The sequence below is a fragment of the Tenrec ecaudatus genome, chromosome 18 (assembly GCF_050624435.1).
Source record: "Tenrec ecaudatus isolate mTenEca1 chromosome 18, mTenEca1.hap1, whole genome shotgun sequence".
Classification (NCBI taxonomy): domain Eukaryota; kingdom Metazoa; phylum Chordata; class Mammalia; order Afrosoricida; family Tenrecidae; genus Tenrec; species Tenrec ecaudatus.
The window spans coordinates 47,713,855-48,276,641 of NC_134547.1; the positions used below are offsets into that span (position 1 = coordinate 47,713,855).

The following is a 562,787-nucleotide window of genomic DNA, read 5'->3' on the forward strand; positions in this document are numbered from 1 at the left end:
CCGAAGCCCTCTCTAGCTCTGTGCATGGAAGTCCAGGACACAGAGGGACATGTCCACAGGACATGCCCAGCCCCCATGGCAGCCACCTGACACTCCTGGTCACCCAGCTGCACCCTTGGCTTCTTCTCCCCCCCAGAATGAACCTCCTCCCTCAGTTCCTGCCCAGACTGACTGTGGCTTTGAACTTATAGCACAATGCGGCCCCTCTCTTGCTCCAGTGCCCTGGGGGGGATGTGGTGGGTCCGGCAGCAGAGTCCAGATGGGATGTGGAGAGAGAGGAGGGCGTGTCGCAGGCTGACAGTACCAGCTCACTGACCGCTCAGGAGAAGAACACGTGGCTGGGAGGGCCGGCCGAAGTTTCACTTACATCTGTGCACAGGTGTCTGAATCCATGCTGCCCCTTCAGAGGCGTTTGCTGAAACAGGCCCGAGTGAGCCCAGAATCGGTCAGTCCCCACCTGAAAGGAGGCTCCATCCCAGGGCGGAAAGCACAGTAACAGCACTGCTTCCTGAGAGGCAGTCAGAGCAATCCAGGCTCTGAAAATATCACATGCATAATTCTCCCACCTCACACATGAGATGCTCATCTAAAGACTGAGATGGGATTCAACAAAGGGGCCGGCACAAGGGGGCCGGAGGAGTTGTCCGTGGAGAGAAACCAGTTTCTACCAGGCCTGGGAAGAGAGGAAGGGTCACTCAGACAGAAGTAGGGCTGGGGCATTCCAGGCACAGGGCCTGCTTGAGCAAGGACAGCCGGAGGTGTGTCAGGGACAGGAAGGAAACTAGTTTGAGCCTGTGAGGTGTGTATGTGGGGAAGTGAGACTGGGCGTTGGGAGGGGAAACCCCGAGCGTGGACTGAGGACTCAGTGCATTCCTGAACCCACCTGGCAGGGCTTCCGAGAAAAGGCCCAGCGATCTGCCCGGATACAGATCTGAGCCACACACGACAGCAGCAGCCAGGCAGGGGATGGCCGCTCTCAGGAGGTGGCCGTGATTCAGAATTGCTTCGAGGACAATGGAGCTTGCCTTTATTTCAGGGGGAGTGGGCAACATGGAAGGTAAGGTTAGGAAGTTTGGTTGGACAGGAAACTGGAGGAGGCTGGAGAGACAGAGGGGAGGGGGGAGCCTGCAGAGGGGTGCTGTGCGGACCCCAAAGGCCAGTGACCAAGGCTCAGGCCTCAGATCAGCAGAGGACGTGGAAATGAGGAACGAGGCTGACTCTTCCTTCTCTGTGTCCCCATTGCTTGAGCTGGCTCTTGTCTGCTTTAGTTTCCCCACCCAGAGCCACCACATTCAAAGTGGCGGGCTGCCGCCCTCCCCCATAAGGAATACCTGCCGGAAGTTCCGAGCTGTACACCCCACTCGTCAGCGTGTGCGGTTGTGATTGGACAAGAAAAGTCACCCCACCCACTCGTGCTTGGTTGCTTTCTACACCGGGGTTTGCCTGGCGCTTGGACCCAGAGAGCCTGGGTGGTGAAGCTCGCTAACTCCCGGTTGCCGGCTTTTAATAAAGCTTCTGATTCCACCAGTTCAGTGAGGTCCTGATGGAGTTGGAAACCGGGGACAACCGGAATTGAGGGGGGCAGTGTCTGGAGAATGGAACCTACCAGAACTGGGAATGACCTGCATGCACAGATGGGAGGGCGAGGGACTCAGCAGTTGAGCCTGGCCAGCTTACGCCTCATGGAGAGACGATGGGAAGTCTTGTGGCGGGAGGAAAGGACACTTTAAAGAAGGAGGTCTGGGAGCCTGGGAGGGAGTGTCCGCTGTTAGCTGCAGCTCTCTGAAAGCAGTGACTATAAATAGCTCAGGAGTCACACTGATGGTTGGGGGACCAGAGCCAGAGCTTGGGGTGAGCGCCCAAGAGCGGGGAGCCTGACAAGCCCCCCTGATGAGGAGGCTTGGAGGAAACCAGGAAGCCAGGGAACCGTGATGCCCTGCATCCAGTCCTTTCCAACTCTGCCTGGCCCTCTCCAGGGGTTCTGAGCTCCAAGCCTGTGGGTGGCAGACAGCCTCATCTTCCCCACCCTCCCCTTGGGTGGCCAGAAGGATTGATCTGCCAACCTTGTGACTCTCCGTGCCAGCCAACCTGGCAGGGTTCCTCACCGAAGACATGGAGCAGGGAACAAAGAAGGATGGAGTGGCCCCCCTTGTGTCACATGGTTCTTTGGGTTTTGACAAACACAAAAATCCCGGGGCTGCCTCAGTGTCGTGCAGAATAGCTTCACGGCCTCCAAAACATCCCGGTGTTGCTGACTCATTCCTGCCTTCCCTGAACCCGTGGCAACCCGTGGCTTTATGAAAATAAACAAGCTGTCTCTCCACTTTGGGCTTTTCCAGAATGCCACATCATTGGAGCCACTGGCACTTCAAATAACCAGCAGGGTCACCCTGGGGACCACGCTCAGTGGGGGTGGGGAGGCAGGGAGGGCGTTGATAAAGAGAACATGGTGACCGGTAGGCAGGCATGTCGTTTGGAATTGTGGGGGAGGGAAGCCATGTCGGACACTAGCAGAGTCCAAAAGAAACCCTAGTGGCTTAGGGAGTTTTGCCTTGGGCTGTTAACTAGTCAGCAGTTCAAACCCACCAGCTGCTCCAAGGGAGAAAGATGAGGCTTTCTGCTCCCATAAAGCATTAAAGCCTGAGGTGGAGGGATGGTGGGGGGCAGGAGGGGAGAAAGGGGGAACCCATCACAAGGTTGGATATATAGCACCCCCAGGGGGATGAATAACAGAAATGTGGGTGAAGGGATACCACAGACAGTGTAAGATATGGAACAACCACAATAATAATATATAATTGATCAATTGTATTATGCTATCTAATAATATATAATTGTTCAGGAGGATGGGAGAGGGGAAACAGGAGCTGAGATGAAGGGCTCAAGTAGGGGGAAATGGAAATGTTGATGGCAACATATGTATAAGTGTGCTCAGTACAATTGTAGGATGGATTGTTTTAAGGTTTGGAAGATCGCCCCCCCCTAAATCAAATTATATATATATATGGGTTGAAGCCTCTGAAGCCCATGGGGTCAGTTCTGCCCCATCCTGTAGGCTTGCTTTGAGCTGGCATCCACTCGAGGGCAGTGAGTGTGGTGTTGGCGTGGGGGTCACTGAAAGGGCTATGTGCCTTTGTACCCCGGTACCCAGCCCTGGACTTGGCACAGAGCAGGCTCTTGGTCACTGTGTGAGTCCTGGATGATGATGGAGGGATGGGTAGCGCTGCAGGGTAATGGGAGGCGCTGGGGATGAGCTCTGTGGGCTGAGCCCGGGAGGAGTGGCCATGGACAAGGGCCCGCAAGCCTGGGAGGAGCCCACCTGTGGCCAGGGTTCATGAGGGAGTGGGGAGCAGGGAGGGAGGGGAATAAATGAGGAGCTGAGGCTAGGGGCTTGGGTGGAGAGCAGATGTTTTGAGAAGGATAAGGGCAATGAATGTACAATTGTGCTTTACACAATTGATGTGTGTATGGATTGTGATAGGAGTTGTATGAGCTCCTAATAAAATGATTAAAAAAGAAAGGCCCTCTGGGGTGTAGACGGTTAAGGGCGGGGCTGCTGGCTGCAAGGCTGTCAGTTCAGATCCACCAGCCGCTGCTCCTCAGGCGAAAGATGAGGTGCCTGTTCCCGCAATAACGGCCAGCCTTGGAAACTGTGGAACATTCAGCCCTGTCGTGGAGGGTCGCTGCGTGTTGGAAGTACAGGCAGAATGACAGCTCTGTAGGATCAAGAAGGGAAAAGATTCAGCTCATGTACTTTGGGCGTGTTGTCAGGAGACACCAGCCCTGGAGATGTGTGGGGAAACTGACACTGAAGGAGCTAAGACGGGGGCTATATTCCCTAACTCACCACAGAGGGAATCTGGAAAGCTGGTATTCCACGGTAGGAAAGCCTCCAGTGTAGGAAGTTAGAGAGAGGTGAAGTCCAAGTCCACGATCCTGCTTTAAATGGCATTCCCACAGATTCTCCCCTAACAGCTATGCTGCCTGAAGGTGAGCACACAGTTGATGCCATCTCCCTGTAGAAGCAGACATTAGCCTTTTGCTTTCTTCCCTCCATGTCCCCCAGCCCCCCTCATACCTTCCCCCAGTGCAGAGCTCACCTGTGAGCTCAGCAACCGTAATACAGATACCACTCACCTTGTGAGGCATGTAACTGCTGAATCTGCATGTCTTGTGCCTACCCATAAATGCTCCTAGATAGTACAGGTTCGCTCTCTCTTCTCCCAATACCACGTGGTCCATCAAGAGGAGCTGAGGTGGGCATGCTACCATAAAATGTGTCTGGCTCCTTTATTTTACTCTCTCTCCTGTCTTTCCTATCCTCTACGACTTTACTATCATCTTTATATGTTATCGCCTTACAACTGCGTCTCCTGGTTGTTGGAGGCTGGTCTCCCTGACAGAGGACTAGGCGTGGTTGAGAGGCAGCAAGAAAGAAGCCCCTTGGCAAGATGGATTGGCCCAGTGGCTGCAGCAATGGGCTCAAACTTACCAACAACCGAGGGGGGTGCAGGCCCAGGCAGGATGTCACCGTGTGGTCCATTGGGCTGCTAGGCACTGCACGAACAACAGTGTGAGTTGGACCAGATGTGCCGTGTGGGTCCCCTCTCAGAAAGCAGCCTCCTTAAGTAGAAGATGGTACAATAAAGGTTTAAGTAGGTCAATAGCAAGCTGTCGTTTATTTTAAAGTCAGATGATGGCTTGCAACCAAAGTGGGCAATACCACCCCTGGGGTGAGGGTGGGGGGCCTGGAACGATCTGCAGAAGCAGACACCCACACTTCACCCTGGATCATGGGCTACAGCACGATAGTATTTCATTGCTTGGGGAACGCTGAGTCAGTTATTTGTCTATTTCCTGAAAAGGGGGAGGTAGGCCCACTACGTTTTCTAATAGAAGAATGCTCATATTTCGCTGTTTATAAACCATCCCTCAAGGAAGAAGATAATGTTCTGAAAGTGATTGTGGTAATGATTACACCACTCTCCTTGATATCACTGAACTGTAGAATTGTATGATACACGAAGTGTCAACAAACCTGTTAAAAAATAAGCCATCCTTCAGTATAATAACAAAAATAATAATGTCAGAAAGCGTTTGGTTTCCTGCCTTGGTGATTATTAACTCTATGACCTTGGACAAGTGACTTACACTCTGTGGGCCTCAGTTTCCCCCGCTGTATAATGAAAATGAGAACAGCATTCGGCACTGAATGGATGAAGACACACAGAGTTCTAGAGACGGCGTCAGGCACGTGGTAGGCACTCCTTAAGATTAGCCATGATTTCTGTTCACCAACAGTGGTCTTCCCCTGATTTCTCTCTGCCACCCCTCTGGGTGGCCCTCACACTTCCACTTTGGGTTCCCCTTTGGAGTGAAATCACTGGGTCTCCAAAACCCAAGTTCTTCTCTTCAAACCCAGCTGGAATCACGAACCCTTGAGACAATTCTGATCTTGTCCTGCCCACTGCTCAGACGCTGCTGCTTGCACACAAAATAAGGCCTAAACTCCCAAGGGTGACACACAAGTCTTCCAGAACTGGTCCCCAAAATTCTTTCCAATTGCACATTTTTTTATCATTTAAAAATCAACCCAGTCCTTATGGTCTCCCTCGGCCAAAGATTTACAGGTCTTGCCTTGAGCCAGAACCCACTTGAACGCATCACGCCCGCTGGTGGTGGGTTGAAACGGAACCCAGATAGCTGTGCCTTTTACATGATTTTCTATTTTAGAAATTGAAGTAACATTGGGGACCGTAAAGGCACAAGTATGGCTGTGTAATTCACACACCTCTCAACACGAGAACACATTTCATCAGCCCAGAGAGTTCCCTCCTGCCCAGTGGTGTGCTGGGAAAAGCTCACCAGCTGGCTCCCCTGGGCGTGGGGAGTTCAGGTTTATAGCATCTGCCAATCTCTCTGGTGTAAATATTCTCACGTGGCCAATTTCAAGCTGTTAATTTGAGGATACAAAGCAGATATGGAAAGAGGCTGGTAATGCACTCATATGAATGGATACAAAGTGGCTGCCCCACACCACTTTCAGGTCTCCTCCCGGCATGGTAACTCAGTCATGGTGCAAGTACCCTTTTGTGCCCGGTTCTTGTGTTCAGAGTGGTTCTGAGATTCATTCGTGTCTCATGCCCTTTCGGTGCTGAGCAGCATTCTGTTGTATGGCTGTCCATCCCAGTAAACAGTATCCACCGCTGTTGAGTCTAATGCATGGCGACCCATTACCACAGAACGGAGCACGGCATGCCCTTGAGCCAGCTTCATGATGCTTGGCATATGTGAGTCCATTGTGGTGGCCACTGTGTCGATCCCTGTCATCAAGGTCCTATGTGACCTTGTCGATCTTTCTGCCGTTCCACTTGACCAAATGTGTTGTCTCTTTCCTGCGATCTATGCCTCCCAACGATGCACGTCAAAGTCTCCCTCCAACTTCTGTAAGCTGTAGGTAGGTTGTGAGGCCTTTCTTTCTAGTCTGTCTTAGTCTGGAAGATCTTCTGAAATGTATCCATCATGGGTGACCCTGCTGATTATTTGAAGTACCAGTGGCATGGGAGCTAGGGGCTCAGGACCATGGGCTCTGGAAATGCCAAGGTCAACTGGCCTAACCTCGTCCACAAAGACTCTGTTCTATAGCCTCCTTTGGTGAGCAGCCACTGGAAGGTTAAAGGCTGGTGAGCGACCATCTAAGGTGCAGGTAGTGGTCCCTCCTGGTCTGAAGGAAAGAAGAGTAGAGGAAATCCAAATTGCATAGAGATAATTAGTCCAATGGATCAGGAGAACACCCATCTCCAAAGACCGGAGAACTAGATTGCTACCCAGCTACCATTACCAACTGCTCTGAAAGGAATCACATCAGAAAGTTCTGGAGAGAGTGGGAGAAAGATGTGGAACAAAGCTGAAGTTAATAAAAAAAAGATCAAGCTTACTGGTCAGATAGGCAGGTGGGTGGAGCCCCCAAGACTCTGTTTGGCCTTCAGTCACCCTTCAGGTCTGGAAATGAACTCACCCCGAGGGTTCCCTACGGGTCCACAGAGGGAACAGTCACAGTAAGGAGGTGCTTAGGGCAGCATTTCCCCCAGGACAAAGCTCACAGGGTACAGGACTAAAGAAGAATGGAAACAGGGAAGAAGTGGGATACAGTGATGCTACATTGTAAAGATTGCGATCTATGACTCAAAACAAAATGTATCTGAATTGCTGGATGGAAGAGAGGTCTGCTCTTTAAACTTTCACCCAGTTCACAATAAATTAAGTTAAAGAAGTACCAGTGGCGTAACTTCACAGCCGCACCCAAGGCACTACAGGATGACAAACTAACAGATGGGTGGGTGCTGGTTAAAGCACACACACGCACACGCACACGTGCACGCACACACATGCACGCACACACACACATGCACACACACGCGCACACACACGCACACATGCACGCACACACATTGCCATCCAGGCAATAGAGGCTGCCAGTTGTTACTCTTTTTCTAATCCCACCCAGCTCAGATTTCACCTCTTCTATCAAGTTTTGTTTTTTGAGTCTCAGACATTTAAGAGCATTAAGTTCCTTCATAAAGCAAGGTGAGGTAGTTAGCTTATTGTGCCAACCTGATCGATAAACACATGTGGGGTTAATTGAAGGGCAGGGGGATAAATGGCTCGGGGAGCCTCACCTTTCTAGTTCTCAGGTCTCTTGCGGATGGTCGGACTAGGGTGCAGCTGTCTTCGCCAGTTCCCTGCTTTAGCTGGCAAGGCCCGTTTCCTGCAAGACATCCCTGGGGAGAAGCCACATGGACCTACCCCGATGCAGCCCTGGATGCTGGAGCACCCATGTGGAGACACCTGCCAGCGCAGAGATGCTTACACATTTACTGACTCGGCTTCCCTCCTGCAGTCGGCATCATAGTGTGTGTTTTGTGAGATGGAGGAGGACTTTGTGGATTGGTGTTGGGCATACGGATTAATGGGTTACTGTTGAACTTATGGGCTTGGGCGAGCACTGGGTTGGGATGTTTTCTTGATGTGCACTTACCTTTGATATAAAACTCTCTTTTATACATATGAGTTTTCTGTCGATTTGTTTCTCTTAAGTGCCCAGACTAACACACAAGGTTGAAGTGAGTCACCAAAATGATCCTGAAAGCCTTCAGAAAAAGAAACGCCCTGATCTGCTCGGTGGGTGGGCTGTTGGGCTGCAGACTGGTGGAGGGCGGTCTCAGCAGGCTGGGGAACACCAGCAGGCCAGTCGGTTGGTGGGCACCTCTGGGTTAAGCAGAGGGTTCTGGTGGTCAAGGACTTCACAAGTTGCCTGCCAGGAAGGTCAGCAGATAGTGGCTGACATGCCTCTCAGTGATGACAGGAGGGCAGCCAAGAGCCCACCGGGATTTGGGCAGGACCTTGTTGTCTGGACCAGGGCCAGTCCTGAGCCACACTAAGGAGGACCAGAAAGCCCAGGGGTCCTGTCACTCAGCTTCCACTCTCCGTGTGTGAGTCTAGATCTGTACCATCTGAGCTTTGTAGGGGGTACCGGCTAGGCGGACAGCCGTGCAGGGGCTGGGCATGGATGTACAGGGCGCGGTAGAATTCCTGGCAGTCCCACTCACTGCTCCGTTGCAGGTGGCTCAGGAGGTGCACAGTCGTACCCATAGAGCTGCCTTGGGGTTCCAAAACTTTTCAGCTTTGTGAGCGAGAGAATCTGTGGGTTGCAGTGGTTCAGCTGCAGGATGGTCTTGTCCACCTGCTGCTCACATAGACGCCCATGACCCATCAAGAAAGGTGTGTCCTGGGCCAGGTGGTCACAGTAGGTCTGATCTGGCATGGCAGCAATCGCTTTGCCTAGCTCTGAGTTCTGAGTTCTGGGACTGTCTGCCCAGTCACCTGCGGCTGTGATTATCCTGCCCTGTGGGCAGAGGTTCCTTACAAAAGACCTGCCCCCACCCCAACCTGCATTTATTACTGAGCTGCCTGGCACCCACGCCCGGCCATTCCAATTATAGGAGTGTCGATTCCCTTCTGTCCAGTTTTTGAGGAATCCCTTCCCGCTCCTCTGTGCCTCATTCATCCCAGAGCGTATGAGACCTTGAGGTTGTTTGGTATTTGTTTTTGTCCTGTCTTTTTCACAACAAAAAGCCCCTCTAGACCTTATCCTGGTCAGGTCTCTGAGCACAAGGTCAGGCTTTGTTTATCATTCTATTCCTGGCGCATTTGTGGACTTGAATGTAATGGTTTTCTAACCAAGCAAGACATGGACTCACTCGTGTCCTTTAAGAGCTACCTCCTCGGGGGCTAACAGGAGGGAATCACAGAAATTAGGGAGCCTTTCCCCCCAGCTGCTGTGTGAAAACCCTTGAGCTGTCTTCGGGGGTCCTGGTGTTGGTCACTGTAGGCACGAGGAGGCCAGGCTGGGTGGTCTACTTCATACCCCTAGGAAGCTGTTATCTCTTGCTGGTTGTCACCTTAAGAGGCCTCTGCTGATCTTATCTGGCTCTGCCCCATTGGTTAGCTTTCAATGCGAGGCATGACCAGCTCTTAACTGGTCTGTCTCGTCCATCTGGTTGTATGAAAAGGACTGGATATTGAATTGGTGAGACCACAAGCAAGATGAAAATGCAGGGTTTCTAAGTTTATTAAGAAGTTTAAGACCATGGCAGCCCAGTGCTAAACCAGGGTGGAATCCTATACAGCCGCACAAGGCCCGCCCACTAAAAAAGGGCAGGGCCCTGCTCAGCTTAGAAAAACCAACCAAGAGAGCTGAGCTCAGGGCAATTTCTCCTCCAAGTCCTCTTCCCTCTCTTCTTAGTACAAAGACAGCTGAGAGAGAAATCACCCCACGTTCTATTTTTATTCAAGCCTCCAGGTTCCGCCTGCTGCCTCCCCACCTTCCTAAGCCAAGGCTTGACTCCCGAGAAAACACACCTGAAAAAACAGACTTCCCAACAGGGTAGGATCAAGGATGAGGGCAGTGCAGTGTTCTTTTCCAAGACTTCCCCCCACCCCCTGTGAAGGGGCGGGAGGGCGTGCCTATGAGAGAGAGGTTGTTGTGCTCACATTTGAGGAGAATGAGGACCCAGCCTTCCCGTCTCCGCCCTACAAGGAACGGTGAGTGATTATCCTTCCAATCTCCGGCTTGCCATTCCTACCTAAGAAGGATGCTGCCTCCACCGCCCAATCGGACAGAAGGTGTCATATTTAAAAACAAACAAACACACACGCTGCCATCGAGTCAGTGCTGATTTATGATGACCCCGTGTGGGTTTCACTGTTTATGGGAGTAGAAAGCAGTCTTTCTCCCCAGAGAGGCTACTGGTTTCGAACTGCCGACCATGCGGATCGCAGCCCAACACGGAACCCCACCAGCAGGGCTCCTTTTAGACCCAGAGGTTATACATAAATCGACACCAGCGCTTTGGAAGACTTCACCTCGCTCAGGTGCCCAGAGAGGCTACCTAGTGTCTTCCCGGACCTTTGAGCAACCAAGTCCCTTCAGGGAAGGCTCACCGGTTGGATGGATCCCGAGGGGAGGCCGCAAAGCTAAAGGCCTCCGGCTGCGGGACCCCTGGGAGAAATGAAAAGGGACGTCGGCCTTGGTCCTGGGTCAAAAAGGGTGGGTGGGGGCTGCTTTGTGAGGAAACAATTTGCAGAGACTGAGGCTGGGGGGCCAAACGGGCTGGCTCTCCTTAAGCATCTCAGGCAACCTGAGCCAGGAAGCCCGCCAGTCTGCCCCGCGCCCCGCGCCCCGCGCCCCGCGCCCCGCGCCCCGCGCCCCGCGCCCCGCGCCCCGCGCCCCGCGCCCCGCGCCCCGCGCCCCGCGCCCCGCGCCCCGCGCCCCGCGCCCCGCGCCCCGCGCCCCGCGCCCCGCGCCCCGCGGGCAACGCATCCAAACATGGCCGCCGAAGCCCAGCTCCCGGGCTGCAGCCACGACTCCCGGTGACGCAACGGCGGCGGGTTGCATCAGCCCACGCCCACGTCCCCAGTCCCGCCCCGATCCTGGCGCCGATTGGTCCACGTTAGGGCCGTGGCCTCCGCGTCGGCCAATAGGCGCCGGCCACAGAGGGTTCCGTCCGCAGAGCCCGGCCAGCGGGCAGGTATAAAAGGCCCCGCGGCCGGGGGCGCCACCCCCGAGAAGTGTCCCGTCGTTGCGGTGCCCACGGCGCAGGCGACATGGAGCCCGACGCCCAGCCTGAGCGGGAGCCCGTCACGCTCCTGGTGAAGAGCCCCAACCAGCGCCACCGCGACTTGGAGCTGAGCTGTGACCGCAGCTGGAGCGTGGGCCACCTCAAAGCCCACCTGAGCCGCGTCTACCCCGAGCGCCCGGTGAGAGGGGCCCCTGGCTGCCACCCCCTTGCGCACCGCCCGGGGCGCCCCGTCCTCCGCTGCGCTCCGGGTGTCTCCGCGTCCTCCGTCCGACGGCGGCTGTCCCCCCCCCTCGGCCGCCTCCCCAGGCGGTGCCCCCGCACCCCTTGCCCGACGGTACGGCAGGCGTCCCCAGCGGGCTTTACCCAGCGGCTGTCGCCTCCGCGCTGGCCGCCATCACCCCGCCTTCCTGTCGCCTCGCCTCCCCACTTCCCCAAACCCAGAACGGCTGCCCCAGTTCCCTTCCTCGTCACCGCAGGTCAGGTCCCACCCAGAGTCCAGCCCCTGAGACTCCACCGTGACCTTGGGTGCGTCGTCCCCCCACCCCCCCGCGGGCCTCAGTTTCCCCAGACCTCAGGGCGACCGGGTGTCCCGCTAGGATTGCACCCCGCCGGTGGACACGGCGCCGCGCACGCCGCGCCAGGCGCTCCGGACGGGAGGGTGCAGGTGCCACCCCGCGCCCTGGGGCCCCGGTAGCGCCCTGCGGGCCCCCCGCGGAGACGTGGCGCTCCGCCGTCCGCTTCCTCCGAGGGCGGAGCCCGCGCGCTTTCCGGCGGGGACGCCAGCCCTGGATCGGGGACACTCGCTGGCCTTGTTTTGGACGCGCTTGTCAACACCGCCCGGCGCCGCCCTCCCCGCCACGTGATGGGGACGGTGCTCCGGGCGCGGTCCCTGGCCGCTCGGACGGACGTTATGTAAGCGGCTGCGGCGCCCACGCCGCCCTCCGGCCGCGAACCGGAAAAGCCCCGGACGGGGTCGGCCGGCGTCCGAAGGGCTGCGCAGGGGCGAGGCGTGGTGCGGCGCTCCGCAGGGTCGGCGGTTCGAAACCACCAGCTGCTCCGCGGGCGAGGGACCGGGCTAGCCCCCGGAGGACAGCGGCCCTGCCCGCTCGGTCGCTGCGAGTGGGCACCGACTCGGGGGCAGTGGGCTTGGTCGGGTCTTGTGCTGTTTTTATCCGAAGGGCGGTGGATTGTTGGCCACACACCGTGCAGAGTGTGGAGGCGGCGTGACCTTCGGGGTGGTTGTGAAAAGTTTGCCCATTTGCTTAGGGAGTGAGCCGTCGTTTAGAATTCACCGAGGCGCTGCCTCCAGGTGTACCAGAGCCAGCCTTCCTTCCAAAGGAGGAAGGCTGTTGTTCGAGTGGGAGGGGCTGTTAGGTAGGCAAATCGGGGACGCAGGTGTGCTTCTGGTTGCATCAGAAACGGGTCACAGCAGGCAGGGAGGTGGTGGGGGAGCCTTTGGCTTGCAAACGACTGGGGGGTAGGAGCATGACTCCCCAAATGGCATCCGGAGCACGCCGCTCTTCATTTGCTTTTTGCAGCGCGTTTGTGTGCATCCGGTCTTCAGGGGGAAGGGCAGTGGGAGGCAGGGCTTTCTTTACACGGGACAGCGGCGCAGACGCTCAGGTGTTGTGGTTTCCAAACCAGTTCTGGTGGCAGCAGTCTTAATTCAGCCGTAACGCGGGGCCTCGGGTAGGATTGGAGTTGACCAACTCCGTAGGTGTTACGTCCAGCCAGTGAGCACAGGGTGTTTACACATTTTCATCGCACAGTGTTAAAAACCCCAAACCCTGATTTATACAGATGGTGTACCATTTTGATATTTTCTTTTGCTGGTTCAATTTTTTCAGTTTCTTATAATTATCTTATAATTATCATACAATTAAAAAGTTCAGTCATATTAAGAGAGTTGTACAATCATCACCACAATCAATTTTAGAACATTTTATTCTTGTACTCATTGGTATTAACTCCCCACTTCCCCCAGCCTCTCCCCTGGTATGCCTCCCAGACACTATTAAACCAAGTACTGGTGCTATAGATTTTCCTATCCTGGATTTCATACAGAAAAATACACCAAAATACACAAGAAAAAAAAAAGAACAACGATTTTGGTTGGCTTTATGCCCTCAGACTAGTTACCACTTTCCTCCATTCACCATAAAAGGCTCACTGCCACGGAGTTGATAACAACTCCTAGTGACACTGGGAGCAGAGAACATCCTGTGTGAATCTCTGAGACGGCATGCTATGGGCTGAGAAAGCCTCTGCCGTGAGCAGCCAGTGGTCAAACTGGCGACCCTGTGGTTACCAGCCCCACGGAACCACGATGTCGCCAGGCTCACACAGCACCAGCTGGACTGCCCGTTTTGCATAATCCGTTATTTTCACAAGAGTGGTTGGCAGATTGGTGAATTCCGGTGTATTCTGGGTAGAGACCATTGGAATTGTTATTTTAGAAATACACTCTCACAAATGAAAAATTCACTAAAATGATTTTGAAAGTGAAACAGCTTGGTTAAAATTTTTTTATTTAAAAATCATTTTATTGGGGGTTCTTAACAACCCATACATCAACTGTATTAAGCATTTTTGTACATTTGTTGCCATCATTCTTTTCTAGACATTAACTTTCTATTGAGCCCTTGGTATCAGCTCCCCGCCACCCATGCCCCCTTGATAAGTTATAAATTATTATTATTTTCACATCTTACACCGACCGCTGTCTCCCTTCCCCCATGGTTTCTGTTGTTCACCCCCTTGGAGGGTGGGATGGGGTGGTTATGTGTTGACCATTCCCTCTTCCTCCCCTCCTTTCCCCATCTTTTCCCTACCCTTCTGGTCTCGCTATTCCCATTCCTGTTTCTGGAGACAGCTTGACGTTAAGATCCCTGTGCTTGGAATGGTGACTTCTGTAACAGGTGCCCTTGGACATGTCAGTTTCTCGGGTGTCCCCAGTGCAGTTGCTCCCATTCCACAGTTGTGGGACATGGAGCCCTCGGCATCTCCGCTCTCACTGAGCTCTGCGTGGAGAAAGGCCTCCAGAGATTTACATTGAGAAGCGCTTCGTGTTCTTTTGAGGCCGTCTGGGTGGTTTTGTGAAGACTGGGGGGATTCCTGCGACGTTCGGGGGCGCGGAGGTTGCCCTAGGTGTGGACTGAGAGCGTTTGCTGTCCTGGATGCATTCCTTCCTATGCCACTACTCAGTTCAAAGTTAAGCTCTTTGTAAAAAAGTTTTGAACCCGTGTTAACCTGACGGGGATGGGGGCGACATATCCAAATTATTTGTATAAAGCAACCCTTTTCTGTGTTTGGGAGTTTTTCGGGGCTGCTTGCTGACCTGGCTGCTTTTTTCTTGTCCCCCCTGCTCAGCGTCCTGAGGACCAGAGGCTGATTTATTCTGGGAAGCTGTTGTCGGACCACCTGAGCCTCAGGGAGTTACTCCCAAAGGTACATCCCTTCCACATGAACTTCTGGATATTTGGGGCACTTCAGCCAGACTGAATCCAGGCCCTAAAGTCCTTGGTAAATACTTTTTTTCAGCAGGAAAAACGGCATGTTTTACACCTAGTGTGCAACGTGAAGACACCTTCAAAGACGCCAGAGACCAGTGCCAAGGTAGGGCTGTCGCTGGCGACAAAGCCACCTTGTCCCACAGACACTGTGGAAAACGCTGAAAGGGTGCTTTCCCCTTAGCCGGGGGGTAGCAGGAACTCAACAGTGTGTTCCAGTAATCACAAACCCTTCCGTTCCTGTGGAAGTGGGAGAGGGGATGACCACCGAACTGTCTTCTGGGGTATGATTTAACTGAGTCTACTCACTAAACCAGCCAGGCACGGAACAGTCCAGATCCCTGATGTGCTCCTCCCAGCGATGACCTCATACTCTAGAGCAGTGGTTCTCAACCTGTGGGTCATGACCCCTTCAGGGGTCAAACCACCACCTACTGAGCAAAATGACAGTGATGAAGTAGCAACGAAAATAATTTTATGGTTGGGGGTCCCCACCACATGAGGACCTGTACGAAAGGGCCACGGCCTGAGGAAGGTGGAGAAGCACTGCTCTACAATACTGCTATTCGAGCCTGCTGAGAAACTCGGAGCGTGCATCCGAGTTATCTGTTCTCACACATCTGGATCTAGCACACCCTCTCCTGCAGGTTACCAGATGCGTTGGATTAGTAAATTTAGTGTCTGCAATACGGATGGAGCATGAGAAGATGTTTTCTCCCAATGATCACTAGCAGGGTTACTGTAGAGAAAGATTGGGGCTCTCCCTCTCTCTAATAAGTATCTATAGATTGAAAATTGGGTTGAACGAATTGTAGGATTTTTTCCCCATCGCTTTGGGGCAGGGGGATGTGTATCGTTCACCCACATCCTTTGAGCTTGCTTTCGCGGTTGCCTCGGAGCCTTGTCCTGACCTTGGTGTTGTCTCTGCCCTTCCCTAGGTCGCCGCGCCCCCGGAGCAGCCCTCTGGGCTTAATCAGGGGCAGTATTCCGGGGCCACCTCGAGTGACGGCGTAAGGCAAAGGGAAGTTCAGCGGAACCTGCCCCCCTCGGGCTGGGAGAACATCTCCACGTGAGTGTTCTTACAGAGAGCCGGCGTAGGCCTGTGTCCCTCCTGCGGGAGTGTTTGCATTGGGCTGCCTGTGGGTCCTTGGGTGCCCTTGGGGTGGAAATGGGCATCGCTGCAGGAAAGCCAGCCAGTGTCAGCATCCCCCTGCGCCACCCCTACCCTCCCCCCTTTGCTGAGTGTCCGGGTGCTCTGTGTTGCACCAGTGGGAGACAGAAGGTGGAGAGACAGTTCCAGAGCGCTGCGCTGGTAGCACTGGGAAGCAGGCCCTTATCTGGAGCAAAATCCAGAAGTGACTCAATGCCCTGAGCTGGCGTGCTGCTGGTGCAGTGACCCGGAATGGGGCTGTGGTCTGCGTGCTCAGCACTTCATACCGGGAGAAAGACTGGGCTCTCTGCTCCCGTAAACAGCCTCTGAAACCCACAGGGCGTCGCTCTGAGTCAGCACTGACTCCGTGGTGTGCGGTGGGTTTGCTAGTCCTTGGAACACGGTTCTGAGAGCTCCTAGGGAGGAAGCCATGTGTTCACTGAGCTGAAATTCTGAAACACTCTCATTCCCCCTGCCCCTAGTGGTTTTCTGTTAGTATAAAAAATTAGTAGATAAAGTCAGATGTTTGAGGAATGAGTAGTTTTCTTCTTCTTCTTAATAGAAATTTGTAATCTGCACAGAAGTAAAGGGCACCATATAGCATCGTCGTACCCAGGCCTACTAGATGGGCAAGACTTTGCCCCTGCTTCACCTATTGCCCCTTCTCTTTAAAAAAAGGAACTTGAAGTAATTCCAGCCGTCATGCTCTTTCACTCAAGTGCAATCTCTAACCGTGCAGACGCTTCCTGTATTTTGCACCAACTGTCACCACCAGATCTAACAAAGCAGTCCTGCTTCCATGCTCGCTAACTTCTGAAAAACTGACAGAAAATACCAAGAGCTACCCTACCAAGATGCAAAACAGCTCCTCTGGGCAGAGCTTTCGTGGCCCGCATTCTCCTGCTAGGCGAGCACCGAGCAGCTCGCTCTGAGTTAGTGCACTCAGTGGCGTTGCCCAGAAAGGTTCTCTCTGGTCACAGTGAATTTTTCATAAAAGTTTTTTTGCTTGAACCTTTTTGTGTGTGTGATGGCTGATTTAAGAGAAAAGCACGTGGCTGTGAAATTTTGTTTTCTGCTCAGGAAAAATACCACAGAAACTGTTGTGATGTTGAACACAGCTGACAAGGACAGTGCTATGGGAAGAACTCAAGTGTATGAGGGGTTTTCTTGTTTTTAAAAAAGGTGAAATGTCGATTGGTGACAAACCGCGTTCTGGACGACCGTCAACTTCCCGAACGGAAAAAAAATGTTGACAAAATTCGTGCACGTGTGCTTGAAGAACAACGACGGGGAAGATATCCAGACTATCTTGGAGCTTGGTTCAGCGAAATGTAACAGAAGATTTGGGAATGAGAAGGCTCACTGGGAAATTTGTGCCTCGGGCTCTGACTGACCAGGCAAGCGAGCGCTGAGTGAAAACATGCCTGCTTTGGAAGAACAGCTCTGAAGCGACCCAGGCTTTTTCCCAAGGTCATTACTGGTGAGACATGTGCTGTTCTTTCTTATGACCCTGAAAGCACACGTCAATCGAGCCAGGGGAAGACACCACCATCACCTTTGCCCCCCAAAGGCTTTAGTGAAATCAAAGATCAAGACGATGCTGGTTTGTTTTGTGTTTTAATGTGAGGGAGATAGTGCACTTGGAGTTCATTCCACCAGGTCAGACTGTTAATCTAGCTTTCTATTTAGAAGCTCTGAAAAGAGTGTGTAGCAGTGTGCCACAAAAAAGGCCTGCTTTGTGGCAGACGGGGCACTGGTTTTGCCGCCACGACAGTGCACCTGCTCTTGCCCCATGCACCTTACTCACCTAACCTCGTTCCGTGTGACTTTTTGTTTCCACAAATGCGGAGGGACATGAAAGGGCAGCGATTTGATGACGTAGAAGAGGTGAAGAAAAAATTGAGGGAGGTGCTGTCAGCCATCCAAATATGAGTTTGAAAAATGATTCCAAGAATGTAATCTCAGCTTTGACAAATGCATTAAGTATAACAGAGAGTACTTTGAAGGCGATAAAGTTGCTTTGTAAACAAAAAAAAATAATACATAGCTTTGGGTGAAAAAAATTCCGTGTTTTTGTGGGGTACCCCCTCCTAGTAGACCAAGAGGCATTGATATTAGATTATTTTAGAAATACTCTGGGTTCCAGATTTGATTAAAAAACTGTCAGCAGAAAAACTGGATAATTTGGTACATTATTGGATACAATACAAAATGCAGCCCCGCTTCCATGATTCATCCTGCACATCTGACTGTGTGAAATCCACCAGGTTCAAACCAGGTGACTTTAGTGAGCAAATATTTACTGAACAGTCAGTATAAGTGACTTTCCCTGGAGACCTGCACAGGTGGCCGCATGTCCAACCCCCTGGTCTCAACGTTGTGCAGTGCAGCCTGCAGAGCACAAAGCCAATAGGAGGGCCCCTCCACCCCCGCCCTGCCCTGCCCACGCAACATGAGGTGGTGCTGCCACACAGACTTGTGAGCTTGCACCAAACAAGCCAGGTCTGGGTGACCTTGCTCTCATCTCTTCACTAAGTGCCCCCCCCCCCAAGTGTAATGGGGCACGATCCTTTTCCCCACAGTTATTTGGAGACATTGAGATAGATTTCAAAGTCCCTGGCCAAGCAGCCTGTAAAGGCAGGGCACATGTGGTCATGGCTCACATGCAGGTGCTGCTGCATGATCCAGACCCAGGGCCCCGGGAATGGAGGAGTCCCTTAGGGAAAGACTGTGCGGGAAGGGCGACTCAGTGGCTCTGCACCTGCAGTGATACTGGGCAAAGAAAACACTGCGGCCGAGACCCACTTAACCCGCAGAAGGCCAGCTAATTTCATGTGGGTACAAAACCAGCAGTGTCCCCGCAGCCGATGGCCCAGTGGAAGCCCAAGGCTGGCCTGGGGGCTCTTGTTTACATGGGGGCTCGGCCCACAGTGGACGGGCCCCAGTAGCCAGCGTGGTGGCTGCCTGCCACAGGGAAGCTCTCTCAGAACCCACGATTCCCATGAGAGCCCAGGGAAAATGTCTCCTCTGACCAGAATCCCTGCTTGTGACTTAAACTTGATTTTCCTGTATTCATCCCACACCCCGTCTCAAGGGAGGCCTTGTTTTATTCCTTGACAGGCCTGATGCTGCCCAGCAGACGCTCCAAGGCCTGGGGCCTGGTTTCTCGGGCTACGCCACGTACGGGTGGCTGCAGCTCTCCTGGTTCCAGCAGATCTATGCCCGGCAGTACTACATGCAATAGTGAGTCCTCTGGGGGCCCCCCGCAGGTCCCCCATAGAGTGGAGATTGGGGGAGGCGGGGGTGTCGTCAGATTGAGTGAGGCCCTGGTCAGCCGGCTGTGGGGTCCAGGAGCGTGTAAAGGGTACCTGCCCCCATTAGTGAGTAGGCTTGTGCCTGACAGTCTGGTGACTTGTTGACAACAGGCTGCTCCTTTTTCCGTTTGTAAGGTTTTCTGGGGTGGGGGGCAGGGGGGATGCGATTTTAATTTGCTCCCACACCGTACTTTCACAGTGACTGCCCAGAGGACACTTGTCCAGTGGCCTCTCGTGGCAGTCGTGGTTGGGAGGGATGATGGAAAGAGGAACAACTGCCGGAGGCAGGCTCCCACTGCCGACCGTTTCTAACTGGCGTTTTCATCTCAGCTTGGCGGCCACTGCCGCCTCTGGGGCGTTTGTGCCAGCACCAAGTGCCCAAGAGATACCTGTGGTCTCTGCCCCGGCTCCGGCCCCGGCCCCGATTCACAACCAGTTTCCAGCCGAAAACCAGCCTGCCAATCAGAATGCTGCTCCTCAAGTGGTGGTCAATCCGGGAGCCAATCAGAACCTGCGCATGAATGCCCAAGGCGGCCCGATTGTGGAAGAAGACGACGAGATCAACCGAGACTGGCTGGACTGGACCTACTCGGCGGCCACCTTCTCGGTGTTCCTCAGCATCCTCTACTTCTACTCCTCGCCCAGCCGATTCCTCATGGTCCTGGGGGCCACTTTCGTCATGTACTTGTAAGCAGCTGCTTCCGCTTGCCCGCCTGGCCCTTCGCTGAGAGTCGGTCACTGTGGCACTTCCTGCAGAGTGAGGGCGCATGGCTTGACTGTGTGTGTGTGTGTGTGCAAGAGCAGCACTCCCTGAGCCTCCGGGTCGGGTCCGTGCAGGCTCACGGGTGTAACGCAGCCACAAGGAAACACACGGAGAGGGGATTGCACTGGTTTTGAATAAGAACAGGGTTGTCTTTGTCAGGCCCGGCCCACCAGCAGCCCTCACAACCAGGGAGCCCCTAGACCGGGTGCTTGGCTTATCTGGGACCCAGCACTGTGGCTCCCCCAGACACTTGACACTTTGTGAAGACGAGGGTGCTTGTCATTACGGGAGGGGTGCTGCAGGCGCCTCATGGGTAGAGGCTGGAAAGGCCGCTAGCCCTCCTGCAGTGCCAGGACAGCCTCCACGACTGCCCGGCCCCGATGCCAACCCAGCGTGCTGGGTGCTTGCTGATCGTTGAAGCTGAAAGAAGAGATTTTTCTTTTCCCTTTATAGTAACCAGGGGTTTTTATTTTAGTTTTTTAAAACCTTAAAAAGACACATTTGGAAATGATCCGCTCTGCCCTGTAGGTGGCCACGAGTCGGCATTGACTCGATGGCCGTGAGTCCCAGCTTTGTCAGCACACACCGTGAGAATGGAAGAGTCCGTGTCTTGTCATAGTTCAAGAGTTGATTGCGTTTCCCAAGTGAAAGCCTTGCTCTGTTGAGTTCATATAGTTAGGTGACAAACTTTGGGGAGCTTCAAAAGTTTGTGGGGGGAAAAATCCCTTTAACTTTCAATTCCATTTCTCCACAAAATTTTTGAAGCCCCGCTGTGTGTTAAAATACAGCCACAGCTGTGTGTGTGCGCATGTGTGTGCGTGTACGCACAAGGTTCTGGTGGGATAGGTATATCTTGAGCGTCTGCTCTGTGCTCGGTACCTCAGGCTGCTGGGCACACACAACCCAGGCCCTGCCTTCCAGGTGCTTGTGGAGAAGACTGGGAGGCATTGCGAGCATGTCAGCAGCCTGCTGGTTTGGCTACAGGAAGGGCGGGTGGGGGTTACTGAACTTAAATCCCTGTGTGAATCTCCCTGTGATGGTGGCTGAAGCAGACTCTCTCTCTGTGTTTCCTTCGAAGGCATCACGTGGGGTGGTTTCCATTTAGACCCAGGCCCTTTCAGAACTTCCAGAATGATGGTCCTCCCTACGATGCTGTGAACCAGGACCCCAACAACAATCTGCAGGTACAGAGCCGCCCACGCACCCCTGAAATGCTGGGCTCCCACGCCCAAAGCCGACAGATTGCCAGCCTTGCGGAGTACTGAGCGATCAGACTGAATTGCTGATGCTTCCGTCTGACTTACCTCGGTATTTTCGTGAACATGACTGGGCAGCGCAACTGTTAGCGTAATACTAGTTGAAGATCTAGTTACTTGGCTGGCTTTATTCCTTGCCACTAGCAATATTCAAAAGCGAGGAGATGTTCCCAGCACAGTGCACTGGGGAGGGAGGCCAGGGAAAGCTCACCGGCCCAGGGCCCCACCTGCCTGTGGCACATTACTTGTGCCCCCAGGACCCTAACAATCTTCTCATTACCTGTAGGAAGAGGGCTCTGACCCTGAAGCTGAGGAGCCCAGCCCCCTCCCTGCAGACAGAGACGGCCTGCGTGAAGAGCAGACCGGGCCCTCCTTTATGAGCACGGCGTGGCTCGTGTTCAAGACCTTCTTTGCCTCCCTTCTGCCCGAAGGGCCCCCGGCCCTCGCGAACTGAATGCCGTTGCTCCGCCGGCTGCTGGCGGCTCCGACCGGAGGGGCTGGATCTTCTGACTCCAGCTGGATCTCCACCTGGACACGGCCATGGTGACCTTGTCAAAAGACCCAAAGAGGAGGAGGACAGGCTTTTGTGATGGAGCAAAAGCAGTAAGACGTGAAGCCATGATACAAATTGATGAACAAAATATGCAGAAGGCTACTCATGTCTTTCTTCTGAGGAGCTTTAATATGTCCTGTAGGTAGTCCCATAGGCACTGTGCGTAGAAGCATTCGCATTGCATGTTGATGCCCAGCACCTTTTCCAGAGATGTGTGTCTGCATGTGTGTTTGTACATAGATGTCATAGATGCAGACATGGTTCTGCAGGTACGATTTGATTCCTGTTGGAATGTTTAAATTACACTAAGTGTACTACTTTATATAATCAAATGAAATTGCTAGACATGTTTTAGCAGGACTTTTCTAGGAGAGACTTATGTATAATTGCTTTTTAAAACGCCGCGCTTTACTTTCAACCGAGGGGCGCTTGGCGGGGGTGGAAGCCTCTGCCTAGTTTCTGTTCAATAAAGTTTTACTATGAACGACCCTGGTCAGCTCACAGTTGATGCCGTGTCCTTTGTCCCTGGCTGCGGATGTTCAAGGGCCCTGTTTTGTGTCTCGTTAATGAAAGGACGTGCGTCGTGGACCAATGATAAGGGAAGTCTGGCGAGGGGAGAGAAGGAACGTAGCAGGAGCAAAAACGCCCCCCCCCCAACCCCCAGTGCAGTGCAGTGCAGTGCAGGAACGGGCCCTTCCAGCCATAGTCCGGAACGCCCACCAAAGGACAGGGGGACCAGGCACATGGGAGCTGTTTGTGACTCACCACAGAGACTGGACAGCCTGCTCATACCCCTGGTGGGGGGTGGACCCAGGCAGACAAGTACCGTAGGTATATAAGCCAAGCTTTACAGCACATTTTTTAATGCGTTTTTGTGGTAAAACTAGGTGCCTTGGTTGATAGTCCGGTTGGCTTATACTCAAGTATATACGGTATATGGAACACTAAGGGGGACTGGTCAGTTCTGACATCCTGCTACCAGGGGTGAGGAGTGTCCAGCGTAGGGGCCGGTTAAGGCCTCCAAATCCATACCAGCGAACCTCACCTGCCATCACATTTACTAAACAGCTCATTGCCATGAAGTCAATGATGGTTCACGGCCACCCTGTAAGACCAGGGATTGCTGCCTGTTTCAAGGCCGACTATAGGAGTAAAAAGCCTCAACTTTCTCCCTCAGAGCAGCGGATGGTTTTGAACTGCTGACCCTGCACTTAGCCGTTCAAAATTCAGGGTGAATGTTTGACCAAGATGGACCTCAAATGATGCTTTTGGCAGAAAGCTTCCCACCACTGCACTAGACTAAAAACAAGCCATCCTAGAGGTGGACAAGGGCATTTCCGAATCACCGAGAGAACTGGGGGCAGAGCTTGTCCTTAGAACCCAGGATCCCTGTGCTGGGGAGCTCTGCTGTGTGGGCGACGGCTGCCACATCAGAGGTGCTGAGAAGTAGGAGCAATAGCACAAGACAACAGTGGGCTTTCTGCCCATGGAGGGAGACATCTGGGTGTCTTGGGGCAGCAGACTTGCCACCAGAGAGGGATGCCCCTGGGCTTGATGAGCCAGAGCTCTAAGCTGTGTAACACTTGCACAGCAAGCCAGAGGCCAGGCCAGAGAGAGTCATGCCGGGGGCATGGCTCAAAGATGCTGTCCTATGTGCAAAAGAACTGTATCCTCACTTGTTTCTGGTCCTGAATTGTACCCTTTCACTTCTCCAACAAACTCTCTGGTTGCAAACGACGTCCCAGTTCTGTGTGGCCACAGCAATGGATAATCAGGCCCAGCAGAGAAATCGAGTGCAGCGGGAGGTCAGTGTCAGACATGGTGAGAAGATGGCAGGTGGAGGCACGCCTGACCTTGCTCCCCTAGGAATGGATGCCTGATGCTCATGAGGCTCTCTCCCGCTGGAGTGCGAGGAGGTCGGGCACCACCCCTTGCTGTCTGTGGAGAGCTTTGTCCCCAAGGCTGGGTTGTGTGTGTGGTCATAGCAGTTGCATTAGGATGGTTTTTGGAAGTGATGACCAGGAAGATGGAGTAGAAACGCCTGCCCCTTGTCAGGGTGGGCGGCCACTGTTTGGGGGAGGGACTGAAGTCCTGTGCTGCCAGGCTGCCGTGACTAAGCTCTGTTCCACCAGCCAGCACCTGGCAACAGGGTCAGATGGCCTCGAACCCCATGGCAAGTGGGAACCCTGGCATGAACATGGGCACACGAGGCAGAAATCACACTGCCCCTACACGAGTTACTAAGTGTGGTGCAATAATATGCTCAGACTCACCACCGTTGGGCTGAGCTGATGGCAGGGCTCCCCCAGGTGTCTTCCTTGGTACCCTTCTTGCTCAGGAGCTCTGTGAGCCCTTCTCGTGGACGATCACGCCTGAATGTGGAGCCAGGGTTCTTCAGGGATGAAATCTCATCACCAAACACACGCACGCCACCGAGTCCATTCTGACTCAAAGCAACCCTATAGGGTCCTTGTCCTGGAGCCATGAGCCCAAATAATAACCATTCCAAGAAAGAGAAAGGCTAATTCAGAGGCTAGCCCGAGAAGCAAGCTGCAGCAAGCAGGCTGTCAGTCGCTGGGCTGTTTGGTGGGTGCTTGAGTTACCCCAATTTCCAAGTGATGCTTATACGAGGTTTATTTTTTCTGACACCATGAATTGTGTATTACATGCAGGTGGGCATCAGAAGACACTTGAGAGGCCCCATGTGGCAGTTACATAATCTGATGGCAATTTGAGGATTGAGAGTGTAGGGGTGGAGTCTAGCCTGTCAATCCAGAGATAGCCAATGAGAACGCTGCATGGGCCTGGCCTTCTGAGAATTCTGGGAACTGTGAGATTTACACCTGGGCAGCAGCAGTGGGAAACACTTTCTCTCTGCTGACTCCCTGCAAGACATCTCAGAAGCCACATGGAGAGCCCTGCCAGCGATGATATGCTTACGACGCCACTGGATCCAGAGTTCCACCCACTGGCCTGTGATCTTCCTGCATTCGGCATCATTGCATGTGTTTCGTGAGTCTGAAGAGGACTTTATAGATCGGTATCGGACATATAGGCTAATATCAGACTTGTGGGCTTGGACTGGACTGGGTTGGGATGCTTTCTTAATGTACAATTACCCTTTACATACAACTCTCTCTTATGCACATAAGAATATTTCTATGGATTTGTTTCTCTAGTTTACCCAGACTAACACACCCGCACAAAGCCACACAACACGGTAAATATCAAACATACTGAATCCATAGAAGAAGTCTACAATTCATTCTCTTGGCATCTACTCTTCCACGGACCCCTCCTTAACAATCAATCTTCGACAACAACCAAGAAATCTAGACTCCAAGCAATTTTCAAAGTCATTAACATCTCAAACTCTTGTTTGAATCCTGGGAAACCATCAATACCTACCGGGATCAAAGTAAAGCAAACCTGATTCTACTTAAACATGACTGGTTCAAATACAAATGGCTCCTGTCCTGCCCACAGCCCTGCTCACAACTCACCGCCCGGCGGTGCTGCGGGAGGCCCTGTGGTGTGGTGCCATCCGAAGCCTAGAAATCTCAGGTTTGATCGTCACACGGTGGTTTTCAAAGGACTTGCTCTTTGGTGAGCCACGTGGCTAGCTCGTTTTATGCTTCTGGGGCTTGGAGAGAAAAGCTGACAGGGTCATGAGCCCGTAAGTGGGAGGTTTCTCAGGTGGGCAATACTTGGCTTCACACAACAAAGATTGCATGCCGAAGCCCGGGTTGTGATCCAAGTGGGTTTTTATAAAGGACGGGAGAAGTTTCAGGTTTTACAGTCTCAAAAGGGTACGCGCTATTTCAGGGAGGCGTGCCAAAGTGCGCAGACGCTGCTGGGGCTCCCCGCTGAACGTGGGCAACCTTGTGGGGCTGTGCCCACATGTGGTGGCCTGAGCCCAGAGAGACCACAGCGCGGTGCCGGAGCAGGGCTCAGGGGAGAAGGCAGAGGGGCCGAAGGCCGGCAGTCCCGCAGCCAAGGCATTTAAACCTCTGGCTGGAGAGGCCTGGTCGGAAGTATTGGTTGCCTCCATTGGTTGAATTAAGCCTACCTGGGCCCAGTTTGGCGAAAGGCTTGGGACGCAGAGACATGGTGTGGGAGGCGCTGAAAGCAGTGCGCCTAGCAGTCAAAGGAGGGTAAGAATCCTTAGACGATGGTGGAGAAAGAGGGTGGTGGTGGTGGTGGTTGGTTTGTTCGTGTGTGTGTGTGTGTGTGTGTGTGTGTGTATGTGTGTGTGTACAAGACCATGCCTGGAGACGGAGCTTGAATTTAAGGAACAGATCAAGGTCACCTGTCAGGCCCAGTGGTAGGTCTTTCAGAGACAAGAGAGCGAGACCTTGAATGAATAGATCTGTTGCGGGAGATGGAGTTTGTAGGGAACAGGAAGGCAAAGGAAATGAAGTGAAAGGATACATTTAGAATCCCCAGATACAGAAAGGTTAGAGCTAGCCTTACCCAAAAAAAACTAGCTAACATGAAAGGTATAAGGGCCACGAGAATCACTATTACAGAATGGAAGAGAAAATTAGGTTTACTACAGACCCACTCCCAACCTACAGCAGAATTTGGGAAGGAAAGAGTTAAGCAGCTCTGGTGCAGGAACCTGAGTTCTGAGCTGGAGGGAGGGAGAGCCGGTGTTCCAGGTGGTGAGCAGGGTGACAGGCAGACAGCAAAGAGGACAAAGGTTAATTTGGGATAGTCAAGTCTTTGGGAAGTCCATATCTCTTGTAGACAGGCGGTTCCTATGCTTATTTTTGGTTGGTGCGGATCACTCCAATGGGCTGGACACCAGCGTGGGCGAGCTGACTTCACTTAATGGGGCGGGGCGATGGGTGGAGCAAGCGTTGTAAACAGAAAAAATGTCTGCTGCTGTCCTTAAGTCATGCTGCCACAGAACCCTAGACCCGACGGAGAAGACAGCCCAGCCAGGGCTTGATGTGCTCCGTAATGGAGCCAAGGCAAGCAGGCAGGGTTGATGGACATGTGGCTGACCTTCAGTCTCCAGCCCCTCCCGAGGCTAAGATAATGGACACAACGTCATCCAAGGCTCCCCCCATAAATCATATTGTTTACAAAAACTGTCTGGGGGCCCCAAGGCCCCTGGAGAAACATCTCTAGCAGGACACTCCAAGGACTGAAGGTTATCTCCCCGGAGCGGGGCAAGGGCCAAACCCGTCCCTGGGACGGGCCAGCGTGGAGAACCCAGACCTGCTAGTTTTCTTCCCATCCAACAGTGCCAGGTCCCCAGCCTCTCGGAAAAGCCCCCACTGCAAGGCCACGCCCATCCTGTTTGTTACTGGACGTCAAGTGCGTGGTGATGGAGGTCCTTGATGAGGCAGGGGGAGTGAACAGGCCCGCTGGGAAGGAAAGGAGGGTTTGCTGGTGGCAGGGCCCAGTGAGCATTGGACTGCTAACTGCAAGGTTGGTGGTTCAAGCCCACCAATCTCTCTGAGGGGCCGGGTGAAGGAAGCTCTTTCTCTCTTGTTTAAAAAATCATTTTATTAGGGGCTCATATAGCTCTTATCACAATCTACACATACATCAATTGTATAAAGTACATCTGTACATTCGTTGCCCTCATCCATTCTCAAAACATTTGCTCCCCACATAAGGCCCTGGCATCAGGTCCTCATTTTGCCTCTTCTATCCCCGGTCCCTCCTCCCCCATGAACCCTTGATAATTTATAAATTATTATTTTGTCATATCTTACACTGTCCAATGTCTCCCTTCACCCACTTTTCTGTTGTCCATCCCCCAGGGAGGAGGTTATATGTAGATCCTTGTAATCTGTTCCCCCTTTCCTCCCCACCCTCCCACCATCCTCCTAGTAACACCACTCACACCACTGGTCTTGAAGGGATCATCTGTCCTGGATTCCCTGTGTTTCCAGTTCCTATATGTACCAGTGTACATCCTCTGGTCTAGCCAGATTTGTAAGGTAGAATTAGGATCATGATAGTGGGGGTGAGGTGAGGAGAGAAGCATTTAGGAACTAGAGGAAAGTTGTATGTTTCATCGTTGCTACCCTGCACCCTGACTGGCTCGTCTCCTCCCCGAGACCCTTCTGTAAGAGGATGTCCAATTGCCTACAGATGGGCTTTGGGTCCCCACTCCACACTCCCCCTCATTCACAATGATATGATTTTCTGTTCTGATGATGCCTGATACCTGATCTCTTTGGCACCTCGTGATCACACAGGCTGGTGTGCTTCTTCCATGTGGGCTTTGTTGCTTCTGAGCTAGATGGCCGTCTGTTTACCTGAGCCTGTCTTTCTTCTGTAAAGATTTGCAATGCCTGGAAAGCCCCATGCAGCGCTGCTCTGAGTTGGTACGGCCCCAGTGGCCATGGGTTTGGCTTGGATTAGTGTGGAGATAAGAAGTCTCAATGGCACAGTGGTTGGAGCACTGACTGCTAACCCTAAGAGCGGTAGTTCTAACCCACCTGCCACTCTCAGAGGGTCTGGGATATAAGGATTTACAGCCCCCTACAGTGTCACTCAGGGTGGGGGAGGGGGAGGTGATGGGTAATGTAGAGATGGCAAGCCTGGGGGGGAGGGGGCTGGAGGGGCAGAAGGAGAGTGTGGTGTGGAGGCAAGTTGGGGATCCACGTTGCGTCTTCCTAGTTGTGGACTTGACTGTCCTATGTGTTAGAGGGAGCAGTTGGGTTTTGGTGAACACTCCCCAAATTATGTTTGGTGGGGTCATCAGGAGGTTCCTGGGGAGTTTAAGGAAGGTCAAGTTCATTTGAGAAATGCAGGCTATGTAACCCTCCTCCCCAAGTTGTGTGGTGAAGAACATGTCCAAGTGACGTTTAAACCCAAACTCACTGCTCACAGTGGCCCTGTGAGACAGAGCAGGACTGCCCTTGTGGGTTTCTGAGACTGTCGCTCCTTATGGGAGTAGAAATCCTCATCTTTCTCCTGAAAGCCGGCTGGTGTTTTCAAACTCCTGACCTTGTGGTTTGCAGCCTCGTGAGTAACCCACTACACCATCAAGGCCCCTTAAGTTGTTTAAGGAGCCACTAAATGAGGCAATTTGTCCCTGAAACTTTCTTCCTTACATCATTTGGGAGGTGCTGCCTGGGCGCTTTCGGATCCCCTCAACCTCGTCCATTGATTGCTGATTCAGTACTCGACTCCTGCTTCTTCACCTTGAGGCAGACCCCTCCTCTCCACACGCAGGGCTCAGAGGGCTCAAAGAAAGATGCAGGGACCTCCAGGAGGGGCCGCAGCCTGGTTCTAGAGGAACACTTGATGTATGCTAATAACGTGCTGTTGGATTAACAAATATCTTTTCCCCGTTTGAAGTGAGGTTATAAAGTCCTTCTATAGCACGCATGGCAATGGACCAGCCAATCAGTTTTGCGAGTTCGTGGTGGTCAAAGCACAGGAGACGGGACGGAAGTCACAGCAGAGGCCCCTGCATGACTGAGGATCAGGGGACGCAGGAGACCACATGTGTGAAAAATGACACAAACACCAACACGCTTCTCTGTCTACCTGTGGCCGTGTATGGGAGGGTGTGCTTGGTAGGCAGATGGAGCTGGTGTGTGGAGATGCTCAGGTGGGGAGGGATGGGCCTGTGTGTACATAAGTACACACGTGTGCGGTTTGTGCATAGCTGTGTATATGTGCCTTAGGGTCATCTGTCCTGGCATGTGGCTGTACATTGTGGGCATAGGTCTTAGCCGTGTGGGTATGCAGGTGTCAGGTATAAGGACAGGTGTACCAGATGTATGCTCATCTCTGAGTCGCAGCTGTTAACTCTACCCTCCATGGTTGTGAGGCCCTCTGGCAACCGTGTCACAAGAATCTAGGTGCTGTCACTTCCCCCTCGGGGCCCTCAGCCTGATTCCCTGGGGCTGGGAGGGAGGGGAAGCCTGGGGCTGTCTGGTTACCGGCCACCAGAGGGCAGAGGAGAGCTGGACAAGACTGCTTCCTCCTTACTCTCAGTTACACAGTCTCAGGTTAACTTGAGGGTATCCAGAGTGAAGGGGTGGAGGCTAGCCTGTCAATGAGGCCTCCTTGTGGGCGTGGCCTTCTCATGAGGATTCTGGGACCGTCCTCTCTCTCTGCTTCACCTTCCTGTGGAAGAGCCACACTCAGAGAGCTGGAGGAAACACATGGAGACTCTTGCCTGCGCTGAGATGCTTCCACCGCCAAAGGATCCACAAGACTTTGCACCCACTGGCCTGTGGTCTTCCTGTATTTTGGAACATTGCATGTGCTGTGTGAGTCTGAGGAGAGATTTATGGACTAGTATTGGAAAGCTTGACTGGACTGGGATGTTTTCTTAATATGCAATTACTCTTTGATATACAGCTCTTTCTTATACATATATGAGTGTCTCTGGATTTATTTCTTTCGTCAACCGGTCTAACACAGCCCAGATGGCAGCTTTCTGGAAGGTCGGGACTCAGAAAGTTGTAGGGTTACACTGGAGCCCAGGGACAGTGGGGGCAGTCTCATGGAATCTTGGGAGAGGGGCACACTGGGTACCTCCTGGCCGGGGTCTGTGAGGAGCTTGCACCTGGGCTTCTAGATCCTCCACATTGTTCAACTGCGTGGATCATAGTAAACGATGGGTCACAGTAAGAAGAACAAGAATTCCAGCACGCTCAATGTGCTCAGTGCAGAACCTGTCCACGGACCGAGAGACAGTCGTTCAAGCAGAACAAGCGGATACGGGTTTAAAATCAGAAGGGCTGTGTGGCAGAACTGTGTCCTCTCACCATTCTCATTCAAACCACATGTTGAGCAAGTAACCCAGGAAGCTGGACTACATGAAGAAGAACAGGCATCAGGCTTATCAACAGACGTGGGTAAGTGGAGAACATAACTTTGCTTCCTGAAAGGAGGCCTCGAAGCGCTTGCTGATGAAGGTCAAAGATGGCAGTCTTTGGTACGAGCAGAACACAAAAACTCCTCCCAACTGGACCCTTGGGCAATCCCTGAATAGAGGGAGAAAACGTTGAAGTTGTCAAGGATCCCACGTTGCCTGGCTCCACAATCGGTGCTCATGAGAGCGACGGCCAAGAGCTCAACACACACATGGCCTTGGGGAAACGGCTGCAAAAACCCCCGTGAACATGCTCAAGAGCGAGGACGTTATTTTGAGGGCCAAGGAGCCCCTGACCCAAACTGTGGTTCTTTCAATGGCCTCATGTGCATGTGGAAGTCAGACACAGAACGAGGAAGACTGCAGAAGCAGGAATGCACCTGAACATGGCGTTGGGGCCCAATATTGGAAGTACCATGGCTTCCCTCCCCCCACTCCCCAAATCTATCTTGAATGAAGTACAGCCAGAATGCTCCTTAGAGGCAAGGATGGTGAGACTGTATCCCACATACTTTGGACATGTCAGGAGACACCTTAGAAACGGGCACGGCACTTGGTAAAGTAGAAGGACAGCAAACGAGAGGAAGGAATTCTGAGCTGGTAGACCCCGTGGCTGCCACAAGGGCCTCAAACACAACCATTGCACAGGGGTGGTAGGAATGGGAGCTGACTCAATGGCAGCTAACCACAAACAACCACAACTGCAGCCTGGGCTTTGTCACCCAGCTTTGCCTGGGTCTCTTTCACAGGTGCACGATGATGATGATGACGACGATGATGATGTATCTCTGAACACAGACCACCAACTGAGCGTCGGTGAAAGAGACTGACTGGTGAACGTTGAGTAAACTGGTTTTCCTAGGTGGGAACAAGAGGCTTCACGGTAAGTATTTGCCAATTTCTCTTTTGTAATTTTCCCCATCTGGGTTCATTTCAGGCTACCAACATGGTGTCACTGAACACAAAGTTGGGGTGAGGCTGTCTTGGATATCTAGTGCCGCCGTAGGAGAAATACCACCCGTGGCTGGCGTTGACGAACAGAATGTGTTCTCTCAGCGTTTAAGGGATTCGCCATCTGAATTCAGAGAGCCAGCTACGGGAGAAGACTTTCTCTCTGTGTTGGCCCTGGAGGAAGGTCCTTAACCCCTCGTCACCTGCGGGCCTACAGCTTGTTGGAGATCTCTGCGTGTCTTGACATCAGGGTTCTACCCGGGTCTGGGGTCTGGGGGGGTCTCAGCACAGGAGCCCTGGGTCCAGCAGACATGCTCTGCTCTTTCTCCTCCAACATGAAAGAACCTAAAGTCCAAAAGATGCTCCGTACTCTTGGCTCCTCTTCCTTGATGGTGGCCAGATTCCCTGTTCCTGCTTCGGAGATGGCTCATTTTAAACCCAGTGGGTAGCGAAACTGACCTGATCCTCACATCACTTGGTCCTCCGTGTGCCTTATTCACATGGTCCTCCCCAATCACTTGGTGGGAGTTCTACAGACTACGGCTAGAGGAGCCATATCACATCATTCGCAAGACCACAAAGGGAATCTAAGTTTTGACTGTCATGTTGTTGGCTGCCGTTCAGTCTGGATTGAATGGACTGTTGTTGGCTGACTGTCGTGCTGTTGGCGGCCATTGAGCTGGCTCCGACTCACAGGGAATGAAACACCCCCCGGGTCTGCACGATCCTCGCCATTGTTCCTGTGTCAGAGCACGTGGTTGAGCCACGGTGTCAATCCATCTCATTGCAGCCCTTTCTCTTTCTCGCTGCCCCTCCACTTTACCACTCGTGATGCCCTTCTCCAGGGACTGGGCTCCTCTGGCAACGTGTCCAAAGTATCTGAGACCAAGTCTCCCCATCCTTGCCTCTAAGGAGCATTCTGGTCGTACTTTTTTCCAAGACAGACTTGTTTGTTCTTTCGGCCATCTAGGGTACTGTCAGCATTCTTCACCAGCGTGCAATTCAAATGCATCGACCCTTCATCGGTTTGCTTTCCTCAATGCCACCTTTCACAATGCGCATAAAACCACTGAAAACACCAGGACGTGGGTCAGGTGCACCTCAGTCCTCAAAGTGACACCCTAGCTCTTTAACACTTTAAAGAAGGCTTGTTCAGAAGATTTACCTGATGAAACATGTCTTTCGATCTCTTGTCTGCTGCTTCCGTGGGCACCGATTGTGGATCCAGGCAAGACAAAATCCTTAACAACTTCCGCTTTCCCCCACTTATCACAAAGCTCCCTGCTGGTCCAGTTGGGAGGATTTGAGTTTTCTCTACATGGGATTTTAATCCATACCGAAGGCTACAGTCTTTGATCTTCATCAAAAAGTGCTTCAGCGTCTGTCCTCCACTCTGTCCGTGTGGCATCTGCAGACACCAGGTTGCTGATAAGCCTTCCTCCAATCCTGATGCCCGTCTTCTCCATAGACTCCAGCTTCTCTGATTGGGCGCTCAGCAGACAGATTGAGTACGTGTGGTAAGAGGATACAACCCTGACACACACCTTTCCTGATTTTCGACCACACAGTGCTCCCTTGTTCTGCTTGTACAACTGCTTCTGATCCATGTGTAAGTTGTGCATAGCACACTGAAGTATTCTGGGACTCCCATTCTTCTCAAGGATAGCCATTGTTTGTTATGGTCCGCAAGGCAAATGCCTTAGGATTGCCGGTAAAGACACAAACAGATATCTTTCTGGTATCTTCTTTCAGCCAAGATCCATTTGACATCAGCAATGAAATCCCTTGTTCCACATCCTCTTGTGAATCTGGCCTGGACCTCTAGCAGGTCTCTGTCAATGTACCGCTACAACCGTTATTGCATGATATTCGGCAACATTTTACCTCGAATGTGATATCAATGATATTGTTCTATGATATGAGAATTCCATTAGCCCACCTTTTTTTGGGTACAAATATGGGTCTCTTCCAGTCAGTTTGCCAAGCAGCTGTCTTCTAAATTTCCTGGCATAGGTGAGGGAGCGCTCGTAGTACTTACTTTCTCAGCTTGTTGAGGCATTTCAAGAGGTATTCCATCAATTCCTGGAGCCATGCTTTTGGCTAATGCTTTCCGTGAAACTTTAACTTCTTCCTTTAGGACCCTTGGTTCTTGCTCATGTGCTACCTCCTAAAGTGGGTGACAGTCGACTAGGGACTCTGTGCATTCTTGCCATCTTCCTTGGATGATTCCATTCAATATATTGTCCATAGACCCTTTCCATAGTGCCACTTGAGGCTTGGACTTTTTCAGTGACTCTTTCAGTTTAAGATACGCTGAGCATGTTTTTCCTTTCTGGTTTCTAACTCTGGGTCTTGGCGCCTTTCATGATCATGTTTGACTTTGTCTTCTTGAGCTGCCCTTTGTCATTTTCTCTCCAGCTCCTTGACGTCACCTCTTGCTCCATTTGCCTTAGCAACTTTACGATTAAGGCCAAGTTTCAGAGTCTGACATCCACGTTGAACTTTTCTTTCTTTGCTGTCTTTTTTCATGGTCTTCTACTTTCGTCATGGATGATGGTCTTGATGTACTCCCACTGTCCATCAGGCCTTCTGTCAATAGTGCTCAACATGTGACATCTATTCTGGAAAGCTCTTGAAGTTCGAAGGGGGATACACTCAAGGTTGTGTTTTGGCTCTTCTGAACTTGCTTTGATTTCCTTCGGCTTCAACCTGAACTTACATATGAGCAATGGGTGGTCTGCCCTTGGCCTTGTTTTGGCTGCTGACATTGAGCTTCCCATTGTCTCTTGTCACCAAAAAAACCCCAAACTCACTGCCATTGAGTCAATGCCGACTTACATAGTGGCCCTACAGGACAGAGTAGAACTGCCTCTCTGGGTTTCCAAGACGCACATGAGAGTAGAAAGCATATTTTTGTCCCATCGAGTGGTTGGTGGCTTTGAACTGCTCACTGCAAGGTTAGCAGTCCGGTGCATAGCCCACCACTTCACTAGGGCCCCACCTCTTCCCCCAGATGTAGTCCGTGTCATTCCTGTGTATTCCATGTGGAGAAGTCTCTGTGTAGAGTTGCCTTTCATGTTGGAAAAGGTTTTAGCGATGAAAAAGTAATTCATCTTGCAAAAGTCTATCATGCGATCTCCGGCTTCATTTCTATCACCAAGTCCATATTTTCCGACTACTTTTCCTTCCTCTTTGTTTTCAACTTTGGCATTCCAATATCCATGATTATCAATGCTTGTTTCATCAGTTTCCAACTAAAGACATTGGTAGAATTCTTCAATTTCTTCATCTCTAGCTTTGGTAGTTGGAATATAAATTTGAGTAATAGGGTGGATTGGATTTTCGTTGTCTTTTCTTTTTTTTTATTGGATTTTCTTGAAATTGGATAGATACAATGGATACAAGGCTCTGCACACGATCACAGCTCACTCCTAGGTGAGGTCTCGGGGCTAGTGTGCCTCCAACTCCAGGATCAACTGTGTCGCTTTAGGGAGTCCTGAGGGTGCAATGGATACAATCGGATAGATACACAGATGGCACTGAACTTCAAGCTAGACCTTGAAATGTCCACTCCATTCCTCTTGATTGCGCCATTCCCAGCTGCATGTTTTTTTAAATTCAAAACTCCTAAGACCAGTCCATGTCAGCTCACAAATGCATAGAATGTTGATTCATGTGCCCCATTACTTTTTTTACAACTTTCAGTTTTCCTAGATTCACACTGTCAGGGGAGCCAGCCCCTAACAATTCATCACAGACCGGCAAACGCAATTATACAGCGATAATATGTAAAGATGATAGTAAAATCCTAGAGAATAAAAACTAGAAGAGAGAGTGAAATAAAGGAGTCAGACACATCTCATGGCAGCATGCCCACCTCAACCCCGCTTGGTGGTCCACCTGAGGATGCAGAAGGTGGGAATTGCAGGAGTGAGAGTGATTTATTACTAATCAAGGCTTATATATCTTTTGGGGGCTGATAACCCTTTGGGAGAATAACCTTTGACCTACTTTCATTGACCTCCAGGTGTATAGTCATTTACATGTGTAGTAAGCGGCTAGGTTTGGCATGTTTTAGGGGGACAACTTGGGAGAAATCTTTCTGTATCCCACACACACTTCATATATTTCCAGTTGTGATTGTTACTTGATATCTGTAGCTGGTCCTGCTCATTTTGAGCCTGCCCATCAGCAGACGAAGGTCCTGAGGCTTTTCTCCGTCCACGTCATGACGGTCGGCTCCACTTCGAGAAGGCAGCTCTTCCTCAGTCGTGTTTTGAGAACCTCCCCACAGGGAGAGGTTCATCTTATGGCATTCCATCCCCTAACCCCCGCAGCGACTAGATTTCAGCAGAGCTTCCAGACTAAGAACAGGCTATTGAGAAGGAACAAACCACAGGAAACCTTGCAGAGAGAACAGAAACATTGTCAGGTACTGAAAACCTCATGAAAAGAAGCAGGCTCTCACCATCAGGTGCTGTACACTCCTCCACCTCTGCCCCCTTACACAATTCCAGAACTGCTGCCCCATTTTTCACCATCAGTTAGAGCAGCACCCTATTCTTCCAGATCCAAATGACGTCTTTATGTAACTGCCAAACCACTGGGAATCATGGCCTAACCTAGTTGGCACGTATTCTTGGATGTCATGAAGTGCAAGTTCTGTGGTGGTCCCTCCTCTTTCGATCCATGGCAGATGCATAGTCACATCGTTTTATAGTCATTTCTACCCTGCAGGCACAATCGATGCCAGCTATCTCGTGAGCATCAGTAGTCACTAATGGCACTTAACAACAACAAAAACCCAGGAAAAGTTGAGCTTTTGAGTATTTCTTAAGGTTGTTTGACAAAAATCTATTTAATTGTTAAGTGTATATAATCTACTGTAAACTCATAGTTTTGCTTCACAAGTGACTTGCAGACTTTCTGGCAATTGAAAGATTGGCTCTTGGAGAAGGCCAAGCACCCTCAGGACTCCCTGAAGCAACACAGTTGGTCCTGGAGTTGGAGGCACACTAGCCCCGAGACCTCACCTGGGAGTGAGCTGTGACCCGTGTGCAGAGCCTTGTTCTCATTTCTTCGGGTCAATGACTCACAGCAAAAATTTGCCACCCCTGCCTCAGGCTTTGCTTGCAAACAGGAGGCCACGGGCTCCCCACATCCTTCTTGCGGTGAAAGGCTCCTCCAGGCAGCATGCCATGAAACTTTCGGAGCCAGTTGGCTGACCCCTTGTCTGCCTCACTCAGAACCCTAGAGGCCTCCAGTGCTGCTCTCTCTCTCTCTCTCTCTCTCTCTCTCTCTCTCTCTCTCGCTCGCTCGCTCTCGCTCTCTTTTGATGGGTCAATATAATCTCCCAGACTCTGCCCCAAATCATGAGGGGCAGACCCAGGACAGGAACCCAACTCCAGGCCCAACTGCTTCCAATCCAAGCTTCCTCCAGGTCCACTATCCCAACTGTGGGTGCGTAATCCCCCCACTGGAGCAAATGCCCCACCCCTCCCCTAAGTTTATTTTTCCTCCTGGATGGCACTCTATCTTCTCTAATACCCCCTCCTCTCCACAAGCGACAATTACTTCAGAAACGAAATTGTGGTAGTTATATAATCTGTTGTCAATTTGAGAGGATTGCAAGTGAAGGGGCGGAGTTTACCTGTCAATCATTGTATAGCCAATCAGGCCTCTGTGTGGGCATGGCCTTCCCCTGAGGATTCTGGGAATTGGTGCATTTCTTCCTTGGAGGCAGGAGACACACTCTCTCTTGGCTCACTCCTTGAGAGACGCTCTACTGACTAGACACATGACACTGTGCTGATAGGCTCTGTGCCCTGGGAACTGGAGGAGCCACGTGGAGACCCCTGCCAGCACTGAGCTGCTTCTCCATCCACTGGATCCAAAAGCCTTTCTACCCACTGTCCTGTGATCTTCCTGCATTCGGCATCATTGCATGTGTTTTGTGAGTCTGAAGAGGACTTTATAGATTGGTATTGGACATTTGGGCTAATATCAGACTTATGGACTTGATCTGGACTGGGCTGGGATGTTTTCTCAGTGTTCAGTTGCTCTTTCATATAAACCTCTTCCTTATACGCATATGCATATTTATGAATTTGTTTCTCTAGTCTACCCAGACTTACACATAAGTTGACTCACGACTTCTTGCTATTATGACCTTGACTAATATGGCAAGGTCTTATATCATGGACTACCCCTCTGGCTGGAGTGAGAACTCAGGACCAGGGTTGTGGGTCCAGAGCTGCCACCAGTTCCTCTTTCTGACCATATCCTCCAAAGGTGTCATTTTGGGCATCACCAAATGAGAAGAGAGGGTTCTCAGAGTGAGTGGACTGTCACCATGCTCCACCACAGCCTAGGATCAGCAACGGGCCGTGGCAAGCCTGAAGCCAAAGGCAGAATCAGTAGGAGTACCGTATATACTCGTGTAGAAGCCGAGTTTTTCAGCATATTTTTAATGCAGTTTTTGTGGTAAAATTAGGTGCCTCAGCTGATATTCAGGTTGGCTTATACTCGAGCATATACGGTAAATCTTTTTGTTTAAGGCCTTGGTATTCCATGTCATCTTAGAATCGAAGATGGTGTGCCTTCCACTTTGGACATGTGACTAGAAGAGACCGGGCCCTGGGGAAAGACTTCGTGCTTGGGAAAGTGGAGGAGCAGCAAAACAGATGGCCTGACACAACAACGGGCTCAAACATAACAGCCAACGGGAAAAGGCGGATGCAGGACGGGGCAGTCAGGTTGGGGTCGCTGTGGGCCAGGACTGACACGAAGCACCTGACAACAACAGCGCGCACACTCGACCACTAGTCAGGCGCAGAAAGGATGGAGTGTTGGTACATGCTGCCGCGTGGGTGGACCAAGAGGGGGCTATAAATTGGGCTGCTAACCGTAAGGTCAGCAGTTCAAAGCCACCAGCTGCTCCACGGAAGAACGCTGAGGCTCTCTACTCCTGTAAAGACAAACTGTCTCAGAACCCCCCAGGGGCTTTTCTCATCTGTCCTATAAGGTAGTTACGGGGCAGGATTTGGGGGACAGCCACACACTGTTGGGGCCCGTTCACAGGGAACTCCAGGGGAAGAAAGCTGCACAGAGAAAGCATATATGTGGTTGTGGTTGTGGTGGGGTGTGGTGGGGTGGGGGACTGTTTTGCTGGGGAAAACATGGGGAGTGCCTGATTCTGGATACAGGGCTTTCTTTGCTGTAATGAGAATGTTCTGGAACTTGATAGTGGTGATGATTGTGTAACCCAGCCGATGCACTAGATGTCACTCCGCGGTACATTTCATAATGGTGGGAAGGGTCGATTCTACCCTATGTGTTTACTACAATAACCCCCAAAAAAGGAAAGAGTGGTTTTTAAGAGTAAGCGAAACAATGCTCAACAAGTTTCGTTTTCAGCCCAAGACGCAGGGGTCTACATTCAGAGGGTCAGACTCCTTCATTTATTTTTTTTTTTTTGATCGGGGTTCATTGACTTCATTTTTGTTTTAATCTGCGGACCTCTGGGATCACTGGAGGGCGGAGAGGGCTCTCCCTCCTCTGCAGGCACGGCTGGTGACCGCCAGTACCCTGGAGGGGCCACTCTCGGTCATTGCCCTGCGTGGCCCTAGGGCAGAGCATAAACAGTGGCTGGGAACAATGACACAGGAAGTGCTCTGCTCCCAGAGAAGCCTGACCAGTGAGACGCCTGGCTGGCCCAAGTCTAAGTGGGGGTCCAGGAGGGTTGCACCCCAGTCCTTGCCCTGGCAAAGCCAGTGGACAGGTAGCCACTGAGGGGAGCCCACGTGGGGGCTGAGGGCTGCGTGTCCTGGAGACAGAGGCTTGCCTCTCTGGCTTGGCCCTGCCCTGACCATGTTTCTGGGCCACCTAGGGCTGGGAGGGACCCACACAGAGAGGGAGCTGCCCAGCAGTCCAAGGAATGCCCCTGGGTCTGGCGTCCTGCGTCGGACGCAGGTCTCGGACCTGGGTCACGCTTGTCACCCGCGAGGTGGGGCCCCAGCTGTGCGTAACATGCAGTGTGTTGTAATATTTCCCTTCACACACTCCCATGACTCCGTATTCAAAGGCACGCAGGTCCCCACCCCGAGCTCCCCAACACTCAGTTCCTCATGGCTCAGCCAGCATCTTCTGTGACCTCTGCTTCCTGCAGGGTCAGGGCCGAGGACCCCTTCGAGGGCCCTCCCTGGACCTCCTTGGACACAAAGGACAGAGGTCGATGCCTCCCACTTTACAGATGAGGAAACTGAGGCTCGAAGAGACTAATCTGTATGAAGGAGACTGTGGCCCCTGGCATCCCGTGGACCCCCTGCCAGGTGACTGCAGCTCAGCCCCTCACTGGGTGAGGGAGTGCGGAGGGCTGGGTGAAGGCTGCCCTCACTGTCCCCCCAGTGGCTCGAGGCTGCCCTTTGGGAAAGGAGGTGCGAGTGGGGGCCGGGGGGAGTTGTCTGTAACACTTTCAGGATCGTTACACATGGGAGAAACCAGCCCCTCACACTATCATGGGTTCGGGAAGCGCAGTTTTATGGTTACAATCGATAAAGATTATAGTAAAGTCCTAGAGAATAAGAGAATAAAATGAAGGATTCAGACACATTTCATGGTAGCATGCTCACCTCCTGGATGGCCATGATCTCACCAGCCAGGCTTGAGTACAGCACGGGTGGAAGAGGGGGTGGGGGGAAGAAAGAGAGAGTGATTTATTTCTAACCAAAGCTTATATATCTTTTGGGGGCATACCAGCCTCCTAATTACAGGTAAAGACTACGTCACAGGAAGGGGTTGTACTATAGGTAATACAGTAATGGGAGGGGGGTGACCTAGGGTGTACACACTATAGGAAGAGGGATTAAGGCTATGCATGTGACAAGATGGGCGAATCCTAGATTCATGATGGCAGTCTAACCTTGATTGCCCTTGAGTTGGAGACTTGGGTTACTCTAAGCTTTCAGGGAACGCAATCCACTGTCCCTAAGAGCAGGAGTGAGCCCCACCTGTGGCGGGACAGACAGTAGGGTCGGCTTGCTCTGGATGGCTGAATGCCTTCAGGGAGAGAACTTTGACAATCATTTACCATGAGTGGCAAGCAGTGCCCTAGGTCTGTCGTATTTTGGGGGGAGAGAAGCTGGGGGAAAGTCTTGTATCCCACAGTTACAGAGCTTTAAGTCCTGACCCGGATGCCCATTGGCCCTTCGAACTAGAAGTTCTTGGGCTCCTGTGAGTGGAGGTCCATCTGTAATTGCCACCGTGACCTACGGTGTCTCCCGAGGGCCCACTAAGGTACGGCCTGTTAGTAGCTCAGCTCAGTGCCTGGCAGGTCCTCATTCAACAAACGTTTATTGTGCGCCTACCATGTGCTAAGCACGCACTCCTTTGGGGATACAGAACCCAAACTGAGCCAACTGCCCTCAAGCTGATGCTGGACGTATGACCACCCTCCAGGGAGGCAGCCTCGCCAGTCTGCCGCAGAGCACAGGGTGGGTTGGAACTGCTGACCTTGCGGTGAGCCGCCCGACACTTTCCTGACAGCGTCACCAAGGTTTCGTGTGAGGCCCGCAAAAACCCAAATCAAGCCCACTGTCATTCAGTGGATCCGGACTATGTCAGGCCGCGTCGACCTCAGAAATCAGTCCAGAGACGCTCACCTGCGTATAAGAGAAAGTTTTACATCAAGAACTCATCAGCACCAAGAAAACATCCCAGCCCAGTCCAACTTGAGTGCACAAGTCTGATTCCGGTCCACAAGTCCCTCTGCAGACCCCTGCAGGCACCTGCAGTGAATGCAGAATGCAGGAAGATCACAGGCCCGGCCGGTGGGTGCAGTAGTCGTGTGGATCCAATGGAAGCATCGCAGGGGCGCCAGCAGCTCTCAGGGGGGCCAGCAAGCCAGAAGGTCAAGGCAGAGAGAGGAGAGGGGCTGGCTTCCTACGAGCTCTCTCTCCCCAAGGTGGCAGGAGGGGGGCATCGGGCTGCAATGTGATTGACAGGCTGAACTTCTCTCACATCTACAGGTGCCATGTTGGCACCAGGAAACCTAACTTTCACACCGACTTCAAGTGAACCCATGGGTTTCGGAGCTGGTAACTCTTCAGGGGCTCCCCACCTTCCTCATGCCGCAACCCTTTCATACAGGTCCTTAGGTGGTGGTGACCCCCAACCATAAAATTATTTTCATTGCTACTTCGTAACTGTAATTTTGCTACTGTTGTGAATCGTAATATAAATATCTGATGTGCAGGATGTATTTTCATGGTTACAAATTGAACATAATTAAAGCATAGTGATTCGTCACAAAACAATATGTAAATCTATATTGTGAAATAGTTATTTCTATTGGCAAATCAATGAAATTTTGTCTTGAAGCATGGTGTAGCATGGGTAACAGTCTTCATGCTGGGTACTCGTAGGTGGGCGTGTCTGCATGTGGGTGGACCCGCCTGGAGATGGACAGAGGAGTGGTGTCTGAGTTCCTAAGGCCATCAGAAATATGTGTTTTCTGATGGTTTTAGGCGACCCCTGTGAAAGGGTCGTTCGACCTCCAAAGGGGTCTTGACCCACAGGTGGAGAACTGCTGCTTTACAGGAATAGAAAGCCTCTTCTTTCTCCCCCAGAGCAGCTGGTGGTTTTGAACTGCCGACCTTGTGGCTAGCAGCACAATTCAAAACCACTTTGTGGCCAAAGCAGCGGTAATTCAGTCCTCAGAGAGTGCACCGGCTGCAGGCCCAGAACCAGAGCCCCAGGTCAGTGGATATGATAATTCAGCAGATAGACCAGTTGCCTCCTGCTTCTGGGAGGTGGAGAGAGACGGCCACACTTGGGCCCCTGCCCAGAGGAGGGTTCCACCGAGTAGATTGCCAGACCTTTCTTCCAAAGGGGCCCCTCGATGAATTTGAAGCCCCGATTCTCAGTGAGCAGCCAAGCACAAAGTGTTGGAGCCAACTACAGACTCCATGCTCAATGCACCCAAACTCACAATGAACGGCCCTGGAGGCAATTTGGACTCATCAGGATGCTACGGGACAGGGGAGAACCACCCCTGTGGGTTTCCAGGACAGGGGAGTCGAAGTCCTCATCTTCCTCCCGTGGAGCAGCTGGTGAACTCTGACACATAACCCGCCCCCGCCCCCCAGGACTCCTCCTCAATGCACTAAGGGAGGCTCACTTCAAGGACTTCTCAAGGGGGGCTCCCAAAGGTCGTGACACAGACGTTCCGGGACAGGGTGCCCGGCACGGCATTGGGGCCGGTCCATCTGAGGCAAGCAAACATGCTCAGGGCCAGGGAGTGTCACAACCCTCTTGCTGTTTGATTGGGGTCTCATTTGCATGTCCCGGCAGGCTGCAGACTCGAGGCCATCTAAAAACAGCAGATATAGCTTGTTTTCAGATACATTTCACTTTTAGAGAAACAAGACGAGATTCCAGGAAAGGCACCAAGGAAGCAATTTCCCAGATAAGCCAGGAGGTGGCAAGATGGGTGGGGGCTGGGCAGGGTATCCGAGAACCAGGAAGCCTGCTGGGGCAGCCACCCTGAACCCGGAGGAGACCGGAGGGGCCTGGAAGGAAGGGGTGCATCGCTGGGCCAGGAAGCTGCCACCGTCACAGAAGATCCTGCTGCCCCAGAAGGGCCTCCTGTCCTGTGGGGGCTGGGTGGACACACGCATAAGAACCCCAGCCTGGCCACTGTGGTCACTTGCCTGCTGCCACCTGAGACCATGCTGGCGGCCACTCTTCTGGCCCTGACCCTGCTGGGCAGTGCCCAGGGCTATCCCAATGGCAGCTCCTATGCAGCGGGCTTTGTGTGCCGGATCACCAAGCCTGCCATGCTGGTGTGTAAGTACCTCTGTTGCCCCACCACCGGCCCAGCTGTCTGTCCATCCAGGACTCCTTGTGTTGAGCTAGGAGCCAGGCCGGGCAGCTGGGGCCCATGGAGGGACATTCCCTGCAGCCACCGCACCTGTCTTGACCTCACCTGCAGGGTCCAGCTCTCTGATGAGGAGGTCCTGGCTGGCCTGTGAGCAGCTGGCTGTAGGGTTTCCCATTAGTCTGGGCCCCAGGGCCAATCTGAGGTTTCAGCTAAGGTTCAGAGCAGAGGAGGGGGTCAGATCTGGTGAGGTCAGGGGTCTGTGTGGACTCAGTGTTAGGGGTTATATTGTGAGTGGCAGGGAGGTCACCTCACTGACTGCTGGGTGACATTAAGCACCGTCCCTCTCTGGGTCCTGGCATCCTGTGTAGGCTAGGAGCAAGGCTAACACAAGGCTCCTTGAGACACAGGATTGTAGACTTCGTCCAAGTGTGCGTGGGGGGCTGAGTGAGCCTGGCATCAGAGTGTGGCTGGGGCCAGGAGAGCCAGGTGGCCTGGACCCTTAGGCTCCTGGAGCTCTGCCCTGGCTCTCTCTCTAACCCCAGGGAAGAGTCCTTTGACTTCTCAGGCAGATCCGGCCAGGGCCAGGCCCGCCCCTGAGCTGGGAGAGTGGGTGGGAGTCTGACACCTGCCCTTCCTCACAGTGAACCAGGAGACCACCAAGGTGATCCAGACCGTGTTCCAGCGAGCCAGCTACCCAGACATCGAGGGAGAGAAGAGTGTGCTTTTGCTGGGCCAAGTGAAGTACAGCCTGCACAAGTGAGTCGGGCCTTGGCAGGAGCTGGTGGGGCCAGGGGGGCTCACCTTGGCTTGTCACCAGCTCACAGCCGGGAGGGCACCCATGGACTCCAGCCAGGCCACAGGACTTGGCACTGGGGCTGCAAGCCCAGAGGCTCCCCACCAGTCAGGATGCTTCCTCCGCCCCCATCCCCGCCCGGCTGGATCGCCGTGTATCAGCTGCTCCCTGGTGGTGCTCTTGGGTCAACCTGGGACTGCTAACCCCTAGGTTGGCAGTTCAGACCCTCCCACCTCTCTGCTCCAGGCATGAAAGCTGAGACTGTCTGCTCCTGTCAGTCTTGACAACCTCAAAAATGCTGAGTCAGAATCGACTCGAGGGCTGTGAGTTTTAAAATGTGATTTTGTGTGTGGGGGGGGGGTGGTGGTGGGGGGGGGAGAGGGGGTTGTATCAATTGCTCCAACAGGACCTGTAAAATCCATCTCACTGTCTAAAGGGTCTTTTTCCTCTGCCCGAGGCAGATAGGGTGACGGGACAGCAGGATAGAGTCCACTCTTGGAAAAACATGTCTCGTGACTTGACTGTGGGTGATGGAAACAGCTGAGGGCGTGGTGGTTGGGGGGGGGGGTCCTTCACAGTCAGCCCCCATCCGCCTCGTCTGTCCCACGATGCAATCAGTCAGCACACATGGTGATCTCATACGTGTCAGGGCAGATCTGCGTGCCACGCGGCGGTTTCCACAGCTGATTTTTCCCAAGCCTTTCTTGTAGTTGTCGCGGATGGGTTTGGACCTCTGACCCTCTGACTAGCACATAAGTGGTTTGTACCATGCAGAAACCTCCTCATGAGCACACCCCACTCTCCCTTAGGCCTGCTCAGCCGAGGAGAACACAGGGCCCAGAGGGGCTCAGCAGCTGCAGGGAGAGTTTGTGAGGTACAGGATGGAGTGCAGAAAGTTTGCTTCCGGCCACACCACTTTCCTGTCCCCCCTCTACACACACCCGCCCCTCGCTGCTCTGGACCCCGGATCTGTGTCTGTGTGTCTGGCGCCCGCATGACATCCCACAGGGAAAGGCTTTAAATATGTTCTAAAGCCAATATGACTTTCTCCAACTCCACCCCTCACCCCCCATAAACAATACAGAAGATGGCTTAGCATCCCAGGCTGGCTCCCTTTACCCAGATGACTTGGGAGTGGAATGCTTGCAGATATTTGCAGCAGCCACCAGGGGGCACAGGTGATGCCGAAAAGCCATTTGCCTTCCCTGAGATGCCGCCTGGTTTAGCCCAGGCAAGAGGGAAGGAGCTTCCGTTTCCTCTTCTGTAAAGGCAGGAAAGTGCCGTCACCTGCGTCACAGGTGGCAGCAGGGCGTGGAAAAGTTGAGAGAGAAGTTCTTCACAAATCAGCAGTGATCACAACAAACAAACAAGAACTGGATTCCCATACAATCGGGCCATGAACAAAGGAATGTCATAACTTTGACCAAAAACCAGTATGAGTGGCTAGAGCTAAAATAGGATTGGCCACAAGGAATATTCCCTGAAGCTGGATAATGAGTAAGATGAGGATTCTAAAAGAGTATTCTCTCCTTTGAAAAAGAAGAAGAAATAGACAGATAGATTTGGGCATTCCTTGTCCCAGTAAGTGAAAGGATGAATCTAAGACATTAAACCAAAACCCCTAACACATTGGTGTTGACTCAAGTCTGACTCTGAGCGATCCTACAGGACAGGGTAGAACTAACTGCCCTGAGTGTCCAGGCTATGGTCTTTTCAGGGGTCGGAAGCCTCATCTTTCTGCCGAGGTTTGTGCTTGTGGTTTCGAACTGCAGACCTTGTGGTTAACAGCCCAATATGTATCACCATGCTACCAGGGGTCCTTCCAGGGAGCATGGGAAGTCATGAAAAAGGAAACTGACTACATGGGGATTAACATCTAAGCTGAAATGGACTGGTGTTGGTGATCATATGGTCTACACACTAGAGTGGAATGGCCCCCCACGCATCATCAAAAACACACAGGACTCAAATGGGCTCTGGTGGAAGAGCCCACAGAGACGCTCAATCTCATCAGGCAGAGCTGAGTCAGGGCCCAACTGAGGGACCCATCTGCAAGTTCAAGTGGAAGGTGAAACACGTTAAAAGAAGTCAGTGAAATTCTAAGTACCGCCTTAAGAACAACCTGCCTGAATCGAGAGATCATCTCAGGACAGCTTTGCTCATTGGGCACCTTTGAGAGAAGATCGGATGGGGTGCAGGACAGCGTCAGGGACCTCGTACACGCAGAAAGCACAAGGTGGCCGAAAAGACAGGAAGGAATGGGAAGACCAAAATGGGCGTCAGAAGGGTCTTTGACATCGGCTCTTTAATGCAGAATGGGAACTAACGCGAATACAAAAAATGACGGAAACCCGAGCAACTCCAGAAGTCAGAGTGAAGAATCAGACCGGCCTGTGCAACGAGCTGGAGTCGGAACCCAAAGCGGAAGAATGTCCCTGGCACCCTCTCAAGCTGAAAGCTAAAGACTAAGCTTCAAGCCTTGAGTTGTCCTGTTGAAGAACACGAAGGACAAAATATGATGGGTCCAGGGAGTGTCAGGGTAGCCAGCCCCTAACAAATCCTCACAGGCCCAGCAATAATAAGTAAAGATGATAGTAAAGTCATAGAAAATAAGAGAGAGAGAAGAGAGATTGAAATAATGAAGTCAGACACATTTCCTAGTAGCATGCTCACCTCAGTCCTGCTTGGTGGTCCACGTGAGTCTGTGGAAGGTGGGAATTGCAGGAACGGTGGAGAGCAGGGAAGGAGGACAAGGGGAGAGGGAACAGGAGAGAGGAGGGAAATGGGGGAGAGAGGACCGCTATAGAGAATCTTTATTACTAACCAAGGCTTACATATCTTTGGGGGGGCGTGCAAGCCCACTAATTACAGGTAAAGACCTACATCACAGGAAAGGGTTGTACTATGGGCAATACAGCAATGGGAGGGGGACGATCTAGGGGTGTCCACACAATAGGAAGGGGAGAGGTTGGGGGCACACACGTGACAAGATGGGTGGATCCTAGATTCAGGGAGGCAGCCTAACTCTGGATGTCACTGAGCTGGTTTGACCTGTTCTCTGTCTCTCCATGGAACCAATTAGTATCCTTATCAGTAGGGTGTGTGTTCTCCATGGAACCAATTACTATCCTTATCAGTAGGGTGTGAGCCCCACCTACAGTGGATCAGACTGATGGCTGAATGCCTTCAGGGAGAATCTCTCTAAGCATCTGACTTCCCAAGATGAGCTCACTGGCAAACAGCCTCTGATGTTTGGCACATCCTTGTGGGACACAAAACTGGGGGAAAGTCTTTTTATATCCCACAAGGGAGCGCTAAGGAAAGATGAACGGAACACACAGCGTCCCTGGGCCCAAACCAATTGATCAACGTTCAGCATCTAGTCCATGGAAGAAGAGAGCTCAAGGGGCACTGAAGGAATCAGCAAAAACCAGGCTCCGGCAATTACAAAATTGGATGGAGGTGCTTCCACAGCGGAGTGCGTTGCTGACAGTCCTCGCACACCTATGCAAAGGAATTTGGAAGACTGCTACCTGGCCAACTGCCCCGAAGTGATCCATTGTTCTATTCCAAAAAGAAGAAGGAGGAGGAAAGAAGAGGTGGGGGGGGGGGAGCATTCTGGTTGTCTTCTTCCAGGACAGATCGTTGGTTCTTCTGGCCGTCCCTGGCACTCTCAATCGTCTTCTCCAGCCCCATGCGTAAGAGGCACCCATTCCTCTGTGCTCCAAGGTCATTGTCCAGCGTTCTGATGCATGTGAAACAATTGGCAATCACCAAGGATTGAAAAGTATCAGGCGACCATAGTCCTTAAAGGGACATCCTTGCTTTTTTGATACTTTGAAGAGCTCTTTTTGTAATTCCCGGGGCTGCATTTTTCACCTGTCTTCAGTGCTCCCGCCAGATGGATGCAACCTATTAAACCAGCCGTTCTCAACCTGTGGGTCGTGACCCCTTTGGGGGTCGACCGACCATTTCACAGAGGTCGCCTAAGACCATCGGAAAAGACACATATTTCACAATATATAATTACATATTGTTTCGTGATTAATCACTAGGCTTTAATTATGTTTAGTTATCTTCAATTAGTCACAATGAAAATACATCCTGCATGTCAGATGTTTACATTAAGATTCATAACAGTAGCAAAATGACAGTTATGAAGTAGCAATGAAAATAATTTTATGGTTGGGGAGTCACCACAACATGAGGACCTGTATGAAAGGGTCCCGGCATTAGGAAGGTTGAGAGCCGCTGTGTTAAATGAACAGAAAGCAGAGCTCATTGAACAGTGTCATTGATATCACATGCAAGTAAAGGTTCGCTGAAGATAGTTTTTAAATAGCTGCAGAAATACCTGGACGGGAAAGCGGGCACTGCCAGAAAGTCCAGCCAGCTCCAGATGAGGGAATGGAACAAGTAATATCATTGCAGCTGCCAGACGGACCTTCACAGGCATCGGAAAATACCAGCTGAAAGCAGAGACTACCAGAAAGCTGCTTGCCCGTGCGCTAGTGACCCTACCGGATATCATAGCATACGATCATAACACGGATCCGAGCAAATTATGGATAATCTTGCAAAGAATGGAGGTTCCAGAACACAAAACGGTGCTCACGAGCAACCGCTGGGACTGGCAAAGGGGTGCTGTGTGGTCTGAGACAGGGAAAGGTGTGTGTCAGGGTTGTAACCTTCCCCACATCACTCAGGCTTTGGGTCGAAGGAATAATCTGAGAAACAGGACTATGTGAAGAAGACCTCGGCTTCGGGCTTGGAGGAAGATCCACTAAGAACCGGCTGTTTGCAGACGACATGACCTTGCTGCTGAGATCAAGAGCATTTCAGGTACTTACTGATGAAGATCCCAACGACAGCCTTCAGGCCGGGTTCCCCTCTCCAGAAATCCTCACCATTGGACCAAGAAGCAACCATCAATGAAGACGTTGTCCAGGATTCTCTTTGACCCGGAACCACAATGAACTCTCGTGGGAGCATCCCTTACGAAATCAAATGATTCATTACACCGAGCAAATCTGCTACCAAGAGACCTCTTAAAAGCATCACAAAAACAAAGACATCACTTTGAGGACTACGGTCACCGGATCCAAGCCCTGGCATCTCCAGTGGCTTCCCATGCACGTGAGGGCTGGGCCGGAAGTCAGAAGACCGATGCTTTTGAGTGAGGCCTTGGAGGGGAAGACTGACCCCACCATGGACTGCCAGAACAACGGACAACTTTGTTTCGGAAGCCAAGATGCTCCTGCATAACTGATGTCATCAGGAGGGACCAGCCCCCGGAGGAGGACATCATGCTTCGTGGAGCTGAGGGTCAGTGGAAAAGAGGAAGGCGCTCAGCAAGATGGACGGCCACAGTGGCGGCCACAGCAGGTTCACACAGGGCAGGGGCTGTGAGGACGGGGCAGGACTGGGCAGTGTTTGGTTTTACTGTGCCTATCAATGGACTCAGCAGCACCTAACCACCCCCGCAGCGTTACCGTGGATCACTTGTGTGTGTTACCCAGGCTAGACGCCCCTCTAATACAATTGGGCTTCAGGACGTTTGTGGGGGAAATGGGATGCAATGATCATGGGATTTTCCCATGAATGTTTTGAAGCTCCAGGACATACTAGGGGTCCCGGGGGCACAGTGGTTAAGTGTTTGGCTGTGAACCAAAAGCTCAATTGTTCGAACCCACCAGCCAGTCCATGGGGGAAAGAGAGGGCGGGCAGTCTGGGAAACTCTCTGTAGCAGTTCTCCTGGGTCCTCAGTGTCACTGTGCGTCATAGTCACCTTGACAGCAGCGGGTGTGTGACACACTGAATGGCCCAGACCTGGAATCCAACTCTATCTCCCGAGGCCATCTGAAGTCACCCAAGTGACCCAAGCCATGGTATTTTCAGTCACCTAGGCGTGTGAAAGTTGGACATTGAACAAGGAAGACGGACGAAGAATGGACGCGTTGGCATCGTGGTGCTGGCGAAAGATATGGAAAGTGCCACGGACGGCCAGACGCACACACGGATCTGTCTTGGAAGGAGTACACCTTCTTAGAGGCACGGAGGCGAAACTTGGTCTCCCGTGCAGTCCCTGGAGAAGGACAGCGTGCTCGGGGAAGTAGAGGGGCAGTGAAGCGGAGGAAGGCCTTCCACAGGACGGGCAGATACAGTGGCTGGGACAATGGGCTCAGAGAGGAGAGCCGTGTGTGGGTGGTGCTCGGCCAGGAGGTGTTTGCTCTGTTGAGCACGGGGTCACCATGAGCCAGAACCGACTGACATCACCTAGCCGTAACAACCACAACCAGCGCAAGTCTGGGTTCCGTGAGTTGTTCTGGAAACCAGTAGCCTGTAACCATCCGTTGCTCCTAAGGAGAAAGACGAGGCTTTCTACTCCCATGGGGCGTTTAGGCTCAGAAACCCACAGGGCCGTTCTACCCCGTCCTATAGGGTCGCTGTAAGTGGGAATCGACTCGCTGGCAGGAGGTTGACAGCACTAGCAATCTCTCCTGGGACTCCGAGGCTGGGCAGGCAGCACCTGGCAGCTTTGGCACAGTGGTTGGCAGCTCGTGAGCTCTCAGTGCCAGGAACTGCTTCTATGATGCTGCACTGCACCGGCTGAAGCCAGACCCGGCAGGGGCTACGCCGGGGGTGTGAGGGTCCCACTGCATCCCATTGACCACTTGCCCTGTGGAGCTTGCTTCCCTGGGGTGGGTTCTCATGGAAACCCCTCTGCAAAGGAGACACAGGTGCACCCTTATGCCCACCCCTGGGCATCCAGGGCCCTCCCGGCACTGGCTGAAACCAGCCTTCCCCTCCACACTGCCACCTCACCCTGCTCTTGCATGCACCCCTTTGACTCCTGAGTCACCCCCTCCAGGACGCCTGCTGGGTCCGTTCTCTGTGGTGGCCCTAACAGATGGCACAAATGACATACAGTGACCGTCCTGCAGTCCCGAGGGCCGGCAAATGTCTCGCTGGGCTCAGCTCCCGATCTCAGCAAGGCCTCGTGTCTCCCAGAACCCCCGGGAGCGTCCTTCCCTTTCCTTGTCCCGCAGCAACCCTGGGCAGGCTCTATTTGTACGTGTATTTTAAAGCTATAGAGGGGCCTCTAGAAGCAAGTCACTTGGCAAGAAGGACAAATAGCTGCCGGGGGCGCTGGGCCAGGCTGGACTTCCCACCCCCTGTCCTGTGGGCCCCGAGCTCATGCTCCTGAGTGTTCTGCTTTCTGGATGCCCAGCGAGGGCCGGAGCCCTGGGGTGTAGGGGTGTCTTGTTGGGCTGCTTACCGAGAAGTCAGCGGTTCGGGGCCACCAGCCACTCCACAGGAGCAAGGAGAGTCTGGCAACAATGGGCGCCCGGCAGGGCCAGGCAGGGCCTCCTTCTGTGGTGCCTGTGAGCCAGGAGCACTCGATGCCACCACCAACACTTGCACAGAGGGTTACGGGCTTGCAGACCCACAGGCACGGTCCCGCCTATGGGCAGAACGATGGGCAGACCTATAGGAGAGGCACTAGAGGTCCTTAGGAGTTGAAATTCACCAAGGAAACTGAGTGAGTCCTGCCAGGAACTTGGAGTAGCTCCATTGCCCAGGGGAGACCACTGAGGCTCAGAGAAGCAAAGGGACACTTACAGGCCACACAGTCACTGGTAGCTGTCCTCGGGGGTACCTGGAGGGGGGACAGGGAGAACTCTCGGTCATAGGTGGACCTGGGACACCAGGCAGCAGGTGTGTGTGGCACGGGGACAGGCCCTCCTGAGGAACTCTGGGAGGAGCATCACAGCTCTGTGAGCCCTCAGGTAGCCCTGCCCCCCTGCAGCTCCTCAGTGAGCTCCACTGTGGGGTGGATGCCACCAGGCTGCAGGGGCGGGGCGGTCAGAGCCCTAAGCAGCAGGTGAGCCCTGTGTGTTTGTCCCCGCAGGCCTGGCTGGCTCCAGCAGCTGTTCACAAACTTCATCTCCTTCACCCTGAAGATGATCTTGAAGGGACAGGTGAGGGAGGCCTGGTGGCCCCGCCAAGGGCCCCCGCCATCTCCTTCCAGCCCGAGGGAAGCACCACCCTTGACCCGACTGTGGCCTCTCCCCAGGTCTGCAAAGAAGTGGACATCATCAGCAACATCATGGCCGACTTTGTCCAGAAGAGGGCTGGTGAGCGCACCATGAGGGCAGTGTGGGGACCAGAAGTGCCCCTGTGGTCACTGTGTGATATTGAGACCTGAGTCACCCCTGTTGGTCTCTGACCTCTGTCTGACTCTGACTCAAGGCGACCTGTCACACTCAGACTAGGACAGGTCATTCCCCTAACTCTTAGTCCACCAAAGCCCAGGTCGCAGTGAAAACCAGTCCTGGAGGCAGAGGGCCCGTTGTGACCCTGGGATGGTTGGCTGCTTGGGCCCCGGAGGCCTGGCTTCCCTATCTGAAGCCCTTCTCCATGGTCTTCCTCACAGCGCACTTCCTCTCGAACAGAGACATCAAGGTGGACATCTCCCTGACCAGATCACCTGTCATCAAATCCACCTACCTGGAGTCTCATCATAAGGTGGGGATTGGGGGGCAGGGGCTCAGCCTGGCTGCTCCTCAGCCTGCGTCCCTGCTTGTATGCTGATGGTCAGAGCCACGGCCAAGGACCCTCGCAGTGCCCTTCCTGTTCCCTCAGTGAAGGCAGGTCATTTCCTTGCTCTGAGCACTCCTGGAAGCCCCAGGGGCCCAGGAGAACCCCAGTCCTTGCCTGGTGGCTTCATCAACTTTGGTAGCAGGTTCATTTGGAGGGTCGCACCCCACCGGGAGGGGCTGACAAAAGCTTTGGGTCTTCTATGGGCAGTCACAGAGGTTCTGTGGCTGGAGCAGAAAGACCCCAAACAATAGCAGGATAGATGTTTCCTTCCCCATCTAACATGACGGACCTAGTGCCCACAGTCCAGAGTGGACCTGGTGGCTCCATGGCCTCCAGTCTCGGGTGTAATACTGGGCCACCCCTTCCTGGGCTGTGGTTCTGCTCCCACGGCCAAGATGGATCACTGGGCCACCAACGTATCTACTTCTGGCCCAAGGAGATGGAGAGGCAGGGCTGGGGGGCCTCCGCTAAGGGCATGACCCAACAGCCGGTCCCAGCCCTCCTGCTCACTTCCCATTGGGCAGAACCTGGTCACACAGTCCCAGTCTGCTATAAGGGTAGCTGAGGACTTTATTGTGGAGAGCCAGCAGGCGAGCTACCGAGTGGGTATGATGGAACTCTGAGAGAGATGGGAGAATGGGCTTTGGGGGACACTTGCTCATCTCTGCGGGAGGAAAGTACACTTGGTTTGTAGCCACTTGGGAAGCCCTTTCATTGACTGCTGGGCTGAATGATGGTATTAGAGGGACCAGAGAGTGGGCAGTGGCATCCCTGATTTAACCTGCAAGGGACTGGTGGTCAGTTGGCTGACTACCTGCTCCCTGAAGGCACGGGGGGAGTGGTCAACCAGGGAGGAAGGAGTGGAAAGCCATAGTCCCCAGACTCCTGGCTGAACATCTGTGAGGTGGGGCCACGCTCTGTCTGGCTCATTGGCAGTGCTTGGGCATAACAGGCACTCAGGAATATTTGTGAAACAAGACAAAGGCCAGGTGGTTAAGTACAGCTCTGCCCGCGTCTCCCCACCTGCACCGTGGGCTGAATACGTCCCAGGGCGTCTCTCGGCCTCACCAGAGCTGAGCATGAAGGGAAGCGGAGGGTCCAGCCAGCACCCTGTCTTTCTCCAGGGTTATGTCATCTACAGGAATGTCTCCCAGGCCCTCCCTCTCCCCATCTTCTCGCCCAGCCTTCTGGGGGACTCCCGCATGCTGTATTTCTGGTTCTCTGACCAAGTCCTTGACTCGCTGGCCCAGGCTGCCTTCCTGGACGGCCGCTTCCTGCTCAGCCTGGCGGGATGAGTTCAAGGTGAGTGGGGCAGGCCAGGCGAATGGGCAGAGGCATGCATGCAGGCGGCAGGTATGCTTGCATGCACGTGTGAGTGTGTGTGTGTGGAGGAACCTCTCGAAAGGGGGAAAAACCATTGAAGCCCAATTTGGACTGTGGCCTGCTGTGTACAGATGAGACCCTGGGGGCACAGGCCGTGTGCAGTTTGCGACAGTGTCCCCACTAGAAACGATGGACTCCACAGCTGGGGTGGCAGTGACTCAGAGCCGACCGGCTTTAATATATGCGTGGAGCTCGATGCGTGTGTGCGTGGTCAGTGTGCGGTCAGGGGGAGGTAGCGGGGAGTCCTGCCTTTGCTCCCTTACCTGTGCTGGCCCCACTGTGGGGAGTGAGCGGTGCTGTGACCCCATTGCGTACAGAGAATATAACGACATCCGGTGGGGACAGAGAGGAGGTGACTTGCTCAAGGCCATCCAGCTTGTAAGAGGTGGCTGCGAGGACACTTGGGTGGTCTTCAGTGGATGCCTGTCCTTGAACCAGTGGGGGAAAGAGACTTGCCCAAGGGCACTCAGACTGAGTGGCAAAGGAAACCAGAAGCCATGCCTTCTGATGCTGGTGAGGGGCTCCCTCTCAGAGCTTGTCTGCTCTGGGTGGGGTGAGGTGGGTGTTGCACTTGGTGAGGGGGTCCGGTCGCTGACCCACCCGCCTCAGTGCCTCCCTCATGGGTCTCACTGAGCACCGTAGTGAGTGATGAACTTCCTCCTGAGGCCTGACCCTCACCCCTCTCCATCTCCTTTCCAGGCGATGCTGGAGACCCAGGGTTTTAACACCAACCACGACATCTTCCAGGAGGTGGGTTTGACCTCATGCACACCCCAGTCCTGCTCCTGCCTCAGAAGCCCCCCCCCCACCTTGCCCTCCGGGCCACAACGACCATCGTAATGGCGAGCACCAGGCTCCTTCAGGCGCAACCTCCCTTACATCATTTCCTCGAGGACTCTGAGCGGCCCTGGCCGGGAGGACATGATCGTGGTTTGTCTCCCAGGGAAACGGAGCTACAGAATCACCCACAGAGCGAGAGACAGCACCTTCCAGTTAGCTAAGGGCAGAGCTGAGGACGAACCCAGCTGGGTGGCCCTCACAGTCGCTTGGTGGGCATTAGCTATGCCGCCGGTAGGACCATGGCAGGCAGCTCCAGGCACGGGGGGAGCCAGCAAGAGGATGCTCCCACTTCCAAACCTTGGCAAGCCCTTGGGTTTGCCACTGCCTGCGCTGTCCCATGAAGGGTGTCCAGAGCTCGCTCCTTTAAGGAAAGGTTCCACTAGGAACCCACGATCCCAACTTCAAAGGAGTCCTCGTCTTTTCTGGGTACCCTTTCTCAGCTTTCTGCTCCACCATCAGCAGTGACTTCTTCTCCTCCAGCCCTTTCCCGGGTCCTCAAATCCCCAGCTGCCCCTCTGTGTCCCCCCACATTCCACTCTGCCAACAGCCTCGCTTCCTACTTCCCAGGGCTAGGCAGTGCCATCAACGGAACTTCGCCCTTAGCTTCCTGCCACTCCCCATCCTACGGACTCACTGGCCCCTCAGCTCCTCCCACCGTTATCCTCCAGTTCCTCTGCCCTTGGAACCTCAGATCTGCCCTTCCTCTGCGCGCGCCTTCCAGGTCTGTCACTCAGAATCTCAGGCATGTCCTAGGCCCATTCTTCTCTCCCCCTTCCACACAACACAGTCCTGTCCACTTTGTGTCCTATAGTTTGACCTTGCGCCCACTCCTCTCTGCCGCTCCTCTCCCTGAGGCCAAGCTGTCATGATCTCTTTGGGGGGGATTGGGTGGTGGCGACAGGCATCTAGCTCCAGCAGTCTGTCCCCCAAACAGCAAAGCTGATTTCTCACCCTCCTGCTCAGAGCTTGTCCTCTGGCGTGGCCTCCCGCCTGGACATTTTCTAGCCCCTTCTCCTCCCTGCCCCTCTCAGACGGGCAGAGACGGCCTCCAGAGCGTCCTTGAATCGGATGCATCTTTCCCTCGAACCCTCACCCCTGTCTGAGCATACGCTTCCTGGAGGTAGAGGCTGCGCGTGCATGGCTCCCTGCCGCAGCCCCCCTCGCAGCCGGGACTGGAGCCATGGCTGTGCCTGATAAAAATGACAGGCGCATCCTTGGAAGAGTGCCACACCACAGGTCCTGCTCTGCTTGCTCCCCATGGTAGCCGGTTGGTTTTCACAGCAGCATCATGTGAACAGAGGAACGAAAGCGAGGCCAGGAGGCTGTGAAGGCGACCTTGAAATGGGATCTTTGAGGGCAAGGAGCCGCTTCTCGGCGCCTGGGGGCCCTCCTGCCGTGGAAGCAGTGGCAGTGGCTGTTCTGAGGGCCCCTGACCTGAGCATGTGGCCCTCGCCTTCCGTAGCTCTTTGGTGACTCCCCCACCAGCCAGGCCCATGTGACCGTCCGCTGCCCCAAGACACCCAAGATCACCTGTCAAAACCAGGGCATCGTGGTCAGTTCGTCTGTGATGGTCACCTTTCTTGTCTCACGCCCGGACCAGCCACCCTCTGTGGTGTACACCTAAGAAGAGGTGAGGCGGGTGCCGAGGCAGGCAGGGACGGGGGGTTCTGGCCCACAGAGTGACCAAGGGACTTGGGAACCCCCATTTTCTTCTCACCCGTCTCTGCTGGGATGGGTGGTTTCTTCAACAGGGCTTCCTTCAGGTCGCATGTCATGCAAGCTTTGAGGGGTACAGATGGTGGGGTGTCAGCAATTAGGGCATAGACTCATAGGTGGGCGCACCCCCGCCCACATGCATTGGAGCCACCCGCGTGTACAGATTCAGAAGTTTGCGGCTTTGGGGAAGGTGTGCACGACATGTTCCAGAACATTTCCAGTGGGGTCGGGCTGGTGCTCCACAGCAAACCCTGTCTATTTCTGGATGCTCCTGTGGAATTGAGATAGGCCATAAAGCCTCCCACCCAAATGGCCAGATGTTACTGACTGCGTGCCAGGGGAAATTCTCTCTGTTTCTAGGGATTGTTTGCTTTGGGAATTGATTAGGGATTGAGGGCCAGTATAGCCCTTATTATGGGAGTAAAATGAGGCTCTACTCCCTCCCGTAAAGAGTTACAGTCTTGGGAACCCACAGGACCAGTTCGACTCCCACTTACAGGGTCACTATGAGTCAATATTGACTCAGTGGCAGCGAATGATCCCGAATAAGCCCTAGTCGCGCTGGGAGCCAGACATCAGACCACTAACCGCAAGGTCGGAGGTTCAAATCCACCAGCAGCTTTGAGTTGGCCTTAATCAATGGCAGTTGGTTATTAGCTAGGCACTCTGGAGCTATCCTGGTCTAAGGAATAGGCTGCTGACCCACAGTGGGCTGTGTCATCATCTCAAACACTCCCCCCGCCCAATCATGCTGAGGCAGAGAGATGAGCCTTCCTGTGCTCATAAGAATTAAAGCTTTGGAAGCTCAAGGGGAGTGTTCTACCCTGTCCTACGGGTCTCTGTGAGTCAGCATCGACTCAGTGGTCATGGAATTTGGTTTGGGGTATATCATCCAGAGTTCTTAAAACCTTAAAAACTAAAGATAAATGCAAGACATGAACCTTCGGGAAAACACAGAGACATATAAAGAAATCAAGCCACCGTTACCCACAGAGCCTTTGCTCAGACGAACCCTCACCTCTCCCCATGTGAACGCGGGGGGAGGGGGGGTTCCGCTGGCTCCTGGTTTCACGGGCTTAAAGGTATTTTTTACTTTTGGAATCGTTTAGACTTGACGACAAGTTGCAAAGACAATGCTGAGCTCTCACCCACCCTTCTCCCACTCCTCCCGGGGCAGCGCCTCCCACAGCCACTCCGCTGCTCAGGCCTCAGAGGACGCAGTGCATGGCCAGTAGCCACACGCCAGGCCTGACGGGAACTCGGCCTCTCCTTTCTCTGCCTCAGGCACCCGTCCAACACCCCCACGCCCCCGTCAGCCTGTTTCCATTGCTCAGAAGTTTTGTGATTTTATTTGTTTGTTGGTTGGTATCTCAGAGTCCGCTGACAAATGCCTACAAGCCCAGGGCGTTCTGTTTGGACCTAAGGGACCTCAGGGCCCTCCCTGCATACTTGCTTCTCTGCAGGTCCCTTCTGGCAGAAGTCCCTCTTGCTCTGTGTTTGGGGCGGGTGGAACCGGTTTTGGCAATCGATGTTCATGAATCTTTCTGCCTGTGGAACAGAAGGGAATGCTTCTGGGAGGGGTAGTTCACTGGGCCCCCAAGAAACTAAAACCAAACTTATTGACCCGGAGTCAAGGCTGATCCCGTAGGACAGGGTGGCTTCGAACTTACGGCCTTGCAGTGAACAGCTCAACGCATAACCCCCACGCCACCAGGGACAGAGAGAGGTTCATGGGAAGGGTGTCCCACAGAGGGAGAAGCGCAAATAAATGGGCATACCAGGATGAGCAGTGAACCACCCCTTCCGGAAGCTGGGCGAGAGCTGCAGGGCAGGCCAGGGTTTGACTCGACCTCGGAGCCTGGGGGAGGCAGCTGAAGCCACAGCGGCTTTGGAGTGGAGGTAGGGGAGATGGTATGGTGGGGCTGGGGCACAGTCTGAACCGCAGCCCTCTGGGGTTGGCTGTAGCACCCCGTCTCTATACAGAGGGAGCCCGACTGTCCGAGAGCTGGCAGAAGGCTTGCTCAAAGTTGTTTCTTAGATTCGTGGCCTTTTAGTTGTTTGTATTCAACACTCAGCTGCTCAGCCTGGCCCACCTGGTTGCTAACCTCACAACGCTTAGCTCAGTGGTTTTCAACCTTCCTCACTCCGCGACCCTTTCATACAGTTCCTCATGGTGTGGTGACCTCCCAACCATAACATTATTTTTGTTGCCACTTCATCACTGTCATTTTATTACGATGATGAATCGGGTGAGCCTTGTAAAAGTGTCATTTGACCCCCAAAGGGGTTGCGATCCACAGGTTGAGAACCACTGGCTTGCTGGTCAGAGAGAGACCAGAACTACCGATCCAATGACTCATTGTGCCTGGCGCTATGAAGTAAATACAAAAACAAAAGACTAGTTACATACCATATATACTCGAGTATAAACCAACCCGAATATCAGCCGAGGCACCCAATTTTTCCACAAAAACTGCATTAAAAATGTGCTGAAAAACCAGGCGTATACATGCGTATATACAGTATATCTATTATATATGTTAACTATTTTTTAATTAAAAGATCATGATATTGGGGGCTCTTACAACTCTTACTATGATCCATATGTCAATGGTATCAAGCTTATTGTACATATGTTGCCATCATTCTTCTCTAGACCTTTACTTTCGATTAAGCCCTTGGTACAATTTATAACCCATGTCAAGAGGCTGCTTGAAAGCTTCCAGGTTCAGTGGCTGCACATGTTGGCCTGTAGCGGAGCCATGGGGACAGTTGGCTAAAACACAGGTCCTTAGGCGGCTTCCCTGAGTTGCTGACATTGTGGTCTTGAGTCTCAGGGGAGCCTGCGAAGTTATGTTTTTTACTAGTGTCAGGTGCCACCGATGCTGCTGGGCCCCCACTCCGCTTGGAATAAGCCAGCCCAGGGCTCAGTTCCTCACGGAGCGGGAAAGGGGAGGCCGCCAGGCTGACCACGTGCTGCATTGGACATGGAGGAAGTGAACTGTGTGGGTGTCCTGGCAGTCTGGTCCATATTCTTTCCAACCCAGCAAGGGAAGATGTGGTTGGGATGTGAGTGAGTCCAAAACCAGAAGAGAAAGTGCCCACATGACTTATCAGGTCCTGACCAAGCCATGTCAGGTGTTGGGAATTCCCTCCAATTTAGGAAGGTTAACAGCTAGGCTGGGCCCCCAGGATCCACTGTCCCCCAAGCCGCTCTTATGGTCGGTCTGGAGTCTGAGGCACTGGCCAGGCGGTGGCTGTCTGCTGTGGCCAGGCTGGCTGAGCTCCTGGTCTCTCTTCCCAGGACATCACCACCACCGTGCAGGCCTCCTACTCCAAGAAGAAGCTCTTCCTGAAGCTCCTGGATTTCCAGTAGGTGCTGCAGCCAGGGCTGTGAGTGGTCACCTGACAAGCCTCTCCCTGCCCCTCTAGTGCCTGGCAGGGGACTGGGCATTGCTGGGAAAACAGGCCTCCTTCCTGCCACAGCTAACTGCCAGGGGGATATAAACACACACACATACACAACACACTGACTGCTATCGAGTTGATGCCGATTCACAGCGACCCTCTAGGACAGGGTAGAACTATCCCTGGGAGGTTCCGAGACTTTAGCTCTTTTTAGGAGTAGAATGGCCCGTCTCTCTCCCCTGGAGCGGCTGGTGATTTTCATTTGCTGATCTTGCAGCTGGCAGCCCAACGCGTATCACCACTCTATCACCCAGAGCCATAAAAACGCCACCATCCCCACACCAACCAAAAGTACCCCAAAGCTGTCCTTGGGGAGCCGGTTCACAGTCACCCTATAGAACAGATTAGAGCTGCCCCGGAGGGTGTCCAAGTCTGTGTCCATTAAGAAAGCTAACCGCTGCATCTTCCGCCTGTGTGGCACCTGATGGATTCGAACTGCCCACCTTTCTGCTAGAAACAGACAGGCGAGCCATTGCATTATAAGGGAACTTACAGGCCCTATAGTCAGGAGCCCTGGTGGCTTAGTGGTTACACGTTTGTAGGTGAACCCAAAAGATAGCAGTTCGAAACCCACAGCTGCTCTATGGAAGAAAGATGAGGCTTTTCCCTCCTGTAAAGAGTTAGTGTCAGAAGCCCACAGGGGCAGTTCTATCCTGCCCTATAGGGTCATGGCAGTGGGTTAGGTTTGGAAGACCCCGACGAATCTTAATTGGGGGGCAGACGCACTAGACAGATGGAGGGGGCTTGGGAGCAGCAGGGACCCCTGGAACAAAGGGGTGGGGCAGGGCATGTCCAAAGAGCACCCTCTGGAGGGCTCCTTCTTTTGTAAAAATGGTTTGGTGTGGTTTGGGACATGGACCGCAATCCCCACAATGCAACTGCATTCCTCCCACCTCCTCCCCTTGTCTTTCTCCTCTATCCATCCTCTTCCCCGCCCCTTCCTGCCTTCTGAGCTGCGCCCTGGGCAAACGCGGGCCTCTGGTCTTGTGCGGTTGCGTGTTCGAAGGACGCATACCTCACTGGAGTTGTTCACCTATGGGCGTGTCTAGCGTGTAGCTGAAAGTTGACCCATGCGGGTGAGTTCGGTTTCAGGCTTGACGGGTTTTTTAGGGCCTTAGTCTAGTTCCACCAGTCTCTTATCAGACCAGTCACTCTGATCTTTTTCCTATAGGGCTCTTTCAAGGAAGGTCTTACATGCTGGACCAAAGGCTTTAGAAGTGATACTAGAGTTTCTTTCAGGGGGGCTGGGGGGCTGTTACAGGAGGGGAGGTTGTCAAGAAAGCACCAAACTCTCATCTCTTCTTTGTTTCAGAATTACACCAAAGACGTTTTCCAACTTGACTGAGGTAGGTGGTCCTGGGTGGCTGGGACTAAGTAATAAATAAGCCTAGGACTTCATGCCTTTAAGACAGCAGACAGAGGGTCCCAAAGGAAAGCAGGCAACAGACCCAAGGGGATGAGAGCAGATGGCCCTCTCCTCTCTCCTGTGACCTTCTCCCTGTGAGACTGTAGGGGAGCCAGTGGGGGGGGGGAGGAAATCCATGTAGGGAGCTGGGCCTCTCCTGGGCCTCAGTTTGCCCTCTGTGGGATGGGATAGCAGCCCTCACCTCCTCAGGGTCAGGAGAGGCCATGCAGGAGGGCTGGGCTGGGCAGGAAGTGCTCAGACTCTGTGAGTCATAGCTTAGTGAGGGGCGGAGTGCTCCCCTCATGCCGTGCCTCTGGTTGACAGAGCTCCGAGGCCATCCAGAGCTCGTTGAGGTCGGTGGTCACCATGCTGGGCATCCCTGATGTCATGTCTCGTCTCGTAAGTATGGGCTGGAGGAGGACACTGGGGAGGCGCTTGACTGACCTTCTAGACCTTCCCCGAGCTCCAGGTGCCTCTGACCCTCCCACCATGCTACAGCACTCTTCAGCTGGCTGGCGGCCCTTCCCCCCAGCTGGGGACAGCGCACACCTAAGGTTCAGTCAGGGGCACAGTCCCCTGTGGTTCTGTTCCTCGGTGTTGAGTCATAGGTACCCACCTGACATGGTGCAGATGCCCCCCCCCCCCTGCACCATGGAGTTACCCAGGCCGTCGTCCTGACAGAGCACCAAGAGGGGTCAGTCCTATGGCTCAATGGGTAAGTGCTAGGCTGCTACAGGACAGACTGGCAGTTTGACCCCACCCATTGGCTCTAGGTGCCTCAATCCTCTTTCAGGACCCACATGCCCCACTAGCCGTTCTGTGGCAGAGACCATCCTGGCCTAGGAGGTTGGAGACCTAGGTTCTAGGCCAACCCTAACTAACCTCAGTTTCCCCTCTGTGTTAGTCTGGGTAGACAAGAGAAACAAATTTATGGACACACATATGTGTATAAGAAAGAGATTTATATACAAGAGCAATTGAATATTGAGAAAGCATCCCAGCCCAGTCCAGATCAAGTCCATAAGTCTGATATTAGCCCATAGGTCCAATACCAATCTATAAAGTCCTCTTCAGACTCACAAAACACATGCAATGATGCTGAATGTAGAAGATCACAGGCCAGTGGGTAGAAAGTCTTTGGATCCATTGGCATTGGAAACATCTCAGCGCTGGCAGGGGTCTCTGCATGGCTTCCCAGGCTGCATCAGGGTAGGTCCATGTGGCAACTCCTCGGGGATGCCTTGCAGGAAGTCAGCCTTGTCAGTAGAGAGTCTCCAAGGGAGTGAACCGAGAGAGATGTGTCTTCTGCCTCTAAGGAGAAAGTACCAGATTTCCCAGCATTCTCAGGAGAAGGCCACGCCCACACAAAAGTCTCATTGGCTATCTCCAGATTGACAGCCTAGACTCCACCCTTACACTCTTAATCCTTAAACTGACACCAGATTAGGGGACTACCACACCCTCCTAGGAAATGAGAATGTGAACTGCACGATTGCTTTTTGACCCGATGTGGTAGGCTCTCCATCTGTCCATTGTGGTGGACTCTCCGGCCCCAGAGCAGGGTGGGAAGGAGTATTTGGGGGAAGGTGCAGAGAGAGCTTTTAGGACCTGCGGCATTCCACTCTGGTATCTGCTTGTTGGTCTGCAATGTGGTTTTGGTAGATAGGGGACGGGTTAGGGGGAACCGGGAAGGGGGAACCACACAGCAAGAATTAGCCTGGCTGGTTATCACAGCCTCTCCGAGCCTCCGTTTTCCCAGCCATGTAGGAGGGGGTCCTAGGGCACAGTGGCTAACTGAAATGTTGGCAGTGGGAAGCTCCCAGCTGCTCTGCGGGACAAGGCCAGGGTCGAGGTTCCATCAGGATTTACAGCCCAGGAGACCCCGCCGGACAGGGCTTCTGTGTGTTGGAATCCACTCCACAGAAGTGGGTTGGTGTGGGGTCCTCAGGAAATGGATGGACCTGTGGAACTACCTCTCCTCGCGGGAGGCCTCTCTGGATTTGGTTGTAAAGCTCCCTGGTTGGACGCTTCCTGGGGTGAGGAGTGGCCTGTGGGGCATGCCTGAGCAGTGACCACTGCCACCAGGAGTGGCCATGGAGTGGGATCTACCTCATGGTGGCAGCATGTGTGTCAGAGCACACATGCTGGGGCGCATCTCCAAACAGACAGACAGACAAACTCACCGCCATCGAGGCGATGCTGACTCACAGAAACCGGGTAGGACAGGGTAGAACTGCACCCCTGGGAGTTCTGAGACTCACTCTTTCTCCTGGGGAGTGCTGGTGGTTTTGAACTGCGGACCTTGCCCAGTGTGTAACCCCTGTGTCACCAGGGGTCTTGCGACACATCTAGGTGGGCTCAAATCTCTGACCTTGGGTGCGTTAACCTTTTGCATCACCCAGCACCCCAAACAGGGTAGATCTGTGAGCTGGGGGCCGTGTGGCCCAGGAAGGGGCAGAGGGGTGGAGTCTAGCTCAGGCCAGAGTGGGACTGCATGGAATGGCAGACCTGTCACAGCAGACGGCCCTGCCTTGTCTCCCACGTGAATCCGGGAGAAACCAAGGTCTATTCAGTGTTGGTCTCAGTGGCCCGCTCTCTGCAGGTGCCACGGCTATTAGGGGCCTGGGCCTGACTAGACTCTTTCCCCTGCCCCAGGCCTGGAGGTGGAACTTACAGCTATGGTGAACAGCAAAGGCCTGGACCTCTTCGAAATCACCAACCCTGAGATAGTCACTCGGGATGTGAGTATAAAGACCACCCCTCACTGTGCCCCTCACCCCCACTTCCTGGGGAGGGAAGTCCCCGATAGGACAGCATTCTCAGATGTTGGGTAGCTGTGGGGAGACCAGCAGAGGGGTCTCCTCCCTCTTGCTCCCTGGTGGGACATGGACCCATCCTGACTCTCTCCTCCCACCTCTCCTTCCAGGGCTACCTGCTGCTGCAGATGGACTTCGGCTTCCCTGAGCACCTGCTGGTGGACTTCCTCCAGCATTTGACCTAGAAGGTGCCCAAGAGGTTGGGATGGAGTTCAAAGCAGAAGGTGCTCCAGCATGAGCTGGGTCCTCAGGCCCCGATGCACAGCCAGATGGCAATGTCCAGGGAGGTGGGGCGGGGGGGACAGGGAGAGGAGGGCACTCGGATCCCAACCCCTCCCTGGCTCCCTGTTGGGAAGTCTTGCTGGCAGTAAAGCATTGTGTCAGGAGCTGGGAGACGGTCACTGTGTCAGGAGCTGGGGCCGGCCCCAATTCCAACTACTATGTGGACACCTGCCCCTCCCCCCAGAATAATTTATTTCAAAGGACAGCATTGAATCTGCAGCTCTGGGAGAGGGACATATCTGATAGGAGCACACGGGAGCAGATGAAGGGGGAGGAGGAGAGAGCGGAGCACATACTGGCCCACCAGGCTTTGAGGATGATGATCCCAATTAGAGCAGCCAGTCCACAGAGAGGATCACATGGCTGGCCCCACTATGAGACATGATGCTCCTTGCTGACCCATGGCCCTACAGGGGACAACATCGGAGACTCAGTGTGGGAATTGAGCCCAATCTGATCCTGCCAAACGGAGGCAAAACACTAAGGGGTGCAACAGAACAGCAAGGGAACGGAGAGGTGAGGTCCCCAGGGAATGCTGAAGGTGGACTTTGGAGCCTGGGTGTGGTGCCCCAACAGACTGGACTGGAAAACACTCCTAAAGGCCAACAAACAATCCTTGAACTAACTAAAAGCTTTTCTCTCTTGTGTTTTGCTTTGTCATTGGTTTGTTGTATACTGTTGCTTGGTTTTGCTCTGTCTTGTTTTTCTGCATGTCATTATCTCTGCAGGTCTGTTTAAATAAGATAGGCTGGATGAACAGTCTGGAGGAGAAAACAACGGTACTGACAGTTCCGGGGGGACATGAGAGAGGGGAAGTGGGGGGAAACGTAGTGGTGTTAACAAACCCAGGGACAAGGGAACAACAAGTGATCCAAATCAGTGGTGAGAAGAGTGTTGGAGGTCTGGTAGGGCATGATCAAGGGTAATATGACCAAGTGGAATTGCTGAAACCCAGGTGGGGACTGAGTATGATAGTGGGGCAGGAGGAAAGTCAAAGGAAATAGAGGGAGACAAAGGGCATTTATAGAGGTCTAGATAAAGGCATGTACATATGCAAATATATTTACATATGAGGATGGGGAAATAGACATATGTGCATATATTTATAGGTTTAGTATTAAGGTAGCGGAAGGCCATTGGGCCTCCACTCAAGTACTCCCTCAATGCAAGAATACTTTCTTCTATTAAATTGGCATTCTATGATGCTCACCTTCCTGACACAACCACTGAAAACAAAGCCGGTGAATCCGCAAATGTGAAGAAAGCTGATGGTGCCCGGCTATCAAAAGATATAACATCTGGGGTCTTAAAGGCTTGAAGGCAAACAAGTGGCCATCTAGCTCAAAAGCAACCAAAAAAAAAAAAAACATGGAAGAAGCACACCAGCCTGTGTGATCATGAGGTGCTGAAGAGATCAGTTATCAGGCATCAAAGAACAAAAAATTATATCATTGTGTTCTCACCTCCATGATATGATCGCTGAAGACAAACGTGTGCATAAACAAATGTGGCAAAGAAAGCTGATAGTGCCCGGCTATCACAAGATATAGCATCTGGGGTCTTAAAGGCTTGAAGGTAAACAAGTGGCCATCTAGCTCAGAAACAAGAAAGCCCACATGGAAGAAGGACATCCGCCTGAGCAATCACGAGGTGTCAAAGAGATCAGGTATCAGGCATCATCAGAACTAAATATCTTACCATAGTGAATGAAGGGGGAGTGCCGAGTGGAGATCCAAAGCCCATTTGTAGGCCACTGGACATCCCCTTAAAGAAGGGTCTCACGGAGGAGACGAACCAGTCAGGGTGTGATGTAGCAATGATGAAACATACAACTTTCCTCTAGTTCCTAAATGCTTCCTCCTTACCCCCACCCCCCAATAGCATGATCCCAATTCTCCCTTGCAAGTCTGGCTAAACCAGAGGATGTACACTGGTACATATAGGAACTGGAAACACAGGGAATCCAGGGCAGATGACCCCTTCAGGACCAGTGGTTTGACTGGCGATACTGGGAAGGTAGAAGGAGGATGGGTTGGAAAGGGGGAACTGATTGCAAGGATCTACATGTGACCTCCTCTTTGGGGGATGGACAACAGAAAAGTGGGTGAAGGGAGACGTCGGACAGGGCAAGATATGACAAAATAATAATTTATAAATTACGGAGGGGGAGCGGGGAGGGAGGGGAAAAATGAGGAGCTGATGCCAGGGGCTTAGCTGGAGAGCAAATGTTTTGAGAATGATGAGGGCAATGAATGTACAAATGTGCTTTACACAATTGATGTATGTCTGGATTGTGATAAGAGTTGTATGAGCCCCTAATAAAATGATTTAAACGAAAGAAAGAAAGCCTTTTCCCGCCAAGTGACTGGTGGTTTAGAACTGGTAACTTTGAGGTTAGCAGCCCAACATGTAAATAACCCTATGCCATCAGGCCTGTGCAGTCTGGAGAAGGCCTGGAAATCCCCTGCCCCATGCCAAGATGACTGAGCAGGATAACTTGGCAGCCCTTCACGATCACCAGGGCAGGCAGAGCAGACAGGGCAGTCCCTCATCAGGCCTCAGGCCTGGGTTCTGCTCTAGAAAGAAAGTTCCGGAGGCACCACCCCTCCTTCCCAACTTCCCCTCCAACCTCAGTGAGCAGCCCCGCAGCTCTCAGCTGGGAGGACATTCATGATGGAAACCCAAGTCCCAGAGGGGAAGAGGGGGCCGGAATAGCGCTGACCTGCTGGACTCCACTCCCAAATCCCTCAGTTCTGACCTGGGCCTGGTCAGACCAGGCAGTCCTCTCAGCCTGGACACTGTGTCCAGCTGTCCGAGGGAGGAGCCAGTGACCACTGCTTCCAGCAGGAATGAAACCAAGCCTGCCTAAGACCAGGGACACTTGGCAGCACGTCCTTCTGCCTGGCTGATGGCCCTGGGGGGAGTGGTGGGCTGTTTGAGACCAGCCTCAGGCAAGTGGGGGTACAGGGAAGACCTGGGTCCAAATGCCAGACCTACCAAGGGCTCCTTCTGCCATCCCAGGCCCTCAGTTTCCTCATCTGTTAAATGGGATCATTTCTCCTGTGTAGGGTTCTCCTATGGGGTTCTGATGGTGCAGTGATTACGTGCTGGGCTGCTGACTGCAAGGTCTGCAGTTTGAAACCACCAGCTGCGCCACAGAAAGATGAGGCTTTCTACTCTCATAAAGAGTGACTGTGTCAGAAACTCACAGGGGCAGCTCCACCCTGCCCTATAGGGTCACTGTGAGTCAGCATCGACTCAAGGCCAGTGAGTTTAGTTGTTTGCCCTTTTTAAAAGACGGTTCTCATGGGGCCTGAGTTAGTCTCAACCAAGCATGGCACAGTGATCAATAGTAGGGCCCCTGGCAACTGTCCTGCTCGTCCAGATAGCAGCTCTTCCACCCGGCTGTGTAATTCAGCCTCTGCCTCAGTTGGGAGCACTGTGAGCACCCCAGGCACGCTGCATACTGACTACACCTCATGGAGAGGACGGTCTGGCACTCGACGCCCAGGAAATATGGGTTCCAGGTTTGCCCCTGACTCTTCCCGCCCCCACCCCAGCTGCTTCCCATGCTCCCAATCCCTCCTCTCACACCTGTTTCCAAACTCTCACAATCCCCTCTGACCTCCACCCATAAAATCAGATTCACTTCTTCACACTCAAGTGTAAATGACTGATAACTACTTCCACTAGACTAGAGGAATCATGTGTGAATGGTGGAATATTAGGCCACAGGCCAGGCTGAAGGGCATGTCTCAGAGTTTGAGAAGGTAGCCCCACCCAGCATACTTCCAGGAAGACCTTCCTAGCTGGCCTCAGACCACCAGGTGGAAACAACACTGGGCTCAAGGCCCAGCTCTGTCTCCTGGATACTGTGTGACTTTCAGCAAATTGCTTTACCTCTCTGGACCGCAATTAATTGTACCAAGTGGGACAATTGTCTTTTTCCTTCTTAGTTTCTGGCGTTGTTCAGGAGTCACTCTGTCTGACAGTGGTCAGCACCTGTATCCCCAGGTTGGCTTGTCTACACATCTGTGTCCCTTCGAAGGGGCAGGACGCAGCCCAAAGACTTTCCCAAGACCTTGTGCAGAACTGAGCACACACCAAGTACACAGTGAACGTGAGCTGGACGGAAGTACACATCCAGATCTTGGACCATAAGCAGCCCCCCACCTGTGCCCGGCTGATCACCCACGTCTCATCTACAGAGGCTAGACAGCCCACTAGACAGACAGGTAATCGGAGGCTCTGGGAAGCCAGGGCCCTGCCCTGAGGTCCTGCCAGGAATCACACACAGGCAATTGGACAGCAAAGCCCCTGGCCTCTCCACCTCCTGCCTCCCTGCCTTTTGGATCTCTAAGTTGGTCCTGCGAGGGGCAGCTTGAGTGTCAGGAATGTGGGGTCTGGGGATGAGGACAAACATGTGAGGCCCGCTCATGGGTGTCAGGCATGGACTACAGCACCCCAATGGCCCCTCTATGTGGAGGTATTATTATCAATACCCCCACCTGCCAGGTGGCCAAACGGAGGCTGGCAGCAGCAAAGGTCCCTGCCCTTGTGATACAACACAGTGAGCACAGTTGCTTAATGGAGGAGCTGGAACCTGAGTCCAGTGCATTTGGAGCAGGTACCTACACTCCTGACCACTGCCCTGCCGTGCCCATCACACACACCCACAGCTGGGACAGGTCTCCCAGAGATGAACTTGGACTCCACAACAGGAAGGCCTTCCTAGCAGGGGGAGCGGTCCTTGGCAGAAGGAAGGGGACATCCCGTCCCAGGAGGTGTGCAAGAAGCCAGGGATGTTGTGACCCAGCTTTGAAATGTCCCAGTTTCCTGGAAACGGGTCCTTTGATCTCTATCTGAGAGAGCTGCTTCCCCCTCTCTGCCTCCTTCCCTGTTCTGACTTCCTCCTGCCTGCCCCCCTCTGAGCTTCTTCAGCTTGCTTACCTGGAACATGAGGTAATGTCTGCCCCTGCTTCTTTAGAGATACTGTGGGGATTAGAGAAGTAAACCCCTAGCCGAGTGTACAGTGGGGATCGGGCTGGGCAGGGGCTCAGTTAATAAGCCTCATCATTAGCGTGCCACTCCCCTTTCTTCTGGAGACCATCCAGGCGGAGGCAGGACCTGGGACTTACCCTGCCTCTCCTTATACGGCCAGTGAGCACCGCCTTTCGGTCCTTCCAGGGGCCAGTGAAGCAAGTCCACTTCTCTGCCTCACTTTTGTGTCCATCTAAGGGATGAGGCACCCGCCCCCTCTGGGGAGGTGGTGGGTGGAGTGGCTGGCCCTGGGTGCCAGGGGATGCCCAGAGCAAAAGGATGCCCAGGAAGGGGGTGTGTCAAGCTCCTGCCCATCTTCGAGCTCACGCCCGCGCCCGCCCGCCTGCCAAGACTTCCAACTAGAATCCACGTGATTTCCCGGCAGCGGCCGCTGGGTCCTCGCTCGGGCTGGCTGGCTCGCTCGCTAGCGGCTTGCGCCGCTTTCAGTTTCAGGCTGAACGCGAGATGCTGGGAGCGCGGCCGGTGAGTGCGCGCCGCGCCGGGGAATGCAGCCCGGGTGCAGGCCAGCGGGGCGCAGGGCGGTCCAGAGGTCAAATCCTGCCCGCAGAGGGCAGGAGCTTATGCCGGTGGGGTGGGGGTGGGGGTGGGGGTGGGGGTGGGGGGCATGGAGCAAGCGCTACCGGTGGCCAGGTGGATGGGTGGACCGACCGACAGTGGCGGAGTCGGCGTGCAACCCGTAACTAACTTTGGAGAGTTTGAGAGCTGAGTGGTAGGTTGCAGGGGAAGACAGGTGGGGGTCTCCTGGGCACGGAGGATGCATCTGTGGTTCCCGCCTCCTGTCACCACCTTGCCATCGCGCTTTTTTGATTTTCTTCCTTCTCAACTTTGAGTGGCTTTTAAAAGAAGCATGCAAGTTCTTTGTGCACGATTCTGATGGATTTGACCTAAGAAAGTGTCTGCTTACGGAAAAACCTTCCCGGCACAAACAATATTAAGAGGAACAGAATCCGTGGAGCTCAATGAACCGGCAGATTTTGACAGTTGCCTCCAGGCTAGCCCCCATGGCCACCTCTAGCCCCCACGGCCACCTCAGTTCCGACAGCAGCCTATCTCGGCAGCACGCTTCAGAATGTGCTGAAAGATACAGCTCTTTTAAAAACAAAAGCGTCCAACAGTAACTATGGGGGGTGGGGTGAGATAATTTCTTAATGTCTAATCTCCAGAGACAGTTTCTAATGGCCATGTCCACTTCGTAGGTAGTAAGAGTGGGGCACACCAGTGTGGTGGGAGACACCCTGGGCCCCTGGGGGGAGTGTAGAACCCACTTTTCAGAAACACGTTGAGGCAGCGGGCTTTCAGAAGGATTACTGCCTGGGAAACCCGATGGGGCAGTTCTCTGCCCAGAGGGTCCTTGTGAGGCAGACTGGAGGGGACACAGCGCCTTGGGTTTGCGTTTAAGTCACGGGCGAGAACATGGCTTTCATTTATGTCCCCGCAGCCCTTTGCTCTTCCGCATGGTTGTCAGCCACCACTCCCACCGTGGCAGTCAGGACCCGCGTGGGTCAGGGTGACTGTTTTGGAAGGTGCTAGGAAGGCCCCTTTTATAAGTTGGGGTACTGGCATCTCCTTATTCAAAAGCAGCTTGAAAACCAAGCGGCTCTTAGCTCCCGGAGACCTGGAGGGGGGCAAGAGGTAAAGCGGACCCGGAACTGTACCCCAAAACCTCGTCCCTTCAAATGCCTGCCTTCCCTCTGGACAAACAGGGGCTCGGAGGGCTTGTGCTCACCTAACCTGACTCACGGCAACCCAATAGAACAGTGGCCCAGGGCTCTGGGACCTGAACTCTTTCCGGAAGCAGGCTCTCTCATCCTACTGTGGAGTGGCTAGGGGGTCGATCTGACAACCCGTCAGCCAGCAGCCAGTACCTCCACACTGCAGCCCTCCCCTCCCCAGCTCCTTCTCCTGTAGGGTCATCTCTGCTGTGGCTATGAGTTTGATTTTTTGGTTACTGACACGCCCTGGTGATAGAGCGGGTACCCACTGGGTTACGTTTGCAAGGTCAGCAGTTCCAATCCACTGCTTTGTTCCATGGGGTGGGGAGGGGGAGCGGGAAATGAGGCATTCTGTTCCCATAAAGCCTTAAACCCCCACAGGGCAGTTCTGCTGTGTCCCATAGGCCCTCTAAGGGTGGGGAATCCATTGGATGGAAGTGAGTTAAGGAGCACTGGAGTTTAGACACTGGGCTTGGAACCCACCCAGCAGGGCCGTGGAGGAAGGACCTGGGTGTCCTATTTCCCTAAAAGTGTCAGCCAGGGAGCCCTAGGGAGCAGGTCCAGTCTGCAGTGCACGGGGACAATGAATTTGGTTTGATCTCACTTTTCTAAAGGAGAAATAAGTCTTGAAGCGTGTTAGACCTGGTCACCCTGCTGGAGGACAGAGGGGACGGTGGGCAGAGCGATGCTGCGCAGGTGCACAGGTGCACTTCCTTCATACCTTGTTGGACTCGCCCCAGCTCACCACTGAGTTCACACGCCTGCCGGAGAGCTCCAGGTTGGCTGGCACCTGGCCTGGCAGTAGGGAGGGGGCTGAGACGCATGGCATTGGCGCGACCCCCCTGGGCTGGTTTGCCATTTTCCGTCCCAGAACCCGGGATTTTGCCTTCCTTCAAAGGCTGCTTCATGGATTAGATGAGAGGCAGTCTGCCAGGTGGTGGTTTTCCCTCCTGAGCCTTGCTGTAATGAGCAGAACTGTATTGTCTCACGGTGTCGAAGGCGGGCAGGCAGTTCCTGGTGCCGGCTCTCAGGAAGGCTGTCTGCGCTGGTGGGAAAAGCCCCTTCCCAGTGTCTAGCAGCCTGCTTCCGTAGCAGCCTGGGACCTATAGGGTCACTAGGTGTCAGGAAACACTCCCTGGTAATGGTTCTGATACCGGTGGCTCCAACCCAGTTGAAAACGGTTTCTTTGTTATGCTAATGAGCAGCCTCCCCCCACCCCTCTGACTTGAGATCTAAACGACTCAAAGAAGCAGGGTAGTCAGAGGCAGAGGGTGCATGCCCCGTGGATAGAGCCCAAACCAAACCAACAACCAGCAAACTGATTCCGACTCACAGTGACCCTACAGGACAGGGAAGAACTGCCCTCTGGGTTCCCAAGACTTTAAATCTTAACAGGAGTAGAGGGCCTCATGTGTTCCCCATGGAGAGGCTGATGGATTTGACCTGTTGACCTTGTAGTTAGAAAGAACTGCTGACCTTGTAATCAGCAGCCTGCTACTCCACCAGGGCTCCATTGAGTAATAGGCCCTTCTCTGGTGGGCAGGCTATGGGACACCCAGCAGTCTTGCCCCTCTCTGCTGCCCCCCACCATTCTACACCTGTGGTCGCACATTCAGCCAACACCCTCAGCAACATTAGAGTGACAAGGACTACCAGAGGTGGGCTCCTATAGGCTTTAACAGGGTGTTTGCCCAACATAGAAATCACATCCTGGACTGTGACAGTTGAGTGCCCCAGACCTCTATGTCGGAGCGAGACCCCCATTCTGCTCCTGTGGATCTGGAAGGTGAGTGTGGGTGGGGTCTAGTTTTCCTGGTGCCCTCTCTGGCTAGACTCTTCTGCTCTGTGGCTGTCCGGTCCTTCTTGTTAATAGTGAAACTAACAGGTCTTCTTGGAGGGAAGCAGGATTTACTCATTCATCCTGCCTGCCTCAAGGCTGCCTCTCAAATCACACCAGGCTTCTGAGAAATTCCCAGACACCAGAACATCTCTAGACAAGCCTGTAGCAGCCCTTCTGGGGAGGGTGCTCCGGCCAAATTCATAAAAACAAAGATGGACTCAAACTTTTAAAACTAAATATATATTCACAGAATGATAGATTAATAGAATGATAGATTAAAGGGGACTTCAATATCTCCCATCACATCACTTCTCAGTTATTTAATTTCCCAATAGCTAACATGGGCATGGGGCGGGCAGTGTCCTGTGCCAGGCTTACAACTGTTGCTATTAACTGTTGTTATACTTGAGCCCACTGACTCAGCAGTTTTTCGATCTGTTGTGCGTGGGGTCACTACGAGTCAACACCAACTTGATGGCACCAAACAACAACAACAACAATGCATGCGTATGGTACAAATGACAAACCATGCAAAAGAATCTATAGTGGAAAGTAAGTCTCTCCCTTGTCTCCTAGCCACCTAATTATTTACCCTGGAGGCAGCCAAAATTTTCAAGGTCATACATCTCCTTCCAAAAATAGTCTAGGTGGAGCTTTACAAACATAACGCTCTGGGAAAAAAAAAATCACACATGCCCACTGGTTGGTTTTTGTTTGTTTGTTTGTTTGTTTTAATACTTAACAACATAGTTTGGAAATCTTTTCACAAACAGGGCTTTAGCTCAAACTCACCTGTGGCGGATTTAAGAAACTGACAAGCTCCCTTGATGGAAGGGCTGTACCGCCCTGGTGTGAGAAGCAGGTGACTGCTATCTCAAGCTTATGGAATCGAGAGCAGTGGACTTTGGTTCTTTGCTTTGAGGGTGCTCAGTGAATGGGGACCCAGAACTACCATATACTTATGATGATTTTAACGCTCGCTTTGCTTTCTTATGACATGTTTTAGTCTGGTAGGAATGGTTCTGTTTTTTTCAATGAATTCGCTGTCATTGTTTGTGTAAATAATGTCCAGTTTAATCTATATAAGTCAGCAATTTGTGTATTATGGTGTGAAAGCGAGCCTATACTTGCACGATTTCCTTTTCTCGACAATCTTGTAAATTCTATACCATTAGCTAAATTAATGACACTGTCGATAGAATTCCCTTCTACCCCAGACGGATGGTTGATAATGTTCTCTATCATAAAATGATGATGTCTCTACAGTGAACCCGAGTCCTAGCTAAACCACGGGTAGATGAATGGATTTGGGGCTCACACTTAATTTTAACCCCAACCAGTTCCCATGACATGGTCCTGCTCGATACCTCCCCTTATGAAGAGGTCACTGAAGACATGGGCGCTCCAGCAAAGCGTGATGGAAAAAACAGACGGTGCCCGGCTATCAGAAAGAATAGCGTCTGCGGTCTTAAAGACCTGTCTTCAAACAAGCAGCCATTTAAGTGAGGCATCAACTAAGTCCACATGGAAGAAGCACAGCAGCCTGTGTGAGCCACGTATTTGAAATAATAAAATCCAAATCTGAAGGAGGGAATGGTATCAGGACTTAAATGCTGAATACCTAGTTTTCAGGTGGCTATGGATGACAGTGGAGACCCCAAATTCACTTGGAGGGATTAAGCCACCGGTGCAACCCAGGGATGGGCATAGCCTTGCTGTGAGACAGGCCATTATAAAGTCAAGGGTGAAAAAGATGCAGTTAAGTTAAATGTAATTCCTTAATATTTTATCTTCCTTTTGGCTCATTTTAAAGCATAGGGTCTTTTCGTTTGTTTGTTTTGTTTTATAGTAATGCCTTCTATTCTATTTATTTAATTTTTTTCTAAATTATTTTATTAGGTGCTAATCCAGACATCATACTATTCCATAGTTCAATCATATGCAACAGTCTTGTACAATTGCTACCAAAATCAGTTTCAAAACATTTTCTTCCTTCTTAATTGTCTTGATATCAACTCTCCTTCACCCACCATGTCCCCCACCATCTCCCCGCCCCAGGAACCCTTATTCAAGTTGTTGTCCCTGTGGATTCATGTATCCTGGTCTTCATATACCGAATAACATAGAAAAACACGTAACAAAGAGTCAAGAAGGCTGTCAACAGTGACAAAATACAACAGAGATAAACCCCAATATGGAAAAAAACAAAAAACACAGAAAAGATTACAAGTCAAGTCAAGCCCAAAGCGTATCAGAAGGGAGATCAAGGGGACAACGTTAAGGTTTCGGTTTTTAACATTTTCTGCTTTCTTTTCGATTAAGGTTTTCCTGTCTTATGTACAACCATGGCTGTGGGGGTTGGGCTTTCTCTTTGCTTCCTGTTTGTGTTTTCGGTGTAATTTTCTGTATGTGAGATCCAAGACAGGTGAATCTACAGGGCCCATCACTGGATTAATTATGACCCCGGGGCCTGGCAGGGGAGGGTGGAGAGAATGGGGAGCAACAACAGTGAGTACAAAAAGAAAGTGCCCTGAGATGGATGTGGTGGTGGCACGGTGCTTTTAAATATGACTGAATCATAAGGTTGTATCACACGTGAAGTCTATGCCAATAAAACTATTAAAAATATAATAAAAATAAGGTCAGCTTTTCTTTTTAAAAAAGCTGTCTCTTTTTCTTTTTAATAGCTATCTGGCAGTTCATTGTATGGGTGCTCTATGGTACTTTTTAATTAACTTATTAGTGGACATTGAGATTGGCTCCTGGGTCTTCTGTACCAAATCATCGTCATACTGGGTATCGTTGCACAAGCATCATGCTTAAGGGTGAAGGAGTCAACCTTGAGGACTTAATCTAGAAGTGGGCTGGCAAAGCCAAGGGAAATGTCCACTTTGAACAAACACAAGCAAATCCCCCTCTTTCATTATTGTGTGGATTTTCGCTCCCCTCTGCTGGGTGTGAGGGTGCCTGCTTCCCACAACTTCCTAGCACCCCGGGTTGCCAAACGTCTCACCCTGCAAACCCGGGCGGCGAATGGTGGTCCCTTTCTCTACTCCTCTGATTACGAATGAGCTTGGACGTCGTTTCCAATATTTGTGAGCCAGCTGTACTCTCGTTTCTATAAACCATTTCCCCTTGGCTCATTTGCCCCCACTGGGATGTTGGACTTTTTCCTACTGATCTGTAAAACCATCTTACATATAAAGGAAAGTATCTCTTTGGATATGATGATGACATCATTTACTCTTTTATTTTTACAATACTATTGTTTTAGAGAAGGTTTAGGCTTTTAGAAAAATTATGCAGAGTGTAGAGAGAGCTATCATGTGCCTTTCTCCCCCTGCCGCTCCCCACGGTTCCCTCTGTGCTTAGCATCTGGTATCTGTGTGGTTGCTATGACTCGGAATCCATTCTAAGGCAGGGAGCATGTGTATTGTATTAGTATTAGGATGGTGTCGTTGTTATCCTTGAGGAACCAGTATCAATAGATTATAATGAACTAAAGTCCATCTCTTCCCTTAAGCATCATCTGCATTGTACACTCCCATGGCTTTATACGAATTCATGTCGTGTGTCCGCCATTACAGTCTCATGAAGAACCCTTTGACTGCGCTTAAAATATTTTGCACATACGCATCTCAGTTACCTCACTGTGTATACCAAGCACTGTCTGTGTGTGACGCCTCTGGCTTGGTGTGTGATGAGAGATGACTACGTGCAACCTACCGTCTCCTCACCCCCACCCCCACACCATGCCCTAGTCCCCTTGGCTCCTGCAAACCTGCCCCCGCTCTAGGGTTACAGCAGTGTTGCTGCCCGTGAAGCCACTGGGCTTAGGGAAGCCCAGCAACGAGCAAGAAAGCAATGGCGTACAATGTGGCATGCAATGGGAGTGGATGGAGGGCAGCTGGTGGGGGGGCAGGGGCAAGGGCAGGGCTGGGGCTTTTAGGACAAAGGGAGCCTTTGGAACTTTTGAGGGTGAACCACGAGGCTGTCTGGAGGAAGTCGGAGCTAAACAGAAGAAACAGCAAAAGGAGGAGCAAGCAAGGGAGGAGGAGGAGGCGAAGTTGTTTAAAATCCGCTGTGGTCACTCACTGTTGCTTCCTGTGAGTACGTGGAGCTTCATGCAGGCTGAGACTGAAGCAAGAGCCCACGGCTGGTGCAACCTCGCAGCCCTTCCTGAAGCAAGTCCCAGGTCATGGTATTGGGAACCGATACAGTGTTGGAGGCATTCTATCTGCATCCGGAAAGGCAGCCTCCCCCTTGAGCATCTTTGCAGCATCGCTTGACTCACACCCTGTCTTCTTGCATTAGGCTAAAGTCTAACAGGAGACGTCTAAAGAAACATAGCGTTGCTCGGTGCCACCAGGTTGGTTCCGACTCACGGGGACCCTGTGCACAAAAGAACAAAAACTCTGTCCCTTCTTGCGTCATCCCCGCAATGGTCACAATTGAGCCATTGCTGCTGCCACCGTGCCGGTCCATCTCGTGCAGTGTCTTCCTCTTTCTCCACTTTCTGTCCTTTCAGTCCATCCGGCATACTGTCCTCATCCGGGGACTGTCTCTCTTGATACGTGAGACAAACGTATGTGAGATGGAGTCTCGCCATCCTTGCTTCCAAGGAGCATTCTGGCTGTACAAATCTTCCGAGACGGATTTGTTTGTTCTTTTTTGAAAACAGTTGTATTTTGTCACTCTGTCCGCGTGTCGTAGAATTCCACGATCCAGTCATATCAAGAAGTGTTGTACTATCATCACCACGGTCGATTTTAGAGCGTTTTCTGCTTCCTCGTCCTCATTGCTATTTGTGTTGGTATTTTTTTAATTGCGGCAAAAAATATACACAGAAAAACATTCTCCAGTTCAACAACCTCAACGTGTCTCATGCTGCATCATTTATTCTAATCTGCGTGTTGTGCAGTCTCTATGGATACCCTTTCCAGATGCTTCCACCATCATTAATATAAGCTCAGTGCCCCCAAAACAAAACTCTTTCTCCTTCACCCATGGTAACCATTGGTCAAGGTTGTTTGTTTGTTTTTTAGTAGTTTTCTTGCTAAAATATTCACATATATCACTTTGGGAAAGAGTGGTACACACACCATCACAGTCCCTTCTGATGCTCCCTCCCCCCTCTTGCATTCATGGGTTGCTCCCCCCAAACCCCTCCCCCTGCCTCCACCCACATCCCCAGGAAACTCTTGCATCAGTTATTGTCTCTGCGCATCCACCCCTTCTGTGCTTCACAGACTGGGAGACCCAACAGAAACAATAAAGACCAAAGGAAACAGATTTGTCTATTCTTCTGGCAGACCACGGTACTTTCTATGTTCTCCTCCAGCACCAGAGTTCAGTATATCCATTCTTCCTCATTCAGTGTCCACCTCTCGCATGTAGGTGAGGTGATAGGAAATTCCAGGGGTCAGGTGCACCTTCGTCCTCAACGTGGCAGCCTTGCTCCTGAACACCCTAAAGAAGTCTTGTGCGGTAGATTTGGCTTATTGTCGCTGCTTCCATGAGCTTTGATTATGGATTCAAGCAAGAAGGAATTCTTGACAACTTCAGTCATTTCTCCCTTTATCATGATTGTACCTGTTGGTCCTATGATGTTACCTATTAAGGATGTAGGTCTTCTTCACATTGAGTTGTAATACATACAGAGGGCTACAGCCCTCAACCTTCGTCAGCAAGGGCTCCAAGCCCTCCTCACTTTAAGCAAGCAAGGCGTGTCATCTGATTGTCATAGGTTGTTAATAAGCCTGCCTTGGTTTTCTTTTCTTTTTAATTAATCATTTTATTGGGAGCTTGTACAACTCTTATCACAGTCCATACATACATCCATTGTGTCAAGCACATTTGTACATTTGTTGCCATCATCATTCCCAAAACATTTGCTTTCTACTTGAGCCCTTGGGATTAGCTCCTCATTTTCCCCTCCCTCCCCGCTACCCTCTCCCTCATGAACCCTTCATAATTTATAAATTATTATTATTTTGTCATATCTTACACTGTTTGACGTCTCCCTTCACCCACTTTTCTGTTGTCCTTCCCCCAGGGAGGAGGTTATATGTAGATTCTTGTAATCGGTTCGCCCTTTCCACCATCCTCTCCTTCCACCCCACATCCCACGGTATCACTACTCTCTCCTCTGGTCCTGAAGGGATCATCTGTCCTGGATTCCCTGTATTTCCAGTTCCTATCTGTACCAGTGGACATCCTCTGGTCTAGCCAGTTTTGTAAGGTAGAATTAGGATCATGATAGTGGGCGGGAGCAAGGAAGCATTTAGGAACTAGAGGAAAGTTGTATGTTTCATCATTGCTACACTGCATCCTGACTGGCTCATCTCCATCCTGAGATGCTTCTGTCAGGGGTAGTCCAGTTGGTCCAGTTTCCTATAGATGGGTCTGGGTCTTGGGTCCTCAATCTGTACTCCCCCTCATTCACAATGATAAGATTTTTTGTTCTTTGTTGCCTGATCCCTGATCCCTTCAACACCTCGTAATCACACAAGCTGGTGTGCTTCTTCCATGTGGGCTTTGTTGCTTCTGAGCTAGATGGCTGCTTGTTTACCTTCAAGCCTTTAAGACCCCAGACACTTTATCTTTTGGTAGCCGGGCACCATCAGCTTTCTTCACCACATTTGTTTATGCACCCATCTGTCTTCAGTGATCGGTCAGGGAGGTGAGCATCATGGAGTGCCTGTTTAATAGAACAAAGCATTCTTGCACTGAGGGAGGACTTGAGCATCTTCCTCGGTTTTCTTCATGTTGCCCAGCTACTCAGATTGAATAAATAGGGCGAAATTATCCAATCCTGATGTACACCTTTCCTGATTTTAAACCACTCAGTATTCTTCTTGATCCATGTGTAGGTAGGTTCCCCATGAACACAGTGAAGTGTTCTGGAATTTCCATTCTTCTCAAGACTATCCATAGTTCGTCACGAACCACGTGGTTGAATGTCTTTTCATAAAGTAAATCTCTCTCTGCTGTCAGCCAAGATCCGTCTGATATCAACGATGCTATCCCTCATGCTACGCCCTCTTCTGAACCCAGCTTGGACCGATGGACATCATGACTTTCACTTTTAAAGTATTTGAAACAATGTCGTTGATTTCACTTTGAAAGGCGTGTGTTGAAATGTAGAGGCAGGAAGTTGCCCTGCCCTCAAGCACCCACAGACCCAACATTCTGCCGGAAGCCTGGTGTTCCCCTGGGTGGAGGGGCGGGGGACGATGTATGGTGACTGAAGTTCAGTATACATGGACCAGCAGCTCCTGATCCATTCCTAGTGCTCTTCCTGGTGAATTGGAGGGAAATCCAGACCTTGGGGAGCTGGTCCTGGGAGACCATCCAGCGATTATCTTGGTGCCTTGTTGAAAAGAGAAGTAGCCTGATGTTTTCTTGGTTTTGTTTGTTTTTAACAGGTTTTGGGGCACATATCATACAATTCAATAGTCCAATCACATCCGGAAGAGTTACACAGTCATGACCACAACCAATTTTAAAACATTTTCTTCTTCCTTTGTACTTCATGTTATTAGTATAATAATTTTTTCTGGGTATCTTTTTTATTTTATTTGTTTAAATCATTTTATTGGGGGCTCGTACAACTCTTATCATAATCCATATATCCAGCCATTGTTTCAAGCACATTTGTACGTTTGTTGCCATCATCATTTCCAAAACATTTTCTTTCTACTTGAGCCCTTGGGATCAGCTTCTCATTTTCCCCCTCCCTCCATCACAAACCCTTCATAATTGAGAAATTATTATTTTCATGTCTTACACTGACCAATGTTTCCTTTCACCTACTTTTCTGTTGTCCATCCCCCAGGGATGGGGTTATATATAGATGATTGTGATGGGTTCCCCCTTTCTCTCACCACCTTACCCTTACCCTCACCCTCCTGGTATCACTACTCTCAGGGGTATCACTACTCTGAGGAGTTTATCTGTCCTGGAGTCCCTGTGTTTCAGCTCTATCTGTACCAGTGTACATGCTCTGATCTACCTGGATTTGTAAGGTAGAATTGGGATCATGATAGTGGGGGGAGGAAGCATTAAAGAACTAGAGGATGTAAAAAAAGAGGAGAAAAAAATGATTAGGGCAAAGAATGTACAGCTGTGCTTTATACAATTGATGTATGTATATGTATGGACTGTGATAAGAGTTGTATGAGCCCCTAATAAATTGTTTAAAAAAAAAACCAAAACAAAAACTAGAGGAAAGTTGTATGTTTCATCAGTGCTATACTGTACCCTGACTGGCTCATCTCTTCCCCAAGACCCTTCTGTAAGGGGATGTCCAATTGCCTATAGATGGGCTTTGGGTCTCCAATCAACACTCCCCTCATTCACAATGATAAGATTTTTTGTTCTGGGTCTTAGATGCCTGATACCTGATCCTATTGACACCTCGTGATCACACAGGCTGGTGTGCTTCTTCCATGTGGGCTTTGTTGCTTCTCAGCTAGATGGTTGCTTGTTTATCTTCAAGTCTTTAAGACCCCAGATGCTATATCTTTTGATAGCTGAGCACCATCAGCTTTCTTCACCACATTTGCTTATGCACCCGCTTTGTCTTCATCGATCATGTTGGGAAGGTGAGCATCATGAAATGCAAGTTTAATAAAACAAGGCATTCTTGTATTAAGTGAGTACTTGAGTAGAGGCCCAATGTTCACCCGTTATCATAATTCTAAACCTATAAATATATGCACATAGATCTATTTCCCCATTCTCATATATAAATATATTTACATAGGTACGTGCCTTCATTTAGACCTCTATAAATACCCTTTGCCTCCTAGTTCATTCATCTATTTTTCTTTAATTTCCTCTTGTCCCACTATCATGTTCAGCCTTCATTTGGGTTTCAGTAAGTCCTCTCGGTTACATTGCTCTTGATCATGCCCTCCTTGCCATCAATTTTTGGATCACATGTTGTTCCCTTGTCCCTGTTTTTATTAACACTCACTTCCTTTCCCCTACCTCCCCTTCTCCCATGTCCCCCCACCCTGAACCGTCGGTCCCTTTTTTTTTCTCCTCCGGATTACTTATCCCATCTATCTTGTCTAGATAGACATGCAGAGACAATAATAAGCACAAAAAAACAAGACAGAGCAAAACAAAGCAACAAAAGAAAACAAAACAACAACAACCAACGACAAAAAAAAGAAAGAAAGAAAAATCCAGTAAATAGTTTAAGGTTTGTTTGTTGACCTTTAGGAATGTTTTCAGGTCAAGTCTGATGGGGTGCCACACCCTGGTCCCACATTCTATTCTGGGTTTTCCCCTGGGACTTCATGGCTCTGCTCCCTTTGCTGTTCTGTTGCACACTCTTAGAGTTTCGCCTCAGTGTGGTGGGGTGCAGCTTGATGATTTATATGTCTCTTAGTGCTCTGAGTTCTTGCCGGCACCGTGTGGCCCCAGCACCCCACATTTTGATATGGACCGATCATTGTTTCCCCGGGAGCAGCCAGCAAGATGACTTTAGGATGTGCCTGGGTTGTTATTGAGCTGCCGTCGTCCATTTGCCCCTCAACTGGGGGCGACCTCGCACACAGTGGGGTAAAATCTATTGGGGCCTCTGTGCCAGCCTCACCACTAGTTGCAGCCCAGAGAGTATGACTATTTGATCATTCCCCCGCCCCCACCCCTACCTCAAGCTGATTTTTGGAAGTAGATCCCTAGTCCCTTAGTCTGGAAGCTCTCCTGAGACCTGTTCAGCATCGTATCAACACACAGACTTCCACTGACAGGTCATCATCCCACCCGAGTCTCCGGCGTGGAAGCAAGAATTCCACCACGGATGTTCCACCAGTCCTCATAACTGGAGGGCAGGGCATTGCATTGTTGTGTCAGAGAGCAAGAAAGTCGTTCCATTTCCGTTCTCTTTAATCGTTGCTGCCCCATCAAGGAGCGGGTCTCAGTCTGATTCTAACATGGGGGGAGGCATTTCTCAGATGACTCCAGTTTTGTGTGTGCGTGGATCTTACTGTTGGCCATCATGCCCACATTTTCAATGAACTCTGCACTGGTTTAGTTAAGTCTTGGGGTTCTACATAAAGAACCCTGTCATCTGCAGAGAGAGAGAATTCTACTTTGTCTTTGCCGATTTGGATACCCTGGCCGTTTCTGTGACGTCTTTGCTCGAGCCACGATCTGCAGGATGTTATTCACTAAGGGTGGTGATAACGGGCATCCTTATTTGCTTCCCGTTTACAGGGGGCCCGCCTTCCATTTCTCTCCATTGAATGAAATGCTTGCTGCTGGTTTTGCATAGACTTTGATTCCGTGGAGGAATTTCCCTTCGACAGCTAGTGTATCTAGGGCTCTAGGAAAAATGAGTGATGGATGCCTTTCCGGCATCAATTGATAGATATGGTTATTCCCTCTTGCTCTGTTTGTATGGTCGACCACGTTGGCTGTTGTTCTCCTATGGAACCATCCTGGTTATGACCTGTGATAACTCCCTCTTGATGATGATGAAGGTTTTTAATGTTTTGTTGAGTCTTGTTGATTAAGTCTTTGCATCTCTATACTTTCCGAGTCTGGTCATGTCTTTGCCTGGTGTTGGGATCAGGGTTATAACTCACTTCATAAAATGAGTTTGGGAGTTCATCATTCCTTTCCATGTTCAGGAATAGTTTGGATGGGATTGGTGTCTGCTCTTCTCTGAATGTTTGCTAGAATTCCCCGGGGAAGCCATCTGGCCCAGACTTTTGTTGTTGCTGGAAGGTTTTTTTTTTTAATGACCCAATCTATTTCTTACAGGTCATAATATTTCCTATATCAGTCTGCTGTTGTGTGTTTCTAGAAATGTGTCCATTTCAAGTGTGTTGGAGTTTAGTCTTACTTTTTTATCATTATCTATAATTAAACAGTTGTATTTTTTTAATTTCCGTTGTGATGTCCCTTGTTCCATTGCTTTAAAGAAATAAAAGGAAAATAACGAGGTATAAATTACCAAGGGCATATGAGGGAGGGGGGAAAGGGGAGGGAGGGGGGGGGGAAAAAGAGGACCTGATGCAAGGGGCTTAAGTGGAGAGCAAATGCCTTGAGAATGATTGGGGCAGGGAATGTATGGATGTGCTTTATACAATTGATGTATGTATATGTATGGATTGTGGTAAGAGTTGTTGGAGTCCCTAATAAAATGTAAAAGAAGAAAAGAGAAAAAAAATGATTAGGGCAAAGACTGTACAGATGTGCTTTATACAATTGATGTATGTATATGTATGAACTGTGAAAAGAATTGTATCAGCCCCAATAAATTGTTAAATAAAAAAAAATAATTAAAAAAAAAAAAAGAAATAAAAGGTTGGGGAAGGGACTTTCCATGATGCGTTTGTGGGTCATCCTTGCACAGGGCCATGCCAATCTTCTCTGTATCGTCCAACTTTTGTACCTGTGCTATGGAAGCCAGCGCTCTTTCCATTTCTGCTCCTTGAAGTTTGCATCGTCGCCTTTTCCTCTGGAATAATTGCCAGAGGTCTGTCAGTTTTGCTGCTCCTTTTAAAGAGCCAACATTCGTTTGTTATTTTTCCTTCTCTTGAGTTTTCTGATTAATTTATTAATGCTCTAATATTTATTATTTCACTTCTTCTGGTGGGTGAGACTTCCTTTTGCTGTTCTTCATCTAACTATTGAAGGCATGAGGCTAAGATTTTGGTGGGGTTCCTCTTTTTTGATGTGCGCAGTTGTTGCTATAAATTGCCTTGTCTACGGCCGTACCACCCCGAACGCGCCCAATCTCGTCTAAATTGCCCTCTCAGTACTGCCTTTGCTACGTCTCAAGGCTTTTGAGATGTTTTTTTTTTTTCTGTTCTCATTTGTTTGAGGAATTTCTAGATTTGAATTATGTACTTCTTCCATTACCCCGTCATTTTTAAGTAAGATTTTGTTCGATTTCCATGCATTTGGAATTGGTTTTGCCTTTTAAATGATTGATGTCTAGTTCTACCGTGTTGCGATCTGCAGCATCCCAGTGTTTTAAAATTGGTTGATGTTTTATAGATCCAGGTAGAAGAAATGATTCATTCCGTGAGGAAATCTCACATTGTATACATCTGCAATGTTGAGAATTTCCCAAACAATTGAGCATGGCACTTGTAGGAAGAAAAAAGAACAGAGGTCTATTAACGTGATAATTCGGTCTTGCAAGATGACCACTTCTTAAAGGCAATGTTGTGTGCTAGCTGGAAACAAGGTTAGGCTTCAAATCAAGGTTAGGCTTCGGTTTTGAATTACTCAGAAGCTGCTTCTTCATCTGTAAAACAGCGGAAGCATCTACTCTGAAGGTTGGCTGAGCATGTAATGAGGAAAGGCAGGTGGGATGCTGTAACGGGGCTAAGAACTGGTGTCCCCACTCCGTGTGCTGTGCATGTTGCGTGTGTCAATGCCTTCATTCCTTTTATTGGTCCTGCAAGACAGACACACAATTGTCACCCATTTACAGACGAGGGAACCGTAGCAAGAGAGATCACAAAACATTCCCAACTTTGCACGGTACGAAGGGTTGGATCAGAATGTGAACCCAGACCTTCTGACCTCAGGCGCTCTCTCATCAGCTCCCTAGATGGCCGTGACACTGGAACTGTCTGCAGGACTAGGAAGCCTTAGCTTTCTCCCACAGAGAGGCTGGTGGTTTCCAGTTGCTGAGCTTGAGGTGAACATTCAATTGATACCACGTTGCCTTAAATCAGAACCAATACTTAACTGAACCCTCCCTGAAAAAAACGTAAGAACCTCATGCATGAGACTGAAATCTCCTTCACTCACTGTAGCCTGCCCCATTTCAGTCCCCACCGACGAGGGAACCACTGTTTGGTGTGTTACCTTCCAGAACTGTATCAAAGTCTCTGTCACATACAAATTATACGTACGCACATTTTTTCCCTTATCAACACGGTGAGCTTCCAAAGACCAAATTGTCCCCTGAAAACCAGCATGGCGATGCTGGCAGATGACACATCAGCTCACACAATGGAGACTGATTACATCAGTGCACACCACCCAGCTTCCTCGATGGATGCCTCCGTCATGTTCACACATGATTCTCGCCAGCCAGTCAGCCAGGTTAACACATGACGCTCACCAGCCACAGTTGCTCTGGCTGCATGCTTTGGCGTTCATGATGCCAGATATACATCGTTAATGTGCAAGCTAGTCACACTTTTTTACTAGTGTCCTCAATGCAAAATGTTACTTAGTAACGATTTTGTTGCCACCAGCTTGCACTTACAACAAGAGTAGCAATTTTACCTAACAAATGACAGCAGAAATGGATACATCCAGCCTGTGTTGTTGCCCTGAAAGCTGGTGACATGAAAACAAGGGAAGAAGTCCAGAAGGGCCGCTGGCAACAACCAGGGCTCCTGCAAACGGACCATGGTCAGGGTGGAGCAGGACCAGGCCAGGTTCGGTCCCATTACCTATAGGTTACCATGGGTCAGAACCAAGTCAGCAGCAACCACCACCAACATGTATCGCTCACCAAGTGCCAGAAACTATTTCACGTGTTATATTCTATAAACTTACTTAAACCCCACAATAGCCCTGTGAGGCAGAACCTGATGGCATTCTCATTTTACAGATTAGAACACTGAGGTGCAGAGAAGTTACATAACCCACCCAGTGTCACACATCCTGCACACGATCAGTCCTAAACTTAGACAGCTTGGCTCTCAACCTCTAAGTTTTAAATATGCTGCTGGTGGTGGTGGTGGTTAGGTGATGTTGAGTTGACTGGAACTCATAGCAACCCACGTACAACAGAGCAAAACACTCTCTGGGGCCCCACCGTCCTCACAATCATGCCTAGACCTGAGCCCATTGTTGCAGCCACTGGTTCAAATCCAACTGGTTGAGGGTCTCCTTTTTTTTTTTATTGCTGGCCTGTTAGGGGGTGGTAGAATATAGTCTTGCTGTTGTTTTTATGAATATTTTAAAATCAGGGTGCATTATATTGTGCATATTATTATACAATGGTTTCTGTACTAATACATCGTGCAGATCCTGCTGTATCAATATATAATCAGTAGCTTCGATTGCCATAATCCCATCGTGTGGCCACACTGGACTTTATTGATGGGCATCTGGATCGTCGCCACTTCAGTGAAAGTGCTCCTTATCCACGGCTCTGTGTGTTCTTGCTTGTGTGGCGTATGGAGCAAGTTGCCTAATTGTTGAGTCAAAGGGTTGGACACACTTCAAGCTTAAAGGCTCCTGCCAATTTTCCCGTCCAAGTGGGAAACCTAGCTCCTAGGCTGCAAGCCTGGACCTCGGGACCGACCATCTCCTTTCCAGCTCAGCCTCTCTCCTTATCCTTCTGCCCCAACCCAGCACAAGATTGCTCGGCAGCCTTGACCTTGACCTGGCACCTGCCATCCTCAGTGGGCAGGAGTTGATGGGCTTTGGTGTGTTGGGGAAGCAGGGCACCGGTTTTCAAGGGGACTCTCCCCTTTAGGAATGGAGAGCTGGGTACCCCTTCCTGGGGACCTGGAGAAGAAGTTCCTGGCTTCACACAAGAGGTGCTGTGGACCCCCCCCCCCCAAGCACCGTGTGTTCACCCCCAAGACTATGCTTTCTTGGACTGATGTGTTGCCTGCCAACCATTTTCGAAGATGCTCAGATGATTCTAAGGTTCAGACAGCTTTGGGGACCACTGACTTGTAGGCTGGAGGTAAAAGCCCCCCTGAAGGCCTAGGGCCAGTGTTCCAGAACCTTCTCATCTAAGTCTTTCCAACCACCAGCTATTTTCTGTGAGCCAGAGGTGTGCACCACTGACCCAGACACCTGGCAGCTGATCAGGCTGGGGCAGGCAGCAAACCAAAAGGGAAGATTAATCATCTCAGTCCCCCAGGAGGGTGTGTCTGAAAGTCCTAGTGGTTCTTAACGGGGGAAGGCACCTGGTTTGAAGATGGTGATTAAGAAGATGTGTGAGTTGGGCTGGACCCCAGGTGTCCAGGTCCCTGTGGGACTTGAGGCAGGGATGCCCCGCTTTGACTGCGTTGGTCTCTCTCCAGCCTCCCTGAGAGGCTGCGCTGGTTCACTGCCCGACTCTGCAGCTCTCTCACTCTGGCCTAAACAGGTCCACTCACAGCTGAAAACCACGGTTTGCTCATTTGTCACACAAGTGTGGGTGAACACATGGCTTTGAGCAGGGTCCTAAGAGCACAGCTAAAGGGAATTGTAGAACTCCTGTCCTCCACAAGAGTGTCAATCATCTGTTAGGACCCACCCAGTCAGATGTCTCTGCACAGTCCACGAAACACAGGCGGACACCTTTCTAGTGGCCCCTGCTCAGCCGAGAGCCATGTGACATCAGCAGTCATAGCCTTTGCCGCATAGCCTTCCCTGAGCGGGGCTTGGATTTCTGGTGATTCACTGCTACTGCTGCAACTGTTTTTGTTTGTTTTTCATGATCTTTCTTGAAAGTTAATGTGATCTTAATGATACTGTTTGCTACTTTTCATGTCCTGTTGCATCATCTTTCTTTGGATGGGCCCACGAAGGGGTCTTTTGCAGGCGGCTGCCCAGGGAGCTGGCTTTCTGTGTCCTTGGCACAGCCGTAGAGGAACAAGTGTGGCTGGCGTCGCATCCGTTTGTTGGAACACCTCAGCTGATATTCTATCAAGTCCTGGAGTTGTGTTTTTCCCTAGTGCTTTCGATGCAACTTGGGCTTCTTCCCTCCATGCCCTCAATTCTTGACCACGTGCCGGTTCCTGAAATGATGGAACGTTGACTAGTTCTCCTTGGTACAGTGACAATGTAAAGGACGCTTCCAAAAGTTCGAGGGAAAATCTAATTAAAAGGGAATGAATTTTCCCCATGGGCTCCTTGTCCCCTGACATCCCTTCTGCCCTCTTTTTTATGCTTCCTGTTCATTCAATATCTTGCCAAATCGGATCTTTGAATATTACAACTCAAGGCGTGAATCATTTCTTCAGTTCGTTCAGCTTGAAAGAATGCTCTTCCCTGTTGGTTTCCTGGTGCTCCAGTCTGTCCTCTTGAGCTGCTCTTGGAAACCTGGGCAGACAGAGCACCAGGAGAGGGACGCTGCAGAAACCAGTGCAGAGGGACCACGGCGAGGAACACCCTACCTACCCTTCCAGAGTGCAAGACCCTCAGCCTAATGATAAGGAGGTGTTGATCGATTAAATTGATTAAAGCAAAAGAGTAGCAACATCTGCCTACAGAATCCCCTTTGTCATTGGCAGCGGAGTCCAGATCCCCAAATCTCCCCACCAACTTTTTCTGTTCCAGGAGCCAGCTAGGGTGGCTGACCAGCTGAACTGCAGGGGCGTCGCTCTATGTGACCGGCCTGAGGCTGGTATAAACACAAATAGGCTTGGCTCTCAGCCCAAGCAGGGGAGCTCCAGTCACCTAGCCTCACAGGCCTGCCTCCCCAGTAGCAAGGATAGCACAGCCTACTGAGCCACGTGGGGATAACTGTACAGGGCAGCCTGGAGGAGGCGAACATAGTGAATAGACTAACTCTCCACTCAAGAGAGGGAGCCCAGCTCTACTGGGCATTACCAATCCCCCTGTCCCGAAGGGGCAGCTCTGCACAGCACCACGTCTGAAGGCACAGCCATTCACAGGCCTTTTCTTTTCTTTTATGAAACTTCTTATAACACACATCTGGCCTATTATCAATGTGTTCGTCTAACAATACAAATAGAAACTGCAACAGTGGTTTTAGAAAGCGCACCGAGGGAGTTTGGGTGCGAGACAAAGACTAAACCCCTCAGGACCCACATGCCGACCCCAGCTGACATCCTGGACAGACCTAGCCATTCACCAGCTGTCCCGTGACACCAGCCCCTGGTCAGCGTGCCACTCTGCTCAGATAAGCAACCTGACTTCTGAGTTGGTTATTGCTTCAATCATCCCACCTGAACTCCATTCCCTGACCCCTACTTGGTCTCCTACATCATCCCAAAAGAGCAAATCCCATTTCCTCTGACCTGGCTCACCAGAGGCTTATTCCTTTGAGATCAGCAGTTCTCAACCTGTGGGTCACGACCCCTTTTGGGGTTGAATGACGGTTTCACAGGGGACGCCCAATTCATAACAGTAGCAAAATGACAGTGATCAAGTAGCAACAAAAATAATTTTATGGTTTGGGGGTCACCACAACATGAGGAACTGTATTAGAAAGGTTGAGAACCACTGCTTTAAGAGAATTAACTTACATCACAAGAATACAGGACTCTCAGCCCTACCAAACACCAAAATCATTCCCCCCTAGTCTTAATCACAACTGTAGCCTGACATCTTAAGAGATCACAAGGTAGTAAATCAGCATGCTACCAGACACTCCTCAACTGCTCAACAGACCTCTGCTTTACACCACCCAGATGTCCCCCCAGGACACGATCTAGACCTCAACTGTAATTCTTTTTCATTTTTCTGGATTGTAGTTGCTCTGTGCTCTATCATTCCTATACCCTCCCTCTCTTTAAAACAAAGTTTTTATGAATAGTCTTATGATTCATCCTTCATTGGGCCTTCATCACCTGTTGGTATACGTAAGGACAAAAATATACATTGCTTTACTTTTATACTTTCTAATCCTGGGACATATCATCAATCCACAAGTTAGGACTCACATCAGAGACAAGCTCCTGGGCAAAACCTAGAGCCCAAACAAACATATATACTAATAGCAATCTGCTTCTTACTCTAGGATTATCTTTCTCTATTTCATTTATTTATTCCTCATTTTTGTGAATCTTGATTTTATTTCATTTTCCCCCAACAGTTTTATTGGCATATAATTTATATATCATCTAAGTCAATAGTTCAGGCATTCAATCATAACAAAGAGAATTGTACAATCACCACCACATCTATCTTAGAGCATCCTCCCGTATTGATTAAATCACCTTTAAAGTGAGTTGTGCCATCACAACCAGTTCTAGTGCACCCTCGCCCCTCCCACCTTCATTATTTGCTCCCCAAGTCCCCTTTCCCTCCCTGTGGTCTGCCCCCACCCCCTGCATTCCCTCCAACCCCTTGTGTCAGTGATTTTCCTCCTGGGATTCACAGCTCAGAAACCCAACAGAAAACAATAAAAAAGAAAATCACACTACAGTGGCAAGGATAAAATCTATAGTAGAAAGACAAAAACACAAATAATGTGTAAGGAAAATACCTCCATCAACATTCAAACAGCCGGGAAGGAAATTTCTGTCATGGAACAAGTAAGAGATACTTACACCCAATATAACTCAGACCGTGTCTATAGGGAGGTCAACTGGCCAAGTATCAGATTCAATCCAGCATAATCAAGATTACAGGGGCCTCTGCCTGATAGCAAGGCTGTTTGAGACTCTTGCCTTTGGCTGGAAAGGATCTGCCAGCGGCTCAGTCCGACCAGATACTCTGCAGATGGGTTTGGGGCACTCACTGTCCTCCATAGCCTTCTACAAATTGGGTGTTCATCATGTGTGTTAGTCTTGGTACTTCAGAGAAACAAATCCACAGAAATTCATTTATAAGAGAGAGTTTTATATAAAGATTAAGTGTGAATCAAGAAAACATCCCAACCCAGTGCTGCCCAAGCCCACAAGTTCAACATTAACCTATTAACCCATATGTCCAACACCAATCCACAAAGTCCTCCTCCATCTCACAAAACACACTATGATGCCAACTGCAGGAGGAAAGCCAAATCATTGAGTGTGTAAACATCTCAGCACTGTCAGGGGTCTCCACACAGCTGCTCCAGCACCCAGGGCTGCACTGGGGTAGGTCCATGCGGCTTCTCCTTGGGGATGTCTTGCAGGAAGTGAGCCTTGCAAGCTGAAGCAAGGAACTGGCTAAGGCAGCTGCACCCTGGTGGGACCATCACAAAGCAAGAGACCCAAGAACTTGAAAGGCGAGGTTCACCGAGCCATTTATTCCTCCGCCCTTCAATTAACCCCACCTGTGTTTATTGGCCAGGCTGGCACAATACACTACCTCATAATGTTAGCTCTGATCTTTTTTTTCCCACTGTATTCAAATTTTTTCATTGTCATCTGTCATCTTTGAATCACACAAGCTGGTCTTCTTCCATGTGGACTTGGTTGACTCCTCGTTCAGATGCTGCTTATTTGAATGCCAGCCTTTAAGACCCCAGATGCTATGCTGATTGCTAGCTGGGCACCATCTACCTTCTTCACCACACTTTGCTGTAGCACCCTTATATTCAATGCTTATTTCAAGAAGGTGAGTCTCAAGCAGGGCTATGATGTAAGAACTAATTGTTCTTAAGTTGGAGCTAGGATTTGGTGTGAGCCCCAAACCCATTCCTGGATCTATACTTTTTTTTTCTTAATGTAACTTGGGATTTAATATATATGTCATATCATTGCATAGTTCAATCCTGTCCAACATGATTGGACAATTGCTTCCATAATCAGTCTCCAAACATGCTTTTCCTTCTTGGACATCTTGATGTCATCTCCTTTTCTCTCCCACCCCTCTCCCCCAAACCCTTGTTACTTCCTTTCCCTACAGGATCCACGTCCCTGGGTTTCATTTACCAAAAAAACCCCAAAAAACAGAGAAACAAGTAACACAGCTTCAAGAAGGTGACCCCCAGTGGTGGTGCACCTCTGAGATGCACCCTGATATACACAAGCATGAGCAGGAGATAACAGAAAGGCCGTCACGGGCTTCCCAGAACAACCCCTGTCTTCATACAGCGCACAGGGCGGTGATGTAGCAAGACCTCGTTTGTCTGCCCATCAGCAGTGCCCTCCTCTTTCTGCTTCCTCTTTCTGGCTCACGTCCTCTGGTTACAAGTGTGCCTGAGGCATCTGCTTTTCTTTTGAACACTTTTGATCTCTTGCCCTTTCCTTCTTCAATTTTAATAGCTAAACGTTTATTTCACAGCTCTTTATACCTGGGTTTTTTTAAATCTTTCTTCTCATTAATCCTTCTTTTTCCCTCTCATCCCCATCCTCATCCTCACCCAGCAGCTGATACCACTCTTACAAATCTCTTCTGTCCTATATCATTACCCAGTCCCCCGTCTTTGCACAACAGGGACATTTTGGGATCTAATTTCCTTTAGTTTAACCCACCATCTAAGGCAGTGGGTCTCCACCTTCCTTATGCCGCGACCTTTTCAGACAGTTCCTCGTGTTGTGGTGAGCCCCCAACCATAAATTATTTTCGTTGCTACTTCATCACTGTCATTTTGCTACTGTTATGAATCAGGTGACTCCTGTGAAAGGGTCGTTCAACCCCCAAAGGGGTCGCGACCCCCAGGTTGAGAATGGCTGAAATTCGAACATGACCGGACCCCTCCCTGTCTTGCTTCCTTTCTCCCGCCTCTGACACATTCTCTTCCACATTTTTATCTCCTCCCTAGCACTTACTCGAACACTCTCCCCCAGATCCTAAACATAAGGTATCCACCACCCCTCGACTGCACCCCCTAACAGAGTCTACTTCTCCCACAAACCCCCACCTCCTAATAACACCCCTAATCACCACAGCAAGATGCCTAGGGAACAGAGGATATCCGTCCACACACAGAAAACAAGAGAATCAGGCACAGATTATCAGACACTAACCGGACCTAAAGAAATGCCTGAGACGGAACACAGGACAGCACTATCCCCCCGAGGAAAGGAATGTAAATGAAGGACGAGTGCTCTCATAGACAGATAAAGGAAGAGTCTGAGAGCAAAGGGGCAAAACTTTAAGAAGCTAGAAAGCTCACTACATGCCGTACAAGAAAAACTCCAAACAGAAACACAAAAGCCAAACCCTACAATAGCAGAATTACGCAATCCTATAAACAGAGACCTGAGACACGGAAAAACAAATGAGTGAGTCTGAAGACAAATGTAGACTCCAATCTAAAGGAAGAAAAAAGGATTTAAAAAATGCAGAGACCGAGAAAAGCGTGAGAACTATGTGGGACCCAACCGAGAGGAGCCACGTGTGTCATGGCGGTTCCAGAGGAAGAAACAAACAGAACCCACACAGAGAACTGGAGAGTGTTTTGTGGTGCATATCTTTTCCACAATTGAACAACAAAATTACACAGTTAGCAACGAGTACAAAGAAGATCTTCTAAAATTGGTTGTGGTAATGTTTGTGCAGCTCTTCTAGATGTGTCTGAACTATCGAATCGCACGGTTGGTGGATGAAGTGACATTCGTTTCTTATATCTCACCATTTCTTCCATTCGGTTTAACGACTCAACCTTCAAGAGCAAGGCTCGGAGTCTGGTGGTGTCCGTTTGCCCTTTTCTCTCTTCCCTGTCTTTTTCCTCACCTCCTGCTTTCTTCCTGGGTGCGAGCTGGGAAGGCATCCTACAACCCCTCTGTCCCAGTCATGGCTGTTTGGTGTGCACAACCTAGTCTTGAGTTGACCCCTAAACTCAGGTGGGATAGAGTCAAGGTCAGACTCTGGCGCTTGTGGACTTGATATCATTATCGTCAGCTTAAACCTGAAATGACACATGAACAGTCAGCCATCTGTTCGGCGACCAGCCCCTGGCCTTCTTCAGACTGAGAATACTGGGTTTTCTCTCCCCGCCCCAACCCCGCCCCCTCCGTCTTCATATTCTCCACAGATGGATTGTATTTGACTCTTGTGCATCTGGAAAGATCCACGTGTACAGTCGCCATTTGTATTGTTGCAGAAAGGTATTTGCCATGAGTAAACCACGGGTCTTGCCAAATTCCTATCATAGGCTCTCTGGTGTAATTTCCATCCCCAGGGGCGAGGGTGACCAGGGGTTGACTCCGAACGGCTGGGCTGTACCAAGTCCAGGGACAGAAAGCGCTGCGGTGGGGAAGAATGGGATCCGAGGGGGAGGGAAAGGTCCGGTTCTGGGCTGCCTGTCCCCAGACGCGTTCTGCAAGCCGGGGCAAGGCCTGGGGCCTTCTTGGCCGCATTTATCGTGGAGTTTGGAAGTCAGGTGTTTTTCCTGTCTCGTTTTTCCTTAGGGGTGCACACAATGGAAATAACCTGCAAGTCCCGCTCAGGGCACAGTACTCAGCCCAGGTACTCCGAGTCCCTCTCACTGGGCACCCTCGTTTCCTGCTGCTGCCACATCACTCCCAGTAGGTGCCATTGATTTGGTGCCAATGTGTAGCGACCCGACATACAACAGAACAAGCTTCGTACAGCGTACACCTGACCTTGCGCCATCCACAGAACTGCTGTCGTGTTTGGGCCAGTTGTTGCAGCCACTATGTCCATCTATCTTGTGGAGGGAGGGTCTTGCTTTTTTCACAGCCTCTTGTGTGAGTCTTGGTAGACTAGAGAAACAAATTCACAGACGCTCACATGTGTATAAGAAAGAGTTTTACATACAAGAGCAGTTGAATATTGAGAAAATATCCCAGTCCGGTCCAGATCAAGTCCATAAGTCTGAGATTAGCCCATATGTCCGATACCAATCTATAAAGTCCTCTTCAGACTCACGAAACACATGCAATGAGGCCGAATGCAGGAAGATCACAGGCCAGTGGGTGGGAAGTCTTGTGGATCCAGTGGCAGTGGAAGCATCTCAGCGCTGACAGGGGTCTCCACGTGTGTCTTGTCGGTAGAGTGTCTCTCAGGGAGTCAGCGTCGAGAGTGTTTCCCGCCTCCAAGGAGGAAATACAGGAGCTCCCAGAATCCTCAGGAGAAGGTCATGCCCACGCAGAAGCCTCGTTGATTATATCCTGATTGACAGGTTCCACCCCTTCACTCTTAATTGACACCTCAAATTAACACCAGATTATGTAACTACCACACCTCTCTACTTCACCAAGTGTGATATCCTTTTACAGGCACTGCCTCTGCTGATGACATGTCCAAAGTACCTGAGACAAAGTCTCACCATGTTTGCTTCTAAGGCAAATGTACTGGCCTCGGGGGCAATGACTCTTGGTTCTAATCCTGGCTCTTCCATGATCTGGCTGTATGACCTTGGACACATCCCTTATCCTCCCTGGGACTTGATTTCTTCAGCTGTTCCATGGGGGTGTTGAGCCTTGCCTACCCCAGAAGATCATAGGGGTAAGCATGTCTGTGTTAGTCCGGGTAAGCTAGAGAAACAAATCCATAGAAACTCACATGTGTATAAGAGAGAGGTTTATATAAAGAGTAAGTGTACATTACCAAAGTATCCCAACCCAGTCCATCCCAAGCCCAAAAGTCTAATATTAGCCCATATGTCTGACACCAATGTATAAAGTCCTCTTCAGATTCACAAAACACATGCAACAAGGCCCAATGCAGGAGGCCACAGGCCGGTGGGTAGAAAGTCTTTGGATCCAGTGGCGTTGTAAGCATCTTAGCGCTGGCAGGCTTTCCATGTGGCTTCTCCAGGTCCAGGGCTCTGGCTGTATCAGGGTAGGTCCATGTGTCTTCTCAGGGATTTCTCGCAGCGAGTCAGCCTTGTCAGTAGAAAATCTCCAAGGAGCAGTGAGAGAGAGTCTCTCCTGACTCCAAGGAAGAAATCCAGGAATTCCCAGAATCCTTAAGGGAAGGCTATGCCCACATAGAGGCTTCATTAGCTGCATCCTGATTGACAGCCTAGACTCCACCCCTACACTCTTAATCTTCAATTTGACATCAGATATGTAACTACCACAATGTCTTATGGATTCTAAAGTTCTCTATCTGACCTGTTGCTTTTAGTCCAGCTGAGGAGGGGTGACCATAAGAGCTAGGGACATGTGTCCAGAAGGGTCCTACTAGGAACCAAAGGAGAAGCAGAGTTCTGAGCCCCCAAGACCCACTGTCTCATGCCCAACCTCGAGGCAGTGACCAGACTGGCTCCTGGGTGGTCCCCTACCCTTCTCAGGGTTTGCAGTCGAGTTGCCTGGGTTGTGAAGATTAGATGAGCACCTAGGGTACGGGGTGCTCTGGGGAGCACTCAGCTACTCTCCAGAGAGTGATTTCATTCAAGTGGTGGCTCATGCAGTTGTAGACTCTGGAAAGTCCCAAGTCTGACTCAGACTTGAGGCTTCAGTTGACTCATAAGGTTGCAGCAACTGGTGACTTCAAAACTGACCAGATGACAGGCTGCTGACTCGTGGGACTGTGAAAGCTATCAAATACCAAACCACACCGAGCAGGTGGCAGGTTGCAGGCTTACATGCCAAGGACTAGTAGTCAGATGTGAATTGGATGCAAGAATGAGTCTTTACTAGAATATGCATTTGTGTCCTGGAGGCCGGACACGTCCCCATCTTCAACCCAGGGAAACAACGCTTTCCACTGATTGCCTGCTCATCTCCAAACTCATAATGGAGGAGATGACACTGTATTAGATTATGTTATGGAACAGCCATCAGACCCACGTTGGCCAAACAAACCACTGAGAATCTTAGCCCTGCCAAGTTGGCACAGCATTAAGCATGGCACAGCATGAATAACTGTATGCAAGAGTACCTGACACAAAGCAAGTTCTAAGTATTTTTACTATTGTTAAGGAAATACAGCTGCATGGGGAAAGATGTATAAAATACTGCACTGTATGGATGGACCATCATTTAACCAATCCAGAGTCTTGGACACTTCGGTGACCCCATCTTTAAATATTATACATATTCTGGCAGTGAACATCATTGCGATTCGAATTTTTATGTAAATTCCTCATTGCTTGCCACGAGTAGAATGCTAGAGATAGAAATGCTGGCTCAAGGACCTGCCCACTTTAGCCATTGGTTATGCAAATATGTATGTAAGAGAATGCCGTCTGTCTGTACCCGCCCCCCCCCCATCAGCAAGTTGTTGGGAATTCCAGCTCTAAAAAGGGGAGGCGTGCCTGAGCAAGGACAGGGAGCTAGCTGGTTTGGATTAGCTAGGGTTACACTTCCCCGTGGGTCACGGAAAGTCCTAAGCAATGGTTGTACCAAGACGGAAGTGTGGCCCCCTTTCACGTATGAGAAAGGCAGGGTCAGGGGGACAACTGGACCTGATGGCGATTACACAACTCATTTTAAAATCGATTTAACCATGGGGGTGGGGGCGGGGGAGAAAGTATTCTAAAACTGGTTGTGGTAATGATTGCGCAACCCTTCTTGATATGAGTGAGCTATTGAATTGTGCGTTGTGTGGATTAAGTGCCAATAAAATGATTTTTAAAAAGGAAGATGGAAACAATGGATAGATAAGCACGGCCCAAGTGCATCATCCCAGACGACACGGTGTTTAACAATAATGGGGAGTTGATGCAACGCCTCCCGACACGGATGACATAAGGGGTCACTGTGCTGAGCAAAATGAGAGCATCACAAAGGACCAGCATGTATGAGACCACCGTGAGAAAGGAAGTAAAAATGCAGAAAAGGCTAAATTAAGGGAAAAGAAATCAATGCAGGGCCACTGTTCTCCCCACCTGCCTCGACACTGGTTTCCATCCCACAGGCCACCACGTGGCTGTGGCTGTGGTTGCGGTTGTGGGGGGCTGGCGACTCGGCTCCCACCCACAGGGGCCCGTGCACAACAGAAGGAAGCACAGCTGGTCCTGCCCCCTCCTCACGATGGTGTCAGGTGTGAGCCCCTCGTACCAGCCACCGCGTCAAGCTCTCTTCCTGTTTTGCTCTGCCCTCTCCTTTACCGAGTCCGAGCCCTGCTCCAGAGAGGAGGCTCTGCTGACGGCATGTCCAAATTACATGAGATGACCTCTCCCCAGCGTGACTTCTAAGGAGCCTTCTGGAGGGACTTCTTCCAAGACAGACTTGTTTGTTCTTTTGGCAGTCCGTGGGACTTCCGGCATTCTTCCCCCGTGCCACCATCCAGATGGACCACCGCAGCTGCCCAGAGCGTACCATTGCGCCGACTTCCAGCCAACAAGACGCGGGGGATGGGAAACATTTCCACAGCCGTGCCCTTGGCCAAAGCCTATCACCCCGCCACCTCTAACTGAAAAGGAGGCTCAGAGAGAGCATCTTGAGTCCAGGTAACTGGGGGTCCATACTCAGGGGCTCTTTTGCTAAGGAAGAAGGTTGAGAACAGATGTGGGGGACTGCTCGTTTCTGTCCCGAGGCTAGCTCAGGCTAGAAAGAGCACAGGAGAGTGTCTGGGAACCAGAACGATCGAAACATGCTCAGGGGACCCTCAAGGGGGTGGCCTGGGCCAGAGTCAGAGAGCAGGTGCACAGATACGGAACGGGAAGGTGGAAGCAGCACACCCGCCCAGGGCTGGGTCCCCTAACTCACCTGACTCCTGGCTCAGCTTCCTCCAAGTGCATCTGCCTCCCACCCCCCACCCCCACCCCCAGCACACTCACCCCAACCCACCCCCCTGTTCCCACAGAGCCAGCTCCTCATGGACCTCCTCAACCTGCAGCTGGGCACCAGCAATCTGTTCAGCTCGGTGGTGACGCTGCTCGGCAAACATGCAGAATGGTTGAATGCAAAGGTCAAGTTCTTCGTCCCCCATGTGGACCTGGGCCCCAGGAACGAGAGCCCAGACCCTGCCCAGCACGTCGTCCGGCAGCTCAGCAGGCTCTCCGCCCAAGGCCTGGACACATGGCAGGCGTTCGTCCACTGTGTGTGCATGGAACTGGACGTGCCGCTGGAGCTGGAGGTGCCGCTGCTGAGCACCTGGGGACACGAAGACAACCAGGGAGGTACGAGAGGCCCTGAGCCCCAGCCCAGGCCCTGGGTCATCATCGGAAGCCAAGGCAGGCCCATGGCGGGGTGGGGGCAAGGACCCTCTAGAGTCCCACCAAGAGGAACAGAAGGGGCAAAGAGCTGAGGATGGACCCGGGGGGCTTGGCCCCAGCTTGCCCTGCCTCAGTTGCCCCAGGAGAGGAAGGACTACATGCCTCCTCCCAGCCAGCACATTCCAACTAGCCCATCATGCCCAAGATGTTCTTTTAACAATGTGAACAGAAGCAGTCCACGGGCGAGGCCTTTGACTCCATCCATTGGGGGCAGGGGCCTGTTACTTCCATTCCGCCCGGTGGGCATTGACTGCCGTCTGCTGTTGGCATAGCATTGAGGGCGTACACATACACACACACACCCCTGCCCTGAAGCCTCGTCTCCACAGTGCTAACCTGGCCCGCTGTCTCCCAGCATGCCTCACAACTCACTGTGGCACATGGTGCCCCCTCTCTCTCAGGGATCCCCCACCATCATGGATCTCTCGAGGAAAGCTGCCCTGAATCTCAGTGCCGCCATGGTGAGATCTGGGGGACAGGGAGGAACAAGAGGGGGTGAGCACTGTAACAGCGCCCCCTCAGACCTGGAAGAGGCCTGGAAGGGGGGGCTCAGCCACTGTCCACCCAGCCAGTTACCCCTGCCCCTCTCCCCTCACCACATAGCCTCTATCTCTTCCTATTCTCTGTCCTGACACCTGTCCCCAGCAGCGAAACCTTCTGTTTCCCAGTCTGCTTTCACTGGGGGTGGTTTCTCACTTCTCTGTCCCCACAGCCTGGGGGCCTCATGCTCCCAGCCCAGCTGGATTCCTCTCGGGGCACCCCCTCTGTGGATCTGGGGGCGGTGTGTTCTGACGGTGCATGGCAGGGTCAGGAGTCAGCGGTGACCAACCCCCTGGCTCCTGGGCCACAGTGTGCCCCCAGAGCCTGAATTCCTGGAGAAGGAGTGACTTCACCAGCTTTTATGGAAGACCCCGCTCGGTGATCACAAATCAAGGCTCCTGCCCCGGCGGTCCTACTGCCTCTGGCCCTGAGCCCTGAGCACTAACCAGGCCTGACTCATCCTCAGCCCGTGAGCCCCAGAACCCTGAAACAATCTCAGACTGGGGCCAGCACCCCTTTGGAGCCTCCAAGCCTGCCCACCATCCAGGGGCAAAACAGGGACCACATAGCTGTGCGGGGCTGTCAGTCAGTGGTGCCCAGCGAGACGAGAGGCCTGTGCCCTGCTTAAAATTCTGCTACCAGCCTCTTTCGGTCCTGCCCACCGTCCTTCCTCTTGCCCCTTCTGTCTTTCTTACTTGCCCAACCTCAGCCAGGACGCCCTTCAGAGGCTCTCAGAGCCCCTTCTGCATAAGCTACCCCCGGTGCATGCTGGGTGTTACGGTGTGCAGGTGCCCTGGCAGGGGAGGACGGGGGCATTTGGCCACGGCCTTTCAGAGTGTCCCTTCCACAGCCCACGGAGGCCCCCGCCAAGTGTGGTGCTTCTCCGGTGGAAAAGAGCCTGGGTACTAGGAAGCTGTTGGCTGGGGGCCTTGCTGCTTAAACCCTCGCCTGGGAAACCCGCAGGTCCAGACCCCTCGGCCCTGCTGGCCTGGGACCTGCCAGTCAACAGAGGCGGATTTACGTGTAGCCTTTGCCCACCGCCCACCTTCTCCCAGTTCTGGATGTAGATCCACGGGTTGGGCTGGCTCCTTTTGAGGCACAGAGCTGCTCCCAGGTGCTGGTGTGGCTCATCTCCAGCCCCCAGCCCCCAGCCCCCTGTTCTCTCTGCAGGCCTCAAGAGGCCACATCAGAGCTGTGAGTCCTCGCCCCGCAGGAAGAAGCAGTACAAGGAACAGCAGCTGGGTGAGCACCAAGGTGGGGACGAGCCGCCCCTTGAGACTGGGTGACCTCAGGGCCAGAGCATGGCTCCTGGGGGCTGTCCAAAGGGCTGGTGACCTTTGTCTTCTGAGCATACAGGAGACAGGGATTGGGGAGCCTGAGTGGGCAGAGGAGAGGGCTGGGCTGGCAGGAAGCCCACTCAACCCACAAGGCCTGTGGAATGGGGCTTCTCCAGAAGTGACTCAGCAGAAGTTGCTAAAAGGAACTCATTCCCCAGGCTGCTCCAGGGAGGCACGCTATTATCAGGGTCGAGGGAGTCCCAGGAGAGTGACCAATATGGTCTCAGGCCTGGGCCAGGCGAGGGTAGAGAGTGATGAGGGACGTAGGGTCTGCTGGGGACTGGCCAGGCCAGTGGGCACAGAGAAGATAGACGTTGTCCCCATCCCATCTGGTCCTCCCTCTAAGTGTTCACGCGTGGACAGAGGAGTCACAGCTATAGGAAACAGGCCATTGTCCCAGTGTCCCCCAGCACTGTCCCCTTGGCCACCACCCAATGCCCCTGCCATTAAGAGATCCACACTCAGAATGGCAGGGGTGCTTGAGCCATGCTCCAGCTCTGAGGACCTGATGGGCCAGTGCTTGAGTCACCGGGTTGTGGCTGCCTTGTATGTCACCACAGGGCACCAGGGAGGGATGGCGGGGTTCAGGTATCACCTAAGAGCTTCTTCCAATGAGCTGCTTGCATAGGAGGTGCCCGAATTTCTCCCCCACACCTCATCTTCTGGGAAACTTTAAACATGTGCCATTTTTGCAAGGCAAATTGAGCCACGAATCACATGTCCACCTTCCATCTTCAGGTTCAAATGGCCAGTGGAGCTGGTGGCTTGGTCCCCTGCTGGGATTCTGCAGAGAAGTCCCCCCCCCTGTGCTGTGCTTCTGCACCACCCTCCCCACCCCTTATGCCTGACCCTTGATGGGTGTGTTAGGCAGGTGCTCTAGAGAAATAAAACCAGGACACTTATGATTAGATAGATAGATAGATAACCAGCCTCAAGCTCAAGTACACACCAGCAGCATGGCGAAGCAGGTCTTGAAGGAACCTCAAGCTCTAGTGATACGATCCACCGGTTGGCTGTCCCACAGGTAGTGTAGCTCACAAGCGGGAGAGAGGTGGGCCTTGCCGAGCCATTTATCTCTTTGTCTTCCAATCAAACTGTGACCTGATTAATCCCACAAGTTCCTATTGGCCAGGTTGACACAATAAGCCTACCTATGACAATGGAGTTTGGGGTGGGGGGGTAAGGAGATGTCCTCATGCCACCTCCCTCCCCACAGAGTTTGCCAGGCCATACCTGCAGCTCCTGCGGACCTCCACCCAGCAGCACTATGACAACGAGCACCCCAGGCCTGGACAGCCCCTCTCCTTCCACGTGGCCCCAATCCTACAGCAGAGCCGGGTCCCAGCACCTTTAGATACCCAGGAGCAGGCCATCATGGGGGACCTCGTGGCAGAAGATGGCATCCGGGACCTCTTCCACACCAGCTCGGGGAAGGGCCGAAGGGTCACAGTGGTCCTGGGGAAGGCAGGCATGGGCAAGACCACACTGGCGCACTGGCTTTGCCGGAAGTGGGCTGGTGGGCAGCTGGAGCGCTTTGAGGCCCTGTTCCTCTTCGAATTCCGCCAGCTCAACCAGATCTCAGGTCCCTTGACACTGCCGCAGCTCCTCTTTGACCAAGGCCCGAGGCCCGAGTCGCGGGCCGACATCGTCTTCCAGTACCTGCAGGAGCATGCATCCCGGGTCTTGCTCATCTTCGACGGGCTGGACGAGGCCCTCTGGACCTGCCCCCCCAGGAAGATGGAAGACCCCGACGCTCCCCTCCCTGCCTTCACCCTCTTCTCCGGCCTCTGCAATGGGACCCTTCTCCCCGGCTGCTGGGTGATGGCCACCTCCCGCCCCGGAAAGCTGCCTGAGTGCCTGCCCGTGGAGGCGGCCAGGGTGCATATGTGGGGCTTTGACAGGCCCAGGGTGGAGGAGTACGTGGGCCGCTTCTTCCGGGGCCAGCCGCTGCTGCAGGCAGCAGCCATGGAGGAGGTGCGGGCAGATGGGCGCCTCTGGAGCATGTGTGCAGTCCCTGCCCTGTGCCAGGTGGCCTGCAAATGCCTCCACCATCTGCTGCCGGATGTGCCCCCAGGCCAGGCCGCCACCCTCCTCCCCACCATCACCCAGCTGTTTGTACAGAGAGTGCGCCCCCTCAGCCCCCACAAGTTCCTCCTGGGCCTCAGTGAGGTGGCCTTGCAGGGCCTGCAGGCTGGGAAGGTTGTCTTCTTGGCAGGAGACATTTCTCCTTCCATGTTGGCCTTTGGGGCAACCCACAGCCTGCTGACTTCCTTCAGTGTCCGCACAGGCCCCAGGGGCCACCAGACAGGCTATGCCTTCGCTCACCTCAGCCTGCAGGAGTTCCTCGCAGCCCTGCAGCTGATGGTCAGCCCCCAGGTGGACAAAGACTCACTCTCTGGCTACATCACCCTCCATTCCCACTGGACTCTTCGGACCAATGCCAGCTTGGGTCTCCTGGACCACCTGCCCACGTTCCTGGCAGGGTTAGCATCCTCTGCATGCCGGCCCTTCCTCGGCAGCCTGGCACAGCAGGGCGGCGAGGCAGTGGCGGCCAAGCAGACCGCTGTTGTGCAGACGCTGATGAAGCTGACCACCCGCAGGCTCAGGGCCCCAAAGTTTATGCAGCTATGCCACTGTGTGGGCGAGACCCAGGAGCCAGAGCTGGCCCGACTCGCTGCCCAAAACCTCCCCTGCCCACTGGCCTTCCACAATCTCCCACTGACCTATACTGACCTGGCCGCCTTGGCCAATATCTTGAGCTACAGGGATGCCCCCATCCACCTGGACTTTGAGGGCTGCCCCCTGGAGCCCCACTGCCCAGAGGCCCTCGTGGGCTGTGAGCAGGTGGAGCATCTCAGGTGAGAGGAAGGTCTACTCCATGTGGTCTGCTGGGGGATGGGGCACCTGGAAAGGTGGGGATGTGGGGGCAGCGGCCCGAGCAGACCCTGCAGAGGGAGGCTGGGTAGGAAGATTGACTATCAGAACCGAAGAGGCACAAGCTTAGGGCATGAATAGGGAGCCCCATCCCCTCACAGGTTTTGAGGTCCAGCTGGAGTCTCTTGCCCCCGCTGGTGCTGACCCGGGCTGTACTGCTCGAGGCTGTTGAGCTTGGTGCAGGGTCGGCACCTCTCCTCTCCCATTGCAGAGAGGACTCCGTCTTACTCCCCGGGTGTTGTGAGAAAGGGTCGAGAGACAAGCTCTTCTTAGCCCAGGGCCTGGCATGGGATGAAGTTTCAATGCACGTCTTAACTTGGCAAAGACTGTGTCAGTACACAGGGGATACCACCTCCCCCCCACACCCCACACCCCCCGTCTCCACATAGAGTGCCTTTAACCACCGAGAAGTTCTTTCCTCTCTTTGGCACCAGACTCCCAAGCAGGGTAGGGTGGTGCTGCCATGTGGTCAGGCAGGGACCCATCTCCTGGCCATCATCTCCTGCAGCCTCCTGACCTGCATGGTGAGCCCAGGACAGGGCTTACCTGTGCTCTGGCATGGGGGCGGGGAACGAGGGAACATGGCAGAGACGTGACCAGTGGATGAAAGCTCAGATCACAGCCACTGATCCCATTGGTGGGGACGAGCTCCCGTGGCCACGGGGGGCTACGCAGAGGGCTGGGAAACGTCATGTTTGGGCGAGGAACTGGGTTCCCCCTTCTAGTGCTTTCTCTGAGGATGGGGGGCTTTGGATGCACCCACTGGGCAGGCAGGTCCCCAGGTGGCACGGATGGTTCACACTCAACTATGAAGCTCAAGGCTGGCAGTTTCACCCACCCAGTGGGGCGGCGGAAGAAAGCTCTGGCCGCCTGTCCCTGTCCCTGACACACACTGTCGAGATGCCCTGGGCAGCGGCTCTGCCTGGTCGCACATGGCGTCACCGGCTGAGTGGCAGCGCACTGGGTTTTGTGGTCTGGCCATCTAGGTGTCTATGACTGTTATAACGAAAGTATGGAGAGGAGGGTGTGGGGACAACATCAGAGGGCCCCGTCTGTCCTGGGTGCCCTGCCCAGCACTGACCGACTGCCCCTCGCCTCTCCCCGTGGCAGCTTTCAGAGCAGGAAGTGTGGGGACTCTTTTGCTGAAGCTCTTTCCAGGAGCCTGCCAAAGATGAAGGGCCTGCGGAAGCTGGGGTGAGCCTGGGCTTGTGACCAAGGGGGTCTTCAGCCGGGAAGCTTGGCCTTCCCCTCCCTCCTCTCTACCCTGCCCTGACCCCTCTCCCAACCCTTGCCACCATTGTTGTTCCCTGCGCAGGTTTACTGGAAGTAGGATCACTCCCAAAGGCCTCGGCCACCTGCTGGAGGCTCTGGCCCTCTGTCCACAGCTGGAGGAGCTCAGGTGCGTGATTGCCAGGAGTCCCCGGCTGCGGAGGGGACACACCCCAGGTCACCCTTTGGGCCTGCGCTGCGCTGTGCGCATCCCCCATTGGGGACTGGCAAGTAGGTGTTCTGAGAGAGGAGGAGAGGGAGTCTCTGCCTTGGACCTGGTGGGAATGACTCCAACCCCCACCCCAGGGAGCTCCCCGAGCAGCAGTTTTTATATGTAGTGATTTGGGGTGGGGGGACCTTGGAGAAGCATAGGTCTTGAGCCTCCCGCCCTCTTTCTGTGACCCTGGGAGAAAGGAGACTACGTAGGCGAGGGTCAGATGCCTCGGGTACATTTGAACACCTGAAAGGCATGCCTTCACTTTGCTGTCGGCGTGTGCCCGCCAAAGAGCACACACCTACTCAGGTGTGCATCCCCCCACAGGCACAGGCACAGGTGTGTGCTGGCCTAGCGCTCGCATGTACACACACACACACACACACACACACCTAGATCAACACCTGGATGGGCTGCAGACACTCACCAGCTCAAGCACATACCCTCTGGTCCTCTGTCTCAGACTGACCACGGATCCTCCCCAGCAAGTCACAGGCAGGGCCACGACCAGCTAAAATGACACTCTTGCAGGACTTACAAAAAGTGCCCCTTCGCCCAGGCAGAGGCAGCTTGGCATGAGGGAGTGTGAGCTGGACCACAGCTCCTACCATCCCCTCTCCTGGGTGTCATTGGGCAGCACTGATGCTGGCCAGGACACAGTAGGTAGGGCAGAGAGAGCTTGTTGGCACTGGCTTTTCTTTCTTGATTGCTGAGAGCCCTTGAATCTCCCCCCCCCCCATCACCCGGCCATGGGTCTCTGTCCTCTACAGAGCCAGCAGCCACCTGCTCTCTTCCCCCGCCAGACAGGACCCAGTCAGGGCGAGAGAGTGGACCCCAGTGGACAGGTGGGGCAGGTAGGCTCAGCAAGACATGTGCTGGGCCTGCAGAGTCAGGGCTGGTGCTGAGGCTGGAAGCTACCCAGTCTCCAGACTGTCTCATCCTCTGGGGACCAAAGAGCATCCCCCAGACATACATCCTGGGAGCAGGGTGCTCAGATACACTCAGATACAGGGTGCTCAGATACAGTGGATCTCTTGGGCCACCAAGCAGAAGCTTGCCCGCCCTACCCCCAAACACACACAGGGGCTGACTCGGGACAGGAGTGAGGTCCACAGAGGGCCTCTCCAGGGACCAGGCCTGTCTTGTGTTTGCTGCATGAGGTTTGCAGGGCTGAGAGCAAGCCTTGGTCTCCCTGCAGTTTGCAGAACAATCACCTGAAGGACCGGGAGGTGCTGGATGTCGTGCGGCTGCTCCCTGGACTGCCCAGGCTCCAGAGGCTTGAGTAAGAGGCCTCCCCACTCCCACCCCCCACTCCCTGTCCTCAAGGCTGGCCCTGTTCCCTGCCACACTGGGACCCACGGGGTGGGACTTCTCTCCTGCTAACCTTGCCACTATCCTGCAGCCTGAGCCGCAATATCATCTCCGAGTCCAGCCTCCTCAGCTTGATCAAGGTGGTGGTCATGTGTCCAGCCATCAGGATGCTGCAGGCCGGGTGAGCAGACGGCTCCTGACCATTAGGGTCTGTGAAAGGCAGGGAAGGAGTGGAGGGGAAGATGCGCGTTGTCTGCAGATTCCCCAGAGCAGGACTGACTCTTCTGGACTCCCAGCTGGTGACAGAATGGGTTACACATCAGGTTGCTACCTCAAGGTCGGCAGTTTGAAACCACCAGCTGCTCAGCAGGAGAAAAAATGAGGCTTCCTACTCCCACAGAAAGTGACAGCCTCAGAAATCCACATGGGTGGTTCCCCTCCATCCTCTAGGGACCCTCTGAGTCAGAATGGACTCCAGGGCCATGAGTTTTGTTGTTTTGTTTTGTTTTAACTTCATCGCCTAACTGAGGCAGAGAACCTAGTGAATCAATAGTGGATGGATGGATGGATGGATGGATGGATGGATGGATGGATGGATGGATGGATGGATGATCTTTCAGACATCCTCAAAGTACAGCCTGCGGGCAACATGTGACGCACCAAGGACATTTATCCAGTCCTCCAGGTGGTTTTGCCCCGTTTGGTTTTTTTACTTCAAAATAAGATATGTGCAATGTGCATAGAAATTTGTTAATAGTTTTATTTTAAACTATAGTCCGGCCCTCCCACGGGTCTGAGGGACAGTGAGCTGGCCCCCTGTTTTAAAAGTTTGAGGACCCCTGATCTACATACACAGGTGTAGTCAAAGGAATTCCGAGCCACGCGTTGCTCTCCGTGGTGCTGAGCCAGATTTGTCTATTTCAGTGGTTCTTAACCTTCCTCATGCCAAATGACCCTTTCATAGAGTTCCTCATGTTGTGGTGACCCCCAACCATAACATTATTTTCATTGCTACTGCATAACTGTCATTTTGCTACTGTTGTGAATCGTAATGTAAATATCTGATATGCAGGATGTATTTTCATTGTTACAAATTGAACATAATTAAACATAATTAAAGCATAGTGATTACCTATATACTCGTGTATAAGCCGAGTTTTTCTTCTTTTTAAAAATAATTTTATTGGAGGCTCATGCAATTCTTATCACAATCCATACATACATCCATTGTGTCAAGCACGTTTTTATATTTGTTGCCATCATCATTCTCAAAACATTTACTTTCTACTTGAGCCCTTAATATCAGCTCCTCCTTTTTCCTCTTCTCTCCCTTCTCCCCCCTCCCTCATGAATCCTTTATAATTCATAAATTATTATTTTGTCATATCTTACACTGTCTGACATCTCCCTTCACCCACTTTTCTGTTGTCCATCCCCCAGGGAGGAGGTTATATGTAGATACTTGTAATCTGTTCCCCCTTTCTACCCCACCTTCCCTCCACCCTCCAGGTATCACCACTCTCACCACTGGTCCTGAAGGGATCATCTGTCCTGGATTCCCTGTGTTTCCAGTTCCTATCTGTACCAGTGCACATCCTCTGGTCTAGCCATATTTGTAAGGTAGAATTAGTATCATGATAGTGGGGTTGGGGAGGAAGCATTTAAGAACTAGAGGAAAGTTACATGTTTCATCCTTCCTACCCTGCACCCTGACTAAGCTGAGTTTTTCAGTACATTTTAAATGCATTTTTTGTGGTAAAATTAGGTGCCTTGGCTGATATTCGGGTCAGCTTATACTCGAGTATATATGGTAATCACAAAACAATATGTAATTATATATTGTGAAATACTTATGTGTTTTCTGATGGTCTTCACAGGCAACCCCTGTGAAAGGGTTGTTCGACAACCCACCCCCCCAAGGGGTCGCGACCCACAGGTTGAGAACCACTGGTCTATTTGCGCCCTGGAGTCTCGCTCCCATGAAAACTCATATTGTGCTTAATTTGTCTTGATCTTTCTTGTGAAACACTGTCCTGCATTTTAGAATGCTCATTTGGAATTCATCATAGTCCTGGTTTTACCTATCTCACTTGGAGCCCGTCCGTTTGGGTGTTTCTGTAGACATTTGGGGCGGGGAGGGGAGGGTGCTGTGTGCAGGTGGGGTGAGGCCTTGGCCCGCAGTCCAAGGGTGTCATGCTTTGGTGTCTGCCCTGCAGGCCAGAGGCGCTCATCCTCCTTTTCTCCCCATTCCTGGAGACACCCGCAGAGCTGCACGGGTAAGACGCCAGGGACGGGGAGGCTCTGGGACCATCCTGAGATGCCATCGGAGCTCAGGCAGCTTGGAGGGGCTGGGGAAGAGACCTAGGCATAGAGCTGCAGGGTGGGAATGGACCTAAGCAAAGAGCTACTACTCAGAGTTGACGAAGGACTTCAGCTTTCCTGCTGGGTCTGGAAATAAGAGGAAGCCTCTGCTAGACTGGACCCGTTCTGTGGGGGAGACCTCTGCCGGCAGAGAGCAAGGCCAATTGTGCCTACACCCCGCGCTAGCTCTGCGAATTAAAAGCATGGCTGCGTTCAGTGTGCCTGAGCCAAAGCTGCCACGCAGGTGGCGTGGCACAGCTGTTCCAGCTGTCTGAGGGGGTTTGGTGGGGAATCACCTGGCTGTTATCAAAGGTTGCCAATCAACCCCTCTAGCATCTCCATGGGACCAAAAATAAATAAACAAGAGCCAGTAATATGCTCCCATAAAGATTGCCATCCGGGAGACCTTCTGAGGCAGTTCTACTCTGCCCCATGGGGGTGAGTTAGACTCAACTCCACAACAGTAGCATTCACCCTGGTGTCCAGGCTCTTTCTTGACCTGTTCCTGCTCCTCCATCTCCCTACCTAGACCTGGTAGCACCAATGTCTCTTCCGTCTCTCTGAAACCGCAGTATCCAAGAGAGCTGCTAGCCGCATGTGGCTATTCCAGCTCGTGGACATTGTCTGTTCATCGGCTACATCTGCCACATTCCAAGGGCTCAGTGGATCCCGTAGGGGAAGGCCCGGCTAGACAGTATCTCCATCATTACTGAAGGGGAGCCTTTGAGAGCAACACTGAGACACTAGATCCCAGAAGCCTGCCTTCCCTGAGTCCCCAGTCCTCTCTTGGCTTGACCAGAAGGAATCGGGAGGCACTGTGATTTTTTTCAAAGGCTGGTTTATGGTCCCTGTCAACCGGGGTCCCAGATGGCATCTCTCCAATGGAGACCATCACGTCATAGACAACAGCAACTTCCTTTCGCTCACTGTCTACTTTGTGCCTATGCTGGGCAACTGACCACACATCATCTCATCCCGTCTCCAGCCACCCTGTGCATTAGACAGCGCCATCCCAGTTTAGGAAAGATGAAGTGGAAGCTTGCTGTGTGGGGTGGGGGGGGGGCGGGGGGATCTTATCCAAGTCCACACAGCCGTGCATGGCAGAGCTGGCATTTCAACGGAAGCTCTGTCGGGCCTCAGAGCTTTTGCTCCTGCTGCTTTGCTGACTAGCCCCACGGGCACCTGCAAACAGCTTTGGGTGCCACTCGCTCCCTGAGGGTGGGGTGGTAGGGCTTCATGCCCTGAGAAGCCAGGAGGAGAGGCCCGATCCACTAGACCCTGGACCCCTGAACCCAGGGCAATGCTTTGCTTGTTCTTGGCAGAGCCCCCGACCCACGAGGAAATGCCAGCCGGAAGGAAGAGGCACCGAGCGGAAGCTGGACCCTCAGGTAGCTCCGTGGCATCCATTGCCCTGGGAGAGGACAGTGATGGTAGAGGGCACGGTGCCCCTCCAGGGAAGGGGAGGGTACGGGAAGACAGACACAGAAAGAGAAAAGACTTGGACAGCCTCTCGAGGCTGGGATAGAAGCCTTGTGATCACCACAGCAATACGATGATAAACTCAACAATCACAACTCCTGGCCATCGAATCGAGGCTGACTCATAGCAACCCTTGTAGGGCAGGGTAGGGTAGGGCTGCCTCTGTCGGTTCCTGAGATGGTAACTCATTATGGAAGTAGAAAACCTCATCTTTCCCCCAAGAACAGTCACAGGCACTCTTTATTGAAGCCTGGTTATAGGCTGGTGTAATTGGGTTGCATGTTAGGCTGCTAACAGCAAGTTCAAATCCACTCGCTGCTGCACAGGAGAAAGACGAGGCTGTGCTTCTGTGAAGACGTCCCTTCTCAGAAGCCCTAGAAGACAGTTCTCCGATAGGGTAGCTGTGGGTCGACATGGACTCGGGGCAGCGGGTTTGGGTTGCAGGGGGATTGCTAGATGCTGGAAGGAGCCCTAGTGGCATAGTGGTTATGCTTTGGGCTGCTCACGTCCAGGTCAGCAGTTCAAGACCACCAGCCATTCCTCAGGAGACAGAGGGACTTTCTACTCTAGTAATGAGTTACAGTCTTGCCAACACCTGTGGCAGAGAGTGTGGCTCTTTGATTGAGGTCTGTGGTGGGCACGGAGCTACACGTTTCCTACCCATGACCTCATTGCCCTCCTTTGGAACGTGTTGGCAGTCCACATCATTCTTCCCATTCGATAGACGAGAAAGTCGGGGATCAGACTGGTTAAGTGCTTTGTCCAAGGTACTTACCTACTAAGAAATGGAGCTTAGTTTCTCATCCAGGTCCGTCTCTCCCAACTCCCCCAGCTCTCATGCCTGGCTTGGCCTGGCCTGGCACTCAGAGCTGGAGGGGCCATGGTGCCAATGTATGCCCTGAGCCCGCTGACTGCCACCCCACCCCCATTTCCGCCTGTCCCCAGACTCCCCCAGTGTCAGCTCCAGGTCCACCATGTGGAGACACTCTCCACCCTGCTGCGGGGTGGCCCCTGCCTGGAGGAAGTGGAGTGAGTATCTGTCTGCCCCCGCCCCAGGGCAGGCGATGGGGGGCTAGGGCAGGGTGTGCAGCAGTGGGGTGGGAGAGGCACCTCCTGCTTCCTTGGGATTTGGGGGCCCAGTCAGGTCATCACAGTAACTCCCACTTATTGAACACTTGCTCCACGTCTGGCGCTGCCAACTCCTTGACCCACCCACCCCCACCCCACCCCCCTGGGAGGTGGGTGCTACCCTGTGCATGCTGGGCATGGGAAGCAGCCAGGCAGGAGGAGGCCAGACCCCACTCAAGGCCAGGCAGTTTGGTTCCCGGCCTCCTCCGCAGGAACCACCGAGATCAGCGTAGGAGAAAGCCCCCAGCCCACCCTGCCTGGGCCTGCTTTCCAGCCCCCACCTCCTAGGACTCTCTCTCTCTTTCTTTGTCTTTCTCCCAGAGCAGGGCGGACCCAGGGAAGTTCCCATGATGCTCAACTGTTGGGCAGGCCCGGGGGGTGGGAGGTGAAGAAGGGCCCTCCGTACTCCTAACTCCTGTTCTTCTGTCCTCCCTGCTTTCACCCTCTGTCCTGGTCCAAGCCGCCCCCACCCCTCACCCGATGGCCCCATCAGCTTCCCCATGGGCCTCCTGTTTCTAGCCCGGCCCCTCCATCCAGTAGAGCAGTGGTTCTCCACCTTCCCAATGCCGCGACCCTGTCATACAGTTCCTTGTGTGGTGGAGACCCCCAACTATCACATTATTTTTGTTGCTACTTCATCACTGTGATTTTGCTACGGTGATGGATCGTCATGTCACGATCTGATTTGCAGGATGTATTTGCATTGTTACAAATTGAACATGATTAAACATAAAGCATAGTGATTCATCACAAACCAATCTGTAATTATATATTGTGAGATAGTTATGTGTTTTCCCATGGTCTTAGGTGGCCCTGTGAAAGGGTCACCAAAGGGGTCATGACCCACAGGTTGAGAATCACTGCAGAGGGACCTGTTAAAAATGCCCATCTGGTCAGGAGCCTCCACTGCCGACCCCCTTCTCTTAGAACCTTTCCAGTGGATAAAGTCCAACCCCAAAGACCCAGTGTGGTCCTAATGCCGTCTGCACCTCGGGCTCATCAGACCCACCCTCCTGCTTGGCCTTGGGTCCAGCTCCGCAGCCGGGGAAGCCACATGCGCGGTCCCTACTGCCAGGAGTGCCCTTGCTCTGCCTTTCCCCGCCCTCTTCCCTGTTGAACTTGCATTTTTCTAGCGAGTGGCCCTAACATCGTGGAAGCCTTCCCTCACCCCCAGACCAGGCCAGATGCCCCTCGAGTGCATGGCCACAGCCCCCCGGAGTTTCTCTGCTGACCACGTGTCACAACGGGAAAGGAAGGGTTGAGGGTGGGGCCTGGAAGTCAGGCTGCCTGGGTTCCAATCCCAGGTCCCCTCCTGAGCGAGTACCGTCATCATGCTGCGCCTCGCTGTCCACATTGGGGTTGCTGTGGGGACATAGGTGGAGGGGCCCCAGGGCTGTGCTGGGAAAGTAGGAAGCTCGTTTCAGTGTTTGCTGGGAGGGAGACTCATTCGTGGGTGGGATGGCTGGGGAGGAGTTGCTGAGGGGCAGCCGAGTGCAGAGGGGACCCTCTGAGAACTCGGACACCCCCCCCCCCCCCCGCCACCATCTCAGCCTCTCAGGGAACCAGTTGGAAGACGAAGGCTGCCGACTGATGGCCGAGGCTGCGTCTCAGCTGCACATCATCAGGAAACTGGAGTAAGTCAGTCGCCCAGCCCGCCGAGGGGTGGCGGGGCAGGTCTGTGAGCGCCTCGGCCCGTCCCTGCCACCCTTGGTTCCACACCCACTGGAAATAGTGTTGCAGAGGTTGCTAAAACAGAAACCTTGCTGGGAACAGTGCCCGCCCCACCTGTTCTCTCCTGATTTCCAGCGAAGGTGGAGCGGCTGGGGCAGGCCTCGTCCTTGCCTCCGCAGGCACCCCTGCCTCCCGCCCAGGGCCGAGACCCATCCCGCATGCAGAGCTGTCAGTGGGGTTCATTGTCGGCCAGTACCTGCATTCCAGTTGGGTGGTCCTGGCCGCTGCCCTGGGGTGGGGTGCTGCACTGGGACAGCATTGGGGTTTCAGGGTGGATACTAGGTGGGGTTTGGGCTGGGAAGTGGCGTGCTGGAAGGTGGGGTTGGTATTGGAATCGGAGGAAAGTTAGGGGTTGGGATGGCCTGGAGGGGTGTTTGGCTATTGGATGTGCCGGGGTGAGGTGAGATTTGTTGGGGTGGGCAGGGCATGCTGAGGTCTTACGAGCAGTGACAGCAGGAACGCACTGGGCTTCCACGGCAATTGTCTTCACCGTAGTCACCTGAGAGAAGCTCTCCGGCTGCCTTGACACCTTTGAGCGCCTGATGCCCATCCTACCTGGCATGGGTGACTGGGATTTGGCTCTGCTCCCTGTGGCTGTTCCCAGCGCCTGCCTCTTTGGGCAGTGTGTTGTGGAATTCCCTCTAAGTGTTTATTGATTCCCAAATACGCATGAGAGTCAAGTTGTCAACGACACACACACACACACACACAACCCTCCATGGGGTCCACTTGTCTCTGTGTGGGATGGAATGCCCTGACCTTGGAGCAATGTGGCCTTCGTTCTAGGTGCCAAAGCTGGGCCACGGCTGAGGGTAACAAGTTGGGACTGGGTAGCCCCAAGGTTGGGAAATGTTTGAGACAGGAGAGCCCATCCTGCCCCTCATGACAGTTTAAAAATGACTCAAGAACCATCGGTATATTTTTACAAACAAATGAAATCACCATTACCTGAATCAAATCCTTCAAAATTGTTCGCTGTTACTTCGGGGCCACATGGACGTACTAAAAGAGCTGCCTAGGGATCGAGAGCCACAGAGTGCAGACCATAAGCCAGTGCCAGAGGGACTCCTGGGGCCTGGCCCTCGGGAGGAATGAGGGGGAAGCAGTTGTGAGGTGCGGGGTGTGTATGGAGGTTGGTAACAATAGTATGGCGCCCCGGCTTTGGATTTCAGTCCTGGCACGGTCACTCCATACCTTTGTGACTGTAGGAACCGTTGTGGAACATCTCTGTGCTTCAGTTTGCCTGTGTTTTGTAAAATGAGCTCAAATGAAGCCATGGGTGTATGAAGCCCTTAGCACAGGCCTTGGCACAATCAGCAATCAGTCAGCATGGTCGTTTTACAGATGAGGAAACTGAGGCCTGAGAGGGGAAAACAGTGAGTGGGTGTCAGCACTCAGGCCAGCGGGCAGCGTGGCATGGTCACGTGGACTAGAATTCTTTGGGAAGCCAGCTAAGGGACCTGACAGCAGAGCCCCGGGAGAGGGCTGGAGTTGCCCGGGACTGCCGGGCTAGGCACGTCCTATTTATCAACAGTTGTTTTCCATGTCCCCTCCCCAGCCTCAGCGACAACGGTCTGTCCTTGCACGGGGTGCACAGTGTGCTGGGGGTGCTGCACACCTGCTGGACCCTGTCAGATCTGCACATCAGGTGGGTGCACCCAGCGGGCTCGGCCAGGAGAGGGTTTCCTTGATGGTCGACCCAGAGGCCATCAAGGTGGCTCTGACTCTCAGTGGCCCAAGAGTGACTGTGTAGAACCTGGCTGGGTTGAGGGGAGCAGATTGCCAGGCCTGTCTTCTGCGGTGCCTCTAGCTCACACTCCTAGAGGGTGTGAACTGCATCCCTCAGGGGTTCCATATGAATTCCAAGCAGGGGGCACCCCATGCATTTCAACAGCCACCATAGATGTTTTTAAGCAAGGGCCGCAGTTCAAAACCACCAGCCCCACCTCCGGCGAGCAACCAAGCTTTCTCTTCCCTTGAAGAGTGCCAGTCTTAAAACCCACCCTCCCAGCCACCCTGTCGGCCAGAGCAGCACTTCCCCAGAGGTTTTCTTTATCAGATCAGATGGCAAGGGTTCTTCTCCGACGGGCGGGTTTGAACTGCCCACCTTACTGGTACCTGACCAGTGCATCTCTAGGCTCCGTGACAGAGGCGACCATAAGCAAAGCACAAACAGAAGCCCCTTGCCGTCCGGTCAATTATGACTCATAGACATCCCCCAGGATAGGACAGAACTGCCCCAGAATAGAGCCCACACACCCACCCCGCCCAGCCCAGGGCTCCGAGGCGGCCATCTTTATGGAAGGGCCCCTGGTGGGGCAGTGGGTGATGCGTTGTGTCTGCCGCTCACTGCAAGGTCGGCAGCTCTAAACCGCCGGCAGTTCTGTGGGAGAAAGACGAGGCTTCCTGCTTCCTTCAGACAGCAGTGAGTTTGCTTCAGGAATCTTGATGGACACAGGCGCCACATCTCTCCCGAGAATAGGCTGGGATGGGTTTGAACTGCAAACCTTTTGCTTAGCAATTGAGGACTTAAGCACTTGGGGCCCTGGGATGCTTCAAAGAAACCTGAACAGATGCCCCAGGCTCCCCACCCCCAGAATCTTGAAGGACCCACCCAAAATGCTAACTGGGATAACCAATATTATGAATGAGTTTTCTTTATTGGACTGTATTTTCTAAGTTTTCCACAAAGATGAAGAGTGACTTTTATAAAGGGGAAAATATACGTTTCCCTTAGGAAAAAACAAAAACGAGATGAAGGGGGCCGGAGTTAGAAACGACAGCCCATTGAGACCTGAGGAGCCGTCCCCAGCAGTGGCTGCGACCTCCTCCCTGGGCAGGGTGGCTGGGCAGGTGGGGTACTGAAGAGAGTCCTGAGAAGAGGGACCCAGCAGGCCGGCAGAGGGGGAAGCTTTCAGGCTGAGGTTCAAGCCAGGAAACAGCTTTCAGGAAGTGCTTGCCAGGACATGAGGGCAGTGTGTGCAGTGGCCCATGGGTGAAATCTCTGTGGTGGAAAGGCTTCTGGCTGCTGGAGGCTCAGAGGAGGGGAGTCAAAGGGTGCCCCCCGCCCCCACCCTGCAGCCGGTGGCTTAAAATGGCACAGAGACGAAGGAGGCTCTGGCCCCTGCACCCCCCCTCTCCTCTCTCAGCCTGCTGCACAAAAGGACTGTGCTGACATTTGCTCGAGATCCAGAGGAGAAGGAGGAAGAGGAGGCGGGCAGCCAGCAGAGGTAGGACCACAACATCCTGCCAGGACCAGCTCCCTGACCTCTGCAAGTTTGGAGCGCCATCAGCGGGGAGGCGACCTTGCAAGCAGGACTTGCCAGGGGGTGGGGGGAGGGGTGTTGAAGCCCTAGAGGGAGCTGGTTAGAGGACAGCCCGCCCCACCTCTGCAGTGTCCAGGACTCCTGCCACTTCCCGCACAGGGGTGAGATAGCAGCGCTGATGTTAGGAAGCTAAGGCCTTTCCACCTCAACCCGTTTCTGAGATCGGCGGGCACTCCGCGATCCCTTTGGCATGAAGAAGACCCTTTGGAATGCTTGCCTCTTCCGGGGCACCAGCCTGGCGGCCCCAGCCCACTTCCTGGGCTCTTCGCTCCTTGGGGTCCACCTACAGTCTGAACCCTTGGCAGCCTGCTTGTAATCCCTGAAGGCACTGGGTCGGCGATGGTGACCAACAGCGGCTGTCTCCATGTGTGTCAGAGGAGAACTGTGAGCCACAGGGGCTTCGATGGCTGATCTTTCTGAAGTGGGTGGCCAGGAGGTTCTTCCCAGGGGCCCCCGAGTGGCTCACTTCAGCTGCCTTTCAGTGATAGCCGAGCAAATGAACTTTGCCCTGCCCACACACTAGACTCCAGTGCTAGTGAGAGCCAACTCAGCTGGCCGCTTACTCTGCATCCAGCTCCAAGCGAAGGCGGTGCACACACACGAACCCAGCGAGAGGTCCCATGATCTGTCCAGGGTCCAACAGCCAGGAGCCAGACAAGCCAAGTTAGAGCCAAGGTCAGCCTGGCCCCGGCCATGAGAGAGGACTGACTGGTAGGAGGTGAGGCTGAAGGCTTTGGGTGATCCTGGTCTCGGCCTGTATCCCTGCAGGGCGGCGTTTCTGGACACCTTTATTCCCCACATTCCCTCCGAGCTGCCCCAGAGCTCCAGAAGGATCAGGTACAAAGACCACCTCCTGGCTCTGTGTGTGACTGGCTTTCCCCCTTCCTCCACTCAGACCCATCCCAGGCGCCAAGTCCCCATCCGTTTGAGAGCAAACCGGGACCTGCCATGTGCAGGAGTTGAAGCCTGACTCCCCTGTCCCTCCTCCTTGCCTGGACCACCCCCGACAGGCTCAGGGGGCCAGCCCCCTCAGTCACCACTCCTTCCCCAACCTAGAGGCCCAGAGCCCTTAGCTCCCCTGCACCCCTGCAGGTACAGGTGGTGAAAAATTGGAGAAAGGAGAGTCCTGCCCTTCTTGCTTGATGGTGTGGCCTAGGCCTTAAAGGACTCCCATCAACACGCCTCAGGCTTATTCCGTGTGAATGTCCTCCCGTCTTAGCCTGTCTTCAGTTCTTTTTCTGCCTCTGCCCTCCCCTGCCCTGCTCGGTCTCATGTGTCTGCCCCCCCCACCCCCAAACCCCCTCCCCCCCGGCTCTCTGGCTCTGCCCTGCGAGGGTGTGACATTTTATGTGTTTGGTGCGTGTTGGTCCCTCTTTGTTGGTGCATCTCGGCCCTTTTCCTCCCGCACCCCTTATTCTTTCTGGGTGTCTGGGGTGCTCTCGCCACCTGCTCCCCTGCACGTCAGCAATGTGGATCTGCCCCTCTGCAGGCTGACGCACTGTGGCTTCCAAGCCAAACACCTCGTTCAGCTCTGCAAGGCGCTGGCAGGAAGCTGTCACCTCAGCTGCCTCTACCACCTCGAGTGAGTGGCTGCCCACTGGGAGGTGGGTGAGCGGGCCAGAGCAGAGTGAGCTGTGGTTAGAGGTTTGGATTTTGTGTGTTTATTTGTGAAGACTCAGATCAGTTAAGACTTCGATTCTTTTCCTGCTGGAGTAAGAAGCCCCTTAGGGAACCTGGGGGAAACTATGACCCTTCGCTTCCCAGTCAGTCCCTCCCGGGGCCCACAAACCTCGGGATAAGACCCCTGGAGGGACCCCCAGCGGCCCTGATGATTCAAGACTATGCTCTCCAGTTTGGGGAGTTGAGGGAGGAACACCCTGCTCCCTGTGACCACCCCCAACCTAACTTCTTCTCCCCCTTCTCCCTCCAGCTTGTCAGACAATGCTCTCGGGGACGAAGGGGCTGGCATACTGGCTCAACTGCTTCCATGTCTGGGCACCTTGCAGTCCTTGAAGTGAGTTGCTTTGTCCCATTGGCAAGAAGGATGTGTGAGTTGGGGAGGTGCCTGGGCGGCTGCACACACTGAGTCCAACAGTGACAGTCACTTGCCTGGGTCCCTGCAGGGCTACGTGGACAATAAACAGTCACTAATATTCATAGAGAGGCCAGCTTCTGGGACTCGGAGATCAACTTCTGAGGGAGGGCCTACAGCCTGAGGCTGGCTCCGTCGATCAGCACTGGGCAGGGTGGCCATGGGTGGGAAGTATTGCAGGATTAACAGCTGGTAGTTATCTGGGCCTTGGGGTGCACAGAGATGGTCAGATGGGGCATGGGTCAGGGGGCAGAGCAGGGGACATTTAGCCATGTGCACAGGGTGGCCAGAGGTCTCATAAGTCCCTGGCAGAGAGGAGAGGTGTCCAACAGGCCCAGGGGGAAGGCCCAATTTTCAGAACATCACTAAGCAAAATCTAAAAGTAAAAGCCAAAGAGGTTTAGTGAAGGTGTGTTAGGCAGGGTTCCCTAGAGAAACAAAACCAGGACACTGATGATAGATAGATAGATAGATAGATAGATAGATAGATAGATAGATAGATATACAGCATGAAGGACTATAACAGCTAATTAGTCCACACAGCAACACAGAGAACTCAGTTCAACTCACTTCCATGGAACAGTTAATATACTGGAAGTCCTTCAACTCATGTGGGCTGCCGGGTCCAAGGTCAAGGAAGCAGACACCTGAGTCTTCCCTAAGGCAATGCAGGCAGAGTCCGCCCACAGGCAGCAAACAGCAGGGCAGGTCACCAATAGTCAGTAGCCCAGGAGCTTAGCAAAGCAGGTCTGGATGGGATTTCGCACTCAAGCAATGCAAGGCGACAGGATCCACCAGCCTCAAGCTCAAGCGATGTATACACCAACAGCGTGGTGAAGCAGGTCTCAAAGGAATCTCAAGCTCTAGTGTCACGATCCATAGGTTGGCTGTCCCACAGGTAGTGTAGCTCAGAAGGTGAGGCAGTGAACTAGCTAAAGCAGCCGCACCCTGGTCCAATCACCAGAGAGCAAGCGGGAGAGGGGCGGGTCTTGCCGAGCCATTTATCTCTTTGCCCTCCAATCAAACGGTGACCTGATTAATCCCACGTGTTCCTATTGGCCAGGTTGGCACAATAAACCTACGTATCCCAGTAGCTTGAGCAATTCAAGAATGGGATAGCACAGAGTAGCCCGGCGGTTACAAAGGGCTACCCATCACAGCCTATACAAGGCTTGAGTATTCAAAGATGGGGAACTAACAGTGCAAACTCTTTTCATTGGCCAGCTACAGTAAGGGTTTCTAACTGACTGAGACCAGTCATTGAGGGCGTGTCTGGGCAAGTTCATCCTCCAGAACTCACTTGCCTCTGAGTGGATTCCAACTCACAGTGACTCTAGAACTGCTCCTGTGGGTTTGTGAGACTGTCACTCGTCATCGGAATAAAAAGCCTCATCTTTCTCCTGTGGGGAGGCTGGTAGTTTCAGACAGCTGACCTCGTGGTTAACAGCCCAACGTGGAACCCACTGTGCTGCCATGGCACCTTAAGTCCATAACAGTCTCCTTTCAACCACCATCTTCCTGGGGGCCAGCACTGTCCCACTGTGTTAGACCGGGTAGACTAGAGAAACAAATTCACTGACACTCATATATGAGTAAGAAAGAACTTTATATCAAGGAGTAATTGGATATCAAGAGAACATCCCAGCCCAGTCCTAATCAAGTCTGTAAGTCTGATACACACAGCCACAAGCAATGATGCAAATGCAGGAAGAACACAGGCTGGTGGGTGAAAGTCTTGTGGATCCAATGGCAGTGGACCCATCTCAAGGGCTTGCCCAGGTCTCAGTGTGGTTGGCCGGGCTGCCCAGGAAGGTGAAGGCAGGCAGAGAGGGGGAGGTTCCCAGGACCCTCCCTATGAGGAAGTCACGCCCACAAGGAGACACCATCAGGCTGTGACCTGATTGACAGGCTAGACTCCTCCCCTACACCTCAAGTTGACATGAAATTATGTAACTACCACACCCACCGACATCGCAGGTTACCTGCTGGGGGGAAAGCAGGGTCTCGGACCAGATGGACTTGGAGTCAGGTATAAGCCATCCTGGTCAAACTAGGCCTCCAGATTGTGGAGTGTCCTTACACCCTGTGAACCCCCCAAATCTGCCGGCAGCAAAGCAGACAAAGGCTGCTGTTATTCTTAGCCCCCACATGTCCCTGGCCCCTCACCCACCAAGCTTTTCTGAGTGGAAGACAGAGTCCCAGGCTGGGCTCTGCCACCTAGTCAGTAGGTCCAGGCAGTCTCCTCTGAGCTGCTGGCTCCCAGTAAGTAAACAGAGGGAATTGGGGGCAGGTTTCAGTGGGGGCAGGTATCAGTCTTGGGCCAAGGGTTCTTCTGGCTCACTGGGCCCTTGGGGACGATGAAGGTGGCCTCTATTCCTGGCCAGGGCCCACACCCCAAGAGAGGAAGGCCTCACAGTGGCAGGTAAATTTTATGCAGATTGAAGCCCTGCAGGCAAACCCCTGTGGGCCAAGCAGACAGGAATGGAAAGTTTGAATGCCACTGGGGGAGGGGCCCTGGGGACAAGGCAGCAGACACCAGGGGTCAGATACACATACAACTGCTCAGAATTAGTGTTCACGCTGCCTTAGGTCACTTTTCAGGATGAAATGAGGCACCAGACTTTTCTGTGCAACATCTCTCACCAGCTGAACTTTAGCAACCAATTCTAAGGTGTTATTCAGCACCACGCAGACCCAGCTATCAGAGCGGGCTTTAAGCAGTCGCAGAAAAAACGAGAATGAAAGATCCTGGTGTTTCCCCCTGACGTTTTTGAAGCCTCTGTGCTCCTGGAGGGAGGGAGGGTGGGTCTGCACATGTATCCTGCAGGCTTGGTTCTTTGAAGCTCCATCCCTCCTGGGACAGGTGGGCAGCTTTGCATCTGGGAAGCACTCTCTGTGTCATGGATCGTACGTGTTAGGGGGCATTGACTAAAGAAACAAATTCATAGACACGTGTGTAAGAAAGAGCTATATATAAAAGCAATTGGATATTTAGAAAATATCCAGTCCAGTCCAGATCAAGTCCGTGAATCCGATATTAGCCCGTATGTCTGATACCAGTCCGTAAATTGCTCTTCAGACTCACACAACACACGCAATGATGCCGAAGGCAGTAAGATCGCAGGCCGGTGGGTGGAAATTCTTACGGATCCAGTGGCAGTAGAAGCATCTTAGCACTGGCCTGGGTCTCCACGTGGCTCCTCCAGCTCCAAGGCTCTGGCTCCATCAACATAGCTCCATGTGGCTTGTCAACAGGAATGTCTCCCAGGGAGATGAAGCAGACAGAGAGTATGCCCCACCTCCAGTGAGCTATTTATCTCCATAGTGCCTCCCAAACAGATCATCAAGCTGTGACCTGATAGGCTAAACTCCACCCCTTCACCATTAATAATCTCAAGTTGGCTGCAGGTTATGTAATTGCACAGGCATAGGTCAGTCACACCTCGGAGTCAGGACTGAGCTCTCATCCAGGAATGCTTTGCAATCTTCACATTCTGAGTGATGCTATCTTCGGCCTTGAGTTTGGGGAGTAAGAGATGATGGGACAATGGAACAGGCATGTGCCAAGGGCTTGGGGTTTCGGCCCTTGTGAGCCTCTCCTCCACGGTCCTCCAGCACAAGATCTGCACCACCACCACCACCACCACCCACCCCCGCCTGCCTCACAGACCACAGCTGCCGTGGGGCTCTGGGAGCATGTGGATCCGGGCCAGAGGCATGTGCCCTGAGCACAGAGTCCTGGGACTGCACTACCCTGCGAGTAACCCCAGGCCTGCGGGATGGGGCACTACAGAGTACATAAAAACACCAGAGAACCTGCCATGTAAACATGACCCAGTTTACAATTTAAAATATATATATATATATATATATATATATATATATTCTTTAAAAAAAACAAAAAACGAAACGCCACAGAGAACAGGAAAAGCAGTCCTCCTGCTTTCTGATGGACAGGTGGATCCCCCATTGTCAGCGAGCCTTGCCCCTGCTCTAACAGAAACAGGCAAAATCTCTCCCCAGATTGACCTCAGACCCAGGGCCCTGTGGGTTCTAATTCCAGCCTTGGACAAGACCCTGCCGCTCTCTGGGTCTCAGTGTCCCCGGCTGTACAGTGAGTTGGAAGAGGCACTCTGACCACCTGGAGCGGGGAGGGGTGCGGGACAGGGTGCTCCTCCATGTGGAGTCGGGACAGCCCCTGGCCCTGGGCTCTCCCACAAAGACGACGCCTTTGAGTGCCCAGAGGTGGCCCTCAGCATCACTGCTTATGATTCTCCAGCCTCAGCAGGAACGGTTTGTCCCTGGATGCTGTGTTCACTTTGGCCCGGGCCTTCTCTACTCTGGAGTGGGTCTTCCACGTGGACATCAGGTGAGTGTGCGGTGCCCACCCTACCGATGCATCGTCGCCCATACGTTGCCTTGTTAGCTCCCAGATGTGTCATTTTCACCATGCATTACCCCGGGCCCCACACGGTACTGGGTCCAGTGAGAATGCAGGGGGGTCTGGTAAATGAGTGGGTGGAGTATGGGTAGATGGATGGATAGGTGGGTTGGTGGTTAGGTAGGTGGGTGGGTGGGTGGTTAGGTAGATGTGTGGGTGGATGGATGGAGGGAGGGATCTGGGGGTGGATGGGTAGATAAATGGATGGATGGGTGGGTGGTTAGATAGGTGGGTGGTGGGTGTAGATGGGTGGATGGATAGATGGAGGAATAGATCTGTGGGTGGCTAGATAAATGGATGGATAGATCGGTGGGTGGGTAGGTAGGTGAGTGGGTGGAGGGAGGGATCTAGGGGTGGATGAATTAATATGGCCAGTGTATACTCCTTTCTCCAGATTCTCATGGGGCATGATTCATCGCCTCTCCCTTGTTCTCTGGAGAAATTGGGATGTCCCTGTTGGCCATTGGATGCTCAGGAACCCGCTTCATTGTGGGTCCCGGGGAGTGATGAGACTAGAGAAAGAAGCCATCACCCATCAGGCAGCCCCAGTCCACCCAGTGGATATCAGCCACGGTTTCAGGGGAGGGCTGCCCATTGCTCCCCTGCCCCCCGAGAGTGGGAGGGGCCTAGCAGACTGGCCAGCCTTGGGCAGGGCACCGGCCCTCTCTGTGCCTCAATGTCTTCATCTGTCAAATGGAGTTAAGAATATTTCAGTGTAAAATCGAATGAGATCACGGTGGAGGCGTGCTTTGTGCGTGCCTTGGTCATGGTAGCTGTTGAACATATCAATGATCATCCTTGCTGGGAGAGTGGGCCAACCTCCAGGTGGGCTCCTGTCCCCATCTGGCCAGTGAACCCTGAGCCCTTTCTCAGACACTGCCTTGTGCTCTCTGCTCTCTGCTTGCAGCGTAAAGAGCCAGCGTTTCCTCCTGAGAGGGGACAGAAGGCCCAGGTGAGGAGGGAGCACCCAGGGGGTGGGCTCTTCTCCCCTTCCCGCCCATATGTCCCTGCGGACCACTGTCAGCCCAGGCCTGACCCAGTAAACTGAGCCACCCTTCTTTCTGGAAGAAGGCAGTGAAGCGGGGAGGGAGGTGGGAGAGGCTGGGGGGGCGATGGCAGCAGGGCGGGCGGCAGGGAGCCGGGCAGCCAGCTTCAGCACTCAATGGAGTCACTGTCTTTTGTCACTGGGCACACTCTTCAGGCACCCTCCTGTCCCCTAGTGGGCTGGGCACTTAAAGCCAATGGCAGTTCCAAACGGCTGACCTTGCAGCTAGCAGCCCAGTGTGTAACCACTATGCCACCAGGCCCCCTGGTGTCCTCATTCCCAGCCTGCAGTGCAGGCTGACCAGTGTGTCAGGGATGAGCGGTGGGACGTCTGAGCCACGGGTGGGCCCAAGGCTGGCGTGGTCTGGTTTCCTGGGCTGGGGCTCTGTGTCTGAGGCCCCTCTGGGTTCTGGAAGCCAGAGGAATCCAGGCCCAGGGAGGCGGAGGTCACCGAATATCCAGTGGAGTTGGCGGTCAGAGAGGAGGAGAGAGCTGTCACAGATTCCTCCCGCTCTGTGGCTACCCTTCTCTGAGCCTGCACATCCTATCTGTCCCATGAGGGGCTGGCCTAAGGCCCCTTGACCCGATGTCTCCAACCCCTTCCAGTCCTGACCAGGCTGGAGTGTGGGAGTCCCGTGTGGATGGTTTGAATGCTCCTGTCAGAGTTCTCTCTCTCGTGCCAGGGATGCTTTGCCTGGGGAACCAGGACCAGAGTGCCCAGCCAGAGCGCAGTTCTTAGGGCTCCGCCAGCCCTGCAGCCCCAGGACCTTTCGGTACAGTCCCCGCCACTCTTTTGTGGGTGAGGGTCAGGGGTCAAGGGGTAGGAATCAGTGCCTTCCCTCTAGATCTGTGCCTTGTTGGGGGAGGGGGCCTGGAGATCAGGGCCAGGGGCTGGAGGAACTAGTGAGTTAGAGTGAAGGGAGCCACGAAGAAGGAGAGAGGTGTGTGTGTGTCAGGGGTAGGCCGGGGGGGGGGGGGGGGCGGGCATTCAGAGACAGACGCCAGCATTAGAGAGACGTTTCCCTCGTTTCCTGAAGACCTCAGGGCAGCCCGCTACTCCATGGGCGTGCCTCCTGCCTTCGAAAACACCTGCAGCTTCCCACCCCACATCATGCAGAGAGGAGGCAAGCTGCCTGGAGACCTGCTGTGGGGGCTCAGAGTCCCCTCCTCTGGACCCCGTGGGGCTCTGCCCTCCCTGGGCCTCAATCCCCTCACCTCCGAAGGGACGCCCAAGCGGAGGCCAGTGCGGGTGACCCCAAAGGGGAAGGGCCAAGTGCGACAGGCCTGGGCAGTGGAACCGGCACAGGGTGGCTGGAGGGGCAGCGTGAGACCCTGCAAAGACAAGTGGCTCTCAGCCTCGGGATCCTGGGGAGCCACAGAGGGTGTGAAGCAGGAGTGTGGCCAGGGCAGTGCTGTGTGGTTAGAAGCCGAGACAGTGCAGAGAAGATGGATTGGGGGTGGGGCAGGGATTGTGTGTGAAGTGGTTCCAGTGGGCAGTGCTATTCTGGGAGGACTTGGTAAGTGATGGACAAGAACAGCTGGACAACTGGGAGCCTCTGTGGTCACTGCCCCACTGGTGGGCGTGAGGCTGCTGGGGTGAGACAAGCAGGGACAGAGGGGGTGAGAGGGGAGGCTGGCAGGATAGAGTTGCTGGAGGCTGGGCAGAAGGCTCAGCCCCTCTCTGATCCCCTGCCCTGCCTGCTGCCCCTTTCAGCCTCAGAGAGTGTCAGCTGGAACCTTCTAGCCTCACCTGCCTCTTCAGCATCTTGGAGAAATGCTCCGGGCCTCTGGAAGTTGAGTAAGTGACAGACACAGCCCCAGAGGGCACCACAGGAACATTTGCACTGTGTCCCCAGAGAGGACTCCTTGGCAAGAGACCCAGTGAGCCATCCCCAGCCCTGCCCTTCAGACCCCACCCCTCCCAGGCATCCCAGCCCCAGGGACCTGGCCCTTTCCTGGGCCCTCACCTGCCTCATCTGAGACCCTCCGCTCAAGGACCAGGGAGCCCAGACTGCCCCCCTCCCAAGAGCCCCAGCCGGGCACCCACCTGGTCTGTCTCTGTATCTGGAACTTTCCATTTCTGAGAGCTCTTCCCAGCACACCCCTCCTCCTCTCAAGTCACCTGGTTCCTGGGCAGGTACTCACTCCCGGACCCCCAGGCACCTCGGTCAGGCCAAGTGTGTTCGTCTGGGTTGACTAGAGAAACACGTTCATAGACACTCCTATGTATGTAACAGAGAACTTTATATCAAAGAGCAATTATGCATTAAGAAAATATCCCAGCCCAGTGCAGTTCAAGCCCATAAGTCTGATTTTAGCCCATATGTCCGAAACTAATCTTTAAATTCCTCTTCAGACTCACACATAACACATGCAATGATGCTGAATGCAGGAAGATCACAGGCCAGTGGGTGGGAAGTCTTGTGGATCCCGTGGCTGTGGAGGCATCTCAGTGCTGGCAGGGGTCTCCACGTGGCTCCTTCAGCTCCAGGGCTCTAGCATGGCTCTCTGTGTTTTGTCAGCAGGAATCTCTCACAGGGAGTGAGTGTGTGTCCCGCCTCCAATTAGAATATATATATATATACTATTTACCGTATATACTCAAGTATAAGCTGACCCAAATATCATCTGAGGCACCTAATTTTACCACAAAAACTGCATTAAAATGTGCTGAAAGACTCGGCTTATACACGAGTATGTGCGGTATCTCTTTAGTGTCTCCAGATGAAGTCATCAAGCTGTGACCTGACTGACAGGCTAAACTCCACCCCTTCGCTCTTCAGTCTCTAGTTGACAACAGATGACATAACTCCCACTCCAAGTGGCCTTCCCCGGGTGGCGTTTAACTCCCTGGACCTCAGCATCCCTGCCTACAAGAGGGGCAGTCAGCTGTCCTATGGTCCTTAAAATAAAAAACGCCAAGACAAAATTCTGTCACCCAAAGGCCTCTTGCCATCGAATCCATAGTACATCCGTCCACAAGGCCTTCTGGTCCTGGTCTCCTGGCCTGTCTCCTGCTTACCTGCATTCAGTCGTGGACGAGTAGAGTCCAGTCCCCCTGATACTGCTGCCAGCTTCTCCTTCCAGCCAGGGTGTGCTGGTTGGGGACAGGTTGAAGGCCTGGTGCGGAGGCTACCTGTCCACTCCTCCGGCTACACCGAGGGAAGGAGAGTCTACACCGGCCCCAGGCGGATTCCTGTGCAGCACGAGTCAGACATGCCACACGCACACATGTGCACACACACTCCCTCCTTTACCTTATTCTGACAGCAGCCGGGCCTCTCCCGGTGCTCTGCTTTGCTGCCGGGTCCCATGCCCCATGACAGTGGGAATCTGCCACAGGAAGGCCCCTGCGTGTCTTCCTGCTTAGAGGCTGTGAGATTCCCTGCTCCCACTTCTGAGATGACTCACTGGAGACCCGCGTAGTAGGCTCCTGCACCCCGTGTGCACCCAGTGGGACCAAGAGTCATTCCAAGTCACTTTGTGTCACCTCTCTCTCTCCCTCGTCCCTCTGTCAGGGACAGGGCTGGATGTCATTTCTCTCTGCAGCCAGCTTTTACATCAGAACAGTCCAGCATGGCTTTCCCATCATCGTTAAGAAAATTGTACTAATTATAATTATGATTAGTAATTGTCGCTATCAAGGCTTCATAGCAAGCCTCCCAAAACTGAGAGTCGCCTCCAGCACATACTGACCCTGCGGACAGGGCAGAACTGCCCTGTGGGCTTCCGAGACTGACTTCCCAAGGGAATAGAAAGCCCCCGTCTTTTTCCGTTCGGGTGGCTGGTGGTTTCAAACTGCTAACCTTGCTGTTAGCAGCCCAGCATGAAACCACAGCACTACCAGCGCTCCTCGTGACGAAGCCCGTGGGCAGAGTTCGTCTCCTTGGCTGTGGTGAGCCGACATGGGATCAATCTGACCATCTTTGATCGGGTAGCCTGAGGGTTGTGTAACCGCCATGCTTATCTCCCCAACGGTGGTTTCATGAACAATTTCAGGCTCGTTTTCGACTTGATTAAAAAAAACACAACATGAAGTTTCAGAGATCAAGAGCGTTTCCGGACAGGGCAGGCTCTTGTTGCAAGGCCCTATGGGTAAGCAAACGACCGGGCCTTGCTTAAGACCATAGGCAGTCTGTGAACCCCGCCTTCGCCCAGCAGGAACCCACAGAGTAGGTGTTGGGGTAGAAAGACCGAGGGGGCCCGCGCGTGCCTACGCGCCCCAGTGTGCTGAGTCAGAAACACCCGAGCAGGTGGCTTGTTGGGCATGTGGTGCCTGGTGGTTGAACTTGGGGTTCCGGCTGTGGGGAAGGTGCTTGTCTCTCCTGGCCTTCTTCAGGGCCTCTCTCAGTCCCCAGCTCTGCTGGCGAGATCTCTTATCTCTCTCAAAAGAGACCCACTTAAGACACAGCCACCACGACCCCTGTCTCATGATCATCCAAAAGGCAGCCCATTCCTCAATGGGATTGGAACCCCAAACATCCCAGGTTAGGGTTGACAACACATATTTTGGGGTTCGGACACAATGCAGCCCCTAACAATAGGGGCTCATTAACAATAGCCCCTCAATGAAGACCCCTGCTGAGCCTGTGCCTTAGGTACCCGGCCCCCCCTGCCACACGTACACTCTGTCGCAGCCCCGGGAGTACAAGGGGGAGACCTTCTGGACAGAGGCTCCTCCCTGAGGCTCTCAGCTCCCAGCACAAGCTGCCTTCTCCCCCTGCTCCTCCTACCTCCCCGGAGCTGGGAAGCCGGGGCCTGGAGGCCACTGTGCCAGAGGAAGGCAGCCAGGAGGGTGAGAGGGCATCGAAGGACAACGTGGGAAAGCAGACGCAGTCCAAAGCCCCTTTGACCCCAGGGAGGGACTGTGTGGAGACACAGGGGCTCTGGTCCTGGGTGGGGGTGTCCTGCAGTGTCTCCTGGCCACCCTGGGGTCTGAGCTTGCTTGGTCTGGCTTCCCTGGGGAACCACAAGTCTCACCTGCTGCACCGCAGCGTCGTAAAAGACCCGAGAGGTCCCACAGCAAGGAAAACGGAGGTGTTCGGTTGGGCTCCGCAGTTTCCAAACTCACACGGCCGCTGCCTTCTCCCACCCTGCCAGGAGTCCCTCGGACCCGGTGTCTGAAGGCCAAGTGTGGGGCAGCACTGACTCGGGCCCTCTCCAGCCTCCTCTAGTGTGAAGCATCCTCATTCAGCTGTCTTCTTCACAGATTGTCCAGCGAGCTCCTGAGTGACCCGAGCCTAGAGACCCTCCTGGACTGCTCCATCCGGCTGCCCCAGCTGAGCCTGCTGCAGTAAGACTTCTGCCCCTGTGCCCCCTGCCCCTTGCCCCCTGCAGTTGTCTTGTTTTACCTGACCTCACAGAGGTACAAGTTGGCTCCCAGATTCAATCCAATGGTTCATCAACCTTGGAAGGGAGTTCTTTGACCCCCTCTGAGCCTCAGTCTCCTCATCTGACCAATGGGGTTAATATTTCCCAGCCCCCACCCCTGCCACCACTCCTAAGGCTGGGACTCTAGAGGCAGCACCTTGAAGGCCCTGAAGCCTCCTCCCCACCCTCGGCAGGGACTCGATCCACCCTGTGCAGGTCGCCCTCTAACTCCCTGAAGGGAGATGCAAGCCGCGAATCCCAAAGTATTCAAAACTCTCTTTTCTAATTTCGGCTCAGACTGGTTAGAATTCTTAAAGAATTTATTTAAATATTCCTCGGGAGGAGGGGAGGTTGCGGGGGACGCAGCTGCAGCTGAGATGAAAAATAGAACCAGAAATAAAATCAGAGTGTCAATGATGGCAACATCCGTACCGAGGCCCAAGGCACCTCCCCCACACTGTGGCCTATGGGGCAGGGAAGGGATGGTGATGTGCCTGCAGTGAGCACCCCCAGCGGGGCCCATGCCGACCCAAGGCGCCCCAGGGTTCCCCCCTGAAGGAGGGCCAGGGTCCACCAGGGCTCCTCTGAACACAAAAGGTGATGGAGGATTGAGATGAACAGGTAGGGAACCTCAAACCAGAAAGGTAGGTCCCACAGTGTCAGCCTCAAGTCCACATCTAACCTGAAAACCAGGTAGCCAGGCTGACCTTGTGCTCGGGCTAGAAATTTGGTTTACTCAGCCCACGTTTCTTCACCAGATGCTGGAGACATGTGGGCCCCAAACCAAACTCACTGCCATTGAGTGAGCCGGACTCAAAGCAGCCCCCGTAGAGGAGCCCGTGGACTGTCTAGGTCCTTGTCCTCCTGGGCAAACTCAAAGCAAAACCGAGCCCGCGCTGTAGCGTTGATGGTGACTCACAGTGAGCTTGTAGGACAGACTAGACCTGCCCCATGTTTCTCCACACCCCTCTCCCCAGAGCAGTGGAGTGTGGGGGTCTTAACCACCACCCCTCCCTGCCTGAGACACAGACCATTCCCCTAGGGCCCCTTGCTGAACAATAAGCAAGGTCAGATATCATGAGGTGAACTTGGAGGGTGACGAGGTGATTCCCCAAGCTGCGTGCTGGACAGTGAGTGTCTGGGTGGGCGACTCAGACACTAGCTGAGGAGAGGCATTGAGGAGAGGCACGGGCTGTGACCCCCCAGGAGGAGCAGGGCACCACGTCCCAAGCTTGAGGCCCCGAGGCTGGCACGATGACTGGCTGCCGAGAGAGGAGGTGACATGGTGGAGCAGGACTGGGTCTCCCAGGGCCTGGTGACCACAAAGGAGTTTGGGTTTTCACCCAGTGGAACCTGGAAGTTAGGGACAGGGGTGTGTTTTCCAAAGCTCAGCCTGGCTGCCACCTGGTGAAGGGAGGGAGCGGGGAGGCTGTTTGTAGACAGTGCAGGAAAGGAGGGCAGCTGGGAAGCCTGCGTGTGGGGTGTGTGTGTACAAGGATAGACGTGTGGTGTGGTGTGTGCACATGTGTGTGGTGTTGTATATGTGCTTGTGCATGCCATGTGGTGTGTGCACATACAAGCATGAATGTATTATGTGTGCAATGTGAGTACACAGTGCGTGGTGTGTGTGTATGTGTGATGCAATGTGTGTATGTGTAATGTGTGCATGTGTGCACAGTGTGTGGTGTGTCTTTGTATGTTGCCTGTGTGCATATGTGTGCAGTGTGTGGTATGTGTATGTTTGCACGTGTGCCTGTGTGTGCATGTGCATTATATGTGGTGTGCACGTGACATGCCCATGTGTTTGTGTGTGGTCGTGTGTGCACGTTCATGTGTAAACATGTGTGTGCGCTGTGTGTCTGTGTGTGGTACATGTGTATGCGTGTGTATATGTATGTGTGTATGCGGTGTGTGTGGCAGGTGAATTGGGAGAAATTTTGGCCGTGGAACTGAAGAGACCAGATGCTGGGGATTTTGGGGGGTGAGAAAAATGGAGAATCTGAGGATGAGACAGTCTGCTCACTTTCTCTAGGGCAGTGGTTCCCAACTAGGGGCACGCCCTAACCCCCGAGGACATTTGCCCATGTTGAGGCATTTTGGGGTGCTATGACTTGGCAGAGGTGGGGAGTAGAAGCCAGGGGTTCCGGTATCCTGCAGCACACAGGCAGTCCACAATCAGCAGCAGCTCTGCGATGGGACAGGAGCTTCCAGCTCCCTCTCAGCAAGGAGGGCCTGTGGAGCCTGTGTCTGCGGGTAAACCCAGAGTAAAGGCAGGCCGTTCCCATGAGTCCTCACAGCACCCCCGAGAGGAAGTATTCTGTGATGACACCCATCTTCCAGGAAGGAAACTGAGGCTCAGGTTAGGTGGCATCCAGGTCACACCAGTAAGTAGAAGGAAGACTGGAACGCAGGTCTGCTCCAACATGCCCCCATGTGGCCCTGCCTTCTTCCCAATGTTTGAAGGCCCCTGCCCCCAAATCCTGCTTTCCTGTCCCCTCCAGCCTCCCCAGGGCCCCTGTCCACGGCCTGGCTTGGCTGTAACTTGCTGAGGGTGCCACCCTTTGCCTACTCAGACTGAGCCACACGGAACTGGCCCCAAGGAGCCCCCTGCTGCTGGCCAACGTCTTCCGCTTGTGCCCCCGGGTGCAGAAGGTGGAGCTCAGGTGGGCAGGATGTGTCCCGGGGGCCTGGTGGGTAGGAAGGGGAGGGACAAAGTGGGCCGACCTCAATCCAGAGACTGTGCCTCACCCAGGGTGAGGGTGGTGGCCTTCTGAGAAACCCCTTGAGGCTGTGGTCTGAGGGAGCTAACCCCTGAGTCATCCCCTCCAGGTCCCTGCGCCACATGTCCCTGCACTTCAAGTTCCTGGAGGAAGAAGGAGGCGTGAACTGTGGGTAAGTGGCCTGAGTCAGCCCCTAGCAGCCAGGGAGCATTGGGGATGAGGAGACAGGGCCTCCAGGGTGCCCGGAGCAGAATGAGGGCTGTCTGACCCCGCACACTCCCTGCCAGGGGCCCTGCTGCCAACTACTTTCATCCAACTTGTTTTCGACACCAAGAAACAGAGGCCCAGAGAGGGTGGGCCTTTGCCCAAGGCCACTCAGCAAGTGTGCATTTGTTCGCATGGCCCAGGACTCAGGAAGCCTGGGAACGGGAAAGGCTTTGTAACATTCCCATCTGGGGCAGGTCCCTCTGCTTGGCTACACAGCTGTCGAAAGGAACCGCTGTAGGGCAAGGAGATTGTGCCACGCGAAACTCAGGTGCGCCTAGAGAGGAACAGCCTCACTCCCTCTGACACCTGGCCCCGTGCTCTGCATCAGCCGGCTTTCCTGGGTCAGGTGAGAGAGGAGGAAGCCGGGCTGGAATGCATGGGCCATGCTTCCAGGAGCCAGGACTAGCCCTCCTATGGGAACCTCAGGCTTCTCGGCATGGAGGGCAAGATCCAGACTAGCTGGCCCTGGCTAAGCACGGATGGCCTACCCGGAACCTGGCTCATTGCTCGCAGCTGTGGTTCCACCGCAGGAAGTAGCGGGGTTGAGAGTTTCCTAACCCAGCCTCATAGTTTCCTAGCCCAGCCCAAGGGGGGCAGCTTTGTCTGTAAAGGGCTAGCCAGAAAACAAAAACAACCACAGCCACTGACCCGCAGTGACCCCTGGTGCATGTGTCACAGTAGAACTCAGCTCCGGGGCTCTTCAGAGGCAGACCGCCAGGCCTTTCTTCCTAGGAACTTCCAGGTGGGCGCCAAACTCCAGTCTTCTGGTTAGTGGCCAAATGTGTCACCGTGCGCCCCACACGGGGCAGCTGCTATCTGGGGCTTTGCTGGCCGGCGTCCCGGTCACTGCCCTGTTCCGTCCTTCTGTCCTGGCTTCGAAGTGGCTGTTGGCATCTCGTAATAGAGAGTGTCGGCATCGAAACTCACTTTATGAACAGAGGCCTTTGAATTTCACAGCCTGTGATCTTTCAGTGTCCCCGTTGTTATTGTGTTCCATTCATTGTAGCTGTTCAGTAGTAGGATTTTGTTATCAAGCCTTGGGCACATGAACAACAAAAACAAAAAATCCTTCTTAGTTTGCAGGCCCGGCAGAAGGCAAGAGTGTGTAGGGGGGGCGGCGGGAGGGTAGCGTGACCCCTGCCCTTGCCCACTACCACCCTGAGTTACAGAATTCCTAAGTCAGGAATTTCGACAAATGTCGGACACCAATGGCGGTGAGACGAGTGTTAGCAGGTGGGACAAATAGGGCCCGTTCAGCCTCATCGGCACCCTTGATGATAAAATGAGCCCCCTTTTCATTCTCTCCCTGATTTAAGAAAAGGGGGAAGTTTCCTGGGTGGGAGACCTCCCAATACTTGTTACACCCGCTTCTTCAGAAACAGAGCCCTGAGCCGCCTGTCAAAGGTAACCTAATGGCTGCGGCTTTCATTTTATGATCCGTGGGCACCCTTCCAGTGATCGGCACGTGGTTTTTCTTTTAAAGCAAAAGTATTTCCTTTTTAAAAATCAGCTGATTTAAAGACACTATCCAGTAAACAGTAGTGAAATGTAGCATGTACGGCTATGGGAAAATGGTGACAAAGACAAGGTGATCAATACTTGGCATTGATGGTAGAGGCTTTCGATTGTAAGTTTGTTTCCCATTGTTGCCCCTTAACCCCTGCATTGGCCTTTAAGGCATGGTCCCTTCTAGACTTTTCAAAGGTCGATTGATTGTTGTTTTGGGGCCGGCATCAATAGCCCCAGCCTCTCTTCCCCGCCTCCACGTCTGCAGAGGCGGAAGATGGCCAGGCATGGACATGACCCCAGAGCTGTAGTTCTCCCCTTGAACTTGAACCACCGGAAGGGTCCTCAAAGCCCAGCACGCTGAGTCCTGCTCCAGGGTCTCTGGTTTAGTATGTCTGGCCTGGGGCCTCGGAACTTACATTTCAACAAGTGTCTGAGCAATGTTCATGCAGAAGCCCACTAAGGCCAGGCTGCAGAGAAGGTGGGGCTCCCAGTTGGGGGTGAGAATGGGAGGACCCAGGCCTGAGGCAGGCTCAGCACTGTCTGTGGGACCAAGCCAGCCCCCTGCAGCTCGCTCTTCCTCCACCCACAGGTTCCTGAGCTGCGGACTCCTCCCGGAGCACGTGGAGCCCCTGTGCTCCCTGCTGAGCAAGTGTGAAGACGTCAGTCAGCTGATGTAAGATGGGGCAGAGCGCGGGTGTGTGCACCTGGTGGCGGTGGGGAGGGGAGGGTGTTGTCTGTGCGTGCAGTGGGTACGCCCACATCTTTCAACCAAGAGCCCCCAGGGAACAGTGGATGGAACACAGAAGGTGTCCTGGCACACAGTGTATCCCCACCCCCACCCTCTCCCCGGTCCCATCAAGGTAGACCTAGCTTCACAGTGTGGTCCTTGGCTGAATTTGAAGAACCCTTCACAAAGTCCCCCGGCCTCATGCTCTGCTGGCTGATGGGGTCTCAACTATACGCTCCATTGGTTTGCTTTGAAGGAGCTCCAAGAACCAAGGGTTCAGCAGGAGGAGGGGCTGGGAGCCAGGCAGCGTGGGGACTTGGGGGGCTCCGGTGTTGTGAAGGAGTGGGTGGTTTATGTCTCGGTCTTAGGTACTCACATGCAGCATACCTCCCCATTCTACGCCCCCCCAGGAGTGGAAAATAATAATAGCAATAACTGAAACTACTGAGTTCTTCCTGTCAAGTTGATTCTGACCCAGAGCGGCCCCATGGCCCCAAGGCTGTCTTACTGTCCTCAGAAGCAGGGTGCCAGGTCTCTGTCCTGCAGAGTCTTCCCTGGGCATGCTCAAATGGGCAGCCTTTCAATTAGAAGCCGCATGCTTCACCCTAGTGTCGCAAAGGCCCCCAGCAACCCCAGGTGCTGTTACTGTCCCCCACTTCAAAGATGGGGGGCTGGGGTGTTAAGATGTGCCCAGGATCCTGGAGCTCTTATGGTGGACTGATTCAAAAGAACCAATAACTTTGGGTCATTTCTTTTTCTTTCACCCGTGGATCTATTTGTTTAATGAAGGCTTCTGATTTCGCAGTGATGTGTTACTTCCTCACACGTATTTTACAAAATGGATGCAACAAGCCAGAGGCAGTTTATGCTCAACAACCAACTTCAGTCACCCCGCTGTCAGGAAAGGCATGGGGACCTCATTTTTTGTTGCGTTTGGTGAATCGGTCGTTAAAATGACACTTATAACCAGGATTCTCTCTAAGGCAGGCGACAGGGCAGCCGCCCACGGTGGAAATCACAAATTTACACGACTTGCTCGTTTTCCTTCACGTTCATCTGGGCCACCGCGTGTGCTAAGTGCCTGCAGTGACGGTCATGCTTGTCCAGAGGGATAAAAAATTAGATGGAGCTGTGCTTTTGATATTTATTCTTCCCATAAAGCTCGTCACGCTCGTGATGAAATGTGCATCTTTATTCCCTGGCATGGGTTACTTCAGTGAACAGAGATTTCCGTCTGAGTCACTTCAGTAAGTTTACTTCAGCGAACAAACATAAGGAAAGAGAAAAGGTGCCGAACCGCCAGAAGGTGGTGCGCTGTCGTTCTTTTCGGCGTGTGTGCCGTCCCCCAAATTCCCAGGAGATATTACGAGGGAACTGTGCCTTTCACCCGTGTGAACTATGGTCAGACCCATTTCTGTACGTCCAGCAGAAGCAGGAAGGGGCTTTTCAGCGATGGACCTGGTACGTTCAGAGAAGAGACGCTACCTGATTCCGAGCCATCAGACAATGCCTGTGTCTAACTGGCCTTCCTCTGAAGGCATGGGATCCTCCTCCTGTAGTGCCAAGATGCCTTGGGACAGACCCCACAGCCGAGGATGCTCGGAGTCGAGCAAAGAATGTGGCAAAAGCGGGCGCCGGTCCAGCAGCAGTACGGATCGCCCCCAGATAGCAGTTTCACTGGGTTGTTGTGGTTGTCCGGTGTCAGTTCCTGTTTTTTTGTGAGTGTTTGAAAACTGTCTTAGAACAGAATCTAGTTTTGTATACGTCTTTCATTGCTCTTATGTCGATACTAACTGTAGGAAATAACAGACTAAATGGTTGTGAGGGCAGTGAACCATTGATGAGTGACTGAGTCCCCCCCACTTCCTATAGCTGGGAAGAAGTCTCGGGAGGGAGGGAGGGCAGGCGTGGAACAGAGAGAACTGCCTGGGACGCAGGACAGAGTGCATCGTGCGGCGTCCGTGGTAGGTGCTGTGAACAGGATCCTGTGGTGTGACTTGGGCATCATCTCCGACAAGCGTCGTGTGCCAGCAGTCATCTAATCATCTGCACGCTCGGAGGGATTTGGTACGCAAGCCACACGTCGTGTGCCAGCAGTCATCTAATCATCTGCACGCTCGGAGGGATTTGGTACGCAAGCCACACGTCGTGTGCCAGCAGTCATCTAATCATCTGCACGCTCGGAGGGATTTGGTACGCAAGCCACACGTCGTTAGCGATTTCCCCGAGTCTGACACGGGGCCCTTCTCATGAGTCTTGTAGCCTTCCGTCGAGCCCCCCAGCTTCGAGGATGCTTTCTTGGCTTGTGAAGGGAGGGTCATGGCAACGGCCCCGTGTGACACGCCTACATCCCGTAGGAAGGATGCCGTTCCTGACCGTCCACCTTCGAGTTGTTTCGAACCTCTTGTCTCCCTGCCCAGTCCATACGTGTCCCCTGCCTCTTGCTGCCGCGGTCTCTGGTGTTGGTTTTGCCACGTTTGAGAGCCGTGGACTCTTCACGGTCATGGTTTCCAAAGAAAATTAAGTAGAGTGAGAACCCCCCCCACACACACACACACACACGCACCACCCGAGAGATGTGCAGTACGTAAGGTGAGACACTGCTGCCGCCACGTCAGGGCAAACAGGCTCACATTAAACTCTTTCGACAGACAGCCCAGCACATTGTTGCTGCCAGGGGCCGTCGGGTGGGCTGTGACCCATGACACCCTACGCCCCACAGAAGGGAGCGCTGCCCAGTCTTGCACCGTTCTCGGAATCATTGTCCAGCCCCTGGGTCGACGCATCCTGCTGAAGGTCTTCCCTTCTCCACGACCCCTCCACTTGACCAACTCGGATGTCCTTCCCAGGGCCTGGTGTCTCCTGAGAACGTGGCCAAAGTACGTGAGACCACGTCTCCCTGTCCTCCTTTCAAAGGAACATTCCAACGGCCCTTCCCCCAAAACAGGCTTGCTTGGTCTTTCAGCAGACCGTGGTACTTACAATCTCCTCTGCCAGCGCCGCAATTCAATCTTCTTATTCGGTGTCTAACGGCTGCGTGCTCAGGAGGAAACTGAAAACACCATGGCTTGAGGAAGGCGCGCCTTAGTCCTTAGAAAAGAAGCCCTGGTGGGGTAGGGGTTACAAATGGCCTGCGATCCGCATGGTTGGCAGTTCAAAACCACCAGCAGCTCCACGGGAGAAAGGCTGGGCTCTCTCCTCCCATAAACAGTGACAGCCTGGGAAGCCCACAGAGAGTTGCTGTGGGCCAGCACTGACTCGATGGCAGGGAGCTGGGTCTGGGTTTGGTTCCTCAAAGGGACCTTCTCTCGTGCCAACACGTTAAAGAGCTCTTGGGTGGCACGTTTGCCCAATACAAGACAAGCCATCGTTGGAATTCTGGACGGCAGCATCCTTGAACATTCATTGTGGATCCAAGCAAGATGGAATCCCTGACATCAATCTTTCCTCCGTTTATTAGGATGTTGCCTATTGGTGCTGTGTTGAGGAGTTTGCTTTTATGATCAATTATAGCCCATACCGAAGACGGCAGTCCTTGATCTTCTTCGTCAAGTGCTCAAGTTCTCCTTGTTTTCAGATGCAAGGTTATGCCGCCTGCACAGTGCGGATTATGAACAAGCCCTCCTCCCATCCCAATGCTGCTTCCTTCTTTGTGCAGCGCAGCTTCTCCCTCATCTGCTCAGGATGCAGATGGAATAAGTATGGTGAAAGGATACAACCCTGATGCACGCCTTTCCTGATGTCAAAACACTCCATAGACCCGTGTTCTGTTCGAATGACCGCCTCTTGATCCATGCACCGGTTCCACACGAGCCCAAGGAAGTGTTCTGGGATTCTCATTTTTCTCTGTTGTCTCTTGTTTGTGATGACCCTCGCACTTGAATGCCTTGGCATGGTAGCACAAGTAAACTCTTTCTGGTCTGGGAGGAGATACGTATTATCTGTGAGTTCCGTGTGGTCATGATAATGAATAACCACATAGACATTTCTTGTGACTATTATTTATGGGTGAGGACATGGTGTGGGGGCCAGGCCTGAGCTCCTCCGGCTTCTGCAGAGAGAAGGAGAAGCCAACTCCATACCAGCCCAAGGCCGAATGCCACAGATGGAGGTCAGCCTGGCCTCTATTCTTCTTGACTCTGCTGACGTCCACCACCCCTCCTATGGCACCCCACTTCACTGCTGGGCTTGATCATTCAATGTAAGAGCCACATGGGACTCACAGACAATCCTCAAGATTATGGGGGTGCTTAGGGAAGGTTACAAAAGGGTAAGTTCTGTTCTCCTCTGTGCTGCTGCTCAGGCATTCTGGCGGAGTGTCTCTTTGGTCCTCGGCCTCAGCCATATTCCAGGAAAACATGGGGAACCCGATGCTCTGCCTCATGGTCTCGGTGCTGCGGCCTCCACCACTTCAGGCTGAGATCTCTCGTGTGCTCCGCTGGTATCTCTCCTTTCTTCATGAGCATGGGTTCTCTTGTTTCCTGTTTCTGAGAGACTCGCTTTTATACCCAGTGAAATGGCAAAACAGACCCATCCCTGTATTAGTGTTTCACACACACTGTTTGTGTGAGCCCGCCCAAGTGTTGAGTAGAATTTTCAAAAACATAGACAGAAGATCCATGCCAAGTAATTTCACTCCATCACAATAGATTATATGTGCACTGTGCCATTCTCAGGAGCCCTGGTGCGGCAGCAGATTGCTCATTGGACTGCTGCCCACAGGTCAGCAGTTCGGACATACCAGCCACTCCGTATAAGAAAGATGGGGCTGTGTCCTCCAGTGACTGCTTCACAGCCTGGGAAACCCCAGGGAGCAGTGCACCCCTATCCTGTAGGGTCACTGTAAGTCAGAAGTGATTTGGTGGGGATTCGTTGGCTGATACTCTACCATGATACACCTGGCAGCACAATCACCTTGTGTATAAGAGATGTAAGACACCTGTGGGATTCGTGCCCAGCTGTTGTGTTTGCTACCTCTTGTTCTCCACTTGGGATGCCTGAACTCTATTAGAGTCTTATGGGATGAACCATGGACATACATAGGAGGGGGTACCAAAAACACACAAACCAGAATCCCCCGCCAATGGTATGCATTTAATTTTTTTTACCAGACAACCTTATCACAGTACTCTCCATTGCACTTAACACATTTGTCAAACATGTGATTCCATTCTTGGAAAAATTTTTTGAGCTCATCTGATTGGGTGGCTGACAGCACCTCCCTCATTTTTTTCTTCACCTCTTCTACATCATCAAATCACTGTCCTTTCATGTCCTTCTTCATTTATGGAAACAAAAATGAAGTTGCACAGAGCAAGGTCAGGTAAATAAGGTGCATAGGGCAAGAGAGGCATGCTGATTTTTGCCAAAAACTTGCTCACTGAGATGGCTGTGTGAGCAGGTCCATTGTCATGGTGGCAAAACCAGTCCCCCATCTGCCACAATTCAGGCCTTTTTTGTTGCACACTATTATGCAATCTTTTCAGAACCTCTAAATAGAAACTTGATTAACAGTCTGACCTGGAGGAACAAACTCCAAATGCAGTACAAGTCGACATTTTCATCCGTTCAGGAAGTTGATTGACATCCAGAATGAGGTTTGTCATCAATCAACATTTTACCTTTTTTGAAACAAGGAAACCACTCATACACTTGAGTTTTTCCTAAAGTGCTGTCCTTGTAAGCTGTGTTCAACATCCCAACAGTTTCTGCAGCATTTTTCCAGAGCAGGAAAAAATATTTCACAGCCGCACAATGTTATCTGAAATCAGCCATCATCCCCTCCCCCCCAAAAATACCCTCACGGTTCAAGCAAAACTGCTTTTATGAAAAAACTCACGGAGACCAGAGAGAACCTTCCCAGGCAATGCCACGGGATGCACTAACTCAGGGCAAGTTGGTTGATGCTCGCCTAGCAGGAAAAATTCCTACTATGAAAGGTCTGCTCCACCCAGCACCATTCCGCTTCTCTGGGACAGGGATGGGGGATGGGGAGGGTATACCCCTTTATATATGCAGACATCGCTGGAGCAGGTGTTATGCAGTGCGTGATGATGTGATGTGTGATCATACGCATTTCCGTGGGCAGCACAGACACTGTATGCTTAGTTACTGACTTAGCCTGTGTGGCACCATGACAGCAGGTCCTGGTGTCTCCTTCACTAAGGCCATGGCCATTGAAGCCCTGATGGAGTACTGTCCGGCTCTGGCACACCCAGAGTCGCCCTCGGTTGGCAATGATGCAAACCCACTGCTGGAGAGGAAATTCTGACGCCAAGCAGCCCAAAAGGCCGAAGAGAACTGTGCTGTAGGGTTTCCGAGACTGTAGATGTTTATGGGAGCCGGCAACCTCATCCTTCCCCTTTGCCGTGGCTGGTGGGTTTGAACTGCCCACCTTAAGGTGAGCAGGCCAATGCCTTTGGGTGGCCAAAAGGGTTGATACTTAGCTACTAATCAAAGGTTGGCAGTCTGAGCCCACTCAGGTGCACCTATAAAATAAACAAGGGGCGTGACACAAGCCTCAAAAGGTCAACGTGATAGGACAAACATGAGCTATTCCAAGCTGCCCTGACGACTTGTTTCTGAAATTGTATTCAACACCGTAAAACCTTCCGGGGCAGGCAAGCGCGGTGTTCTGTTGCCTTCCCACATTAAAAAAGAAAAAACAATCTGTTCACGAAATGAATCCTGAATTGACTCTTTCTCCAAAACATTGTGGTTCCCAGCTGATGCAGCCTCAGGACCCAGTAAAACGCTCACGGGGTTTCTTGAACTCCTGAAAGCTCGCTAGACTGGTGGGAGCCCTGGGGTGGTCACCTGGCCGAGAGTGAAGGGGAAGATGAGAGCTGCCCCGTGGCCCTGGGGGGACCGACTGAAGGTGGGGTGATTCTAGAGGCGACAAGGGTGATCACTGTGGCGGCGATGGGCATGGTGATGTCGGCAGGTGGTGCTCAGGACAGTGATGTTCCCGATGGGCATTAGGCATGGTGATGGCGATGTGGTGATGGAGATCAGACTGGTGGTGTTGATGGTGATGAGGCTGAGCTTCCTGTGATGCTGGGGGCCGTGATGAGGGTGGTAACAGTCGTGTTGTGTGCGTGGAATGACAGCGGCAGTGGACGCAGTGGTGCTGGTACCAGCGAGGAGGAGGAGACAGAGAATAAGGTGCTGTATCTGATGGCCCACTGGCCTTTCTCTTACCTCTTACAGCCTCTCAGGAAACCTGCTGGGTGATGAGGGATTCAAGAGGCTCCTGGAATGTCTGCCTCGGGTGCCCATCTCCGGTGTGCTTGAGTAAGTGGGGTGCAGCCTTGGAAACAGCAAGGGGGTAACATTCCCCTGGCCCACGAGCATTCACGGACACCAGGTAACATCTCCGTGGGACTCTGTAGGATGCGGATGCAGAGCTCAGGCGGGGAGGGGTCTCTGACTTTGATCCTGGGTCTTTCCCTCCTTCCTCCCTGGGCAAAGCCCTGACCAGACAGCCAGGAAGACCTGCCCCAGGAGATAAGCCCCTTCCAGTCAAGCTCAGTCCTGGGGCAGGAATGGACAATTCATGGTCCCTGGGCTTTCACCAAGGAGCCTGGTGGTATCATGGATTAAGAGTCAGGCCGCCAACCTTAAAATCAGCGGTTCAAATCTGCCAGCTGCTACCTGGGAGAAGACTGAGACTGTTCGTCCTAGAAAGACTGACGGCTGTGGAAACCCACAGGGACAGTTCTGCTTTGTTCTATTAGTCGGACTTAGCTTGATGGCAGTGAGTTTAGGTTTTAGTTTTGTTTAGTTTCATCTGGGATGTCAGCTGCCCCATCCATCCCCGAAGCTCCCCTGAACTGACCCAACTGACAGGACACAGGTTTGGAGATGTGTCCCCACAGCAGACAGTGTCCCTAGGAAGTCATCCACAGTCTCAGCAGAAGGATGGGGCCCTGGTTGCTAGGTAACTAACGGAGCATTGTACTCCTGGGTTTCTTTGTATGTGTGAGGATGGAGCTGCCAACCTGGCCCCTCAACGCCCGGCCCCCGCCCCCGCCCCAGATCAGGGCCCCTCTCTGACCTTCGGGGTCTCTGGTGACCAGTTGGCCACTGAGGCCTCTCGGAGCAGATCTGACAGCTGGAGGCGAGGGGAGCTGCCCAGGTCCTGCCTGCACCCCTCACCTGAGCCCCTTCCCCCTACAGTCTGAGCCACAACAACCTCTCTCTGGAAAGCGCCCTGCTCTTGGTGGAGACCCTCCCCTCCTGCCTGCATGCCAGGGAGGCCTTGGTGAAGTAAGGAGAGGCTAGTACCCCTTGTGGGTGGTGGGGACGCCAGGCCCACACCCTGGGCAGCCTGCCTGTGCAACTTGGGGGGTCCCCCACTTCTCTCATAACCTCAGGGTTCACTGAACATGGGTGTCATTATTTCCATGATTCTTTGATGCCCGGGGACCAGGAGGGACAGGGAGGACACGGGTCGGGCAGACCGGCTTCAGAGTCCCCAGGGAAGGAGTTTGGGGTCTCCACTGTCAGCAAAGGTCTTCCCACCCTGGTGCTCCTGTGGACCCCACTCCTCTTCCCCTTCCGTGCCCCGGGGCCCCCAGGCCCCTAGGACGTGGCCGGTCTGGGCCCAGAGCTTCCCACAGCCTTCTCTCCACAGTCTGGGCTCCGAGCACAGCTTCCGGATCTACTTCTCCAGGCAGGAGGGGGCCGGGAAGGTGCTGAGGTAAATCCAGGACAGCAGGAGTGGGTGGGGAGAGGCGGTCTCCCTGTGGTGGTCTCCCTGCTGGCTCCTTTATTGAGCCCCCACCTCCCCTGTCCTTCAGAAACTCCACATCTGCTGGCTCCTCAGTCCTCCAGGGCCCCACTAGCCCTTGAATAGGACTTTGATGGGGCCCGTGTGCCCGGGAGCCGCGTCCTGGCTGTAAAGCTGGGTCAGTGATGGCGTTGCCAACAGCAGCAGACTCAGGAGCCACTGGGGATGGAGGGGTTGGTGGCGGGGGGGGGGGCATCCCAGCTCTACCACATGCCAGCTGGGTGGCTTCGGACAAGTTACTGTATATCTCTGTGCCTCATTTCCCTACTTGTGAAATGGGGCTAGGGGGCTGCTGATAGACAGCCCCCTTGGGGATTAAACAAGTGTTGGATGGGTTGCTACTTCCACCACCGGCACCCCTGGGCTCTGGCCTTTCCTCAGCCTCACGTCTTGCAGTCAGTTCCTCGCCGGGTCTTAGCTCAGCTGGGGCCCAGGCCTCCTAAGGGGTCTGCCCCTGGCCAGGCAGCCTCCAGCCCCCTGGGCCGCAGAAGCCAGAGAGGTCATCCCCATGCCCATGAATAGACCTCTCCTCCGCTCTCAGCCTTTCACTGGCTCCATCGGGGACATTCACTGCATGTTCATTCAGCACTAAGTCCAGCATCCTCCTCCTCCTCCTCCTCCTCCTCCTCCTCCTCCTCCTCCTCCTCCTCCTCCTCCAGGAAGAGATTCTACCCATCCTTTATGGCCCGGCTCAAAGACCAGCCCCTCCTGAGAGCCTCCAGTGTGCACGTGCACACACACACACCACCACCACCACCACCATGGGGTTCTGCAGGGCTCTCTTCTCAGTGGTGGGAGACCGTGGTCTGGGGAGAGCCCCCAGGCCCTCGAGCCTCTCATAGAGGGGGTTGGCCATCGGTGGCCAGCGTGTGAGCTTGGGTCAGGCAGTGTCCCCGTCTGTAAGGGATGCTCACTGCGAGACATGGACGAGATCCTGCCTGTGCCCCCAGGGCCACCCCAAGCCTGGCCCACTGCCCAGCTCCCAGGTGGCTGAGCCCGCCCTCAGGGGCCCCACCGCAGCATGCCCTTGCCCTCTGCTCTCAGGCTCACTGGATGCAGCCTCCAGCCCGAGCATGTGCCCAGACTGGCCGGTGGCCTCAGCCAGGCCCCCCAGCTGGCAGAGCTCACGTGAGTAACCTGGCCCAACCTGGGGGGACAGCCGGGGGAGGGGGCACAGGCAGCTCTGCCAGAGCCACCTGCATAATTGACTTCTGTCCTCAGACTGACCAGATGTGGCTTGGACCCAAAGCAACTGACCGTCCTACTGAGCCTGGTGCGGCGGCCAGCAGGGCTGCTCTGCCTCCAGTACGGGGATCCTCTTCTGCTTCCTCCCTCCCCGGGGGAGGGGTGGCATGCATGTTGGTGGGGGCAGGGGGGTGGGGCTTGAGGGGGTGGCAGAGGGCAGGGCTAGGCCCTGGAGTAAGGTCCTGCTCCTGAATCCCAGAGCCTCCCTGAGACCCAGAGAAGCCATCCCGTCCCTCTCCTGGACAGGGCCTGGCCTGGGGGGCTTACAAAGGTAGCAGGGTGTGCTTGTTCGAGATCAGCTTGAAACATTCAGAAGAACCCCTCCCCGAGAGACGCTGCGACCCCAGAGCAATCTGCTTTCAAACTCAGATTCCCTCCCCTTCGCTCCAACCACCGCTAGTACTGTGCCGTGTTTGTGCGTGGACGTTCTAGACCCCGTGCTCGCTGGCTCCCAAGTAGGTCAGTCAGCGTGACTCTCTAAGGCCAAAGGACGTCCCCTCCGTCACTGCGATTAGAACTCGCGGCGATTTCCTAATGGCCTGGGTGCCTCGATCCACTCGGAAACTTCACCACTGCCCCTCAACTGGGACAGCTGACTTCTCCGGCCCAGGAGCCTGGCAGGGGCCCTGGCCTGGCAGTGTCCCGCCACCATGCTGCTGCCCCGCCTCCCACTGGCTGCAGATGCTCCTTTCGTGGGGTCTTAATGCTTATCCCTCTAAGCCGCTCCCTTCCCCAGAAACGGGAACTTAGCCGCGGGGTCCCACTGGCAGGACTTCTTGCTGCAGGCCATGACCAGGCCCCGGGTGGGCTGCTGCCCCAACCAAACACCACTGGCTGGAGGAGATCCGGGCGCAGCCCCAGATCCTCTGAGGAGCCGTACGGAGCGGTGCTCTCCTCTCGGAAGAGCAGGACTGTTTTCACTGGCTCTCTTTACCCTGCGTCCGCATGAATGCACTCGCTCCTTGGCGAACGTTTAGGAAATAGGAAAGGGTTGCTTTTTTTTAAGAAAAGAAAAATCACCCAGGAGAATCCCCGCCACTGAGACAGCCACCATGGAATCGCTTGCCCCGGCCCCGTGTCTCCTCTCGCTCCCTAACTCTTGCCTCCTATCCTTTCTGTTCTGAACAAAGCAGAGCTGTGGGGTGGCAGGGGTTGGGGGGGGGGGGTGTCTTGCGTCCTTATCTGTGTGACTTCGTGTCCCACAGACCTTGTTAAGTCCAGCAATATCACTCTGAAACATTCATACTTACCTCCCTGGATTGCAGCCATAATTATGGTCCTAAAGATGATATCAACGTTCCTTTGTGGATGCTTTTAAAATAAGGGGTTGGGGGGACATCAAAAGCCTCTAGTTGCCCCGGCCCTCCTCCTTGCTCTCCTGCCCCACTGTGGCTGGCTGGGTTATACCCCCCACCACCACCACCCCCAGGAGACCTCAACTGAGTCTGCTTCTATGGCAGGGTGGAGGAGCCATGGATTCGCAGAGCCGGGCTGTCCACGCTGCTGAGAGCCAGTGCCCAGGCCTCAGATAACGTCACCAAAGTTAGGTGAGTCCGGGAGGTGGCCCCCAGGGCTTCGTCATCTAGGCATGATCCTTGGGACCTTCCCTCCTCTCGACATTGCTCCCTCGTCCTGTGGCGTAGCAGCTGTGTCCCCAAGGTGGCATGCATCATCGGGCCTCTGTCACAGTCCGGCCACCATGACACCAGGAGGAGCAGCCTGGGATTGTCACTAAGGCCTCAGACCTCCCAAGAGCACGCTGCCATTCCAGCCTGTCTGCCCTGGCAGTGGCCACCCCAGCCCACAGCTTTGTGCCCCGAAGTGACAGTGGCACTGAGTGGCTGTCAAATGACATTGCTGTCTCATGGGCCGACCTCCAGGTACCCACTAAGCCCCCCTCGCTGGCCCAAGCCCATGTCTTTTCTGACCTTCCCTCCTGATCTAGAGAAAGGGCGAGCTCGCCCCCACTGGGTGGGGCTGAGGGAGATGGTGGTACACAAGCCCACCCTTCTCCACTCGCTCTCTGCCCGGAGGGCCCCAGGGAGGCCCTGGGAGGGAGGCCATTAATCACCACCCCAACATTGCCCTCTGCCCTTTCCCCAATGAAGGCCCTGAGCACACCCTGTGAATACAGGCCCCCACCCCACCCCCGGCACCCCCGGCTGCACTGTGGTCCTGAGCCGCTCCCTCAGTGCCTTCCTGAGCTTCCCTGGGAGACCTCTCGAGGCTCTCTATCTGAAAGGTTCTCATTCTGGTTTCCTCTTAAAGTGCTTGGAAAGGCAAGTCTTTGGGTGTCTGCCATCAGGGACCAAGGACTTGCTCCCCTGGAAGCGAGGCCCTCGCTGGGGAGAAGGGGGGCCCAGGTTTGGCCACCCACCCAGGCCTCACACGGTTCCCTCCTTCCTCCCCAGCATCTCCGAGACCCAGCAGCAGCTCTGTGTCCAGCTGGAATTCCCCTGTCGAGCGGACACGCCGGACGCCGTGGCCCTCAGGTGGGAGCCAGTAGTCAGAAACCCTGTGGTGGGGCACCGCTGCTTCTGACCAGGATTTCTGGCGCCCCATCGGTGTGACCTATGAGGGCTGATGATGTCACCAAGAGCCTCAAGCTGCCCCTTGGGCCCTTTGGCCTCAGGGCTGTTTCCTCTGTTCAGAATACTCTCTCCCCCCACCCCCTTTCTCAGCCTTCACCCGGCCAACTTCCCCTCAGCCTTCTGGTCGCAGGTCTAATGCCACCGCCTCAGGGTGCTTCCCTGAGCCCCAGAACACCAAGACTGAGCCCAGTCCCGGTCACTCCCAATTCACTAGAGTAGATGCTGGCTCTTCGCGACCCCACAGGACAGGGTAGAGCTGCCTCTGTGGACTCCCAAGACTGTAACTCTGCTGGAGTAGAAAGCCCCGCCTTTCTTCCGAGGAGCGGCTGGTGGTTTCAAACCGCTGACCTCATAGTTAGCAGCCCACTAGTCCTCCTGGTTGACCGCTTGGAGTCAGTGTCTCTGGTCCATGGTATGCAGGTTTGAAAATGAGAATAACTCACCCCCTTGCGGTGGCTGCAGCCCCGCAGGACACATTTGGGGAACTAGAGCATGGCTGGATGCCAGCCCTGACCCCTCTTCTTAACTGGGTGCCCTGGTGCCGTCGACAACCCGCACAACCGTGACGCTCGCCCAGCCTTGGCTCCTCCTCCACAACAGGTCTGGCAACAGAAACCAAGATGAGAGGCCTCTGTTTCGGTTAACATCTCATTGCCCTGTTACTGTAAGCTCCTTTGGGACAGAGGCTGGGTCCCTGCCCTTCAGAGCTGCCCTTCCCTGTCTGCTCCCAGGCTGGCCCCATGTGACTTTGGGAACCCTAGCAGCCCTCTCGTCAGGGTGCCGATGGAGACATACGCCAGATTGCAGCAGCTCAGGTCAGTCCCCAGGCCTGGAGCCCTGAGTGCTCTGGCTGGTCAGGTCGGCTGGGCGTAGGCAGAGCCGCTTAGGGGAGAAGGAACCAGTACTAAGCTCTGGTATTCCCACTTCTCTGTGCAAGGCAGAATCATACCTGGGCAGCTGAGGAGGCCCCTAGCACAGCATGGGGAGCCCTGACTGGCCTATGGGGAGCTCCCGGGTGGCCACCTATCTGTATGTGGCCCCTTAGGGCGCCTCCCACCCCGTCAGTCTTCTGGAATATGCTGGGGGCTTTTCAGTTTGTCCCAGGTGAACCTCTCCGATGTCAACTCCCTGCTCCTGCAAAACTTCCTGCTGTCCCTCTCGGAGCTGAAGACATTCCGGTAAGCAGACAGCACGCAGGCCTGGCCTGCTACTCCACCTGCAATGCCCCTGCCGGGGGCTCTGGGGAACTCTGGGGCCCTGCAGACATGAGGTCGTGGGAAGGACGCTATTCCCTTTGCAGTACTCGTTCTTGTCTGCTTTCCCCTTTATTTTTATGTTTTTACCTTTTATTTGGGGATCACTGCTCTGTAACGGGACAGGTGTGCGGGTGTGAGAACGTCCTTTTGCCAGACACCGAGCGCACCCACGCCAGGTCCTTTCCCACGGCTGCTTCACGCATCTCTCCAGTCCTCCCTCCCTGCTCCTTCCCGGTCCCCACTCTCCCTTACCTGCCTTCCTCTCTCCTCTCACTCGTTCTGAACCACTTGCAAGTGAATTGCTTCTTCCAGGGAAGGCCCTTACTCCTCCCCAGTAAAGTCTGTTTCCGCACCATCTGGTAGAATGAGCACATTCGGGAATGTTAAGGTGGTTACGCTGCTGTTAGTGAACCTGCAGCTCTTACTCCGCAGCGTCCCAATGCTAGCATGGGCTGCATCCTGACGTCCAGCCCTGGCTCGTCCCAGGCCCCGTCCTGCACTGGGGAGCTGTCGCTCTTCTCTCCACCACCAGGGCGTCCTATTCCTTGTCCAGCTTTCTGTTTTAAACTGTAACTGTCTTTTTTGGCGTATAATTCCCGTATCACACCGTCCGCGACGTTAAACCTATTCATACGAGTTATGTCATCGTCACGACCACCACTCGGAGCACATTTCCTTCTTTCTCAGACTCGGGATTAGCTCCCATTCCTGGATCTCTCGAATCCCCTCCACCTAGAACAGCGTCTCCACCGTTCTCTGTCCCTTGTGGCCTTGACACTGTCCAGGCTACTGCTTCTGTAGGATGGCCTTCAGCGTGGGTGTCTGTTGTCTTCTCGTGTGGAGAGTTAGGGGATAGCCCACGCACATGACGCCTGCTTGTCCCACCGCGGGCGGTGTCACCTGTGTCCCCTGGTGAAGGGAATGCCTGCCAGGTGTCTTCCCTTGGGAAAGTACTATTTCCCTTTGTCACAAATAAGGATCTTTGGGGAGGCCTTTGCATGGGATGTTTAGCATCCTGAGGATGCACACCTGTATCAGTGGGATGTTTGGCAGGATTGTCTAGGGAAACAAAGTCAGTGACACTCAAAAACATTTAAATGCAAAAAAAAAAAACCCATCAGTGACACTCATTTCTATGCAAAAAGAACTTTATATCGAGAAACAGCCCCTATCCAGAAGGCACCCCAGCTCAGTCCCTAAGTGGGGTGCTAGCTTCAAATGTAGGAAGCGGCAGGGCAGGGATGCGGAAAGGTGAATCGGGGTGCAGGAAGGTCACAAGTGGGTGGGGGCTGAGTGGCGTGGACCCAAGATCGGTGGGAACATGGCAGGGTGCCGGCAGCTCTCAGGGCTGGGCCGATCACATGAGGAGGCCCCCGGAGGCAGACACAGAGTGCTGGCAAACAGGAAGGCGAAGTGGCAGAGAGAGAGAGGGGGGGGGGGGGAGAGAGAAGTTGCCAGGCGGAGGCATCATCAAGCTGTGACCTGATTGACAGGCTGCACTCCACCCCAACACTCTCATAAAAGGAGTAAAAATCTCCTTTCACTCCTGTCTAAATCTCGCTCTTTTGCTATTTAAAAATTAATAACAAGCATGTGTTAATAGTTATGAGACCGCTTACTGACTATGTCAGTAAGGTTTGAAGAAAAATTATTAAAGATACTTTTTGAATTATTGGGAGGGGGGTGGAATCAGGATACAGATCTTGTGGCAAGCAACAGTAACTGGCTAGATTTTTTAAAAAGACTTTTTCATTGTCACTCTTTTTATTCGGCCTCTATTTACGCTGCGCTACCGGCAGTGCTGTGAAGGGTCTACCTGAGCGGTGGTGGGCGAGGGCACAGTCGAGCCCATCAACGCCCCTGCCGCTCAGCCTCTCTTGATCAGTGGAGGGATTTATGAAGGGAGAAGGTCCCTGCCCAGGACCCCTAGGGAACCACACCCCTGCCCTGTGCCCATGGCCTCCGCTGCCAGCATTCAGAGCTCCCGTCTGACCTGCTGCCCTTTGACCCCACCAGGCTGACCTCCAGCTATGTGAGCATCAAGGGCCTCACTCACCTGGCATCTGGCCTGAGCCACTGTCGGGACCTTGAGGAACTGGAGTGAGTTGAGTGGGTCTCTGGACAGAGAGTGGACAGGGCAGTTCATCCTTGGGCTGGGGGGTATGTGGGGCTTCAGCCTACCCCGTGGGGTGGGGGAGGGGTGGGGGAACCACTGACTCACAGTGGGAGATGGTAAAGGGGAACCCACAAGCTTTACTCTCCTCAGACCCCGGAGGGGCTGGGATGCAGGGGGTAATCAATCACGTGCGTGGTAGATCCAGGATCCTTCTGCAACCCTCATTCCAGAACCTAGAGGCTTTTCCTCTCTTCCTGCCCGGGCCTCAGGGTCTGACCTTTGGGGCCAGTCACGCCCCACAGAACCTGGACAGGAGGGGGTTCCAGGATCTGCAGGCCCGGAGTTGGCCTCCTGGGGAAGTGGACAGGCAAAGGGGTCTGATAGAGCTCAGCCCCAGGGCAGGGGCACCCTGAACTAAGCTTCCTCTTGTGCTTGGCCGCTTCCAGCTTGTCCAACAATCCGTTCGGCGAGGAGGCCGGCCAGGAGCTGGTGAAGACCCTCGCCGGGAAGTGCAGGCTGAAGAGACTTGAGTAAGTGGTGGGACAGTTAATGGTGGGGCAGGGGAGTGGAAGGGGCTGGGAGTTTCTGCCTCTCATACACACCATTGTCCAACCACCCAGTGGATCCCAAGCGAGTGGAATGTTCTCCTAAGACCTTTGGCTTCCTGGCCTGGCTCCGATGGCCCACAAGATGCTCAGTGACAGGAAGGAAGATAAGCGCCTCAAACCAGGAAGTGACTAATTCAGGTCATAGAAAATGATCAGGGGGCTGACTTCAGGCATGGCTGGATCCAGGGGTTCAGTGTCTGACAGGCCTCACTCCAAATGTATACAACGAGGTCAGAATTGACTCAGCGGCAGGAGTTTTTGTTTTTCACTCCAAAGCTCCCTGTCTGTCTCTTTGCTCCTCTGTCCCTCCATCTTTCTCTCTCTGTGTCCTTGGCCTTCATCCTCGGGCAGATACTGCCGGCAGCAATTCCTACCATCTCTGTGGAAGGGAAGCACCTTGTCCTGGCTCTTACAACCAAAGACCGGCTAGGAATCTCACCAGCCTGACTAAACCAGTCGTGTGGCACCAAATATAGATTCCTCTGATTGGCCAGACCTGGGTCACATGCACACTCACTTATCTTGAATTAACAACCCCACTGTGACTCAGCCACCCTAGATAAGGTTATTGATTGATTGGCTGTCAATCTTACAGGAACAGACAGCCTCGTCTTTCTCCTGAAGAGCCGCTGGTGGGTTTGAACTGCCGACCTTGCAGTTAGTGTTCCAATACTTACCCAGACAGTGCCAACAATTAGGTGGTATTTCACGGTACTATTAACAGAAATATCAGGAGCCCTGGCAGCATAGTGGTTACACATTGGGCTGCTAACTGCAAGGTCAGCAGTTCCAAACCACCAGCCTCTCAGAGGGAGAACGAGGAGGCTGTCTACTCCCACCAAGAATGGCAGTCTCAGAAATCCACAGGGGCTCCTGTCGGAGTCGGCATTGCTTGAATTGTAGTCAGTTGCTAACAGAAGAAGGCAGTGTGGTGAGTGGATTCAGTGTCAGACTGCTAACCACAAAATTGGGGATTCCAGCCCACCCTGCCCCACAATGAGGCTGTCTGCTCTGGGACCTGCATTTTGGGAAAGCCAACAGTCTCTGACTCAGAAGAACAGCTCTGAGCAGTGGGTTTTGTTTATTTCTGGATGAAATAAGGTTGTACACATGATGAATGTGTACAGAGGGTGGGAGGTTCAAATCCACATGAGGCAGGGTAGACCAGGTGCTCTTCCTCCACTCTAGCCCCATAGAGCCCATTGACTCTGGCACCCTTGAGGTGCCGGGGCCCCGGGTCGGTTTACTAGCAGAAAAAGGAGACATACTCTGGTAGGAAAAAGCCCATAGCTGGCTGTCGACCGGGGCTGGGTCTACACGCAACCCCCTGGTCACCAACAGCTGTCATTGTCACCTATCATTTGGAGTCCCCAAGCCCTTGGAAACATCTGAAATCGCTTGACCACAGGGGCGGTCCCCACCCTGCACCACCCTGCTGAACCGAGCATCCGGACCAAAATAGACTAAAAACCAAACTAAACAAGACATGCACTGCTTCTGCTTCTTTTTTTTTTTCCTTTTCTTACATTTTATTAGGGGCTCATAAAACTCTTATCACAATCCATACATATACATACATCAATTGTATAAAGCACATCTGCACATTCTTTGCCCCAATCATTCTCAAAGCATTTGCTCGTCACTTAAGCCCTTTGCATCAGGTCCTCTTTTTTTTCCCCCTCCCTCCCCGCTCCCCCCTCCCTCATGTACCCTTGGTAATTTATACATTGTTATTTTGTCATAGCTTGCCCTATCCGGAGTCTCCCTTACCCCCCTTCTCTGCCGTCCATCTCCCAGGGAGGAGGTCACATGTGGATCCTTGTAATCAGTTCCCCCTTTCCAACCCACTCACCCTCCACTCTCCCAGCATCGCCCCTCACACCCTTGGTCCTGAAGGTATCATCCACCCTGGATTCCCTGTGCCTCCTTGGCTCAAGTGTCGGTCACTGGAGATCCCCTCATAGAGGGGTTTAGGAGAGGAGATGGGTCAGCCAGGGTGCGAGGTAGTACCGATGAAGAACACAGCTTTCCCCCAGATCCTGGATGCTTCCTCCCCCCAACTACCATGATCCGAATTCTACCTTGCAGGACTGGATAGGGCAGAGGTTGTACACTGGTGCATATGGGAGCTGGAGGCACAGGGAATCCAGGGTGGATGATACCTTCAGGACCAAGGGTGTGAGGGGCTTCTGCTTCTAATCGTTCGGTTGTCTGACGACCCACAAAACATCAGTACAGCAACACGGAACACAGAGCATGAAATGCCCTGCAGATGAAACCTCCTGAGAAAACTTCCAGGAACAGTTGGTGAATTTCCTCCATGTTTTCCACTTATATTATTAATATGGTTTTAAACATACAAGGAGATTGGGGTTGGATCCTCCCACTCCACCCCTCTTTGCTTGACCTGGGGAAGGGTCTGGTGCAGGGGCAGTGGGGAGATTGGAGGCTGTTGACTGAAGGGCGCTCCTGACCCTTCCTCCAGCTGGCTCTCTGTCCTCCTCCTGGCTGCCCGTGTCTCCACTCGGCCCCCCTTCCTTCAGAATGCATCAGTTTGGGGGCAGGTGGAGTCCCAGTGAGGTTACCCATTGGTGCCGGCCGGCATGTGACTCATGCAAGGTGGCTTCAGTTCACAGGACACCTCCTGGCCTTTTTGTTCCATTTTCCCACACACGATCTGAAGCCCTCCGATGCACGTGGGGTCACTAAGAGTCAGGATTGGCCGTGGGACCCTAAGTGCAGGCACAGAGCAAGGGGCTGAAAATCCACCTCGTGGTGCTGGAAGGGCCCAGCAATAGCACTCATGTTCCCACGTCCAGAAGCACATCTTTCATTCCCACGCATCTCCACGCTGAGGCCCATGCCCACTGCCATCCAACCAATTCCAACTCGTGAGGACGCTGTAGCACACAGTCAACGTGCTCTACGGTGTCTCCCAAACCATTGCGATGCACGGGGACAGACAGCGCTGACCTGGAAGTTGGCAGCCAGGTGCTTAACCCACTGTGCCACCAGGGCTTGTCAGACAGGTAGTGCCTCTCAGATCAACCACGTCCTGCCACCTCTCCATCTACAGTGAAATGACCAGGGGTGTGGACCTGGCTTAGAAGCCATACTACCCAGGTTCAGCTCTTGGTCTGCTGTGATAGGTAGGTTTATTGTCCCAACCTGGCCAATAGGAGCATGTGGGATTCATCAGTCACCGTTTGATTGGAGGGCCGAGTGATAAATGGCTCGGCAAGGCCTGCCCCCTTCTCTCTTGCTCTCTGGTGATTGGACCAGCATGCGGCTGCTTTAGCTAGTTCTCTGCCTCAACCTGTGTGCTACACTACCTGTGAGCCAAGCCATGCCGGGCATTGTGTTGCTAGAACTTGAGGCCCCTTTGAGACCTGCTTCGCCACGCTGCTGGTGCGTACATCGCTTGAGCTTGAGGCTAGTGGATCCCGTCGCCTTGCATTGCTTGAATTCGATATCCCATCCGGGCCTGCTTTGCTAAGTTCCCAAGATACTGACTGTAGCTGACCCACCCTGCTGTCTGCTGCCTGTGGGCAGAGGCTGCCTGCCTTGCCCAAGGGAGGACTCTGCTGCCTGCTTCTTTGACCTTGGACCCGGCAGCCCACATGAGTGGAAGGACTTTCAGTATATTAACTGTCCCATGAAAGTGAGTTGAACTGAATCCACTAGACTGCTGTGTGGACTAATTAGCTGTCATATTCCTTCTCACTGTATAAACCTAACCATATACATATCCTGGTTTTGTTTCTCTAGAGAACCCTGCCTAACACATCTGATGACCACCTATCCTGGTTTTAGTACCAGAAAATCCTATGGCCTCGGGAGCCCCTCAAAGGGATCAGGGTAGACTGGCACCTCTGGGCTCTGCTTGTTAACATGGGAGCTTGGGGAAGACCTTGTCTGTCTCTGTGTCTTCCCAAACTCCAAGACCAAAGTCACTGCCGTTGGGTCAAGGCTGACTCACAGTGAACCCTATATATAGCACAGGGTAGAACTGCCCCTGTGGGTTCCCCAGACTGTAGCGCTTCACGGGAGTAGGAAGTCCCATGTTTCTCCCTCAGAGAGGCTGGTGGTTTTGAACTGCTGACCCTGCAGTTAGCAGCCCGAGTAGCCCCCGACGCCACAAGCCCTCGTCTGTTTCTCAAGCTCATCTTAACCTCGGACTATGAGCTCTTCCTCGGCTGTTGTGAGGGTTAAGTGAGATCATAGTAAGTGTCAAAACAGAGCCGTGGATGCTGCTTGAAGCTCCTGCCCTGGCCGGGGACCATAAGGAGAGTGACCCCAGACCAGGAATGGGAATGGTGCAGCCTTGGGGTCTCTGCCCGAGGCTGCCTCTTGCTGTGTGTGACCTTGAGCAAGTCTTCCGGCACCCCGAGCCTTGGTGTCTCCCCTCTGTGAAGCGGCCCTGGGCCGAACCCCTGGCCCACGGTGTATGCTCGGCGTGTAATGTGCCCCTCTCTGGGCCCCGCTGGGACTCAGAATCTAAAGCCGCTGCCTCAGTGGCTCATTGATTCATGCAGGGAGATGCCGTATGGATTTGCTTTCATCTCGTTGTCAGACTGTGTGGATGTAAGTGGCAATCTTGCAGGTCCTGGGTGTTGTGGACCATGGAGATGGGAGACCCCTGATGGGCAGGGCCTCAGTATGGGGCAGGGACCTGACCCAGCATCCCCAGGACCTCACCTGCTTCATTTCTCCAGCCTCAGCAACCTTCCACTGGGCAGCTGGTCCCTGGACACGCTCATCAAAGGACTACGCCACATGGTCCTCCTGAAGAGCCTCACGTGAGTGGCCCGGGGGATGGGGGTGGGGGGTCAGGGAAAGAGTGGGCTCTCTTGAGACCACCCCCCAGAGCAGCATCAGGGCCCCTCTTTGGCAACCCTCCTCTCCCTGGGCAGGCCCTGGGCCCACAGGGGTAGGTGACCACCACCATTGACCTGGCCCAAGTCCTGGAATAACTCTTGTTCTTAATGTAGGCAGGATGCAGGGCTGGGCTGGGATCTGCAGGGCTGGGCAGCCTACAGTCTGCATTCTCTCCGGCTCCCAAGTGACCCCGCTCCACAGAACAAAGATCACCCTTAGAAGGTCTCAGAAGGTCTCCACTCAGATCTGGTGGCCTTGTGATTTCAACCCCTGCCCACTGTGTCTGCTCTCAAATAACGAGTCTACTCCCTCTTTAGAAAAAACAAAAAAATCATAACAATTTTATTGGCACACAATCCACGTATCACATAATTCCATAGTTCAATCACAGCAATCATTACCACAATCAATTTTAGAACAGTCTCTCTCTCTCTGTCTCTCTCTCTCACACACACACACACAGTTTCATCACTTTTAAATGAGCTGTGTGATGTTCATCATCTCTAGAGAGTACTCCCAACTCCTTCCCACATACACTGTTTGCTCCCTCACCCCTCTACCCTCCCTAACTCCCACCGCACCCCGCCTCCCCTATAAACCCTTGCATCTGGTGCCATCTCCATGCCTCTACTCCGTCTGTGCTTCACAAACTGGAAATCCCAAGAGAAACAAGGAAAAACATTAAGTGGTAAGGATCAAATAATAACACAGAGATAGAAATACAAATAGTGGGTAAGAAAGAAAAGACCATCGTGGACATTTACAAAGCCAGGAGGGGAGTTTTTGTCAAGGAGCTCCTGCCTAGAAGCATCTCTGGGATCTGCCAGCGGCTTAAGCAGGCTAAGCACTCTGCAGATGGTCTTGGGGCTTCCACTTGCCCTCCACAGCCTTCTACACAGTGTGTTTTCCTCTTGTCATATTTGAATTTTATTACTGACATCTCTGGATCACACAAGCTGGTGTTCTGCTTCCAGGTGGACTCCTGGCTTAGCTGGCTGCTTGTTTGAATACAAGGCTTTAAGACCTCAGCTGCTAATCCAGTCGAGAGCCGGGCACCATCTACTTTCTTCACCACACTTTGCTGTGGCGCCCTTTACTTCAGGGATCTCTTCATACAGGCTTTTGAAAGCAGGAAACATTGAAGCTAAAAGCAAATCAAGCAATGACACACAGCAGTACTTTGTTCTCATCCGGCCCCACCCCCACCCTGGCCATGGGGGGGACCCCATGAAAGGGGGGCACATAGATGTGTCTCTCCTATACTCAGCTCAAAGTCTGCTTTGTATAAACATCACAGTGAAACAACCCTTGGGCACGTACTTTAGAACCTGGCTCCAATAGCTGGTCTTCTCATCCTCGGCTGCCGGTGCCAGGAGACAGTGAGCCTGGTTTGAGCAGAAGCCCCCTTTGTGCCCCAGAGGCATTCCGAGGGAGCTGGCATTCTCTCGGGCTGGCCGACCGACAGATCCCCGGTGCACAGGCTGAGGGCACATGTGGCAAAGTCAGAAAGCGTGGCAAAACCTTGGTTTTCTCCCGTGGGCGTTGGGGATGGTCCTGCCATCCCTGCTCACCCCTACACCCTACGCCCCCTGATTCCGTGACGGATGCCTGAGCTCCAGAATGTGCAGAGCCTCTGCCAACTTGGTGCCCTTAGCCCAGCCCCTGCCTGTGGAGGCTCCCAAGGTCCTCATGCGCACACCCCTGGCCTGTCCCCGCTTTTCCAGCCTCAGCAGGAACTGCATCAATGACGTCGGCTGTCGCAACCTTGCTGAAGCCCTCAGAGGGGCCACCAGTTTGGAAGACCTGGAGTGAGTGGTCTGTCCCGCCCCTCCCCCAACCCTAGACAATTTTGGCAGGTGGAAGCGAGGGGCAGATGCTAAAGGCAGGGCCACGTGCGTGCACACTTCCCCACTGGGTTTCTTTTCCCACCCGCCCCCACGTCCATGTTGTGCAGAGCACCGGGCCAGGAACTCAGGAGAGGATGGAAGACTGCCCATTGCAGCAAGAGAGATCTAGGTCAGCCTCAGGGAGGACAGGTGTTGGGAGTCCGCCCCAAACACAGGGTGAAGATGGTGTGCTTTCCGTGTGAGCTGCCCTCAGGACCCAGGAGTCCTAGTTCCCTACTGTTAGCAGCACCCCACCCATACGACCAAACCCAGGCCCACCACCATGGTGTCAATTCTGAGTTGGACTGACCCTATAAGTCAGAACAGAGCTGCTCCCTGCGGTTTCCAAGGCTGCAACTCTTTACGGGAATGGACAGCCTCACCCTTCTTCTGCAGGCCTGCGGATGGCTTTGAACCGCTGGCTTTGAAGTTAGCAGTCTGGTGTCTTACACACAGGGCCTCCTCCAGGGCCCCTTGCCCCACCAATAGGTTATGTTAAAGAACAGAAATGTATTTCTCACAGTTCTGGGGTCTGAGTGTCTACACCAGGCTTGGGGCCTTGTCGATTCCTCCCTCTTCGGCAAGGCATGTTCTTCAGCTCTTGGACACTCTTCCGCTTGTAGCTCCTCCTCCCCTGGTACCCTCTCGGGTGTGTGTCTGTGTGCGTGTTGGACTGGGTTTTCGAGAGAAACAAATCCAGGGACACTCATACACGCATGAGAAGGAGCTTTATATCAAGAAGAAATTGTGTAACAAGAAAGCATCTCAGCCCAGGCCAACTTACATCCTTAGGTCTAGTGCAAGCTGGGGCCTTCCTCAGACTCACACAGCTCCCAGCTGCAGACCGATGACACAGACAGGTGAGGCAGGAAGCCGGAGATCACAGGCCAGCTTGGGGAGGGTGGGGGAGGGGTGCAGAGTCATGTGGGTCCATAGTTCATGGAAGCATGGCAGGGTTGACAGCTCTCAGGGCCGGGTGGCCCACATGGGGTCACCCCTGGAGGCAGGTAGAGTCCGTCCAAACGGGAAGGCAGAGGGTCAGAGAGAGAAGGAGAAGGTCCCAGTTTCTCCCTTATACAAAGGCCACCCCTCCCAGAAGGCATCATCAGCCTGGTACCTGATTGACAGGTTGGACTCTACCGGGACACAAGTGTGAAATGAATCCAAACTCACTGCCATTGTGTCAATTCTGACTCAGAGGGACTCTGCAGGATGGGAGAGAACGGCCTCTGTGGGCTTCCGAGATGACAGTGTGTCATAGGGGTAGGAAGCCTTGTCTTTCTCCCGCAGAGCTGGCTGGGGGATTTGAACGACTGACCTTGTGGTTAGCTGCCGATGTGTCCCACACCACCCATGCTCCTGTTACACATGTGCAAGTTGACATAAAATCCAACTGCCACCGTGTGTCTGTGTCTAAGGGGCTCTTTTATTTTATTTTTAAATCATTTTACTGGGGGCTCATACAGTGCTTATCACAATCCATCCATCCATCCATCCATGTGTCAAGCACATCTGTGCATATGTTGCCATCATCATTTTCAAGACATTTTATTTCGACTTGAGCCCTTGGTATCAGCTCCTCGTTTTCCCCCTCCCTCCCTCTCTCATGAACCCTTGCTAATTTATAATTATTATTTTTTCATGTCCTACACTCTGTCCCTCTGGGAGGGAGTTATATATAGATACTTGTGATTGGTTCTCCCTTTCTCCCCCACCTTCCCCTTCCCCTCCTGGTATTGCTACTCTCTCATTATTGGTCCTGAGGGGTTTATCTGTCCTGGATTCCCTGTGTTCCCAGCTCTTATCTGTACCTGTGTACATGCTCTGGTCTACCAGGATTTGTAAGGTAGAAATGAGGTCATGATAGTGGGGGAGGAAGCATTAAAGATAGAAATAAGGGCATGATAGTGGGGGGAGGAAGCATTAAAGAACTAGAGGAAAGTTGTATGTTTCGTCGGTGCTACACTGCACCCTGACGGGCTCTTCTCTTCCTTGTGACCCTTCTGTAAGCAGATGTCCAATTGTCTACAGATGGGCTTTGGGTCTCCTCTCTGTGCGCCCCCTCATTCACATTGGTATGATTTTTGTTCTGGGTCCTGGAGGCGTGATACCTGGTCCTGTCAACACCTCGTGGTCACACAGGCTGGTGTAAGCCGCTCTCTGGTGGCTCAGACGTGATCAGGTTCAGAATCCATCATCCTCTGGGGTCACCTTGGTGACCTCACAGAAGGGAGGACCACCCTCGCAGGCACACAGGCCCCACATATGCACACTCCCTCTGTCTGGGCGTGTGAGGACATGGGGTGTCGGGATGTGTGACACCCCCATCTCCTTGCAATCCCGCTCTTCTCTTCCCCAGCCTGAGCCACAACCGGATTGGAGAGGCGGGTACCCAGCACTTAGCTGCTGTCCTGCCGGAGCTGCCTCAGCTCCGGGCAATCGAGTGAGTCACCTAACTGACAGGGCCCCACGCTGGCCCCTCCTGCCCCACCTCACCCCTAGCCACCAGTGTGTGGACCTGGGGGTGAGTGGCCTGCTGGCCAGCCCAGTTCCTGCTCCTCTCTGGCACCCTGCCAAACTGCCCCCGTGTGGTGGCGACTGGTCTGGGGTGGGGGTGGGGGAGGCCAAGGACCTGATGTCCATCCCTCCCTCAGCCTCTCAGCGAATGGCATTGGCCCGGTGGGGGGAAGGCAGCTGGCAGAGTCTCTCAGCCTCTGCAGGAACCTGGAGGAACTAAGGTATGTGTCTGCGGTGGGCTGCCCTCTGCCCCCCTCCCCCGCCCGACCTCCTGTCCCCCCGAGGGCACAGGGCAAGCCTCCTGAGTGACCAGCCAGAGCTCATCATTCACCCCCTTCTCTTTCAGGCTTGGGAACAATGCCCTGGAGGACCCCACAGTGTGCATGCTGGCCCGAGGGCTGCCCCAACACCTCAGGGTCCTGTGGTGAGTGCCTACTGCCACAGGGAAGAGAGGGCCACCCCTCATCCCCACCCCTCATCCCCACCCCATCCATGGCCTTCTGTCAGACTGGGGGCTGCCTGCCCCTCTCCCGCCCACTTCTCCCTCCCTCTGGGTGAGGAGCCAGGAGAGCTGGCCTCATTGCTGGCCCTGCCACCAACTCCCTGTTCACTCCTGTCCCTCTGAGCCTCAGTTTCCCTATATGTAAACACAGCCCTCCGCTCTCAGGGTGCATGAGAAACAGCTGCAGCCAGGCCTCTGTACTCTGCAGCTACAGCCGCGTGGGACCCGTGGGACCCACGTTCTATTCGTTCCATTATCTGAGTGAGATCCAAGAACACCAAGGCCAGGAGAGGTGTAGAGAGCGGACCTTCATGTGTTAACAATTCAGGAGCCAAGCCTTGAACTTGGAATTTTAGCCCCCAAAGCCAGGGCCCTTGATACCGTGTGTGTGTGGGGGGGGGGGGGGGGTTAGGACAGTTTTGCCCATAGGCCATCTAAAGTCTGACCTTGAATCCTGAGGAAGCAAAGCCTGTGGTTGGTGTCTCCACAAAGATCCTCAGCCCCTATCTCTGGTCCCCCAGCTTCCTCTTACCCTTCTCCTCTCCCTCCAGCCTGTCCTCCAGCTGCCTGAGCCCAGAAGGGGTACTGCCCCTTGGTCAGGCCCTGGGTGGATGTCCGCACATGGAAGAGATCAGGTGAGGCTGGCTGTGGGGCCTGGGTGGAAGGTGGGAAGTGGAGTCGGGGCGCCCCTTACCACTGTCTCCCTGCCCTGCAGCCTGGCTGAGAACACTCTGGGCCAAGGGCTTGCCTGGTTCTCCAAGGGGTTCCCGCTGCTCAGGCAGATTGAGTATGTAGCTGCGGGGAAGAGAGATGGGGAGGTGGGGGGATGGGTGAGTGGACCCTGGTGGGCCCCACCTGACACCTGGGGGGACCTTTGAAGTGACCGAGACCTCATGTGGGGCCACAAAAGAGCTGCGTTCCTGCCCACACTTGCCTCTTGGGCCCCCATCTGCCCTGACTGCAGAGGCACCCTGATTGGGAGTGGGATACCAGCCAGCAGTGCCCCCTACCCAGCCCAGCCCCCTCTCTGTCCCCAGCCTGATCTCCTGTGAGATCGACAACCAGGCTGCCAAGCCCCTGGCCGCTGGCTTCCTGCTCTGCCCAGCCCTGGAAGAAATCCTGTGAGTTAGCAGAGGATCCTGTGCTGGAAGCGGGGGAGGAGGGAGATACGGGGACTAAACCTGGTGGCTGGCCCAGGTCCCCTCCACCTGGAAGTGGGAGACTCCTCTAGGGAAGTCGGGGTGCCTGAGCTGTGGGCAGTGTTGGGCAAAGCCACCCAGCCCCAACCCTGTTTCCCCATCATGGGGTAGTGGGAGGGGAGGGCTCTGGGACCCTGACCTTCCCTTCTGGAGGTGGCTGGAGAGGCCACCTGCCTGGTGTGCTGGCATTTGTAGTGAAGCAGGCTGAAGGTGCCCTCTGGTGGTACCAGGGTGTTTCTGTGGGCAGGTGTCCTGGCCAGGCCCATCGTTACAGCCCCCTCTCCAGAGAGAGAGAGAGAGAGAGAGAGTAGAGGGGTGTGTGTGTGTGTTAGGAGGTGTGGGGGTTCCCTGGAAAATCTTCAGGAGAGATCTGGGGAGCACCCCATTAGGAAGGACCTCTCACATCTGGACAGCACCCCGTTGGCCCCTAGCCCTCCTCACCCCCACCCCATTGCTGGGGTTCCTTCCCGTCCTACTCTCCTGTTGACCTCAGGGCCCCCCGCCCCCCACCCCCTGCAGGCTGTCTTGGAATCTTCTCGGGGACCAGGCGGCTGCGGAACTGGCCTGTGTCCTGCCCAGCTTGGGTCGGCTGAAGAGAGTGGAGTATGCCCGGGCACAGCCTGGGGGGCTGGCAGGGTGGGAGGGTGAGGGGGGCCCTTCCTCCTGGGGAAAGTCCCCGGGGAAGACCACCTTGAGGCTCCAAGGCCCAGGCTTACTTAGCTCTCCTTGGGGTCTGCCCTTCAGCCCTCCTGCTGCAGCTACCATTGTGGTCTGAGAAGGTAGTAGGGGGTCTGAGACTCCCCATCTTGGCCTGGGGACAGGACTCAGAGGGTCCCCTCCCCTGGCCTCACACCATTCTCTCTCCCTGCTCTGCTGCTCCCTGCGAAGCTTGGAGAGGAATCAGATCACTGCCTGCGGAGCCCGGCTCCTGGCGAAGGGGCTGGCCCGGGTGCCTGGCACCCAAGTCATCCGGTAATGGGGGCTGACAGGGGCAGGATGGGAGCAGGGACATAAACAGACACATCAAGCCCCACAATCCAAGGGGGCTCCCTGTAAGAGGAGGCTGTAGCGCAGCTAGGGACCGTCAGAGGATGCTTGGCCCATGCCAGCAAGAATGTGGCAGCAGGAAGCCCCGTCTCACCTCCCAAATCTGCCATTTGCTGACGGCGTCACTCTGCCTCCCTTTCTCAACACCTGTGACCCGTGTGAAATGGGGGTGCTGAGCGGCATCTCTCTCAAAGGGTAACGAGCTTGTGCAGTGAGCCCAACCCCGGCGCGCAGGAAACACTTAAAACAGTGACTCCACTCGGCCGCCACGTGCTGCTGTACATGTCGGGCACTGCGCAGGGGCACGGTGGGCAGGGGCGGGGACCGTTCACATCGCAGACGTGCTGGCTGCCTGTAAATGTCCTGAAGCATCTCAGCTGATCAGGAGCAGTGGTCTTGAGGAAGACTTGTGCCAAGGGGTCACACGGTCCCGGCCTTGGCTGGGCACCGGCGCTCCTGGGGGAGAAGACAGGGACCCACGGTGGTGTTCTAGTTATGAGCTGGGCCTAGGCATCAGCCGTTCGAAATCACCAACCCTCCAAGGGAGAAAGCCTGTAACTTTTCTGCTCCCGTGAAGGGTGGCGTTCTCGGAAACTCCCAGGGCAGGTCTACCCTGCCCGAGGGGATCATGATGAGCCAACAATGGCAGGGAGTTTGGTTTGGGGGGTTGGAGGCGAGGACAGAGTGGGAGAAGCCAGGAGTTGGTTGTAGGGGACACCAGGCCTCTAGGGCAGCTGTGCTGACCGGACTCCTGCCTCTGCCAGGACCGCCGGGCACAGCTGCCCCACCCCAGGCCTCAGTCTTTTCCTCTGTAGATGGGGCCCGGTCTGAGTGTCTGTCTCCATGTTCACAGCCTCTGGAGTAACCCCATCCCTCCGACCATGGCTCAGCACCTGCAGAGCCAGGAGCCCAGGCTGGACTTCGCCTTTTTCGAAGATCGCCCCCGAGCCCCTTCACAGCCCCTTCAAGACCCCAGAGATGCAGCCAAGTGATGCCAGCTCTCACCCACCTGGGCCAAGGGCTTCAGACACCCTTCAGCTGGTGGCCCTGCTCCTGTCCCATGAGGGAAGAGGGACACCTGTGCCAGGGGGACATCAGTGCCCTGAGCCACACACACTGTGCTACTGGTGGGGGCAGCTGGCATGGTGTGAGTGTGGTGCTGAAGGAGCCAGCTCCTAGCACTATACCTGGAGGGACACACAAGCCGTGGTCCCACACATGTGACACGTGACACACTCAGAAGCCCTGGTGGCTCAGCACTTAAGCATTCCGTTAAGGCAGCAGTTCCAACTCGCCGGCCGCTCCGTGGCAGAAAGGTGGGCAGTCTGCTTCTGCAGCGACTGGGGCCTTGGGACCCCGTGGAGTCAGAACAAACTGGACCGCTCACCACAGCGTGGCATATGACGACTTCCGTGTCACACGGCACATGGCTGGCCAGCTGTCTTCAGGCTGGTCCAAGATCTAATTTATTACTTATTTTATTTTTAGAAACCAAGCGATGTATTTATAGATGGCATTTCCAGAACAGCTAGACCATGGAAAGTCTTCCGCCGGAGGCTGGGAAGGGGAATGTCCAAGCACTGACCAGAAGCTCAGCCTCAGAGCTTCTGGATGCTTCTCTTTCTGGCCCAGCCTCCATTCCCCCTCTGGAAACTGGAGGTGCACCGCTCCTGCTGGGCCAAGGTGCAGGTGGAGCCAGCCTGACTTTGGGAGTGGACAGGCGTGGTCTGCCCTGTGCAAGGGATGGACACAGGCTTGGGGGTCCCAGGGGTGAGAAGCCTGGGCCCTGGGTCCAGCCACTACCTCATGCTCTTTGTTACATTCCAGAGGAACCAAGCACAGCCCACAATTTATGCTGAGTGTGAGGAATAAACAGAGTGGTCTTCCAGCCACTGTCTGGGCCTCATGTCCCCTGCCTCCCCTCCCCTCCCCCACTCATCCCTGAGTGGAGGAGAGGGGTCTCAGAGGAGCAGTGGCCTGGGAGTCAGGAGACGGGCATTGAATCCTGACCGTGTCTCTGTGGGACCCCTCCTCCTGCTGGGCCTCGGCCGACACGAGCCCACCTCCTCACGTCATAGCAGCAGGTTCAGAGAAATTAGACACTGTTCAGCTCGACCTCTATAGAAAGATCATGAGTGAGGCCTGGTTGACTAAAACCAGTCCAGTGGCGTTTCTGTTTGTTTCAGAAAGAGCTTTAGAGCAAGAAATAATGATCTATCAAGAAGGCACGCCAGCCCAGTCCGATTCAAGTCCATGAGGCCAGTGTCCCCGACTAAGTCCCTCGTTGGACCCACATAGCTGCAGGCCGGTGAGATGGGGAAGTGAAGCCGGAGAATCGCAGCCTGGTGGGTGCAGTCACGTGGGTCCAAGGTCGCAGGGTGGGGGTGGAGGGCACATGGCAGGCCAGCGACAATGGTCAGAGTCAGGCGGCAGAGTCCCAGCCAGCGGGAAGGCATAGTGGCCGGAGGGTAGGGTAGGGTCTGCTTTTCCTGCTTATCAGAAGACCACACCCCTAAGGGGGGTCATCAGGCTGTGACCTGATTAACGGTTGGCTTCTACCCTACCCCTTTCATGAAAATTCAAGTTGACATAAAATCACCTGAGGACCACTGATGGTGAGGCTACAAGTATCGCCGCGACATCATCAAGACAAAACATTAAACAAGAACCTCAAAGCGGGCAGTTCCTGTATCTCAGGGTGACCGCCCACTGGCTCTGCATGTACACACAGATGTGGCATTTCTATCCCCCCAAGTCTTCTCAGGAGCCCTGGTGGTGTACGGGTTACACATCAGGCAGCTAACTGGAAGGTCAGCAGTTCAAAACCACCAGCCACCCCTCAGGATGATGCAGCTCTCTACTCCGGTAAAGAGCTAATGCATGGGAAACCCACAGGGGCAGTTCTATCCTGTCCTATAGGTTTGCTGTGAGTCAGAATCTACTCAATGGCAGTGTGTTAGTCTGGGTAGACCAGGGAAACAAATCCACAGAAACTCATATGTATATAAGAGAGAGTTTTATATAAAGGGTAAGTGCACATTAAGAAAGCATCCCAACCCAGTGCTGCCCAAGCCCACAAGTCCACCATTAGCCCGTATGTCCAACACCAGTCCACAAAGTCCTCCTCCATCTCACAAAACACACCACAATGATGTCGACTGCAGGAGGAAAGTCAAATCAGTGAACATGTAAGCATCTCAGCACTGGCAGGTGTCTCCACGTGGCTGCTCTAGCACCCAGGACTGCAGCAGGGTGGCTTCTCCTTAGGGATGTCTTGCAGGAAGTGAGCCTTGCCAGCTGAAGCAGGGAACTGGCTAAGGCAGCTGCCCCCTGGTCGGACCATCAGAGAGCAAGAGACCCAGGAACTAGAAAGGCGAGACTCACTGAGCCATTTATTCGTCTTCTCTTCAATTAACTCCACATGTGTTTATCAGTCAAGTTGGCACAATAAACTAACTACCTCAGCTCACTATAGCCTTCTGCGCTGACCTCTCTTCTTGGGACAGATCTAGACACACGGGTCCTGTAGGAGCCACCTGTTTTGACTGACCCTGTTTGAAAGGCACCCTAAGCCAACTGTGTTTCTGAGAGAACTTGCCTACAGTGGACACGTGGTTACATGGGTTTTGTGTAGGGAAAACCCATGCGTGCACCCACTGGGACCCAAGTAACAACACTTCTTGACTTACCCTCAACTGTCAACTCTCACCTGAGTTCAGTGTGGATATTAAAAAACGGCCTGATCGGGGTACCTGGTATGAAGCAGGTATTGGTTACATGCTAACTCCCTTTTGAGAGCTGAAGGAACCTCAGTGGCGTAGTGGTTATACACGGGCTGCTAACCACAAACTCAGCAGTTCAAAACCACCAGCTGCTCTTCAGGAGAAAGCTGAGGCTTTCAAGTCCCATAAAGAGTTACAGTCTCAAAAACCCACAGGGGCAGTTCATAACCAACCATGGGTCACCCTGAAAAGAATGGGAACTCCGGAACACTTGATGGTGCTTATGAGGAACTTGTGCATGGATCGAGCGGCAGTTGCGCAAACAGAACAAGGGAATTTGCATGGTGTAAAATCAGGATCAATAAAAATATTGCTCAAGAAATAGAAGAATAAAACTATATGTTACATAGAATATTTTTTAAATCAAATTCATTTTAAGAATCAAATAAACAGGGACGCCAAAAAAAATCAAATAAAATTCTGTATTTAGGAAGAAAAAAAATTTTAATCAGGAAAGGTGTACCTCAGGGTTGTTATCTTTTCGCCATACATATTCAGTCTGTATGCTGAACAAATCACCAGGGAAGCTGGGTTATATGAAGAAGAAATTTGGCAGCAGGATTGGAGGAAGGCTTGTTAACAACCTGACATAGGTAGATGACACAGTTTTGCTTGCTGAAAGTGAGGAGGATTTGACACTTGCTGATGAAGATCAAGGATTGCCTGCAGCCTTCAGTATGGACCATAACTCCATGTAAAGAAGACCAAAATCCTCACAACTGGACCCCGAGGTCACATGGGGGAGACGCTGACGTTGGCAAGCACTTCGTCTTGCTTGGCTCCACAGTCACCGCATCATGGAGGCGGCAGTCAAGAGCTCAAAGGAAGGGTGAATCGTATTAGGCAAAACTGCTGCGCAAGACCGCTGTAGAGTATTGAAAGGCCAGGATGTTACTTTGAGGACTAAGGTGTGCCTGACCCTAGCCACGCTCTAACCATGGTGTTTTCAATGGCCCCCTGTGCGTGTGGAAATTAGAAGAATCGATGCATTTGAATTGCAGTGCTGGGGGAGACTACGGAAAGTCCCTGGACTGCTAAATGGACAAGCCGATCTGTCTTGGAAGAAGGACGGCCAGAGTGCCCCTTAGAGGCAAGGATGGCGAGGCTTCATCTTCTGTCCATGGGCATGTCCGGGGTGACCAGTTCCTGGAGAAGGACATCATGCTCGGGAAAGAGGAAGGCCCCCCCAGGAGATGCATTGACAGACGACTGTCAGGCTGCTGCAGGACAGGTAGGGTTTAGTTCTGTGGTGTGTAAGGTAACTCCTATGGATTGAAGCCATCGCCCGTGGGCCCCTAGCAACCGGGTCGCTAGAGTGGAGCTAACTCAGCGGCGATGGGTTTAGTGTTAGGATGTTTTAGAGTTGAATAGCTTAGAAGGTGGGGGATGCTTGAAACGGTTGGAGAGTGGCCCCCCTCTCCCTCATCTGCGCTGGGCAGAGAACTGGACCAGTTGCTCTCAAGGGAGCCTTCCTCTGCAGCTGTGCCTGCGGCGCAGGGTGCAGTTACCACTACCTACCACTGGAGGGCAGGCTGGCCCGTTGGCAATCCAGAGCTAACCCTTTCCTAGGCCCAGCCAAGAAAGAAGTTAGGTGATGCTGGGAGTTGTTCCCACCTGGCCCAGGACCAGTTAGGTCAGTGGTTCTCAACCTTCCTGATTCCGCGACCCTTTCACACAGTGCCTCATGTGGTGGTGACCCCCAATCATAAATTTATTTTCGTTGCTACTTCATCACTGTCATTTTGATAGTTATGAATCAGGCGACCCCTGTGAGAGGGCCATTCAACCCCCCAAAAGGGGTCGCCACCCACAGGTTGAGAACTGCTGAGTTAGGTGATGCTGGGCTGTCCTGTCACTAGTGGCTTGGCCTGGATGGCTCAACTCTGACCTTTGCTGTCCTCTACCTTGTCCTAGGTCCCCTGCAAACCATGAGGAGAATGTCTTCCAGCCAAGTGCCAAGTACAGGGACACCCTTGTTATGCTGGGGTCAGAGAACACCTGGCATTGAGTAGGGTCATAGGCCTGGTGGGGGGCGGGGGGGAGGCCGAGGATAAAGGAAGTTTTCCCCGAAACCTGGGGCCCCAAATTCTGGCCTTCCTTCCTGGTGACGTGAGCGTGAGCAGCGTCCCTGTGAGCCTTCCTTCAAAGGGGGTGGGGGTGCCCCTCTCCTTGCCCAGGATGGCCTGGAAGCCTGCAGATGGCTTGAGGACCGAACAGCGCCCCACCCGGGAAAAGCGCACACAATGCTGTCACTCTGTGCTGCTCGTTCACTCATCTGCCCCCGGGCTCTGCCCAGATCATGCGGGGACCCTGCAACAGCTGTCTCTAAACGGCCACGGAGCTGTCAGCACGGCGCCGTGACAGAGCCCCACTAGAATGGGTGGGAGATCGTGAAGGGACAAAAACATCTCCCGCCACCAGTCGACTGTGTGACATTGGCTGGTTTGTTTTTTACCTTCCCGACACTAGTAGGGTCTAGACGTCCAGCCACCTCCTTCTCAAGAGAGAGTGGCAACATGGCTTCCATCCTGTGATTGTGGGAGTTGAATGTCCACCTGCCTGGCGAAGGTCACAGGATTACCTCACTGGCCCCACACACCAGGGCGGGGATCTCACTCCCCGAGCCGGAAGCCTGCCCCTGGGTCAGTCCCCGGAGAAACTGTACAAACACCCCGGTCGGACTGTCAAATGGCTTTCTGAGCCCAGGGCACGCACTCATCTGGGAACCCTGTCAACTTGCCTCTTTGGGGTCGGCGGGTCTGGTGTGGGGGCCTGGGGTCTAAAGGTGTCCCCAGTGATGCTGATACTCTGGGAACATGGGCCTGGCCATCTAGCTCGGTGCAAGGAGCGCAGCTTGGACTGCCCAGTAGAATCACTCGGGAGCAATGAAAATGGCCCACCTTCAGATACAGCATCTAGCATCTAGAAATTTCCCTGGTGATGACCAAGTGACCATGGTGGACAGCCGGGGCCTGGAGTGAACAGTGTTCTCAGGAGTCTGGACAAGCCTTTGCAGCTCCTGTTTTGCCCTGAAAGGGAGTTGGGGGTTGTCAGATGAGAGGCCCCAGAATGTCCCTGAGCTGCCCTGACATCCAGCTCAGGGATCCACGCAGCTCAGGGATCCATGCAGGGTTTTCTGTTATCCCATGGTCTCCTCTGTAGAGTAAGGGGAGAAACAGAATTCCATAGGTGCCAGGGCCTTCCCGGCTTCATTTCTATACTCTTGAGAGGGTTCCGACTCCTGGCCCACCTGGTTCTTCTCACAGAACTTCCCGTTCTCTGAGCACCTCTGGACCCTAACAGCCAACTTAGTCACCACCTCACCCTGTGCACAGGGGAGAAAGCTGAGGCTCCGGGAGGGAGCCAGCCTTCCCCATGGTTGTTTGGTGAGCGTTTGTAGGGCTCAGATTCTGATCAAGAACAAGATGGGAATCCTGTCTGGGGGTGGGGGTTAGTTGGCCGGAGGTCTACGTACCTCAGGGAGGAGGGGGACCCCAGGAAGACAAGAAGTTGTACACCCTTCCTGGACCCTGCTTCTGCCCTTACCCCACCCCTGCATGGCTGAGGCCAGGCTGGAGGACTTTGGGCCCCAGCTGCAGCCAGACCCACCCAGTGGACAAATCCAGAGCTTTCTGGGACCCGGAAATTCCCACAGCAGCTGGTGTTTCTCCAACCTCCCAATAGACCCTCCCACACAGGGAGCCTCACTTCCCTCCAGCCCTTGGAAGCCATGCTTTGCAGGCTCAGCACTAAGCTGGCTGCCCATAAAGGGCCCAGGAGGAGGAGGGGACACGGGCACTTTCTCCCTCACTTACTCACTCCAGGATAGGTTAAGGGTGGGGGGATGGCTGGGGCTGACAGTGGTTGGGAAGGTCCTGGCAGTGGCCCATTCCTGCATCCAGTCCATGACTTAGGGTCTAGGGTCGCTATGTGCCTGGTACCTGCCTCGCCACCTTCTCACAATCCCCCGGGTAGCAGGTACCCCCATTTTACAGAGGAGAAATCAAGACCCAGAAGATAGAGCCAACTGCTGGAGTGGCTGGGATGGGAGCCAGTCAGGAGAGGCTGGAGGGAAGGGCCCCACCCCGGCTTGTCCCTCAGGTAACCCCCTTTTCAAGGCGGCCATGGTGTCGTTACCCCACATCCTCTCGACGTGTGGCAGTGGCACGCCTCCCATCGGAGGGAGTGTTTTGCTCTCTCTTGGGCATTGCCTGTGAGCTCACCTGTGACTTCCAAGTCTAAGTCGCACAGGTAGCAGATACTGCTCTTACTTGGTTCTCTTGGTAGGCTAAGACCCAGCACCTGCCATCCTGCTACCAGAAAGCCCACAGGGCCACATGGAATGGCCACATGTAGGAGTCCCAGATAATGCCATCTGAAGTCCCAGCTGGCAGCTAGCATCAACTGCCAGGCCGACATGTGAGCAAACACTCCAGCTGATGACTAAGGGGTGCTATACAGCAAAGAAGATGGGTGGGGCCTCCCAGCCCACCCTCCCATACACACACCTGAGCTCCAGTGGGTGTTCCTCCCAATGGGTGCTCACTGAAGTGCGGGGCAATCTGACCAAACAGCCTGGATGATAAAGATAAGCATGGCGTTTATGGGCACAGACATACCCAGATATGAGTCTATGTCCAGAAACACAGGGTCCCCAAGTGTGCAGGCGGGTCACCACCAGGCCGATACTTTGCAGAAATAGTCTTGATTATATATGTGCGAAGGACACTTGACCTTATCAGCTAGCCTCTGCGCTCTCTTGACCCCTCTTAAAAAGACACTTTATTAGGATAGAAGTCAATCACCTGGTCGCTCGCTCCCTTAAAGCGTGTAGTTCAGTCGTTCGTGGGCTAGCTTCCCGCCATTGAGAACAGTGTATCATCCATCCCACAGAGACCCAGCACCAAGAGCAGCCACGCCCCCTCTCCCCTAGCCCACCACAACCTTTGACTGTCCTCTCTTTGGACGGCTCAGATCTGAGATCACACAATACGTGGGCTCTTGGAACTTCTTTCCCTCGGCGCAGTTTGTAGGGTCCTCTGGGCCCCAGTACGTTGTCCCACCACATGCTTGCGCTTGATGGGACGTTTGGGCTGTACGCACTTAGGGGCTGTTATGAATGGCATTGCTACGAACGCTGAGGTCAACTTTTGGGAGTACATGCGATGCTTCCCTTCCTCTTGAGTAGGTAGGTACCTAGGGGTAAAATTTCAGTGGCTGGCCTTTGCCCTCTGTCCCTTGACAGCGATCTAGCGTCGCATTCCCCTCAGCAGCAGCTCTGCGGGCAGCCTCCTCTTCCAGCCCCCTCACCTACTCAGCTGGGCTCAGTAGGTACTTCTGTGCTTGAGGCCACACCCAGCAGCGGGACTGCCTGAGCCCAGCTCTTGTCCCACAGGCAGGAGATGCTAGCACCTTGGGAGGGGGGGTTCTAGATTCACCGCCCTGTGCCCCTGAGCCTGGCTCCACCTGCTGGAACAAGGGGGGGGGTGTGTGGTGGCGGGTTTCTGAGGCTAGGGCAATCAGGGCAGGTTTCCCAGGGAAAGTGAGGCTGGAGCCAGATCCCAGAGTGCTCCGACAGAGAGAATGAAAGAGGAGGCAGCGGAGAAAAGTGGGCTGAAGGGAGGGTGGCGGAGCCAAGACCAAAGCTCAGCGCGCGGGGCTGTTCGGTGGCTACCCCTCAAAGGCTGCCCAGTGCCAGTGACTCAGCCCGGGATGGAGCTCATGGCGCGAGGCTCCCGCGTTAACCCTCACCTGCCCCGAACGAGAACTCTCGCCGTCTAAGCTAGCTGCCAAGTCGGGCGAGCCCAGGGCCTTGGACCCAGCTTTGGGCTGGCACCTAGGCACAGTCCAGCGGCTGGGCTATCAGACACGCCCCGGGGGCATTTTCTGAGTACATCAATGCTTGGGATTGGCCAGCTGCCGGGGCGCCGAGTGACAGGCGCACTTCTTAACAACTGGCCCCGCTTCTGGGGGAAAAGAGGCCTTCCCAGAAGACTCCCGGGCTCCCAGGGCCTGTCTAATTGCCCTCGCGCGGATGAGCTGTCAGCTCCGTTCCGACGACCCGTAGTTATCTCCGTCAGAGAAATGTGTCATTTTCCCATCCTCTGGAGGCAAGGAGAAGCAGAGCTCTTTTGCAAAAGGGGGGTTGGCGGCCCTGGGGGGGCCCAGGGGGGACCGAGAAAGAAAGGTGAGAAGAAAGCTAAGATGCCTCGGGGAGGGGGCGCGCACCCGAGGGCGCCGCGGGGCGCTCATCTGCCCTGGGGTCCAGGCCGCAGGCATCGTTCCCGGAGCCCGCCTCCCGGTTCCCGCGTCCCTGGGCCTGGGCGCCGGCGGGGATCTCGGAGGTGCCTGCGCCTCCGCAGCCGCCACCCCGGAAAGGCTCGAACCCGGGCCGTCCCGACCCGCGGGGGTCCCGCCTGGAGCGTCCCGAGCCCCCGGGCTCCCGGCCTCGAGCGCGCGGCAGGCCCCGGCGGCGCTGGGCGCGGGCAGTGCCAGGGCGCGCGGCGGCGGGCGGTTGGGACAGCGCCCCGCTCCGCCCGCGAGGAGAGCGCTCGCCCCTCCAGGAAGCGCGCGCCTCGCCTCCCCACTTCCCTCTCCGCCCCGGCGGCCCCCCCCCCCACCCTCGGCCGGAGGGAGGAGCCCGAACCGTCGCCGTCGCCCGCCCGCCGGCCCGGGAGGAGGACCGGACCCCGAGCGGCCGGGAGCGCACGCCAGGGCCGTGGCCGCGCGGGCAGCGCCCTGAGCCCACCCGTGCCCGCGGGCCCGGCGGAGCAGAGCTGCGCCCGGGGATGCCCGGGGGGCCCGGGGCGCGGGCAGCGGCGGCCGCGCGCTGAGGGCGGAGACGCCCGTGGGACCCGAGGTGAGCGGGGCCGGGAGGGCGGGGCGCCCGAGCGCAAGTGCTCAAGTTCGGCCTCCGGGCTAGGTTTCCGGCCCGAGCGGCGGGTCCGCAGGCCTCCGGGCTCCGCCTGGGGGGGCGCGCGCGGGGGGCGGGCTGCGACGCCCCCAGACCCAGCCACCGCGGGCCCCAGGACCTTTGGTGACTCAGCTCCGACCCTGCCACGCGGGGGAGCCCCGGCCTGGCCCCGACTGCGGGGAAGGGCGGCGGGGCACCCGAGGCGGGGTCCGCGGGGATCGCGCCCAGCGGTCCGAGGGACCCCTCGGGCACTCCCGGGATCCTGGAGAGGTCTGACCGGAAGACAGCGCGTCACGGCCGCCGCGGCCGCTGACGGCTCGGGGCGTTCGGCGCCGCCAGCCCCTCTACGCCCCCTACCCTCACTCCCCACGCCCCTCGCCCCCTGCCCTCACTCCCCACGCCCCTCGCCCCCATCCTGGGAGCTGCCCCAAGGCCGGCTCTGGGCCGGAAGAGAAAAAACGAGAGGGGGCGTGGAACTGGGAAGCTTCCCAGAAGTCGGCTGTGTGTTTGCAAACTAGTTTTTGCGCAAAAGCTGTCTGGCACCTGTGTGTTTGTGGGGAAGGGTGTGTGGGGGTGGAGTGGGCTTGTGGGGAGGACTTGGGATGAGGCTAGAGAGAACAAGGCCCTTCCTCCTGTTCCTGCAGCGCTTTGGGTCTGAAATAAAGGCTTCTCCCCGGCCTTTCTTTTCCCACCCCATTCCCTAGCCCTGCCTCCCTCTGCTCCCCAATTTGGCCAGCTGCACTTGGGGGAGACCCTCTTTCAGAAAGGGGACCTTGATGTACCCTACCTCAGTCACAGGTGGAACTCAGACTCCTTAATGCGGGCTCTGGTAGCCAGTGGGGGGCTCTGCTTGCTGTCTGTGCCTAGCTTGGCCCCACATGGCCTGGGAAAAACCAGCGACCTAGAACCATAATGTTCTGTTGCGTTTAGGGCTGTGGGCCGCTTGGTGCTGGCTTGTTCTGTCCTTGGGAGCACCCATGCCCAGCTTCAGTGGTAGAGACCAGGGAGCCCCGCACCTGCTCCTCCACCCCCTGCCCCTTGTCACCTTCCTGGGCAGATGCAATGTGGAGGGCCTTGATGGGGGACTTCTCCCTGGAGACCTGGCCCACCTCTGACACCTGGGGTCATACCCGGCCTCTGCTCCACAGGACCCGCCCTTCTCTGGGCTCTGGTCTGGGCCTGCCTGCCTGGAAGCTGAATGCAGCACAAGGCATGTTTGTATTGCACACACATATGCCCCTGCCTTTGGTGTGGGGCCCCGTGAAGTTTTTCCAGGTGTCTCCATGGAAAGAACCAGGGTCTGCGGCTTTGGACACCTCCCTCTACTTCCTGCCTGCCTTTGCCCTGACACCCCTTCAGCTGGGGAATTTTCCATTGGAAAACGAGCCAGACGAGGGCTGGTCCAGTCCATGTGTTCTGCAGAGTGGAGTGTCTCCCGTGGTATTTCAAGGGACCTCCCTCCCCGTGAGAATGCAGGGTGGTCATACCCAGGAGAGAAGCCCTGTTTCGGGGTGTCCGGCAGGCAGTGACTAGAGGGTGCAGCATCCTCAGAGCTTCTTAGAGTGCAGGTATGTTTCTTTGAAGGTAGCTGTGAGCATACTAATAGAAAGCCCTCCATGGTAAATCATTGTCCCTCTTTGTCCTTACTCTGGGGACTCTCGGGAAGTGGGCCAACTGCAATCGCCATGCCTTTGGGGACTCTCTCAGGCCAGCCCCCTTTCTGGGAAGAGGGCCCTCCGCATCCAAGTGCCACAGATGACTGGAGGGCCCTGGGGCAGCACCTGGGCCTGAAGGTTGACCAAACCCAGGTTTGAGAACTCTGTGATGGCAGATGGGGAGAGATCAGATCAGAGACAGGAGCATTCTCTCAACGAGTCCCGAGTCCCCTCCTCCCACACCCAAGCCCCTTCCTTTCTCTCGATGCTTTTCTGACCCAAGGCTCTGGGACCCCTGAGTCAGGAGCTTCAGCCTTCCCCACCCCCAGAATGTGGCCTGAGAAACTAGGCGGGGCTCCCCTCTGTGTCTCCCCCTCTCTGACAATGCTGGAAGGAGTCTTGGTCATGATCTTGTCCAGAGAGGCCTTTCTCGGCTCCCAGCTCCCCTCGTTGGGCTACCAGCCGGGGCATCGGTGGCAGGTCAGAGAGAGTTTCCACACCTGCCTGTCCCTATCTTCCTGCAGAATCCGAGACAATCCTGTGGTTGCTTGAGTTTGACCACCCCGGACCCCCTGAAGGGAGTAGACGGTTCCGGAAGCTGTACGCAGATCCTTGGGGCTTCCTCCCAGGGAGCGCTGGGTGGGCTTGACCCATCAACCCTTTGGGGAGCAACCCAGGATCTTTACCACCTGGGCTCCTGAGTGGAGACTCGAGGCTTCTTGGACTTGGAGCACTTGTGGCTCTTCAGAATCATCTCGTTGATTCGTTTGTGTTTCTGCTTATTACCCGTTCCTTCCACTGCCCCCTCCCACACCCTCCCGTCCCCAGTGCCCATCGCATCCAGGGCCACCCGTGTCCCCAGTACTTCCGAGAGTCGGACACAGGAGGGGCCTTGTAAGTGTGTGGGAGAGGAGTGGCAAGCCTCCTGTTCCCACAGCTTCCTGTTAGGCGGGTCTGTGCTGGGGGTGGGGGAGCTCTCAGGATCCCTGTCAGCACATCAGAAGACGGAGGGCTTGCCCAGTGAGGAGGGGACAGACACTGGCCTGGGGGAGCAGCAAAGGTTTGCATCTGGGAGCAGGAAGGAAGGAGGCGGAAGGGATTGAAACTGAGGCTCCTGATGGAGCATCACTGACCCCTCCCCCCAGGGGAGTGAGGCATGCTGGGGAGGGTCGCCCATTTCCAGCAAAGCCTGGGCCAAGTCTCTTCTCCTCTGGACCTCACCTGGGAAACGGGGTCCCTGAACTCTCTTTCCCGGCCACTCTCCATGGATTCCTCCAGGCAGCAGGCCGGAGGGGCTTGTAGACTGAGGCAGGCGGGGACTGGGTACCCTTGTGACTTTGGGTCCTGTCTTCTTCATGCCATGGCCCATTGGGTCAGTCAGCAAGTAGCCCTTACGCGGATCCTCCGTGTGGCCACTTGGCTGCCTTCTCGGAAGACAGCCCAGGTCCAGACAGACTTGCCCAGTGCTCAGGCTCTGTGTGCGTGGAGGGCAACAGCACCCTCAAGGGAAGAAAGCCCAGGGAGCCATTTCAGTGGTAAGGCAGGGTCAGAGGGCTGACTCTGAGGGGTCAGCGAGTCTCCAGGCAGTCCATCGCAGGCAGGCAGCTCATGGCTGTGCTCTGCAGATGCTCAGTAAATAATGATTGGCTCGGCGAACGGAAGGGATGTCCCAGGCAGCACATGCAAAGGTCCTGAGATATGCTGCGTGCCCCTTATCCCAGCAGCCCATTCTCCCTGCAGCACAGTCGTCTGTCTCCCGAGATGGCTCTTGTGCCTCCCCAGAAGCTGCCACCTGGCTGTCCATTGTGCCCTCCTCCTGACATAGGCGGGAGCCCTCGGCTCCAACCCTGCCCCCCAGCTGTGCCCCACAGCTCACCTTTCGGAGTTACACCTCTCTGCTCCCATGTTACCAGGCCCCCCTCAGGCCCTCGCTGGTGCCCAGCTGCCTAGGTTCAAACTCTAGCTGGCCGCTCTGTGGGGGGAAATGTGACAGTCTGCTTCTGGAAAAAACGTTTTTTAAAAAACCAGAAACGTACTGCCATCGAGCCCATTCTGACTCATGGTGACCCTATAGCTGCCCCTGTGGGGCTCTGGGGCTGGAGCTTTTCTATGGAAGTAGAAAGCCTCATCTTCCAGCCGAGGAGTGGCTGGTGGATTCGAACTGCTGAGTTTGTGGTTAGCAGCCTAACACCCAACAAGTTCACTACCAGGGCTCCTCACTGGCAGGATGACGGCTTGGAAGCCCTAAAGGGGGGTCGTTACGAGTGAAACCCACTGGATGGCTGTAGGTTTGGTTTGGGGGTTCTTGTGCTATTAGACCGTGTCGGAGTAGGGCAGGTCCTAAACGTAATCCCTTCGGTGGGTGGGGGGAGATCCCTAAGAAAGAACAGGACAGACACGGGCCCTCACAGGGAGAAGACCCTGCAGGGACAGTGCCAGCCAGCCTGTCAAGAAAGGCCTGGGGTCGCCCATGAGGAGGGACCCTCCCCAAGCCACTGCCCTCTCCTCCTGAGTGACTGTGAAGGGTTGAGTCACCTTGCAGCCCCGTCCCCACCCCTGTCAATCTGGCCTGGCTGGGAAAGGAGGGTCGTCTCTCCTCCGCTGAACTTCTGTTCTTCAAAGTCGTGCCCTCGTTAAATCCGTGCCAAGGCTGACCGGGACCCTGGGTAGGTGCCTTGGCCTCCCAAGACCTCTGTTTTCTGATGGGGACAATCGGGTGACAAAAACAGGAGCTCCTGCTGCCCTTGTGGTATGGCATACATGAAGTGATGTCCTCCCTCAGGGCGGGGCCTGGCACTCTGCCCGTGCCAGGCTGTTAGTCTGTCTCTGTGCAGAGGAGGGCAGCACTGGCGGCCTGGGCCAAGAAGGCCAGAGTGGAGGCTGTTCCCTAGGCTGTGGGCTTTTGTGGGGAACTGAGGCTCAGAGGGCCCAGCCCCACTGTCTGGGTGGGAATGGGCGCTGGGCTCTCTTCAGTGCAGCCAAGTTGGGTCCAGCGTGAAGCCCACTGTAGAAGGAATCACCAACACAGGGGGTGAGCACCCCATCTTTGGAGGGATGAGGGAAAGGGGCACAGCCCCTGGAAGACACCCACAGAGAGGAGTAGAGCACTCAGGCCATCGGCCTAGGGATTCTGGGTGGGAGCAAGACTCCAGGAGAGAGGGGTATGTGTGGATTTCTAAGCCCCCTCCCCAAGGCTGGAAGAGATTGGCCCTCAGGTCCCCCCAACCCCTTTCATTTCACAGCCAGGGAAACTGAGGCACAGAGCTGGGAAGGAGCTTGCTTGAGTTCACACAGAGAGTTGGGAGTCCCCAGTGAGTGGCTGAGGGTACCAACAAACAGTGCCCAGGGCTGGCCCCCATTCTGTCCCACAGCTGCCTTCACGTGGCATGGGGTTGGGACAACTTGGGCTTTGTGGTCACTGTCACCCTGCCATCCAGCTTCCATTAGCTCGTTCACCCTCCTGAGGTCCTGAGCCACAGACCACCCTCCAGCATACCCCCCACGAAGGAACCTGCCCCAAAGTCCTGTCAGGAGCAAGGTGGAGGCTGTCTGACAGCTTCTTCGTCGCTCCCCGCGGGCTTCAAGTCCCTGTGTAACTGAGAAGTCAGGGAGGTAGGGGAGTGACGTTGCCCGAGCAACACAGCGCAAACAAATACAGTGGGGGGGGGGTGGGGGTGGAGGGGCTCCGGGAGGCAGCTTGTCAGTGGGGCACAGAGTCCGAACCCAGCCCAGGCCTCCCCGCCGCTGGCTGGCACACATCCCTCCACTGTGCCCGAGGGCCGGCCATGCCCCTGGCCTGCAGAAGGTCTATGTGCCTGTGAGGCCGGGGCGACTTCCTTGATACTCTGAACAGCCGCAGGCACCCGGGCCCAGCTGTGTGGTCCTGCCAGCTCTCTGTGCCATCCAGCTTGTGCAGCTCGCTGTGGCAGCGTGGGCACCCACGTCCCAGCTGCTGAGGTACACGCAGTGGCCGGCTGTGGAAGCAGCGTCATCGCCGCATCTCGATGGCGCAGGCTGTGTCCTGGACCTGAGAGTGGCTTTGTTCCGTGCGTCTCGTGCGTCCACTATGAACTGAGCCAGATTTTGAAGGAGGGCAGGAACCCTGCTGGACCCGACTGGCACATGGGTTCAACCTATAGGTGGATCTCCTTGGTGACTGCGGACGGCCTGCATTGTCAGCCCATTGTCAGCCCACTTTGCAGGCAAAGCCAGTGAGGCTTTGGGCGCCTGCCTGTAGGGGCAAGACTCACCCCTGTGGTGATTGGGCTGGCCAGGTTGGGCCCATGTAAGGCCAAGTCAGTCAGCTGGGATCCTGGAGTGCTGAGGGATTCCCCACCCCACCCCATCCCCCCAAGGGCCAGCACCTAGTCTTTGGGGATTCAGAGAAAAGTGCTCCCTCCCGCCCCCCTCCCGCAGCCCCCCAGACCCCGGCTGTGGTCTGGCAGAAGCCCAGGACGAGAGGGCCCTTAGGCCGACCCTGCACAGTCTCCCGCTGCACTGTCTGCGTCTATATTTATCCCATAATGGCCCGGCAGCCTGCTGTAGCTAAGGTGGGAAAGTGATTTGTGTCGAGAAACCACCCCCACCTTGATGCGAATGCCAGCCTGCTCTCTGGGGACCTGAGCAGGAGCCTGCGCGGCGATGGGCATGGGGAAGGGGTGACCCAGGAGGGTGAGGAGCACCGGGCATGTTGGGGTGCTCGGCCTGCAGCTGGAAGGCAAGACTAGACAAACCCTAGAGCCTCTCCACCCCCCACCAGATGCAAAGCACAGCGGCGGCTGCTGAAGCCCAGAATCCCCGGTCCTGGGCTAACTGGAATCTGTAATCCCAGCATCATAGATTCTGAGCTGACAGGATGCCTTTTCTTCCCCTTTCTCACTCTCCCTTGCCCTCAGCCAGCCAGCGTTTGCCCAGCACCCTCGCCTTGGCTTGGTGAGCCCGGAGCCCCGGAGGGGACCATGCAGTCCCCTCTCCAAGTTCAGGTCAGGGGGACAGTTCCTAGGTCCGTGGCTCCCACCTGGCAGGGTTAGCTAGTGGTCCCATCAAGGACTCATAGGACTCAGGAGGGGTTTGGAGGAGGCCACGCCCCTCGGCTGTTGGTGTTACAAGCAGCCATCCCACTTGTAGGACTGGTGACTGTCACAGAGGGAGAGTTCAGATCAGGAAATGGGTGCCCAGGGGCCTCCTGCAGCACAGCTTCAACTTGCCTACCGGCTCCCACGGCGACTTCTGTGTGTGGCACCAGTGTGACGCCCACAGTGACGTAGACGCTCCCCCATCGTGTACCCCTTTCTCCAGCCACCAGGGAGCTCTGGCGGCACCACCGTGAAGCACCTGTCTGCCAACGGAAAGGTTGGTGGTTCAGACCCACACAGCCATTCCTCCAGGGAGGTGGTCTCTCCGAGCAGGGCCCTCAAAAGGGGACAGCAGAGGGAACCAGTGGGGTGCTTCTCCTCCGGGACTCTATGGCCCTTTCCACTGACAGATGCTGGGGAGATGAGGTCTCCAGTTTGGGGCGGTGACAGAGCTTGTTTCTGTGTATCTTCTTCAGTGTGTCTTTTGGTGAATGCATGGATCTTTTGGTGAATGCATGGATCTGCTAGGCATTGCTCATTGCCGGGTGACCATAAAGAAAAACCAACACCCCACCACCACCAACCAAAGCAAAACACTGCCCTCTGGTCCATCCCGGGCCGCGAACCCTGTGGGCCAGTCTAGAACGGCTCTTGGGCTTCTGAGGTCAACATTTGTATGGGAGCAGCAAGGAGTGAACGGCTGACCTTACAGGGAACCCCACTGTCACCGGGAACTCATCGGAGAGGCACGATGTGCACCCCCACTGGGCAAGCAGGAGCCTTGGTCCAAGTTCTTGTCAACACATAGTCAGCTGTTTTTACTTTGGCCATCCTGGAGGGTGCACAGTGGTCATGTCATTTGGTCTTACTGAGCTGGTTTTAAAGAATGAGCGCGTGGTTGGCTTATGAAGACAGAGAAGGGCTCCCAGGCAGATGGAAGGCCATGTGTAGTACGATGGGGGGGAAGGGGTTCTAGGAGATCTTGTGGGGAAACATCATCAAAGAGTTTGGATGTTGTCCTGAGAGCCGTGTCAGGCATTTCTCAGGTTGGGATGGCTCCTCCGGTTGTTGTTGCCATTTGATGGACAGGAAAACTCAACAGATTCAGAGAGACCCAGTGTCTCCTCCAGAGGCCTGGAGATGCAGATTCTCCCAGAGGTTGAGGGGCTCACGATCTCAGTCTGCTCGGTGGGAGATGATTGGAGACAGCCTCTCCCCGTCATGCTCAGCAGCCCTGGGGCCGGCAATACAGCCTCTGGTACTTTCTCCATCTGCACAACCTCGCTCCCCTCCTCACCAGCTGACAAGGTCCAGGCAGGCTCTCTTGGCCAGCCCAGCACCCCGTTCCCTGGCCCTGCACGAATGTCTGCGCAGTTAAAGATCACCCCTCGTCTCTCTGGAGCATTTCATCTGGGAGGTGGGGTGGCATTTCCCTGCTTTGGAAGCCCTGTGGCCACAGCATCAGAGTGTGTGATGGCCGGGCCTTGTGTCCAGAGACCCACACATAGGGAAACCTGGTAGGGCTCCCACAGAGGCTGAGCATGACATCTGCCTAATTGTGCCAAGTGCAGGCTCCACCAGACCCACCCTGGGTGTGGCCACTGATGTACAGCCTCAGTGCGCACAAGTGGTCCAGGACGGAACCGCAGCAGCCTCGCCTGAAAGCATCATAGGGATGCAGGCTCTCCCATCCCTCCCCAGGCCTGCGTACCCCGGGGCTCTGGTCCTGAGTCACTCTCCAGGCCTGGAAACACTCACCCCAACCTCTTGGCTCAATGTCTAGCCCCAAAGTACACAGGTAAGGGGAACTCTAGGGAGCATTTGCCCAGAGCCCAGTGTAGATGGCCAGAAGGGGGCCCGGAGGGAAGCACCGGCATGGGATCAGCTGAGGGCCGTCAACGGCATGAAACGAAGTGTGTGTGCCGCGCTGAACGGGATGCCGATTTGCTTGGCAAACCTGCACCCAAGTCACAATACAAAGTGACTTTAACGAAAAGGTATCTGCTGGCCCACATCATCTTAACCTGAGGAGCTTATTAGAACACAGGTGATGGGCTGACAGCATTGCTAGTGTCAGGTGCAGTCCAGCCGTTCCCGGCTCTCAGGGACAGAGCACAACTCTCCCCACAGGCCCCCTAGGCTGCGTTCTTCTCGGGTGGCTTCAACCTCCTGCCTTCTGGTTAGGATCTGTGTTAGTCTGGGTACTTTGGAGAAACAAATCTACAGAAACTCCTGTATAAGAGAGAGTTTTACATAAAGGTTAAGTGCACATCAAGAAAACATCCCAACCCAGTGCTGCCCAAGCCCACAAGTCCAACATTAGCCCATATGTCCAACACCAATCCACAAAGTCCTCCTCCATCTCACAAAACAGACGCAGTGATGCCGACTGCAGGAAGAAAACCGAATCAATGAGTGTGTAAGCATCTCAGCGCTGGCAGGGGTCTCCACACGGCTGCTCCAGCACCCAGGGCTGCAGCAGGGTAGGTCCACGTGGCTTCTCTTTGGGGATGTCTTGCAGGAAGTGAGCCTTGCCAGCTAAACCAGGGAACTGGCTCAGGTAGCTGCACCTGGTCCGACCATCAGAGAGCAAGAGACCCGAGAACTCGAAAGGCGAGGCTCACCGGGAGCCATTTCTCTCTGCCCTTCAATTAACCCCACATGTGTTTATCGGCCAGGTTGGCACAATAAATTAACTACCTCAGGATCCAAGGACGTAACCCCTGCCCACTCAAGTCTCCCGGCCCAGGCTTCTGATGGAGTGCCTGGATGGGTCCCTAACATACACACACACTACACACCCGGCAGGACTGAGGCTACCTGTCTGCAAACCGCGCAGGGTAGAACAGCCTCCGGCCACCTCAAGCACCCCCTACCCCCACCCCACACACCCCAGGCATGGACGGGTGAGGACTTGGGTCCCCAAGAGGCCTGGCAGCCACAGCTCCCAACAGGAAACACTGCCTGGGAGGGCGTGTGAATCCTGTGACCCCTGAACCTATTGTCCCTGCTCTCACTCCCATCGATGTCACCTTGGCCTTTGTGGCACCAGTGTTTGTCCCCCAGCTAAGAAGGGGAGTCTCAAGCGGATTCATCCATTTGGTCTCAACCCATCCTCCTTACATAAACCATACGCTTTGCAGGTGTCCCAAGGTTTGCATCTGATCCCCCAGCCCAGCCTGCCGCAGTGTCACCAATAACAGCAAAAACCATACACTGTCAAAAAATACAACACTACAACCTATACAGTGTCACTGCAAGCGCTCGGCTTCAGGTAATCCTCGGGACATGAAGCAAAAGCACCCAACAGGGGCCCCGTTTTACAGAGGGGGAAATGGAGGCCCAGAGAGGTGGCCACTAGTTTGAAGGCACCCAGCAGGAATGGGAGACTCAAAGCCGGCTGCCCTGGCAGACTGTAGACCTTTCTGTCTTGTCATTTATCTGAAGCAGAGGGTCTCGCTTTCCATCCCCCAAGAGCAAGTTGGACGTGGTTTTTCAGCACACGATGCCCCCATAGAGGCTCTGAGAGGCCATCCCCCTGTCATCCGTACCCCTGGGTCCAGGAGTGAGGGCTACTGCCTCCCTGGTCACCTCTGACATGCCCTTTGCCTCCTAGCCCCTGCCCTCCCCTCTGGTCTCCACCTCAGCCTGCTGCCCTCAGGGCCCCCTGCCTCCCTGGTATCTCCGCACACTGGGATCTCCTCTCTGCAGAGCACCGTGATGGGTCCGGTCCACGGCCTGGCCGGGGCTGGGTGGGAAGACCCAGTGAGGTGGCCCTGATGCTGAGCCGGAGCACCACCTGGGGGTGAGGTCCCTCGATGATGACGTGGGAGTGAGGGGCCGCTCTTCAGAGTGGTTTCAGGAGCTGGGGGGAGGGGGGAGGCCGGTCTGAGATCCTTCCCCCTCATCCATCCGACCCTGAGGTCAGCATCCCCCTCCCCGTGGGGCTTAGGTTCTACGGGGACAAACAGACTAATGGACACGTGTGTGAAGTTAACTTCATTGCTGTCGTCCTGTGGGCTATGAAGAAAAGCCCCCCACCCCCGTGTGTCCGAGCGGAGAGTGCGAGCCCCGAAGCTGGAGACTGGGGAGCCCAATGAGCAGAGGAGACCCCTGTGGCTGGGTCAGAGGAGGTGAGGGTGTCTGGGGGGCTCTGGGTGCTGGGTGTCTGATTCTTTGCTGTAGCGTGTCGTTTAGGGGAGCTGGTGGAATGTGTGTTAAGTGAATGAATGAGAACACCCCCCACCCCCGCACACAGGCCCTGCCCTCTGAGGCTCAGTAGACCCATCTGTAAAAGGGACTGTTGGTTGTGTATCCCCACCTTCTAGCTTCTTCCTTAGGGGCCCAGTCACCTCCACAAGGCTGGTGCCCATGTGTGCCAGGAGTCAAGAGCATCCCGCGAGGCAGGCCCCAGGCTCCCAGTGCCCCCTCCCCTCCAGCCTGAAACCTCAAATTACCTGTGGGGCTGCGCTATGCCAGGGAGCCTTTCCATCATGCCCAGATGCGCGTGGCAGGCCCAGCCCTCCTTTAATGACACCTTGCCCGCCCGCCCGCCTGCCCACTGGGGCCGGAGGGGAGGGGGCCCAGCCTGGCCCAAGCTGTAGTTTCTTTTTCCATTGCGTCAGGACTCAGGGTCCAGCCGGCCTGAAGCCGCCGGTCTGGCAGAGGGACTCATTCTTCCCCCAGCGTGCCTCAACTCCGAACACCATGTGTTCCCCGTTTCGGGTGAGCAGAGCCTTCCAGCCAGAGGGTGAGTTGGGAATGGGGGACCCGCCCAGGGCTGGGGGTCGGACTCTGTGAGCCCCCTTTGCCCACGGGCAGTTTGAGCGGCTCCAGGAGGGCCTGCAGAGTCAGGGCCCTGGCCCTCCCAGGCCTAAGTGGAGCAGTGGGCGGGGGCTCCTGCCATGACCAAATCCTGGGCGTGACCAAAGCCAGGACAGGGGTAGCCATGGGATGGGAAGAAGTGGCTCCGGAAGCGTTCACATGCCTGTGTGTCTGTTGGTCTGTGTGCACGTGTGAGCAAGCATGCATGTATCTATACACGTTTGGACATGTCAGAGGAAGTGTGTGCGTGACCCTGGCCACACACAGATGCTCCCCCTCCGGAAGAGGGTCAATGCATCTGACTTGGCAGCAGGGAGGATGGAGGGGACCTGAGGAGGCGGCTGAGCTGGGCTCCGCCTGTCCATGATGATACAGGGGCATGGACCGGATGACCCCAGAGGAGCCAGTGCCCTTGGACTCCCTGTTGAAGTGGGCAGTGTCCCGGCTGCCAGCATCCCCTGTCCTCTTAGCCTGGGGCTCCCCTTGGTCTGACTGGCTCTCAAACTGCCTTCCTGGGTCCCTGCTATACCCAGTGGGTCTCCCTGTCTGGAGATCCTGGAGAACTAGTTCGAATCCTGTGTGACCTGGGCCAGGTGACTCCCCCTCCCTGGTGCTCAGTTTCCTCATCTGTAAAATGGGGGCGATTGTACCTGCCTCACCCACTTTGAGGTTCATGAAATAGCTCCCTCTGAAGCTCCACGGCAGCCTCTCCATGGAAGGGTGAGCTCAGTGGGCTGAAAATTTGGTCACCTCCCCCGCCTGGCCCAGCAGCCCAGCTGCAGGCTGTGAGGGTGGGTTCAGCTCTCCGGACCCTCCAATCGGAACAGCTTCTTACACAAGAGGAATCAATGCGGCAGGCAAATTGCAGGGCTGCCCTGACACTCTGTGCTTGTGTGATTACGTTGAGTTCTGGGAGCGGAGGAGGGAGCCGCTGAGTCCAGGCTCACCAGCCAGATGCGCTCACTGCCCAGAGGGGTGGGGGGCAGTGGTCTTTCAGGCACCACTACAGGCTAGCCTGGGGGACATAGCCTACTACGGAGGCAGGTGCGTTTGATTTGTCCAGCAAGAAGCCTGGGCTATGGTTGGGGTCAGAGGAAGGAGGAGCCAAGCCTTCCCTCCGCACTTCCTGCCTCCCAAGCGCCTCCTGCTGACACCGAGGTCCCCAGGGTCACTCTGAACTGCAAACCAGAGATGAAGGCATTCGGGAGCAGAGAAGGGTGGGGGCAGCTGAGTGGCTGGCAGGATGAGCATTAGTTGGTGTCAGTGAGCTGGACCTGTGAAGAAGGTGGGACAGGAAATGCTTTGGTCCCTGCCGGGCAGGCGGGGCTTCAGAAAGTGCAGGGGAAATTCCAGGATTTTCCAATTCCACTTTCCACGCACTTTTTGAAGTCCTCTCAAGCACACATCACAAATTAAAACAGAGAAACGTTAAACGTGCCAATTGGTCACTTCTCTGCATAAGACCCCCGGAAAAATCTCTCAAGAAGAAAGGTTAAAGCCCCCCTGGCGTGCCCCATGGAGCTGGTGGCCATCTCTCCCCCACCCCACTTCCTTCTGGGCAGAGCAGACATGGCCCCTGGAGGCTGAGGCGGCAGCTGGGTCAGCAGGAACCCCAGTTCGTCCTGGGACCAGTGGGCATCCAGTGTATCCATTCCAGGGCCTGCTGGACCCACCATCACATGGGTGACTTGAGACAACCAGGCCATCCTCAAAGGCTCTAGAAGCCCCTCCCTGGATTCTGCTGTTTCAGGCAGCCGTGACAGCATCTCTCCATCTCTGCCTGTGCCTCCCTCTGGGAGCTCTCCTCTCCTGACCAGGATGCCGTCAGGATGCAGTGGGAACCCCCTCCACTCCAGTGATCCCAGCTGAGCTTGTTTGATCTGCCATGCTGCGATTTACTCAGGAGTCTTCATCATTAAGGTCATGGTGACAGGTACTGCAGATCAGGACTTGAACTTAACCTTCAGTGAACCCTCTGGTGGCAAGGCGTGGACCTCAGTTTCTTCCTCGGTAAAATGGGGGAGGTGTTGGTTCCCTGCCTCTCCCGCCCAGGGACTGGCATGGTCAACACATGGTGAATACTTACTCCGTGTGCCCCTCGGATCCATGTTCCCAGAGGGAATGCCCAGCTCTCCCACCTGCCGGACTGTTATTTGTGGGCTCAGCCTTTAGGAGCAGGATCTGCCCCCCTCACCCCCGTCTGTGTGGATGATGATGGTGATGGCAAATGCCCAAGTGGACAGCATTTCTGACCACAGGAGCCTTAAAGGGCTGCGCCATGATGTCTGTGGGCAGAGGAGTTTAACTGAGGTATGGGGTGCCAGAGCCTTGTCCCCAGGACCTGGGGAGCACAGGGCCGAAAGCCCTACTCCAGCCCATGAGATGGGGTCCTCCACATGCCCTAAGACAGCCGGGCACACAAGGAAGAAAACAACTGCTTCCGGTACGTGGATGCCAGCCGTGGTCACAGGCAGCCACGGCAGCTGCTGTCCTGGTCGGTGGTGGTATGGTCAGTGGCTGCGGAGCCAGCTGACACGCATGGCCACCTGTTAACAACAGGATGGAAAGTTGCCCACCCTGGCCGTCTTCCCGGTGGCCGGCACGCCGAATGCACAGGTGTGGCGACTGTGTACTGTGAGTGCCTTCCAACCGAGGTTGGTGGTTCAAACCTAGGAGCCGTGCTGAGGGAGCAAGATGAGGCTACCTGCTCCCATAATTATTGACAGCCTCAGAAAACCTAGGAGCCCTGGTGGCCTCGTGGTTATGTGCTGGGCAGTTGGCTGCAGGGTCCGCTGTTCGAACACCAGCCACTCCATGGGAGGATATGGGATTTCTGTTCCCCTGTGACAGTCTCGGAAACTCCTAGGGACAGTTCTACCCTGCCCTCTGGGCTCAGCACGGAGCAGTAGCCATCGGCATGATGATAGTCAGTTTGTTTTAGTTTAAAATGGGTCAGGATTGGCTGGGTGCCGATAGGTAGGTTTCCCGCCCCAGAGGCTTGTCTTCAGCAGGGTAAGAGCCAGGAGTTTTCGGTTGTGACCTCCAGACTTTTCCTTGGCTGAGTTGGGGAAGCACGTGACCAGGCTTTTCTCCCCGGCTTTGAGAGTAGGAGACAGAGGGTCCCAGTGCACGGAGTTTGGGAACATGGTACCCCAGTGAGAGAGTAAATTCTGTGTTGAGCAAGATGAGAACTAGGGCAGGGTCTGAGCCACTTAGAGAGTTTGCTCATTCATGAACTCCCTCGCCGTGCTTTCATTCAACAAATGTGTGCTCAGGCTTCCTGTACGCCCGTCACGGGGCTGGGGCTGGGGACACAGAATTAACAGAGACAGTGAACCCAGCCAGTTCTGAATACATTATCAGTTGTGAGCTTCCTAGTGGCCAAAGCAATCGGGGAAACATGCAGCGACAGGTCCCACGCCAGCCACGGATGCCAAGGTCTCGGTTCCGCCGCAGAAGCCAGGTTTCCCCGGGGCTTCCACATCCACTGGGCTTTGCCGTTGATCTGACAGGGTCAAGCTGGTCTGTTGGCCAGGTGAAGGCTCTCAGTAGTAAGAGAACAGCTTCACAGATTGACTTCGAACATCGACCAGAGGCTCCTTGTTCATGCCTTCTGTTGGATTTTCTTTTCTTCGGGTCTTGGCACGTGTTGCTCCCTGCGCCTTTCATTCCATCGCACTACCGGTGGTGTGCTGGGTTCCGCGTTGGGCTGCTAAGCTCAAGGTCAGTGGTCTGAATCCACCAGTCACTCTGAGTGAGAAATACGAGGCCTTCTGCTCCTGTAGAGATTTACAGGCTCAGAAAGCCAAAGACTGGGCACTCACACCTGAGGGCCAAGTGGTGACACCTCCCCAGGGTGGGGTGGCATAGCCAAGGTTCGCCTGCCCTCTGACCCCTGCCTCTTATCCCCTTAGACTGCCTGGAATTGCTGCTGCCTCCGCCATCTCCCATGGCCTACATCCCGGGTGGGGGTGCCCCAGCAGTAGGGGCAGCCCCTGTGGGCTCCCAGTACTGCGTGTGCAAGGTGGAGCTGTCGGTGAGTGGCCAGAACCTGCTGGACCGGGACGTCACCTCCAAGTCAGACCCCTTCTGTGTCCTCTTTACGGAGCATGATGGCAGGTGGATGGAGGTGAGTCCCTCTCTGTGTTGGCTGGGGGCAGGGCTGGCTAGCCTCCTGGAGAAGGGCTCCAGGGGCGTCCAGGTCAGGCCAGAGGGGGCTTTACCAGCTCCTGGAAGTAGTTGGCATGAGGGCCGGTGGCAGGGACTTCAGAAATGGTGACTGTGTTAGTTGGGGTAGACTAGAGAAACAAATTCATAGACACGCATGCATATGTGTATAAGAAAGCTTTATATAAAGAGTAATTGTACATTAAGAAAGCATCCCAGCCCAGTCCAGATCAAGTCCATAAGTCTGATATTAGCCCATATCTGATACCAGTCTATAAAGTCTTCTTCATACTCATGAAACACATGCAATGACGCTGAATGCAGGAAGATCACAGTCTGGTGGTGGGAAGTCTTGTGCATCCAGTGGCATTGTAAACATCTCATCTCAGCATTGGCTTCTCTGGCTCTAAGGCTTTAGTGTAGTTCCAGGTGTCTTGTCAACTGCAATGTCTCCAGGAAGTGAGGAGAGAGTGTGTGTGCCTCCAAGGAGGAATACAGAAGTTCCCAGACTCCTCAGGATGCCACGCCCACACAGAGACCTCATTGCCCATGACCTGATTGAGGGGCTAGACTCCACCCCTTCACTCTTAATCCTCAAATTGGCAACAGTGCCTCTAGGAAAGGAGGTTAAGAACAAGCACACTTCTCAAAGGATGTCACCAGTGCCATGAAGCATGACATGTCACATGGACATGGTGGAATTGGCATGTGCAGATTCTGAACAAAATGATTTAAGACTTAAATAGAAAACCTAAAACCCAAACTTTCAAGATCTAGGCCTTGCCAAGATTTCTGGTTTTGTTGAAATGAGTTCCTGCGTTGTCAGGGTAAACCAGTCCCTGACAATATTACGGGGCTCGAAGGAGCAATTGTATGGTTATAATATATAAAAAGTATAGTAAAGTCACAGGAGATAGGAGAGAGAATATAATAAAGGAGTCAGGCACATCTTACGGGACAGCCATGATCTCAGCAGCCAGGTCCACGTGGAGAGCCGGAGGAGGACGAGGAAGAGGAGGAAGAGGAAGGAGAGAGCATCTGCTCTTTATTTCTGACCAAGGCCTACATATATTTAGGGGTGTGCAAGCCCCCTAGATTACAGGTAACCACACGTGCCACAGGAAGGGGTTGTATAATAGGCATACACATCACAGGAAGGGGATGAGCTAGGGGTGTACAAGCAATAAGAAGGGGAGGGATTAGGGGTACCCATGTGACAAGGTGGGCGGACCCTAGACTCAAGATGGCAGCCTAACCTCGGTCATCCTTGAATGGGCTTGACCTTGCCTGTAGGCTAGCGGTTCTCAGCCTATGGTCGTGACCCCTTTGGGGGTCAAAACTACCCTTTCACAGGGGTTCCCGATTCATAACAGTAGCAAAATGACAGTGATGAAGTAGCAACAAAAATAATTTTATGGTTGGGGGGGTCACCACAACCTGAGGAACTCTATGAAAGGGTCTCCGCATTAGGAAGGTTGAGAACTACTGCCCTAAGGGTCATCAGCCATCTAGAGCAATCAGACTGTATAGTCTGCCCCACCCTAAGTAGGGCCCACTCCCTTCTTATAAGGGTAGTGGATTGTTTCCTTCAAGTAGAGCCTAGTGCTCTTGCATTGACCTCCAAGTGTACAGTCATTTACCACATACAGCAAGCAGTGTCCTAGGTTTGGCATATATTTGGGCGAGGCAACTTGGGGAAAAACCCTTTTTGCATCCCACACTGGGTAGTACAAATGGGCCGACCACCCAACTTCTAAGGGAAAGGTCAGTGGTTCACGCCTACCAGAGGTACTTCCGAGGAAAGGCCTGACTGTCTCCTCCTGAGAAGCCGCCAGCACAGACCCCCATGAGCGTAGCTCTGCTCTGACACGTGGGGCTTCTGAGAGCGGAAACGGAGTTGACAGCAGCTAGGCTTTTAAGTTATCGTAATAAGTCATAGATTCACACTGATAATTATATAATTTTACATGTATTCCTTCCTGTGCTACTTTAAATGATCATAACAGAGCATTAAAAACCTTCTATTCCTGCTTTCACATTTTAAATAACGTCCCCTCATTCCTAGCCAAGAGGGGCCCTGGTGGCGTTGTTGCTCAGTATTAGGCTGCTAACCTCAAAATTAGCAGTTCAAAACCATCGGTTGCTCTGGCGTAGGAAGATGAGGCTTTCTATTCCTGTGATGAGCTGCAGTCTCGGAAACTCGCCGGACCAGCTCTACCCTGTCCTGCAGACTTGCTGTCAGAATGGACTCAGTGGCAGTGCATTTGGTTTATTCCTAACCGGAACTTACAGTCAGGAGGGCACATACAGAGAAGCAGGAAGGACAGGCTTTGGTTTTTGTTTTTATCATTATTATTATTGGCTCATACAACTCTTATCACAAGCCATACATACATCAATTGTGTAAAGCACACTTACACATTCATTGCCCTCATCATTCTCAAAACATTTACTTTCCACCTAAACCCTTGGCATCAACTCCTCATTTTTCCCCTCCCTTCCCGCTCCCCCCTCCCTCATGAACCCTTGATAATTCATAAATTATTATTTTGTCATATCTTACACTGTCCGAAATCTCCCTTCACCCACTTTTCTGTTGTCCATCCCCCAGGGAGGAGGTTATATGTAGATCCTTGTAATCGGTTCCCCCTTTCTACCCCACCCTCCCTCCACCCTCCTGATATCACCACTCTCACCACTGGTCCCCAAGGGATCATCTGTCCTGGATTCCCTGTGTTTCCAGTTCCTATCTGTACCAGTGTACATCCTCTGGTCTAGCCAGATTTGTAAGGTAGAATTTGGATCATGATAGTATGTGTGGGTGTGAGGGGGTTGGGGGAGGAAGCATTTAGGAACTAGAGGAAAGTTGTATGTTTCATCGTTGCTACCCTGCACCCTGACTGGCTCGTCTCCTCCCCGAGACCCTTCTGTAAGGGGGTGGGTGACCAATTGCCTACAGATGGGCTTTGGGTCTCCACTCTGCACTCACCCTCATTCACAATATGATTTTTTGTTCTGATGATGCCTGATACCTGATCCCTTTGACACCTTGTGATCACACAGCCTGGTGTGCTTCTTCCATGTGGGCTTTGTTACTTCTGAGCTAGATGACTGCTTGTTTGCCTTTAAGACCCCAGACGCTATATTTTTTGATAGCCAGGTACCATCAGCTTTCTTCACCACATTTGCTTATGCACCTGCTTTGTCTTCAGCAATTGTGTTGGGAAGCTGAGCATCATGGAATGCCAGTTTAATAGAACAAAGTATTTTTGCATTGAGGGAGTACTTGAGTGGAGGCCCAATGTCCATCTGCTACCTTAATACTAAACCTGTACATATATGCACATAGATCTATTTCCACGTCCTCATATATAAATACATTTACATATGTACATGCCTTTATTTAGACCTCTCTAAATGCCCTTTGCCTCCTAGCTCTTTCCTCTATTTCCTTTTACTTTCCTCTTGTCCCACTATCATGCTCAGCCTTCATTTAGATTTCAGTAATTCCTCTCGGTCACATTACCCTTGATCATGCCCTACCAGACCTCATACACCCTCCTCACCACCAATCTGGATTATTTGTTGTTCCCTTGTCCCTGGGTTTATTAACACCACTTCCTTTCCCCTCACCTCCCCCTCTCCCATGTCCCCCTGCAACTGTCAGCCCCGTTGTTTTCTCCTCCAGATTGTTCATCCAGCCTATCTTATTTAGACAGACCTGCGGAAATAATAACACGCACAAAAACAAGAACGACAAAAACCAAGCAACAAAAGAGAACACAACAACGCCATCAAGCCAATGACAAAAAAAAAATAAAAAACAAGAAAGAAAAACTTGTAGTTAGTTCAAGGACTGTTTGTTGGCCTATAGGAGTGTTTTCCAGTTGAGTCTGATGGGGCATCAAGCCCTGGGCCCAAAGTCTATTTTTGGTGTTCCCTGGGGACTTTGTTGCTCTGTTCCCCTTGTTCTGTTCCACACCCTTAGTGTTTTGCCTCGGTGTGGTTGCATCAGATTGGGCACAATTCCCACAGTGTCTCCACTGTTGTCCCCCGTAGTGTTATGGATCAGTGAGGGATGTAGTTTCTCATAGTGGGGCCGGCCATGTGGTCCTCTCTGTGGACTGGCTGCTCTGAGCGGGAACATTGGCCTCCAGCAGGCTTTGGTCTTAAGATGGTCCAAGCCCTGCCTCATCTTGCTCCTCCTGCTGTGTGGCCTCAGGAGCACTGCTGTCCCTCTCTGGGCCCCTTTCCTCCTCTGTGCTATGGAGGCTGTCTACCTCCAGCGGCCTCCAAATGGGGACCCTGATGGAGGAGACCCAGGCAGTGTCCTTGGAGTCCAGCCAGGCTGGGAGGCTCTGACTGGAAGCATGGGGAAAGATGCCTGAGGAAGGATATTGAGAAACCCAGTGTTGGCCCATTCCGGTTTAAAATGTTTCAATGTTTCTAACTCTAGAAGGCAGGGAACGATGAGGCTGTCTGCTTCCGCCAAGAAACCCAGTCTCCCAAACCCACGGGGACAGTTCCACCCTGCCCTTGAAGGGCCTCTGTCGGTCGGAATCAACTCAATGGCAGTGAGCTTGGCTTTGTTTTTTTTTTTTTTAATTTTTTTTTATTTTAACAATTTATTGGGGCTGATACAATTCTTTTCACAGTTCATACATATACATACATCAATTGTATAAAGCACATCTGTACAGTCTTTGCCCTAATCATTTTTTTCTCTTTTCTTCTTTTACATTTTATTAGGGACTCAAACAACTCTTACCACAATCCATACATATACATACATCAATTGTATAAATTGGCTTTATTTTTTAGCTCAGGAGGGAGTCGATACTCATAGTAGCAGGTTTAGAAAATCCAGATGAACGGAAAGATGAAAATCAAAATGAACCGGGAGCCCATCTGTCAGGGAAGAGCTGCGGCTAACGGGCTTGGAGCCAGCCTTCCCCAGAGTTCTATCTGCACGGGGATTTTCCAAAGTTGGGATCTGTTCTCCCCAGCGATCTCACTAGATCACTGTGAGGTCTCACACACCATCCACGGGTTACAGAGCTCCACAGATGTTGGCTGCTGCCTGTGACGCGCTCTGCTCCCTGGGACTTGTGACTCACTTCACCACAGGCAGGGGCTTGGCTGGGTCCCCCAGCATATCCGAAGTGCGACCTAATTGGGCAGGGGGCGGCGGGGAGGGGGGTGTCATAGGGTCAGCCAAGGACTTCCAGGGGAAAGCAAATAGTTCACTTCGGGCTCCTCTGCCAGTCCTCCAGCCCCTGGCCCATCCCTGCTCCTCTGGGAGTGGTGTCCTCCCCCCTGCACACCCACATATTCATGATCATCTCTGCTCCCACACAACCACCCTAGCTAAAAATAGCCCAAGGCCAAGACCTCTTCTGTGCCTGCCGCTCAGGCCCTTGGAAATGAACTGGGTGGGAGGAAAAGTCAACACAGCCCAGACCCCAAAATAGACTGGGCCCAGGACTCTGTGGTTTGGGGCCTCAGCACCCTGGCCCAGCCCCACCACTGCCCCATAGTAATGGGCCCTGCTCCCTGTCCAGGCCTCTGCTCTATGGGAGGGGAGCTGCCAGGCTGCCCCCTTGGCCCTGTTGACATTCAAGGGTCTATAGAAGCTTCAATAGCTACTGCCAGGGGGATGGGGAGCCCCTGACCCCACATCCCCCATGTCCTTCTGTTTCTTCTCTGGGCTTACGTGTGAAACATGGCTGTGGGGAAAAAATACCCCCTCACATAGAGTCCTTCAAAACACTCCTCAGACACAACCAAGCACCTTCCACCAGTGGTTCTCCAACTGGGTTTGAGGGCTCAGGACCTTCCGCTCAGGGGAAAGCTCTGTCAATGGGCAAACCTAGTTCACAAAAGTCATGGCCTGCATCCTGGCCAGGTGGGTAATGTCTAGGGTCTTAGGAGGCTATGAACGGCTGAGACAAGCGCAGTAAGAAAGTGTTCAAAAGCTCAGAGAAGAGCCAAGTCTGTATCCGCCACAACCTCATCTCCACAGAGACCAGAAGAAGCAGATGGTGCCCGGCTCTCACCCCTGACCATGCTGACCAGGGTCCTAATAGCTGGTTCCAAATAGAACAAGAAGGGAAACATAGGGAGGATGTACAAATGCTTGTTTGTTGGTTTGGTTTTTTAAGTCGGAAGGGAGAGGAGAACACAGAGAAGCCTCTGAGACTCTTGCTCTGAGAACTGTAGGACCGAGCCCACCCCGACACCACCTTCTTGTGAACTAACAGAGTAGCTCACAAAAGAAAGGCTCTGACCCATAGGGTCGATGCCCTCCTGAAAAGCCATCAGAATGAGCCCAGCAGGTCCATGATAACAGACTAACACAATGAACCAGAGTGCTGACACGCTGTGATAATGTTACCAACGTGTGACAGAATCGTCATGAAAACCAGACTGGCTGTATCAATGTCCACCCAAAATTCAAATATATATATACACAGAGAGAGAGAGAGAGAGAGAGACACAGAGAGAGAGAGAGAGAGAGAGACCCAGGTGGAGAAAGTGACTTGCCGTCTGTCACTTATCCAGGCAGGGACAGACGCTGGGTAGGGAGCCAGGGCTGAGCAGGTAAGACTTTGAGTCTGGAGTCAGACCCAGGTTCAAGTCAGACCCAGGCACCGACCTACTAGCTGTTGGACACTGGGAGAGTCACAGAGCCTCTCTGCGCTTCATGTCCTCTTCTGTGACTCGGCGGCAATGCTTCAGCCTCTCGGGCACGGGCCTGGCATAGAGTGGGTGTTCAGAAGCTTCCAGAGGGATTTCTGCCAGCCTGACTCTGGCCTCTGTTTCCTTGCCCACCTGCCAGTACGACAGGACAGAAACAGCGATCAACAACCTCAACCCTGCCTTCTCCACCAAGTTCGTCCTTGACTACCACTTCGAGGAGGTGCAGAAACTCAAGTTCGCCCTCTTTGACCAGGACAAGTCGAGTGCCCAGCTGGATGAGCACGACTTCCTAGGCCAGTTCTCCTGCAGCCTGGGCACGGTGAGCGTGGTGGGTGTGGTGAGGGTGGTGGCCACAGTGAGCAGGGGGGGTGGGGCAGGCAGGACGACCCCCAGGCAGCCCCTTTGGGACAAGCATGGGGCTGCTCGCTGTAAAGTGGACAGTTCAAAACCATCAGCTGCACCTGGGGAGAAAGACCAGGCTTTCTACTCCCACAAAGAGTTACAATTTTGGAAACCCGCAAGGGCGGTGCTGCCTGCCCTATAGGGTCGCTGTGAGTCAGAATTGTGAGTTTGTTGGTTCTGAGTTTTAAATATAACTAAGGAGGCCTGATGGCGTCGTGGTTACACATTGGGCTGTGATTCGAAAGGTCCGCAGTTTGAGACCACCAGCCGCTCTGCGCAAGAAAGATGAGCTTTTAAAAATATTTTAAATGAGCTACAGTCTCCAACAGCCACAGGGGCAGTTCTACACTGTTGGGTAGGGCCGCCTTGAGTCAGAACTGACTCAATGGCAGTGGGTTTGGCTCTTTTGAGTTCTCTCCCTAATGCAAAGACCCTTGTGGTCAGCAGGGGCAAGATGAGGGCAGTGGCCAAGTAAAGAAGCCACTTTTTGCCCCGAAGGAAGGGGCCCAGTGTGGCCAGAGCTTCTGCCAGGTGGAAGGAGTCTGATGTGGTTGTGACTTCCTGGCTTTGGGGACCTGAGACCAGCAGCCCACGTTGGCCCCACTCCGAGGCTGACTCACAGCGAGACCTTGCACAGAGCCTCTCTACAGCCACCGTCCCCACCCAGCTGACCTCCCTGGGGATACATGCTCCAGTCATCCCTTAGGGCCCTTGGGCAAGCCCCACTCTCTTGGGCCTCAATGTCTCCCATTTCACTTGGGGAGAATGACTGTGGACGAGCGGATGTGCCCACGTGTGTCTGTGGCACCCTCTGGGAACTGAGGAGAGGCCCAAGGGTCGGGGCCAGGGACCCAGGTTTGGAAAAAGCCAACCCAGGGTCAGCCCCCCACCTGTGGCCTGGAGGGGGGACAGAACAAGGAGCCAGCCCCCACCCCCGGAGCCTAGGACAGGGAGGCTCAGTTTCCCCCCTCCTTTCTTCTGCTGAAGCCCCCACTGGCTGAGCCCCCAGAAACCTGAGGGCAGTGAGCTGGGGGCTGCAGGGCACAGGGTGGACCCCAGGTCACGGAGCAGCAGTGGATGCAAGGAGACCAAACACGCAGGGGCCAGAACCAGGGGATGCAGTTGTGCCGACATGAATTAGCAGTGCCTGGTTGACGCCAATGTAGAGCTGCCCCGTCAGGCAGTACAGGCCATGGGCTGTCAGGAGCCCAATTGCCAGGTCTCTCTGCCAAGGTGCTGGGGGGGGGAGCAGGCGACCCACCTTTGGTGTTCAGCGGAACCCTCAGCCGCTGTGCCCCCCAGGACTCCTCAGCACTGGCATTTTTTACAAGAGGGACAGAGTGAAGTGGGCAGAGCCAGGTAGGTGTCTGACCCTCCACTCTGGCCTCAGCCCTGCTGGCTTGTGGGGCCTGTGGGTGCATGAGAGTCTTTTCAAAGCAAAGGGGGTTGATACAGAGAAGGCAGGGGTCTGCTCCTCTGAGGATGGTGGGCCATCTGGGACTGGATGCCCTGCTGTGGGATCAGGAGTGTGAACTGAGAACCCAGGGTTGGGGGCAGGGCGGGAGGAGGTAAGGGGGCAGGGGAGGGGAGTGGGCAAGGTCAGGCTGAGGGGATCCTACCATCGATCCCACATGAGTGTTTTGACATCTCTGGGCCTGCTGGGTCTCATCAGTTGCCCAGAGTGGCTGGTCCAGGCTGCTCCCTCCCTCCCAGGGATCAAGGCCCCGGGATGGCTCAGCCAGAGCCTGGCACACAGGGCCAAGGGTGGATCATCCTCCTGTAGCGGATGCCTGTTGGGGGATTTTCCTCCTGGATCTCCCTGCAGCCCCCACTGAGCTCCTCTCTCGCCTCTCCCCTGCCAGATCGTTTCCAGCAAGAAGATGACCCGGCCTTTGCTGCTTTTGAACGACAAGCCAGCTGGGAAGGGCTTGATTACGGTAGCAGCCTCTCCCGCAGGCCTACTCCTGCTCCCGCTCCTGCTCTGCTCCTGGCTCCCCCACCCCTACTGCCGCTAGCCCTCCCCCATCAATGGGCCGCTTCCCTACCGGGCAGATAATCACCAGCTTTGTTTAGAGTAAAAAGGCCCAACTTACAACTTAGCAACAGGTCTCTTAGCAACGGCTCCTGGTTCTGCAAAGGAAATGTAGCATCCACAGCCACTGAGCCAGTGGGGGACTGCCGCAGACCCTGAAGGGGCTCCCAGGACAGGGGTGCTCCTGCTCTTCTTCCCTTGCCCCCAAAGCTGTCGCTCTCTCCTTCTCCATCTCTGCACCCCTCCCTGCCCCTGGGGATCTTTCTGAAGAGCCTTGCCCACCCCAGGTACAGAGCACGTGTTCCTCGCCCTCAGGGACCCCCTTATGGTTAAGGCTGATGAGGGAGCCCCCACCCCAGTGTTCCAGCTAGCAGGCTCCTCCCAGGACTGTGGCCTTTAGTGCCTGTGTGATCCAGGGGACTAGCTGTGATGGGGGGGGGGGGGGGATATGAGCTCACCAGGCGGTTACTCTCTTTTGCTGGACCTTCCCTGGCTCCTGGAGAGCCCTGTACTCCAGGCTGTGAGGGAGGGACCCCTCAGTCCCGCCTTGCTTTCCTGCCTCAGCTGTTTTATTTCTTCAAGTACGTGCCCTGGGTTCAAGGTACACTAACATCTCAGCATGCCCCAGCCGTTTATTGGCTCTGTTCTGGCTATCGGCCATGCCTCTTCCCACCAAGTGCGTTCCCACCTTGCCCAGGGGTCTCCTCAGCACAGCAGGTACACTCTAGCCCTCTGCTTCTCCCTGGCCATGCAGCTGATTGTGACTCAGGGAGACCCCCATGTGTCAGAGGTTGAACTCTGCTCCAGAGTTTTTTACTGGCTGATCTCCCCCACCCCACCCTGAAGTCTCCGGGTATAGTAAGTACTTAACATGTTCTGCTACTAACCAAAAGTTCAAGTCCACCTGGGGGTACCTCAGAAGAAAGGCCTGGCAGTCTAGATTCTCCCCAAAAATAACCATTGAAAACTCTCCCAAAACTACCATCCATCAAGTCAACGTCTCTGGGACAGGGTAGAACTGCCCCTGTGGGTTTCTCAGACTGTCACTCTCTCTGGGAGTAGAAAGTCCCATCTTTCTCCCACGGAGCAGCTGGTGGCTTTGAACTGCTAACCCTGTGGTTAGCAGCCCAGTGTGCAATCACTATACCACCAGGACTCCTTACTGACAACCCCAGGAAGTTCCATTCTCTGACCCTAGTGGGTTTGCCATGAGTTGGAATTGAGGCCCGTCAGTGGGTGCCTCTGAAATGGGGTCATGGCCGGGCCAGCTTTACCAGGAGGTTGCCAGGTACAGCTGGAGGAGAGGAAAGGAGAAACACGCAGGCTGCCCTCGGTCAGCGGTTCTAGAGAACAGAATCACCTTGAATTTGAGGATGCTGGCCTAGGAGGAGAGGAGGCCCGGCCAGGAGGAGCCCAGTCCACATGTTCTGTAGCTGACTGAGGAGCTTTTCCGGGAGAAAGAAGCCCCGGAAGAGAAAGGGTGGCAGTGTGGAGGTCACCCAGCTGGCTTGTAAGGGAAAGTTGACAGGGAAGACGGCTGTGGGCTCAACTTCCTCTCCCCTCGCTACCCCACAGCCCTGCTTCTTCCTTCCCATTTAAAATTGATTGTGGATGGGGTGAAGGTTCGCAGAGCACCTCACAGTTAAACATTTAATCGTGCACCACAGTCTGTTTCGGCTCATCACTGCAGTCCTGCCATACACTGCTTCCCTCTGCTTCCTGTTTCCGTCCCTCCTTTCTTAACTCTCTCAGCTTGGTTCTTGGGCAAATGCTGCCCTTTGACCTTAAGGGTAAAGGCCATAATTTTGGGGGGGTCCCACTAGGATCTATCTGACCAGCAATCCAGGTCTCATTTATGGTGGTGAGTTCCATACCCCATTTTAGTCCCACTCTCTCGGACCTCCTCATGTGATCCTACCCAGAGCAGCTCACAGAGGTAGCTGGGCACCATCTAGTGCTTCTGGTCTCTGGGTGGTGGAGACTGATGGTGACGTGGTCTGTTAGTCTACCGCACGACCTGTTCCAGTTTCCAAGACACCGCTCACTACTCAACAAAGTAGTGTGTAGAATACTGTCTTTGTGAACTAGGTTATCCCAATTGGCTGTGGTGCTCCCCGAGACTATGGTCCTGATCCCCAACCATGGGGACCTTAAGACATACGGGCTCACCTCTGGTTCCTCATCTACAAAAGGGGTGCTGTTGGCAGTGGTGGGTGCCCCGCACTCAGTCGGCCTCAGATGGCCTGTGTGCCGTGGAAGGAGACATTGCCCTTCCCTGCGTCATCTTCACTTGGGAGCTATGTTTGAGCCCACTGTTGGGGCCACTGCGCCCATCCATCTCCTGGAAGAAGTCTTCCTCTTTCTCCCAGATCTGCTTTTCTTCAAATAATGTCCCTGCCACAAGGTTGGTTTCTCCTGAAACCAGCTGAAGGCGGTAGGCTTTGATCTGCATGAGTAAGCGCTTCGCGTCCTCCATGCTTTCAGCTGACAAGGCTGTGTCATCCCTACATCCAGAAGGTAATTTCCAGAACAGACAAACTGGGGGTTCAGAATACTCCTCTGAGATGAGAGATGCCACCTCTTCCTTCCCCTTCCCCTCAGGCCACTCTTGTCCTCCTGCCTGATTGCTTTTGGGGCACGAGGGTGGGGTGGGTGGGGCTCGAGCAGGTCCCAACCGTTCACCGTCTTCTGGCCTTTGCAGATAGCTGCTCAGGAGCTGTCAGACAACCGAGTCATCACACTGAGCCTGGCCGGCAGGAAGCTGGATAAGAAGGTGCGGGTGGCGGCAGGGGAGAGCCTCCGCCCTCGGTGGGCAGTATCCTCCCTCACCCCCACCCCAGGGTGGTGTGGCCTAGCCCTCGGGCCTCTAGCCTCCACCATCATGGACCCCCCAGGGACAGGCCCTCACCTCTCGGGCCCATCTAGTCACCCCTACCCGGTGAGGGTGTGAGCTTCCCGCCACTTAGAGCAGCTGTTCTCAACCTGTGGGTCACGACCCTTTGGGGGGGGTGTTGTACAACCCTTTCACAGGGGTCGCCCGATTCATAACAGTAACAAAATGACAGTGATGAGGTAGCAACGAAAATAATTATATGGTTGGCGGGGTCACCACCACATGAGGAAATGTATGAAAGGGTTGCGACCTGAGGAAGGCTGAGAACCACTGACTTAGAGGAACTCAAATCAGATGGAAAAGCACTCCTGTCTCCTTTCACCGAGAGAAGGGACCAAGGCCCTCCTGATGTACCCCCTGCATCTGCACCCCCTCACTCTGTCAGCTGAATCCGCCTTCCGATTGTCCCCGGGGCACACCAGGCACCCTCCTGCCCCAGGACCTGTCCCCTTGCCTGGACTCTTCCCCAGAATACCCCAGGGCGGCCCTGGGCATCGCTGGCAGCCTTTGCATGGCCACTACCTCAGCCGGGCCTTTCCCGGAGTGGCGTGGTGCCCGCTGCCGCGCCCGATCTCACTTGGTTCTCCTCTCTGGAGCACGTTGCCGTTGCGCCAACGTCTTGGCTTTTCTGTCTCTGCCACTTGACCGTGAGCGCCCCTGGAACGTGCTGGCTGGAGATCCAGCTTGCCAGATGCCCACTCAAAAATGACAGCGCTGTCCTGCAGGGGCTTCACCCTACCCGGAGAACGAGCCCCCTCTGGAAGGTCTGCCCCACCTGAGGGCCTGGGCTCTGGCTCCCGCAGGCCCTCAGGAGAGGGGGTCTTCTTGGGCCCAGGAGGCCGCAGCTACCCTAGACCTCATGTTGAGACCTGGGGAGGCTGAGGGTAGGGGGTGGGCTGCTCTGTCCACAGTGCCCACTCATGCACCTGCATCACCCATCCCCTTGCTCCCCCAGGACCTCTTTGGGAAGTCAGACCCATTTCTCGAGTTTTATAAGCCAGGAGACGATGGCAAGTGGATGCTGGTCCACAGGACAGAGGTGGGTCTTGGGGCCCAGGGGTCTCTGAGGCAGAGGGTCTGCAGTTTCCCCCACCCCCCAACCCAGTGGCTGAGGGAGGGGCCTTTAGCTGGAGCCTTGCAGCCTGTAGGAAGCCTCCTGACCCACGGAAAGGACTTGTTTCCTCCCCACCAGGAGACTCACTTACTTTCTTAGAAGGCCAGCAGGGGTCTCCCCCTCTTGTTACCTGTCACCACCAACTCTGTCAGGAGGGTGTCCTGGTGGCAGAATGAGTGCCATGCTGGACTGCTAACCTCAAGGTCGGTGGTGCAAACCTACCGACCACTCTGCAGAGAAAGAGGCGGCTTCCTGCGCGTGTAAACCCACAGGGGCAGCTGGACTCTGCCCTCTGAGGTCTCTCTGAGTCAAAACCAACCTGATGGGGTGGTACGTCCCTGCGGGGCCAGCGCTCACCCTGAGCCCCAGCCCACCTCTGCCCTCACCGGCCTGCAGGTGATCAAGTACACGCTGGACCCTGTGTGGAAACCTTTCACTGTGCCTCTGGTGTCCCTGTGTGACGGGGACATGGAGAAGCCCATCCAGGTGAGGGGTCTGAAGCCCTGCTCCCGGCCCTGCCCTGCCAGCCCCCAGTCTACTCCAGGTTTCCCGGGGGAGGGGGCACTGTCAATACTATTGGTCGGGAAGGTTCAGGGTGACATGAACAGAGAGCCCACTGTCTCCCTGGAGGCCCCAGGTCTGCCTGGCCCTCTGAGTGGCAGGATGGCTGCCCGGCCCCTCCCAGGGGCTCTGTGTACCACAGGCTGGAGTCATGAGCTCCGTGTTGAAAAGGAGCCTGATGTGCTCGTTGTGATGGAGACGGGGGACGGTCCTCGGCTGTGCCTGTAGGGCAGCAGGGCAGGGAGGCAGCTGGGTCGGAGCTGGCATCCCAGGGCAGGGCACAAGTGTCTAGTGGAGCGAGGACAGTATGGTCACCTCCTTCCCGGAATGCCGAGGCAGTTGGCTCAGAAGAAAAACAAGACAGGCAGCAGTATGGAGACCCCGGGGCTCTTGGATCTCATAACCTGAGACACGAGGGCCAGGGTGAGGGGTTAAGCGCCCTTCCTGGGGCGGACAGCTAGCTCTTCCCGAGGTCACAGATCACTTCCCGCAGGCGGTGGTCAGGTGCTGTGGACAGAGGGAGGATGTGGGGGCTGGGAAGCATCTGTTTGGGGAGCAGCCCTGGGGTGACCTCTCTGGACCTGTCCAGGTCATGTGCTATGACTATGACAACGACGGGGGCCATGACTTCATCGGCGAGTTCCAGACCTCCGTGTCACAGATGTGTGCGGCTCGCGACGGCGTCCCGGTGAGATGGGCGGGTGGCCCGTGACCCCATAACCCCAGCCAGGGCCCGGCAGATGGGTCCCAATCGGGCAGTCTGGGAGCCTCCATGTCCACATCGGTCCAGTGGGTGCAGACGGAAGAAGCATGCGGAGGGCCCAGCAGATAGCAAGCCCTCGAAGTGGGACCCTGGCAGGGGGTTCTGGGTGCAGGGTGTTGTCTCCAGAGGCAGGGGCAGCTTGGTGGAAGCCTGAGACCTCCAGAATAGTTTCTGGGTGTGGGATCCAGGAGGGCTTCCTGGAGGAGGCATGCTGCCCCCACGTCAAACCATGGGGCTCAGAGGCCGTGCGCTGGTCCAAGCGGCGCTGGTCTTTCTCATCCCACATTGTCCAGCTGGAGTTCGAGTGCATCAACCCCAAGAAGCAGAGGAAGAAGAAGAACTATAAAAACTCGGGCATCATCATCCTGCGTTCCTGCAAGGTGGGTGTGCTGGGCGCGGCGGGCGCGGCTCAGACCTGGGGTCCCTCAGGGAGGCGTCCTGGACAGTGGTAGAGGAGCCCTGGGTGCAGAGCTCTGCCCCACCTGTCCTGGCTCTGTGGCCTCTCTGGGTCTCAGCAGGAGCCCCTTCTGTAGAATGTGGGGTGAACCAGGCAAAGCGTGAGCAGGTCTCATCTCCCATGACACCCGGCGTGGAGTTGAGGAAGGGCTGACCATCTAGGACCTCTCCCCCGTAGGAGAGACCCTGTTTCTCACCAGCACTGCCACCAAGGGGCTCAGGGGACTGCCCTCCATCCAGGGTACAGCCTGGGCCACCAAAACCCAGAGAGCAATAGGGCTCGCACTCGTAGCTCCACAGGCCGGCTGAGTGTGTCTGCTGCGATACGGAGGGGCAGCCTGGGCCAGGGCGACTGAGCCCTGGACCCTGGGTGTGGAGGTTGGGGAGGGTCCCGGCCCCGGGCCCAGGCCTCCATTTCCTCAGCCAGCATCTCCAGGACTCAGTGAGGTCACAGCCCCAAAGCCCCCCTGGAGAGATGACATCATCAGCTCACAGCATCCTGATGGAAGGGCCCTGGTTGTTTCAAGGGTCCCTGGGGACGTCGTGTTGGGCTGCTAACCACAGGGTCAGCAGTTCAGGTCCTCCAGTCACTCCTTGGGAGAAAGATGAGACTTTCTGGTCATCCTGTCAAAGAGAGCCTCAGAACAAAGAGTGCTGTAGCTGTTTTATTAATGATAATGATCATTAATTAACTCACATTCTTTTCTGTTTTCTCCGTGAAGAAGAGAACGTAGTAAGACCTAGAGAGGTGATTCGGACACAGTGGCCACAGACAGTCTTTCTCTGTCCTAACATCTGTAGACATAATTGGGTAGTGTGGTGGTTACATGGTCAAGGTCAGCAGTTCGAACCCATAGCCGCTCTGAGGGAGAAAGTGTGGCTGTTTGCTTCCACAGAGGTTGACCACCTGAGAAGCCAAGTGGGTCACTGTGAGTTTGGTCATTGACAGTGGGTCCTGGGTTCCCACTTGGAGTGAGTGTGTGTGTGTGTGTGTGTGTGTGTGTGTGTGTGTGTGTCCCTCACCCATGTAAACTGCCAGTTAGGAATCTCTGCCCTGGGGACTTTGCTATCAAGAGGTTTGGTGGTGGTGTAATTGGCCGGAGCCCTGCTGGTGCAGTGGTTACCCATTGGGCTGCTTAGTGCAAGGTCAGAAGTTCAAAACCACCAGACACTCTACAGGGAAAAGATGAGGCTTCTGCTCCCGTAAAGAGTTACAGTCTCAGAAACCCACAAAGGCGGTTCCACCTTGTCCTGCAGGGTCCCTGTGAGTTGGGATTGACTCAAGGGACAGTGAATTCTTTGAGTTTTAAAATTAAGTAGGTTTTTTTGTTTGTTTGTTTCATTTAGCCTCCTTGGCCCCCTGACGGGAGGCCACAAAGCAGCAACTTCCTTCGGGTCATGTATAGAGGGGGCAAGAGCCAGATGCAGGCTGGGAGAATAGAAAGGAATGTCAGTTAATTAATAATCATTATCCTTCCTAAAGGCCCACTGGCTCCCTCGATTTCTTCCAGATAAATCGGGATTACTCCTTCCTGGACTACATCCTGGGAGGCTGCCAGCTCATGTTCACAGTAAGGTTTTTCTCCTCACTCCCCCACTCCTACCCCAACCTGCGTCTTCCCTGGGGGAGGAAGGACTTGGGTAGACAACAGGAAGGACTTCCCAGGGGCAAGGGAGAAGGCAGAGGTATTTGCTTCTGTGGGACAGGCCTGGGTCAGGGCTCAGCTGCCCAGCTGCCCAGCCCAGAGGATCAAATGACTGCATTCCTTCAGCATGAAAGGTACCAAATTCCCTCACAGGCCCCTCCCCTGCCCTCCCACCCCACCCCTGTGTTCTGTCCCTTGCCTACCACATCTGCTGTCCCCCTGCTCACTCATCTCCCAGTGACATGGATGGCCCCGCTCCAACCCAGACACACCTTAGGGCTGGCTCCTCCTTAGGGCTCAGCGTTTGCTGCTCCTGGAATGCTCTTCCTAGAACCATCATGCGGCTGCCTCCTCCTCATCCTTCTAGATGTCACCTCCTCAGGGAGCCTTCCCTGATGCACCCTGCCCCAGCCCACTCCTCTTTGCCACACCCCCTAGTTCAATAGCATTTGCCACTCTGAGACCATCTTATACCACTAGCCTGAGAGTGCATAAATAAAGGCTTGGCCTTCTGTTCCTGCTCTCACCTCAACCTGCTGCCCAGTGCCTGGCCCACAGCCAGTGCCCACTAACACATGCTGAAAAGGGCGTGTAGTGACACTGGCTGGGGTGTACGCCTCACCGGCTCCTCCTCCCTGCACCTGTTTGCTTCCTTATGCCAACGGGTACCGCAAGGCCCCTATGCAGGTGGCAGGGAGCCCAGTGGTGCAGGGGTGGAGCATTGAGCTGCCAGCCGAAAGGTCAGCGGTTCAAACCCACCAGCTGCTCCCTGGGGAGAAGAGGAGGCAGTCTGCTTCTGCGGAAGCTCCCGCCTTGGAACCCCACCGGGACAGTCTGTTCTGTTTGTTGGGTGACAACAGCTATATTTCCCTTCCCAGGTGGGGATCGACTTCACAGCCTCCAACGGGAACCCCCTGGACCCCTCCTCCTTGCACTACATCAACCCCATGGGCACCAACGAGTACCTGTCAGCCATCTGGGCCGTCGGCCAGATCATTCAGGACTACGACAGGTGCGATTTCTGAGGGGCTGTGGGGGTTCTACTGCCCCCGGAGGGACCAGCTGGTCAGAGCACAAAGGGGCTCAGGGATCACCCAATCCAGGCCTGCTCCCCAGGAGGCCTGCATGCAGCTGTTACCTCTTTCTGTGCTGCGCCCCCATGGCCGGCAGTTCGAAACCAACAGCAGCCCCTCGGGACTAGGACTGGGCCTTCCACTCCTGTACACAGTTAGGGTGGCTAGGAGTCAACCTTGGCAGACATTGCTAATCGATTGCTGTGCTCTTCGCCACCGAATCAGCACGAATCTCTCCCACACAGCAGCCACTGAGCAATGGGGCAGGAAATCTATTTGCTAGGACTGTCCCCGCTCATCCCCTTTTAAAAAGAGCTGGGAGCATGGAGGAGGGCTGGGTTGAAGGTGGGTCATTTATCCAAAGTCCCACAGGTCAGGGGAACAGGAACCTGACCCGCTGATTTCTGGACCCCGAACTAAGTGCCTTTGCGGAGGTCTGTGTGAGCCCTGGGCATTGTTGGTGGGTGGTGCTGTAGCCAGGTGGCAGAGGGAAGCCATGAGGACAGCAGGTGTGACCACCACCAGGAAGACAAGGCAAAGTTCAGGAGGGCCTTGGGGGAAGGAGGGCTGCAGCCTCACGGTCACAGATGTCCCCGTGCTGGAGGCTCCAGATCACTGGGCACGGGGGCACCAGCACATTGGGAGGAAGGATCAGGTGGGTGCAGAGGCTTGGCAGGGATAAGGGCAGGCTCAGGGAGCACTGGGCGTGGCTGGTCTCTCACTCCCACTCAGGCCTTAAGGGGTGATGATCGTGATTCCAGGTCACATCAAGAGAGATATGGTCTTTACAGCAAGGGAGGTGGAAGTCTCTCTCCCCTCTGGAATGGTCTGATTGAAGAGCCTGGTTTTACTGATTCAGGGACGCATGTCTCCAACTCCTCACTCTAGTCTTGCAGTGAGCTTACTGATGGACATGGACACACACATACACACACACACACACACACAGCAAGCCACAGAGAACTGTGGACACCCCAAATCCAGTCTTGCTCACCTCAAAGAGGGCTTCCACCAGTCACCCCAAACCACTTCATTCATTCCCTCCTATCCCACATCCTCTGTCCTAATACCGTTGGCAAAAGATAGTTGAATTCAACCTCTTCTCCAGCCCCGACTGCTAGCACCTGGGATGAGCCGTCGTCACAACTATCCAGGTGATTCCAGGAGCCTCCTCCCTGACGCCCCTGCCTCTACCCTGAGCCCCTGCAGCTTGTGCTTCATGGCCACGCCGTGGATGGACCCTCTGTACAGATGTTGGATGAATGACCTGATGTGACGTGGCCTCTGCTCTCAGGAAGGCCCATTGTTGCGGCCTCTGGGTCCATCCATCTCCTTGAGGGCTGTCCTCTTTTTCGCTGCCCCTCCACTTTGCCAAGCACAATGGCCTGCTGATGCCCTTCTCTGGGGCCTGATCTCTCCTGACAAGTTCACACTAGGTAAGACAGAGTCTTACCATCCTTGCCTCCGGAGCACTCGGCTGTACTTTTCCCAAGACAAATCAGGGTGTCCTTCTGGGAGTCCATGTACTTTCCAGAGTCTGCTCCAGCCCCATCCTCCAAGCATATCCATTCGTCTCTAGTCTTCTGCATTCCGAGTCCAGCCAAAATCCTGACAGCTTCTGTCTCATCTCCACTGACTGGTGTTACCTGTGGGTCCAGTTGTCATAGGGGAGAAATGCCTGGAATTCTGTGACCAGTTTACAGGAGCTGAGGCAGGAGCCATGGGAGCATGTAAGCGAGCATTCTGGGTTCCCATGGAAATAGAAGCTGCACCCAGGTCCATTAGATAGAAGTGCTGTGGTGGATTAGCAATGTCTGGTGCTGTGGTTGATTAACAATGTCTGCTGTGGATGTAGTTAAATATTCAGAGATGGATTGGGGCTCAAGAGATCAGCTTTTTCCAGAGGTGGTGCGCTCTGCCCTGAGAAATATATAAGGTCCAACCCACATTCCTCCCACCCCCACCCCCCACCTGGCTAGGCAGTTGGGGGAGGTCAAGGTGGGCAGGTGGAGGCTCTCTGGTCCATTGTCTGATGGCGTTTTTCTTCTATTCTGATTAGTGATAAGATGTTTCCCGCGCTGGGGTTTGGAGCCCAGCTACCCCCAGACTGGAAGGTAAGTGATGTGGACTCGCTTTCTCTTGCTTTAGACGATGCAGGGGTCCTCAAATGTTTTAAACAGGGGGCCAGTTCACTGCCCCTCAGACCCTTTGGAGGGCCAGACTATAGTTTAAAAAAAAAACAACCATGAACAAATTCCTATGCACAACTGCACCTACCTTATTTTGAAGTGAAAAAAACGGGGCAAAAACACCCGCCGGACCAGATAAATGTCCTCAGTGGGCCGCAGTTTGAGGATGCCTGCTTTAGAGGTTAGGGGTTCTCCGAGACCCACTTCCCAAAGATGTACCACTGCCTTCTCTTCTCCACTGCCAAACCGTGCTCCTCGCCCTGAACCTCATGCAGGCACCGGCCTGTAGTGAGAGGTGGAAGGGTGGTGGCCTCTGCTCCCCGGGAGCCCGTACCTGGTGGGGAAGACAGGTAGGGCTGCCAGATTTATCAGCAAATAAAATTCCCAAACCCAAGCTAAGCGCCATTGAGTCGGTGCCCGCTCCTAGCAACCTGATAGGGCAGGGTGGAGCTGCCCCTGTAGAAAGCCCTGTCTTTCTCCTGCAATTAAGATACAGGAGGCCCACATTCCAAATTTGAATTTTAGAGAAACAATGAATTGGGTTTGTTTTGTTTTGTTAGCCTAAGTAGGTACCAAATACTGTATGGTATATAACCTACTTTCAAAACCATATCCGTTGTTTATCTGAACTTCAAAACTAACTGGACACCCTGTATTTTCTCTGGACACCCTAAAACCAGGCAGTGTCCTCTGGGCTGAGAAGGGTTAGGTGGACTTTGCAGAGGGACCTGGGGAGAGGGGAGGGGCCGACAGAAGGGATGCAGGGCAGGTTGGAGGGACTGAAGGCAGGTGGCTTGACAGGCTCTGGGGTAGAAGGATGAAGAGAGAGGTAGCTAGGGGGTGTGGGGTGTCTCAGAAGCACCGGGGGAGCCACTGCTGGGTGTACGATCCTTCTCAAAGTCCAATCAGCCTTTTTCAAAAAGCGCTTCATTGTGAATTGGGTGAAGGCTTACAGGGCAAATCCATTTTCCATCCAACAGGTTGCACACATTTTGTTTCACGACCTTGACTGCAGCCCCCACAATGTCACGGCCCTGACCCCACTGCCGCCTCCTGTGTTTTCCTCTTCTGTTCCTTCTTCTTGTTGAGCCTTCCTGAACTTCTAAGCTCACACGGTTGGTTATTCTAAGGCAGTGGTTCTCAACCTTCCTCATGCCCTGACCCTTTCATCCAGATCCTCATGTTGTGGTAACCCCCAATCATAAAATTATTTCTGTTGCTACTTCATAAGTGTGATTTTGCTACTGTTATGAATTGGGTTGCCCCCGTCAAAGGGTCATGTGACCCCAAGGGGTCGCGACCCACAGGTTGAGAACCACTGCTCAAACGTGTGTGTACTTCCCTGGCGTTATTGTGAGGATTCTCGAGCGGGTCATACCTCTGTTTTTGGCTCCTCATGGAGAAAGAATTCATGCTGAAGTCTGGTTTGTGATCCAAGTGAGTTTTTATGAAGGACGGGAGACGTTTCAGGTTGTACCGTCTCAAGAGGACATGCTATTTCAGGGAAGCGTGACGAGCCGTGCAGAAACCGAGCTGGGGTTCACAACTGCACATGGGCAACCTTGTGTGAACTGAGGCCAGAGAGAGGGCGGCATGGCGCGAGTGGGCGCGGCAGCAGGGTAAAACAGAGAAGAGAGAATCCTCTCTGACCTGCCACTGACTGGGAGTGTGTGAGTGAGTGAGTGAGTGAGTGAGTGAGTGAGTGAGTGAGTGAGTGTGTGTGTGTGTGTGTGTGTGTGTGTGTGTGAGTGTGTGAGTGTGTGAGTGTGTGAGTGTGTGAGTGTGTGAGTGTGTGGGGTAAGGGATGGTGGTAAAAGATACCAGTGGCAGGGTATTTCAAATCTCTGGCCAGGGAGGCGTGGTGGAAGGTCTTGGTTGAGTCCATTGGCTGAATTAAGTCCACCTGGGTCTACTTTGGGCCGCCCACGTGTCCCGCCCACCTGGCTCTGGAGCCTGAATTGGAGCATGCCCAGTCCTGGGGGATCTTCATAGACGCTTACTGCTCGCCTGAGTCCTTCCCAACCCCCTTGATGGGGGCCTTCGCAGACATGGAGGGACACCCCCCTATCCCCATCTTGGCTACCTGACATTATCCTTGCCTTATAGACTATGTGGCTGGAAATCAAACCCACAGCGGTAAGTTCCTGTTCGGACCTGAAGGGTGACTACAGGCCACAGCCTTGGGAGTTCCACCCATGTATCCAATTTTATGCTCTTGAGTTCTTCCCACCTTTATCGACTACTCTCCATAGGACTTTCTAAGGGAGGCCTTTCAGAGGCGTTGGTCATGGTCGCCGGGCACCCTCTAGTTCTTCTGGGGGCGGAGACTGTGGTTCACATGGCCCGTTAGCCCCGTGGGCGCATTGCCTCCATGCATCTTCCATTTTCTACACTCTCCTTCGCTGAGCTGGGGAGAGAACTTGGATGGCTGCTCACTAGGCTGGTGTCTTGGAAGATCCAGTTTGGCTTCAAAGCAGGGACTGCCCAGGATGGGGAGTGGACAGGACAAAGCCCACTTTGGTGGCCCCAGGCTTTAGGTGAGAGCTGTGACACAGTGAGAGACGGAGAGAGCAGAGGGCGGCGACAGGAAGGCTTGGGCAGGAGGCAGGACTGGCTGGGTGACCACGTGGATGTGGGCCAAGCAGACACCCATACTTCCAGCGGGCTATTGAAATGTGGGGTGGCGTTTTGCACTGAGATGAGGAACCAGGTTCAAGTGGCTGGGCAGGGGAGATGATGGAAGAGGGGTGCATACCCGGCCACCTGGGCCCAGGCCTGGGGTGCAGACACTCTGGGTGGCATGAGAAACAGGTGTAGGTAAGAGCTGGGCAGCAGATGGAGCCTGAGCCCAAAGGAGTCCAGGAACACAAACGAACGTGCTGGCTCCTTTAGGAGCTTCTGGACACAGCTGCCCCTGCGTTCCCAGATTGACTGGATTCTCACCAGGTGTTACTGTGAGGGCTCATTGTGGTGAGGTGTGGCTACCAGGTCTCAGCTGCCTGCAGGTTGGCGGAGGTGAGGCCTGAGAGTCATCCTGGCAGGAGGTGATGGGGTGGGAGACTCCCAGGGGGGATTGTCAGGGTGTGGGGAACAGGAGGAAGCAGGTCCAGCAGGCCAAAGGATGCTGGGAAGGGCCCAGGAGAGGGAGCTCCAGGTGAGGAGAGGAGGGGTGGGCCCCCGGGTAGGGGCTGAGATGCACACAGTGCTCAGCTGCCAACCAGAAGGCTGGAGGTCTGAGTCCCTCAGGGGCACCTACTCTGCAGAGGGAGCACAGTGTGACCTGACGCACATGGGGCCTCCTCGAGGGGCAGTGGACCCCAAGACAACTGCTGGTGTTATTTGTGGCTGAGTCGGGGTCCCTGAGGATAAGCCCAGGACAGGAGGGTGGACCCCTTCTGTCACCTGTTGGTGTCAGAGGGGATGTGGATGGGATGGTTTGGTGGCCCCAGGGCAGAGGCAGAGAGGCTGGGGAGCCCAGTTGGGGTAGATATTTGGGGAGGGGGACAGAGATGTTGGATCAGGGGCTCTGGGTGGGAGGAGGCAGTGAGGCCCTGCAGCTCTTGAGTGGGGAAGGCATCCGTGGTGACAGTTGAACGTGAAGGGAAAGCTCGGGCTGGGAGCTGTGCAGAGACTTGCACTTGCTCTGACCAAGAGGGAGCCTGGCGTCCAGCCAGGGCAGGCAGGTGGACTGCAAGTTTCTTCTAAGGGTCTCGGTGTCCCTAGGAACAGCCTATTGGGTGCAGACACAGGACCCCGGGTCAGCCTCACGGAGGGCGCCTTCTCTCCTGCCCTCTCTGGAGAGGGTAGGCTTCTCAGGGAGCAGCTCTGGGGCTAGGCTGGAAGAGGCGCATCCCGGCAGTCCAGTCCTAGGGGCTGGGGCTCTGGGCAGACATGACTATGCCAGGTGGGGGCGGGGCAGGCTGATGAGCCAGGCCCAGCATGAGCCTGTTGCTAGGACACCAGCCAGCTTTCAAAGAACTGAAAGAGATGTTTTCTTGTGCAAAAGCCTCCTTGGAAATGTCACCAGGCAACTCTAGGGAGGCCAGCATGGGCCAGGCGGGAGTGCTGGGCGCTGCTGTGAGAGATGCTGAGGCCACCCCCTTCTGCCCCATAGCCTAATCTGCTCCTGCTGGGCCCCTCAGTCCCCTTCTCTGACTGTGCCCCCCTCCCAAGCCTGGCCTCCGCCTCTGCTACCTGTTGCACCTGTCCCTGCCTTTCTTGCTCAGCTTGACTGATCCCCTTACTGAGATTCGAAGGGGGTTCCCTGAGCCCTATTTGCACGCTGAGCAGGCAATCCAATCCTTCTTGTGGACCCCAAACCCCTTATCTACATGGTGGCCAAAGGCGAGAAAAGCCCCTTAAAGGTGGCTCAGCACACCACCCCCTGCACCTCCTTTACCTGTTTGTCCCCTGCTGCCACCTCCCTCCTGGGCATCCTGGCATCCCCCCAAGTCTAGGAGGTGGACAGCACGTGCTTGCGAGCCCTGCATTTGGGTCTTGACACAGCATCCTGAGCAGACTGGGTGTGGCTTCTCTGAGGGTACAGAGCAGAAAGAGCCAGCAACGAGCTGAGCTGGGAAGGGCCCTGGCCCTCCTGATGGCTGGGCTGAAAGAAGGTTTCTCGGCGGGAGGGGGCGGGGAGGAGGCTGAAAGTTCGTCAGGTAAAGGGGTCATCCAGGCAGAAGCAACAGATGAGCAAGGGGTGGGGGTGGGAAGAACTTAGCTCGTGACTTTATAGATGGGGAAACTTAGACTCAGAGATTCTTGTGACTCCCACATTCTCCGTCCCCTACCCCACCCCAGCCAGTGCCCCTGAGAGTCAAGTGTCTCACCACAGGACTGGACCGGGCCAGGTAGGGTGACCTTGGCCACTGATGGTTAGAGGACAAAGAGCAGTGGCCAGCGGGACCCCAGGGAACCCTAATCAGCTTGGTGTGGCTGCCAGGAGGCTGGCTGGTGTTTCGCTGGCATGCCAGGGCAGATGCCAGGTCGTGGCCAGGCAGCATGGGCAATCTGCCCTCCAAGGTCTGTTCTGGCTTGGCAGTGGCTCCCTCATGGTTCAGACACTCCCAGGCCCTCTCTCAGCCTCAGTCTTCCTACCTGTGAGATGGAGCTGCTGGAGGAAGCCACTCTCAGGTCCCACCCTCCTGAGCCCAGGGCCAGGCCCTCTTGCAAAGGAGTGGGGGAGAGGCCCAATGGAGATGATGACGAATGGGAAAACAGAATTTAAATCCATGTGTGTTAGGAAGGGGCTCCACCCCCATCCCTAAGCTCCTCTAAAATCTGATTTAGGGGAAGTCATTGGCCCAAGAGATCCTGTTTCCCTGGCAACCATTTTCTCTCAGCCCCTCCATACAAGCCCCCCAATCTCTATAGAGGCTCATCAAGTTTCCATGGCAATGATGACCTCTAGCCCCCACACCTGGGGCCCAGTCTGGGGGACACGGTGGAGGGGCCTTGGGCAGGGACAGGTTCCAAGAAGGACATTCTGGTCCGGCTCCATGCCAGGAAAAGACCCCAAAGCCCATTCCCCCAACCCTCCCCCACCACTGCAAGTGACCAGGGCAGGAGGAGTCTTCTCCTTGTCCAGCCAGGCCCACGGCAGTGTGGGGACCACTTGGGGCTGAGTCTTGTCCCTGGAGGGCCAGTCGTCTAGCTCCTGATGAGGTTGGGGCTCGGCTGGGGGACTCTGGCATGTGGCTTCTCCTCTCTGGGGCTGGGTTTGTTCTTCCTCACCATGGAGGTGTGGACTCACTCCATGGGGCCTTCCAGCACCCCACTGCAGCAGCTCAGAGCTAATTGGTCTGACTGGGAGTGGCTGTCTCCCCTGACAGCCCCGCCCCCTGGTCACCCTTGGAACCTCCCCTTTAAGACCTAGCGGGCCGGGAGCCCCTTCGGCAGTTGGTGGGACCTCGGTGGTGAGCTCTGGAGGACTGGCCTCGGTCACAGTGAGGTCGTGGGAAAACCCTGGTCCACCTCAAGCCTCAGTTTCCTTAGCTGTGAATGGGTCCCACGGGGCGGAAGGAGTATGGACTTGACCGTGGAGCTTCGAACCTGGGTGTGGGGCATGCAGCAAGAGGGGTCTGGGTGGGAATTTAGAGGGTATGGGGGGGTGCTCTGTCTGAGCCCCCTCTCAGAGTTCTTTGACTTCCTGAGGCCCTGGGCCCTACAGCCTCCGCAGTCCTGCCACAGCCCGGAATGGGTTCAGTCACGGGGCCTGCCCGCTGGGCTTCTGGGCCGGGTAAACCTCACCACCTGACAGCCACTGGCCCAGCTGAGACCAATCTGGGACACTGCCTGAGTGGGGAGTTGGAGGCAGAGAGGTAGCGTCTTGGTCTCCTGGGAGCGCCATTGTGGCCCTGTCCCCCAGCCCCACTTGGGGCGAGTTGTCACTGGTCCAGTGTGGCCTGTCATCAAGTGAGGCGGGCCTTCAGACCCAGAGCAGGGGCTCTCTGACAGGGGGACCCAGCACTGTGATATCAGGGCCACTGGGGGGCTCCAGGTGGAGGCCTCTCAGAACTTGGAGGGAGGGTTTAGGGCTGACCCTCAGGGGGTCAACCAAGCAGATGTTGAAGCGGCCTGACCTGTGGGGAGAGCCAGGCACCCTCGGGAGACCTTCCTGTTGGGTGAGAGCCTGGGCCCAGGTGTGGGGGAGAGGAGGCAGCCCGCCCAGCATTTTCTCTGCATTTCAGGTCTCCCATGAGTTTGCCATCAACTTCAACCCCACCAACCCCTTCTGCTCAGGTGAGTGCCAAGAGCAGCTGCCCTAGGCTCACACCACCTGGGCCCTCACTGGCGGGAGAGGATGGGGGCGGGGGGAGACGGGGTAACAGGTTCCTGCCCCACACTCTCTCAGCACTCCCTGGCACCACAAGACAGCCCTGGGCTCCTGGCTCTCTCCGGGTTGTGGTACCTTGGCGAGGTCACTGCTCCTCTAGAGGCCTTGGCTGCTGCACCTCCAGGGAGGCATGACACCTGCCCAGCTCACCTGCAGGGGTGTCGGGGTGGGAAGGACAGGGAGCCCCCGTGGGGGTGTGGAGGTGGTGGGGCAGTTGTTCCCCTTATGTGGCTCCCCTTGCAGTCTGCCTCTCATCTTCTCCCTCCATACCCCCCCCCTCGTTCCCCTCCTTCCACAAAGAGCCTTCCTGCCCCTGGCTCCTCAGGGAGAAGTGAAGGAAGCCTGGAGTGGGGGTGGAGGGGTGACTGGGAAGTAGGCATGGAATCTGTGCCCCTCCAGCCCCAGACCTAAGAGGATTTCTGAACCTCCTAGAAACAATTCAGAAGTGACTGAAGGAAGGTGAGGGGACCCAGGGCAGGTGTGGACGAGGGTACTGCCCCCCCACCAACCCCACAATCACAAGACCATGGACAGGCCCCTGCCCCGCTTTGGGCCTTGCTTTTGCCTCTTCGGGACTGTCGATGATTTGGGGAGAGGGAGGGTGGGGTGTGTGTGCGCGTAAGCATCTACTTCCCTTAGGATCCCCAAAGCTGAGCCAGCTTTGTGCTCAGAGGGGAAATGTAGCTAATCCCCAGCTCAGGGGCCATACTTTGACTCGGAGACATGGGTCTGGGTTGGCTGGAAGTGTGTTCCTGTGCTCCCACCAGGTGGGGCTGTCTGCTTTGGGTCAGGGGTCCAGAGATGTTTTGTCCAAGTTCAGGGGATATTTGTAGTCTCATAACAGCCAGTGTCCAGAGACTGTGTGTAGGGTCTGTACTTGTGTCTCATTGGACCCCCAATCACTCAAACAGGAAGGAACCCCCAGGGTCTCCCTTTGTTCCTGAGCAGCCAGATGGGCTCTGCTCAGCCCCCTCTCTGAGAGGAGGTGGAGTACCTGGGTCTCCCTTCTACCAGTTGTCCAAGAGCAGCTATTATTAGCTGAGATAGCTTATCAACGGAGGAATTTAGGCTCAGAGAGAGTGAACCACATGCTAAAAGGTGGCAGAGGCAGGATTTGAACTCAGGTCTGGGTGGCTGGGAAGCTGTTTGCTTCATCCTGCTCTGACCCTGCCCACTGGGCGCTTCTACTCTCCTGGGCCCCAGGCTGGCCAGGGCAGGGGCTTCTGGCATGAGCAGGAAATAGACGCTGTGTCAGCAGTTGGGATGGGAGGGCATTCGGGGATGGTATGATCTCTTTGGAATCAAGTGTCAGGGGCCACTGGGTTGACCCCGACTCTCCTCCCCGAGACAGGTGTGGACGGCATCGCCCAGGCATATTCGGCTTGCCTGCCCCACATCCGCTTCTACGGTCCCACCAACTTCTCCCCCATCGTCAACCACGTGGCCCGGTTCGCAGCCCAGGCCACGCAGCAACAGACGGCCACGGTGAGCAGGCGGCCCCTTGACTGTGCTGGAGGGGGGCTGGGCCAGGCCTGGAGCTGGAGCTGGAGGTCTCTCCTATCAGGCAGCCCCCTGCCACCCAGGGCAGGGTTCTCTGCTTCTCCCTGGAGAGTGCTGGCCACTCTCTGGTCCTTTGCTGACCTGCAAGTATCCTAAGGGGGCTGGAGCAGCTCAGCCGGACAGGGGCCTATGGTGATGGGGGATGTCCCTTCAGGGTCAAGAGTGTTTGTCATTCCCCATGACAGATGGGCCAGGAGAAGTGACTCCTGCAGCCCTGAAGCTGATCCCCCCCCACCCCCACCCCCGCCGCCTGACATCACTCAGAGAAGCACCCCCCTCATGCCGCCCTGCAGAATGAACCGGCCCTGGCCCTGCCTGCTTCCATCTCAGTCAGGCCAGCAAGGTCGGGAGGATGGGCCGGCTGCCTGGGCATCTAGAACATGGGTCTGCACCCCTAGGTCCTTACCCCATTAGCTCCAGGCTGATTCCACAGGTGAGCCCTTCAGGCAGGACCTGTACCCAGTGTCAGGGTCACCAAAGGCTACCTTGCACACCTCCTCCACCATCTACCGTGCCCCACCCGACTTCACTCTGCAAAGTGGACTAAGGGATCTTCTGCCCCGGCTCTAGGGCGGTGACCGTTTCTATGCAGCCTCTGACCATCCCCTCTGCCCTCTCATGACCCTAAACACCTGACTGCATTCAATGACCAAACCACTCAGGAGACACTTGGCAGAAGTCTTGGGGGAGGGGGGACGACAGGCGAGGGGTGGGGACTGGAGAGTGGAACTCAGGAGCCTGAGCATCTGCTAAGGGGGGCACTTCTGGCCCCACTCCCCACCTCAGTGCATCGCCGTGGGCTTGGCTGGGAAGTGGGAGCCCTGCTGGGCTGGGACCCATACCCACCTTGGCCACTTGCACCTGGGAGCAGGCCCTGCTTCTGGCTCCCACCTCTGCTCAGAGGTGAGGGCTTTGGTGAGATTGGAGCCCTTTCAGACTGCCCTGTCCCCATCTCCAGAGTCCCCAACTCTGCCCAGTACCCCCATCACAGCCCCCACAATGCTCCCTGCAGCCATACTTGCCCATTCCCTGCTAGGAGAACTGTGCCAGCCTAGACTGAGTCCTCCAAAGCCCCTGCACCCCTGCACTGAGGACAGCGGTTCTCAGCCTGTAGGTCGGCCCTTTCTCAAGGGTCACCTGATTCATTACAGTAGCAAAATGACAGTGATGAAGTAGCAACAAAAATAATTTTATGGTTGGGGGGGGGGCAGTTACCACCACATGAGGAACTGTATGAAAGGGTTGAGGCATTAGGAAGGTTGAGAACAACTGACTTTGCACAATCCCCTTCCCTTTCCCCCCTCCTCACTGCTTCCTGTCTCTCAAATGCCCCAGCTGCCCAGTCTTTGTTTGCCCTTGCTGTCCCCCCTGCCTGACATCCCCCAACTCTCCATGTGCCCAGTGCCCGGCTCAAATGCTGCCTCCTGAGCGGCCTCCCTTGACCACCCATCTGGCCACCCCTGCTCAGTTGTGACTCTGGTGGTGGCCGGAACACCTTGTGCACGTGTTGATTTGTTGCACCCACCGCCCCAGCTTCAGCCCCGCCGCTGCTCCCCTGGGGTCAGCGCTAGACGGGCTCGGGGAATGGGTAGGATTCAAGGTGGCTCTGGTCTACGCGGTGGCTCAGTCAGGAGGGAAGGACCTCGTCACCAGGGCCTGAAGGTAAAAGCGAGTGAGCTGAGGAGCCAGGGCTTCTAGGGAGGTGTGTGTGTTGGATGGGGTGGGGAGACTGGGGGCTGGTGGGGGGCTGGAGAGAGAAAAGTCCTGGGACCATCAAGGAAGAGTCAAGCCCCAGCAGGCCTGTCCTTGTTGCCCCTCCCTCGCGGCCTGACTTGAGCAGTCACGGAGCCTCTGTAGCCTCCGTGTCCCCATCAGCACAGTGGGAGCACGCACTCACTGGTCCTCCGTGGGAAGGAGAGCAGCACTGGTGGTACAGTGGTTATGTGTCAGGCACTTAACTACAAGGGCAGCAGTTTGAAACCGCCCACTGCTCCACAGGAGAAAGAGGAGGCTCTATTCCCATAAAGAGTGGCAGTCTTGGAAGCCCACAGGGAAAGCTCTACCCTGTCCTATAGGGTCGCTGTGAGTCAGCACCCCTTCGATGCCAGCCAGCTTTGGTTTTGGCGCCCAGAGATCTGCCAGGCCAGACCTATCAGCCCACAGAGTTCAGGCCTCCCACCTGAGGTGGGGTCGGCAGGCAGGCAGGCAGGCAGGCAGGCAGGCAGGCAGGCAGGCAGGCAGGCAGGCAGGCAGGCAGGCAGGCAGGCAGGCAGGCAGGCAGGCAGGCAGGCAGGCAGGCAGGCAGTGTGGGGGTGGTGTCAGTGGGGAAGGAGAAGATGGGCTGGGGCAACCCAGATTGGACATGTGTGTTGGGGACGAATTGTTATTTAATTTGGGGAGGGGTTGTGGAGGGGCCACTCTACACTGGAACCCCAGCTGCTGCTCACCCAGTCTCACCACCTTCCCCACACACACACCCCCACTCTCCACTGAGCTGGGAAAATCCTGCATCTTTGCCTGGGGGGTGAGGACAGTGAGGTGGGGGAAAGCCAGGAAGCAGCAGGAAGGAAACTGGCAGACACGGGTGGGCACACGAAGCTGGGCAGAAGATGGGGCAGTGGGCCCTGGGCAGACCAGGAGGGCGTCTGGGTTCTGGAGAAGAACTGCTTGAGCCTCAGAAGGAAGTCCCTGCCCTTTCCCGACATTCTGTGCCACGATCCCATCTGGGGGCAAGGCCTGGGCGTGTTCTTGGGAAGGGGACAGGCTAGAAACCCTGCAGGGCAGCTGTGCTCTGTCCCGAGACTCATTCCACCCACCCAGCGCCCTGCTGGCCAGTCACGGCCGGCTCTCGGACCCTGCAAGACACACAGAACTGCCCGAGGGCTCCCGAGATGGCAGCTCTTTACGGGAGTTGGAAGTTGTGTGTTAGTCCGGGTTGACTAGAGAAACAAATTCGTAGACACTCATGTGTCTAAGAGAGAACTTTATATCAAAGAGCAATAGTACATTAAGAAAACATCCCAGGTTAGGTAAAATCCATAAATCCGATATTAGTCCATATGTCCAATACCAGTCTATAAATTCTTCTTCAAACTCATGCAATGACACAATGCAGGAAGAAAGATCACAGGCCAGTGGGTGGAAAGTCTTGTGGATCCAGTGGTGGTGGAAGCATCTCAGTGCTGGCAGAGGTCTCCACGTGGCTCTAGCGTAGCTCCACGTGTCTTGTCTATAGAAATGTCTCCCAAGGAGGGAGTGTGTCCTTCCTTCGGCAAGCTATTTACCTCCTTAGCGCCTCCAAATGAGGTCATCAAGCTGCGACCTGATTGACAGACTAGACTCCACCCCTTCACTCTTACTAGTCTCAAATTGACCACAGATGATGTAACTCCCATCCCGTGTCTTTCTCCTGCGGAGCAGCTGGTGGTTGCAAATTGCTGGCCTTGAGGTGGAACCCCTGAGCACTACCCGGAGTCAGATGACTTGCTGGCATGCTGCAGGCCAGGGAGAGGTTCTTGGGAAAGCACCATCCAAGTGGAGATGTGCTGGAGGCTCAGAGTGAGCCTGGCAAAGGACCAGCGTATGCCTCTCACACAGGCCTGGGGCCAGCCAGGCCATTCTGACAGTGCATAGAGAGTAGAGTGGTCCTGCCCTCTGGGCCTTCCACACCGGGAGGCACATCTCTCTCCTGATGCCCAGCTGGGCACCGGTTTGGATAGTGGACTTCTTGTTTCACATCTGAGTGTTTCAGTACTACACCCTCCGGGCTTCTTCAAGTGGGGGGGGGGAGAGGTTGAAAAAGTCGACTGAGTCTGATGGACACTGAAGGAATCTGTTTTCCCGCGGGGTGTGGGGGGGGGGCAGGGACACCACCAGCAGACATCCCATCATGGTCCTCCATCCTCCAGGACTCCGTCATGGCAAGTTGCCTGGGAACCTGGTCACCTAGTGGAAGGGGAGCTGGGGAAGCAGCCAAGACCCTGGGACACCCATGCCCCTTCCTCCAGGGCCCTGGGCTGCCAGCTCCCCAGAAACTAGCAGGGGGGGTGGGGGCACTGTCACTGCCCCAGACTCTGCCTGGGACTGTTGTTACAAAGTCAATTCCTTATCAATCAAATCACAGGAGAGGTGTTGGACGTGGCTAGAGTCCTGGAGACCGGAAGAGGCCTGCGTGAGGGCAAGAGACACCCCATCTTAGAAGGCTGTTGGGTACCAGCTCTGTGCCCCGAGGGAGTGGCCTGGGAAGGGAAGCTGAGCTGGCCGCTGCGGGAGGATGGATGGTGGCTAAGGTGGATCTTGGAGTTGTGGCTGAGAAGGGCATGCCAGCAGAAGGGAGCAGGAAGGCTTTGTGATGGGAAAGCCTGGGACTGAGCAGCTGCCCACCCGGCCTGCAGCCTCCCTCAGACCGGTCTTGGAGGCAATGGGGGTGGTGGTGCGCGTGTATGCGTACGCTCACTCTGGGGTAGTAACAGACTGTCAAAGCTCCTGGCACCCCCCAGCTCTGCCAGGCTGGGTGAGAAGCCCAGGGCAGGTCAGCTGCACTGCTGGCCCTCAGGCCCCACGAGGCAGTGGCTCTGGGGCCATTGCTGCTGGGGAGGGACTGGTGTGGAGACAGCCCCAATTCTGTCTGCCAGCCAGCCTGGTCGGGTGGAGACTGCATCGCCCTAGTTGCAGGGTCTGGGTGTGGGAGGGACAGTGTCTGCATGGACACTCGCTGTGTGCCTCGTCCTGAGGTCCTGCAGGGGCTCGGGGAGGAGGTCGGCCTCCAGAAGTCTCCGTGTCTAGATGCGTGGCTGATGGGAGCCCAAGAGCCACAGGCCCTGTGGGAGGCCAGGTGGAGGAGACCCAGGCCAAACATCCCTTCCTTCCTCACTGCCAGTCCCCTAGGGGCCTCCTGCCCACCAGCCCAGGGGCTCAGAGTTTCTGGTGGGGTTGGGTGGGCTAAGGGGTCACTTAATGGAAAGGGTGCTGGGAAGATTGGACACCGGGGGTGGGGCGGTAACAAGGGTCTGGATTGGCTTGTGAGGCTCCCCTAGCTCGGGGCTGGGGGGCTAGCAGCAGCAACCCTCCACTGTCGGAATTCAGGCTGCCATCACCATGGCAACAGGTATCCCAGCTAAGACTGGCCTCTTAAAGGCACAGAGCAGGGGCTGGAGCTGAGGGGTTAGGATGGCAGGGCGTGCTCCCAGGTGCTCACTTGGCCCTTTTTGGCCCGTCTGGACTTGGCGTACAGGCCAGGGAGGAAGGCACCCCAGAGCCCAGCCTTCAGGGAACAAATGGTTTTTGCTGAGTGAGGAGGTGGTTCGTCTGGGCCCCAGTTTTCTCTTCTGAGAAGCAGGAGGGTCAGGTGAAAATCCAAAGCCCCCACACTGAAGTTTCAGACCCCAAACACCTGCATCCAAGTAACCTGACCACGGGAAGACAGTGTCCCCCCCAGACAGAGCTGAGGAGAAAGTTAGGGCTCTGCTGCTCAGAGTCCAGCACCAGGGCCTCAGCTCTAAAGGACAGGGTCGAACTGCTCCTGGGGCTTCGGAGCCACCCCTCCTTCCAGGGAGCAGCTGGTGGTTTCCAGCACTCAACTACCTTCCCACCAGAGCAGACAGCGGCTGTCTCCTGAGGGGCATGGTGGGTCTGAACAGCCAACCTTCGGGTTCACAGGCCAGTGCTACCCAGGCCCTCCCTCCTACCGCTGACCCTGATTATTCAGTCAGGCCTGCTTTTGTTTTTGCTGAAACAATCCAAAGTCAGGCTCCCAGCCATCAATAGAGGGTAACACTAAAGAAACACAACAAACTGTATGATGGTTTTAAGGTCTAGCTGGAGACTTCATATACAGCAGCGGTTCTCAACCTGTGGGTTACGATCCTTTCACAGGGGTCACCCGACTCATAGCAAAGTGACAGTGATGAAGTAGCAACGAAAATGTTGTGGTTGGGGGTCACCACCACATGAGGAACTGTATGAAAGGGTCACGGCATGAGGAAGGTTGAGAACCACAGATCTAGAGGGTCGCAGAATCAGAATCCAGTGGATTCTGGCAGTTGCTTGATTTTAAGTCTCGGGCTGGCTGTCTCCTGGCACTGAGCTCTGTTGGAGTGGACAGTGATCAAAGGCTAGAGAGCGGTTACCATCACACCAGCCTTCCTGGGTCTCCAGTTCTTAGAGCCAAAAGAACTTTGTAGCCTGGCCAACACTGCCTCCACCGTGGCTGTGGGGTACATGACCTGCCATTCTGGGCTTTGGGCTAGAGGGCCTGCTCTTAGCCCCAGTGGGATGTGCCAGGTCTCGCTGGGTAGCGAGTAGACAGGGTCCTCAGCACTTGTGCCCAGGTACATCGGGGAAAGGAGACTGATAGCTGGCAGCCACTATACCAGCCAGGGCTGAGTGGGCTGCTGTCACATGCCAGGCATGCTGCAGCTCTTACCCTGCAGATGAAGAAACTGAGGGCCCGAGTCCACGGAGGTCAAAGGTGATACCAGGAAAGGAGGAAGCAGTGCGTGCCTGGCTGTGACCAGACTGTTGAGATGGATGCCAGGCCTGCAGGGACAGAGGACCCTGGCTGCCAGGGAAGGGGCTGGGACAGAGGGGTCTCCTCCTTCCCAGAGCCCTGCTGAGTGCCGCGCGCCCCCCCCCCCCCGTGTCCCTCCCCCGCAGCAGTACTTCATCCTCCTCCTCATCACGGATGGTGTCATCAGTGACATGGAGGAGACGCGGCATGCCGTGGTCCAGGCTTCCAAGCTGCCCATGTCCATCATCATTGTGGGCGTGGGCAACGCCGACTTCGCTGCCATGGAATTCCTGGACGGGGACAGCCGGAGGCTGCGCTCCCACACGGGGGAGGAGGCTGCCCGGGACATCGTGCAGTTTGTGCCCTTCCGGGAGTTCCGAAATGTGAGTGTGGGCCGGGGTGGGTGGTTCTGAACAGGGCCCTAGGGACAGACTGGGTCCCTGAGCACATTCCAGACAGGAGGGGCTGCCCCACCTCCAGCCTCACTTTACAGAGGGTGCTCCTCTCCCATCAGGCCCACTGGTGGCCTCTCAGGACAGGCTCTGGTCTTTAGTTGACCCAGGTCTGCCCACCAGGAGGCCCCACAGGGAGCAGCCGAAGATGCCCCTGTGCTGCCTCAGCAGGCTGGGGGTTAGTGTCCCCTGCAGCTCAGGTTCTGGGAGCCCCCCCCTCCCCGTGAGAAGTGTGTGGACCCTGTCCTCTAGAGCATTAGCTCCCTGAGGACCAAAGCTGGGTGCTCCCCTCTTCACTGGGGGGGGGGGGGGAAGAATAGCTTTGACAGCCCAGCTGGCACAGGTGAGCAGCAGCCCACAGGCCAGCCCCTCCTCCAGGGCTCCAGGCACCCAGCGCATGGAGGGCACCACGTGGGGGGCTGCTGGGGTGTACCCGCCTGACCCTCAGCCCCCACTTCCCCTTTCGGGGCACCTTCTGAAGCAGCTCCCTGGGCCCAGTGCCCCTTTTCACAAGCACACCCCAATCCCACCCCCATGAACCTTTATTCTCTCCCCTTGTCCCCAACAGGCGGCAAAAGAGACCTTGGCCAAAGCCGTGCTGGCTGAGCTGCCCCAGCAAGTCGTGCAGTACTTCAAGCACCAGAACCTGCCCCCCACCCGCTCGGAGCTCGCCTGAGCACTAGCCCGCCCGCCCCGCAGCAGCATGCCAGCCGAGCCGCCTGCTCACCTCCTGCCCCCGACCGTGCACGCTCACCCTGCTCCCTCGTGGGTGACCTTTTTAAACCGTTTCCTTTTTTACAACTGGACCTCTGCGCTGACTCCCCCAGCCTGGCTGGGCTTCCTTCCAGCCATATGGCTCCCCTCTCCTGGCCCCACCCCCCTTAAGTATTGAATGTACTTTGTATAATTTTAGTGGAGTTATATTATTGTTACTAAAGAAAGTTTTTACACTCTATCACATCTGGCTTCTCCCGAGTCACTAAGCGGCAGTCCTGCTCCAGCTTCTCCTGGTGCCTCAGGGTACTGCAGTCCCTGGAAGACTGGTCCCTTCCTCAGCAGGGACACAGAGGAGCTCAATGATCTGGGGGTGGGGGCTAAGAAAAGGACACCCCTTCCCCAGCCAGCCTGGGTTCCTTCCATGGTCACAACGGAACCTGCCGGGAACCCAGCTCAGTGCACGTGCCCTGTTGAACTGCACTGTCCCCCAACAGTACTTACGGCGCCAGGAGTCCTGGTGGAGTGGGTTACTTGGGCTAACCCCAGGGTTGGTGGTTCAAACCTACCAGCCGTTCCTCAGGCGAGATGAGGCCGCCTGCTCCTATAAAGATTTGAGTCAACATAGGCTCGATGGCCCTGAGTTTCAGGTCCCTGCAGAGTTCGTATGTGACGCTGGAGGTCCTCCATGTTTACCGGGGCGGACTCACACCCAGCTGGAACTCCGTGGTCCCTACCCTCTTTGTGGGCCACATTCTGTCCTGTGCCACCCAAAGGCTAGCAGAGCCTGCAGTTTGCCTTCCCAGGGTTCTGGCCCGCAGCCACTGGCCCTGAGATGCTGCACAGCCAAGCTTTGGTCCCTCATCCCCAAGTCCCTGCTGATAGCAGCCCGTTGGTTTCGAGCATGGCCTCCGGCGTGCGTGCAGAGCCGGCACCACCCCCTTCCTCCTCCTATCCAGCCCCCCGGAGTTCCCGTCAGCCCATCTGGCGTATGTGTGACCACCAACAATGTGAACAAGAACGGCACCAATTGCACCGGATGCTGATGATCCGTCCTCCAGGGCCACTGAGGGGAGAAAGCAGGCTGAGGCATCGGGCCAGGGCGGGGCTGGCACTCAGTGGACAGCTTGAGCACACTGAGCCGCCGCGGGCTGCTGCGCAGTTCTGTACCCATTTCAGCATGGGCAAGTCTGAAGTTTTGAGTCACCCACTCAACTTAAAGCCGTCAAGTTGATTCCAACTCTTGGCGGCCCTGTAGGACAGGGTAAACTGCCTGTGGGAGTCCAAGACTGCAACTGAGTGGGAGCAGAAAGCCCTATCTTTCTCCCAAAAACGGCGGTTTTGAACTGCTGACCTTGCAGGGCTCCTCTGGGACTTGCCAGAAGCCCCTCATTCAGAGAGGAGCCTTCCCCAGCCCACACTCCCTCCGAAGCTCTCCAGGGATGGAAAGGATTATGGGCTGACGGCTCCCTGTATTCTGCCTCGGGAGCTCCCTGGGGAGGAACACCCAGAGGGCAGTGGGGAGGCCGACAGTGGCTCTGCGCGCCCGTGAACCACTTCCGTTAGCTGTGGAAGCGTGGGCTGACTCCAGGCTTCACATAGAAAGCAGGCTTGGCCATCTTTGTTCTCCATCCCCACTCACTTGCCCGTGCCTGGGTGGGAAAGCTGAGGGCTGCAGGTCACAGAAGAAAAGGCCACATCAGCTTGACTAGTGCTCTGGCCATCTCCTGGAGCCTGGTCACACCCGCTAAACGGTCAGCAGGGCTTGGGGTGAGAGGCTCCCGGCCAGGCTGCATCACAGCTGGGATGGTCAGGGCTGTCTGCTCCTGAACCCACAAGACAGGCAGCAATTGGAACTGGGGAGCAGGACCAGAACCACCCCCCCTCTCTTGGAGTCTGCCCCGGAGGCCTGGACAGTTGTCACTGACACCAGAGCCCAGCGCTATTAAAGGTTCTAGCCCCTGGCTGTGCAGCCTCTGGTGATTCATGGAGCCACTCTGTTTCACTCTCCTCCACACTGCTTCCCAGACACCCTGCATCCAGACTCCTGACCAAAGCCCCAGGCAGTGCCCAGCAGGCCCTCGGTACCCAGGATGGGGGGGGGGGCGGGGCGGGAATCAAGATGGGCAGGAGGGACTTCGAGTTTCCCAGCCCCTCTTCTGCAAGGCTGTGACCCAGACGTCACACTCAGCTTGCTGTTGCTCTGAATTCCCAGGGCTCTGGTAGGCGGCCTCGCCCAGGCATGGAGGAGCACCTGGCTCTGTGACTGGGACCATGCTGATCCTTGTCTCCTGCTGGGCAAAACCCGCATTCCAGGTGGCTCTGCACAAGTGGGCTGGCCATACCCGGAAACCAAAAACACCCAAGTCTGAAGGATTGTGTGTGGCTACCAAGCTCTCCTTTGTGTTTCTGGAAGGGCTTAAGACAACAGCTGCGCCACATGCCCACGAGCAGGACACCGAGCCAAGGAACCGGCAGTGCTGAACCAATTAACATTTAGCCAACTGGCAGGCGCAGAGGAGAAGCTGGTGTTTGGAGCTGATGACCAAACCCGACCCTTCGTCATGTCAGTGTTCTAGCTGCAACTGGGGAATGCGGGTAAGATTCCATCAACCACCAGCACCAGGGCTCCGGACGCCTGCCCTGAAACAGGGTGAGGGTGCAGGCTTACTAACAGGCATGACCACCACTTACTACGATGGCCACCAACCCCACGACCTGGCATCTAGGCTGCCTTGTACCTGAAGCACCAAAAAGCCCAAACTCACTGCCACTGAGTCAACGCTGAGCTGATGACAACTCAGAGGCCCTCTTCGACAGGGAAGAACTGCCCCTGTGAGTTTCTAAGATAGTAACTGTTCACAGGAGTAAAAAGCCTTGTCTTTTTCATGCAGTGAAGCTGGCGGATTTGAACTGCTGACCTTGCATGTAGCAGCCCAATGTATAACCACTATGCTACCAGTGCCCATGTACCTTACTAGGAAATACTTATCGCTATAGACTGAAGAAGGAACCGAGGTCCTTGTTCAAGTGACATTGCTGCTAAGCCCTGGACTCCAGGTTCATGAGCACTGTGGCCGAGGCAGGAGCAGTAGCAGTGGAAGTGGGCCGAGGTCTTCGGAGGGGGCGCTGCAGCACTGGGAGGGTCTCGGTCCCTCTCAGAGTGTCAGAGGAGGTCGGTGCAAGAAGGCAGTAAGGATCTCGAAGAGCTGGATGGACAAAGAAATGAGGGCACTGGGGACTAGTCCTGAGGCTCCTGACTCAAGTTGAGAACATTCCAGGGCGTGGGGAAGCTCAAGCCCGCTCCTGGATTTGGGGAGGGGGTAGCTCACACAGGCCCTGGAGTCTGGGGAAGGTGCACATCGACAGGCTGCTGGTCACCTCTGTGCACCGCCTCATCAGCCGCTCTGCTTTCAGTAGGGGAAACGGACACATTGCATCTTGTGCTCCCTTCTCCCCAGCCTGGCAAGTGCCTTACAGGGCCTCAGGATGGACACTCCACCCCAGGTAGAGCTGGCCATAGGGAGGTTCACATCTTTTCTCATGCATGGTACAAGAGCCGTACAACTGCCACCACTCGCAGTGATGTACGCAGGGTCCAAGGAACCTGTCCCAAGTCCTGTCCGTAGCCCTCACCTCCTAGTTCTAAAACCCCACTCCCTCCCTCTGTCAGGCAGCAGCTCTTCTCAGCTTTGGATCGGAACCCCAGGCCTGCTCTGGATGCTTGCCAAGGCTGCCTGTCTCTTGGTCAGTGGATCCTGTGTTGTTCTTAATCCTTTCTACAGACTGCGGGCTTCTGCTCCAGGTGCTCCCCTCATGGCCACCCCAGGAGCTGAGGAAATAGGCGCCCGTGGCTTTCAGTGTCTCCCAAGACACGAGCACTGACATCTTGGCCTGAAGAGTGTCAGCTTCTCGGCACAGTCTGGAGGGTTGAGGCGATGGAGAGAGAGTTTTGGGAACAAGACCCAGTACAGGAAAAGCAGGCTGTAGTTCTCACAGGCTTTCATGTGAATGTGTCTCTAATCCCTGCAGCCGCGGTCACGGTCCTCCGCACCGCCAGGGCGGGCCATCACCGGCTTCTGCGAGTCTAGCCCCCTTGAGGTGGTGACAACTGGGGATGAGCTGAGGGTGCTGGCGCTGCAGCGATGGCAGTGAGGTCACAGGAACCACCAGGCAGAGGCTGCAGAAGGGGCTGACAGTCGCACCCGAGTGCCCAGTTTGCAAGGTGGGAGCTGGCAGCAGGCTCAATTAGCCCAGAGCCGTGGACAGGCAGGCAGGCTTCTCCAGGCACGGGCGATAGGAAGTCACCATCTACCCAAGGGCACCCGTGTGTCAGTGCACAGGAAGGGAACAGGAGCAGCTGGATGAGGTCCAGCGGCTTCGCTGCCCACGTTAAAACTGAGCAGTTCCTCAGCCTGCCAGCGACAGTGCGTGTCAACACATCTGTGTGCGTCTCTCTGCGTCTCACACCTGAAGTGGCACAAACAGTTGACGGGGAAACCAGGGAACAAAAGGAGGAGATGCGTTGGTCTTGAGAAGGCGGGGGAACCTGGAGTCTTGTGTTTCAGTCCATGCCTACCTTGGTCCTTGAGGTCTTCGGGCCGGCCACCTTGCCCACTCATTCTCTCCCTGATCAGAGGGCCCTCCAAGGAGGTGAGCAGCACCTCGAGGCTCTGGCCACTCCCACAGGAGAAGCAGGGAGGCAGCGGGAAGAGAAGCACCTCTAGGCCAGAGAAAGCTTCATCTGGGGTTAAACCCCAACTAGGTCATGTGCCACACAGAAGGGACTCTACAGAGCACCGAGGGAGCTCGTGTCAGGGAATGCGGTGTCCGCCCCTGGTGTGCAGCACTTGGACTCTCAGACGAGTAAGTCATCTTGCAGCTTGGACTTCTAGCCATGACTACCTAAGGCCCATTCTTTTCTTCTAAAGGGTAGAGCCTTCAACGTACTCCTTTCTTTAAAAACAAACGCATTTTGCCAGGCTGAGAAAAGGACTCACTGGGGAAGCTGTCCTGTGCCAGGACTTTCTCTCTTAGGCCAGCCCTGGGCTCAAATGGAAGGGGAGGGGAGGGAAGGGGAGGGCCAGGAGGGAGGGCAAATGCCACAAGGAAGGAGGGGAGGGGAGACACACCACTACCCACCCCCGAGACGGCTTCAACATCACTCCACATCAAGCACTGGGTAACAGCAGGGAGCCCCCATCTCACTGGCTGGCCAGGTCCGAGTTCCCGAGGGCTCCAAGAGGCCCACGTGACCCAGCAGTGCGCTTGTCCGCACACACGCTGCACTCACCCCTGCCCGGCACCCACCCCGGCTCACATGCTGCTGGGAAGGGGAAGAGGAAAACCAGACACACATGTTGCAGGGCATCTCTACTGGCCCCCTGACCTGCCACCTCAGGGAGTGGAAAGAGAGACCACACACACCTCAGGGCCACAGGTGAACTCTGGCTCATGTTTAGACTGGCTTGGTGATGCTATACCGCACAGGAAGCAGGCAAGGGAGGTGAGGCCCGTGGGCAGAAGACGTCGTCCACTCGACTGGCAGGGAGAAGTCCCCTCCTGGGGTCGGGCGGGCAGGGAGCTAGGGGGCCTCGAGGAAGGTGTTGGTCCGGAAGATGGAGGAGACAATCTTCCCTGTGGCATTGATGGTGCCCTCGCTGTCCGAGCTGGACTCCGAGTCGCTGCTCCCCGAGTAGGCGCCCAGGCCCGGGAGGATGCCGATGCAGACGGCCGCCGAGGGGCAGTGGAGGGAGGGGCCGCTCAGGGAAGGGCTTCCGAGGGACACGCAGGGCGGGGCTTCTGCAAAAGAGAAGGGAGGACCTTTACATGCCCACCCCTGGCACACAGTGGTATCAGGTGACGAGCCCACAGAGCCTCCTGGGCGCTTCCCACAAGCCGCTGCAGTCCAGACTACGTCAGACTGCTCGTACATCCGGGGCTGACCAACCTACTCAAAGGAAAGAGAGCGGCGTCGCCTGGTCTCCTGCATGCTGGACTTGCCGCAACCACAGGACCACAAGGGGACTCCTCTCCTGCTCCCACAGCAGGGCACAGGCCAGAGCCACGCTTGGAGTGCCACTGTGAGCTAAACTGATGCCTAACGGACGGCGCTGCTCAGGCTCGCTGACCAGCGAGGACCCCTTTCCCAGGCCAGCTTACAGTCGCAGAGGTCGCAGCCTGCAGAAAGGGGCGCTGCTTCCCTGCGGAGGGAGATGAGCACTTGGAAACCGATCGAACGCAGGCCGGCCCTTCCTCTTGGACAGCTGAGGGCACAGCCAGATGACATGCTAAGAGCACGCAGAATCTCTCCTTCCCACAGCTCCCGGGGCCACCCTAATGGCAGAGCGCCCCGATGTGGAAAACGCAGGCAGGACTCCCCAAACGAAAGGAAACATCCGCTCTCTAGCCCAGCCCTCCTCCTTCCTGCTACAAGCAGCCAGCTCCACCGACACTGTCTCACAACCTGCCTGGTGGGCGTCATTCCCATGGTTCCTGAGGAAGGAGGTGACGTGACTGAGCCTAGGTCACAGGCCACCAATGGGCAGAAACATGAAGCATAGGGTGACCCAGAGTGAATGCACTAACAGGACCCCTGATGGTGCCCTGACGGCACTGTCCCAGGGCAACAAGCCTGTCACTCCCGAGGGTCTCGCCTTCGAGTCCCTCCCCCTTCATGTAACCAAGTATGAAGGGACAGCACAGGTCTATGCAGTCTGGAGTGACCACGGCATCCCCCGACTGTGAGGCCAGTGCAGAGAGTGTGCAGGCACTCGGTGTATCTGCTTGTCTTTTCAGGAAGTTCTAAGAGACAGACACCAAACCCAAACCAAACTCACGGCCACCGAGTCGATGCCGCTGCCTGTGACCGTGTGGGATGGGGAAGACCCGGCTCTGTGGGCTCCTGAGGCTTCACGCTTTACAGGAGCAGAGTCTCCTCTTTCTCCTGCAGAGTGGCTGGTGGGCTTGACCAGCTCTCACAGGGGAGGAAGCAGCTGCTAGGGAGAAGCACCCCCACTCACACGCGGAGATGGAAAGTGAGGGTCGGGAGAAGGGCTGCAGAGCCCTTCAGGCCCCGGCTGCTGGAGAGCAGAGGCCAACACCTGCAGCGAACACCACAAGGGTGAAGTTCCTTAGGCAACACGGCGTTCTTCCACGCCTGTGTAGAGAAAACCGGAGGGGGAACCTGGCAGAAGCCTCGAGCAGTGCACAGAAAAAGCAAGCGGACTTTACAACGGAGGCCAACCTTCCGCAGACGGAGGGCAGAGCGGAGTAGGCATGGCCGCTGTGTGGCGAAGGGGCCAGCGGGGGCGTGGCAATGGCCTCCCAACTTTTAAATGGGGTTCATAAGAGAGCAGGGCTCTGAGAAGACTGGACACCATCTGAACGTCTATGGACAGAGGACTGGCTAAGCCAGGGCAGAATGAAGCATCTGTGGGTGTCCCAGTGTCAATGAAAAGGACAGGACTGTGCCCACGAGGTATGATGGAAGGGTAGGGAGAAGTCGTCTATGCAGAAGACGCACCACAATATATGAAAGGATGGAAAAGAAACTGTGTTGCATGTGGGGAAAGGAGCCGAGGAGCCAGGAACAAAGGAGTCTTATTTTCCAGTCCACACTCCATCCTTTTTGAATTTTCTAGTGTGTGCGTACATGACTTAGCCAAACACACAGCAACCTGATAGGACAAAGCAGAACTGCCCCCAGGGGTTTCCGAGACAAATTCTCATGGGAGCAGACAGCCTCATCTTTCTTCTGAAAAGTGGCTGGTGGTTTTGAACTCCTGACTTTGTAGTTAGAATGCAACTTGTAACCCACTAGGTCACCCATCCATACACACACAAAAATTTTAAAGGCAAAAGTTCAAGAAGCATCCAGGGCCCCTTAACTTAGGGAAGGCAGCCCCAGCCTGAGGCTGCACAGGACCCGGCAGCAAGCCTGATGAGCAGGTTCCCGACTATTCTCACCGAGCTGGAGCTGGAGCTGGAGCTGGAGCTGGAGCTGGAGCTGGAGCTGGAGCTGCTGCTACACAGGCAGTGGGCCCAGCGAAGGAAGGCCGGCATCGTCAATGTGTGGGACGAGAGGCCACGGGGATGCTCTCTTGCATACCATTTGTTACTTGAACAGTGATTGGGTGTTTAAGTGGGAAGGTCCTTTGGATCCTCCATTGAAAAATACTGGTGTGTGAAGAACTGAAAGCCTCGAAGGGTATGGATCAGTTCATTAGAAAATCATTGCAGCCAGGTATGTTATTTCATTCAGAATGCGAGGGGTCAGTTTTAGGCTCTATCCCGAGAAGGGAAAGGAGCCAGCCACCATCACCACCCCCACCCCAGGAATCTGGACTACTGTGACATCAGACTTTCAGCCAAAAGACCAACTCTCCCAATTATTGAGGAGATTTCAGGAGAGAAAAGAGACTGCAATTCCGACAATTTCCATTCCAGAAGCAGTTAGCTGTCCAAAGAGAACAAAAGGGTGCCCTCTGGTCCCGCTCCCTTGGCAGAGTTTCCTGCCCACTCCTGCATTGGCAGGCCAAGTCCCCACCGAGCACACCAACGAGGGAGTGCTTGTGCGGCCCCACAGCTGCGTGACTTGGGAGTAGATGGGACTGGCTCTGCTCAGGACTGGTGCAGTCTTGTGAATCAACGTCAGTCACGGCACTGTGTTCTGGGGAACAGAGAGACCACCTTTCTACTGCCGAGGGCAAGCCTCTGACGGAAGCTTCTGGGAGGTTATTCTGGCAGGACCTTAGCGCTGGCGAAGGAAGCTATTCCTTGCCCAGCTTCTGCCTCAAGACTGGAAAGGCAGGAGGAAGACTTCAGAATGACAAGATGCCATTGAAATCGGAGTCGGCCTGATGTGGTTTAGAGAAGGTATGAGTTTGCCTTCCCACAGGCTCATGCAAACAGTTCCTAAGAAGAACGTACCAGCTCAAGGGTTACAGATGGAAGGATGGAATTATACACTAGATACATGAACCACCACACACATACACATACACACACACACACACACACGGAGTTGCTGTCAGATACCACGGAGGTAGTTCCAATTCGTAACTGCCCGACATAGAACGACACCCAGCTGGGCCCCGTCCCCCCACTCTGGCAGCCCATCTCAGGGAGGGTCTTCCTTTCTGACTGTGTGTTAGCAGGGGTGAGAGTCTACAGGGAGGAAGCCTCCCCTCCTGTGCTGCTGGAACACACTCCACCTGCACTTCTTCCAACACACACGTGTCTGTTTTTCTCGCAGTCCCCAGGGCTCTCCAGTCTTCAACTCCGTGATTCAGAGCCATCCGCTCTCTGGTCTTCCTCATTCATTGTCCACCTTTTGCATGCATATGGGGTAACTGAAAACACCATGGCACACCTTAGTTTTCACAGACACATTCATGTATGCATAGCTCTCTCTCTCTCACACACACACCACCCCCTTCTACCTAGGCAACTACACTTTGACAAATTTCCTACTTACCGTATTCTCGTGTATAAGCCGAGTTTTCCAGCAAATTTTTAATCCAGTTTTTGTGGTAAAATTAGGTGCCTCAGCTGATATTCGGGTCAGCTTATATTTAAGTATATACTGTACTAAAAAAAGATGAACAAGAATTCCTACAATGCTAATAACTCAAAAACCAAACCTACTGCCACTGACTCCATCCACACCCAGAGCCAGCTTATATAGTTTCTACCGTCCTGTTCACAAAGAGCAGCTGGAGGATTGAACCACCAACCTTGCAGTTAGCAGTCCAAAGCCTCAACCCACAGCACCCCAGGGCTCCGTACATTGCTGAGGAATGCAAACCCACTAACTTCTTTGGAGGGTGATTTGGCAATATTAATCTACGTTATAAATGTAGATCCTCTCTGTGTATGTACATCAAATATGCACATAGTAATCTATATTTCCCTAAATAGAAATCAGAACAGGGAGAGAGACAATCTAGAACAGTGGTTCTCAGCCTTCCTAATGCCGCGAGGAACTTTCATACAGTTCCTCATGTTGGGGTGATCCCTGAAACATAAAATTATTTTTGTCGCTACTCCATACTGTAATTTTGCTGCTATGAATTGGGCAACCCTGTGAAAGGGTCATTCGACCCCCAAAGGGGTTGTGACCTACAGATTGAGAACCGCTGATCCAGATGTCCCCCCACAGAAAACAAGATCGCTCTCTTATGGGATAAGCTTATAGCAGATGGTTAACACCCAGTGCCACCGAGGCCTGACTCACAGCAGTCCGGGTGGGTCAAGGACAACTGGGACCCACAGAGTTGCCAGTGGCTTGTTTTTGGAAGCCTGTCACCAAGCCTCTTGTCCGTCCACCTCGTCCAGGGCCTTGCTCTTTTCCGCTGCCCCTCCACTTTACCAAGTATGATGCCCTTCTCCAGGGATTGGGCTCTCTTGACCACATGGACAAAGTACTTGAGACGAACCCTCACCAGCCTTGCCTCTAAGGAACATCCTGACTTCTTGCAAGACAGATCTGTTCGTCCCTTTGGCAGCCCGTGGTACTTTCAATATCCTTTGCCAGCACCCAATCTCAAATGCATCCGTTCTTCTTTGGTCTTCTGAAGGAGGTGAGTGGAAATCCCACCGCTCGGGCCAGGTGTTCCTTAGTCTCCCAATAACAGCCTTGCTTTTAAACTCTCGCCTGACCTCTCGGGAAATGTAATCTAGAACACAGAGCAGCGTCAGCCGCCCCCGTCACTGGCGCTCAGTAGCGACTGTAGTCCATTAAAAAGCACTTATCATCATCATCATCACTGAGAGAAAATCAATGGAAACTCTGTTGTAGAGCTGGCCCATTGGATTCACCGCAGGCGCAGCCTCCAGGGCACTGGAGGGTCCAAGTGAAGAGAGACTCCTGAACGGGGCCCGCGACACACACCTTCACTGACAACGCCGTGCACGCCGCCGGATCCAGAGGTGGGTCTCATCACAGGAAAGCAGCCACCTGAAGTCTCTATGTTCAATCCAATCCAGCCGTCTGCAGGGCCACACGCCAGGTGAAATCAAGAGGCTCGCCGTAGGGAAGGGGCAGAGAAAGGCCCTTTGTGAGCCGAGGCGCTGCGGCCAGGCCTGTGGCCCTCCTGGCAGAGCACAGCTGCGCTCCTCGGCATCCCGGTTCCCGATGGGCCACCTCTGCAGGGCAGCGGACGTCCTCCTGCACAGGAGTCTGGCCCCGGGAGTCAGAGTGCGGTAAACAAAGTGTAGTCAGGCTTGCTGGAGGCGCGGTGAATGCGTGTTCCGGGACGGGACGCATACTGGCCCTTGCCTATGGCTCACATGCACCCGAGCCACACAAAGACACAAAAACGAGGCTTCCACCCACCTTGATTCTTGTCATCCGGGTCAGGATCTGCTTTCAGTCTTTTCACACTGTTGCCACTCTCTGAGCTGTAACAATAAACAAATGAAGCCAAATCACAATGATCTCAAGCAGAGAACCAGGCCCTGGCCTGAGCACTTCCATGGGCCTCCCACCTGCTCAGGAGGCTGGGCTGAGGGGACAGTCCTCCGTTCAGCCTCACACTCTCTTTCCACTTCGATTTCTGGTTACAAACACAACTGAACCACTGGCCAATCTGAGGGACGGAGCAGTAGTTCTTTTCACACCCCCTAAGTTTCTGATTCCTCGTGTCCTTCTTTAACCTGGGAGGAGCCCTGGTGGCACAGTGGGCAAGGCACTTGGCTGCTAACGACCCCAGCAGCTACAACACAGAAGAAACAGGGGCTGGTCCGATGCGGTCTACACCAGAGATCAAGATGGCAGCACACTGGCATCAGACTGTGACCTTGGAAATCCTGTGGGCGGTCCTGCAATGGTCACTGTGGTCCAGTGCTGAAGCTCAGGAGCAAGTGTTTAGGGGCTTGCTACATTATCCTTCAGAACGTACACAGAGAGTGGCTTCCAAAGTGTCACTTGGCATCAGGATCACGGGCACTGAAGAATAAGCTCCCAGATGGCACTCTAAGTTTACTGAGCTAGAGTGGGCAGAGCCTGGGATTCCTCGTTAATAACCAACTCTCAGAGGTCAGGTACAGTTCAGTTCCCGTCTCAGCCGACCTATCACCTTGTCCCATAAGAAAACCACTGCTGGGGGCTCGATTCCCACTCACAGCTACCCCACAGGACAGAGGGTCCCAAGACTGTCAGTCTTCACGGGGCAGACTACTGGCAGCCAGGTGACTAACCTATGGTGCCCCCTGCGTTACACGGCAGCCCTTCGAGACCCAGAAGGGTTCCATGGAGGTGCTTCTGAAGGCGCTGTGATTCGCCTGGCTAGTGGGCAGGATGCACTGGGACGTGGACTGATGCAGGTGCAGCTAGGTTAACATGTATTGCCCTGTCATTTGATCTCCCTTCTGACTGATTTAAATGCGTTGTGGTTTTTAACTTTTTCTGCTTTCTTTAGGACTGAGGTTTTTGTCTGTTTAACTTTGCTATGCTCGTGAGTTTTGTTTGTTTTTTAAGGTTTTTCTGTAAATGAAATCCAGGCTAGGTACTTCCAGGGAGACAGTAACTGGATTAATGTCTCCTTGGGGGTATGGCAGGGAGGATGGGGGGAAATGGGGAGTTAACAACGATGAGTACACAAATGAAGAAAATGTTCTAAGACTGACTGTGGTGATGACTGTACAATTCTTGATGTGACTGAACTATTGAATTGTGAATTATATGCCAATAAAACTGTTGGGGGGAAAGTTCATGTGAAACCATGGAGTTAAAAGACAATGACATTTTTCTACAAAGGGTTAGCCCCTCACACAGTTCACCAAGGGAGCCACAGGCAAGCACAGCCGACACTGAGCTCCTCCTCAGGGGGCTCTGAGGACCAGGCAAAGGAGCCGCTGGCAAGAGTCCTGCCTCGGTGAGAAGCCCTGCCTGGGCACGGTCTAGCCAGACTGGCCCGGGCTGAGCCCTGAGAGACGCTCAGACTTGGCCTGAAAGCTTAGGTAAGAAATTGAGAAGAATGATTCCTATCTCAGGTACTGGACCCCTTTGAGGCTGCTGTACCAGGAAGACATTTCTCCTTGCAGACAACGTTCCTGGGACAGCTGCAGCCAATGGATGGTGTGCCAAACCACAGGGCTCCCTTCAAAACACCTGGCTGGTCACCAGCCTGCCATATTGATTTTCCTAATAGACTGCACTTAAAAACGTGACATCACTTCGTCGTGGGCTGGTGGGACAAGATGGAAGTGAGAAGGCTCAACCCTTTTAGGACCTGTAGAGGGAGGAACAGATATTACAAAGAACTGACAAACCTCCAGGCAGTGCTGCCCGCGCCATGTCTAGGTCTGTGACCTGACACAGCTGTGCCTGCCTGGGGTGTTCTCTCTCTCTCTCATCTACCATTGCCTTTTCTAAGGCTTTTCCCAACTTCCCCAACACAAGCACACACATACTCTCTCGGCAGCTACTTGCCAGTTACGTGCTTCCTTCTCCTTGCTCTCTTTATAAAATAAACATTTCAAAACAAAAAACCAACCCTCTTACCATTGAGTTGATTCTGACTCAGCAATCCTACATAGGGCTGTCAAGGCTTTATAAAACTTTACTGGAACAGACAGCCATTCTTTTTCAACCAGCTGGCAGGTTTGAACCACCAACCTTGCTGTCAGCCATCCAACACGTACCTGGCAGCGCCACTGGGGCTGTCATTAGACCCCGTCTTGCTCTCGTAAGACCCGGTGCAAGCCCTTTCACAGAACCTGCAACCTCATTTGCCTAGCAACATAGTCAATTCTCAAATACTGGGCCCCAGGCCTCCTATGACTATGTGAGCTTGGACAAAGGTTCTCAACCTTTCAAAACCTCAGACTCATCTGTGAAGCAGGAATTATACAAACTTGCATGTTTTAGTGGCTGAGATTGTGTATGGAATGCCCATAGCTGGCGCATGGCAAGTATCTTACAAAGGGTGCCTGCACTGTATTTGTTGCATAGGGTCCAAGAGACAAGGGCCACGGGCTACAGGAGACATCAAACCCTGGACGAGGGAAGAGGATTGAGGTGTTCAGAAAGTCAGCAATCAGGCTGGGCAGCCCTAGAGGTGGTGTCTCAGTGGGGTCAGGGCGAGAGGAAAGCTGTGTGCCTGATGGCTGACCTCTTGTGCTTCACAGCCCCGGCCAGCAGCTTCGCCTGGGAGAACTTGGTCTTGCCTTCGATTGGCTTCACTGCCGGTTTCTTCTCCACGTCTTTCTTGTTTTCTGCAGACATGCCAACCTTGTTGAGACTACTGTGAGTTACGGGTTAAGGGTCAAGCCATGGTAAACCGAGAGAATGTCCTTCATGATCCTAGAACATCCCCAAGCCTGGGGGGCCACCCGGCCGTACAAGGCAACAGCAGAACCTTCAAGGCTGTTGAAATGCAGGCTCCCTCCCTAGCCCTGACCTACGAGATGAGTCTCCAGAGACCCAGGAATTGATGTTTTTCAAACTCTCGCAAGATGACAACGCATCTGCAACACAGCAGTAGAGCCAAGATGCTGCTTTTAAAAGCATAACCGGCTCCTTTGTGCAGGTCACTATTTCATACATGGTATCAATCCTCAGACTCGGGGGCTGTCCCTGTCTTCCTTCTCTCCACCAGCCTCCCTCGCTCCCTCCCTTGTGCTCTCTCACCACCTAGCAGGGCCTAATGATTCCGCCAGAGGTGTTCCCACAGTGGGGCTCCTAGTTAACTTGCCGTTGGCCCTCACCGGGACAACAGCGACATCTAGTGCCCAAGGAGAAATCTAAGGCGCACGTATGAAAACCAAACCCCAAGGCCTGAGCTAATTCTTCTGACTCATCCCCTCTACAGGACAGAGCAGAACCACTCCCTCGGGTTTGCAAGGTTGAACATCTTTACAGGCTGGTCAGCCTCATCCTTCTCTCATGACACAGCCAACGAGCTTGAAACACCGACCTTGCAGCTCTGACAGAAGCCCAATGCTAGTTTAGTCCATGGTGCCGTGACTCTTACACGTGTAAGTGGAGACATGGAATTCAAAGATAATGTAATTTCTCCCCTTGTACTATCAGCCCAAAGGGGAGAGGTGGGAGGTCTTTGGACTCAGCTATTTCTCTCTGCCTTTGAACAATGGAGAAAGCAGGGCACCAGAGGAAATTTTAATCCTGCAGAGCTCTGTTCTTGGGGCCATCAGCTACTCTAAGTACCTGCGGTGTTCAGAGGGGATTTTCTAAAATGCTCAGTACTATTCTGAGGTCCATCATTTAATGTTTTTTTTTTCATTTAATGTTTTTAAGGTCCCCATGGAAATATGTTAACACTAACAGCTCATTATGAATCAAACTGAAATAGAGACTTCATCCTTCTAGCAAGAGTATGAAAAACAGCAAACTGTGACTTTTAGCTGCAAGTCCATCATTAAGGGGCAGAAACTCAAAGAAATTTCTCCATCTTAACTCTTGAAAAATAAGGCAAAAATGGAAAGAGGCACATTGAAAATAAAAAGCACAGGTGTTTCTAATACAAAGCAGAGACAAAAACCAACATTTAACTTTGTAGTTTTAAGTGAAGAAAAACACCCAACCCTTTTCTTTTCGGAGGGGAGTAGGTAAAAATGTAATTTTTGATCCATATCCAAAACATAAGGAACTGCCCCTTTGAACTCCCTTCCTCCCCCAAATCCTCTCAAGCACATACCCTCCCTCTCAAAAACGTCAAGGAATTCATTAGATGGAACATTTTTCTTGTATTAAAAAAATTTTTAATGCACATGATATTGTTAATATTGTTGATTTAACCTAAGTGAGGAGAGAGTTCTGTTTCGTAACGGGCCAGGAGCCACGGCTGATTTGCATTTGGAGGGAGAGCACTAGGGTCACGAGCAGAGGTAAGCACCTGGTACCAGTTTACAGCTTCCCTAAGCAACCGCCTGACCCGCCATTCCTATCCCAACAGGGCTCTGGCTCCTTGAGTGTCTGGGGTTAGTCCATCATACACCAGGTCGGGAGGTCTGCTTCTCATCCTTTCTTCCAGACAGTCCAAGTTCCCAATAAAATAGTGCCTGTTCCTGAGAATGAGGAGACCACAAAAATCTCGGGGAAAAGCAGAGTGAGGAGGGAGGGGCTGGGGTGGCACAGAGCTGAGACTTCTAGCCCAGCAAGTAACGTGGTATGCCTAGTAGGCATTCACGCAGACGCCAAAAAGGCCACCCCCTGAGCCAAAGCAAAGTCACCTTTGCTGCTTTCTCTGCACCTTACAGGGACAGACCACGCTGGGCCTGTAGAGAAACTCTCCTACCAAAGACAGACAAACTCCTTTTCATATCAGAAGCCAACCTCTCCCCTGGAGGTGGTTTATTTCACCGCCCACCGGTCTCAGCATCTTATCCCACAAGGACTCTCTCGTCCTGGCTGCCAAGACTTACACGTGAGTTAATCCACCACAAGGGTGTGGTAGTGGGCTACCCACACCGTAACCTGTACAGATCCTGGCTGGCCAGGCAGCCGCCAGGCTGGAGAAGCCCAGGGCTCGCCTTCAGCCTGTGGATGAGCCCTCAGCACCTCGCGCAGAGAACAAAGGATATCCTGTACTCCTTCAGCTCCTGCAGTTCTTCTTCTCGGCGCTGCCTTTCCAGGAGCTCCTGCTGGCGAGACACCTCATCCAGGAAGTTGGTCTCATCCTCATCTAAGCCCCTTACCATATTTTCTGAGGAAATAATTAAGCAGGGGACGCTTAGCAGACTAAAGGGAAAAGAATCAGCTAAAATGCTTGCCTTTTCCTGTGTTTAATAAACAGAGATCCTGTAGGGAGCAGAAGACAGACTGGAAAGCTCATGCCGTTCGGATACAGGAGTGGAACACGGCAGGGAACCAAGGCGCTTCTGGCCATTACTGGATATGAGCATGGGAGGAAATGGGTGCCTCGAGCTTTAAACAAAAACATTCAATGTGGTACAGAAGCAGGAGGCTCTTTTCTCTTAATGAGCACCTGGAGAGGAGCTAAGGGGGACAAGTCCGTGGCTACTGAGAGGAGGGTTTGCATGAGGCCAAAGTACCCCACAAAGGCCCTGCCGAGTCCCCTGGACTCTAATTCCTGGGCTTACTGAATTTGAACTGCTCTTCATACTCCTGCTGCTTCTTGTCCTTCTGTTCCTGTAGCCTTTCATACAGAGACCGAGGGTCATACACCTCCTCCGGGCATTCTGAAAGAAAGGAGAAGGGGGTGAGGGGGAATCAGAGCCAGCCTCCGAATCGTCAGCCTATGTGGGGAGCACAAAGGCTCCAAAGATAAAGCCGAGTCTTCTCTGCATGACTGAGGGCAAAGATCATACAAAAATAATATTCAAAGTCTAGCATCAGTGTTCTTGGGGCCCACTGCTTGAGCAGCCAACTGGCTGACCGGCCAGCCCAGAGCCTGGGAAGACCAGTGTTCTCACTGTACAGATCCCGGTGGTCCCGTGACAGTGCACAGATACTACCCCGGGAGACGGAACAGCCTGGGAGGAGCTCCTGGGAGGCAGTGTGGTAGGACGGAGGGCAAGGGCGTGACTGTCCTGGTTCTGCCCCAGCTACGGAGGCCTTAGAGCAGGGGTCCTCAAACTACGGCCCGTGGGCCACAGGCAGCCCGCCGAGGATATTTCTCCAGGCCGCCGGGTGTCTTTGCCCCGTTTTGTTTTTCACTTCAAGATAAGATATGTGCAGTGTAGGAATTTTTTTATAGTGGTTTTTTTAAACTATAGTCCGGCCCTCCAACAGGTCTGAGGGACAGTGAACTGCCCCCGTTTAAAAAGTTTGAGGACCCCTGAAAATAGAGGTTCCTTCACCCTTCTGGGAGTCAGTTCCTCACATCTAGAGGGAGGTTATTAATATGTATTTTGCAGCGCTGTTACGGTAACAGTTCATGATGTTAAATGCCAAACTCTTAAGAATCCGTACCTTCTGGATCCTCGGGTTTTCGAACTTTTTCCCATTCTTCTTGCCTCCTTTTGCGTCGTTCGTCTAGTTCCGCCTCAGACACAAACTTCTTTTTCATAACAAGGTTACCATCATCCCCTCCATCCATAATGGAACTAGTTTACAAAAAAAGAAAACAAAACACTTCCAAGTGAGAGCCCGGAAGACTGAGCTCTGGGGCACCCGACAGTCTAGCTCAAAATTCACTCCCTAACTTGAAGGGAAGAAATTTCCCAGTTGTTTCACTTTAAGCACACAGTTATGTTTTCACAAGGTATCAGGTAGGTTTTATCAGCAGAGTCAGCATAAGACTTGGAACAGTTCTCATTACACGGTGCTCCAGAGTAAGTCGCACATTGTAAATATTTCTCTGTCCCTCCCTCTTGGGGAAAGTGGCAGGCTGGACATCTCCCTACCCCCATCCTACTCCCAGCTTCCATCCTCTATCATTTCTGTAACATCTGACATGAAAATCCTGCTTCAGGGGCAATTCCGCTTGCTCTTCCTTCCAAGTAGTTCAGAATAAAGGCGGCCAACTGCTGGAGGAGTTTGAGAACTGGAGCGTGGCCAGTCTCCACAGTGCGTAAGAGCTGTCCAGAGGCACATACAGCGTGAATGGAGAAAGTGAGGCTGGAAGAGCCCAGTTCTCCCAAGTTCCAATTCAAGGTCATGTCCACCAGACTTACTACGACTTGTCTTTCACCTCCTCCCTGAAAACACCACGTCCACGCAGCAGCACAGCATTCTACCTTGAACCCTTCTAAAGAAATGGCAGGGGGCTGCTCCCGCCTTCCTCGGGCTTCAGTTGTGAGGGGTCATCAGTCGGCTCCCGCTCAGGTGACCCTGGGTACACCAGAAGGGGACACTGCACGGCCCATGCCAGCCTCACAGTTCTTACGTTGGAGGCAGGGATGCAGCCACCATGTCAAAACATCTTGTCGAAGGGCTGCCCTCTGCTTCACCAAGCACGATGCCCTTCTCCAGGGACTGGCCTCTCCTACACGTCCAAAGCACGTGAGACGAAGTCTCGCCACCCTGGTCGCTAAGGAGCAGTCTGGCTGCACTTCTTCCGCGACAGATTTGGCTTCCTTAGAGGAGTGGGAAATCCAACTCGACATCTGCCCAAGGGTGAGTCCTCTGAAGCAGAGGGGTCAGACAGGCCTCTTCACTGCGACCTTCCTTACCTGAGCCCCCACAGCACCTCTCCGCGGGCTCGGTTTCTCGGCCTGGTCTGCTCATCTGCTGCAATAGTCTCATACAGCTCACAGACAATACTGCCCACTGAGGGGTGGATCAGGGAAGCTAACAGACTCCACGCCAGGATCAGCAATGCCCAGGATCCGGTTCTTTTGTCCACAGGACCTCTTCTCATCCAGGCTCACAGGTACGTCTCTCTTTTGCCCTCAGCCTCTCAGCTGCACGGTCCCTTAACCAAGCTCCTTTACTGTAGTGCTGCCAATGCCCACTGTAATTTTGCTAGTTATGAATTGGGCGACCCCTGTGAAAGGGTCGTTTGACCCCCAGTGGGGTCGTGACCCACAGGTTGAGAACTGCTGTCTTAAATACACCCTAGGATATAGCCCCACTAGCCCTCAGAAAAGTTCAGCCTGCCTGTCTCTCCAGGGATCTACTTTCGGTGCTACAGCCACAGCCACAGTCACCTCCGTTGCCTTAACTCGTCCACTCCTACCCTTGCCTCCGTAGTCTATGAGTTTCCCTCTTGCCTCGCTCTTCACACGAGTGAACATGTCTGTGCTCCAGCCAGTAATTTACCCTCCTTTCCATCCTTCTCCCAGTGACCCACCAAACAAGGCTTATTTTAGTGTCATAACCTTTTCTCAACTTTTTACAACAGTGGCTTTGTACAATATTCATCCTTTTCTTATTGATTTACATTTCTCAGCATAATGTCCTTCAGGTTCTTCCGTGTGGAGATGTTTTAATCGTTTTGTTGACATTGCCTAGTATTCCACTCTGTAAGCACCAGTTGATCCATTCTTCCACTAACGAGCATTCAGGCTGTCCCTGAACAGTGCTCCTGCTAATAACATGCGTGTGCCTATACTTATTGTGTCACAACTCCATTTCCCTAGAAACAGGACCACGCTGGATCATGTTGAAGCTAGCACCATCTATTTTCCACAATGGTTGTATCATTGTGTAGTCCCAACAGCAGTGCAGAGCCTTCCACTCTCTCCATGATCTCATTAGCGCCCCCTGCTTCCTTTTTGGGGTACTGCTGGGGTGAGACATCTCACTGCTGCTTTGATTTACAAGTCTCTAGTGGCTGATGATTCTGAGTGCTTTCTTCGTGTTTGTTGGTCCCCTGCTATCTTGATGCAGAAGATCCCTAAACTCCAAATCGATATACTGCTGGCTGAACCTCTCCTCAGAGGCAAACATCAAGAAGTGTCTATCACTCCTCACAGCTGAGTTTCTGCTCTTCTTTGCTGGTTGTTGTTCTCCTTTGGCAGAAATGTGGAACTCAGCCTCTATTCCGAATAGCTCGCCATGTGTTACTTACTGCACGCTAACAAGGAAGCAGAGTTTGCACTATGCACACATCCACCTCACGCTGATCCCTAGATGACCCCCAGCAACAAAACTGTCTGTACAAAACCAGCTAGCTAACATTATGCTCTTACATGAGCTGTGTGCATCTCATTTTATTTACTCCCATATTAACTAGCCCTCTGAGATGTTACCTCTTTACTAATAAAGAAGTTGAGGCTAGAGAAGTTGGGCCCCTGGTTCAAGGTGATAGGAGTGGTGAATGGCAGAGTCAAGACTCAAGTCCAAATGTAACATCAAAATCCATACTCTTACCCACTTCAGTAGACTCCTCCTAACCCTTGATGGAAACAAGGACACATCCATTCCAGCTCTGTCTACATCACATTCCACTGCTGAAAGCATTTTGTATAATATTCTTATTTCATACAGAAACGGAAGCTCAGGAAAGAAATATAAATATTTACACCAGGAAAACTGTAAGACCATTTTGAGAGCTACAAGAAAGAAAATGAAATCAACCAACAGAAGCTGCTGCTCCCTCCTAAAGCCATTTACCTGGACCTTTCTGCTTCAGTTAGCAACACAAAGGCCTCTAGCCAGAAGCCTATTTATGGAACCAATCTCTGTAGCCAGGCCAAAATTCCTAAAGTCTGCAGAATGACAGAAGGAAACAAGAGCCAACATTTTCTTAAATGTCGCTGGCACAGACAATGTGCACGATGGAGGGCACTGAGGGATGCCCTCCTCAGCCTAGTAACCATAGCTCCATAAGCGATCTTGTTTCCTGCCTCCTCCCTTATCCCGCACACCACTGGGAGATGGTCATCCTGCCCAGATTTCAACCTCGCCAGGTGGACTACTGCAGCACCTCCCAGGTAGCCTTCTTAGAGTAGGTATGCATGCTAGGACACTTCTTCCTTAAACACAGCTGAAATCTGGCTCCCTAATAATTCCACACCCAGTAGGACGGGACAGAAGGCACCAAATCCCTCCCAAATGGCTGTTTCTGAGCCAGGCACCCATAGCGTCTTTAAGCTTAAAAAATAGAGGAAATTGGTGTCTTAAAGCTGCAAACTTTTAAAATTATTTATTACTTCAGCTTGGGAAATAAATAGGAGGGCATGGCAGTGTTCCTGGTAGGCATTAAATGCATCTTTTCACTCTCATTACACATTTAAAAAATGCAAATAAACTACAATTTCTTTCAATAGGTCAAATAAAGACTTCACAGGTGGCCATCTACAGAAGAATTCAGTGACTTTAAATTTTTTCTTGTACCTCACAATTGAAAAAAGCAAACATTTTCATGGCCTATTGAGTTTTGGGGAAAAGACCAACCTTTCACTTAACTTTAACAAAGATCCCTAAGATTCCAAGGACTTCTTCCCACAAGTGTTCTAGGGTCATGTCCACAGAGTCTTAAATTTGCAATAGATAAGGATCTGTCCAACATTTCAACACAGAACAGAATATTAAATTCTTCTGACTCCAGACCTTCTGGGCCCATGGAGGTTGGATGTAGCCCTGAAACCACCACACTAAGATATAATCTTTAAAACTTAGACCCTTAGACCAGAAATGTCCCTTGAAGTCTTCATAGAACCAAACAATAGTTTAGCTCATCTAGTTAAAAAATGTATGCCTCAAGCATGGTTTATGTATTTATTTTTTAATCATTTTATTGGGGGCTCGTACAGCTCTTATCACCATCCATCCATCGATCCATCCATTGTGTCAAGCACATTTGTACATTTGTTGCCATCATCCTTTTCAAAACATTTTCTTTCTACTTGAGCCCTTGGTCAGCTCCCCCCCTTGCCCCCCAGCATGCTGCTAAGCAACGACAACAACTGCAAAGGTTACTTTCACGGGAACCCTAAGGAGTGGGGAGTCTATGGTAGGGGAAGAATGGCCCCACACATCAAAGACTGTCATCAGCTTCACTGACTGCACATGGACCCTCAGCCTCAACACCAAGATAACAGTTTTTAAAAAGAATCTTCTAAACATTTATCACGCTTTTAGGAAAAGATACATTTATGGAAATCAAGAATTTCTCTCTCTCCTTTTCATCAGCAGTTTTCAATTAAGTGTTAGAATTCAACTCCTACCCAAGTGGGTTTGTCTGTGCTATTGTCATCTTTCTCACATACAGAAAAAACAGATCTCCCGGTTAACCCATTTTAGAGCTGCTTTCAGTTAAAAAAAACAAACAAACAAAAACGGCAGGGAAATACATGTGGCTGAAGCCCCCGGTGAATCCCCTGTGGCTATGGATCAGGGATGCGGATAGCCTAGTTACCATGCAGAACCCACTGGAAAGTGGGTTGCTGCAGCTGCAGCGAGGTTACAATGTAGCAAGCACTCTCACCTGTGATCTCCCCTATGACCCACTTAACTGTGTTCTAGTTCACGTTTTCTGCTTTCTTTTTGGTTGGGGTTTGTGTCTGTCGTAGCTTGTTGTGCTTGCTCATTTGTTGTTTAATGCTGTTCTGTGTATGGCATCCAGGACGGATGGATCTATAGAGACAATAACTGGATTGATGGTTCCTTGGGGATATGATAGGGGAGGTTGGGGAAAATGGGAGCCAATAACGATGGGTACAAGAATGAAGAAAACATTCTAAAACTGAGGTGATAATTGTGACTGAACTACTGAATTGTTTGATGTGGAAATTATATGTCAATGAAAATGTTGGGAGAAAAAAGGAGCATGAGCTCATTAAAAAAAGAAGAAAAGAAATGTAAAGACAATGGCTTTGGAATGTGACAACGAAATCTGAGATGTTCAACGAAATGAAGAGCTTGGCACCCAAACTGGAGGCCCCTGAATCACTAACCATCTACCATATGCAGACGAAACAACTATGCTTTCTGAAAGCAAAGAGCCTTCATGAATTTACAACCGTCAGTATGGATCACCCCTCAGCATAAAGACACAAAAATTCTTAAAACTGGACCACAAAGCAACATCATGATAAATGGATACACGGTTGAAGCTGCCAGAGATTGCATTTTGGCTGGATCCATAAGCAGCAACAGTGAAAGCAGCAAAAAATCAAATGGCACATTGCCCTGGGCGAATCGACCGCAAGAGACCTCTTTACGTGGGAAGCTGAAAACCATTTGGGTAGGAGATGAATTCGAACACTTTGAAGAGTAACGTCCACCTGACTGAAGCCTTGGTATTTTCAACCACCTCACATGCATGCAAGGCTGCACAAGGAATCAGGAAGGCGGAAGATGCCTTTGACTCGTTGGTGAAGACTATTTAAAGTAGCATGGCTGCCAGAAGAACCTGTCTTGAAAAAGTACAGCCAGATGCTCCTTGGACGTGAAGACGGCAGGACGTCATCTCATGTCCTTTAAACATGGCGCCTGGAGAGACGACGCCCTGGAGAAGGGCATCGAGCCTGGTCAAGGACCTCACGGAGGTGGACTGACAGAGTGGCAGCAACAATGGCACAAACAGCAGCGATTGGGAAGCTGTGGCAGGACCAGGCAGTGTTTCGCTCGGTTGTACACACGCTCGCAATGCAAGGTGGAGACAACTTGACCCCTAACAACAACATATTTCCACGACAAGCCTTCATGATTCTGGACCGCATTCACTGTAATCGCTGAAGATGGTTTTTAACAGCTCTTAGATGAAGTATCTAGCATATATTAGGTATAAAATACTTTTGTGCCATGCAAACTGGATTAAAAATCAAATCACACGACTATCAATTATACAACTGATATCACTAATACGGAAAAATAAGCGGTTTTAGTAAACGTTACATTATTTAGAAGGGATTATGTAAATTCTTCAAGTAAAAAGATTCATGGAAAACGAAATCATACCAAAATTATTCTGTCCACACCTAAAGGTTTTATGCTGGCACAAAGAAATAGCATCATTTTCAAATCTGTTCACAGCCAGGAAAAAAGCTCTCCGATCTCACACCACAGTCACTATTAAACACTGCACTGCTGGCTTTGTCCTGGCTCCTGTTACGGGATTCCATTTCTGAGCCGGTGGTACAAATAGGCTTAGTGTCTTTCTTACGTAGCCTGCTACACATCTAAAATACTAATCTTACAGTGCTGCCCGCCAAATTGTTGCAATCCTCACTTGAAGTACTATTATTCCATTTAGCTCTGGCCCTGATACAAGTGTATGAGATCTGGTTTCCAGTGTAAATGAATTTTGTTTGAGAGCAGACTACTTAACAGTTGACGTCACTGGCCGCCACCACATGCTCCTAACTCTAAAATTAGACAGATTGCATGAGTTAAAGCACACCGGGGGCGATCGGATCTCTGGGTTATGGAGTTAGGGGGCTTCACTTTGGCCACCAAAAACAAGAGCCCAATCTACTTGCCTTTTGTCAGTCAAAGGCACTACGCTTCCCAGGCTTTTAAGCCAAATGTTCACATCGCAGGGGATTTCAAAATGCAGGACAGCAGCTTAGAGGGAATTGCCATCCATTTGGCAAACTTCGCTTCATTCCAAAAACAGACTGTTTTCTGGCCAGAAAGCACACAGACCAAACTACAGTAATTTGGGTCAAGCTGACATTCCCTATAATATCCAACTTCCTCAGAGAATGATCATCACCAACAGAGAACACACTGTCAGCATTTTCCGTAGAACTAATCAGACACTAACTCACAAATTCAAGAAGCCAATGGAGCACCAGGGGGCCCTGGCTGTGCCATGAGTTAAGTGCTAATTTGCTAACCACAGGTCTGAAATCCAAATCCACTAACCACAGTTCCTTGAGAGGAAAATGAGGCTGTGTGCTCCTGTAAAGACGCACAGCTTCAGAAACCCTGCGGGGTGGTTCTGATAAGGGAACTAGGAGTTGGAATTAACTCCGTGACAGTGGGTTGGTTTGTCCATAGGGTTTAGTTTTTGTTTTTTTGAGTACCTGGGTGATTAACACAGTTAAACTCTGAACTACTTGTCACAGGGTTAGCAGTTCACAGCCACCCAGAGGTATCTTGTAAGACAAGCCTGGCTTCTGACAGACTTAAAAACTCTACGGAGCACAGTTCTCTGATATACAGAGTCATCATGAGTTGGGCTCACTCAATGGTAACTAACAAGAATACTAAATTGAATATAAAGAAATTCAGGCCTGGATAAATCAAAATGAAAATGAAGAAAACTATAAGTGAAAAGGAAAAAAAAACCGTAAACACCTAGGAGTTAAGCTGATCTTATTTCAGAATGAAGAACAAGTATACTCCAAAGGTCGTCGAGAAGGACAATGCCTGGGACTGCTTAATTTACCCATGACCCAGCTGACTCGGCTCTTAAATTACTCCACTTACCAGACATTTGGCACTCAATTTGAGAAGCGGCAATTTGACCCTAACCAAACAGCCAATTTCCTGGAAGGCAAAAGCAAAGCTGGCTACTCATTAGGATGATCTTGACATAAGCCTTCCTTTCTTACAAGGTCATAGAATTTCCCTACAGGGTAAAGGCATCAAGACTTCAGTTGAGAAAGATAATTGGGCAGTCTCTGCTTTCAGCCTCTGACAAATTATTAACAGCTTACTGCAGGCTCTACTGGAAAGCTTTTACAAGGACCCTTTATCTCAGCTCAATTCCCTGCATCAAAAAGAGAGGACACACTTGCTACTTCTTTTCGAGGATTTTGGGTACTCTCCAAGCCAGCACACACAATGAACCAAAACATGGACAGGACACCAATTGCATCACATACAAGCAATTATTGGGAATTCTGGCCACCAGGTCCCACCCTCAGGTGGTGGGGTGGGGGTGGGAGGAGGGTTCCCAAGCCAGACCTACTCAGTCACAAATTGGGGGTGGGACCTGAGAATCTTCCATTTTTACAGCTCCAGGGCATGTGTTCTACTAAAGCTTAAGAACTACTGTTATGAATGAATGAGACTCCCTTTCCTCCACATCCCCTTTCCCCTACCCATCCTGTAAAAGCTGATATTCCTGTGGGCCTCCATCTCATCAAAAACCCAAACGTATTGCTGTCCAGTAGATTCTGACTCAGCCACCCGGTAGGGTAGGGCAGAACTGCCCCCTTGGGTTTCCAAGGCTGTTACCTTTCCACAACAGGCAGTCTCATCTTTACCACTATGAAGGTGCTGGTGGATTTGAACCACTGACCTTTCGATAGCAGCCGAACGCTTATCCCGCTGCATCATAAGGGCTCCTTCACCAACTCACAAACTAGGGGGGAAAACAAACTGCTATCGAGTGGATGCCAACTCATAGCGACCCTCGAAGGCAGGTTAGAACTGCTTCTCTGAGTTTAGGAGACGGTGATTCTTTTACAAGAGTAGTCTTTCTCCCGCAGAGCGACTGGTGGTTTCGAACTGTGGGCCTTGCAGTTAGCAGCCCAACGCGTAACATCTCCACCAGTCCTCACAAACAAGACGCTCCAACTCTCGTCCTCAGGTTTCCTCATCAGCAAAACAGGTGCGCTATGTTTTTTTAATTGGAAGAAAGGTCATTCGCACAGCAACTGGCGCAAGGTACATAATACACGTTTCCCATCTAGTACGTAAATTCAACCATTTTCAACCAGGGGGTCCCCCTACCTCCCCAGTACGGAGCAGAGCCTTCCCCTCCTGGGGCGCTGGGTGGCCCCGTCGCAGAGGAAGTGGAGCAGAGGCGCAAGTGGCCCGTCTTAATTAAAGGGTCGGGAGCCGCCCCCACGCGACCCAGAGGCCTTCCCGGCCGGTTCCAGCAGGTTCCCGACCTCGGGGACTTAGGATATGGGACGAGTAAATGGACAGAGGAGCAACAGGCCCGGTCCTAACCCTAACTTCTGCCACAGCACCCCTCTTAGCAAAGAAAAAGGAGTCCAGGTTTAGTTGCCTGGCTGGAGCCCAGGCCGCACTCACCTACCGGTGCGCGGGAGGCGAGACTCTCACCTCAGTAGCGCCTACCCCTAAACACCACGGCAAAGGCCACTCGCTCTTTGAAAACCAAAAAGGAGGGAGCCAGAATAAGACAAGAGCCTTTGCTTTTGTATTTCTTTTGACCCTTCAGGGCTTCCTCTTCCTCGCCGCCACAGTAAAGTCCCGCCCCACTTCCGGCAGCGTCAGCCAATCCACAGCTCTCTTTCTCCCCGGTAGCGTGATGGAAATCCGGTGCTCCCAAAGAAAGCCAGAGAGACGTGATTGGACCAGCCACATCTCGGCAAGAGGATTGGCCGGCTCTTGGCTGGGGGGCGGGGCAGAGCGCCCAGCCACGTGATCGCATTCATGAACAACAATTGGCTCTTATGAAGAGGGCGTGTCGCCGACGAAGGGGCGTCTCCTAGGGGACTGAGGGAGGGCCGGGGCGGTGCGAAGCGGGGGTGGGCCCAGCGCGTAATGGCAGCGCCGTGGCCTCGCGTCCATCTTTACCGCTCTCTCGGACCTGTCACAAAGGAGTCGCACCGCCGCCGCCTCCTCCCTCCGGTGGGCTCGGGAGCTGGAGAAAGTCAGTGCCTCGGCCCGGCCGCGTTCCTCGGGGAAGCCCCTGGGGACGCGGAGAAAGGGTGGGAGCCCAAGGGCTGGGGACATTAGAGAGGAACGGGAACTGCCTCCCGAACCTGGGGTGGGGAGACCGGACTGGGGTCGAAAGCAGCTCCGGGAAGGGATCCGGGAAGAGGTGGCCTTGGGCTGAGCCCGGGAAACACCTTGGACGTTCCCCGCCGAGGCCCGCGCTGAGGGCGCCCCGAAGAGGCTCCTGCAAGAGGGTGTTCCCCGCTTGAGGGGTCTTGGCCGGAAGAGGCTCTTGAGGGTCGCCTTTCTGAGGAGGCCACGCCGAAAAGGGCCCAGGTGAGAGGCAGGTAGCTTCTGGGGAGGCTCCTGGCGCGGAGGAGTGTCCCCCAGGTGCCCGGGGGAGATGAGAGGGTCGGGCAGGTTGCCTGTGGCAGAGTTTGTGGTTTGGGAGCACAGGTGGGCGGTAGACCTGCCCCAGCGAGACTTGGGAATGGTTTGGGGGTCTAGGAACACTTCAGAGAGAGGGGGAAGGAGGTGGGAGCCGGAGCTAGCGGATTCTTCCCCGGAGGCCCGAGCTAGAAATTGGGTAAGGGCCTTGGGGGGTAGGGGGGCCGGTTTCTGGGAGGTAGCACCTTCTCCTCCCCTCCTCTCAGGAGGTGGCTAGTGGTGAGGGGAGCTGAGGTGGCAATGTACGTTCCTTCACTCTGGAGACCGACCAGGTGTCCCAGACCGAAGATTCAGCTACTTCTGGGCGTAGTGCGGAAACCCGCCCCTCCACCCCCACCCCGCCCCTCCACCCCCACCCCGCACACACACCCTCTGTGTGGTTTGGGTTAGCCGTTTCTTCCTGTCCGTGGCCTCAGTCTCCCTTTCTATGACGAAGGAGGCCGGCACAGGCAGTCCACGGAGACTGAGAGTCCTGTCCTGGGCAGTGGGGTAGCTGCCTGAGGTTGTCCCCCAGAGTTGTACTTTGAACTTTTTAATCGCTGGAAGCGCCTATGCCCGGGCTCTAGCACAGCCGCGGTGCCCGGCTGTGTTTGCCTGCTGTTGATGGCCTGTCCTGGGAGTCCGAACTGACAACAGTTAGCGATGGAGTGGAGTCGTGCACCTCCCGCCTGCAGCCCTTAGACCAGTGGCTTGATGGCAGCCACCTTGGATCTCTTCCATGACATGTGTCCTGTGTGAAAATTCCCTGTGAACTCCAGGTGGTGTGGGAGTAAGGTTTTGTGATTCCACCACCGGCAGGGCCGCTGTTGGGGAAAGTGGAGGACTTTCTTCGCTGTACCATCCACCCATCTACCGTGGTTGTTGATCAGCCAGGAGAACTGGGAGCCCAATGGCGCTTGAAAGCCTCAAGGTTTGCTACTGCCTAGACTGAATTAAAATCAACACCCAGGATGCCAGCCTCTTTGTAAATGGGTGTCAGAGGTTGGGTGGATTTCCAGGTTTTGTTCCCAGAGTTTGCATCTAATTTGAACTGATGGTGCCTGCAGAATAAATCTTTTCCGTAAGGAAAATTTCCCTGGATAGCTGAAATTCTCCTCCAAGTCATTTGCTCTCAATATTGCAAACCTCATCCCTTTTCTTATAGGTATTCAGTGGACTTTGGATGCCTACAGGTAGTGATTGGCATGCTTCTTTCCTCAGGGATGTGGCTTCCTTTGTCCCAATATGGGCATCATGCCTGGCCGTGGCTGTCTCAAAGTCTCATTTGTGAAGACACACTGGCAGTCACTTTTCACTTTCTCTTCTATCACGATTTGCTCTGCTTTGCTTTTCCATGTCATGTCATTTACTGGGATGGCCCTTGCGCTGCAGACCTCAGTGAGACTCAATGTTTCTGTGTGTTACATTGCCTTAATGGTCAGTTAGTGGGACTTGTGAGAGCTGACTCCCCAAATAGTAGTTCATTGATTTGGTGATTTTTAAAAAATCCTTGTTTTGTGGTTTAGGTTTTAGTGTTTTGTCTGTCTGTTTTGAAGCCAAAAAACCTGATCTGCATCTCTTGTTGCGCTTATCTGGTATTCCCAGGGTCTTAAAAACAACAAGAACACTGGGTGGGCTTTCTGATTTCTCAGGATAAATATCGTGCTGACCTACTAAAGACTGTCTCTTTATGCCCTGCTTTATGCTGGCTTCCCAACCCCCTCATTATTTCTGAACCCCCATGATTATTTTTAAGTTATTGATTATAGGAAATGTTCTACATTCTCATGTGGACTTTTTTTCTGCTTTGTCAGCAAAATACCTTATCATTTAGTAAATGGGCCAAGCATTCAAGGGTAAGTGAGAACTTAATATCTTATATAGTAGTGTTATTCTATCATGAATAAAGGCAGAAAACAACAGCTCTGAAGTATATTTTGGCCAACCTTTAACAACACAATCATTGTGTGTTCCTGGTGCACATGTACGACAGTCTCTTTCAACTCCACAAGCCTGATTTAGCCCATTAGGAATTGTGTGTACTTTCTCAAAGAAAGAAGCAGCTTGTTATCTAAAGTGGGAAGTCCCTCTGCCATTTATAACTCTCTTCGATACTCTAAATATCTATATAAACCCACTGCCATCAAGTTGATTCCGACTCTAGCAGTCGTAAAGGTGGAGTAGAACTGTTCTTTAGGGTTTCCAAGACTGTAAATCTTTATGGGAACACACAGCCTCATTTTTCTCCCTAGTTGAAATGCCAGTTAGCAGCCTATGCTGAACCCAGTTGCCCCTCAAAACTCACTGCCATTAAATTGATGCCGACCCAAGTGGCCCTATAGGACAGAGAAGAACTGCCCCATGAGTTTCTGAGACTGTAACTGTTTACGGGAGTAGAAAGGCCCATCTTTCTCCTAAGTTGCAACTGGTAATTTTGAACTGCTGACCCTTCAGATCGCAGCCCAACTTGTAACTATTACACCACCAGGGCTCCTTAATATGAATGTAGTTTGGAACAATTATTATGAGTTCTTTTTTTTTTTTTTTGAGTTCTTTAAGATGATCAGTGTTCTCACTGCCATCGGATTGCTTCCAACTTTTAGTGAGCCTCCAGGGATGGGTAGAACTGCCCCTTTGGGTGTTCAAGGCTGTAAATCTTTGCTGTAGTAGAACGCCTCCCATTTCTCCTGCAGGGTAAGTAGCTGGTAGGTTTGCACTGCTGGCCTTGTGGTTGGCAGCCCGACATGGAACCACCAGTGCTTACGCTTGTTTAAATGGGATCTTTTCTGTATTTTGTAGTGAGATGTTTTAAAGTAGGATTTGATAATCACAGAGTTGCAGAAGTCAGTAAACACTATAGGTGGTAGCCACAATGTAACCAATTAGGTACTTTATTTTGTTTGTTTGTTTTGGGTTTTTTTAATCGTTTTATTAGAGGCTGTCATACAATTCTTATCACAACCCATACATACATCAATTGTATAAAGCACATCTGTACATTCATTGCCCTCATCATTCTCAAAACATTTGCTCTCCACTTAAGCCCGTGGCATCAGGTCATTTTTCCTCTCCCTGCTCCCCACTCCCTCATGAGCCCTTGATAATTTATAAATTATTATTTTGTCATATCTTTCCCTGTCCGGTGTCTCCCTTCACCCCCTTTTCTGTTGTTCGTCCGCCAGGGAGGAGGTCACATGTAGGTCCTTGTAATCGGTTCCCTCTTTCCAACACACTCTCCCTCTACCCTCCCAGTATCGCCACTCACACCACTGGTCCTGAAGGGATCATCCACCCTGGATTCCCTGTTTCTCCAGCTCCTATCTGTACCAGTGTACCTCCTCTGGTCTAGCCAGACTTGCAAGGTAGAATTGGGGGGTGGGAAGGGGGAGGAAGCATTTAGGGAATTACATACTTTAAAAGAGTTTTTCCATTTATCTTCTCTTCAAGCTTTTGACATCTTCAAGGCCCATGCCATTGAATCAAAAATCCATTGTCATCAAGTCGATTCACGCTTGTAGTGACCCTGAAGGGCAGGGACATCTGCCCCATAGGGCTCTCCAGGCTGAAAATCTGTACAGAAGCAGACTGCCCCATCTCTCTCCTCAGAACAACTGGTGGATTCAGTTAGCAACTGAGTACTTAACTCCTGTGCCACCAGGCCTCCCTTCACTATTAGGTATTTCCCCTCTATGTTATAAGGTTATTGAAAAGCCAAATCACTAAGAAGTGAATGCCAAAACTTAGACCATAGCATTTAGGAGACTTTTGACAACTTTCAGAAGTGCAAATGAACACTTAATATCTCTTTGGCTTATTTATTCAGTAAGTTGGCTCTTGGAATCGTTTTCTGGGCAACCTGTATGATTAGGGAAAGAGTACAGATTTGTTGTATACGAATAGTTGTGCCTATTCCAAAAGGGGTTGTTTGCTAATTCAATATGCAGTAAAAGCGATAACTGTAGATAGATGTGTGACAAATCCAAGGATAAATCAGGGGAAGATATTTTGTAAACAACAGTTCGGTTTTTAGTGAGCCCTGGTGGCTTAGTGGTTACAAGTTGGACTGCTAGCCACAAGGTTGGCAGTTTGAAACCCCTAGCTGCTCCGTGGGAGAAAGACTGTGTGCTGTACTGCTGTAAACAGATACAGTCTCGAGGGAGCAGGTCCACCCTGTCCTGCAGGGTCTCCATGAGTCAGCATCGACTCGAGGGCAGGGATAGGAAGAAGTGGGCTGTTTAAGCAAGATTCTTACTGTCTCTCCAAGGTTTCAAAAATTATACATGAGATAACAAGGAATGGATTCTTAAAATTTTCTCAGGCAAAAATTCTGCACATAGTTTTCTTATTACTAGAAGTTACAGTTTCCAGACCATTTCATGGTACCTATCTATACTCTTCTAGAAGAGATTTATAAAGATTTTTAAAGATTTACTAATATGTGGCATTCCTAAACCAAAACTACCACCATATTAAAGTTTACTCAATGCTCTAATGCCTTTTCTCCCAGGCACCAATGTAGAGCTCCTCACAGACCATGTGCAAAACAGGGCGTCCTGCAATAGCCCAGAAAGAGGGAGGGCTACATTTGCGGTCTGGAGCCTCAGTATTGGACTCACTGATTTCGTATGTCTTTGTGTTGACTCGTATTTTTATTTTGTTTGTCTCACTAAAGTTACCGTTCACTTTGTAGGTTACACTTTGGGCTGCTAACCACAAGTCTGGCAGTTCGAACCCACTGCTGATCCTCAAGAGAAAAAAAGCCAGGCTTTCTGCTCCCATAAAAATGTCCAGCCTCAGAAACGCCAGGGGCAATTATATTCTGCCGTCTAGGGTCGCCATGAGGAGGAGGAGTCGCCTCTATGGGAGTGAGGTGTTTTGTGTTGTTTCCCTGCGTGTTTTCTGGTTCCTCGTGAGGAGGTGCAGGGCTGGGCAGTGGTTCCTTTTGTTGTCCATCGGGTCTCTGAGTTGGAACCGGCTCATAGCAATCCACAGGGGCCTGGCCAGCAGCATTTCAGCGTCCCCGTGTGGCACAGGTGGTTAGCACCCTTAGTTGCTCACTGAAAGGCACTCTGAGTGCACCCAGGGGCTTCCCAGAAGAAAGGCCTGCTCTACTCCCAGAAGTCACCCCTCCAATGCACAGTTCTCCCGGGCCCACTCCCAGGGTCTCTGTGTTAGCGTCAACTTGCTGGCAGTCTTTCTCTGTGTAGACGGAGATATTTCTACCAATATTTTAGCTTATGATTTAAAACACGAATGAGTTGATGCCCCCTTTGCTTTCCCTGGTTTTGTGTGTGTGTGTGTGTGTGTGTGTGTGTATGTACATGTGTACAAAGAGCAAACCAAACCCTTTGGTAGCAACCCTTTAGGGTAGAGTATAACTGGTCCACAGGGTTTCCAAGTTCGTAAATCTTTACAGAAATCTTTACAGATTGCCTCACCCCCCTCCCTCATCTATTTATACTCTGAACGATTTGCTTACATTATCCTGTTCCTTTTTCTCTGAAAAAAAAAATGGTGGAGTAAGAGTCTTCCAAGTGGACTTGATGTTTTACCTGCTTCTCTGGTATAGACTAGAAGCCCTTGTGGTGGAATGGGTGATGTGTTGATCAGGTGAAAGATGAGACTTTCTACTCCCATGAAGAGTTAGTCTTGGAAACCCACAAGGCAGGTCTGCTCTGTCTTTCAGGGTCACAGTAAGTCAGAGCTGGCTCAAGGGCACTGAGTTAGTTTGTTCTGCTCTGTTCTGGCATGAACTGTGTTATGGGTAGGGATCTGAGTATGTTGTCTCCTGCTAAGCCAAGCTCCCTTGCCCAAGAGCATGAGGGAGGGACCTTATCTTATTTTCATCTCGCTCAGTACCTGAATGATGGGGTCTCTTTTTCAAAAGTGGTAAATATTTTGAAAGTATTTTCTGATTTTACAGATTTTAGCATAAAATCACTTAAAACATTTATTGAGTACTTTCTGGGTTCTAGTTGTATAATTGAGTGTTTCCAGACACCATTATAAGTAGATCTCATTAAGGAAAGTGTTATTATCTGTTGCTCTACACATTTTGTTTGCTTTTCTTAATAGCAAAGAGTTTGCCATAATAGAAAATGCTGGTCCTTAAGACTTGTGAATCACGTCCGTGTTTGAACAACAAGCCTGTATGATGGCCTGTCATTTGGTGTCTGGGGGCTGGGGGCGACTGCAACAATATAGAGTAATGCATTGTGTTTCTCCTCCCTCTGCAGCCTCCTTAGCACTTCCCTCAGTCCTGCCTTAGTATTTCCTTTGGGGTGTAAGGCAGAGTGTTCGATCCAGGAGACTTCAGGCTGGGATTTTGTTTACTTTCCCTTCTTGGCCATTACTTGCTTCTGAAAAATTCCTTACTCTCTCTCCAGTTTGAACGTTATGTTGTAATATATTTTTAAGGGCTGGAAGATCCGTCTTTTCTCCTTTGTACTGTTTCAGGTCAGGACTGGATTCTAATTCCTTCTGCCTTAAGTCACACCTGACTGGAGATGCCACTGATACTGGCTTTAAAAGCGTTCAGCGTTCAGGGGGAGGTTTTTCTAGATTTCCTTCCCAACATTTCAGCCAGAAAAACCAATCAGTGCTTCCCTAGCCTTCTTGGAGGTTGTATTGCAGGGATAATAGTGCCCTGGGTGACTGAAGTCTCCGTCACCAAGGCAGATAAAGCCACTGCAGGTTAGTTCGCCCGGACACGTGCATGACAAGTACCTTAGCAGAGCTAGAGTTCCTTTGGATGAAAGTGAAATTCCCACCAAATAGTTCATTCTCTTCCCTTCCTCTCCTCCCCCTACAGAATATCAGATCTATTAGAGCTTAAAGATAGAAACAGTCCGTTTAACGCATGTTAAAATAGTTTTTGTTCTAACTGGCAAGCGTACTCTTATTCCATGATCTACTTTTCCTACCCATCCATTGCAGTAGCAAATAATCCATCTTACTGACTTGCAGATTTTCTCCATTTTAACACAATCATCAGTGAGAATATTAATGGTGTATAGGGTGTCCTTGAGGGAATTTTAAAAGTAAATATATTTATAGATACTATTCTCCATCACAGTAGGCTTTTAGTTACACAGGTGTATGTTTTTGACAAAATTAGGCACATATAATGCCTAAGATACCCATTTTATGATTTATAAATTTTACTGTAAAAACCCCCCAACAAATATTAAAGCCTGGCTAACAATATGTATGCTCAATCATTTAGAGAAAGTGTACTGCTGCTTGCATTTACTTTGAAATGAATGTTTTAAAATTAGATGGGTTGATGGCTGAGTATCCAATGGAGCAAGTATTGTAAAAAGGCAGGATACTTTGATGGTAGAATCTAAGTGCAGCGCGTATATAAGTGGCCACTGCCAAAGGTATATTTAAATTACGAGATGTTTGAAATATTGGAATATTGGTAAAATATTGAAGAGAAGCAAATGTGACACTAACACTGTGTCACACTCATTGATTTAGAGGAGAACCAAGAACATTTCCAGCGAGGGAAGGTCATTAAACGCCCAGGGTGATGTTCACCGTTGCTGTGCATGCGCTTTGCGTGGAGGAGGGGGAGTGCTGCCTCTGCTGTTTTGGAATGATGGGTTTAAGTTGACACCAATAGTTGGTTTTGGTGTTTGACATTTACCCCCTGTGGTCTTTCCTTTAGCCAGTTTCTCCTTTCTTGGCAGTATAATCTTGAAGCCATCCTTTCAGGGGAGAGCGCGTTCTTTCTGCCACCAAGTTATATTATGATCGAATGCAAGCAAATACATGAAGAGATGAGTCATTGAGTCCTGGACCATTTGTTAGTGAGAGTTAGACCAGTGTGGTAATAATTATGTTCGTAGAGCAAAATGCTTATTAACAGTGTAATGGTTTTGCGCGTACTACCTTACCATTTAGATTACTTACTCATCCTACTAAGCAATGGCTTTTCCAGTAATGGAGTTTTTAAGTCAGTCAATTGTCACAGCCACTCTAAGAGTTGTATATATTTGAATTACGTGAAGAGCTTTTTTAAAATTTTGCCACAAAACTGACTGGTGTGAAGTGATCGTTATCGCTAAGGTGATACACACACACACACACAGGCATATACAGCATACATACAGGTGGGTTGCCTTTACATAGTCTCTAGTCTTGTTTTCCAGTCTATTCAGTCTTCCAGGCCCTGATTGATATTACCTCATACCATGGGGTTGGCAGTTCAAACCCACAAGCCACACTGTGGAAGAAAAATGAGATTGTCTGCTCATGTGAAGTCTCAGAACCCTGTGTAGGGTCCCTTGCTGTAGTCAGAATCGACTAGAAGGCAGTGGGTTGGGTTGAGTTGGTTAGTGCCGAGTACCAGCTAAATCCATTAGGATGTTTCATGGGGTAGATCTGGTGGGAAATTAATGGAACCACTTTTTAATGTGTTTGTTTCACTGAGTTGATAATATACTGTATAGTCACTAATGGATGTTAGCTCTCTTCTAATGGCTGTTTAGGCTGCTTCTGTGGATGACTGTCTTCAGAGATAGTCACTGTTCTTTTTCTAGAAAGGGAGCACTTTTGACCCTAGAAGAGTCACCATTTACTAGCATCTCCAGAGTGCTTACTTACTCCTTCCTGTCTACTCCATTGGGCTTTCTTTATAGCAGAGAGGTTTCCACACCTGGCTGATACCAGGATCCCCTGGGAGCCTTTAAGAAAACACATTCTTGGGGCACATCCTAGAAATTTTGACTCTGGAGTGAGACCAGGGATTTGCATTTTTAATAAATGCCCTCTGCAATTCTAATGCCACCTATGGGATGATAAAGGATTCCTTAAGAGAGGCTTGTAGTTCTTGGTGCTTGTAACTCGGGTCTTCCTGCAGCGCCCCACCTCCCAGAGGAGTTACTGCTGATTAACACCAGTAGTGTTATTATAGTATCTAAAATGGGAGTCCAGGTTCAGTAACGTTATGCATATTGTCACATGTTTGACCTGCACTCTATTTAATCCTCACAGTGGTACTGTGAGGTAAGCACACTTCTAGCTCTGCTTCTCAGTCCTCGGTTACCTGGGATTGACGAGGCAGTGGGACTCGTGGCTGGGTCAGTCTGACTGCTGACAGTGTTACTGCCCTGGAGCCATGGCTCACAGGTGGGCCACAAGGATTTTTTTTTAACTATTGAAAGTATAGTTTTTTAACTTCATCCCAACTTTTTTTTAAAACATTTTATTAGGGGCTCATACAACTCTTATCACAATCCATACATATACATACATCAATTGTATAAAGCACATCTGTACATTCTTTGCCCTAATCATTTTCAAAGCATTTGCTCTCCACTTAAGCCCTTTGTATCAGGTCCTCTTTTTTCCCCTCCCTCCCTGCTTCCCCCTCCCTCATGAGCCCTTGATAATTTATAAATTATTATTTTGTCATATCTTGCCCTATTCGGCGTCTCACTTCACCCCCTTCTCTGTTGTCCATCCCCCAGGGAGGAGGTCACATGTAGATCCTTATAATGGGTTCCCCCTTTCCAACCCACTCTCCCTCTTCTCGCCCAGTATCACCCCTCACATCCCTGCTCCTGAAGCTATCATCCACCCTGGATTTCCTGTGCCTCCAGCTCCTATCTGCACCAGTGTACATCCTCTGCTCTATCCAGACTTGCAAGGTAGAATTCGGATCATGGTAGTTGAGGGGGAGGAAGCATTTAAGAACTGGGGGAAAGCTGTATTCTTCATCGGTGCTACATCACACCCTGTCGTGACATCCCCTCAACTTTTACGTGCAATATTTGTTTGCACTTCACATTTCTTCTCAGTCAAATATCATGAGTGGTGGTTACTTTTTCCAAATGAAACCAAACCAAAGTCCCACTGCCCTCCAGCTGATTGTGCCTCGTAGCCACCCTGTCTGTATAGGGTGCCTGCAACTGTAGATCTCTGTGAGAGCACACAACTGCTGCACATGTTCACATGGACCGAATCTGAGATCTGATTCCCCGGGCCCCGTTCCTCCCCTTGCTGTGACTCCAGTGTGTGTACACTGAATTCAGACAAAGCCCTCTGTGGTAACCCATGCACATCAGGCCTGCCTTTGTGAAATCCCCCAAGGTGGTCCTCCCACCTACCATATACACTTGTGGATAAGCCGAGTTTTTCAGCACATGTTCTATGCCATTTTTGTGGTAAAATTAGGTACCTTGGCTGATATTTGGGTCAGCTTATATTCAAATATATATGGTAATCAACCGCTTCTTTATACCTTTATAACATGGTCCTTAAAGGGAAAAATATGGCTTTAAAATATTTGGAGAACTTTTTTATACTCAGTCTCCTTCTCTGACAAATGTAAAATTTAATTTCTTAGATCACTTGAGGAAAAATAGAAACTTCTTAGAGAAAAAAATCATGGGAATCTTCATAGATGAGTGATTCTATTCTGTTCTATTAGTCTAGTCCACTTACAGGTTATTGTTGTTGCTGGAAAACGTGTAGAGATACAGTTTAAGAATGTAAGATTAAAAATACCTTCCTATGCTACTGGCTCCCTCCTAAGTTCCTTCTTATTTTCAATATGTGTACAAGTGTTGGCTATACCAGTGTGCCTGTGCCAGTGTGCCTGTATAGAATCTACCGCTCTCTCCTTTTCAAGGGTCTGCTTTCTGGGACTTGAATCTCACCGTGAGCTTCTCAAATTCTTGCTAGCTGTCTTAATACCCTGCTGATCGCCCTTCCTCAGATATGCCTTCCTCAGCTTCATGTATCTGGTTGGATTGAATCTTCCATTTGCATCTGGAGCCCAATCCCAACTTCCATAGCAACTGGTTGGGAAGTCCCTAGTGCATGTGGGAAGCCAATGGGGTTTTCTTCTGCTCTAGTAACACTGACACCATTCTCCAGCCCTTGTCATCAAGGAAAGCTGTTTGGAACTAGAGATCAAGAGATAAAGTTTTCCCAGTCTTCTTCCTGCCAGTATCTCCAAATTGTTAGTTGGTTTGGTGGTGGTGATGGTGGTTAGGTGCTGTCTAGCCAGTTCCAACCCAAATACAACCGAAGCAGCCTTTGTACAACTGAAATAGCCCAGTCGTGCACCATCCCAGCGATCGCCATATTTGAGCCTATTGCTGCAGCCTCCATGGCACGCCATCCTTCTCATTGAGAGCCTTGTTCTGTTGTTTGCTGACCCTCGAAAGCAGCGCTTCTCAACCTGTGGATCGCAACCCCTTTGGGGACCAAATGACCTTTCACAGGGGTCGCCTAATACATCCTGCATATCAGATATTTACATTACGATTCACAAAAGTAGCAAGATTACAGTTGTGAAGTAACAACAAAAATAATTGTACGGTTGGCAGTCACCACAACATGAGGAACTGTATGAAGGGTCGCAGCATGAGGAAGGTTGAGAACCACTGCTCGAAAGCATGATATCCTTTACCAGGAACTGGTCTCTGCTGGTCCAGAGTACATGACCAGAAGCCTCCTTCTAGGGAGTATTCTGGCCGTTCCAAGACAGACTAGTGTATTCTTATGGCACTCCACAGTGCTTTCAACATTCCTGGCCGACACCGTAATGCAGCTTCATCATTTCTGCAGTCTTCCGTATTCCTTAGCCAACTTTCACCTGCATGTGAGGCCATTGAAAATACCATGGCTTAGGTCAGGAACACCTTAGCCATCAACGTCACATCCATGCTCTTCAACACGTTAAAGAGGTCTTGTGCAGCACATTCGATTGATGCAATATGTCTGATTTCTCTATTGTTGCTTCCATGAGTACTGATTGTGGTTTCAAGCAAGATGAAGTCCTTGACATCTCCAATCTTTTCCCCAATTAACATGATATTGTCTATTGGTCCAGTTTTGAAGATTTTTATTTTCTTCACACTGAGTTGTAATCCATACTGAAGGGTGCAGTGTTGGATTTTCGTCAGCAAGTGCTTTAAGTCCTCATTTTCAGCAAGGAAGGCTGTGTCATCTGCAGATCAAAGGTTGTTGATCAGCCTCCTCCAATCCTGATGCTGCACTGTGCTTCATAGAATCCAGCTTCTCAGATTATTTGCTCTGCATAGCGATTGAATAAGTTTATGGTGAAAGGACACAACCCTGACACACACCTTGCCTGATTTTAAGTGCCACACAGTATTTTTCCATGTGTATGCTTGCCTCTTGGTCTATGTAGATAGGTTTCACATGTACACAATTATGTTCTGAATTTCTCTTTTCTGGGGGCAGTGTTATCCATAATTTTCTTTGATTCATATAAATGCCTTTGCATTGTCAATAAAACACAAGTAAATATCCTTCTACTATTCTCTGCTTTCAGCCAAGATCCATCTGGCAGCAGTAAAGTTATCCCTGGTGTCATGCTCTCCTGAACCCTGTTTGAATTTCTGGCAGCTCCCTGGGATGGACTGCTGGAATCATTTTTAATTTTTACATTTTACTTGCAGGTGGTATTAATGATAGTTTGATAGTGCCCCTGTTATATTGGTTAGTGTAACCACAGATTGTTACACCTTAGGGATTGTGATCGTCAGTAGTGTGGCTTTCTCCAGCCTTGAAATAGGATGACATAGGTCTCCCTATAAAATTCACTACTGACAAATTGATAGCAACTCACGTTGGCTCTGAAGGACAGAGTGAGACTGCCCAGTAGGCTTTCTGTGGCAGGTGGGCTTATGTAACAGACTGCCACATCTTTCTCCCAGGAAGAGCTTGGTGGGTTCAACCTCCCTGACCTTTGAGTTGACAACTGGATATTGTAACCACTGTACCATCAGGGCCTCTTCACTTATATAGGAGGGTAAGTCAAAGTATTCCTACAAGATCATAGAAACATTCATTGAAAATATCAAAATGTGAAGCTGTTGTTTTTCAACATATCTTTTGTTAGGTCTATACATTTCTTTCTTTCCCCCCCCCCCCACTTTATTGGAGGCACTTAACAGCTCTTATAACAATGCATATATCCATTGTATCAACCACATTTGTACATAGTTTGTCATCATCCTTTTCAAAACATTTTCTTTCTACTTGAGCCCTTGGTATCAGCTCCTCTTTTTTTCCTTCCTCCCCCACCCTCCCACTCTCACAAAATCTTGATAAATTGTTATTATTTTCATATCTTACACTGTCTGCTGTCTCCCTTCACCCATGTTTCTGTTGTTTGTCGCCCTGGGTTGGGGTGTGGTGGAGTTTTATATGGCAATCATTGTGATCGGTTCCCCTTTTCACCCCCCACCTTACCCCTGCTCCCATGGTATCACTACTCCCATTATTGTTGCTTAGGGGTGTATCGGTCCTGGATTCCAAGTGTCAAGATCTCTTATCGGTACCAGTATACATGCTCTCGTCTAGCTGGATTTGTAAGGTAGAACTGGGATCATGATAATGGGGGTTGGGAGAGAAGCATTAAAGGACTTGAGGAATGTTGTATGTTTCATTGATGCTATACTGCACCCTGATTGGCTCGTCCATTCCTTGTGGCCCTGCTCTGAGGGGATGTCCAATTGTCTACAGATGGGCTTTGGGTCTCCACTCCACTCCCCTCTCCCCTTGTTCACATCCATATGGTTGGTTGTTTTGGGTCTTCTGATGCCTGATACCTGATCCTGTCAACACTGGTGATCACACGGACTGGTGTGCTTCTTCCATATGGGCTTTATTGCTTCCCAGCTAGGTAGCCACTTGTTTATCTTCAAGACTTTAAGACCCCATATTGCTATATCTTGTAATAGCTGGGCACCATCAGCTTTCTTCACATTTGCTTATGTACCCATTTTATCTTCAGCGATTGGGTTGGGAAGGTGAGAATCACAGAATGCCAGGTTTAAGAACAAGTTCTTGGATTGAGGGAGTACTTGAATAGAGGCCCAATGTCCGTCTGCTATCTTAATACCTAAAGATAAATATAATTACATAGATCTATGTCCCCATTGTTATATAAATATATTTACATATGTATCCCTCGAAGAATAAGCAAGTACATTGTCATGATAGGAGAAAAAATGGTCAGCATAACTTTTTTTTTCCATTAATACAATTTTCAGTTTTTAAATTTTTCTATCAAAATTATTACCCTTTTGGGTCACAGGGAGGAGACGAGTCAGGGTGCAGTGTAGCAAAGATGAAACATACAACTTTCCTCTAATTCCTAAATGCTTTCCCTCTCTCGCCCCCCCCCCCCCCATCATGATCCCAATTCTCCCTTACAAATCTGACTAGACCAGAGGATGTAGACTGGTACAGATAGGAACGGGAAACACAGGGAATCCAGGATGATGACCCCTTCAGGACCAGTGGTGAGAGTGGCGATACTGGGAGAGTGGAGGGCGGGTGGGGTGGAAAGGGGGAACTGATTACAGGGATCTACATATAACCTCCTCCCTGGGGGGCGGACAACAGAAAAGTAGGTGAAGGTGGAGAGCAAATGTCTTGAGAATGATGAGGGCAATGAATGTACAAATGTGCTTTACACAATTTATGTATGGATGGATTGTGATAAGAGTTGTATAAGCCCCTAATAAAATGATTTTTAAAATTAAAAAAAAAATTATTACCCTTTTGGAATTCTAAAATAACATGACCTTCTGAGCTCTCCTCCCTGCTATGAATTCAACTGGCTCAGCATAGCTTGTTGGAAGCTGCTGTTTTGATTGGACCACTTTTTTGAAGACACTCATGAGATTCAGACGTGCAGATCACTGAGAGAACTTATCTGCAGTCACCGACGGAGCGCAGACATGTTGAAGCCCCATTTTTCTGCAATAAATGGGCGCATGCAGGGATGAACTAGAACTTTAGTGGCAATTCTTCCTGACTTGCCCTCATAAACTGAGAGGAAGAAAAGTATTAAAAATCTCAAATCACACCACAATATTTGTGGAATCAGCCTAGTCAGGTTTAGAAAAAGTAATTTGTAAGCGTATTTTAAAAGGTGTCGCAACAGATATATGAAGCCTTTAATGCAGCGGTTCTCAACCTGTGGGTCACAACTCCTTTGGGGGGTGGGAAGGTTGAATGACCCTTTTACAGGGGTGACCCGATTCATAACAGCAGCAAAATGACAGTGATGAAGTAGCAAAGGAAATAATGTTATGGTTGGGGGTCACCACCACATGAGGACCTGTATGAAAGGGTTGCGGCATTGGGAAGGTTGAGAACCACTGCTCTAATGGGTTATCTCTGGAAAGGCAGTGGAACTCTGTAAAAGAGGGGTTTTCGTTTTCACCACCCACATGCTGTGGACTTGCCAGCATCCGTGTCCTTACAGTCAGTGTGCGTTCGGTTGTTGCTGTTGTCATGGTCATCAGGTCAGCCAATGTTAATATTGTCCGGGGGGGGAGGGGATTCCAAGGATGGGCACTAGTGGCATACCAAGGGGGCTCACACTCAGTGCCGGAGCTGCCAAGACCTGGAGCACAGTGTGCGAGGACACTGGGGACTTACTGTGAAAAGGGCCCGAGCAGAGCTCTTCCTGATAGACCCATCGACATGGGTGGCAGGACCCTGAAAAGGCGCCGCCTCTGAATTCTGCCTCCTCTGTGCTGTGAAGATTGAAATCTCTTTGTTCTCTGCCCTCTGCATTAATGGAAATAGCAGAACTTGGGCTCTCGACTGGGTAGGAAGTGTGCTCCTTGAAAAAGCTATTTCCAGCTGAGTCCTGACAGCTCTTGCCGAAATTTCAAACTTTGGAGATGGCCTGACTGATTCGGGGCAGTGAGCGCATCTGTGGCTTGACTTGGCTCTGCCATGGCTGTCTTTGTCAGCTCTGGAGGGTGGGCGCCTGTGCCTATCGCCATCTTCCTTCTCTGTTGCTACCTTTCCTCTCTCCCTCTCCCCCCTCCCCTCTGACTGCTTGTCCCCTTCCCACCCCCTCCCTCCTGACAGATTAGATATTATATGTGCAAGCTCTGCCTTTCTTCATAACCGTCTTCTGTTTTTGCCCTAAGAGCAGTGATTTAACTGGACAAATACTGAAAAGAATTTGCTGCATTTCTGGCCAGAAGAATGGATACAATATTTCTCTTGCTGCTAATCCGAATGCATTATAAATTTTATTTATACCCATTCCTGAGCCACTGCTCAGTACTTCAGACATCGATTGTAAACAGTCAAATGTTGAGTAGGGACTGTCATTACCAGGCCTGCTTCCAATTTTACTCTTTGCCAGAACCTAACCAGGTTTGCCCAGCTTAATGAAGAGCTGCTCCTAGTGTCAGGAATGTTGATGATAAATTTGTTGAGATGCGAGTGGCAACCTTTGAATTCCTGGAGAGCAGGGACTTCACCTGGTTCACTTGATTCTCCCGGGCCAGGTCAGGCAGTGGTGCCCTGCACTAGGTCTTGGTCAGAATTTGCAAGGAGAGTGTTGCAAGCTTAGTGTTAACTTTGTAGCAGATGTGCTTGCCAACAAGCTGATCACTGTAGAAATGTAACCTTTCTCAACAAGCGTCTTGTTCATTTAACAAGAAAACAAGTTGTAGCCAGTTGTATGATTTCTGTCAATTTGTGAGGTCTCCAACCCACTCTTTTCTTGTGTTCTTGATAGCAAACAGATGTTAGCACATTTCTAGCTGAACTTCTACTACACTTGCTCTTGGCCAAAAGGCCGAGAAGCGATCTCTCAGAATTTTTAAACAACCCACACTTGTAATTACTCTATTTGAAACGTAGTACATTTTTCTTATGTGTTTGAATTAAAAAAGAGGCAATTTAGGTACATATATATTTCACAAAAGGAGTCCTTGAAAACATTGCACATGTTCTTCTGATGCATTTCTGTATACATAGGAAAAAGTATACAACATAGGTTTTAAAAAATCAGTTGTAACATGTGTGGTTCTTAGCAAGAGTATGGTTTATTATTACATTTTAGAATATAATGATTCAAAGGAATTACTGATTGTTACTCTGTTATCCAAAGACATCTCTTTGTGTTAGAAACCTGTAAAAATTACCAAGGATGATTCTTCATTGTGATCTCTAATTTATTAAATGAGTCTAGTAAAGTTTGAGTGATTAAGTGGACAAGAGTCTTCAAGTCATCGATTTTTCTCCCTCTCTCTATCTCTCTCTTTTAGAACAGTCACTGGATGCCCAGCCCCTTGTAGTTGATAATGTTGGATATCAGCTGTGCAGCCTCCTTTGGTGTTCAGTTTCTAAAAACCAATAGGATGGAACTTCTCCCGCTCCAGATTATGAAAATGGTACTTGGAAAACTGAAAACTATCTAAATGATTGTCTTTGGTTGGGCCGTGTTCTTAGCAAGCAGAAGCCTTGGCCAGGGTCTGCTGGTGACTCTTGAGGAGCACATCGCCCACCTCCTGGGAACGAGAGGCACCTTGACCATGGGCAATTCCTGTATCTGCCGAGACGACAGTGGAGCAGAAGACAATGTTGATGCCCAACAGCAGCAGTCTGAGCACAGCGCAGTACCCACGGCTGACACGAGAAGCCACCCCCGGGACCCTGTTCGGCCACCACGGAGGGGCCGAGGACCACATGAGCCGAGGAGAAAGAAACAAAACGTGGATGGGCTGGTGCTGGACACACTGGCTGTCATACGAACCCTTGTAGATAAGTAAGTATGTGACTCACCATCACCTGCTGTGTGACGGGAAGGCTGCTGCCAGGAGCCAGGGCTCTGGGGCTCCGACCAGTCACTGGGTTATGTTTACCGAGCCTGGCTGATGCTCCCTCCTCATGCTCAGATGGCAGAGTCAATGAAAAGGTTTTGTGTTCTCACTGCTACCATCCACTCCTGTCTGGAAAGTTCTAAACATTTATGTCGCAGAGCATGCTAACTACTAAAATCTTCATTAGAGGTTGTGGTTTAAAAAAAACAAACAGGGCCAAGAGTCTTAGCCAGGAGATGGTGGTCTGAGGACTCGCTGCCTTGAGCGTGCCTGTCTGTTCGCGGCCAGCTGTGCAGCGTGGATCGGCGATGGAGTGCGTGTGTGCATGGCTGACACAACTTCTGTTGGCAACCTGAAGACAAGGCCTAGGGGAGTTTCCATTCTCAGGCTTCTGCAGCTTTGGCTGGGCCTGGGGAGGTCCATTTAGAAAGTTTGTAAGTTGAAGCTGCAGGGAACACACCTGGGCCTGTTTAATTTTCCCTGCTTTGTCTAACTCTTAAGTACAAAAATCTCATATTAAATAACAGTACAATTAAAGGGCATTGTTCAAGTTGAAAAAAGACCTTATGTGTGTTTGTATGGTTTAGTAGTCAACATCGCAAGTTTTAAAACCATGAGGGGCGCAGGTTCAAATTCTGTGCCAGTTACATGACATTGGGTCAGTTACTTTTCTGGGCTTCAACTTCCTCATCTGTAAAACGAGCCTTTTCAGCTTTGTGCAGTGGCAATTCATAGCCAATGAGGTTTACCCGAGGTGCGATTATTGCTAATTGAAATCAAGCCTTCTCGTTTAGGGCTTGTTATGCAGTAACATACATGAAGCGTTGACAGCAGTGTCTTACCTGTAACAGTTATCTTCCAATTTATTAATTTTTAGTTAATTTTATTAATTGGGACACCGAAGTCATTTGTTCTCTCTTTGAGAAATAGTTGTTTTGGCGTACACGTTGTATATCCTACAATTGTTTATTCACATTAAGAAGAGTTACGCAATCATCGCCCCACAATCAATTTCAGAACACTTTCTTCTCATACTCTTAGCTCCCCTTTTCCTCTTGTCCACTCCGGCCATGCCCTTAAGTAATTATCAGTCCAGCTTCTCTTTGTAGATTTAACTCAAAGTCGTTCATTTTCTTGTTAATACATAACAATTTTCAAGTATAATTGCTCAAATAGATGGTTTAAAAACACCCTGCCATAGAGTTGATTCTGGCTCATAATGACCCTAGAGAACAAAATAGAACTAACTACTCCTTGGGGGTTCTGAGACTGGAAGTCTTTATGGGAGCAGACACCTTCGACCTGGAGGTGGCAGCCCAGGTTAGTCCATCACATCAACAGAGAGCTTTCAATAAAGCCAGCTTTGTTCCGCTTCTCAAAAAATATAGCATAAAGCAGGGTGTACCCATGCAGATTATCATACAGTGGAGTTTTTTGTTGTTGTTACTGTTACACACAAATTGAATTGATTTTGCACATCTACTGTGGAACATGCTTGGGAATGGTAGTCCCATCAAATATTTTCCAATATTGGTTCAGAAAGTTCTTCCTAAATTTATTAAAGTCAGCTGTGACGATGTTCTGGTATCTAACTAAATTAAATTTAAGGTAGGCTCACTGTGAGTCAGAATTGACAGCCACAGGCTGTGTGTGTGTGTGTGTGTGTGTGTGTTGATTTACGTGTAGGAAGTCCGTGTTGGACCCTAAGGATGTCGTTAATGTCCCCAACGCCACCAAGGCTGTGGACATTGTCACATAGAACTTCTTAATGTGAACATTTTAAAAATAAACAAACCACACAAGCTATGTGATTCTTAGCCATCAATACCGGATCTTTTACTGACCTTCAAGGAAAAAGCCAAAACACTCTTCCTCATACTGCAAAGTGAAACGCCGTCCTTCCCACATAAGGAAGTAATCCACAGGCAATGTTAATTTGAGCCCTTTGGAAAAACAGGTGCAGAATAAACCTTGCTATACTTCAAAAGAGAATGATTAAGGAAGTGGGAGTGGGGGTGGGGTGGGTGGGTAGAGCAGATAGGAGTTTTTTTTTCCAGAATTCAGGAAAAGATTACAAGTTATAAGTGAATGTGTTGATAAAGCCCATAATTCATTTATGTGGTAAACTTTTTAATAATCAGGTGGCTTTTAGTGTAAACCAATATTTACTGAATTTAAATATAACTCTTAGAGCAGATGTACAGCAAGTGTGGAAAAGGCACATTAGAGAAGATGGTGACCAGACCAAGTTAAGACCACTTATAAACATAGAAAGGTAACTTGTTATTAGGAAGCTGTTACAGGGCGAAAATGTCATAACTTGTAAAATTCCTATGGCTGTTAAAATCCAGCCGGGAAAATTGTTGAAGTGGAGGATGTAGTAAGACTTGCACCTAAAGTGGTGTACCCAGCTTTCAGTTACAAATGATCTGTGTTGCCTTCACCTCTGTGCTTGTTTACTTGGGAAGGAAGACCTTGGTCTGACAAGAGCGCGGTGAGCAATGCCCAGCGAGCATTCGGTGGCGTGGGTTCTCGTTTTCCATGGGCTGGTTGGCAGTAGGTGCCTATGTACAGCCTGCTGGTAGAGCGTGTGTCCTTTCTCTCTCTCAGCCGGACAAAGCAGTCTGCTCTGTGTTGTTGTGGTCTGTTCGTAACCCTTCATTCTGAAGTTGTGGAAACTTCTTAGCCATAAATTCTCCCTCAGAATATGGCTTCTGTTAATTTTTGAGTGGATTTCTCAGAACTCCCCTCCAATTCATTCATTCTTTCTCCAACTGTGGCCCATCTGCGTTGGGCCATCCGGTGAGCTTCTGTTTCAATCTTTGTCTGATTCCCATCTGTCTTTCTGTTTCTTATATTGTTTTTATACCTGAGAATCTTTAATAGACCATCATACCTCACTATTTACAACCCGCCACCCCAAAGTCAGCACTCAGAGCACTGTCACCGTCATTCAGCCGCAGAGAGAGGTGCAGTACTAGAGCCGACCCGCATACTCGTCTCAACGAAGGCTGCCCGATGGGGTGTCCTGATTCTTGTGCTGCCCTCCCAGTGTAAACAAGGGGTCTTCTCACAGTTTATTCAGCACCTCCGTTTTTTAATTTTCATGCTCTCTGAAAAGGCCAGACCTCCCGGCATGGCATTCGCTGCCCTGCCCTGGCACTCCAGAGACAGTTGTAGCTCGCGTCATCATTCAGAACCTCTTTCCTGCTCCTTTCCCACTGTCTCGTTGGCTGAGGGTGGCTCCTTGCTGAGCTCAGGGGGTTTAGGTCTCACTACCCTGGGTCACAGGACTCCCAGTCACCTCCGCTCAGTCTCTGCTCAAAGCTTCGTTGTCCCATAGCTGTAGCTCCTGCCTCCCACCGGAAATTTCAGCTCCCACCTCTCTGTTCTACAAATGAGTTTATGTTGCGTACAGGGACGTGTGCATGCGCGCGTGTGTGCGTGTGTGTGTGAAACATCTCTGTATGGAATGTAGGAACCCACACTTCTGCTGGGTTGTTGACTGTCACAGAACATTATTTTTCCTCTTTCACTAATCCTGCTGTCTCTACCACTTAGCTCTGAAGATCAGTAGGTAACCGTCCTGGTGCATGTAAGATACGTCTTCCAATCTGCCAGCCAGTGTGTGTGTGTGTGTGTGTGTGTGTGTGTGTGTGTGTCTGTACAGGAAAACTCTATATGTAGGGTCTTGTGTCTGATTTAAAAATTTTCATAATTGATAAGGTTTTGTATCTCTCTCTGCTTTTAACTTCTCTCGCCATTTTATGTGAGACCTATATTACTGTTTCTAGATTGACATTCTGACTACGAGAGTATTCATTTGTGCCCTGGAATGTACTGCATTTGGTTATCCTTCCATGTGGGGATGGTCACTTAGATCGCATCCAAAATTGTGTTCCCACAAAGACCACCGCAGCGGGCAGTGCTCTGTGTGTCTCTTCAATGACCCGGGTAAACTTTCCCAGGCCCGGGGGGCTAGGCCAGTGTCATGTCATTAGGGCATGAACTATGTTCTCCAGAATGAAGAGAGGCAATGCCATTTTAAAGCAACACCTAGAATGTGAAATAGCTCGTCATGTTGCATTGAGTTTCTTCTAACATTGGGTTTAGTGAAGTTTCTGCCTGTAGGAATATTTTCCAGAAGAAAATTCAAAAGGGAAAACATTTAGGTAGCCGGTGCTTCCACGAGCCAGCAGTTGGGAGTCTCTCTCGTGGTGTGAAAGTGAGTTTCATCTGAAAGCAGAGTTGGCCCAGCCTCCAGTTTACCCTGTGCTGTGCCCTAAGCTCCCGTGGCTGCCCATCTGCATCAACCCGGCCCATTCCCTTTGTGGACCATCACAGACGGGGACCTTGAGAAATGAGCGCACACAGTGTATACACGGAATTCCATCCCATCCCATAAATTCATGATTATCTCAAACCCTGCACTTCCCGTTCAAAATCTAATTTGAGATTGCCATTAATTGTTTCCTCAAGTTTGACGCCTTGAATGTTTGTTTTTCAGTGATCAGGAACCTCCCTACTCAATGATTACATTGCACGAAATGGCAGAAACAGGTATCTTTTTCAGTTTTCTTGTGGATTAATGATTATGAAGAAATGCGGTCATCATTTGTTTTTCTTCCAGATTAGACATCAGATTAAACATTACTGGTTACATACTTGGAAATATGCGATATGGGCTAAAATGGGTCTTTCTAAATGGCTCGCTTGCCCTCGTTTTTCCTGTATTTTCTGCTGGTGGGTATGCCTAGAAACCTAGTGGGCTTTCCAGTTTGGGGGACTTTTCAGTCTCTTGTTTTATGAGACAGTCTAAACGCAGAGTTGTCATTTCATCCAGAGAAACCACAGGGGTCGAGACTTAATTTATAGAGCACACTTTTTCCGTGTCCTTAGCCCTGTTGTGTGTTTCACACCCTACCCGAACGGTCCCAGGCACTTAGCACACACAACAAAGGAAAAAGCCCTCCCTAGATAGTATTCATAAACACTATCTATTGCACCATGAATATGCACTGTACCTTTCAGTGATGGGTTTATCTCACTTGGAATTATTCAAATGTTATTTTAATTTTGTAATTGACAAACCTTTGATCATAATTGTGCAAGAACAGCTAAACCCACTGCCATCGATTCTGACTCACATATGAGGTCTCTAAGAGTATACATTTTTATGAGAGCAGACAACCTCATCTTTCTCCCACAGAGCTGCTAGTGGGTTTGAACTACGAGCCTGACAGCTAGCAGGCCCAGTGTCTAATCCACAGTGCCACACCAAAGGTCTGAGCCTAGAATAGGGAAGAATGTTTTACTCCCTCAATTCCCTAAACATCCTTCTGAAAGAGAGCCAACTGCTTAGTATATTTCTCTCAGTTAATTTGTGTGTAGTTAATTTGTGTGTAGTAAATTTGTGCTTCAAACTATTTTAGTCATAATTTGAGACTAAGACTGTAGCCTAAACTTCCTCTCTCTGAAGATCCCAGGAATCACCAGACCTCTCTCTTATAAGTTAGGATGTGTTGACACTATCATGATAATATTAGCTGCCTAACAGCTCTGAGGAGGACCACTGGGGTACAGGGTTTGAGTGCCTGCCTGCTAACCGTCAGCAACTCCCCTTCTCAGAGACCCTGTGGGTCCTGTAGGGTGACTGACTATGAGTCGAGATCAGCTCAACAACAATGGATTTATTTTGATTGGAGTTTTAATGGCTGCAGGATGATGGCCAAAAGTGTTTATATTTTAATGTGAATTAATCTTGCATGATTTTATAAGTTTTTGTATGTCTTTACAACTTTAAAATAGTAGCTCAGCCATCTAATCTTCTTGATTTGCTTGTAGATGAAGGATGGTTAGATGTTGTCCAGTCTTTAATTAGAGTTATTCCATTGGAAGACCCATTAGGACCAGCTGTTATTACGTTGTTGCTAGATGAATGTCCATTGCCCACTAAAGTAAGTCAATACTTATTTTCTGTGAAACTGTCATCTATGCCTAAGCCTAGGCAGAGCGGTCACAAAAACAGTTGCTGTGTTGCATCACTACGCGTTTGGGGTTGGCTTTATTTAGCATTAATTTCATGTTGTAAATTTGCTTTTTATTGCTGTTGAAGTGCCACATCCTCTTTCTGTAAATTCCTTTTTTGTAAGGCTGCAGTTGACACTGAAGACACGTCCAAAGTGGAGGCTTGTCTATCTGGAAGGGCAATCTCTGCTCAGGAACTCGAACAGAATGTTCAGCCGTTGAGTTGATTTTCTTATCTTTCTTTAAGCAGTTTCCGTGTACGTAACAAAGTTGCTGAGACTTTCTATTCAGAGGAAACACTATAGCACTAAGTGTGTTTTTTTAGCTTTATTCAAACATGTTCAAGAGTGTATTACTTTGGTTTCTCGTATAATTAAAACAAAAGCATCAAACTTTGGTTGACTTTAATCTATATGAAATACTGAATCTTTTTTGAAATTTTTATTCTGACATCTTCCGTTTGTCTGTTTAAGCCTCAGACATTTATGCCCAGCATGGGGAAAGACATGGGCAAAGGAAAAAGTCTTTGGTTGAGTCGTTGATAAATAGACCTTTATCTGGGCTAATAAGAGGTTTTTGGTGTGATATTCTTCTAACACATCATTTAAGATTTGTTTACACTTGGTGAAAATTATTTTAAAATAACTTTTTTAAAGTTCTATTTATTCCTCTAAGTTGGAGTGAGTGATTTGGCTACACCACTCCAGAGTAAAATACCCCAAATACAGGTGACAGTGGCTCCAGAAAGCCTAGAATCTATGAGAACTTGAAATTTTGTTCTGTATTTCCCCCCTCTTGATCAGGATTTTTCTATGCAATCTATGATCGAAATGGTCAGGGACAGTAGACTGAATGACCCAGTTTTTCTGGTCTCATGACATAGGAGGCCATTGTTTTCCTGGATGCAATTAACTACACACACATTCCATAGCCGAAACCAGAAGCACTAAACATGTTATTAGGCCAGTTCACTGGGTGTCCTGTGAAGCCACGACCCTGAGCTGTCACACGAGAAGCGAGGCCCCGTGAGACATTAGGTTGTACATACACAGCCTCAGCAACGACGCCTCGGTCCCTGTTGTGCACCAGATACGCGTTTTAAATGAAATAAGATCTATCGGTTCACGTAAGATAATTTTCAGATTGTTCAAATGATATTTCCCATCAACGGGTGGGGTCTTTTGAGTACATTGTTGTTATTTTTGTATGATCACTTCGAGTTCATTTAACACGTGGTTACAACTTTTATCTCAGAGAATAATCTTGCAGTAAAACCGAGTAATATATGTGTCAGATCCCCTTGTACATTCTTGTTTTCAGGATGCACTCCAGAAATTAACTGAAATTCTCAATTTAAATGGAGAAGTAGCTTGTCAGGACCCAGGCCATCCTGCGAAACACAGGAACACATCAGCAGTCCTGGGTTGCTTGGCTGAGAAGCTAGCAGGTAACTAACTGTGAGAAGCCCCGCAAAGATCTTGCATCAAATCTGTGAACCCAAAACAAATGTCTGAAAATACAATTGAGGAACAAAAACTAGCTGGGGGAGGGAAAAAAAAGAGTTGACTCAAAAGCTTTAGAGGTGAATGCAATATAATTTATCTTTGTGACTTCTCTGAGGGAAACTTGGAAGAAAACTCATTTTACTTATTACTTTAAAATTAAAAGGAGGAGCTAAACTCATTATAACAAATGAAGATGGATACACATGCTCTATACAGCTTAGCCAAGTCAGGAAGGCAGGAAAAGAGGAAAGTGAACTTTAGCTTGGAAGCCTTCTTGAGAAGACACGGTGTAGCATGTCTGCGAATATGACCCGTCTTAGGAAAGCTAGCATCTGGGTCCAAGGTGCAATGAGCAGCTAGTTCCAGCGTGCTTAGTGGAAGAAGCAGTGGATTTGAAATCAGAATCCAGGGGTGAGGGTTCAGACCCTGCTGCGTGCTCTGGGAGCTCACTCCTTTGACTCTGAAGTGAAGGGAGCGGGCTCTCCTTCTGCAACCAGTGGGGGATGAATGAGGTCATGTGCACGAGAGGACTTTGTGAAAATGTAAGATTTCTACCTAACTTCCCACTAGTTACTGTTTAGTAAATACAACGTGGCGTATTTAATTCTCTCCGATGTTTATTCTGTTCATGTAGGTCCTGCAAGTATAGGTTTACTTAGCCCAGGAATCCTGGAATATTTGCTACAGTGTCTGGTAAGTGAGGCATCAAATCTTAGTCATCTAGAATTGTGCACGTTCTCAAACTGCCAGCATTGCCTCTGGCACAGACAATGGAATCAGTCATACATTTTATTTCCAGGTGTTTCCTGAGGCTTTATTTATTTCCTAGTTAAAAGAGAAAAAAATGTGGGTGGGATAGGAATTTCTTACCAGCAAAAGCAATTGCATTGGTCTGGTTTTTCATTTAGCCATAAGATAAACCACTGTGATTGGCTCTTTGGTGTGTCCATATAGTCTGCCAAATAGTAGCAGGGACCACCACAGTGGAAACATTCCATGGCATTCCGAGCCGAGACCGTCAGATTCCTGGTATGTACAAACCTCTGCACCTCCCTGCGCCCTACTCCCTGGCTGCCCTTCCACCTGCGAACGTCGAGGGGGTGCGCCGCAGCCTGTGCCACTCCGGCCTGGTTAGACGTGCTTTCAGCTCTCGCACACTGCCAGCCTGGAGCCCTGACTGCTCCGTGTGTTTATTTTCTTAAGAGGATCCCTAGTGGAGTAGTGGATTATTTATAGGACTGCTAACCGCAGGGTCAGCAGTTTGAAACCACCAGACCCTCTGAGGGAGAAGGCTTTCTACTCCTGTGAAGAATTACAGTCTTGGAAGCTCACAGGGGCAGTTTTACTCTGTCCTATAAGGTCGCTATGTGTTAGATTCAAATAGATGGCAGTGAAATAAGAGGAAGAATCTTATTTTGGGGAGATCTTATTTTGTACTGCCATGTGGAATGTGCAAGGAGCCCTGGGGGTGCTGTCGGGTCAGGACTTGGCCTCTGACTGCAAGGCAGCTGGTTCAAACCCACCAGCCGCTCCTGAAGAGCTCTACAGAAGCTGCCTGCTCCCGTAAAGATTTACATCCTCGGAAACCCTATAGAGCAGCGGTTCTCAACCTTCCTAACCCGCCACCCTGTCATACAGCTTCTCATGTGGTGGTGACCCCAACCACAAAAGTACTTCCGTTGCTACTTCATCACTGTCATTTTGCTGGTTATAACCTGGGCAACCCTAGTGAAAGGGTCATTTGACCTCCAAAGGGGTTGCGACCCACAGGTTGAGAACCGCTGCTCTAGAGAGTCGCTATGAGTGGGAATCAACCCAGTGGCCATGCATTTGTGTGTGTGTGTGTGTGGTTCTTTTGGTTTGGTTTAATATGGTATGTGCTAAGCATCTTACGGATATAGAAGTTGAAAGCAGTCCTTTGCCCTTAAGAAATGCCCTAGTTAGTTGAGGGAACAAAACTACTCAGACAACAATTGCCTCCATGTTCTGACACTGTGTAAACCACGGCTTCCTTCCGTCTCAGCACTCCAGGAGGGTGTGGTGTGACAGTCAGGAGAGCCTTCTGATGAAGAGGGGACCTCAGCAGGGCCTGGCCATAAGGCTAGGATTTGACTCTACACAAGACTCGGGGCAGGAGAAAGATGAGGTTTTCTGTCCCCATAAAGATATGTAGACTTAAAGGGGCAGTTCTTTTCTGTCCTATAGAGCCCCTCTGAGTCAGAATTCCTGAGTGAGGCCAAGAGCACATCAGAGGCAGAAGCCCAAAGAGAAATGCCTGGCTTGGTATGACCATATTTCAAGAATGTTCTCCTCAGAAAAAAGTGTTTAGGGGTAGGAGGGCAGGTAAGAGGGAGTTCAGGGCCAGATGGGCCAGGCAGAGGGTGGAGAATGGTTGGGCCCAGAGAGAGGATGTTGAATAGACTTTGCAGCCAGGGAGCAGGGTGGCATGGGAGCTGTGCAGAAGAACTCCATTGGCCGCGGGGACATGAGTGGGGATCCCCCGGAGTCCCTGGAGCTCGGCTGTGGCCCGCCACATAGCTGCGGGAAAGGGGGCTTGTGGGAAGCAGGTGATGCTCAGTCCAGCAGCTAGACCTTTCTCTGAATGTGAGCCCATCGCACACGGACTGAACGGGCCCGTGTGCTCTCTCCCACCACCACCATCACCAGCACTTGCAGATAGAATGCCTCTCAGGGAACGGACGGAAACTCAGCCATCCTTGTTCACTGGGGTTTCCTTAGCATTCTGAATAAAAAGTTATTTTACCTTCTGACTTGCTTAAATGAATGTAGGAATCAATGTAGCAACATTGAATAAATAAATTTACTTTGTATGTTACTAAGTAAAAAACCATAGTGCACTTTAACAAAATTACTTTTAAAGGGAGAAGAATGTTCTCCTCAGAAACCTTGGGGGAAGAGAAACAGTGGTCAGTGTAAGATAAGAAATATTAATAATTTATCACTTATCAAGGGGTCATGGGGTGCAGGGAAAAAGAGGGGCTGGATACCAAGGGCTCAAATAGAAAGTAAATGTCTAGAAAAGAATGATGGCAACCTATGTACAGATGTGCTTGATACAATTGATATATGGACTGTTATAAGAGCTGTAAGAGGCCCCAATAAAATGATTTTTTTTAATCTTTTGAAATTTACATCTCTATAAACTAAACCAATGATTTCATTTAAAAAGTAATAATAAGATTGAGAGACAGCACCTTAGTTCTTTGTTACTAACAATACTAGCCAAATGGGTAAGCTGGGACTTAAAATGAGCAAAACTTTCCTGACTGCTCTGGAAAGAGTAAATCGGCCTCTCCTGGGCAAGGAGATGCGAGTGATGCCGTGCTGCTCTGCAGAGAAGTGACGTCCTTCCTGTGCTTGTTGTCTTCCAGAAGCTACAGTCGCACCCCACCGTCATGCTGTTTGCACTTATCGCACTGGAAAAGTTTGCACAGACAAGTAGGTATAATAGCTTCTTGCACTAATGAGCAACGCTGTGTTTCTCCGTTGCTGGGGGAGCCTCGGAGCCCCTCAGCTGTACATACATTCTGTTTTTGCCTGGGGAGCCACTTCCAGGCCAGTGAGATGGAACAGGAACAAGGGCCAACTGTTGACAACAATCAGACCGTGGTGACCCTGATTCCCATAGTGATGGGGTTGCCAGTTCGGGGAACACAGTCAAAGCTCTTTGGGGCTGTGCTAGTCCTAGACACGATACCCAGACCATTTTAGTCTCGAAGTGCATCCCCTCACTCCTCACCCATCACTAGTCAGCCAAATTCTCCCCCTCTTCTCTGGTTAATTCAAGGTGCACGTCTCTTCCCAACAGGTGAAAACAAATTGACCATTGCCAAATCCAGTATTAGTGACCGGCTTGTCACATTGGAGTCCTGGGCCGCTGATCCTGATTATCTGAAACGTCAAGTGGGTTTCTGTGCCCAGTGGAGCTTAGACAATCTCTGTAAGTGGGCGCGGCCCTTCCTTAAAATGACTGCTTCCATTTCCACACCCCTGGCTTTTATAGGACCGCTGGTCTTCTTTTGCCCTTCCTGGGAAAGCCCTCGACTAGGAAGCCTGTGTGTGTTGTAGTGAAAAGCATGCTTGGAACCCGTCAGACAGGAACTCGGTGTAGTGTGTTGATGACAGCACTCTCCTCTTCCAAAGCCTTTATTGGGGTCCTCGTTCCTGCTGCTTCCATCCCGCTCCTCACCCACTCTGCCAGTGCAGACTGCCTCCTCACGGTCCTACAGAGGGTCCCAGTCAGCCCACCCCAGGTCCGGGCCCCGATCCCGACTCTTCTCCCAGTCCTGACTTTGGTATTTACACATACCTGCCCATGTCTTACACATACCATGAAGGTCACTCCTGCCTTTTCTCCTCTTCTGACTTGTAATAGGCTTAGTCTAGAGCCTTTTGTCCCGAATCCTCTGCTAATTCCTTTGTCTCTAGGGCTCTAGAAATGCATCTAGGTGCTAAAGCACTGTGCAGGGGACATGTAAGGCCCTGCTCTTATCCCAGGTGGGAAGCAACTTCATCCACAGCCTGTGCAATGGCAGTTAAAGAATCATTTGGAAAGAGCCTGGTTCGGATTTTGTTTCATGCAAACCTGTAACCATTAGGACAAGGCACTCACAGTGGGCGTGCCTTTCCTGCCTGGTCTTCGCTCGGTCAGCTTTCACGTGGGTGTGGAGCAGCCGATCAAGGTTGTGCCACCCCACTATATCTGTCCTTTATGGCCACCCGACGCCTGGACTAGGAGGGCAGCTGGCAGTGACACCTGCCTTAGAAAACTGACTCCCTTTTCTCTGGCAGTTTTAAAAGACGGTAGGCAGCTGACCTATGAAAAGGTGGACTTGAGTAACGTCAGGGCGATGCTGAACAGCAACGATGTCAGCGAGTACCTGAAGATCTCGCCTCATGGCTTAGAGGTAAAGGTCGCCTGTGCGGTCCTCGCGGGAGCGGGAGCGGGAATCTTTTTCACTATGATTTTTATGCCCTGGCTCTGAACAAGGCAACTTGTTGCAGCTTAGGTGGAAGTTTTTCATACTGGGAAGGTAGTTAGGGATGGAAGTCGTGGGGGAGAGATGGAAGTTCAGGACAGTAACCTACTCTTTTCAGACCCCATGTGACACTGCATAAGCACCGTGCTATTCACAGACCGTGTGCTTTCTAATCTCTCTGTGCAGCTGCAGGTACACCAGTGTTTGGGTCATCCATCTTATTAACCAGCATAGCCACTTGAAGTTAATCTAGGGCTTCCCCTCTGCCCCGAAAGTTGAAGGCGAATAAGAGAGCTCTTCGTGCTCAGGAAGGTACTACTGGGCCCAGACATTGCAGGCTTCCAGTGCTGCTTGAGAAACCTATAGCTAAATCCCTTATATAGCCTTCTGCTATATATTAGACTGTATATAGGTACCTCGTCTTATATCCTTCAATAGCCTCCATCATACCAGGTGCAGGTTAAGGCCATGTTGAGGCATTTGTACAAGGCTGTGATATGACAGTAAGGGTGTAAAACTGAAGCTGGTCGTTTTTATTACATCCTCTACATCCATCTTATAAGAGACCTTGTAATCCTGGTACCAGTCTTGTTGGGACTCCCGAGAAATGACGCCAGAGGGTGATCATAGCATCTCATTCATTTCGTGTGGCATTCTTGATCACGGAAGGAGCGGGCAAAGGAGGGAGCGCTGGGCCTCTCGAAGGCTCCAACAGTGCGCTGCCCTGGTGCCTTCAGATGCTGATGCGGACTGTCACGCTCCTTGGTTTTCCAGGCTCGCTGTGATGCCTCCTCCTTTGAAAGTGTCCGTTGCACCTTCTGTGTGGACGCCGGCGTGTGGTACTACGAAGTCACAGTGATCACCTCTGGTGTCATGCAGATAGGCTGGGCCACCCGAGACAGCAAATTTCTCAATCATGTGAGTACACTGGGCCGGGGGGGGGGGGGGGTGGTGGGTTGTGGCTGGTCAAGCATGCTTATTTTTCAAATAGGTGTGTGCAGGAATCACTTCTTGGGCTGAGCTATATAACCTGTAAGTGGTTTCCTCAACTGATTCAGAATTAGGTTCCAAACCAAACCACTGTCTTAGAGTCAATCCCAAGTGACAGCAGCGCTGTCTAAGGTTTCCAAGATGGTGAATCTTTATGGGAGCAGGCAGCCTCCTCTTTCTCCCATGGAGCAGTTGGTGGATTTGAAGCAGCACCCAGGCAACTCCCATGTCATTAGTGCCTAGCCCACAGCACTCCCGGGTGTAATCACCGTTATTTTGCTCTGAGTCCTAAGACCCGGAGGTTGGATGAATGCGTCCTTTGTCTACGGCTCCAGTCTTTGGCTCTGTTCATAGTTTAAGGTAAGAACAGTGATGCTACCTTCAGGGTAAACTTAAAAGCTGTGTAGGAATTTTCTGCCACTCATAAAATACTAAGCATTAAATTCTCTTGCTTAATTTTTTTGGAACAATTTTTTAAGTTGTGAATTAGGTTGGGAGTTTACATTTCAGATCTTTAATTTTATATTCTACAGCTTACACTACAAATCATACCCTCTTTTTAGCTCACACCCTGCCCCCTTGATTTCCCTTCTCCCCAGTGTGTGTCATGTTCCATGTCACCTCAGGTATGATCTGTCAGTCCTCTAGCCTCTTGCTTTATCTTTTCTCCCCACCCCCTCTAGGCCAACTTAATTTTTATCCTGTAGTTAATGGGCACATTTGTTTTCCACATCTGGCATTTCTCTTTTGCTACGGAAAGCTGCTGCCAGCTGGGGTGGGAGGAGTTGGGGCTCCTCCTTTTCCCACAGGGTGTCATTTGTTGTCCTCCAAGTTATAAGCTCTTTGGAAGTAAATCCAGAATATTTTTTAGATATGTGTTGTTGGTTTTTTTTTTTTTTTGTACTCTTTGAGCTGGAAAAAAAGCCCCTTTGATTACCTTGTTAGTCTAAAATTAAATAGTCCCTCATCCCACATGTGAGTCCTGAGCAAAGGGGTTTCACAAGTACTCCAATAAAATCAGACTTGACTTGCCTGACCCACGCCCAGCTCTCAGCAGGACGCTTGGCAAGGCTGTACTGAGCCCAGGGATTGCTCATCTTTCTGAAGGGCCCGACTGGAGAGTCCGATTGGAGGAGGAGGGCCAGTGGAAAGGGCAAACAGGGCCCCAGTCACTGTTGCTTTTGTTGGGAACCTTGCCTGACTCAGAGCCTCTGGCCCCAGGGGGCCCTTTAATGAAAACTTGGGAGCCTGGGCCTTTGTTGTGAGAAGAAACTGGAGAGCATTCCAGTCAGACTCTTGCTCCCAGTATGAGCACTGATTTGAAACATTATCAGCTAGACTGACAGCCTCCCCCAAGTCATGTCCTAAAGACAGTGTTAAAGAACGTCTTTTAAAAAAAGAATCAATTTCCAGGGCATCGGTATTGACAGTCTCTCCGTCATCTGACTCCCACGGTAGTTCTCACTAGTCACTGTCGCTTCACTAGTGGGAGAGCCGACTGGGCGGAGGAAGTAAAGGAACAAGGACTAGAATTTTAGCCCCCTTCCTGTCCTATCACAGCAGTTTTCTCCTCGTTTGGGAGTGAAGAATTAGTCCCAAACCAGAAGTAGGAATTTCTCCAGGGAAGAAGTTATGACTTACAATGTCGTTCTCCGCCTGGCAGCACCATGTTACAGGTCTGGCTTGGGTGTATCTGAGACTTTAGCACTTTTTCTTCAGGGCCAATGATGTTGAATCGTGAGGCATCCATTATTTGGTAGCTGAACGTGTACTCTCGACCAGTTAGCCCTAGACCTTTGGCCCTTCATGTTATGAGGCTAATGCTTTCCTGCCATCCAAATGCTTGATCAATTATTGACTTCTTTCTATAGAAAGAAATCATTTGTCATAATCCAAGTACTAGTTGATTCCTAAATACTAGGGTTAAAGTAGTATTTTAATGATAGAACGTTTGCTGAATGTAGGCTCGGTTGATGTTGCCAGACTTGGCTTCAAACAGACATTGTTCTGGAACATTGAATTGTTCTGGCTGTGTAATTGGGGTGACGTCTTAAAGACCGGGTCATTCCAGGGATACACCCAGTTTCTGAAGATTGGAAGTCCCTCCATCATGCCTCTTGTTGTAGCTCCCACTGTGGAGGTTTCAGTTTTGAAGGGATGGCCCAGTGACAGGTAGTTAGAACGCACTCACCTACATGTTCTTTATATTGTTAGTCTGCTGTGTATTTCTATGGAGGTTGGTGGTAGCCGTTCCCATGGGTGCCTGTTGCCTTATCTAACTTTTCATGAGCATCTCTCACCTACATTGCCTCTAATCTATCTGAGGGTCTGGAAAGCTATTTTTTCTCCCACTTAGAGATGAAGAAACATTGATGTATGAATTGTTATAAGAGCTGTAAGAGCCCCCAATAAAATGATCTAATAAAATATAAATAAGTAAATACGAAGAAAATAAGATTCAGAGAAGCTAATTAAGAAACTTGCCCAAAGCCTTCGAGTTTCCACATACTGGAGCAGAATTCGAACCCTGAGCGGGAGAGCCCATGCTGTTAAAGCATTCCACCTTGGAGCAAAGCTGGCCACCAGAAGGAACTGCTTGGCAGTGCTGGGGCTCGAGAACCCCACGGGCTCCAAGGCAACCCCCAGGAGCCACGAGAGAGAGGAAGTACACCAGCCACTGTTTGGAGAGAATTGTCTGACCAGGGCAGCCACCACTGCCCCAATGAACCCAGCCTGACCATCCCTCCTGGTGGGGTCATTTGCACCACACTGAGGGTCTGACAGAGGGTCCAGTTGCCTGGATTGGGTCCGAGCTTATCACTCCCGATACAGAGTAGGAGGCGGCAGAACACAATGTCTCGTACTTTCCCAAAAACAAAAGGGTGGGGGGCGGGGTTTGGGATGCTGACGGGAAGAAAAGGGGATAATACGTAGCCTGCGGGAAAGGATTCAACGATTTCCTGAGTAATACAAGCTTTCTTTTGTTTCTTCTTAATGTTTTCATTACTAAAATATGCATGATTGGAAACAAGCAGTTAAAATGATCACCTCAAATAGCTAGCGAGCTAGGATGTTTTCTCATTTATCTGTCCCAGTCAGTGGAAGATAATCCCACTGGAAATGTGCTTAGGCGGGAAGAGGGACTAGCACATCCAGGTTGTTTTCTGAGAAATAAGCTCCAAGTGATTTTTAAAGTGCATCGTGCTTGATAGAAGAACCTATTTCATAAACCCATGGAAGCAAAATTATTACGTTCTCCTTTGTCCCACAAGGCTGCTCTGTTGTGGGATCCATCCAGGAAGAGAAGACATTGCATGGTTGAAGATTTTGTAATCTTCACCTCTTGTTGACTGGGAATCAAGCCTAAATGTTCATGGTTTTTAGGTTGTATACTTTTACGGACTTGTTAAGCTTTAGAAAGGAATCGCAAGGCATTCTCTCTAATAGGCTGGAGAGTTTCTTCTCTCTGTAAAGCCAGTTAGGTGCCAAGTGCACTGTACTCTTGAACAGTCTGACTGTGGTGCATGGCTACAGCTCATTCAGAAGCATCACTTTGAAGAACAGTCATCCAAATTCAGTGTGACGCAGTCCAAGTCGTTCTTTCTCCTGTCTTATCTCTTCCTGCGTTATCCTCAGAAGGAGCAGGCTGCCACCGAGACCCAACATCTGGATTTGACCCATCATTTCAATCCCTTTCTTCACCGAAACTTTTCACTCTTGACCCGAAAGACAGCCGCTGTCTGCTCTGCTTGTTGTTGTCAGGTGCCATCTAGTTGATTCTGACTCACAGTGGCCCCAAAACAAAACACAGCTCTGCCCAGTGCCACCCTCACAGTTGTTGTGATGCTGGAGCCCACTGTGCAGCCCTTGTGCCATTCTGACTCTTTGAGTCTTCCTCCCTTCTGTTGACCCGCTCTCCCTAGCCCTTCTTGACCGCATGTCAGAGTAGTTGAGACAGCATCTCACCATCCTCGCTTCTGATAAGCATGCTATTACTACTTCCTTTACAAATATCCAAGATTACTTCTGAAGAGGCCCTCTACCCTTATATTTTATAAACTTTATGGAATTATTGAGTACAATACATAGTAAAACAGACCTGCCAAGGGCCTGTATGATGGTCACATGGAGCTGATCTCAGACAACGATCTGGGTGTCTGTGCATTGATGGCATCTGGTATCGATAGTGATAGCAAATGTTCACTTTAGCCTCTCTCGTGGCTTCAGCTTCAAAACCTCCAGAGCAGCAGTTCTCAACCTGTGGGTCGTGACCCCTTTGGGGACTGAACGACCCTTTCACAGGGGTCGCTCGATTCACAACAGTAGCAAAATTACAGTAATGAAGTAGAAACGAAAGTAATTTCACGGTTGGCGGTCACCACAGCATGAGGAACTGTATGAAAGGGTCGCGGCATTAGGAAGGTTGAGAACCACTGCCCTGGAGCATGTTGATGTCTCAAAGACTAGTACACCCAAGAAGGTGCTCCCCGCAGCAGGGGAGTGGGAGGTGCACCAATCTTGAATTCAAATGGTATTAGATCCACACTTGAGCCTGGCTCTCTCAGAAATGTGCCCTCAAGCAGGCTAATTCACCGCTCGGGATTTTTATCTTCTTTTAAAATGGCGTGATGCTACCAGCCTGGTGCCACTAAGGAGAACTACATAATAAACGAGCATGTGCAGGGCACAGAAGAGACATTAATGTTTGTGCATGATGTCATTTTCTCGTCCTTGGAACCAGACCCCCAGGACATAAACTGGGTGTTTTCCATGAGCCACAAACCTTCCCTTCATCCAACAAGCTTGGACTCTCAGCTGCGGGTTTGTGGTTATAGGAAATGCACTCTCTTTTCCCAGATCAGAGCAGGCAGGCCTTGCTAACCTTCTGGGCCTGTCTCCCTCCAGGAAGGCTACGGCATTGGGGACGACGAGTACTCCTGTGCGTATGATGGCTGCCGGCAGCTGATTTGGTACAACGCCAGAAGTAAACCTCACCTGCATCCGTGCTGGAAAGAAGGTATCCCGCCCTCTCCAGCATGAACTCACTGCCTGAGTTAGGAGCCTGGGTTAGCATCAGGCATCGTGTTTTCTAAAAATGGGTGTCTGTTTGCCTACTTATTTTTAACTTTCTAGTGTGACTTAGGTGTGAGTTTATGCAGCAGATGATCATTTCTGCAGCCCTCTTCATGGCTTGTCTTATTCCTCTCCCCAACGGCCCTCCACCCTTTCCCCACCCCTTCCCAGTCTCCCTTCACCCAAGCTACCACCTAGCAACCCTCCAGTCCAGTGTTTCCCAAAGTGTACGACACTGCCCCCGGGGGAGTTCTGGAATGATCCAGGGGCCCTGCAAAAGCAGCTACCTGCACTTTACCCAGGCCATGGTGACAGAAAGGAGCCCTGGTGGCGCAGTGGTCTGATCCGCACGGTCAGCAGTTTAAAGCCACCACCAGCTCCTTGATAGACAGGCTGGGCTGTCTACTCCCATAAGCAGTTAGTCTCAGAAACCAGCACGGGGTCACGATGAGTCAGCTCTGACTCAGGTGCAGTGAGTTTAAGGGGCTACAAAAGTTTTTCATTGTCAGCTTCAGGGTGGAGTGTGCTAAGTAATTTTTCCTCTGGAATGGGAAGGGTAGGTCAAATAAGTTTGAGTCTGTTACTCTCCCTTCCCCTCCCACGCCTAGGACCCATCAAAGTCTATTTCTTACGATATGAAAACCTATCCTTAATTTTGTTTTCCATATCAGCAGTCTTACCGTATTTGTGATTGGCTAACTTCACTCAACATGCCTTCCAAGTCCATCCATGTCATGAGCTGTTTGAACTTCCTTATTATTCTGTAGCGATAGGTAGTATGCCTGTGTGTGTGTGTGTGCATGCACGCGCGTGTGTACACCCCCCCCCCCCAAAGTTTGCGGGCCTCTCTCCCACCAAAGGACATCCAGGTGGCTTCCACCTTCGGGGACTAGTGCTGTGGTCTAGGGGTTTCTATCCTTTGATTTTTCTGCCTGCTTTCGCTGAAGATGGGCTTCTTGTAAACACTGTATTGATGGGCCCTCTCTGCTCTTGACTGGTGCTTTAATTCATCTATATTTACTCTTGTTAGTTATAGCAGTTAGTTTATTGCTGGCACTTGTGTGCTGTCTGTGCTTGTTTCTCGTTGTTTCCTGTGCTGAGTTCGTTTTGTCTGTTGTTATTGTCTTTTTCACTTCTTCGATGCTGTTTTACTGTGATTTTCCTTTTTTACGTTGATAGGGTTTCTCCATTTTCTTTGAGGTTACCTTATCATTTACTAATTTCTTCCTAAACTTATCAGTCTGTTATCTCTTGAGATCTACTTAACTTGCTCTCCACTCGCATATTTTGCATCATTTCCTGTTTTCGGTCTTCCATTTTCTTCATTGCAGATTGGATACTTCGGTTCTTAGGTTTCCATCGTTTAAGTTTGCTTTACTTTGTTTACTCTGATTGGGTTGACTTAGCCTGTGTGTTGATCGCAGACTGGTGCCTGCTTCTCTCCAAAGAACTCCCCTTCATGCTTTTTGAAGGACAGTTTCGTTTTTACAAATTCCTTTAATTTTTCCCTATCTGCCAATGTCCTTACTTCTCTCTCATAGTTGATGGGTAATTTTGCTGGAAATAAGATTCTGGTTGGCATTTTTTTCTTTCAGAATTTTATCTATGCTGCCTCTGCCACTTCCCTCTCCACAGAGAACAGCATGGGTCTTAGCCCCTCCCCTTAGCACTACTCATGGGCCACACTCTCGCTGGAAGGGGGAGATTACGTGGCCCCATTCAGAAGAGAGGAAAAAAACCCAAAAAAACTGAGAACACACACCTTGTTTGGCTGATTGATGAATGAACCATGTGGAGACAAAACCCAAGCAAACTCCCTGCCATGGAATCAGTGCCGAATCATGGAGTGTGGAATGTGTATGACTCGCCCGGCCAACTCACTTTGCCATTCCCCAAACCAAACTTGCTGCTATCGAGTCAGTGCTGACCCTTAGTGACCCTACAAAACAGGGCAGAATTGCCCCAGTGGGCTTCCAAACTAACTCTCTGAGAGCCTCATCTTTCTCCAGTGGAGCAGCTGGTGGTTTCTAACTGCCTACCTTGCAGTTAGCAGCCCAACAAGTAGCCACTCTTCTACCATGCCATTGAATTTGTGTGTGTTGAAGTGGTAGGGGGAGGGTGGTGGTTTGCCCCACACTGACTCTTGACAGCCCCAGTCTGCTAATGAATCCAGGAGCCATGACCACCCCATGCACTTGGAGCCCCAGGGAACCAGGAAGGCTGATGGCCTCCGGCCACACTCACAGCCAGCAGTCTTCCAACTGCTGTCAGGTGCTTGTTCTCGTCTTCCTCTCCCTCCTCAGAGATTCAAGGCTCCACGTTTCGCTTCCATAGAGATTTTCTCCTGTCTTTGTTGCAGAAAGTTTCTGCATACATCTTTCTAGGCTGCCCTTTTTTTCAAACCAATTTTATGATTATATTTAAAAAAGGATATTTTCCCTTTTTTAATCACTTCCATGGATATGAATGGTACTTCTCTGATAATCTCAACTTCCTATAGCAAATACATTTCAGAACGTTCGTTTCTTCAATTAATGGGAAAATGGTCGTCTTCGGATCTATATGTGTTCCCATTTTCTCCCTGGGGGTTATGTTTTGAATCAAAGCAGCCATTTGAGAATGTCTGAAATGGCAGTGCTACTAAACAGAGATGGTTTCCAGAGCAGGAAGCTTGTGAAACAGGCGCTGTTTGATGACCACACAGCGGGGCAGCTTTTAAAGAAGACTTGAGAGCACATGTCTCCAGATAAACCGGTCTTTTTATCTTCCTCTGCCCTCCAGCCCCCAGACTCGGGGTGCTGCAGGGCACAGGCCACCAGGGCGCTTCTGTGTGGCACTAAGATTTTCAGCTAGAATACCAGGGCCTTTAAAATGGCCATGGGAAAGTGGGCTTGAAAGATCATAGAGTTTTCCATGAGCATTTAAGCCCCCTCATAGATCTTCTTAGCAACATGCCCTCTCCGCCCCATTCAGTTTGTGTTTCATCCTGTTTTCCCTATCCAAGGCCCTAAACCCACAAGAGAGCATCTCTAAATGGAAGAGTTAAGCCACATTGGTCACATAGTTGGTTTGCTAAACACCGAGACTAAAGAAAGTAAGGTGACTGAGTCATTTTCCTTCCAACTAAGAACCCTGTAAGCAGGGCTTTCCTGACAGGGCCCCCATCACTCAGGAGGGCAGTGGAGCCCCGCACACCGAGGAAGCAGGGAGAGGGGCAGTAGATAGAAGCTCCAGAGCGGCTCTGTTCCCAGCACTGGTGCTGGAGAAGGGAGCTTATGGACAGGAACTGAACTGGCAGGCACGCTAGGAGGCTCGGAGTGCTGGGACTTGACTACCGCCCCAAAGAGAGCCTCAATTCATAGGGTGGGAAAGAAACTACTTGAAAGCCACCAGGAGTCGCCCTCTACAGGGCCTCCAGGTTCCTGAAGGAGCGTAAACGTGCTCCACCGAACAGCACTTACGGAAGAGGCAATAAGCATTAGACTGCTGGAAGCCAAGTCAGCTGTTCAAATCCACCAGCCACTGCTCGGAAGAAGGACGAGGCTGTCTGCTCCTGCAAAGATTGACAGCCTCAGAAACCCAACACTGGGGCGCTGTGAGTCAGAATGGGCAAAAGCACAGGACCCGTGGTGAGGATGGCGCAGGACTGGGCAGTGTTTCTTTCTGTTCTGCCCGGGGTCTCTCTGTAGGTCAGACCCACCTTGATGGCAGCTAACATGACACGAGTCAGAACTGACTCAATGGCAATGTATTTGCTGAGGTTTTGGTTACAAGAGGCAAAGATCCCGTGTGGCCCACTATTTAAAGCACACGCCTACTAACCTCAAGGTCCATGGTTTGCAGTCGGCCTCCATAACAATGCTATAGCTTTGGGAAAACTGTGTGACAGTTCTGATCTGTCCTTTAGGGTCTCTGTGAGTGAGAATGGATGTCAACAGTAGGTTTGGGCTTGGATTAAGAGAGAGGTATTGTCTTTGAAATTATTTACCAGTTCGCTTTGTTGTTTTAATCAGAATTTTTAAAGCCATTACTGAAGCAGGAGTCCTGCTGGCATATAGTGGTTACTGTTGGGTGGCTAACCTCAAGGTTGGGAATTTGAAGCCCCGAACCAGCCTGTGGGAGACCAACAGGCCTTTCTACTCCTGTAAAGAGTTACCATCTCGGACACCAACAGGCGCAGTTCTGCTCTGTCCTATAGGGTCACTGCGAGTCAGAATCAACTTGATGGCAGTGAAGTTTTTGTTTTTCATACTGAAACTACTAATAAGGGTTTATTATGAAAATGGAGTAGAGAGCAAAATGGGTAAACTTAAAATAACCTATAATGTCTCCATTGAGAGATTTCCAAAAGCACTTAAAATTTGGTGTATATTTTTGTTATTATTTCATTGATATTACCATGGTCAGCTTTCTAGTTCAGTAAAGAAAGTTATTTTCAATGGCTCCCCACTATCCCAATCCCATGGCACATTTATCAGTGCCATTGACATGTTTGCCTTTATCTTAAGCCACTGGATTCTCTCAGGGTTTCCATCTCCTTTCTTCCTTTAAGTGTTATTGGCACGTAATCCACACATCACACAACTCAGCCATGCCACAATCAATTGCAGACACTTGCTTTTCTTTCCCCCGTGGTTTAAGTCACTTTCACGACGAGTTTTGCAATCGCCGTCAGTTCCCGTGCGCCCACGTGCTCAGGGTGGCCCTGACGAGTGAGACTGCTCCTCTCGGGTCACTATCCGAAAATCCTGATGTGCCATGTTCTTAATGCTGTGTGTGTGTGTGTGTGTGTGTGTGTGTGTGTGTGTGTTGGACAGTTGTCAACTTTTTTTATAGCCCCTGAGTCGATTTCAACTGAGCTTTATCAGAGGCCGAGAAACACATGATCTTAATCCTCCCCATATTTCATGGGACCCGCAATGCATGTTTCATCACCCCTTCCGCACCTTTTAGGATCTCTGATGTGGGTGTGTAGCGACTCAGCCCAGTGTAGTCGGCAGCCATGTTTCCTTAATGGCACCTTCAAATATTGGTGTGTTGGGTGGGTCAAGAAGCAGGGAAGATGCAGCAATTGTGTGCGGGGAGCGAAGGGGACCCAGGACAGTGACTTGAAGCACCTGAGCTCTCTGCAGTCAGTCCAGGGTGCCCTGTTCCCCTAACCGTGCTTCCTTCCGCCCCTAGGAGACACGGTAGGATTTCTATTAGACTTGAATGAAAAGCAGATGATCTTCCTTTTAAATGGCAACCAGCTGCCTCCTGAGAAACAGGTGTTTTCATCTACTGTGTAAGTAGCTCTTCCTGGTGAAAGATTTGGGTAGATGAATAGAATGCACTTCTTTCTTTTCAAGGAGGGGTGGGGGTCTTTATCTATGCAGCCAATTGTAATGGGCGGTGAGTTTATTTAAGGCGGGGGGGGGGGGGGGGATGGCGTCTCATTGGATCATAGTTTAAGCAGTCCCTAAGTCTGATACAGGATGCTAACAGCCAGGTCTTGCTGGTCCACAGGCCTGTCTGCTAACAGAATCTCTGTCACTTCTCCTTCCTGCTGGGACATCTTTGTGTGTAAACTTGCATCAAGTCTGTAAACTGTATCCTCATTTTCATTTGTAGATCTGGGTTTTTTGCTGCAGCGAGTTTTATGTCATATCAGCAATGTGAGTTCAATTTTGGAGCAAAACCATTCAAATACCCACCAGCTATGAAGTTCAGCACTTTTAATGACTACGCCTTCCTAACAGCTGAAGAAAAAATAATTTTGCCAAGGTAAGGTGTCTGTGAACACTCATGCAAGAGAAATCAAACTCAGAATTTCAAAAACCTGACAGAGATCAGAGCAAATTCTTATGATAAAATTATGATTCTTATGATAAAATTAATTGTCCTCGAAATAATCACTCCATGGGGAAGCTTGCTCCTTCATGCGAGCCAAGCGGGCTCACTCGTTAACAGAGCTGTGAGGAAGGGGCTTCCTAAGCCTAGGGCCACAGGTGTTATCAGTGAGTGTCTCGGCACTCGAGAGCCAGGCTCGGACCGTCAAAACTCAGTCTAACGGCAGCTGTTGGATAATGACGTGATTCTAGCTCCTTCCTGGCTCAAAAGCTCTAGAAGCAGCCACTCTGATCTGGCGTTCCCCTTGAATTTGAGGCTTGAGAGCAATTCAGTAGTTTCCAGATTGTACTAGAGCAAGCTGCAGCCTGCCTGGTGGGAGAACAAGACACTCACAGCCCACTGGCTAGTCTGACAGACTCCGCGGGAGTTGTCAGGCGCCCCCTGGTGCTCACCACCTGTTGACACCACCTCCCCTCCCCGACACACCCCAGCTGCTCTTTGTTACAACCTGAGGCATAAACTCTGAATTCCCGTCTGTGCCACTATTCTGTGCCACTATTTCTAGCACGTTCCAATAGCTCGTATCCCACCACCAGCTGCCGACAACGGCCACCACTCCTTGTGGCCATCCACCTGTGTCAAGGTAGAACTGGGCTCTGTGTGGTTTTCGATGTCTGGGGCTGTGGGAAGTAAATTACCAGGCCTCTCTTCCAAGACACATCTTACTGAGTAGATATCAAACAGCAAACTCCCTCCACTTGGTGAGCAGCGGGCATGTTCTGTTGACCCCGCCTAGGCTTCTGGCTCACAGTCAGGGAGACACTCGCAGGAGTGTGCCTTACTTTGTCCAAAACGCAGCAGCTTCTGGCTCCTGGGGAGCAGCTCTGGGCCCTGATGTGATCTGGGATTGTGTCTACACTGTCTGTCTCGAATGCTTCTCCTTTAGTCATTATGTTTGCTTTTCTTTTTATTTCCCCCCCCCCCCTTAACCTTTGATTGTTCATCAATCTAGTCGGCCTGCACCTTACCTGCTCATCTTTGTTTTAAAATCATCGTTGACCATTTGATCTCAAATAGGTGGTTTTCAAAGGAATACAACACTTTTGGATGAAAGTATTTTTGAGCAAATCTGTTATTTTGCCACAAGGTGACCTTGGGTTTACCTTGGAATTAAAAGGGAGTTTTTCAACAAATGTGTCCCCCTTGTCTGCCTGAGGTGTACAGGGTGGTGACAACATCTGTGTGCATCACTGCAAACCAGGTCACATGCTGCCTTTCCCACGCAGGCACAGGCGTCTGGCTCTGCTGAAGCAGGTCAGCATCCGGGAAAACTGCTGCTCCCTGTGCTGTGATGAGGTAGCGGACACACAGCTGAAGCCGTGTGGACACAGGTAAGGGAGCACTCTGACTGCCCGGCTTTGTGTATCAGGCAGCTGTTCGTCCTGTTCGCTCTTGATCAGGCTTCAGCACATTTAGAGTGGACTGAACCCAGCTGGGGTTGCTGGTGCAAACTGACTTTGGAAAGCACCGGAAACCCACGAAGCTGCTTGGTAGGGAGGCCTATGGCTTTGTGTTTTTAATGCAATTTCCACTTTATAAAATGTTAGGAGTTTAGTGCTATTAATGAGTCTCTTGGGCATTCTCTATGGGTCTTAGAGCCTCCTCTTTGACTTTGCTTGCTTTTGTAACCCGAAGAGGCCAGCAGCCTCTGCCCTGCCAAGTAACCAGATTCGAGTGGAGAGCTACTCCCAGAGTGACCTGGATCCCAGAGGGCCACACAGCCATCTCAGCATGAGCAGCGAGTGAGATGCCCTTGGCCAAGACCGCCAGTGAGGCCAGAAAAGGGATGAGCATGCAGGCAGTGGGGGACACGACACGCGTGCTGACTGTTCATTCAGTACCCTCTGCGCCCTGCCTCACTGTTTGTGACATTGCTATAGCTGTCAGGTGCCCCGGCCTGCAGCGATGGGCCCCAGCTTGTCTCCATTTCCCATCCATTGAGATGGGTGGTGACCTGATGGCTAGCTGGTAAGGGAAGTGTGAGCTGTGGGTCTCATTTCACCCTTAGCTGTACCAGGGTACCAGTATTCTGGAAGAAAGGCACAGTGGCTCCAGCTGTCCCCTCTGTGAGCCTTCCCGGACATCAACCTGACAGCCCAGAATTGCTCAGTTGGGGCACCTTTGGGGCACAGGCAGATACAGAGATAAGGATGGGATAGCTTGGTGCCCTTTTTGATCTTTGTTTCTATAAGAATATTAAGGTAAAAAAAAAAAAAGGTTAAGGTCCTAAGTAGCTTGACCTGGTCTTATTCACAAACTCTGCTCCTTCCCAGCATCTGGTGCAAACAACAGATGAGGGAGCTTCAAAGAGTTCTTGGAAAAGTTCTATCTCCCCCCCCCAAAAAAAATTCTATTATCTTTTAATTACATTTTCCACGGACTTTTTTCCTTTATACATATATACAGAAAGAAAGCCATGGGTCATTTTTACATATGAAAGCAAATCTAAAAATCCTAGATAAAATATAGCAAACAGGTGTGCTGACCCCTGTGATTTCCCCAAAAGTGGGAAACTCGACTGCATACTTTGTGGTAGTGGGGGACTGCATTCACGCTCTCCCCTAAAAAAAAATATCAAACAGAACCCAGCTTACCTCAAGACTATAAGGATGGCATAAGATATTAAATCTGTCCTTTACCGTTTACTCAAAGTAAGCCAAGGGAAAGACATTTTCATCTCTCAGAATCCCGAGGTTTTAAAATTCCATGTCCACTTCTAACGGATGGACTAATGCTGATCAGGAGTGAACAGAGGGAGGAAAACTGTGAAGCAGGAATGGATAGATACTCCCCAAACCATGCACACCACACCAGCAGTACCCTAAGAGATGTGAGGGCAAGACGAGGGCGATCTCCACTGCCCCCGCTGTGAGCTCCACCCGGCAAGCTACAAGCGAGGACAGTCAGTGGGCTACCAGAAAGGAGAGCGGCACAATCCTCGCTCTGAGATGAGGCTGGGTGCCAGCACCCTTAGGGAAGAGACTGTGAAAACGTATTGGAAACTAGAGTAAGCAAGAAAGCTCTTCTCTGCTGCAGCAACCAATTAGAAAACATAACGGAAGCTTCCTGACGATGACTTTCGTCGGCGGAAAAGACAGGACTGCAAGCGCCACTGTGGCCTTAGCTACAGTGCAGGACTGGTCTTCTTCATCCTGCTGGACGTGGGGTCAAGAGTGCATACCAAGGAACACAGGAAGAAGAAGTCGCCCAGGTAGCACGGTGGTTAAGTGCGCTGCTGCTAGCAGGTCGGTGGATCGTACCCACCAGCAGCTCCACAAGAGAACAGAGCTGGCAACTTGCTCCCGTAAAACTGACAGCCTCAGAGATGCCACGGCAGGTCTGCTCTGCCCCGGGGGTGCTACGAGTCACAATCGACTTGACCTCTCACAGCAACAACATATGAAGAAACCCTAAAAACTACCCGCTTGAAGAAGTGGGTCGTAACTTAGCCAGGAAGCCTCGGGGTCGTACAGGTTGTCTCCAGCCTTGCGTCTAATTTGACCCATGTCAAGAAGGGGCAGCACCTGACAGCAACCTGCTTCCCCTGGAAGTAGATGTGTGGGTTAAAAGTTTATGTGACACTGACCCCCGTCTAATTCACAATTATATCTATATCTATATGTCTCCCAATTAACTCTTTTTAGGGTAGCACACACAAAGCTTCTGTGGCAGTATGGCAAGAAATTCTGTAAAAGGAGAGTACTAAAGCAGGCCGACCCTGCGACCTACTGTACAGATGAACTGCTCAGGGAATGGTGTCAGGACAAACGGCTAGTGCTTTGGGGGAAATAGCATTGTATCCCCACCTACATACCCACATCTCTGTATGCAAAGAGACTTCAAAAATCTTGTGGGAAAATTATCTTTCAATTCCATTTTCCCCCCACGAACTACTCCCTTATTTATATATGATGTATACCTACAGACTTCTCTGGGAAAATGCCAAGAACTTTTAACTCGTTGCTTCTGGGGAGGAGGAGGAAGGTTCTGAAATGAGAGATTTGTTGTATGTTTACTTGATCTCATTTGTTGGCCTTGTGTAATTACTGCCCTTCCAGGGAACAACCATGTCAGCATTTTAAATGGAGCTGGAAGGGCGTTGGGATCTGAACCCTTCAAAGCACTAACTGACTGGCATTTCTGTCTTCCTCTCCGCAGTGACCTGTGCATGGACTGTGCCTTGCAACTGGAGACCTGCCCATTGTGTCGGAAAGAGATATTGTTTAGAGTCAGACAGATTTCTCATATTTCATGACACTCGTGAAAATGCATCATGGACGCATTTCTACTCGATGCCAGCCAATGTGGAAAGGAAAAACAAAGGAAAAAACAAAAACAAAGCATCTCTAATCACTCATCATAAGTACATTGACACTTACAGCCATGGCCAGATTTTATGCTAAAAATAGTAGTTTGTCAAAGACAACATTCTCTTAGAATCTAACCCAACTTGCCAGCCCTGAGAAATTCCTTTTTAGGCCAAGGAATGCAGAATGCAGAACGAGTTGGCCAGGGGTGCTTCCCTGAAAGCCAGTGGAGACAGGGTCCTCCTGAGTGTTGGAGGCCCACTGGCCTTTGCCAAGGCGGGTTCATTTGATTGTTTAACACGGGATGTTTGGTCTCATAGTCTGAGGTTTTTATTTTGGGCAGAAATCATTGGAAAAGTCACGACATTTCTGGGGTCAGCATACCTCCAGGAGAGGCGCTGGCGTGAGAGCAGGGCTGTACGCTGCGAGACTTGAGTCTATGGTTAGAGTTACAGCAACACAGAGGGCCCGCGTGGGAAAACTTAATTTCTAAAACAATTCAGTGATCCCAAAGAACATTCGAGGTGTTTTTTAACGGCAGAAAAATGGTGGTATTTTCACATGGTGTTTCTATTCAATTTCAATACCCACATATTGGGGGTGGTGGGGAGAAGGTCTTACCAAATGCAGAAAGAATTCCTACATTCATTGCAATGTTAAGATGGGAGAAAATGTGATATTTTAGGGTATTTTTAAGGTACCATCAAATCGGGTTTTTTTTGTTTGTTTTAATCAGTATTGTTTGGGAAGTCATAGACTTTAAAACTCTTGAACTGATAGTCTCAACAACCCTAGAGGACAGACCGGGAACGCATTACACTCCTGTTTGAAGTAAACATCTGGCTCTGAACTGTCCGTTCAGTCCTGTGATGTTGACGCTGCCTCCATCCACGCTGTCCTTCCGCTCAGGGTCACTGGCGACCACCTTCGAGGGTTTGGTGTCGTCCTCCCAGAATATCGGAAGGTAGAATTGTAAATTCGTACAACTTATTTTATAATGGCGTACCTCAGCAGCTGCCTTTCGATTTATGCCAAGTCCTTACTGAGTCTATACTTGAATAGTAAATATGTCTTCTGAGTTTTACAGTGTCTTAAACTCAATGCACATTTTTTTTTCTTTTCCACCCTTTTTTATTTGTAATTACATGAAACCTGTCCTTAAGCCTGCCCTACTACCGAGCTGACTTCCTTCCTGGCTGTACTTACTGGGGTGCTGGATTTTTTCCCATGTCTTTAGTCTTCCATAAATTCAAATATATATATAAATATATAAATATATATGTTCTCTTCTTTAGCTTGTGGTGAATACAGTAATTTGCATTGAATAAATAAAACATTTGTTGCCTTTTTGACTAAGATTTCACAACATTTCATTGGTGTCTGCTGCTAAGTTCTGTGGAGAAGAGCCCTCTCTTCATCCAGAAGAGCCCAAACGGTGTGGAAAAGATCCAAGGCCACGTGGCCAATGATAGAACACAGAAAACCGGGCAGATTAATGCATCACTGTCCAAGTGGAATGGCTGGAGCAGGAACAGGGCCATAATTGGGGTACTCAGATAACTGCAGATTAGAAAAATTTACAGGATTGGTTCCAGGACCCTTTGATTACCTGGCTACATGATGGGGATGACCATGTGGCTCTGGTAATTCCATTTCCCTCAAGGACACCACCAGGCAAGGCCCCAAGGGCAAGGTGGCCTCTCCTGGGACTGGCTAGGCAAGGTTGTAAACTATTTTCAAACACCCTGCCTGAGAGCAAAGCTTTCTACATTTTGAGTTTTGGGTAAGAAAACAACTCAAAAACAATTCCAAGGCAATCTCAGACACAATGGGGTCATCATGAGTTGGGATATGGGGAGCACCAGTTGGTTTTTCAAGCAAGGAGAGAATTAATAGTAAGAATTGAGGACTATGTGCTGGACACAGCCTGTGAGCTTTAGAAAACTTGTCTGTTCCGGGAGCTTAATTATAGTAGGGGGTGGGGATTGAAGACAATATATTCCTATTTATAGCAAACTGTAAGGCGCCCTAATGGTGTAATGGGTTGGCTACTCGTTGGGCTACCAGCCGCAAAGTCAGCAGTTCTAACCCACCAGCTGCTTGGAGGGAGAAGGATGAGGCTTTCTGCTACTGTAAAGATTGACAGCCTTGGACACCCAAGGGGGCAGTTCCACGCTGCCCTAAGGGGTCAATCAATAGGAGTCAGCATCAACGGATGGTAGTGAGTTGGAGTGAAGTGTGAAAGAAAAGGATGCTATAAGAGAATACTGGGGGGTTGTGTATGGCGGGTGGGTTGGACTAAACAGGGAAGGTGTCAGAAATAGCATTTGTAGACACTTCAGACTCCTTGGGCTGCTTTCGGTCAACAGTTGAAACCACCAGCAGTATCAGGGAAAGAGGGGCTTTCTACTCCCTGACGACATCGTCTCAGAAACCTAACAGGGCAATCCCACCCAGGCCTGTAGGGTCCCTTTGAGACAGAATCGACTTACTGGTAGTGAGTTTGACAAAGACGCTCATGTCACTTGCCCCTTCCAGGTGACATCGCATCCATCCGCTGTGTGCGGTTTGAGTGCTGTCGTGAGTGACAGACACTCCATGGAGGCGGCGTTAAGTGCCTCTGGCTCACTGCACTTTGTAAGGAATTTTCTAAAGACATTAAGTAAAATGATTTGAAAATTTGGATTACAAGAGGAAGGAAGTACCCGATTAGCTTTCTAGAAATATAAAATGGGCTACTTTCCCAATTCTAGGCCAACTAAAAAAAGGGGGGGGGGACTTCATTATTAAAACTGATTAAAGTCATTCAGAATGGAAGTAAAATTGTAATCCTGGCCCTGCTTCAAAGGGAAAGACATTGACACAGAAGAGAAACACACAGTGGTAAAGCAGAGGCGAGCCCAGTGTCTGGAAAACTGGAGTTCAAGGCCGGGAGCAAGTAATCTACCAGCCTGGTGACCTCGGCTGCCTTCCCCACCTGGCTGTGGTACTCCTGGCCACTGGCCAGGTTCTTCCTTTATGGGGTGACCACCACCAACTACACCCAGGAAATGAAAAGAGCTCCTCATCTCCCCCGGGTCTCACTCCTCAGGGGCTTTGGGGGTGGGGAGGGTCCTCATCCTGCTGCTCTGGGTCAGCATCTACCTATGACACCACCACCACCCTGTCCCAGCACCAACCAGTAGCTTCTCAGAATCCCCGCTTTTGTAAATTACAGTTTTAACTTTCTGAACCCCTGTGCGCACATATAAAGGCAGTGGTGTGACCATTTAAAAAAAAAGTGGGATTAGCACGCCATTGGACAAAATAATCCATAATCTGCACTGAGTAGAAATTCACTGTAAGAGAATTTCACTGCACTGAATAGAAATTCACTGTAAGAGAAATTCACTGTAAGAGAATTCAGACTTTGTACCAGGAAATAAACAGAAGCAGAAGTTACAGCATTTCTCCCCAGGATTCCAGCCAATTTTCCTTGTTTACACATTGCTACCTTTTCTTTAATGAGAAGTCACCATTTACAGGATGCCAGGAAACAAGATATGCGGTAATCCCAGAAACCCAAACAATTTGGTCAGCAGAAGATGGTTTGCATGAATTTCTTGAATGTGTATCCATGGAATTTTAAGACCGGTTCCTTTCAAGTGTCATTTTGTTTGCAACCTCTTCACTTAAAAATATATGTATATCTTTAATTCCTAATGCTAACTCCCCAATCAGAAGATATAAGAAAATACTTTTGGTGCAAAAGCAAGTCAATGTTTATGTTTGTTTTTAGAATTGAGGGAAAGACCATCATTTTGTTCTGATTTTAAAAATCTGGTCCTGACATCCAGGATGGGGCGTGATGGGTAAAATAGACTGGTGGGAGAGGTGGGAGGGAGAGTGGGCCCAGATTCCAGCCCTTGTCATTTGTCACAGGGATGCAAGGACTTAAACTCTAGACCTTGGATTCCTAATCCAAAATAACAATGCCCACCTGGGAGCGGGTTGGGGGTGGGGAGGTGTTCCTTATTAAGGGATTTTAATCTAAAACAGTGGTTCCCAACCTTCCTAATGCTGTGACCCTTTAATACAGTTCCTCATGTTGTGGTGACCCCCAACCATAAAATTGTTTTGGTCACTACTTCTTAACTGTAGTTTTGGTACTTTTATGAATCGGGCGACCCCTGTGAAAGGGTCATTTGACCCCCAAGGGGGTCGAGACCCACAGGTTGAGAACCGCTGATCTAGTGGGCTCCCTGACAAAGAAAATACCCCGGAAGTGATACTCTGCCCTTTTCCAGTCACTGGTCTTCACTGGAAACTCCCAATGTCTGTCTCTCGAAAGGCTGGCTCTGGGACCCAGTGCCACGTGAAATAACCCAGCAATGGAGAAGAACTGGGAGACAGCAGCCTCCCAACCAGCCAGGCCACCACCAGTTTGCCAGCCACACCTGTTTCAGCCCAATTTCAATTTTCCCAGCTGATGCCAAGTTGAATGGAGATACTAGTTGCCCCTGCCAAGCTCTCCTCCAGTTTCAGACTGGAGAGGATGGTTTGGAACAGCAATAGACCAGATGCAATCAAAGTTTTGTTCCTCTGCCAGCCACTCTGACTCCATGAAACACTGCACTGTCCAAAAGAACTAAATATGGCAGAGAGAGGGAGAGATAGTATAGAACATGAGGAAATTTGCTGAGTTTCCTATGTCCTGTTTGGTACCTAACAAAACTTGGCTCAGCTTATGCAGCAGACCTTGTAAATGCCTACCTTCTGCCTAGTGCTCGCTATAATTCATAGCTCTGAAAACTGATCTCGCTCTAGAGCTGTGTATCTTTTTAGCCCTTTAGTTCCAGAGCCACGGATACTGATAGCTCTTTCATGTCCACCTGACCCTCGTGTCAGGCCAATCAGGGGAGGCAGCCCTAATTGTAAAATTAGGCAGATTTGGAGACCTTTCTTGGAGCAGGCTGATTAGAGAGAGAGTTTCTCACAGTGACTATCCCTTTACCTTGCACACTTAGCCAAGAAACCCATTACAGTCGCCTTTATGCCGTAAAGATTAAGGGAGAAATTAGAAGCTATCTAATGCTTACGGCTGGGTTTTCCTCCCACGAGGGGGAGTAACATCCCTGAAAATCAAATGTCTACAATCTGGTTCAAGCTGGCAGTTCCGATTTGAAAAGCGTTTTGCAGTTTACAACTCAACACGCTTTAGATAAAAAAACACCCAACCAAATTATGACCCCCTCCCAGGGGTACGAACAACGGAAAAGTGGGTGAGGGGCCACGAAGGACGATGTAAGATATGAAAATAATGTATCTTATCAAGGGTTCGTGAGGGAGGGAGCTGATATCAGGGGGTCAAGCAGGAAGAGAAGGCTTTGAAAATGATGGCAGCATATGTGCAAATGCGCTTGACAATGAATAAATATGGATTTTGATAAGAGATGTAAGCCCCTATGAAATTAAAATTATTTAATTTAAAAAAAACACCCAACAAAGTGCAACTTATCTAGGCGTCTCAAGTGAGAAAACCGCGGCGACTGCTTTCCATTCCTTCATCTATAATAGGACAGTGAAAAAGACCTACTTGTAACACATTCCACTTAAGCCTGAACTGACGCCAGCAGTCAACTTGGCTTTGCGAGCGCCGGCCGGAACCCAGAATCCGGTGGCGAGTTCCCGCCCCCACCCCCACACCCTTATTTCCGTTTCCTGTTTTTGTCCCGCCCCAGCGTCGGGTGACGCGCGCCACAATTGGATGCCAGGACCGCGCAAGGCGGAAGCGGCGGACGGAGAAGGCGGCGGGCGGAAGACGGTGCGGTGGCCATGGTAACGGGGGGCGGGGCGTAACGGTCGCCTGGATCCCGTGGTGGAGGCGCCGCCCGCTTAGCTGCTGGGCCGCAGCCGGAGGAGCTTGAGGCCCCGGCGGCGAAGCCTCCTCCGGGCCGGCCGTCGTGCCCTCGATGCCGTTGGAGCGGAGTGGAGCGGAGCGGAGGCTGGGCCCGGGCCGCGGGCGGAGTGGGAGGCCGACTGGCCGGTGGTGGATGCGGCGGCGGCGATGGACGCCGTAGAGGAAGAGAGCTTCGCGCTGTCCATGTGAGTGGCGCTGGGGCCTGCGCTCGGGAAGACGGGGCCCTCGGAGGGAGTCGCGGCCAGGCCCGCCTCGCCCGCCCTTGGGACTTAGCCCGGCGAGCCGGCGGCGCGACCGGCTGGCAGCTCCTCATCACAATGAACCCCGCCTCTGGCGTCAGCAAAGCCCTGGAGGGCGGGGGACCCCGGAGGAGCCCCCACATTCCCGGCCCAGGCCCCCCTCGATCCTGGCCCCGTTCGTGCTCGCGGGCCCGCCAGCGTGGGCTGGGAGCCAGGATGAAGTGAGTAGACCCGCAGAAAACATGCACAGCGCGCTGTTAGGACGGCCGCCGCTCCGGCGCCTTCTGGAATCCGCCAGGACTTGGCAGGCTCTCTGAACGCTTAGTACATCCTTCGTGTCCCCTACGAAGGCAGGCAGGCGGGGTTTCTGTTGTTTGCAATGGCTAGATGAGATTAATTTTTTAACTCGCTGCCATAGGGACCCCGCAGGGCCGAGTGGCACTGTCCCCGTTGGCGTCCCGCGGCTGTCAGTCTGCCAGGGCAGAGCACCTGCGCTTTCTCCAGAGGAGGGCTGGGGGCTCGAACCTGGGGGGTTAGCCGCCCAACACGTAACCCGCCACACCCCGCCGCTGCTAGATTCGCTAGTCATTGCTAATGTTTGAAGCCAGGTCCGTCGGAGTTCGTTTTACTGGTGTTTTTGTCCCCCTCTTTCTTTATTGTGTACAAGGTGTTAGATGTGCAGAACTATGTTTATTTACTGGATGGCCTAGAACAGCCCTTAACCCAGGCCTGTTGATTTCCAGCTCCTCAGCCTCCGATGCAGAGTTCGATGCTGTGGTCGGATATTTAGAGGACATTATCATGGGTAAGCTCCGCCCCCCCACCCCACCCCCAACAATTTGACCCCGAATTAGACCTGTTCTTAATCTGGGAATTTCCGAGCCTGTCCATTGGTCTTTCTCCTGGGGAGCAGCAGGTAGATTTGAAGCACCATTGGTTCCAAACCAGCAGCCTTTTCGTGAGCAGCTCAGCTTCGACCCACTGAGTCACCCTTGTTTTTAAGGACATTGAAATCTATGTGGAGAGTTGATTTTAAGAGAAAGGGGGTGGGGTGGGGTGTGTGTGTGTATAAATCAAGCCACATATCATTTTTAAGGTAGTGCAAAGTAAGATTAGTCCTTTCCTGTTTTTACTTGACTTGCCTAAAGGCAAACAGCGCGGCACCCCCTCCAACCAACTAACACATAAGTCTCCGGGCCTGGAAGGAACTTGTTCAGGAGACGGGGCACCTAGAAATTACAGGGCTCTTGGCAAAGCCGGAAGCCCTATCGCATTAGGTTATGTGACATCCTGTGAGCAGTTAGTTCACTTTGTGTCCTTGGACCAGTGCCCCCATTCTTGTGCCATGAAGGCACAGCCTGTGCCATCACCATGAGCCCGGGTCCTTGAAGGAAAGGAGGCATCAGAGCACGTTCTGAGCCTGTCCTGGGGATCGGGTTGAGCAGCCCAGAGGCCAGCAGCACGGAGAGTGTGAGCCCAAGCCTGACACAGGTCCGCCCAGTGCCCTACGGGGACGTTCTGTGGAAGGTAGGGAAAGGACACGGAGTGGGTGGGCTGGTGGTATAGCCTCATCTGGTTTTGTCTGGAAGTCACCACGTTTTTTGTCCCTCCAGGTTCTGTGCAAGTTTGCTCCTTTCACTCCAACCTAGAGCTGCCTCCCCATTATCTGCTCATCCTGTGCGGGAGTGTGGGGGATCTGAGAAACACTGGGGACCCATTCCGGGCTGCAGCCTTTTGTGGGCAGCCTTTGTGCTGAGGGAACATGCACCCTCTGAGCCCATGTGTGTGTCTCGGCGTCCGAGCCCTCCAGGAAGCTTGGCTTGGCTCTGTGGAAAGAATGCTCTCATGTTGGCATTCCCCGACGCAGATCAGATGTACGCTAGGAACCGGTCGTTAACATGTATCTTCATCTGAAATCCACCTAGCAATTCTGTAGAAGCCACCCCACACGTTACTTTTCCAGGCGAGGGAAACCAGGGCTTCAGGAAATGAGCTTGTCCGAAATCACAGGACTTGGCTGAGGGGGAGTCTGGACCCCAGCATTCCGGCCCTCTGTCAGAGCCTGGACTCTGAGTCACTATTGTTAGCACCGAGCACAGGGAGGGAGGTGATTGGTCCTGTCACACAAGTCCTGTGACGGAGTCCTCGGGCCACGAAAAGCAGTGCTAGCCAGCTCTGCTGTGCCCGTGGACTGCAGTCGTGTGGGGCAGCAGTGCCTTGGAGGCAAGGAGGTCGGCTTTGTCAGGGGCCAGGGCCGAGCAGCAGTGCAGAATGGCCGCTCTCCTCCTGGGGACTCAGCCATCCACACCACTGTGCCCAGGAGGGGACGGGACCCACTCCCCTCTCCCCTCTCCCGGACGCTGAGTGGAGTGGGGAGGACGCAGCACTAAGCACACTGCTGACTCATAGAGAAGCGTCCACTAAAGAGACCCTCTCCTCCTGTGGCCCAGACGAGGGGTTCCAGTTGCTGCAGAGAAGCTTCATGGACAAGTACTACCAGGAGTTTGACGACACGGAGGAGAACAAGCTTACCTACACGCCTATCTTTAATGAATATGTAAGCAGACGTTCTTTCTCTTCCCCAGCCAGGAGGGTTTCTGGTAAGGCTTGACTGGGAAGCTGTGCGAGTTTGCCCTCGCCTCCTAAAAGCTGCCGCTGTCAGGGACCCGAATGAGAACTGGTCACTCTGCTGCCTGCCACCCAGCTCTAGTGGCTGTTTTTCCAAAAGGCTTCCAGGCAAATGTTTGAGGATCTCATGTAAAAGAAAGCATTGATTTATCATAATCCTGCCTTCACTGGTGTGGGTCCGGCACACCTTGATTATCTAGATAGACTCTGGACTTTTCCTCCCCCGCACAATTTCGTTCTCCTGTACCGGCCTCTTGGGCATATAGGACTGTTTAATAAAGGCCCCACTTAGTTCCTCGTTGCTGCCTGTGCTGGCTGGGTGGGAGCCCCACGACTTACTGTCTCCCCTCTATGAGAACACCCTTCGTGTCCCCGGCCTACCTACCTGAGCCGGGGGACGGGCTCTGAAAAGGAAGCCTTGCTTTCCTGACATGGAGTCTGACCCAGATGCTGTCTGTCCGTCTGCTCTTGCAGATTTCTTTGGTAGAAAAGTACATCGAGGAGCAGCTGCTGGAGCGGATTCCTGGGTTTAACATGGCGGCCTTCACCACCACCTTACAGTGAGTCGCATGGAGACGTGTGGCTGTGTCCTTTTACAGGGACCATCCCCGCCCCTGCCCCTTTATGAGTGTGTGAAGTGCCAAGGCCTAGAGCACTTGCCGTGGGCCTGCGTGTGTGCCTGCACTCCTGAGCAGCCTCCCTCCCCTCGGGCAGGCGCCATAAAGATGAAGTGGCTGGTGACATATTCGACATGCTGCTCACCTTCACGGACTTCCTGGCTTTTAAAGAAATGTTTCTGGACTACCGAGCGGTAAGTCACCTCTCCATTTCCTTAGAAAGCGCTAAGATTCTCAGACACCAGTACCTCCTCTCGCTTCCCCTTCGGCCTGGCCAGGATCAGCCTAGCAGCTAGCGAGACCCAAGAAGCGGGAGCTGCTGTCCGCTCCGGGGGCCCGGACCAGGGACGCACGCAGCTAAGTCACATAGCAGGGTTTGGTCAAAGGGCAAAGGCCGAACCGCAGCTTGAGTTCTGCCGTGCCCGCCTGGTGTGGTCTCTTTAGAGGGAAGGAGCGCTTTACAGGAAAGAGGCATGTTTCGTAAGTGAGCAGGGCCAAGCTGAGCAGAACTATGCAGAATGGCCGGCATCCATACCTCCCTTCCCTGTACCAGCAGGATGCTTGCACTTGTTGATGTTCGTTCTTGCCTCGCGTAGGAGAAAGAAGGCCGGGGACTGGACCTGAGCAGTGGTTTGGTGGTGACGTCGTTGTGCAAGTCCTCCTCCCTGCCAGCTTCCCAGAACAACGTGCGGCACTAAGGCCCACCAGACCGGGAGAGGTGGCCGGTGACAGACGCCCTGGGAAGACCTCGCCTCTCCTGCTGATCACCAGTGATGTTGTGTATTAGTGGGTCCAAAAGAACGTGGCAGGACCCCTCTCGTGAAATACCTTGTCTTCTGTGGTCCTAATACCCCACCCTGACTGAGCAGGCTGTCTCCAGAGCAACCCACGCCCAGCATCCCCACAGGGTGGAGGGGACAGGGCATATAGGGTGTCAGCCGGGCCACTAGCCACCATCAGAGCCCACTCTGCCCCAGCCAGCTTTGCAGGACCCCACCCTCACAGCTCACCCTTGGGTCCCCTGCCCTGCAGCCTCGCTGCCTGGAATTGTGACGGGGAGTGTCCCCGTAGGCGCCTACTCAGAGCTTCTGAAGGTCCTGGGCACGGACCTGGCCTCGGCGCAGGTCCAGCAGCCACAGGTGAAGATGGCCTCCCGCCCAGGCTGCTGTTTGTTCCTGTTCCTTGCATCAGCGCAGTCGGCTTGGCCTGCTGTGCTCCCACGACTCCACACCTCCTAAGCATTATTTTTGAAAAACTATTTTTATAGATGAATACTCAGGCTCAACCCGTGGCTCTAATCTTGGGGAATCCCTGATTACCCACGTAAAGATCAAAGTATTATACGCTATCTGCTTGTTAGTCCTTCGTGCGCTGAATGCAGGGCTCCTTTCTCCGTGGGGGCACCTGGCCTCCCAGGCCCCAAGGACTGAAGGCATCCTCCTGTAGCCCGTCAGTCGTGTGTTTGTGTAGGGCTGTCTTGTGTGCATGTCAGTGTGTTTGTGCAGGTCTGTGTAAGGCTGTCTTGGGGGGGTGGGTGTGGGGGGGCTTTGGGGAACAATTATAATCTGAAACCCGCTTCCTGTCAAGAGCTCTTACCTGAATGGTGTTCCCGGCCTCACCCTCGGGAGCAGGGGCTGGCGCAGCTCTCACGGGGACGGGTGCCCTGGGTTAGTCACCTGCTTGCCGTAACTTTCCTGACCAGAAAACGTGTACGTCACACCTCTAAGCTAACATAATTCCATAGCTAATGTGTACCTGGGGGGGTGGAGGGGCTTGTGGTTTTCTTTTTTAAATAAAAAGAATCTGTTCAGATTTCTCACTTGGCTGGCCTGGTTTTAAGGAGGAGCTACACGGGGCTCTGTTTTTCACAGCTGATGCGACATAAACACTTAGGTACCAGTAAGATGGGGTATGGGGCAAGAACCGCTGTGGGGCAAAATGCCCCAAATGCCACCTGTCCTGCGCTTGCTGCCCAACGTGCCTAGATGTGCCTGTCTGGCAGACCTGGTGTGCTAGAAGCAGTACTTTGTGGGCACCCGTCGGGCACTGCTTGTCTCATGGAGAAAAGGCGGGGAGACGTGCCCGAGACAAGATGAGGGCAGAGCAGCAGAAAGGCAACCCGCTCCCCCTTTTCCACTCGGCCAGTGGCTGTTATCGGAACACGGGCTCCCTGGCTTCCTTTGGGACCAGGCCAACCAGCCACACGTGCACGGCTGAGGCAAGCCCAGCACTGGGCCCATCTCACCTCTGGGAAGTACCTGAGGGGGCTTCAAAATAGCCGTGACTCAAAGGAATTTAAAGAGACCACAGGGTTGTCACGCCCACTCCTGTGTCCCCAAGGACTGCATAGACATGACTGACCCAAGAGCTAGTTGGCCATCCTTGCTAAGGACCCGGCTCCTGAAATAGGTATGTGTGTGTTCATCAGAAGCCAGAAAACTGGCCCCGCCCAACTCACCGGAAGTTTGCTTTCCCTTAAGCCTGCAGAGGAAGTAGATGGGCGCTTTCAGTGCTCCAACGGAGAGACTTGAGTGGGTCTTTTTGAGGCTGCTGGTGCTGTCGACCCGGCCTTGCAGGGACACATGGCTCACCCATCTGTAACTTGAACACGGTGTCATTTGGCCTGTTCTCAGTCTTAAGCGACCTAGGAGTAGATGCCTATGTCTTGCTGAGGGAGAAAGGTGATTGGCCATATTTGGAAAATCCAGCTCAGCGGGGCTGGCCTGCATTCTCGCCGTCTCTGAGCATGGGAACCTGGCCTCTCAGCACCTTCCCAGCCAGCCTCGCTGAGATGCTCGGCGCCACCGTTTGAGGTGGGGAAGCAAAGTACACAAAATGACCACCCCTGCCTAAAGCTAGGGTGACCTATGTGACCTGGCATACTGGTGGGGGAGGGGGGCTCAGTTCACACCATGACAAATGGCACGTGTGGGGTCCTGCGAAGTCCTAACCCACAGCATCCAGGGAGTTCAAACGCCTACAACCACATTTTCCCCAACATCAGTTTCAAATGCGTGTTCCATCTTTATTTTTGTACAAAACAAAAACCCGCAGCAGAGTCGTGTCACCAACCACACGACAACCCAGCAGGCACGGTGTTGGTCCCTCCCTCCCTCCCTCTATCTCAGGTCCCCGGGGCCTCATCAACAGAGAGCTGTTGGCATTGAGTTCCAAGCTGCCCAAAGGGAGTATTAAAACCAAGGGGTGGGAAGGGGAAGAGAGCCTGGAGCCATTGCTTAAGAAGGGTTCTTTTTTAGACGCGTGTTTGAGATGCAGGCAAGGTCAGCCCACTCTGTCAGAACCAGTCTTCCCACAGGTGCCCCATGGAACATGGAAGAACACGTGCTGCGTGTTAGCCTTACAAGAGGGCAGGCCAGGGGCTGCAGGGGCCTGTGTTAGTGGATTTAGTGCTGGTGAGAACGGGGGACCCACGCTGACACCCACTGAAGACAAGGAGACAACCCTACGACCCACGTCACTGTCCTCCCAATAAGGGGACAGTGGAGAAGGTCTCGGCCAAACCACAGGAAGCTTCCTGGAAGAGAGACACCCCCACCCGCTGCGTGCTTGTGGGGTACTGCCGCCTGCACTGAGAATCACCTGCAGCCTCCGACCCCACGGTGGGCTGTGCGCATAGGCGGGCTAGGCGTAGCCGCCAGCCATCTGACTGGTGGCCGCATTGCTGCCCACTCCTCGCCAGGCCCGGAAGCTGAAGAAGGCGCTCACTCCATAGGCGATCATTACTACACAGGAAAAGAACTGCGGGAGAGGGGAGAGAAGGCTGGGTCAGGCTCGGGGTGGCACCGGGGAGCGCCAACCAGATGTCCTCAGACACACAGCCTAAAATTGTGAGCACCGGTCCCTTCTCCTAACCACACCCGCCCACAGACAGTTCTCTCTCTCTCTCTCTCTCTCTCTCTCTCTCTCTCTCTCTCTCTCTCTCTCTCTCTCTCTCTCTCTCTCTCTCTCTCTCGTCAGGGATGCTGTTTCCTTTACGAAGCACGTGACTCAGAGCCCCGTTGGGGGACTTGAGTCTGCTGTTAAGTGGCACTGAGTCCGTGTCCTACTCACAGGGACCCGATGGATGTGCAGCAGAATGAAGCAAGCCGGGCTCCGCTTGAGCCCACGGTCCTATTGATCCATGTCATTGAGGGGCTTCCTCTCTTGAATTGACCCTCTACATTACCAAGTAGGATGTCTGTCTCCATGCTGATCACATGTCCTAATGACATGGGACGAAGTCTCATCCTCCTCCTGTTTCCGAGCCATGATGGTGCTCCACACAGTGTCTATTCTTCAAGGAGCCATGGGATGTAACTCCTCGCCAACACCAACATCCAGCCGGTCCAGTTCTTCCCAGTCCCCTTGTTCCTCGCCCAGCTTCCCCACGCACACGAACTGGCCAGGAGTGCCACGGTGTGGGTCAGGCAGGCTTGCTTTAGTCCTGGGTGACCGCTTTGCCTTTTGTCTGTTGCTCAGCTTTGCTTTGAAGCAGGCTTTGAGGGCAGATCAGGGAAAGGCAGCCCGTGGGCGAGTTTGGCTCCTGCTTCAATGGGCGTGACCTGCAGACTCAAGTACAGTGACATGCTGGCCACCTTGGGTCTTTACGTTTATGTCTGAGGTTACATCATCGATCCCGTTATGAAAATTAATCTATGGCTTTAGGGTGACCTCCAACCCGAATGAAGGCTGTCCTCTCTAATCTCCTTAGTCAGGACCTTAAGTCCTCTTCACCGGCAGTGGGCAAGGCCATGTCATCTGCGTCCCACAGGTTGCTACTGAGCCCTCCTCCGATCCTGATGTTAGATTCTCCTCCATAAAGGCCAGCACTGCTTGTCGACTGAATGAATGCGGTGACAGGACACAGCCCCGACACACGGCTCCCCCGGTCTCCAACCACGCAGAATCCCCTCGATTCTGTCTGAAGGACTCTATTGTCGACATCCCAGGGCCTCCTGAGCACAACGAAATGTTCTGGGACTCCCATTATTCACAATTTTAATGTTTTTTTTTAAGGAGTCCCACAGTTGGGACTGCCTTTGCATCCACATGTCAGTCACCGGTGAGATGCTGGGTCCATCTGAGCTCTCCAGAGTTGATCCGTCTCTTCCATTTCTTCATCGTTGTCCTCAGGGAGGAGTCCTGGTGGGGCGCGGGTAAAGCGCCCAACGGACAGAGGTCTGCCATCTGACACACCACATGTCTGCTCCAGGAGAGAAAGAGGTGGCGATCTGCTTTCCTGAGGCCACCGCCTTGGGCACCCTGGGGCGGGTTCTCTGTCCTCTAGGAAGACGTCAGTCAGAACTGAATCACCAGCCTGGGGGAGGGCGGGCTGGCATGAGTGCCTGCTGCATCCATTTGATCGGCAGTGTGATTACCTCACCTTTCTTCCAGTGTGTGGGCATTACTCTATCACCAAGGGCGGTATGCTTCAGGAGCTTTTTTTAATTTTAAATCTTTTTATTGGGGGCTCGTACAACCCTTATCACAATCCATACATAAACCCATCGTGTCTAGCACATGTGTACATTTGCTGCCATCATCGTTCTCAAAACATTTACGTTCTACTTAAGCAAATGGTATCAGCTTCTCATTTTTTCCCTCTCTCCCCATTCTCCCCTCCCTCATTGAACCCTTGATAATTTATAAATTATTATTATTTTGTCATATCTTGCACTGTCCAATGTCTCCCTTTACCCACTTTTCTGTTGTCCATCTGGGGATTATATGTAGATCCTTGTAATCAGTTCCCCCTTTCCACCCCACCCCACCCACCACCCTCCCAGTACCACCACTCAGCACTGGTCCTGAAAGGATCATCTGTCCTGAATTACCTGTGTTTCCAGTTCCTATCTGTATCAGTGTACATCCTCTGGTCTAGCCAGATTTGTAAGGCAAAACTGGGATCATGATAGTGGATGGGGAGGAAGCATTTAGAAACTAGAGGAAAGTTGTATGTTTCATCAATGCTACACTGCACCCTGACTGGCTCGTCTCCTCCCCGAGACCCTTTTTTAAGGGGATGTCCAGTTGCTTACAGATGGTCTTAGGTCCCCAATCTGCACTCCCCCTCATTCACAGTGATTTGATTGTTTGATGCCCAATACCTGATCCCTATTTCAGAATCTTGAAATGGTCTTGTTAATCCCGCTGGAGACCATGCGGCTGTCTGATGCAAGACGGCCAGCGGTGACCCATCTCAGCTCCCGGATGTGACCTCAGAGTGGTGCACCTAGTTTTGTCAGCATTCAGCTTCCTAGGTGTGTCCTTTGCATGTGCCACATTGTGAGCGGGTCCTGCGCTTGTTTCTTCTCACTCTGAGGCGTGCCCTGCTCCATCCACTCCAGCGAGGCCCCGGTACTGTGAGGAGGCATCTCTTCCCCAGGTCTGCTTTGAGCGCCTTCCAGTCTGGGGCTCAGCTTCCAGCCCTGTCTCAGACAACATCACACTGCCACCCAGGGCTTTCCATGGCTCCCTTTCCAGACCAGAAGCAGCCCACCTCTTCCTTCTTCCTAGTCTGCCCAAGTATGGCAGCCCCCGGAAGCTTTTTCACCATGGATGATGCGGCGGTATTTAAAATACCAATGGCATAGCTTCCACCTGAATCCCCTGAAATCAATTAGTCCTCAAAATTTAGAACATGCTCTTTCCAAGGGTGGGGGGGCTCCTAGTTTTTTAGCAGATTCTGCAATAAGGCATTCAATACTAAGTCAACAGTGTGGTATGCTAATGTACCGCAAAGTTCAATGGTTAACCCAAAAAGTCCACTAGCCATTCCCAAGCCCAAGCATTCTAGTTCCTCCAGGTTTTACTGTGGATCACAGAGGCCTATAAGTGCCCCTTACCATCCCCCACCACCTGCCTGCTCCCCCAAACCCACTGAGGACAGTGAGAACCGCTCAGGAAGCAGGTGCCCAGTCTCCGATGAGAGAACCATGAGAATGGGGCAGAGACCTTTGCTTGGCCGGGTGCCCGGCAGAGTGTGAGGGAGCCGGGGGTTGGGGAGGGGGTGGCATGGGCAGACTCACGGAGGCAGCTGCGCGCTGGTTATACGGCCGAGTGCCCTTCAGGGACGTCAGGTTGACGGCAGCCGAGCAGGCGATGAAGGCCGTGATGTAGAGAACAGTGGCCCCAACATTAAAGATCATCAACTGGCAGGTGAGGGAGGAGGAGAGGAGGCGTCAGTCTCTGTGGAGCCTCTGGTTCCCACCAGTACACCCCCTTGGGAGCTACAACAGACTGGGGCTCCAGGACCGGGAGGGGTAGACATGTGGGTCTTGCCCATTACAAGGACCTCCTGAGGTGGCAGGCCACACCCCACACCGGTCGAGAGGCTCTGAGCAGGAGCAGGAGCACTCAGGCCTGGAAGCAGGAAGGGAGATGATGGAGGGATGGCGATCGTGACCGACCCTCCCTGGGAATGCTTCCTAAGGACACGACGCCAACCCACGGCTCATCTCTTTCCTTGGAGAAACGAGGTCATGGCCAAACCCTGCCTCTGTGGCCTCAGGAGGAGCACTCCTACCAGAGTAGAGGCCAAGGGCAGGACCCCAGGAGGACCCAGACCCACCCCTCGGGGTAGGAGACCAGAGTTACTGGGCTTAAGGAGGGCAGGCCGCAAGGGACAACGGGACTTCAGAGGGCAACTTGAACCAAGCCCTGGGCACTACAGAAGGTCCACAGCCACTGATGCCAAGGCCGCCCCTCTTTCAGTCCCCCGATGAGCAGAGGAATGTGCCAGGCAGGGAGGGGGGCATCGATTTTTTAAAAATTAGGAATATTTTGAAATTGAGAGATTTGATGTAAGAAGGTTTTTCTCTAAAAAGGATTAAGAACATTTCATCTAAAACTTTTTTTTTAATGTGAAACATGAGACGACCTAGCCCCTCCCTGCCCGGGCTCCTGTCCATCTCGCCTGGTTCTTGTCGTCCCCGCCCTCCCACCACTGGACAGGGCAGAGCAGCGCTGCTCCCAGGGGTTTGCCAGGCTGCGCCTCTGTGGGAGCAATCCTAGCGGGGACTCCTGCTCTCCGGGTCTCCAAGGGGCACCCGTGGAGGGAGCCCCACACCTGTGCCTGGGACACGCAGGACACCCCCTCCCGCCCCCCGTATGTCTGGTTTCTTTCTGGGACACTCCCAGGAATGGGGCAGGGAAGCAGGCCTCCTCCAAGCACGGCTCTCTGGCAAAACGGGCCTGGCTCCTACCAGCTATGTCCAGAGCTCACAAACCCCATCTGTCTGGAGGGTGACTCACGTTTCCTCTGTTTGGAAGGACACTGACTCCCTAACAATGCTGCCCAGTGCCTGCACAGCCTGACCCACGGTCATGTGCCTCTCTCGCCACCGCTCCGGGACCGCCTCAGGCCCAGCTGCAGGGCTGTTCCAGGCCACACAAAACACCGGCCCTCACTCCGAGCTAGGCCCAGACACGTGCTTCGCTGTGTGTGTGCTCAGCCTGGGGTCACAGGAGGAGGCCTGCGTGGGGCAGACTTGGGTGGCCCACCCGGCTCCCTGCCCCAGGCTGCACAGCTCTGACGCTGGAGGCAGCTGGGAAGAGTCAGGGCAACTGGGCCCCCCAAAAAGGAAAACAGTCATGCGACTTCAGACATGTTCTATTAAATCCAAATGCTGGCCCCTCCACTCAGCGTCCTTCTTGGGTGGGTGGGTGGGGGGCGGGAATTCGGAATTCCAGCCTGTGTCCTCCTCTGCTTGCCAAGGCTCAGAGAGACCAACCCCACACTGCTGATCGACCCTCCCTCCCGGCCCAGCCTCGGTCCCTCTGTGCCAGCCAAGGGTCCAGGCACAGCCATTGCCAGACTCACCACCAGCGGCCAGGGCACCATGTAGAACCTCAGGTGCAGCTGCAACAGGTAGAAGAGGAAGACAATGATTGTCATCAGCCACAGGAAGACGGCGACAAACATCACCCAGCCGTAGGCCGGGTACAGGTGGTGTGGTGTGTCGGCAATGAGCGCCCACACCAGCAGCCCCAGCACCTGCAAGGACAAGAGAGGTCTCTCAGGGGCCCCCTGGCCCTGGTCAGACCCAGGGCATCCTCAGTGAGTCGGTCAGTCCGTCAGCAAATGCCTCCTGCAGCCTGCCAGGCATTGCGCTGGGGGCCAGCCTCAGCTGAGCTGTGACAGGGCTCTCCAGTGAACGTGGCCCCCCAGGCAGGACCAAACTGCAGGGCTGAGCGCTCGCCGGGGTGGGATCGTGGTGGCACAGGACCGGGCCCCTGGCAGAGGCCGGGAAGGCTGCTGGAAGAATGACCATTTCTGGGGTTAGAAACAGCCCCAGCCCCAGAGATAGGAACAAGAACCGATGTGTCCACCTCCCTGCTGGCCAGTAGGTGTGTCCTCAGGGTGACCTCCCCCCTGGCCCACCTTCTCTGACTCCTTTTGGAAGGTGTCTCCCTCTCCATCAGGCAGGAACAGTGGGCCTCAGAGATGCTCAGTGGCAGGTCGAACCAGACTCTTGCAGGGGTTACGAGTATGGAGTCTAGAGTTGACTTCCTGGCTTAACGTTGGGCTCCCCCACCAGTTGGGTGACCTTGGACAAGCTCGCGACCCCTCTGGGCTTTGTTAGCTCCTGTGAGATGAGGATAGTGACCAAAGCGCCTCCTCGGAGCCGCTCTCTGGACCATGAGAGAGCTCAGGTGCATAAAGCACTCGATTAGAACCAGGCACACGCTGAGCGACACAGAAGGCTGGCTTTTCGGAGTCCAGAAGAGGCTACGTCCCACCCAGCGGTGACACAGAGCCTGCCTGGCCCTCCCGGCCACCGGGAACTCATCCGAGTACACAGGCCCTATGCCTCCCCTAGGTGGGGCTCTCTGGTGCCACTAAGCAGGGTGTGGTCCAGGGCAAGTCCCTAGTGGTCATCCCCCATGCTCCCAATGAGGCTCCTGCCCCTCCCAGCACATTCCTTTGGGGGAGGGGTGTCCTCCCTCACACATATGGGTTGGCACTGGGTTCCCTGCCAGCTAAGTGTGACTCAGTCCTGGCTGCCCAGGGGAGGGCCTACGGCGCCCTCTGACTAAAGGCTCGCTTGCTGATAAGGACACGAGGAAAGGCTGTCCCTGGATAAGCAGTCCCACCCCAAGCTGCTGGCATTCGGAAACAGAGGGTCTCCTGGGGGGTCACTCCCTAAACCATCCACCCGAAGAGTGGGTGCTCACCTGAGGGTACACAACCCAGGACATAGCCAGAGCTGGGAGGACCTGTCAGGCATTCCAACCCCGAAGCGCCCATCCCCAAGATTCAAAAAGGAACCTCCTGCCGGAACCCCTTCCCAAGTCAGAGCAGGTGTCACCTGAGGCTGGTCTGGAGTCCAGCAGCCCCTCTGACTTTACTCTCCCCTCCCGTCCCCTCACGGGGTGGCTCAGGTGGGCCTGGCTTGGGGAGAGCCTGGCCCACCGCCCCTTGGATTGGAGGAGTGGTAGGCAGAGCCCTGGCCTTGGAAGGGATCCACTCCTGACTGTATGTGCTTGCCCTCCTCCGGTGGGGCTCCAACCCCCACCCAGCCCCAAGACCAAAAGTCCTGGTAGGGAACATCAATGCCAAGCACATAGTAGATGCTCAATAAAGTAAGTGCCTGGAAATGAATGTCCCCTTACTTTCCTCATCTGTGAAATGGGTATATACCAAAGCCAAAACTGTCATCAATATTGACCCTATAGGAGTGGGTAGAAGTGTTCCCTAGGATACCCAACCAAGGCTGTACATCTTTACAGGGGCAGAAAACCTCATCGGTCTCCCATGGAGCAGCTAGTGGATTCAAACTGCTGACCTTCCAGTTAATAGCCCAAGGCTCCATTAAAAGAGGAAGCAGATAGGGGAGGGGAAAAAGGAAAATGAGCTGATTCCAGGAACCCAAGTGGAAGGTGAATTTTGAGAATGACAAGGGCAACGAATGTATAAGGGTGCTTTACTCAATTGACATATGTATGGATTGTGATAAGAGTTGTATGAGCCCCAATAAAATGATTTATTAAATTTTTTTTAAAAAAGAGGAAGCAGGTGTGCATGTGCCTGGCCTTGCCTGCCTCCCAGAGAGCCCCGCTCAGCCCCACAGCGGCAGACCCAAGGATGAGTCCCCCTGTCTTCCTGGAGCTATGCACTGTACCCCTTAGCCTCAGGGACATCTCTAGGGGTCCCTGCCCACCCCATCCTGGACCTAACACTCCCTCCTCCACTGGCCCCAGGTGTCTTGTAAGCACAGCAGGGCAGGCAGTGGCTCCGGGGAATATTTTCTAGAGAAGGGGGGTGGAACAAAGTGGCAGGGTCTTGCCCAAGGTTCCAACACCAAGATGGGGACAGAGCCCATGCCAGCGAGGACCCAGAGCCAGGACTTCTCAAAATAACCTCCCCACCCCGCTGCCATCCTAAAGGAGCCCTGGCAGCACAGAAGGCTGACAGTGAAGCCGCCAGCCGCAAGGTTGGCAGGTCGAACCCACCGTCGCTCCAGAGGGCGAAAGAGGAAGGTTGCCTGCATCTGTCAAGACTTACAGCCCTGGAAACCCTTGCAGCAGTTCTCAGCCTTCCTCATGCAGCGGCCCTTTCATACAGGTCCTCGTCCATGAAATCATTTCCGTTGCTCCTTCATCGCTGTCATTTTGCTACTGTTAGAATCGGGCGACCCCTGTGAAAGGGCCGTTTACGCCCCAGAGGGGTCTTGGCCCACAGGTTGAGAACCGCTGTGTTAGGAGGGTGGCATAGCGTGTTACACGTTGGGCTGTTATCCTCAAGGTCAACAGTTGCCCTCCAGGAGCAAGATGAGGCCTTCTGCTCCACTCCATGCAATGAGATGGGTTGCCGATGACTTGGTGGAGTTGAGTTTCAAAACACGTTGACAGTTTGAGAGTATTCCTGATGGTGTAGTGGTTATGTGTTGGGCTGTGATCCTCATGGCCGGCAGTTCAAAACCACCAACCGCTCCTTAGGCTTCCGATTCCTGTAAATGGTTACAGTCTCAGAAAGCCACGGGGCATCACTTGGACTCGGCCTTGACTGAGGGCAGTGGGCTCAGCTTGGGTCTCGAGAGATGAGTTTGTCAACTTGAAGATGTATGGAAGTGGAGATGTGGAGCCCAACTGTCAATCAGGTCACAGCCTGATGGTGCGCCCCTCCCCCCTCCCCCCACCCCTCCCCACGCCCTTGGCCTTCTCATAAGGAGGGCCCTGGGAACCTACCTCCTCTTCTCTCTGCCCCTTCCTGCTGGCTGGGACTCTGCCACTGACCCCTCCCCCCCCCCCCCCGCCCCAGAGAGCTGCCAGAGTCCTGCTGTGTTTCCACGGACCTTGGATCCATGCCCACTGGATCTCTGCACCCACTAGATCTCTGCACCCACTGGATCTCTGTACCCACTGGATCTCTGCACCCACTGGCCTGGGATCTATGTGCCTTCTGCATCAGTGCACGTGGCTGCGTGAGTCTGAAGAGGGACCTATCTGTGGACCAGCATCGGACTTGGACTGGGATGGGATGCCTTCTCCATATACAAATACTTCTTGATACAAAGCTTTCTGATACAGAAGTGCGGGTCACTGGCTTCATTTCTGTAGACAACCCAGCCTAACACAAGCACCTTGCCTAAAACACATGTCAGGGGCCACCAGGGACCCCTGCCCAGAGCCGTTCTCAAAGAGGACAAATACTCCCTGGGGAGGCGGCCAATCACAGCACCTTCCCCAGGTGCGCAGGGGTCACACCAAGGACAAACAGCCCTCCCTCCATTCCAGAAAGTTCCTCCAGGGTCCCCAGTGCCACCATGTGGCTTGGTCTCCTCCGTGTGTTGAGAGACAATGAAACTAGAAAAGGTGGTGCGCTGAAAACCAGGACAGGGACCAGCCTGCCCTGCCCTCCTGTCCCAAGTTTCACAGACACACCTGGTCCAGCAGCCACACCCCACTCACAGCTCCCACAGGCGACAGGAGAACCCCGCCCTTCTTTACCGCCTGAGTCCCTACATCATGCTATGTATCCTGGCCCCAGGGTCAGTGGAAGTGCCCCCTGGAGCTTCCCCACCCTCCTGTAACCAAAGCTGAGAGCTGGGTCTTTCTCCCTCCAAGGTCAGTAGACAGACTCTTTAACCCCTGCACCACCAGGGCCTCTTCTTGCTGTTCCAGATGTGGGCATTGAGGCTCACAGGGAGACCAGTCCAGAGCTGCCTCTGAAACCTGCGCTATTGCTAGTTAGAAGCTGCCTGCTGTCGACTAAGGCACCCTGGTGGTGTGTAAGTTACAAGGTGGGTGGCTAAGCACATGGTAAGTGGTTTGAAACCAAGAGCCACCCCGGAGGAGCAAGAAGAGGCTTTGTGTGTCTGTAAAAAGTTACAGTGTCACTGTGTGAAGGTGGCATATACGTGTATAATCTCCTCTGATCAACATGGTTTAAGTTCTATGCCATTGGCTAAATGAATGACACTATCAATCTAATTATTTTACACCCCACGAGGATGATTTATAATGTTCTCTCTCATAAAATGGTAATGAGATCTCTAAAGTGAGCCAGAGAAACCTATAAACCATAGATAGATGGATTGGGGGCTCACACTTAATTTTTTTTAACAGCTGTATTATCACTTCATCCACATGTCATATAATTCAATACTTCCATCGTATCAAGTAGAGTTGTATAATTATCACCGCATTCGATTCTAGACCATTTTCTGATTCCTTGAACTCATTATTCATGTAATTATTTTTCTTCTCATGCACTCACAGTTGATTCTAACCCTAATCTAAAATCAATTAGTTCTTGTGACATGGCTCTGCTCCAGCCTCACCCTCAAGAAGAGGAGCTGAAAATTGCAGTGAAGTAACCAGGCAGTGCCCGGCTATGAGCAAGCACGGTGTCTGGGGTCTTAAAGGCACATTTTAAAACAGGCAAGGTGATCAACCAAGTCCAAGTGGAAGAAGCACATCAGCCTGGGTGATCCAAGGACTGTCAATAATAAGATCCACACCCAAAGGAGGGAACGGTATCAGTTTAAATTGTGAACACCGTTCGCAGAAGACTACAGTGACAGTAGAAGCCCCAAATCTATTTGCAGGGTCCCAACATGGACTCAACCTCCAGTGGACCCCCTGGGAACGCAGTCTCTGGGTGTGGATAGCAATGATGGCAGATACGATCAAGTTAAAATGTGGCACCTTATCCTTTGACCGCGCTTTGAACCCATTTTAAAGCCGTTTCGGTTTTCAACAGGCTCTGCTTTCTTTGGATGGAGGCTTTCCTAGCTACTGTTGTTTTTCTCCATCTGCTTCCTTTTCGTGTTTTAGATGATCTTCTGGACATGAAATCCAGGATAGGGAAAGCTATGGACAGTCACTGGATGAACAGTTACCTAGGCACCCGGCAGGGGAGGATGGGAAGACAAGCGGAGCCAACAACGAGCACGGGGAAAAAGTTCCGGAATTCATTGTGGTGACTGCACAACTCTCAGGAATACGGACAGACGTTTGCATTGTTACGATAGGCAACATCTACACCGATGACCCAGAAAGGAGCATGGCTTCTTCTGAAGCTAGAATGTTCTCCATCTTGACTGAATTGATTATCAGGACCTACTTACGATAGAGAACTATAGTTTTTAAAGATGTTACCACTGGAGAAACTGGGTAAAAAGTACCAGGGATCTCTTTGTACTGTTTACTATTACATATGAGTCTAAGATCTTCTCACAATAAATCTAATTTGTAAGTGATTAATAAAAAATAGGATTAATGTAAGAATAAAAAAATCACGCATATATTAGTTACATATATATAATATATTAGTTATCTATAATATAAGGTTATAGCCTTGGAAGCCCACAGAGCCTCTCTACCTGGGTCCTACAGGGTGACCGAGTCAGAATGGACTTGATGTCAGAGGGGCCTGGGCTCTGAGGGTCTTCATGGCTGGTTTCTCAGAAGTACATCACCAGGCTTTCTCCTGAGGGGTCTCTGGGCAGACTTGGTTAGCAGCAGGGGTGGGGCTAACCTTTTGTACCACTTCCAGTTACCCCCAAGCCCACTGTAACCCATCAGTGCTGACTCCTCACAAGACCCTAGGGTTTCCAAGCTGGTGTGTGTCCCGACCAGCCTTGCTGTTAGCAGTCGCGCTCCTCCCACCGCCCCACCTGGCTCCTGCACAGGTGAGTGTGTGTGTGTGTGTGCGCGCGCGCGTGTGTGTGAGCACTGAGGGTACTGCAGTGGGCTGGAAGGGTGGGGGAGGGGTCCCCACTCCAGCCCCACCAGCAGGCGCAGCCTCAGAGAGGCGAATTTCTAGTGTTGCTTCTGGCTGGGCCATTCGGACCTGGAGTCTGGGGAGGTGCCCTCGAACCAGGAAGGTCCAATTCCTCTCTCCCGAACCAGAAAGACTGGTTTCTCCTGCTCCCCTCCACCTGCCCAAGACACTGGAGGGAGGGCCCAGCCCAGGCTGGAGAGAGGACTTCACACACACACACACACACACACACACACACACACACACACACCACCTTCAATGACCTATGTGGCCCTCCGGGTGTGGACCCAGAACCCAGCTAAAGGAGGGTGTCTTCCAGGCTCACCTCAGATCAGAGGGAGTTAGGGGGACACCCAACAGCACCCCCACCCCAGCAGGTGGAAGGTGAGGCAGAGCCATAATTCTGCCCTCCAATCTGACTCCCCCCTCCCTCCCCAACAAGAGTCACCTCCCGCCCAAACACCCTTGCTGGGATCCCGGCACGAACACTCAACCTTGCAGAGCACCTGTGTGGGCGCAGGCAGACAGGCACGGTGGTGCTCAAGTGGATGGCAGGCTGCATGCTGTGGGCAAATGCAGCTGAGAAGGGACGGAGGGAGGCAGCAGGGCACTGCAGCAATGTTAGATAAAGGACGAGGGCTGGAGCCAGCAACCCTAGAAGGTGGCATCTGAGCCAAGTGCTGGGGGGCGGGGGGGAAGGGGGGTGGAGGCCTTGTGGGCCTTGTGGATACGGGCAGCCTCAGCCTGCACCTCTCTGGGGCCCGTGAAGCCTCTCTTTATCTAGGCCTCCATCCAGGTCCAGCAGGGCCTCGCCCCTCCGCTTCGCTAGCTGCTCTCTGGTGGCGGTGTCATGATCGTGTTCTGCAGCCTGAGGCCAGCGGTGTGTGCTGGCATTGGTTCTGACAGCCGGGCTGGCCCTTGAACTGCTGGGAAGTGAGGGTGGGCTCACACTCTGCCAACTTACTAGCTGTGTGGCCTCAAGCACGTTGCTTGACCCTTCTGTGCTTCACTGTCCTCAAGCTGAAAACTGGGCTAGGAATGGTGCCTCCAGTATCGGGTGGATTGGAGATTTGAATGGAGCGACTCACAAGGTAACAAAGGCTGAACTGGAAACCCTGAGGCCAGAGCCTGGGGTGCAGAGGATGGGCTTTCCAGCCTGTTCTCTGTACCTCAGTTTCCCAAAGATAGCAACGGTGCTTGCAGTTCCTAGGGGTGTGGGCTGTGCCAGAGGTAATGAAGGTAGCTAAACTCAAGCACCAGGCACCGTGCCTAAGGCCAGCACTGGCCCTATGCCTGTGACCAAGAAGGCAGCTGGGAGTTCAGCCAGCCCTAGGGCATCTCCAGGAAGTGTACTTACCCCAGCTCCTCCGTCTGAGACAGACACTCTCAGCCCTTTAAGGCCTCAATTATCCCCTCTGCACAATGGGGGCAGGGGAGATCAGCTCAACACGCCTCAGCTCAGATGGCCTTCAAGGGGACCAGAGTCCCCCAAGTCAGTGCTAGCTCCTCCTCCACCCAAACATGGACACCCCAAAGCTACAGGACAGAGTCAGAAATGGCAAGGGAGCATCACCTCACCTTCCTGATCACATTTTCCTCGTTTGGCACATTGGGAAGCTTGGAGGAATACACAAGGAGCCCTGGTGGCAGTATGGGCTAAGCAGGGGACTGCTAACTGCAAGGTTGCTGGTTCAAACCCAGCAGCTGCTTTGAAGGAGAAAGTAGAGTCGGTCAGTTCTCACAAACCCTAGGCAGGGTTGCTTTGAGTCAGAATTCACTCAGTTACACTGTTGTTTTGTTTTGTTCCGGGGGGTGGGGTATGGAGGGGCACCCACCATAGTCACCTCGAGGTATATGGTGCAGGAAAATGAAGAGAAAGCTCTCAGTATCGTGGGGTGGGGGGGGGTGTGGGGGGCAAACTCCAGGGTGAAGGTGCCTTGATCCTTAGAGCCCCGGGGAGGAAAGCACCTCCGAGCCCGGAGGGCAGAGCTTAGAGCCGCAAACTGACCTGCTACCCAGGCAGCCAAGGTATGCCCAGGGCGGTGGACACGGTGAGGCTGTGGGAAGCTGAAGGTCATGAGAAGAGTCAGTGACCATGGCCTGACGTGGGGTAGTATAATCCTGGGCTCTCACTGGTGCTGTGAGCTCATTTGGGAGGAAGTTCTCAGTTACAAGATGAAGACGGGTTAAGTCCTGACCTGAGTTAAGGGAGTGACAGCACACCATCCTGGGAGGAAAACACACACCCCACGTCCATCAAAGTCACCCATGGGCATTTATAAGTACCATCTCAGACACAGGGAGAATCTCCCGGGCCATTTGGAAGCGCCCGTCCAAGATCTGTCTGAAGTGGGCCGCTGAGACCAGATGCACCAGAGACGGTGACCCAGAGACCCAGAAGAGCAGCCGAGGGTGGGGTACCTTCTCCTCACCAGCCCCCAAGACTGTGGAACTATGGGACAGAGTGGCCAGCAGGCTGGCTTCCTGGCCCATGGAGGCAGAGGCCAAGAGACCAGTGGCTGAGAGATGGAGGACTGGAGAGAGCCTGGGCTGTGGTTCGGGGGAGGCGTTGCTGTGGACCTAGGAGAGACACTGTGGGTTTCCGAAACTGCAACTCTTTATGGGAGAAGAAAGCCCTGTCTTTCTCCAGCGGAGCCTCGGGTAGTTTCGATCTGCTGACCTTGGGGTTAGAAGCCCACAGCAGAACCACTGTGCCTCCAGGTTTCCTAACTCCCCTAAGAAGCACCCCCTGATCCTGAGTACTGCCTGAGTACTGTGTGGGCCTTATAGCAAAGTATCGAACTTAGCCTCTGACTCGAGAGCCCTGGGAGGAATGGTTGGTGCCAGAATAGGGTCCGGGCTGGAGGGTGGAGACATGTCTGACCTCTGCCTCCTAGCATCGTGGAAGCCAGGAGGTCAGAGAGTCCGCCACCTCTGCCGTTTATCGCAGGTGAGCCGTTTGCCTGGTGAGCTTCCACTTTTCCAAGAGACCCTAGAAATCGGGATTTGATGTGCAACACTTCATTTTCTAAACATTGGCCACTAAATAAAACGTCTGAGAAACAAAGTGTGGGCAGGTCTCCCCATGGCACCTCCAGGGGGCAGGCTCAAGCGACAAAAGGGCCCTTCCTCCTCTGCCAGGGAAACATCTGGGCGCCTCAGCACACGCAGAACTTGGACTGGCCCTGCCCAGCCTCCACCCCCGCCCTGGCCCTCCTCAGGCTGTGAAAGGGACTCTATGGAGACAAAAAGTCACCCATTGTGTCTCCAGAGACAAAGGGACAGGGGACAGAGGCTCCAGGCGCCTGGGTGGTCACACCACCACTACACACTGCCACCCCCGCTGGTGCCCGGGAGGCATGTGGGGGAAAGGCACCTGGGGATCCCCACTGAGCACTGAAGGCCCCGCCCCAGCTCTGCACCAGGGCGGGCAGAAGGCCAACTCTCAGGCCCGCTATCGTCGCCACCGGCCACTGACCACCTCTGTTTAGTAAGCTGGCCACTGAGCCAACCACCCCTGGGCCTCAGTGCCGGCCCCGTCCTGGGCTCCAGGAATGCAGCGGGGCAGCCAGCTCCCCATCAGGGCAGACTTCTCAGCTCTGCTAGTCCACTTCACCCCACCCACTGCCCGGAGGCAGGTTCAGACCACAGCACCCCTCGGACATCCTCATGTGAACAGAAACAACTTCTGCAGCCAGCACTTAAGCTGCTGCACCACCATAGCATCCAAATAGCTGGTTTCCTGTTATTCCCTGGTCCTGAGTCTCCGAACTAAGAATTCGTAAAGTCCAGAGGGTGGAGGTTCCTCAGTTCTCTGCACACCGCCCCCCACCCAAACTCCAATGGCCAAGATGCCCCCGGGATCCTGGTGCTAACTCCAGTGCCTGCTGAACCAGCCTCAGCTCAGCCCCTGGTCTCCCGTAGGGTCTCTCTGCCCCCTAGTCTACCCTCTGGGCTCAAAGACCAAGTGCGCCCCTCAATCAGGTGAGCCCCTGGTGTAAAGGCATCTGCAAGCTCCTTGGGTCACATCCAAGGCCTTCACTGGTTCCCACAGCAAGAGGCAGTGCCTCCCAGGTGGGGCCCTGAACAGCAGACTCTGCCTGCCTGCCAGTGTGTTTCACTCCCAGTGCCGGCGGTCCCACTGGCCCTAACTCTCTAGGACAGGGGCTCTTGGTGGTACAGTGGTTGAGGCGGGTTGCTAACAGCAAGGTCGGCAGTTCGAAACCACCAGCTGTTCCTCAGGGGGAAGATGAAGATTTCTACTTAAAGCGTCCCAGTCTCAGAACATCCCCAGCAACCCTACCCTGTCCCATAGGGTCGGTGTGAGTCAGACTTGATTGGGTGGCAGTGAGTTTGGGGTGTTTGTTTTTGCAAGCATGCCAATTATGACCATTTCACAGACGAGGAAACTGAGACTCCTGGAGGATCTGAGCCTGGTCCCCGATCATACCTAGGAAGAGGGGCAGCCCAGGCATTCCCTGGCTCAGCCCAGGGAGATACCTGGAAGTCCCCTCCCCATCATCAGGCAACACCGAGCTCCAGGTCACAGACAGGTGTTGGGAAGCCCGAGAGAGCTTGACAATCATGTTCAAAGTCACACACACACACACACACACGCGCGCGCCTTCTTACCCAGGCTCCCCCTCCTGGAAATGTATCCTCCCAGGCTTCTGCGAGGTCATTCACTGAAGGAAGTGCACAGATCAAAGAATGGAAACGCCCCAGGTCTGTCCACTGGGAAGGCCCCACGCCCCACAGGCACACCAGAGAAAACCTTCAGGATAACTGTACCCCACAAACCACAACAAACCCCACGAGCCACACCACCCAGGGATACCCCAGGAGACACCGCACAGACAGAAGAAGGCCACCACATTCCGCTTGGTGGGCACTGAGTTAGTGTTAAGGGCAGTGGGCGATCTGGGTAAGGACTCTGACAATAGGCCGACATGAAAGGAGTGGCCATGCAGGAAGCTATGTGCCGGCCAATGTTTTGGGCGAGTGTTTTGGTGCATACAGTCTCACAACATTTATTCTTAAGTCCTGGAAGAGGGTGGTTATCCCCAAAACACCTTGGGACAAAGGTAGTAACATGCAGACAGGGGTGGAGAGACTGTGTCCCTGGTGGTGTAGTGGTTACATGTTGGGCTGCTAGCCACAAGGTCAGTAGTTGAAAGCAAGATAACTAGGAGACTTTCTATACACTATGAGTCGGAATGACTTATGGCAGTGAATTTGGATTTTGGTTGGAGAAGGGGGAATTCAGCATCTAGAATTCAGACTGTGGCATCTCCTTAAAGAAAGTCTCAAAGGAAGGACACAGGAAACTTGAGGGGCAGAGGGAGAGGACGACCTCTAACCCATGTAGTGAAGTGACAGGGACTTATTGCTTTCTTCCTATTGGGTTTTCTGTGTTGCTGTTTTATTCATGAGCATTGTCACTGAAGAAATCCATAAAGACATGAAAAGAAAAGAGACACCCCACCACCCCCCACCCCCAGATGACAGAAAGTTGACAGAGGGCCCCCTCGGGGCAGACTGCGGGGGGGGGGGGGGGGAGGTGAGGGAGGCAGTGGCCACACACAGCCCCCACCTGTGTTTTGTTGAGTTCAAGGGTACTGATGCACTCAACAGAACTGATGCACACCTAATTGCTGGCAGTTGCCTCGGGCAAGGGCAACTAGGGGGAAATGGTGAAGGACAAGAGAGAATTTTCCATGGCCCGCCCTGGAGACTTTTTGATGTCTGCTATGTGTCTAATTTTTTCAAAGGATAATATAACTTTAAACAAGTTAAGATGACTGGGGTGGGGAAGGGGTTGGGGAAGAGGGAGGACACATGGATGGACGGACGGACAGGGCAGCATTAGCAGGAAGAACTCTCAGACGCATTGGATGCCAGAGAAAAGCCACTTGCTGAACAGAGGATTCAGAACCACTCAGGTCTTGTAAAAACAAAACAAAGGGATAAAAATATCCCCAAATCATGGTCCGTGAGGGGGGTGGGGGAAGGTGATCCAAAGAAATCTTTTGTTTTCTCGGTTGTTGTTTTCAAGGGGAGTCGATCGGTACAATGTTGTAGGGACCATGGAGTCAGTTCTGACTCAGAGCGACCCCTGTGAAGAACGGAGGAAGCCATGCCCCGTCCTATACTAGCCTCACGATGGCTACCCTGACGTCCATTGTAGCAGCCACAGGTTCAATCCAGCTCCCTTGGGGGGGTGGGAGGCTTCCTCTTTTTTGCTGACTCTCTGCTTTTCCAAGCACCATGTCCTTCCCCAGGGATGGTCCTTCCTGTGAGCATGTCCAAAGAGGTTCTAACCCACAGCGACCCCATGCACGGACATGTCCGAAGTACAGGAGATTAAGTCTCCAGTCTTGGCATCCTCGCTCCCAAGCAGCACTCTAGCTGTTATATTCCATGTTCTCTGCCCACGTGTAATTGCTATGTAATTATAATTCCCAAACACCCACCGCCCTCCCATCCCAAGCAGCAGGCACGTGGGCTGGGCCAGAGGAGCATGGCTGAGCCCACTGGACCTGGACGCTGCTCCCAGGAGGGGACACCCACGGATCTCAATGAGGACTCCTGCTCAAGCATCTTGGACTTCAACAACTTCATCAACACTTCCTGGTAGTAGAGACCACTGATAAGCAAGCCCCTGCTCCTGCCTCTGCCTGGAGAGGAGATGGGTGCCTGCCTGGGGCTGGAGACGAAGCCAAGTTCACCATGACGAACTTCCTAACAAACACGCAAGGATGGCACAGACTGCTGTTGGAAGGACTGAGCTCTCTGTCTGCAGAAGAATACAAGATCCTGTTGAAGATGCTACTGAGGACCACCGGCAAAGAATACTGAAAGTGCCCTGGACTGCCCAAAGGACAAATTTGTCTGGGAAGAACAGCCAGAGTGCTCTTTAGAGGCAAGGATGGGACTTGAGACTTGGGCTCACATACTTTGGACATGTGGTCAGGAGAGACCAGTCCCTGGAGAAGGACATCATGCTCGGTAAAGTGGAGGGGCAGTGAAAGAGAGGAAGGCCCTCGGTGAGATGGATTGATTGACACAGTGGCTGCAACAATGGGCTCACGGACAAGCATTGGAACAATTGTGAGGATGGCGCAGGAGTGGGCAAGGCTTTGTTCTGTTGTGCACAGGGTCGCTATAGGTTGGAACCAACTCCATTGCCCCTCATCATAACAACAACAAACAGCAACAACGACAACACAAGGACAATTTAAACGTTCTTCTCCCCACAGACAGCAAGATCCCCTCCTCCCCAATCCTCTCTGAATTCACACTCCACAACTTGTCACTCTTTGTCTCTGTGAAAAGCCTACAAGGTCTCCCCGCAGACCTGGGCGTGTGATCTTTCCCCTGCCTTCCCATTCCCTGGAAGGAAGGGCCCCTATTCAAAAGGAAGGAATCGAATACTGAAAACAAGGTCAGCAGTTTGAAACCACCAGCTGCTCAGTGGGAGAAAGACGAGGCTTTTTGCCCCATTGAGAGTCAGTCTTGGAAACCCACAGGGCCAGTCCTACCCTGTCCTACAGGGTTGCTATGAGCTGGAACCAACTCACTGGCAGTTAAGTTTTTGAAAACATCAAGAGTGGATTGTATTGTCTTAGCTTCAGGGTGGTTGTTCAGTACAGCAATTAACAGGCATCCTTGATTTTAAAGTTCTTCTTAGCAGCAACAAAAAAATAAACAACATTTTTTGACTTTATGGACCTGCTTACCCTGGGAACCAGCAAGTAACCATAAAACCCTGATCTCAACTGAAACACATGGGCCCTGGTGGTGCAGTGGATTACATGTTGGGCTGCTATCCCCAAGGTCGGCAGTTTGAAACCCCCAGCGGCTCCTCTGGGGAAAAGTGAGTCTTGCTACTCCTATAAAGAGTCAAAGGCCTGGAAGATGTGAAAACACACAGAGGCATTTCTCCTCAGCCCTACAGGTTCAACCCCTAGCGAGGCAGAAATCGACTCCATGCAGCGAGTGTGGTTAAAACTGCCAGAAACTGGTTATTAGCCAGGCCATTATGTCCTCATTTAAATTTCCAAAAGCCTCAAAACTGCAGGAGGGTAAAGGGCCAAATTATTTGCAGCCAGGCCACGAGTCAATGGGACCATGACTGGGCCACATACATTGTTACATAGAAGGGCTTACAAGCTGGGTCCAGGACCTTCCAACCAAGGCGGTCAGGGTGAAACTGATAAGGGAAGGCATGCCTCCTGACTCCAGGACTTCCAGGATTGTCCCCAGTCCAGTAACCTCCATCAAGGACACAGCTAGGCAAGTCCCCAAGAGAGACAGCCCTTCCCTGGGTTGGCCTGACAAGGGTGGACGCAATGCAATTTCCAATGCATTCGGCCTGAGAGCAAGATTATCTACATCCTTGGTTCATAACCCGAAAGCATCCGATGGAAGGAGATTCAATCTCTATGGGGACTCTGGCCAATGGCTTTGGGGCTGTCACTGCCACCCATATCGTTTTGCAAACCAGAGCTCTAGTACTGTTCTCCCCTCTTCTTCATAAGCCCCAGGGTGCCCAGCTACTTCATGCCATTCCTTTGCTTTTTCTAGAATTAAAATGACCTTCCCATATGCATCTCACAGGAGAGAGATGAGGCTTTCTACTCCCTTAGAGACTGACAGTCTTGGAAACTCACACAGGCCATTCCAGTCTGGCCTTCATGGCCGGGATAGGAGTGAGGTGAGCTCACCTACGTATAAAACCACTGCTCAGATTAAACCCACGGTCAAAGCCCATGCTCGCTCTTATAAACAGGGTGAAGATTTGACTGGTCTCTGTGGCTTTACCATACATACTCCATCCAACGTTCTTCCTGGGACAAGACAGAGGACACGTCTCCCTCTCCAGAAACTGGGATCTTCCTACAAGCACACCTTCCTCCCACTCTCTCTGACCACTCACCAAATCCTGGAGAAATAGAAGGGATGGGGAATTTGTGTTCATCTTCCATTCACTGTCTCCTCCAGGCAGTCTTCCCTGATCTCTCCAGGAGAAGAGTACCCGCTGGGCACTTCCCAAATAGGTCAAGAGCTCCTGGAGAACAGGTACTCAGCCTGGCTTGCCCCACCCCTCAATAACTCAAGGGGCCCGTGGCCCCTGGGAACACAGCTGAGAATGCTAATTAAGAGCATGGGCCCTAAATTGCAGCTCTAGCACTGCGAGGTAAGTAACTGACCTGGGCCTCATTGTCCTCACCTGTGAAATGGGGGCCTTCCAAAGGCCTCAGCAGAAGGAAGGCCCAGTGCTCACCTGTCTGAAGGGAATCATTGTCCCCATCAGAGCTTCCTAGCAGGGAATCATTGTCCCCACCAGAGCTTCCTAGCAGGGGTTGGTGCTTGTTGGGTCCACTGCCAGACCCAACGGACCTGTCCACTTGTCTGCAACAGGTGGGTTGGCGAAGGCTCTGGAAAGTGTGTCTTTGAAGTCTTTTATCCACCCCCCTACCCCGCAAAAGCACTACGCTGGGGCTTCAGTTGAGAGACCCAAATGCCCAGGCCTTGGCTGGCAAGTCTTACATTCCACTGGACCTCAATGTTTCCATCTGGGCAGTGGGACGCAGATATTCAGATAAAAGGGTGTTGAGCCCACAAGGAGCCCCCACACCAGGAACACAAGTCTCCTTCAGAAGCCTAAAGGGTCCGCCAGCATCAGCAAAAGACAAAGACTCTTGTGCCCATTGAGTCCATTTGGACTGGGAGTGACCCAAGTGGGGCTGTCCCCACAGGCGTCAAACCTCAGCCAGGATCCTACTAGAAGCAGATGTTCTCCCCTAGGGCAGGTAGGCGGGGAGGAAGTGGTTAAGGCATCACCGCAGCATCCCCAGGCCTTCCTCAGTCTCTGGAAAGCCTTCCTCACTCCAATTCTTGTTGTTCAAAGGCAAATGAGCTGGGGGCCCAGGGCTTGCCTCTCAGAGTAACCCTCAGACCTCCAGACCCACTGCTGCAGCAGTAAACGTCCACAGTCCAAAGGGGCCCGCTGCAGAGCGGAACCTCTGAATCAAATCAAATCTGTTTCCCACCAGTGTGGCCATCCAAGAAACCAGCGCTTGAGCCCAGAGGCACCCGACTCCCTGACCTTTAACTTTCCCATCTCCAAGCCTCCGGCTCAGCCTCGCCTCACCTGGTCCTGGTCCTGGTCCTTCCTCCCTCCCAGCACCCCAGATCTCACAAGCCAAGAAGCACCACCTCAAGTGACCTCCTTCAGTAAGCCTTCAGATCCTAGCACTGCGCACCGCCACTCCCCACCAGGCCGGCCTTCCCTGGCTCCCGGGCACAGCTTCTCAACCACAGAGATCGCACCAGGCAGAGATTCTCAGCCACGAAGATCGCAGAGAATTTACGACGGAGATGTCGGGCCGCAGGGGCTGATACTCCAATATAAATTCCACTTTTTTCCCCCAGAGGGGAATCCACAGTTGAAACAAACCCCAGGGAATGGCGGGGAGGAGACTACCGAGATTAGAGATCTCAGAGATCAATGACTGACCCAGAGGGAGGTTCCCGGCTCGGAGAGGGACTGAGGACCCAGCCGCAAAAGGATCCACCCGCCCCCGAGGGCGACCGAACAAAAAGCAAAACCCACACCCCTACTGCGGATCCCGACTCACAGCGACCCCACCCTGTAGGGAAACAGAAGGCTACATCTTTCTCTCGGGAGTGGGTTTCCGCCGCCAAGTCCCTTAGCGGCCCACTGACTACCTTAACCGCTGCGTCATTGGCCTCTGAAAGTGGTTCAGGCTGTCAGCTGTAGCGGATGTCTCCTGGGGGGAACCCCCACTTTCTGAGCTCCTCACAAAAGGGGCTGTGCGGGGGGGGGGCGAAGGTACCACCCCTGGCCTGCGCCTCCATCAGTCAGATGCTGGGGGCTACGAAGGAGCGGCTGGAGTCCCACGCCCGGCTCCCCGCAAACGCGCCCCCAGCCCTGTCCCCGAGAGCTCCGTCTCCACCCCACGGGGTGACCGAGAACCCGCGGGTCACCCAGTGGGAGCCAGAAGGGCCCGGCCCCCTCGCGCCCGTGCTAAGTGTTAGTGGGAGGGGTACAGAGACGCCCTCTCCTCTCCAGTCGGCGGCGGGCAGCGTTCTGGAGGGCAACCCGGCGGAGCCGCTGAGAGGTGGCCCAAGGTGGGGCGAGGGAGGACTTTGCCCGGCGCTGGGCCCCCGGAGGGCGGGGTGGAAGAGGCGATCCTGGCAGAGGGAGTGCGATTGCACAGCGCGAACTTCGGTTAGCGTAGCCCCTTGCGAGCACGTTGGGGATAGTGCATGCTGGATGATGGGGGCCCGGCGCCCTGAGCACGTCGTTTCTGGGGCACCCCTGGGGTGAGCATATGGCCTGGGTGCAGGTGTGATCCGCGGTGAGGGCGCACACGCCCAGGCCCCTACACCCCGGCCCCCCTCTGAGCCCGGCCGGCCACCCGCGCTCACCAGCTGCACCAGCATGAGCACGCCGAAGCCGGAGCGCACCAAGCCCAGGTCCGCGCGCAGCACCCAGGCGGAGGTGCCGGCGCCCTGCGCGGGGCTGCTGGTCCGCGTGCTCACTTTCGACGGGAACTCGGCCATGGCGACTCCGCTCGCCCGGCAAGGCTGCTCCGGCCGCCGCCCCTCCCGCGGTGGGTGCCGGCTCCGAGCCGCTCCTCCCCGGGGACTCCCGGGCGCTCTGCACAGCTGGGCGCCGCCAGGTGCGGCCGCGGCGCCGCCCCGGCCCCGCCCCCGCCGCGGGGCCCGCCCCTTTAACCCTTAGCGCGCCGCCGGCCCGGCCACCACCGGTTCCCCACCGACCGGGTCACCGCCGTCGAAGTTGGTGCCGACTCGCAGCGAGCCTGCAGGACGGGGTCCAACTGCCCCTGTGGGTTTCCGAGACTGTCACCCTTTGGGGGAGTAGAGGCCCCCATCTTGCCCTGCGGAGCCAGATGCTTTCCACCGTAACTCCGAGCTCCTGGGTCACAATTCATAGACGTGGAAACTGGCCTAGTCAGCGAGACGCGCCCTTCGGATGAGCCTCCGTTTGTTTCTCCTGCGGGGAAGGCTGCCCCACCCCCCACCCCGGGGACTCCTAGCTGCAGACTTACCCAGCTCCTCCCTACGGAGTCCCCAAGGAGCCGGGAGTCTGGGTGAAGACCTGCACCAGGGGGAGGGCGCCTCGGTTTCTGGCTAAGTGCGGGTTTTCACCTGAGCAGTGTTGGGAGACCATGGGCCTGGCTCCTCATCTGCAAAACAGACATCTGAAGGGACCTAACCTCACTGGAATGATGGGAGATAGGATCGAAAGTTCCCAGGGCAGGGCCAGGTACCCGCAGACAGACAGACGTGCTGACCCAGGCTTATACACTGATGGTGTATTTCTTTCTCAGTCCAAGTTGACTGCGCACCTGCTGTGTGAGACCCGACCTGGACCCTGGACACGCAGCTGGGAACCAGCCTGAAAGCCCTGTCCAACCGTCCAATCCCCACTTTCTAGTGGAGGTGACAGGTAACAAACCATGGTGGGGGGGGTGTAAAATAATTTCTGATAGTGGTGAATGCTAGGACTAAAGACATGCGACAAAGAGTAATAGGGAGGCCGCTTTAAAGAAGGGAGGTCAAGAAAGATCTAAGGGAGGAGGTGACGTTTATGCAAACACCTGAACCCTGAAGAGGACCATCTTAGAGACAGAAAGAACATCCCACTGAGGCTCAGGTAAAGTGAGTGAAAATGGCATCACACCAAGGGCAGGGGTCAGGCCACACAAGGTTATTTCAAGCACGATGGAAGTCTCCCAGGGATCCTGGGTGGCATAAATAGTTATGAGCGCTGATAGGGTAGTGGGGGGGGGGACACACACATCGGGCAGTTAAGTGCATGGTCAGCAGTTCGAATCACCAGCTGCCTCATGAGAGAAAGATGAGTGACAGTCTCGGAAACTCACAGGGGCAGTTCTACCCTGTCCTACGGGGTCGCTCTAAGTTGGCATTGACTCAATGGCAGTGAGTTGAATTGAGAGAACGTTGGTGGTTTGTGGGAAACAGAACCGGGAAGAGCGAGAGTCCGGACAGATTCTCTACGTTCACACGTTAAGGGGTCTGGGCGACCAGGGCATCCCATGGAGGGAGACCTTCACGTTTATAGGTTGGAGATGCTTTCCAGTTCCAGTTACATTCTCCGAAAGAAGAGTTATTCCCCGCGATGTTCCCCATAATAATGCCAATTTTATGGTGCTGTTTGCAAGCACATTGGTTACTGCTATAGACTCTTGAAGGCCAGGAGGCTAGAAGTCTGAAGTCAGAGCTCCAGCGCTAGAAGACGGCTTTCCCTGTCTTGGCTCTGGAGGAAGGCCCTGGTCCCTTTGGCTCTTACTTCCTGGTTCCATATGGAGCTCCGTGTGTCTGGCACCAGTCTTTCCCTGGGTCGGTCTGGGAGGCTCGCAGCACAGGGGCTGTGGGACCAAAGGAAACATTCCGTTTCTGGGACCTCTTTCTTGGTAGTACAAAGCTACCTCCTCACTCTGCTTGCCTGCGGTCCCTTTTCTCTCTTAGAAAAGGTGAGACTCGCGCAAGCAAAGGTGTGGCTTAAATGAGGGCGGGAAGTTAGTCATGCCCTTCAGTGAGGCTGTGGGTCAAGATACAACTCCCTCTGATCCAGTCTCACTAATATATACAAACTAAACGAATAACATAAATAATAATAACAAGGACCCCTGGGGGGGTCAGGTGGCAGAGGGAGGGAATAAAGGGGAGCTGACATCAAAGAGTTCGAGAAGAAAATGTTTTGAAAATGGTGGTGGCAACCATTGTACAATTATGCTTGATCTAATAAAATTCTGGATTGTTATAATATCTGTAAGAGCTGCCAATAAAAGTATATATATATATATGTGTGTGTATATATATATATATATATATATATATATATATATATACAAACTAAACCCCCCAAGTCCACTTCCATCCAGTCTATTTTGATTCATAGCAGTCCCATATAAGGATTCCAAGGCTGTGAATCTTTGCGGAGTAGATAACCTCATCATTCTCCTTCCGAGGCTGGTGGGTTTGAACCAAGGACCTTGAAGTTAGCAATCAGTCCAATGTTTGCCTGACAGCATCAGCAGGGCTCCGTTTATTAGTGTATGTTGGTGTTATTGCTGCTAGTGCCATCGAGTCGGTTCTGACCCATAGCGACCCTGTGCACAACAGAACAAAGTGCAGGAGCCTGCTCCTGCGCGCAGTGCTCACAATTGTTCTTAGCCTCGAGCCCATTGTTGCAGCCACTGTGTCCGTCCACCTTGTCAAGGACCTTCCTCTATCGCTGCCCCTCTACTTTACCAAGCCTGAGGCCCTTCTCCAGAGACCGGTCTCTCCTGACCACATGTCCAAAGTACACGAGACAAAGTCTAGCCATCTTTGCCTCTCAGGAGCATTCTGGGTGAACTTCTTCTGAGACAGACTTGTTGGTTCGTTTGGCAGTCCATGGGTTGTTCTTTCTTATTAATTTATTTTTTGGTAGTGTCAATATTCTCCAGCACCACAATTCAAATGCATCCATTCTTGTTCGGTCTTCCTTCTTGGGGGTCCGACTTTCACATGCATAGGAGGCCGTTGAATATACACCATGCATGGCTTGGGTCAGTGCATCTTTGTCCTCAGAGTAATCTGCTTGCTTCTCATCACTGATATATAGAAGTTAGGTTTTACAGCACATCTCCCGATGGAGAACAGCCACACCCTCCTGGGAACCATGGCCTGACCAAATGGACACATTTGGGGGGAGGGGGCAGGGACTCAATTCAATCCATAGCAGGGGCTTAATATTTTATTCTTGGGCCTAGAGAGTTTTCACAAAGGGAGCGACAAGCTCAGATGACACTTTGAACAGACCAAGGGTTGGTGCTGACTTGACTTAACCCTTTACCTGTTCAACTGCCCTCGCGCACCTGGGCCACCCCTGCTCCCAGGGCACAGCACACACAAGGTGCTCTAGAAACAGGGGTGTCACTTGCTGGCTGCAAATCTGTTATTGAGAGACCAACCTCTGCCTGCTGGCTGAGTCCAAGGACAGGTCAAACCTCTGAGGTCCCTTGATTTGGTTTGGACACGGACATTCCAGGACAGAAGAATGTTTTTGAGGTATTTTTTGTGTCGCCTTTGGGCTTGGTTTGGGGATTGTTGTTTTTGTTGTTAATCCCACTTCCATTCCTTTCAAATGGCAGAAAGCAAGACTGAATCCCTGCACTGTTTCCCACTTTGACATTTTTTTCCGAGCCGGCTTCACTCGCCCCCACTCCAAAAAAATGGCAAGGAACCAGAAGCCTGTCCCCACACTGGAACCAGCCGCCCACCCAGTCTCCACTGGAGCCACAGAAAGTGCTGGATTCTTGGGAGTGGGGGCACAGCTCTGGGGACAAGGAGAAGAAAATCGCTACTCCCTGTGGTGTCTAAGCAGGCCACACACGTACACAGCTCACCTGCCTGCAGCAGGCTTCTGCTCTCAGTTTGTCAATTCTCTAATGCCCAGTCTGGGAACAGGAGCTCTGAGGGTGTAGTGGTTATAAACTGGGCTGTGATCTCTAAGGTCAGTAGTTCCAACCCCCCAGTGGCTCCACAGGAAAAGGTAGGACTTTCTACTCCTGTAAGAAGTTACAGTCTCTGAAACTCAGAGATACCTGTCTAGCCTGCCCTATGGGGTCACTCTGAGTCTCCATCCACTCAATGGCAGCGAGTTTGGTTTTTTGGTGAGTCTGCAAGCACTTTGGGTGCCCCAGGCACTGGAGGCAAATCCTAGGGCTGTCCATTGGACCTTGCCTAGGGGTTGGGTGTTTAGGGACAAAGACATTCCAGACAGTGCTGTTAAGTACCATCAGGTTGCCAAATTGGTTCTGACTCAGAGCAAGCCTGTGGACAACAGAATAAATGGCCCTGCCCGGCACCATCCTCACCATTGTGGTTAAGTTTGAGCCGGTGGTGGTTGAGGCCACTGGGTCGACCCACTTCCTTGAGGCTTTTCCTCTTTTTGACGGCCAGTCTATTTAATAAGCAGGACGTCCTTTTACAGGGGTTAGTCTCTCTCCATAACACGTCCAAAACGCGAGACCAAGCCTCGCCATCCTCACTTCTGGGGAGTCACCTGGCGGTCCTTCTTCCCAGACAGATGTGAACCAATTCCTCTACATCTCCAGCAGACAAACGCGCCTCTCTCCGACCAGCCTCCAATTGCTGCAGTGATTGAGCCCACTGCTGCAGCCCCTGGTGGTCCATCCATCTCCTTGCAGGTCTTTCTCTCTCTTTTTTTTTTTTTTTTGCTGACCTGACCAACCATGATGACCTTTCCGGGGACCGGTGTCTCCTGCTCACCTGTTTACATCCTGAGACGAGGCCTCTCCACCTGCCTGCTAAGCCCAGTGCTGGGGGTACTTTCAAAGCGTTCATTAGTTTTTCTGGTAGTCTGTGATGCTTTCAATATTGTCCACCAACCAAAGAATTCAAAGGCACCCATTCTTCTCCTGTCTTCCTTATCCATTGTCCAGCTCGAATACGCCCATGAGGTCATTGAAAAGCCGGTGGCTTGGGTCAGGCACGCTGTAGCCCTCACTCGTCTTGGGCAGCAGATTTGGCCAACGCAAGGCAACCTGTCAGTTCCTGAACTCATGGGTGTTGGTGACCAGTCCGAGTAAAATGAAATCCTTGACAAGCCGGATCTTTATTTATCATGATATTGTTTATTGGTCCAGTTGGAAAGGCTCTTGTTTGCTTTATGTTGAGGCGGAATTCATACTGACAGCTGGAGTTTTATTGTTTGAAGGTTGTAGTCTTTGAGTTTCATTAGTAAGTGATTCAAGTTCTGCTGGCTCTCCGGGTGTCATCTGCATGCACATCACAGGCTGATAATGAGCCTTTCTCCCCTGCTGATGCCACAGTCTTCTTCATGTAGTTCAGTTTCTTGGATCACTTGCTCAGCAAGCAGATTGAAGAAGGACAGAAGGACGGTGAACCTACACAGCCGTGAAAATACCTTTCTTGATTTTAAACCATTCACTACCCTCTCGGTCTGTTCAAGTAACTGCCCTTTGATCTAGGTACGGCTTTTGCAGAACAGTGCTGTGTTCTGGAATTCTCAGTCTTCTCGATGTTATCTGTAATTTGTTTTGGTCTACACAGTTGAATGCCCTTCCACAGTCAGTAAAACACAAGTACACTTTCATCTGAAACCAGCAATGCTATCGTACCACATTCTATGTCCTATTCTGAATCCAGCTTGCATATCCGGCACTTCCTTGTCCTGGTCCTGTTGCAACGGTTTTTGAATTATCTGCAGCAGAAATTTGCTTGCATGTGACAGTCACGATATTGTTCTAGATATACAAACCCACAGCATGACCAGGTTCCTGCAGGAAGGAAGCAGGGAGCCACAGGACAGAGTGAGTCTAAGGGCCGGGCAGCTTAGAAACTTCTAGAATGTTCCTGTCCGCAGGAAGTTCTGTTTTGAGGCTCCCTGGAAAATGTCTATAACTGAGGAGATGAGGGGAGAGTCTGTGACACAGAAACCATCTGGTGGTTACCTCTGGCTTTAGGCACTGGGCTCAGAGCTGCAAGGTCAGAGGTTCAACTCCACCAGCTGCTCCGGGGGAGAAAGGAAGCTGTCTGTTCCCATAAAGATTTACTTTCTTGGAAACCCTCTGTGGGGTGTCATTAGGAGCTGGAATCGACTCGGTGGCAGTGGGTTTGGTTTAAGGGAAAATTGTTAAAAGCTCAGCTTACTGGAGTGTTAACTGTTCGAACATACCCAGTGGAAAGAATACGATGACAGCGTGAAAAACCTCATGGCCTGGGTGGATGTGGAAGACATTGTGCTGAGTGAGGCGGGGCCCTGGTGATGTAGGGGCTACACTTTGAGCGGCTAACTGCAAGGCCAGCAGTTTGAAACCACCAGCCTCTCCTTGGGAAAAAGACGAGGATTTCTACTCCCATAAAAAGTTACAGTCTCGGAAACTCAACAGGGCCAGTTTTGCCTCCTGCTGGAATCGAGCCGAAGACCCCCGGAGCTGCCACTGGAGCAGAGTCTTGGGGGATGGAGAGACTTGGAGAAAGGGGCGTTCCAGCAGGTGGGAAGGACGGGCATCTGGGGTGACAGGTGGAGTGGACTGATGTCTCGACATGGTGTCAGCCCTGAGAGATACGGCCAGGCTTCACTGCAAGGGACAAGACACTGGAAGCGACTTCCTTAGCCTTTGGACCAGTTCCTGCTTAGCCCAGAATGAGGCAAAGGTCAGACTCGGGACTGCTGATTTTCTGCGCACTGCTACAGCTGCTTTCTGGCACCGGGGCAGAGGCTGTCTGGGGCGGCAGGTCCAGAGTTCCCAAAAGAGAGTGTGAGGGAGAACCCTTTGTGCACAGATCCACGGCCTCACCAAGGGCTAGGCTTCACCGGCCCCATGATGGGAACACTGAGCAGAAACCTAGGCTAGAGGAGGGCCCAGCCCGGAAGACCTCCTGGAGGAGGTGCCATAGGAGCAGAGACCAGGAGGGAAGGAGGTCTACCTGCCCGGTCCCCGCCCAGGCAGCCTCCCTTCCACAGCGGGCGCTGACACACCTGTCCCGGCCTGGGACTTGTTGCTGGCTGCTGCCTCTACCTGTCATCCTCTCTTGGGCCTTCCCAAGCCCAGAGTCTCTTTCTCTCTCCCTCACACTCTTTGGCCCAGTTCTTAGGTCTTTGGTTGCTTTCGTAGTCGACAGGCTTCTTCCCAGCGGGTAGTCTGAGAGCTACCCTGGAACCCGTCACTGGGGTGGCCCTGCAGGCCTTTGAAACGCAAGCTTTGTGCATCACAGCCACCTGCACACGACCACAGTGTGACGAACGGACAGACAAGTCTTACCTACGTTGGACACACTGTCAGGAGAAACCAGTCCCTGGATACGGGCATCATGCTTGGGGCAGCGACCCAAAGGAAGGGCCTCAAGGCGACGGATGGACGCCATGGCTGCGACCATGGGCTCATGGAGACAGTTGTGAGGGTGGCTTCGGACCGTGCAGCGCTCCAATCTGTTGTGGGTCAGAACCGACTCGGTGACACGCAGCAACAACAGCGTTTGCCGGTGGGGAACGGCAGCGATAACTATATGCATCCTTCTGTGGGTGTCATATATACTAAGTACTGCCGACAGCACCGATCCTCCTAACAGCAGTTAACTATTGTTTCATTCAAGGACAGCATTTTTAAAGTGACAAAAGTAGTTTGAGTAATGTAACCAAGAGGAATTACTGAAACCCAAATGAAGGCTGAACAGGATAGTGGGACAAGAGGAACGTCGAAGGAAATAGAGGAAAGAGCTAGGAAGCCAAGGGCATTTATAGAGGTCTAAATACAGGCATGTATATATGTAAATATGTTTATATATGAGGATGGGGAAATAGATCGATGTGCATATATTTATAGGTTTAGTATTAAGGTAGCATGTGGACACTGGGCTCTACTCAAGTACTCCCTCAATGCAAGAACACTTTGTTCTATTAAACTTGCATTCCATGATGCTCACCTTCCCGACACTGAAGACAAAGTGGATGGATAAGCAAATGTGGTGAAGAAAGCTGATGGTGCCCGGATATCAAAAGATATAGTGTCTGGGGTCTTAAAGGCTTGAAGGTAAACATGCAGCCATCTAGCTCAGAAGCAAAAAAGCCCACATGGAAGAAGCACACCAGCCTGTGTGACCACGAGGTGTCGAAGGGATCAGGTAGCAGGCATCAAAGAACAAAAAAAAAATCATATCATTGTGAATGAGGGGGACTTCAGAGTGGGGACCCAAAGCCCATTTGTAGGCAACTGGACACCCCCTTACAGAAGGATCTAGGGGAGGAGATGAGCCAGTCAGTGTGCAGTGTTGCAACGATGAAACACACAACCTTCCTCTAGTTCTTAAATACTTCCTCCCCCCACTATCATGATTCTAATTCTACCTTACAAATCTGGTTAGACCAGAGGATGCACACTGGTACAGATAGGAACTGGAAACACAGGGAATCCAGGACAGATGATCCCTCCCAGACCAGTGCTGAGAGTGGCAATACTGGGAGGGTGGAGGGAAGGGCTGGGTGGAAAGGGAACCGATTACAAGGATCTACATAGGGAAGGGCTGGGTGTAGATATAACTCCCTTCCTAGGGGATGGACAACAGAAAAGTGGGTAAAGGGAGATGTCGGACAGTGTAAGACATGACAAAATAATAATTTATAAATTATCAAGGGTTCATGGCAGGGGTGGAGGGAGGGGAAAATGAGCTGGTACCAAGGGCTCAAGCAGAAAGCAAATGTTTTGAGAATGATGATGGCAACAAATGTACAAATATGCTTGACACAATGGATGGATGCATGGATTGTGATAAGAGGTTGTACAAGCCCCCAAGAAAATGATTTTTAAAACATTGAGGGTAAAATCACTTACATAGAGATCTAAAATGAACACATATCTAAAATTTTAATTAGCGCATTAGTTGGTATGGAGACAAACAAACACTAGTACAAAAGAGCATCCAACCCACAGTCAAATGTCAGTGTGTGCTCGCGCGCACACGCACATACGCACATGGCAGGAATGTAGACGTGAATTTGCTGCACAGCGTCCATGCCGAGCTGGCCTCTACCACCAGGTGAAACCCACTCCAGCCTCACCAGGCAGAACTGGCCTTGCATTTCTGCGAAATCCAATCGTGGCAACACCATCAGCCTTCTTCAAGGTAACTTCTATCTTTGCAGAATCGCAAGAAGGCGATGAGAGGTACACACCATCTCTCTCTCACACACACCCGCACGCACACGCCACTCCCATAAAACGCAGCCTAATGAAGCCGCATCGGGGATGTGAAACTTCCTGGTACCTACATGAGCAGCCCTGGGGTCATCATCGTAAGGAGCTGAGCGGCTGAGGGCAAAGTCAGCCGTTGGGACCCACCAGCGGAGCCTCAGGGAAAGAGGAGGCTTTCTACTCCCGTAAAGACTTACAGAAACTCACAGGGCAGTCTACCCTGTCCAGTAGTGTCACCAAGAGTCCGCATCGACAGGGTGGCAGTGCGGTGCTTTTCGGTTTGAACGCCTGTATCTGTTTTGAAAAGGTAAACAGATGAGCAGATAAAATTAATTTTAATTCTGTGTCTGTATGATTTCCCTATTCTTTTTTCAGGATCGTGTGTCGAGCAGTATTTACCATGCTGTCTCTGAGCGCGCTCTCCCCTCGGCCTTCCTTTGCCCCATCATTTCTGCTGGCCTCACCTCACAGCCGCGTGCCTGCATTTCTTAGTGGTGCCAAGCTGACAATTTTCCAGGTGCACAATTTAGTGATAACAGTGATACAAATGGTGTGTAATCGTCACTCAACACTGTTGCCCAAAGTCCCCTTCACTATAAACCCTCTATAAAATCACTGTAGTGATTGTTTGGGCCGGGTCCAGACCTGGCAGCCCATCCCACGCCCTCTCTGGCTCCTCAGGAAGACAAAACTTCACAGTCCCCATCCCCAGCCTCTCAGAAAGGTTGGATAACCTATGGAACTATGCAACTCCTGCCCCAGCACCCCAGGAAGCTATTTACCTTCCCAGGTGGATCTGCATAGCCCCTTCCCCAGCACTTCAACAGAGCAGAGCAGGTGTGCATACAACAAAATAACCTCCCACGGAGCCATCCTGGCTTAAGGTCCTGCAGCTGCAAGCAATAAAGTAATAAAGAGTCTCCCTTCTGTTGACATATACTTCCTTAGCTCGGACCCTATATTACTCCCACCACCTCTCCTGTGTGAGTTGCGAGTCCCCTGACCTAACACACCTAACTTGTTGGGTCTAGGAACCGCCCCAGGTGCACAACCCTGTCCCTTTCTCTGCTCTCTCTTCCCTCCCCGGAGTTCTTTCCCTGCCTCAATAAAATCTTTCTTCACCTCTTATTCCCGACTAAGCCTCATCTCCTTCTGCGCCTCTGCCTCCAACCTCTCAGTGATAACATTTCATTTAAACCAGCACAGTGAGACTATCACTCTTTATGTATCTCATCGGCTGTGAGATACGCTTCAGGCTGAGGCCTCAAACTCCTGTGGGTGTGTTATAGGCAGTGTGTACCTGAACTCAAACTAGCCACCTGCCAGGGGCCGAGCAAGGAGCACCTTCTGATGAGCGGTGACATCTCAGTGACAGGCCTTAAACCCTCCCCACTCCACACCCCCGCCCGTCACAAGAACACCCAGAGATCCTTTTTGCTGTTGTCAGTCTTTCATGATTTTCCCTGACAGCTCTTTAATTTAGGGGGGAAAAAACCCCACTTTCCCCTATAATAAGGTGACCAGACATCCCGATTTTGAACAATTTTTCCTGCATCCCACGGCGTTTCAAAAAAGTCCCGTTTTTTGGAAAGAATGCATGACAAGCTAGGGTATATGGTTTTTGGCTGCCATGTGGCTAGCTCGCCAGGATATGAGTTTTATCAATGGTGTCCCAGTCTACCAATGTTAAAATCTGGTCACCTCACCCTATAACCCACATTCCTTCTACAAACAGCGTATGAATCCATTGTGATTACAGCCCAGACTTTATTCAGATGTTTTATTTCCCCCCTCTCCCACCTCAGGTCTTTTTCCCTCCCAGGATCCAGTCCAGGAAACCATGTTACATGTATCTGTCCGATCTCTGCAGACTCCTCTTGGCGGTCTGCGTGTTACAGACTAGTCACTCTCTTTGATGCCGTTGGCCGTCTGAGGGTGCAGGTCAGGTGTGTTCTAGAGCGTGCCTCCACAGGACCTGGTGCTGTGTTCTTAGGAGGTGAAAGGGTGCATCCCATCCAGGTGCCTCACCATGGCCAACAGTGGAAATGGTGCTTAATTTGCTAACATAGATGCCATCCTCCTAATAGGCTTTCCCACCAAAGGCACCATCGTTACTCCTCTCATGCATTTTCTTTCCCGAGTGCGTGTGGGCGAGAAGCACAATGCTGCCCCTACAGGGCGCCCTGGAGTTGGCTCGGCGCTAGCACCCCTGCACAGAGCAGAGTACTGGGGACTGTGTCATGGTCACCACGCCAGCTCCGTTTGAGCCACGCCTGCAAATCCACCCGTTTCTGTAAGGGTCTTCCTCGTTCCCTTTTGCTTTCTTTCTTTTAAATAAATCATTTTATTGGGGGCTCTTACAGCTCTTACAACATTCCTTTGCGACATCAATGGATCAAGCACATGTGTACATAGGCTGCCATCGCCATTTTCAAGACAGCTTCTTCCATCTTGAGCCCTGGCTATCTGCTCCTCTTTTTTTCCCTCCCCCCCCCCAAACCCCCCCATTGTGAACCTTTGATAGATTATAAATGATTGTTTTCATATCTTACACTGTCCGCTGTCTCCCTTCACCGTGTTTCTCTCTCTCTCTCTCTCTCTCTCTCTCTCTCTCTCTCTCTCTCTCTCTCTCTCTCTCTCTCTCTCTCTCTTGTCAACCAAGTGTGATGCCCTTCCAGACGGCAGGGGCATTCGGACTGCACTTGGACTTCTTCTGAGACGGGCCTATTCGTCCCTCTGGCGGTCCACGATGTAGTCAATATTCCTCACCAGCATCGCTCTACAAGGAAACAGTCTCTGACGGTGTCCGTTCATTTAAATGCAATGGACCATCGTTGAGCCAAAAGGAGAAATGAAGTGCGGACACATGTCACGACCCCGATGGACCTGGAAATCGTTATGTAACAAAGAGAAATGACGGGCTCGTGCGTGCTGCTGCGCGGGTGAACCCCGAAATGATGATGCCGATGAAATCAACCAGGCCTACGCGGACACATACTGCCCGATCCCATTGTGGAGACGGAGGCACGACTTGGCGACTGTGACGGATGTTCTGAACTGGATGTTTAAAGTAGTTACAGGGGCAGGATTTTTGTGATCTCTATTTGACCGCGGACCTTGGACCTGTTATCGGGAGAGACCAGTCCCTGGGGAAGGACGGCGTGCTCGGCAAAGCAGAGGGACAGCGACAAAGAGGAAGGCCTCGAGGAGACGTCGCCCCTGTGGCTGAAACCGTGGGTCTGCCGCGCATCGGGGCAGGGTCACCGGACCGGATTTGATGGCACTGCGTCCAGCAATAAGAACAAACACCACCACCACAGCACCCCCCCATGCCGTGCCACACCGAAGCATAAAGGCAAGCCCTCGCTCTGCAGTGCGCATTTAGTTTTCCTTCCACTTAATAATAACTCGTGAGGTTTCCCGTGATGTGTAACTTTTCTTTCTTTTTGGGGGGTGGGGGGACCCGAAGTCATGCTTTTCTGTTTCTTTCAGTCTGCAGTAACTGTGGCAGAGCTCCACTGGGTGAGAGGCCCGAGGGTCTCAGCTGTGATTTCTGTGGCTGCAGTGGGTTGACAGCCATGGTGGTGGTGATGCTGGTGGCAGCAGGAGGCTTCCCTTAAAGAATTACTCCAAGAATCCTTCCAGGTTGTGGAAGCAACCTGGAGGTAAAAGACAGGGAGGGAGCTGGGGTGACTGAGGCCCAGCAGGTTGCCTCCAGGGGCCAACAAGTGCCCCTCTTCGCCAGAAGCGATGAGCTGGCCTTCCGGGTCTGGTATCAAAGCAGCCTGGCGGATGGCTGTCCTGAGCCTGGGCAGCACACGAAGGCTTGAAGAAAAGAGGAGAAAAAAATGATTAGGGCAAAGACTGTACAGATGTGCTTTATACAATTGATGTATGTATATGTATGAACTGTGAAAAGAATTGTATCAGCCCCAATAAATTGTTAAAAAAAATAAAAAAATAAAAAAAAAATAAAATGTAAAAAAAAAAAAAAAAAAGACAAACCAAACCAACCAACCAAACCGAAAGGCACACAAGAATGTACTTTTGTCTACTTAATAAAATATCATGGTGCCAAACAAAAAAAAAAAAAAAAAGAAAGCTGGAGAAACAACCCCAGCCACACAGCAGGGACTCCCCTTCCCCACGTCTTCTTCAAGACTTGGCTTGGCCTAGGACCGTCTTGGGGAAGCCACAGGTGACGTTTCTGCTAAGTAGCGTGGAGATCCTGAGTAGTTTTGGGGGAAATGAACAGGGAAGTTGTGGGGAGACTTGGCCTCATCCACCCAAAGACTTCACCAGAAATTCATCCCAGCACGGGGGCTTTCAAATCAAATTGAACTTGGGTGGACTGTCGTTGTATTAGGAATGGGCTGTCTAGAGAAAAAAAATCAGTGTTTTCTCTCTCCTTCTCAACAAGAAATAATTTCATATCACGAAGGCGTCCCAGCCCAATCCAACTTAAGTCCATGGATCTGATACAAACCAAGAGTCCTCTTGTGACTCACACTGCAGCAGGCCCACGACACCAAGGGTCAGCGCCATGCAGGAAGATCACAGGCCAGTGGGTGCAGAGTACAGAGGATCCAAGGTCAGGGGAAGCATGGCAAGGCGCCAACTGCTCTCGGTTGGGTGGCTCACATGAGGCCGCCCCTGGAAGCAGGCACAGATAGAGTCCCAGCAAGCAGGAAGGTGAGGGGCAGAGAGAAAGGAGACGTTCTCACTGTCTCTTGTAGAAAAGTTCACCACTCCCAGGAGCGGGTTGATGATATGTATATAGATAGATAAGTAATTCATATATTTTGTTTGCGTATAAACTATAAAGCTGATAACTTGAGGCGATCTCCCTTTTCCCTGTGGGCGGCCTTCCCAGCCCTGATGGAAACATCCTCAGCTTGTGAAATTGGCCAGAGGCGCTTATTTAGGTTTGAAAAAATCTTTACATACTTTTCAGAGACAGAGAAAGAATTTACAAGGACAGGCTTTGGAAAAGAAATGCTTTGAGATAGAAGGGAGGAGTCTTGGTAGTGTAATGGGTTACCACTTGGCCTGCTAACCACAGTCAGCAGTTTGAGACCACCAGCTGGTCCTCGGGAGAAAGATGAGGCTTTCTACTCCTGTAAAGAATTACAGTCCAGGGGGAGGGGAAGTGGGGAGGGAGGAGAAAATGAGCTGATGCCAGGGGCTCAGGTGGAGAGTGGGTGTTTTGAGAATGATGATGGCAGCCTATGTACAAATGTGCTGGACACAAATGATGTATGTACGGGTTGTAAAAAGAGTGTATGAACCCCTAATAAAATGATTTTAAAAAAAGAATTATAATCCTGCAAACTCATAGGAGCAGGCAGTTCTATGCGCTAAGACAGGGTCGCTGTGAGCTGGAATTCACTGCATGGCAGTAGTTTTGGAGAAGAAAGTATCTCTGCCAACGCTGTCAGGTAAGTTGATCTGTTCACTTAAAGGTCAAGTAGTTCAAATCCACCAACTGCTGAAAAGGAGAAAGATGAGGCTGTCTTCTCCCATTCACTTTTTTTCCCTTTTAAGAAAAGGGAGGCGGGGGAGGGGGGAGTCATGTCATTATGAATGAGGGGAGCGCACGATGGGGACCCAGTGCCCATCTGTAGACAACTGGACATCCCTTGCAGAGGGGTAGTGGGGAGGAGATGAGTCACTCAGGGTTCAGTGTAGCAATGAGGAAACTCACAACCTTCCTCTAGTTCTTAATCACTTCCTACCCCCAACTATCATGATCCCAATTCTACCTTGTGAACCTGGTTAGACCAGAGGATGCACAGCGGTACAGATGGGAACTGGAAACACAGGGAATCCAGGACAGATGAACCCCTCAGGACCAGCGGTGAGAGTGGCAATATCTGGAGGGAAGGGGTGTAGAAAGGGGGAACCCATCACAAGGATCTACATATAATCTCCTCTCTGGGGGATGGGCAACAGAAAAGTGGGTGAAGGGAGATGCCGGGCAGTGTAAGATATGATAAAATAATAATTTATAAACTATCAAGGGTTCATGAGGGAGGGGGAGCAGGGAGGGAGGGGGAGGGGAAAAATGAAAATGAGGAGCTGCTTCCAAGAACCCAAGCAGAAAGCAAATTTTGAGAATGATGAGGGCAACGATTGTATAAGTGTGCTTTACACGATTGTTGTATGCGTGGATTGTGATGAGCCCCAATAAAATGATTTATAAAAGAACAAAACAAAAAAAGGGAGGCGGTGTCTTCCTTTATAAAAACAGATCATTAAGCCTCTCTGACTCTCTCTCCCCCTTGTCCCCTCTTTTCTCTATCCCAGTTTGTATTTATTTGTCCTTAGAACACATTCACCAATGACCAGGAAAGTGTCAGAGAGGGTGGGTTTTGGAGAAACAAAGGCATTTTAGTAGCAAAGACATCCATAACCTCTGATTGCACCATTTCAGGCTTAGAACCTTGGCAGGTGGGCAGAATTTAGTAATATTTTGTCTGCGTTGTATTTATGTTTATGGTTACTATACTGAGAGCAAGGGAAACTAGGGAAACTGCTTTTCCGTCTGCTCAGGCTACAGAGTGTCCATTGAAAGTGTGAAGTATTTGTTTAGGCCAAAAGACTGAATCCGCCCAACCCTTTGCTGACCCGTGGGACACGTTGCCCATCAACTGTTCAGCGCAAGGTTTCTGGGCGAGGATTTGTATAATTGGTAATCTAAAGAACCGCCCCTCCCCTCCCCTCTCCATCCTAACACGGCGTCCTCTTAGGATGTGGAAGGAGTCTTGGAAAAGAAACGTTCTGAGAGAAGCAAGGAGGTTTTACAAGTTCATGGAAAATGGAATGGAGGAGAAAGGGCGGGGAGGGAGGAGGGGTGGGGTGTGCAAAAAAAAAGAAAAGAAAATGGAATGGAAAGATAGAAGAGGAACCAGTCCCGCGGGGAGTAGTGGTGGACCACCCAGGCCGGGACGGGTCGCTGGGGTCGCCGTGAGTCAGGAGGGACCCTGGGCCGCAGGTGTGGTTTGGAATTCCGGGACTGCGGGGCTGGGGCGCTGGACGACTGGGACGACTGTAGGAATGACAGCGAGCCCTGCGGGGCCACAAGCAGGACGTCAGGATGGCCGAGCGGTCTAAGGCGCTGCGTTCAGGTCGCAGTCTCCCCTGGAGGCGTGGGTTCGAATCCCACTTCTGACAACTCTGTTTTGCCCTCCCTCCGACGTTTTTGGGCCACTGTAGTTCCTGAGAGGATCCCTGAAACCCAGAACAGTCTTGCTTTTCCTACAGCAGTCCAAATTAAAAAACATGTGTGTTAAGAAGAAAATACAGTACTTGATTAGTGAACATAATTCTAAACAGATTTTTTAAAAGAGTATAAAAAAATTAAGTATCTCAAGTTGTGCAGTAAGTGATGAGAAGCAAATAAAAGTTTCGCTTTGTCAGAAGTGGGATTCGAACCCACGCCTCCAGGGGAGACTGCGACCTGAACGCAGCGCCTTAGACCGCTCGGCCATCCTGACTGCTCCGGCAGCATCCTCCGAGCGGTCTCACCCAAACAAACCTCTGTGACAGCGCCACTGTGTGCGCATGCGTAGGAACCCTGGGCGCCTGGTTTCCAAACCTCCGCCCCGCGCGGGGAGGAGCTGGACACGCCCCCTCGCCCTTACCCGAAGGGGCGGGGCTAAGACGAGACCCGGAGGAGCGGAAACGAGGCTCGTGGGTGACGGCAGGGGGCGCTCGCGGCAAGCTGGAGAATCGGAGAGGCCGGGCGACTAGCTAGCTTCTCAGGCTTCCGGCATGCGATTTTCCACACATTGATCCGTGCACGCTTGCATGTCTGTTTACATTTGTGTGTTTTCTGCTCGTGGCCGTCGAGTCCGCAGACCCGCGCAGGTCTCAGGGCGCCCCTGCAGCGTCCTCCTGGCGAGCAGTGTCCAGGGCTGCAGTTTCGCCCACGGGTGTTCAGCTCCCGTCCTCAGGCTGTGGGTTAGCCCGAGCCGGGCGCAGCCGCGGGCCTGCGTGGTCCATCCCAGCCTCGCGGCGTCTGTTCCTTCCGGCGCACAATGGGAGCTCTGGGGATGTCTGCAGATCAATCCTTCCCTTGTACCCCGCTTCCTGCATTATGTCATTTCATGACGCATGTCTCCTCTCTCACCCCCAAGCTACACCCCCGCCCCGCAGGACCCCCGCAGCACCTTCTCCTTTTTCCTTGGCTTCCTCCTTTCCGAAAGGTCAGCCTCCCCCATCCCCAGGAGAACCGCCCCCAAAGCACCTCCACTCTGCCAAGATCTCCAGGCTCCTCAAAACGAAGCCATATCCCAACTCAGAGCCAGTAAATCAGGCTTTAAATCAGCCTCAATTTTCTCCCGCAGAGAAGCTGGTGGCTTTGAACCGCTAACTTTGCAACCCAGGTTAGCAGCCCAACACTTAGCTGGCTCCTCAAAGGCCTCAAAATGGAAACAAAGAAAAGCGAGGATGGGAAGTGAGACTTACTCTCACAGACTTCAGACACGTTGTCGGGAGAGACCAGTCCCTGGAAAAGGAGATCATGCTTGATGGGGGAGCAGCCAAAAAGAGGAGCCCCCTGGACAAGCTGGATTGACACAGTGGCTATAGCAATGTGAGGACGGCACGGGCAGAACCCACTGGAGGTCTGTAAGAACAGCAAAGTCCAGAGAAGGGGGCATCGACCCAGGTTTGGGTGCTGGATAAGGTACTGACAGGAAGTCGATGACAACTCAAAGATGCCCCTATAGGACAGGGTGGAACTGCTCCTGTGGGTTTCTGAGCCTGTCCCTTCTATAGGGAGGAGAAAGCCTCATCTTTATCCCCGTGGTGGTTTCGAACTGCTGATCTTGAGGTTAGCCTAGAAAACCCATTAGCCACAATGGCTCCTTCCTGCCTGTACCCAAACTGCAAATCACTACCGTGGAGTCAATGCTGACTCATAGTGACCCCCTGCGAATTTCCATGAGTGTAACTTTATGAGAGTAGAAAGCCCAGTCTTTCTTCCACTGCAGTTGCTGATGGTTTTGAACTGCTGACCATGTGGATCACAGCCCAACATATAACCACTACACCACCAGGGCTCCCTTCCTATCATGACAGAGGGGTGGGGTGGGGGGGCTGAAGAACAGGGCCAGAGAGCCACTTCCTATGAGCCTGGCTCCAGAGTGACCTCCATCAGAGAACTGCTCCCCGCTGACCCCCTCACCCTCTCAGGATGGTGAGGTCTCCTTGGATCCACAGGGCTTGGGAGACCAAGAGTGGACAGGGAGCTCCTGGTCTGAGAGGCGATGGATGATGACACCCCATGTCTGTCCCAAATCTCCCCCTTCGGTGTACTCCTTTTGTGCCTGCTGTTCACATACAAATCCCCCTGAGCACTGGTAGGGGAGTCAACAGAAACCTACTGAGCCTTTGGGACGTGCCAGCCTCTTCTAGATTCTGGGCTACCTCAGTGAACAGAGCAGAATGTGAGGGGCAGGGAACAGGTGCAGGAGTCGGTCCAGGTGCTGGTGCGTGCAAGGGCTGGAAGATACAGCAACGAGCAAGGTGAGCAATGTCGTGAGGCTGACATAGATACAAGAGACCTGGGTGTCCCTGTTGAACACACCCACCCTGGGCCTTGGTTCTTTTGGGGGTTAACTCTACACCTGTGTTAATCTGGGTCCTTTAGAGAAACAAATCCACAGACACTCATGTGTAGGAGAGAGTTTTATGTAAATGTTAAGTGCATATCAAGAAAACATCCCAACCCAGTGCTGCCCAAGTACACAAGTCCAACATTAGCCCATATGTCTGACACCAATCCACAAAGTCCTCCTCCATCTCACAAAGCACACACTATGATGCGACTGCAGGAGGAAAGCTGAATCAGTGAATGCGTTAGCATCTCAGTACTGGCAGGGGTCTCCACACGGCAGCACCCAGGGCTGCATCGGGGTAGGTCCCTGCGGCTTCACCTTGGGGACGTCTTGCAGGAAGTGAGCTTTGCCAGCTGAAGCAGGGAACTGGCTAAGGCAGCTGCACCCTGGTCCAACCATCAGAAAGCAAGAGACCTGAGAACTCAAAAGGTGAGGATCTCTGAGCCATTTATCTCTCCGCCCGTCAATTAACCCCACATGTGTTTATCGGCCAGGTTGGCACAATAAACTTTAACTATATCAACGCCTATTATTATTTTCACATGAAAAACCATCCTGCCCTAGAAATGCAAGTGAGTTTTGTTGGGGTGGGTGCCCTGTGGCGATCGGCCAGTTTCCCGTCTCTAAACTCTCCTCAGCCCTAGGTTTTGAGTGAGTTATCCCACCATCCCACTTACTCTCTCGGCATATAACAAGGCAACTCAAATCTTTGGCAGGGGTTCATGTTGCCTTGGTGGGAGAATTGTCGTCTTACAAAAATAACCCAGAGCAGGGGCCAGGAGTGATGAGGGTGGTCTTAGGTAGGGTGGTCAGGGGGACCTCACTGAGCACTGACACTGAATTCAGAAGGTGAGAGACCGCACAGGCAAAGCTGGGGAGGGCATTCTGGATGGAAGACCCTGTCAGGGCAGAGGCCCGGATGCAGGAAGATGTGGGACCTGCCAGAAGGGTTCTGAGGGTAGATGAGGCAGACCACACAGGGAGAGGCTTTTCGGGTGGTCTGGTGTCTGTGATGGAGTTGCTGAAGTGGTTGAAGCAGGAAAATGACTTGGTCCAAGTGGCCTTTCGAAATGACTCCTTTGGATGCTGTGTAGAAGACAGAAGCCAAGAGCAAACTGGGAGTCCAGGGGAAGGGCCCCTGAAGGCTGCGAGAGTGGCGGCCCGGCCAGGGCGGTGGAGCTGGCAGCAGGTGGTCAGATTCCAGACTCCGGGTGGGCTTGGGAGGTAAAGCAAGTCTTGTGTGCTGGCTGGTTGGGGTGTGTGCGTGGACTGTGGACGAGGAGAGAGGGGATGGGGACTCAGAGGAACAAAGATCTCAGAGGTGACAGGTGTCCACAACTTCCCACTTGGGGATACCATCCCTTGCAGACCACAGAGTGAGGCGCAGCCGCTGCCCAAGATCCTCTTTGGGGCAGGACCATGTGTGCCCAGCCTGGGACCCTGCCCTCAATCCTCCCACCCTGAAGGGGCATAATTTCAGAGAAGAGCAGACAGCGACAGGGCCAGAACTGGAGCCCAAGCCACACATCCGGCCGGCTGCCCTCGCCTGGCTTGGAGGATGCCCTCTTGGTGGAGGTCAGTACTGCCCTCACCCCACCCCTCTGGGTTTGTCAGAATGCTCAGCTGTCCTCCCCCTGGCATCTTTCAGGGGTCAGCCTCCTGTCTGGAGGGAACTTTGCAGCACCCTGTTACCGGCCTCTGCCCTCAAGACAAGAAATAGGAACAGAGAGGCCACCCGCCTATTTCTCCCCTAGTTTTCCCCTTATCAGTAGTCTGGACACAACAATGGCCTCTCAAGGGATAGGCCGCCTTGATTGTTACTGTGGGCATGTGTCCAGCGTGGGAGAGGAAATTCCCCTGAGCTCAACTTGGAAAGTCTACCAGTTCTGGGGAAGCCCCAGCCTGGCCTTTCCTATGGCTTGTGGCTCTGCACAGAGGCAGCTATCCCACGGGAACCTCCATTCGGCCACCGGGGAGGTGAACAGGGAAGTCCTAGGCTCCCTGTGTCCTCAGCACATCTCACCGACCCCGGGGACAGAGTGGTCGTCAGAGGATGTCTAGTGCCTGTGTCCTCATGCCTATTTGTTTACTCTTGCTCCCAGCAGAGCCATTCCCTTGCTCCCTGAACAGATGAGGAAGACAAGGCCCAGGGAGGCCAAGTCAATCACGCAGAGTTGCCTAGAGGCGAAGTGGCTAAGAGGCCCACCTTTTCCAAGTGGCTGCGCACTTGTGTCATCTCCGACATCAATCACTCCTCGCCCCACTCTCTGGATTGGGTCAATCCCAGAACTCTCAGACCATGCCAGAGGTTAAATGATTCATCAGTAATTGGAGAAGTAAAAGGAGTGGCCCAGAAGTGACAGAAATGACTCAGGATACAGTTATGGTCAGGACAGCTACAGGGCACTGGCTACGGTTCTTAGCCTTGTGGGTCAGCATGCCCCACAGCAGCACTCCCTGACTCTGGGCTGGTTCCTGCTTGTCTTCACAGGTCCCTCTTTCTCCTGGAACTGCTCCATGTACCAGTCCTCACTGACTTTCATGTCACAGCTCCGCCCTCTCTGTCTCTGCAGCTCCCTTGAAGCCTAGTAGAATAGCAAAGCTGATCAATCCCCTCATTAGATTTCCATACATCTTATTTGCATGGTTCCAACCCCCCCCAAGGTTCCCTTATTTGCATTAGCTGCAAGCTATCCAATCCCCTTTATAGGCCACTAGCACCTTATTTGCATAGTTGTACCTACTCATTGGGTGGGCACCCAGACCATGGCTAGAAGACTCTGAAGGCCCTTGTCCCCAGCACTACATCAAATGCACTTTCTTTAAAAGCCTGTGCGGAAAGCCAAGTTGGGTGGCAGGCGATACAGTGCGACATTATTGGGTTGGTTTTCTTCAGCAAAAGTGGTCCAAGTGGGAGGGCCAGGATCACTGTGGTTCAGGCCCTGGCCCTGGCCTCCGTGGCTGAGGGTGGAGGGCAGAGCCACCAGGTGGTGGGGTGGAACCTCTGCCAAGGCCCTGGCCTGAGAGCCCACCTCTGCTCACTGATGGGAGGCAGGTGAAGCAGGGGAGGACCTCTGATAGGTGTGTCGGGGTGCATGCAGCCTTGGAAGCTGGAGCCAAAGACCGCTGGGTCCCATTTGGCATGGCAAGGTAAGAGTCAAGTGACCCAGTTTCTCAGTTTTGAATGGATCACATGGTCCATACCCCTTTCAAAGGTGACCAGCATGGTCACTTCTAAGTTCTCTGGCCTGCTGGCATGCCCCCCAACTCTTTTTTTTATCCTCAACTGTTCCGTTGGCATATAATTCACATATCATACAATTCAATAGTTAAACCACATCAAGAAGAGTTGTATAATCCTCACCACAATCAGTTTTAGAACATTTTCTTCATTCTTGTACTCACTGTTATTTTATTTTTAAATCATTGTATTGGGGGCTCTTACAGCTCTTATCACAATCCATCCATCCATTGTGTCAAGCACATTTGTACATTTGTTGTCATCATCATTTTCAAAACATTTTCTTTCTACTTGAGACCTGGGTATCAGCCCATTTCCCCCTCCCTCCCCCTCTCTCCCTCATGAACCCTTGATAATTTATCATTTTTTTTCATGTATTACACCGACAGTTGTCTCCCTTCACCCACTTTTCTGTTGTCTATCGCCCTGGGAGGGGGTTGTATGTAGATCATTGTGATCAATTCCCCCTTTCTACTCCCAGCTTCCCTTTACCCTCCTGGTATTGCTACTCTCATTATTGGTCCTGAGGGGTTTATCTGTCCTGGATTCCCTGTGTTTCCAGCTCTTCGCTGTACCAGTGTACATGCTCTGGGATAGCCAGATTTGTAAGGTAGAATTGGGGTCATGATAGTGAAGGGGAGGAAGCATTAAAGAACTAGATGAAAGTTGTATGTTTCATCTGTGCTATACTGCACCATGAATGGATTGTCTCCTCCTACGGAAGGGCTTTGGGTCCCTACTCCACACACCCCCTCATTCACAATGATATGATTTTTTGTTCTTTGATGCCTGATACCTGATCCCTTCGACACCTCGTGGTCACACAGGCTGGTGTGTTTCTTCCATGTGGCCTTTCTGCTTCTCAGCTAGATGGTCACTTGTTTACCTTCAAGCCATTAAGACCCCAGACACTATACCTTTTGATATCCGGGCACCATCAGCTTTCTTCACCACATTTGCTTAAGCACCCGCTTTGTCTTTAGCAATCGTGTCAGGAAGGTGAGCCTCACAGAATGTCAGGTTATTAGAACAAAGTGTTCTTGCTTTGAGGGAGTACTTGAGTAGAGGCCCAATGTCCTCCCGCTACCTTAATACTAGCCTTTAAATATAAGTACATAGATCTATTTCCCTGTCATTATATATAAATATATTTACATATGTACATGCCTGTATTTAGACCTCTATAAATGTCCTTTGCCTCTTAGTTCTTTCATCTATTTCCCTTTCCTTTCCTCTTGTCCCACTATCATGTTTGGCCTTCATTTGGGTTTCAATCATTCCTCTCGGCTACATTGCCCTTGATCAAGCCCACCAGGCATCCTACGGCCTCCTTGACATCGATTTTAGATCACTTGTTGTTCGCTTGTCCCTGGGTTTTTTGACACTCCCTCTGGTAGTTACATAATCTGCTGTCAACTTGAGACTAGAGTACAAGGGTGGAGTATAGCCTGTCAATCAGGTTGCAGCTTGATGACCTCATTTGGAGGCGCTAAGGAGATAAATAGCTCACTGGAGGCGGACACACACTCATTCCCTGGGAGACATTCCTGCTGACAAGACACATGGAGCTATGCTAGAGCCCTGGAGCTAGAGGAGCCATGTGGAGACTTCTGCCAGCATTGAGATGTTTCTACCACCACTGGATCCACAGGACTTTCCACCCACTGGGCTGTGATCTTCCTGAATTCAGTATCACTGTATGTGTTGTGTGAGTCTGAAGAGGACTTTATAGATTGGTTGGGCATAGGGGCTAATATCAGACACGGACTTGATCTGGACTGGGCTGTGATGTTTTCTCAATGTACAATTGCTCTTTGATATAAAGTTCCCGCTTACAGATATATGTGTCTATGAATTTTTTTCTCTAGTCAACCCAGACTAATACCCCCCTTTCTCCCACCTCTCCCTCTCCCATGTACCCCTGGAACCATCGGTCCCGTTGTTTTCTCTTCTGGATTGTTTATCCAGCCTATCTTATATAGATAGATAAGCAGAGACACTAATAATCACAAAAACAGGACAAAGCAAAACAAAACAACAAATGAAAACAAAAATGCCACCACTACCACCACCACCAACAGAAATGACCAAAAAAAGAAAGCCTTTAGGTAGTTTCAGGACTGTTTGTTGACCTTTAGGAGTGTTTTCTGGTCAAGTCTGATGGGGTGCTATGCCCTGGCCCTAAAGTCTATTTTTGGTATTCCCTGGGGACTTCATTGCTTTGCTCTCCTTGCTGCTCTGTTGCATGCCTTTAGTGTTTCACCCCAGCATAGTGGGATCAGACCAGGCACAATTCCCCCACTGCATCTCCAGTGTTGTCCCCGGTAGCATTGTGGGTCAGTGAGGGATGTCCTGTTTAGTGGTGGGGCCGGCCCTAGGGCCCACTCTGTGCTTTGGCTGCTGTGAGCAGGAATATCATCCTCGGGGTTTGGTGGGGCAGGAAGTACTCCACTCTCTCACACTCATCTTTATTAGCTCCCCATTTTCCCCCAAACTCACCCACCGTACACCCAAGAAACCATCAATCCAGTTACTGTCTCTACAGATCCACCCATCCTCGATGTCATATATATATTTAACTATATATATATTTATTTAACTATATATTTATTTAACTATATATATATTTATTTAACTATATATATATTTATTTAACTATATATATTTATTTAACTATATATATTTATTTAACTATATATATTTATTTAACTATATATATTTATTTAACTATATATTTATTTAACTATATATTTATTTAACTAAATATATATATAGTTAAATGGGTCACGGGGAGATCAAATGAGAGGGTGCTACATTGTAACCTCACCGCACCTGCAACAATCCACTTTCCAATGGTTCTGATGGTAACCAGGCTATCCACATCCCGGATCCATAGCCAGGGGGGACTCACCGGGGGCTTCATGCACAAGTATTTCTCCTTCACTTTTTTTAAAAATAAAAAATGGAAACAGCTTTAAAATAGGTCAAAAAGGAGATCAATGATAAGACCCTACATGTTGCGCCTCACCCTCCTTGGTCACTCTAGCTATCACCTCCTGAGCGGGGGCTGCGGCTCACCCTCGGATAAGCAGGGGAGAGGCTGCAGTAACTGGAAGTCCTGGCTGAGCAGCAGCTCCTGGATTGTAGAGTGACTGGAGTCTGAGACCCTCTTCTGCCGCTCACTAGCTCCCGGATCCAAGGCCAAGGACGTAGTCTCTCTTTCCGTAGCTGCTCCAGCTGTGAAACGGATTTAGGAATAATCCTGTGTCGTGGGCGGTGATCCACAAGATTGGGAGTTCCCAACTACTAGGTGCTCCTCGGGGAATGGGCTTTCCACTCCCACAAACAGTTACAGTCTCCGGAACTCATAGACTACAACTGTAACAACTGTAACTACTATAACTAACTGCCCCCCCCCACCCGGGGGGCAATTCCACCCTGGGACAAAGTATATGCTTTCTGAATGTGTTGGCTCAGGTAAAGAATGCCCTGCGACCTCTCTAGCACCTGGTGGATATCCTGGGGGGCAACGCCCTCCCTTGCCAAACTGATGCATGCTATGCCCATGACCACATGACATTCAGACTCCCCTTCCCCGCCAGTCAGCCCTGCTCACCTCGTTCACCATATCCCCCGTCCTCATACCCCCGCACCACCCCTCCGCACCTTGGCATGTGACCTCCCCGCTGCTCACTAGTCAGACTTCCTGTTTCAGGTCCGGAGACACTGCTCGGGTTTGCCGGCGCACGTGCTTGTACCGTGTCTCTCCAGCGCCATGCGCTGTGAAGGCATGAGCGTGGGCATCTGTCCCCATGGTACCCACGGCAGGACCAGTGTCTGTCCCATAGCAGGAGCGTGAAGAGTAAGTCACGCATGGCTGGCTGGACAGATCGACGAGGCAAGGCCCAGGGCTCCTCATACTGGGGTGTTCTGCCTCGCAGATGGAGTTCTGGAAGCCTCGAGAGGCCCCCTTGTGAGAACGTGTCAAACTAGGGGCCTCTGACCTCTCCTAACCTTGGGGTGGGGAGGAGAGGAAACCAAGGGCAGTGAGTCAGCCGCCAAGCCTGAGCCCGAGAAAGAGGTCAGGCCTCCCTTTACCCACTCCAATCCTTTTTATTCTTAAAGCACTTCCAACACCAACGGCCCCTCCTACGGAACTTTTTACTTCTCTGTTGAGTTTCCTACGTCAATGTAATGGCCACGCAGTCACAGACTAAACTACAGGGCTTATTAGGGAAGTAACAGGTTCAGGAGTGGAAATGGCTCAGGATAGTTTTTCAGTCAGAATAATTTTTCAGCCCTGGGGCAGGCATGCCTCTCTCTGGCTTCCAGTCTCTCAGCAGGCCTTGCCCTGCTTGAACAAGAGTCACACAGCTTTGTCAGCTGTGCTGACAAATACACAGAAGCACCCAACTCTGTCCGTGAGCTTGGCCCCAAAGTGCCCAGCTTAGCTCGGTGGGTAGGTATGTTAGTCCGGGTAGACTAGAGAAACAAATTCATAGACACACGCATGAGAGAGTTTGATATAAAGGGAAATTGTACATTAAGAAAACATCCCAACCCAGTCCATCCCAAGCCCATAAATCTGATACCAATCTATAAAGTCCTCTTCAGACTCACAAAACACATGCAAGGACCACCAAATGCAGGATGATCACAGGCCAGTGGGTAGAAAGTCTTGTGGATCCAGTGGCATTGTAAGCATCTCAGCGCTGGCAGGGGTCTCCATGTGGCTTCCCCAGCTCCCAGGGCGTAGCACCATGTGTCTTGTCAGTAGAGCGTCTCCAAGGGAGTGAGCAGAGAGAGACAGAGTGTCTCCCGCCTCCAAGAAGGAAAATACCAGAGTTCCCAGAATTCTCAGTAGAAGGCCATGCCCCCACACAGAGACCTCATTGGTTATATCTTGATTGACAGGCCAGGCACCACCCCTTCCCTTGTAATCCTCTCAAATCGATACCAGATTATGTAACGACCACAGTAGGCTAACCCAGCTCCTCCCAAGCCAGGGCCCAGAGGCCCCTCACTACACCTGCAAGGCTCCTGCTTGATGGAATCAGCTGAACGCCATGGGCCCCAAAGCCCTCTGCTCTATCTTGTGCCAGTGCTTTGGTTCGGCTGCCCTTCTGTCTCCTGGATTGAAGCGGTTCAGTGCAGGGATCTCAGGTCCCAGCGGTGTGGGGTGGAGCACAAGCACCTTCCATTTGCACAGTCCTACCCAGTCGCTCCACTATTTGTCAGGCTCCCTCTGTTTGTCGTGCTGGGTGGCAGGTGTGCTGCTGTGCCGCTGGAAGCTGTGTCACTGGTGTTTCAAAGACCAGCAGGGTCGCCCAGAGTGAGCGGGCTTCAGCAGAGCTTCCAGACTGAGAGCAGACGGTGAAGCAAGACTAGGCTGTCGACTTTAGAGGCATTGGCCACTGAAAGCTTTATGGGGAGCTGTGGAACACTGATATCCAAAACCTCATACATAGCAGCAGAACATTGGCAGAGACCAGGCCAGAAGATGAGCCCCTCCAGTCAGAAACCCTCCCAAGTGGTGACCGAGGAAGAGCTGCCTTCTCAAAGTGGCGTCGACCATAATGACATGGGTGGAATAACGCCTTCAGGGCCTTCCTTCGCCAATGGGGTGCTAGTCAACATGAGAAGAAACAGCCCAAAACATCTATTAATCATGGGAACTTGGAATGTATCAGAAGTAATCACAAGAGAAATGAGATGCCTAGTGATCAATATCTTAGGCATCAGTGAGCTGAAATGGATTGGTAGTCACCATTCTGGATCAGCAAATCATATGGTGGTTGGTGGGAGTTATGTAAGTCCATGTCAACTTGCAGTGTCAGGGTGGGGTTTAGCTTGTCACTCAGGTGACTCCTTGTGGGTGTGACCTTCTCATAAGGAGGGTCCTGGGAACTTCCCCCTCTTTCTCTGCCTTCACCTTCCTGCTGGCAAGCCACTCTGAGACCTGCCAGAGCCCTGCAGATGTGTCTACCACCACTGGATCCGCAAGACTTTGCACCCACCGGCCTGTGATCTCCCTGAATTCTGCATCATTGCATGTGACTGCGTGAGTCTGAAGAGGGACTTCTAGATTAGTATCAGACTTACGGACATGAGTTGGACTGGGCTGGGATGTTTTATTGACTCCACCAGCCTCAAGTTCAAGTGATGAACACACCAGCAGCGTGGTGAAGCAGGTCTCGAAGGAGCCTCAAGCTCTAGTAACACAATCCACCTGTTGGCTTGGCCCCCAAGTAGTGTAGCACACAGGTCGAGGCAGAACTAACTAAATCAGGAGCACCAGCACACTGGTCTGATCACCAGAGAGCAAGAGAGAGGGGGGCAGGCCTTGCAGAGCCATTTCTCTCTTTGCCCTTCAATCAACCTTCAGCCTGATTAATCTCCGCCCACATGTTCCTATTGGCCAGGTTGGCACAATAAACCTAGCTATCACATCCATGAGCACGTCTTGCACGAGTCCATTCAAGTGTTCTGGAATTTCCATTCTTCTCAAGGTGACTCATACTGTGTCGTGATCCACACAGTCAAATGCCTTGGCATAGTCAATAACACACACATCTGTCTAGTATTCTCTGCTTTCAGTCCAGATTCAGCTGACATTAGCAATGTGCCCCATGTTCCATGTCTTCTGAATGTGGCCTGGTCTTCTGAATCTCTGTCAGCTTCCTGTCATCGTACTGCTACCACTGTTTTTGGATGATCATCAGCAAAAAATTATTTGCTTATATCAAGGCTTTTGTTCTCTAACAGTGGTTCTCAGCCTGTGGGTCGAGACCCCTTTGCGGGTAGAACGACCCTTTCACAGGGGTCACCTAAGACCATCAGAAAACACATATTTCCCATGGTCTTAGGAACTGAGACACTGCACCTCTATCTGTCTCCAGGTGGGTCTGTCCACATGCAGATAAACCCATATATGAGTACCCAGCAAGAAGACTGTTACCCATGCTACACCATGCTTCAAGACAAAATTTTATGTCATTAGAAATAAATATTTCACAACATATAATTACATATTGTTTTGTGATTAATCACCATGCTTTCATTATGTTCAATTTGTAACAATGAAAATACATCCTGCAAATCAGATATTTACATTATGATTAATAACAGTAGCAGAATTACAGTTATGAAGTAGCAACAAAAATAATTTTATGGTTCGGGGGGTCACCACAACATGAGGCACTGTATTAAAGGGTCACAGCATTAGGAAGGTTGAGAACCGCTGCTCTATAATTTGGACATCTGCTGGGTCACCTTACTTTGGAATGGGTACAGAGATGAATCAGGCAGGTGACCAAGTGGTTGGCTTCCAGTTCTTCACCAGCCTGTTGAACCATCTCCACTGGTGTCCCATCAATTCCTGGAACCTTGTTTTTGGAGCTGATGCTTTCAGTGCAGCTTGAACTTCTTCCTGTTTCTGAGATATCACCCACTAATCTCCCTGTGTTTCACACGGTCCCGGGCCATCATTTGATGAGAGTGACAGTGACATGGACAGAAGAGCCATTCCAAGTAATTTCACTTCACCACACTGTCTTCTCCCATGCCAGGAATGGCCATGCGACTCAGGTCTGACCAACCTGCACATTCCATTCACACTGACTGACTCAGCAGGAGTCCATGACTCCAGTTGGTCAATGTGAGCTTTGGGGGAGGGACACTTGGAAAAGACAAGCTGAGAATGGGAGGTGGCCATACCTGATGGCTTTGCTTGCTTGGTCTTCTGTAGACTGCTTGAAGAGAAATCACTAGAACGTACAGAACATGGCAGCTCATACGTACAGCTATAGGGCAGCTCGAACGTACAGAATAGGGCCACTGACGTTACTGGACAGCCTGAGTCTAGCTGTGCTGGAAGGCATCTATCTGTCCTGGTTTCTCAGTTTCTTGAGTCAATGTCCTTTCCCACTGAAGCAGTGTAATTTGAATTTCTGTCACTTTTAACCCAAAGACAAATGAACCCCAGTTGTGTAATGTGGTAGTCAGTCCCTGGGTGGCTGTGGAGGACGTGAAACGTGGCCGGTCTGAGTGCAGATGGGCCGTGAGTGTGAAGCACTCCCTGTATTTAAACCCTGAGCACAAAAATAGTACCTCTCATTCCTCGATTTTTTTAATATGAATTATATGTTAACACGACAGTGCTTTGGCTCTACTGGGCTAAATAAAGTACACTATCAAAATTGATTTTGCCTCTTTCTATTTTTTCCTTTTTCGGTAACTCTCAGAAAATCTGTGCTGTTAGATTTTCCTGTTAATGTTGATTCTTTTTACCATGTTCTTGAGGTCAAGTGCATAGAAGAAGACTGCTATCATAGCCACTCTAAGTGCCCAATTCAGTCACACTAATTACTTTCACCGCATCGTGTAGCTGCCACGGCTATTTATCGCCAAAGATTTGTCATCAGTCCAAGCGGAAATTCAATAGCTCTTCACCAATAGCTCCCTTACCCCCGGTAACGACTAATAGACGTTGGTCTTTATCCACTTGCCTCTTCTGGGTATTTTGTAACTCCAGTGCCTCGGTACCCTGGGCTTCCAGGAGAACAGATGAGTCGGTTTGAGCAGCAGTCTAGCCAGTGGAGACTCCTTCTCACATTCTTTGGCTCTGTTGTCAGGAGAGACCAGTCCCTGGGGAGGGACATCACATTTAGCATGTTGAGGACAATGGGATAGGCCCTCAATGAGGCGCGTGGGCACAGTGGCTGCTCTGAAGAGCTCAGACATCGCCGTGAGTGTGGGGATGGCGCAGGACCGGCGGCTTTCGTTCTGTTGCACATATGGTGCTATGTGTCAGAAACAACTGCATGGCCCCTAACAATACCAGCAACAGGTAGTTCATCCACGTGTGTGTCAGTCCGGGCGGACTAGAGAAACAAATTCATAGGCACTCATAAAGAAAGAGTTTTATATACAAGAGCAATTGAATATTGAGAAAACATCCCAGCTCAGTCCAGATCAAGTCCATAAGTCCCATGTTAGCCCACATGTTTGATACCAATCTATAAATTCCTCTTCAGACTCATGCAACACATGCAATGGCGTTGAATGCAGGAAGATCACAAGCCAGTGGGTGGGGAGTCTTGCGGATCCATTGGCAGTAGAGGCTTCTCAGCGCTGTCAGGGGTCTCCATGTGGCTCCTGCAGCTCCGAGGCTCTGACTGCCGTCAGCCTGTCTCCACGTGACTTGTCGACAAGAATGTCTCTCTGGGAATGTGTGTCCCACCTGCAACGAGCTATTTATCTCCTAAGCACCTCCAAATGAGGTCATCAAGATGCAATCCAATTGATGGGCTAAACTCCACCTCTGAAGCCTCAAATGGACAATAGGTTATGTAACTACCATAATGGGGGATAAGATATTTGGCCTTTATCCCCTTACAGAGGGGTCTTGGGGAGGAGACGAGCCAACGAGGGTGCAGTATAGCAATGATGAAACATAGAATTTTCCTCTAGTTCTTTAATGCTTTCTCCCTCATGACTATCATGATCCCAATTCTACCTTACAAATCTGGCTAGACCAGAGGATGTACACTGGTACAAATAGGAACTGGAAACACAGGGAATCCAGGACAGATGATCCCTTCAGGACCAGTGGTGATACCGGGAGGGTGGAGGGAAGGTGAGGTGGAAAGGGGGAACTGATTTCAAGGATCTACATCTAACCCCCTCACTGAGAGATGGACAACAGAAAAGTGGGTGAAGGGAGACATCAGACAATGTAAGACATGACAAAGTAATCATAATTTATAAATTATCAAAGGTTCATGATGGAGGTGGGGGCGGGGAGGGAGGGGGAAAATGAGGAGCTTTTATCAATGGTTCAAATAGAAAGCAAATGTTTTGAGAACGATGGATGATGGCAACAAATGTATAAATGTGTTTGACACAATGGATGGATGGATGGATTGTGATAAGAGCTGTACCAGCCCCCAATAAAATGATTTGTTTAAAACCCATAAGAGATATTTGTCCTTTGGTGTTGGACACTCAGTCAGCACGTTGTCAGGACTCACCCAGGCGACCACGTGCCCAGGACGTCATTCCACCTGGGCCATCCAGTCATGTGCTGGTGGACGCTGGTTGTGATTCTGTCTCGGACGATGGTGCCTCCGGCAGCAGGCAGCGACGACCGGTGTGCTAGGACCCACTTACTGCTTCAGTGTCAGGACCAGAACGTTTCTCTCACTGTGTCCCATGTATAACAGTTTCCCGGACAGAACTGGCCTGAAGAACTGACCTGAAAAGCGCCAGAAGAGAGAGACCAGATCCTGCCCAGTTAATTTACGCAGCCCGACTTGCAACAAACTCCCAGAGCACCCAGGGGGAGAAGGCTTGCTGGGGAAACTGGGCAGAGAACAGTTGACCTGCGTGTGAGCCGGGGTGGTAGGGGATGGTCGGTGATTCAGGCAGGGAGCGCAGCAAAGGTCTAGAAATGGGACAGGTCGGAAAGCTGAGGGGGCGGGGGGACCATAGAAGCAGCAAGGGTTAAGGCTGGGCAGTACTTGTTAGATTCCTTGGGTGGGAGATGCCTCGGTCCATGGCTTCGCACGAGAAAGAAATTTATGCCGAAGCCTGGTTTGTGATCCAAGTGGGTTTTTATAAAGGGTAGAAGTTTCAGGCATTACAGTAACTGAACACAGCATCCTTGGGCCACTGCACACCCACGTGGCGGCCTGAGGCCAGAGAGAGAGACCGCTGGGCCCGGCTGAACAGAACCTCGGCCCAGCCAGGTGGAAGTGGGAAGAGCAACTGGAAAAGAGAGCTGCGGTCTCCAGGTTCCAGCCTTTGGGAACCTGCAGCTGGGAGGTGTGGTCAACGGCATTCGTTGTCCCCATTGGCTGACTTAAGCCCACCTGGCCTCGATTGGGCCAATCCAGGTATACTGCCCACCTAGGTGTACCGCCCTCTCCCCCTGGATCAGAGTCTGAATTAGTGCATGCCCGGTGGACACCCTGGTCCCTGTTTGTTACCTACCATAATGGAGTAGGAAGGGACGACGGCTCTTTCGTAGTGCGGTGTCAGTCACCACACGTACGTACCAGGCGCTTGCTGTGTGCCAGGGCCTCCTGGAGCTGGCACAGCCCCTTGCCCAGTGCTTCAGACTCAGGATGGCCCTGGAATTCTGGGACTGAGCATGCAGCCCGTGATGGGCCCCAAGCTGCTCCATGGCCAGTGCTCCTGGTCGCAGCAGTCAAGACATCAAAAGGCGTGTGGCGCTGGGTCAATCTCCCGCACGAGACCGCTTCAGGGAATTGAAAAGCAACGAGGCTACTTTGACGATTGAGGTGCACCAGACCCAAGCCATGGTCATTTCCCGTCACTTCGCATGCACGTGAAAGTCAGATATGGAGAAAGAAGATGGCAGAGGAACCGATGCCCTGTGGTGCTGGAGAAGGGTATTGGAAGTACCCCGGGTGGCTACAAGGTCAAGGAGAAGCGTGTCAGAGTGGTCTTTAGAGGCAGGATGGCAAGGCTTCTTCTTCCATGCTTTGGACACGTGTGGGAAACTGAGACCCGGCATGAAAGTGTGAGCAGTCTAATCTCTACACTTGTGACCCCAGGGCTTGGAAGACCGGTGCCAGTGTTAAGAGGAAGACCTCCACAGTTCTGAGATAGGGATAAAGCCCAAGGCATGTTCTTCGGACAGAAAGACCCCCCCACCACTGCCCTCCATTAAAATGCTGTGTTCGTCTGGGTATTTTAGAGAAACAAATCCACAGACACTCATGTATACGAGAGAGTTTTATATAAAGGGTAAGTGCACAACAAGAAAACATCCCAACTCAGTGCTGCCCAAGCCCACAAGTTCAACATTAGCCCTATGTCCAACACCAATCCACAAAGTCCTCCTCCATCTCTCAAAGCACGTGCAATGATGCCGACTGCAGGAGGAAAGCCGAATCAGTGAACGGGTAAGCATCTCAGCGCTGACAGGGGTCTCCACTCAGCTGCTCCAGCCCCCAGGGTTTCATGGAGGTAGGTCCATGTGGCTTTTCCTCGGGGCTGTCTTGCAGGAAGTGAGCCTTGCCAGCTGAAGCAAAGAATTGGCTAAGGCAGCTGCACCCTGGTCCAACCATCACAAGCAAAAGACCTGAGAACTCGAAAGGGGAGGCTCACTGAACCATTTCTCTCTCTGCCCTTCAATTAACCCCACATGCATTTATCGGCCAGGTTGGCACAATAAACTTTACCTATCTCAAATGCTAATAGAAAGCTGTCTGCTATGGGCCCCTGGCTCCTTGCTACTCAGTCAAAGGATGAGCCTGTCTTTAAGAGCCGTCAGATTCCTTTTGTCCCGGTCACTCCAGGAGTCAATGTTCGATATTTATCATGCAGTGTTCCCCTAAAGGGCTCAGGACATCCCAGACCCACACTTTGCCCACTGTATTGCGTATGTGCCTGCGGGAGGCTGCACCTCAGGACTAGAAAACTCCCTGTAAAATAAGGACCCTCCCTCTTCTGTGGACACTTGGGGAGGAGACCCCTGTGCCCCGCTTTCTGTCCACTTTATTTTCCTTAATTGCACATGGCGCTCCTGAGGACCCGTTTGACTGTGGGGCTGGATTGCCAGGAGACACCAGTCCCTGGAGAAGGACATCATGCGTGGTTAAGTGGAGGGGCAGTGAAAAAGAGGAAGGCCCCCCCACGAGATGGATGGATTGACACAGTGGCTGCATCCGTGGCTGCATCCGTGGTGGCACAGTGGCTGCATCCGTGGGCTCGGGCACGGGAAATATGGTGAAGTGACGCAGGAGAGGGCAATGTTTTGTTCTGTTGTGCACAGGGTGGGGAGAGGCTTCATGGCACCTAACAACAACAATAACAAAAACTAATTGCTTCAGGCTTCCAAGGAGGGAGAGAGGGACTCCAGTCCCAGGGAGGGGCGGAAGCTGGCACTCCATGCCTTTCCTGGAGCCTGCAGGAACGGAACCTCGGAGCATCATGGCGTTTCCTCCAGGAATTTCCTCACCCTCAGGATTCGGTTTCCCAGTGAACCATGTTTGGTTTTCTCCCGCCCTATTTCTGGCCCCGTTTTCCTTGTCTGCTGGGGCCCAGGCCCTAGAAACCTACCTATGTCTTTGGTCCCAGGGTCAGAGGATGTGCCGATGAGGGAAGGGGTGCTCCCAGGCTGGACAGACTGTAGGGTCTGCTTAGGAGGAGCCTCCAGGGGGCCCTTGATGAGCAGCACACATCAGAGGGCCCAGTCCTACAGCCAGAGGGGTCAGGGGCGGGAGGGGGTGCCCTGCCTCCCCAAAGGCCCTGCTTTTGCAGTGAGAAAGAAGGAGCAAAGCCGTGGAGATGCTTTTTCCTTCCGAAAAAAAGCACATGACTGATGCTTCTTTGTTCTCAGGCTTCAGCCAGGATACAGAGAGCATGTGAGTGTCCTGATATCTCCAGTTCCCTGTGACCACGGCAGGGGGTCTGATGCCATGGCTCTCTGGGGCATGGGGGTTGAAAAAGGCTCATCAGGGCTCCGAGCCTTCACCTGGCTGCCTCCAGGGACGTGTCCAGCCCCCAGTCTGCAGTGTGGTTGTGGTGGTGCCTGTGTTTGTGTGTGTGTGAGCATGAGCACAAGTATGTGTATGTGAGAGGTTCTCGGGCAACATGTGTCCCCAATTGACCCCCACATCAGCCCCCAGAGCCTGGCAATGTCAACCTGGAAATACATATTAATCCAACCAAGCCAGCAATGGCTCTCAGATGGAGGGGCTTTCCTGCCAGTTCTTGACACTGCATCTCCACCGAGGACATTCCTTCCAGGCCTTGTTCCCGAGACAGTACCTCAGGGGAACCATGCTCCGCTAGCTCGTGTCCCACTGGAGGAGAAACGCTCCTTTCTGAAGTTGGGGACACCTGCTGAACATGTGCGTCCTGAGTGCCCACTCTGTGCCTAGCCCGGGCTCTCGTTTCCTGTGATGGCTGCAACATGCCGCTACAAGGTTTTTCAAGCAGGTTGTACCTCGGTTCTTGGCTTTACACGAGGAAGAATTCACGCTGAAGTCCGTTTTGTGATCCAAGTGGGTTTTTATGAAGGACGGGAGAAGTTTCAGGTTTCACAGTCTCAAAATGGTACATGTGATTTCAGGGAAATGTGCCAAGCTGCGCGGAAACCGTGCTGGGATTCTCCGCTGGGCACGGGCAACCTTATGGGATCTCTCTCTCTCTCTCTCTCTCTCTTTTGTGTTCAGTTTACTGTTACGCCTAGAACGACTTCTATTCTTTATTAAAAAAAAACCCTTGGATCACAAACCAGGCTTTGTTTGGCATGAATTCTTTCTCGTGGGAAGCCAAGGACCAACGTGTTTCTCACACAAGAAACCTCACACTTCCTGGTTGGCATCAGGCGCTGATCCTCAGGAAGGTAGTACATCTCCTCTTGGGTCCTAAAAGCTTCATGTTAGGACCCTTCCCAGGGCTCCCCCAGGTGTCTTCCTTGGTACCCTTCTTGCTCGGGAGCTCTGTGAGCCCTTCTCGTGGACGATCACGCCTGAGGGCGGAGTGAGCGCCAGAAGGTCAGAAGCGAGGGTTCTTCAGGGATGAAATCTCATCACCAAACGTACGCCACCGAGTCCATTCTGACTCAAAGCAACCCTGTAGGTAGGACAGGGTAGAACTGCCCTGTGCATTTCTGAGACTGTAACTCTTTTTTTTTTTTTTTTAGCTAACAAATGGTTTATTTGAATACCTATCTGCTTAAATATTAGACTCTATATTTGAAGGCATAATATGCCCCAACTTTTTAGAAGCATCCACAGCTTCATTAAAATAAAGTACATATATTTGAAATACTTTCCTGTTCTGACTCATAGCAACATGACGGAAGCGGTTCTCAACCTGGGGGTCGCGACCCCTTTGGGGGATCGAAGGACCCTTTCACAGGGGTCGCACAATTCATAATAGTAGCAAAATGACAGTGATGATGTAGCAATGAAATACGTTAGAAAGATATCTATACACATATCAATCAAATAAGATTCATATGAGTATTCAATAATAAAACCATAGAAATATGAGTAAGATAAGAGAAAATAAAATATGAGTAAAGAAATCAATGTGGTGAAGGAAATAAAAATATAATTGATAAGTAAAGAAGTAGTTCATTCAACAAATCAATAGCACCCTATTGTCTACAATCACATATGGATGGGAACATTTTTTCTATGATGGAGAGTGAGAATTACCGACACATATAAATACTTCAAAAGTTGTAAAGCACCATGCTGGGTATAACGATGCTGCTTTATTAAAATGTGCAATTTTTGAATTAATTCAGGGCGTGGATAATGGGAACAGATATTAACCACAAGGTTGGTGGTCTGAGCGCACCCAGAATCTCTGTGACAGGAATCCTGGTGCTGCTTCCAGACAAGGGTCTGTTAGATCTCTTGGGGGAGAGATATACCTCGCGGTCCTTGGCTCCGCACGAGAAAGAATTCACGCCGAAGCCTGGTTTGTGATCCAAGTGAGTTTTATGAGAGTTAGAAGAAATTTCAGGCTTACACAGGCACCTGCAGGGGTCTTCACCCCGTGCAGCCTGCCTGGAGGCTGCTCGGAAAGTTACACGGTTGGCTCCCAGCTCTTGTCTTTTCGATTATTCGGTGGGGAGGCGTGGTGGACAACCCTGGTCGACCCCATTGGCTGAATTGAATTTACCTGGCTTAGGTGGGCCAATCCAGGTGCAGCGCCCACCCAGGTGCATCGCCCCTTCCTGGCCGGAAGCCTGAACCTCTGAGCATGCGCAGTGTACTACTCCTTCTTGGCTGGCAGCTCGGACTCTGAGCATGCGTAATGGACGCCCCAGTCCCTAAGCTAAACTACCTAACAAGTCCAGCCTAGACAGTACCATGGGCTGTCCTCCTTTGTCCTCCTCTGTTACAGATGGCCAACTGTGGGCTTCAGACTGACTGGGTGGCACCAGACCATCCCTTCGCATTGATGTGAATCACAGTCAGATGAAGCTGTGTTGGGACAGGTTAGGTTTTCTTGTGTGACTATTTGGTGACCTACGGGGGAAGAATGCATCATTAAAATGATAATGTCAGCGATTTGAAACCAATGATCAATACTCTATTTGATAATTATAAAAGTATCATTTATAAGTTGATATTTGTAAAAAGCTTCTTTTAGAAGGTGTAAATAAGTTTTATGGGGAAAATGGGATTTTGGGGTTCAAATAAAGGTGACAAATACACCTTTATATAGATTATGTATATATCCATGTATATAAAAAGACTTGTAACCCTGTCGAGAAATAAAAGTACACACTTTGCCTAACCAAGCACGGGTAGAGTAATTAGAGGGAGTTATCTTTTGAATAGCATGCACATGAAAGTCTCACAAACAGTTTCTGATGCTCATTTTTAAGGATTTGACTTTTTTAAAATTTAAGGTCTATCAACCAGAAATAAGACAACACGCTTATAATCACAAGAATTGTTTGCTTTTCCACACAAGCTAGTGGAATTTCTCAGGAAGCAAAGAAGGGAGGAAGGGATGAGAGGGGAGGGTGGGATGACTGAATAAACATGTCTTAGGATGTGCTACAGATTACATTGTGCTACCCAGCACTGTTAGTTTTATTAGGTCATCCTTCTGTAGAATTATTTTTTAATATAACCACATCGGAGGTATAAAGAGTGCAGATTAAAGGTAGGGGTATGAAAATATGGGTGTGTTGAGGTTTACACTGCATGTATCAGTACGACATTAACTCTGCTCAAGATCTTGGCTTGGACTTTTGATTTCCGGAATTGTGAGGCAATACATTTGTCTTATAAAAGCCAAATCCTGTGGCATTCCTGTCACAGCAACATCATGTAAGAATAACATACAAAGCATTCTTAAATTGATAGCAGCACTTTATTAAAGCCTGACGACATCCCTTAAAATGAATTTGAATCAGAGAGTTTATTAAAACAGGCAGCTTCTGATGGTGCCCGGGTATCAAAAGAGATAGCATCTGGGGTCTTAAAGGCTTGAAGGTGAACAAGCGACCATCTAGCTCAGAAGCAATAAAACCCACATGGAAGAAGCACACCAGTCTGTGTGATCACGAGATGTTGAAGGGATCAGGCATCATCAGAACAAAAAAACCTTACCATAAAGAATGAAGGGGGAAGTGCAGAGTGGAGACCCAAAGCCCATTTGTCCGCCACTAGAGATCCCCTTGCAGAGGGGTCTAGGGGAGGAGATGAGTCAGTCAGGGTGCGATGTAGCACCGATGGAGAACACAGCTTTCCTCCAGTTCCTAAATGCTTCCTACCCCCCAACTACCATGATCCGAATTCTACCTTGCAAGTCTGGGTAGAGCAGAAGATGTACACTGGCACAGATAGGAACTGGAGGCACAGGGAATCCAGGGTGGATGATACCTTCAGGACCAGGGGTGTGAGGGGTGATACTGGGAGGGTAGAGGGAGAGTGGGCTGGAAAGAGGGAACCAATTACAAGGATCTACATGTGACCTCCTCCCTGGGGGATGGACAACAGAAAAGGGGGTGAAGGGAGACGTCAGACAGGGCAAGATATGACAAATAATAATCTTTAAATTACCAAGGGCACATGAGGGAGCGGCGAGGGGAAAAAAAAGAGGACCTGATGCAAAGGGCTTAAGTGGAGAGCAAATGCTTTGAGAATGATTGGGGCAGGGAATGTATGGATGTGCTTTATACAATTGATGTATGTATATGTATGGATTGTGATAAGAGTTGTATGAGTCCCTAATAAAATGTAAAAAAAAGAAGAGAGGAGAAAAAAATGATTAGGGCAAAGACTGTACAGATGTGCTTTATACAATTGATGTATGTATATGTATGAACTGTGATAAGAATTGTATGAGCCCCAATAAATTGTTAAAAAAAAAAGAACACAATGGTTGGATGGATGGATGGATGGATGGATGGTGATAAGAGTTGTATGAGCCCCCAATAAAATGGTTAAAAAAAACTTAATAAATGTTCTTTAAAAAAAGGATGGGGGGGGGGGCGAAGAGGACCTAATGCAAAAGGCTTAAGTGGAGAGCAAATGCTTTGAAAATGATTAGGGCAAAGAATGTACAGATGTGCTTTATACAATTGATGTATGTATATGTATGGATTGTGATAATTGTTGTATGAGCCCCTAATAAAATGTTTTTTTTTTAAAGGAAAAAAAAAAAAAGAGGACCTGATGCCTGGGGCTTAAGTGGAGAGCAAATGCTTTGAGAATGATGAGGTCAATGAATGTACAGATATGCTTTACACAATTGATGTATGTATGGATTGTCATAAGAGTTGTATGAGCCCCTAATAAAACATTTAAAAATAAAATAGGCAGCTACAAAGTTAATGTACAAAAGTATATTTTTCTATGGTTTTAGAAAACATTCTGTTAGAAATTATAGGTGGTGACTATTCCCAATCACAAATGAGTGAAAAATAATAAACCTAAGAATATTTCACAAATAATAAGCACTGCTTACATGTGAAACCACCAACGTACACAAGCTACATCGAGAGTTATAAAAGACGTACATCTGTACACAAGCGTTAACCCGTGTGCCCTAGAAGAACAAGTCCGTTCTCCACTAATGGAGCTTTGAAGGGGTTCTTCCAGTCAAAGGTCCAGTGCCTCTGGGGATTTCAAGCACACGTGTTTGGATAACTGTGAACGTGAATGCTCAAGCATGCCGAGGAAAGTGAGAATTGTGGAACAAATGGCCAATTAGGAAAACAAAAGTTGGAAGCTGTTCCTTTTGCTACCGCTTATGAAAATACACCGTGAATCAGACAGTGAAAGAACGCACGCTACCTCGGTCAGAGGGGCCCTGGGAAGGCAGTGGCTGTCCATTGGGCTGCTCACTGCCGGGTCTGCAGTTCTAAACCACCAGCCGCTCCGCAGAAGAAAGACGGGGCTTTCTACTCCTGGAAAGAGTTACAGCTTCGGAAACGCAGAGGCAGGTTGGTCTACCCTGTCTTTGGGGGACAGCGTGAGTCCGCCCACCACATGATGGCAGCGAGGTTCTTATTTTTGGGTAGAAATCAGAGAATCTTGTTAGGTACCATTAGGTCATTTCCAACGCATAGCAAGCCTAAGTGTAATAGTAGGAAACCCTACAGGCCCCATGTTAATGTCACAGATTTTGTTTGAGTGCATTGTTGTGCGCCCAGTGGCGCACCTACACACACGCATAGTCATGGATCTATGCGTGCACCTCTGTCTGTAGCTACACACGTGCAGGAGCTAAGCAAATAAAGACTTTTGGAGTTACCCTTAATTTTCTTTTTGTTTTTTTAAAAATTATTTTATCTAACTTGCTATCATTTTTATTGGTAGCTGGTATTTTATTGGCTGCTTTGGGGATCCGTACCGAGAAATGATAGACAATTTGTACACATTTCTTTGTTGTTGTTGTTCGGGGTCACACTGGCTGTGTTTCTGGTCTTTGGGGTTGGAAGGGGATGCGAGGGCGGGCAGTGTGCCCTCTGCTGCCATCTGCTGAGGACGTCCTCGGGAACTGACACAGCCACAGGAAGACAAGGGCTCTGCTCCGGATCTCTGGCCTGCTCCGCGATCTCTCTCTAGCCAGCTCATGGATCTCCACCGAGACGGTAATTCTTGATGGGCATCGAAAGTCTCATCTTTCTCTTAAGGACAGGTTGATGGTTTTGAACTGCTGACCTTGCCGTTAGCTACACAATGCGTAACCACTCCCCCACCAGGGCTCCTCATTCCGGGAGATAGATCACTTGAAGCAATAGGACAGATGTTCCCATTCTTCCGTCTTGGTGGACTTCCTTACCAGGACCATATATCATTTGTAAAATACCAAATCAGTTAGAAGCTTGTGCTGTGCTCTGGAAACCTTTGTCTCCATTCTCAGCCTGCCTGGGGATCCCCTGTGTCTACTACCGCCACAGCCCAGGTAGGAGGCCATTTGCTGAGGGCAGGTCATAGGACTGGAGCTGACCAGGGTCTGGGCATCCGGCTGGAAGCTGGGCAGGCCAGGAGTAGTCTTCTCTCCCAGGCGACAAGAGCTGGATTTCGCTCACTCACTGGGAGAAGCTCATTGCTTCCACCAGGCCCCTGCAATCGCACCCCGGGTCGGCCCGCAGAATGGAGGAGCGGAACAAGCAGCTCCTCTTAGTTGCAAGGGTTAAACGAAATCCCAAATCCAAAATAACTTTCCACAGTTCTGTTTTCCTTTCTTTTAAAAATCTCCCCGGCCCAAACTGAGTCAGGAAAGCACACTCATGGGAGGTCATCTTTGTGGGGGAGACGGGAGGGAGCAGCGCTTTCGCTTTCCGTTCCTGGAGCTGGGGTAAGGAGTTTGGATTTTTAACCTGGCATTGTTTTCTCCCTCTCTCCCCCCACCTCCGCTTCCTCCCGCTGACGCCAGAAGCCCAGTCTGACCCTGCCGGGCTTGTTTCTCTGAACTTCCATGTACTTGAAGAAAACCAAAAATGACAGCCAACCTTCCACAACTTTTTAAGAGGAGCCCGGGGGCACAGGAGGCAAAGCTGCCAATCTGCTCCTGGCAAGATCACAAGCCAAGGCCACCCTGCCACTGCCAGGAGGTGACTACCACCCACTGTGGCCCTGGAAGCCAGAGTGGAACTGAGTCCTCCCCGCAGGGCTTGCTGAGACTGGACACCTTTCTCCCTGAGGGGGTCCCAAGCACCTAGCGGTCAGGTCACCAGGCCCTTTCCATACAGAGGACAGCCTGGAAACCCCCATGGGGCAGTTCTAGTCTGTCCCTCGGGGCCACTGTGCCTCGGAGTCCCCCGACATGCCCCACAGCAGCGACTGCAATTTGGGAAAACCTCAGTGTGCTGGGTTTAAAAAACAAACCAAACCCGAACACTTTTTATGTCACCTGCTTTAGTTATTCATTTCCCAACAGGCTTTCCCCTCACGTAACTCAGGAAGGTTCTAGAAGGTACACTGAGAAACTTCCCCCACCCCTGGCTGTTCCAATGCCCCCCCCACCCCACAGGCTGCTCCCAGTCTTGCCTGGTGCCCCCCCTGCCCCGGCCCCCGGGGCTTTCCCACACACACAGGTGTGTGCAGGTGACCCCCTCCTCACCCTCATGCACACCCCTCCTTTTCCTACTGCTCTCCACTTGATGGTGCGTCTCGGAGGCTGATTCCAAGGCCACACCAAGCACTTTCTCTCAGAAATGCCAGTAAAACTGGGTGCTTCTGAAAAGGGGACACTGAGGCCCAGGGAGGTGAAAGGCCTAGAGCTTTGTTCTTCAGGCAGTGTGTGCATGTGTAGGAGTGTGTGTGAGAGCGTGTGTGAGAGAATGTGTTTGTATGTGGATGTATGTGGATGTGTGTAAGAGTGTGAAACACTGTGTAAAAGAGTATGCGTGTCTGTGTGAAAACGCGTGGAGTGTGTATATAAAAAATAATGTGTATGTGAGAGAGAGAATGTGTGGCAGTGGGCAGGGATAAATGTTTCCTCCTCAGGCATCTTATTCTTTTTCACCTGTTTAAAAGGCTCGCTCACGGAATGAAGCAGCACTTCACCAAGGTTTATTTGTGCGTGTGTTGATTTTAGCAGCTCTTCGCCTCTCAGAAGGAGAGGAGGCTAAGGAACAGTCAGGGACTCGGGGACACCCCACACTCCCCCAACACACACAGGAAGACAGCTCCCATGGGGCTGGGCAGGGGCTTCTGGGTCTGGGAGCCAGTGCATGACCCGCCCATGGGTGCTTCCCGAGGCCAAGGCTGGTTGCTGAGCCCCTTCCAGCCCTGACACAGCAGCTGTGTGCTGTTGAGAGGTAGCCTCTCCGGGCATCCAGACCCACCTGTGCCTAGGAGCGGCTCTCTGTTTATGGCTCCCTGTTCTGAGTTCACATGACTTATAGCTCCCCTTCTTCTCCACCTTAAATAATCTCGAATTAATTCAGTGCTTGCGTTCTTTCAGATCTGTGCCAACCATTCTTCCTGCATTGAATTCTATCTACAGTACTGGTGGGCTGGGGCGGGGCAGCATGTGGGGGCCGTGGTGGTCAGTGGTGGAACGCTCACCTTCCCAGTGGAGTGACCCCGTTCTGGCCAGGGGACCTCACACAAAGCTACCACCTGTCCTCAGAGGAGGCCTGCGTGGCCCCTGACGCAGGGGAGCTTCCAGACACAGATGGACTAGGAAGAAAGGTCTGGTGGTCTGCTTTGGAACAATCAGCCGGGAGACATCCTAATCCCTTGGCTCACAATGGCCCCATTGACAACCAACCACGTGTCCTTCTTGTACTTGACGTCTCCTGCCACTCCCCTCACCCACCACGCACCCGGGAATCGGTGATCAGTTTGGGAAAAGGGAAGCTTACAGAGGTTCTAGAACGTACCTTACATCGCACAGCTAATTAGTGTATGAGGCAGAAACCACACAGGGACGTTTCCGTGCCCCGCTGAGTCCCTAATATGACCCAGCATTCCTTGGGGACTTTGTAGTACAACCCCCAGAGTGGTTGGGCCTGAGCGGGGCAAGCCTATTGCTCAAAGTCAACCGCAGGGCAGAGCTGACAGTGGGAATCCCATGGGCTTTAGGTCCGCTATCCTGCACTGGCTGACTGGCTGCTGGGGCCACAGAGGGGACCAGAGCATCTGCTGTTTGTTCCCAGGGAGCCCACTGGGTTGTCTCATCTGCAGATACAAGAGGGTACCCCCAACACCCTCCCCCCCCAAAAAAAAAAAAAAAAGACTGGAAAAAAGCTCCACTGGGCAGACACATTTTCCCCACTAGGGGAGCACTGAGCAACTTGCGCTGAGTTAGTGCACCCAGCGGCATCTCCTGGGAAGGTTCTCTCTGGTCACAGTGAATGTTTTTGTAAAAGCAGTTTTGCTCAAACCTTGTTGTTTTTGTGATGTCCAATTTAAAAGAACAGCTTGTGGCTTTGAAATATTGTTTCCTGCTCAGGAAAAATGCCCCAGAAACTTGTTGTGATGTTGTACACAACTTATAAGGACAGTGCTATGGGAAAAACTCAAGTGTACAAGTGATTTTCTCATTCTAAAAAGGTCAAATGTCCGTTGATGACAAACCTCATTCTGGAGGTCCGCCAACTTCCCAAATGGACAAAAATGCCAACTCATAGTGCATTTGGAGTTCATTCTACCAGGTCAGGCTGTTCATCAAGCTTTATATTTAGAGGTTCTGAAAAGATTGTGTAACAGTATGCGACAAAAAAGGGCCTGATTTGTGCCATCCCAACAGTGCATCTGTTCACGCAGCATCTCAGTGCACCAGATTTTGGTAAAACACAGTATGCCTCTCTTGCCCCACACACCTTACTCACTTGACCTCACTCCTTGCTACTTCTTTTTGTTTCCAAGAATGAAGAGGGACATGAAAGGATAGAGATTTGATGACATAGAATAAATAAGGGGAAAAAAAACGAGGGAGGTGCTGTCAGCCATCCAAAGAGATGAATTTTAAAAAACGTTTCCAAGAATGGAATCACAGATTTGACAAATGTATTCAGTTTAATGGAGCGTACTTTGAAGGTGATAAGGTTGTTTTGTAAAAACATTTAAATACCACCCCCCACACCCCCAGTAGGATGAACAACAGAAACATGGGTGAAGGGAGACAGCAGATGATGTAAGATATGAGAACAATAGTAATTTATAATTTATCAAGGGTTAGCAAGGGTGGGAAGGTGGGAGGGAGGGAAAAAAGAGGAGCTGATACCAAGGGCTCAAGTAGAAAGAAAATGTTTTGAAAATGATGATGGCAACATATGCACAAGTGTGCTTGATACAATTGAGGTATGGAGTGTTATGAGCTGCAAGAGCCCCCAATAAAAATGTTTAATACATAGCTATGAAAAAAATTCCAGTTTCTGTTGGGTACCCCTTGTAGTGTAACTCCTCCCCCGTCAGTCAGTGCTGAGAGTGTAAATCCCTGGCCTTTTATGGGCCACCATTTCTCCATCTTTGGGCTTCCAGCAAAGTCCCTGTGCTTGTTGGGTGCTATTCGAGTAGATTCTAGCCTATAGGGACCTTATGCACAACAGAACAAAACTCTACAGATCCCGCTCCATCCTCACCACTATCCCTGTGCCTGAGCACACAGGTGCAGCGGCTCAGTGGATCCCTCTCATTGAGAGCCTGCCTCTTTTCACTTCCCCTCTGGGTGATGCAAATATGAGTCAGAACCAACTGGACTGAGTTTAGTTTTTGTGACCATGTTAAAGATGTTGTAGTGAATTGGGAAGACACATACCAGTTTGACTTAGAGAGAGACGTAGGAACTGGACTCCTTTGAGATCTGGGACCCATCCCTATATACTATTGAATGACTTTTATCAGTGTGGTACTCTACAGTGTGATTTTCCCTCTGGGCAGGAAGAGCTGAGGTTTGGCCGGAAGCCCCAGGGCCTTTCCTGATCCAACAAGAGTAGCCAGACTCTTTCCCCAGGCAGGGTGACTCAGACGTTCCTCAGGGCAGTCCGAGTCTGATTTGGGAGCCCAGAAAGTCAGGAGGCTCTTAAGGGAAAGCGGCCAGGTGATTTCCCTAGCTGGGGGAGAGAGGGCTTTCAGAGCTGAGGAGCAGTTTAAACCATCTCTCTCTCTGGGAGCCCCAAACCCAAACCAAGCCCGGGCTGTGGAGTTGATTCTGACCTCTGGAGGATGACCTCACGCCTTACAGTCTAGAGCTGCCCCAAAGGGTGTGTTTCGTGGTTGTCATCTTTCTCACCAGGCCTTTCTTCCCCAGCACTGCCATGTGGGCTCAAACCGCTAACCTCAGGCCAGCCATCTACACCAGGGGTGCTCAATACGAGGATCGCGATCTACTAGTCGATCGCAAAGGTAGTGTGGGTAGATCGCATGGCCTTAAAAAAAAATAGACGTACGCCTATCATCAATCCCGCCACTTAACTGATAGACAGCACAGCCGGTCAGATGCAATCTTAGGTGTCAAACGCATGCGCGAACAACTGCGCTGAGTGCAGCCAAAGTACCAAGCTAAGTTATCACCAATATTTAGGCCTTGTTTTTTTTCTTTTAAACGTAAGAAAGGGTATTAAAATGAGTGGGGGAGCTGGACCAAGTAAGAAGACAAAAACATTCATTTTCATATGGAATGGGACTTCTTGACACTACAAGGCGACATTCAGCTGAAGTCCAGAGCACATGAACAGTTCTGGAGCTTACTCGCAGAGGGAAAGTTCCCAAACATGAGACAATGTGCTACCTCCTTGACTGTATTACTCCGCTCTACTTATTTATGAGAGTCAGCCTTTCACCATATAAGGATCATTAAGTCCAGGTACCGTTCCACCATGACTGACGATCATGTGAAAATGTGCTTGAGGCTGGCTGTCAGCAGCTCCTGTGTGGACTGTGCATCCCTGGCTCGTTCCATTCAGTGCAAGTCCTCAGAGCAAACTCAGGTCATGACAAAAAGTGTGCATACTTAATGGTGTTGTGTTGTGCAATATGGACTCATGCGGTTATGCAAGGTACATAAACATACATTGTACATATAAGGAATTCTCAATGCATTCATGAATAAATGTAATACATAAATTAAAAATTAAATATATGCATTGCATTTTTGTAGTTGGTAGATCATTTTGACTTGTTCATTTTATAAGTAACTCGCATGCTTGAAAAAGTGTGAGCGCCCCTGATTTACACCACCCCGGGACTTTCCTGGAAGCCCTAAAGTTAGAGAGATGGAGGCTCAAAGAATGCCAGTGATGGACCTTGTGAAATGGCCCCTCCCAAACCGAGGTGCTTGAGATGGGAGAAGCTGCTGTCCAGGCACAAGACAAGCTTCAAGGTATTCGAGCCCACTTTACAGGTGTGGGTCAGTCTGGACAGACCCGGAGATTATAGAGGGAGGAAAGAGACCCAGCACGGCAGCTGCATTCAGAAAGGTGCTGCTCTCGGGTCCTGCTGAACTGCAAGTTTGATGGTTCAAACCCCCCTGTTGCTCCGCAGGGGAACAATGAGGCTGGAGGCCTCTGTAAAGATTTATACAGCCATGGAAACCCTATATGGGGTTGATGTGAGTTGGAATTCACTCGATAACAGTGGTTTTTTTTTTAATGAGTACCTCATCCTTGAAAAGTAAGTAAAACTATTTGCACAAACTCCTTGGACGAGTAGCTCCAGGACAGGCCCTGTACGGCGTGAACGCCTGTATCTGACTTGCGGTTACGGCTGTGAGGCTAATGGTGTTTCCGTAACCTGCTCCTGTATAAGAGCCCTGCATGCTTTCTGCACTTCAGAGCCATCTGTAACTTCACAGCGTTCCCCGCTTGCCGTCATGCTAATTCTTCTACGAGCTCTCTCATTTTAAATTTTAATAGAGTCTGAAGTTTCCCTCTCTGACAACCCAGAGTCTCAAGGAAAGCCCACCAGGCGCCCTGCCCGCTGAGACGCCCGTCAGGTCCACGGCGGTAGGCCACGTGCTGGAGCCTGGGCGCCTGCGATGGGCGCGGCCTGCCTGAGGTGCTAGTGGCTCAGTGGAGCTAGGTCACAATGCAGTAAAGATGTGGGTCTTGTCAGTTTGGAGCCAGAGGGCAGCCATGACCCATTGGCCTAGACAGTGGACCATGGGATTGTGTCTGGTAGGGGGAGGGTGTGAGGGGGAGGGTGTTTAGGGCCTGAAAGAAGGCACGTTGGCAGGTAGAGAGGGAGGAAGGGCATTCCAGGGGGAGGGAGCTCAGAGGCTGGCTGTGCACATGGACAGACGGATGAGGAGAGGCAGTAGAGTTGAGAACCTAGATGTTGGGATCCAAGGACCTGGGTTTGCCTCCTGGCCGTAGCACTCTCTGTTTAGCAAACATTCCAGTCTCTGGGTGCCTCGGCTTCTCTATAAAATGAGAAGCCTAATAGGATTTGTCTCCCAAAGGATTTCTGTGGGGATCAGATGAAGGAATCCACCGCAAATGCTCTTCATGCCCTAACCGGGCCCAGGGAGAAGCTTGGTGAGGTCCACAATCTCCAGGCCACGCTCCCTCCAGACACTAAGACACCCTCCCCACCGCCCACCCACAGCCCCGAAGTCCCCTGGAAGTGGCATGCACAGGGGGAAGGCTAGTGGAACTTGTGGAAACTCCCCAGCTGCAGGATTGGGATCTAGCCCTAGAGGTTATACATGGAGCAGCAAGGGGATTTGCTGGAAAGATGGGACTGTAGCAGGGGGCTGTCCCAGGCGGAACCAAAGGGCATGCTCTTGTCTAAGACCTCAGGAAGATTTGCAGGGCCAGTCAGTTGAAAGGAAGGTCACTGCCCTGCCGGATTTATTGCTGCCTGTGAACTCAAAATAATTTGCCCGGAAACAGCAAAGAGCTGGGAACAGGAAGCAGAGGAGGGGGTGTTGAAAGACCAGCAGAGTGACACTGAGGGTGCGCCTTCTGCTCTCTGGAGCCATCACCCCACCTTCACTAGCCCCTGTCTCCCCAGGAAGATTCAAGGCCTCCATCCAGAGACGCTTGACCTGGGCCAGTGCCCTTGGGGAGCAGGACTGACTGCGCCGGTGACTTCTGGGGTGGCATGTGTCCTGGGAACACACAGGAAGCAGATGCTGAAGATGACACTCTCTGCAGGGAGACCGTTAGGGGGTCTTTGTTCTCAGACACGCAGACCCTCTGTCATCTTTGTGACTCAGTTTCTCTCCAGACCCACATCTTCTGGGAAAGCTACTTCTGCAGTTTCCCACCCGTCACTGTTCACTTTTTCCCCTCAGGGTGTCTTGGCTTCTGGCCACTGTCAGCGCTGGTCAGAAGCACAGAAGGACCGTTCTCCCGGCACATGCTCTAAGGAGGTCCCATTCTCCTTTTTTTTCATTCAGTTTTTGGGGGCTCGTCACCATCCAACTCCTCACAGTCCATCCATCCATCCATCCATTGTGTCAAGCGCATTTGTACTTTTGTTGCCCTCATCATTCTCAAAACATTTGCTTTCTCCTTGAACCCTTGACAAAAGTTCCTCATTTTCCCCCTCCCTTACCCCTCCCTCATGAACTCTTGATAATTTATAAATTATTATTATTATTTTGTCATGTCTTACACTGATTGCTGTCTCCCTTCACCCACTTTTCAGTTGTCCATCCCCCAGGGAGCGGGTCACATGTAGATCCTTGTGATCCGTTCCCCCTTTCTATCCCACCTTCCCTCCACCCTCCTGATATTGTCACTCTCACCACTGGTCCTGAAGGGATCATCTGTCCTGGATTCCCTGTGTTTGCAGTTCCTATCTGTACCAGTATACATCCTCTGGTCTAGCCAGATTTGTAAGGTAAAATTGGGATCATGCTAGTGGGGAGGAAGGAAGCATTAAAGAACTAGAGGAAAGGTGTATGTTTCAATGTTGCTACACTGCACGCTGACTGACTCATCTCCTCCCCATGACCCTTCTGTAAGGGGATGTCCAGTTGCCTACTGATGGGCTTTGGGTCCCCTCTCTGAACTCCCCCTCATTCACAATGATATGATTCTTGTTCTTTGATGCCTGATAGGAGGTCCCATTCTTACAATTGTCTTTCTAACTGAGTCGTGACAATGTCTGTCTTATTGACTTACCATTAACTAAATGGATCCTAACTTTATTTTTTGAATTAATGTTACATGTGCATGGCATAGCAGTGAAAAGCAAACCTCCCTTCCTTACTCCTACCTCACACTTTATACACTATCACTTTCAGATTGCTACATAAAGCAACAAAGATTCTAGAAGAAAGTATAGGAGAATGTACCATAACTTGACAGTAGGCAAACATTTAAACAGGGTATCGGAAAAAAGTCATTGACAAATTAGACTATATTTCAAATTGTGTCATCAAAAGATACTGATAAGTATGAAAAGACAAGCAGCAGGAGACATGTGCCAGTCATGTAACGGGCCATCTATTTCTATAGCACATAAAGAATTCTCACAAAAAGTCCACGAAAGGCAGACTACTCAAGAGGGCTAGGGGCGGGCATTTTATTTTATTTTTTCTCTGTCTTTTTTTAAAAAACAATTTATTAGGGGCTCATACAACTCTTATCACAGTCCATACATATACATACATCAATTGTATAAAGCACATCTGTACATTCTTTTCCCTAATCATTTTCTTTTTTTTTCTCTTCTTTTCTTTTTTTACATTTTATTAGGGACTCATACAACTCTTATCACAATCCATACATATACATACATCAATTGTATAAAGCACATCCATACATTTCCTGCCCCAATCATTCTCAAAGCATTTGCTCTCCACTTAAGCCCTTTGCATCAGGTCCTCTTTTTTTTCCCCTCCCCGCTCCCTCATGTGCCCTTGGTAATTTATACATCATTATTTTGTCATATCTTGCCCTATCCGGAGTCTCCCTTCCACCCCTTCTCTGCCGTCCCTCTCCCAGGGAGGAGGTCACATATGGATCCTTGTAATCAGTTCCCCCTTTCCAACCCACTCACCCTCCACTCTCCCAGCATCGCCCCTCACACCCTTGGTCCTGAAGGTATCATCCACCCTGGATTCCCTGTGCCTCCAGCCCTCATATGTACCAGTGTACAGCCTCTGTCCTATCCAGCCCTGCAAGGTAGAATTCGGATCATGGTAGTTGGGGGGAGGAAGCATCCAGGATCTGGGGGAAAGCTGTGTTCTTCATCGGTACTACCTCGCACCCTAATTAACCCATCTCCTCTCCTAAACCCCTCTATGAGGGGATCTCCATTGGCCGACACTTGGGCCTTGGGTCTCCACTCTGAACTTCCCCCTTCATTCAATATGATATATATATATATATACACACACACACACATATATATATACATATATATATACACATATATATACATACACACATATATCTTTTTTTTTTTGCATGATGCCTTATACCTGGTCCCTTGGCACCTCGTGATCGCACTGGCCGGTGTGCTTCTTCCATGTGGGCCTTTTTGCTTCTGAGCTAGATGGCCACTTGTTCACCTTCAAGCCTTTAAGACCCCAGACACTATCTCTTTTGATAGCCGGGCACCATCAGCTTTCTTCACCACATTTGCTTATGCACCCATTTGTCTTCAGCGATCCTATCATAGAGGTGTGAAGTCAATGATATGATTTTTTGTTCTTTGATGCCTGATAACTGATCCCTTCGGGACCACTCGATCACACAGGTTGGTGTGTTCTTCCATGTGGGCTTTGTTGCTTCTGAGCTAGATGGCCGCTTGTTTATCTTCAAGCCTTTAGGACCCCAGTCACTATCTCTTTTGATAGCCGGGCACCATCAGCTTTCTTCACCACATTTACTTGTTCACCCACTTTGGCTTCAGCAGTTGTGTCAGGAGAGTGAGCATCATAGAGTTCCAATTTAATAAAAGAAAGTATTCATGCATTGAGGGAGTGTTTGAGTAGAGGCCCAAGGTCCTTCCGCCACCTTAATGCTTAACCTATAAATATAGACGCATAGATCTATTTCCCCATCCTCCTATATATATTTGCATGTACATGTCTTTGTCTAGACCTCCATGAATGCCCTTTGACTCCTAGCTCTTTCCTCCATCTCCCTTGACTTTCCTCCTGGGGCGGGCATTTTATAAAGAGGAATTTCAAATGCCCCTCAAGAATGAAAAGGGGCTCCGTTTTATTAATCAGTCCGTGTTCTACAAAGCCAGTTTGCAGTGACAAAGAGCCACACACCGTCAGGAAAGCTATAAAAGGAACGGGCAAGGACAGGGTTGGCCAGGACGGAAAGCACCTTGCTGGGGTGGGGGGGATGCAAATGGTGAGAGGGCTTGGAAACATTCTTAGACACTCTATACTGCAACGACATGTGCACCTCCTGTGACCCCAAAATCCTACTCTAGGTGCATACCCAACAGAAATATGTGGGTATATGACCCCAAAAGACAAATCCAAGGGGGTCCATAGGAGCAATGCTTCTAATAGCCCAAAGGGAGGTCCATCTGAATAATAATAATAAAGAATGGATAAACAAATTGAAGCCTGTCCTTTTCGTTCCAGACAGGAGCTTTATATAATTAATGAACTTAACATTTTATGGAGAAGTGGATGAAGATTGACAGAGCAAAGCAGTTTTCCATTCGCCATTTCATACACATTTGCTTCACGTCATTGATTGTAATCCCCCCCCACCTAGCCCACTGCCTCCTTGTGTTTCTTGTTTCCGCTTCTCTCCCTTCCCACCACCCCCTCCAGCCTTCTGAATGTTGTCCCTGGACAAATGCTGCCCTTTGATCGCTAATGACTGGTGATGCCGGGGAATGTGTGTTTGTGGAGTGCTGCCATTCATCTTGTGGAACTCCATTGTCTAGCTGAATATTTATGACAGACGCAAGGTCTGGCTCTATGACTGAATAGTGACTCCGGGTTTCACCAGTCTCTGTCCAACCAGTACACCTGTTGAGCTTTACTTTTTTAACGATTTTGAATTTGGATCCCCATTTTTCTCCCACTCCATCCAGGGCCTTCTAATGTGATGGCCGAGTTATCTGGGCCCCGTCTGGCTCTTCTGGGAGTAGGGTTGTGGAAGGTTCTACTGCTCCCTTAGTCCTTTGAGCTCATCATTTTCATGTGTCTTTTCATTTCTTCTCTCTTCTTTGCTCTGGTTGGGGAGAGACCAGTAGTTGAACGTTGGGTGCCGCACATCCTTTCAGAACCAAGCAGGCTGTAGAACATCGTGGACTATGCTGTGCCAATTGCCTTTGTTGTCTCTCAAAATTATGGACCTGAACCCCCATCCAGTGACTCATTCCCTGAAGGTGTTTAGTTGTGGCTAATAAGTTCTCATACAGATTGAATAAGTATGGTGGCAGGATACAAGCTGGATGCACACATTTCCTGATTTTAAATCATACAATATCCTCGTGTTCTGCTTTGAACAACTGACTCTTCATCCATGGTCGGGCTCCACATCAGCAAAGAGAAGGGTTCTGAAGTATCATTCTTCACAAGGCTACCCAGCCACACAGTTAAATGCATTTGCATAGTCAATGAAACACAAGTAAGCATTTTTCTGGGATTGCTGGCTTTCAGCCAAGATCCATCTGATATCAGCAATGATAAACCTCATTCCATGTCCTCTTTTGAATCCAGCTTGGATTTTTGGCAACTTCCTGTTGATGTTCTGCTGCAATCTCTGCAGAATATTTTTAGGAACATTGTATTCAAATGGTGTTTTTAAAAAAAATCATTTTACTGGGGGCTTGTACAACTCTTACCATAGTCCGTACATACATACATACATACATACATACATACATACATACATACATACATCCATCCATCCATCCATCCTTCCACTGTGTCAAGCACATTTGTACATTTGTTGCCATCGTCATTTTCAAAACATTTTCTTTCTATTTGAGCCCTTGGTATCAGCTCCTCATTTTTTTCCTCCCGCCCTCCCGCACCCTACCTGCCTCATGAACCCTTGATAATTTATAAATTATTATTTTTTCATGTCTTACACTGATTGATGTCTTCCTTCACCCACTTTTCTGTTGTCTGTCACCCTGGGAGGGGGTTATATGTAGATCCTTGTGATCAGTTCCCCCTGTCTCCCCCTATCTTCCTCTTACCCTCCTGGTATCACCACTCTCAATATAAGTGCTGAGGGGTTTATCTTTCCTGGGCTCCCTGTGTTTCCAGTTCTTACCTGTACCTGTGTGCATACTCTGGTCTAGCCAGATTTATAAAGTAGAATTGGGGACATGATAGTGAGGGGGTGAGGGAGGAGAAAGCATTATAGAACTAGAGGAAAGTTGTATGTTTTGACAGTGCAATACTGTACCCTGACTGACTTGCATGTTATAGTAATGATTTTGTTCAATAAAGTCCATATTCTGTTAGGTCATTTTGGGGGCACATACATGGATCTCTTCCAGTCGATTGGCCAGGTTATAGTCTTCCAAATTTCTAGGTATAGGGAGGTGCTTCCAGTACTTCGTCAACTTGTTGAAACATTTCAATTGGTGTTCATTCAATTCCTCAATCCTTGTGGTTTTGCTAATGATTTCAGTGCAGCTTGGCTTCCTCCTTCAAGTCGTGGCTTCTGATCAAACATTTCTTCTTGAAATCGTGGGGTGTTGACCAACTCTTTTGGTATAGAGCCTCTGTGTATTCCTTCCATCATTTAAAAAAATCATTGTATTGGGGGCTCGTACAACTCTTATCAAAATCCATCCATCCATCCATCCATCCATCCATCCATCCATCCATCCATCCATCCATCCATCCATCATCCATTGTGTCGAGCACATTTGTACATTTGTTGCCCTCATCATTCCCAAAACGTTGGCTTTCTACTTGAACCCTTGGTATCAGCTCCTCATTTCCCCCTCGCTCCTGCTTCCTCCCCGGCCCCCCCGCACCTTCCATCATTTTTGAAATGCTGCCTGCATTATTATATATTTAGCCCTTCAACAAACAAACAAACAAACAGGTAAACTCACTGCCGTAGAGTTGATGCTGGCTCGTAGTGACCCTTTAGGAACAGAGTAGAACTGCCCCTACGGGTTTGAGACTAACTCTTTACAGGAGCAGGTCGTCTTGTCATCAACATTGCAACTAATGGCTTTAATGTTTTTCTTTCTCTCATTCTTTCAGCTCGAGCTATGCTGAGCGTGTCCTTCTCTTTGGCTTTCTAACTCCAGGTCTTCACACGTTTGATGATGGTACTTTACTTCATCGCTCTCCCGTTGGCGCATGGCAGTGCTGGGGAGTAAGCACAGACAGGCATGTCTTAGCAACCCTGCAGAGGGTCATGATGGGTCAAAATCATCTTGAAGTCCGTGGGCTTGTTTTGCTCTCAGTACTATTCCAATGTGTGTTTGCGTCATCGTTTATTATTCATATTTTAACAATGGAGATTTAGGTTGTCTCTTTTTTTGCTATTGTGAATCTTGTTGTGACAAACATAGATGTGCATACATCTATTCATGCCTGGGCTCTTATTTCACTAGGACATGTACCTCGTGGTGTGATTGCTACTTTGTCTGGTATTTCCATTTGCAATCTTTTTCAGGAAGTGCTGTACCATTTTCCACAGTGGTCGCCCCTTTTTGCAATCGCCCCAGGAGTGTGTGAGGGCTCAGGTCTCTCAGCACTCTCATCAGCATTTGTAGTTTTCTCTTTTTTGGAACTTTGCTGTTAATGCTGGAGTGATATGGTATCCCACTGTTGGTTTGATTTGCCTCTCTCTAACAGCTAACTGCAAGGTCAGCAGTTCGAAACCACTAGCTGTTCCAAGGAGAAAAGATGAGACTGTTCTATTCCCAAAAAGATGTGCCGTCTCCAAACCCCACGGGGCAGTTCGATGAGTCACTGTGAGTAAAACTGACTCGATGGCAGTGAGTGTGGTCGCTTTGCAACGGCTAGTGACCACCAGCATCTCTATGTGTGCTTGGTGGCCACCTGAATGTCTTTTTTGGTTATCTGTCTGTTCATAGCCTCTGCCCACTTGAAAATTAGATTGTGTTTTTCTGGTAGAGGTACTGATGTTTTCTATAAAATTTAGAGATTAATCTCTTGCCAAAAAACTTTACCCAGTCTGTGGGTTTTCTTTTTACTCTTTTGGTGATATATAGATACAAATGTAGATGTAGATAGAGACAGATATATATTGTATTTACATTTTCAGTCACTCTCCTTTCCCACGCCCGGTCCTAGGCAAGCAAAGATCTTGCCATCTCTATCGCTTTGTCTCTTCTAGATATTTTATATAAATTAAATCACGCAACATATGGCTATTTGTGCCTGACCTTGTGGCTGATTTTCTTCCTTTAGCACCTGTTTTTGAGGTTCATCCTGTTGTAGCAGGTATGTATGTATGTGTGTGTGTGTGTGTGTGTGTGTGTGTGTGTAGCCGATCTGTAGTCCTTTGCCTGCACAAAGCACATGCATTTACCATTCTTCCATTGATGGGCATTGGATTGTTTCCAGTGCTTGGCTGATTTGAATAATGCTGTCGTGCACATTGATGCTCAAGGCTGTGTGAGCGTTTGTTCTCATTTCTCTTGGGAGAAAGGTTTCTGGGTCATATGGTAAATTTCTATTTAACTTGTACAGAAACTGCCAAACTGTTTCCCAAAGGATGAAGTCTCTGACATTGTGGGATAGAAAAGACTTTCCCCACCTTTGTCTCCCCCAAAGATATGGCAAACATTAGAGGCTGTTTGCCAGCGCAAGGTGGGAGGTCAGATGCTTAGAGATATTCTCCCTGAAGGCAGTCAGCCATCCAGAGCAATCAGACCCTATTGTCTTTCCCACCATAGGTGGGGCTCAATCTCTACTGTTAGGGACAGTGGATTGCTTCCCCTGAAAGCTTAGACTACATCAAGTCTCCAGCTGAAGGACAATCAAGGTTAGGCCACCATCATGAATCTAGGATCTGCCCATCTTGTCACATGTGTATCCCTAATCCCTCCCCTTCCTATTGAGTGTATACCCCTAGATAGTCCCCCTCTCATTACTGTATTACCTACCGTACAACCCCTTCCAGTGACGTAGGTCTTTACCTGTAATCAGGGGGCTTGCACGCCCCCGGAAGATACATAAGCCTTGGTTAGTAATAAATCTCTCTCTCTCCTGCCCGCTCTGTGTGAACTGTGTGTGGACCTGGCTGCTGAGATCATGGCCGTCCAGGAGGTGAGCATGCTACTATGACATGTGTCCGACTCCTTCATTTTACCCTCTCTTCTATCTCCATTATTCTCTATCACGTTACTATAATCTATATATGTTTTAATCGTACAATTGAGCCTACCGAGCCCATGATTAGTTGTGGGGGGAATGGCTTCCCCACATGACATATTCTCCCACCCTACTCTGAAATAACTGTATTAACACAATGAAAGGAAAAGGTTTATTTCCAAACAGGGTTATAGTCACAGTTATCGAGATTAGGACTTCAATGTATCTTTTTTGAGGGGGACACCGCTCCATTTTAATGCATAAGGTCTATTTTGAAGAATGTTCCACGAGTACTTTAAAAGAATACACATTGTGTTGTCTGGTGGAATGTTCTACAGCTGTCGGTAAGGGCTGGTTGGTTTATTGTGTTGTTCAAATCTTCTTGTTCCCTGTTGATCTTCTGCTTAGTTGTTCTATTCACTATAAAAAAGTGAGGTATTGAATTCTTTAATATGTTTACTGTTGTCATACTCAGGGATTCTGAGTGGAGGCAAGAGAGTATGAAACAGTCAAGGAGAGAAGTAAAGGGAATGGACCAGGGAAGCATAGTAGGAATTTTCAGTAGCACTGTGGGCTCAGAGATGTCACCCTTGCCATGGGATGGATTCAAGTTCATGGTAGCCCCACGTGTTACTAGGTAGGACCATTCCATAGAATTTTCTTGGATGTGATCTTCTGGAAGTTGTTTCCAAGGTCTTTTTTCCATGGAGACACAGGGTGGGTTAGAACTGCCAACCTTTACACCAGCAGCTCATCACAAACCACTTGCACCGGCCAGGCTCCTTGCCATGAAGGCAAACCCAGCTCCCTGCCATCAAGGTGATTCTGGCTCATAGTGAACAAAGAGCAGAACAGACGTGTTGCCAGGCAGAACTGTTCCTTAGGTTTTTTGAGACTGTATATTTTAATGAGAGCAAAAAGTCTCATCTTCTTCCTGTGGAGCAGATGCTGGTTTTGAACTGCTGACCTTGCAATTAGCAGCCCAGTGCTTATCCCACAGCCACTCTGAATGTCCAGGCTGGGTGCGTTTCTCCAGCCAGGAGTAGCTGTGTTAGTGAGAATTGAGTTTTACTAGGGTTGTGGGTCTTGCCATAACAAAGAGCCCCCTTGATAAAGAAGAAGGGGAGTTAAAGGATTTGGGGAGGAGTCTAGGCAAATAATGCTTGTAACGAAAGACCACTGAAGTTGAGATGAGGAAGGAGAGATGTGAGGACTTGAAGGAGGCAAGGGACAGAGAAAAGGGGCAGGATCTATTCGAGGGGACAGTTGCCATTGAAGCATTGTTAGAGTTGGATCCTAAAGGTGGTGAGCTGCTTAATGGTAGTTGGAGAGTGGGGTATTTGGAATTGAGATTCTGTAGGTGTAGGTTTTGGTAAGGTATGGTCAAGGACATGGCCTTGGAGTGCGGGGCTGAGGCAGGTCAAGGGCTAGTTCAATAGAGGAGAGAAAGTCATGGAACAAAGACCAATGGGCTGAGTCTTGAAATCAACATTACTGTAACAGAATGGTGTTGGAGGGAGCTGGGAGTTTAAATTGTCAAGGAGGAAGAGGAAGTGAGCGGGGTACAAGACAGGAAAAGTCTGATAATATGCATTCGGAGGAGATGGGGGTTTATGGAGGAGGGAGAAAGAATAAGTGCTTGGAGCATCTATGAAGAGCAAGGAGTGTGTCTACCCCACCTGTGGACCCTGTAGGATAGAAGAGAGAAGAGGCACTCCTTAGAAGCCTGCAGGAGAAGAACGGGCCTCAGGAAAGAACCTCAGAAAAGAGTAAGAAGATGAGTAAGAAGATGAAGGGAACAGAAAAATGTATATGAGGTTGTCCATTCATTACGGAACTGTCTGAAATAGTGAAAATCTGGAAATGACCTAACGGCCCATCACCAGGGAAGTAGATAAATCAGCAATGGGTTATTCCAGAATAGAATCTGATACACACAGTAGTGACCATAAATTCACTAAATTCATGTGGATCCAAATGGGGGAGAAAACTTACAAGCATAAACTTCAATGAGAGGACCTGATGCCAGCGGCTTAAGTGGAGAGCAAATGTTTTGAGAATGATGAGGGCAATGAATGTACAGATGTGCTTTACACAATTGATATATGTATGGATTGTGATAAGAGTTGTCTGAGCCCCTAATAAAACATAAAAAAAACTTCAATGAAATAAGAGAGTTGTAAGAGGCTACATTTGATAGGATGCTATTGATTGAAAAGTTAAGACCCACAAAGAATTACTGCATTTTAAAAATTTTATAAGGTTATATAAAAGTATAGTGACATTCGTCTTAGGCTGGTTTCTCTAGAGAAACAAAACCAGTGAAGTTTCTATAGGTCTGTTTATGGAGAAGGGACTGAACACTTCATGTGCTCATGAGGAACTTGGACAGGCGTCAAGAAGCAGTTGTGCACACAGAACAAGGGACTGCGTCGTGGTCTGAAATCAGGAAAGGTGTGTCACAGGGTCGTTTCTCTTACCACACTTGTTCCTCAGAGAAGCTGGAGGCATCAGGATTGGAGAAGGGCTTGTTAACTTTCAGTATGAAGAGGACACAACCTTCCTTGCGGGAAGCGAGGCGGACTGGAAGCACTTGCTGACGCAGATCAAGGATCACAGCATTTGCTATGGGTCACAACTCAATGTAGAAAAGATAACAATCCTCACAACTGGATCAATAGGTCACATTGTGAAAAATGGAGGAAAAGTTGAAGCTGTCAAGGATTTTTCTTCTTCTTGGATACACAAGCAATGCTCGTGGAAGCAACAGTCAAGAGATCAAAAGACGTGCTGTGTTGGTTAAACCTCTGCACAAGGCCTCTTCAAGGTATTGAAAGGCTAGGAGGTTCCTTTGAGGACTAAGGTACACCTAATCTAAGCCATGGTATTTTCCATGGTCTCATATTCATGGGAAGGTTGGCCATTAAATAAAGAAGACTGAAGAAGATTCAATGCATTTGAGTTGTGGTGCTGGAGAAGAATATTGAATATACCAGGGTCTGCTAAAAGGACAGACCGATCTGTCTTGGAAGAAATAAGGCCAGAGTGTTCCTTAAAGCCAAGGATGACGAGATTTAGTCTCATACACTTTGGACATGTGGTCAGGAGAGACCAGTCCCTGGAGAAGAACCTCCTGTTTGGTAGGGTAGAGGGGCAGTGAAGGAGAAGACCATCAAGGAGATGGATTGACACAGTGGTTGCAACAATGAACTCAGGCAGAGGAACAAGAGAGATTTTGCTTCAGCAAAATAAAATGTTGGCATGGTAAAGAAATCAGATAGAAAGAATAGCATCTGTGATCTTACCGGCCGGTCTTAAGAAAAGCCACCAACTAATTGAGGAATCAAATAAATCCATAGAGAAGAAACACAGCCGCCTGTGTAATCTAAGGGTTGTATATAATCAAACACAAATCCAGAGAAGGGAATGGTATGAGAGATTAAATTCTGAACGCCCAGCTTGCAGAAGGCTATGGATGACAAGGGAAGCCCAAAATCATTTGCAGGGTCCCCACATGGATTAAGTCTCCGGTGAATACCCCCGGACCATAGTTCAGGAGAGTGAATAGACTGCTATCAGACATTGAAAAGACGATGATGGCAAATGTGGTTAGGTTACAATGTAACACCTTTTCATTCCATCTCCCTTTTGACCCATTTTGAAGTTGTTCCAGCTTTTAATGTTTTCTGCTTTCTTTTCAATTGAGATTTTTCTCTTTTATTTTGTCCTTGTTGTTTGGCTTTAAAAAAAACTTTTTGTTCCTTGTTTTTGTTTTGTATGTTTATGTGAAACCCAGGATAGGTAACTCTATCAAGATAGTAATTGGACTAATATCTACCTAGGGGCATGGCAGAGGAAGTTGGGGGCAAAGTGGGGTCCAAACGACAATGAGTACTACAAAGAAGAAAGTGTTCTAAAGTTTGTTGTGGTGATCGCACAACTCTCCTTAGTCTGATCAGACTACTGAATTGTTAGATATGTAAATTATATGCCAATGAGACTATTGAAAATATTACAAACCTGAACATTAAAAAAATAACCCAAACTTTTGTACTCCAAAAAGGACACTATTTTCTTTCTTTAAAAAAAATTATTGGGGGCTCATACAAGTCTTATCACAATCCACACATACAAGAATTGTGTCAAGCACATTGGTACATTTGTTGCCAACAGCATTCTCAAAACATTTGTTTCCTACTTGAACCCTTGGTATCAGCTCATTTCCTCCTCCCTCTCCATTCCCTCTTCCCTCACGAACCCTTGATAATTAATAAATTATTATTATTTTGTCATGTCTTACACTGTCCGATGTCTCCCTTCACCCACTTTTCTGTTGTCCGTCCCCAGGAAGGAGGTCACATGTAGATGCTTGTGATCAGTTCCTCTTTCTACCCCACCTTTTCTCCACCCTCTTAGTATCACCACTCACACCACTGGTCCTGAGGGGCTCCCTGGACTCCCTGTGTTTCCAGTTCCTATCTGCACCAGTGTACATCCTCTGGCCTAGGCGGATTTGTAAGGTAGAATTGGGATCATGATAGTGGGGGTGGGGTGGGGAGGAAGCATTTAAGAACTAGAGGAAAATTGTATGTTTCATCGTTGCTACACTGCACCCTGACTGGCTCATCTCCTCCTCGCGACCCTTCCGTGAGGGGATGAAAAAGGACACTATTAAACAGTGAAAAGACAACTTATAGAATGGGAGAAAATATTTATAAATCATGTATCTGATAGAAATCTAATACCAGCAGACTGGACTGGAAAACACTCCTAAGGGCCAACAAACGATCCTTGAACTAACTACAAGCTTTTCTTTTGTGAAAAAAAAAAAAGAAAGAAATCTAATGCCAGAATATATTAAAACTCTGTAACTCAACAACAAAAAGATAAATGACCCAATTTAAAAGGAGACTAAGGACTTACACATTTCCCAAAGAAAATATATAAATGGCCAATAAAGCACATGACATGCAGCTCAACATCATTAGTCATTCAGGAAATGCAAATCAAAACCACAACGAGATAACACTTCATACCCAAGAGGTTACTATAATAAAAAATAAAGACACTGACTGATGTAATGAGGTCACGGAGAAATTTGAACCCTCATAATTGCTGGTGAGAATGTAAAATAGTCCAGCTTCTTTGCAAATAATCGGTCAGTTCCTCAAAAAGTTTAAGAAGGGATGACCTTATGACCCAACCATTCCCTCCCCAAAGAGTCGAAGACTCGGGTTTACACAAAACGTGTACACAAGTGTTCACAAGCAGCATTGTTCATATGAGCCAAAGAGTGGAAGCAGCCCAGATAAATGTCCGTCAGCTGGTGGACAGTTAAGCCGAATGCGGTGTAGGCACATGGAACATTAGGGCATCATAACAGAAGCATGGGGCGCCGAACCACGCCACAACCCAGACTCCACCTTTGAAACCAGGCGAAATGGAAGGAGCTAGCTATCGCGTGATCCCACGTACGTGAAATGACCAGAACACACTTCCCCACAGAGACGGGAGGGCGGTGAGTGGTTGCCGAGGGCTGAGGGTGCAGGGGCGTGGGGAGTGATTGCTCATGGATACGGTTTCTTTGGGGTGTTGAAAATGCTTTGGAATTAGACTGTAGGAATGGTTACACAACCTTGGGGATATAAAGCCCGCTGAGCTGTACACTTTAAAAGGTAGATGTTTATAGTCTATGAATTACATCAGTTGAAAAACAGAAAGATCAGAACTTGGGGTCAAATCCAGGCCCTGTCATTGTGGCCTTGGCAGATGGCTCCCATGATCTGAGTCTCAGTTCCCCACCCAAGGCGATGCTGACTCGTAGCAGGACGCCCATGGACGCTGTTCTGATCACTGCTGACGTTGTTCCCAGCCAGCAGCACTGAGTGGCTGGTGTGCCCCTGGGCGCTCGCTTCAGATGGGCCTGAGTGCACACCCAAGCTCCAGCGCTCACTGGTTGTGTGATCTTGTCTAAGACTTGGTTTCCTCATCTGAAAAATGGGCGTGATAACGCCAGCCCCATCAAAGGATGCCCCGTAGGAAGAAGATGAGACCAAACCGGAACCACTTGCTGTCACGTTGACCCCGGATGTCAGGTTGTCTCACAGTGACACTGTGTGTCAACAGCTGACTGTCCAGCATTTGATCACCAGGCCTTTCTTCCAAGGCACTTCTGGGTGGACTCCAACCTCATGCCACCCAGAGGAAACGCCAGGCACAGTGAGGCTGGCATACGCAGTGCATACCGTTGGCCTGTTGCCGCTGTCACTATTATTGTGCTGTTGGTTTGTGGCTAGAGGCACAACAGTCTTGCTTCCTCCTCACATCCCACCCCCACCTCCATCCTGGGAGTTCCCATTTGGTCCAGGCTCTACGTGTTGGACCAACTTGGTGGTTTGGACTCCGCCTTAAAGACCTTGCCTCCTGGTTGGGCTCTTTGTTCAAGAGGGCCCTGCCCTGGTCAGCCCTCAGATACATGCTGCCAGCCTTCCTCCTAGCCCCCACAGGGCGCTGGGCTCTTCTCATCCCCCAGGTGAGCACAAGGACAGTGCAATTCCCCCCTCCCCCGCCCCTCAGGAGGCTTCAGGTGGGGCTCCCAGCCACTCAGAAACCCGGCCTGGAGTGGCCCTTGCAGGCCCGCAGACTGCCCCTCTGGGGGTGTCCCCCGTGGTTGCTGGAAAGAGGAAGCTCCGAGCAGCTGTCTAGAGCAGGGACTTTTGTTCTCCAGCTCGGTGGAAGTCACAGCCAGTCCTCTGCTTCTAGGAATACGGCCCCAGATGAGTGTGTTCCAGAGAGGCTATTTTGACAGTTCTGTGTAAATGAGAAAGACTGGAAAAACCCCAAATGTCCATCCATCGGATAACTGGCTCCATACATTATGGTATAGCCATGTAGTGGAAAACCACACATGTGTTTGAAAAGAACATGCCTAATCTAGGTAGACGGAAAAGTGCTTCCCAGGGGTGCTTTAGGGAGGAGCAAAGTTCAGAAGGCTCTTTTTGTGTTCACGGTATGCTCTCTTGCTGCGCTCTCCTTCCTCCCTCCCTTGCTTTGAAGCGCTGTCCCGTGTCTGGACTTGCACATGCATAGGCACCAGCAGGAACGCACCAGCGGGAACGCTTCAAGCCCGGTGGCCTCAGGAGGAGGAAGTAGCATAGGGCACATTGGCATCAGAGGTGGGAGTGTGACTTTATGGTCTATCCTCAGTACTGCATACATTTAAATGTTAAAAAATTCCTTCTGAATAGATAAATCATGCATGTGGTTAAAAAAAATTCCAATTTCAGAAAGGGTGCAATGGGGGCAGGCGAGTCTCCTTGCTCCCCTGGCCCTCTGTACCCCAGCCCCCACCCAGAGCTCCCTTCCCCTGATGTAGCTGATGCTGTCAGTCCTTCGTCCAGCAGGGCAGAGCTCCACTATGCATTTGTTTAAATACAAGTGTGTTAGTCCAGGTTGACTAGAGAAACAGATCCAGAGACATTCATGTGTGTAAGAAAAAGTTTTATATAAAAGAGCAATTGTATATTGAGAAAATATCGCAGCCCAGTCCAGATCAAGTCCATAAGTCCAACATTAGCCCATATGTCCAATACCAGTCTGTAAATTCCTCTTCAGACTCACACAACACATGCAATGATGCCAAATGCAGGAAGATCACAGGAGAGTGGGGGGATAGTCTTGTGGATCCAGTGGCATCGGAAGCATCTCAGTGCTGGTGTGGGTCTCCACATGGCTCCTCCAGCTCCAGGGCTCTGGCTGCATCGGTAGCTCCATGTGGCTTGTCAACAGGAATGTCTCCCAGAGAGAGAGCGCGTATCTGGCCTCCAGGGAGATATTTACCTCCATTGCACCTCCAAATGAGGTCATCAAGCTGCGAACTGATTGACAGACTAGATTCCACCCGTTCCTCACGTTGACTGTAGGTTATATCACTGCCACAACAAGCCTGCGTTCTGCTCGAGGGGAGCCTTGATGGCAGTGTGTTAAGTGCGGGGCTGCAACTGTAAGGTCAGCAGTTCATCCCGACCCTCGGACAGACCTGGTGATGTTTCCATGGAGATTACAGCCTTGGCAATGCCGTGGGGTGTTCTCCCAAGTCTTTTTTTAATATTGGGGTAAATTATACTCTATAGCAAAACCAATGCCAGCTCAGCAATCTGACAGGCGCCAGTCAGTGCCAGTCTTCAAGTGGCGGAATCGTTCCTATCACTCTCTTCTGCATCGTTCTACCATTAACATGCCCTCAGTATCTCCTCAGCCCAAACCGTGCCCGTATTTGTTGGTTTCATATGTAGGAGAGGCCCTTTGTCCTTTGTGCCTGGTGTACTTGCTCAAGGGATGCTGTGAGGTTCATCCACCCTGAGACAGGCCTGTCCTTCTCCTTAGGGCTGAGGAGTACTTCACTGTATAATATATAAATATATATACATATACACACATACATATATAAGTATATATGTATATATATTACATGTTGCTTATCCTGCCGTCTGCTGATGGACATTTCAGTCTTGCTCCAATATGCCTTCTGAATCAACAAAAATGCATTTAGACCAGAAAAGAACAAGGACGATTGAAGGTGGGGTTCTTCTTACGGTGGTGACCAGGAAGGGGGAGGCAGGAAACCTGGGACAGGGGGAGAGAAACCACTTTCTGCCCTGACCAGGGATGACCCACCACCAGCCCAAGGGGGCTCCCCTCTCTTCCTCGGAAGGTGGCCCCCTGGGCTTCTGCAACGCTGTGCCCCCCTCATGCCCAGCCACAGGGAGGACCAGCGCAGTATGGGGAGCGGAGACCACCTCCCTGCAGTCACAGCTCGGGGGAAGGGGGCGGGGTGGGGTGCTGTCAGCAGGAGAATCTTGGGGCTTCGTACAATCCCTGGGGAGGCAGGTGCTCTCCAAGGGGGAGTCCCCAAGCCCACCGCGTCAGAAAACCCCTTCATCTGATGGAGAATCACCAAAGCGTGTCCTCCGGCAGGCGCTGCGAGGACCCTCAGGCGACGTCCACATCTCATCAAGACCTTTCTGTTTCTCCGCAAGCGCTATGCTTTTAAAAATTATATGCTTTTAATATTTCTTTTAGAGCCGCTTTCGGCTTACAGAAAAGCCAACGGGACACGCCGAGCTCCGTGTTGCCACAATGCCGTCTGGCTCCCTTCGAACTGCTGACCTTGCGGGAAGCAGCCCGATGAGGAACCGCTACGCACCGGGGCTCCTAGAGTGGCCTTATAGGACAGAATGAAGCTCTCCCACGCTCTGAGACAGTATAGCTTCATTTCCCCTTAATGCTTAGTGTCCTGCGCCACCAGGCCTCCGTGGTCTTGGGGAAATCCCCCCCTGTTCCTTCTTAACTGATAAGCAGCTCAGGGAGAGGGGGTGGGGGTGCTGTTGGCACCCTTGGGCTCCAGTCTGACTAAGGAGCACGCTCCCAGGCCACCGCGTGCAGCCCCGGCCGCTCCTTTCCCTGGATCACAGTTTGTCTTCGGTGAGTGTTGACGCAGCAAATTCGGTTCCGCTTCTCAATCGAGACATCACTGGTTTGGATGGCACTGGTTACAGTCCGTCTGAGATCTTTCCCCTCCCCATCTGCTTGTCTTTTAAACAACGTGGAGTTGTTTTAGGACAGTTACTGGTAGTGTAGAGGTGGGAGCCAATTCTTTCTGCCCAGGGTCACTTGGCTATCTCTGACATGATTCACAGGCCGCACCAGAGTATCGGGGTGAGCATTTGCCTGCTGTCCTCGGTCATACGGATGGACACGGCTGCTGCATCTGGGGGCTCCAACCAACGGAAGGCGCGGGACCAGGCAGGGGGTGTTCCATTTTCCCCAGGTCGGAATGAATCAGAACGGATCGTTGACACCTAGCAACAGCATATCTGGTCAAACACTCACGCACCCCTGGCACAGTGGTTACACATTGATCCGCTCACCACCAGGTCAGCCATTCCTAACCACCAGCTACTCCTGGGGACAAAGGTGGGGGCTTTCTATTCCTGGAAAGAGTTACCCTCTTGGAAACCCAGGGGTAGCTCTACCTGTCCTACCTGGTCACTATGAGTTGGCATCAACTTGATGGCAGTGAGTAGTTTAAAATATATATATTGTATTGTGATGGCTGGAACAGCTTCTCTTGGGTGAGGTGGATGCTGTTAGCTGGTGTGGAGGGTTTTGTGAGCCTTGGGTGGCCTGCGGGCCTGACACTCCCCACCTGCTGAATGTGTCCCCCTGTTTCCCCAGGGCTTCATTTATCCTGTGCCTCCAGCCCCTGCCTTTCTTACAGTGCATCAGTTAGGACTAGAGCAGGGGTTCTCAACCTTCCTAATGCCGCCACCCTTTCATACAGGTCCTCATGTTGTGGTGACCCCCAAGCATCATGATTAATCACAAAAACAATAGGAAATTATATATTGTGAAATATTTCTTTCTTAATTTTTTCTAATGACAAATAAATGAAATTTTTGTCTTGAAGCATGGCATAGCATGGGTGACAGCCTTAATAGAACAACAGTAAACCACATCGCTACATCTTGCCACGGCATGCATAAACACCAACTTCAGTGTGAAGGTTGAGACAGCATCTTTCTCACCAGATCAGAAATATGTGTTTTCCCATGGTCTTAGGCAATCCCTGTGAAAGGGTTGCATGACCCCCAAAGGGGTCTCGACCCACAGGTGGAGAACCGCTGGAATAGAGGCTTGATTCACTTCGGAGCAAAACCTTGGGACCAGATATCTGGCAGCATGCTTCTGGGGGTATCGGATCAGGAGCCTCCTGACAAATCCACACCCCTGTCTGGTGACCTCTCCTGATTGGCCTCCTGCTGTGCCCACTTCCTCCCCTCTGGGTGCCCAGCCCCCCACATTCACTGCTGGGCGTGACCAGGCTCCTCCTTCATTTCCAAACTCCAGTTCCAGTGGAACCTCTATTTGAAGGCACTTTCGACTGCCTTGCCCCGAATCGCCCCACCGCAGTCACTGTCTATTTTCTTTTCCTCCTGGAGCTGAGGTGGCCTTGGCTGGCCTTCCTTTATCTGTCTCTTGTCCTTCTAGAAGGCCGTGCATTTCATAGCTGCTGCTGCACCTGTCACTGTTCTCTGCTGGTGCCCTGGATCCCAGCAGGGTGCCTGACCCAGGTCCCTCTTAGGACAGAACACTGCCTGGCCCTGTGACAGCCCCCCCCCCACACCCCTGCAAGGTTCTTGTTTTGGAGCCCATGGGGGCAGCCACTGTATCAGTTCATTTCCGTGAGGTCTTCCTCTTTTTCACTGACCCCCTACTTTACCAAGCATGTGGTCTTTCCCAGACTGCCCCCTGATAACATGTCCAAAGCCCGTAAAATGAAGCCTAGAGCCGCGTAGGTGCTTAGCTTTCTGCAGGCAACTGCACCAAATCACCACCCAACGTATGCTCTTTGCCGGACAGTAGAACAGATGACAAAGTAATGATAATTTATGAATGACGAAGGGTTCATGAGGGAGGGGCAGTGGGGAGGGAGGGGGCAAATGAGCAGCTAATATTAAGGGCTCAAGTAGAAGACAAATGTTTTGAGAATGATGATGGCAACAAATGTACATATGTGCTTGACACATGGATGGATGGATGGATTGTGATAAGAATTGTACGAGCCCCCCAATAAAATGACTTAAAACAACAACAACAACAAACAAATGTATTCTCTTATAGTCTGGAGGTAAGAAAACAAAAACATATTAAACCAGTCTCAGGGGGTATAAAATCACAGAGTCCTCCTGGAGGGAGGCTGGATCAGGCAAGGTTTTCTAGAGAAGCCAAGCCAGCGACAGAGTTGAAGAGCGAAGTTTTTAATCAAGAAAAAATGACTCACATAGATGGGTCCGGATTAAGTGATTAAGTCCGGATTGCTTCAGGTCCGTGTGTCAGACATTATTCTAAAGGTTTTTCCTGACGCCCGTGGAGCCTGCAGCGGAGAGCTCACACACCAGTGGAGGTCAAACTGGTAGATGCGATGTAAGGGCAGGCCATAGCTAACTCCTCGGATCTGCAGGCAATATCTCGGGCCACCAGCACTTGTCTCAGGAGACCAGCTGCAGGATCCAGGCCAGCAGGAAGGGAAAGAGGGAAGAGTGAGTTCTCTACATCCCCAAGGAGACCTCATCAGGCTTGGACTTAGACCTTATAGAAGAGGCTTTCCTGCCTCACTAGAATCCTGGTCCAGCCAGGTTGACACAAAAGCTAATTATCCCAAGGCTCTACGGGAGAAGCCATTTCCTAGCCTTTTCCAGCTTCTGGAGACCATCTGGGCATTGCGCCAACCTCTGCTTCTGTGCAAACGTCTCATGCTCTGACGCTGACGTCGTTGTCACCTCCCCCTTATATGGATCCTTGAGATTATACTGGGTCCTCTTCATGACTCGGGATAATTTCCCCCATCTAAAAGTGCTTAGACACATTTGCAAACTTCATTCTGCCATACATCTTTTCAGATGCCAGGGACTAGACCAAAGATGACGTCTTTCCAAAGCAAAACCAAACTCCCCGACTCACTACCATTGAATTAACTCCAACGGACAGTGACAGTACAGGACATAGAACTGCCCCTATAGGTTTACAAAGCTGTCATTCTTTTTGAGACTGTAAATCTTTATGGGACCAGAGAGCTTCATCTTTCTCCCATGCAGTGGCTAATAGTATTGAACTTCTGACTTTGTGGTTAGCCCGCCGACTCATGGTCCACAATGTGACCAGGACCCCTTGAATATCTGTGGAGGGACATTATCTTGTTTACTATGTTAATATTGTCCCTGAACTTAGACACCAACCATCTCAAGATTTGATGCATGGAACCCTAATGACTGGGGACCAGTAGGGTTCTGAAATGGCAGCAAAAGGCTCGTGTATGAAGACGGCAAAAGACCATTAAAAAGACAAGAAAGAAGAGAGAAGACCCAAACGGATGCCCACGAGATGCTCTTGAATGTACAATCGCTAACATGAATGGGCGAAATGGTGAAGTTGAAGAACTGAACAGATATTCCAAAGGGTGGCTTGGAAACAAGTCCAGCATGATAATGAAATGTGCAAAGACCTAGAGTTACAAAACCAAGAGGGAAGATGACCCTTAGCATTTCTCCAGCTGAAGGAGCTGGAGGGAAAATTCAAGCCTTGGAATCCTGAGTTGCAATTTAGAAGGATTCTATGACGAGAGATTGAATGAGGCAGAAAGCACCAACAGAAGATGGCAGGAATACACAGGCCACATACCACAGAGCATCGGTTAACCTTCAACCATTCCAAGAGGTCATGTTGCTGCTAGGTGCTGCTCAGTCCTGTACCATGCTCATGAATGTTCTTCTATTTGAACCATTGATGCAGCCACGGTGTCAATCCATCTTGTCCAGGGCCTTCCCCTTTGTCACGGCTTTGCCAAGCATGATGAGCTTCTCCAGGGACTGGCTTCTCCTGACAACATGTCCAAAGTACGCGAGACAGGGTCTCCCGATCCTTGCCTCTAAGGAGCATGCTGGCTGTACCTCTTCCAAGACACATTCGTTGGTTCTTTTGGCATCCATGGCTCTGTCAATACTCTTTCCCAGCCCCACAATTCAAATGCATCAGTTCTTCTTCAGTCGTCCGCATTCAACGTCCAACTTTCACTTGCATAGGAGGTGATTGGAAATCCCATGGCTTGCGTCAGGCCTACCTCAGTCCTCAAAGTAACCTCCTTGCTTTCCAAGACTCTAAAGGGGTCTTGCACGGCAGATTGACCTAATGCCAGCCTTCTTTGATCTCCTGACTGCTGCTCTCAGGAGCTATGATTGTGGGTTCAAGCAAGACAAAACCCTCACTTCAATCTTTGCTCTGTGTGTTAGTCTGGGTACATTAGAGAAACAAATCCACAGAAATTCATATGTATAAGAGAGTTTTATATAAAGGGTAAGTGCACATCAAGAAAACATCCCAACCCAGTGCTGCCCAAACCCACAAGTCCAACATTAGCCCTTATGTCGGACACCAATCCACAAAATCCTCCTTCATCTCACAAGACACACACTATGATGCTGATTGCAGGAAGAAAGCCGAATCAGTGATTGTGTGAGCATCTCAGTACTGGCAGGGGTCTCCACACGGGTGCTCCAGCACCCATGGCTGCATTGGGATAGGTCCATGTGGCTTCTCCTCAGAGGTGTCTCGCAGGAAGTGAGCTTTGCTAGCTGAAGCAGGGAACTGGCTAAGGCAGCTGCACCCTGGACCCACCATCACAAAAGAGATCCGAGAACTAGAAAGGCAAGGCTCACTGAGCCATTTATGCCTCCGCCCTTTTATTAACGCCACATGTGTCTATCTGCCAGCTTGGCACAATAAACTACCTCACTTCGTTTATCATGATGTTTACCTGTTGGTCCAGTTGGGAGGATTCTTGCTTCTTGACATTGAGTTGTAATCCATACTGAAGACTGCAATCCTCGATCTTCATCAGCAAGTGCTTCAAGTCTTCCTCACTTTCAGCTTGTGAGGTTGTGTCATCTGCCTATTGAAATTTGTTAAGAAGCCTTCCTCCAATCCTGATGTTGAGTTCCTCTTTGTGTAATCCAGCTAAGCTGATTATGTGATTAATACACAGATTGAATCAATGTGGTGAGAGGATACAGCCCTGATGCTCACCTTTCCTGGTTTTAAGCCATGCAGTATGCCCCCATTCTGTTTGCACAAGTGCCTCTTGATCCATGTACAAGTTCTGGATGCGCACAAGCAAATGTTCTAGAATTCCCTTTCTGCTCAAGGCTACTCATAGTTTTTATGATCCCCACAGTGGGAGGTCTTGGTGTAGACAATAAAACACAGGTAAAGATCTTCCTGGTATTCTTTGCTTTGAGCCAAGGTTCATCTAATGTCAGCAATGATATCCTTTTCCCACTTCCTCCTCTGACTCCAGGAGCCGTGGGAAGTTCTCTGCGATGCACTGATGCAGCCGTTGTTGGAAGAGCTCCAGTAAATCTTTACCAACGTGTGATATTAACGATATTGTTCCCTAATTTGAGAATTCTGGTGAAGGACAGCCAGAATGCTCCTTTGAGCTGCACATGATCCAAAACGGATGGTATTGAAGAAAGAAGTCCTAGCTGCCTTGAGGGTTTTAGGAAAAACCAGGCTTCAGGAATTGGTGGAGGACTAATTGGAATGTTTCCACAAACGGATGCAGGGCTGGAAGTAGTCACGCTTCTGTGCCATGAAATTTAGAAAACAGCTACCTGGCCACACGACAGGGAAGGTGCCCGTTACAAAGAGAAGAGACCCAAAGGAATGCAGACATTGCCAAGCAGTGTTATGACTAGCCCACGCAAGTTAACTTTTGCTGAAGATCATTCAAAAACGGCCGTGGTTAGACACCAACAAGGAGCTGCAAGTATTCCAGCGGGATCCGGAAGAGGATGTGGCATGAAGGATGCCCTTGCTGCATCAGAAGGCTCTTGGCTGAAGGCAGAGAACACTAGAAAGATGGTTGCTTGTGTTTCATTGACTGCGCAAAGGCTGTGTGGACAGAAAACTATTAATAAACGATGCGTGGCATGGCAAATAGTGGGCCCGGAACACTCCACAGTGCTCATGGGGAACGTGTTGTTGTTATCAGGTGCTGCTGCGTAAGTGCTTACTCATTCTGATCCTGTACGCAGCAGAGTGAAGCATGGTCTGATTCTCCGCCATCCTCGCCATCATTGCTGTGTTTGACCCCATGCTTGTACACACTGCATCAATCCATCTCCTCAAAGACCTCCATCTTTGCACTGACTCACTTTCCCAAGCATGATGTGCTTCTCCAAGGATGGTCCCAGAACACATCCAAAGTACACGAGGCAAAATCTTACCATCCTTGTTTCTAGGGAGCATTCTGGCTGTACTTCTTCCAAGATTGATTTGTTCCTCTGGCAGGCCATGGCCTATGACTCAAGACTCATTACAAGCCCTATAGTTCAAAGGCTCAGATTCCTCTTTGGTCTTCATTTGTCCGGCTTGTTCAAGCACATGAGGCAAATGGAAATGCACATGACTTCAATGGGGGCATCCTTTAGTCCTCAAAGTGACTGGATTGTCTTAATTAATGTCCGAATTAAGGTTCCCAATTTTATTTTCTAATATCCATTGTGATGGCTACACAGACCTCACAGATAAAATTCAAGATTGAAGGGTTTAATGAAGGAGGTTGACTAATTGTAACACCATGAGAAGTACTCTGGGTATAATTGTTTATATCATGTTACGAAGTCTTTCCAGTCTGTTTACAAGTGCTCAAAGGGCCAGACCAGTCCATGGTAGGGTGCAACTCAAGTCACTCGGCTCAAGCTCTGTGGGTCAGTCAACAAACCCAGCTCCCCGTGTAAAGTGCTCGGAGGCACCCAACTCCGAAGGCCAGCCTCTTGCAAAAAAAATACTCAGCTCTGCTTGCTCTATGGACTGAGAAGTCCATCGGTCTGTTTTGTGCTCTGGCTCCCGGTCCTGCTGCTGCTCCTCTGGCGTCATAGCTGCCTTCTGGATCCAGGAGGGTCACTGCTCAGGGATCTCAGGTCAGGAGGACACCCTCCACTCCTGCCTCCTGCTTCTCAGAGCGCTCATTTTATACACAGAACTCTCGGGGATCCTGTTCACAATGACTCACAAGTGAATCCTATCAATATCTCCCCCAACTTCTTACCAGACCCAGGCTGGAAGGTCGTTTGGTGGGAGTTGGAAACTTTGGCCAGAAGAAGCACATTAAATAATTCACTTTCCCTGCTGTGACATCTTTACTTTTTAACACTCTAAAGAGGCATTTTTTTGGCAGCAAATATTGTCCAGTGCAGCAGAACATCAACAGGGAGCTGCCAGAGGTTCAGGGCAGATGTAGAAGAAACTGGATCTTGGCTCAGAGCAAAGAATACCAGAAAGATGTTTACTTGTGTTTTATTGCCTACACCAAGACCTCTCACTGTGGGGATTATAAAAACTATGAATAGCCTTGAGCAGGATGGAAATTCTAGAACATGTGATTGTGAACATGCAGAACTTGCACATGCCTCAAGAGGCCATTGTGCAAACAGAACTAAGAATATGTACGTGGTTTAAAACCAGGACAGGTGAGCATCAGAGTTGTATCCTCTCACCACATTGATTCAATCTGTGTATTAATCACACAATCAGCTTAGCTGGATTATACAAAGAGGAACTCAACATCAGGATTGCAGGAAGGTTTACTAACAACTTTCAATTTGCAAATGATCAACTGACATGCTGAAGGTGAGGAGGACTTGAAGCACTTGCTGATGAAGATCGAAGATTGCAGCCTTCAGTATGAATTCCAACTCAATGTCAAGAAGCAAGAATCCTCCCAACTGGACCAGCAGGTAAACATCGTGATAAACGGAGCGAAGATTGAAGTTGTCGAGGGTTTTGTCTTGCTTGAACCCACAATCAAAGCTCCTGAGAGCAGCAGTCGAGAGATCAAAGAGGGGTGGCATTAGGTCACTCTGCCGTGCAAGACCCCTTTAGAGTCTTGGAAAGCAAGGAGGTTACTTTGAGGACTGAGGTGGGCCTGACCCAAGCCATGGGATTTCCAATCGCCTCCTATGCAACTGAAAGTTGGACAATGAATAAAGAAGATTGAAGAAGGATTGAGGCACTTGAATTGTGGTGCCGAAGAAGAATATTGAAAATACCACATACTGCTGAAAGGACAAGCAGATCTGTCCTGGAAGAAGTGCAGCAAGATTGCTCCTTAGAGGCAAGGATAGGGAGACCTTGTCTCACGTACTTCGGGCGTGTAGTCAGGAGAAGCCAGTCCCTGGAGAAGCTCATCATGCTTGGTAAAGCAGTGACAATGGGGAAGGCCCTGGGCAGGATGGGAAAGGCCCTGGGCTGTTGCTGCAGCAATGGGCTCAGGCCTAGGAACAATTGTGAGGCTGGCCCAGGACCAGGCAGTGTTTCGTTCTGTTGTGTCTAAGGCCACTATGGGTCCAAACCAACTCCCCGGCCCCGAGCGACAACAGCGTCAACATGCCCGATGTGACGCACCCTTTGGTTTCTTGACTGCTGCTTCCAGAGTGTTGGTTGCTGATCACATGAGATGAAATCCTTTATCACGTCCATCTTTTCTCCGTGTAGCATGATGTCGCACATCGGTTTCAGGTGTGGGGCATTTTGGTTTCTTTAGGCCGAGGTAGTCCTAACTGAAGGCTGTTCTTCCTTTGTCTTCCTCAGTAGGTACTGCAAGGCCTGGAGGAAGCAAGGTTGCGTCACATGTGGCAGGCTCCTAGTGCATCTTCCTCCAATGCTGGCATCCAGTTTGCGGTCTTTGCATAGTCCAGAGTCTCACATTTGCTCGCACGCAGATTCAATATGAAGCTCTATATGAATTTTCCTTCTTGGTTGGTTTGTTGGGGGCAGGGGCTGTTGGCAGGTGTGCCTTGATTTAAAATCCTTTTATTGGCATATACTTCACACATCGCACAGTTTAAGATCATTCAGTCACATGAACAAGAGTTGTACAAGCCTCACTGCCACCCGTTTCAAAGCACTTTCTCCGAGCACTGTGTTCTATGCGGTTAAATCCTCATTCCCTGTAGCCTCCCCTGCCACGCCCCTTGGTAATTATTAATTCCACTGCCATCTCCACAGATTGACCTATCTAGGATTCCGGATACAGAAAATCATGCAAACACAAACGTACAGCACGCAACAAAACCCCACCCACCAATGAGTTGATAAAACAGGAAAACCTCAATCAAAAACAAAAGCAGAAGATATTAAAAACGGAAACAACTTTAAAGTGGGTCGAGAGGGAGAGCAAATGATGAGGTGTTACATTTTAACCTGACACCTGACCACATCTGCCACCATCGACTTTCTGATGCGCTCTGTCTGTCTGTCTGGTAGCAAGACTACTCACATCCCTGGACTATGTTCAGACGGGATTCACCGTAGGCGTAATCCATGTGTGGACCTTGCCGATGGATTTTGAGCTTCCAATGTCCCACGGAGGATCTCTCGGTGCTATTCCAAGTCACGGCGCGCGGTCTACGCACAGCTTCCGAGTGAGCGCGATGAAGTATGCTGGATTTTCCATTCTCTCAGTGTCACCTATGATTTGTTATGTGTTGTCAATAAAACAGACGCACACATCCTCCTATATTCTCTGCCTCAGCCAGCGTTCTTCTGATGTCAGCAGTGATACCCATTGTCCATGACCTCTTCCTGAGGGGGTGTGCTGGACTTAGAGGTGACATTTCAAATGGCCCTTGACTCATGAGTAGGAGTTATATGTAATCGAAAATGGAAAGGACATTTATGGTCAGGATACGACCAGACAGGTTTCTCTGAGGAACTGTGGAGAAGATGGCGTGACCCGGGGGCGGTAGGACAGAATCAGCAGGGAGATGTCTGGAAGGGACCTTGGGGGCGATAGTCGGGAATGTGGGCTCCGCTTTCAGGTTAATGGGAGCCTCCACAGCATTTGATGCTGGAGGGAGGCACGTGGAGCTTTGCGTCTGGACAGCTCACGGAAGTGCTGTGGTTGGAGTGGGGGGGAGGAGCTCACCCTTCAGCCTGAGAGGGGGGGTGATGAGGTTGGGTAGGGGCGATGGGGAAGGAGAGGAGGGGCAGAACTAGAACCAGTAGAACATGGTGATCGATTGAGAAGGGGACTTGACCATTTGTCGGCCACTGGACATCCCCTTGCAGAGGGGTCTTGGGGAGGAGACGAGCCAGTCAGGGTGTGATGCAGCAATGATGAAAAATACAACTATCCTCTAGTTCCTAAATGCTTCCTACCCCGCCACTATCATGTTCCCAATTCTACCTTGCAAGTCTGGCTAGACCAGAGGATGTACACTGGCACAGATAGGAACTGGAGGCACAGGGAATCCAGGGTGGATGATCCCTTCAGGACCAGGGGTGTGAGTGGTGATACTGGGAGGTAGAGGGAGAGTGGGTTGGAAAGAGGGAACCAATTACCTGGATCTACATGTGACCTCCTCCCTGGGGGATGGACAACAGAAAAGTGGGTGAAGGGGGTCGTCGGACAAGGCAAGATATGACAAAATAACAATCTATAAATTATCAAGGGCTCATGAGGAAGGGGAGAGCGAGGAGGGAGGGGGAAAGATGAGAAGCTGATGCCAGGGTCTTAAGTGGAGAGCAAATGTTTTGAGAATGATGAGGGCAGTGAATGTACAGATGTGCTTTCCACAATTGATGTACGTATGGATTGTGATAAGAGTTGTATGAGCCCCTAATAAAATGATATTTGAAAAAAAGAAAAGGGGGCTTGAAGAGGACCTCAGTGGAATCTGGGGAGGCAGAACCGGAGCATGTGTGGAAATTCTTTGCAAACAGTTGATAGGAATACCACCTGTCCAAGTGACGCCGTGTGACAAGCCCCACAGAGGCTAGCGATGGTGCGTGGGCCTGTCCCTCCGAAGAGAAACTGAGTCACCGTAGCATCGAAGGACATGACCAAGACGCCACCTTGATCAGACCCTGGGGAATACGGGCCTCCCAGGGCCCTAGTTGGAGGGGACTTTTCAAGTCCCTGGAGGCTCCGAGAGGAGGAGAGTGGGGGTCCCCGCTGAGTAGCTCCGAGCCGCAGAGAATTTCCTCCAGGTTGGAGGAAACACGACTTCTTCTTTCACATTTGAATGTCAGAGAAGCTGGGCTCACCAGTGACTAACTGCGGCTGAACTTGTGGGTGTGCAGGGCTTATATAGCAGACCTTTCTGACCCCCAGTGACAGCAGACATCTGGACGCACTGGACAGGAGCATGGCCAACCTGCAGACTCTACTCTGGGCCGTCCTTGTCCTCCTCACCTTGGCGCTCCAGGGCACCGAAGCAGGTGAGGCGGGGGAGGGGGGGCTCCCTGCAGAGACCAGAGTCGGCCACTGGCCACGGACTGCCTTCCTCACATGGCCCACGGAGTCTTGGGCTAATTGCAGCGCTTCTCGGGGCCTCGGTTTACCCATCCATTAAGTGGATGTTCTGGAAGGCCTGGGGTCTAGGGTTTGTCTCAGCCGAGTTGGAGGCTTCTGGTGGGTATGGCCTGGGGAAGCCCTGCCTCAGAGAACCTGAGCATAGACTCATGGAGATAGCAAGGAGGGGTCACTAAGAGGGGATGGCTGGAATGGGGCAAGGCCATCACGGGGGTAGGGGACCCTCCCTGGGAGAGCTGGCCCTGCTGTAGCATCGGTGCTGCAGAAGCTGCCACTGTCAGGGGTTCCTGGCTTCTCTTTACCCCCGGTGAAGTCGGGTGCCCGGCGTGGGCAGTCAGGCAAACATGAACAAGGGTTGTTCTGTTTCTTAGGTGTCCTGAGAGGATTCTCTTGCACGAAAGATCTCGTGAAGTAGAGAGGTTAAGTGACTTGTCCAAGGTGGCCGGGTGACTCAAACCCGGGTCTTTGTGACTCCTCTCTGCCTGAGCCCTGCTCCCGACTCTGGCACGCCCTTAGGACCATAGATGGGTCCTTTGCCTCTCTGGACAGTCACCCTACCCGTTGCATGGTGGAGAGAGTGCAAAACGTCAGCCCGTGGACAGCCGCCCTGGAGACTGTGCTGAGCTGTTCCCCTGACTCAGCAGGGCTGGGACTGGGGGCAAACTCGCAGGCATTGCTGATGCTGTTGGTCCCTTTGACTAAATAGCAGGCGTCTAAGATTCCCTGAGCCCCAGAGTTCCATCAGAGCTCGGGTATCATCAATGTCAGTCTCTGCCCCTTGACCTGAACGTCCCAGTAGACCAGGGGTCTGAGGATGGACTCTTGGAGGTCTCAGACTTTTCTGGACACCTTTTACATGGAAACAGAAAACCACATGTCTTCCCTGGAGCCTAGAGGGTCGGGGGTTGTGACCTAGGGTAACTCCGTTTGTGACAAGCTGGTCCCCCCCCCCCGCCCCGGCAGGTCCCTATGGTGCCAACGTGGAAGACAGCGTCTGCTGCCGGGAGTATATCCGCTACCCCCTGCCCCACCGGGTGGTGAAAGACTTCTTCTGGACTTCCAGCTCCTGCCGGAAGCCTGGCGTGGTGTGAGTGGGGAGCTGGGGAGGGCCGGGCAGCTGTGGCCCAAGATGCCCAGGTGCAGAGGGGTTGGGTAGGCCCAGAATGGGGGAATGCTGCCCGGCGAGGTTGGGCATCTCAAGAACAGAAGTCATGTGGCCATTCGATAAAGATGATCCAGTCCCTGTTCGGGGCCAGGGGAACGTGCTGCAGAGCCAGGGCCGGCCACGGGCAGTGCTGACTTCATGGAGGTGCTCCCTCAGCAGCACGCTGGGAGAAGCTGGAAGCAGCCTTGCCTGCCTAGAAGGAGAGTAGTAAGGGCTGAATCCAGGTGCCAGGCACCCTGCTGAGACTGGGCAGGGGAGCCTGCTTCTCCTCCCAACAGCCTTAAAGGGGATGCGAACATATACACACTCCTGGAGGGAAGGGACTTCCCCGGCCTGAACTCATGTCCTCGTCATCGTCCACCCTGAGCCTCTCATCTTTTCCTGTGCGCTCCTCTTCTTGACCTCTTTCTCCCTGCTCTGGGGCCAGCCTTCGCCGGCTCCTGCTACCAAAGGGCCCAGTCCTTTTCAGCCACAGCCAGAAAGGGAGGGAGCCAGCTGCCCATGCAATCAGACCCTGGAGTGGGGGCTCCATCCTCTCCTCCTCCTCCACCCTGCCAACCCTTCTCTCGGAGGTGGGTGTGCAGGTGAATACCAAGGAAGTCAAAGCCAGAGGCCCGCCCAGGGCACCTGGCACTTCCATTCAGCCGCAGTTGTCCCATCTGTACAGCGGGACTGGCGGCAGCATGTCTTCTTCTTCATCTTAAACGCCTGTTCTTGCCAAGTGCCAGGTGCTGCCGTCGGCACTCTGCCTACATGAGCTCAGGCCATCCTCGAAACAAGTCCATGAGTGCGTACTTCCCCGGGCTCCTTTTCACAGATGAGGAAGCAGCCACAGGGGTAGGGGTAGGGTGGGGGTCTTCAGGCCCCGGGGACATCAGAGGGTGCCTCACCAATAACCTGGAAGTGCACATGGCACTGCCCAGGGTGCAGCAAACAGTCACGCCATCAATGCTGACTCAGGGATCCCATCGGACAGGGTAGAATTGCCTCTGTGGGTTTCTGAGATGGTCCCTCTCTGTGAGGGATTATCTGTCCTGGATTCCCTGTGTTTCCAGTTCCTATCTGTACCAGTGTATATCCTCTGGTCTAGCCAGACTTGTAAGGTAGAATTGGGATCATGATAGTGGGAGGGAGGAAGCATTAAAGAACCAGAGGAAAGTTGTATGTTTCATCGCTGATATACTGCACCCTGACTGGCTCATCTCCTCCCTATGACCCTTCTGTAAGGGGATATCCAATTGCCCATAGATGGGCTTTGGGTCTCCACTCCTCACTCCCCCTCATTCACAATGATATGATTTTTTTGTTCTTTGATGCCTGATACCTGATCCCTTCGACACCTCATGATCACACAAGCTGGTGTGCTTCTTCCATGTGGGCTTTGTTGCTTCTGAGCTAGATGGCCGCTTGTTTATCTTCAAGCCTGTAGGACCCCAGATGTTATATCTTTCAATAGCCGGGCACCATCAGCTTTCTTCACCACATTCGCTTATTCACCCATTTGCCTTCAGCAATCGTGTCAGGAAGGTGAGCATCATGGAATGCCAGTTTAATAGAACAAAATGTTCTTGCATTGAGGGAGTACTTGAGTGGAGACCCAATGTCCATCCTTAATACTAAACCTATAAATATATGCACATAGATCTATTTCCCCATCATATATATATATATATATGCCTGTATTTAGACCTCTATAAAAACCCTTTGCCTCCTAGCTCTTTCCTCTATTTCCTTTACTTTCCTCTTGTCCCACTATCATGCTAAGCCTTCATTTGGGTTTTAGTAATTCCTCAAGCCCTACCAGTCTTCTCCCACCCTCCTCACCGCTGATTTTGGATCACTTGTTGTTCCTTTGTCCATAGGTTTGTTAACACCACTTCCTTTCCTCCACTTCCCTCTCTCCCATGTCCCCCTGGAACCATCCATCCAGTTGTTTTCTCCTCCAGATGGTTTATCCAGTCTATCTTTTTTTTTCTTCTTTTTTTACATTTTATTAGGGACCCATACAACTCTTATCACCATCCATACATATACATACATCAATTGTATAAAGCACATCCATACATTCCCTGCCCCAATCATTCTCAAGGCATTTGCTCTCCACTTGTATCCAGTCTATCTTATTTAGATAGACTTGCAGAGATAATAATATGCAGAAAAACAAGACAGAGCAAAACAAAGGAAGAAAAGTAAACAAAACAACAACAAAAAAGGAAAAGCCTGTAAATAGTTCAAGGTCTGCTTGTTGGCCTTTAGGAGTGTTTTTTCGGTAGAGTCTGATGGGGAGCCATGCCTTGGCCCCAAATCCTATTTTCAGTACTCCCTCGGGACCCCCTTTCTCTGCTCGCCTTGCTGTTCCGTTGCACGCCATTTGTGTTTTAAGGGAGGCCAGTCTTAACCCCACTCCTGCCATCATCGGCCAAGCAGAGGGACCCCACCCCACCCCCTGCCCAGGACCTGGTCAGGTGTTTGCCCCTGCATGGGCCATGGACTTGCTGTGTGGCCTGGGCCAGAGTTCCTTGTCTCTGTGCCTGGAGCCTCTCTAGGGGCCTGGCAGGGGCTGCTCTCCAAGGGCCATGCCCTTGACGTCCAGGTTCTCAGTGCACCAGGCGCAGCCAGATCTTACCAGCTGCGGTGCTCTGGTAAACGGCTTCTTCTCTTTGGGCTTCTGGGTAGAGTCAGACTCCCTCAGAGGGCCGCCGTAGCACCATAGGGCTCATGTGCCCGGGAGGCTGTGCAGGGGCAGGCAGCGCACCGCTCTGTTGTACGTCAGGTGGCCATGGGCGGGCACCATCTCCACAGCAGCAGCAACAATGTAGGATCGCTCTGAGAATTCATTCAGTGAAGCCTCTTGAAAAGGCTCTGGCCGGCTCCCGGCACAATGCCACAGCGCCCACTGTGCACCTTCCTGACTACGGCTATGGAGCTAGAGATGCATCAACTCATCGTCAAAGCCCCGGGGGGTGGGCTGTGGTTATCGCCCCGCCCCCATTTTACAGATGTGAAAACTGAGGCTCCGGAAAACTAAGGGACTTACCCCAGATCACACAGCTACCAAGTGGCAGTCGCACGACTTGAGCCCAGAAAGACAAACTTCCTTCAAAGCCATGCTCTGGGCTCCTCCCCAATACCCTCTCTCCCAAGGCAAGGGCAGGGATTGTTTCCGACTGCTAGGAACGCTGTTCTGTGGCTTGACCAGGCACCCAAGGGTGGGGCGGAGGACAGGGGACCTTCTTACTGCTTCCCACAGAGAAACGGGCTTGGCATGCAGCTGACACCTCCTGCATACTGAAGCCTGCGTGTCCGAGCAGGTGACTCATAGAGGCTCAGCTCTTGGCGGGGGACTGGGGAGGGGGAGGTAGCATGAAGGCGGTCTGCTAAAGGGCTTCCCCGTCTCCCTGGTGTCCACCCTTCAGCCTGATAACCATGAGGAATCGGGAGTTCTGTGCTGACCCCAAGACACCCTGGGTGAAGAGGATTCTCCAGAAGCTGAATTCCTGAGGAAACTGCCCAGTGACCATGCCCTTGGCTCCTCCCAACACTCGGCCGTGACAACTGCTCCCCAACATCCAGCCTGCGCCAAGGTCTCCATGGTCCCTGATGTCCATCTCCACGGCTGCCTGCACTGGCCCTCCCCACCTCCCCTCTAGCCCTTCCAACCCACCATCTGCCCTGCAGTAAGGAGTCCCCTGCTCCAAAGCCTTCCCCGGCTCCCCACTGCCTTAGGCTGAAGCCAGAGCTCCCACTCCTGGCACCCTGACCCTCTGGGTCCTGTCTCCAGCCTGGACCCTCTTCTCTTCATGCTTGGTGGGCTCCCTGTTCTCCAAGTCGACGCCACCCTTCTACTTTGGGGCCTTTGTGTGGTCTCGTCCTGAAACCCAGAGCACCCTCCCCATCACTTTCACGTGCCCCCTTGTCACCCGCCGTTCAAGGTCATGCTCAGTCCAAAATGCCAACACCCAGCTTCACTTGTTAGACTTCCCCTGGCTCTCTGCCCATCTGAACAGCCCTGACCACAGTCGGCCCAGAGCCCTGGGGCTTTGGCGCTTGTCTTCCAGCCCCACTGGCTGGGACCAAGGTCCACATCAGAGGGACTTTGGTCTCTTAGGTCCCATAACAGCCTGACTCACAGTCAGAGCTCAGGGACTGCTGCAGAGGGAATCGGGACCCGGAGGTCCCTTCCCTACCCCTCTCCAGATCTGGGCTCCAGAGCAACTAGAAAAAGGCCAATGGGGTCCATGGTGAAGCCCCGAATTTGTCCAGATTCCTCTTCCTTAACTATCTGGCCTTCTTATAATAGAATCCCCTTCTCCCTTTCCTCCGCCTCCTGTGGCTTCCTTCTTCAGAACAGCCCACACTTCACTGCCTCCTCCTCCTTCTCCAAAGAACTGACACCCACATGCAGGCTACGATGTTACAAGCTCTGGGTCTGTTGGTAGATGAAAATGGCAATTTTTTGGCCCTGGGAGGCAGGAGCTTGTGGTAGCCAGCTCTCTCTCTCTCTCTCTCTCTCTCTCTCTCTCTCTCTCTCTCTCTCTCTCTCTCTCTCTGTGTGTGTGTGTGTGTGTGTGTGTGTGGAGTTGAATGAAGGAGCCCTTAGGGCCAAGCTGAGAGCTGGGATTTGGGACTTTTCACCACCTCCCTGGGGATAGAAGGGTCACCAGATAAAGGAAACCAGCCTCACCTGTGCTTTCTCCCTTCCCAGGGCATCTGGGGCAGCTGAGCACGGTGGCTGAGCCGTGTGACCCTGGGGAGGCCATTAGGCCTCTCTGAGCCTCCCTGGCCAAATGAGGATGGGAAGATCCACCTTCACAGGGGTTGGGAGCTCAGATTCCAGGGTGGGAAATGACATTTGGTCAGCCAGAAAGCTCAGGGTCTTCCAGGATCTGAGTCCCCTCAATGCCCAGGCCATCTGTTGGCCATGGGCACTGGAAGTGCTGGCCTGCCATGAACAGGGCCCTCATGTGTCCTGGGATCCCTGCTCCACTCCAGGCATCTGTTCTAAACTTACCCCACAGGGCTTCTGGAAAATAAATTCTCTAAAACAGCTTCCCTTTTGGTCTCTTGGCATGTATGGGGTTGTCCTTGTGAGGTAGCTGGAGGTAGGGTGGGTGGTGGGTGGAGGGCACCGTGACTCCCTCACTTGGAGAGACACCACTGACATGGAGATGTGAGGTGGCTTTTCCAAAGTCATCCAGGGGCAATGGGTGGGGGAGGGGTGGGAAGGATGGGGGCAAGGATCTGAGCGGCAGATGCCCAGGTGCTCACAGGAAAGCTTAGTACTTTGTCACCAGACCTGGCCTTCCTGGGAGTAGCTGCCTAGAGGCTCTCCTGAGACTCCCACGTCGAACACTTTAAGCAGGTGTTTTCACTCATTCATTCACTCACTCACTCACTCACTCAAGAAGCCAACTTCAGCCTTCCCTCGTTAAGGATGGACAATGGGGAAGACGGAGAAAGTGTAATTATCTGGAAAGGCTACCTCCTAACAAACAACTTCCAAACCTCAGTGGTTTAACTCAACCGAAGCTTATTTCTTCTTGGAGGGGAGTCTACACGGACATTGCGCTCAGTGAGTGACCTTCTATACAGTCCCCCAGAGACCCAGGCTTCTGCCTTCTCTGGGGTCTCGGCTCCCAAAAGGGGATGGTGGACTATGGAGAACTATGGGAGAGCTCTCTGCATCAGACCAGGAAAAGGGGCTCATCACGTCTGCCTACGTGCCATTGGCAGAACTGTCACATGGCCACACCTGGCTGCAAGGATTCTGGGAAATATGGGCCAGATGGGTGTGTCCAGGAGGCAAAGGACGTGGGTTTGGAGCACAGCTGGTTCTGGTGCTGAGCTCCTTGAGGCTCCCCTGAGCTCCCTAACTCTCCACATTCCCAGTGTTCCTGGGCAGAGCTCGCACGCCAAGAACAGAATAAGCACCTCTCTGCCCTTGGAGCGCTATCGTGAGTTTTTCAAGGTCAGCAGTCCTTCAAAGGGCATCTTTGCTCCGTGTGTAGTTTCCAGGACAGCAGCTCCCGACACAGAGTGCTCATGGAGGGGGTGTGAGACGTGCCAGGGAGAGTGGACCAGGAGCAAGTCCACCTCTGCCTCTCGCGGACTGGGGATCTGGAGCAAGTGACGTTGCCCTTGTGAACCTTTCAGTGAAAAAGTAGGGGTGGAAGGGCCAGTTAAACCCCCTATGGGTCCACACAGCTGTGAGAGTCTGAGGTGTGAGAGTATGACTGGGTGTGCGCCTAGACCAAGGAAATGCCACTGATCCCAGGGGCAGGGCTCACGGCTGACCCCTCCCCATCCAGGAGCCCCCCAGGAATGTCCAGGGCTCCCCATCCTGCTCACCACAGCTGCTTCTGTTCTGGCTCTGGGGCCAGGGAAACCCCTGCAGTTCCACAAGCACAAGCAGGCTCCTTATTCTCCAGATGAGGAGCTCTGTGCTGCTGAAATATACCGGGCAGGAACCCTCTTATCTGCTGTCCACGCTGTTCATTTTTCTAATCATCGCTCTAGTTGTTGCTCAGCGAGAAACTTCCGGCTTCCCTCAGCCCCTCACCAGCATCCTCACGCCATGCCCGGCGGTTTGGTCCTGTCCTGCATGGTGGTTTCAGGTCAGGAGAGGTGTGCGTTGGGGCCGTATCCTTTCGCTGGTCTGCCTTCAATCTGCCCGCTGAGCAAATCCTCCGAGAAGATGCACCACGGGAAGAAGATCGTGGCGCCAGGCTTAGAGTAAGGTTTCCTAACAACCTTGGGCTTGCAGAGGACACATCCTGGCTTCTGAAAGCAAGGGGCACTTGAAGCGCTGGCGGAGGAAGATCAAGGACTGCAGCCTTCAGGGTGGAGGACAACGCAACAGAAAGGAAACAGAAGGCCTCAGACCTGGGCCAAGAGGTGACAGGATAAGAAAAGTAGAAGAATCAAGGTTGTCCAGGATTTCACCCTGCTCGGATCCACAATCAAGGCTTCAGGAAGCAGGAGTCGAGAAAGCCGAAGATGGGGAAATCCCACGGCATAGGAGGAACTCTTTCAAGTATTGAAGAGTCCAGGATGTCACTGTGGTAGTTCTAGAATTATCAATTTGAGTGAGGGGGTGGAGTCTAGTCTGTCAATCAGATCATAGCAGAGGAGGCTTCTGTGTGGGCGTGGCCTTCTGAGAATTCTGGGAAATCTGGTACTTCCTCCTTGGAGCTAGGAGACTCTCTGCTCACACCCTGGGAGACATAGCAGCTGACAAGACACATGGACCCACCCAGATGCAGAGACCTCTGCCAGCGCTGAGATGTTTCCAATGCCACTGGATCCAAGGACTTTCTACCCACTGGCCTGTGATCGTCTACATTCAGCGTCATTGCATGTGTTTCGTGAGTCTGAAGAGGACTTTATAGCTTGTTATCGGACATATGGGCCAATATTGTACTTATAGACTTGATCTGGACTGGGTTGGGATGTTTTCTCAATGTTCAATTCCTATTGCATATAAACCTCTCCCTTATATACATATGTGTGTGTGTTTTTAAACATTTTATTAGGGGCTCATACAACTCTTATCACAATCCATACATATACATTCATCAATTGTACAAAGCACATCTGTACATTCTTTGCCCTAACCATTCTCAAAGCATTTGCTCTCCACTTAAGCCCCAGGCATCAGGTCCTCTTTTTTCCCCCTCCCTCCCCGCTCCCCACTCCCTCATGAGCCCTTGATAATTTAAAGATTATTATTTTGTCATATCTTGCCCTATCCAGCGTCTCCCTTCACCCCCTTTTCTGTTGTCCGTCCCCCAGGGAGGAAGTCACATGTAGATCCATGTAATCGGTTCCCCCTTTCCAACCCACTCACCCTCTACCCTCCCAGTATCACCCCTCACACCCCTGGTCCTGAAGGTATCATCCACCCTAGATCCCCTGTGCCTCTAGCTCCTATCTGCACCAGTGTACAACCTCTGCTCTATCCAGACTTGCAAGGTAGAATTCGGATAGTCTACCCAGACTCACACAGAGGATTAAGGACCCAAGTCATGGTATTTTCAATCACCTCATCAGCCTGTGAAAGTTGGACAATCAATCCAAAATACCACAGGAAAAAAATGGATGCGTCAGAATGATGGTGGCAGCCAGCAGAGCCAGCAAACCTGGCTTGGAAGAGGGGCAGCCAGAATGCTCCTGAGAAGCAAGGATGGCGAGGCCTGTCCCTCATGTGCGCTGGACATGTGGTCAGGAGAGACCAGTCCCTGGAGAAGGACACCATGCTTGGTAAAGAGGAGCAGTAGAAAGGAGGAGGGTCCTTGGGGAGTTGAACTGACACTGTAGCTGCAAGACTGGACTCAAACCCACGAATCGTTGTGAAGATGGCAGGGGACTAGGTGGCCTTGGGTTCTGTTGAGCTCGGGGCTGCTGTGAGTTGGAACTCACTCCCTGGCACATAACGATGGCCCACTCCTTCCTCGGAGCTCATGGGACTGACCCTGTCATTTCCTGCATTTCCCAGGGGCTAGGATTCTCCCAAGTCAAAAAGGAAGGGCGTGTTCAGCCTCCCTAGAACTAAAAGAGCTGGAGGGAAAAAAAAGCAAACCTTGAGTTGTCATAGGGAAAGTTTCTATGGGCCAAATAGTGAACAATGCCAAAAACATCAAAAGAAGTTGGAAAGACGATACAGGGTCACCCACCAATGTTCTCAGGTGAGGATGGCGCAGGTCTGTGCGGCGTTTCCTTCTGGTGTGTGTCGGGTCCCTATGGGTGGGTACCAACTCGATCACACCTAACAACAACAACAACAACAACAGCAGCAGCAGCAGCAGGCTATTCCTTCCCTCGGTCAAAATCCTGGCGATGCCAGGTGCCTGTGGGCTAACAAAACCTGAGGCATTTTTTACCTGAGTGTTTACCCTAGAATGGCAACCCTCCCGCCACCCCTGCCCCTCCTCCACACCCCTGAACAAGCATTCTGTAAAAGCCCCTTTCTTGTGAATTGGGTGAAGGTTTCCCGAGCAGATCCATTTTCCACTCGGCGTTTCATACACATTTTGGGTCATCTCCTCATTGGTTGCCATGACCACAATGTCCCAGTACATATAACTCAATTGAAAAAAAATCCTGGCTGTCCACCCATTGCAGAATGCCAACATTTCATCCGTCCCACGCCCCTCTGTGACTGCCAGATCACAGAGCAGCGGAGACCTCTGCGATAGCAAGGCATACGTGTCGGCTTCCCAGGTACCCCTCCACCCCTGGAATGGGGCGGGGAGCACCTGGCTGGATGTGCCTCCCAACAGGATGCAGCGTGAGCTGCACAGAATTACTCAGAAGGGCGTCCTGCCAAGAAGGCAGAGGGGAGATCTAATCAGGTCTTGATATCATTCTTCCAGTTTACAGGAAACGCATGAAATAGAGGAACGGCCGGTCGCTCAAGTGCCTTCACAAGGAGAGGATCGTTCAAATTCGGAATGAGGGCCTTTCTTTAAGACTCTTCAGAAAGCCAATGGCCTCAAGAGAAAGCAACCCTTGGCTAGTGAGTTGACTCCACCGCATAGTGACCCTATAGGACAGTGTGGAGCTGCCCCTTTCGGTTTCCCAGACAGTCTCACCCCACCCCACCCTGGAGCGGCTGGTGGTTTCAAACTGCTGATCTAGTGGTGAGCAGCCTAACCTGTAACCATGTGCCCCGCTATGCGGCCAGGGCTCCTTGCTGGGTGACTGCTGTTCGTTCGGTACCATCAAGTTGGTTCCAACTCACAGAACACAGCGCTGCCCAGTGCTGCCCGGGGCATCCTCACAATGGTGATGTCAGAGCCCATTGCTGCCCATCCATCTAGTCGACGCTCTTCCACTCTTTTCTCTGCCCCTCGACTTTAGCAAGCACGGTGTCCTTTTGTTTTCTAAATCATTTTATTGGGGGCTCATACAGCTCTTATCACAATCCATCCATCCATCCATCCATCCATCCATCCATCCATCCATCCATCCATCCATGCATCGAGTCAAGCACATTTGTACCTTTGTTGCCTTCATCGTTTCAAAACATTTTCTTTCGACTTGAGTCCTTGGTATCAGCTTTTCATTTCCTGCCCCCCCCACCTCCCTCATGAACTCTTGATAATTTATAAATTGTTATTTTTTTCATGTCTTTCACTGTCCGATGTCTCCCTTCACCCACTTTTCTGTTATCTGTCCCCCAGGGAGGGAGTTACACATTGATCATTGTGATTGGTTCCCCCTTTCTCCCCACACCTTCCCCTTCCCCTCCTGGTATCGCTACTTTCATTATTGGTCCTGAGGGGTTTATCTGTCCTGAATTCCCTGTGTTTCCAGCTCTTGTCTGGACCAGTGTACATCTTCTGGTCTAGCCAGATTTGTAAGGTAGAATTGGGATCATGATAGTGGGGGGGGCGGGGGGGTGAGGAAGCATTAAAGAACTAGAAGAAAGTTGTATGTTTCATTGGTGCTATACTGCACCCTGACTGCCTCATCTCTTCCTTGTGACCCTTCTGTAAGGGGATTTCCAATTGTCTACAGATGGACTTTGGGTCTCCACTCTGCACTCCCCCTCATTCACATTGATATGATTGTTTGTTCTGGGTCTTTGATGCCTGATACCTGATCACATCGACACCTCATGATCACACAGGCTGGTGAAGCATAATGTCCTTTTCCCTGACCGGTCTCTCCTGATAACATGTATAAAGTACATGAGACCAAATCTCACCATCTTCAGTTCTAAGGTGCGTTCTAGCTGTACTTTTTCCAAGACAGATTTGCTTGTTCTTTCGGCAGTTCATGGAACTGGGTCCGTGCTGGGTTCCTCGCGTAGACTAAAAAGAAGTCACAACCGAAAATGATGATGAACCTAGACTGGGCCTCTGTTCAAAAGTAAAGAGACTGCTTACAGGGCAGAGAACCCTGGTGATCTAGTGGTTACAAATAGGGCTGTTAGTCACAAGGTCAGCAGTTCAAAACCACCAGGGGTTCTGTGGGAGAAAGACAGGGCTTTCAACTCCTACAAAAAAGTCACTGTCCTGGAAACTCACAAGGGCAGTTCTACCCTGTCCTATAGGGTCGCTATGAGTTGCAATCAACTCAATGGCAGTGAACGCTTAAGGGCTCAACAATCAAGAGCTTGCTGGCTCACGGAAAGGTTGGCAGTTCAAACCCATGCAATGGCTATGCAGGAGAAAGGGCTGGCCCACCACTTCCCTAAAAAGTACAACCACGTAAACCCTATGAGACAGGTGCCTGTCATGTAAGGTCACTGGGAGTTACAGTTGATTGACAGCACGACCCACAAAGGTTATGCGGCTTCCTTGGGGGCCATGGAAAGTCTGGGAGCTAGAAAGAGGTGGTGGCCCCAGGGTCTTGTGAATGTACCAACTGCTGTTGGCCCGGGCACTTTAAAAGGCAGCTGTATGCTGTGTGCTTCTTGACAGGATGAACAGAGAGAGAAGAAGAAGAAAAGGAAGAGGTGGAAAGAGAGAGAAGAAAGGATAAAACACATTTGTGTTTATATCCAGTTCCCTCCATCATCCGCCCACCCCCTCCTCACCCCACCCCCCTCACCTGGGTCCTCTGCCCATGGACAGAGCAGAAAGAGAGCCCTGGATCCCCTTTCTGGTCACCCTGGCCCAAGTGGGGGGTTGGGCATCAGAAACATGACGCTTCCTGACCCGGAGTCCGCCTGGGCTGGGACAGTCACTGAGCGTGAGTGAGCAGGAGTGGACATTGGCCTCTGGGTGCTCCACCCTTTCAGCCTGTCCCTCCAAATCCTCATCTGCCTCCCCCCACACCCAGGCACCACTGTGCTTAGGCGGTATTGGCTGGAAGATGAAAGGTTCCCCAGACTTGGGAACCCTCTGCCCAGCTCAGCCAGGGACCATGACTCACAGACCACTGATTTCTTTGGACTGGCAGCCCAGGACAGGATGGACACAGTGAGGTTCTGGCCCAAGGGGATGCCAGGCTCCTGCTGGCTCCTCAAGAGTTCCAAGGGCTGCCCCAACTCTTGCCGGGAAGTCGACCATGAAAGTCGCTCTGTGCTGAACCCCACTTCTGTGACCCCTGGCGCCAGCTTTGGGGAAACCTGCTGGCTGGCCCCACCTGCTCCTCTGGCAGAGAGTGAACTTGGGGTGGCAGAGCTGGGAAGACCCCTCCCCTGGATTAGCTCAGCTTTCCCTAGCCCAGTAGAAAGCACAGAAGCCTACTTCTCCAGGGTTGGGCAGCGAGCAAGGAGGAGCCAAGCGGCAGTCTTGTTGCCCTGGTGGGCCCACAGGACCTAAGTCAGGGCTGGAAGGGGGCACAGAAGAGGAGAAGGAGAGGGACCGAGAGCCCAGGAGCCATGCACACCCTGCTTGTGCCAAGCGCCCTTCTCTGTGGCAGGGAAGGTAGAGGCTCTATGGGAAAGGGACCAGTCCTGCTCTTTCCTGGCCTCAGTTTCCCCAAGTGTCCAGGTGAAGCGGGAGTGGAGCATCCCTTCAGTAGCCACTGCACTGAGCCCCTGTTTGCTCAACCCCATGCTGGGTTGGGGGGTGGGGGGGCTGCATCCAATAAGGCTCCAGGACATCACAGTTCAGCATTGTATACTCTTAGCCCAGGGGGTGACAGTTGGGGTCTCTCATGGCATGGGGGGGGGGGGGCAGGAGATCTCCCAGGCGAGAGAAAAATGTGTCAGACCCGAGCCCTTGGACAGGCAGGCGGACAGGGGAGCATCCCAGCACATGGCCCTGTTCTTCTGTGTTTTTGTTCCTTTGAGAGCTAGGACCCCAGGACAGATCTCCTGAGGGGGCTGGAGGGTGGGGGTGGGGGGGGGCTGCACCAGCTGCTGGGAGGGAGTGACAGCGCAGCAGGGAGGAGAGGTGGCACTTTGAACCCCTGCACTCCTGACCGGCCTCCAGGGCGGCGGGCTTAGGGAGGCCTGTCCTGTCACACTGTCACATTCCAGGCGCAGCCGGGCCCTCCGTTCCTTGGCAACATCCCGAGAATTCAGCCATCCTGCTCGGGTTCCCTTCCCCTCCCCTCCCACTCGCCTGTCTGCAGGGGCGGGAGGCGGAGGCGAGCGAGCGAGAGCTCCATTATAAAAAGCAGCAGAGCTCAGGCGGCACTGAGCGCGGACGCCCGACCCTGGCCGCCAGCCGCGCCCCGCCTGGACTCCCCATCCACCTCCTCAGCCATGACTCTCCTGCCGTGCTCCTGGCTGCTGCGCCTGGCTGTCCTCAGCCATCTGACCGTCCTGCTAGCCGGTGAGTGGGACCTGGACTTGGGCAGGAGCAGGGTGGGGGAGTCTTCAGCCTACCTCCGAGCCCCATTGGGGGCCCTCTGAACCTCGCTGGTGGCCTGAACGCTGACCCTTCTGAGGGACATGCTGGGAGGGTATGGACCTCCCTTCCCGCTGGCCTGATACAGAGCTGCCTCTCTGCCAGATGGATTTACCTCCAGGGGCTGGCACTGCCCAAGCTAGGGAGCAAGGTGGCTACCACAGGCCTGGAGGAGAGGTGGTGTGGATGTGGAGGGGGGGGGGGCGGTCCATGGTGCCTGGTGAGGGAGTCCCCAAGGAAGTTCCTGGTGGGCCTTGGGCCTGTGGGAAGACCTGACAGCCAGTGAGTTGGGCCTTCTCACCCAGGGTTAGTGGGAAACCTGCAGTCCTTGGCCAGGGCCCAGGTAGGGCTTGACTCTACCCTGATTTCAAGGAAGCTGGGGACCCAGGATCAGTGAAGGTCAAGGTCACTGTAGCCCATGCTTCCCCACCACCTTGTGGTCCTCTGAGCCCAGCTCAGCCTCTCACCCTCAGCCCCTGGCTCTCAGGAGTCCGGGACCTGGTAGGGCAATGGGCTGTGTTCCAACTGAGGTTAGTAACAGGGAGCTTAGGGGGCAGCAGGAGAGGGTGAGGCTCATTGAATGGGGTGTAGGGGAGAGGCTCTGGGTGGGCCACCGCACCTCTGGTGACCATCCTGCCTCCCGGTACCAGTCAGCCCCCTCCTCAGAGAGTGCCACAGGCATGTGACAGGTGGAGATACAGGTGGGGGGGAGCGGGGGGAACATGCCTGAGGGTGAGCGAGCACACGTTCCCAACTTCCAGTGGGTCTCGGCTCAGTATGTCTCTCCTGTTGGGGGGGCGGGGTGGGAGTGGGTGGGTAAAAAGGTGGGTGGGGGGCATCGGGACTGTGGAGGTGACTGAGGGCTGGCTCCTTGATGCCTGTCATGGGCCCTGAGGCCCGAGGGACTGTGAGCACTGGACCGGGTCAGGCCGAGGCTGTGACGCCAGGGAGGCAGGTCCTTAACTCTTTGGTGCCAGCTACTGCCCCTGCTGAGAGGGTGAGGGGGCATGCTAAGAAGGTATTTTAGAAAAGGTGGGGGGTGGGTTTCCTTTTACAAAGCTAGTGGGGAGGAGGAGTGCTTAGGTTGTTGAGGGATCTAGGATGGGGATGTGGGGGGGGGTGTGCAGGCCCCTGCCCTAATCGTGGTCCCCAGTGTAGCTGGGAGACAGTTATTCACATGCTTTACACCTCTCTGCACCTCTGTCTTCCGGAGGGCCAGGCTCACCTGGGAGGTGTCACCAGCCACCTGGGAGCTTGGGGAGGTCGGGGGAGGGGCGCAGAGGGGGTGATCCGGAAGTCAGGGAGGGCCCCCAAGGGAGGCTGGGGGCTTCCTGGCCGCTGGCTTGGCTGGTGCAGGGGAGCTGCGTCAGTCCCCACATGTGGGCTTGCAGGCTCTGACAGGCGAAGAGTCTGCGCTTTATATAACAAACCTGCAGCTACAAGTCAGAGCTTGCCTCTGCCAGCACTGACGCACGCCGCCCACTCCCGCCCCAGAAAGAGTGAAAACCTGTTTGGAGCGTTTTTCTCCCCTGAATAGCGCCGGGGGTGGCTGGGCTGGGACGGCTGGGGACAGCGGCAGTGGGGGATGTTCAGATGAGGTAGAACTGGCGGCTTTCTTTCTGGGGACAGGTCTGTGGGCCACGGAGGGCTTCCTGGGAGGGCGCTTTGTTCTTTCCTTCATCCATCCTCTCAGCAAATGTTTAGTGGATGCCTGTTCTGTGCTGGGGGTTGTTCTGGGTGCTAGGGCCACCCACACGAGAGGGAGATAAACCAGAGAGATGTCTATGTGTGTACATGTATGTGTATGTATGCATAAGGGCTATGTATGTACACACACACGTCTTAGTTATCCAGTGCTGCGATGACAGAGACACCACAAGTCGATGCCTTTCACAGTAGCAATGCAGTGTCTCACAGGCTAGGATGCTCGGCCCCTGGATCCATGCTGCTGGCTCCGGAAGGCTTTCTCTTGGTCACCCATCCCCCACCCATCCAATCAATCATTCATCCATTCCCCATACATACATCCACCTACCTATCCCCCCTCCACCCAACCAATCATGCATCTAATCATATTCCATCCATCCATCCATCCATTCCTCATCCTTCCATCTAGGCTGCTGGCTCCAGAAAGACTTTCTCTTGGTCATCCATCCCCCACCCATCCAACGAATCATTCATCCATTCCCCATCCATCCATCTATCCATTCCCTATCCATCCATCCATCCAATGACACATCTATTCATATTCCATCCATCCATCCCTCATCCTTCCATCCAGGCTGTCAGCTCTGGGAAGGCTTTCCCTCAGTCATCCATCCCCTCTCCATCCATCTGTCCATCCATCCATCCCTCATCCTTCCACCCATCTATTCACTAATTTAGCAAATGCTTGTTTGAATTTCTCTTGAGACATTACAAACACCCAGTCCCCTTTGAACTTAACCCTGAGCACATTCTCCCGCAGGTGCTGGTACACAGGTAGGAAAGAGCCCCCTATTGCCAATAAATGAAGCCAGATCACTGTCTATTCAGTCAGCCAGCAAATGCTGATCTTTCCCTAGTACCAGGCCCTGTGCTGGGGGTGGTGAGGCCCCCTGTGGCGAACAAGGCCTGTCTCTACCCGCAGAGGGCCTCCAATTTGATGGGCGGTTAAGACATGCTCATATTTTTCTATGTTGAGCACCTACTGGGTGATGAATCCTGTGCTCAGCGCGCGCACACACACACAATTTGCTCTCCTTAATCCCCAAACTCCCTGATAAGTGTATGTCATCATCCCCATTTAACAAATGCAGAAACTGAGGCTCAGAGAGGTTAAATGACATTTCCAAGGTCACACAGCTGCCCAGTTCTCACCCTGGTCTCCAGATGGCCCCCTGTCCCAGGTCAGGTTAAACACCAAGTCAAAATGTGCAGAGGTTTCCGGGCAAGAGAAACCGCTTCTAACTGCAGGTGGTCAGTGGGGGCGTCTTGGAGGAGGTGCCCGTTAGAGTAATCTTCAAGCACTGCCAAGAGGCCAGCTGGCAGGGAGGAGCAGGAAGGTTGTGGGTAGAGTGGTAGAGGGGAGTCCTGGGCCATTGCTCAGCTGTGTGGTCCCTGGGCCAGCCATTTACACTCTCTGAGCTTTGGGGCCCTGACCTATGGAATGGAGACAGTAGCAGCTGCTCTACAGTGGGGTTGTGAAAGCACATTTTCTATGTCTGGAATGCTCTTTGCTTAGAGTATATATTTTGTTCAGTTTGGGCTAAATGATTCTTTGACATTTTGGATGGATGGATGGTTAGGTGGCTAGATGGGCAGATGGATTAATGGGGTATGGAGAGATGAATGATTGGTTGAATGAATGGGGGAAGGATGGATGGATGGATGATGCATAGATGAGGTAGGAATGGGAAGGGATGGACAGGGCAGGTGGTAGGTGGGTGAATAGAGAGGTGGAACAAGAGAGTGATGAGAGAGGGAGGGAGGTGAGGATGAGTAAGATTTTGACAGATGGGGTAGATAAATGGATGGGTAAAGGAAGGAAGAATAAGTAGACTGAAACGCAGTTCATTCCATGAGTATTGAGTGTCCACCAAGACTAGTGTCTGACCAAGGACACTCAAGCACTGTGGCAGAGGGCAGAGGCTTTGGGGACAGGGCAGTCTGTGGCTGGGGGGGGGGGGGGAGGGTGTCTATGGATGAACTTCCCTGTGTGCCCGCCGACGGCCTTCTGGTCCCCTCCTATCTCCAGGTTTTGCAGGACACCACTACTCTGCCTCCCATCCCTGCCCCCCCCCATGGCAGAGCTACACACCCCATAGCAGGCCTTCCCTGCAGACTCTGAACCCCACTTTTACAAGGCAGTAGGCCAGGCTGAGGAGGAAATGGAGAGAGAAGGAGGGATGGGTGTGGGTGTGTCTAGGGGCACCTGTATGCCTGTGTGCCCATATTTGAGAAGGCGGGGGTGGGGTGGGGTGTTGTGTTTGCATGTCTCGTATGTGTATTTATACATGGGCAATGTGTGTTTGGTGAAACCAAGGGTTCAGATGGGATCCCCAGACCCTGTATGTCTACGCACCATCAGCTTAGTCCCAGACATGCTTCCGTCCTGCAAGTCCTGGGTGCAAAACCCCTCCAGTCTCTCTGGCTTCTACACAATATAACCTTAACCCAGTTCTGAAATGTAGGGGCTTCCTCATGTTCTGCATTGCCCACCCCCCACCTCCCACCAAACACATACCAAACAGCATAGATTTTGCTGGGATTTTTAGGGGAGAGCCAGGGAATGTCTGAAATATAACACAGACATCCTCAAATGTTGATATCACACATGGTAACAAACGTTTCAGTTCTGTAACATCCATTTTTGGTCATTTTACTAGGGGCTCATACAACTCTTATCACAATCCATACATACATCAATTGTGTAAAGCACATCTGTACATTCATTGCCCTCATAGTTCTCAAAACATCTGCTCTCCACCTAAGCCCCTGGCATCAGCTCCTCATTTTGACCCTCCCTCCCCAGATCCCCCTCCCTCATGAACCCTTGATAATTTATAATTGTCATATCTTGCCCTTTTTGACATCTCCCTTCACCCACTTTTCTGTTGTCCGTCCCCCAGGGAGGAGGTTATATGTAGATCTTTGTAATCGCTTCCCCCTTTCCAACCCACCCTCCCTCCACCCTCCCACAATGGCCACTCACACCACTGATCCTGAAGGGGTCATGCGCCCTGGATTCCCTGTGCCAAAACATCCCTTTAGACACCTTGTCTTTCTCAGTGTGGTAACCAGCCACCTGAACATCCCTGCCTAAGCCACCTGACCCCCACCCCATGCCTACACCCAACTCCCCCCACTGGACTTCTGCTCCTCCTTTACCAAAGACCAAACCACACTCACTGCCATCAAGTGGATCCCACTCAGAGTGGCCCCGGAGAACAGACTCAAATGGCCTCTGTGGGTTTCCAAGGCTATAATCTTTTGTGGGAGCAGAAAGCCTCATCAGTCACCTGAGGAGCAGCTGGCGGGTTTGAACCATCCACCTTGAGGTTAGCAGCTAACCCACCATGACACCAGAGCTCCTATTTTACCTTGCTGGGGCTGGGATGGTGTTCCAAATCCCTCCCCACCCCTTCTGCTGGGGCCTGCAGTTCATGGTTCAGTAGCAGCAAAAGGATCGTCCATTCCACAGACCCCCATCTTCCTTAGAAGACCCCTGTACTCACACGTTTGGTTTGTTTGAAACAAACTCGTCTGGCTCGACAGCATTCACGTCCACTTCAGTTTTGCTTTCCCTCCTTGTAGAGCCTCGGACCAGTGGTGAGGTCTGAAGGGCCGGGCGTCTGCAGGGTTTTTAGGATGAGACTCTTATCTCTCTCGTTTTAAACTTTAGCTTTTTGGTTTCTAACGTTTGCTTAGAGATGTATATATTCAAATGTTCCCTTCCATGCTTTCACAGTTTAAAAAGGGTATCACCTGCCCCCGTGTTGGTGGCGGGGTGTGTGTGTGTGAAGTGCGTGTACATGCTGTGGAGTTTTGTTGGCATGTGCGCATGCGTGAGCACCGCACACGGGTGTGTCTGGTGTGTCTCTGAGATCTGGAAGAATCTGTGACTAAGCAGCAGCCCAACAGGGAGGCCTGGGGAGTGTAGGGGTGGGTAAGGGGTGACAGTGGTTGAGCAGGTGAGCTGCTGGAAAAAGCCCCGGTGTGGGGTGGGGCGAGTGGGAGGGGGCTGAACTCAGATCTGGCAGAGAGCCTGCTGGTCCCTGGCTGGTTACATGACCTGACAGGTGACAGCGCCCTCTGCAGCCAACCAACTCCAGTGACGTCATTTTAAAATCGGACCCTTACTATGTGGCAGGCATGGATCCCTGGGGTCAGGGTGGGTTCCGAGTTGGGCGGTTAACCACCAGGTTTACAGTGAAAAGCCACCAGCCGTCCCATGGGGCAAAGATGAGGCTCTCTGCTCTCAGAGATGGGCAGCCTTGGAAACTCATGAGGGCAGTGCCACCTGCCCTGTCGGCTGTCGGAGGGTCACTAGGAGTCAGAGCTGAGTGGACCGCCGTGAGAACGTGTTGGGCTATAAAAACTTCATAAATAAGAGTCACCTCCCCCAAGTTCTATGAAGTAGAAACCATGGCTGCCCGATTTTTCAGGCAGGGAGAGTGAGGCTCAAGGGGCCTCAGGGTGATGGCAGGGCCCGGGATGGGGTGGGCAGTGCCTGATTCTGGCTGGGACAAGCAGGTGCACTGAGCTGGGGCTTCTGGGAACTCAGGTCAGCACCATGGTGTGAAGAAATGCCGCATCACATGCAACAAGATGACGTCCGCCATCCCTGTGGCCAACCTGGTCAGCTATCAACAGAACCACAAATCCTGCGGCCAGCGTGCTATCATGTATGTACTGCTTGCCGGGTCCCAGGACACCCCCATACTCTGTCCACATGCAGCCATACGAGAGCCTCGGCCAATGCCCCTCCTGCTCCTGGCCCACCAGTCAAATCACTGACCGCTAGTCATGTCTTTGCCACGGGGAGCACTGTCTTGAGTGCCCCACTGTGGCTGGGAGTGGGGAGGGGGTGGTTGGGGCAGTCACGGAGGGGTCATTCCTTGCAGGCCGAAGCAATACTTGAACCCACTGGACTTCATGGTGGGTGTGAAACCTGGGGTTCAAGGGCCAGTCCCAGGCTCTGACCCAGCTCTCACCACTGACCACTGGGTGGCCCTTGGGAAAATGGACATAAGTCACGGCTCTAAAGTGCTTAGCTGGACGCCTGGAAGCTACTGATAATCCGAAAGACAGAGATCACAGGCTCCCTTTGGTAGCCGAGAGAAAGGAGGTGCTAACCAGAGTCGGTGGTTCAAACCCACCAGCCACTCCACAGGAAAAACACGAGGCTGTCTGTTCCCACCAAGATGTACAGCCTCAGAAGCCCCATAGATAGGTTCACTAGGAGTTGGGATCGAGTCCATGGTAGTGGAGTTTTCCCGGAGACTTCAAGGAAGGATCAAGCTGAGCCCAGGACCCCTGGAGGTCAAGTACCATCCCTTTGGCTGTTGGACACTCCCTGCCCTTTTGGCGATCCACTGTCCTGGGGTCCTCGTGGGCACCGTCCAATGGCCCAGCCTGAGGTCCTGCCCCAGGACTGGCTTTTGGTAGGGGCCTGGGTGGCAGGAAGTGGCAAGGAGCCACTGCCCAGCTGAAGGAAGTGAGGTACTTCCTCTCCTTGAGGTTGAGTTTCTGAGAGGCAGATGGAGGTGCATACCACCACCACCCCACATCCTACCCCGGCCTCTCGGCTCGGTCCTCAGGGCTCACGTCTGTAAAATGGGGTGAGCTTGGTACAAAGCAAGCAGCATGGGATCAGGCTTTACTACGGGCAAAATGCCCAGCCCAGCTGTGGCACAGGGCAGAAGTCCGCTCTGAGGTAGGACCTGGGCAGGGAACCAGTCCCTGTCTATCACAGCTTCGGGGAAAGCTCAATATTTGGAAAATGGGGTCACGACAGGGCAACCATACAGATGCCTCTAGTTCCCTTGGTGGCCTGGCAGCCCAGGGGCATTCACTGCAGAGCAGGGGTCGGGCCCAGGGGGCAGCCTGGAGCCACACCCCCACAGGTGTCAATGAAGATACTTGTGAGGTTGATTCTTTGCGGAGCGGAGGCCTGACCACCCAGTGCCACGGTTCCTGAGAGGACAGCACTTATGAAGTCACCCCAAATCCGGGACATAACCCAGAGCCTTTGTGGCGATATGATGCCAATGTCCGTGTGGTTCTTGTCCTCGGGCGATGACTCAGTGCTCAGGCTGAGCCAAGGAGGCCTGATGGCATAGCATTATGCTCTGGGCTTCAGTCCCCAAGGTCGGCTCTTCAAAACCAACAGCCGCTGTCCACTCCCATGAGGTGTTACCATCTCGGAGACCCACAGGGGCAGCTCTACCCTGTCCCACAGAGTGACTGTGAGTCCACATGGATGCTTGCACTGTATGACAACATAATAGGATGACCAATTCACACCGGCCAGCCCGAACTTTCCTGGTTTTAAAATCGAAAGTCCCCTGCCCGGAAGGGGCTCAGTCCCAATGTGTTCAGGACAGCCGGTCACCTGACCGTGTCTATTCCCGCTCCTGGGGTCCCTCAGTCTCAGGTGAGGAGACCTGGCAGGTAACAAGCACAGGCAGGGTTTGCAGCCAGGTTTGTCCCCCCTGGCCTGGGGTCTGGACATCAGTGGGTCTCTGTCTCCCTTGTAGTTTGGAGACCCGGAAGCAAAAGTTATTCTGCGCTAATCCCATGGAGAAATGGGTCCAGGAGGCCATGGCGTATCTGGACCGCCGGGCCGGTGTTCTGACCTCCAATGGCGGCACCTTTGAGAAGCAGATCGGTGGCGGGGAGCCCAGGACAACCCTGGCCACCAGGGGAGAGCACCAGTCTGCCCTGTCTGAACCTGAAGTCACCACCCCGGGCAGCCATGGCCTGGAGCTGACGCCTCCTTCCCTGGAGACAGAAAAGGCCTGGGGGATGTCCCCAGACCTGCCCACCGGAGGGGCGGTTGGCTCCTCAGGGACCAGCTCCCCCTCAGTCTCAAAGGCTGAAGCGGAAGGACCTCCAACGGGGCCCGTGGAAACTGAGCTGCTCTCTTGGGTGGCTGCCGTTTCTACCCCTCTCTCCTCCACCGCCTACCAGCCGGGATCAGACCTCCCGGCAGCGGGAAAGGCCCCCCAAGCCCCCCACACCGAGGGCCCCACCATCCAGGGCCCCACCACCGAGGTCTTCCCCACCCAGGGCCCCCCCACCGAGGCCCTCACCTCTTCACACCCAGCCCTGGAGAACACCGTTGGGCTTGGGGGCCAATCTGTGCGGGTTGAGGAGTGGAGCCCCACGCTGGAGAGCGCCCCAGAGTCTAAAAAGATGGGTCCTGGTCCCGCTCACACGGACGCATTTCTGGACTGGGGTCCTGGCAGCATGGCTCACACTTCTGTGGTCCCCGTGTCCTCTGAGGGGGTCCCCAGCAGGGAGCTGGAGGCTGAAGGCAGCTGGACCTCCAACACCGATGAGCCCATTCATGCCACCGTGGATCCCCAAAGGCTGGGTATCCTCATCACTCCAGTCCCCGATGCCCAGGCGGCCACCCGGAGGCAGGCAGTCGGGCTCCTGGCCTTCCTGGGCCTCCTCTTCTGCCTGGGGGTGGCCATGTTCGCCTACCAGAGCCTGCAGGGCTGCTCCCACAAGATGGCGGGAGACATGGTGGAAGGGCTTCGCTATGTCCCCCGGAGCTGTGGCAGTAACTCGTATGTCCTGGTGCCCGTGTGAGTGAGTGTCCACCCACCTACTCCCACTTGTGTAACTCAGACCATTGCCTGGGGTCCCCCATCCTCATCGCCACTCTCATCCAAGGGTCTGGCTGGAGTTGGGCTGCTCAGAGCAGGGAGGTGGGATGGCTTCCGGCTCCCAGTTACACTCCAGGACACCAACCTTGACCGTTCGGAGACTCCCTGGGGATGGGGCATGGCTTCAACAACGCCACACTCCAATGTCCCCGGCTCCAAAAAGTTCCCTCTGCTGCTGGCTGGCTAGAGGCTCCCTTAGATGCTGCCCCAGCTCCAATGAACAGCTATTTATTGAAAGCCCAGCCCCTCAGACCCGTGCCCCCCAAGTGGGGACCACACTCACCCACATCTGACCAATGAGCCTCAGGCCAGGCCCCCACCCCACCCTCCCTCAGACTCGTCCTGTCTCTCTGTCCCCACTGCAGTCGCCAGTGCCCACCCCCACCCCCGGCCACCTGCGGTGCTATCTCTCCCTGTCCCCTGTATAGAACCCACCCCCAAGCCGGGGACACGTCTTTGAAAAATATTTCTGCATGAGGCTAGTGTGGTGTTTTCAGGGTGCATCCCAGTCCAGGCCCCATCCCCCTGTCAGTCGGCGTTGCAGGAGCTGCAAGTCGCATGGCGTCCCTCTTCCTCCTGGTCCTTGTGGGGCATGAGTGTGAAGATTGGCCTCTGAGCCACAGGTCTGCCACCAACCCCACACGGCAGTCACCTGACTGAGTGCCTCTGATTTCCATTTTGGAAGGAAATCATTGGATGAGAGAATGGAGAGGAGATACCCGGTTAAAAAACAAAAGCAAAAATCACACAAGTGTCCCTGACAGGCATAACCAATCGATTCAAATGCCTACTCCTGGAGGTAGCCTCGAAAGAGTACCTTAACCAAGCCATGTTGGTTGGCATGGATTTGGATCCTGTGATCCCAGGATATACCTTGTTGGAAGGGAGTCCACCCTGTGGGCCTCTGAGAGGGGTGACTGGGCTGTGGTCCTGAGGGACCAGGATACCACTTTGGATCCCCCTCCCCCACCCCCAACATGTAAACAAGTCCCCAGCTCTGGCACCTACCAGAGCAGGTAGCTAAGGGAGGAGGGTAGGGCCTTCCGGCTCCCTGGAAGGCTGATGTCTCAGAGGAAGGAGACACAGAACAGCTCAGCGGTGGGGGCTGCTTGTGCAGGGGACCAGCCTCTGTGTCCCCTGATCACACACCCCAGGACCAGCCTCTGCTCTTTGGTCCTGTGGCCTGGCTCCCCCTTCCACTTCTTTTCTTCGTGAAAGCACTGTTCTCTGCATCCAGAATCTTCTCCCTCACCTTGGCCCCTATCTTGGACAGGGCCAGGGATTTCCAGGAGTTTCCAGGAGCTCAGGGAACCTGAAGTTCCCGTCTATGTCTGAAAGGGATGGTGCTGGGAGGGCTGCTGTGACCATGAGTCAGGGGTTCTGTGACTGCTGAGGGCCCAGGAGGGGCCTGGGAGGGGCTGAAGGCTGATTGGGCTGACCACCACCTGGGGGTCAGAGTTGGACCTGCAGACCTTGTCCCCAGGTTCCCTGGTGGCAGCACCCCCATTGCTCTCCAGGGTGACCCTTCCCTCCACCTGGGGATCCTTGTGTGAGCGGGGCCCATGGGTCCCACCCTTAGCAGAGGGACTGATGCTCAGAAGACCTCAGCTCCGGTACATAGAGGAGGGGCCTGCTGCTCTGCCCACTGGTGCACCTGCATCATCACCTGGGCCAGACACAGAGTACTGAGATAGAGTGGTGTCCCCTCAGGAGCCCAGAGGCGGGGAGAGCAGGGCTGAAGGTACTTTGTTCAGGCTCTTCCAGCTTGGGCGATCTTTCAAGGGACGGAGCTCCAGATATGTGAAGGAGAGGCTGGGCCAGCTGGGCTCCTTCCATGGACATCGCTAGTTCCTCAGGATGCGGACGGGACAACAGCTGAGGACTTTGGAAGGAGCTGGTTCACCCTTTTGCTTTTCCAACCCTTATCACCAATGTCTGTGCCATTTTGTATTTTAATAATAAAATTTTAAAGTCTTGTGAATGAAATAATGGTGCTCTTTCTGCAGTAGGTACAGGCAGAGCCTGGTGTCTGACCTGGGGGCCATGCATTGAGAGGTCGGAGGGGCCCAAGTGTCTACAGTCAGCAGAAGGGATGGGGGTAGGGGGGGTTGGGGGTGGGAGTGAGTTGCATTAGGCCCCTGGCCTGGCTCTGCTCACTCTAGTGCAGTGGTTCTCAACCTTCCTAATGCCTCTCATAACACCCGATTCATGACAGTAGCAAAATGACAGTGATGAAGTAACAACATAAATAATTTCATCACTGTCATTTTTCTACTGTTGTGAATCGGGTGTTATGAAAGGGTCATGTGACCCCCAAAGGGGTCGCAACCCACAGGTTGAAAACCGCTGCCCTGGGGTCTTAATTAACGTGCTCTTGTCTACTTCTTGAGGGGCCCTGGAGATACAGAGGTTGTTCATGGGGCTGCTAACTTCAGATAACTAAAGGAAGTTTGAAACCACCAGCTGCTCCTTTGATGCCTATAAAGCATTAGTCTCTGAAACAGGGACAGTTCCACCCCTCCCACAGAGTCGGTATGAGTCGGCATTGACTCAATGGCAGTGAGTATATATGTATGTGTGCATATATATGCCATATATACTCGAGTATAAGCCGGCCCGAATATCAGCCAAGGCACCTAATTTTACCATAAAGACAGCATTTAAAATGTGCTGAAAGGGTGCATAAGCAAATGTTGTGAAGAAAGCTGATGGTGCCCGGCTATCAAAAGAGATAGTATCTGGGTCTTAAAGGCTTGAAGGTGAACAAGCAGCCATCTAGCCTAGAAGCAATAAAACCCATATGGAAGAAGCACACCAGCCTGTGCGATCACGAGGTGCTGAAGGGATCGGTTATCAGGCATCAAAGAACAAAAAATCATATCATTGTGTGCTCACCTCCATGATATGATCGCTGAAGACAAATGGGTGCATAAGCAAATGTAGTGAAGTGTCAAGGAAAGCCAGCCCCTAACACATCATTACGGGTCCGGTAGGCGCGATTGTACGGGTTAAGATATATAAATATTATATTAAAGTCACTGAGAGCATGAGCGATAGAAGAGACATTACAATAATGCAGTCAGACACATTTCATGGTAGCATTGCTCACCTCAGCCCCGCATGGTGGTCCATGTGGAAAGAGGGGGACAGGGAGGAGGACAAGGGGAAACGGAAACAGGAGGAGGGGGAATGGAGGAGAGAGGGGGAGAGATCAGCGAGTGGGATCCCTATTCCTAACCCAGCCTTATACATCTCTGGGGACATGCAAGCCCACTAATTACAGGTAAAGACCTACGTCACAGGAAGGGGTTGTACTATGTTACACAACAGTGAGAGGGGATGGTTTAGGGACGTACACGCAATAGGAAGGGGGTATGCATGTGACAAGATGGCGGATCCTAGATTTAGGATGGCAGCCTAACCTTGGTCATCCTTGGGCAGTTTAGACCTCTCTGGGGAGAGACAGACAACTACTATCCTTATCAAAAGGCAGTGGACCCTACATTTTATGGGATAAACAGTGGTGTCTGCTTGGTCTAGATGGCTGATAATCCTTAGGGAGAATAACTCCTGACCTACTTCTCATGACCTCCAAGTGCATAGTCATTCGCAAGCAGCTAAGTTTGGCATATATTTGTGGGAGACAGTTTGGGAGAAATCTTTCTGTTTCCAAAGTGAAGAAAGCTGATGGTGCCCGGCTATCAAAAGAGATAGTGTCTGGGGTGTTAAAGGCTAGGTTAAAAAGTAGCCATCTAGCTCAGAAGCAACAAAGCCCACATAGAAGAAGCACACCAGCCTGTGTGATCATGAGGTACTGAAGGGATCAGGCATCAGGCATCACCAGAACAAAAAATCTTACCATAGTGAATGGGGGGGGCAGTGCGGAGTGGAGACCCAAAGCCCATTTGTAGGTCACTGGACAACCCCTTACAGCAGGGTCTCAGGGAAGAGACAAGCCAGTCAGGGTTCAATGTAGCTACAATGAAAAATACAACTTTCCTCTAGTTCCTAAATGCTTCCTCCCACCCCCACCACTACCATCATGATCCGAATTCTACTTTGCAAGCCTGGCTTGACCAGAGGATGTACACTGGTACAGCTAGGAACTGGAAACACAGGAAATCCAAGGTGAATGATCCCTTCAGGACCAGTGGTGTGAGTGGCGATACCGGGAGGGTGGAGGGAGGGTGGGGTGGAAAGGGGGAACCTATCACAAGGATCGACATATAACCTCCTCCCTGGGGGATGAACAACAGAAAAGTTGGTGAAGGGAGATGTCGAACAGTGTAAGATATGACAAAATAATAATTTATAAATTATCTAGGGTTCATGAGGGAAGGGGAATGGGAAAAAATGATGAGCTGGTGCCAGGGGCTTAAGTGGAGAGCAAATATTCTGAGAATGATGAGGGCAATGGATGTACAAATGTGCTTTGCACAATTGATATACATATGGATTGTGATAAGAGTTGTATGAGCCCCTAATAAAACAACTAAAAAAAAAAAGCCCTGGAGATCTGCCCCCATACAGATGACAGCCTGGGACACCTTGTGGGACAGTTCTACCCTGTCACCCAGAATGGGTTAACACAAATAACTATGATAATTGCTATCAATAAATTATACATCTGTAAAAATAAAAAGTGCTGAAAACCTTGGCTTGTACACATATATATATTTCTTTGGGTTCTAATATCCATTACTATAACTACACAGAAACTCACGGATAAAATTCATGATTAAAGAATTAGAAAAAATAAGTTCATTAAGGAAGTTAACAAACTGCCATCCAGTAAGAAATGCTCAGGCTGGTAGTTTACCAGGTACAGCTTACAAAGTTATTTCAGGTCTGTTTATAAATGCCCCAAGGGGCGCACCCCGCACTCAGCTCAAGCTCCGGGGGTCAGCAAACCCAGCTCCTCGAATCAAGTGCCCAGAGGCGCCCCACCCCACAAGCACACGCTTTAACTTGCTCCGTGGTTTGGGGAAGTCCATCAGTCTGTTCCATGTGCTGGCTCCTGGTTCTGCTGCTGCTCCACTGATGCTGTAGCTGCCGTCTGGATCCGAGAGGAGGGGTGTCCGTCCAGAGGACGCGCTGTACTCCTGGCTCTTGCTGGTAATGAAATTTCTCCTCCCACGTCTCATTTTACACCCAGCAGGGTGGCATTCTAGGGGATTCTGTTTGCAGTTACTCACAGGTGGATGCGCTCATTATCTCTGCCCCACCTTGTCACCAGACCCAGGCAAGGAAGGGTCAGGTGGAGTGTATTAGAGACTTTGGTCACGGCCCCTGCACCTACCTAGCTGTCTGGTATCAGGCAGGTGCCTTTACCTCACTGGCAGTACAGATGTGGGCGAGAGATCTCTCCTAGCAGCTCCCATGCTGGGCAGGGGTGAGATGCCCCTGCAGAGCCCCATCCCAGGCCAATGAACCACCAACTTGGGAACTTGGTGTCTCCATTAGTGGTGGGGTGACCCCCTGAAGCCAACCAGCCCACGTCTTCCTCGTTTCTGCTCAGATTCCTCTTCTGTCTGCTTCATTCAACGTCCAACTTTCCTGTGCATCCGAGGGGATGAAGATGCCCTGGCTAGCGCCAGGCGCACCTTGGTCCTCAAGTCACACCCGTGCTTTGTAGCGCCTTATAGACGCCTCGTGCTGCAGAGGGACCCCAGGCGAAGCGTCCTTTGATCTCATGAGCATCGATCGCGGAGCCAAGCAGGACGAAATCCCTGACCGAGAGAATCTTTTCTCTGTGACCCTGGTGCCCTAATTTCCGGTGAGGGCACCCCCAGGCAATGCCCCGGGGTGGCTGCAGCAATCTCTTTCAGTCTACCCAAGGGGGGACGTTTCCCCAATGTTGGCTAATGGTCAGACAGAAGTCGGTGAATCTATGTGGGAACTGACCGCTCCATTCAGGGCTTTCATGGTAAACTGCAGCCTTCCAGAAACCTAGTGCTTTGAACTTAAGCTCTAATCCGGGCCCCAACGTCCTCCCCCACCCCACCCCACCCACACCCCACTCTCCACCAACATAGAACCCCAAGAGGACTTTGTTCCTTTCTTTGTATCTCTCCATCTCCTCCCTCTGCCACCTAATCAACTCTGACTCACAGCCACCTGGTTTAAACTGCTGGCTCTGGAGTTACCAGCCCAGAGCTGACCTCACCGAGTCACCACAGCTGCTTCTACGACTCTTCCAAAAAACCGAAGCCAAACCCACTGCCATCAAGCCAATGGCCACACATAGTGACCCTTGGTTTCTGAGACTGCAACTCTTTACAGGAGCCAAAAATCTCCTCTTTCTCCCATGGGGTGGCTGGTGGTTTTGAGCCTCTGACCTTGCAGATGGCAGCACAATGCGTCACCACGATGCCGCCAGGACTCCTGGCTGCTCTTTGACATAGCTTCAAGGGGGCCTCGTGGGGCTGCGGTTGCGCGATGAGCTGCTGACTCAAAGTCAGGGTCAAACAGCTCCTATGAGAGAAAGATGCGGCAGTGTCAGAACTGTATGGGGCGTGCCCAGTAGGCTGGCGATGAGTCAGAATCCACTCGATGGCTGTGAGGGTCCTCGGTGGGACCTGGAAGATTTGGGGGAGCTGGCGACATGGGGAATCTCTTCCCTCTGTGGTTTGGCTTTGTAGTCAGTCCCCAGAGCTGGCCTTGAGCTGATGCTCAATGAAGCCGGGTTGGATGGGGACTTGGATGGCTCTGACATCCCCGATGGCGAAATCAGGGCTCTGCGCAATCACGTGACTAATCAATGCACTGATGCCGCTGTGCACTGGACTTTCCCACTAACTCACTGGGCAGTGTGCTGGTGACAAGGGAGCATGTGACTTCTCCGAGGTCACTCAGCTTGTACGCAACAGAGCTCGGCGAGGACGCTCTCTCGGCAGACGGCAAATCCTAACCACCGGTTCAGCAAAGTGGGACCCACGGCGTCCTTAAGGTGCCTCTGTGCTGGCACGTGTTGGCTGCGTGTTGAGAACATGCCAGGCCAGGCCTGCTCCACCTCAACCAAGCGCTTGTCTACACGTACTAGTGTCGCTGCTGATGTCCTCAGAACGGTCCCCCCTCTTGCCCCTCCCTTTCTAAGTGCCGCCTCCTCGATTGACACAAACCCACTGCCCTCCCAGGCTCCCGGCTGATCTCTCTGAGGGCTGGGGCCATGCTGGCCCCGAAGATCAAGTTCCTGAAAGAGCAGAATGCACCAAGCAGACCTTCTTTCTTTTTTTGAATAAGCTAAGCCAAACCGTGGTTTGGTTTTAAGGAAACTTCAGGGAAGGTTTTAGTTTAAGATTTTGAGAGTGTTGAAGTGATGCATGGAAGGACTGTGATAAGAGCTGTGGGAGACCTCCACAAAGTGATTTAAAAAAAATAAAACAAGCCCCCTCCCAAAAAAAGTGCTTAAGGTCATAAAAAATTGAAATCAATAAAATGAACATTGCAAACCTTAAGGTTGGAGAAGAGTTTGGAGCCCCACTTCCACCTGAGTTTGTCCTCCAGGGGTGGGACCAACGCAGCACATTTGCAGTAAGACACCCCCACCCACCCCCTTTCTTCTCCTAATAGAACTTGGGGTTCGCCAGAGTTTCAGAGCCTACTGAGAAGAGTTTGGAGCCCCACTTCCACCTGAGTTTGTCCTCTAGGGGTGGGACCAACGCAGCACATTTGCAGTAAGACACCACCACCCCACCCCCTTTCTTCTCCTAATAGAACTTGGGGTTCGCCAGAGTTCCAGAACCGACTGCACCAGGCCCCGCTGGTGGTGGCTACCCCAGTCGTGCCACCCTTTGCCCTTTGCCAGAGTGCACCAAAGTCATCCATGTCTTCTGGGCATTCCCCAGCAGGGTGAGGCCGGTCAGAGCACACAGAAATGAATGGCGGGGAATTTCCACATGGAGGCTACATAATTGAAGCCCTGACGTGTGTCCTATAGACTTTGTTCCGTCAGGTGCTCACATGCTTCCATGAGTAAATAACGTCTCTGCTACAGGAATTTCAGGAAAGAGCTTTGGAACTGGCATGGAAATGCAGCAGCTGGAGCCCAAGGGAGTTCTCCTAATGCAGCCCAGCTGAGGAGCATTGGGCCTCTACCATGAGAATTGGGTGTGGCAGGAAATGTCCCCACGCTGCCTCCAGCAGACCCCTCTCTGCCACCTTCCACAGACCCTGTTGTGTCTAGGGAGAGAGTAGAAGTTTTTCAAATGGGTGTTTTGACTTTAGCAATACAGGTGCAGGCTCTTCTGTGGGGATCCCCAGAGCCAGTTAACTTAGCCTCCCCGGCCACTGTTTTCTTCTCTGTAAAAGAGGGCTTGCAGAACCCACCTGGTGGGGGAAGATCTCACCAACTCCCAATCCTTGCTAAGCACGTGGAAACAAGACCCATACATTATGAGCTCGTTTGATATGCGGGACAAGAGTAAGTGGGGGGGGGGGGAATCCTGTCATTCCAGAACTTCCAAATGGAGAGGAATCCTGTTGATTTCAAGCCAGAGAGAATGTTTACACTTGGGAAGAAACGACTACATCACAGGGCATCCTAAAATAAAATGAAGACAACTTCCCATCAAAATGAAAATAAAACCGTTAAAATTCCGTGAACACTAAAACAACAAGTACTAAGGGAGTACCCAAAGAGCCCACAAATACAATGAGCTCAGCCCAGACACTTACGTGGAACAAAGAAACCAGGGGCACATCAGACACACACAGGAGAGTGACAGCAAGAAGTCCACCCCTTACTCTGAATGTAAGTGGACCCAAACACACTCACACACTCACACACGATAAGGAAAGGGCCTATCAAGATTCTGTCTGCAGGAGACACACCTTAGACCCAAAGGCACAAATAGACTGAAAAATCAAAAGGGGGGGGTGTGTGCGGTGCTGAATCAAGCTTCTCCCATAAGATCAATGCCCTGAGCACAGTCCTGCTTTGAGACATGGGGTCGGTGGAGTGTGATTTCCAATCCATTTCCAGTTCCAAGCATTGGGTTTGGTTTTCTGTATAGTTTTTAAATTGTTTATATCTTCCATAATCTTTTCATGTGCTTCTCAGATATTTTATATTCTCTTTGGTAAAAGGTCTGATTAATTTCTGTGTTCATGTTTGCTTGAGTTATTTTATTTTTTGTTGCTGTTAAGGTGTGGGAAGTATGGCTCTTACGAAGAGTGTTTAAAACATTTTAAAAATTGCATTTCAATTGAAATCTTTGACCTTTCATGTTAATAATCACCTTTCAGGTTTCTTATAATTACCGATAGAATTAAATTTCTTTTTCCCACTTAAAAAAAAAATCAAAATGACCCACTACACCAAGGTGAAACACTCCGTGAGCAACAGAACAGCAAGCGGAGCAGAGCAAGTAAGTCCGCAGGGAATACCAAAAATAGACTTTGGGGCCAGGGCTTGGCACCCCATCAGACTCAATCAGAAAACACTCCTAAAGGCCAACAAACAGTCCTTGAACTATTTACAGGCTTTTCTTTTTTTCTTTTTGTCACTGGTTTCTTTGTTGTTATTTTGTTTTCTTTTGTTGCTTTGTTTTGCTCTGTCTTGTTTGTGTGCATATTATTATCTCTCCATGTCTATCTAAATAAGACAGGCCTGATAAATAATCTGGAGGAGAAAACAATGGGGGAGGGGGACATGGGAGAGAGGAATGTGGGGGCAGGGGAAGAAAGTGGGTGTTAACAAACCCAGGGACAAGGGAACACCAAGTGATCTAAAATTGATGTTTAGGAGAGTGTGGGAGGCATGGTAGGGCTTGATCAAGGACAATGTAACCTAGAGGAATTACTGAAGCCCAAATGAAGGCTAAACATGGTAGTGGGACAAGAGGAAAGTAAAAGGAAACAGAGGAAAGAACTAGGAGGCAAAGGGCATTTATAGAAGTCTAAATATAGGTATGCATATATGTAAATATATTTATATATGATGATGGGGAAATAGATTTATATGCATATATTTATAGGTTAGAATTAAGATAGCAGATGGACACTGGACCTCCACTCAAGTACTCCCTCAATGCAAGAACACTTTGTTCTATTAAACTGGCATTTCATGATGCTCATCTTCCTGACACGATCACTGAAAACAAAGTGGGTGCTTTAGCAAATGTGGTGAAGAAAGTTGATGGTGCCTGGCTATCAAAAGATATAGCATCTTGGGTCTTAAAGCCTTAAAGATAAACAAGCAAGTGGCCATCTAGCTCAGAAGCACAAAGCCCACATGGAAGAAGCACACCAGCCTGTGTGATCACAAGATAGCAAGGAGATCAGGTATCAGGCATCAAAGACCCAGAACAAAAAAATCAATATCATTGTGAATGAGGGGGAATGCGGAGTGGAAACCCAAAGCCCATCTGTAGGCAACTGTACAACCCCTTATGGAAGGGTCACAGAGAGGAGACGAGCCAGTTAGGGTGCAGTGTAGCAACAATGAAACATACAACTTTCCTCTAGTTCTTTAATGCTTCCTCTCTGTGTGAGTCTGGGTAGACTAGAGAAGCCAATCCATAAGAAAGAGATTTATATACAAGATCGATTGAACATTGAGAAAACATCCCAGCCCAGTCCAGATCAAGTCCATAAGTCCAATATTAGCCCATATGTCCGAAGACAATCTCTATAAAGTCCTCTTCAGACTCATGAAACATATGCAATGACACCAAATGTAGAAGATCACGGGCCAGTGGGTAGAAAGTCTTTGGTGGTAGACGCATCTCAGCACTGGCAGGGGTCTCCACATGACCATTGCAGTTCCCAGGGCTGCATCAGGGTAGGTCCACATAGCATCTCCTCAGGGATGCCAGCATAAAGTCAGCCTTGTCAGTAGAGAGTCTCCAAGGGAGTGAACCAAGAGAGAGACATGTGTCTTCTGTCTCCAGGGAGGAAGTACCAGATTTCCCAGAATTCTCAGGAGAAGGCCATGCCCACACAGAAGTCTCATTGGATATCTCCAGATTGACAGCCTAGACTCCACCCCGACACTCTTAATCCTTAAACTGACACCAGATTAGGTGACTGCCACACTCCCCCCCAACACCCCCAATATCATGATCCCAATTCTACCTTACAAATCTGGCTAGACCAGAGCATGTACACTGGACAGATAAGAACTGGAAACACAGGGAATCCAGGACAGATAAACCCCTCAGGGCTAATATTGAAAGTAGCCATACCAGGAGGGGAAGGGGAAGGTGGGAGGCAATAGGGGAAACTGATCACAATGATCTACCTATAACTCCCTCCCAGGGGGATGGACAACAGAAAAGTGGGTGAAGGGATACATCAGTCAGTGTAAGACATGAAATATAATAATTTATAAATTGTCAAGGGTTCATGAAGGAGGGAGGGTGGGGGAGGGAGAGGGAAAAAATGAGAAGCTGACACCAAGGGCTCAAGTTGAAAGAAAATGTTTTGAAAATGATGAGGGCAACAAATGTACCAATGTGCTTGACACAGTGGATGGATGTCTAGATTGTGATCGGTTGTATGAGCCCCCCCCCCAAAATAAATGATTTTTAAAAATCAAAATGAATTCAAAAGAGAGATGGATGCATACCCATGTTCGTAGCAGTCTTGTTCCCAATAGCCGGGAAGTGGGAACGGACGTGAGTGGCTAAACAAAGATTGGTGTAGGCGCACAGTGGGGCCATGCTCACAGGACAGAAGGAGGCTGCATCTTTGAAACACCTTAGGAGATGGAGGGACACGATGTTGGGCCAACTCGGTCCATCGCTGAAGGACATACATTGTATGAGACCACATTTCTAAAACGTCAGTGAAAGCTTTTAGCACTCAAGGAAACATTCTTGGAGGGTACCCAGGAATGGGAGGGTAGAGGAGGGCAATTCACTGACTAGAGGGGGACCCGTGGTAACTTGGGTGAAGGGAGAGGCAATAGACAAGAACAGAGAGGTTGGGAAAAAATAACGGAGGCAGGGGAGTCACTTGGGATGCAGGAGTTAACGGCAACAGAGGCCAAGACTGTTATGTCCATGGTCCTGCAATAGTGGTGACCTGCGAGGAGGTGCGTGGATCGACACAGGCTGAATGGCTGTGGGAGGGACAGGTGGAATGTGTGTGTTATTTAAATCCGTGGCAACAAACACATCCATGAATGTGGTGGAGCATATAGGACACAAAGTTCTAGAGTGTCTTAGATACGACAGGACGTTTTCAGAGAGGATGAATCGCTGGCTCAAGACCACAGTCTCAGAGGACCCTGCTGTCATAAGGCAATGTACAAAAGCAATGTTCTACCTCTTACTTTGGTGAGCAGCAAGCAACGGGTGTCTTAAAAACTCAGGAAGCCATTTAAGGCGCAACGTTGGCCTCGCCACGTCTGGAGGAAAGAAGAGTGATGGAAATTGGAGACACGTGGAAACTATTAGTCCAGTGGATGGAAGAAGCGTCCGAACCACTTCACTGAGACCATAAGAACTCGACGGTGCCGGCTACCTCTCCCAACTGCTCTGAAAGGGGTCACATTAGAAGCTCCTGGAGAGATGGGAGGAAAAGGTGGAACAATACTCAACCGTAGAAGAAAAGACCAGAGTCACTGGTCAGATAGACACTAGTTTCACTCACTGCCATCAAGTCCATGCTGACTCATAGTGACCCTATAGGGCAGGTTAAAACTGCCCCCGTGAGTTTCCGAGATTGACTCTTTACGGGCGTAGAAAGCCCCCTCTCTCCCCAGCAGCATGGCTGGTGGTTTTAACTGCTCAATGTGTAACCACCGTACCACTAGGGCTTCTCCCAGGGGAGACTGGTAGAACCTGAGCGTGTGGCCTTGACTCACCTTTCAGGTCTGGAACTTGACTCATCCCTGTAGACAAGAGGCACAGCAGGAGCAACTGTGAGGTAGCAAGCTAGGGGTGGTTCCTCTCCATGCCTAGGGGGCCCCTACAGGAAGCTGAAAGCCGATAAAGGCTAAAGGGCATGAACAAATTCAGGCCCTGGAGCCAGGAAGGCGGTACACCTGGGTAGGTACCAAACTAGGCCAGGTAGGCTTAATTCAGCCAATGGGATCAACCAGTACCATTGACCACGCCTCCCAGCAGAAGGCCCTGAAAAAGCCAGAACCTGGAGACCACCTCCCTTTTTCCTGCTGCTCCTCTGCCTTCCGGTTCTCCCCTCCCCTCCCCTCCCCTCCCCTCTCCTCTCCTCCTCCTACTTCCTCTCCCCTCCTCCCCCCTCCTCTCCCCTCCTCTCCTCTCCTCTCCTCTCCTCTCCCTCCTGTAAATCCTGAAACTTCTTTCCTTTATAAAAACTCACTTTGAATATGTGTGGATTGTGATAAGAGTTGTATGAGTCCCTAATAAAATGTAAAAAAAGAAAAGAAAATGATTAGGACAAAGAATGTACAGATGTGCTTTATACAATTGATGTATGTATATGTATGGACTGTGATAAGAGTTGTATGCGCCCCTAATAAAATGTTTAAAAAATAAAAATAAAAAAGAATGAAAAAAAACCTCACTTTGATAACAAACCAGGCTTCAGTGTGAATTTCTTTCTCTTGTGAAGCCAAGAATGGAGGTATTTCCCACCCAAGGAATCTAACATAAGTCCACTAATGAGCTGTGCACGCCTTAGATTAAATAACTCTTTGGGAACAACAGGCAGCGTTTGCCCAAGGACAGAAGTCAGAAGGAAGAGAGGGGTGTGGCAGGAGACACGGAGAAGGTGGGGTGAGCTGTATTCCATCCAGGGGCTGCAATGGATGAGCTGAGCCTGTTAGATCCATTGCGCATGTTCAGAGGTTCGGGTTTCCAGCCAGAAAGGAGAGGAACCTAAGTGGACGTTACAACACCTGGATTGGCCCATCTGGGCCAGGTGAATTCAATTCAGCCAATGGCGTTGACCAGGATCGTCGGCCACGCCTTCCAGCAGAGGACCTGAAAAGCCAGAATCCAGAGCCTGTGGTCCCTTCTCCTTCTCCAGCTGCTCCTCAGAGGTCATGCAGCGCGGTCTCCTCTGGCTTCAGGACTCCACATGGGGGGTGAAGTGCCCTGAGGTGGCTGTGTAAACCTGAAGCTTCTTCTACCTCTCATAAAACTCACTTGGATCACAAACCAAGCTTCAGCGTGAATTCTTTCTTGCACGAAGCCAAAGGCCAAGGTATAGCTCTCCCATGAGAGCGAGAAATCTAACAAAACAACATCTGCAACCAAAAAAAAAAAAAAAGAGAGAGAGAGAGAGAAAGAAAGAAACAAGAAACAACATCTGCATGGGTTGTTGACAGTCAAACTGATGATCGCGACCAAAAGTTGATTTTTTAAAGTGCACGTCAACCTCTTCTTCCAAATTCTCTTGGGAGATTGGCAAAGCCCAAACCCATGACTAATTGAAAGCGGGCTAGCAAGACATCTGAATCTTTGGTGTGTTCACAAAGGGAAGTTCACTCTTCTCCAAGACCTTGACACTGGGATCGCCAGTCTCCCCACAAAGCTTCTGGCTGGCGATCTGGGTGCGTGGGGGTAAGTTGATTGTCTTCATCCCTTTGGGGGTGGTTGACCTTGAATGACCAGTTCTGGGCAATGGGTTGAGAGTGGCCACGCTCCCGCATTTCACTGATGACCCGAGACTTTTCACCGTTCTTTGTCATTTGGCCACCACATTCCGGAAAAGAGCTGCTCCCCCCTTCCTGTGGGGGAGCCTCTCTCACACCAAGGTTAAACCAACGTTTCTTTAAGCACAGGGTCGCTTCCAAAAAGATGAGGCGGGGCCCCCCTCTCAAGGTAAGAAGGACGCTTTAAGCATAGAGAGTTACCCCTACCCGGGGAGCAGAGTGTGAAGTGGGGCCCCATGAGGAAGATGAGGGAGGAGGAGGAAGACGGTGTCTAGGAGAATGCCTGCACACTTTCAGAGGCAAAGGGACAGCGCCTCTGCAGACATCCCTTGCTTAGTGACAAAGGTTGTCCTGGGGTCTCCTACAGAGCTCTTTCTAGTTCATCTCAGGCTCCGATTTTGTGGAAGGCTGCCTTGAATCTTATCTCCAGCGTGGTCGTGTCCAGCTTTTCCCCAGGCCATGACTGCATGAGATGTTTCAGGATGTCCCCTCAGCCCACCGTGGGCATTGAGACATCAGCAGGCTTGTTGTCTCTGGGCCCTTGTTTGCTCTCCTAGAATGTTCTTTCCAAGCTAACCTAGTGTCCATGCTCATAGCAGACAGAAGCCCCTGTGGTGTCCCTGTCATCCCCTAAGGTTTCTAAGGCTGGCATCTGAACAAAGTAGAAAGTCTCTTTTTTTTTCTCTCCTGAGGAGCGGCTGCTGGGTTTGAACTATGGACCTTTCAGTTAGCCACTAAGTGTTGTTTGTTTGTGTTTCACTTGAGAGTGTTATCCCACCCACATCCACCCCCAAAATTTAAAATTTTCTATCGTGAGTAGCGGGGAAGGTTCGCAGGGCAAACCGTCAGCGTCGCATCATCACACAATTCACACACCTTTGGCTTCACCGTCTCCGCTGCCACCATCTCAACGTGCGCTTTCCCACTTCTCTCCCCCCTTCCCGACGCTCGGGACGCTGACGTGGGCTCCATGCTGCCCTTTCCATCTCAGAGGGTTGATTATTACCAACACTGCTTGTCCCACGGGGGAGGGTTTAGCTTCAGACCCGAGGGGTGACTCCGGGGTCCCACCTGTCTTTTTCCAACCAGCACTTTGCATGTTGTTCCACGTTGTCCCTCCCCACTCTATCCAGGACTTTGCATGGTGACCCTTTTCAGAGCTGCAGGGAGTGGCGCCTGGGTAGCAGCCAGGTGTTTTACCCACGATGCTGCTTAGGCTCCTTCCGTGGCAGCGCAGAAGGTCTGAGTTGGCAGAAAGTCTCCTCAGCCAGGCCACCAGGCTTGGAGGAGTGCTGGATTGTTACAGTCCTGCCAGGAGACCAGAGATTTGCCCATAAAAGAACTTAGGAACCGGAACTAGCACTTCCTGGAAAGGGCCAGGCACAAGCAATGAATCCAAAGGTTCGATCTATGGGGCTGGAGCTGCAGCCAGCCGAGTCCAGGCTGTAGGGGAGAGGCAGGTAGGTGTGGCTCATCTCCAGACAATGCGCCATCTCTTCATTCGTCCGTCAACTCACCAAGTCCGCACTTACAGCTTACCAGGTGCCAGACAGAGACTATCCTCCACTGAGCAAAGGAGATGACAGACTCTGTCCCCTGGAACCCACATTCCAGCAGGGAAGAGGGGTGGCGGGTACAGGGGGAGGCGGGCACCCAGTCACAGACAGAATTCTGCCCAGGAGCATCGCAAAGTGCAGACACAGCTGCAGACCCCAAGAAAGCAAATACCGCCATCAAAGGAGCCCCGCGACGTTTTGTGTTCCCAGTGTGTGCTAGGTTGGTCTGCTTGTATGTGTGTGTGTACACAGAGAGAGATGTATTTCAAGAAATGGCTTATGCAGCTGTAGAAGTAGGTAAGTTCAGTCTGGTTCAAGTCCATCAGTCACATGTGAGCGGAAGGCTTCTCTGACACTGCTAACTGCAGAAGTTGACCAACAGGAAACAGGATGATGAATCAGGAGGGCCACAGGCCGGTGGATGCAGAGGTAAATGAATCCAAGGTGGCTGTTCCCTGATGGCTCCCGGGATTTGTGGGTCACCCACAGGAGATCCAGGAACCAGATGCAGGATCCAGCTCCAGCAGAAGATGAAAGGGCAAGCAAGAACTCGACTCTGCTTAGGATCTCTCTCTTAGACCTCCTTGACACCCAAAGAGGTGTCCTCAGGCTGCAACCTGATTGATTCGTTGGGCTCTGCCCCTTCCTTCACCTACGAATGTCTGGTGGACATAAACCCTAACCATCCCACCAAACCAAAACCAAACATGCTGCCATCAAGTCAGTGCTGACTGGTAGCGACCCCTGTGGGTTTCTGGGATAGTTACATAATTTCTTGTCAACTTGAAGATATAAAAGTGTAGGGGTGGAGTCTAGCCTCTCAATCAGGTTACAGTTTGATGGTGCCTCCTTGTGGGTGTGACCCTCTCCTAAGGAGGGTCCTGGGATTTCCCCACTCTTTCTGCCTTCACCTTTATGCTGGTGAGCCACACCCAGACCTGCCAGAGCCCTGTGATCGTTCCACCACTAAAGGATCCACAAGACTTTGCATCCACTGGCCTGTGATGGTCCTGCATTCTGTATCATTGCATGTGCCGAATGAGTCTGAAGAGGGATTTATGGACTAGTATCAGACTTATGGACTTGATCAAGACGGGGCTGGGATGGTTTCCTGATATATAATTACTTCTTGATCTAAAGCTCTCTTTTTCACATATATGAGTGTTCTGTGTTTGTTTCTCCAGTCAACCCAGCCTAACACAGTTTCCTAGACTGTAATTGCTTAGGGGAGTAGAAAGCCCAGTGTTTCTCCTGCCATTGCTGATGGTTTCAAACTGCTGACCATGTGGATCGCAGACCAAATGTATAACCACTACACCACCAGCTATGTCTACACTGTCCTGTGGTTGAAACCCAGCAACCACTCCAGGAGAGAAAAATGGGGTGTTTGTTCTTATAAACATCAACAGTCTTGGGAATGCTTCCCAGGGTCGATCTGGACCAGAATTGACTTGGTGGCAATGGGTTTGGTTGTCTATTAAATGTGTCCTAACCAAAAAAACACATTCACGACCTTCAAGTCAATTTTGAGTCATAGTGACCCTATCGGACAGACTAGAACTGCCTCTGTGAGTTTCCCAAACTGTCACTCTTTGTGGGACTAGATAGCCGCCTCTTCTCCCTCAGTGTCTTATGGGTTCAAACCGCTGACTGTATGATTAGTAGCCCAAAGCGTACCTCCGATGGCATGGGGCCCCTTAAAAATAGAAAGTGGGGAAGGTGTTGAGATGGCGGGCAGGTTTCTGGCTCAAGTAACTGGATGGAAGGGGCAGCAAAGGATGGAGGAGGACCAGGTGGGTGGGTGGGAAGGAAGAGGAATTTAGCATCAGGATTGGGCAGGGAGTCGGGTTGAGACATATCTTATACTGGGAGCTGTGCAGCAGGCTGTGTTAGGGTGGGCAGACTAAAGGAACAAATTCATGGACGCACATATGTCTATAAGGGAGAGGTTTATATACAAGAGGAATTGAACATTGAGAAAACATCCCAACCCAGTCCAGTCCAAGGCCATAAGTCTGATATTAGCCCATATGTCCAACACCTATCTATAAAGTCCTCTTCAGACTCACAAAACACATGCAATGAAGCCAAATGCAGGATGACCACAAGCCAAATGCAGGATGACCACAAGAAAGTGTTTGGGTTCAGTGGCTCTGTAAGCATCTCAGTACTGGCAGGGGTCTCTCTGTGGCTTCTCCAGCTTCAGCGGTCTGGTCGCATCCACGTGGCTTGTCATCTGCAATGTCTCCCAGGGAGTAGCAGAGAGAGAAAGGTGTCTTCCCCCTCCAAGAAGGAAGTCCCAGATTTCCCAGAATTCTCAGGAGACGGCCACGCCCACAGAAGTCTCATTGGCTATCTCCAGATTGACAGCCTAGACTCCACCCTTACACTCTTAATCCTTAAATTGACACCAGATTAGGTGAGTACCACACAGGCGATCTGAAATCTGTGAGCGACATTTGGGAATTGTTGACATCTCAATAAAACTCATTGCCGGTGAGCCGGTGCTGACTCACCGCGACCCTATAGGACAGGGTAGAACTGCCCCTGTGAGTTTCTGAGACCTTAACTCTCTAGGGGAGTAGAAAGCCCCGTCTTTCACCTGTGGAGTGGCTGGTGGTTTCAGACTGCTGATGTGGTTTGAAGCGCAATTTGTAATCACTCCGCCACCAGCCATTGGCATATAGTTGATCATTAAAGTCAGGAACATGGGCTATGGGCCAGAGAGATGCATGAGGGCAACCGATGCTCCCCGGAGTCTCGGATGCAGTGAGGATGATGAGCTGCACTTTGTAGATGAGGAACCTGAGGCTCAGAGAGAAGTCACGCTCACTCAGGGCCTCACACCTGCTGACAGTAGCGTTGGATTCACCAGTCTTGGGCCTTTGCCCCTAACCCATGCTCTCAGGGGTGACCCCTCACTTTAGCTTTGATCATCAGATGGCCGAGGAGAGGCTGACAGAATTTGGTCAGGGTGGGTGGGAGGGCCATCTGGATAAGAGGCAGCAAGCCGAGACAGCAAGGGCGTAGGGTGACCCTGGAAGAAGTGGTGTGGCAGAGGTGAGGCTGGATAGAGGGCGGGGCCAGATTCTCCAGAAGGCTCAACAACTCGAGGGAGGTGGCAGGGAGCGGCTGAGGGCTCTTGAGGAGCGAGCGTAGAGCGTCCTGAGAGGAGAGAGGCCCTCCGTGGGTGTGTAGGCTAGAAGTCCAGCAACCAAACCATAAAGTCCATTCCGGCTCATCTTCGGGTTTCCAAGGCTTTGAAATCTTGGGAGCAGGCGGCCTCATCTGTCTCCCAGGGAGAAAGTGGGAGGTTCAATCTACTGACGTTGGGGTTAGCCACTCACTGCATAATGCACTAAGCCACCGTGGTTCTTGGTGGAGTTACAGAATCATCCTCAGGACCCTCAAATGCACTGCTGCTGGGTCAACTCTAACTTAAAGCCACTGCCCTCGAGCCAGGCTGACCCATAGCCAGCCCCTGTGGGTTTCTGAGACTGTAACTGCTTCTGGGGGTGGTTTTGAACCCCTTACCATTGCAGTTTAAAGCTCATCTCATAACCACTACACCACCAGGGCTCCCTCCTAAGGGCCTGTGGTGGTTACATAATCTGTTGTCAATTTGACACTTAAGAGGGAAGGGGTGGAGTAACCTGCCAATCAGGTCGCAGCTTGATGACCTCATTTGGAGGCGCTAAGGAGATAAATAGCTCGCTGGAGGCGGGACACACAGATACTCCCTGTGGACAAGACACATTGTTAGGTCTCTCATGGGGAAAATACCTTGGCCCTTGATTTCCCGCGAGAAATGAAGCCTCGTTGGTGATCCAAGTTGGTTTTTCAAAGGCTAGAAGAAGTTTCAGGTTTTATATACACACTATCAGGGCACTTCACACCCACATGTGGAAACCTGAGGCCAGGGAAACCCACAGCCTGGCCCAGTAGCTGCTGGAAAAGAGGCAGCCCAGCCTCGCCAAACTGTGTAGGAGCCGCTGGAAGATAGAGAGCCAGAGAGAAAAACTTCTGGCTTTTCAGGGTCCCCCATTGGGTGAATTAAACCCACCTGGCCTAGATAGGGTCCCACCCAGGTGTACCACCCCTTCCTGGCCGGGAGTTGAATGTAAGCCTGCCCTCCAGCTTTAAGCAGCTTCCAATTTCCTGTAGGGGGGCAGGGAGGGAGGCTTTGGCATGTAGAGGGACACCTCCTAGTTCTGCCCCTAGCTACCTCACAACATGGAGCTACACTAGAGCCCTGGAGCAGGAGGAGCCACGTGGAGACCCTGCCAGTGCTGAGATGCCACTGGACCCACAAGACCTTCCACCCACTGGCCTGTGATCTTCTTGCATTTGGCATCATTGCATGTGTTGCATGAGTCTGAAGAGGAATTTATAAACTGGTATTGGACATATGGGCTAGTACCGGACTTATGGACTTGATCTGGACTGGGCTGGGATGTTTTCTCAATATTCAGTTGCTCTTGTATATATACAAGAGCTCTTGTATACCTCTTTCTTATACACATATAAGTGTGTATAAATTTGTTTCCCTAGTCTATCTGGACTAACACAGGGCCCGAGCTAGAGAGGTAGAAATCAGCTCAGATTTTGTGGATGTGAAGGCTGAGGGCTCAGCCAGAGGGCATGGGGAGGAAGGAGAGTCCACTGGGGGCAGTGCTGAGCAGAGTGGGTGCCTGGTGCAGGGATGGGGCTGGAATCAGAGCCAAGGCTTTCACCAGTGGTGCAGAGATAGGGAGGTGGAGAATTCGGCCAGCTCAAACTGGAAAGGGGAGGTGGGTTTGAAGAGATGGGTCCTATCTTTTGTGTTCTTGGGCCCTATGGGAGGGTGGGTAAAAGCTGGTGAGGCCACAGGAAGGGGTAGGGGTCCAGGTCTTGGTCCAGTTGCTTTATGGACCCATGAGATCGGGGCTGGGGACAGAAATATGGGAGGCAGGTACCCCAAGGGCAGAGGTCTGGAAGTGGATGGAGTTGGGAGGAAAAGAAGCCTGCTTGTGGAGAAAACAAAATGCAGGGCCGAACCCGAACCATCTCTGTCATAGGAGCTTGGTACCCAAATGTTAGAGTCAGCCAGCCTCTACCAACCACGGGGGTCTGTAGGCGCAATTGTACGGCAATCATATATAAAGATTATAGTAAACTCATAGAAGATAGGAGAGGTAGGAGAAAAGATCAAATAAAGGAGTCAGACACATGTCAATAGTAGCATGCTCACCTCAGCCCCTCTGGGTGGTCCACGTGGAGGTGGGAGAAGAGAGGAGGAGGGGCGGATCCTAGCTTCAAGATGGCAGCCTATCCTTGGTCGTCCTTGAGTGGGCACGACCTTGTCTCTGGGCTCTGCCTCAAGGAAATCATACACTAGCCTCAGCAGCAGGGTGTGGGACAGACAGAGTGTCTGATTGCTCTGGATGGCTGAAGCCTTCAGGGAGGAGAATACCTCTAAGCAGCTGACCTCACCATGGGCTAGCAAGCAGCTTGACCACCTGGGAGAAACCTTTCCGGATCCCACACTGGGAAACCAGGTTTCTTCTTCTTTATTTTATAAATCATTTTACTGGGGGCTCTCACAGCTCTTCTCACAATGCATACATCTATTGTATCAAGCACATTTGTACATAAGTTGCCATCATAATTTTCTTTTCATTTTTAAAAAATCACTTTATTGGGGCTCATACAGCTCTTATCACAATCCATCCACACATCAATTGTGTAAAGCACATTTGTACATTCGTTGCCCTCATCATTCTCAAAATATTTGCTCTCCACCTAAGCCCCTGTCATCAGCTCCTCATTTTCTCCCTCCCTCCCTGCTCCCCCTTCCTCATGAACCCTTGATAATTTATAAATTATTATTTTGTCATATCTCACACCATAATCATTTTCAAAACATTTTCCTTCTACTTGAGCCCTTGGTATCAGCTCCTCTTTTTTCCCTCCTTCTCCCACCCTTGTGAACCAAAATTATAAACTGTTATTGTTTTCAAATCTTTCACCAACTGCTGCCTCCCTTCACCCACATTTCTGTGGTTTGTCCCCCAGGGAGGGAGAGTAGTTATACATCAAGGGGGTTATATGTTGATCCTTATGATTAGTTCCCCCTTTCTCTCCCTTCTCCACCCACCTTTTTCCTACCCTCATGGTATCATGATTCCCATTATTGTTCCTGAGGGGTTTATCTGTTCTGGATCCCATGTGTCAAGAGCTCTTATCTGTCCAGTGTACATGCTCCCATCTAGCTGGATTGTAAGGTAGAACTGGGGTCATGATAGTGGGGGCTGGAGGAAGCATTAAAGAACCAGAGGGGAAAAAAACTAGAGGAAGGTCATGTGTTTCATTGGTGCTATGCTGGCTCATCTCTTCCTTATGACCATGTGGGGGGATGTACAATTGTCTACAGATGGGCTTTGAGTCTCCACTCCAGCCCCCTTGTTCACATAGGCATGATATTTTAGGTCTTCTGAGGCCTGATTCCTGATCCTGTTGACGCCTTGTGATCACACAGGCTGGTGTGCTTCTTCCATGTGGGTTTTGTTGCTTCCCTGCTAGATGGCTGCTTGTTTATCTTTAAGCCTTTAAGATCCCAGATGCTATATCTTGTAATAGCCAGGCACCATCAGCTTTCTTCACCACATTTGTTTATGCACACATTTTGTCTTCAGTGGTCATGTCTGGAAGGTGAGCATCATGGAATGCCAGATTATTGGAACAAAGTGCTCTTGTGTTGAGGGAGTACTTGAGTCGAGGCCCAATGTCTGTCTGCTTTCTAAATACTTAGCATATAAATATAAGTATCTAGACCTATATCCCTATAATATAATATTAATATATTTACATATATAGATATCTGTTTATATTTCTATAAATAGTTTTTGCTTCCTAGTTATTTCCTCGATTTCCTTTTACTTTCGTCTTTCCCGCTGTCATGTTCAGTCGTCATTTGACTCTCAGTAATTCCTCTTGGCTACATTGCACTTGATAAAACCCCACAAGGAATTCTATGCCCTCTTTGCCATTGATTTCAGATCACTTGTTCCCTTGTCTCTGGGTTTGTTGCTCCCCTTCTCCCCCCTCTTTGCCTCGCCCTTGTCCACCCAGAACTGTCAGTCCCATTGTTTTCTCCTCAGGATTGTTCATCTTGCCTATCTTCAACAGATAGACAAGAAAACAAAAAGAAGAGGAAAAAATGGGAGGGGGCTATAAGTAGTTCCAGGTCTGGCTGCTGACCCTTATGTCTATTTTCTGATCGAGTCTGATGAGGTGCCAAGCCCTGCCCTCTGAGCCTGAAGTCTATTTTCCGGATTCCTTGGGGACTTCCTTGTTTTGTTGCCCCGTTGCACTCCCTTCATGTTATGCCCTGGTGTGTGTGTGTGGGGGGAGGGTCAGACCAGCACACTCCCCAACCCCCCACACACACATTCCCACCCTGTCTCCAGTGCTGTCCCCCATAGCACTGTGGGTCAGTGAGGGGCATCGTGTCTCGAAGTGGCCGGCCTACATTCCTCTCTGTGCCTTGTCTGCTCCAAGCGAGAGTGTTGTTCTCTCTCTCTCTCTCTCTCTCTCTCTCTCTCTCTCTCTCTCTCTCTCTCTCTCTCAGTTTACTCCCATGTGGGGAAACCAGTTTTCTGAGCCACGCTTGCTGGTTCTAGTTTTAACAACTATCCCATAGCGAGCATGGCAGTGCTTGGCACCCAGGACTGTGGCAGAGTAAACTGATCCCTGGTTTCCGAGAAGCCGTCCCCATCCAGGAAGAGTCGGGTAGTCCAGGGGGGTTACTGACGGGAGGGGGAGCCAGCGTAGGCAGGGCAGGGGAGATCCATGTCCCCGGGGGCCATGGTGAGTCTTGTCAAGAAGGGAAAGGAGAGACTCAGGAGGACAGGGAGCTGGAGACAGGTGTCTTGCCAGGTATCACCCAGCAGCTCTCCCAGGGGGTGTCTACCTCACCTCCATGAGGAAGAGGAAGTGCATCGGCTTGCATAAGCTCCCACCACCAGGAGCAGGTGGAAGAAGGGCTGGGAGCCAGGACGGTGGCACTGCCTCCAGAGCACCTGTTCTTCATCCCCGTGGGGGACTGAGAGGGTCTCAAGTGTCCAGTCCGTAGCATGAAAGCACCAGTGGGTGGAGGGAGTGGGAGCGGGAGCGGCAGGCCTCCCATCAGGGAAGCTTGGTCGTGAATGAAAGGAGAACTTTCAGGGCAAGAGAAGGTGTGTTGGAGCCAAGGATCACTTCCTATGGAAGCAGAGGGGCAGGAAGGGGGTCACGAGGTGGGAGAGCAGGAAGTGGCTGAAGAAAGGTGACTGAGAAGGGAGTGACCCCAGGAATGGGGAAGGACAGTGATCAGAGTCACAGTGGAAGCCATCCACTTTTTGCAAAAGTCACGAGATGGCCACCCCTCCTAAGAAAGTTGTAAACCAAAAAAAAAAAAAAAACAACAAACAAAAAAACAAAACAAAAAAAAAGAAAGTTGTAAACCAGATGGAAAGAGTGTCACCATATGCCTTTGGCCTTGTCCATGACAGAAGGGCGCAGGTGTGTCTCATGGATTTATGTACACACTGGGTCAGAAATAATGGCTGTTGGGTGGAGGAACTCTAGGGGAGAAAGTAAGCTGGGTTCATGCTGTAGTTCAGAAATGGTGTCAGTCCAAACCTATGTGTCCATCTGTCTGTCCATCAGTCCATTCATCCACCCATCCATTCACCCCTCTATCCATTCATCCATCCATCCATACAACTGTCCATTCATTCATCTACCCATCCATCCAAATGTCCATCCATCTACTCATCCAACCATCCATCCATCCATCCATCCATCCACCTACCCATCCATCCACCCATGCAGCTGTCCATCACCATTTGTCTACCCATCAACCTTCCACCCTGCCATCCATTTAATCAGCATATTTTATAACATATCTACTGGGAGCAAGTGGGACATTGCTGGAGCCTTGTTCTCCGGGAGTCCCAGTCTTTGGCGTGAGCTCCCTCAGATTGAACGCCAGGGCAGGCAAGCCAGTGGTCCGCACAGAAGGGTGGGGCCGAGTGGAAGAAGTGAGAGTTTAGGCAGAGATCTGAAGGACAGGGAAGTAGGGTGAGTGAGCGGAAGTGGGAGAGGGCGTCACAGGCCCGGGGACATCCGCTGCAGAGGCTCAGCATGGGTAGGAGCCGGCAGTTTCAAGGAACTGAAAGAAGGTCGGTGGGGCTGGGACATAATGATGTGGTGTGTGGTGGCCTAGGGGCAAAAGTTGAGGCTGGAGATGTACATGCATGGCCTTTGGGCTTCAACCTGCAGGCGAGGAGGAAGAGGCACTGAAGGACTTTGAGAGGGAAGACACTGGCCAGATTCCTGTTTGGGGAAGAGCCCTGGAGTTCTTCAGTGAGGGAGGCAGACCAGAGGGGGCAAACGTGGGGTTGAGGCATGGCCCAGCAGAGAGCTTGAGGGAGACACTGTAGGGGCCAATTCAACAGGTCTTGGCCTGTTGAGAGGATGGAGTGGGGGAGGGAGACCCTAGGGGTCCTGACCTCAAGAATCGAGACAGACCAGTCGTGAATGGCCGGGACCGGGTGCAGGGGCAGTGGGGTGCTTTGGAGATTGAGAGTAGAGATGACGTTTGGGGCCCCACACTTCAGCAGGGCGGACTCAGCTTCGACTGATGAGGATGATAAAACCAAGCCGCTCTGGGAGGCCGCCACATCCTCCTGGAGCCTCGCCTGACAGGCGGGACCGAGGGCCGGCTGAGTCTGCCAGGCCCTCCTCTCCCCCTGAGGATGAAACCATCTCCCCTGGCATCCTGCCTCCTGCTCGGGGCCCTGAGGCTGGGACCAAGAGCACCCCTGCGCCTACAGAAGCCCGTGGGGACAGGGCTTCAGGTGTCAGAGCCTGACATCCCCTCTCAGGCTGGTCCAGGCACCCCAGGTCCAAGCTCAGGCCTTGATCTTTCCCAGCTCTTTTTAGCCCAAAAGACAGGGGGTGTATCACAGCAGGGAGTGAGGACCTGGAGACAGGAAGTCACCATGGCCCCTCCCTGCTCTTCCCTCGGGCTCCTAGCTTTAAGACTGCCTTCCCCATAACAGGAGCACCCCTCTCAGCCCTCCTGAGGGGTCCCTGCCTCTTGTCGCCTCCTCTGCTGGCCTTGCCTCCCCCCAGGTCTAGACCCCAGGACCTTACGTCTGAAGGGTCCCTGGGAGCTGTTTCCTGGCTGGGAGAAGCGGTGAGAGATCAGTCTGGCCCATGTCATGCTCTCCTCTCCTCCCAGATGGGGCTTCTTCCTCTCTCCCCAGGTGCCGCCCTCGCCTCCCTAGGTTCATGCCATCCAGCTGCTGGGGCCAGGGGCCGCTGGTGCTGGGACAGGGAGGTCCCCTGGGGGTTCCTGTGCCTGGTGGCCGTGAACCCCAGTCCACTCTCCTGCTCAAGACCAGACTTGCTCTTACCGGCCCCACCCAGGGCTGATCCTCCTATCTCCAGACCCAGCTCACCAGTCCCTCCTCCAGGCAGCCTTCCAAGATCTCCTGGTCGGAGGCAACCTCACCCACACCTCCAGGCCAGGTAGGGGTGGGCATGGCCCTTGGCCTGAGATGCATGGCCCCACCCTCACTCCCAGGGCAGGCACACGGGCTGCTCAGCTCCCCTGCTGGCAGCGGGCACCAGCCCTGGGCTAGTCCAGACCCTTCCTTCTCTGTCTTGACTTGGCACCAACGCACAGGGGAATTCAGGCCTTTCTGGGGAAAAGTTCTGAGTCTGAAGGCAAACAGAGATCAAACACACCCAGGGAATTTCCAATCGAGGGAGCAGAAGCTGGGCCTCCCACTTAATAAAGCTGCCCTGACCGGCTGACCAGCTAGGGGGAGGCCCAGGAGCAGGGGGAGAAGCCACCATGGTCCACTGGGTGAGAGGAGAGTCAGGACACAAGTACCCCTGCCCACGTGACAATCACCCTCCCCAGACGTCTGGGCACTATCCACCCCACCCCACCCCGAAACACAGCCTGGGGGAAGCAGCTCCTTCCTGAGAAGGGACCCAGGACCCTGTTTCTTGGGGTAACCTTACCTTACCTGCCAGAGACCCCTAGCTCTGCCCTCCTGGAGCCAGGGGACCCTGGGGTCATTCCTCCACAGGGGACCGGCTGCCCTTGGACCTGCAGACCGGAGGCCACTTACCCCCTCACGGGCTGTACTTGCAGAAGTCGGCTCTGGATAGGGTGGGCTGCGTCCCGTGGAGCCGCTGGTAGGTGAGCTGCCTCGCCGGACAGGCTGTGGGTCCAGGAGGGTTGGAGGGCAGAGTCTGGGGTCTCTGGCAGGTGAGGTCACCCCCAGAGATTCACATAAGATGCTGCTGTAAGGCCAATTCCAAGGAGGACCCCATCTTTCTTATCTACCATCTATGATCTTAGTGGGCCCCTAGCAGGGACATCACGCTTTCCTCTACAGGTGGGGAAACTGAGGCCCAGAGAGGGTGTGTGAGCTGCCCGGGTCACACAGCGAGGCAGGGTAGGGGCTCCTGGGTCACCTGAAGCCACCTCAGCTCCCCCCCACCCGGAGCCATCGTGAAAAGGAGACTCAGTCTAGTGTCCCCTCCCATAGGCCCCCCCGGGGACTGGCAGAGGGTTAATGAAAATGTAAGAAAGGGAAACCGGAGCCCCTGGAGGCGGTGGTTACAGTGCCCGGCCGCTAACCCAAGGTGATTGGTTGGAACGAGCAGCTGCTTCTGAAAAGACGTCAGCCGCAGAAACCCCGGGCCCGTGCACCCTGTCCCGTCAGGTTGCTGTGTGGGCAGCTGCGGGTCCAAGAACACAGCCAACACACCTTTGGGTGCTTTGGACGCCAGGCTTGTTTCTGGGTCTGTTTGACCTGCTGGTTCCAAAAATGGCAAGTGTCCCCCCTCGTGTCCCCCCCTTCTAGTTTTTGAGATTCAGAACATATGCCCTCCCCACTCTTCACCATAAAGATCGGGGTATTTTCATGTGCCAGCTAGCCCGAGGCAGAGGACGTGCACGCCAGCTGTCTGTAAAGAGGTGTGTGCTGTCGGGAGTATTTCGGCCAAGTGACACTTCACATGGTATCCTTTGATCCCCAGCCATAGCTGAACGGTGAGGATGGCAAGACCTGGGAATTTCTCCCAAGTGTCACTTCACCCAGGAGCCCTGGTGGTGTAGTGGTTACCACAAGGTTAGAAGTTCAAAACCACCCGCTGCTCCACAGGAGAAAGGCGAGGTTGTCTATGCCCATAACTACAGGGGCAGCTCTACCCGTCCCATGGGGTCACCATGAGTCGGAACTGGGTCCGCAGCAGTGAGCTGGTTCTTGCTTTCATCACTTCGCCAGGAACGGAATAGCAGTTCCCAGGTGTTACCTTAAGAAGGGGCAGCCATAAGAGTGAGTGGACAACAAATAAGGAGCCCTGAGTGCTCCCCGCAGGCCGCTCTGAGCCCCACAGTCGCTCTGCCATAGAAAGAGGAGGCCCCGCACCTGTCCAGACGTGCAGGCTCAGAAACCCACAGGGGCAGTTCCGCTCTGTCCTATGGGGCGCTGCGAGCCGCAACCCACTGACTGGTAATGGGTAGAGACTCAACTGTTCTAAAACTCCAAACAGGCCTGTCAGAGTTCAGACTCCTTTCTCAAGATCAAGACGTTCCAGCCCTGCTTCCAGATGGCACGAGCCCTCCCCCTGTGCACAGAAACTCGGAAAAGAGGAGTGAGAGCGTGTCTTCGGAAGCGTGGCGCCAGCCTCACCTCGGACACATCGGACAGGAATTATCCTCTGACTCCTAGATAGTGAAATGTGTTCTAGGCTGTGTCCCGCATAATTTGAAGAGGAAAACTTTAGTTCTTCAAAATACGAATGGCTCTTGTCCGGAAGTCCTCCATGGTGGACACGTTCAATTGCGCCCACACCTTCCATGCCCACGTCCTCTCAATTTCCTTTCTCACTTTCCACTCTTCTCAAGCTGTGTCCTCACTGCATATCCAGCTTGTATCTACTGCGCACCCTCCCAGACCAAAAAGCACCCCCTGCCCCCGCCATCTAATCAGTTGTAACTCACAGTGACCCTACAGGAAAGAGAAGACTGCCCCTTGGGGGTTCCAAACCTTTGACTCGTTGAAAGACTGCAGAGTGATGGGTCGGGGGGTCGGGGTTGAGCCACTGACCTTTGGGTGGCAGCTCAAAGCGTAGCCACGGGCCACATGGTCCATGGACAGCTTCCCTCGGCAGTCCCTTCATAACAAATTATCTTCCAAATATTTCTTACCCCCCTTTTTTTGGTGTTATGTAAGCGATGGGTCTGAATTCTTCTCATATTTAAAACTGGGATAATAAATCAGTTTTGCTTAATAGATGAAGATATAGTGGAGCATCACATCTAAGAAACTGGAGCAGATGCGGTCTATCCAGTGTAATTTTCTGAATCCGTGCCCCAAATAACCCCAGGAGCAGGCCTGAAAACCAAGACACCAAGGAAAAGCTGCTTGGTGTTGGGCCGTGTGAGGATTCAGAGATGGAGGCAGAGCACTGACACATTGTGGGGGAGGGGAACAGTGGCAGGGTGGGGGGCAGGGTGGGGGAGGGCCCATCTGTAAGAATCCAGGTCCAGACCCTGCCCGGAGCGCCTGAGGGTGGCAGGGAACTCTCCGATTTGAGGGGTGCCCATGCTCTGGCCCCGGGGGAACCCTGCACAGATGATGGGCCCTTTTCCCTGGCAGCCACCTGACTGGCCCCAGGTCAGGTGTGTAAGGAGGTAGGTGCCTGACTCTCCTCATCCCCCCCATCTGTCCTGAGAGTCCAGAATGGACCAAGTGACCCTCACTCACGCCTGACACAGGCTGACCCTGCGTGTGTCAGATGGAACAGTGCTCAGAAGGGCTTTCTGAGCTCACAAGTGGCTGATTTGGGGAAGCAGATGGTCAGGCCCGTCTTCAAGGCACTTCGGGGCAGAGTCAAGCTGCCAAGGTCCAGCAGCTGAGTCCCACCACCCAGTGACTCACCCCGCTCCATAGAAGCAGACACCTAGTCTGACATGTCCCAGAAGTCTCAAACGACTCGGACCTTCTGTGGCAGAGGGACACAACCAAAGATGCTTTGGGCTTTGTCTGGTCCTCCACAGAGAGGTGCATGCCTGTGAGAACAAGCCCAGTGGAGCGCTAGCGCCGTGGGCTCATCCAGGGTCCATGGTGAGCAGTCTGGTCCTCTCTGACCCCGCCCAGGTTCCTCCATCCCTATCCTCCCCGACCAGGGTCCTGCGCCTGGCGGAAGCTCACCAGCCTCAGACAGAAAGATGAGTCCAGCTGAGGACAGAGATTTTTCGCTTCTGCTCATAGAGGAACCAAGAACTGTCCCCTCTGAAAGGAGAAGTATGTCCCGGCGGTGGCCCCCGGACAAACACACCCCACCTCTGTCCCCAGTCTATCCCATTCTCGGGAAAGCCACAAACATTCCAAGTCTGGACTTCCGCAGAAGCAGCTCCAGTTCTTTGAACTGGATGGGTCCCAGGATGGACATGCAGAGGGAGCAGGAGGCGGGGCTAGAGCCCCCAAAGAGGTTAAATAGGTCGTCTCCACACCCTAGCTAGCTCTCCTCCCTGGTACATCCCTGGAGCAGAACACAGCAACCGAGTTCCAGAGCTTTCCAAATCATGACTCCCACGATGCTGCTGATTCTGGCTGCCCTCTTCCTGGGGGCTGTTCTGCAGCCCACCCAAGCAGGTGAGAGCACTGGTGAGGGGCACTGGGGCGAGGACAGGGAGCAGGTGGCAGGGCCTTAAGGCCAGGCAGCAACACAATGATATCCCACCTGGTCCCATGAGGGGCCTGTAGGGGCAGCAGGGGACACTGAGGGAGTCCACGCCTAGGGAAAGAACAGCAATGCTCTGACACCCACCTCCTGCCGTGGGGTGAGGTCGGGATCGTGCTTCTAGTCCGTACAGCGTCGGGTGGAAACTGACCACAAGGGTTTCTTTGCATGTCTGACGAATTCTCTCATGTAAGGGTGTCAGCATTAAAGAAAATGAGGCTGGTCATGAAAATTTTATATTCCGTTCCCAGGCAGGTAAGATGGTCCCCACCCACAATAATCTGCTGCACATTCATCCAAACGTCACAGGGCCATAGAGCTAGTCAAAGCAAGGTGGCCCCCGTCCAAAAGAGGTCAGTGGGGGGGCTCTCAGAACATGCTCTAGAGTGATGCAGGTGTTGGGAATTGTGTGTGTGTGTGGGCACACAGATAAGGGTCCTCATTTTCCGGCCTGTAAAATGGGCTGATGACAGTCCTCTTCTCTCCAGGTGTGCGAAGAGGACTGAATGACCTGCCATAGGTAGAGGCTCGGCCCAGAGCCTGGCAGAGCAGGGTGACCCAGGGTGATTGGAGTGCATGCTCTGCTCGTGCACACACACACACTCCCTCTCTCTCTCCAGCCCGGGCAACCAACGTGGGGCGGGAATGCTGCATGCAGTACATTAAAGGGACCATTCCCTTCAAAAAGCTAAAGTCCTGGTACACGACCTCCCCGGACTGCCCCCGCAAGGACATCGTGTAAGTGTGCCGCTCCTCCCTCACCCCACCCCACCCCACCCCTGCTCAGTCCCCAGGAGCCCAAACCCGGGGTCCTCAGAACACTGAGGAGACAGCCGCCCCCCACACCCCTGGGACCGTGAGGCCCAACCTCTCCACTGATTATCATGCCAACCAATCAGTGACTGACGTGGCCCTGTCCCTGTCCCAGGGCAGTGGGGTGGGGGTAGGAGGTCTGGGGCAGAGCCCTGAGAGTCTCGGAGCTCCAGCCCCTCTGCAGCACTCTCCTTCCCAGTCTGGCTGCGCTGGAGGGACCTGGGAGAAAAGACATCCTGAGGGCAGGGTGTGACATCCCAGATCTTCCCCAGGTGCTGTGTGGCCTCGGGCAGGTTCCTGTCCCTCTCAGGGCCTTGGGCTATTGGTCGGCCAGTGGCAGGACTGGAAGGCCCTTCTCGCTGACATCTTTCCTCATAGGTTTAAGACCGAGCAGGGCAGGGACATCTGCTCGAATCCCACGGAGAAGTGGGTGAAGAAGGCAGTTCAGTATTTGGAAAGGCTTGTGAAGCAGCGGCGCCTTGCAGCCCAGGCTTCCTGATTTTCTCCCGGGACCCCATGGAGACTGGCTGCCCTGTGGTCCTGTCTCACGGCCGAGCTGTGATCCACCGCGAAGACGACGATGGAAGCCGTCCCCTTTCTGACTGGCACTGTGGACATTAAAGAGTCTTTCCTCAGCCTGGCTCCGTGTGCTCTGTCCCTGAGATGCAGGGCACTGCCCCATCCAGGCCTGGCATACTAGCAGGATCCTTGGAAGACTGGGCCCTGTCCCGCCCAGTTCAGAATGGGAAATGGGAGGTCCCTAGGAGGGGAGACCCTAGTGAGAGAGCCATCAGGGAGAGGCAGGACTGAGGGTGTATGTGACCCTGTCTCTGCACTGGGCAGCAGGGGACAGTCTCCCATCTCCTCTGCCATCCCCCTTCCCCCTCCGTGCCTGAGCTGCACTGAGCCTGGTGTGCGTGTCCCCTCACACATCTGAATTACTCCATAAAGGTTTCGGGGTCCTTCCCAGGCTGGGGCTGCACCAAGTGCTCCCAGGGAGGCCCCGGGAGCCCCTTCCTGGACTCCCCTGCTTCTCGGTCCCCCAACGCAAGCTGCTGTCCTGGGGACCCCTGGGGATGTCTTGGTGAGGTGCAGCCCATCCTGGGTTCTGGGTCTGTGCCCCCAAACGTATCACCAGGGCCTCCAGCCCAGGGTGGGAGCCTCCACAGGAGCCAGCCCAGCTGGGGGGGGGGGGTCTGGTCCCCTGCAGGCCTCCCTTGTATCCCCTTTATTCCCCAGCCCTCTAGTGCCCCCTTCAAGCTGGCCCCCTCTGGGCCCTGTTGTCATCCTCCCCCCCGCCCCCCAGTTTCATGAAGTGAGCTCTGCCCTCTCCCACCAACGGCCCAGCCACCCGCACCCAGGTGGCCCTCCCTGCTTCTCTTCGTGTCTGCCAGTCCTGATGGCTCCCTTCCATGGGGGCCCCTCAGATGAGACCTCAGCCCCCCTTGGAGCCCCTCATCCCACTAGCAGACAGGGAGGTTCTGGGCCCCACCAGCTCAGGCAATGGGGTCAGAGTCTTTGGATTCTAGTCCTGCCTTCTGGATTCATCTCACTCCCAGTCCTGCCGCCAGTGTTGGTTGGTGCGTGGCTTCTCTCTGGGGTGTCTTCGGCGTCTGGGGCACCAGGCACGGGGGTGGGGAGGGTGTCTCTTTCTAGGATTATGCTGCAGGGTTGGGGTCAGCTGGTAAGGGAGTTGTCAGGGATGGCCTGTACCTCCTGCTGCCCCCTGGTGACCAGTCGGCTTGTTACAGGGCAGATGACAACCCAAGCCCCCTTCCTAGGCAGTGTGGCCTCACATCCTTCGATGCTTTAGGGAATGCTTTAGGGCAGGGTAGCACTGGCCCGGTGCGTTTCTGAGACTGTCACTCTTCACGGGAGTCCCATGCAGGCGCTGGTGGTTTTTACCTGCTGGCCTTGAGACTCACAGTCCAACTTGGACCCACCAGGCCCCCCAGGCTCCCACTTGCTAGTAGGGGCAAGAAAAGGAGGAACAATGATACATGAGATCGGGAAGGGGGAAGAATGACCACAGGGTCTCTCAGACACAGGGGGCTCTTCCCTGTCCTGGTGTGGGGGAGTATCCTTGCTCCAGGGTCCTAGACTAGGTCCTAGTCTGAGCTCCTTGGGAAAATGCCCTCCAGATCCGTGGGGCAGAGGAGGTCAAGTTCAGAAAGTAAGGACAGACTCAGAGAGAAGCAGCCCAGAGGCACCCTGGGCCCCAGACCCAACAGGCCAGCGCCAAGGACACTCCAAGGACATTTAACCAGTGCCTTGTAAAATGTTCTTTGAGGAGGGTCAGTCCTATTCTCCGTGAGCTCTCCCTCAGCGGCTCAGACTGTAACTCAGGTGGGCAGCAGAGCCTCTAGGCCAGCAGTGGGGAGTGACCCCAGGGTCCAGACAGGGAGCAGGCAGGGGTGCTCACCAATCCCTCCAGGGGATTAGCAGGGTCCAGGAGGGGACAAGCGGGGCAGGATGCAAGGTGAGTGGGACCGGATGGCCTGCAATCATGTCCTGGGAGGTGGAAATTTTAAGGAGTTGGGGACTTCCCCAGGAAGCGAAAGAAACCTAGGTGTGGTTCCCCAGAGTCCAGATCAACTACCGCCTCCCCGGGGGCCATAAACTGGGGGGGGGGGGCAGGTAGCGCAGCTGCTGACTTCTAAACACCAGTGAACACTCATGCTATGGGGTCCACGCTGACTCTTGGCAAACCCACAGGGCAGGGCAGAACTGACCCTCTGGGTTTCCAAGGAGGCTGAAAAATCCTTGTGGGAGCAGTCAGCCCCCTGAGGAGCAGCTGGTGGGTTCAGACTGCTGGCCTTGCAGCCACCAGCCGGCTGGCTTGTAACCCACTCCATCAGGGCACCTTCCAGGGGAGTGCTTTCTGCATCGTGGACATCTGATGGGCACGCTTGCACCAACAAGCGCCCAAGTGAACCTGAGTAGGAAAACCCCGGGTGGATTAAGTAGGGGTGGGCTGCTCCCCTGGGCCCACCAGAGGGCACCCCAGCCTTGATGAAGGCCTGGCCCCCCATCCCTGCGCAGCTATTCCCTGGCTTGGAGCAGTGTGTTCCCAGGCTCTTCTGGACTCCAGAGGTGCAGCCAGTTACAAAGTGGCTAACCACAAGGTCAGCTGTTCAAACACACCACCCACTCCAAGGGAGGATGCTGAGATTTTCTGCTTCTTAAAGACTGTCTCAGGTGTCACGGGGTGGCTCTGGCCTGCTCTACAGTGAGTTCCACCCTAGCAATGGTCAGGATGGCACGGGGCTTGGCACTGCTTTGCTCTGTGGCAGAGACAACTCGATGGCATCTCACCAGTCACCCTGTTGCTCTGAGTCAGAATCAACCTGATGGGGGTGGATGGGTCTCCTGAGTTAGTTCAGTTAAAATCTCACCTGAATAGTTAAAAAGCCAAACTCCCAGCCAGGGCCATTGCGACTCACAGCGGGTCTCGAGGACAGACAGGAATGGACCCTGTGGGCTGGCAGCACCCTGATGCACCACTGGACCCCAGGGCTCCCTAAAGGCCAGCCCAGCCACCACATGCCGTCAAGAAGGCCGTGCCGGACAGGGGGCTCCAGAGTAGAAAACCGCCTTGCTCCTGTGCTGGGGTTGGGACTGCTGGCCTGGCCCCTCACGATCTATGTAGACACTACGAATGCAGAGGCGTGGGGGGGGCACGGCGGCCACAGCACAGATGGACGCTGCTCCAGGCTGGGGCATCTTCCTGACGACCCATGGTGTTCAGTGTGGGGATTCCCACGTCTCTTAGGATGACGTTTTCTTATCAAAATAAATCCACGATCATTTGGTCTTTCCCTTAACCTTTGAAGCCCCTCATCTGTGGAAGGCACGGTGTCCCTGGTAAACTAGAGCCCTCCCTGCCACAGCCCTCCCCACCCCTGCGGGGGAGGAGACTAGGTGCCAGCTCCTTCCCTCTCCAGAGGGAGCGCCCTTCCCTCCTGTGTGTCCCAAGGTAGGTGGGTGGGTGCGTTTGAGCAGGCGGCTCTCTAGCAGCAGGCACATGCATTTTTGCATGCTTTTGAACTTTATGTACAACCTTTGCTTTTAGAGCAGAGCTAAACTGGCAGGAGGTGGGGTGGGTGGGGGTGACCTTAGAGCTCTGCGCATCAGGCTTTAGAGGACCGCCAGTTACCTCACATCCTACCTGCCACCCCAGCAGGGACCAGGATAAACCCGGACCAACCCATGGGGACACTCTCATTGGGGTTTCCATAGCAACGGCATCGGCTACAGAGCCACACAAAGTCCTCAAATGTTTGGCCAAACCAATCCAGAGTCTGGGGCGGTAGCAGAGGGAGTGGCTCCTGGTCAGAGAGGCCAGTGTTCGTTTGGGGTACCTCAGATGTGTGTGTGTGTGGCGGGGGGTGGGGATGACAAGGCTGAGAACGAATTCCTAAGAATGAGGTGGTGCTTGGGCGGCGGGCAGACCCCTCCAGACACCCTGCACAGCTGCGGGGTGGACGCACATGGACGTTTGTTTATTGCCTGGCCCTGCAGCACACAGGTGCAATGCTCTGGACACACAGGTTGGGGCGGGCGGGGAGGCCGGGTGTAGTCGCAGCAACCCGTAAGCTAGTCCGTCAGCGCCGAGATGGTCATGAGCCACTGCCTGCGCGCCCAGCCAGCGACTCCGGAGTGCAGGTGGCAGGAGCTACTGGTGACACACAGGGGCTCGTGTGGTGGGTGGCGACACACCAGGGCCTCAGGGTCAGCGAACCCCCGGCCGTCTGGTCTGTGGATGCACAGCAGCCACACCACACCCCGTCACTGTCGCCTTGGGCTCCCTACTGCCCTCGGGCAGAGGGGGCGAACCCTGGAGTAACAGGCGACAGGGCTTGGCTAGGGTGGCCGCAGCATCCCCCCACTGGGTCTCCTAGGCGTCCTGGAGGTGGCTGTTGGTGAGAAGCACCTTGTCCCCAGGCTTGAAGGCTGGCATCCCGAGGTAGGGGCAGCTGGCGCAGCGGAACGCATCGCCCAGGTAGCACTGTTGGGAGAGGAGCGGGTCACTCTGGGACGCAGCGCCCAGGAGAGGCGGGCAGGGGAAGGAAGTGCCTGCAGGACAGGGTGGCCAGAGACTCTGCAGCTCAAACTCGGGCCCCAAACGCCCGGGACATTTACAGGGTGCTATTTGGATAACGGGGACTTTGCTTGTAGAAGACATGTGGACAGCTAGCTCTTCAATGGTTTTCAAATTTGTTGTGAGGGGCAAGAATGGCTCTTCCATCTCAAAAGTTCACAGACCCCTCCGCTAGAGAGTTCACGCGGCAGCAAGCCAAGCCAAGCTACAGCCAGAGCTCCCTAACCGCCGGCCGTCAGGGAGGGAAAGAAAAGGACCTGCACTGAGAGGCTGAGAGCCCCCCCCCCCCCAGGTGGCTCCTTGCCGGCAGCACTCTGTCACTGGGGGCCTGTGGTTAAGCTCCTGGGGCTGAGCCTGGGGGTGGGGCGGGGGCATCGCTGGGCGCATAGTTACGTTGCCACAGGCTGACTTGGGCTGGGAGCTCTTCTGCTCCTCCTTTGACTTCTCCTTCTCCAGCTCTTCGGCAAGGCCACATGTGCTGGGGGGACAGCAGTAGTCGATGAGATGGGTCGCCACCCAGAAACACCAGTCCCCCTCCTGTGGCCCCCTCCAATAAATGCCCGCGGCCAGGTGGCACTGGTGCCTGGGGACCCACTCAGGGGCGGCAAGGGGTCGGGGCAAACAGAACCAGTGCTGCCCACCGTCCAAAAGGGGTGGGGGCGAGGAGACAGACAGACAGACAGGATTTCTAGCTGAAATCTGATTTGGAAATGCTGGCAACTTTCATATAAAACAAACCCAACCCCACCCTGCCGAGCTCCTCGGGTGTAGACGGTGCAGGGAGTCTGCTGAGGGCAACAGCAAAGCAAGGCCCACACCTGACTCACTCCCCGCCGTGTGACCTCAGACAGATGCCGCAGTGGCTGCCAAGCTCTGTAAGAACATTATTTCCAACCCAAGTTCCTCTCCTCACGTTACCCACCACTTCAACTTCAGAGACAGAGGCATTTCCAGCCACGCAAAGCCACCTCGCTAAAAACCAGCCTTCACACCCCCTGCCACGGCCCAGGTGGGCTTTGTAAAGAAACCCCGGGGAACCTAGAGGCAGGCTCGGGTCAGGACATGGGCGCACCATCAAGCCTGAGGGGAATGAGGCCTCTGGGGACACCAGCTCTGTGCAGCAACGTGATCAGACACCTGCTGCCACCAGAGCCGCGAGGCCCCAGCCGAGGCTGTCCTGGGCTTGTCTCAGCCACAGCGTCGTCTCTCCCACCCACGGCCTGATGCCCGGGTCAGCTGAGGACACTCCTGAGGACAGCCCTCCCTGTGACTGCATCTGCCCGGCTCGGCCAGCCGCTACCTGATCTTCCCCAGAAGGTGGTGTGAATGGTGGCTCTATGAGCCATGTCTGTACCCTAACTTCACAACCAGTGACCAGGACCGTACTTGCAGAGAGGGCCTTTGCAGGCGTGCCTCAGGGAGGAACCTCGAGATCAGAGCATCCCGGGTTACCCAGGGGGCCCTCACTCAATGGCCAGTGTCTTGTAAGAGCTGGAAGAGGAGGCAGAGAGACAGGAAGGAAGACAAGCGTTCTGGAGTGATGCAGCCACAAGCCAAGGATGCCTGGAGTCATCAGAAGTCCCAAGAGACAGGCTGCTCCCCAAGAGCCTTTAGGTTCCCCACGCCTGGCCTCCAGCATGCAATGGGTGGAGTGGGGAGGTGGCACAGAAGTCTACTGCTTGAAATGACTCCACTGGGGCTGCCTGTTACAGCAACCCCAAAACGAATGCAAGGCTCTCGCAGATTCCCCAAGCCAAGACCAGACCCTGAGCCACAGCTTACCCTCCCCTGGCCTGCAGGTCAAGGGACAGCTGACACGTGTGGTGTGGGTGTAGAGGGGTTCTACACAGCGACCAGTGCACTAGCGGGAGATTGATTCATGGGAGGCAGCAAACCGCCCACACAGCCAGGGAGCAATGAGCCCCAGCCTGTAGGAAGGAGGGGAGGAGGGGAGGTGGACACAGGGGTCTCTACTTCCTCGGCCAGTATTCCCCACACACCCGCAGACCAGTAAAATGGGACCGCCCCACTGGGAGTGGCAGGGTAGACGGGGCTTCCTCCAGCACTCACCAGTTCTTACAAGCCTTCCTCTTGGTCGCTTCTCCGCAGGAAGCCGCCCGCAGGGAAGCTGGATCCGGCTTCTTCAGATCTTCCGGATCCAGCAGCTCGTCCGAGTCAAGGAGATCCTGCAGGTGTGCAAGGCAATGAGCCACAGTCTCAGTCTCTGCCGAAATGACCCCCGGCAGCAGCCTTCTTTCTGACCCTCAATCTGACCACCACGCGCAAGACACCACAATCGATCGCTGTGGGACCCGGCCAGCACCGTGGGGAGAACATCGCTCTCTGCGTGTCTGTGGGGCAGGAGAGGGACAGGTAGAGGCCAGGGCGCCGTTGCTTCAGACAGACGGACAAACGCCAACCACGATTGCTGTGAGAGGCCTGCGGAGGGCACCACAGCCGAGCACCCGTGGGGCTAGAGAGGGAACGTGCTGTGACCACGCTAGGCCGTCCCAGGCTTACACACCCCCTCACTGCCTGCTCTGTCCCGTGACGACAGTCGGGGGAAGGCGAAGCCACAGGGGAACGTGCCACGCCACCGCGGCAGCGACACCAAGAGGCAGGCAGCGCTGGCACTCACCATGCTGTCATCGTCCATGTCGTTGGCGGAGAGCGTCCAGAGCTTGGCAGCCGCGGGGTCCACAGTGGGCTTCCCTGAGGGTAGTCAATCAGGAGACAGGGCTCCGTGAGAGCAGGATACAGCACCAGGTGCTTTCTACTGAGCCACTTACAAGCCACAGCGCTGGGCTGTTGCCGCAAGCCGTGGTACAAGGCCAGGCTCGGCCACTTACACCGGCTGACCCTGTCCAGTCATGGGCGGAGAGGCACATGGCCGATCCCCCCACACACTTCTGGCCCCCTCAGTTTCCAGCTGAAGAAGCAGGGTCGGCGTGTTTACAATAATGGCCACACCACCAGTCTGGCTCTAAGGGGGTGTTTTACCCTCGCTGGCCCCTGAGAATTAAAGCAGCCACGCCCCCAAGGTTCCGCAAAGAGCACAGCTTCTGCAGACATGGAGCGGGAGGGGACAAGGGCACACACCTCCGGGCAGGCCCCGCCTCACACCTCCTGCGCACAGGGGGCTGCTGGGAAGGGCCCCCATTCAGTGAGGCGCGCCTCCTCACGCAGGGCGGTCTGTCAGGGTGAGGGGGCTACGCGACATCCCCCACTCGACAGAACTGTCCCGCTGGGCATGCACCTGTGCAGAGCCCACAGCCTCCCTCCTGGGCCGGCCAGCAGAGAAACTGGGAGGCGGGAAACAAGGACGGCAGGGTCAGCTATCTCCAGCTTCACCTTGACATTCTACCCCTTCTCTGATCTCCTGCTGACCCCTCTCGTCAGATTTCCGGTTTTACTGGTTATTGTTGGTAGGTTTTTGATGTTTTCCTGTCTAGGACACCCAGGACAGGTAAACCTACAGAGACAGTAACTGGAGGAATGGGTCTCTGGGGGCACAGCAAGGGAGGCTGGAGGAAATGGGGCGCTGTCAACGAGTACAGGAAGAAGGAAGTTTTCTACAACTGGCGGTAGTGGTGCTTGTACAATTCTGAATATGACTGAACTGCAGTCCCGGAAACCCACTGGCGCGGCTCCACCTTGTCCTGCAGGCTGTGGGTCGGCAACACCCGAATGGCAGTGGGTTCTGAACTGTAGGATGTGTGACTTACATGCCAATAAAATTTTTTTTGAAAGGTTTTCCCATTTAGAAAAGAAGGAATGAAGGAAAGACGCATCCTCTGAGAACACTGTCACCTCTTTTGTCTCTAGCTCAGTCTCTCTCCTTACCCCCCCACCCACGCGCCCCCACCACGTGCCCACGCCCGCACACGCCCTGGAGAAGGCAGGCCGGCCTGCAGCAGCCTTACCTGAGGGCGTGTTCCTGGCGACGGACAGCTTGAGCTGATGCGAAGAGCCCACCTCAAAGTTGGGTTTCCTGCCGGCCATCTGAAGAGCGAGCAGGCCATCGCTCTGGTAGTCCAGGTGTTCGCGGACAGACTGCACCTCCTCAGAGCTCAGTGCTTCCCGCTGCAGCTACAATCCAGACAGCAGCATCAGCCCCCAGGCCCGTGGATAGCCACGCCCAAGACTTGCGTGTGCATCAGGCACCTCACACCCTGTGCCCATGTCTGCACGTCGGGCCTCCAGGAAGGCGCGGGGGCTGACTGGAGAGCTGGCGTGCAGGTGCTAGCCACCACGGTGCTGCCCTGTTGTAACCACCCAAGATGAGGTGGACACAGGCCCACTGAGGAGGGGCAGCCCCTGGAGTGGGGCCCACACCACAACGAAGATAGCGGGGCTGCCTTGCTGAGAGGCCGAGCTCCCTGCAAGAAGAGGCAGGCAGAGTAGGAAAACACAGCCAGCCACCTCTACGTCTAAAGCGCAAAATGGGCCCATAAGCAATGACCCGCTGGAGCTGAAATACCATCACAGCGTAAGTACGACTGAGGGGACTACCGTGAGGTGGATGCATGTCTAAGCTATCTAAGAGGCGGGCAGCGGGGGGAAGCTAGTGACAGAACAACATACGCCCACGAGCCCATAAAGAGTCCAGAGAGGGCTGAAAGGTCAGGCACACACAGACTAAGGTCCTAGGCCACGTGGCCAGTCACTGGTCCTGTTAGAAACCAGAACCAGTCTCCCATCTAACACTGATCTCACGCGCACAGTAAGACTTTAACATTGGGGTGCAGCGGAGAAATGTGTGTATCTCTTGAATCTCAACATTGTGTTAAGACTTCGCCCCCTGGCTTAGTCCAGCCTCCTGCCAGAATTCTGAGGGTGATGGATACTCTAGATGCTTACAGACGTGGGTCTGAGTGGCTCTTCCAGCTTCAGTGGTCCCCACCACTAAGCCAGTCCCAAGGAGAGACGAGACCACGTCTCCACCCCCATGGGCCAAGCTGAGCCTCCTGGGAGCAGGCCCATTTCCAGCGGCATCACTCTATCTCCCTCAGGTAGTATTTCTCAACGGTCTCAGCTTTCTAAGCATCCACTATCAGCCGGTCTTCAGGACTGTTCTTTTCCGAGTCTCTCCTTGAGTTCTGACAGAGTTACCCGAGGCTAAATACCCAGCAAAGAAGGGTCTGCAAACATACCTCTTTTAGTTCCACCAGACCAGAAAGAGTCAGGGCCGAGCACAGTTTAGATGCTGTCTTTACTTTGCTATGGTTGACTGCCAAGAGGAAAATGCCAATTAACAGCTTTATCGGTCAAAGCAGGAGAAAACAAAGGCTCTGTCTCATCTGGGTCAGCAGGGACCACGACAGTACGAATGCACCCAGTTTAAGGCAGATGCCTTCTAGTGACTGCGTTTACAGCATTCTGTGTACTGAGCATTCTTACAGTGCCATTATTGTGGTGCCTCACCAAGCTCTGCTTCCGGGGCAGGCACTTCCCGTCCAGGCACGGTTAGCTAACACCGACTAGAGAGGATTATAAACTGTGCAGTGAGCAGAAATGCAGGCGCTGTTTGTATACACGGTCCTGACATAAGATACACACTGTCCTCAGCCACCGCAGGTTTAAATTCACAGCCAAGAGTGCTAACTAATGATGGCGCTGTGGGGTAAGCACTGGACTGCTAGCTGCAAGGCCGGTGGTTCAAATCCACTAGCTGCTCCGAAGGAGAAAGATGAGGTTTTCTCCTTTTATGACGATTTACAGGGTTGCCATGAGTTATAAATCAACTTGATGACAATAGGTTTGTTTGTTGGGAGGTTTTAACACACCCCAAGTTTATATTTCCAGATAACTATATAAATGTACACGCATATATACATAAATTTCTACCACCTTTTCATTTCTATTATCATCTTTGATGAACTAGAACATTCCATTTTGAATCAAAGATCAATAACCATGCTAAAAATCCAGAACTGCATGATTCTTTTAACAGTTACACCGCTGAGTCAAAAAGGTTTTCATAAAAAAATTTTTTTAAAAAGGTTTTCATAAGAATAAAAAAAAAAAAAGGTTTTCATTTCTTAGGCCATTAGCTTCACCTGAATCGTTAATTACCCTTATTTCCACAGTTCCAATCATTATGTAAAAACCTCTTTTTTAAAAAAAGGAAGTTACAGATTCATATAAAAGTTGGTAGGAAGGAGTTAAGAGTTCAGGGAGGTCTCCTGCCCCTTAGCCCCTTTGCCCAGTGGCTGTCCATGGGAACTGCATGTAGACCCGGTACAACATGAAGACCAGGCAACTGACACGGGCCCAGCCCACAGGACATGCGCACGTGTGCTCGTGTTGTCTTCCACCATTGATCCCTTGTCGATCTGGGTAAACACCACCACCATCGAGAGCAGCACTCCTCGCTGCCTGTCGTTTCTAACCCTGCTGCACTCTGTCGGGAGCGTTCTAGAGCAGAACCTTTAGAGACTGGTTTTCTCAGCGTCCCTCCCTGAGATGCACGCAGTTTGTTCAACACTTTTCCCCGGGGAGGGATCATAGACCAGTTGGCTTGGCCGCTTATAAGTCAAACAAAGGCCACAATGTCTTTAGCGCTGCTGCTTCAGTTGCACACTGAGCTAACCCTGGGGAGAAGGTTCTGTTACTGACACACTGCTCACCAAACACTGCTGCTCAGGAAGATGTAGCAAGCATGTTCAGAGTCAACTCGAGTCTTACCCACGGCTGTCTCCACTGGCTCTTTCAGAAAAAGGCATCCACCAGGCCGAAGGATCCGGGCCATCTCAGCCAAGGCCTCAGGGCTGTGCAGAGTGGTGCTTCCAGGAACCATGCCCGACAAGATGACGTCAAAGCTGGATTCTTTGTGGGCAGCTGGAAAACAGGAAGACTAGCCTTCACCTGGGCCCCAGAACTCATCTCCCAATCGCCCGAGTGCCCCCAAAGGACGGAGGACAACACACCCTACTTCCTCAGCATGCCTAGCGAGAGGGCCAGTCGGGTGGCGGCCTGTTCTCCCATCTCACTAGTTCATATCCATCATGTGCTCAGAGAAAGGCAGTTAAAAGGGAGCTAGGTGAAGCAAAGGCTTTAACAAAAAACGTGGAACAGCTAAATCAAACACATTCTCAGCCCACTACGGCTCACACGGCAAAGGGCAGGCCACCGCGATGTGCCTCTCAAAACAGACCCCAACAAAGACAGTCCTCCAGCCCAGACCCCCACCCTGTAGCAACTTACACTGCAACAGCTGGCTGAGGTTTTCCACAGACACGAGGTCCTCACTGCCGGTCAGCGCTCGAAGCTTTTCCACCAGACACGTCAGAGCTTCCTTGGGGGATGACGCATCCCACACCACAGCCACCCGCTGGCCGGCGGAGATTCCCAAATCGGCCATTTCTCGAGCACTGGTGGACTCCGGCCAAAGGAGGATCGAGGCTGAGCAGAGACAAATGCACACCCGCGTTAATCCACGGGCTCCTTCCAATAAGATCAGAATTATCACCCAGCTCAGGCCTATGTCCACCAAGCTTGCGGGCAGCGTCAGAATTCTCCCTGGAGTTGTTAGTTGTGCTCTTTAGCATGAACACATGAATGCTTTGTCTCAAGGTTTCCTGATCCCAAACCTTCCCCAAAAGGCAGGGGGAGGATCCTGACCTCGAAGAGTCAAGAAGGGGATCAGGGATAAGTCAGGAGGAAGGAGGCAGAAAAGGTATTTCCTCTTTGATTTAGGAGAGGCTTAGAAAGCAACTCCCTGCCATCGAGTCATAGCGACTCCCAGGTTTTCCCAGTCTTTCTCCCGCAGAGCTGCTGGTGGCTTTGAACTGCTGACCACATGGGTCACGGCCCAACATGTAACCACTGTGCCACCAGGGCTCCTTGACTTGCTTAGACTACAAAGCAGCCAGACAGAAGCAAGCAGAAACATGACTCAGCAAGGAAGGCAAAGCAAGTGGCCCACACGTTCATCACTGTTTTAAGGGATGACACACTCAAGCTAGCAACCTGAATACTGACATCTCCTCTTCCAGCAGGAGGGGAGATTCAACGCTCTTCAATCTGCTCCTCGCCTCCGTCTTCAACATTTGTGATGTTAGTGACGTCACCTCCCTGGAACCTCAGGACAGCTTTGAATGAGATGCCACTCGCATTCCGGATCAGGACCCACGGCTGCAGACTGCCCAGGTCAGACAAACTAGGAAGGGCAATGGCCTCTGCAGACGTCTCCCACCCCACCCCACCCCCCCTTGCACTTGATCCTGCGGCGACTGTAGAACTTGCTCATCCTGAAATAAAAGTCACGAGGGAGCCTTCTGCCCAGGCCCATTCTTCCTTCTGAAACATGAATGCCACCTTGTTTCGGACCTAAAAGGACCCCAGAACATGGAACAATGGCAGAGCACCGACCATGGACTAACCTCCTGCTGGACATGTGAGGGGGCAGGCACAGAGGCGGCTCCCTCAGTGACAGTGACGCCACGCGCAGTCCACCCCTCCATTTCCAAAGGTTCGCTTTCACACAATCCCTTCCTCACGGCCCCCAGCCCATGTCCAGGTGAGCCAGAATCACACCTTACCACACGGCCTTGACTGCATCGCTCCTCACCCTTCTGCAGTCAGCTCCCCTGGGATCTGGCTTCTCTGCATCTCCCACCACTCCTGCTCGCCGGCTCAGCCCCAGCCAAAGTGATCCTGCCTGTGAAGACCCTGCATTTTCATTCATCTCGTGCGTTTTACCGAGTCCCTTCCATGGGGAGACCCGACTTCACACGCCCCCACTGGCCCTGCCTCGACTCTGACTCATAGCTGCCTGAGGGTGGAAATCTTGACGGGGACAGCCAGTCTTGTCCTCGTCCTCAGAGCAGCTGGGGGACTTGAACTGCCAACGTTGTGGTGAGCAGGCCAGTGCCTGCCGGACGGCCAGCTGAGCTCACTGTGAGGACCAGGAAGATGAAGTCAAAAGAAAAACGAGGGCTCAACCTCATCCTGAAGAACCAGCCAGGGGTGATGGGCATTCAGTGGAGACACAGTTGGAACATGAAAGGACAACAGAAAGGAGGGACAAGCTCCCTGCTGTGCTCACAGGAAAAACCGCCTCCAAGAAAACCAGAGGCAGAGTTCACCCCTCAGCTGGAGGCACAGCCAGCTGCCCGAGCCTGTCCAGAAATGTCTGTGGGGCAGAGTTTTATGGAGGACAGGTTCTGAATACCCGAGTCCAGAGGCTCTATTTAGCTACATGACCGAGGGTGAGTAAGTAGCTGTTCTGCATCGATTTTCTCATTAATAATGCAGGTGTGCCTCCTATTTTGCAAAGCTGCTGTAAAAGTAAGTGGGAAGATAAAAATATGTAGAGCACTCAGCAGGGTCTGGCTCCTTGCGCATCATGAAACGTTACTCAGAGAGCACGAACGCTGGGCCTCCACTTTCCTGAGTCGTTGATTTGCTGTGCTCCAGAGTCGTGTAAAATGCATCCTTGGCCCTCTCCGGGGAGTCGTGTGCAGCCTCATTTTCACTGTGGGCACCGCACACCCCCACGCCTGGTATTCCCATGGCTGGCAGGGGCTCATAAAACGCATTTCTTAAACATTAACCCTCAAAAGCCTGAGAGCACCTCCACGTTCGGTCAGCATTTTCCAGATCGATTGGACACAGCGTTCTTTCCAAGTATCTCCAAGGCAGCATCTCTCGCTCTTCTCCATCATCCGGGTTTTCTGAGGGCGGTGGTAGTGTGAGTCTCTTTAAATGTGATCTGAAAGAGGCTCCTAAGCCCCGTGCAGTACACCTTTAGGAGCTGTGACTCAGAGCCCAGCTCGATATCCGAAAGGAGGTGCAAGGATAGGAAAAGACATTACTCGCCACGGCTTTGTTATGTAATCCCCCTGTGACAAGCCCGTGGCTCTTGTACAAGGTCCAGTGCTGGAATGAGTATGAGCATCGTCTCAAGACTCATCTGGTTAAAGTGTCCGAACCAAACTCACTGCCGCCACTGAAATGATCCCAACCTGGAGAGACCCTATACAGGCTTTCTGCACCCATGCAACGAGCCTCCTTTTTCTTCCTCAGAGCCACGGGTGGACTAGAACCGCCAGCCTGTGGTTAGCAGGCCAGGGCTGACCTGACAGCACTAACAGGGCTACTCTGACCCATGTCTTGGTCTGAAGCCTAAGCTTTCACTCTTTCTTTTTTGACGCCTTCACTCTTACCAGGAGCCACTGTCTCGAGGTGTGATGTCTGAGGCAGCCTGGTGCCTGAGACTAAAGTCGTCCCTTTCTTTCTTTCTGAAACCTACGCAGCTGTGCAAAAGGAACCCAGGAACAAACTCCACCGCGCTCCACACCTGCGAGGAAAGCATGGTTTTAATTTTCTCTGTTTTGTTGTTTCTGTTATTCCATTCTTGGAGTGTGGGACAAAGTCGACTGTGCCCACGTGACTCCGTCACCCTCCCATCACAACAGACGCATCATGGTGCTGCAGGAACAAACGAGATGAAGCAGCAGGAAAGGCACGTGCAAACAGTGCCCAAGGGCCCCCCCAAGGAACACAAGGCACTGAACTAACAGAAGACTCATTCACAAGAATGAAGTTCACGTACTTTCAACAAATGGAGAAAAATATCAAGAGCACTATGGAAAATATAAATGAAAAATTACAACTCTTATAATAACAACACAAATGGCAATCTAGAAGATTAACACAAAGACAAAAGAATTAAATTACACTTTAAAAGAACAAAGCAGTAGAGGTGAAGTGATGAAAAGCCAAATTAGTGAGCTTGAAGGCAGATTTCTTAATCCCAATCTACGAGAAATACAATAGATGGAAAAGTCTGAAGAAAGCCACAGAATTATGTGGGACTATTGAAAGAAACAACTCGGGTCTTGTTAGGATTCCAGAACAAGAGGAAACAAAAAATTCCACAGAACAAACAGTATGAGCAATCCTGGGAGAAAACTTCCCTGACCACATAAAAAACGAGAAACATTAAAGATCAAGAAGCTTAAACAAAATATACTCAAAAGAAAAAAACTAACGTACTGTGGTCAACCTTTCCAACATCAGACATGGAGTGAAACTGGAGAGCAGACGGAGGGTGGGGGGGAGTTACCTAAAAAGGGGAATCAATAAAAACAGGCTCAGATTTTTCAGCAGAAATTATGCTGGCAAGAAGAAAATCAAATGACAATTCTAAAGCCCAGAAAGAAAAAAATCATCAACCAAGAATGTTATAGTCAGTCAAATTAACCCTCAAATCTGAAGGGAAAATAAGGGTATTTCCAAACAAGGAGAAATAACAGAAATTTGTTGATTTTTTTTTAAAAAAAGACCAGATTTACAAAAAACTTCCAAGGAGGGCTCTTTGGACAGAAAATCAACAACAGCAGCAACCACGAGCCTGAAATCCACATACAAAGCATCACTGCCCAGAAATCAGCCCACTTAGAGTAGTATTTAAAAAACAACAACATGAGATTGAAAATGGGGAGCCAAAGATCTCAATCTGCAAAGAACACAAATACAAAGAAAGCAGAGTGGAAAATGTAGATGTAAAACATTTGAATGGAGAGAAAGACAAGTTCACAAGAACACGCTGTCTTAAATTTGGGAAGAAAATAATAAATAAGGTAATCAATCACAAAGAAAATCTGTAAACCTCACTAAAACATAAAAGATGAAAAAAATCTAGTAAAATATAAAGTAACAGCAAAGGGAAAAAGGACAAGAAAATCAACAAACAAAAGAAACCCAGCAAAGAAATTTATGAAGAAGAAACCAGTAACACCACAAAAATACACACAGCAACAAACTCACACATGATCAATGATGACACCAGTCAAGCATCAGAAAGTAGCAGGTAAGAAAAGAAGACCCATCAAAAGGCTGCTAACAGGAGACACACTTTAGATACAAAGACAAAAATAGACAGAAAATCAAAGGATGGAAAAAATATATCAGGCTAATGACAATTTTAAAATAGCTTAAGTAGCAACTTTTAAAAAGCCTAAGTAGCAATATTAGTCTCTGAAAATACAGACTTCAAAGCAAAACGGATCATGAGAAATACAGAAAGTTATTACATAACAACCAGAGGCCAAATGAACAAGAAAATATAACCACAATAAACATATATGCACCGTACGTTGATACAGAGAGACACAGACAGAATAATAATAATTTATAAATTATCAAGGGTTCATGAGGGAGGGGGGAGCAGGGAGGGGAAAAATGAGGACCTGATGCCAGGGGCTTAAGTGGAGAGCAGATGTTTTGAGAATGATGAGGGCAACGAATGTACAAATGTACTTTACACAATTGATGTATGTGTGGATTGTGATAAGAGTTGTATGAGCTCCCAATAAAAAAATTTAAAAAAAGAGAAATAGACAATACAACAATAGTAAGATACTTCTGTACACTACTATTGAAGGACAGAATACTGTGAAAGAAAATAAAGGCACAGAAGAACTAAGCACAATCACATCTATCTTTTAGATATACATAGAACACTCTATTCAACAAAAGTAGAATAGACCATATATACTCGTGTATAAGCCAAGTTTTTCAGCACATTTCAATGCATTTTGGTGGTAAAATTAGGTGCCTCAGCTGTTATTTGGGTCAGCTTATACTAGAGTATATACGGTACATTCTTTTCCAGTGTACATGGGACATTCTCCAGACAACAACCATGTTAGACTACACAAAGCAAGCCTGAACAAATTTTAAAACACTGACATGTTACAAAGCATTTTCAATCACGGGGGCGGGGGGGGGAAGGGGTGACTAAGAACGCTTTATAAGAGAAATAAGAGAAAAAACAACAAACACCGCAAGAAGTTAGTTCTCTGACATGATTCACATTGACAAACCACCAGCAGATTGAAGGAAAATAAAGACAAGATAAATGATGCCCCCCCCAGGGCTGGAAGAAGAACCTTGACAGAAAACCAAGCTACGACCAGGGGAGGGGGGCATCTACATTTTGGAGGAGCCACAGATCTTTCTATTGGTGAGTGTGGTGGGTGACTGGGAGAAGCAACCTCACATCGAGAAGGGGTGCTAAACAATGATTGTAGGGAACCTAGGGGGGCAAGGGGCATTCCTGGGTAGACACTACAAATGTTTCTCCCAACCCTCAGTGAACCCACACCATGGACTAAGCACCATGATGACCTTGATCACTGACCTTGCAGGCCACACGGTAAAGGGCTACAGCAGAAGGATTTAAGACAGAGGCCCAGTGGAGTGAACTGAGCCCTGCTTCATGGCTGCCTGAACCCTGGGACTGAGGACGGAGGTACTTGGTAGAAGATGAAGCGGAGTAGCTGCCCTGAGGCTGTAGAAGTGGTGGCCAGTGGACCTTGGGGGGAATCCCCAGCTTGGTGGGTGTCCAATGGAAAGGAACCCAGAATCACCATCACTTAATACTTCAATGCCCAGCTCACCATGATATAACAAGTTGTGATCTGTTGGGCAGGGACCTGCACTTGGAAGCATCGACCCAGGAAGTTTCCCCAGCACCAGCCCCCATCCTTAGGGTAACAGAGCTCAATCAAATGGGAGGTTGAACTCTGTAGGCAACAACCCATGGGTTGTGGGTGGACTATACTCACAAAGACCCCTCCTACCGACAGTGAACTGATGTCAGTTATAGGTGTAATTATCTTACACCCCAGAGAGATGATGGACAATGTTTCACTTTTTTGTTTCTATGGGGTTTTGTTTTCCCGTCTTTAGTTTGTTTTCTTTGCCTATTTGCTGGTTGGTTGTTGCTATTGTTGGTGTAGTTGGTCTTATGGGGTTTGGTTTTGTCCTAATACGACCGCCAAAGTAAACCTAACTTGTGTATATCCCAGGGACAAGCAGACGAAGTTGTACAAACAAAACTACAAAACACTAATATAAGAAACCAAAAGAGACCCTACCAACATAAATGGAAACATGTCCTATATTCATGGATAGGTAGACTAACATTTTGAAAATGCCAATAATATCCAAAGCAATCTATAAATATAATATGGTTCCAACCCATATCCCAGTATCATTCTTTTACGAAATGGGGAACTAATTACCAACTCTATGGAGAGGAACGAAACCCAGGATAAGCCAAAGGCACTACTTAAAAAGAGAACAAAGTAAGAGGCCTCTCAAAGCACAACGTCAAAACCCATTACCTGGCCGCAGTAGTCAAAATAGCCCAGAACTGGTACAATGATATGTAAACCAATGGAACAGAATAGAGAACCCAGAAACAAACCCATCAAATTACAGAAAACTCGTCTTCCACAGTGTTGAAACACATTAAATCGGAAAAAGTTAGATTCTTCAACAAATGGTACTGGCAAAACTGATTTCCATCTGTGCAATGAGGAAACAGGACCTATACCTCACCCCCCTATAAAAGCAAACTAAAGGTGGATTAAAGACCTAAATGTAAATCCTAGAATTATAAAGATCATCAATGAAAAAATGGAGGCAAACTTAAGGAAGGGCCCAATGCAGGGTGACATATACTAGCAAACATAACAGAAGACAAAGCACGTGAAGGGGACTTCCTGAATGCTGGGAAAGGTGTGGGAAGATTGCGACCATCACCAAACACTGCTGGGGGGACTGCAGAAACGTGCAGCCACTGTGCGAAGTCCCGCCGCCAACAACTGGGGCTAGAAACTCTGTGTGGCCCAGTAATCCCTCGGCACACCCATATTCATCACAGCCCTGGTCACAATAGCAAGAAGATGGTGAGACGACCCAAAGGCCACCAGGAGAATGGGTAAACAAACTTTTGTGCACAAACAGAAATACGACATAATGCTACAAAAAGATGGTGACACTGAAGAGCAGCTCATGGCATAGGCAGACCTGGGGCTGCTGTTTTGTGCCATGGTCCCAACTCACACCCTACGTGCGGCAGAAAGACACCGCCCAGTCGGCGCCGGCCTCACAGGTATGCCTGCGTCCACTGTGGCAGGGACTCGGCCAGTCCGTCCTTTAAGGGGTTTCAGTTTTCCTGCCCTTCTACTTTACCAGGGATGATGTCCTTTTCAAAGACTGATCTGTGCTGATAACATGCCCAAGGTTTGCGAGATGAAGCCTTGCCATCTTCGTTTCCACAGAGAACTCTGGCCGGACCTCTTCTGGGACAGATTTATTTGCAGTACTAGTACTTTCAATATTCTTCGCCAGCACCATAATTCAAAAGTATCGATTCCTCTTTGGTCTTCCTCATACAATGTCCAGTGTTGACAGGCATAGGACGTGACGGAAAATATCATGGTTTCGGCCTGGTGCATCTTAGTCCTCAAAGTGGCATCCTTGCTCTTCAATGAGATTTTGTGTAGATTGACCCAATGCTGCTTGCATGAGCACTTAATGTGGATTCAAGTCAGATGAAATCCTTGATACTGGATTTTTTTCTCCATTCATCGCTGGTTCAGTTGTGATTTTGGCTCTCTTTTTAGTGAGCTGGAATCCTTACTGAAAGCTGCTGTCCTTGTCCTTCATCAGCGAGTGCTTCAAGTCCTCGTTTTTTTTTTGGGGGGGGGGGGAGCAAGATTGTCATTTGCATATCAAAGGCTGTCTGTCAACAAGCCTTCCTGGGATCCAGCTCCTCAGATGGAGTACATCCAGCGAGAGGATACAACCCTGTGGGCATCTTGAGATAATGTTAAGCATGTTCTTCCACTTTGGTTTTCTCACTCCAGACCTTTGCACATTTCATCCTAACACTTTACTTTTGTCTTCTCAAACATTCCTTTGAAATTCTCTCTTCAGCTCTGACTCAATCATTTCTCTCATTTATTGGCTTGAGCAAGTTTCAGAGTATCTCTTCTTTCCTGCCTTTGTAATCACCTTTTCCTTTCCTCGTGTAAGTTCTGGATATCATTCCACAGCTCATCGGGTCATCTGTCATTATGGCTTAATGAGTTAAAGCTATCCATGAGATGTCCTCAAAATTCAAGCGGACTGTACTCATGGTCATATTTTGGCTCTCCTGGACTTGTTTTTTCTTCAGTTTCAACCTGAACTTATATAGGAGTAACTAATGGGTCTGGTCCAGTCAGTCCCGGGCCTGGTTTCAACCGCTGATATTGAGCTTTTCCATCATTTCTTCCCAAAAATAAAGTCCACTTGATTTCTAGGTATCCCCTCTGGAGAAGTTCACGTATGAAGTCATTTGTTGTTTTTATAAAGGTGTTTGCAATGAAGCAGTAATGAGTCTTACAAATGTCTATCATGCGATCTCCAGCTTCATTTCTATCACCAAGGTCGTATTTTCCAACTACTGTTCCTTCTGCTTTACAACTTTTGCATTCCAATCACCACCACTAACGATGCATCTTGATTACAGGTTTGATCCATTTCACACTAAAGACACTGGTAGAATTCATCAATGCCTTCATCACTAGCTTTAGCGGTGGACGCGGAAATGTGAGTAACAGTTGTACTGACTGGATCCTTGCATGTGCAGATATCCTACCACAGACAGGATTGTACTTCGAGATAAAGTTTGAACTCTCCTTTTCAATGATGCCTATGGCATCATTCCTCTGGATTTGTCATTCTCAGCATGATAAACCATCTGTCTAACTGCAGACGGCCTATAACCAGTTCATTTCAGCTCACTACTACCTAGGACGCTAATCTTTACATGTTCAATTTCATTTGTGATGACGCCATCCAAGTTCCAGTTCCTGACAGATGTTTACAAACGTTTCTTCTCATTTTGAGTCATGCCCCATCAGCAAGTGAAGGCCCTGACAGCTTCACTCCATCCATATCATCGTGGTCGACTCTCCCTTGAGGCGGCGGCCCTTCCCAGCCTCACTCTGAGTGCCCTCCAGTCTGAGGGGCTCATCTTCTGACCCTGTCTCTGACAACGTGCTGCTGTTATTCATGCGGCTTTCAGTGACCAATTTCTCAATGTGGACAGGCCTATTCCTTCTTTCAGGCTGATCTTAGTCTGGAAGCTCTGCTGAAACATGTTCACCTTGGATAACCCTGATGGTACTTGAAATAACAGCGACATAGCTTCCAGCATGACAGCAATATACAAGCCCCCACAGTGTAATAAACTTGACAAGTGGCAGTGAGTGAAGTTAGTCAATCAAGAAACGGACAAATACTGTATGAGAACACCATTAATACATATTAAGACAAAGGTTTTCATGCCAGAAGTAACAGACTTTGATGGTTGGGAATGGATGGACAGACAAGAAATAGAAATGGGGGTGGGGGTGGGGAGCGGGGGCGGGCGCACAAGCGATTAGAGAACGTAAGTAGTTTTAAGTTGTTAAACACAAATTGATGATCTGAAATGTAAACCCCCAACTGATTCACAACAAAAAGTTGAAAGAGACAAAACAAAGTCTAACAAGAAATACATGCAATGTAAACTCGCAGGCCCAAAGTGAAAACCATTTACTTATTCCCCCGAAGCCTGTAAGGAGCCCTGGTGGCCTGCAGTGTGTGTCCTTTGGGCTGCTAATCTCAAGGGCGGCAGTTGACCTCACCACCCTCAACTGGGGAGAATATGAAGCTGCCTTGTCTGATATCCTAATACCGACTGACTCGGAAACCCAAACAGGCAGCAGTTCTACTTTGTCCTGCAGGACCACGATGAACCCTGAATGCACTGCGTAGCAGGAGGACGAGGTTCTCATCTCCCCCCGGGAGGCACTCCCTTCTTGCATTCCTGTCCCTAGACTAGGCCGCCACCACTTCAGGTCACTGTGGCTCTTAAAACGCACTCTCAGAAGGAGCCACTCCAGCCTTTCCCAAGTCTGCAGACCCTCCGAATTCCTGGGGGCACTGGTTAAACGTCTGACACGAGTTCCTACGACCTGGCAAGTTGGAGGTAAGATTCAACTGGAACCACGCAGTTATCTGGGAGGTTCAGGCAAGCCTAGAAGCCACCTCTCGAAAGGACAACCTGCGCGCTCGGGCACCTCGGGAGCTTCGTTCTTTGCTGCCAGGGACCAAGACGTCAGCTCTCCCAATGTCAGAAACGCAGCGAAGGGAGCCGCCGGCTCACAAGCGCGGCCAGCGGGTCGAAGCGGGTTGCCCAGGCCAGCGGCGCCCAGGGCAGCCGGCGCCGGGCATCGGCCGCTCCCGGTTAAAGCCCGTGCCTCCTCGGAGGGCGGCCCCAGCTACATCGCCGCCGAGGACGTGCCTGGGCACGGGGACTGGGAGGATGTGGGCCCACAGGTGACCTGGGAGGGGCCGTTAGAAAGGTCGGGTTCTCGAGACCAACGCTCACCTGGCAGCCGAGCTCGTTCCCGGGTTCTCCGCGGACGCCGGCTCCGCGCCTCTCGCGAGAGGAGAGGGACGAGGCGGGAGGAAGTGGCTGCGCCTCTACGTCACGGCGCTGCGCGTTGACGTCATCGGCGCGTCCGCAGGGGCGTGCCCGCTCCCAAGATGGCGGCGGCCGTGTCGGGGGCGTTCGGCCGGGTGGGCTGGAGGCTGCTGCAGCTGCGGTGCCGGCCTGGTGAGGTGGCAGCCCAAACGGGAACCAGGGAGGAGCGGGCGGGGGGCGCGAGGTCGACTTGGGTTGTGCGCGGGGCGAGGAAGCCGCCGTGGTGGCTTGTGAGCAAGGTGAGGTGAAGGGCATTCGGCGCGAGGCCGCCTTCGCTGCTGCCTCAGCTTGACTGGCGGCCCCGCGGGGCTTTGTTCGAGGTTCACAGAGTTCAGAGCCCCAAAGAGGGCGGGGGAATGCCAGCCCAAGGTCACTCGGCGTGCCCAGTGTCGTCGCTCACAACTTACTGGCCGGGACCGCTGGAGGACGGCGTGGGAAACAGCCCCGGGGAGCGCCTAGTTCCGCGTCTCCCAGCCGTCTGTCATTTCCCGCCATTTCTCCAATCCTGGCATAGCCTCATAGTATCCGTGCCCCTGCGTGTGGAGTGAGGAGCACGAGTGAGTGAGTAAAAGCGCTTGCCTCACAAGGGCCGGCAGTTCGAACCGCTGACCTGCTCGCTTCGCCCGCCTAGGAAACCCCGTGGGACAATCTGCGCTGTCGTACAAGTCGGAACCAACTGAGAGCGCACAACATGTATAACGTGTTTATGGATGTAGCTCAGGCGTCGGCACTTAGGAGGAAACTTTGTATGGCTACCATAAATGGAAAACCAACCTCACCCATAAATAGGAAGCGTTTAGCTGACACAGTAGCCAAAAATTAAAACCAACCCAAACTCACTGCCATTGATAACTCGATACCAACTCATCACAACGTTATAGGACAGGGTAGAACTGCCTCTGCGTTTCTGAGACTAACTCTGTGGGAGTAGAAAGCCCTGTCTTTATGCCAACACAGTACAGAAATATATAACAATTCATACTTCTCTCCCCCATGAACCACAGTGGTTCTGCAATCCTAATTTGGGACTGCGTCCCTTCTTTTTTTTTGTCCAGATGCTTATTGCCTTCCAAAATCATTGTTTCCTAGAATCTCAAGAGATGAGATGAGTGCCCTTTTGTTGTTGTCATGCACAATTGCAAACTAAATGTTTAGTGCAAGTCATGCCTATCACCCAGCCAATCTCTTTATTCCTGGGCCTTTATCCAAGAGATCACCGTCATTTGCCTACAAGAAGGATTTGCACAAAAACATTGACAGCAGCTTTATTCATAACACCCGAATACTGACCAGGTGTCGTCGTATCAAGAAGAATACTATTTCTTAATGGAATACTGAAACAACTGCAAACCCTAATTCCTATCCACATTCCCCCCCACGCCTGGTGACTGCCAGTAGACCTGCTCCCTCGGGAGTTTCTAGGCTGGACTGCTTACAAGGGCAGACCGCCAAGCCCTCTTTCTGCAGTGCCACTGGGTTGGTTCGAATGGCTAACCTTTAGGTGAGACCAACATAACTATTTGAATACTTTTCTGTCAGGTCATTTCTGACTCCTGATTGCCATGTCTTTATCCGCCAAGCTTGGTGAGAGGAAAAAAATAATGATCTCATGTTTCTCAAAAGTAAGCAATGAGAGCCCTGGTGATGTCAAGGGTTAAGCACTGGGCCGCTAACTTCAAGGTCAGCATTTCAAACCCACCAGCTCCTTAGGAGAAAAGTGAAGCTGTAAGATCTTTCTCTCTGGGCTAGAGTTATACCTTGGTCCTTGGCTCCGCATGAGAAAGAATTCACATCGAAGCCTGGCTCTTGATCCAAGGGAATTTAATGAGAGTTAAAAGAAGCTTCAGGTTTTACGTGGCACCCATAGGATTCCTTTCAACCATACAGCCTGGCAGAGACTGCTCGGGGTCACGCAAAGATCTCTTTCCCAAGTTTTTCTCTAAAAAAGAGTCGTCTCAAGTTTGTTCTCCAGTTCTTTCCCCAGTTCCTGCCTTTTCAAGGATTCCTGGGGGGGGGGGGGGAAGCGTGGTGAACGACCCCAGGTCGATCCCATTGGCTGAATTGCAATCACCTGGCCCAGGTGGGCTGATCCAGGTTTAAAGCCCATCTGTGCCCACCGGCAGGAAAACCTAGGCTTTTGTTCTATGCTTGGCTCTCCTGGGCATGCGTCAATGGACATCCCATCCCTGCCTATCTGCCTAACAAAGCTACCTACTCACGTAAAGAAGCGCCACCTGAGAATCCCCCAGGGGCCGTTCTCCCCTCCTCTCTAGGGTCTCCAGGAGTCAGAATGGACTCCATTGCCGTTAACAAACATCATACCAAGTGAAAGAAAGCTTACAGCCAGAAAGCACAGGCACGTGTGGCAGAGTGGAATTTCTCAATGTGTCTCTTCTATCTGGCTCTGTACCTCCCTCCAGAAGCTTGGGTGGGACTATGCAAAAAGGGTGTGTGAACACAGAGATAAGATTGGTCACTTCAGTCATTTCCCTGGCTATGAGAATGAGCATCTTGGAGACCAGAAGGGAGAATTCCTGGGACCATCCTGGAAGAAGAGCTACCAACAGAGGACACTGGAAACCCCTGAACTGTGCCGAAACCAGAGGCTGAGGCAAGAAGAGCACGAGACAGCAAAGGAGCAGCCCCAAGACTGACTGTCAGGCAGAGAAGCGCACTGGCTTCCTGGCCCACAGAGACAGAGGCCAGGGGACCACAGGGCTGAGGACAGGTGTTTCTGTGGACCAGTGACGGTATCCTTAATGTTTTATGCTCCTGCCCTGTGACCTCATCCCTAAGAAACCCCAATCATTGTGAGCATTGTTAGGAGTTGCATGTAGCCATTGCAATGAGTTACCACCCAGCAGAGTCGAGTGCCATGAGAGGAACAGTAAAAACCGAACAGAGTCCAGAAGGATGGAGGGTCGTGTCTGACCTTGCCTTGGGCTGCTGAGGAGTGGGATTTTCCTTCTCCCTTGTGAAGCCAGGGGAGGGCACATGTGGTCTCTCAGCCATTTTTCTCAGGGTGGTTGCATTGACATGGACTTCTAGAACAGGCAAAACTAATCCAGGGTGAACTAGCTCAGAGCCGTGCCTGGCGGAGACTGCCGGGAGAGGGGCCTGAGAGGACTTTGTGCGATGGTGGCAATGCTTGTCCAGAGGGATTCAGTTTATACATTTGTCAAAGCGCAGAGCGTGGTACACTTAAGAGTTGTACACTGTACTGTCAATGCCACCTCCGTAAAAGAACTGTAAGCAAATGCTGGACTCCAGTCAATGATGGTTGGAGTGTTGAGGGAGGAACACCGAGGCCCGTAATGAACTCATCAGAAAATGAGAGGAAGCACACGACTGATAGTATAGAATTTAGGTAGTCAATAGCTCGGTGTTCGTTCTGCAATCATTCCAACTTGGGTGTTTGGAAATGTCTACAGTAAAACGTTGGGAAGTAGAATAATAATTGCCGTGTGCTTAAGAACGCTCTTTCATAAGGTCAGTGAGGGGCTGCCAACATTGCCCGTAGGAAAACATCACTGGACACGGCCAGATAGAAGCCATGGGGGGTCGGGACATGCTCTTGCCGTGGTTGATAGGTGTGCAATGTTTTAGAGGTTCTTTCGCTCTGGGGGGCCCCCAAAACTCTCATTGAGCAAGTAGTGAGTACTTGTAGATGTTTTAATCCAGCACACTGGGGAGGAATCCTTTGTCCATTACCACAGCTACTGCGTGGTAGATGCAGGTCTCCCAGCCACGCCCTCACTGCTTTTGCTACCCCTCCAGGTTGGCAGTTTATCTGAGATTGTCAGCTGGGTAGGTGGTTCTGGAGTAGGTGCTGCCCTGCTTTTTCCTCCTCCCACCCCTAGTACCACCCTGGCTCTCCAAGGTCCTGCTCTGGTAAGTGCCCCTCACTGACTAGCCCATCTCGGTTTCTCTGTTTCAGTGCCCTTCTGCGGACCCCTTCTGGTGCCGAGAGCCTTCCACACTTCAGCCGTGTGGCTGGCGGCAGATGAGCAGAAGCAGCACTCCCCTCCGCCTTTTTCTCAGCAGCACTCTGAGACACACCGGGCCGAAGAAGCCCCCAACCCAGAGTCTTCCCGTGCACCCCCCAGGTAGGCAGCTAAACCCCTACCCCGACCGTTTCTGGTCACTCGATGTTTGAGTGTTTCCACTCCCTCCTCTCTACCCTCCCTTTTTTCCCTTTTGTTTTCAAAGCTTTCTCTGTTTTCACAAAAAAATCAGTGCCTACACATCCCAGAACAGCTGAGCCATCCCAGAAACACATTAAAGTGAACAGCAGTCCTAAGTCCAGAGAAAGTCCTGCTCCTATTTTGGTGAATGCCCTTTTAAATGTCTTTAGGCATACTTCATTATAAATGAGTTAATGATACTGTAGCCTATGTACACTGTTCAGAGTCTGGTTTTTTGCACTCCAGATGCATTTTGCACACCTCTCAAAGCCCACAGTCCTTTGGTGGATGTGTCACATCTAGCACACAGGCTAGACCATTGTTTACTACCTTCTCTTCCTGAGACCTGGGTTTCTTTCGCTGACGTGAAAACAACGTGGATGGGGCACTAGTGCAGAGGATCTCCACATATAACACCCGGATCCAAGGGTAGGGTTCAGAAAGGTAAAGCACATTTTATGTCCTATTAATTTCTTTTTTCTTCTTGGTGCCATCACTAAGAAACTTCTCTAGACCTGAGGTTAAAGTTTATTTCTTTTTCTGGCTTCCTAATTAAAACTCTTAACTCCAAACTCACTGCCATCAGGCCAGTTCTGAAACACAGCGACCCTGTGGGACAGGGTAGAACTGCCCCCGTGGGTTTCCAAAACTGTAATTGTTTATAGGAATAAAAGCCTCATCTTTTTCTCGTGGAGCACCCGTTGGTTTCAAACTGCTGATCTTACAGTTGGCAGCCTAGTGTGCCATCCACTACCCTACCAGAGCTATTTCCTGATTAAAATACTTATTATTTGCTGCAGCGAAACACTAAGGGAGTGCAACAGAGCAGCAAGGGGAGCAAAACAATGAAGTCCCCGGGGAATACCAAAAATAGACTTTGGGGCATGGCGTGGCACCTCATTATACTGGGCCAGAAACCACTCCTAAAGGTCAACAAACAGACCTGGAACTATTTATAGGCATTTCTTTTTTTGTTCTTGTCATTGTTTTGTTTTGGTTTGTCTTGTTTTGTGTTTATTATTTTCTCTGCATGTCTGTCTAGATAAGATAAATCCAGAGGAGAAAACAATGGGACCTATGGTTGCGGGGGTGGAGGGACGGGCACGACACGAGATAGGGGAATGAAGTGGGTGTTAAACCCAGGGACAAGGAAACAACAAATGATCTAAAATTGATGGTGAGAAGGGCATAGTATGCCTGGTGTGGCTTGATCAAAGGCAATATAGCCTAGAGGAATTTCTGAAACACAAGTGAAGGCTGAACATGATAGTGGGACAAGAGGAAAGTGAAAGGAAATAGAGGAAAGAACTAGGAGACAAAGGGCATTTATAGAGGTCTAAATACAGGCATGTATTTTTTATATAATGATAGGGAAGTAGATCTATGTACATATATATTTATATGTTAAGTATTAAGGTAGCAGACGGACCTTGGGCCTCTACTCAAGGTCTTCCTCAACGCAAGAACACTTTGTTCTAATAACCCGGCATTCCATGATGCTCATCTTCCTAGACACGATAGCTGAAGACAAAATGGGTACTTAAGCAAATGCGGTGAAGAAAGTTGATGGTGCCCAGCTATCAAAAGATAGCGCGTCTGGGGTCTTAAAAGCTTGAAGATAAAAAAGCGGCCATCTAACTGAGAAGCAACAAAACCCACCTGGAAGAAGAACACCAGCCTATGTGATCATGAAGTGTCATTGAGATCAGGTATCAGGCATCAAAGACCCAGAACAAAAAATAATATCAATGTGAATGAGGGGGTTGCGGAGTGTCTACCCATCTTTAGACAATTGGACATCCCTTTACAGACAGGTCATGAGGAAGAGACAAGCCAGTCGGTGCAGTATAGCACTGATGAAACGTAAAACTTTCCTCTAGTTCTTCAATGCTTCCTCCCCCCACTATCATGACCTCAATTTTACCTTATAAGTCTGGCTAGACCAGAGCACGTACACTAATAAAAATAAGAGGTCACAATGCAGGGAATCCAGGACAGATAAACCCCTCAGGACCAATAATGAGAGTAACAATACCAGGTGGGTAAGTGGAAGGTGGGGGGAGAAAAGGGGAACTGATCACAATGATCTGCATATAACCCTCTCCCAGGGGGACAGTCAACAAAAAAGTAGGCGAAGGGAGAGATAGTGATCGGTGTAAGACATGAAAAATATATATCAAAATGATCAAGGGTTCTTGGGGAGGGGATAAATGAGCTGATATCAAAGGGGCAAGTAGAAAAAATGTTTTGAAAATGATGGCAATTACACCATTGATGTATGTATGGAATGTGATAAGAGTTGTATGAGCCCCTAATAAAACATTTTTAAAAAATGATGGCAACATAATGTACAAATGTGCTTGACACGATATATGTGTGGATTGTGATTTTGGTTTTTTTTTTAATAAGAGCTTTAAGAGCCCCCAATAAAATGATTTAAAAAAAACCCAAACTCATTATTTCAACTCATCCAATAGTTTTGGAGACTGTGCTGTATGCCAAAGGAGCCCTGGGGTGCAGTAGTTACCTGCTGGCTGCTAACCAAAAGGTTCATGGTTTAGGCTTACCCAGCAGTTCCCAGGCTCCAGGCCTGCTGACCTCCCATAAAGACCCAGAAGCCCAACAGAGCACTTGTACTCAGTTACATGGCTTCAGTGAGTCAGCATCCACTTGTGACATCAGCACCAACTCTGCCAGGGGAAGTCCCTGCCCTCATACCCAACTGAAGCCAAACCCACTGTCCCGACACTGACTCAGAAGCAGCCAGCCTCAGCTTTCTCCCACAAAGCAACTGGTGGGTCTGAACTGCTGACCCAGTGATTAGTTGCTCGGCACGTTCCCTAGAGCACCACCAGGGCTCCATGTGCCCTCATCCACTCTCGTACAGTCAGAGAAAGCAGCTGCCTGCACACTGCTGGGTGGGCTGTCTGGTGTTTTGAATCGCCGTGGCCATGCAGTGCTTGGCCATTCCCTCAGCTGCCTGCTCTGAGTGGGAGACACCTGGTGATCTGGGTCATAACAGTTACGACGTGGGAAACCCTGTGACGACCTCCTGACCACATGACGATGGAGGAAGAAGGCCGCCCCCCCCCCGTGGGCCTTAAGACATTAACAAAAGGAAATGTGCTTAGAAGGGACACAGAGTCTGGCTTTGCTCAGGCACATTTTGGCTGCCAGCCTCCATCTTCACATCTCCAATCCGGCCTCAGGTACACAGACCAGGGTGGTGAGGAAGAGGAGGACTATGAGAGTGAGGCGCAGCTGCAGCACCGCCTCCTGACGGCAGCCCTGGAGTTCGTGCCTGCCCATGGATGGACCGCAGAGGCCATCGCAGAAGGAGCCCAGGTGTGTGGGCAAGGCCGGGACAAGCCTGACCAGGGCCAGCCAGGTGGGCGGGGCTCTAGGAAGAGCAGAGGGAATCGGAGGTAATCCTGGCAGGGCTCTCCTCTGTGAGCCCAGCAGCGAAGAACCCCCTCTTCCACCCCTACCACCCCATGCCCCGAGGCAGACTTGAGTGGCTGTTCCCTGCTGCATCCTGAGCTTCCCAAGCACACACAGGAGCTTGCGCCCACTGCAGCCCGGGTGCTGTAGCAGAAGTGGAGGGCTCTGTAAGGGACGTGCCCTGGAGTTTGTTTCCTCTCCCCTCTGTAGTCCCTGGGCCTCTCCAGTTCGGCGGCCAGCATGTTTGGGAACGATGGCAGTGAGCTGATTCTGCATTTTGTGACCCAGTGCAACGCTCGGCTCACCCGCGTGCTGGAAGAGGAGCAGAAGCTGGTGCAGCTGGGCCAGGCAGAGTGAGTGTGGCACTGGGCACGGAGGTGGCCGCTCCCACCGGCTGCCTAAGCAGGCCCGCAGGAGAGTAGCCAGGAACAGCCCTGCTGCTTAGAAGGGACTGGCAGGCAGCATGGGCCCCGGGGCCGCAGGCACTCCATTGCTGCCGGCTGACGAACCCACGCCACACCGCTTTCTTTTCCCTCCTCCAGGAAGAGGAAGACAGACCAGTTCCTGAGGGACGCCGTGGAAACCAGGCTGAGAATGCTGATTCCCTACATTGAGCACTGGCCTCGGGTACAGAGTTCAGGCTCAGCCCCAAGCAGCAGGACTAACCTTCCTAGGTCCACATCTCAGCCCCTTGCACCCAGAGAGGCCGTTTGAACGTTCACTCCTTCCTCTCCCCGGTGCCCCAGCTAGGCAGCGTGTCTCAGTCCCAGCAGTGAGGTCACCTCCTGGGCCCTCTGAAGGACCCCTGGCCAAGGCTAGAGAAGGGAGGCTGGGATGACCACTAAGCCTGGCCCTGAAAGCTGCCTGTGCAGCTTGTCCTGAAAAGTTCATCTCAGGGGCCCCCTTTCCTGGAGCTTCCGTCCCTGATTCGAGGCACGTCACAGTGCTGGACTGCATTCTCAGTGAAAGTTTCAATCGGGGGCCCATGAGGGAGAAGGGGGCTCAGAGGTCATCAGGCGCCTGGACGCCTGCTGGGAGAGCCTGCAGATATGCAGCTCCAGTCAGTCAGCTGGCAGACATTTGAAGACCTCTGGTGGACCCCACCCCCAGGTGGTAATGGGCGAGCAAGTGCAGCCTGGGGGGGAGGGGGTGTCCCTGCCCAGCTTGGTTTTCAGGCTCGAGCAGTGAGTGTGTGTCTGCCTCGGGCTGCCTTGATTCAGCTGGAGTCTCCTCTAGGCTACTTGGCGAGAACGTTGCAGCCAGTCCAGGACCTCTCTGACCAGCTCAGCCAGTGGGTGTTAGTTTGTAATGGGCAAGACTGTTCTTGTATGAGGACAGACTGATGCTGGCCGTGGTGCGGTCTCTGGAATCAGTCAAGGGCTTTGGGATTGCGGGTAACCAGTCCGCTGAGTGCCTGATGCGAGAGAAGGGGGAGGAGTCTCTCCAGAGGTGGCAGTGGCACTGCTGTGAGCCTGGAGGGCAGCCTAGAATTCAAGCCCCAGACCCCTCCCTGCTCTCTGCTTGGTTCTTCCAGTCATGCCCTCACTCGCAGCCTCGCTGCACAGCATCCCATCCCCAAGTGCAAGCGGGAAGGCTCTTGGTCCTGAATCCCATCGCTCAAGTCAGGATTTCTAGCTGTCAGGAGCTCACACCAGAGACGGTGGGGCTCAGAGATCCGAAGCTGGGCAGCCCAACCTCGGGTGAGCCACCACCAGCGGAGGCACGGTGGTTAGCTGTGAGCAGCACCTGTGCCGCCTCTTCTCCACAGGCCCTCAGCATCCTGCTGCTCCCGCACAACATCCCGCCCAGCCTGAGCCTGCTCACCAGCATGGTGGATGACATGTGGCATTACGCTGGGGACCAGTCCACGGACGTGAGTGCTTTCTGTCCTGGGACAGGCTTGAGTGACAGAAGTGGAATGTGTGGGACAGCAAGACAGGAGAGACCAGAGACAAAGGTCAGAGGAAGGCCACTCAAGCCAAAGTGGGTTCTAGGTCTTCACCTGGGCCCGGCCTTCCAGCCCCAGCCCACACAGGGGACATGGGCGTCACAGGGCTGCCTCTCTGTGGCCGGCTCCCCCGTGCCCCAAGAAGGAGACCGTTCAGCAGCCCCCTCCGTGTCTGTCCCGAGGCTGGTTTTTAAGAAAATGCCACAGCAGCACTGTGGCTTAGAGAAAAAGCTCCTCCCCCTCCCGTCCCACTTTTAAGAGATCAATAAGTTTGTTTCAACAGGCCCCAGGCAAAACTGCGACTTGTTAATGCCATCATCTTTGTGGTAGGAAATTAAAAAAGCAAATGTATCCCTTCATAAAAGAAATTAATATGTGATGGCACAGTGGAGTCTCGGGTGGGACTGGTCATACACCTCAGTCTGTCCTGAGGGGGTGGGGGGTTGTGTGTGTGTGTGTGTGTGTGTGTGTGTGTGTGTAACATAGTGCTTTAATAAAGCTGGCTCATGTGGAAATACCAGCCAAGGGGGTGGGAGAATGAAATTAGAAACCAAAGAAATGAATAAAACATGAGCTGGTGCTGGGAAGCACAGCTCGCTGGGTAGCCCGAAGTTGCTGAGGTACTTGACTTCTCCCAGATGTCCCCCTCTGCCCTTGGCCCTGCCCAGCCCTCACTACAGAGGAGCACCCAGGGTGTGGTCCCAGCAGGAGGCCGATCCCAGAGTTGTCCTGGGACCCCGACTTCCTGAGACTTGGCCACACCCAGCCACAGAATCACCCATCCTGGCCCTGACCTCAGACCTACCAGCTGAGCAAGTGCCAGGAGGCTGAGCCGGGGAGCTCGCTTTCCTGGCAGGTGGCTCTGAGACCAGTGGGTTTGGAAGGGCAGCGTGGCTCCAGCCGTCTCAAGGAGCATCTCTGGCTGGGAGAAGTAAGAGAGGCCGGGACACAGCCTGGCCTCTGGTAGGAACTACCCCAGACCGCCCCCTTGCAGTGCCCAGTGACCTGTGTGCCCGGTGGTCTCTTGCAGTTTAACTGGTACACCCGCCGAGCCGTGCTGGCCGGCATCTACAACACCACAGAACTGGTGATGATGCAGGACTCGTCCCCGGACTTCACGGACACATGGCGCTTCCTGGATAATCGGATTCATGATGCAATGAACATGGGCCACACTGCCAAGCAGGTGATTCGGGGCTCTCCATTGAGGACATTTCCCTGCCAGGTACCCCCGTCTGCCTGGGGCCCCAGCTGGTCGCCTGATTGTTTGGCTCCCTTTGGGGCTCAGCCGATTCTCCAGAGGGGCCCACCAGTTAGTGCTGCCTGCGGGTCAGCCAGGCTGGTGATGATGGGTTCCTCTTCCACTCCCAGGTGTCTCCTACACCCACCCCGACACCCCCTTAGCGGTTGTGGTGGGGGCTGATGGGAACCTGACTCTGGCTCCTTCTAGGTAAAGTCCACCGGAGAGGCTCTGGTGCAAGGACTCATGGGGGCCGCAGTGACAGTAAGTATCACCCAGCTCACCCTGCATAGCTTAGAGATCTGAAGCTGAAAAGCTCATACTAAGACGAACTGAGGTGTAGCTCAGCTTCCTGGGCCCACATACCAATCTCTCCAGTTTGGTTTTTTTGGCCACAAGGGAGATTGCTGATTCTCTGGGTGCTGGTATGTCAGGTCACTACGACATAGCCAGGCTGCCACCCTGGAATCCTGAGCTGCCTCTGTGGAGGCCAGCACGGCCCTTACCCCTCTCTGTCTCCATCCTTCTGTCAGCTCAAGAACCTGACGGGGCTAAACCAGCGCAGGTGAGATGGAAGGGGTGTCAGCGGGAGTGCCAGAGAAAGCCAGCAGGTGCATTCAAAGGCCTTGGACAAGGATGATGGGGCATCCGAGTACAGGATGTCACGGAGCAGACAGGAAGGACTCCTGAGTCACTCCTGCAGCCCTTGGTGACAGTCTTCTAGCCCAGGGTTGGGTCACTTCTTCAGTTTCTGATAGCAGGCCAGACTTGCTGATGCCTTTCTGCATTGCTGCTGTGTGCTTGCAAACTCCCATCCGGCCCAGGCCTTCAGGACTAGGAGAAAGGGCAAATGGACTCCCGGGCACCTCCTACCCCAGCCAATCGCGAGCTCTGAAGCCGCCAACCACCAGGTGGCAGCACAGCCCCGACCCGTGCACGCAGGTGTCCAGCTCTGGTCCTGCTGCCCTTAACGCTGCACCTGGGCACCTCCTCCGAGGACCTCTGAGATGGGATTTTTGGTGAACTTAGAGTCTGTAACAATAACAGTAAATATATTTGAAGCTGCTGCGTGTCGTGTGGTTTTTTTCTGTACTGACCAGGGCAGGTATCCGAGACCCCAGAGGGAGACAGCGCAGTGATGGGGAGAAGGTTTGAGGCTAGCAGCTGAGAGACCGGTGCCCTGGGCCAGGCACTGGCCAATAGCCTGGAGAATTACAGCCCTTTGCATCAGGCGGGCCTTCCTCAAGAACATCCGCCCCCTCCACGAGGCTGCCCTAGAGCTTTTGTAATCGTCTCCGCCTCTAAACGGAAGAGCTGTCTTCTGCTTTGTCCTCTCATGAGTCCTGACAGGAAGTCCTGTGTGAGTCTTCTCCAGTCCCTCGTGGGCTTTCCACTGGGCCCTCTCTGCACCCCTAACTCTTCTCATCTCCAGCACCCTGTCAGGTTCTCTGCAGTAGCTGTTCCAGATTTCAGCCCTGTCTTCCTTTGTCCTTGAACGCATCCATCCACACCAGCAGCCCAGCTGAGTCTCCCTTTACCCAGAAGAAATGGATGTGGAGCAAGGATCCCCTCGGCCCTGCCCCTCCCGTCTTAAGAAGCCGGTCACTCCTGGCTAAGGCAACTCCTTTTACCTCCTTCCTTCAGTGAAGTCCTGCCCAGGTTTTAGGGCCTCCTTCCTCTATGGGTGCTATGATTCTCAAAGCCCCAGCCACTCCTACATTTCAACTGCCACCTTTTGGAGGTAACCTCCCCAAGCTTTCTGGGGGACCTTGACAATTCATTATTATATAAAGGCCCTGCAGGGAGTACACTGCTGGGTGCAGAGAACACAGAGCTCAAGAGTCCCCATCCCCAGCAGCTACAGAACTGTAGATGGTGCATTTTGTCATTGGACTTGTCAAAGGCGCTGTTTCCTACTGCTTGAGCTGGTGTAGAACAGCCAGGCTTTACCCCCTCTGGCTTCCCTATTGCTGCCAGGCAGCAGTCGGACATGTCTCCACCCTTTTCTGCCCTATTCTGACACTAACATTGCTCCGACCACACTTCTGGTGGCTTCAATAATCCATTGCAATGGCCGCATAGAGCTCACAGCCAATACAATTAAGGGGGCTCAGTAGGAGAGTTGACAGAACCATCGGATTTTAAAATCTATATCTTTTACTTAAGTATGAATTGATGCAACAAGATCATTTTGTAACCTAATTCTCAAAGATGAAAATCTTTAATAATCTCCAGCACTGGGATAGATGGGAGATCATGTAAGTATGTGGGTGGAGGGGGGGGGTCAGATGCTTACATCCTCCCTGAAGGCAGTCACTGCCAGACTGCTGTCTCCCCACTACAGGGGTGGGCCTGCTCCCTGCTGCTGGGGACAATGGATTACTTCTCCCTGAGGCTTGCGACCATTAGCTTGGTTCCTGTAGGTGGAGTTCACACCCTACTGATAATGGTCTCTATCAGCTGAGCCAGGGAACAGGCCAAACCAGCTCTGTGACATCCCAAGTTAGGCTGCCATCCTGTATCTAGGATTTGCCCATTTTGCCACATGTATACCCCCAATCCCTCTTCTTCCTATTATGTGGATACCCCTAGAACACCCCCTTCCATTACTGCATTACCTATAGCACAACCCCTTCCTGTGACGTAGGTCCTCACCTGCAATTAAGGGGCTTGCATGTCCCCAGAGAATATAAAAGCCTTGGTCAACATTAAAGTCTCTCTTGCCCTCTCCACCATACCACCAAGCAGGGCTGAGGTGAGCATGCTACTATGAAATGTGACTCCATTTATTTCAATATTTCTTTTCTATCTCATGCTCTCTGTAACTACTATAATCTTTACTTATTATCGCTGTACAATTGCGCCTACCAGACCCGTAATGATGTGTTAGGGGCTGGCTTCCCTGGCATGCGGGAGCATCAATAAAGGGCTGTTTGGCCATGTTTGCAAAAAATATCCACAGCCCTTTGGACCATAAATTCCAAATTTGAAGAAATGTATTCAGATATACAACTGTGAACAAGGATGTAATCAGACCCAAACTCACTGCCATGGATGCTATAAGACAGGGTAGACCTGCATCTTGGGAGTGGACTCCTGCGGAGTGGTTAATGCGTTTGAACCTCGGGCCTGGTGGTTAGCAAGCAGCTCAGTTTATAGCCCATGCCACCACCAGGGCGCCTTGAACATGGAGACAGCCCTGTGTATGATAGAAACCAGCCGTCGTTATGGAACTGATTAAATATTTATATACAGAAATGAATTATTAAAAAGAACAAAATGGATTTGTGTATATATATATATACACTGGTCAAACACTCTTTGGAAGACATCTAAATTTTCTAGGTTTTTTTTCTCTCAATGATTTGCATGTTTATTCAAATCACATACAGATGGTTTTTCAAGGTCATTTCCATTGAGCTGCTCTTCCAAATGTGTGGCCGCTGCTTCCTGGTGACGTTAATTTCCTGTGACCACCATAACTAATGGCCACAAACATGGTGGCTTAAAACAGCAGAAATAGATGATCTCCCAGGTCTGCACCATCCTCCCTTAGAAGGTACGGGGAGATTCCATGGATCTTGACCAGCTTCTGGTGACTTCAGAGTCCTCGTGACCTGTCACTCCACCTTCTCCCTTTCTGCAGTGTATACCTCCCCTGTCTCAAATAGGAAGACATTTGTCTTCGGGTTTACATCCCACCCGGATAATCCAGGAGGACCTCAAGATCCGTAGGTTGTTAACCTCTGCAAAGAACCTTTTTATTTTTTCCAAATAAAGCCACACCCACAGGTTCTGGGGATTAGGATAGAGATACTCCTTGAGGCAGATGGGAGGGGGAGGAGGGTACCATTCGCCACAGAGTCTAGGACAAGGGTCTGTCCCCTCAGTACCCTTTATCTCTATCTCAAAAAGAGCTATCACTCCTTCAGTCAAAGAGCCTCCCTCTCCCCAGCCCTCAGCAGTTTAGGAATTCGTGTGCATGATCCACATTTAATGATGGAAGAAGAAAAATGCTTGCCTATTATTTAATTGTACTTGCTGAAGCATATTTATTCGTTGATAAAGTATACTCTTGTTTTTCCAAAGGGCTTACAAATTTACTTCATCCTTGTTAAAGGCTTCGTTGTATTTCTACGTGCATGGTTAACCCGTTCTCTAACGATGGACAATTTCGTTTATAAACAGCGCTTTATTCACAAACGCAACTATTTCTGCAGGAGGATTCTTAGAAGTATTATTGCCGAATCAAAGGGCGCATGCACCTCTTTGCAAAATTGCTCCCGAAGGTGCAACCTGGTACATTTTAAAGCGGGTTGGATTTATCTTTTGATTACACGTCTGGTCCGCAGGGTCCGGGCCTCCGACCGGCAGGGGGCGCTGTGAGCGCGGATCTGCGGAAGCGGCAAGGGGCCGCGCTGGCTAACTTCCGCCGGCGGCGGCGGCGCAGTTGCAGTTGGCGGTTCGCTTACTGCGGAGGTGAGCCCGGCGAGTAACGCCATGCCGTACGCTAACCAGCCTACTGTGCGGATCACGGAGCTTACCGACGAGAATGTCAAGTTCATCATCGAGAATACGGATTTAGCGTAAGGCTCCCCTGGGAAGAGGCTGGCCGGGAGACCTCAGGTCCGGGGCGGGGGTGAGGGGGCTCCCCTTCAGAGATGGCCATACCGTTCCCGGGGCCTCTGGGTTTGCTCTGGGAGCTGGGCGACGGGCCCCGCCCGGGAGGCGGTGGCTCCTCACCGCGCTTGGTTGCCCTCCCCTAGGGTGGCCAATTCTATCCGGAGGGTCTTCATCGCCGAGGTACCCATAATAGGTAAGTGACTCCCTTCTTGTTGCGAGGGTGACCAGCCACCGTCTGTCATGCTCCCAGCCCAGTCCCCTGGAGCCTCCGGCCTCCAGTCTGCGTCTCCGGGGCGGAGTAAGAGGCGGCATCCCAAAGTTCATAGGAAAATGGAATTTAACGTGGAAATTTCCCCCAGTCAGTTGTGAAGCCCCCGTGTCTGGGTCGCTGGAAAGAAAAATCCACATCAGTGTCGGACCTTGTGATGCAGCCCTAACATTGTGTCTCGACCCGCTTGTCCTATAAACTCAGCCCTATGAGTAATAAATGGGTACTCCTTACAGCCCGGGCACTACAAAGGTCATTCAAGACCCTGCCTTGCAGGTTGTCCAAAGCTAGAGGGCGAGACAAGACCCAAATATAGACCCCATGGCAAACTGGCAAGTGCCTTAAGACCACAAAGTGTTGAGGGAGTTGTCAAGGAAGGGTGTGGTTGCTTGTAAAGCTTGCGAGCTGGCAAGGCTTGGTGTTGGGAATAATGGGCAGGAAGCAGGCGGGCATGGGTCTTGGTCTTCATTTGGGCGAATGAATGGCTTGGGTTGAGAAACAGTAGGAAGTGTCATAGGAGGAAGCAGCTTGGAGCCTGGCAGGGTCTTGCCGCCTTCCAACCGCCGAGTGTCAGAAGGCATTTGGCCGTTGGGCGCCACTGCCATTTGACTTCTAGGTTCATTCGATTCTGTGTAAACGTTAATGAATGAACACCTGGCGTGTTTGTCAAGTGTGGGGGGACTGTAATGGGGTCCCCCCTTTCCTATGAGCTTAGCATGCCCTGCCTAGAAAAAAGTTCCCTAAACGTTAGTGGCTGGAGCGACAGTGAAGTGCTGAATTGGGTGATCTGCTCATTGTACTGTAACGTGAGCGATATGCCGTAAATCTAAGGTTTTTCCCCAAAACAAAACTCACTGCCATCAAGCCCTTTCTGACTCATAACAACCCTATAGGACAGGGCAGAACTGCCCCTGTGAGTTTCCAAGGCTAACTCTTAGGAGTAGAAAGCCTCAACTTTCTCTGGAGGAGCAGCCAGTGGTTTTGAACTGCTGACCTTGGAGTTAGCAGCCCACGAGGGCTCCTTTTCCCTAATTAACTGCCTACAAAGTTTTGTTCTTGGAGGGAGGTATGGCTGACTCAAGGTGGCAGAGTGAAATGCTTCTGGTAGAAAAGTTCATCGTGAAGAAGCAGGCTCCCGCCCACCCAGTGTTTTCTGGGTGGTACAGAGAACGCCCTGTGCCTGCAGTCCTCTCTGTGCCGCCTGACACCGACTCCCCCATCCCCGGAGCACTGCTTGGAGGCTTTGAGGGGAACTAGGTGACTAAGCGGCACCTTTGCCTCCTTCACGCTTCAGCCATCGACTGGGTGCAGATTGACGCCAATTCCTCCGTCCTGCACGACGAATTCATTGCTCACAGACTCGGTGAGTGCCGGGGCGAGCTGCTGCGCCTCCTGCACCTTACCCCGGGGCTTGGAGAGGGGCTGCTTGCCGCCTCTAAGGGGCTTCTCTGTGTCTTGCAGGCTTAATTCCCCTCATTAGCGACGACATTGTGGACAAGCTGAAGTACTCGCGGGTATGCTGCCTGGCTGTGGGGAAGGTGGAGGGGTGGGAAGTTCCTCACTGCTCAGAGCGATTTTTTTCTGGCCGTGTCTGCGCTTCCAGCTTATACTTCTAGATTGTCGTTGTGGCGCAGCAGTGGAGATGGTGATGCTGGCCTTGGTCTTCCAGAGGGGAGTGCCCACCAGAATGCTGGTCGGTGGGCAGCTTCGGCTCTGCGCTGCGCAATCCAGTCTCTCTGCTCTGCAGTCCAGGGTATCTCCTGTCAGCGATGTGACCTAACGGGATGTGACCAAGCAGCAGGGGCTTGGGGATTGTCCATAGGAGCTGGAGTAGTGGCACCTGCCACATTCGTGCCTCCCCCAGAGGTGGGGTAGTTAAACAGCCCTGCTTGTTCTCTCGTGATAACGTCAGCGGCCTGCTTCAGACTGGGGACCGAGTGGGGACAGGATAGGTCACCTGCATCCTCTCACCGAGGAGGCATCAGATAACCAAAAACCCAGCTCACTACCATCGAGTTGATTCCAACTCATATCGACCACCCTATAGGACAGGGGAGAACTGCCCCTGTGGGCTTCTGAGACTAACTGTTTTTTATATATAGTTTATTGGCATGTAATTCACATACCTGGTTTACTAGTTCAATAACATCAAGAGTTGTACAGTTATCACAATCAATTTCAGGAGACTGTGATTCTTTGGGGGACTAAAAAGCTTCCTATTTCTCCGGAGGAGCTGCTGGTGGACTCAAGCTGCTGACCTTGTGGTTAGCTCCAATTGGTGATGCTGAATTGACCTGTGTTCCACATTCCCAAGGGCATGTCATTCCTATCGAGGCTCCTTTGGTACGTCTTGGAAATACAAGACACACAGAAGCACACAGAGCAGTATGGAGCTAGCAGTAGCAGGCACTGCAGGATGCCAGGCTTCTGCCAAGCAGCTTGTCTCATCCAACATTCTCTGTATGAGCTTTATGTCTCCAGGTGTTTAAAGAAATAAAACCTTTCAGATACTGGTGGGGAGACTTGTACAACCAGTCAAAGAGCCGTTTGTCAGCATCTTAGATGCTTGGAGTCCCCGTTACATCTTACTGTGGTGTTCCTCCAACAGAGAAGGCACATGTCTCTCCCCCTTTTGTTGATCTAACACGTCTCAGATTTACAGAGAGGTTGTAAAAAACAGTAATATACAGCCGTTTCTGTTTTACCTATCATTGCTAACTGTGTTACATTTATTTTTTCTTTGCTTAACATTGGGATGGTCCTCGTGCATCTTCTAAGATTAAGTGACTTCCGAATAACTGTTAGCACCCGGAAGACCGCCAGAGGAACCCCGGGGTGCAGTGATACTAACTGAGGGGGCTGGGAGGACCCCACAGTTGCTGGCAGGAGGGGAGTGTAGCTGTTGGCTTCCATGCAGGTTTCCAGCTCCTGAAGCCTGAGGGACTGTGCTCTGCCCTCTTGAGTCGGAAGAGACTTAAGCAATGAGCCAAGGAAAATACAGTTTAGATTTAGATTTTCCCTCTTCCCCAGATGCCTTTCACTATGGCTTTACTATTTCTTCTTGGGAGAAAGTCAGGGCTCTCTATTCCCGTAAAGAGCTGCAGTCTCGGAGACTCTGGGTGGGGTGGGGCTCCACTTCTGCTCTGTCCTGCAGGGTCGCTCTGAGTGGGCATCGACTTCATGGCAGCAGGTTTGGTTTCTTCTTTGTGGGGCTCTGATCCAGTTAAGGTCCGAGCATTTCCTTTGGTGGTCCTCTTGCCAGTTAACTCATCCACTAAGCCTTCTTTTTTTTTAATTGTGGCAAAACTGCACCCACATTTGCCGTCTCAGCCATGCTGACACCATCAGCAACGTTCATCTTGTTGAATATGTGGTGCAGCCGCCACGACCGTCCATCTCCAAACCTGCCCAGCCCCCCGAGGAAGCGCAATGCCCCATCCTCCCCTCTCACTCGGAGACAGCCGATAAACTCTGGTCTCTGGGTTCGATGCACCAAGCAACCAAGCCCAGTGCCATCAAGTCAGTGCCAACTGAGCGACCCTGTAGATTGGGTGGAGCTGCCCCTGTGCGTTTTTTGAGATGTCTCGACAGGAGTAGATAGCTTTGACTTTTGCCTGTGGTTTCAAACTGCTGGCCTAGTGGGTCGTAGCCCAGTGCCTAACCACTACACCACAATTCCTATGTAAATGAGATCATACAATATCGGCCCTTTGGTGGCTGACAGATTGCACTCATCATCGGGCTTTCAAGGCGCATTCCTGCCGTAGGACACGGCAGAAACGGTTTCTGGTTTACCCTCCCCTGGTGACAGACATCTGGGTGGCTCCTTGGGCCTCTCGGCCCCTGTGAGTGGTACTGTGGTCCACATGCTGGTGTTTGTGAGGGCCAGACACCTTGCGTGCTGTCTTCCATGAAGTTTCTGCTCTGCGAGTTCTAGTTCTGGCAAAGGGAATGGGTGTGGAGTGGGTGACTGCGGCCTCATAAGCCTTCTTGCTGGCTGTGCAGAGGCCCCCATTGCCCCTATCGAGGACGAGAGGCTTTGGTTGGGCGGGTGGCACTGTGTTGGTTCTTAACTGGCTGGAGTGGTTTGTGGTGGCAGCCTGTGTGCCATGTGTAGTAGGTTTGTGTAGAGGTGGGACTATGCTTCCCCTCTGTCCCCTTGTCACGCGAGTGCACCTGGCTGCCAGCAGGCTGGCGCCCCTCTCTGGACTGAGTGGGAAGGGGCCAGGGGTGCCAGTATGTGTAGAGGTGCCCCCCACACCAGGACAGGCCTGCGCTGGAGCAGCTCCTGAGAGCAGGGCTGCAGATTGACTTAGACCCTACAAGGGCCTTGAACCTGGGCCAGTGCTGCCTGTGTATTGGTGGTGGGGAGTAGGGGTTGGTGATGGAAGGACCTGGATGTCAGGAGCAGAGATCCCACCCCAGGTCTTCAGGCGTTCACCCACCCTGTCCTGCTTCCCTGCGGCCTCAGGAGTGCTCCTGTGAAGAGTTCTGCCCCGAGTGCTCAGTGGAGTTCACCTTGGACGTGCGGTGCAACGAGGACCAGACACGCCATGTCACCTCCCGCGACCTCATCTCCAACAGTTCCCGTGTCATCCCGGTCAGTGGTGGGCACACACTCCTGCCCAAGACCTCTGCTCCTCACAAGCAGGCTACATGTGGTCTAGCTTAGGGGATGGGTGGGGGTCTGTAAGACACTGACTTCTACAGCCCTGACTTGGCTTCCTGCCACAGGGACAGATACGGTTGGGGCTGCATGCTGCCACCCAAGGGCCCTCTTAAGGACTCATGGGGTGCTGTGAGGGTCTGATCCCTGCACAGATGGGGCCCAGGAGGGCTCCCCGGGTTTGGAGACTGCCCTAGAGATGCTGGAGAAACTACCAGCTCGGCTGGGGAAGTGAACGGCTAGCAGGCTGTTTGGGCTTCCTGCAGGTGACATCCCGAAACCGTGACAGTGACCCCAACGAGTACGTGGAGCAGGACGGTAAGAGGCGAGTGTGCAGCAGCCTCCTGGGCCCCTGCCTCTCCGGACAGCAGCTGCACATGCACTGCTGCAGCTGCGTGTGGTCTTGGTGGGGGCTTGTCTCAGGGCCCCCTGACTCCAGTGCCCCGGCCTTCCTGCAGACATCCTCATCGTCAAGCTCAGGAAGGGGCAGGAGCTGAGACTGCGCGCCTATGCCAAGAAGGGCTTTGGCAAGGAGCACGCCAAGTGGAACCCTACCGCAGGGGTGGCGTTCGAGTACGATCCTGACAATGCCCTGAGGCACACCGTCTACCCCAAGCCAGAGGAATGGTAGGTGCCCACCCAGCAGGGGCAGGCAGGCCCTTAGGGTGGCAGGGACGGAAGTGGGTGCTGGAGGCCAGGTCTGGGCCTAAAAGCAGCTGCAGCAACCCTGTGCTGCCGTGTCTGACCTCAGGCCCAAGAGCGAGTACTCGGAGCTGGATGAGGATGAGTCCCAGGCGCCCTATGACCCCAATGGCAAGCCAGAGAGGTAAGGCCCTGCTCTGGCACCTGGAAAGTGTGTTTGGGTGCAAGCTGAGCTGGGAGACCCCGTGTCTTGTCTCCTGGTTCCCGTAAATTGGGGAGGGGCCAGTGATCTATAAATCTGAGTTCCGCACGTCCCCAGTCAGCTTGTCATGCCCCTGGGGTCACTCTGAGCAATTCCTCCAGTCACGGCAGCCCCCAGAGTTGGGGGACTTGCTCTGGGTGGGGCTCTGCAGCCCTGAGCACTGTCTTCCTGTCCTCAGGGTTGAGATGAGGCAGTCTGAGGCTGGAACAGGCATGGGGTGAATGGAGGTCCACTGGGAGCCCCGGCTACATTCACCGAAGGCAGGCAGCCGTGGTCAGGGCCAGGTCGCCGGCCTGCCTCAGCAGACTCTCGCACCCAGGTTCTACTACAACGTGGAGTCCTGTGGCTCTCTGCGCCCTGAAACCATTGTCCTCTCAGCCCTGTCTGAGCTGAAGAAGAAGCTGAGCGATCTGCAGACCCAGTTAAGCTGCGAGATCCAGAGTGATGTCCTGACCATCAACTAGCTGCCCTGCGCCTGGTGGCCAGGCTCCCGACAGCCAGACCTGCCGGCAGGCCGTAGCACTACCTGGGCAGGGGGACCGTCCTTCCTTGGTAGGCAGGATTCCAAGGAGGCAGACCTGCTCTTGGACGTTTGGCATCCCGGTCCATGTTCAGGTGCCAGGAATGCTACTAGAAACCCCACATCTCACCCCTCCTCGCCCCCTCCCATGCCCCTGGGGCAACCCCGTTGAGGGTGCCCAGCTGGACCCCCTTCCCATTGATTGCTAGAACTCATTCAGGCCACCTCCTTGCAGGCCCTGCCAGTCCTCTCCCAGTTCCTAAACCCTTGGAAGAGGGGGACCCTCCTTGTCCCTCCCCAGAGTGAAGAAGCTCATGGCCCTGTTGTTGTGTCAGTAACAAGTCCCTTTGTTGCCGAGAGCTTGAGGCGCTCTGCCCCGTTTCAGGTCTCCTTCCCTTGGAGCCTGGCCCTGGTCCTTCACACCAGCTCCAGGGAGCAACCTGTTCAGAGCAGGCAATCAGGAAGGGCTAGCAACTGAGTCACCACTGTTTTTGTAAAGTTTTTTTTATTTTTGGCAATAAAGAGCACAACATCATCTCCTTCATGCTTCGCAGTGCCACTAGCTGAGCCAGCCAGCTCGGCCACCCTCCCCAAGGCCAGGGGACCCACCACTTCAGGCTCGCCTACTCCCTGGGGTGCCCACTCCCCAGAGGAGGTGCCAGGCCGATTGGACTGCAGGGCCCTCTCGGGAGGGAGCCTCCTGCCACAGCTCCAATAGTGGTTATTTGCAAGGTCCAGTCCTGCAAATCAGAACCCTTAGGTACTTAAAAACAACACCACAACCTCGCAAGCCAAGGTGTGCTGTGGGTAGAAAGATAGCCCTTCTGCACGGCACTCGATGATACCAGCACTGGAACAAGGACTGCTTGGATCGAGTTTCAGCAGGAGCCTCAGCACCGTGTGGGGAGGAGGAGAGGTCTGGGTTCTGAGGGCTTCTGGCTGGTTCAAGGGGAGCGGGCAGTGCCCACCCGACACTGAGAAGGGCGGCAGCGGTCCTCTCCACAGTAGGCTCGGCCCAGCCTGGCCCTGGGTGGGAGAGACAGCCTTTCTCTGCTTGACTGAAGAGCCCAAGCACCCCTACTTTCAGGGCGTCTGAGCCCAGCAGGCAGGAAAGAGCCTGCATAGAGATGCTGTTTTAAAACCAGATTCACCTGAGATGTCAGCCAGATGTCCCTTCAGTGTCACACTCCCAAGTGCCAGGCTGCTGAATGGCACCGTGGAAGGCCAGGGCCCTTCCAGTGCCTCGCTGGGCCCAGAGGAGCAGGGTGACCACCTGCTGTCTGGGCCTTGGGCTGCTTGGGGAAGGCCCGTGGTCAGTGCCGGCATCACCTGATTGTCCCCCCTCTGGTCCCTGCAGCTCAAGCAGGGCTTGGTGGCAGGAGGGGTGGGCCACGGAGGCCAGGGCAGCTGCTCACACTCTCCCCCAGACTTGCCCATGACCCACTTGGGTATTAGAAATGTGTATGTGGGGACGGTAGGAGGGGGAGAAGTCTCAGTAATACAGAATAGGTCATAAGCCATATATATTAAATCACGAACAGTACACAGTCCCACGTGGCTCTGGCCCCTCATGCTCAGGTGGTGTGGCCAGCACTATGCCTCCATCCAGCTTCGCCCTCAGGGGCAAAGGAGGGATAGCACCCTGTCTCTGGGCTGATGGCCAGCAGCCCTTCAGGGCCATCCCTGGTCACTGCAACCAGGCCGGCAGCAGGCAGCCCTGGTGGTCCTGTGTCACTGGGCGGGGCTCTGGGCCTCACAACTGGCCCCCTGGCTGGACTTTGGCTTGAGCAGGATAAATCTGTGGAGGAGGTCCGTTTCTGAGCAGGCCTGGGCTGCCCCATACCCCTCACCTGTGGGCACAAGGCTGTCAGGATACATCTGGGTCAAGGCCCCGGCCTCACCTGCCCTCCCTGGCACCTTCTATGGGGCGCAGCGCCACTCACCTGCATAGCTGGAGGCTTCAGCAATGTTCTGGGAGCCTGTGATGTGGTGCCAGTAGGCACTGCGGGGCAGCATGGTGGTGGGCGTGCAGGGGTACGAGTAGTGCTCTGTGCCCTTGTTCAGTAGCTGTGGGAAGGGCGTCCTGCCATGAGCTCATGGCCATGGGTCTGAGGCCCGCCCACCCGACGGCCTCCGCTCTGCCAGGGCCCCGCTGCCTCACCCGCACATTCTTCTCCATTTCCAGCAGGACCCGCTTATGCTGCTCTGCGATGGCCAGTGTGGCACTGTGCACCCGCTGGTAAATCTGTTCCCCTTCCTGCGTCTGGAAGGTGTAGAGGCCTTCCCCAGCATCGCACATCCTGGGGGACAGGTGGCACAGAGGGCAAGGTGGAGGGGACCTTACCTATCCATGTAGGCACTCAGTCAGGATCTCCTGGGTCCTCAAACTTATGTAGCACGTTATGCACCTGGGGGCGCATGTGCGCGCGCTCTCTCCCCCTCTCTCCCACCTTGGCCGCCTGCACGGCCTCGTGGGCATGACTGACAGCCCAGGTACTCAGCAGACTGGCCGACCAAGTCTCTTTACCGAGGTTGTCCAGGGCTTGTCCAGGGCCTGAGTTCAGCGGGGTCAGCCAAACCTCACCAGGATTCCACGAGGCTGCCAGCACTCAGCCTCCATTAGACAGGTGAGGAAACGGAGACTGGACTCCCCACCCAGGAAGTGGCAGTTAGACTAGACCCCCTGTGGGCAGGCTACCCCGCTATGCCTCACTTTCTCCCCCAGTCAGTGGGAGTATCTCGTCCCCTTGGGGTTGCTCTGCGGGTAAGAGCCCGGTGCTGAGTGATGGTAGTGATCGTGGGTGCAGGAGTCCAGAGCTCCTACCGGCCAGCCTCGAAGGTGAAGCGAGTGGTGTCCCGGCCGTAGCGGCGCAGCGAGCAGAGCGGCCAGGAGACGAGTTTCACGCGGGGGTTGTGGATGTCCCAGAGGTAGATGTTTTCATGGGTGATCTGCAGCTTACACTCGCCGTATACGTCCAGGTTGGGGCAGGGCAGTAGGAAGACGTTGAAGCGGTCTGGCAGGGGAGAGGACAGTGGCTTGGGGCTCCCCAGAGGGAGGGCGCCTCTGTGCCTGCTTCCCCTCTCCCCACCCCCAGCTCCAACCCCAGTCTTACCTGTCTGTTCACACTGTACTCCTGGGGCCAGGAGGTCTGGCTCCCCTAGACTGATGTCGTTGAGCCGAGACCCCAGACACTCCACAGACAGGGTCTTGTACCACTCCTCCGCCTCCAGCTCTGGAGAAGATGCCCCTGTCAGGCTGTGGGCGGGTCCCCAGCCACCCAGTAGAGCCATCTCACCATGCCACTGGATTTGGCCCGTCTAGCCCACCTCAGTCCCAGGACCTGCACCCTCAAAGGCATGTCTGTCCCTCCCCGCCACCCTGTCCCACTTCTAGCCAGGGCTGGCCCTCATCCATGACCCATGGGCACCAGATGGAGGCCCACAGCCCCAACTGCACACCTGAGTCACACGTGAAGGTACGTGCTGAGTCGTCCGCAAAGATGATGGCCACTGCCTGCCGCTTGGTCTCCTTGGGGAGCCGCGTGACACACTTGACATTGCTGATCTCAGTCACCTGGGACAGCACCCATAAGGGACTCAGCCAGGTTCAAGAGTCTCCCCCTTCCCGCTCTCTACCCTGCCCAGGAAAGTGGTCTTGAAAAATCTCAACAAGGCATACTGCCGTTGTTCCGACTAAGAGCAACCCCACAGGGCAGAGTAGAACTGCCCTTGTCGGTTTCTGAGGCTGTATATCTTCACAGGAGCAGGCGACCTCATCTTTTCCCCCAAGGAGTGGCTGGTTGGTTTGAACCGCTGACCTGGCGGTTAGCGGCTCGCTGCGTAGCCCATGATGCCGCCAGGACCTAGTGAGGCAGTAAATCATCGCTGCTTAGAGGTTAGGGTAGGCGGGGCCCATTCCTAACCTTGGGGCAACCTCGCAGGCACACCGACTTCTCATCCGGGTACTTCTCTAGCCGCTGGGGCCCCTTGCTGGAAGATTTCCGGAAGACCAGCCAGCACCGCCTGTAGATCTGTGGGGCAAGAAGCCAGCTTCAGGCTCCACTGGACGACTTCCAGGCAGCACAAGCTCTGCAGTTGCCCAAGTTGGCCACAGGGGGCAGTGCAATACAGCCCTCCTGGGACTCCAGGCCAGAAAACCTGGGTGTGCTGCAAGCAGAGGCGGCCCACAGGGCGTGGCCCCACTTACCAGGGACTCTGAGCACCGCGCAGTGTGCAGTCATTACCTAGCCCTTTCTAGTAGCACCTTCGGTTATTCAGCACGTTGAAAATGAGCTCTCAGAATCCTCTTGTCCTTCCCACCTCGCAGATGGGGAGATTGAGGCACCCAAAAGCGAAGACATCGGGCCAGGATTCACAGACTGCACAGCAGCAGAGGCGACACACCTACCCCTCTGGGCAGGGCTCCCCACTGTCCCCACTGTCCTGTACTGGCCACAGAAAGCCATCTCCCAGGGGCAGGCATCAGACCTTGCCCATGCCTGCCAGGGCTCTGGGTCTCCTCCCTCTCCTCATTCTCTTACGGTAGTGCACCAGGTGGGAAGTCAGGGCTCTTGGAGGTCAGGGGGCAGAGCCAGAACGTGGGGCCACCCCGACCATGGATGTCCAGCCCAGCACCATTTGCTCCTGGCCTCAACGGCCAACAGCCCTGTGCTTTGCGAGCTGCCCTGCGCTGCTGGGCAAGGAGCTCAGTGGGAGAAAAACTGTCCTACTCCCATAAAGAGTGACAGTCTCAGAAACCCACGGGCAGCTGGACCCTATAGGGTTGGCATCGACTCAATGGCAGTGCGTGCCGTTTTTAAAAGGTCTAACAGCTTCATGGAGGAGCCCTGGTGGCATAGTGGTTATGATACACAAGGTTCGCAGTTTGAAACCACCAGCCATTTCATGGGAGAAGGGGGCTTTCACTTTCCAAGTTACAGTCTCAGAAACTTAACAGGGGCCAATTCAGTTCTACCTTGTCCTACAGGGTCCCTATGAGTTGGCAAGGAATCTATGGCAGTGAGAGAGACAACCCCCTAGGGGTGAGGGGGTCTAAGCAGGGTGCGGCCATGGGGGTGGAGACAGCTGCAAGGACAAACTGGCTCAGACACCTGGTGGCGCTGCTGATTCTTGCTTCAGCTCCCTCCCTGGGCCCTTCCAGGGACACTCAGGAAGCCTGGCCAAGCCTCATCCCCAGAGCTTCAGGAGTAGCCTATGAGCACTGTTCTCTCTCCCTGGCCCACCCAGAGCAAGAGTTGAGGGGGCCCTGGGCCACACACAGCCCCAAACCCCCGCCCTCTCCCATCCCAAGAAGGCACTCAGCCGGGCCATTTCTGGCTCCTGTCTGCCCCTGCCCCAGCCCGACTGTCCCGTTAAACCACAGTAGACCAAAACCTTCAGTCCTGTACCCTCAGCCGGGGGCCTTCCAGGGGCAGACATTATCCCACTCTAACCCTCACCCACATCATAACATAGCTCACCCAAAAAATGTGTGACTGTGTGAGGGGCCAGCGAATGGTTGGATGGATGAGCTTCCTTGAGGTTCAATCTGTGTCTGATTCTCAAATGCATACTGAGCAGCCAGGACGCCTCTTTAAAAAGCTTGCTGGACAAATGCATTGCCACAGAACGGCCAGCAGAAAGGAGGATAGATGAACGAATGGATGGACACTGGCCACCCAGACTGGCCCCTGCCAGGCTGGGCTTCCAGCAGCCTGCAGCATCAGGGGCAGGAGGTCTCAGGGCCTGAGCACCCTGGTTGCCTGGCTACAGGAAACACACTCTCCCAGGGAGCTTGGAGCTCAAGAGCCCTTCCCCACTTCTCCCTGCTCTTTGATCAGGCTTCAGAATCCCCCAGCTCAGCCGCTGTTTGCTGGCAGGTAGGAGGGCAGGCTCCTTCCAGCCCTGCCCCTGCCCTCTGTGGGCTGAGACAAGAAGGGCTGCCTGGAGGGGGGGGGGGTTGAACAAAGCCCCTCACATCCAGGTTGCTGGGGCTAATAGGATTCCCTGGGGAGACACCCCAAACTAGCCTCCCCCCAGCTCTCTGGCTGTGCCCACCGCTTGACATTCGGGTCCTGCGTTCCTCCTGGATCCCCGTGGTAGCCCTGTAGCCTCCACATGCTGCCCCTAGCCCAGCTGACCTCTGGGGACCTGCGCCATCAGACAGCAGGACTGAAGTGGCGTGGAAGCCGGGCCCTGCTCTGGCTTCCCAGCTGGACCTCGGCCTCCTTTTGTCCTGTGTTTCAAGTCAGTGGTCTGTGGCCCGCTTAGGAATGAATACAGGGCTTACCTCCACCCAGCTGGGGACCCCACTCCTGCATGCCCACTTGGCAGTAAGGGTGCTGATTCTGCTAAGACAGGGTATGGGGCTGTGGGGCCAAAGGAGGGAGAGGAACCAGAACCAGGGCATCCCACCAGGTTCTCATTCATAAGCTAATCAGATGTCACAACCACTGGGCATCCCACCCAGGTTTTCATTCATAAGCCAATCAGGTATCAGACCTGGGCATCCCACCCAGGTTCTCATTCATAAGCCAACAGATGTCATAACCACTGGGCATCCCACACAAGGATTTTATTCATAAGCCAATCAGGTGTCAGACCTAGGCATCCCACCCAGGTTCTCATCGATAAGCCAATCAAATGTCACAACCACTGGGCATTCCACCCAGGTTCTCATTCATAAGCCAATCAGGTGTCAGCATCAGCACCTCACAGCCCTGGCTGCTCTCCCTTTCACACACAGCCGTACAATTAAACCAGCAATCATAAGAAATGAAAGTAGCTGTCCGCAGAGGCCATGGGGCGCGGAGGGACACGGGCGATGTACTTCAGGGGTGGGAGGCGCGGGGAGGGGAAGGGAGAGGAGGGGAAGGTAAAGGCGAAGGCCCTGAGAAGCTGGTCCTCGGCTGGCTCACACAGAGCAGCCTCCCGCCGTTCGTGGAGGCTGCCACTGCCGCTTTGGTGACAACTTCAACAATAGCGGGGGGAGGCGCCTGCCCACCAGATGCCACCACCGCTGGCCCAGCTGCTGGGATGCCAGCCAGCCGGAGGGCTGGGCAGGGGCTGCACACGCCAAGCGGTCCCCTGGCGAGACCTCAAACTTACGGGGTGGCACCATGCACCCCGCCACCCGGAGCTCCAGCCCGAGTTCCAGGCCCCGCAGAGAACGGCTCACCCCGAGCTTCCTGCTCTTCATCTTCACGTAGCCTTGCTTGACGATGTCGTTGAAATTGGTCGCCATGGTTCCCCACCGCCGCTGTCTCAGGGGCGCCCGACTGGCGAGGCGAGGGGAGGGGTGGCCAGGTGGCCCTGGTTTCCGGCTCCTCCAATCACCTGTTCCAGATGCTCCGTGGGGGCGGGGGGCGGGGGGACGCCAGGCTGGGCTCCTCACCTCGCGCGCCTCAGCATTGTTCTAGCAGCTCTGCTGGCAGCGAAAGTGACAAGGCGATCACAGGCGGGACATCTTCCTCGTCCCCGCTCGCTCCTTCTTTCTTTCCTCGCCCCACACTCCGCCCTCTTCCCTTCTCCTTCCTCCCCACCCCAGGACGGCAGAACCATTCCGGAAAGCGAGGTGGAGGCACGCAGCGGTGGAGGAAAATGGTCCGGCCCAGTCCCCTCCCTCACGGCTGGCGGTTAACCCCTTCCTGGGAAGACAGACCCGGGCTCTCCCAGTGGAGGTGGGGAGGAAGGGAGGTGGCCCGGGAGGCCCGCGCTGTGGCACAACGCTGCCACCCCTGAGTGCTACCACCAGTGACCACTGTGGGACCGACTCGGGGCAACTTGCCCGGAGCAGGGCCCGCTCGGTGCGCATCAACCGCCCCAGGGGAGCTTTGCCGGCCAGGGGGTGTCCCAGGAGACAGCGCCAGGACTCACAGTGAATTCCCCGGAAGTTAAGACAAGTTGCCTGGTCAGCTTTAGCAAATCCAAAGCCCCTTGCCCACCGGCTTCCCCAGCCCCTGCCCCCTCCCCAGTCCCTGGAATTCCTTGGCTGCTCCTCTGGGTGCAGCTTCCTGGGTGGGAGGGCAGAGTCCAGCAGGGCGGGTCCCCAGATAAACCTGAGGAATGTGCTGGGCCTGTGGGAGGTGGCCGCTGCTCCAGCAGCCCTCTCCCCCTGGCCCTGGCGCTGGCAAGACTGGGTGAGCAGGGAGGGCAGAACCTGGGCCCCAGCAGGGGCTGGCTGGGCGGGTGGCCCTGTCCTGGTCACAGGTGGAGTTCATTATGGGGAGCATTCACTGTCACCTGGAGCCTGGGAAACCCTAGGGAGGGATGGGGAGTACTCCCAGGGGCCACTCCAGAACCAGGCAGGGAAGGAACACCAAAGGCTGGGGGCTCCCTGGTGCCCCTGTCCAATGCCCTCGTTTTTCTGGCAGGGTGGCAGGGCACAGCTGGGGTGGGGGGGGGAGAAGTGGTGATGGCAGCAGGTGGGGGTGGAATGTCCATGCCTAAGCCGCCCCCTCCACCTTCCAGCCTCGGACAGCACTTTGCCAGCCATTTGCCCCCACCCCCGTGTCTCCAAGAGTGAGGAAAATGGAACGGGAGCAGCATTTGGGGGGTGTCAGCTGGGCATCTGGGCTGCCAGGCTGGGGCCCCAGGAAGGCAGGCTGCTGGAGCTGCCAGCAGCTCGGCCCGAATGAATCTCCTGGAGGCTGGTCTACTGCACCCCTAATGAGGAACAGATGGGGCTGCCCCAGCGGGCACATGCCACCACAGGAGGGAGGGAGGGTGGCCCTTTTCCATCCTACATCCAGGATGAAGCACCCTGCTTGCTCCTCTCTACCCCAGCCCCCTCCAGGTCAAGACTCTCACGCCCAAGTGACCTGCTCCAGGGTCTCCAACCTGGCACTGACCCCAAGAGCTCCGTGGCACCTGGGCAATGGCAGCCAGACGTTTGTCTCCAGCTCTGTACCCCCACCTGCCTCTGAGCTGCCCGGCTATGCGGCTCCCCTGTGAGGCAACATCAGGCTGGGCCCACAGCAGGGCAATCTTTGAAGAACTCCCTACCACAAGCAGTCCACAGCTAGAGTTCCCCAAAGGGGGCCCAGGATCTGGCATAGGTCAAGCTGGTACAGTTGGAATCCCAAGTCAAGGCACTAAACTTCTCTGTGCCTCAGTTTCTCCATTGATAAAATAACAAAGGGAGACAAAGCCACCTCCTTTGAATGAGGACATTAATCTACAAGGTACCTTAGCCCATTTGGGGGTCTGGGGCGTGTACTTGCTGGGCCCCTCTGGACCCAGAGCTCTGTCTCAAACACCCCACCATCTTGTTTGGTTTTATGAGGTGCAGCCTGGTCGTGTACCTGTCTCCTCGTTGTCATTGTCTATCTGCCCAGTGTGGACCTGCCCCTGCCTACTCTCCACCTGCCAGGGACGCTGTGCTCTCGCCTTCCTTGCCCACAGCCCGTGCCTTTCCCAGTGCCCACCCTGGAAACCAGCCCCCCTGAAATTAACCAGTACAGCAGCCTGGCTGGCAAAGAGCCTGGCCAAGTGCTCTGGCCCAGAAATGCAGGGACCCCTGGCCACCTTAGTCCCTGGTGATCTAGGCCTGGCCTAGGCCCAAAGCAGTGCAGCCAAAGGGGCTGGGCAGGCAGGGAGAGGGGGGAGGACACATAGGCAGCCCCACAGATATGAGGCGCAATGGGATCAAGGGGTGAGGGATGCCCTGGGATAAGAGAAGGGCCCCCCTAGCATGGTCCATGGTAGGGGTGCGAAGGACAGGCAACCAGGAAGCAGGCTGAGGCAGCCAAGCTCCCCCTGGCCCAGGGACCACCATCTCCCACATCTGGCTCCTGAGCGCTACAGGGAGGATGTCCCTCATTTGCGAGGTCCTGGGGTCTCTGGGCCCTTCGCTAGCACTGGACATGGGGTGTGGTGCTAAGTGGGGTGTCCACAGCCCTTCATGCAGCAGGTAGGGGGAGTTAATCCTTTCCCCACCCCATCCTGTTCCTCCTCTCAGCCTGACTCACCGAAAGGGCTCAGAAATGCTCCCCCTACATAGGGGACCTGTCCCAGGGGGAGGGGAAGGAGCCCCCCCCTAGGTACTCAGTAGAAAAGGGCCCCAAAGCAGCCCTTTCAGCAATCCCTCCCCCACTGCCCCCCCCCTGGATTCTGCCTGAAGGCTTTGGCCCCAGAACAAAAGCTGTTGGCAGCCAATGACTGGGCTCCCCCCACCCAATGACAGATCAGATCTTATCTGGACTTCAGGAACAGCACTACCTGGGCACCTTTTGATGTTCCCAGCCCAGCCCATGGGAGATCCTATCAGCGGCATGCAGGCCAGCACTGAGGGCAGTTCCCATCAGCAGGCCAGCCCTCTCCCCCAGGCCCTACAAGGGGCCACTACTGCAGGCCTCATCCAAGGTGGGTGGCCACTGGGCAGTGAGCATGGGACGGGACCTCTCAGCCACAGAAAGTCTCTGAGCCCTAAAGCCAGCACCTCTGTTACCCCCTGGGTGCGTGCACCCTTCAGCCTCGTCTCCCCACCCAGTCACACTGTTCCCTTCCACAACACCCCAAAGTCCTGCCCAGGCAGAGCCACCCATGTGCTAGTGCCCCACCTGCAATACCTTCCCCTTTGCTTGTCATGGCCCCACCAAAGTCTCAGAGGGGCCTCCTCTGACCACCTGCATTTCAAGCAGGGGTTGGCCAGGCCCCGCGCCAACTCCCACTTGAGACCAGCCGTGGGCACCCATCTCCCTGACTCCCAGTGCAGGTGTTCAGGAGATCCAGCTGGACCCCAGACCCACAGTAGGTTCAATACTGCTGCAGGAGAATGCCCTGCCACAGCATCCCAACCTGGCTGGGTGGGCGGACACACCTTGGCCAGGTTTGTAGGGTCAGGTGATGTCCAACCCCCATGCACTGTTCAAGGGCCAAGGGTTCAGAGGAGCCAGCAGCCAGTCACCCAGAGGGAAGCAGCTGGGTGGGAGGGGGCACAGCTCCTGGGATCATCTGGGTGGGACACTAGGAATGGCCCGAGCTGGAGCCCCCTGCCAACCCTCAGCTATGCCAGCACCTACCCACCCTGGTATCCTCTAAGTCCCAAGTTTTCCATGTGCCCCCCCTAGTCCAGGACAGGCAGGCTGCAGAGTCCTGCTCCGTCCCCATCATCCAAGTGCCCAGACTCAGTTCAGTCACTTGGCAGTGACACAGATTCATTCAACTGGACACCCGGCTCTGGGGGCGCTGGGGGAGGAGGCAGACAGGACCCCAGACCACAGGAGGAAGCTTGGGGGACCGGCTGCTGACCTGGAGGTTCAGCCCCTGGAAGGAGCTGCATTTGCTACCAGGCGGCAGGGGAGGTGGTGGCACAGAGAGAGCCCCTTGGGATTCAGAGGCTGGGATCGCAGGAGCCCCGGACCCCTCCTTTCTTGGCTAATACGAGGAGGGGCGCTGTCAGGCCCCTACCTCCAGCCTGCACTTCCCTGCGAGGAGAACAGGGGGTGGGTATATAGTTCAGGAGGTGTCACAGGCCGTGGGCTAGCTGGGGGGAGGGGAGGGCGACAGGTACCAAAGACCTTCCCCAGCCTGTCTGATAAGATCCCACGGGGTTGGGTCGTTGTCATGGTGACCTCCCGACGGTCGCAGGGACTAGGGCTCGCCCAGCAGCTCGAGGGCGCGGCGCGGCCTAGGTCCCCTCCCCGCTTGGCGCCCCCATATTTACCTGGGCGCCGCGGCCCGGACCGGGGACGCTGGCTCGGCGGAGCCTCCGGGCGGGCTCATGCCCGCGTCACCGCGCGGCCGGCGGGGGTGGCGGGGCGGCGGGCGGGGCGGCGGCGGCGCCGGGCTCCGGGCGGGGACGGCCAGGAGGCGCGGCCGCGGGGCTCGGGCTCCGACCGGGACTGGGCTGGGCCGCCGACCCCGCCCGCTCCCACCAGCCGCCCCGCCCCGCCCGCCGGCCGGCCCCCGCCGTATTCCTCCGAGCCGCGGGGCACACGCCGCCACCCACTTTCCCCGACTCCCCCGCCGCCTGCGCGGCCATTTGGGACCCATAACGGAGCTCGAGACCCCAAGCCAGACCCGTCTTACAGCGTCTCCCAGGCACTGGGAACAGAAGCGCACATCGGCTCCTGCACCCAAAATGTCATTGTGGGAACTTGCCAGAAGTCGAATGCACAACCCCATTGCCTTCACACGACTTCCGGGGCCGCCACCCCCATCCCTGCCTCCTCCGGGCTCCCCAACGACCGCCTCAGCGTTCTCCATACCTGCACCCCCATGTTTGCATGAGCGCCTTTATTCAGCCAAACTCACCCTCGCCTCTGCCTAGCACCCAGAATGCCCATTCTACATCTCCTTAAGGAGATCCAAACCCCCTGTGCCTTGGTCACACCTCACTCACTCAGTCACTGCCCTCTCTGGCCTCTCCGGCAGGTGCTGGCTCCCCACTCTGCCAGAATCCCAAGGACCTCTTCAGCTCTGCCAGACCAGGAGGAGGGCGAGGAGCCAAATCCCTCCCCTCCAGAGGCAGGTCCCTGGTGTTTGAGCGCCACCGCTGTAGATGCTGCCAGCAAAGCCAAAAAGGCTTCTGAAATCCTGACCAGCTCACCGTCCAGACATCCCAGAGGGAAAGGGAAAGTGCAGGAGGGAGCAAAAACTGGCACTCACCCTGGAGGGTATCCTCCTGCCTCAGCCTGGTCTAGACTTGTCCCAGGAGCATCTTCTAAGGGCGAGGCAGTGTTCACCGTGGGGCCTGTGGGGCTCCCAGCGGCCTCCAGTGCTAGGCCTGAGCTAAGCAGCCGCTGGTTGTCAGGGAAAGATAGGTGGCTACCCCAGCCCCCGCCCCGCGCTCCCCCCCCCCACCGTTGGCCAACCCTCTGACCTCCCACATGTCTTCCAAACTTGACCCCGCCTGCTCCACATCAAACCGCAGCCCATAAACCCCCAGTCAGGAGCCCTCACAGGCAACTGCTTTTACGCTTCCAGAAACCTTGAGAGTTTGGGCCAATGAGCAAAAAAAGGAGTCTTGGCAGAAAAGAAAAAAAAAAGTGAAATTTATAAAAGTAGTTTTATTGGCATATACTTCATATGTCATAGAACGTAATTGTTCAGGGACATTAAGATGTGTGCCACTACCACCTCGATCAATTTCAGAATGTTTTCTTCTGGCTCTCCCTTGTCCAGTTGTCCTTAGCTCCCCAGCCCCCCCTGCCATGCCCCCAAGCAATTTTGGACCCAGTTACCGTGTCACTGTGTGGGTACGTCTACTTACCTTGGATTTCATGTATAGAAAAGCATATAAGAACAAAGAGAAAACAAACACACAACAACACAACAATGACTAAGCAAAACATAAAAAACTTCAATCAAAAAGAAAGCAGAAAACATTACAAACTGAAACAACCTTAAAATGGGTCAAAGCGGGCATTGAATGATAAGGTGTTACATTGTAACCTATGTCTGCGGCAATTGACTTTACAGTGCTTTCTCTCTGGTGGCAAGGGTGTTCTGACAGCACACCCCTCTGCTGTGGTTAGAGGAGGTTTACCACAGGCTTAATCCATTTGGGGTGGGGGTGGGGACTGCAAATGGATTTTGGACTTCCATTGTCCTAGCCTTCTATAAACTGTGTTCACGATTTCAGCTCGGATACCATTCTCTCCTTCAGATTTAGATTTTATTATTTCCCATCCTTGGATCACACAGGTTGGTAAGACATCTTTTCCCAGACTTCCTCATTCTCCCATCCTCTTCCCTGTTGCCAGTCCTCTCGCCATTATCTCTGGAATCCTTTCTCTAAGCCAACTCGCTTTTCTTTACATTAAGCCTCCTATTTTGGAGTATCCATAGATTCATGTGCAGTTGTAAGAAATAATACAGAGGTCCCTTTGTTTCCTTTCCTGTTTCCCCCAAATGGTCGGTCACAGCTTGTAAAGCTTAGCATATGCGGCCATCGATATTGGTGACAATTGCACATGATTGCTGCAGTTGGCTTCACCGAACTGTGTGGATGACTAACCCTGACTTGGCAAATGTGTTCATGTGTTATTACCACATCACCAGCAGGATATTGGCTTTGATGCCCTCAAGGTTAGAGCAGCTCCTTCAGCTCAAGGATGCCCCAGGCTGCCTTTTAGCCACATCACTGACCCCAGCCTCCACCCCCTCCTACCCTCTCTCTAGCTCCCTGTCATTAAGTCACGGGCACAGGGTAGAACTGCCCCTGGTGGTTTCCAAGACTGTGGTGGTTACAAAACCTCCTGTCAACTTGCGAAGGGGTGGAGTCTAGCCTGTCAATCGGGTTGCAGCTTGATGACCTCATTTGGAGGCACAAGGGAGATAAATAGCTCACTGGAGGCCAGACCCACACTCTTTGCTTCGACATTCTCTGCTTAATCTTCCTGTTGACAAGCCAAAAGGAGCTACATTGATGGAGCCAGAGCCCTGGAGCTGGAGGAGCCACATGAAGACCTACGCCAGCGCTGAGAGATGCTTCCACCACCACTGGATCCACAAGACTTTCCACCCACCGGCCTGTGATCTTCCTGCACTCGGTGTCATTGCATGGCTGCATGAGTCTGAAGAGGAATTTATATCCTGGTTTGGACATATGAGCTAACATCAAACGGATGGATTTAAACTGGACTGGGCTGGGATGTTTTCTTATTATTCAATTGCTCTTTTATATAAAGTTCTTTCTTATACACGAGTCTCCCTGGATTTGTTTCTCAATTCTACCCGGACTAACACAAAGGCTATAATTTTCTTCAGGAGTAGAAAGGCTCATCTTTCTCCCGCAGAGAGGCTGATGGTTCCAAACTGCTGACCTTGCAGTTAGCAGGCCAGCATGTCACTACTCGGCTCCCAGGCCTTGCTCCTCACCGCTTGCAACTGCCAATCCCTCCTTCATGTCTACAGCTTTGTTGTTTCAAGAATATTGCTGCATGTCAATGGAATCATAAGCACATGACCTTTGGGAACTGGCTTTTTCCCCTATGCAGAATTCTCCGGAGATTCTTTGAGCTGTTTCAGGAGGCAGTAGTTGAGTCTTTGTTACTGTCAGTATTCAAGGGGACAGAGGCATGGCCCCTTTGTAACCATCATTCAGCAGTTGCTTCCTTTAATAGAGTGATTCGGGATGAAGCTGCTTTCAACACTTGTGCAGGGTCGTGGGTGAACACGGGTCTATTTCTCAGTGACGAAGCCCCAGGGAGAGGCCTCTTGACTCTCTAAAGCAAGTGCTAGAACCCGAACCACAGTGCTTTCGGTTGCCGCACAAAGCTGGACGTTGAATAAGGAAGACTGAAGAAGAATCGATGTGTCTGAATTGTGCTGGTGAAGAACGTTGACAGTACCATGGACTGCCAAAAGGACAAGCAAATCTGTCTCGGAAGAAGTACAGCCAGGAATGCTCCTTAGGGGCAAGGATGGGGAGACTGGATCACATGGACTTTGGACATGTTGTCTGGGGAGACCAGTTCCTGGAGAAGGACATCAGGCTTGGTCAAACAGGGGCAGTGAGAAAGAGGAAGGCCCTGGACAAGATGGACTGACACAGTGGCTTGCAGCCATGGGCTCAGATAACAGCAGTTGTGGAGAAGACGGCCGGCAGGACTGGGCAGTGTTTTGTTCTGTTGTACAGAGGGTCACATCTCACTCAACTGCACTTAATGACAACCACCACCACCACAGGTTGGCAGTTTGAACCCACTCACCTTTGGGGCAGCTCAGTCTGCCCTTCATGTAGGGTCCCTGGTTGCAGGGGGGGGGGGTGCACCTCATGGTGATGATTTGGGTTGAATGGCTAATGATGTTGAAAATCTCTCTGGTTTGACCTCTGACTTCTCTCCACTTGTCGTTGCCCCCTTTTCTAACTCTAGTGGCTTCCATTTGGAGGGTTCTCTGGGTCTCCTAGATGCTAATTCTGTGTCCGCTCGTTGAAAATTCTGTCTTGTCTGCAGTTGGCCTTTGCATCTCCTTAACAGTGTGTGTGTTTGGTACTTTGTGATTATGACAAAGTCCAGACTTACTTCTTTATTTGGTGGGCTTTGCTTTTGGTGTCAGAGCTCAGGACTCTAGGAACAGAAGACACGGTATGTGGCGGTTACATAATCTGGCGTCAATTTGAGACTACTGGAGTGCAACCTGTCAATCAGGTCGCAGCTTGATGACCTCACTTCAAGGTGCCAAGGAGATAAATAGTTCACTGGAAGCCAGGCACACTCAGTCTCTGTTTCACATTCCTGTTGACAAGACTCATGGAGCTACACTGATGCAGCCAGCGCTTGGAGAGCTGGAGGAACCACGTGGAGACCCACGTCAGCGCTGAGATGCTTCCACCACCACTGGGTCCACAAGACTTTCCACCCACCAGCCTGTGATCTTCCTGCATCATTGCATGTGTTGCATGAGTCTGAAGAGGAATTTATAGGCTGGTATCAGACATATGGGATAATATTAGACTTATCAGCTTGATCTGGACTGGGCTGGGATGTTTTCTCAATATACAATTATTCTTCATATAAAGCTTTCTTTTTTTGGTTAACATTTTATTAGGGGCTCATACAACTCTTGTCACAATCCATACATATACATACATCAATTGTATAAAGCACATCTGTACATTCTTTTCCCTAATCATTTTCAAAGCATTTGCTCTCCACTTAAGCCCTTTGCATCAAGTCCTCTTTTTTCCCTCCTCCCTCCCCGCTCCCCCATCCCTCATGAGCCCTTGATAATTTATAGATTGTTATTTTGTCATATCTTGCCCTATCCGGAGTCTCCCTTCACCCCCTTCTCTGCTGTCTGTCCCCAGGGAGGAGGTCACATGTAGATCCTTGTAATCGGTCCCCCCTTTCCAACCCACTCACCCTCTACCCTCCCAGTATCACTCCTCACACCCCTGGTCCTGAATGGATCATCCACCTTGGATTCCCTGTGCCTCCAGCTCCTATCTGCACCACTGTACAACCTCTGCTCTATCCAGACTTGCAAGGTAGAATTTGGATCATGGTAGTTGGGGGGCGAGGAAGCATCCAGGATCTGGGGGAAAGCTGTATTCTTCATCAGTGCTACATGGCACCCTGACTGACTCATCTCCTCCCCTAGACCCCTCTGTGAGGGGATCTCCAGTGGCCAACAAATGGGCTTTGGGTCTCCACTCTGCACTTCCCCCTTCATTCACTATGGTAAGATTTTTTTTTTTGGATGATGTCTTATCCCTGATCCCTTTGGCACCTCATGATCGCACAGGCTGGTGTGCTTTTTCCATGTGGGCTTTGTTTACTTCTGAGCAAGATGGCTGCTTGTTCACCTTAAAGCTTTCTCTTATACACATATGAGTCTCGCTGGATTTGTTTCTCTAGTCTACCCATACTAACACACTGCTACTAGTGCTCAAGAGTTTCTGACGCCTCCCCATGTGTCTGTGGACCATTCTGAGTTCATCTTACACGAGGTGTGAGACTTGGGTCACCGCGGTCTCAAACATACCAATCGTGAGGGCGGCACAACCCAGGCCGAGCTTCCCCACGGTGTTCACCGGGTAGTCAGAAGTCAGGGCCTACTTGTCCACAGCCAACACCAGCCTTGGTCAAAGTTCACAGATGATGTATGATAATATAACTTATAGCACACACAGGGATAGCGTGCATCCTATACGGTTCCATTTAGGTGTGGCCTGAAATCAGGGATCCACTGAGTACCACATGGAAGAACCTCCCCAAGGTCCTATTCCAAACTAGAACCCTGATGAGCGTTGGAGCCTCACGTGCAGGCAGGGAGCAAAGCTCTTAGGCCAGGCATCAGCAAGTCAGCTCCCCTCCCCACACCTCAGGCTCCGCACCACGCTTAATGTCCTGGGTGGGGCCAGGCTGTCTGCCAATGTTCTAGCCACCAAGCAAACGCCAGACCAGCTTCATGGGGGTCATGGAGGTTCCGTAAGCCGTGGAGTAGAAGGGCACTCTGGTGGACGATCAAGGCCTTTCCTTTGGGAAGCAGGTAGCCAGGCCTGTCGTCCGCAGCACCTCTGGTGCATCTGAGCCGCCAGCCTTTTCTGCTGACACTGACCGTCCGCGTTGATTCCAACTCGCAGCAAGGAGCTGTCGGTTAGCAGCTGAGCACCCTCAGGGCTCCTTCACTTCTGCCTTGTCCTTGTCACCCAATGGCTCTGACTCATCACCACCACGGAAGACAAGGTGGGCGGCCCCATCGGATTTCCACAGCTGGAATCTTGACAGAAGCCGACTGCCACGTCTTTCTCCCGCAGCGCGGGCTGGTGGGTGGGAACCACCATCCTGTGGGCAGCGGCCGGGTCCTTGACCACTGGGCCACCAGGGCTCCTTTTGCTCAGAGGCTGAATGAGCTCCATGCCAGCCGGAGCGGTGACTGTCACCCACAGGGGCTGGAAGTGCCTTTGGTTTTGCTGATGTGTATTCTAAGCTGTCTACCAAGGCCCTGTGCCGCTCTGCCTATTAAAAAGGATTCCTTTCAAAGGGGTCTGAGTAATTCCTCTGCTTTCCCTTTTCAAAGTGGGGCTCTTTTGGGGGGAGAGGAAGCAGAGGGCAGTGAGGGCCCTGGTTGACCCCAAGTGCCCCTCAAGGAGTAGACAGACCGAAGGGGGCATTCACCTGCACTGGGTAATCCTCATTAATGACAGAGGCAAGGCAGCATCTGGGATCCTAACCCAGCTCTGTCCCAAGATCCTTCACCATCAGGAACCTGTCCTGGAAACAAGAATGTTAGGCTTTATGCCCAATGCCTGGCACGTTGGAGGAGGGCGGGGACCCTGGCTTGTTACGGTGTTCATACCATCATGATAACACTCTGAGAGCCTACTGAAGAAGCCCCATCCCAGGGAACAGAATTCCCAATTCCGGGAGCCACGGGGGCTGGATGAACCCCGGAAACCATTGCCCCGACACCATCTTTACCCCTTAAACCAAAACCATCTTGCTCCGGATGTCTTCCATTAAACTCATCGATCCTGAGCTTCACTAGCAAAAGGGTCTATCATGCACCTGCACTCTGTTAAGAGCTAACTCTCAGGAACTCTGCCACCAAGTCCACACCGACTCACAGCAACCCCTGAGAGCTCCCGAGACTGTGCCTCTTTTTTTTTTTAATACTCATTATTTTCCATAGACAGGAGGGTTATTGGCATACCTAAATTTTTTCTATCCTCTCATTTAGCCATCTTAATTTTATGATCCACTCATGACAGAAGCTTTTTCAAACCCAGTGAAGGAATGATGGACATTACACTTCCAATACTGAAATATGTTGTTAAAGAGGGAGGATGTTAATTACAGAATGTTAAGGTTTAAATAAACTTGATGTTTCCAAACCATTCTAGCCTATACTGAAAATAAAAATTTTAAGTATTCAAGAAAAGATTTCAATTATTTTTCCAAATGATTAATGATTAGTCCACAATAACTTGGGTATGTTTCCTCCCTCTAGTATCTAAAATGATTTCAATGTAAAACCTAGTCAAAACCACGCCTTTCCTCAGTAAGTCAGATTGAAACCATTATCCCAGGACTCTTCTTCCAGACAGCTCCAGGGACATCTAGTCCCCATGCTACTCAGAGAGGGAGGTGAGGACCCGAGACTGTCACTCTTGGCGGGGGGTAGAAATCCCCGTCTTTCTCCTTCGGAATGGCTGGTGGTTTCGAACTGCTGAGCTTGGTTCAGCAGCCAGTCCAGCGTGTACCCACTACACCAGCGGGGCTCCTAGGAGCGCTAACCATATGGATCCGACTGATAACAGCAATTTGAGAGATTAGCTAAGAAACGAATGGGCAGGAAGCTTATGTTCCGGAAAAGGAGGCTGAGGAAGCCGCCTTGAACGCCCCTGACCCGCACACGGAGGGAGACTGGGCTCTGCTGTGCACACTCTGGACGGCGGCCACAGTGTCTCCGGAGTCTCGCCACTCACGTCTGAGGTTCGGGATTCCAGAAAACCCAAAGCCTCTCGCAACATCGACCTCTCGTTCTCCCAAGCCCACTCCCCATTCACCCACCACCTGGCGGTTCTCGAAGTATGTTTGCCCACACCACAACAGTATCTCCAAGCCCCTCTGTGGCTGTCGCCTTGTTCAAGCACCTTCCGTACAAACATTTGCTCTTCAGTCCTTGCTTTCTTTAAGGTGCTCACATTTGCCTTCTTTGTCTCCAGCACCAACTGCATCCGGAAACTATTTGGAACACAAACGAAGCACATTCCCCTTCCCTCTCCTGGCTTAGCGAGCATGGAGCATGACGGAGGCTGGGATGATCAGCAGGCAACGAGAGAGGAGGTTGACCCGTTGTGAACACAGTAACGAATGGTACTGAACAATTTGTGGAGAAATGATCAAACGGAGACCGACTTTGCTGTGTAAATGTTCACTGAACACAAAGAAAGCCAGTTTGTTTTCTGTAAGGACTCAGATCAAGGAGTGGGAGCGATGAGTCCTTAAACATACCCTGCCACCGGTCTGCCGCTTTCTCATACGGCAAGAGAGCCAAGCAGCCAGCCGCTCCCCGTGTGCCAGGGCTCTTGGGGGCCCTATGACCCACACCTTCCTGTGTCCCCGGGGTGGGATGTGTCCAGCCCTGTGAAGAACACCTTGCTGCTCCCCTCCAGGCTAGACCTGGCCATCCTCATTTCACAGCTTAACCAGAGTCCCTGAGAGTGGAAAGAGTCTGTCCAGAGGACACGGTCACTCCAGGACCTGAACTTTGGGCTATGGAGCCTCTGTTTCTTGGCACTTTGATGCCAACAGCGATCCTCCTGCAAGCTCTCCCAGTTGTAGCTTGGAGGAAGGGCAGCCTTGGCCGAGCAGGGTCCAGAGAAGATAAAATCTGGAGCCGAGCTCTTGGAATCCCAGGCAACCCCAATGCAGCCGTTCACTGGACTGGTGGATTCTTTCCTAAGGAAGAGGCTGGGGGTGGGGGTGGGGGCAGTTTGGAGTCCTTCCGTCCTACAGGAGCCCTAGGATCTGGGCCGTCCTGTCTCCCTCCCCCAAGTTGACAGTGACATAAAACAGCTTTCCCAGGAGGCTTGGCATCAAAGGGGACTGGTCAGGAGGTGGGGGTGTGGAGAGGAAGGAGATGGGGCCCCTCACTCCCTCCGCTTCCGCCCAAGGAGGCCAAGCCAGGGACCCTCACAGGAAGGAGCTCCGCAGGGCGCTGGGCTTGGCCTCTCAGCCAGTGGATCTCCTGAGCACCTGTGTGACCTGCTACCAGGCCCCACCTGCAGCTGCTCACTGGTCGGCAGGCCACCATGCTGCCAGCAGCTGGGGCCAGGGTACTAGGGCCAACCGCCCCTTCCTCACCTAAGCATGCAACAAAATCCACGCACCTCCTGGGTGTTGGGGAGACCGTGGCCAGCTAGGAGTTCCTGATCTCATAAAGACTGATTGAAGAACTCCACAGTTGCACAAGTAATTGAGAAGAAGCAGAGAGAGAAGGGGGCTCCTTGGGCTAGAACGGGAGACCGCATCCATCTGTGAAGGCAGCCTGAGGAAGGGAATGTACCAGGACCAGGTGAAGAGGAGGCGGAGCTCCAGGCAGAGAGACCTCATGGCAAAGGGCCTGTGGCCAGCCCAGGAGAGAGAGAGAGTGTGTGTGGGTGTGTATGTGTAGGGGGGGGTCAGGGTGGCTGGAGAGGGGAGGGAAGAGAGGAAGTCAAAGTGGATAGGGCCCAGTTTGCATGGTGGGGGAAAGGGAGAAACAAGCCCCCCTGGCTGCTAGTGGAGAAACAGGGAATCCCGAGCAGGCTTGAGAGTGCAGGACAGGCCGATCCTGCAGGAGGGTGGTGGCAGGGTGGTGGTGAAAGCACGGAGGGCAGGGGACACAGCTGGCCAAGTGTCCCTGGCCCCATGATGCTTTGCACCCGGGAGCCAGAAGTGTCAGGAGAGAGACGGAAAAACAAGAACCTGTAAGTCAGCCCTCCTGAGACCCTGCTAACCACTGCCCACACCTGGTTGCACCCTCCTCTGCCCACTGCCCCACCGACAGAGCGAAGACAAGACAGCCTTCTGGTCTTTCACCCACTAGCTCTTCTTCAACAAGGTCGATTTTGCTGACGGCCCAGTATGCCCTTGGAGAAGTACATGGTCATTGATTCCAGCAAACCCTAACCACTGGCCATCGAACGGTCTCTATTTTTGCTGTTACAAACCTGGCCAGGATGGGCAGGCAGCCTGTCTGCACCCACACTTGGGCTTTGCCGCTGCTTGCAGACTGCCCACAGAGTGAACGGTCTCTGTTTTTGCCGCTATTTTCTCCCACAGGGGGTCTCTCCTCCTCTGCTGCCCTCTGAGGACAGCTACGGAAGCCTTTTCCAGCATCCATCGGATCCAAGAGATTGTACTTTTACTATCAGATGCCTGGGAGGGAAACCAAACAAAATGCATGTTGGCCAAAAGCCATGAGCGATTCCACAGATGGTTTAAGTGACTGTGTATGTCATCTGCCCTGTGGCCTTCGTGCCTGTATGTGGGGGTCAGCCCCCTAGCCCGTGGGTCCAGTCCCTCCTAGAAAAAAGGGGTAGGGACCCTGAGGGTAAGTAGGGATGGCCAGCTCAGGCCCTGAGGGCAAGCCTGCCACCCCTGCCCCATGCTGATGCCCTAGGACCCTCTGTTGCTTCCTTGAGGCTGCAGATCAGGAGGGTGGGAGGGAGGGGTATGGGGAGTAAGTGGGGGGGGGCACATACACACAGAGAACACCTCTGCGGCCACAGCCCACTGCAGAGTCTGGGGCTGGTTTGGGGCCATCCAGGAAGGGAGAGGGCAGGAGGTGGCCAAGGTCACCCTGAGGAGGAGCAGAGATTTGAGGGTGGCCCACAGAGTCAGGGAGGAAGACCCCGAAATGGATGGCAGAGCTTCCCCGGGCCCAGGCTGTGCACTGGGGAGCCCCCAGAGCCAGCATCTGTCTCCCCTCCGCTGGACACAGGCAGAGACTGAGGCCCAGTGGGCAGAAGCAAAGCATCTCTTCCCCATCCTCCCTGGACCCCACCCTGCGTGCGGCCCATGAGAACACAGAGGCCGGAGGTGGACAGGAGCTGGCCCAAATGGGGCTGGCTCTCGAAGCCTCCCTCCTGTCCTCCTCCCTGTCTGTGGGGGCTGCAGGGTGGGGGCAGGAGTGTCCTGGACAGGGGGGAGGGCTTCGCTCCTGATGTAGGGGAGTCAGCCCCTGCCTGCCAGGGTCCAATGCCAAGGCCAACCCCATGGCCATGGCCACTTCCCCAGCCTGCACCTAGGTGTTGGTCCCTGGCGCCTTTGGATCGCTGAGCCTTCAGCACTTCCCCTCCATCGGGGTTTGATGGTCCGTAAAAAAAAAAAAAATTAATGGTCCCAGCAAATAAAGCAGCACACAGAGGAAGGCTTTTTAGGCAATCAATTAAAAGCCGAGGAGCGGGATTATCTCATTGAAATATCAATTTTTAATAGCACTGCGCCTTGGAGTTTCCTCCCCGAAAACTTCGCCCAGTCCATTTGCCGGCCCTGGTTTATGGCCCCTGTTTCCCAGTCCGGGGGCGGTGGACCGGTGGTGGACGGGCGCCCAGAGCAGGGCCGGCAGGAAGCACGAAGCACGCAAGGTCACTCACTCACTCATCCCTCGCTGGAGCACTTGTTCTGGCTCCCATTCACCCACGGCTGTAGTTAGTGCTTGCGGGTGGCAGCAGGTGCTGGGTGGTACTGCGGCGAGTCTTCCGGATTTGGGGGAACTCAGGGGTCTATTCAGGGACTGGGAAGTCAGCACAGGCAGGTGAGGAGACCAGCAGTGAAGCCATGGGGGTGGGGGGGAGGATCAAGGTCAGGGGGCTGAGGTGGCAGTGAACTGGGGCCCCCAGAAAAAGCCAGAAGCTGTCCAGTCCATCTGGGTGGGCCCAGGTGGGCCCGAACAGCACAGCGCTCTGCGGGGCTGTCCGTAGCTGGTTTGGGGGAAGTAGATCACCAGGCCTTTCTTCTGAGGCACCTTTGGGGAGGAGTGGGCAGTCCAGCCCTTGGGTTAGCAGCAGAGTCGCTGAACCATTTGTTAACCCCCGCCCCCACAAAAACTCTAATGGGGACTTCAGGGAGCTGTATCTGTGGGGCTGGCACAGCCTGGGAAGACTTGAGGAGGGTGGGGCGGGAGTGGCACTTAGGATGAAACGGGAGCAAGTGGAGAAGGGAAAGTGGACCTGGTCCGGTCCGGCTGGAGCTGCAGGCCAGAAGGCCCCCAGGCAGGACCTGGGTGAGCTGCTGGAGAAGAAGGAAAGGCCCGGAGTGCAGTGAGCCAGGAGGGCTCTGCTGTGAAGCTGCAGAAAGGGATGTCATGCAGCCAGCCCTCAGGGAAGGGGGGGGCGGCAGGGTGGGCATGGTGCCGGCTCAGCAGAGCAGAGATCCCCTGGCATATCTTGCTTACTTGCTGAGTAACCTCAGGAAAGCGGTGAAGGGCTTCGCCTTGCTTTTCTCACCTGGAAAGTGGGGCCATTAGAGAGCCCTGGGGCGCAGTGGGACACCGAGCTGGCCAGTTTGAGCCCGCCAGCTGCTCTGTGGCTGAAAGATGACGCTTTCTACTCCTGACAGTTCGCAGTCTTAGAAACCCACAGGACAATTCTGCCCCATCCTACACAGTCACTATGAGTCAGAATTGACTGGGTGGCAGTGTGTTTGGTTTTTTGTCTTTTGATGGTGCAGTGGATTACAGATTGGGCGGACAGCTGCAAGGTCAGCAGTTCGAAACCAACCCCTCCATGGGTGAAAAAAATGAGACTTTCTACTCCAGTAAGTGGTTGACAGTTTGGGAAGCCCACAGGGGCAGCCCTCTGTCCTACAGGACTGTAATGAGCCAGATTCAACTCGATGTCAGTGAGCTTAGCTTTGACAGTGGGATAATTGCGGTCACCTTACCAGGTGGTTGTGGGCATTAAATGAAAGGACAGAGGTAAGCTGCCCTGTGTGATGGTGCCCCTTTTTGGATGATCTTTTCACCCCTTCCTACTATGCCCCCTCCCCCCAGCTTGGCAGCCTCCTCAGTTTGCCTCTGAGGGGGCTGGGTGATCAGATAAACTTTATCAGATAAAAAATTCTCACCAGCCAAAATTCCCAAGGGATTTTGTTACACACCTGACCAGTTTATCAGCCTCGGGTGTGGGGTAGTTGGGGGGAGAGGGGGTGGATCTGGGACAGACAAAGGTGCTTTCTGCTCTGTGTTACCCAGCCCCAGCCCACAGGGCCTCATTCCATCCTGGAATTACGGTACTGGGGTGACAGTAGGAGGGGGTCGCTGGCACTGTGGTTCAGCTGCTGGGCAGCTAAGCAAAGGTTGGGGGGGTTGGGGTGGGGGGGTCTGGAACCCCACCTGCTGCTCTGGGGGAGAGCAGCATGGCTGTCTGCTTCCTAAGTAAGTATTTCCAGCCTTGGGTACGTGGTGGGGTCGCTCTCTGTCCTGCAGCTCCGATGAGTCAGACGTTGATTTGAAGGGGTGGGTTGGGTTTGGTTTGGGGCATGGGCAGGTGCAGGGTTCGGAGGATTGGACTGTGGGCAGTGAGGGCACAGGGGGAGGCCGTGGGGGAAGATGTGGCTGAGAGGGTGGGTGTCAGGTCTAGGCAGGAGCACTCTGTTTTCCGACCATGCCTCTGCCCAATGTGGACAGTGCACACCTTCCTGTGCTGGACGCCGGCCTCCCACGCAGACATCATAGACCTTGGTGGACCAGTTCCACTCCTCTGGGTGCTGAGCCACGTGTGGAATGAGGCTCAAAGGGGTGGGACTTCCTGCTCAGTGTGGCTGGAGCTGAAACCACACCAGTTTGGCAGCTCTCTCTCTCTCTCTCTCTCTCTCTCTCTCTCTCTCTCTCTCTCTCTCTCTATTCTAATAAGAGGGGAGGATTCAGAGCCTATTCAAAGGACCCAGGGTTCCCAGGACCTGGACCTGTGTAACCATCTAAGTAGTGGGATTTCTAATGGGGACCGGCCTATGTTAGAGATCAGGTGGTGCTCTGGATGGAAGGGGATGGGCCATGATCGCTGCCCAGTCCCTCTTAACCTGCTAAACTTCCCCTCCCTGTCCCCAGCACACTGACCGAGTGGCTGGGAAGAGTTCTGTAGCTGAGAATGCCTGCCTGCCCTTGGGAGTGGTCAGGACTCCCCCCACCCCATCCCAGCTTTCCCCCAAGGTCTCGGGGTCCACACATGCACTTGTTCAGGTTAACATCTAACAACCCATGGGCCAGCACGAACTTCCAAACGGTTGCATTCCGGGAGACTCAGACTCATCGCTCTGGGACAGATGAGGTCATCCGCCATAGGCACACAGAAGGTCAGGCGGCCACCACTACGTCTGTCTGGCCTTCCTTCAACCTTCCTAATGCCTCGACCCTTTCATACAGTTCCTCATGTGGTGGTGACCCCCCAACCATAACATTATTTTCATTGCTACTTCATAATTGTCATTTTGCTACTGTTATGAATCGGGCGACCCCCGTGAAAGGGTCATTCGACCCCCAAAGGGGTTGAGATCCACAGGTTGAGAACAGCTGTTCTAGATCATCAGCAGGCCAAGGCCGGGGAACAGGCTCAAGGGCAGAGCCTGGGGCTCCCCATGTACCAGGAGGTTGAGGTGGGACTTGGATTTGTGCCGCACTAAGGAAGGAGCCCTGTTGGGTCGTGGTCCCAAGTTGGGCTACGATCCGCATGTTCAGCAGTTTGAAACCACCAGCAGCTCCGGGGCCGAAAGGCTGGGTTTTCTACTCCTGTCTCAGAAACCCATGGGTGTTGGGGTGTGGGGGGGCACACCATGCGCCAGCATTGAGCTTGAATTTTGGTCTGGGACGCCTTGGCTAGTTCCAGGGCAGGGTGGCATAGACAGACCCAAGGCTGGGGGACGCCTGGGGAATTAGGGGGAGCTACGGGGAAGGTTTTGGGGTCTTTTGTTCACATTCTCAGGGCCCTTTCTTTCCAAGGATGGGGGAGTCTGGGCACCTCCCCCCCCCAGTCCAGCTGGGTCTAGGGACGGATGAAGTCTGGGAGGTTTTCCACGGAGCCCCTGTCCCACTGGGAGGTGCTGCCTGGGGCCTGGGAGGCAGCTGGCACCTTGCAACCCTGCAATTAGTCAGAGGAGTTGGTGGCAGGGAGGGGCGGAGGGGTGCAGCTGGTTTCCCCGGGCACTAGCTCTCCTCTGCCTCCCACCCACGGCCTCAAGGGAAGGATGCCCAGCGGGCTGCCGGGCCCCCAGCAGACAAGGCACTGGGTCTTCGAGGGGGATGCAAATAAATGAGGCGAGCCTGGCACCACAATAATTGTTGGGGCAGCTTGGATGTGAACACCCACCTGCCACTACTGTGTCCGTTTTGCCTTTCTAGGGGTGTCCAGGCGATGCCAAGTCACTGACATGGAGCAGAACTGCCCCAGAGGAGGTTCAATGCTGTGATCTTAACATAGAGCGACTGCCAGGTCTTTCCCCCGCAGAGTGGCTGACCAGGGATCCGAGCAGTACTCACTGTGCAGACAGGAAAACTAACGTCCAGAGAGGGACACAGGCCTGCCAGGAGGAGGCCTGGTGGGGGGGAAGGCTCACACCGGGGCATGGCTTTCAAGGCAGGGAAGCCAAGGGGCTGGCTGCCTGGTGCCAATGGCCTTGGGTGGTGATGGGGACCTGTGCTTCCAGAGCAGGGTGGAGGCAGGGTGGGGGTGGCCCTGGCCTTCGCCCTCAGGGGAGCAGACATTGGACGGGGTGGGGTCTGGCCTAGCCGGTTCTCCAGCCGGTCTGGGCACAGAGGTCTGGAAGGCAGGCTCTGGCATTGCCACTGCTGGGCTGCCTCAACTCTCAGGCCCTGGGTCTTCCACTCTGGGAGACTCCCACCTCCCTGCAGGAAGACTAAAGTAACCTGCAGAAAGGCCGGTCTAGGACCTGTCAGGCAGGTATTGCAAATGGGTGTGTGTGTGGGATCTGTACTTCAGTTTTTCCCCTCCCATCCATCCCCCCCCCACCCCCTGTTCATTTATGATGCCTAATGGGCCCAGGGCACGGTGTTGGAGGGTTCTCTGCCCTCCACGAGCAGCTGGTGGGACAGGAGTCCCTCTCTAGAATGAGCCGTGCAGCCTGGGCATCCCAGGGCCCGCCGTGTGGGACTTGGATGGAGGCTGAGTGTTGTGGGTGAGGGTGGGGCAGGGCGGTGTGAAGCCTGAAGCAGGTTGCAGAGGACAGAGCTGCACTGGGAGGGACTTTGCAGTGGCTGGTGGGGCGGAGGTGGCCTCACCACTAGCCAGCTGTGGGTGTGGCAGGGTGACTCACAGCCTCTGAGTCTTTGACCCTCAAGGTGAGATGGGACGATGTTGGGGCCCATCAGGGAGATGCGGCGAGGAGGGTCACCTGGGAGAGTGGGGTCAGCGTTGACGGTGTTGACCGTTCCCGGCAGTTACCCCACAGAGTCTGCTGGCAGCTCTGGGTCACATATGCTGGGTGCTACTCAAATGTTTGGCCCTCCCTCCCCCGCCAGCTGGGCCACAGTGGGGAGAGCCCGTGCGTTCAGGGGCTCCCAGGGCCAGGCGGTCAGTAGTGGGGACCGTGGTGCAGCAGATGGGGGAGTCTGTGCCCAGTACTGGAGCAGCTGGCACTCAGCCCACGGTGGTCAGTGGGTAGGGCATCTTCAGAAGGGGATCTACATTTCAATGGGAGAGCCTCCTGTAGGCAATATGTCCAGCACCTTCTGAGGCTGACCGAATGCAAAGCTAAGGCTTCTGTTGGCAGAAGTGGCCGGTATGCCCATGACCACTGCTGACCTGCACCCAATGAGAGGATGACAGGGAGCCCCGGAGGGCCGTGTGGGCCCGTCCCAGGAGCCGCAGGCGCTGTTTGTGGCTGCCCGGCTGCTCTGAGACCCTGTGTCTGGTACAGTGCGGGTGGAGGCCGGGTCCTTGCCTCACTGACTGACGTTCTCAAGACCCGCCCTGCCTGCCAGGAGGGGGGGAGACTAGAATGAGGCCCCTGCCCGGCATTATCTAGGCAGAGGTGCCACAGAGTCTGAGCCCCAGGCCAGGCTGGCTGGGGTCTGCTCTTTGTCTGGGAATGGCAGCCCAGCCAGAGGCCTGGGGAGGCTGCTCCCAGGAGCCTGTTGCCTCAAGATCTGACTCCTGGGGGGTCAAAGGGCAGTATTTCAGCCAGTTCCAGTGGTAACTTCCTGTTTGGTAGGAACAAACAGGGACTCCTGGCAGGAAATGGTCCTCTTCCCGCTGGCTCCATAGGGAGAGACTCGGGGCAGGGTAGGGTGGGGTCCTTACAGCTGTGTCTCACCTCCTTTCTGTGCCCTTCACACTCAGGAGAGGGGGGGGTGAGGAGAGGGGATGGGGAGGGTGGGGTGTTGCCATGGCAGCGGCAGCCCTTACTAGCTGGGTCTCAGCTTGGTGATGGGGAGTGCTGTCTTTACCTGGGCTCATTACCTCCTGCCTGGTTTCTGGCGCGGCCTCTCCCGGCTCTCAGGCTCCAAGGCTGTGATATCCCCCGAGGACCCAGACTTTAGCCTTCCCTGGTGATTGCGTGTCACTCAGCGCAGCCTCCCCCCCACCCACCAGGCGTCCTCTCTGGTCCCAGCCTCTGGCTGGCTACCCAGAACCGTCCCTTACACACTTGAGACACAGGGAACAAGCCACCACCCCCGGTCAGAACCATCGGGGGGCCTTGTCCTGCAGATAGAGAGCCCACTGTTCGTAAGTCATCGGAGGTGGCCGGTGCGAAAGACAGCAGCCCCCAATGCCGCCTCATCTTGGGTATCAGGAAAGGCTGTGTTTTAAATATCCACCCCACCAGGGTAACACCATCAACAGGGAAATAAAAACTGCCTGCCCCTCCACACCCCCCGGGGCCAGGACTGGGATGGCTGGGAAAGGGAGGGGCTGTGTCCACGCCCACCTCGGAAACCCAGCCACTCACCTGGACTTCACTCAGCCGGGCAAAGGCCACATAGGGCGAGCCCACCACGAGGGCAAACCTTTGGGCATTTGAACACTGGCTAATCTTTACTGGGGGCAGCAGGGGTTCAGGAGCAGAGTTTTTGCTTGCTAGATGAATGCTGAAAATCAAGGTCACTTTGGGGAGGAGGGAGGCCTCAGGGGCACCTGGCCCAAGCCGTGGCATCTTCAATGGCCTCAAATGCATGTGAACGGTGCACAATGAATGAGGAAGGCCGAAGATGCATCCGACCCGTGCTGCTGGCGAGTAAGATGGAAAGGCCCACAGACTGCCAAAGAACCACCAGCCAGGGCACTCCTTCGAGGCAAGGACGGCGAGACGTGGTCCACGTACTTGGTGGACATGTGGCCAGGAGAGCCCAGTCCCTGGAGAAGGACGTCATGCCTGCTTAAGTAGAGGGGCAGTGTGGAAGAGGAAGGCCCTTGACCAGATGGACCGACACAGTGGCTGTGACAATGGGCTCACCCATTCCAGCTGTGGGGACGGCGCAGGGCCGGGCAGAATGGCCTTTGTGAGTTGTAACCAAGTCCAGGGCACCTAATAACCACCACCACCAATGAGGCTGGGGTTCCATTTCTAGCCGGGGCACCTGGGGCACAGCTGCGCCCCCATGTGTCAGTGGAGCTTGGAGGCTTGCTACAGTGCTGAACAGGTTTCCGTGGCATTTCCAGACCAAGATGGGCTAGGAAGAAAGGCCTGGAGATCTACCGCGGAAAACCCCTCTGGATCCCGCTGATCTGGTCCACAGCTGGTCCTGGACGCAGTGCCGGAGGGGCAGCATTTCATTCCACTCTGCCTGGGGGCTCTTCAAGCTGGAGGGGGCCTCTAGGGCTGTGGACTACGTTTAATAAGCACTGGGATGAAGTCAGCTCAAGTCCTTCTCGGGGCTCTGAGACGTCAAACTTGCAGATGGAGCAAAGGAGACCTGCCGAGGGTGGGTACCTTCCCTGAGGCCCTCGCGTCGCCAGGAGAGGGTAGAGCAGAGATTTGAGGCCAGGCCCTTGGGGGGCAGGACCTACTCCTACTGAACTGAAGCATCCTCTTCTTTGGGCTAGATGGACCCCAGGCTTGCTCTTACCCCCTCCCCTGCACAGAGAAGCCAGGTTCCAAACCCCTCTACAGCCCAGACATGCATTTCTTTTATTCTTCCCAATTCATTAAGTCTCCCCACCTTTCTGAGTTGGCAGGAGCATTCACAGGAACTCCGTTTATTACAAAACATGGGGTCCGTCACGTGGTGATACGGACAGCCCCCCAGCACCATCCCCCACCTGCTGCAGAAAGCCCTGCCCTGCGTGGGTGGGACACCTGTGCTGAGCCTTGGAGTGGTCTGATGTTTATAAAACCAAAGGGGTCCAAGGCCCTCTAGGTGTGTGTATATATATATATACACACACACACATATATATGTCTATGTATATAGTGTAGGTTGTGGCTTCCTTTCCCGGGGGTTGGGGGGTCCCGTGGGTAGAGCCATGCAAGTCCACCTGGGAGAAGGAAGTTGTGGGTGGTAGGAGTAGGACCCAGTCCAGAGTCAGTGCAGGCAGCTGCCTCAATGCAAGAGCTGGTCAGCCTGGGTATCTGGGGCCCACCCGAGCCGCTCTAGGCCACCTGGATCTGCAGGTGTTCATCCTCGTCCAGGTCGCTAGCCCCGTCCCCGGCCTCCTCCGTGCCAAAGCGAGCGCTGCGGATCTTCCCAAAGAGAGGGGCATTCTGCTGCTGCCTTCGGAGTCTGTGAGGGCGAGGGGATGGGGGGGGGGGTTCATGCGAGGTCTCCAGCCTGCCCCTCTCCCTCTCACATAGCTACCGCTGGTGCTGACAACCGCCATGCCTTCCCCTGAACTTCCCGAGCCGCCACATCCCATAGAAGCCTCTCAGCAGTGCCTTAACTGACGGAGGTGCTAAGGTCAACTCCCTTACAGAAGGGGAAACAGAGGCCCAAGAAGTCAAGTCATCACTCAAGTAACAAGGGTGCTGGGGGTGGGGCCGGGATTCGAGCTCAGGCAGCAGACTCAGGAGTGGCCCAGGCAGCTCACAGAACAGATGCTGGACCAAGGTGCCGGGGTCGGGTGCTGGGGTCCAAGCCCAACCAAGCCTGCCCCTAAAGACAGCCCAGAGCAGAGCGGGGCTGTGGGGGCACACCTCACCCTGCCAGTGCCAGGGAGAAAGCACTCCATCTCCCTCCTCACAGAAACAAGGCCCCAGTGAAAACACAGGCAGTGCTTCTAGGAAGACCTGGTAGGGGTAGGTGGGGTGGGGGGTGCTCATACCGTCCCCTCCACCTGTCCAGCTAGGTGGTCACCAGGCTGCACCATGTTTGCCACTGTCATTTTTAAAGGAACTTTCTTGTGCTTTAGGGGAAAGGAGGCTCAGCAAATCCGGGCCCCTTCTGACTTTTAATACAGATTGCTCCGTGCCAGGTTCCCATCCTGGCTGCGTCTTACTGGAAGGCATGAATTATTAACAGGGCAGGGAGGGGCCCGGTGGGGGCCTCCATTACTGCGCGGTGATTTAGTGTACTGTCCCTAGAACATTACAGCTCAGAAAGTTGGAAACCGAAATGAGGAGGCAGTGGGCAGGCCCCGCCCTTCCTGATGGAGCCCTGGAGAGGCCAGGGGTCCATTTTGGGAGTTTATAGGCTTCTGAAGAATGTGCTGGAGTGGCAGGAAAGCCTTAAGGCTAAGTGGCCTTTTGAAGTGTGTGTATGGGCGCGTGGGGGGGGGGATTGGGGGGGGGAAAGCTAAGCAAGCCAGACAAGGAGAAAGCTTGAAGCTACATCAGGACCCTGCACAACATAACACAACACTACACAAACACAACGGGCGTCATCCCAGGCAGTCCTCAGGACAACTCTCATTGGGCAGGTGGGGAAACTGAGGCTCGCCTGTACTCTGCTCCAGCGGTTACGCCTGGCTCCCAGCACAGGATCTCAGGACAGTTACACACAGCACACACCGCAAGTGCTCACTGACTGCTGGGGGGCCGTGTTGGAACCTGCTCAGCCCCCACCAGCTGCGTTTTGGGTGGGGCTTCTTTCAATACTTGCAGCACAGTGCAGGTCCCAAGCCTCCCCTCGCCCCCCCCCAGGGATGACTGATGATGATCTTCAGCATTTACGATGATCCAGGCACCTCCTCTGAGTCTGGATCAGCTCATCTAATGCTTCCAGTAATGCAGCACTAAGAACAGCACCAGTCCCTTTTGGAAAGGTGCAGGCGGTCCAAGGCTACACAGCTCCTAAGGGCTCCGCTAGGACGGGTCCCGCTGGGCAGTCTGGCTGCAGAGCTGGGCTGGTCAGAGGACCCTTTCCTCCAGGCGGTGAGAGAAGGCAGGGTGTGCCCCCGGTTGGACCCTGGCACATCGGCCATGAAGGCAGAGGCTGCCACTCACTCCACTCAGGCTTCTAGAATGTACAGTGGGAGGGGTTTGGACTGGCCTCCTGCTCTGCTGGGGGTGCTGAGAGGGGAGGGGAGAAGGGGGCACGCGGAGTGCAATGGGGGAACTTTGAGGCCCTTCAGCCCTTATTGAGGCTGACCAGCCCTGCCTGCAACAGAGCAGGGGTGGGGGTGGGGGCGGCAGGTCTGGCCCCTTCAGGTCTCATTTGGCATGGGGTCACCTCCATGAGTCCCACTGCCCCCACTCCTTGGGCCTGACCCCTTTGTCTGTCCTTCCTGCCTTCACAGAGCCCACCCACCTGCCTGCTGGAGGAGACAATTCCAGGGCTCCCAGCTGCTCTGACTTCCTGCACCCCCCCTCACACCCCCACCCCAGTTTCCTGGTCCTTGGCCCCATCCCTTCCTGCCGGAGCAGACAGGATCTTGGTCTGGGGGCCAGACCTCCTTTGCACCCCTTGCCTCCCCTTCCAGCTCCAGCCTGGGGTTTCAACCCTGAACTGGAGGCTCTTCCGTGGCCCGGTTGTGAATCCTCTCCTCATAGGGACCCCCACCTGGATGGCGCCCTGGGGCCTACCTGGACTGCAGGTGCTCCAGCTGCACCTGCAAGCTCTCGCTCTGCTCCGTCTGCTCGTCCAGCGATCGCTGCAGCTTACGGGCCTGGTTGTGGGCCTCGTCCAGCTGGGGGCGCGAGGGGCCAAGAGCATGGAGTCACAGTGGGCCTGGCAGTTGGCCTGCCATCCATTCGGTATCAGACATTCCAATTGGTCCTGGTGTGCGTGTGTGTGTTGGGGGGAGGTGTCCTCTCCCATGAGCAATCCCCGTCCTTCCTTCAAGGCCTGGCCCAAAGCCCGTTGTCTTCAGGGAGATGTCCCTTTCCTGCTGTCCCTGAAGCCCCCCATTGCTTCCCTGCCAGGGTCCTTGCATGCCTGTCCATTCCACTCATCACCATCTAGCATCATAACTGCGTCCCTCTGGCCCTGGCCCTGGAGAGATTCACCATGGGGATAGATTTCTACCTATCCATTCGCCATTCGTTGCCCATACACCTGCCTATTCTTTCGTCCATCCACTCTGCAAGTCCCCTTCCCCAGCTCCTCTCTGATCTGCCCTCCTGCCACCTGCTCAGTCATTCTTCTGCTCATTGGTCCCCGGCTGCCATTTCCCACTCATTCACCCAGCTATTCATCTCTGTGTGCATGTGCACTATCAGCCCGTCCAGCTGTCCAGTCACGTCCACTCTCTCTCCTCTTCCCTCCCCAACCACTCGCCTATCCACCCATCAGTGTCCTCACCCTGTCTGTCCCTTTCTTTCTCCATGCTCCTCCCCACCACTCCAACATCCACCCACCCACCCACGAGGCAGGCTCATGCCAGGCATTGAGTGCCCCGGGGGGAGCGCTGCAGGCCCTGCTCCTTCCTCTCTCAGCAGAGGTCTGGAGACTGGCCCTGGGCCCCACAGGGACTCACCTCATCCTCTGCCTGGGCCAACTCCTTCTTGAGCTCCTCCACCCTCAGCCGCAGCTTCTTCACCTCTGCCTCGTGCTGCTCCACCCGCCGGTTGGCATGGGCCAGCTCTGCCACCTTCTCCTGGAACTGCTTCTTCAGCTTGCTGTGCATGTGTTTCAGGTCCGCCAGCTCCTGCAGGGGAACAGGCAGCGGGGTAAGACAACCCAAGGCATCAGGGTGTCCCCATCCCTCAAATCTCTCCACCCACAGTGGGATCGGAGGTGTGTCAGCTCAATGCCCCTAGGTTCTGGCGTCCAAGGCCCCTGGGCTCCTGGGGGCATGGGTCTCGGACAGCACCTCCTCCAGGAAGCTGGTCCTGCTTGCTGCAAGTTCAAGGTGACTATCTTCACCTGTTCTAAGCCTTCACATGAACTTGCTCAGCACTGACCAAGGGGCTGTCCGCTGAGGCAGGCTCACGGCATTCCTTTCCACTCACCAAGGGGCTGGGCCCGGGGTCCATCTTAACGGGCCTGGCCACGTTTTGCCTGAGGCTTCTGCCAGCCCTGTTGGCACCTCGCCTTTCTGGGCCTTTGCTTACTGAGTCCTCATGGCCAGTTATGTCTTTTCACTCAACTCTGTCAACCTCAATCTCTGTGCGGAGTGAGTCTTTCCTGCCTCTGAAGCCCCGGGGAGGGAGGAGCTTAGTGGGGCTGAGGGGCGGGCTGGTTCAGTAGGCACAGGTTCTCCCAGCCCCAGCAGCGTGCCTCCACTGCAGGGAGTCCTGGACCAGCATGGCCAGAGGGCCCAGCACACAGTGGGCGCTCCATAAATGTAGCTACGATCCTTAACATCAGGCCCAGCATAGAGAAGGCCTTGCTTGATCAAGGGGTGTGATGCCCTGGACTGCTGATCGCAGGGTCCGAAGTTCAAACCCATGAGCTGTTCTAAGGGAGAAAGAGGAGGCTGTGTGCGCCCATCCAGATTTAGGATCAGACACCTGGGGGGCAGTTCTACTTCACCCTCAGCCTGGACAGCCTTAGGGGTGTCTGTGTTTTGGGGAGCTCTCACGGTGTAGGGCGGGAGCTTGGTAGTGAGTTACTTGTTGGACTGCTAACCACAAGGTCAGCAGTTTGAAATCGCCAGCTGCTCCCTAGGAGAAAGCTGAGGTGTCTGCTCCAGGTGAGAGTTAGTTTCGGAAACCCACAAGGACAGTTCTACCCTGCCCTTTAGGGGCACCAGGAGTGAGGGGGGACTTGATGACAATAGGGGGTGGGGGTGGGGGCTGGGTTTCTTGGTTTGGTCATTATTGCCTGGTGGGCACCCAGTTGTGTCCCAGAGGAGCAGCTCTGGGCTGAGCATGCCCACTCTCCTTGGCTGATCCGCTTGTTCCTTCAGGGCTCCCCTGTCCCCTGGGCTGGCGTAGGGCATACAGTAGGTGTTCTGGTTTGGCAGGGACAGGGGGCGTGGCTTTCCCAGCAACCCACCCCCCCCAAGGCCACCACTCACTGCCCCACCTTATTCTTCTCGAAGAGTGCGGCCTGGCTGGCCCTCAGGTCACAGTCCAGTGCACTGGTGGTCTGCCGCCGCCGCCGGGCCAGGGCCTCCTCCAGGTCCCCCACTTGTGCACGCAGCTTCTTGTTCTCCCGCTCCAGGCCCAGCTTCTCCGTCTCCAGCCTCTCCCGGCGGCCCCACTCCGCTGCATTCTCTGCCTGCAGGCGCTCCATCTGCAGGGAGGGGCAGGAGGGCAGGGTGAGGGCTCCAGGGGAGTCAGGGTGGGGTGGGGGTAGGGATGGGGGTACGAAAGGGCCTGAGCTGACCCCTCCTGCCCCCCGAGCCATTTTTGGCTCCAGGGAGCAGGTCCTTCTGCAGCAGCTATAGTTAACTAGGGTTTGCTGCACACAGTGCGGGGTGTGTGGTGGTGCTAGCCGGTGTGCCCAGGCCTCACCCTGCCAGCTGGGGCATTCCCCCAGCCTGTGGCTGGCTGGTGAGACAGACCCCTCGGGGCCCTGTCAGGTCTGCAGTAGCCTCACCTCACCCCTCAGCTCAGCCATCTTCCTGTCCATGCTGGTCCGTGCTCCCAGCTCATCCTCCAGGTCTTCGGATATCCGGCCCAGCTCATCCTGGTGCGTCTCCTTCAGGAGGTTGAGCTGAAAGGGGAGGGCCAGGCTGGTTATGCAGGGCCCCCAAGAGGCTTCTGGAAGAGTGTGGGGCTTCGGGGGGGTGCCCAGAACCCACCATTAATCTGACCACTCTGCCCCCTCAAACACCTCTCACCTCCTGCCTCATTAACATTGCCTGCTCCACAACCCATTCTCCACATCTGTAGTCCCACATGGGCTTCAAAAGGAGAAACTCGGTCACATTTCTACACCCGATGAACCCCTGAGATGGCTCCGGGGGCCCTCAGAATAAAGTCCAATCTGTCCCTGTTTTGCTAAGTCCTTCACTACCTGGCCCCTGCCCTCCTCTCCTCAGCCTGATCTCCCACCTCTACTCCTGGGCCCCCTGCTCCAGGCCCAGCCATCCCCGGTGCCTGCCCACCACTGGCTGAGGGGCCTTTGTAGGTGTGACTCCCTTAGCTTGGACCATGGGCTCCTCTCACTGCATGCCTCTCTTGTTCACCCACCTCCTCCATCCCGCCCCCACTAGAGGGTAGGTCTGGAGGGCAGAGGCCTAGGCCTGTGTGTCCCCCTCTCAACCCCCACAAGGCCTCTGAGGCTGTTGCTAGGTACTGTCAGACTGATTTCAACTCCAGGCGACCCCTTGGGCCACGTTGCACTCCCCCTCCACCTCCCCAGGCTGAGGGGTTTAGGTCTGCCTCTGGAGGGGCCTTGCCCTGAGCAGCCCCTCGTGTCCCCTGGCCCAGGGGAATCTCCGTCTGTTCTGATGAGATGAACCCCCTGCATCTAAACAGCGGCCTGCTTGAGGGTGCCGGGTGGGCAGCATTGGAGTGCCCAGGTGCTTCTAAAACAGGGCCATTTCCTGACCACGGCTACACTCCTCCGCATCCCCCTCCCCCGGCGAGCCAGAGACCCCCATGGAGAGGGAAAAGGAGCCAGCTCAAATAGAAGCTTTACACACCTCTGCCAAGAGGCATTCATAGGCAAGCTTCGTGAATGTTGGTTTCTGCAAGCCGTTATCTGCTCCGACTTGGACAAAGTTAAAAAGGCAGGTCCGTGGGCTTAATTCCCAAAGATAGGCATTCAGGGTGGTTAGGGACATGTTATTTTAGGAGCCTTCCTACGAGGTTGGCATGGAAGCCTAGGTCTGGGACATCTAAGTCCTCTGCTGGGCAGAGTAGGTGTTGAGACCCCAGGACTTTCCACCTTCCAGAAAGTCAGTCCACACTGGCTTTCCCTGGATGGCTGCGCCCCCTGGTGGCCACCAGGCCTGCACAGGATCCTGCGCATCGGCCAGACCCCTCTGTTCCTCCTTCACTGTGTGGTGGAATTCATTCCTGGCCAGCTGGAGCCTCAGCTTCTGCATCCATAAGATGGGATATTAGCACTTAGCTGGCTTGACTGCTGTGACCCGTCCATATGATCTGACACTCACTAGGTGCTCAGTGACCCCTAAGGCCTGAGTCCTCTCCCTCACTCTGGCCCACTCGGTCCCATGCGACCTCATCTCAGGCTGTCCTTGAGTCCCGCACACCCTAGGTTTGTTCCTACCCCAGCACCTTTGCACTTGCTGGGCCCTCAGATCCTCTAACGGTCAGCTCCCTTTGTCTTGTCTCAAATGCCACCTTCTCCCAGCAGACACTACTCACCACCAGCCCGTCCCTCACATTTGTTTTGCCATCTTGGTGGTGCATGTACACACCTACCTGGTTACTGTCTCCCACAGCCCCCGGAAAGCCGGGTCCTCCTGCCCCTGTGCTCAGAACAGTGACCAACAGTTGCTGAGTGAATGAATGAGTGAGCAAGTGAATGACTGAGCGAGTGAATGAATAAGTGAATGAGTGAGTGAATGAATGAGTGAATCCCCTCCCTCTCGGCCTGACTGCAGCAATGCAAGGGTGCCCAGCTGCCCCGCGGGCACTCCACGACATACCTGCTTGAGCATCTCCTGCTTCGTCTTGCTCAGCTCCTCGTACTTGATCTTCCACTGGCTGAGCTCCCCCTCCAGCTTCTCTATGTTCCTGCTCAGCGCCAGTTTATCCCTGGGGGCGGGGTAGGAGAGAGACAGGCCTGGGGGTGAGCCCACCAGGGCCCCTACTCAGAGCGCACCCTCAGGGTACCCCTGCCTTGCCACCCTGTGACAGTGCCTTGGCCCTCATTTCTGCTGGAGGTGCCAGTGCCCCCACCCCCGGGTCCCAGCCTCCCCTATAAAGGGGAGCCCCATTCTGATCCACTTTGTGTCCTGGGGTCCCTGTAAGGCTCAGCTTGAATGCACAGCACCTTGGGCTCCTCTTCCAGCCTGCAGCCTGTCTGGAGGATGAATACAGTGGGCTCCCCACCCGCAAGGGGATCAGCGCCTGGCCCTGCCCGGCCCTCTGTGGGTCTATGGGTGGGCAGCCACTGGCTGGACTGTTTATCATTATAATGCACTCCACATGGTCTGCCTGAGGGGCTAGCACGCCACAGGGCCCTTGGAGGGACGGCCAGTGTCACAACAGGGGGTGTGTGTCACAGTGAGGAGGTCACAGGGGGTCATTTGGTGAAGTGCGAGGTGGCAAGGCCCCACAGTGCCCAGGGCAGCCTATCCATGTGGAAAGATCCCCACATCCGGTGTGCTCCGTGCACAGAAAGCAAGCCCATGCTTCAGCAGTGGGGTGCAGGGAAAGCAAGCAGGCAGGGGGGCGGGGGGCAGTGGTACACACATAGGGAGGGGAGACAGTGCTTTGCTCTGCTTAGCACGCCACCAAAGGCTGGCTCTCTCTGGGGAGGTCTCGCCGCCCACAGACACCACTTGAGCATTGCCCTCCAGCTGTCAAACCCTCAGCCGGCCCAGCACCTGATGCCCCCGGAGTGTATTACGACAGCCACTTCTGCGTCAGGGTAGGCCTGAATCCCTGAGAGCGGTGGAACCTGACCCCCAGAGGTGTCCTGCGTGGGATCTTGCCTGGAAGCAGAACTGTGGGAGATGTGCTTGGTTGGGGTAACCCGAGGTCAAGTTGGAGTGGAGTGGGCCCCTGTCCAACAGGACGGGTGTCCTTGTAAAAGGGAGAGCAGAGGCACGGAAGGAGACAGAGGTAGGATGACCATGTATGACCACATGAGGGGCAGAGCGAGTGCCTGCTACAAGGCCTGCATGCCAAGGGCTGGCAGGAGCCCCCAGGGTGCAGGGGGCGGAAGAGGAGGAAGATGGAGATGGATGCTCCATCCTCTGAGAGAGGGAGGGAGAAGGGCAGAGAGAGGCAGAGACAGGGAAGGAGGGAGGAGGAGCCGGAGAGAGAAAAGAAGAGAGAGACAGAGAGGGAGGGAGGTAGAGGGGGCGCAAGAGAGAGAGAGAGAGAGAGAGAGAGAGAGAGAGAGAGAGAGAGAGAGAGAGAGAGAACAAGAAAAAGATAGCATGAAGGAGAGTAAGCATGTTTGAGGGAGAGCCAGACAGCAATGGTGAGAGAAGGGGGAGGGGGTGGAGAGGGAGAGAGGAGGGGGGAGAGGGAGAGGAGGTGGAGAGAACGAGAGGCCCTGCTTATCCAGGCTCTTGGACCTGTAGCCCCACACATGTGAGACAATGCATTTCTGTCGCTTAGCCACGCCCCCCAACAACCTCGGCTACAGCAGCCCCCGAAAACCAACACACTCTCATTCCGGTTGGGGCCCAATGCTTGCTTTTGAAAAACCTATGTGTGCAGGTAAGTTATTTTGTCGTTGCCGTTCCATGCCATCAAGTCTGTTCCAACTCCAGACGACCGGGACACCACAGCACAAAACTCTGCCAGGTCCCACGCCGTCCTCACCACAGCTCTCCTGTGGGAACCAGTGTTGCAGCCACTGTGTCCGTCAGTCAGGGTCTGGCTGTGTGACCAAGCATGAGGTCCTTCTCCAGGGATGGGCCTCTCCTGACAGGCTCAAAGTATGTGAGACCATGTTTGGCCATCTTGGCCTCTCAGGAGCATTCTGGCCGTACTTCTTCTGATAGATCTGTTGGTTATTTGGGCAGTTTGTGGTACTTTGTTTTGTTTTGGTGCCGAAACCCGGGAATGAACCAGTACCTTCAATAGTCTTCTCCAGCAGCACAATTCAAATGTATCGATTCTTCGGTCTTCCTTATCCAATGCCCAACTTTCACATGCAGATGAGGCCCCTAAAACTACAGGACTTGGGCCACGTGTCCCTTAGTCCTGAAAGTCACATCCTTGCTTTTCAGCACTTTGAAGAGGTTTGGTGCGGCAGATTTACCCAGGGCAATGTCGTTTGATCGCTTGACTGCTGCTTCCATGAGCCAGTTAGTTACACGACCATGAGCAAGTTAGTTACAGGACCATGAGCAAGTTAGTGACACGACCATGAGCAAGTTAGTTACACAACCATGAGCAAGTTAGTTACGCGACCATGAGCAAGTTAGTTACACGACCATGAGCAAGTTAGTTACACAACCATGAGCAAGTTAGTTACAAGACCATGAGCAAGTTAGTTACACGACCATGAGCAAGTTAGTTACGCGACCATGAGCAAGTTAGTTACGCGATCATGAGCAAGTTAGTTACAAGACCATGAGCAAGTTAGTTACACGACCATGAGCAAGTTGCACACCCATGCATTTAGTTTCTGAAGAGGAGGGGAGTAGGCCTGGGCCCTGCTCACTGGTGACCTCCATGCTCTAGATCCAATAGTCCGTGTTTAGCTTTGCACTGTTGGGACTCAGCCAACCACCGCTCGCTCTATGTACAGTGTCAGTCAGCCTGCAGGATGGCTCTCCTGGCTTCCCTTGCCCTCACAGGTGACGTCCCAGCTCCTTTGCCGAGTCTTCTTCCTCTCACGACCCTCTAAACCGCGGTGGACCCCAGGGTGGCTCCTCCGCCCTCTTCCCTGTCTGTTCACACTCACTTCTCTGGTCTCAGCCAGACCCAGGCCTCTCAGAACCATCGCTTTGCTGTCTGGTTCTGGAGTTTTGACCTCCGGCCCAGAATCTCTCCTGAACCCACTCACTTCTCAAATCCACCACCTCCAAATTCAACACCCAGCAGCAGTTACAGGATACCTCTGTTGTGGGGGAACTGTATCCCCCCAAAAATATGTGTTGCAGGGCTGAACACCTGGTACTGCCACCCCACCTGGGCACAGGGGTGCTTTTGCTGTGTCCTATAGGAGGGTAGGGTGGGTCTGCAAACAGTCAGCTTTGAGGTCGAAGGAAAGGAGATGAGACCCGGATGGGGAAAGACATGGGATGCTCTCTGAGGAACGGGGAAGAGGCCTGCATGGAATTTTCTGCCAGTGCCAACAGAGAAAGGTCTCCCTGGAGCTGGCCCTTCTTGCCTCTGGAGCCTCAAGAAAACACATTTCTGTGGGTTGAATGCCCAGACGTGGCAGCACTGAGACCCTCCCCATCCTGCTGGCCTTGCTTGAACCTGTGCCCCCAGCGCCGAGTGCCACCCTCCCCAGCTAGCTCAAGTCAAGAACGCATGGAGTGGATTTCCATCTCATCCTGGCTACGTCCTCAGAGGCCTGTGACTGGTCCCAAGCCAATGCCTGGAGCTTAAATGTACCCCTTTACTGGGTGACTCGGCTCTGGGAAGTGGAGGGCGCCCCCTCCCCACCACCCTTCTGAGACTCACTCTCGCTCCTTGAGCAGCACCTTCTGGGACTCGTCCAGACGCAGCCGCAGGGCGGTTAACTTAGAGCTGTCCTCCTCGGTGGCAGCAGCATCCTCCCAGGGCAGCCAGCTGCGCTCCTGGCGGCCCGAGCTGCCCCCCCTGGAGCCCCCGGCCCTCACGCTGCGGGTCTCCCAGCAGCCCTCGGGCTCCTCCGGTTGGCTCTTCAGCAGGCTCTCCACCAGCTCCAGCTCCAGCTCCTGTGGGGACCAAGGCGGAGGCTGGAGCAGAGGCCATGGGCACCTAGTGGCCTTCCTCATGACCCTTCCTCCCAGGCCCTGGCTTAGCTGGCTGGGTGACCTACCCAAGGGCTAAGCATCTCGAGAGAACCGAACAGGGAGGAGAGACAGGTGGGTGGGCCCCCTAAGGAGTATGTGACGATGGGGTAAGATTGAATCCCACCACTGTGTGAGACACAAGCCAGGTGCATTCCGATGTCACTCAGAAAACCCCCTCCACAGAAGGGGCAAGGGGGGCGGGGAGCGGGGGAATGAACCTGGCCCGGTCCTCTCTGGAGAGGAAGACATGCCCTGCACAGAGGTGCCCTGAGAGTTCCCTGAATTCTCCAAGATTCCCCCTGAGGGGTGGCAAGGTGCTCATCACAGGCAGTATGCAAACAGATGGTGGAGCATGATTTGGTGGGGACAGATGTCAGAGCAAGGAGTCCTACAGTGGAGAGGGCCTCTGGTTGATTTCAGGTCCGCTCCGACTCATGGGCAGCCCTGTGTGCAGCAGAACGAACGAACCACTGCCCCGGGCCACGCCAGCCTCACAATTGCCCCTATGTTGGAGCCCAGGATCAGGGCCCAATTCCTTCAAAGGGAACCCTGACTCACGGAGCCCACTTTTTGGGCAGAAACACTAAGGCGCAAGGCGAGTGGCAGCAAGGCACGCACACACAGGAGACAGAACCAGCTCTGCCAGGGAAGGAAGGAGCAGGCACCAGCTGCTGAGCCCCCGCCGGCCTCCCCCACGGCCTGCTTCTGACCACACACCCGGCTGGGCCCCAGCCTCCCATCTAGTCTGGCTTCCCCCTTGGCTTTTCCAGCTGAGTCTGGGCCAGCCGTTTCCCTGGCTGGTCCTTGGTTTCTCTCTCTGGACTAGACAGTGGCTCCAAGGGCTCCCTGTGGGTGAGGTTCATCTCCTGAACCTCCAGCTGACTGAGTGTGGGCTACCAAGTCTCAAGCCTTACACATGGGGACACTGGGGGTGGGGTGCAGGGCTAGCTCCAGTCACAGAATGCAAACCCAGACAGTGAGCCTGGGGCCCTCACTGCTTCCCACACCACCTCCCGGAACAGAGATGGGACAAGACGTTTCCAAGAGGTGGGCTGGCAGGCCTCTTATCATCTGCCCCAAATGATAGCACTGAATGCCATCTCCCAGTACAGGGGCAGACCAGGAGGTGGAGAGAAGAGGCCTTGGCCTCCAAGAAGCAGCAGTGTCCGCTCCCGTCTACAGGGCAGAAGGGGCTAGGCAGTCTTAGCTGGGGGAGGTAGGGGGAGAGTTGAGGGAGGGCCCTGAACTTAAGCTCTGTCCCTAGACAGCTTCCTGGGGTCACCCTGCTGACGGAGGACACAGCTTCCAGCTCATGCTCCCACCTACCAGACGGCCTGGGGTCAGAGGCAGCTCAATCTCACCAGCTGGGTGTCCCTGGTGCCCACGTCCTCATTCATAAAGCATAGAGCTCACAGGGTCACTGTACAGCGGCCTTAAGGGGACACCCACTCCCTCTAGGGTTCCCACATCTGGAGAATGCTGCAAGCCGTCACACTGGTCATTGTCCAGCTCACCAGGTGCTGGTGGCCTCCGGGCCTTTGCACGGCGGTCCCCATCAGCTGGAATAACCTCTTGCGTGTCCCACGGCTAACTGGACACATCCTTCTAGCCTTAGCTTAAATATGGCCCTGTCCGGCAAGGCTGCTGTGAAGCCCCTCTCCAGAGCTTGGGTCAGGGACCACCTGGGCGCTCCTACTGCCCCATGATCAAATACAAGTGGAAGGGCTGAGTGGCTTCAGCTGTGGTATTCACACAAGGCCGAAGGGGGGCAGATCCTGTGCCCTCTCCCGCTCCATGGGAATGACACCACCTGGTTCTATACACTTTTTCAGGTGCAAGCAGGGAGGCCACCTGATCCTGGTTTCTCAGGCCTGCAGGGCTCCGAAGGGAGGTGATCTGCAGCCCTGCGGGGCAGGGCTGGACTCAGAAGAGTGGAACCTCCCAGGTGGCCAGGCCTTACTGGCTCCTCTCTGAGTCTGGAAGTCCCTGCCTGCTTTTAGGTACATGCATAAAGGCTTTGCCCAGTAGCCCGACCTAGACCGGAGACCCTGCTCCCTCCTGGCCAACAACTGGGGGCCCCTGCCCAGCACGCCCTGCCTCTCCCAGCACCTGGCTGCCCTGGGTCCTCTCCGACCCGATATCTCGCACCGGCTCTGGCTCCGGCTCCAGTTCGGGACCTTCCTGCGGCGTCCGGTCAGTGGCTCCCTGGGTGCCCCGCAGCCGCGCCAGCTCCCGGCCCCGGGCCTCGCACTCGCCCTGGGCCTCTTGGCGCTCTCGCCGCGCGCCCGCCAGCTCCTTGGTGAGGGCGTCCAGGCGCTGGCGCAGCTGGCGCACCTCCTCGCGCGCGCGGTTGCGCTCGGCGCGCACCTTGCTCCACTTCTCGCGCCAGTTGGCGGTGCAGTCCGACCACCAGCGCATGGTCTTCTCCATCTGCGCCGCCCGCGCCCGCGCCTCCTCCAGTTCCCGCAGCCGCAGCTCCTCGCGGCTTTCCCAGTCCCCGTCGGCCAGCAGCGCCGCAGGCGCCGCGGGCAGGAGCAGTGCGGGCGGCGGGCCGGGCGAGGGTGTGCCACTGGGCGGCGTGGGCGGCAGCGAATCGGCCGGCCCCATGCGCTCGGGCGACGGGCTGCCCAGGATGGTCAGGAGGCTGCCCTTGGACAGCTGCGGGGACTCAGCCAGCCGGGGACTGGGGCCGTGGCTCATGGTGCGGCTAGGTGCGCGGGTCGTGAGGCCCAGGCTTGAGCTGGCGGCTGATCTCAGGGGAGGTGCCAAGGGCGTGTCGGGGATGGCATACCACTGCGCATGATGGACACTGCGACCTACTGCTCTCCAGGCCAGTGGGTGCGGGGCTGTCTTCTCGGACCTACGGGAGAACACCAC

At 52.7% G+C, this 562,787-nt stretch overlaps 16 protein-coding genes, 1 non-coding gene and 2 pseudogenes across 32 annotated transcripts in view; 12 read left to right on the top strand and 7 right to left on the bottom strand.

Annotated features, from left to right (window-relative positions):
• Positions 1–8,303: 8,303 nt before the first annotated feature.
• On the bottom strand, positions 8,304–8,824 carry LOC142431724 (caspase recruitment domain-containing protein 19 pseudogene; annotated as a pseudogene).
• A 2,297-nt stretch (positions 8,825–11,121) lies between these two features.
• Positions 11,122–22,173, top strand: HERPUD1 (homocysteine inducible ER protein with ubiquitin like domain 1). 2 transcript variants are annotated; one of them, XM_075536344.1, is made up of 8 exons: positions 11,122–11,319; positions 14,511–14,588; positions 14,682–14,756; positions 15,589–15,719; positions 18,921–19,043; positions 19,445–19,801; positions 20,956–21,061; positions 21,420–22,173. In XM_075536344.1, the coding sequence occupies exons 1-8, from the start codon at positions 11,167–11,169 to the stop codon at positions 21,585–21,587; spliced, it is 1,191 nt and encodes a 396-aa protein (XP_075392459.1). In that variant the 5' UTR covers positions 11,122–11,166; the 3' UTR covers positions 21,588–22,173. The 2 variants fall into 2 exon arrangements, with proteins under 2 accessions (XP_075392459.1, XP_075392460.1); XM_075536345.1 differs by having other exon boundaries at positions 14,685–14,756.
• A 21,047-nt stretch (positions 22,174–43,220) lies between these two features.
• Positions 43,221–66,847, top strand: CETP (cholesteryl ester transfer protein). The gene is given in 13 exon segments (XM_075536702.1): positions 43,221–43,338; positions 44,014–44,128; positions 52,078–52,147; positions 52,243–52,303; positions 52,603–52,694; positions 53,894–54,060; positions 54,839–54,902; positions 56,455–56,622; positions 60,013–60,080; positions 61,489–61,522; positions 61,906–61,975; positions 64,237–64,322; positions 64,508–66,847. Coding segments are annotated over 13 exon segments (1,188 nt in total). The 3' UTR covers positions 64,583–66,847.
• A 3,035-nt stretch (positions 66,848–69,882) lies between these two features.
• NLRC5 (NLR family CARD domain containing 5) lies at positions 69,883–168,472 on the top strand. 4 transcript variants are annotated; one of them, XM_075536346.1, is made up of 49 exons: positions 69,883–70,202; positions 99,009–99,210; positions 99,567–99,882; positions 100,380–100,439; positions 101,689–101,772; positions 103,072–104,713; positions 105,900–105,983; positions 106,105–106,188; positions 107,471–107,554; positions 107,675–107,764; positions 109,800–109,859; positions 111,267–111,332; positions 112,369–112,452; positions 114,102–114,185; positions 115,841–115,930; positions 117,432–117,512; positions 118,377–118,445; positions 119,098–119,190; positions 119,539–119,622; positions 123,979–124,068; positions 125,048–125,092; positions 125,868–125,957; positions 126,899–126,982; positions 130,394–130,477; positions 133,128–133,217; positions 133,384–133,446; positions 135,640–135,723; positions 142,987–143,070; positions 143,956–144,045; positions 144,413–144,478; positions 145,613–145,696; positions 145,790–145,873; positions 147,274–147,360; positions 148,225–148,305; positions 149,136–149,219; positions 149,499–149,582; positions 151,677–151,760; positions 152,223–152,306; positions 157,100–157,183; positions 158,987–159,070; positions 161,508–161,591; positions 161,803–161,886; positions 162,012–162,089; positions 162,719–162,802; positions 162,883–162,954; positions 163,205–163,288; positions 163,886–163,969; positions 164,255–164,338; positions 165,267–168,472. In XM_075536346.1, the coding sequence occupies exons 3-49, from the start codon at positions 99,579–99,581 to the stop codon at positions 165,403–165,405; spliced, it is 5,646 nt and encodes a 1,881-aa protein (XP_075392461.1). In that variant the 5' UTR covers positions 69,883–70,202; positions 99,009–99,210; positions 99,567–99,578; the 3' UTR covers positions 165,406–168,472. The 4 variants fall into 4 exon arrangements, with proteins under 4 accessions (XP_075392461.1, XP_075392462.1, XP_075392463.1 ...); XM_075536347.1 differs by having other exon boundaries at positions 101,689–101,760; positions 165,267–168,471; XM_075536348.1 differs by lacking the exon at positions 158,987–159,070.
• Positions 84,622–84,726, bottom strand: LOC142432877 (U6 spliceosomal RNA). Its single transcript, XR_012780974.1, has one exon. It is a non-coding gene; the product is annotated as a U6 spliceosomal RNA (small nuclear RNA).
• Positions 168,473–174,820: 6,348 nt separating the features above from the next.
• CPNE2 (copine 2) lies at positions 174,821–226,973 on the top strand. Its single transcript, XM_075537920.1, has 16 exons — positions 174,821–175,054; positions 190,577–190,791; positions 197,668–197,847; positions 199,793–199,867; positions 202,664–202,735; positions 203,811–203,894; positions 204,366–204,455; positions 205,120–205,218; positions 205,587–205,673; positions 207,261–207,320; positions 208,274–208,407; positions 210,528–210,582; positions 217,350–217,401; positions 218,847–218,980; positions 225,710–225,946; positions 226,584–226,973. The coding sequence occupies exons 2-16, from the start codon at positions 190,612–190,614 to the stop codon at positions 226,689–226,691; spliced, it is 1,647 nt and encodes a 548-aa protein (XP_075394035.1). The 5' UTR covers positions 174,821–175,054; positions 190,577–190,611; the 3' UTR covers positions 226,692–226,973.
• Positions 226,974–232,164: 5,191 nt separating this feature from the next.
• Positions 232,165–254,241, bottom strand: PSME3IP1 (proteasome activator subunit 3 interacting protein 1). Of its 4 annotated transcripts, none has more exons than XM_075537923.1 (7): positions 254,070–254,240; positions 244,629–244,762; positions 243,797–243,895; positions 243,277–243,399; positions 240,847–240,979; positions 238,068–238,132; positions 232,165–232,531 (listed from the first exon to the last, which is right to left on the bottom strand). In XM_075537923.1, exons 2-7 carry the CDS (start codon positions 244,753–244,755, stop codon positions 232,314–232,316), a joined length of 765 nt encoding a protein of 254 aa, XP_075394038.1. In that variant the 5' UTR covers positions 244,756–244,762; positions 254,070–254,240; the 3' UTR covers positions 232,165–232,313. The 4 variants fall into 4 exon arrangements, with proteins under 4 accessions (XP_075394038.1, XP_075394037.1, XP_075394036.1 ...); XM_075537922.1 differs by having other exon boundaries at positions 254,044–254,239; XM_075537921.1 differs by having other exon boundaries at positions 254,040–254,239.
• Positions 254,242–254,476: 235 nt separating this feature from the next.
• On the top strand, positions 254,477–301,500 carry RSPRY1 (ring finger and SPRY domain containing 1). 3 transcript variants are annotated; one of them, XM_075536389.1, is made up of 15 exons: positions 254,477–254,622; positions 272,126–272,625; positions 277,188–277,240; positions 278,525–278,637; positions 280,028–280,154; positions 280,847–280,905; positions 283,605–283,671; positions 284,042–284,173; positions 285,025–285,140; positions 285,987–286,130; positions 291,108–291,219; positions 296,457–296,559; positions 296,886–297,038; positions 298,391–298,495; positions 301,323–301,500. In XM_075536389.1, the coding sequence occupies exons 2-15, from the start codon at positions 272,279–272,281 to the stop codon at positions 301,417–301,419; spliced, it is 1,728 nt and encodes a 575-aa protein (XP_075392504.1). In that variant the 5' UTR covers positions 254,477–254,622; positions 272,126–272,278; the 3' UTR covers positions 301,420–301,500. The 3 variants fall into 3 exon arrangements, with proteins under 3 accessions (XP_075392504.1, XP_075392503.1, XP_075392505.1); XM_075536388.1 differs by having other exon boundaries at positions 254,494–254,963; XM_075536390.1 differs by having other exon boundaries at positions 254,528–254,600.
• On the top strand, positions 273,391–273,572 carry LOC142432811 (U4 spliceosomal RNA; annotated as a pseudogene).
• A 5,793-nt stretch (positions 301,501–307,293) lies between the features above and the next one.
• ARL2BP (ARF like GTPase 2 binding protein) lies at positions 307,294–312,670 on the top strand. The gene is made up of 6 exons (XM_075536543.1): positions 307,294–307,555; positions 308,353–308,414; positions 310,060–310,166; positions 310,712–310,797; positions 310,952–311,048; positions 311,451–312,670. Exons 1-6 carry the CDS (start codon positions 307,518–307,520, stop codon positions 311,550–311,552), a joined length of 492 nt encoding a protein of 163 aa, XP_075392658.1. The 5' UTR covers positions 307,294–307,517; the 3' UTR covers positions 311,553–312,670.
• Positions 312,671–313,990: 1,320 nt separating this feature from the next.
• Positions 313,991–337,675, bottom strand: PLLP (plasmolipin). The gene is made up of 4 exons (XM_075537437.1): positions 337,541–337,675; positions 319,676–319,849; positions 317,883–318,005; positions 313,991–314,613 (listed from the first exon to the last, which is right to left on the bottom strand). The coding sequence occupies exons 1-4, from the start codon at positions 337,673–337,675 to the stop codon at positions 314,497–314,499; spliced, it is 549 nt and encodes a 182-aa protein (XP_075393552.1). The 3' UTR covers positions 313,991–314,496.
• Positions 337,676–416,171: 78,496 nt separating this feature from the next.
• CCL22 (C-C motif chemokine ligand 22) lies at positions 416,172–421,004 on the top strand. Its single transcript, XM_075536703.1, has 3 exons — positions 416,172–416,244; positions 417,302–417,425; positions 420,920–421,004. The coding sequence occupies exons 1-3, from the start codon at positions 416,172–416,174 to the stop codon at positions 421,002–421,004; spliced, it is 282 nt and encodes a 93-aa protein (XP_075392818.1).
• A 9,530-nt stretch (positions 421,005–430,534) lies between these two features.
• On the top strand, positions 430,535–442,160 carry CX3CL1 (C-X3-C motif chemokine ligand 1). Its single transcript, XM_075537362.1, has 3 exons — positions 430,535–430,735; positions 437,076–437,196; positions 439,051–442,160. Exons 1-3 carry the CDS (start codon positions 430,666–430,668, stop codon positions 440,108–440,110), a joined length of 1,251 nt encoding a protein of 416 aa, XP_075393477.1. The 5' UTR covers positions 430,535–430,665; the 3' UTR covers positions 440,111–442,160.
• Positions 442,161–470,923: 28,763 nt separating this feature from the next.
• On the top strand, positions 470,924–472,546 carry CCL17 (C-C motif chemokine ligand 17). Its single transcript, XM_075537635.1, has 3 exons — positions 470,924–471,035; positions 471,744–471,861; positions 472,315–472,546. The coding sequence occupies exons 1-3, from the start codon at positions 470,966–470,968 to the stop codon at positions 472,433–472,435; spliced, it is 309 nt and encodes a 102-aa protein (XP_075393750.1). The 5' UTR covers positions 470,924–470,965; the 3' UTR covers positions 472,436–472,546.
• A 3,871-nt stretch (positions 472,547–476,417) lies between these two features.
• CIAPIN1 (cytokine induced apoptosis inhibitor 1) lies at positions 476,418–495,404 on the bottom strand. Of its 4 annotated transcripts, XM_075538048.1 has the most exons (10): positions 495,261–495,314; positions 485,021–485,113; positions 484,244–484,441; positions 483,725–483,877; positions 482,191–482,267; positions 480,961–481,126; positions 479,676–479,749; positions 479,108–479,223; positions 477,431–477,515; positions 476,418–476,944 (listed from the first exon to the last, which is right to left on the bottom strand). In XM_075538048.1, exons 3-10 carry the CDS (start codon positions 484,398–484,400, stop codon positions 476,834–476,836), a joined length of 939 nt encoding a protein of 312 aa, XP_075394163.1. In that variant the 5' UTR covers positions 484,401–484,441; positions 485,021–485,113; positions 495,261–495,314; the 3' UTR covers positions 476,418–476,833. The 4 variants fall into 4 exon arrangements, with proteins under 4 accessions (XP_075394163.1, XP_075394162.1, XP_075394164.1 ...); XM_075538047.1 differs by lacking the exon at positions 485,021–485,113 and having other exon boundaries at positions 495,261–495,404; XM_075538049.1 differs by lacking the exon at positions 495,261–495,314 and having other exon boundaries at positions 485,009–485,120.
• Positions 495,392–507,235, top strand: COQ9 (coenzyme Q9). Its single transcript, XM_075538045.1, has 9 exons — positions 495,392–495,488; positions 499,294–499,462; positions 502,750–502,885; positions 503,192–503,334; positions 503,524–503,608; positions 504,750–504,854; positions 505,960–506,115; positions 506,380–506,433; positions 506,703–507,235. Exons 1-9 carry the CDS (start codon positions 495,419–495,421, stop codon positions 506,736–506,738), a joined length of 954 nt encoding a protein of 317 aa, XP_075394160.1. The 5' UTR covers positions 495,392–495,418; the 3' UTR covers positions 506,739–507,235.
• A 3,359-nt stretch (positions 507,236–510,594) lies between these two features.
• POLR2C (RNA polymerase II subunit C) lies at positions 510,595–517,685 on the top strand. 2 transcript variants are annotated; one of them, XM_075536353.1, is made up of 9 exons: positions 510,595–510,755; positions 510,936–510,985; positions 512,355–512,423; positions 512,522–512,574; positions 515,532–515,660; positions 515,993–516,044; positions 516,185–516,353; positions 516,478–516,552; positions 516,809–516,943. In XM_075536353.1, the coding sequence occupies exons 1-9, from the start codon at positions 510,670–510,672 to the stop codon at positions 516,849–516,851; spliced, it is 726 nt and encodes a 241-aa protein (XP_075392468.1). In that variant the 5' UTR covers positions 510,595–510,669; the 3' UTR covers positions 516,852–516,943. The 2 variants fall into 2 exon arrangements, with proteins under 2 accessions (XP_075392468.1, XP_075392467.1); XM_075536352.1 differs by lacking the exon at positions 516,809–516,943 and adding an exon at positions 516,950–517,685 and having other exon boundaries at positions 510,599–510,755.
• Positions 517,653–524,696, bottom strand: DOK4 (docking protein 4). Its single transcript, XM_075536351.1, has 8 exons — positions 524,328–524,696; positions 521,074–521,181; positions 520,610–520,724; positions 520,264–520,383; positions 519,975–520,164; positions 519,312–519,450; positions 519,094–519,217; positions 517,653–519,000 (listed from the first exon to the last, which is right to left on the bottom strand). The coding sequence occupies exons 1-8, from the start codon at positions 524,391–524,393 to the stop codon at positions 518,882–518,884; spliced, it is 981 nt and encodes a 326-aa protein (XP_075392466.1). The 5' UTR covers positions 524,394–524,696; the 3' UTR covers positions 517,653–518,881.
• Positions 524,697–548,136: 23,440 nt separating this feature from the next.
• CCDC102A (coiled-coil domain containing 102A) overlaps positions 548,137–562,787 on the bottom strand; it is a 20,494-nt gene continuing 5,843 nt past the window's right edge. For 2 of the 3 annotated variants that reach the window (XM_075537101.1, XM_075537102.1), the window contains exons 2-9: positions 562,020–562,770; positions 559,597–559,832; positions 555,927–556,035; positions 553,904–554,020; positions 553,388–553,597; positions 551,895–552,065; positions 551,002–551,105; positions 548,137–548,764 (exon numbers count right to left, since the gene is read on the bottom strand). In XM_075537101.1, coding sequence (XP_075393216.1) covers positions 548,635–548,764; positions 551,002–551,105; positions 551,895–552,065; positions 553,388–553,597; positions 553,904–554,020; positions 555,927–556,035; positions 559,597–559,832; positions 562,020–562,610 — 1,668 coding nt within the window. In that variant the 5' untranslated portion in view covers positions 562,611–562,770 and the 3' untranslated portion in view covers positions 548,137–548,634. The remainder of the gene's footprint in view (positions 548,765–551,001; positions 551,106–551,894; positions 552,066–553,387; positions 553,598–553,903; positions 554,021–555,926; positions 556,036–559,596; positions 559,833–562,019; positions 562,771–562,787) is intronic. The other variant, XM_075537103.1, reaches the window with a different exon arrangement.

Bases quoted from the DNA above. Each gene is read 5' to 3' on its own strand.
- CCL22 (XM_075536703.1), top strand. From the start codon at position 416,172: ATGGCCAACCTGCAGACTCTACTCTGGGCCGTCCTTGTCCTCCTCACC. The intron at 416,245-417,301 runs GTGAGGCGGGGG...CCGCCCCGGCAG, and splicing joins GCTCCAGGGCACCGAAGCAG to GTCCCTATGGTGCCAACGTG. The intron at 417,426-420,919 runs GTGAGTGGGGAG...TCCACCCTTCAG, and splicing joins TGCCGGAAGCCTGGCGTGGT to CCTGATAACCATGAGGAATC.
- DOK4 (XM_075536351.1), bottom strand. From the start codon at position 524,393: ATGGCGACCAATTTCAACGACATCGTCAAGCAAGGCTACGTGAAGATG. The intron at 520,384-520,609 runs GTGTGCAGTTGG...CATCTTCTCCAG, and splicing joins TACCTTCACGTGTGACTCAG to AGCTGGAGGCGGAGGAGTGG. The intron at 520,165-520,263 runs GTAAGACTGGGG...CTCCCCTGCCAG, and splicing joins AGTACAGTGTGAACAGACAG to ACCGCTTCAACGTCTTCCTA.
- CX3CL1 (XM_075537362.1), top strand. From the start codon at position 430,666: ATGACTCTCCTGCCGTGCTCCTGGCTGCTGCGCCTGGCTGTCCTCAGC. The intron at 430,736-437,075 runs GTGAGTGGGACC...CTGGGAACTCAG, and splicing joins TCTGACCGTCCTGCTAGCCG to GTCAGCACCATGGTGTGAAG. The intron at 437,197-439,050 runs GTATGTACTGCT...TCTCCCTTGTAG, and splicing joins TGCGGCCAGCGTGCTATCAT to TTTGGAGACCCGGAAGCAAA.
- PSME3IP1 (XM_075537923.1), bottom strand. From the start codon at position 244,755: ATGGATGGAGGGGATGATGGTAACCTTGTTATGAAAAAGAAGTTTGTG. The intron at 243,400-243,796 runs GTAAGCCCAGGA...TTATTTCCTCAG, and splicing joins TGAAGAGCAGTTCAAATTCA to AAAATATGGTAAGGGGCTTA. The intron at 232,532-238,067 runs GTGGGTGGAAGC...TCTCTTTTGCAG, and splicing joins CCCGGATGACAAGAATCAAG to AAGCCCCGCCCTGCGTGTCC.
- PLLP (XM_075537437.1), bottom strand. From the start codon at position 337,675: ATGGCCGAGTTCCCGTCGAAAGTGAGCACGCGGACCAGCAGCCCCGCG. The intron at 318,006-319,675 runs GTGAGTCTGGCA...CTCACCTGCCAG, and splicing joins TGGTGCCCTGGCCGCTGGTG to TTGATGATCTTTAATGTTGG. The intron at 314,614-317,882 runs GTGAGTCTGCCC...CCTCTCCCGCAG, and splicing joins ACCAGCGCGCAGCTGCCTCC to TTCTTTTCCTGTGTAGTAAT.
- CCL17 (XM_075537635.1), top strand. From the start codon at position 470,966: ATGACTCCCACGATGCTGCTGATTCTGGCTGCCCTCTTCCTGGGGGCT. The intron at 471,036-471,743 runs GTGAGAGCACTG...CTCTCTCTCCAG, and splicing joins TCTGCAGCCCACCCAAGCAG to CCCGGGCAACCAACGTGGGG. The intron at 471,862-472,314 runs GTAAGTGTGCCG...CTTTCCTCATAG, and splicing joins TGCCCCCGCAAGGACATCGT to GTTTAAGACCGAGCAGGGCA.
- RSPRY1 (XM_075536389.1), top strand. From the start codon at position 272,279: ATGATTGTCTTTGGTTGGGCCGTGTTCTTAGCAAGCAGAAGCCTTGGC. The intron at 280,906-283,604 runs GTAAGTGAGGCA...GTTGTCTTCCAG, and splicing joins AATATTTGCTACAGTGTCTG to AAGCTACAGTCGCACCCCAC. The intron at 283,672-284,041 runs GTAGGTATAATA...TCTTCCCAACAG, and splicing joins GGAAAAGTTTGCACAGACAA to GTGAAAACAAATTGACCATT.
- NLRC5 (XM_075536346.1), top strand. From the start codon at position 99,579: ATGGACCTCCTCAACCTGCAGCTGGGCACCAGCAATCTGTTCAGCTCG. The intron at 145,697-145,789 runs GTGAGTAACCTG...TTCTGTCCTCAG, and splicing joins CCCCAGCTGGCAGAGCTCAC to ACTGACCAGATGTGGCTTGG. The intron at 162,803-162,882 runs GTGAGGCTGGCT...CCTGCCCTGCAG, and splicing joins CCGCACATGGAAGAGATCAG to CCTGGCTGAGAACACTCTGG.
- CPNE2 (XM_075537920.1), top strand. From the start codon at position 190,612: ATGGCCTACATCCCGGGTGGGGGTGCCCCAGCAGTAGGGGCAGCCCCT. The intron at 190,792-197,667 runs GTGAGTCCCTCT...CCCACCTGCCAG, and splicing joins ATGATGGCAGGTGGATGGAG to TACGACAGGACAGAAACAGC. The intron at 203,895-204,365 runs GTGGGTCTTGGG...ACCGGCCTGCAG, and splicing joins TGCTGGTCCACAGGACAGAG to GTGATCAAGTACACGCTGGA.
- CIAPIN1 (XM_075538047.1), bottom strand. From the start codon at position 484,400: ATGGCCGATTTGGGAATCTCCGCCGGCCAGCGGGTGGCTGTGGTGTGG. The intron at 483,878-484,243 runs GTAAGTTGCTAC...CCTGTTTTCCAG, and splicing joins CCTCAGCCAGCTGTTGCAGT to CTGCCCACAAAGAATCCAGC. The intron at 481,127-482,190 runs GTATGTTTGCAG...TCTGGATTGTAG, and splicing joins GTCTGGTGGAACTAAAAGAG to CTGCAGCGGGAAGCACTGAG.
- POLR2C (XM_075536352.1), top strand. From the start codon at position 510,670: ATGCCGTACGCTAACCAGCCTACTGTGCGGATCACGGAGCTTACCGAC. The intron at 516,045-516,184 runs GTAAGAGGCGAG...GCCTTCCTGCAG, and splicing joins CGAGTACGTGGAGCAGGACG to ACATCCTCATCGTCAAGCTC. The intron at 516,354-516,477 runs GTAGGTGCCCAC...GTCTGACCTCAG, and splicing joins TACCCCAAGCCAGAGGAATG to GCCCAAGAGCGAGTACTCGG.
- HERPUD1 (XM_075536344.1), top strand. From the start codon at position 11,167: ATGGAGCCCGACGCCCAGCCTGAGCGGGAGCCCGTCACGCTCCTGGTG. The intron at 11,320-14,510 runs GTGAGAGGGGCC...CCCCCTGCTCAG, and splicing joins GCGTCTACCCCGAGCGCCCG to CGTCCTGAGGACCAGAGGCT. The intron at 19,802-20,955 runs GTAAGCAGCTGC...TTTCCTTCGAAG, and splicing joins GCCACTTTCGTCATGTACTT to GCATCACGTGGGGTGGTTTC.
- ARL2BP (XM_075536543.1), top strand. From the start codon at position 307,518: ATGGACGCCGTAGAGGAAGAGAGCTTCGCGCTGTCCAT. The intron at 307,556-308,352 runs GTGAGTGGCGCT...GTTGATTTCCAG, and splicing joins GAGAGCTTCGCGCTGTCCAT to CTCCTCAGCCTCCGATGCAG. The intron at 311,049-311,450 runs GTAAGTCACCTC...TGCCTCGCGTAG, and splicing joins TGTTTCTGGACTACCGAGCG to GAGAAAGAAGGCCGGGGACT.
- COQ9 (XM_075538045.1), top strand. From the start codon at position 495,419: ATGGCGGCGGCCGTGTCGGGGGCGTTCGGCCGGGTGGGCTGGAGGCTG. The intron at 499,463-502,749 runs GTAGGCAGCTAA...ATCCGGCCTCAG, and splicing joins TCTTCCCGTGCACCCCCCAG to GTACACAGACCAGGGTGGTG. The intron at 506,434-506,702 runs GTAAGTATCACC...TCCTTCTGTCAG, and splicing joins TCATGGGGGCCGCAGTGACA to CTCAAGAACCTGACGGGGCT.